At 43.3% G+C, this 454,492-nt stretch overlaps 7 protein-coding genes and 1 non-coding gene across 40 annotated transcripts; 5 read left to right on the forward strand and 3 right to left on the reverse strand.

Moving 5' to 3' along the window:
- Positions 1–837: 837 nt before the first annotated feature.
- On the reverse strand, positions 838–14,904 carry EAF2 (ELL associated factor 2). 4 transcript variants are annotated; one of them, XM_042784073.1, is made up of 6 exons: positions 14,815–14,904; positions 11,818–11,912; positions 10,991–11,127; positions 10,104–10,249; positions 6,202–6,468; positions 838–1,686 (listed from the first exon to the last, which is right to left on the reverse strand). In XM_042784073.1, exons 4-6 carry the CDS (start codon positions 10,195–10,197, stop codon positions 1,640–1,642), a joined length of 408 nt encoding a protein of 135 aa, XP_042640007.1. In that variant the 5' UTR covers positions 10,198–10,249; positions 10,991–11,127; positions 11,818–11,912; positions 14,815–14,904; the 3' UTR covers positions 838–1,639. The 4 variants fall into 4 exon arrangements, with proteins under 4 accessions (XP_042640007.1, XP_032859332.1, XP_032859333.1 ...); XM_033003441.2 differs by lacking the exon at positions 14,815–14,904 and adding an exon at positions 14,568–14,747; XM_033003442.2 differs by lacking the exon at positions 14,815–14,904 and adding an exon at positions 14,513–14,589.
- On the forward strand, positions 14,883–39,038 carry IQCB1 (IQ motif containing B1). Of its 5 annotated transcripts, none has more exons than XM_033003437.2 (14): positions 14,883–14,959; positions 15,467–15,747; positions 16,605–16,767; positions 18,454–18,583; positions 20,806–20,899; positions 21,957–22,056; positions 22,439–22,611; positions 25,219–25,331; positions 26,432–26,541; positions 31,349–31,491; positions 31,908–32,056; positions 32,521–32,649; positions 33,030–33,186; positions 34,274–34,868. In XM_033003437.2, the coding sequence occupies exons 2-14, from the start codon at positions 15,639–15,641 to the stop codon at positions 34,501–34,503; spliced, it is 1,800 nt and encodes a 599-aa protein (XP_032859328.1). In that variant the 5' UTR covers positions 14,883–14,959; positions 15,467–15,638; the 3' UTR covers positions 34,504–34,868. The 5 variants fall into 5 exon arrangements, with proteins under 5 accessions (XP_032859328.1, XP_042640004.1, XP_032859330.1 ...); XM_042784070.1 differs by lacking the exon at positions 14,883–14,959 and adding an exon at positions 15,106–15,143; XM_033003439.2 differs by lacking the exon at positions 14,883–14,959 and adding an exon at positions 37,431–39,038 and having other exon boundaries at positions 15,150–15,747; positions 34,274–34,503.
- A 559-nt stretch (positions 39,039–39,597) lies between these two features.
- Positions 39,598–87,288, forward strand: LOC104363473. Of its 2 annotated transcripts, XM_042783735.1 has the most exons (8): positions 39,598–39,949; positions 71,327–71,445; positions 73,079–74,818; positions 80,678–80,852; positions 81,626–81,830; positions 82,242–82,864; positions 84,559–84,704; positions 85,560–87,288. In XM_042783735.1, exons 3-8 carry the CDS (start codon positions 73,248–73,250, stop codon positions 86,353–86,355), a joined length of 3,516 nt encoding a protein of 1,171 aa, XP_042639669.1. In that variant the 5' UTR covers positions 39,598–39,949; positions 71,327–71,445; positions 73,079–73,247; the 3' UTR covers positions 86,356–87,288. The 2 variants fall into 2 exon arrangements, with proteins under 2 accessions (XP_042639669.1, XP_042639670.1); XM_042783736.1 differs by lacking the exon at positions 71,327–71,445.
- Positions 87,289–94,734: 7,446 nt separating this feature from the next.
- TSN (translin) lies at positions 94,735–103,545 on the reverse strand. The gene is made up of 6 exons (XM_042783737.1): positions 103,323–103,545; positions 103,161–103,254; positions 98,331–98,427; positions 97,439–97,554; positions 96,670–96,749; positions 94,735–96,318 (listed from the first exon to the last, which is right to left on the reverse strand). Exons 1-6 carry the CDS (start codon positions 103,386–103,388, stop codon positions 96,082–96,084), a joined length of 690 nt encoding a protein of 229 aa, XP_042639671.1. The 5' UTR covers positions 103,389–103,545; the 3' UTR covers positions 94,735–96,081.
- A 163-nt stretch (positions 103,546–103,708) lies between these two features.
- On the forward strand, positions 103,709–108,326 carry NIFK (nucleolar protein interacting with the FHA domain of MKI67). Of its 2 annotated transcripts, XM_042784395.1 has the most exons (6): positions 103,709–103,861; positions 103,954–104,079; positions 104,700–104,808; positions 105,493–105,704; positions 106,405–106,485; positions 107,745–108,326. In XM_042784395.1, the coding sequence occupies exons 1-6, from the start codon at positions 103,727–103,729 to the stop codon at positions 107,919–107,921; spliced, it is 840 nt and encodes a 279-aa protein (XP_042640329.1). In that variant the 5' UTR covers positions 103,709–103,726; the 3' UTR covers positions 107,922–108,326. The 2 variants fall into 2 exon arrangements, with proteins under 2 accessions (XP_042640329.1, XP_042640330.1); XM_042784396.1 differs by lacking the exon at positions 106,405–106,485.
- A 6,481-nt stretch (positions 108,327–114,807) lies between these two features.
- On the forward strand, positions 114,808–308,308 carry CLASP1 (cytoplasmic linker associated protein 1). 24 transcript variants are annotated; one of them, XM_033003511.2, is made up of 45 exons: positions 114,808–115,469; positions 116,262–116,447; positions 132,471–132,945; positions 173,190–173,268; positions 173,527–173,630; positions 174,075–174,166; positions 174,261–174,336; positions 177,121–177,218; positions 178,355–178,422; positions 211,691–211,843; positions 212,795–212,868; positions 213,629–213,721; positions 215,064–215,209; positions 215,969–216,104; positions 216,782–216,852; positions 217,817–217,876; positions 218,597–218,674; positions 221,235–221,402; positions 222,156–222,205; positions 223,384–223,554; positions 225,208–225,231; positions 233,215–233,322; positions 234,869–234,895; positions 236,616–236,783; positions 242,581–242,688; positions 246,540–246,602; positions 250,587–250,745; positions 253,236–253,259; positions 253,922–254,043; positions 254,198–254,442; positions 258,671–258,734; positions 260,071–260,073; positions 260,310–260,473; positions 261,421–261,499; positions 262,483–262,626; positions 274,830–274,973; positions 276,202–276,308; positions 281,284–281,400; positions 285,125–285,275; positions 286,292–286,538; positions 287,301–287,494; positions 289,170–289,298; positions 299,828–300,034; positions 302,833–302,949; positions 304,731–308,308. In XM_033003511.2, exons 3-45 carry the CDS (start codon positions 132,751–132,753, stop codon positions 304,815–304,817), a joined length of 4,914 nt encoding a protein of 1,637 aa, XP_032859402.2. In that variant the 5' UTR covers positions 114,808–115,469; positions 116,262–116,447; positions 132,471–132,750; the 3' UTR covers positions 304,818–308,308. The 24 variants fall into 24 exon arrangements, with proteins under 24 accessions (XP_032859402.2, XP_042640298.1, XP_042640300.1 ...); XM_042784363.1 differs by lacking the exons at positions 114,808–115,469; positions 116,262–116,447 and adding an exon at positions 119,778–119,864; XM_033003509.2 differs by lacking the exons at positions 114,808–115,469; positions 116,262–116,447 and adding an exon at positions 132,022–132,115.
- Positions 171,985–172,101, reverse strand: LOC122152455. Its single transcript, XR_006164584.1, has one exon. It is a non-coding gene; the product is annotated as a U4atac minor spliceosomal RNA (small nuclear RNA).
- Positions 308,309–332,891: 24,583 nt separating the features above from the next.
- Positions 332,892–370,802, forward strand: TFCP2L1 (transcription factor CP2 like 1). The gene is made up of 15 exons (XM_042784320.1): positions 332,892–333,076; positions 337,336–337,487; positions 351,907–351,983; positions 353,567–353,672; positions 353,946–354,052; positions 354,644–354,796; positions 355,695–355,805; positions 357,534–357,625; positions 359,021–359,069; positions 359,166–359,259; positions 360,119–360,209; positions 360,867–360,967; positions 361,986–362,128; positions 364,190–364,241; positions 364,689–370,802. Exons 1-15 carry the CDS (start codon positions 333,015–333,017, stop codon positions 364,724–364,726), a joined length of 1,428 nt encoding a protein of 475 aa, XP_042640254.1. The 5' UTR covers positions 332,892–333,014; the 3' UTR covers positions 364,727–370,802.
- Positions 370,803–454,492: the final 83,690 nt, after the last annotated feature.

Below are 454,492 nucleotides of genomic sequence, written 5' to 3' on the forward strand. Positions count from 1 at the left end.
GCTCATGGTTATTAACTTGAGCTTTTCCCTTTGACGATGAACAAGAAAACGTTTTGCTTCTTATGGTACCAGCTTTAGGGAGCTGGAAGACTAGCAAGCTGTTACCTGGTGCAGAGCACGAACAGTGCAATAGTTTCGGGACAGAGCCCAGTATTTCCTGTCTGCCTGGTAGTAGCAGTAAAGGTTCCTTTGTGACGGGTGGACATGGTTTTGGCCTCAATCTGTCTAGAGGGAAGCACAGGCTGATACTTGCAGCACAGTCAAGAGAATAAGCTAGTCTAGTAGCATCTATTGTATACATTTACCGAGTGTGCATTTTTTCATGTCTGCACATTCAGGCTTACGTATAGGATTCAACCCTCACAGTTTAAACACAGAGCTGTGATTCAATCACTGCGATCTAGCAAAGGAGACTTCTGTGCAAGACTGAGCAGATTCATCTCATCAGAATTCATCCTACAGACATTTACTACTGTTAGTTTAAAACTCTTCAGTAGTAAACTATAGGATTAAATTTGGACTCCTACCTGCAGTTCTTTAGATCTTAAACTATACTTTCAAATGAGGAAAAACTAAGACTAGGCAAACACCTTTTCTTGTCTAAATGATAAATGGTATCATTTAGCAAAGGCATTTGGATATAATCTGTAATAAACATTCATCAGTCCACTAGCAACACCACAAACTTTTGGCGAACTTGTTAGGACAAAGCAACAAATACTCAAGTCTTGCAGACAGGGCAGGGAGTCTGTATTAGCTACTATTTTCTATTTCCTTGTATGACCACTATAGTTAAGAATTCTAATTTCTAACCAGTAAAGACAGACACAAGAAAATGATAAATATTGCTTTATTAAATTACTTTTATATTCCTACAAAGAAATTTTTGGATTTCCATTACAGAATTAAATGAAGGAATTCATTGCTGTCTCTGCAGTTATCTAAATTTAGATACAAAAAGGTTGTAAAAAGACCAGCCTATTCAAGTTACATTAAAAAAAAAAAAAAAGGCAGAGAATAGACAAGTTCCCTTAGGAATCTTGAGGCTCAGAAATATAAAGTCCTATAATACAATGAAATTAAGAATTCAGCAATGTGTTGAACAATTGTAAACTGTAACTGCACTAGTGGACCACATTATTCAGCAGTTTCCTTAAAGGTATGAACTGTGAACTGAACAAACAGTGTAGCTGACACAGCAGATCTCATTTAGTTGTTCTCCCTTTCACTCCCTCCAAGTAAAAGCTGTGAGATCAGCATTCAGCATTTAAATGATAGGAAGGAAACTTGCCTCCATAAATATCAGAAATTTCTCCATTCCATAGCTATTTATATAAAGTAACTAGCTGTTACAAATCAGTTTCAAGTAAAACAGGTGGCTGAGGCAAAAATAATCAAAATCAGATCATACACAATTTTACTGTAAATACAGTAATTTGAAAGATAAACACATAACCATAGCACTGAGAGGATGTCAATGCTGCTGTATTATAGACATGATGTGTCAGTAGAAAATTAGGATGCTTGTTATCAAAATCGAGGACATTCATTCCAGTCTCTGGTAATCTAATCTTAGTGCAAAACAGATGCTAAGACATATTTAGCAAAAAAGGTGATACGTTTAAGGCCAAAAATTTGTTCAGTCATCACTATCACTTCCAGATTCACTCAGCTGCAAGTCATTTCCTAGAAGAGAGAGAGTCATCATATTAGTCATTTTCAAGGAAATACTTTTCTTCTTTCAAGCTATTCCCTTTCCCAATTAAAGGCTTACACAAACTAATACCAGACAGGTCGGGGGGTTGGACTAGGTGATCTTTAAAGGTCCCTTCTAATCCAAACTATTCTGTGATAAGAGAATAAATAGGTGTAGAACCAAACTCCCCAGTGACAGAACTTTAGCAAGATCACTTTTCTACAATTTTTAAATCTTGGCAAGGAAGCCATTAGCTTACTAGCCACAAGTGCGTTTATTTCATGTCATCAGATCACAAAAGACAACACCTAGCTATCTTTGCCACCCACATTTTCATGCTTCATAAGTGGGAAAACTGCTGGTGAATGCAGTTTTGTGAAAAACAAGTTGTTGGGTTTTTTTGAAACATCTGAATGCTGCTCAGCTGTGCTTGAAAACAAAGTGTTGTCTCAATCAAGAGCAGCAGCTCTTTGATGTACCATTTAAAGATGTATCAGTGACCTACTATTTCAAACAGGTTTTGGAACAAGTGAATAAACAAAACATCAAAAGAAATTTTACACAGCACTTTAATTTGGTAGCTATATATATTTCAAAATGGGGAAGTAAGAAGAAAGACTACACTGTGCTTACAATGGATGTCCATAAGCTTAGGGGGTGGGAGGGAGGGAATCTTTCCAGGATGATAGATAACTAACACAGAATACAGCAGCATGCTATATAGAATCTACATCGTATCTAGAAACTTCCCATGCATTTTTAAGAATTTATTCCAACTAGTATGCTTTTATTCACACCTCCCTTGCCAAACAGCCATTAAAAAAAAAAAGGAATGTATCTCAGGTTGTGCAGAAATGACCTAAAAAGCAAATTAAAAAGAAAAAAAAAAAAAAAAAAAAAAAAAAAAAAAATCACTGAATCAGAGTAGCACACTATTTTCGTATGTCTTTTCCTCAGCTGCAGCACCCTTCACAGATCACATTTGCAGATGGGTAAAAAAGTAACCTCAGAAGGGTAAACCCAACAAGACATTCAGATTGGATCTTTTGTTATCAGGCATATAATTTCTGCCAGAACACTGAAGTCTTTAACATGGCTGCATTTAGCCTTCCTTTGTTTTCCACTATGTTATCACTAGAGCTTAGAAAGTGGTACATGATTCTCTGCAACAAAACAGACTACATAAGACACAAATAGTGAAGATGGCTGTTTCCAGCCATCTTTAAAGTACTACTGTAGACAATTTCTTTTCCAATCCTCTATATAGAGACAACATTTGCAGCTGTATTATTTTAATATAAATTTTAAAAGCAATTTTGAAAGAACAAAATCAAGTGATTTGCCAATAATTATTCAGGACAATATACTATCCTAAGAAATAATATTTCAAGGAAGAGAATGGCATTAGTAAATTAAACTCATGCATTTATCACTCAAAGGAAAACTTACAGTGAATTCTTAGAAATCCCAGCCCTGTTATGCACTACCTACTTTAGGAGAGGACTGGGAGTATGAACAAAGAAAATAACCTTCCAAATAGTGATTTGGCAGCCTTCAAAAGTTATTTCAACATAGTTAATAGAAATTGCACAAACCCTGTAACATCAGCCAAAAATACCAATGCTTGTGAAAACCAGCAGTTGGGAGAATCAAGAACTCCAAGTTCCAGAGTCAGAAATAAGGTATTAGGGCTTACTTCAGTGAAAACTTTCTGTCCCATTTTTATAACCCTACCTCCAAAAAACACCTTCAGAGGATGGTAAAATAACACAGCTTAGAGCTGGTAGTTTTCAGGTGGGTTTGGTTCACAAATGAAAAGTTCATTTAACTAGGACCCTGAAGAAACATCTAAACTCTATTGTACTTATGAGGCATCAATAAAGTGGGGAGAACTGCTGAATTCAGTTTTCACAGTGCCAGTTGCTTATTAGCAATATTAATTGGGGAAATAGATTGCACTGCAAATTATGACATATCCTAAACTTTTAAATCAGTGACTATAATACACTCAATTGAATTCCTGTGAGTTATAGGGGACAGGGAAACTCATATGAATGACCTCTGTTTCACAGATCTTTGTGGTCATGCCAACACCAAACTAATACAAGAGAAAATTATTTCATGACTAGCTGCTTGTACCAGTACCAAAAAACATAAGAAGTGAAGTTGTGCCAAATACTACATACATAACACAAGGCCCCAGAACAGCTAATCTATGCTGGTTTTAATTCGGAAAATTACTTTATTTAACATTTATTTAACATAAATCTGGTTTAAACAAAAAGTAAATATAAAGCAATATATGATCAAATATTTATGAAGAACAGATTCATTAATGCCACCATTTACAAACTTTGTTATAAGGCAAGATGTGAGCCTATAATAATTAGCTTCTGAGGTAGAAAAGGGAAGCAGCAGTATTTTGGGGGTGAGGGGCAGCCTTCAGCCCCAGATTCCTGAAGAGGCAGATTATGTATATCTGACAAAAGCGTTTTGTTACCACGCTTTAGACACCACCTCCCGTGGTTTCCAAGTTCCACAGAACCTCAGCTGTATGATTTCTAAATGCAATATGAAACTCTGCTCTCTAAGCCTTCCCCCAGCCTTCTGCCTGCACACAGCAAGCCAAAGGAAAAACTTCACTAATTACCCAGTATGGCCCTGATCCTACAGTGGTGCACAAAACCGGTCACACACATCAGCGATTAAACATCAGAACAGGATTAGACAAGCAAACACCTTGCGCTGACATTTATTGATTCATTATTTTATTTTTGTAAAACATTATTTGAGATGGAAGAAATGACTGTACAGGACCCTGACTGAGAACTCCTGCCATTCAAGCTAGAACCATGTGCTATCCATTTTGTTTCTCCATATTTCACTCTCCTGACAAATTCCCTCAGCAAGGGAGCTAGAGAAACACGTTCTCCTTGAAAGCAACTGTTTTGATCTTTGTCTAGTTGAAGTGTGTATTTTAAGTGTTAACTGTACTGGAAGCTGGAGACAGAAGTGTTTTAAGCAGTAAAACAGATCTCCAACCATAACAAAATTAAATGGAATTAAGATACAGGCAAGCTGAGATAGTCAAACCCAGGGCTTGATGCTACAGACAGAGGTTCTACCTGTCAACATGGTTTTCAGGCACCATCAAGCCACCAACTTCCCCTGTAACAGTTTTGACATTGTCATGTTTTAAATCAGTGCTTTCTCACTATGACTATTGGAACTGGTGGACTTGACCACCTGTACTTGTAAGCATATTTCTCAATGGAAGTTTTGCCACCTGGGATTCTGTCACTGGGGATAAAGCTTAATCTCATTTTCGTAACAGTTTTATTTAAAGCATGAAGAACGGGAAATCCCATTTGTGAATAAGGGTTGAAATAAATGGCATACTCTATAGTTACACTAATTATAAACATGAAGATGTTCTTTACGGTGACAGTAAAATAAAAGCAGCGTTTAGTCCTTTGCACATGAAGTCACAGGACTTTTCAGTCTGATTTTATCTGCTAATGTAGTACACAAATAACCAGCACAGATATTTAATCAAGTATTTAAATACTAGCTACAAAAAACACCCCATTCATGTTATCCATTAAGTACTGAAATAAAAGTAGATCTGCCACAGTCCAAAATCTCAGTATAACAAGTTTACATATAAATGATAAACCTTAAAGATCTTAGGCTGAAAACCAGGGTTGATGGGTATCTCTTCAAACCAGGATCCTGCAGCTAAGCACCTAATTAAAAACGTAATCACTTTCAAAGAGTCGCCGTAGCTGAATATTCACTTCTATGTCTGAATACTCCTGCTATTTAAGTAGTGAACTTAAAACTCTACCTAGTGGGATTTGTTTTTTTCCTGTTCAATCTCTCCTTTTTTGAATACACTGAGCATTCAATTCCAAGCTGCACAGCAATCACTTCCTGAAGAACATCACAGCTACTCTTCACGTTCCATTTTTAGTTGTCTGAATGGGTGGAATAAGATAGCCTCACCTGAAAGCAAACTGCCTCCTTCCTCATGCAAAGGACAGTTTTGCCATGCTGTCCAGTGGAACAGTGCCATGAATAATAGTAACTAAAGTAGCTAAGAATACACCATCTCTTCTGTAATTCAGAGTACTGCAAGTATAGTATCTTTCCCATAGTTCTACCCAAGAAATTATAAGCATATGTTTTGGGAGTGCCCTGTAAATGCAAGTATTTTCAATACAGAATTGATGTTCTCCAGTCCCAATGTATATAACTGGGAGGAAGCCAGAAGAGCTTTTTATTAAGAAATATTTTCAACTGCATCAGCTTAAATTTAATATCTCTGGGGACAAAGAACCTTCTAGCCCAGTGTCTAATTCAGATGGCTGCTGAACAATCAAACCCTAGCATCGCTTCCCACAGTTTTAATTATAACAGAGACATACTTAAAAACAATATGGTTTCCTTTCAGAATCTCGATGTCTGGAACTGTGCACTAAGAAAAGAACAGCCTCTGTACTTACGTAGTGTATTCATCATATGACCACTGCTCTCTTGGGATCTGTTATGACTGGCATCTTTGTCAGGGACAGCCTGTTGTGGTATGGCAGACACAGTAGGCTGCGGTTGCAAATACGGCATTGACATAGGAAGAGAGGGCTTCATTTCCTCGTCTTCAGAATCACTAGAACTATTTTCACTACTTGATGAAGAGGATGAAGAACTTTTAGAGTCAGATGAACTGTCAGAGCTACTCAGCTGGTCCATGATGCTGGCTTCTGCTTTTAGCTCTGAAAACAATATGTTTTGTTTCTCGGTTAACATTCACCATAATTGAAATATAAGAAGGAGGGAAAAAAAAATAATAAAAAAAAAGAAAAAAATCAACAACATAAATCAGGTACCTGCATTATAGCAACTAAACAAAAAAAAATAAACAAAAACCAAACAAACAAAAAAACTAAAACCACTGAAACTCTCTGGAAGAAAGAAAAGGGCACAAGCAAGTATCCAACCTATCATGTGGTTTTCTTCTCTTGTAGCTTAGGCATTTTCTCCCTTTCAAGCCAAGTGTTAGAACAAGGGTGATTGTGAACCGAAATGCTAACCCCACATTCCACAGGGTAGTGCATCCCACATAGCCTTTAATTTCTGCAACTAGCAAGTCTTCTATATTTTCTTTAGCACCCCCAAAGATGCCTTTCACTGACTAAAAACTGCAGTTACAATCAGACAGATAAGTCTGCTGTAAGATGTCTGCAGTTGCACCCAAAATGCCTGCCAGCAGTTCAGCATTACAATCAATACACTTGTTTGGACTATGTGACACTTTATTAAGCATGAAGAACATCCAAAGGAACTATCTACAGTTTACTATTAGGAAGATTTTACCAAATCCTTGTTCTCTTTATAGATTTTTTTGGAGGGGACAGGGGGGAAGCTAGAACAACATGAGGTAGACAAGAAATACTGGAATTAACAGATCAGCATTCTTGATGAAATAACTCATCTGACTACAGTGATAATTAGGAGATTATGACTGGATAGATCATGCTACACAGCATGCATTTTTGATATATACTAGCTGAAGTCCAACATACAGAGGAAGTTAAGTTTTGCAGAAAGGGTGCGTATAATAATTGTGCAAAATAGGGATGCTGCTGAAGCAAGGAGTCTGAAACAGACCACTGAATCATGGTGGATGGAGATTTTATACAGCGACTTGAGGAGTTACCCAGAGTGCAGAAGTTCCTCGTTGTAAAAGATTATAACTACCCAGACATTTGCTAAGACGATCTTACAAGCACTTGGAATACTTCGGGAACAGCTTTGATATAACAGACTTAAAAAGCAAGTAGGAGAGTGGCTCATCTCACTTCAAATTTACTCAATACAGAAGAACAGGTTGAAGATGAAAGTCACCAAGAGGCAAGATGGCTCAGAGCTTAACCAAGAAAAGAAGGGAGAACAGAAGTATAAGCTTCTACACAAATTTCCATGAAGCCTTCCAATTCTGAGTTATCAAAGGCCACTCCGAAGGAAAGGTACTTAGGTGACTCAGCCTTATCAAAGGCCAGTCTAAAGCAAAATGCTGTTCAGGAAAAAAAGGCACCTGAAATAGCACGGCTATGGCTACAAGGACAAACTAACCCAATGCCAAGGAAGAACAGAAAGTACAATAAAAGACCATACTGGCTGACTCAAACATAAGGAAAGAGAAGGGAAGGGGTGATAAACAGAAAAAAAAAAAAGGAAGCATCCTCCTGTTACTAAGGACTTGTATAAGAGAACAGCTTAAGGACAGAAAAGAGAGAAAAGCTAAGGCAAAAATTAGGATGCAGCTAGCAGAATGATCAAGAAGTCACTTCCAACTTAATTCTAGAGAAGAAAGGCCAAAGAAACAACTGATCTACACACATCCGGAGCTGTAAGCTACTTGAAAGATACTACTCAAATCCTGTGCACTTAATTCCACTTCCTCCATGCTCTCACCAATGTCTAATAAGAAAAATTTTAAGAGAAAGGCTATCAGTTCATGTCAAAAACTGAGGAATAAGATCGCTGCCTTGAATTTTGACATAATTTAATCTGACAGAATTTAAACTGAGTATTTTCAAGCAGTGACGAAAGGGCTGTACATATACTAGAGGACAAAGGTAGAGTGATCTTTCCTTCCACCCAAGAAAACAAAGTTAGTAACAAGTTCAAGGTAGCATACTTAAGCAGGAATAGTCAGTTACACAACCGTGGCATGAAGAACAATTAAGTAGGCAACAGTTCTGAAGAGTCCAAGAGTTACAGGGGATCACTGCGCCCAGTTCTACCGCAGTGTGCTGCTGCAGAAATGACAATCAATTAAACTGAGACGTGATACTGTTTGGTCTTTGTGTATACAGATGAAGAGTACCTGTAAGATACATCTTACTGCGCAACTCAGCACTGCTAAAACCCTAACTGAAACAGGAAATGTATTTAGGCACTATATTTCAGGAAGTTTTTGGACTCATCATAAGATTAGATAAAGGAGAGTGACAATGTATCAGGGATCTAGAAAACTTAACTTCTAAGGAAAGATAGAACCAGCTGGCATTATTTTGCATTTGAGCAGTACATGAAGGACTGCTCAAAAGCAGCAGAGTAATCTGATCTATACTTGCATGATAAATATGAAAGTAGTAATGGGCTTACTGGCAGATTATTTATTAGGAAGAATCTGAACAGTAAGGAGAGCAAAGCCCTGGAATGGATTGCCAGAGAGAACACAGGATGTGTCACTGGAAGGCTTTAAGAACAGATTAAAAAATTATGTCAGAAATCTGATTTGGGGACAGAAGGATGGACTAGATTACTTTCAAAGGTTCCTAACATCCCTGTTTGTCAATTATTCCACATTCTTCGGTAGTACTCAAAGTTGGACTGGCATGACACCACTTTGATACATGTTGGCAGACACTTTGGTGACTTGCAATGTCTGACACCACCACTCCCCCCAAAACAATAAATCACCAAGAAGCAGCATTGTTTTATTCCATTGTCTCAACCTTCTTTGCAACCTTAGATGTATTCTAGTACTGTTCCGTAGTATAGATTTCTGGTCAGAGTTTAAGACCAAAATGGAAAAAACAAAACAAAACAAAAAAACCCACCAAAACCTTCATAATGACACAATTTAAAACAAAACAAAACAAAAAAATCTGTTTAAAGGAATCCAGAGTATCTTGGGCAGCAGATGTCAATTCCAGTCAATGAAACAGCCACCTGTCAGCATTTCTGTAGCAAGTAATTACCACCTGCCATCTTCCTTGTCCTCCAAAAGGAAATAAGGCCTCCCATTAAGTGAAATATGAGTGTCGCACCAAACCAGAGTCTCTCAAGAATACAGTACATAGCACTGTTAACAGGTTGATTTATGCAGGTTTTTATTTGACTTTTTCATTGGAAACTCATCTTTCACAAGGTCTTATCCAGTAATCTAAAATGTATTGTGAGTTGAAAAGCACTGTAGCCTGTATGTTTGCTGAGTGCAGAGAAAGAATAAGGAACAATGTCAAAATGGAAGTGACTCAGTTGGTTCCAGTGCCACAATACAACCAAATATGTACTTGATTAAAGTAGCAGCAAAAGAATCAAGGAAAGCGAGCAGTGGGACCCTTGGCATTATTAAACCTAATGGTTCATATGATTTTTTTTTTTTCTTTTTTTTACAGCTTAGCAAGTTTCAAATACTGCTTTGTTACCATTTGAGCCAGAGTGGTCATTTCCATATCAGACTAAAGTGCTTACATAATCAGTTTCTAGTGTGAATCTCAAATGAAAACAAAACAAAACAAAAACCCACACAGATAAAAAACCTTGGCTCTTAAAAACTAACTGCTAGTTTAGTTAAGAGCAAAGTTTCTGAAACTTATGAGCCAGTGGAGCTTACCTCGTTCAATATCATCCATAGGAGAAGATGGAAACATCTTTTCTTTTGATGGAGAATTTTTAATGTTGTTTGGAACCTTAGTTGCATTTCGCATTTGCTGCTGTTGCTGCTCTATGCGAGACTGGACTTTACTGCTTCCTTCAGCTCTGTGTGTAAAAACAAAAGATTTTTAGTTACCAGAAGACAAGATGCAAGGAAAAAGGCAAGAATACAAGGGATACAGAATTATTTGTCATGTCTTTCTAAATAGCGTCATTAGATTTCTAGTTATGTTATTACACTGGCATATAAACATATAGAGAGATGGATTAAAAATTGTTTTTTAATACAGTAGTAACAACTGTCTAACCCTTTGACAGTTGATTTGTTTTTTTTACCTGGCTACACAGGATCACTTAATCATTTCTGCTGGAAATTACTTATATGGACTCAGCAGCAGAAAAAAAAAAAAAAAAGTATTCAAAAACTTGGTACAAGAAAAATAAGTCATTAACATTACTGAAACATGTCACAGAATTTATCTTATTTCCTCATTTAGAAATCAGAAGACAACAGGCAAGCTACTTTCCAAACAGATTTCCCCCACCCCCAACCTCATCAGAAAGTAATTACCATCTCTTTCAACAATGTGACAGTTTTCAGTTAAAAAAAATAAACAAAACCAAAACCAAACATTCCCATTTCTTCTGCCAGTCAAGACTCAAAAGCTGTGAAGTCAGTGTGCTGAGAAATCAGGCTTTTCACTCTATTGTACAAGGCCAGGTACTTTCTAAAAATGCTGTTTTGCTAAAAATAGTAATGGGTAGTTACGTATCTCAATTTAGACTCATTAACAAATCGATTTTCACAATGAGTAATCACAGTTGTTTCTCCTGTACATCACTCACCTAGTTTTTTTCACAGTGATGTTGCTACTGAGTTTCTCTAGGCGACATTCTCCAGTGTCATGGTTGATAATTAAGATACATTCTTTTAGGTAAGGCTTTTTTGAGCCTTTGAACACAGTCACTGGTGGAGTTGAGCCCTATTAAATCAAAAGACCAGTAAGTGTTACTCCTGTAGTCTTTTTTTTTTTATTATTATTATTAGAAACAGCAATCCATCAACTCTGATGACAAGTTCACTACAAGTGATCATTTCTAGCCTTTAAAAATGTTACCAGTTAATTCAAATTAGGTTCACAGTAGCCATGACCAAAAGCAGCTGGCATTTGACTGGAACGGGATTTCACCCAGCTTAGCTTAGTCTGAAACTGATTAAATGCTTATTTCCCAAGGAGAGCATGCTCACTCTAGGAATCCTTTTACCAAAAGGGGTTTCAGTTACCATATCAGCAGAGCAGTAAAGCATGGCAGGTAGTAAATTTTCCCTTTCCAGTCTTTCCTGCTTTAGAACTGCACTAGAGCAATAAATACCAAGGGGAAACTTGCCCTGCCAACATCCACATGAAGCTTTTCTGTGTACGCAACACTTCTGGGTCATCCTACAGCATATTTCCAATGCGGTGAATCCACTTAAAGTTACAGCACAGCTGTTTAACCTTTGGATCTTTTGTAATTTTACATTCTTAGAGCGATTGTTTTCCTACTCTAAAAATCTCACCAGCACCTCTAAAACAGCACTTAGATTTCATAACCTTCTATATTCTGGATATATTTATGACAAAAAATAAATAATTCCCTTAGGCCCACCGCTTTTCAGCCACCCCACTCACCTCGATATTTGGTAGTGTTATTGTCACCTGTTCACCTTTGCCAACTTCAAGGTCTCCTTCACAGGACAGATCAATAGATGCAGGCTTAAAGTCATCTAAATATAAAAACAAACTGGATTATTTACAGGCTTTTCAGGAATCTTATAAATGTAGACACCTTTTAATTGCAGTTCAAGGCTATTAAGTTAAAGCCTTTTTTGCCAGTGTATCATCTACCATTCCACCGAGCAGATCATTCCATAAATCAGTATAATTCAAAGTCAGGATGGGTTTCTCAAGATTCAGCATGTGTTAAAATCTTTCAGTTAAAATTAGAAAAATGCTTTTAGGTTTTAATGGAGAAAGAGCCTGAACAAGCTGTGTTATATTTCAAAAGATAAATCCTCACATAATTACTTTCAGAAAAACAGATAAATATTTATTGAAAATGTTGATCTCAAACAAAGGAGATGTAGACAAGTGACTGAAAATGCAAAGAACATCATCAATCCTGAATATGTATTTCCGTAGTCCTATTTTGCTATAGCATGCATGTCAGAAGCTGACCAAAACTTGAGTTTCCATATATTTATTTTTGTCAAAAGTGAAATTACTTCCCAATTAAATATTCATTTCCTCTTTGTCTTTTTCAACACCTATAATATTGATTAAAATAAATTTTAAATGAAGATACCAACTTCTGGTCCTGTTAAAAAAAATCTGAAACCTTAAAAATGAGCACGTGTTCAGGCGTCAGCACCGCAGCTGAGTAACACTGCATTACCTATAAAATACTATTTTCACCACAGATGAATTGGGAAGGGCTACAGCTGGAAGGCCTGCCTGCACAGATCTAGGGAGATAGGATGGCACCAAGAGGCTCTGCAAGGCACGTGGTAACATTCGCGGGGGGGTTTGAGCCCATGGTTCCAGCGAAGGCAACCACCGGGCAGCTGCACACCCCGGGGACACCCGGGGCCCTGCCTCGCACCCCCTGTTGCAGCTGACAGAGGCACGGAGGGACCAGGCATGTGAAGGGGACCCATTTGAGAGCACCCCTCGCCTCGCAACCGGTCACATCACCCGCCGCCGGGCACGGGCGGCAGTGATCTGTTACGGCTCGGTAGCTTCCCAGTTCAATAACGCGGCCAGCAACCCACGGGCCGGGCGGCACAGACCACAGCTGGGAGCCGTGGCTCCGGCTGGCACACCAACCGGGCAAGAAAGCCAAGCTCCAAGAGCTGGTGGGCAGGACTATGCACGCAGCAGAAGACTTTGAGCTAAAACATGGGTAACAGCCCCTGCTAACCTTGTTTAAGGCAAAACCCCATGTGTCACCTTACAGGGATAAGCGTACAACAGTTCCAAAGCTTCTCGTCAAATTAGAGAACGTTTGCTTTAATATATGGCTACTGGATAGTTAATACTTTAGAAAATTAAGATACTGATGCCAGTGTCCATAAATAGACTTCTGATCTTAACTTTTAACCAGCAGATGTCTTCCCCTTTAGTCATTTGTTAACAAAAACTTCAGGTGTCAGAGGAGGATATTTTTGCATGCGTGTTTGACAGAACAGACGAACTTGCCAGTTTCTGTCTCATTTGTTGGAAAGGAAGAGAGATTTCAAAACAGATTTCAGAATAAATCATCAAATTACAGGAGTCAGCGAGAAATCATAAGGGTAGGAGGTACCAGACGTGGTTTTTACTCCTCTTTAAAATTAGGGTAAATTTCAAGTTACAGCGTTTGTTTAAATCCATTTATAGCTTTTGCCCTTTCCCTCCCCTCCCACAGTTGCAGACAATCCTACTAAGTGCTGTTCCATTTGCTCACAGAAAGCACATTACCCATCTCGCTGCACTGCGTGAAAGCATACGGGACATCCTCCAGAGAACGTACGTGAGACTGAATCTTGGGGATCAGTCTATAAATAATGAGACATCAAAACCAGAAGCAGCAGTCCTAAATTACCCGAACTGTAATCCTGAGAGCATTTGTTTCCTAGCTACACTCAGAATCTCTGAGCACACACCTCTCTAGATAGTAATTATGTACTCAGGGAGGGCATACTAGCTTTGTGATTAATACTGCCTTTAACCTTTGATTGCTGAATTGTACTTCTAAAAACTAAGCACGAGGAAAAAGGGCAAAGCCAGAACTTCAGCCCAATTTGGTTTTCAGAGGAACTGCATCGAGACGCTATTCTGGATGCGAAAGGTGTAAAAAATGAAGTTAGTGCCCAGAAAGTAGCGAGGGGCAGCGCGGGGATACCACGGCCATGCACTTCACCAGCCAAACACTTTCAGGAGCTACTGCCAGCAGACCTGCACCACGTCGCTCCCCAGACCCCGCGCCAGCACCCCAGCCGCAGGGCTCCCTGGCGTACCCCCAAAATCCCGGGGTGAAGACGGCCAACTTTCCTCACCTTTCCCGGGCCCTACCTGTGCGTCTAATTGAAATTTCGGCTCCCAGCAGGCTACCGGGACGACCTGCCTACCGAAGAGACAGGCTCCCCCACAGACAGCGCTTCGGTGTCTGCCCAAACCGGGGGAAGAAGGTTTGGGGGGGGGGGGGGGGGGGGGGGGAAGGACCTGAGCCCGGCGACAACGCAAACAAACCCCACGGTAGTTTTGCCACGCTTCATCCTCTCCAAGCGCCCGGCCGCGCCGCGTCCTCCCCTCACACCCGTGCCCGTTCGGGCCTGCTCCGACCCACCCGCAGACTTCAGCCCGCCCCTGGGGGGGGGGGCAACCCCCAGCCCCACGCTCACAGCGGACGGTGTGGAAGGCGCAGCGCGGCTGCTTCTCGAAGCTCTCGCCCAGCTTCAACACCCGCGCCTTCGGGTCGAAAACCGACGGGGCCGCGGCGCTCATCGCGGCGCCCCAGACCATGGCGAGCCCGAGCGGCCGCCGCCGCCGCCACCGAACATCCCCCTCGCACCGCCCGGGCACGCCCACGGGCTGTGGACGCGCCCCCCCCCCTTTCCTCCCCCCACCCCCGGGGTAGGCCCTGCCCACCCGTGCTTCCACCCCGCGGGCCGGCGGAGCCCCTCCCCTTCGAGCGGCGCGTCACGGGCCGCGTGGGCCGGGGGTGGGCGGCGAGGCGGCCCCCGCTGCGGATCGCCACGCGTGGAAGCCGTCGGGGGCGCCAGCCCGCGCGCGGGTATGCAAATGAAACCCGCCTCCTTCAGGGGAGAGCTCTGGTTGGTGGAGAGAGGGCCGCGACCACACGGCTGGCGGGGGAGGGGGGGTGTGTGTGTGGAGGCAGCGGTTGGGTTAGAGGCAGAGAGTTCGGTGTTGTAATTCCCTCTCCCCCCCCCGCTCCCCCTGAAGTGGGGGAGCCCGCGGTGAGAGCTGCGTGGGGGCGGGAAGGGGCTTCCCTCAGGGCGCCCCGTGGGCTCCGCCGCCGCCGGGGTGACTCGGGTGGGAGTGGAGCGCCTCTCCCTCGCCGCCCTGCCGGCGGGCAGCGCCCTCCCGCCGCCCCGCCCCGCCCGCGGCTGAGGGGGCGCGGTGGCGGCCCTCACGGCGGCCCCTCACGCTGCCCGCGCCGTGGGGCCTGTCCGCGGAGCCTCGCGCTGCCGGCAGAGCCGGTCCTGCCGCCCGCGGCCTCGGGAGGCGGCGTGAGGGAGCGTGGATGCGGCTTCCTCTCCATGTTTGTTTCCTTCCTCAGGGGGAGAGCCGCGGCCCCGGGCGCAGGGCGGAGCGGCTCTGTTTCCAGCTGATGGTGCGGGAGCCGGAGGTTTGGTGGGAATAGTGGCTGAAGGACCCCACGTCCGCACCGAAACAATTAAGAAGGAAAAGAGGCTTGAATCGGTGGTGTTGCAGGCCTCTCGCTGTTTCCTATGGCCAGCACGGGGCTGGCCGCTGCAGACCCCCGGGTACTGGCCTTAGCTGCTCAGGTCACTGAGAGCAGAGAACAGGACATCCCCCTGCTACTTCTGAAGTTAAAGGGTAATTAATCCCGTTTCTAAAATGAAAGGATGAGGTAGCGATGTATGGACAGCCCTTCTTCCTTCTGCCTCCTCAAACACAGGAGGTTTTTCTGAATATTTCTGGCAGGGCTGGAAACTGCAAGGTTGATAATACGGCTTTTTCTGAGAGTGGTATTGAGTGGCATTTGGCTTGGCAACACTAAGGAGGAGGAGCTGGGGAGGAAATGGAGAGGAAGTCTTTGCTCCCTCTCAGCTGTCACCGTGTTTGTAACACCTCTGCTGATGTGGGCAAGGATCTTGCGCTTGATCAAGTGATTTCTCCCATTGCTTTTGGGTGGAGAGCCACAGTGGTCGTCAGTATTTAATTTTTTAAGTCAACATAGAAATGCAATCACAGCGAGCTCTGGTGTAACACACACACACACCCCCCCCCCGCCCTCCCCGTCTTTCCTTTTGCCACATGGCCACTGTTCATAGAAACGGTAGAAACAAGTTAGGTCCTGTTCTAAATTGGGATGTAATTATAAGGAAGCTATATGTTTCACAGTGGTTGTGGTTTAATCTGGCCTAGGAAATTCATACAAATGGGCTATATCCCAGGTAATGTATATTTTACTACTAAATGTGTAACGAGAAAATGGAAATCTGAGTTTAGCTGTCCTTCCCAATTGTCATATAATCTCACAAATTGATTGTAGCTGTAGGAGTGAAAAATACGGATGAAATATTTTATGCTGTTGTTAGGACTTTTAGAATTACCTTAATCCTGCCTCTGTGTACACATACTCCTCTTATGTTTTGGAAAAGAAAAAAAAAAAATCTTGCACATCAGAATCTTATGCTTCTCTTTATCTCTCTCCTGCTTTCTTCCCACAGAAATTTTAAACAGTGTTTCCTTGGGATGTGAAGCATCCAAAAAAATTAAGCAAGACATATACGATTATGAACTTACTCAGTACTGCCTGCTGGTCCTTAGACAAGACCACTCTCGACTGCGTGGAGGCTGGGCTACAGCTACCCAGCTAGCAGAGCTACTAAGGTAAAAAAAAAAAAAAAAGCTAAGGAGTTTTCTTTCTGGCCTTTCATCTTGCTCTTTTTCTTTTCAAGCTGTAATACATTGGCTCCCATCCAGAACAAGGCTTGTTGTTCAGGAAAGGCCAGGGTTAAAGTGCAGGGAGCAGTCAAGAGCGGAGGGGTCAGGCATAGCCTAATTGGTCCTGTTTAATTCATTCACATTGTGTTTCATTGAGCTGGGTAAACTGGTCGGTGGGAACAGTTTTTGTGTTGGCTTTACCTTTTTTTGTGAACAGTGCTCATCAGTGTCACAGTTTTTACCTAGTCATTGCTAATTTTGAATTGCAGTTATTATAAAAAGTTTGTTTACCTAGATTTCATCTTGCAAAAATCTTCAGCCTGGTTGACTCACAGCCTGGCTTGACTCTACTTGAATATCTATTTAATATATCAATTTTAAATATCTATTTACATTTTAAACATAGCAGAGGACACAGTTCATGCAGACTAGATAGCTTGATGTAGTGATGTTGTGAGAATGGCATTATTAAGTTAAATTCATAGCTGGTAAGTAAGACAACTTTAAACTCAAATCCCCAGTGATCCAATCTCGGTTTTCAATGTCAGGAAAAATAATAAGTTTTAAATTTTCCTCAAGTTGTACTTCATTTTGGCTCAACTAGGGAGCAAAATTCTAAGGCATGAAGCAATTAGGCAACCGTCTCTTATTTATGCCATATCTGCAGTATGAATTTTTAATGCCAGGAATTTCGCTAAGAGATGCAAGATTTATCACCAGAGTTGTGTGATACTTAAATCATCCCCTATAAGCTATTTCAGTTTACAGAGAAAACTGAAATTTATTTTAGCTATAAAAATGTCCTTTTGTAACTAGATGAATCTCAGATTCATGCCTAGAATTTGCTTTCCAAGGGCTTTGGTAAGCAAAGCTTTACGTGTGTGCATTCACAAAAAGCTAACAAAGCCTAGATATGATGTCAGAAAGCAAAATTAATAAAAGTTAGGAAGACTCTTTTGTTGCACTAGTACCAATGTGGAATACAGAACTGAAAAACTTCCCAGCTGTAAAACATGCAGTTTCTTGTAAAAAGCCTTCCAGAAATGACCAACATGTTTGCGGTGAATAAAATGAGAAAACTGAGATCTGAAGAACTGATTTCTAGCCCACATGTATTCCTCAGTTAGAGGAAAGTTTTAGGCAGACTTGCCGAAGATTATGTGGTAAGTATTATTTTTTTAATACATGTTTTTGTTGCTTGATCTGCACCCCCTTCATCATTAGTCTTTCTTTTTCAGGTTTATGTCTAGCTTTCTATTTTGCCTTTTTTTTTTTTTTTTTTTTCCTTTATAACCATCAGAGCCCTTCCCTAGCCTTAACAGATCCTGTGAAGCTAAAGGAGAAAGTGCCATGAATATGTTTTAAACTGAGACATGCTACAATAAGTGGCCAATCTACTCGCAGTCTCTGGCCTGCCAGTGATTCCTCTTTTTTTTGAGGCAGCTACCTTGGAGCCAGTCACAGCACTTAACTGTTGTTCAGTGTTGAATTGTCCCATGCCAGTGAAGCATTTCTTCTCCAGTGACATGACATTCATTCAAAGCTGTTCAAACAGGCCCTTGACTGCTCAGGTTGATATTTTTTTGTTCTTTTTTTTTTTTTTTTTTTTTTTTTTTTTTTTTCCCATTTCAGTCATTGTTGTGTAGGGCTAGAGGTGAAAGAAGATCCTGAAGAATTTTACAAGAAATTTCTTCCTTCAGCTATAGACAACTTGCTGTTTTTGGGAAGACGCTTGCAAGCACGATTTGTCCGAGCAATCAAGGTATTTATATTTCATAGTTAAAAGAGCAGATAACCTCCATAAACTTTCCAAGGTTACATATTGTATAAGTAGGTTATTATTCTAGGGATACTGTATTATGAAAATTTATTTTCCAGAAATTACAATAGTTTTTCTTGTGAGTTGGAGCTTTGAAACTGAAATCTGTCATTGTAGAGGATTCAGTCCATTACATGTGCAAAGCTAGTTTGTTACCACAGGTCTGTTTAGCGAGTTTGGCTATTACTTATTGCAAGTTTTAAAGGTAGGGGAAGGGAAAGCAATAATAAGTAGGATAGAAGAATTAGAGCAGTATGATAGAAAAAAAGTGCCTTACAAAAGGCAGCATCCCAGTCACGGTTAGTGTCTTTTAAACTTTGCATATAATTAGTTCAGTCTTTGTAACAGTTTTGTTCCCATTGCTTTGTTCAGCTTTACAAAAAAGGTCTAAGAAGTCTTAAGATTTTAAATCAGATTTGTTGAAGTTTGTTTTGCCATACAATTTCTGCCACAAAATTGTCAAAAATTTCCAAAAATGCTCACTCTTCTGAACTTGTGCATTGGGAACCCCAAAGGCAGACTTTGTGCATTTGTAGATTTGAACACGGTCTCACGTTTCTCTCCCTCTTTACAGAGAAGGGGTTTGTCCAGCTAGGTTCCTTCATGCTTTTAAAGCATTCTGAGTTCCAGAATCAGAAGGGAAAAAAACGACAAACGAAACCCACAAATAATTTAAATAACCAACCTCATGGATTCTGATAGTTTCTTTTAATATCCCCATTTCCCCGTAGAATCTAATTTCTTGGCTCACTGGCTTCTTGTACTTAGACTTTTCCTATGGAATATTATCATGGACACCACAAACAATCAATTCTCAGAAAGTATCAGTAGAGTAACATACTTTGTGTTAGTTCGGTATTTTAGAAGTGCAGTTAGTGCTTAAGAAGGGAGCTTCCTGAATGACATCCCAGGAGACTCAAGTCTTATCCGCAATATGTAATTTCCCCCACACTTTCTTATTATGTCTCAGCCTACATGCTACTTGAGTCATGCTTGTGGGCAAAGATTTCTTTTGAATGCAAATGCAGTCTACATTATAATTAGTACTTTGGCTTTTAAACCTCGTGGTCTCAGGGGTGACTGGGCACCCAGACTTGGTGCTTGCTCAGTGGAACTTTGGAAATCCCACTCTACCAGTGGAGATTTGTAGTTTATTCTCCCCTCATTTGCTTTTTGTACCAGTCTTTGAAGTCAAGGGAAGTACTGAAATAGCTTTCAGAAACTGACGTATTGCCAAAGCACAGAACAGATAATATTACAGCTTAACCATTACTGTGATTTTGGATCTCTCATTGTCAGTAAAAAACAAATACAAAGTTAAACTGCGACTGACAGCTAGGACTTACAGCACAGATCTAGGAACAGGATTTCCAGAGTTTCATTTGTGGAGGCTCAGTTAATGCGGGAGATAGCAGCCCAAGTGCTTTATAACAACGTTTGTCAGCAATGTAGTACTATCAAAAGCCCATTTGCTGTCCCACACACCAAGATTTTAGATTTCCAGTGGCCTGTGGCTCCGACATGGAATACAGACTCTATACTGTGCAACTGTATGTGCATTCACATGTTAAAACCTAGGTTCTTCCTGGTCATTTTTTCCAGTCCAGTGTTATCACAGGCAAGCACATAACACAGTCTGTTTGGCAAACTGATCAAACTTCAGCTTAATCGTGCTTTGGTGATTGCTCCCAGACCTCCATGTAGGAGGTGCTTCTGAAGCCTCACCATGCCAGTTTTTAGGAACCTTTTTCATTTTAACTGTATCCTTGGCTATTTTGTACCCTTTTTTCCCTGTGCTTTAATCTTAATAATGTATTTACTGCTTTGTGCATTGAATCTATGATGCATTTGTACTGAGCCATTATTTGTCTTCTTAGACCTCCTATGCTATCAAATTTTTAAGGAGTAAACAAGTCTTATCTCTCCCTGTTACGATTTTTTCAGGAATGGATGATTTTTTTTTAGTATGTTTAGATTTTCTTGACTGATCTCTGGCCTTGAAGGACTGGCAAGTTATTTTTTTTGACTGGGTCCTACAGTTTCACCAACCTCATCCAGGAATTTAATGGAGTTTTGGTCTCCCAATTCCTGAAGCATACAAACCTTCCCACTGTACCAAGCTGAAGTCCTCAGTGAAGATACGTACACCTACTTTTCTTGTTTAGGATGAAGAAAAACAAGATTTTTTACGCTGGTTCCAAACAGTAACTGATGCCATCTGCTGGCTGTTCGGTGGACATATTCAACTGGCAGCGTGCGGTAAGGGAAAAGTAAACCCATAAAACACCTGAAAATGTATTTATGGCAACTACAGGTATCAAGAACCACTCTTAAACTAATCTCCACCTGGTTTTCTAAATTGGAGTAAGTGTTAAATCAATCTCTTAAAGTAGTCCACTCAACAGAAACAGCAATACCTAAAATGGAAAAGATCCACTAATGGGAAATCTTCGAGTTCCCCTTCTAGTCTTTCAGATACAAACATTTGAAGTTTTCCTGTAATTTCCCTTTCTAATTCTATACCTTTAAAAAATCAGCTTTTTCTTCTGATAAGATACAGTTGTTCTTCTTACCTGCGTGTGATTAACGTATGCAGAAATTTGACCAGAATATATTGCTGGCCCTGAAAAGTGGATAGACTTGAAAACAGGTTTCTGAAGTTTTTGTCGTGCCAGGAAATTCTACAAATATCTAAAAAACTTGACTATACACTTCTGACCCAAATAAGCTTTCAATTAAACCAGTGTTAATCACATAGATTTTAAAAAGCCAGATTTGCTTTTGTTTCTAATATAGAACAAAAACCTGAGGATCATAAGATGTGTAACTAAAAAGAGACACAGCCAGAGAAATTATTAAATGTTTAGACACTGTTACAGTGGAATAAAAAAGGTGGTGCTTTAATGATATCAGTAGACTTGTGTTAAATAAACTTGATGTAACAAACTGTCAAGGTTGAAGTCCTTATCTTTTCCGGATATTGTTGACCCAGTGATTATTCAGCTGTCATAATCAGACACTGGTACTAGTGTAACATAAAAGATTTTAAAGCTTTTATTCCATTGCAACATCAGTGCCTGAGGGATATCCAAAGGCAGAAAAATCAGGGCTCAACATGTTTTTTGGATGTTGAAGTAGTTTACTTATTCCAGTAATTTTCAGTGTAAAATTTATGAGAGAGGGAGTTTGTTCCAGAAACAGTATCTGGTTTTACTTGCTATGGCTTGTGTTCCATAATGAAGTTTATTTGTTTTACGGTATTTTCAAGTCTGGTTCTGATTGCATTTCTTTTTTGCTTGTTTTTGTTTTTTTGCAGTACTGCAAAATGATCACTTTCTGCAGTTGCTAATAACAGATGATGTTGAAACAGCAATTATAACGATGTCTGTTTTACACAATACTGTGAGGGTCAATAGGTTAGTTGGGTTTTTTTGCAATATCATTGATTTTTCTGCATGTTAAATTTAAAACTTGGTTCATTATTGCTTGGTAAAATAGAACTTCTTCATATACAAGAATTGTTGTGGGTTTCTTTTTCCTACCGTTTGTTGTAGAAATAAAAAAAAATCAGCTATTTTCTTTATCTTGTTAAATTGAGGGAATGGGAACCAGTTGATTGAAACAGTAGTGCTGCCTGGATCAGATTGCTGGTCCAGGTAGCTGGGTATGTTGGTGTGCTGAATGCATGACATATCTAAAAATAAGTCACTGTTAAAAAGCTCATAGTTTGCAATTAACACTTCAATTCTGTGTTGTATTCCCCTCCTGCCTTCCCCCCCACCCCTCTTCTTTTTAAAGTTCTGTCTTGCTTCAGGTTGATGAAGAGACCCTTCACGCTATTTTGGATGAACTTGTTTATAAGCTGTCATCTACCACCAATCCTGTCGTAGGAAATGCTGCTACAAAACTGCTACTGTTGGTGGCAAAAGTTTGCAGGCAGCTTGTGAAGTTACTCACAGCTCGCTACAGAGGTTTGTAAACATGCATGGGGCCAATCACTTGGCTTCCTCTTACATTCACTGTAAAAGTACAAAGATGGAGGTTTCCCATCTTGATTCAATAACTATCCAATACTGATGGAAACTGCAGTGCTGTGTTGTGGGTTTTTTTTCCTTCTCTACTGTTCATTTTCATTGTAGTTTGAGGTGACGTGCCTCTTTCTGTTTCCTAATTTTATTTTCTTCTGTGTATTGAGGACTCCGCATGTGGCAGCTTGTCTCTTAAAGCTGTTTTTTGTCACTTCCAACCTGATGGGATGTACTTCATCCCATCTATGTTACGTTCTGCATCTTTACTCCTGTGCAGGTTGCATATTGAGAGATCCTAGTAGCAGGGTGCCTGTACTGCCACGGTAAGAGCCGTGTGTCAGACATCTGCCAGCGTGCGAAGGCTCACTAGTCCAGAAGCATGAAAATTTTACTTAAAGCCAACTTCTGACCCCGTTACAGGTGTGCTTATCTGATAGGTGCTGTTCTGTTACTGAGGAGCCGACTGTCTTTTGATATCGGAGTGATTGGGATTAACTCTTTCCAAGAATTCATGCAATGAGTTTATCGCTCTGTCCTGATGCCTTTAGATGAGGAGGCTGAGTATGCGTATAATTTGTTTTACGTTATTCATTATTTAACAAGGTCTCCCATTTACTGTTTCTGTCTGTAGCCTAGCAGGTAGCTCCAAGAAACCCCTTTGTCCTCTGTCATGCCCATGGAGACTAAGAAAGCAGCTTTGATGTTTGCCAGGTCTTTTATATTCTGGATGTTATTGATGGTAAAAACTACTTGTGAGCAGCCCCAGTCCTTTGGGGACAAGGACAGTAAGAAGTGGGTGTGCTAGACAAAAGGGTCGATTCTCCTTTTTTACACTTGTGCTGACTACTTATTAGGCAGCACCAGCCAGATAGATTTCTGGACCAGGTGGGCAGTTTTGCCACCCTTTTGTCTACTTTTGGTGTGGAATTAAGTATAATGTGCCTAAAGCTGCTACCTCATTGTGGATACTTACAAAGCTGTTGTGATGGTCTGATTGTCTCAGCTGTAGAATGCTGTCTTGTTTGAAGAGGTACAAGTCTCTATCAAAAGATTATGCTTTATTTTGCTCTGGAATCGCAAAATGCCACAGTTATTTAGAGAGTCTTCATCTCTCTTCTGTACACGTTTCCTGTTTCCACTAAGAAAAAAAATATAATTTTTTCCTCTTTTTTTTTTTTTTTTTTTTGTAAGTTAGAGTCCTTATGTTAGTTTTCACTCAGGCTTTGGAATCCTTTAGATAGTTTGAGGAACAGCAGCAACAAGGAAAGCATTACAGCATTTCCACCATCTGGCCGTCTCATTGAAGTAACTTGGCTTCACAGTGTCTCAGAGCCGCTGCCAGTCTGAGGTACTTCAGCCTAAGCTTTCTGTCAGTAAAGGCAGCCTGCTGGAGGTGAGGACATCACCTGAACCTTACATCTCCAAGACTAGCACGGTCTTTACATCAGGTTTCCAGGAGGGCCTGGCCTTTTTGTCTACCTGGGTTGACACATCTAAGAGGCACACTTGAAGTACTCCCTGACAGTAGCTGAAAGGTGCCTATGGCTGTGTGGTCTGTATGGAAACTGGCAGGTGGTTGTGTCAGACCCACAGGACTTCTGTGAGGGAACTGCCTCGTGTATATGTGCTTTTGCAGAGCTCAGGCAGCTTTAGGGCACCCGCTGACACCATTGGGAGTGCTCAACTGTCATCGTCTTTCCAAAATAGTGTATGTGTGATAGAACAGAGGTGCCACTTCTGTTTGCATGAAAAACTTTGTACTTCATGTCCAGATCCCATAAGTATATGAGTGTTGGAGTTGCTCAGTGTATGGATATGTGTATGGACCATGATTTGAATATGGAATACTTACTTGAATCTGCAGTTCTTGAGGAGGTTATCCAAACACTTCCTGTCCTCCTTCCTTTTCCCTCCAACTCCCTGTGGAACTCTCAAGCTCTGGGATTTGTCTGATACGAAGCTAAAAAGCATGTGTTACTGTCTACTTGTGTCCTCTGCGCAGCACAGGGAGTGTCTGTGTTGTGGGGGGAGCACAAGTGCGCTTTTTAGCTACTGTGAACATAAAAAGCTGTTTTGTCTCAGAGGTTGGATGCACGTGTACTCACAGTTAGATTATGCTATACAGATAAGACATCAAAGAATTCCAGTTATAAATAAAAACACTTTCTTACGGAAAATATGAAAGCAGTGCTAATAAAACCTAGCACTTGCATAGTGCTTTACATCCTTTTAGTACCTTACAATGACTTCCTGATAAGACACTGAAAGTACATTGATAATTTAACTGCCAGTTATGCAGACACAATGGATAGTGACTTGGACTTACAAAATTACAGTCACTGAATAATACTTCTCTGTGATGGTTGGAGCACCAGATATTCATTGATAATATTCTGCACTGAAACCCAAATATGACTGATGGTGTTCTGCTCTAGTGTTCCTTTGCACATAGAATCAGATTTGGTTTTTTGACTTTAAAATTGTTAGTTTGAAATCCTGAAAAGAAAAATTCACCTTAGTGATGTCACATGCTTCTTTTGTCTCTCTTAGGGTTAAAAGGGCTTTTAAGTAAACAGTGGACTGGCAAAGGATTTGACAAGGATCTCAGTCAACTCTTGGACCTTCTGTACTTGGAACAATCCAATGGAAACGGAGAAATGCAGGTGCTGAAGTTTAATAAAGATTTTATATGCGAAATCCTAGTTACATGTGATTTATGTATGTTTAGAATTGATTTACTCTGTCATGGTGGTGATGCTTTTTGAAGTCCGTGTTATTTTTTCACTACATTAATAGATTTAAAATTTTTCTATTTATTATTTTTTCCCCTCTGTAATTTTTGAGGACATCAAGAAATTATCTAGTGATTAAGGTATGAGACTGTGACTTGAGAGATTGATTTTCTGTTGCAGATTCACCATGGATTTGTACACAACTGTAGGGGAAAAAAAATTGTTTTGCTAACTATAAACCAAAAACAACTGTATCTGCTTTTCTCACATCAGTGTTACAAATTTAGATCTCTGAATTCTAGGCAGCATTCACACAGTATTAAGTCATATAGAGAAAATGTTCAGTAAGAGCAACTTCTAGGCTGTGTTCCAAATAAAAGAGATGATGTGTGTTTTATAAACTGCTTAACAAAATTTTACATGCGTGTTTCCCAGAGACGATACTTTAAAGGAAATCAGAGTTATGTTTGTAGAGACCTGCTTTCACCTTCAACAGAGCAGGGTGTTTTGTGTGGGGGTTTGTTTTTGTTTTTTTTTTTTTAATCCATTTAAAAATAGAATTGATTTTTTTTTTTATGTTGCATTTCAGTGACTTCCAATCATACTGCAAATGTGACATTTCTTATGCTGCTAATTCTTCAAACTTGTCTTTCTGTCCTCTGTAGTGTAGGTATTTCGATTGAATCACCATTTGAAATATCAAGTGCTTTAGGTGTTTTAAATACGAATTTCTAGCATTGATTAACGCAGCTAATACATATTTTATGTTTGTTCTGTAGATTAATTTGTTTACCACAGAGAGCACCAATCCAGATGATCAGATTAGCTGCCTTTGGAGCAAATACAGGGTTCATGACAATAACTGTCTTGTAACAGCTTGGGGACTTTAAGGTCTTATAAATACTGAATTTTGATGCATTTGAAAACTGATGGGTTTTGGCCAAATGTTGAGATTGTTCCAAATGTGCAAGCAGTAATAAGTGTTTTTATATGCAGAGAAAATATTCTACCAACTGCTTTATTAATTTCAGAGGCAGCATCAAGCAGCTTGTATAATCCAGGCTGTGTGGAGGGGATTTCAAACAAGGAAAAGGCTGAAAAAACTACCTCAAGCAGTGACTATTTTACAGAGGAGCTTCAGGTAAACAGTATGGCTTTGTAAAAAGCACTAAAGAGAAGTCTCTAGTAAGGTAGGTTTGGTTTTTCTTGGGTCACAGAGTGACAGGAAAAATTTAAGTCATGTAATCCAATGTCCTGTTTGAGGTAGGGCCAGCCTCAAAATGGGATCTGGCTGCTCAGGGCTGTATCCAGTTCTGGAGGTCTCCAAGGATGGAGATCCCACCATCTCACTTGGTCCCTGTCCTGATGCCAAATGGCTTGCCTTGTGGAGAATTCTTTCATTACAGCCAGTGGGAATTCCCTTGTTGCAGCTCTTTACCACTCCCTTTTGTAATTTTTCTGTGAACCTCTAAGAGTTTATCTCTGTCTTCTCTATAACACTTCCTTTAGGTAGTGGAAGACAGAAATTAGATTTCCCTTCCTTTAGGCTAAACAAATCCATCTCATCGCCTGCCCTTGTATTGCAAACGTTCCATAGCCCTAACTGTCTCTGTTTGGACAGTCCCTGTCTCTCCAGAGATTGTCAATATCTGTCTTCTACTGGGAGGCCCAATAGAGTGTTGCCAGTATTCCAGATGTGCCCTCAAGAGTGCCAAGTAAAGTGAAACTATTATCTTCTCTGAACTGCTGCTTCTGCTTTTGCCAGAGAAGGCCACTATGCAACTAGCCCTTGTTACTGCAAGGACACCCTACTGGCATGTGTTCAACTTGTCACTCGGCAGGAACCTCAGGTCCTTTTCACTGGAGCTGCTGTCTGGGTGTAGTCAGTGCCCAACCTGTACTGGTTCATGAGGTTATTTTGTACCAGGTGTAGAACTTCCCATTTGAATTTCATGCAGTTTCTGTTGACCCATTTTCGGTGTTTGTGGAGGTTCTGCTGAATGCCAGTCCTGCCCTGCATGGGAGACTGTGTTGATGGCTTTGATAAAGCCAAAGAAAATGACATCCAGTGCTCTCACCTCATCCACAGAGCCAGTCATCTCATCACAGAAAGCAATCAGGCTGGTCAAACGTGATTTGCTTGTGATAAATCTAAGCTGACTATTCCCATTCACCTTGCTGTCCTTCCTGAAAATATCTTCCCTGAGGATTTGTTCCCATGTCCCAGGGTGTAAGTTTGAGCTGACCAAGAGTTCCTTCATCTTGAAGATGCCTTTTTCCAATCAGCTGTTATTTCTGAAACCTAAAGGTAAAGTAATGCCAATATGGGCTGTATTACTACAGATTCTTTTATCAGAAACATCCAAACAATGTGCTTTTCCAGCAGTACCAAATTGCTGCTTCTGGTGCCAAAAGCTCCAACTGTCCCTTTCCCAGCTGCCAAACTTCTCCATGAAAAAACTTACTTCTGTGTTGCTTTTATATGTTTTGTTTGTAAAAATTTATGGCATACGGAAAACTAAAAGTGTGACACACTGTAGCATGGGATTGCACTAAATAGCACCAGAAGATGGTGTGCTGGTGGTAGAACAGTTGATTCACAGATAACTTGACACAAAATTCCACCATAAATTGAATGTGGAGCTGTCCTGGAGTTTCCAGTCTGCTGTGGTGAAGTGCTGCAGAAACCAGGGCCCATAGTGCTTGCTCAGTATAGTGCTTACAAGACGTCATTCTTCATTAATATTTTAAATCTTTGACTCTCAGAAGTGGAGTCACTTCAGTGACCTAGAAATAGTATCCTCTGACTTGGAGCACCACTGAAGAATGAAGTTATGTAAATAATACTTGTCTTACTTGAAGTAGGATTTGAGCAGTAATGTTAGCACATGTTAGGCTAACTCTTATGAGAAATTTGAGGTGTATTTAACATAGTTTAAGGAATCTAAATCAAGTTCAGACTCCACAGCAGGTTTTTTCAACCTTTTTTTGCACATGTTGCGCATCACCATGTCAAAACTAGATCTTAGAAATCAATTAGTCAAATCACATTGCATTATGATCAAGGTGTTAGAAAACAGACAGTTATGATTTGTTGTCTAGACTGGCATTAAGAAGATATTGGACTAACTAGGGTATAATCTTTAAATTCTGGAAGATTTGCAAGGGCAAGCAATGTGTCTATAGAGAGCTACTAGCCACTCCAGATTTTGAGCTGAAATACCAAGAATGACATCCTTGTCACTCCTTTTTACTCCACCATACACTTTGAGCCAGTATTCCTGTCCTCATTGGGCACCTTGCAAGCCTGCAAGCCAAAATCATAGCCCAGAAAACTTGCATGGGCTAAGACATAACATGGTAAAGCAGAAGGGAAAGGGTGGTGAGTGTGTCAGCAGTCAGCAAGATACTTGACTTTCTTCTGTCTTATTTTCAGTATTGTAAGCATTAGTGTGTGCTTCTTAAGTAGTCCTTGAGTTATTTAAATGGACTTTTGAACGTGTTTGTTTAATATTGAGAGGAATGGAAATGTATTCATATCCGTTCAGTTGTGTGTTCATGGCTCAGTCTGTCCCAATGTACTACCTAAATATAGTAACTGTACAGCTCCAGTGTTGTTTTTTTCAGTCTAGATCAAAGCTGCAGTTAGTGTTATGCTGAAAAATAGTGTTTGGAATACTGTAAGCATGACTTGAGAAAAGCTTTCAAGAGGACTTTTTAATTTTTAACAGCCAGAGTCTGGTTATATTTACAGTTTTATTTTAGAACAAGTGTGGTTAAATACTGCTGAGGTTGAAACTCCAAACTTGGCTCACCTGCAGCTGCAGTAGAAGATCTTAAACTCTGCAAGTTATAAACTTCTGAAACTCTGTGGTTTCAGAAATATCTCCTCAGTGAATATTAAAGTGATCACTCCCTGAAGTTAGTTCAGTTACATACATAATTGTAGAACTGTTAAAATGGCAATGATTTGTATTAATCATGCTGATCTGTGCCATGGACTGCTGAAGGAAGCTTGGATCTTACTCTGTCTCTGTTTTGCTTCTGTTTAGAGGCATTTGCCTGTCACAGTGTGGTCTTGTGCAAAAAAATATGTCTTATTGTTAGGAGGAACAGAGAATGAAGCAAAGCATGTGTTTTGCAGACCACATGGGAAATAATCAGTATCAAAGAAACATTTATGTACCTGACAGACACTATTGGTAGTTTCACAAACGTACATCTGAGAAGTTCATGAAACATTCTTGTAGTTTTCCACCTACTGGGATTGATAAAAATCTATAGGGAAAACTGTTAATAGTTTTATGATGAAAATGTAATCAAAAATCCTGTTTGATCCGGTGACATTGTTCAACTTGGAAGTATATGTGCCAGCCTGGGTTAAAAATGCAAAGATTTACAGCTCAAGTTCACAGAAATGTGTGGGCTGAAAACCTGTAGTTTCCTTGAGACCATTTTGATGTAATCACATATATCTTGATCTGCCTCTGTAGGTAGAGGTGTGGGCACGCTTCAGGTCTGCATTACTGTCATGAAAGGGATATGGTCTCTCAGATCATGGTGGGGGCTGTTTTATCAGTTAAGGCCAGGTCTTTAAATCCATAGCATCTCTTTTACAGAATAGTTTCCATCCCATCTTTCCCTATCCAGTTACGGAAACTGAGGAGAAAGTATGGTTGTTGGAAAAATTACAACTCAATTTATACTAGCAATAGGAAACACAAAGAGTAGTACTGTGAGTCTGAAGGTATGTGACATGCAGCAAAACCAAAATTGCTGGACGTTAGTTCTAGTCTATAGCCTTTTTTTCTCCTTTCTGGCACCCCTTATGGCCGTGCTCTGTTTGTTGTTTCCTAGTGCTTAAGGTGCTCCTTTCACTGTCCCTGGAATAGTGCTAGAGGAGGGCAGAACTCGGGGCTGTGGGCCCAGTGCAGGTACTCCGGTCCTGAGCAGGCAAGTGATTTTACTGCAATAGGAGAACGAGTCACATGATTACCTTGTTATAGGCTGAACTCGTAAAGTCTCAAGCATTAAGCTGATGATGAGGTCAGGTCCATTGGGATGAGAAGGGGTAGTGAAGGGAAGGGAGCCCTAGCTGACAGCTCCTCATGTTTTGCTGAGGCTATGTCCAAGTGGTCTCGGTATTTATTTGTATCTATACATCAGTATATTTAGTATTAGTATATTAGTCTCTGTATGAGTAAGTTAATGTATATATAATTGATATACAGGCTACTAATAGCTTAAACACTCCAGGGCCAGTTACAGAGTTTTCATTTCTCTCATCTGCAAAATATCTGCTGGGGCTTTTCCAATGACAAGCACAGTGGGACATCATCGTAACATCAGATGACAACAATTAGTACAGATCAGGAAGAATTTGCAGGAAAATTCCTTCCTAGTGTTCTATTAACAAAGTGGATGGGGAAAATGTGTTAGTCTGTATTACCTGGAGAAAAAAAAAATCCCTCCAAATTTAAGAAGTGAGCCTTAAGAGCTAACACTCTGATCTACTCTTGCAGTCAGTACGAAAATAATAGTATGTATTATGGAATGCAGGTGCTATGCATGCTGATGGATGCACTGGAAAAGGTGCATACTGGAGCAGGGGGATAATGTTGCTTTACCTCTTCCCAGAAGATGGAACCAGAAGTGTTGTTCTAGTTCAGGGTCCTTAGAACTTTATCCTAAGTAAAAATATGTCCTTCGATTTGATACCAGATTGAGTGACTGTCTCAGAATTTTTCATGGCTATAGATAGTGTGGTAATTTGTTAGCTTGCAGGTGATTTCTTGTTGCTTGATGTGGTCCTGCAACCAACAGCTGGGATGGCAGATTATTTTGTGGATTTCCTCCCTTGATGGTGGACCATTTAACACAAAAGAAAGAGAGGTACTTTTAAGAAATGTACAACTTAAACTAATTGTTAATGTATTTGTGTATTGCAGAGCTAAACGGGAACAGGAGCTGCAGCATTTAAAAAAACAGAAGGAAGATGAGGCTCTAAAACTGCAAATGCAACTTCAGAGACAGAGGGCCATGAGACTCTTCCATGAACAACAGCTGGCCTTACTGGAAACAATCCATGCCAGTATGATTTATATTAAACTATGTCAGAAGATTAAACTGTCTGGGTCTCCTTAAGAACAGTTTCCCCAAGTATATTTCCTAATGTTGCATGTCTGTTTGCGCTGTAGTCTTAGTGTTTGTTCTCCTGACCCAATTATCTGACAGAGAATATGCTAATTCTACAGGGGCTCAGTAACTACTGATCAAGAGCTGCTTCAAAATGGTGCAGGAGAAAGGGAGTTTTCTTGTGTTACAAAGCACCATTGCAGCTATGGGTCTCTGAGACATGGCCCACAGCTAGTGAACCTGGGATGAAGAAGGGTTTTAAACTGATAGCACCCAAGCTTTTTTGGTACTATCTTGTTTGAGGATAAGAATGTTAATTGTTAAGAAATCCCAACCCACAGTCTTATAACTGGATTTTTGTTACATTTGTAGGTCAGGTAAATAAGTACATGGAGGATATGGAGGGGAAATCAGCATTAACTATCCAGAGATTCTGGCGAGGATATAGAGCAAGAAGAAGTTTTCATCAACAGAGACAATCTCTTAAGGAGTATAAAGCAGCTGTCATCCTTCAGAGAGCTGTAAGTGTATATACTTTGTTCTAACATTAGATAGAACTGAGTGGACTATTGCGATGCCTCAAAAAGCTCTGTTTATTCTCTTACTGTCAATGTGGCCATAATTTATTTAAAAATTATTCAGAGGATGATACTCTAGAGCCAGAAGTTGCTTAGACAGGTTAGACCTTGCGTAGGTTACAAAGCCTAATACAGTCTTTTAGTAAAATATAAAACCTGCCACTTTGAAACCTAGGGTTGGAATTTCACCATACTACAAATGAGTCAGTAATTTATTATGAGTGTTCTTACTTACTCTTTAGTATTCATGCTGACCATCGTGTGTTGTCTTTTCAGCATCATAGCTAAATTTATGCTTTAACAGATGCAGTACTGAAACATTTTTCTTTCACTGATTGATTATAAACAAAGCAAGAAGACAAACTTCCTGCCCGTGATTGTCATATTCTCATATGTTCTTTACAAAGGCTTGTAAATTCTTGGAAAAACGAAGAAGGAGGAGACCTCTCTCTCCTTGGAAAGATCCCAAGGGACTGACTGATGAGCAGAGACTAGCTTTGCAGCAGAAGGTGGATGACTACATCAAATTGCATCCGGTCTGTTTCTTAGTCATTTCATAATTTGCATTAATGATGCAACATAAAATACTGTAGGGATGAAATATATTCAGCTTCATAAATTCTGATCAAGATAATCCATGTGAGGTATGCGTATACTAACCCTGCTTGTTTGACAGCAAGGCAGTAGGATATTGGGGATTTTAACCATTAATCTAATAAAAAGGATCAAAGCAAACTGTAAATGGAAAATTTATATACTTGATGATGAATAGTGTTGGAGAGAGCTGCAGAGGAAGCAAAATTATTAAGTTAACAATTAAGAACAGTATTTGCATTCCTTGTTTAGACATTATTCTGCTCCCAAAAGATTTAAAATAACCAGTTCCAAATGATAATAAACTGTTATTTTCCTCCAGGCTTCCCAAATGTCAGAAGAAATGAGTAAAGAATTACATATGCAGGCCCAGGAAAAGCTGGCACAGTTCCTGTTGAGGAGCAGACTGGATCAGAGAGCAGCGCGGCGGAGAGAGACGTTACTGGCTCAGGTCAACACCGATGTGGAGCTGCTAATGAGTATGTGACTGCTCTGGTCATAGTTTTGATTACCATTTCGATTAAACTCACTTAGAGAGAAAATTAGAGGGAACAGTGCTAAAGCCTCCTTTCAAAACTGAAGTATCTTTCTTCCTTTGCTCTGTGCCTTATCTTGAGATTCAGGCTTTGTTAGAGTTTATCCAGGTAACTATAGGTTAAGTATATACGCTGGCTTTTCAAGGAGCGGCTGATTCTTCTGCTATAAGTCTCTGATATGTTCACAAGAAAAGCAATGGCCCTGTAAAAGGCATCAAAATTTCTAAGAAGGGGACCTCACAAAACCTATTCCTCTACATTTGTTTTACTTTGTTCTGTTTTCTTGTGCTGTAAGCAAGCTGCTGGTTGAAGTGTTGTCACCTCTTCCAGATAAAAAGGGAAATTTTTGAGCTATGAATTCTGAGTCATGTTTGCATTTTCTCTGGCCTGGCTTTATTTGAAATGGAATTCCCTATTGTGCTATCTGAATTCCAAACAAGTAGCCTGGAGTGAAAGAGGGAGAGTAGCAAACTGCAGCCACCAGAGAGCACCCAAGCCGGACAAAATTCAGCAAGTTACTGGATTCCATTATTTAGTCTGTCACGTGCTGTGTCACTTCAGCTCATCGCTCCCTGAGCAGGCAAATCATCAACACACTCTTACACCGTGCGGAGTGCCCCCCCCCGGCCGGGAATACGCAGTGCTGCTGCGCCAGCGCGGTGGGAACGCTCCACTGATGTCACCCTGCACCGGGTGCGCCGATCCAGCAGTAGCGACCGGGAGCTGCTCTTTCTCTTAGGTCATAGTTTCAGAAGTCATTTTGGTGGATGCCACCACTGCACCTGAATGAAGTAGTCCTGCTTTCACTGCTTCTTCTCCCTCCCCCATTATGTATTTATTTTTTCAGATTAGCCTTAATTTGGATCTCTAATCAGGCTTATCATGCAGCCATAAAATTGTAATGCCGGCATGGGGAAAGGAGTGACCTCGGACAGTGGAAAGTGGGAGGGTAGTGCTCTTTCTTTTTTTGTTTGAAATACTTGTAAAACCGCAAACAAAACACAGAAAACTCTTCTCCATGTTCTTACAGATGCTCCAGGGTTAGCAGAGACCACGGAAAAAGATCTTGATGTCTTTATGAGTCGATCAATCCCTGTCGCCACTAAGGCAAGACAATCCCACAACACTATGCTGAAATACACTCGCTGGCCATGGTGGAAGAAGCTTGGAGATGAGTTCATGGAGGATGATGTCATTCCCGATGATGCCCTAAATGCAGAACTGGGAACTCTATTTATTGGTGGAAGGAAATCTGTTTAGGTAATGGGCAGAAGAATTTCTTACTCAAGCAGACTCATACCTTGCACTATGCATTCACTTGCATGTGTTTTTAAGGAAGGAAAACACTTGAATTGTAAGACAAAGCACTGAAAAAGACCAAAGCTTTATTTTAGTGCATTTTACATATCTTATTAAGAATCTCTTCCTGTACATCAACAGTTAAATCCTATTGATTGAGCTGTTGGAAATAGGATTTAAAAATTGTAGTTGTTTGTAAATGAGGATATTTTGTCATTTGTATCACTTTAAAAGTAAGTTCATGACCTTTGGCTTTTCAGTTCTTATTCACACTCTGGTGTGTAAAGAATCACACCATAGTAAAAGCCTGGCTGTTTATAGCAAAACATTTTATCAGATGATGTGCTTTGAGATAAAGCTGGGTTCAGAACAAACAGACACCAGTAAGAAGTCAGGCAAGCACTGGGCAGGCTGGGTGCTTACAGCAGGGTAGAACATCTAACTCCAGTTAGCACAGGCAAAGCTTGGCCTGAGGAACCTCCACCAGGCTCTTGATAGCAACAAGGGAAAAAGCAAGGGGGGGGAAAAAATGCTGTGTTATTATATGTGTTTTCCTTTAAAAGCATGCAGTTCTTTCCACAGCCAATGCACACTGTACTGTAACATGGGTGCAATGCAAACTGTTCTGTGGGATTGGAGCCTCAGTGTGACCATCTGGACTGTCAGCCCTGTCTTCTTAAACCATGCAGATGCTGTTTAATCCAGAAGGGTCTCCAGCACAGGACCTCTGCAGTCACTGTGACCCAGTACACAGTCAAAACCTACAGTCAAGGGCTGAAGGCTGCTGCTTACTGATGCGCTCAGAAACAAGGATTGCTCAAGGCTGCAGCTAGTGCTGTAGGTGCCTGCGCTATTTTTTAGGTGAGAGGCCCCAAGTCGAAAGAATTAGATCTTACCTTACTGCAGAGGAGGAACAAGTGCAGTGATTTCTGCCCATTGTATGTGGGCAGCAACACTGGTTCAGCATGTTTGTTTTACATTTTCTCTAGGAGGTTTTGAGTTTTAATTTTAGCGGAGATGAATGGAAAACAAATAAATAGAAATAGTGGGCAGAAGCCCAAACCCATTCAGATGCAGCTGATACATTGAAATTAATAACTGGACAGCTGCCAAGAGAAAGAGCTGTGCTCTGTTAATTTTTTTAACAGAGCTGTGATTTGGAAGGCACTGAATTGGCTCTCAGTTCCTTTCCTGGAGAGTTAACTGGTGGAACAATCCATTAAGTATTTGCCAGGGCACTTGCATGTGTTTGCTGAGTTACATACCGATCTGCACAGCTCTGCTGTTAGTTTGAGGCCGTGCCCATAGCAAGACAGGTGCCCTACAACCACCAGAGCGGAGGGGCTGGGGGGCTGTCACTGAGCACCCAGGGGGTGGAAGCAAACCCCAGCAGCTGCCGAGCTCTGGCGCTGGAAGAAGCCCAGCGTCTCTGGATGGTCTGCAGCAAACCAGCTGTTCCCTCACAAATATGTGAGCTCTCTGAATGCATCATGGTCCCCTCTGCCACGCAGCCACTGACCCACACTATTTTGAGACAGCAGCCTCTGCTGTTATGTTTATTCTTAATCACCCGCATTAACACAGCTCTTTAACACAGGGGAATGTTCACAGAGGTGCTTTGCTTAATGTGTTCTCTGTATAGAGATGAGCCCCCCTGGCCAGTGTTAAAATACCAAGTGTGTTCTAGAGCCATCTTACCAAAAAGCCATTTATTGTAATGGCCTCTGCCACTCAATGCCGTTGGAGTGGATATTGAACACCCGCTTTGGAATCTGCAATCTGCTGGGTAATGGGGGTTTTTAAGTGAACAGAGAGTCTGGTGTAAGGTGTGGTCTTGCTGGAGGAATTCAAGTTGCTGGGTCATTTACTGTCAGCCCAGCAGTGCAAATTCCCCCATGCCACCACTGCCCTGATAAATAAAAATGCCTCTTCTTACTTTGTGCTTCTCACCAGGAGATCTTGCTCATCTCCATTTTACAGACCAGGGAAACTGAGGCAAGAGCCATGAGGGAACGTGCATGCGGCCATATATAACTGGATAACCTGTCACTTGTTCCTGTTGCTGTCTCAGGCAGAGCAGGCCAGAAAAGAGCCACAGCAGCATGCCAGGGCGGAGCTGGGAGATGCTCGATGTCAGTCGCTGTGGCCAGCTTGGAGCCTGGGCCCAGCAAAAGAGACCCCTGAGCTCCCCAGCTGCCCCCCTTTGCTCATGGGTGGGAGGGATTTGGTATGGCTTGGCTCATCCTCTTTTCAGGTCCTGTTGCTGGGCGTTTATTTCACTGCAGCTCCTTTGGGGATAAAATACTCCTGCCTGAATAGTGGGAACAGATTTAGACAGCTGAACAGAACTCACCTCCAGCCTGCTACCAGGTGAACAGCCTTGTCTGGGTTGTACAATCATCCCAAAAAAGGCTGTAGGAGAGGCCGTGAACTGAGATGGGTCCAGTCCTGCTCCTGCTTGTCTGCTTGCCACAGCCCACAGACATGCCCAGAAAGCTGGGAGCTGTTACTCGGGCATAAATGTGCCGCACAGGTGGTGCAGCCAGGTAGGACAAGGGGCAGAATTTGGTCATGCCCAGCAGGTCTGGGCTGGGCCACTGCAGATAGCAAGTGGGCTATCTGCAGCCTGGAGACAGACCCCCTTCACCCCAGAGGAAGCGTGGGGGTGCCCTCCCCTGCCGGTGGAGTGCCAAACCTGGGGGGGCGTGCTCTGATGTGAGGAGGGGCCGAGGTGAAGCCAGAGCAGCAAAGGCAGAGGCACTCGGGTCATTAAATATTGATGCCACCTAAGCTGGCCTGTGGGGGCGATTTAGCTGAATTGCAGGTTTCTGTTGCTGTGATAAATTGGACCGATTTGTCATGTGGTTTTGTTTCTTCCCTCCCTTAAGTAAAGCTATATGGGAGCGTTATTGCTACAGCTTCAGCAGCAGCAAACAATCTGGAAAATAAAATCCTCGGATGGATATGGATAAAGAAAGAAGGGATCATGACTGTTCTTCTGCCGAAGGTGCCACCAGAGTCATGGAGCAGGAAGAAGGCAGCAAAAGGAACAAAAAGAAAAAAAAAATATCACTCAGCCCTTTCAGAGCCAGAGACAAAGCAGTGTCCTCTGCTGGCTCCTGCAATTGAGGAAAATTCCTATTTATGCAGACAGATACTTCTTTTTTCCAGCTTTAGCTGTAACTGGACTCTGAAACAACAGGATGCTGATCTCCAGCAGACACAGGCGTGCGTGCGCTTGAGACTATGCTGCGAAGTCCAAGGGCATCTCCTGCCCTTTCAGACTGGCTGTAACAGGAGCTCTGAGCTGAGGACAGGAGATAACCCTGATGCTATTTCACCTCTTGCCTCTGAGTCTTCTACTGCTGATTTCCATGGGAGCAGAATCTGGTACAAACATCTGCCCTCCATTGCAGAGTATCACGTACATCAAGTACAAGGAGAAATGAAAGCTTTCTCCAAGCAGCGGAATGGGGGCTATTTATAAATTAGCATGCATCAGAAAAGGAGGCAGCTCTTTGCAGGGGTGTCCTGGCTGCCAATCAGGCCTAAACCACAACAAGGGGGAGCTGCAAAGATCATCGCAATAAGTCTCCAAGTTCTTATCATCCTCTATAGCACAGTAACACTGGGTCATCCTCCAGGCATCCTTGTATACGGTGAAAAACTCTGTAATAAAGAGATTGTTTACTGAATGAGCAATATACAGGCCCAGATTTACCAGGGGCAACTAAAGGACGGGTGTGTCACGTCCCCTCTCCCCTGCCCCCCCAAAAGCAAGGCTGGCTTTGCTCGGGCTGCTGCCTTCGGCCAGGGGGGCAAAGGCTGGTGGGTGAGGAGCAAGGTTGGGACACGGCTGCTCTGGCAATTTTTCCCAGCTGTGCCAGCGAACTCCTCTGTGACCTTGAACACATTTTGTCTCTGCGTCTGTCTTCTCTCTCAGATGAAGTTTACCGAGGAGGTTTCATATGTTGGATTGTAATTTAAGAGTCTTCAGTGAAGGATGCTGTGTGAGCCCAGTGCCGCTGAAATCCTAAGGTGAAATGGGAGTTTGACAGACCACAGAATGAAAAAACATGTATAATCAGGTGTTGAACACACATAAAGGGTTCAGGGTTGCCATGCCATTGATTTCTCTCTGAGTTCAGCTTTTCTCTTCAGAATTTAGTTCTTCTCTACTTAATTACATCATCAAACAGAAACAATGTCTTTACATCTGCTTGATCACTTAATGAAACCCATGAAAGTGAGCAATTCTGATCAGGGAAACTTCATTTAACAAGTCTTACCAATCCAGAACCTGCCTGTTTGGAATGAGATGAACATACACACATACAAGATGGATAATAAGATGCAGCTCAATCTAGCATTACATGATAGAGCCAGTGAACTGTGACACTTAATCCTAGAAACAATGAAAGCAACCATCAAGTTTGCCAAGTCCTTACTGTCTGAAAGGGAAGAGGCGTTCAAGCTGGCACTGCTACCCCTAAAATGAATGGCAAGTGAGAATAAAATAGTTGCAAATGCAGGATACAACTCCTTTCTGTGCTCGGGAATGGGGAAAACCAGAGGCATTACCATTGCCTTGGCTTCATTCTCTGAGCAGTTCCGCTGGCTCCAGCGAGGCTGCCCGTCGGGTGCAAAAGACTGTGAAGGCTGGGATAGGAAGATGGTCACGAAAGTCACCAGAGCCATGCCTGCTTTAGGACAAAAGAGGGTGCAGTCTGTGACCAGATATTGGGGACTTCCGCGGCGGTCAGTCTAAAGAAAAGCTACCAGATATGGAAAATGCGGGATCCCAAGCACCTCAAGGGGAAGCCGGGCGCCAATCCAAGCCCAGCTCGGGAGCTGCAGGACACGCCAAGCAGGGCGGCGGGCGGGGCGGGCGGGTGGCTGCCGAGCCGAGCCGAGCCCAGCCGAGCCGAGCCGAGCCGAGCCGAGCCGAGCCGAGCCCAGCCGAGCCGAGCCGAGCCGAGCCGAGCCCAGCCGAGCCGAGCCGAGCCGCCGCCTGCTCCCGGTCCCGGTCCCGGTCCCGCCACCCCTTCCCTCCCCTTCCCGCCGCTCAAGCCCTCACCAAAGCCAAGCGCCCGCGACAGCCGGGGCCGAGCGGCCGGCTCCTCCCGGCGCCCGCCCCACGCCCCGCGGGGGCACCCGGCTCCGTGTGTGTGTGTCTGTGCGTCCGTCCCCCTCACGGCCACCGCCCCGGGCTGCGCGGCGGGCGGAGCCCCTGCGGCCGTTACCTCGCACGCGCCGCCGCCGCGCGCCCGCCGTTGCCGTGGCGACGGGCTAAGCCGGGGCCTGGCCGCCGCTCGGCGGGCGCGGAGGGGGTGGCCGGGGCGGCTCGGCGCCGCCGGGGCACGCACAACAAAGGCGGGAGGCGACTCGTCCCGGGCGGGCTCCGCAGGTAGGTGGGTGCGGGCGGACCCATCCTGGCAGCTGCTGCCGCCGGGCGTCTCCCCTCCGCCGCGCTGCCGGGGCCGTTCACCTGAGGGGATCGCGCCCCGGGCCGCGGGCTCAGCCCCGGCGCCGCAACAAAGGCGAATGGCTGCGCGCCGGGGAAGGGCTGCGGGGCTGGCGGTGGCCTCCCCGCCCCTGCCCGGCTTCTGCCCCTCTCCCGGGGCGGCACACGGAGGGGAACCGGGGACAGCTTTTTAGGCATTTATTTGTTCGTTGGGTCTCGTTCCACAGGCGCTGGGTGCCTGCCCCGACGGGGCCCTTCGGGTACAACCGCTCTCTCCGCGCCCGGCCCGGGGAGCGCGGCGGGAGCGGGGAGGAGGGACACGCGCGCTTCCCGAACCCTTCCGTGCCTTTCCCGGCTGACACCTGCTTGTTGCTGGGGGACCCGCTTGCCCCCCACCTCCTGCCTTTGCTGGCTCCTCACTCGCAGCCCTCGGCGACCGCTCCTGGCGCAGGCGAGCGGGCCGAACCGCTCTGCTCTGGGCAAATCGTTGGCCCGCGCTGCGCAGGGCTTCGGGTGAGACCCCCGGCTGCTTCTCGCCGGGTCCTAAACCGGCAGCCGCAGAGGCAGCTCTGCAAATTAGCAGGTTAGAGCCTTTTAGATGCCGCGGGGCTTTTGTCCTGTGCAAGGTGGAATATTGTGTGCTGGCGTGGTATTAGCCAGAGTTCAATTGTTGTAAGGGTGGGCTGAGCAGCACCTAGCTCTTTAAATCTGCGGAGTACAAGTGAGTCATTTCTTAATTCGTTTCCATGTGATTCATAACGTTTTTAACTCTAGGATGCATTTTCCCGAATTCATAATAGGTTTTGATACCTGAGCTATTAGCAAAGGCATCTATTTGAATTCACAGAGGCAGAAGTTTTACTGCATTATTGAAAATAGTAGCTACAACATAATTCCCCGGAGGGAAATCTATAAAACCTGCTCCTACCATTTTTATTTACACTGCAGCAGAGCAGCCCTGGGTGCATCTACACTTTTGCCTTCCCTCATTTCCTAGTCATTGTGGCACTGCAAAGCATTATAAACAACTCTGCATTGTTTGTTGGTATTATAGTACGGCCTGAGGGATTGGTAATGGTTTCTTTCATTCATGGCTCTCAAAATGCTTCACAGACATCAATTAAGAACTGGGAGCCCTGCTGCAAGTCGGAGAGGTTTTATTGATCCCATTTTACAGATGGAGGAGCAGATCAGAGACCTAGAAAGATTTAAGTCAAATCCAGAACCCAAGCCATCATCTCACAGATCCTAAATTCTCTGTTTAGGGTGTTCTTTCCCACCTCCTCTAACAAAATTCTCTCTTAATTTCACTGTGTGTTGCAGCAGCTATTGTGGGCACTGACAGGTCATATATGCTTTGGGATTTTGAGATACTGCTCTTGCATATTGCCAAAAATTATGTGCCTCTCGTGCCATACTGTTGAGAAGAATGATTAAGACAAGTCTCTGATTGTTCTTTGGTTTGTACTGGGGTAGAACCCAAGAGCTCTATCATGGATGAGGGTGCATTAGGCAAGGCATTGTACAGCCAGACAGCAAAGCATGCACAGAACTGATGAGCCATATACAGAAAGCCTAGATAGATATCTGCTGTGTCTTGACAGCCTTCCTCACAAGTGAGAGAAGGCCTCTCCTCACTAAGACTCTCTTTGAAGGGCATATTTCCGAAAGCAAAGTAAATCGTTCCTATTGTGACTGTAACCCTGAAGACTCCTGATCCTAGCCTGTTTTTAAGTCTGTGCACTTGCTTTCATGGCCCAGACAGGAGATGGGCTGCGTTTGACATCTGGTTCCCATCCCTAGGCACTGCTTATGTTGATCTTTAAGGCCTTTAACCTGAAAACCCCAGCTGCAGTCTCGGATTTAAGTCTTACTGCCCTATCTGTAGAGCACTGCACAAGACAACAATGGTAGCCCCGAAGCATTTACAAAGTTTTAAGCTTCTTAAGCTTCACTGGTGTGAGAAGAGCCTACTGCGGACTAGGTGATGAAGTACAGCTCCCAGTAGTCACAGAGGGAAGGGAAGGAAGACTGAATGCTTTTATGGCTTTTCTGGGTTTAATATCCATTGGATGCTTGCCAAGTCTGATCTAGTCTTACAAGGTGTTCTGGAAATCCTGATTTCTTGATATTTAAGTTTGTAGGAGATCAAGTTCCACTTTAAATACACTCCCCCCCAAACAAGTATGTCTTCCCACCCCAAACAGCTTGGATGCTGCAGTTGCAAGAAGTGCATTGTTCATTGCTGGCAGGCAAGATATGGTATCACAATTTGTTGCCTTTCCAGTGTTTCAGAGGACAGTTCTTTCAGAGAAGAGAGAGCAAATGTAGCTCCAGGGCCTCCATGGCTGGGCATCGGCCAATTACTGTCATACCAGATTAGCTCTATGGCACATTAGCACTTGTTTATGTTAATACAAATGCAGCATGACTGCTTCATAGTATTGATGGAATTACTGTATTTACAGCCCTATAATATGACTAATTGAAAGGAAGGTCTGGATTACAAAACCATGGACTATCAAGGTGATTCCTTCTGTGGCATCTGTATGGGCCAGTTTTGAACCACAAAGAAGCAATAAACTACTAGAAGACATAATCCCATTTTTATTAACCATTGATGCAGCTACCCATTTGGCAAACTCTAGGGAAAAAATCCTGTATCACAAAAGAAACAGGAAGAACTTACAGGTTTTTTCCACCTTGCCATAGTCCTCACTCAATAGCCTGTGCTACCGTAGCTACTTCCTGGCCTCTGAGAAAAGCTTTTACCTGTCTGTGCTCTGTAGGAATCTAGCCCTTGAAACCAGCATTAAGATTTCCTCAGCTGCCACTGCAGCGTGTGAGCACGTTCTCCTTGTCCAGAGCTGCTTGGCAGCAGCAGTCGTGGGTGTTTGTGAGATGAGGAGGCATCACATGCAACACTCTGTAGCCAGGATTGTAAAGCTGTCCACAGCTCGGTGATTTTCCTGCTCACATGTCACCTGCTGACATTTAAAGGATGCACCCATTTGTCTCTGGGAATAAACTAGGCACCTCTGGCCAGAATCTCCACAAGGTTTGCAGTCCCTCCTTCATAATTAGCTCAGCCTCAGCTTCCAGCTGCTTTGCAATTCACAGCAGCCCTAACAGCTGGGTCCTGGCAGCAGTTGCCACCTTGTAGCACAGGAACAGCTTTAGCTCTGAGTCTTGGGAAGATGGACAGGGCTGGCAGGATCACTGATATTAGGAAAAATAATGAAGGAGCAGAAAACAGGTACATGGGCACAGGGAGGGAAGGTAGACTGAGAACATATGTGACAAGGAGGGAAAGATGAAGTGACAGGTAGGAAACATTTCAAATCCCTCAACTTCGTGGGAGTTGCAGATGAGGTAGGACATGGAAAGAGTCAGGGAGCTCTGTGTCTTGTTGGTAGAGGGTGAGGGAATCTCTGCTTCCGGAGATGGATTGCATTACTGCTGCCAGCCTGCTGCCCAGGCTTCAGAGCTGTTCAGCCAGCCCCTAGCCACTGCAGAGTGCCATGCAGCATTTGTTATTTTCAAAATACCCTGCTCCAAGTTACAGCGACAGAAGGTGAGTAGCTCCAGGAACTGCACAGGAGTACTGGGGTCAGTAGCTTTGTCCACAGTGTCATCCCTGCTCAGGGAGGGGGCTCAGAAAACCTGTGTCACGACAGCAGGTAACGGCATCAGTTACATGAGGAGCAGCGATTTACTGCTCAAGGACAGCAAGGACAGTGGAAAGTCTGTGATTTCAGGAATTAGTTATGGAAAGCTGGGACCCTCAGGCTGAGGTAATAAGAATAGCTGAAGAATTAGGCAATTCCCATATTCATGAGATGACAGACTGCAGTCCCTTTGCCAAGGCTGTATTAAATACACTGAGGGGCAGAGGAGTTTTCTGGCTTCGCTAACAGCTGCTTCAAGGTGAAACACAAGGGGAAAAAGGAAGGAAAAATAATTCTCCACTGTCTGTTGATATTAATTTTGCCATGTAACAACTCAGGGTCCTCTGCAGACGTTTTAGAACCTGGGTTTGAGACCGTCCCCTCGCCTTCTAGAAATAACCTGACTGGGAATTAAACAGTACCCATCCTAAAGGCTTCTTTCCAGGAAGGAACTAAAGCATTTGAAATCCTCTTCCATTCTCCTGTCTTAGACAGTTCGATCGAGGAGGAGCAGTAATTTTTTTCTTATAAAGAAAAAACGTGGCTTTGTGTTTTCAGCTAGAGAGAGTGTCTACGCCCTTGCCTTCTCTGCTGCTGAAATGCTTAAAGATACGTGTAAGCAAAAATCCATTTTTCCTTTGGGATACGAAGCTTCAGCAGATGCTAGTGGGAGTTTACAGGCTTGGTTCTTTGTCAGTGCTTGCAGAAGCAGCCAGACACTGCACTAGCTGTGGATGCAGTGCTAGAGCTGCTCCAGTCAGACACTCTGCAGCCCATCTTGTGGCTTCCCCAGCTCCTGGGAACAGTGCTGGCAGTGTCCTGTCAAAACTCATTTGTCTGCATCACAGGAATCAGACTGTTTCTGCAGGCATGTTTAGGAAGCCAGTTAGCGAGTGAAAGATGACAGTGGGTTTGACCACAAGCAAGTGATTCACAAGACTCAGAGTACACAGAGCTGAACTTTTCATGCAAGGTTCTTCCCCCAGGAAAAAGGGAATTAAAGACCCTCGGACACTGAGGAGAGAGAGCTCCATTCAGACCTAGCACAGAAGTGATACACAGTAGTTCCTAGTGTCACAGCCTGTCAGAGCTGCTGTGACAGGTTTATCTGCTGACTTCATGGCTTGTCTCAAGGACAAGTGACCTACCATTCCTCTAATCAAGTCCTTGCTCATTTTAAGGATCTTTGCATTTAGATGATAATCTAAATCTAAACCTTGCTCAATAAACCCACCCTGTGGAGAGGTCTAGAGGCAAAGCAGCGGTTCAGAGTTTGGCTGGAGCAGAATTAGCACCAGCCATGGCTGGTGCTGGATTGAAGCTGAGCCCTCTGGACTAACAGGATGTGGGTGCCTGGGGATATCAGTCAGCTCTGTGCTGAAGTACTCCTGTCACTCATGGTGGTTCTTCCAGCCTGCTTCTAGGAATAGACAGAAATAATCTCTTTCACAAGGAGGTCCCTCTTGAAAGACCCCTTTCAAGAGCCAGGGAGGTAACTGCTTCTCATGAAGGATCAATACAGTTTCACTGCAAATCCGTGCTATGGTAGTTTAACCTGGAAAAACCTCAGGCCTGAACTGAACTGAGACCTCAATTACAAGAAGATCTGAGAGCACTCCCTCAGGAATCCTGGTTTGCGGTACTTAACTGTTTTGCACTGATGTGCCCCATTTTTTACCACAGCTGTTGCAACAGCTCTGTTCTCTGTGGACAATCAGGGTTCAGGTTTCCGCAACACAAGATAACCTGTCTGTGAGCCCCAATGCGGCAGTCCTTTTCCTAGTTTAAGGGCTAGACATGGTTTTGGAAATTGGTGCTTTATGCTTGCAGAAGCCATACCTGCAGCGAGTAGACCCCATAAGTCATTTGTTCAGCTTCTCTGAAAGCTCAGTATCATTGAGAACAAACATCAGCCAAAGCCACAGGAGGAAGAAGAAAGAAAATCTGGTTTTGGAAGAGCAAGGAGTAGGCCATGGAAGCCTTCCTTACTGATAAGCAGCCCCTGAGCTGATCAGATTTTTAAGATTAAGGTGCATAGTTTGCTTGTTTGATCTGCCCCTTGAGTCTCAGGACACCTTCCATCAGGTATGGGAAGAGCTGACATCCCATTCCTTGCTCTGAGAACCAGGTCTGCTAATACAAAAGTGCCTCCAAAGCCAGTCATGTCTTTCAGGGAGGATATTCTGCCCTTTATTCCAGATTCTGTCATACCTGGTTGCCATATAGCCACATCCCCAAGGGACACAGTCGTTGCTCATTTACACAGTGCTGTATTATTTCTGGTCACATGCAAACAGAAGAGCAATAACTCTGCAACGCTTTTTATTCTGGCTCTCAGTACAGTCCTCAGGCTTTTCTTCATTAGAGCAGTAGTATGAAGTAAATCCATAAAATAGAGCTAGTCCAGCCCAGAAGCAAGTGCAGGCACTAGCATAGCCCACAGCCACGTCAGCCATTCCCACCATGCTTGTAACAATGCAGTATGCATTAGGGCATAGCTTGAACTCTTTGTACAGGATAGCTTTTGACCTCCATAGGAAGAAGTTCGCTGCTCCCTCTGGCCTGTCCAGAGGGATGAGAGTCAGCAACTTTATTTCCTTATTGCATTCGGAGCCATGCTTTTTACCTGTATCTCACCTTGTATAAAGACAGTCCTTTCAGAGTAAAGTCATATTCAGGACAAAACTCCAGTTATGCCTCAAGCTAACACTACCATAAAGAGTAATCCCTTTGAGGATGTCTAAATATTACACAAATCAACTCAAAGTTGTTGTAATAGGAAAAGCAGATGATGTATACATGCTAAGTAGTACATCATTAAAAAATAATGTTCCTAGCCCACCATAAAGAGAAAAATTTAGACATGCTTCCCCTTCTTAGGATGTGTGAAAGAAACACTTCCCCTCACCTGGTCATGCCTTCTGCTTTCCTCCCAGAACAAGAGCCAGCCTTTCCCTCCCGCCGTAGCCAAGGTGAATGCACCTGCTTGCATGACACAGCAGAAGCTCATGGTGCTCATTTTCAGTGAGCTAGCTAAAAAGGTGACCTGGGAGAGAAGCCCTGGTTCTGTGGACCAGGAGAGACGGTTTTCTATTTTCAGATGGAAATTAGAAAAATGAGGGAGTTTGGCCCCTAGATAGGCACTTAAGGGGCAGCTTTCCAGAGGGTCTTTGCAGTCCCTGCTGAATTGTTTTGAAAGAGGTGAGCACTTATTTTTGATGAAATTATGTAGCATGTTCTGTGAGAAGATGGCTGTGGATATAGGCAGTGAATACTTTCAAGAATTAGGCTTTTGTGATGTTCATTGGTGGGTCTGAACGTGGCTACAGAGGTGAGTATATGTTAGTAGAGTGACTGAATTTTTGAAAGCCATGCTGAAGCAAAGCTAGGTCAAGTGAGATGTCCACCTTTCCAGACAGTGAACAAGAGCGTGGTATTTCTGGAAATACAACTCTCAGTCCATGACTCCAGCTGCAGGATCACACTACATCAATCTGTAAAGTAGTATTAACAATCCATTTTGGATTATCTCTGTAGATTATCATAATTACTGTGCAGTAAATGTGTCCATGTGTAAAAGTCCTCAGCAGTAGCGTACTTGTACAGACTGGAGTTTGCCACACATGATATTTAGTAGCTGCCTAATGCTGCTGATGTCAGGATAGCTTCCATAGGTGGAAGCCATGCACAGGGTGTGGTAACAGGACATAAGGGATTCATAAACTTGAAGGTTGGACAAGAATGCTGAGATCTAATCTTTTGCTAGACACGGGTATGGGACTTCCCCAGACTGGTTTCTTCTGTCCAGTGCCTCCCTCCTTTAATGACTGTTTCCAACCCCCGGGTCCTGCAGACCAAACTTTGGCATTCACATCCCCAGTCCTGCTGACTGTCAGCAACTGGTGTCACTATCAGCTGCCTCTCTGGGTGCCTGTTTGGTAGCTGTACTCTCACCTCATGCTGCAGGGCTGATTAGTTGGACACGGTGCTGTGTGCAGTGATGAGGGATGTGCTTTCTGTGCATCACACATTCTCATTCTACTCAGTGGGAATCAGCTGCTGGACTGAGCTGAGTCAGAGCCACGTGTGGCAGTGGGGCCTCACAGAGGGGCAGGGTACCGAAGTGTGGGCAGCAGATGCTGCTTCAAGTTGAATTTCTGCTTCATAGCACAGCTTCAGCTCATAATTAATGCACGTCTGGACCAAAACTGTAGTAGGAGAGCAAGTGGCTATGGCTTTGGGGCAGGTGATCATCCTCCTTCAGCTGCTGCTTCTTCAGGGACATGGGAGGAGTTTATAGGAAAGCAGAGAAAGATGAGTTGAGAGCCTCATCAGGCAGCAGGATAGCAGAGGGTGCTTTGCGGTAGGGAAAGGAATTTCTGTAGTAAGGAAGAGAAGGTGTAGCAGGGGTGGCTGTGCTGAGGAGTGGGAAGAAGAGCTCAGAGGGAGCAGGGTAATGCCATGGAGCAGGGAAGAGGCAGGACAGGGCTGTTAAGACAGGGCTGATGTATGCCAGGTGTGTGTTGGCTTGGGAAGGTCTTGATAAATGAGCAGGATCCCCACATACAAATACCTGTAACTTTTGAGATTCAGCCCCATCAAGCACCAAAGCAGCAGATAGGCAGCATGAATCCAGGTGAGGAAGAGCAAGAAGCAGAATGCCTGGTTCCTAAATAGGTTCCCCTCTTACCTTGCCCTGTCTACTCTGACCATTTGGACATGTCTGCTACTGTTTGAAACATAGCATCTGGGAAAAGCAATCTTCTCGTACAGTGCCTCTGGCTTCAGGAGGGTTCTTCCAGTGTTGAATTTGGTCCATGGATTTTAATTACTCTCCACTGTGATAGCAATGAGAGCCAGTGGAATTGTACTGATTTTATTTCCTTTTAATTTGTTATGATGCTCTGGATGCAGATTAACTTTCCCAGCTCAATACATATTATTGATTCATCCTGCCTCGTGATGCAGTAAATGGCTCGAAGTGGTGGCCAATTTCACAGAAGCTTCTCTTGCTAGTGCTGTATCCCATGCAGTGTCCTCCTCACTCCAGCAGTAGCCAAAAGCAAGTACCTTTGCTTGCATCTGATCAGGTTATTTACATCTATGTAACTGAGGACAAACTTAAGCCTATGGTACTGCTTCTTTATATGCAATAGTCCAGGTCTCCTAGCTTGCTTTGTGTTGGATGTACTGTGAGGACAGGTTTAGGGTCATTTGATGGTGACGAACCTGCTTCTAGGCCCAGCAAACAGGGGTGGCCCTCACTGAGGGAATTAACCTGTAAGGAGGGAAGAGAGCTGCAGTCAGAGGTGTCTTCTAGCATCGCTCCTCCAAGCACACGCCTGTCCAGGAAGCCCCTTCACAAGGCAGCAGCCAGCCTCTTGCCCCTGTCTCCGTGTGCCAAGCTTGGCTGATGGGCACATGGTAGACTGCACCACTGTCCAGTTGTCCATGGGGTTGTGCAGCAGCAAGGAGACTCTCAGACTCAGGGTCTCCCTCCCAGTGAGGGAGCCTGACAGCAAAGCTTGTGGTATGAGACTACACCCTCCTGACTCACTCACTTTCTTTAGTGAAAGACCCTGCACCCCTTGATGCAGAGTAATTAATGTATTTTTTCCTCTGCTTTTATGTCACTAAGGCTGTAATGGGGGATGGTGGAAAGAGCCTGAGTTCTCTCAATACAAAGCCCTACCAGAGATAGGAGGCTGAGACAATGTTTTGCTGGTTGGAACAGGAGTGACTGCAAGATAACCTGCAGCCACATTTGCTCCAGGGGCTCAGAGAGACCCAGTGGAGTCAGGCTGGGTGTGTCAGTGTATCAGTGCAAGTTCATGGCCAGCCCTAGCCTGAAACCACATGCTGGCTCTGCACCACGCTGCCTGCTGCTCCTGGCTGCTGGTGGCTTGCTGGGCCTGGCAGCAGACGTGGTGCTCCACCTAACAAAATTAGCTCATGGGACAGTGCAGTGCTCAGAAGCAGTGGGGATGTTTTCTGTCCCCTCTGGTGTTCCTATCCTACGTCCTCTTGGATAGCAGAACCAAAGGAGAAAGGGAGGAGAAAGGAGGAGAAAGGCACAAGTTGGACTCAGCAGCCCTGCATCCCTCCACGTCAGCTCCTTGGCACAGGCTGCAGCAGGAAGTCCAGTGTGCCAGGACCCATCTTGGAAAGCTACCTTGTCCTCAGCTATGCTCATAACTTCCCAGCTCAAAACACAGATTTGTGGTAACTAAGCCTTTAGCTCTGGGTGTTGCTACACTGTGAGACCAGTGTGTCCCTCAGCAAGTCCAGAGGGACACTCACTGCATTGCATGAATGATGCAAATGTCACATCGTCAGAGGCCATCAGGTATCCAAGTGCATTCATTGCGCTGCTGATGAGTAGATGAGTAGCTCTGCAGCTCTGATTATTACCCGGTTGCTGATGATGGTTATGGGTGCCTTGGAGGCATTCCCTAGAGCAGAAGCTGAACTCAGGCCAGAGTAGCTTTGCCTCAACTTAGAGTCCCAACAGTCACTGCAGATGTAAAATGTTCCTTGTTCCTCTTGCAAAAAAATTCATCAGCTCTGTGGACAATTCTCATGCACGGGAACATGTGTACTGACAATGCAGCACTGGGCAAGATGAGATAAGAGGTGAATATCAATTTATCTTGACACACAGCTGACTTAGGACTTAGAAGCCTATGTCCAATTAAAGCAGCCAGGCAATTAACATCAAAACAGTTGAACCTGGTCCTCATCTAGTGCATGTTAACATGGCTGCTGTAGCTGCAAGGAAACTCAGATGTATCTGAGTAAGTTTGCCCTTTGCCTCCTTAACTCCATCTTGTGGAAGTTTTGTTTCCAAACCCTTCTCTGTGTGACTTGTCCGTATCATCATGGTGGCAGCAATCTTCTGTGCATCTTTGTCATCTTTCACCTCCAAAACTATCCTGTGCACCTACCTGCCAGCATCCTGCTCATGCTGGCCCCTGAACAGTGACGAACTGCTGTCATCAGCTTCCTGAGAGATACTGGGCAACAGATTCAGAAAATACTTTTTGGAACATAAGAAGATCACACTAGGCAGAAAAACTGAGGTAAATTGGGGCACAATGAAAAGTCATACTGGGGATTAGATCCCAGACATCATCATCCTAGGGATCTTGGGGCAGAATCCTGCAGACCTTCAGCCACAGACATGCATCATACATTAGCCCAGTGGTGTCACAGTGTCCTTGTACCTGACAGCATTTCCCCAGGATACCTGGCATTCATTTAGGAGGAGCAGAAGCTTTGGGGACCTAGTGATTCACCAGAGAAGGTGCTTAATGCTGCTTTAGGTGAAGCAGTACAAATACCTGCTTTTGGCTTAGTTCTACTATATCCTTAGAGAAAAAAAAACATTGAACATTTTTTTTTTCTTTTCCTGCTTAGACTGAGCCAAGTTTAACACTTAGCTGGGCTCACCCGTCAGCGGCACTGAGTGTGCCTTCAGCACAACACCACTGAGGACAGAACTGAGAGTACAGGGAGAAGTGCCCTTCTGTTCCCTCACTGTTGTACCCCAGGGAAACAAATGTGTCTCTTCAAGCAACTTATGGACTGTTTTGTGATCCCAGCCCAGCCACACCAGTGTCCCCAAAGTCCTAGCCAGCTCAATTACATCCATTTTATATCTTTTAGGTTAAAAAAAACCCAACAAACCAACTTAACAGAAGCATCTAAATTGTGCTACTCTTGATTTACACCAAGTTTGCTTTCCTTCCTGCCTAGAATAAGAGCTAGGCTGCTTTATGCCCCTCTATAACTTTTTTTTCACTGTTTAGACTGAGAAAGTCCAAACCAGGTGAATGTTTGATCAGGCTCAAGCCTCTGCCTTTCCCCAAAATGTTTTTTATTGAAATGGACTTTTAATATCTTCCTGAAAAAACAGGATTGTACTGGAACTGGTAAAACTCTTGCTTTCCTACTTCTCTTACAGTGCCTACCTCGCAGTATCACTTGAGTAGAAACAGCATCTCCTCCAGGATTTCTTTGGGTTATTTTGTGATGTGATGTTTTGTTTTGTTTTTTAATGATTAAATCCTTTACTCTCGCTTCCCAGTTGGAATTCCCTGAAGTACTCTCACGTGAGCATATCTCAGGGATGAAGCTTTGCTTAAAGAAAATGCTGTAAATACCAACTGGTTTCCTGAAGCAACAAAGCGAAGGAAGCCACATAGCAACTGCTGTTGTCTGGCAAGTCAAAGAAGCACCGTGCCTCCTAAACCAGCTCCCAGAGTGATTGTATATCATCACTAGTCAGGTGCCCTTTCCAGAAGATAGCAGATGACTTTGTTTAAAAAAAAAAAAAAAAACAAAAAAACAACAAGCAAGAGAAAGAGACAGAAAGAAGGAAAAGGAAATGAAAACAATGGTGAAAGGCCAAAAGCAGCTACAAAGATGTAACCATACACATAGTGGTGGTGTGTAAGGAGAGGCATGTACACTTCATGGACTGCTCCTTTGATACTACAGCCCTGTCCTTGCCCACATACCTGCATTTCCTTGCAGTTTGAGATGGGAAGGCACCCATGTCCTTTGAGACAGCTAGAGCCATGCCAGCTTGAGCATAGACAGTGGCTTGGAACTGTTACACTTGAGCACAGGTCCCAGAGTTCAGTTAGTTCCAAATAATTACACTTTACTTTTAGGAAACTTCACCTGACTTTCCTTGTTGCTCAAAGACTGAAAAAGGAGAGGAATGGTCTCCATCTCGCAGATGCTGGAAGGTAGTTTTATTACCTCCTTTTATAGATATCAGAGCTGAAACAGGAATTGGAGTGTCTTATTTGTGAGGACCCCAGGAGATCAGGGACCAGGTGTCAGTCTCGCATGTTACCAGGTTGCAACCTGTTAACAGCATCTCCCACTCTGAAGCTGTGAGTTACAGTATTTGCTTCGTTCACACACTTCAGGGTTAGAAGTCACAACATCAGTTTGTGGCTTCTCAAAATGATCTTAACATACGTCCATAAAAAGCTCAGGAGCATAAATCAATGTCCTGTGACCTCCTGCAGAGAGGCTATTAAAAGACAGCAAGAGGGGAAAGTGCTGCCTCCATTTCAAGGCAAGGGGATTTGGCTTTAATTTTTAAAACACTCTCATGAGTGATTGATGAAGCAGTGTTTCTGGAGAGGAGAGGAAACTGGCAGTCTCCTGAGTCTTGGTCAGATGTCTCATGATGCCAATTACCTACATCAGAGTACTTCTAGCAAAATGCTTCAGACACTGAGGCCTGGCCAAAATCATCTGCTCTGGCTGAATGAGAGATGGCATCTGAAAATAAGATCTGGCTTGAGGCAGTCAATAAGGATTCCTCCCTATTCATCAGGATCTTGAGTCAAAGGCTGTCTTGTCCCACTGTCTTAATATGATCCAGAGCTGCCGTCCCATCGGTGCATCACAGATTCCTAGGTGCCCAGTGGGAGACGAAGGCAATGCAAACCAGAAGTGGAGTTGAGAACAGTACCATCACTGGACACGTTGCTGGGCTGTGGGCCAGTTCCCATCATCATCAGTTAGAGAGAAAATGATGGACTTCAGGGAAGGTCTCTAGCTGTGGCTAGTGGAGAATTTTGTGATTGCATTAGGAGACCCTGTACCAGCAGCTGGGAGGTGGGAGGGTGTTCATTGCATTTATTTGGTTTTCCTCCTTCTATATTAACTACAATTCCTCTGACCTCTGCAGGAGGACATACAGGAAGAGGAGTATCAGCCATCTAATTACCGTGTCTAATTTTGCTGCTACTTCTACATGTTTATCAAAGGTTTTACCATTGACTTCAACGGAATTGAAAAAGAGCCCTTGTTTCATCAAGTGGCACCAGATTAAGTTAGTGGGATTCTGTTCCAGGACTTCTGATGTGCTTCCAAAATCCAGCCCTGACACTGTCCAGGCTGTGGGTAATTTGATTCTGCTGGTGCTGATGAAAGCCCTGAGCAGCAGCAGAGATTGCACCTTAAGATCTGCATACTCAGATGGTAGTGCCTACTTCTTTGCATGTCCGGCTGTTTTATTTTCATACATAATGATCAGAGAAGCAAGCCAACACCCTCAGACATCCCTAGCTTATGGTAAATATCAAAATCTAAACTTGATTTCAGTAAGAATTGTGGAAAACAGAGCCATTATATTCTGCAGAAGTTGATGGCTGAGGCAGAATGCTTCATGCCCTGGCAAAAATCAGTGATGTTAGCTGTCTGGCTTCCATTTGAGAGACCTCAGCGATTTTCGCAGATGGCAGCTGAATGACCTCAGCAACAGGAATCAAGGCCTCTCACTTCACGTGGAGAAGGCTCTTCAATCTTTAACTAGCCAATCTTTGACTTCATTTTATTTAAAGATTTTAGGCAGTGTGCAGTGCTAAAGAGGATCTTGCTGAGCTCCTATTACCTCAGCAGCAGCTGATATGTAATGAATTATTCACGACTAGCCAGGTCCTTCATTAATTTTAATAAATCAAGTTTTCCACCATGTTCTTGGCAGTGCTGCCAGCTGGGATATGATGAGGTAAGCCCATTACTTCCTGGGGCCTTTTTCACTGGGTCCAGGTTTACGTACCTGGGGGCCTTGATAGTTAACAAGAGATTAGTACCAGGCAGTGCTAACTTGGGATAGATCTATAGTGGGCAGAAGAGGCAACAAAACTCCTCCATCTTTCAGGAGGTCACAAAGCCCTGTCTTTACACAGGAAGGATAGCTTTGCATGTATAGAAATGGACTCAGCTGCTACATTCTGATCTCTAGGGCAAAGTGTAACCCTTCAGACAGATGGCCTGGGCGCCATAGCAGCTGAAAGAGGCACTTCCCATATTTCATAGAGACCCACTCCCAAGACATTGTTCCTAGGTCTCTAATATTTCTCCAGAGCAGCCACACTGTGGTGTTTATGAGCCAATCCCTTTTAGTAAGCATCTGTAGGGTTCAATCTTACGCACATGCACCCACTGCCATGCACAACTGTTAATACGTATTCAAGCAGCATCTCTTGGTACACTGCATATATCCTGTTCAGGCTGCTGATAAACTTCACAGGGCAATAGCTGCCACAGCAAATGCAAAGTTGATCTGGTGACTGTTGTAACCTATCTTCCCCTCAGCTTCTGCTCAAACTCAACAACAGAAAATACTTTCTGACACTGAAGCACTACTAGCACTTTCTGTACATACCTTGAATAGGCCAGAACACACTTGTCTCTGTTTCCTATTAGCCTCAAAATTGCTCAGTCTGTTCTTTGATTCTGCTCTCCTTGCCAAATAAGAACCAATCTCATAGTGGAGTCAAAGGCAAAAAGATGCTGTATGTCCTCTGTAGAATTTATTTTTACCATATTGTGCTGCGTTGCATAAAGAAGTCAGATTGACCTATTTCCTCCTTTTCCTCCTCCTCTCTAAACTGCAGGTTACTCAGGGAGGGGGATTTCTCCAGCCCAGGTCTTGTAGAGGGTTTAGCACTTACAGCCCTTAATCCTTCCTGTATGCAGGACATGCAGTTTTTACTGGAGAGAAGCAGAGCGTTCAGCCCAAACTCATTTCTGCTGTGGCTGCACCGAGCCCTGACTATTCCTATCTTCAGAGAGTTTAAATTGTCATGAGGACATGATCAGATATAGCATAGCTGCACTTTACAGTGTATGCAAGGAAAGCAGAAATCTGTCTAGCTTTTTTTTTTTTTCATCATGTATTTTAGGAGAGGGAAGATAAACTGCTGAGGAAAAGAGAGGCTGGACACCAGCAATGCTGAGCATGAATTGTTTACAGCTGTGGTGATAAATTCAGTGCATGGGTTAGCCCATGGATATCTAACCTGCCAGCATCTGTGTGGTGGATGCTCTCATGAACATGCATGGTAAGGCATCCAACTACAGCAGCTTATTCACAGATCTGGCACCAAGGATCAATTTGATTGATAGATGAAAGACAGACCTTGCTAAAAGAAGGTCACAGTTACGTGGGATTTAATGATTTGATCTTTGGGGATGGAACATGAAAGACTAGCACCTAATTGTAAGGAATTAGAGTGTGGCTCCTCACAGTGTATTAAATACCAGTATTCCTATATCTGTGTTTCAAGAATTGGGAGGGACATTGGCAGATCCCTGCAACCATGGCACCTGCTGGCTTTTCTAGTCTGCCTCACACAGACATAGGGCTGTTTCCCCTGCCTGAGCCATTCCTGCTAATCATCACAGCCTCCAGAAAATTGTTCTAGAGCTTAAATATCTTCACTATGAAATCATGCACCTTTTTGTAGTCTCCTTTAGTTTCTGTTCCCAACCAATGCTCTTATGAAGTGTCTTTTCCAAACTGACCTAAATCTAAGGCTACTCATATCTCATCTTTTGGTATTCAAACCAAAAAAAAAAAAATATGAATCATCTCGGATTAATGTTGCAGAACTCCCAAGGCGGTTATTGCTGAGCAGCTGACAGAGGTAGCTTTCTACTTACTCTACATTCATGGCACTGCTATCAACTGTAGTTCCACTTCATTTTTGGAATGACACTGTGCTGGCTTTAGGACCCAGTGTATTTCAGTTTCTTCATGCCATCATTAATCCTGAAGCTCTTTAATTCTTCCTGTGCCTTTTTCCCTTACCAGTTTTGTGCAATTCTTAGCTTGTCATTTTTATTTACTACTTTCTCTTTTCCCAGTGTTTATACACATAGCATACTTGCTTTCACTTCCCCAATAAACAAGAATCATTTTTTTTTCCAAACCAATGTGTTTACTTTCCTCAGCCACAAAATTGTAGCTGTTTGAACATTTAGAAAAAAAAAAAAAAAAAAAAAGGCTCCCAATTATCATCTGTATTTTTCTACTCAAATTTCCTTTATTACCTAGCTCATGGTTGTTTTCAGCTCACTGAAATTGACATTTTTAGAGTCATAATGATGGATAATTGGTTTGTACTGGGCTCTGTTTGCACACAGCAAATATAACTGTGTAGTGATCATTGGTAACTAAGCAACCAGTTATGTTTTTAATTCTGTGATCAATTCCTTGCTATCTGTCTATCTGTCAAGATTAAGTCTAACACAGCATGTACCCACGAGGGATACAACAATTTTTGGAGTTAAGAACCCATCTTCTATTAGATTGGGAGTAATAGCAGCATGGGGTCCCTGATTTACCACTCTGACTGCAGTCTCTTACAGGCATGTAGCTTTTTTCTCTTTCAGTGGATGTGAAAGTTTAATGAAAGCAGTCATTATCCAGAAGTAGTTAATTGGCTGCCACTTTTTTTTTTTTTTTCTGTGATTTAGGCGGTGACAGCAAACACATTTTTACCCTTTATCTGTTAAAGCAAATTGTTAACATTCAAAGGCTCTCATTTGGATGGTTTGCCATTCAAAAGTCAGAAGGCCATTCAGAAGTCAGAAGGCCACTTGTGGCAGGCTTGAGTTGCTTTGCTCCTACATCGTGGAAGGTCTCCTGGCAGGGTGTTGCTGCATGGGACATTTGAAAACTCTTGTTCCATGTGAACAAGATGTTCTACAAGATGTGAACAACACGTTCTACTCTCTTGTTCCATGTGAACATTTCTTTCTTCTGTTTAACCTGGGAAGTAATACTTGCCAAACTCAAGGGCTCAGAAAGCTCCGGGTGGATGTCTCTGGAAAGGAAGGTGAGGTGGAAGCCAGGCAGCAGGGCAGGTTGAGACAGCAACCTTGGACAAGGGGTATTGTCCCACTGTACCCAAATGGGAAGAGCAGAGTGGGCCCCATGACTATATCTTTGTTCAGCCAGCAGTCCGGCAAACCCCAGAGAAAGCCATAGTGCCACCACAGCTCTGATGTCACCCAAGAAGTCAAGTTGGCTAGTCCAGAATCGTTATACAAACAGTCTAGTTCGGGCAAGGACTTAAATGCAGCTCCCAGGCCAGTGGGTGGCAGGAGTAAAGGTGGAGGTCTCAGATGAGGCTGGCCAAGGTAATGACAGGCTGATGTACTAGGGGCTCTGACACTCTTCAGCCTAGGCCTGGAGCTGCTCTGCTACCCAACTTCTCTTCTAGAGAGATCACTAGTAGACACTTCATATAAAAGAAATCAATTCTAGCTTCATGCAAAAAATAAAACATGGCCCATCTGGAGCAGGTCGTAACAACTCCCCCATCATTGTCCATCTGTAATGAGTGTTATACAGTGCTTAGAAAGAAATCTTTACAAGCTACATCTCCAGACTCTCTTTGCAATTCACCCTTCTTGCTTGTTGCTGCTTGCTGAAAGGAGCCATATGGATTTTGTACTGAACGTTGCATAAATGCTGGTATGTAAGTATATTTAGAGGTGGCATATGGGCAATAGTAAATGGAAGTGAGTGCTTTTTTGGTTCAGATGACACAGGCAAGTTCAGTGAAGCCAGATGCTGCAGTGAGTTAGTGAGGAAGCTTCATTCACCTGGAGTCCCAGGTTCAGGTCTTGACTGGGGTTATTTCTGCACTTGGCTGTGCTGGCTGATTTGTCAACAGTACGGATGTTTGCCAGCAGATGTAGAAAATTTTGAAGACTTCAGCTGTTGTAAAAAAACCCCACAGCATGTAGTCTGATCTGGGTGATACTGTAGACCAGTCAGAGATAGAAATCTCTATCCTTTGGAGTACTATGGGCACCAAGGTACATATTGGAGTTATTTGTATCAATTTAGAAAAGTCGTGTTGTAGACTAGTAGCTGACAACAGTCTGCTATAGCTAGTAGATGAAGGAAATTATTTTAACTTTGAATCCTCGCTGAGCACCAGAAAGTTCTGGGATAGGTGGGAGTCTGTGGGCCTCAGAGCCCTCTCTGTTGAGGAAGGTAACATGATTCGTAGTGGTGCAGTGCGTCACAGCTCCTGTTGTGCCTGTCCTGCTCAGGGAGCGGGAGCGTTCTCTGTGCTCATGCAACAGGTATTTGAGCTGGATCTGAAAGATCTGGACTGACTCTCATCTGGCATCAGGCAAGCTGATGTCTGCACAGTAACTGGCCGTGTTAAATCTCCTATGAAATGGACTTCACTCTTTTCTAATTTTTAGCGTTTGGGGAATTTACTTGTAGAACCCCAAGGAAAAAAACAAAACAAACCCCAGATTGAGCAGAGATGAAAATTTTTCATGAAACTGTAGATAGAGCATCTCCTTTGATGATAATACCATAATTTTATCTGCTCTGATTAAAAGGTTAGTTAGATTTAGAACGTTTATACACAAAGGAAAAATGACAGCATTCTGACAGATTTTTACAGCTTGCTCATGGATTGGCTTACAGCAAATCCACTGTGGTCACTACATTTCCCACTTCTGTCACAGCCTGATGCCTCTTGTTTACAGCCTCGCCTGCAACATTAAATAGCAACCATAAAGCATTCTGCCGCTGGTCCTGCCAGCTGATGAGTCCATTTGAAAGCCTGCTCATTGCTTTGCGTGCATTTCTCTTTGCATAGGAAAGTAGTTAGTTTTGAATGTCACCCAGTCCTATGGAGGCAAGTGGGAAGATGGATTATGCTGGCAGCGATCCATCCATCTGTTCATCTGCCAACACTAATGTTTAGCTTTTCAGGCTCCCAGTTGTCTTAAATAATGTCGACCTACAGGATCTGGGGTGGGAAAGGTCACGTAGCTCATTTTGTCTTCCATTTCTTAAGTGGTAATTAAACTTTCTGAGGTGTTATCGCTACATGCAGGAATTGTTGATGGGCAGTATTTATGAAGTTGAGGTTAAATCCTTTTCTGAGATGCTGTGTTGCATGACACTCTTACCATCACATTGGCTGCACCATCCCTACTGTATCTTCTTAGAGTACTCCTTAAAAAAGGTGTTTATGAAGGATTCATATCTGTTTCCCATGAGTGACTGGGTGTCTGCATAGACAATATTACCTCTCTTTTGATTGATATTACCAAGTTGTATCTATAGAATGGTTTTGTCTCACCTTGCTGTAGAGCGATCAGCTTTGGGCAGGTGTGGGTACTTTGAAACAACCACAAAGGCTGCAGACTTTCAGTGCTGTACAGGAGCCAAGTCATTAGAAGAAAGCTGGTTGGTTGCCTGCAGCTCAGCCATGGTGCTCTTGGTTCAGCTCTTCAGCCTGGGTAATATAAATGTGCATGCAATGGCTCTCATCAGCTACTGTGATCTGTGTCTTATTTTTTCCCAGTTACAAAAAAAATAAAGGTTAACAAGAATGTAGCAACCTTCATGAGAGACTTGGAATGTTTTGCAAAGTTACTTGAAAGTAATGGTACCTAACTCTGACTGGGAGGGAAATACAGAGCCCAGAGCTGGTTGGGAGCAGCCAGCTTGTGGCATAGGAAGGGGCATGGGGTATGGTGTGACTCTGGATCCCGGGTAGGTGGTCTTCACACTTAATGTCATGGGGACTATGTGATGTAACTAATACCTGAGATCCACAGCACAGGGAAAAATGATCTGGTTTACTGTCCTCCCTCACTGGTTTAGAAGGAGCTGCAGAACTGCTGCATTTATTCTTACTTTTCTTCACAATCTTATATATGTAATGGCTAACCTGCACTGCAAGATGCAACTTACTTGCACAAAGTATCCAGTGCATTTGAGCAAACAAACCCATTTTCTTGCAGCTGGCTCTAAACAAAGGGGCATATCCTGCCTCCTCCTCCACCACCTTTCACTTTAGAGTAGAAGCTGGTGGAGCACGAAAAAGAAAAGAGTCCCTTAGCAATATTTCTAAGTTAAAATACATAGATGTGGTTAGAAGCATCCCAAGAGTATATGCGTTGTTATTAATGAGTCTTAGAATTTGTTTCTTAATGGTGACTTTAAAAACATTGCCAGTAAAGCATGCATGATGTGATGCGTGTGGAGACAGGCCAGGTTTGTGTGTGGTGAGAAATCCCATGGATCTGTATTGCCTCCAGCCTGATCTCTCCAAATTCCATTCCTGGGGGGGTCATCTGGAAGTTAATGCCCAGATGGAGTAAAAGGCAGCCCAGAGAGATTCTCCTATCTTGAATGCATCTGATATTTTAAGTTAAATATCTTGATATAAGGAATCTGCTCTGAGAAAGCTTTGGTGACCAGCTGTTTAGGGTGGAACATCCTTGGAAGGTTGCCTTCTGGAATATGTGCTCTTTGCAGTGTGCTGGGATTTATGTCTAAAGGCATTTACCCTGGTGCCTCCCAGTGGAGGAACCTGGAGCTCCAGCCCAGTCCAAACTGGCCACTTCTGCTCAGCCCTGAGCTGCTCTGGGCGGTTCACCACCTGCAGTGTCTCTGCAGCCACAGAGTCATTAACAGAAAAATAATAGCTGCATATGCACTAGAACAACAGCTCCCCACAGACAGACATCCTATTTCAAGAAGTTATTATGTTCCTATAGCCTTCTCTGTCTCCCAGTGCAATAAACCAGTTCCTGCCCCTGTCTGACCCCACCTGTTTGTGGTGATACCTCCTTTCTTCCACCCACAGCACTCACTGCCCCCACATTCCCTCGCTCCTAGCTGGCAGAAAGGCAGGATGCTGCAGCTGGTTCTGTGCTCTCCACCCTGGCCAGCAGCAGGTCAAGCAAATCAATTAGGCGTGCTGACTGCAAGCCACAACATTTCCTACAAGGAAGACACCAACTGGAGTCTTCAGCAGCCATCGGTGTTCTTAAAGCTTCTAATACAGACAGGCAGGCAAAAGAAGCTAGGAAAAAACCTCAAACAAACCTTAAATCATTTCCATAGCTAATTGAAATAGAGGGGAAGAGGTGCAAATGAACTTGAAAGAGCAGCCTTTGCCTCTCATAGTCAGCTGGGAAGAATAACCTACTGGAGCATTCAAGAATATAAACCACAAGCAAATAATGATGCTGACAGTCTGATCAAAGGGTTGCTATACAAGAGTGAGCCTCTGTCAGTGCTGGTCCAGCCTTCATGTTCTAGGAACCTTGCCCAATAAATTTGATGAACAGCTACATGTAATGTAGGAGAAACTAACTGAATTTTGCTCTTGGGATCTCTTCCTGATGTAAAGTGCTTTCAGATTCCATAGTCCATTAAAACTACATTTATCAAAAGATGCAAAAGAGATGGGCAGGGTATTTTTGTCTCCAGTTCCTGAGTTTACGTGGAGCCAAAGCATCTGAACATACAAGTAGGTGTAAAAGCTGACGCATCAGTTGGACCTGATCTACACTGGGGCATTTACTGGCAAAACTGTCTGTGTAATACCGCTACAGATACCACTCCCCTGTGGATATACCTCTTCCATAATAACAGATCCAAACCAATAACAACTTTCTGGATTAAATGTGTGCCCATCAGATGATGGAGCGGTACCACTGTTTGAAGTAAAAAGTTCTCTAGTGAGGTTGTACGTGTAGGGCAACTCCTAGACATAAACACAGCAGAAATGATGAAGAGTATTTGCTAGGACAAAAAGCGTACTGAGAAAGTTACTAATCATACTAAAATCCCCCCCCAAACAATGCATCGTGCAGTTTGTACACCCCTTGGTGGGCTTAGATAAATAGCATGTGCAGACGAAGAGGGAGTTCCACTGGGACTTTATCACTTCTTCATTAATATGTCACCAGCCTGAATTAGGAAAGTTTTTCCCAGAGAAACCAAGGCCAAAGAGATAACTGCTATTTTAAGAAAGCGGTTCCTGTGCCCCAAATACCTAGAACACTTGTGCAAGGTGAGAGGGCCCAGTTGTGACTGGAGCAGAGCCTGTCCTTGCCAGTGGTCATTACTTGGGTAGGATGAAGGGTAAAAGATTACTCTAAACTGCATATTGCAGAGTAGGAAGCTGTGAGAGAGCCCACGATACCACGTTCGGAGCATGCACAGCACTGAGCCTCAGGAAAACAGCAAAAAACTTTGTGCAACATCAGCTTTTCCATGCTTGAAACAGCTCAGGAGAGGCAAGGGGTTCCCAGTGGCTATCGTGGCAGCTGAATGAAACTGTCACTTGTGATAAGGCATCCATCAGCCGGGGGCAATCCTGGCTCTGTGCCCGCAGGCACCGGTCCAAGTGATTTCACTGGAGCCAAGATTTTAACTCTGTATGTGAAATGAATTGCCAGGGTGAAGCTGCAAAAATAACGCCTGGTAATGAAATCCACTAGCAGCTGTGTGCCTATGTGCCAGAGCCCTGATGTGAGCAGCACTGTTTGCAGTGGCTCTGAAGAACACCATGTTGTTCTTGTAAGAGGGAGAATGAGTGAGGAAGTGTGAAGTGCCACTGCATTCGTCTAGGATGTCACACAACTGCCCATTTGTCGGCAAACTCACATTTTCCTGGGGGATATTTTTGACCCACTTTTTTCTTTATTTTTTTTTTTACCAGCTCTCCCTGCATTTCCACCAACCCCAGGGACTATCCATCAATATCACCATAGCAACAAGAAGTCATTAATGGTATCCTGCTTATTGACAGTCAGAGTCTACAAGCCATTGCCACTGCCTTCAAGGAGAAAGGCGAGAGCTCAGGATCTCTCGTTCTCACTCCCCTGCATCTCTCTAGAGAGGTCCTGCATTGCGTAGTGGCAATGAGGGAAATATTTTTTCCCTTAGCAAGTCATGTGCAATGTGTGTTGTAGGGAACTGCTGTCAGAAAAAGATGAGGCTGGATTTGCTGCACAAGGAATGATAAATGTGCCTCTCTTGGGTTTGTTTGCACGGGGCTGTGGCATGGAGAGACACTTTACATTGCAAATAAGCAACTTATCCTGCAAACCTACAGGGAGTTCAGAGCAAAGCAGGAGGCTCCGGGGCCAGGAAAGGGGAACAGCAGGCTAAACTGTGAGGAGAGATAAAAGACATGTCATATAATTCTGCTAAGTAGTGAAGGAAGGGAAATTCTCGGTGGGTGTAAATTAGCATTGACAAGCTATACTGATTTACACTCAGCTCATGGCCTGGCCCACAGTCTCATCAGCTGAAAAACATCAGCATCTGAAAGGGAGGGGATTGTTTAGAGAGGCCTGTGGGAGGACTTGGAAATTGAGTTGTTGAAAATCTGCAAAAAATAAAAAAAAAAAAAATGAATTCTCCTAGGTAGGTAGGGAAAAGCTTGTGATGTTCACTGTGGCTGACGCAGAGGCAGAGCCTGTCCAACTGCATCAGTTCCCTGTCAGGACTCGCACTGCCTGGCAGCAGGCAGCGTGCAGCACTGGACCTTCTGAGACCAAATCCCTCAGCTGAGACAGCTGACGGGTACAGTCCTCCCAGGTTTTCTGTAGCAGCATTGTTAAGTACCTCCACACTCAGAGGAACGGGAAGTGTGACTGCCCGTGCCCATCCCCACCCCGGCTGGCGCTGCTGACGCTATGCCATCCACATTTCCCCACACCACACCTGCCTCCACCAGCAATATGCCAAAGTGCCTGACAGCTTTAGGATGTGACCAAACAAGGTGTAAGATGAGATCGTCCATCTCCCTCACCCTCCTGAACACCTCCTTCCTCCCCCAGGCCTCTCTCTGAACTTATGGATGAGGTGTGTGTTGCTGGCTTGGGAGGACTCTTCTCATCCACCTTCCATCAGCTTTGGGGGGTGCCAGGCTAGGTTCCAGTGAAAAGTTAATGAACTGAAATTAATAGTTAGGTTGGGGGATTTTTTCCCCACTAGTGAGATGAGAGTCAGGGTTCATATTGCCTTGTTGGAAAGACCAATGCAGTAAGCTACTAGTGCACTCGAAGTTTGAGGTTTATGGCTGGGCTGCAAAATACATCTTCCTGGTAGAAGGAAGGGAACAGAACACCTTATTGTTAGAATTAATGTGTGATTTCTTTCCTCTGCCCTATGCATTTTAAGGATTGGGCTGAGACTCTTGGAGCAATCTTAGTACAAGGAATTAGGAATCCCTTCAGCAAGCCCGATGGATCCAACTGTATAGGACTGGTTTTCTGTTGTCTTCCTGGGACTGGTGGAGACAGTGTAACAAGACATGGGAAAAGCTGTGGTTTTGTGTTCCCTGTTGGTCATGTGTTGCTACTCTAGCTGGGAGTATTTCCACCTTGAAAACATCCAGCATCATGACTCAGGCACTGCTTATCATGAGATTAAATCATGAGTTAAATAAGACTGATTTTTTCCCCCCCCATTTAGTGTGACTTGTTTTTTTACCTCTTTCTTGCCAGAGAGTGAGTGAAAATTGTAAGTTGAAAAGCCACTCTTCAGTGCACACAAGAAGAAAACATTCAGCAGAGTGCTTAGGTGAAGGTTCTGTTGATCCTTCTCACATGCTGCAAGGGAAAGGGAGTGTCCAGCTCTTTCCTCCTACGGCTTTAATGGCTTCTCTCTCTCAGTTCTGATGTTCACCTAACCCAACATGCCCTCTGCATTTTTCATACTGTCCCCTCTGCCTTTGTAAAACACATGCAGACGATCAAGGTAGTTTTAGATGATCTGAGATGTAGTTCCCCACCTCATTGGTGACCTGCTGCAGCCATGCTCTATCTATTTCTGCTCTTTCCAAAACTATATGCTGCTGATCACTGCTGGAGACAGGTCTCTAGGCTGGCAGTGCTGGGCTGGCTCACAAAGGCATGTCTAGCAATTGACTGAGTGTTGTTGGGGTTGTGCTGGGGGTGCACCCCTGTCAGCTGGAAGCCAGAGGAGAATGGTCTGGAGATGGCACTGGGAAGTTATAGTTGATGTTGGGACCTTCGCTGAGGCTGATCTTCCAGTCACAGTCTTGATCTTTTCTGCTTCACCCCCCGGAATAATAAATTCACTTGTAGCCCTATTGCAACCATCTTCTGCAGTTAGTGCTGATGCTGTATGCAGAGTAGGAATTTGAAGGAGGATTGAAGGTGCCAGGCTGTAAAGTGGGCTCACATATGGCTTTGTACTTCCCAGATCTCACAGGGGGCTGGATAGGTTTTCCTGGCTCAGGTTTGCCTCCCAGAACTGCATGTGTCTGAGCCAGGGAGCTTGGAGCCAGGTATGGAGCAGGGTTGGAGGCTGTGCTCAGCTCCTATCTGTTCTTCATGAGGATAATAGTGCTTGCTGTGTGTGTATGCCAAGACCAAGGTGGGTGGTGGGCAAGATCTGCTCTGTGACACAAAGGCATGGGAATGCTTGGTTCATGGTGTGTACACAGGGCAAGGGAAACAACCTGGATCCTGAACATTAGCTAATTCAAGCCTAGGCATTGGCTCTGCTTGGCTATAAACTCCATGGGATCTTTCTCCAGCTGTAAGAGGGGAGCAGAGTGGCTCGTGGTGTTACAAGTGCAGGATCAGATGCACCCTGCAGGTTCATAGGTACGGTGGGTGATCTGTCCCAGGAGAGGACTTTATTGCAAATAGGACTCTCTTCCTCCCGAGGAGTCATCCAAAGGAGCTTTGTGGCCAGCAAGGGTGTTGCCTCACTGAAAGCTTGGCAGATGATAGGTGATGCCATCTCCTGGCACATGTCACAGCCAGTGCTGCCAACCAGCTCCAGCTGGGACACATGATGGGGTTGTCACACTGATGCCTTCAGGAGCATTTGTTAACAGCAACCAACATACTCAGCCTTCCTTTGCTGCAAGGTGAATGCTAATCCCCTCAAGCTCCATTCCCTCTGCTGCATTGTCAGCAGGGTTGTTGGAGCATTATTGTCTAAGTGATTGAGTGGTGCATTGGTGAAACAAAAGAAGGTACCCTTTTGCAAAGCAAGGAATGAAGAGGGAATGGAGGTCACCTTGAATGTATGCTGCATGAAATCAGTGTGCTGGAATGCCTGCCCTTAGAGGTAGGCTGGAAGTATCCTGTCGTCACAGCCTTTCTGAAAGAGGAGCACAAGGAGAAAACCATGCTGTGACACAAGAAGGAGAAGCTGCACAGACGTACTGAGCAGCCAGAAAAATTCATCAAAGGTGCTGCTGCCAAGTGCACAGATGTGTGGAGCAGTAGGACTTCTCAGGTGAAACCTTTCATGTCAGTAAAGCAAAGTTCCCAAACAGCTTAAAAACCCACCAGAAAGGGAGCCAAGAATGCTTAAGACCTTAAGTGATTACATAAAATTTTGAGATTAGATTTTCCACTGCCTTGAGACTATTTAGGAGCAAATCTGACCAAATTAGAAGTTCACGTAAAGTTATGGTGATTCCTACACTCTCCCTGCTGGAACTGTGTGTACCACAGCAGGATGTTCCCATGATGGTCAACAGATAATGTGGACAGATTCATCTCTGGCATATCTGGCTGGCATGTGTATACCTTTGGGGTGCTCTAATTAGCCAGCCCTGACCATGATCAAGACCAGTTCTTTATTTGGAGGCAATAGTAATGGTGGTGATGCTTCAGAAGTGTTACCTGTTAAGCAACAGCCACAGATGGGCTGTGTAAACTTGTATTGAATGCAGTGGGGTGGAAGAAGAGTTGGGGAAGTAGGGAAAAAAAAAAAAAAAAAGAATGAGAAGAGATGTGAAAGGACAAAAATTATTGGACAATATCTTGTGACAAGGCAAGCAACTCATTGCACAGTAGAAATTTAATGACATTGCCTGTGCTCTCAGCAACCCCCTAGACCCTGGGCTGCACTGGATCTTCAGAGGTTCAAGAGAGACTTTGTTCCCCATGCCAAACTGTCTCTGAAATGACATGGTCCATGATTATGATTAAGCTGAGAACACAAGGACTGTAAATACAGTGAGCAGACTATAGAGGTTATGGTTTTCTCTATATTACCTAGTTTTGAAACCAAGACGGCCGTTGTTCCTTTTGTTAGTGATCCTGATTTGTGCCATGGAGCAGACAATAAAAACAGTGATAATACTGTAAAGTCAAGAAAAGTTATGCTCAGCTGTTTACCCTAGGAAGGAAAAGAAGTCCAGGAAATTGTACTGGTTTAGTTAACTACTGTGGCTGTACCTCTCCTGCTGCAATTAACAGACACTATATAAGCCCTGTTCCTATTTCGGCTGCTAGAACAGACAAACTCAAGAAATATAACTGCAGTCACCTAATCATCCTTCTGCATCAGCTAGTTCCTGCAGCACAGCTCTGGTTAAGTGAACAGCTAAGAAAGCAAGTACATCCAAGGCACCTTTATTTTTCTTGTTACCCTTTACCTTGAAAAAATAGATGTATCTGGCATTCTTTCCCTTGAGATTGCTGGTGTTCTGCTAAGCATCTGAAGTGATGTGCATGACACAGCAGCAGACAGATCATGCTGTGTCCATGAGGCTTTCTGTATCAGATAGCAAAAAACTCACAGCAGTATCGTAGCTTGCTAAAATCCTTTGTACAGCTCTTTGAAATGTGCCTTTTGCATCCCTCTAGCTGGTTAGATCTCTGAAATAAAAGGGAGACTGTACTCCAAAATAAACCAAGCTCTGTTCAGTGGTGCAATTTGCGAAACCCAATGCAGAGAAATTAGAATAAGACCCGAATGTTAGTTTAATCTCTTATTTCGAGTTGGTGTAAGGTGACTGGTTACTCCCCTCCCCTGGAAACAGGAGTTTAGTGTGATGGCCATGAATCAGAAGTTAATTTATTTGTTGTAAACATGGAGAGTAGAAATTGTATCAGCTTCACTTGATCATTCTGATCGAGGCACGAGAGGCCAGGCAATAGCATAGCAAGCTGCTCTCCACCATCTCATGGAACAAGTCTCCCTGTTTGCCAAGTCTATTGAGCAAATCTTGCTGCAGCGAACTCTGCGCAGCAGCACTGGCAAATCCACTCAGCGCTGACAGGTTGGGTGGCCTCTTTTCCTGAGGGCTGGTGAGGCTCTGTGGTCACCTGTCCTGATCTCCTTGGAGTCCTTGGACATGACTGGTCTTCTTCACAGTGCTTTTCACCAGCAACAAACAACATAACCTGTGCCTGCCTGCTACATCCTCCTGACACTTTGTCTGGTGCTTTGCTGGGAAGGTCAGTCAGGCAGAACAGTTCTTATGTGTATGAGAAGGAATAATTTATCCTTCAAGCTTTAATCCTTGAGAAATAAGTTCTTTGGGGGGATTTTGCAGGAGAGTGAAGGCTAGTGGCAAGTCTCCAAGCAGGCACTTATCAGAGTAGTAGAGGAGAAGTTGATTAAACTAAATCACATGGTAGAAAATAAGCTGAGCACATGATGCCTTTAGTTTTATGCTCACTTAAGGCATGAGGCTCATATCCACCGGGAGCTTTTCAGTCCCTGAGCCAGGGAACAGGCAAATGTTGCACAGACAACGTGATCAAAGAGCAATGATGTGCCATTCCCACAGCGGCAGCCAGCACTAAGCTCCTTTTTTGCTATTTGGCCTGAAATAAGTCAGCATTGGCCTGGGGGATTGCTGCTCTAGAATAAAGCCCTAGCTCTGGGGTGGTGTAGACAGGACTGCGTGGAAATACCCAGATGGGTCAATGAAGGAGTGCAGCATTAACACAGTACTCATGTACACTGGGGAGCAACAAAGAACTGTCAAGTCACTGCTTGGTTTAACTGGAATAGAACACAGGGTGCAATAGGACTGCTGTGTGCTTTTAGGAGAGAGTGAATTAGGAGCCATAGCTGGGTCACCATGTGAGAGATCAGCATTTACTTCTCTCCATTGCCTTGTACTTTTGTGGCATTTGCTAGTGTCCATAACTGGGATCACCTGATGTAGCTATAGACTGTAGTTATAGCTCTGAGGTGGTGGGAGGACAAACTCTTTCATGTTGCCGTAGTTCCCAGTGTTTCTTCAGTGGTGACCATCCAAGACTGCAGCTAAATATTCTATATGTACAGTCATCCTGCAAAGATGTGCTGAAAGATCATCTTTAGCATATCAAACATAAACATATTAACTCAGATGTGTTTTGTTTTTTTTTTTTTCTGTCTCCATCTTGTGCTTTCCTCCAGCAGAGTGCCTAGAACATGCTTGTGGTCATGTTACTTCAGAGTGGGTGTGTAGACAAATGATTTATATTATAGCAGTGACAAATGCAGGCATCTGAGCTGAAACTGTGATGATGTTGCTGTGTGCCATGAGGAATGAAGCACAAGAACAGGGGAAGGAGAGAGAAGGGCTCAGTGTTTCCTGGTTACAGGCCAGGTCAGAATTATCTGGTGTTTTAGAGAGACCTCTGCTTTCTTGCTGCTCCAGGCATCCCTAGGCAGCAGAGGAAGCAGGCTGTGCCTCAGCACAGCCGATCCCCCTTCACGGGTCATGACTTGGACAGCAGTTGGTTGGCCTGGGTGTTCAGTTAATTAAGCTTAACTACCCTGACATGCTGTGCACAGCCCTTAGGGTAGTGACTGTGGGGGGACTGGGCAAGATTAGAAGAGTTCAGTAGGAAAGGCTGGAGTGACAGGGAAGAAAGGTGCTCCTGTCCGAGCTGGCTTTAGGAGATCTCCGCTGCTGACTTGCAGGCACGAGGTGAAACAGAGCTCACCTATTTCTGAGGCTCCATTTCACTGCTGCCAGAGCACCGAACTTCCTTGCTCGCCTACCTGTGAGCTACATCCATGTGCACCTTTGCCCTGAGCTCTCCTGGAAGTATCAGAGGGACTTCCCATGTCTGAAGAGTTTTCTTAGAACAAAAAGTCACTTTTTAGAGAAAGAAAACTAAGCTCTGATGGGTGACAAAGATTAAAATAAATTATCTGGAAACAAAATTTCCCTCTCCCTCCACTTAATCCATTAATTTTTGGTGCCTGTCTACATGTCAGCAAACTCCTCTGGAAAGTCTCTGTCTCCTGCAGTCTCTCACAGCAGGCTCTGGCTGTTCTCTGTTTTCTCCAGGTCTTCCACTCTGCAAACCTGCCTCTGGCTTCCTCTCTCTGTCCCTCACTCTCTGCTTGCCCCACTCTGCCCGCAGGGAGTTTCTCCCAGCTGCTCCTTCCCTGAAAGCAACTTTTGCCACCCCACACGCATTTTCTGGAAAATCCTGCCCTGGCGAAGCAGCAGCAGGTCCCTGCTGCCTGCCAGTGTTGATGGGCACTGGCACCTTCTGCACCCACTGGGGAAATGAGCCTCTGCTCTCTTGTAGGGCAAAGGGGTACCCTCTCCTGCCAGTGGGTTTGAGGCATTCCCCTCTGTAATGGAGGGGCACAACCCCCTCCGTGTGGTCTGTGCCACGTACCTGGGCAGGCAGGGCCAGAGTGGCCTGTGGCCACCCACGCCTGGTGTCACTGTAGCTGTCCTGCAGCCCAAAGAGTGGGCAGTACTACGGGCCCCAGTAATGAACTTCCACCTGAGGAGAGCCCATGAGGACAGCAGTCAACTGTATTTTCAGTGCTGCCCTGCCTGTTGGTGAAGGGGGCAGCCACTGACAGATCCCACCCCGTTGTTTCTGTGCCTCTGCTTCCTTGCTCCGCTCCTGACTGCTTCTCCCCCTGCCTGTGCGCTTTCTTCTCCAGCTCCCTTGCTCTCACATGCATACATGCAGAGCTTGCCAAGCAAACATGTAGCTCAGGAACCTGCCTCACATGGGTCTTGGTTTCTCTTCAGGCATTACTGTGTGTAGTACTGTATGTAGCCTTGGGCAAGGACCTCTTTATTCTCAGCTCTCACTACAGCAAGGGTTGTTTTCTTTTTCTGCTTGGTCTGAAAACAGAGTGCAGAAGTTACATGGTGGCTTTTAGTCCTGTGGCTGTGTCCTGATCACAGACCAACCTGACAAGCCATGGCATCTCTCATTAACAGCATTTTCTCACAAGAGCCCTGTTCCCTCTTCAGTGACTGGCTCTCACATCATCTCATTCTTTCTTTCTTGACAGATCATGTTATAACCTATGATCACAGAAAGTCCTGATCCCCACGTTTCTCTGCTGTCACCTATGGGCTCCTCCAGAGCCATGAAGAAGGGGGAACTCCAGCCCCACCATGAGAAGACTGGGTGAGAAGTGCCTGTGACATCTTGGGGTACAGCCACACTTTGAGACCTAGTTTTAGTTTTTATTTTTAGCAATTATGAAGGATGGAAGTGTTCTCCATTCAGCAGTGATCCACAGGAGCAGCTCTGCCTCCTCTCTCTGGGATTAGATGAGAGATAGTTTCACTAATGCGGGAAAAGTATGGTAATTTGAACCACTCTAAGCAAGGGGTGAATCAGCCTACCAGCGAGTTACCAAAGTTGGCTTCCAGGCAACACACTGCCTCAGATTTCTCAGATGGAAGATGTCTGTTGGTGCCTCACATGGTTAAATGCCTGAGGTGTCTTAGCCTTCAGGGAGTAACAAGCCTCTTCATTTCCCTCCTGGTCAAGGTGGCTGTGCTGCCTGAATGGTTGGCAGTGTGTGGAGAACCCAGCTGCACTACAAAGCAAACAGTCTGGGCTGTAGCTTACATAGTCCTCTCTACCAAGACCTCTTCCTGGGTGTTCAACCTGACTGGTTCATTAATAAGGACTGATGCCCCACCACCCCAGCTCTCTGTTGCCCTTACAAATCTCAGGCTAACCCCATATCACCTGCCCAATCTTACTCTCCTTTACCTATGGCACTCACTCGTTCCCTTTGCCTCTGGTTGCCAAGGGAGGGAGTGGACAAGGCTGTAGCAGACACTGATGTCTTGTGTGACTACTGGCAAGTCCAAAAGGCTTAAATCCTTAAGAGAAATTTGGAGTCTGTCCATTCAATGTAAGGAGGCTCCTTCCACTTCCAAGGATGACTTAGACACTTAGCCTTCATCCTGCTGGCCCAAACTGAAGTTTTGGGATTTAATTCTCTGCATTGCTCTGAACATGTGATTTAGTCACATAGATTCCCTGGGCCTTACAGTGTTGAACACAGATCACAGGAACAGCCTTAGAAACCACACGTTCTCTTTCTGGGCTTCTGCTGAGCTGTCATGGGGGGTGATCATTTGGATCTGTTGCTAAGGGGTCAGGAGGGTGCATTTGTGAGTCTGTGAGGTACCTTTATCTCTGCACTGGAAGGGCCTTGGAAATGCTTGGCTACCAGTCACTAAACCATATACATCTTCCCTGTGAAGGGTAAATCAGAGCATTAAGAGGCTGCAGTGTGCCTCTCAGGGACAAAACCACCACCAGTCAGCCACCTTCTTCCTCCTTGCTACTTGAGGTACCAGGAGACCACACTGTCATGTCATCCTTTCCCACCCACAGCCTCCTCCTTAACCCACGCACTCTTGTCTGCACTCCATGTGAGGGAAAGAACCTCACTAGCTCTTCTAAACCCCCCATCTCTGTAGTGCTGCTGTGTGAGTAAGATGAGCCTGCAGCAAGCACTTCTGAGCATTCGTCCCTAGTGTTATTGTGAGAGAATTGCTGAGGATAGGTAGGATAAACTTCTCCAAATTCAGATGGGTAGTGTAAGGCCACTGCTGGCTTGGCTAGAGATTTAAAAGATTCCCTACCCCAAGCCCTATGGCTCATCTGGTTATGCTGCTCTGTTCCTACCCAAGCTGGTGGTGTTTGGCTTCTGCATTCCCTGGAAGCAGACCTGCTGTTGCATCCTGTGAGTCATCACCAGGCTGCTTCAGTAACTCATCTTTCCTTCCATTCACAGGTCTTCTACGCATGGCGACTCAACCCATGTGAGAGCTCTCTTATGTGAGTGCCCAGCAGCACACTTTGCTGTCTGTGGTCTGTGGACATTGACTGGCATCTAAGCAACATCTCAGCTCCCTCCTCTCCCCCTAGACGCCACTGTCTTAGAGCCTCCATGTGCATTTGCTATGACATACATCAGTGTTGATGAGAGACAGGAACACTGCCGGGTGATCTTGAGCTGCCAAAATAATCAGCTCTATGCACAACATGGCTTAAAGGATTTTTCGGTTAGCAACATGCATCCACTAAGGAACGTAGACACTCATGTTTTTACTGGGGACTTCCATACTCTAGACTACTGCCAAACAGGCAAGGCACCTTTGGCCAGTCCTGTGGAAAACCGGATGTATCGGAGCGTGGAGAACCTTCACTGGGCGACAGTCGCTGACTCTGGGCTGTATTCTCACTGCCGGAGCCTGGATAACGAGATCATCTTTCGCTATAGAGGCACCAGTCAGTGGACAGAAGGCTGTGTGGATGTGGCCCCAGTACAGAGCACATCAGACTCTCTGAGAAACCTTTCTCTCCGTGCTAAACAAACATCTCGATCAGCACAGAATGTGCTCCTCCCTCCCTTTGCCAAAGTGCCTCAGTGGCTCTTCCCTTCTGCAGAGGAAAGAGCCCTCCATGGGGATGCCAAAAAAGAGCTGAAGGAGAAGCTGAGGCTGCATAGCAGTAAGGTGGCAGAGCCCTGTAAGCCAGTGCGTCCACAGGTGGCCCTGACTGACCTGATGGCCCGGGAGATTTTTGAATGCCAGATGTGCCGGCAGTACAAGAATGGTTGCTCTGTCAACTGCTGCAAGGTTTTGGTGGAAGACACTGCTCTCAGGCACAGCCTCACAGGGCGGCAGAGACTCTGTTTTGCACACAGACTCATCAGTCCAGAAGACATCAAGCAAGAGGCTCAGAGGAGGCTTCAGCTTCGAAGGCAGAATAGCTCCCCCAGTTTACTCCTTCAGCATGCTGGGGAGAGCCATGAGATGGCCAAATCCAGAACAGCAGAAACCCTGGAACAATATAGTGGGGAAACAGATGTCAAAGCCACACTGGGACAGACCAAGAAAGGCCGCTGGAAAGGAAGGATCTACATACCCACCTTTGAGGAATTCAAGCAAATGAGAAGTAAGGAGGCAAATTCGTCTGCCAGCAGCAGTGGGCCAACAGAGCGCTTGAATAGGGGCCTGCCTGCAGACCAGACCTTGGAGGAGGAGAACAATAAGAATGTCTGTCCAGAAGCTCTGGGAACCAAAGCTGTGAATGAAACCGCTGTCGCAGCGGAGGATGATGACGATGTGTTCCATGAAAACCACACCTCTGCTGGCTTTTCCCAATATCCAGCCACATGGGATCATTTCAGGATGAGCAGCCCAGAGGTGAAGGACAGAACCTTCCAGATCTCCAGCCCAGATAGATCGCCGGTCCCCATTTGCTCTAGCCCTATCCCACGATCATCTTTACAGGCAGTAGCAATACACAGAGCTGGGCAGGAGATCTTCAGTGATGAGCAGCAGAAAGGAGAGACAAGACAATTAAATGATGTCCTCCACCTTGCAGGGCAGTCACTGGCTTCTGAAGCCCAGTCCTCTTGCTGTTCATCGCTGCTGTTAGAAGCCACAGACTTATCCAGCTATGGAGCTAAGCTACAAAAAATGAAGGATGAATTCATAGGTTCAGCCCTGGAACTTATTAAGAAAAGGTAACATGTTCTGTGGGGTCACCTGAAAGCAGTTCCCTTGTTAACGATCTGGTCTCTCTCCTGATATGTACATTTAAGTCCCGTAGTATAAATACGCTGTTGGCAGAGCCTTTAATTTTAGGGTTTCTGATAGCCACATGGACATGTCTGTCTCCATCTTTGCGTGGGATTAAATACCAAAAAGCATTTTCATCAAGACTTTGCCTTTTTGTACACCTTAATCCTGTCAAGACAGCAGCCATTAGTAGTCTTGATACCCAATTTCCCACCCATTTTATTTCTCTAATAAATGGTTGAAATGTCTTTTTTTAAAAAAACATCTGTTAAATGTAGAGGACAGCTGAGAGATACAAAGTACTACTATAATTTTATTTGAAAACTGTCTGTCCCACCACTACAGGTCATAAATTTAGGTAGTGTGACATGCAGCAACAAGTGCTTTCACTTGCTGCCGTGCATAGTGAACTGGCAAACAAATAAGAGCAAGATGGCTGCTACCAGTCTTTAACCACCCGCTGGAGACCAACACAGGCAGTGAGTGAAAGTACTTGCAAATGCTGTCCTGCCAACTCAGCGTAAACAGTGAGAGAAAGTACTTGTGTAAAGCCTTCCTCCCTTTTCTCCAGCCAGGGTTTTCCCCTTCTCTGAGTAAGATGTTCACAAGGATGGCTTTCTCTATCCTGGTTTTGTATCCAGGTTTCTATCCTGCAGTCCTGTTACCCTCCTCTGGTCAAAGAAGTGGAGATCCCTTTCTATGCAGACGGGTGGCCCAGCAGGAATCAGCAAAGCTCTGGAAGCTAGGAATTTGGGCTAGTATCACTGTCTTATCACTAGATAAGGCTGATGGGAAAAGGAGGAGTAGGTGTTGGTAGAGCGGTTTGTTTCCATATGCTTGGTTTTCAGCACTGGCTTTGCCAGGAATGACATTTGATTCGGTTCCTGGCTGCTTCTGACATCCACAGATGCGGTGTGAGAAATGCCAGGGCATCAACCTTGTACACTGGCTTGGTATTTCTGGTATTGCTCTGAAACTAGACTCAGGTTTTAGAGGGTATGATAGCGACTTCTGCACAGGAATGAGAGTTGTCTGAAAGAACTGCTGTGGAGCTGAAGCTCCCTGTGCAGACAGAGCCAGAGAGACAAGCAGAAATACTTTTGCAGCTTTATAATCCAAAGGGAAGTAGGTGGTGTCAGAGTCCTAAATGCTTCCTTCAGCTGTTCAGCCCAGCCTTTGTGCTTTTCTAGAGTATGAAAACCCAATGAAGAAACAGATGAGGACGTTATGGTATGCAACCATTCTCACTGAGTAGACTATTTTTATCATTGATGTGAAATGAAATACACAGGATGGCACAAGCCATGAGTAAGAGCATTCAGAACAGCTGTCTCCAGGCAGATCAAAGGTTTGACTAGTATCGGGAGCCCAAGGTGCATACATAGCAAAGTACAGAGGAAATGGGTAGTGCATATGATCTTTCTTCCCACTATTCTCCCAGCCTCCAAACACCTTCTGCCCAAGGCCTTTATGGTTTCAGTGTGGTTTCTGTGCTTATAATATCTGCAGTGCTTTTTGTTTTTGTGAATGCGTTCAGTCTCCCTAGTTGGATTTGTTAAAATATATGAGGTGATTTTATTAACACCAAAATGATAATTGGTCTAAAAGTGAGAATGACAGTGGTTCCAGTATGAGAGGGGTTGTTTCATGTGAAGGAACTACCCTGGCCTGTTTATTTTCCATAGTTTATTTTCCACGGCCTTTACCATTTTACAATTAATGGTACATTTCTTCAGGATAGCAGGAGGAAAACAAATCTGTTGGCAGTGCCTAAGTACTGGTTAGTGAGAAATTAATTTTCTTTATCTGGAAATTTCTCAGTTTTTCATCATTTTCACCCAAGACTGTGAAATACCTGAATATTCATTTATAACTCAAGCTGATTCTCACTGCAGAGGTGGGAGACATTTTGGCTGGATGTTTTGGGTCCTAAATTATGATTGCTGACATCCAGACTACACTTTTTCTAAGTCTCAAATGAAACGTGCTGAAAGCTGAGGATTTGGTCCCAATTCCACAGATACCGAACCCAGCAAGCCTTTGATAGAAATGTTGTGATGTGACATCACTGGAGAAGATAGCTGAAATTGTCTTCTCTTTCTAGTGTTTCTGTGTAAGTGTTACAGTTTTACAAAGCAGTTTTGTCTAGCAAGTTAATTGCCTCCCTAGTAATTCATAGTTAATTACTCAATACTTATTTAGATGGCTAAATATTTAATCAGTGAAGATTTGATTTTCCTCTTCGTGATTATGGTGGCTTTAGATCCCTCATGGGTCACTGGATACCTTTCTCATAGGTTGTAGTCCTGGTGGGGAAGAGGTGGTGAGATCTAGGTGGAAATCCTGTACACATTTCATTATATAGTCTACATTCTGAACTTGTTTAAGCTGCGAATTGTTTAGGATAAGGACATGTAAGGACCTGGGGTTCCTGTCTATGAAATGTGGGACAAGGTGACAAAAAAAGCCCGCAGAAGGAAGCAAAGGACATGACTAAGAACGAAGGCTTCCTGAAAAGAGTGATGAAGTGCATTTGGGATGACACTGGGATGATGGGTACAGTAACATCTTCCCATAGCAGAAGACTCCCATGTCTGGAAGGCAGGTGTGCCAGCATGGAAGGAGTGAACAGAAGTGTTTCCATTAGTCAGAAAGAGTCAGGAACGTAAGAGTCAGGAACTGAGAACTGCTGTCCTGGACAATGGTACAACCATGAAGAGGCCCATAGAGACTGTGAAGGAAGGCAGGTACGTTTCCAGTTGTACACCACACACCCAGTGCCTCTGCTTCCATAAGATTCAGAAATGGCCCAGAGGTTTAAAAGGACATTCAGAACTAACCTGTCCTCCCTGTGCTGGCCCAAGCACATCATCTGTCTTGGAGAGAACAGGGAAAACTGACACCAACCCCAGGCATAAAACTCCTATCTCAGTAAGTTATTTGATCCCTCAAAAGGAAACATGCCAGAGTACCTGCTTCTGCAGCTCTGCGTGAGAGCAGAGGGGACTGCTTGAGCAGGCATCAGTGTGGACCTGTTGGCAGCCCAGATCTCTTCCAGGGGAAGGGGAGTGGAGAAAGGGGCAATATCCCATTTTCTTGGCAATGTCCCTTCTTCCTTCTAAGCCAGGGGCTGAGGTTAAAGGAGCAGCACTAAGATGTGGTTCTACAAATCTGCCTGTATCCTCCCTGTTTTGCCTACCCTGTGATCACTCTGATCACACTGGTGGTGTGATGCACAGCAACTGCTCTGTGGAGCAGCAATTGCCCTAGCACTGCATGGCCAGTACCTCATGCAGGAGGGATCTAATCACAACTAGGAGTGGAGCAGTCAAACCAGGGATGAAGAAATTTCCTTTCATACCATCTGGGCTCTGCATCCTTGCCTTTCTTACCTCTAGTTGACCAACCATGGAGTGGGTTGAATTTCTCAGTCTCCAGTCACACTTCCTTAGCTCAGTCTCTGGGTAGTATTAGCTCTTATTCCCACTGCAGGTCACATCTGGAGATTTTTTAAAAATATCCCTATTAGGTTATGGAAGCCACAATAAACGGTGACATCTGGTCCACAGACCTTGTCAGCAGAAAGCTGCTGTCAGCTTTACTTAGAGGAGCAGTAATACTCTGGAGTACTCTCCATGTTTAAGTGGATGATCTTGAAGCGCTGTAAAAATGACAAATGAAAGCTCAGCTTCTCGCTGAGAGTATGGTCTGTATGGTCGGAGGTGGCGTAATCAAGAAGAGAAGATAATATTCCAGTTCAGAGCTCTGCTACTGACCTTGGACACATCCCATAGCCAATCTGTGCCCCCAGCATGGTCCCTTCTTTCTGCATGTTTCAACCAGAAGCTGTTTGAGCAGGAGCAGCTTTTGGAAATGGTGGGTTTCCGGCAGTGGCAGATCCTCTTTAAGAGCTTCCTTGCTTCTTAACCTCTGCCTTCCCTCCCACAGGTGTGCCCAGCTGAACTGTTCATACTTATCTCAATGAAACGTTGATAAATTGATCTGCCTGGGAATACATGAGGGAGTATACTTTTTAAAATCCAAATAATTTCAAGACTGATTTTAGTTCAAGGCCACATAGGTAGTTATACTGGACCAGCTGAAGTAGTGGCACCCCAAATGTGGCTGGGGATGGGAGGGAGGAAGGAGATGGGAACCTCTTAAGCCAACGAGGCCAGGACAGTACTATGGGGGACCACAGCCTTGCTGTGTGCCTGCGCTGCTCTTACTGCAAGCCTGTAAGGGGGCTAACGCAGTCTGTACTACAGACTGCTCCGTGACAGTGCTGGTGTTGGTATCCCCTTTCTAGAGGCTGGGGAGAAGAGGCCTGGAGGGGTGAAGTGGTGCTCCCAAATCCACATGGCAGGGAGTTCGCACAGCAAAAAGTAAAAGCCAGGAGCCTGCTGTTAGCCCTGTGCTGTTACTGCGCAGCCACGGCTGAATTATTTTTAAGTTGGTAAATCCTCTGGTAGTGTCAGCTGGGACCTAGAAGCATAAATGGAGGAAGAAGAAAAAGCATCAACTGGAAAGTTGCAAACCAACTTTTCTGGCCTGACAACAGAGCCAGTTTGTGTTCTGGGAGATTTGTTCCCTCTTCAGCAATTTTAGTATTGGCTGATGGTTTGTTATTGGAGCCAACTGTCATTCACTGTAAGGAAAATGCCCATCTGTCTCATGTGTTTGCTTGTAGCTGACAGTGTTGGAATTGCACATTAGCAGTATGACCTACCAGTGTAAGTTCACAAGTGAAGCCTTTAAGAAGAAGCAGATTTTTGTCATAGGAGACTTTTGTTAAGCATAAAATATATGCGTAACTTGAAATATGTTCCAGACACTGGCTTCCTGTGTGTACAAGCATCCATATCCAGTCGCCACAACCTTTCTTTTTAAAGGAATCCAAGCCCATAAAAATTAAGTAAACCCCAAATTAAAAAATTAATATTCTTCCCAGCAGGCTTCATTATTCATGGAAATAAGGTATCTTAGAGAGTCTGTTAAAAAAATGTATCACAAGTAGTATCACAAACTACAGCCTGTCAACTGCTCTGTCAAGTCAGTGGTTTTGCACCAGACTGTGTCTGTCTGGAGAGGTGGTGGTGTCTACAGAGAGGGGAGCGTGGGGCTGGAACAGGCTGCATGTATCAGCCAGGCCGGGCCCTTGTTAGCACCAGGCAGCAGTGAATAAGAGCATCCCAGAATTGCCAAGTGAGAACAGACTCTGCCAGTCTTTTCAGGACTCTGAAGTGCACCAAAAGGCCTGATCTTGAGTTCACTGAAAGCAGAGGGAATCTTTCCAGTGGTTTTAGCGGGCTTGGGATCATATGAGATGAAAAACAGAGGGAAAGCTCATTTAATCTTCTAATCTCATCAAAGTATTATGGGTTTTAGCAGATGATTTTCTTCCAGATGAGCAATATGGTTTCTGTGTTGACAACATCTCTTTAAATAGCAGCAAATATGGATATGGCCTACTTAGAAAGAGGTTTTTCTGGTCCCCATGGGAGAACCTCATGTTTTATGGACACAAAAATGCCCTGTGAACACCCGAAACTTGATATCCCAGACTGATGCTGGCATGAGTGCAATTACCCAATTTGCACCACTGTAAGTGACCTGCTGCATTTAGAGCCCCTGAAACACACGTACAGCCATCCATACTGACCAGTCTAGATCCCTGCCTGCACTTTTCCTGAAATGTTGTGGCTGGTTGTTCAAACCTGGGCTTGCTGCTCAGTCTCATCTGTGTCAGGAATGGCCGGTGAACTGCATACGTGATGTTCATCAGTTTGCTTCTTCTCCTGCAGCTGCAATGCTGAGACTGCTGCCAAACCCCACTCCAAGGGACAGTGTGATCTGAGGGAAGCTGATCTCCCACCTCCGGAGGACAGCCAGCAGCCCACAGCAATGTCCATGGCAACAGAGGCCTGGGAGGACAAGCCAAGCAATGAGACGTCCAGTGACACTCCACCTGCAGGGAATGTAAGGGAGAGGAATTCCCCTCTCATCTTGAGCATGTGTTAAGGATTTTTTGCTCCTTCTCTAAAGGATCCCTTTGTTGTAGGAACTGGTCAGACTGGGAGCCTCGGATCTGAAATCACACCGATTCCCATGAGCGATTAAGCTCTGTTAGAAGCATTTCTAGTGCCTTTATTATTACAGTTCATGAAACAGGAGTCAGTTTTGTGCCCCTGCCTATCTGCCACTGCATCTCTTGCAGGGAGTTCAGCAATAGCTTATTTGTGGCTTTCGCTGTGCCACCAGCCTCCGCGTTGCTGGACTGCCTGGGAGGCCAGACAGACTCTCTCCCAGTCCCCACTTGGTCAAACTGCTAATGTAGGTAAGACATAGAGGCTGGGCTTCCTGACCCTGCAGCGCTGAAATGTTCACGGAACAGGGGCATGCTAGCTCAGCTCCCCGGAGGACGTGCTTAGCCTCCCCTTTAGGCCCTTAGCCAGGACTGTGCTGTTGACTTCTTCACAGTTATTTGACAGTGGTGATCCAGCCACCGTGAAGCCACTGTACGCAGAGATGCACAACAGCAGAGGCAGGGGGGGTCCCTGCTGTTAGGACTAAGCAAGACAGAGGGACCTGGGGGGACAGATTTTCTAATGATCATGTAGCAGAGCTGCATTTACAATTTCACCGCTGATGAGTTGCCTTTTCCCTGCTTTGGCAACTGAAGTCCAGTGGCTGCAAACCGGGCGTTGCTTTGACCACTGCCTTGCTCCAAACCCACTTGCTTTTTTTTGCAGACGCCCAGTCCCGGCTGCCGCCGATCCAGCTCCGACATCGTCCATGAGAGCGCGGACGGTGCGAGGGCCCAGCGGGAGTGCCGGCTGCGGCCGCACTTCAGTGACCCTATGCCGACAGACTCGGTGAAGAGGAAGCAGCTGGAGCTGAAGATTGCAGCTGCAGCACGGCAGCACGCTCAGAAGCGCCGGCAGGAGCGAGACTACGGTACCCACATTCTGCACACTCTGAGGGGGTTGATGGGCCAGATGCTGAGCCCTGCTACGCTGGTGTAAATATGGAGTAGCTCTACTGACCTGGGAGAGGGAAGCGTTCTGGGTTTAACCCAGACATGCAAGAAATCAGGATCTACTTTGCTGTGTCTCTGTCCCTGCCTGACAGATGGCAGAGGAAGAGAGCACCCAAATGAGTTCACAGGTGTGGGCAGTGCAGGGATGACAGGCCCCAGGCTTCACCTGGGAGCCATTTACTTCTGACCCCTGCCCTTCCCAGCAGCAAAACTGGATGGGAGGAGGACTAACAGCCCTGCTTTCACCAGATCCACCCCCTACAGACTTCCTACTACTCATGACTTCTGTGCAGCTGGCAATGCCTGTAAAGATTTGTGTCTGTTCTCAGGTCCAGTGGTAGCAAAAGCCAACCTTGGCCATGGTGGCAGCTTCGATGAGACCCACCGTGCCCCACGTGGCTCCCTCCGCTCCAGACATCATTGGAGCAACGTCAGCAGCCTGAGCACGGACAGCGGGATCGTTGGTGTGAACGATGTCCGGGATGACCTGGATCCCAGCGAGGCCACGCGGACCAAGTCAGCAGATGTGGAGAGGGCAGATAGTGGCATTGGCCAGATGCCAGCCAGGAAGTGGAGGAACAGGGCATCCGAAACGCTGAGCTCCCTGCAGGCCTGGGAAGCCCACCGTCCCTGCACTGACTGTGGAGAAAGGGACCTCCCAGTGGAGACGGACGTGCAGAACTGCAACCAGAGGCGGGCTGACCTCTGTGAGAAGTGCCGCAAGCGCAGGACGGAGCGCAAGGAGTCTGTGCTGGAGTTTGTCAACACAGAGGCCAGCTATGGAGAGGACCTGCGCATCATCAAAGAGGAGTTCTACCTCCCCATGCAGGCGGCTGGGCTGCTGAGCCAGGAGCAGCTCCTGGGCATCTTCAGCAACATCCAGGAGCTCATTGACCTCAACGAGAACTTCCTGGAGATACTCCAGGAAGAGATCGATCAGGCCTTTGACCAGGTATGATGTTGTGTGCTCTAAAGGGGCCAGACTGGACAGACAGGAACAGATTTTGTATTAGTGAGGCAGCACAGGTGGAGCAGAGGACTCCTGGGTTCTGGTCATCTACCTAGTCCCTTGCTCCCTCAGCTATGGTGAACCAATTATTTCAGTAGGCCTGTGCCAGGTCACAGCTGCTGGCCTCACTCTCTGCTGCCCTAATGCCACTGATCTTAGCAGGCCATCAACAGTCTTAACTCCATCCCATTAACAGGACCTAACTGTCCCATTACCAGAGTTAGCTTTAAGCCAGTTACCTTGGAAACCGGTAAGAGAGTGACCATGGAGGCACAGAGCTCAGCTTGGTCTGGCTTGCAGGCCACACTTTTGCAACCCTGAGCTGGCTTGCTTCAGGCTAGCTTGGGTGTATTTGCCTTGGGTTGCAGCTTATTGCAGCTTGCCTCAAGGCTGCGTGCAGGGCCAGGCAGCACAGGCTGCTCCCTGCGCTGGTGACAGTTGGCCCTACAGCTCTGTGTACCAGCTGCTTCTGCTGATGCACCCTGCCTTGCGCAAGGAACTTTCCTGCCCCGCCAGCATGGTGGGCAGAGGGCAGAAAAATAGAAATAAGACTCTAGAGCAGCAGACAATCACTGCAAAGGAGATATCAACAGCTCCACACCCTTCTTTTTTTAAGAAACCAAAACCCACTTATTGTTGTATCATTTTTACCAGGTTGTTTTGTTCTCTAGGAAATACATCCGTCCTCTCCCTCTCCAAAACCATGTATGTCAAACCGAGTGATACATGTCTCAAAACCTGGCAACTTTGACAACCACTCTCATGTACCTGGCACAGTGAAGACAGATGTGTACTGTGGGTGTGGTGTCCCCTGTGAATAATTTATTGAGACAATGGCTTCTACAAACAGCCGTGGGTTTCCCTATCTCCTCCTACATGTTGCCTTTGCAGTCAGAGCTCAGTACTGCACCAAAAAGCCACCAGCAGCCAGAGAACTGCTCCCTCTCTTGCTGCTGAAATCAGTAGTGATTGCAGAGCATGTCAGCATACACCTCGACAAAGTTAAGTGCATTATGTGGCACCAGATTCTTGCTATTCTCTTCTTTTATTATGTATCCCAGGAACCAGAGAAAAAATTACCATGAAATTTATTTTTCATTTAGGCATCAAAGTAGCCAGTAAGAGCACAACTGAAGGAGACTGCTTCTGAGCCAGGCCAGTTACTGGGAGCAAGTGCAGAAGTTGTTAAGTGTCATGTCTGTTAGACCTGAGTTACATACCTCCCCTGCCCATTTGCTCCTAAATGCTTTCTGTTAATTTTTGCACTTCTGCATTGGCTTTACAGCAGACCTGCTGGCAAGAAGGACCCTAGTACACCCTCCTGACCAGCAGGCTCACTCTGGCCTCTGGCCTTTGAGCCCCTGCTCTGGTGAGCTGGCTGAGCCCACAGAAGCAGAGAAGGTGGCTCTTTATGTGTATGCAAGCAGTTAGACCAGCTTTCCTTCCCCTCCCCATGCGCTGCTTCCCCCCAGACCTGCAGGGACTGCCTTTCCACCAGGAAGGGTGAGCCCAGTTCCACCTTTGGCCTGGGGTTCACCAGATCCCGCAGTAGGTTCGCGCTGATAGGACTGAACACAGGCTCCATGCTTGTGCCTCTCCTGAGCTAACCCAGCAGGGGCTGTATTGCATGCTTGCAGGGTGATGATGACCTGATGACCGTGTGCATCGGCGAAATATTTCTAGAGTTCGTCAACATGCTGCCAGCCTTTCAGACATACTGTCTTCAGCAGTCCTCCTCCGTGAATATGCTCAACGCACTGGAGAAGGAGAAAGAGTTGCTCAGGTGAGAAGAGGGCTGTGCGTAGTCTTCCAGGCTTTGGGGACAGGAAGGTACCAGGCTGAGGGTGAAATCTTTGTCAGCTCAACTAGATCAAAGTTTTGATGCTAACGTTCTTCAGTGACGAGCTGCTCTCTCTCTTGGGGTAAGGGGAATAGTTTATTCTCCAAAAGATATCCAGTCCTTGGTATCTCCACTGAGGCAGGCAGTTGGTCCCCAGCTGTATACTGTATTCTGTGGTAGCAGTGTTTGCCTACTGACTGCTGCACTGAACTATCACCAGATAACTCTCAGCTGAGAACAGCTCTCAGTCCCTGTGGCAGAGCACGGTTTGGATTCCCACCGGGGAAGGCCACTGTGTGAAGCTTGCATGACTTGAATGTGTTTCCCATTCCTAGTCCTGGCCTGTTGGGCCACGTCAGGTGAATCGCTTCTCTTTCCACTGCAACAGCTTTAAATGATGACAGTACCAAATTCTTGTTTAGAGTGCTTTGTAATCTAATGATGAAAGGAGATACAAATTAATGTAATCTGATATAAGCTGATGTATCTGCCTCAGGCCTACGTCAGTGTGTACCAGAGAAAGATCACACCCTCATTGTTTTACAACGCCTTAATAGAAAACTACTAGGACGTTACGTGCTAGTGGCCCAGGCACCTCATTGCTGTTCTGCAGATGAGCACAGCTGCAGAAATTGTTGTTAGTTTTGGGGAAGACAGAATTCACACGGCTGTTAAAACTGGAGCGGGGGCTGCAGTGCCCAGCAGCTGTCAGCACCACGCTGTTCATTTGCATTTAGGATTGCCGCATCTGCTGGCAGAACAGCCACCATTTCATTCTCTTTTCTTAAATCCCTGCAGAATATTCCTCAATGTCTCCCAGAATGACAACACAGCATTGCGGCGGATGAACTTGAGGTCCTTCCTGATGGCCCCTTTGCAAAGAGTCACCAAGTACCCACTGCTGCTCAGCAGAATCATCAAGGCCACCACCGAGTACCACCCAGACCATGGCAGCCTGCGGGAGGCCAAGAGCCGCATCGAGTCACACCTGGAGCACATCAACATGAAAACCAAGCAGGAGGGGAACACGTGGACCCTTCGGTCCTTTCGCCAGGACAGCAAGAAGAAGAGGGAAGTCATCAGCATCGAGATGAGAGAAACTGCCCTCAAAACCGTAGGTTGGCTGCGGGAGGAAACACGATTTGTGATGGAGGGGTCTCTGCAGCTGGCCCAGCCCCCCGACGGCCAGTGGGTGAAGAAAGGCAGCAAGACCCTGAAGTTCCAGAACATGCAGGTCCTTCTCCTGGTGAACATGAAGCGTGTGTCCGAGTCCAGCCTGGAGTCAGCTGAGCCAGGGCCCGTGAAGGACGCCGTGCTGGTACTCATCAGGGACAAAAATAACGGGAAGTTCCATTTGCTCAGGGAGCCCTTGAGGCTGAGTAATTGCATTGTCTCCACCGATCCTGACTGCGATGACACTTTTGAACTCATTGAGATCAGGCGGGAGGCGTTTGTGTTCCGGGACAGCGACCGGGCACGGACTCACCACTGGTTCAGGCAGATCAGGCGGTACTCGAGGGAGCTGGGCTCCTGGAAGAAGCGGCGGAACGCGCTGCCCAACATCATGATCAGCACCCCTCACACCAGGCCCTGAGCCCTGCACAGCAGCATGCAGGGAGACTGGGCTTGGCCAGTGCCACGTGCAAGGACCTCCGAGAGCCTCGGTGGCTTGAGCTTGCTCTGCTCCATGGACAACACAAGGAGGAGCCTGGCCCCCGAAGACTCTTAGCAGCACTGGAAGCAAGCAGCACAGCCTAGTTCTGGTCTCCAGTCTCAGGACTCACAACCTATTTGTGGCTGATGGCCATACAGAGATGGGCTTCCCATGAGGAGCAGATGCTGAGGAAAATACTGAGTTTAACTTGTTAATATTGCACTGCAGGAGAATGATGTATGGTGCTTGCCATTGCATGGATCGTGTTGAAAGCCAGTCTTGAAAACATGAGAGAGGTTTCCACCACTGACTATATTTCATCAGCATTAGGTAAAGTCAGGGTCAAAAGTAGGTGCAGTATTATGCAACAGAGGATGAAAGCTGGAGAAAATTATGTTTTCCACTGCTACTCCTAAGGACTGTATTTCATTATTCACTTCTGTATATTCAGTCAAAATACTTGTTTAAAAAGAAAGGTCTTTCATCTCTAATCCAAATCAAGTAGGTATCAATTTGCTCAGATTCAGCTGCATGCACACAGCAAAAAAAAAAAAAAAAAAAAAAAAATGCAAACAAGAATGAATGGAGTTCTTGCTTTCTGACACATACACCCCAAATATGTGTAGAACCTGTGGAAGAACAGTATAGCCCCACCAAAAGTCTGTTATTTAACTGACTTGGGGACTGGAACATAACGCTGCATCTGAAATGTCTCTGAAGTGTATGTAAATATAGCTCTGCTACCACTAATAGTGAACTTAAAAGTTTGCGATTATTTAAATGATGTAATCTAGTGTATTTCAAAATTTAATTGAAAGGAACAATTTACAATTGTACTGTAGAGTAACATAAAAGGTTTTAATAATTATGTTTCAATGACCTTAGGTGGGTATTTTTTTAAATAATGGTATTCTGGAGTAGATATTTCATTTAGTGTGGGTGACGTTCAGGTGAACAATGTGTCTACGTCTGTTCTTTGGATCCCCTGAGCAGAATTCAGGGGCTACTCCTAATGAGACGGGGAGAACAGTACAAGCCAGATACCCTAAGTCTCACTAGACAGCAACAGACTGGCACAAACCCTTGTGCTCTGGCTGCAGTCCCGCCTGGGCAGGTCAGGCGCCAGCACACCTGATGTGAGAGCTGAAACTGAGGCCCCAGAGTGCTCCCCCATAAAGTCCAGCCTCTCTCTGTTCCTTAGCAGGGGAATGACTTGAAGCTGAACAATGGTAAAAAGGCAAACAGGGTTTAACCTTTTCAGCCTGACATTACCACTGACCGCTGCCTCGCGATTACAAGATCAGGAAAATGTCATGCTGTAACTTACACAGCAAAGGCCAGATTGCAGCCCTAGAGACTAAATTAAAGGAGCCTGAATTTTGGTCAGTGGATCTCAGAGGACAGCCTGTAAATGTTCTTTCAGCCCCCCCGGGTAAAGACATAGCCAGTCAGTATTTTTCACTACCAACAAAATATTTCTGTTACAGGCATTTATTTTACAGGAGGATTCACACAAGCGTATTTGTGTATTTCTCCAGAGATCAGCCAGCATCAGTGAATGCACAACCGAAGGTAGACTGAGGCTACCTTCATGTAGGTAGCCCTGGTCTTGTGAAGTCACCACTGACCCAGCGCCTGAGCGGGCCTCCAAACTGTACCCAGTGCTTTGCCCTCTTGCCACAGCTGCTGGGGCTTGTTACGCTGCTCCGGGCACTCAGGCTGACACCAGCAGTGCGACGTGCATGTACTGGCTGTATTTTCTCTTCATCTGCACCATCCAGCGTTTTAGTGCTTCATTTTGTCCTTGAGGAAATGGGAGGTTTTACACCATCTGGAGATTTTACAAACACATACTGGGGACGTGAGGATGGCAGCACGCAGCTGGGCACTGTAGTGAGCCATAGCTGGCAAAATGCTTGTCGGGGCAGCAGCCTGACTCCCTCAGGTGAGTTGGAATTCCCTCCAGCTATTTCTAGTCATTAGACAATAAATTAATTGTTCCCCTAAAATATGCACCAAACAGCCAGTGAAGAACATGAGGCATTGCTTTTAGTTTGTTGTTTGTTTTTCAAAGAGATGAATGCCCAAGCAGAGAAACTGCTGGTGGAAGATTCCTCTTACGCTGTCATGAGAGATCTGCATCCAGGAGCCTTCAAGCCCCACGCACCTAACATGAAAAAAGCGACAGCTTGTAGCACCTTTTTCTCTCCCAAGATCAAAATGGCACAGCTACCTTCTCTGCATTACCTCCAGTGTCAGTTTTGGTAAGGGAAGCCATAAGTACAGTAAGCCTAATAGCTTAATTTATCCAAACAGTGAGTAGCTTTCACAGTCGTGGAAAGCTGCTGCTTTCTGGAAAGTCTACAATTACTTTCCAGCACAGTGATCTTCCCCACACCAATTCATGCTCAAACCCAGACGTGGACTGTTTGTACAGTCATATCTTTAAATCGAGATACCTTCAGTCACCCTGGCTGTTCAAAAAGGTTAGAGAACAATAAGTACATGTAAAAGGTCTGATATTTAGCATCAATCTTGCATTTGGGTGATTGTTCAATTTGTCAGATTCAGGGTTTTGCTAGATATCACAGGAAACACCTGCCTGCCAGGCTCCTGGTAAAAATGGCCTATTTCCTCTGAACCAGGCAAGCTCCCACCAAAAGAAGGTCCATAAATAATTGCCGGGTGCTGAGTTACCAGCAAGAAATGTACTTGATGTGTAGCCCTGTCCTAAAAACCTGCGGCCAGGGAACAGCATGAGCTCTCTGATCCAGGACAGCCTGCTACAGGAAGCGACAGCTTGATTGTGGAACCTGTCAAACTAGACAGAGGTGGTGCTTCCAACGTTATTTATCTTTTGTGTATCTGGTGTGTACTCAGCTGCTCACCTGCCTTTAAATTACAGGTATTGAAAGGGAACATGAGCACAGAATGATCTCTGTGGCCCCACGAGAGCTTGTGCTGTGGGGTGAGCCTGCACAGGAAGAGCGAGGAGTGGCAGCGCATTGCCAAGGCAGTAGGTTTCCATAATTCTCGGGCACCTTTCTGACCTGGATGATCCCTCTCCTAGAAGTTTGAGGTCCTTCAGTATCACATATACACTTCTTACTTGGCAGCCCAGGAGGTTACTTGTGCTGTATTTTTCAATTTCTGATTAACAACCCTGACAAAATGCTATTACAACCCAGAGTACTTGGGAACAGGGCTGTCTGTGAGATAAGAAAGTAATTATTGGTTCCAAACTGGCCATCCTAGGGCTCCGTAGTATTTTTATGCCTCACACTGTCGTGACTGACAATACTAAGATTACTTTTCAAGATTCCTATGCACTGAGCTTACCCAGCTAGTACAAGCAGACTTCTCTGGAAGTACCATGTTGGGGGAAAAAAAGAGAAAGTTGATTACTCCCTTGATTTATCAGAACTCATAAATGATCTTTAACAAGAATTTAGGATGAGTCTTACTGGTCATTTACCAGGAAACAAAAACAAAAAGGCAGTCTTTATCATAGAGTCCATGTAGTTTTGAGGTCAGAAGGCAGACGAAGACAACAAAGCACTGGATTAAGAGCTCCCTGCGAGATCAGGTCCCAAGGAAAGAAGGAATAGCTACTTTAAGAATCATCAGGCTGGGTGGGAAAGCCTCAAAAAAAAACAGAGATGAGGAGCAAATACTTTAGAGGGCAGACACTTCTGCTTTAGTGAACAGAGATCTCTTTTATGTTTTTCTTGTACATTCCTGGTTGTCCTTCATAGAACTGAGAATAGGGAAAGGGTGTCAGTGTGGGTCTCTGCTATATGATCAAAAACACATCTTAAAGGGAGCACCAGCTTTGGTCTGGCAGCAAGAAGCTAGTGTAGCTGTCATTGGGGGCTGAGAGATTGACCTCAGCACATCCCAAATCCTGAAAAAAGCTGAGATCATCTCAGATCTCCTGCCCTGGGAACTGCAGTCATTGAGTGCGTGTCAATCTGTTACAAAGCTGAAGTCCTGGGAAGGGAGATCTCCAGCAGAAGATTCTGGTGAATCTTGCACTCTCTTGCTTGTCCCCAATATGCTCAAAGGGCAGATAATTCAAATCTTCTAGCACCATGTCAGAGATAACCCTTCAGGGCACATGGATGAGGCAGCTGTAGTAACTCTCGTGATGTCAGCCGTGTCTCCTCTTGAATGCGTGCTGGGGAAACAGGTGAGATTCAGCTGGAGTTAGGCTGACATTCTCCAACTTGAAATTGGAAAAACCTGGAACCAAAAGCTATGGAGGAAACTGTCCTCCTGCTGGAGATCAGATAAATATTCAAAGATCTCGCTGTCATCGCTGGGTGACCTTTCGTCACTGTAGTGGAGTATGGTGAAGCAAAAATTCTTACTGATCAGGCAAAGGAACTGCCTTATTTCTCACAGAGGCTGCTGCAGAGTATCAATATGACTGGAGACAGGTACAAGCAATTAAAAAAAAAAAAAAAAATCAGTTTTGACAATAACAGTGCAGATCCCAAAAACTTCAGGCAAGCCCTGAGGGCACTCATTAGAAAAGAAGACATCTCCCTCGGCAAGCTGAAGGTGATTCGCTAAGGGAAACCTTTCTACAACATGGGGGGAAAAGTTGAGCAATAGAAACACAGAGGATCCTCTTCAACAGGGAGTGGAGAGCCCTAACGAGGAATCAATGCAGGCAGAGCATCCTCCAGCACTGGTCTTTGCCCAGGCTGGACTGGGAGCAGTTACACAGCTGGAGAAAGTTGAAGAATTGGCATTAGGCTCTAGATTCATTGTCAGGGATAAATGTAATGATAATTTGCAACTCTCTGGCTGAAATCCTGCCTCTGTGCCATCTCCATCAGCACTGGCTTTGCATCCCTGAGAATCTCAGCTGCAGGTGAGAAGACTCAGACTACCAACAGCCCTCCCAGGGCAGGTGCCCTGTGTAGGAGCAGGCAAAAGGAACCCTTTGTTTCAGTGGCAGTGGAGCCCCAGACAGTTTTGACCCTTCCCTCCTAGTACAGGCACCTCCCTTGCAGTGACAGTCACATCCTTGGGAGGACCTGCATCAAATGTCTCTCTGGGTGTTGTGGGGAAGCCTGGAGGTCATGAGAATGTCCGGAGCAGATGCCACGACTGATGCCTGGGGTAACCGAAACATGCAAAGAGCACAAGGCATTTATAGCCCTGGACCTTTTCAGAGAGTCTGAAATCTCAGGATTTTTCTTCCCTTTAGGCTTTCTGCAGTCCCTGGTGAAGTGTCCAGCAGGCAGTGATGGGTGTCAGACCTGCCAGAAGCCTGTGAGCTGCACAAGGCCCCGGAGGCAGCCGGGCAGCTCTCCCAACCCGGCTGGGAGCCAGCAGGCTTCCTGGGGAGCAGGCTCTTACATTTTCCCCAGCAGAAGCAGGTTAGATGTTTGTACACCCATAGTGTGAACACGCAGATGAACAAGCATTCAAACAAGTCGTGTAGTCCCCCTTCTTTCAAGGAAGGGCTGGTTTTCAGAGAGCCATTGTCCCCTTGGGCACAGCCATCCTCCAGTGGTGGCTAACCAGTGCGGGCCAGAAGTGCCGCAGGTCGAGGTGACGATGAACAAGGCAGAGAAACCTGCAGGGAGGTACCCAGCTTCAAGTAATGCCTGTCTGACCCATGGCACACGTACAGCAGGTATGTACCATAAAGGACTATTCCTTTCAAAATCAAACACCTGTTTAATGACACTCCATGAATTCAGCAGGCAGGAGGCTTTCTGAACAGCCCCTACACACTCTAGTACAGTTGTGCCACAGCATCCAGCAACAGACAGGACTTTAATGAGGGAAGATGGGCTGCTGCTGAGTAACAGGTCAGTATCCATGCACATACCCAGGAGTAATCCATGTTGACTCTCTGTTCTCCTTAATTGCTTTGGTGTATAACGACCTGACCAGCTGAAAAACACAAGTGAGGCTCTGTAGCACAGCAGTCATCACTTCACAGTAAAATGAAAGCAAATTATTTACCCAAGGAAAAAATCTTCAGCAACCCTAACAAAACAGAAGCAGTTAAGTTACTGCAAGAAAAATCAGTTTACTATGTAGGGTTAGAGCATAGTGAACACTTAAAGCCGGCTCTGCAGGGAGAGGAAGAGGCCTCCCTCCACACACTGGCTCAGCATGTGCGGGACTGTGCGGTGAACCAGATTGGGAGAGAACACTGCTGAAAATAAAAGTTGTTTCAGCTAGATCAGTTCCTGGATCCAGTTCACTGCAGGAAGATGTGTGCTGGCATCAGAAAAGGGCAGTCTAGAGGTGATAGCATGTCCTTTAACAAGTGCCAGTTTAAAGAGGTGGCTGGACTCTGGCTGCAGTTAATCAATTCCAGCAGACAGAGCCCAGTTCAAGAGCCAACCCCAAGGTCTACTCTGCATCCTGTGCCACGGAGCTCCCTTCACCCCTTTTTCCCGGAATGGTTTCAGGTCAGCACTTTCATTGATCTGCGAGGGTTGAACAGGCAGTGCTATAAATAAAGAGCAGTTAATCAACTATTTAAGTGCCCTTTTTACTGAAATAAAGAAAACATAGAGAGATGACGTCAAGATGGAGAAAAAAAAAAAAAAAAACAAAACCCCAATGAGTGAATACAAAGATGAGCTGGGAGAGCTCTCCCTGGAACACACTTCAGGCTGAAGTGGCTCAGAGAACGGCCGTGCTGACTGTTGAGTCAGACTCTCCAGTGCTCCCGCACTGACTCACTCCCCTCCCAGCTGCCAGCGCACGCTGCGCCATCCATCCAGTACCAACAGGAGGTATTTGTTCAGAGTTCAAGTGCATCTGATTCATCACGAGCCACCAAGTTTCTGCAGTCCTCAGAGCTCCGTCTTGCGTTGCCATTCCCCGCTGGCTGACCTGCTCCCGCTACCCTTGGGAAAGGGAAGGCTCAGAGAAGAGACACCCCCCCTACTCAAGCCCTTCTGGGTCTTCCTTTCTTCCCTCTGCTCCGAGCTCTGGGACAGAAACACAGCTTACTGTTTAGGACCAGAGTAACGTGCAGATTCACAATCAAGGCCACAAGGTCCTGCAGGCTACCTCTGCACAGAGGAAGCCACAAAAAGCACGACCCCGGCTTTCCCTACTGCAGCCCAGGGAGAAAGTTTGTGGTTTTCTTTTCCCTTCCCCGGACCCAGCTTGGGAACTCGCTACGCAGCCTGGCTCTTGCAAATGATGCTTTTCCAGAGGAAGACGCGAGGCTCACCAAAACCTAGGAACGAGAAAGAACGAGGTGTTTGCTAAACACCCTCCAAAAACACAACACTGGAGCATCTCTTTCTCAGGCACTTGCTCTTCACAGAGCCTTAGGTAGAAGGATCTCACACCTTGCAGACTTTGTAAACCTGAAGTAAGAGACTTGCTCTTCCAGTTGTTCCTCCCACAGTGTCTGCACCGGTGGCACAGTGCTGTTGTACCTCCACCAGCTCTTGGACACCACGCAAGATGCAAGAGCTGGCAGACGAAGGATCTACAGCGCTGGGCACGTGGGATCCCACGTCAGGCAGCAGACCCGCTGCGTGACCAGATGCAACCGGAGCGCCTGGAACACAAGTCAGCACAAAGCCTTAACACCTGCCCTGCAACCGGAACCCCACCACGCCTCGTGGCCACGCGTCCCCCGTCCTGCGTGTCAGGAATCCTCCGACCCGAGAGACACCAGACTGACACTCGGGAAACCTTTCTCCAGTTCCCCGTGCGACCCTGGTGTGCACAGCTGTGCCACGGAGCCTTAGGGTGTCGTTTCAGCAGTCTTTGGTTTTGCCAGTACAACTGGCTTAAGCTCCTTCCTTCCTTCCTCCCACCTCCACTGGGTTGAAAGCAAGCAAGCAGCACACAGTGGCACAGGGCAAGAACAAAGAACTACTTGGAAAGCTGGTCTCTGCCATGGGGCTCAGGAAGTTACACCCTCATTTTCTTCAGCTGTGAAAGAGGGATATTACCATCGCCCTGTGTTACATGATGTAAGAAACAAAGGATGAGGACAAACATAAAGGATTATAAGATGCTCTGAAGATGAACCTTAACACATCTTGTATTTGGTAACGATAAACTCCTCCATACCTCTCCTGCTTTACTTGGTGAAATAGGTCAAAATTAAAAATAAAAAGCCTATGAAACCCATTTGCAGCCTGACTTTGGCTCCACTCGCCAGCAGGTAAGAGCATGCCACTGAACAGCCTACAGCCAAAGTAAGGAATTCTGTTATTGTCCAAGTACAGCTCAAGGCAGAACTTAAATTATGGTATTTCAGAGTAGGCTCTGAGGGAGGGAAGCAAGTAACAACAGATAATCAGACAACAGGCAGAGTTACCAAATGGCCAAAATCAAAGAACAGCTTTTATTGGCCAAAATTACCAAGAAACCATTTTCTTCCAGTAAACAAAGCAAAACCCTAACTGAAACAGTGGCAAATCTTTGCTAACAAAATGAAACACTAACAAACCCCACATAACCTGACTTGTTCCTGTTTGTCTTCTGGCAATATTCCTCATCCTAAAGAAGTTACTTTTTTCTCCTTAACCCTCCTGCACCACCAGAAGTAGGAGAAGAAATGGCAAAACTCAGTCATTTAGGACAAGAGAACAAACACAGTGGGAGGTATGAGTCTGTCCATTTACACAAATGAAAGAGGCTGTTGGTCTTTGCAAACATCTTATGTGCAAAGTATCTGAAACTAGTAATTTCCCCTTTTCTGAAGGTACAAACATTTTACTATGTGAACTACAGTTTTGGTGTGTATTTTTTTTTAATCCCAGGACACAGGTACAGTTGTGGCCTATATAGGTTGTTAAAACTCAGATGCTACCTGCAGTTTATCAGTTAACACTTCTCTATTTGGAAACCTTCAGAGTGAAAAAAAATTAAAAAAATTGGTTACACTGAGTTCTCAAGGCAGATAATCGTATTAAAACTCATGTCAGTAAACCAAATACCAGCCAGTGAAAGCAGGTGTTTGAGAAAACCTTGCTCTCCCTGGTGACAGAAGTCTTGGAGGAAAGGGAACAACGAAAGAAAGAGAGAAAGATGTGCCCGGGTGCAATACACCAGTTCCAATGGAGAAATTCTCCAGAATATTTTTACTGATTTCTCAGTTAAGCTGGATACATTAAATGAAGCAATTTAAGAAGATCTGGTTAATAAACAGTTATGCAAATCTGTTCAATTTACTGACATAGGTGAGAATTTGAGAAATAAAAAGGCAAAAAAAATCAGTGTCTTAAATGTAGAAATATTGACACACTGTGTTTTCTAAAACATCAGCTGCATCTGCGCTGAGCCGCGTGCTGTGCACACGTCTTCAAAGGTGTGTGAGCAGAGACAGCTGAAGCACAACCCTGCCAGGGCAGTGAAGCAACACTACGGAACAAACGAGAATTTCAGCTCATGGGAGTTACTGACTATTGCTGCGGCGCACGGAACGGCACCGCGTGTTCTGAGAGGAATTCCACTGGGAACGGAGACTCCTGCCCTCACCTAGACATGATTTTACAAAACACTTTGAGATCTAACACCCGTACTACACCTTTTGTAAGAAAATAGAGAGCAGCTTTGAGCTGCAGTTCTTCTAAACTACTGTAGGAAGGCTTCGCTAGCATGCTTCCTAAATTGGCAACCATCCGAGGTAATCAATGACGCTGTTAAAACGAGCATCCTTCATTTCTCTCCACCCTCAGCAGCTGTTGCCTCCTTATTGAGTCCTCTGATCGACAAGTCGTAAACCACCTCCTCAATTTTCTTGACATCATATTTCAGGCCATCGTAACGTTTCCTCAGGGAGTCATTCTTCAGGTTGAGGAGACGGAAGCCAGAATCCAGCTCATTGATAAAAGTCGAGATGCGGAGAGGGCGAGAATAGTCGCCGGCTGTGACACTGTTCACCGCCAGTCTGGCCTGCGAGAGGAAGACGCACGGGAGATCAGCAGAGGAACCCACCCAAATCACACCACTATTCCCATCAGTTACTTTACCAAATGGAGCAGGTTTGTTCCAGGCAGTCAGATTATTTATACTTAGATCTACCTTTTTGTTGACCATAATCCTGGATTTTCAGTCAGGTGACTAGTTTAAATCTTAAAATATCAGTGAGAACAACTCTGGCATACAGAGAGGCAGTTAGCTAGAAGCTCAGATCAAAGTGTGGATCTGATAACTTTCAGGAACAACTCAGGAAAGCTAGGAAACACATTACTTTTTTTTTTAGGTCAGTTTCAATCCAAACATATGCACGAATATCTTCCTTACCAGCTCACTGGCGAGAGTTAATACACCAGAAAGATAGTCTTCAATGTCCAAGTGAAAGCCCCGCTCTCGATCAGCTTCAACTAAGATGAAAACCAGAGTGGTGGTACTGAACATGAGCAAAACCAGCAAGTTGAAATTGCATTTTACTGGAGCTAATTTGAAATATCCAATTTATGAAATATTATTGCAAAATAAAAGTCAGGCTTTTCCTGTATGTGATGTAATTACTGCCTCTTCTTAACAGTCTGATTTAGCATCTCATACGTCCTCAACTGGATGTGCAACAGGTTGTAATTGATCCAACAGAATAACTGAATTTACATCGATATACAGGAGAGGGGTCTGTAGTCATTTTTCAGAAAAATACTTTCCCGATTTTTTTTTTTTTAAATCTTTTGCTCTGGTAGGACACAGTTCTCTTGCAGCATAAGAATTTAATATGCTTTCCACACTTAAACACCAAAAGCAAAAAGTGAGAAAAACAAGCTCTCATCTTTGTATTACTCTTTTGGTAGATTTATGCAATTTGAATGAAAATCCTAATTGATGAAGAACTTATTAATGGATGAATGCTTTCATTCACATTAGGTTTGCTGACTTCTACCTTCTAAAAGAAATTGTTGTTTATATAGTGAAATCAAATACCAGATATATTTTGGAAGCTATTTCTTAGAAAGAAATTAAGCTCTGCCATTTCCCCACACCTCTGAAAGCTACAACGTCTAAAACCATCACAAGCTTTTTCTCTGCAGTTACAACATTGACTTACTCCCAAGTATTTCTGCAACAACTTCTCGGGTCACTAACATTTCTGACTCCAAGTAGACTACAAACGCTGCCAGAAACACCAACCGCTGAAGCACAAACCTCCAGTGCTCATGAAATCTGTTGAAGAAAACACCACGTCAAGGTACAAGGAAGTAACATCTATTACTGGAGTTAGGCTACAAACATACGTTAGGTAGACGTTGTTGTCCACCTTTACACATAGCAGTTTGCAATATTTTTGGCTAATCAAAACGACACCAGTTTAAAGTCATCTCCTTGGTACTCCAGAACTTCACCCCCAGGATACTACGCTGGACACTCGCACCTCTCACACCTACTTGGTTCAGAGTTGTCCAGGTTGTGCCCACAAGACAATGAGGGCTTCCCCTCCCATCCTCCCTCGCAGAGCTGAGCTGACAAGACGGAGCTACACACCGTCCCCTTCTGGCAGCAACGAAACACAAAGGCGACAACCTCACTTCGTACCTGCAGTATCAAACAGCCATTTCCTGACAGACCTAGAGCTGTTTTCACAGATGCCCCAAACCTAACAACTTATCTGAAAGTAATGGAGCAGCAAATGCTCTGTTCCCAGAAACAAGGGCAGCTCCAATAGAACATTAATTTCTTAAAAACTTTCCTTTTTAAAAAAAAAAGTTTCTAGAGAAAGAATTAAGCACTGGATATTTTTACTGAAAAGTTAGAAACTGTCAGAGCAAAAGTGTTTTGTATCTATGCTGATAAAAACCTCACACTTCTCTATCATGATTTACTTTTCACACAGAAAGAAGCATTTGACCCATAAACCTTTAAATGATTTTTCCAAAGTAATGATCCCAAATATGCCCAAGCAATTCCCATATCCATGTCTGGCTATGTGAGATCCTGCACACCTGTAATACTGATCGGTGGGAAACTTGGTCTTCAGAGATTCCAGCTGTGTTCTTACTGTACCAAAGTGCTCACGAGCCTTCTGACATTTCTTTGGTACTGAAAAAGAAACAGCACAACATTCAGTACTTGTCAGAGAACGGGCTTTTGTAAACAGAGTTTTCTAGTGTAGACAGAGCTATTTATGCTCCTTTGTTGTCCAAGCCAGTCCACAAATACTCATTGTTGCACCGTGAGTCGCATGGGTAGAGGAGAAACACTCCTGAGTTTCAGGCTGATCTGCTCTAGTCCTTAGTTTTGAACTTGAGCCAAGATGCCCCAGTGTTATTTAAGAATCACTGCCAATCAGGACTAATTACTGTTGCTATAAAACTTACATCACGGATGAAGAACCCATTCTGTAATGGGCACCGACAGAGGAAAACACTGGAAAGGTCGGGGAGCCTACAGACTAAGAGGCAATGGGGGATGCAGAGGCAGGAACGGAGGAACACAGAGTCAGCGTGGTGTTTATCTAGAGAATGAACCAAGGAGCAAAGGAGCCTGGCGACGCGCTGAGCTGGGTGACAAACAGTGCTGAAGGACAGATGGCAAGCGGAGATGGGGAAAGACTGAAAAAGGCATAGCCTAAGGACAAAAAGCCCTCATCTGAGGGAGCAGAGGGGCAGCTCGTTCAAGGGTCTGTAAATGTGGAAGAGCTGAGACTACAGTACCAGATACCGGGGGGCGAGGGGCGAGGCAGAGCGCCCGCAGGAGCGGTGGCGCGGGTAAAGCCCCGTGCTCCGAGCCCACGCAGCGCTCTGCAGTGGCCGGGCCACGGTGGCTCCACAGCAGGCAGGATGCAGCAGAGATCAGGCGTGAGCTGACAGCAAGACATTTTTAGTTTTAGCTGTGCCGATGGAGTAAGCGAAGCGGGGCAGGAAGTTGGAGTGTACAGGTGTTAGAGAGAGAAACAAGATGATCTGGAGAGCGTGCTAATGCAGCGGTTTAGAAAAAACAGCAACAAGGAGATCACAAGCAACGGAGCAGCACTGCACACAGCTGGCCCCACAGAAAACAACACACCAAGCAGTGCTGCCAAATGACTTGTACAGTAAAAGGAAGAGCAACTTTTCTTTCTCCATTTAAAAATCTTATAATATTCTTTTCTTATTGATCAGAGTTAGGTTAGATGAGGTGCAACATCCTTTCAGGAAACTACATTTCCTGCTTTCAAGGGATGTATTTGAAGAAGCTGGGTTTCAGCCTGTCCGATGCATGTTATACCTCTGCAGAGAAATGGTCTCTTGTTTATGTACCACCCACTGCCACACTGCTCCAGCAGTACCAGGGCCTGACAGAACAAATCAAGGCCATACTTATTAGCTGCAGCTGCCTCAGAAATCCTGGTCATGTCCCAAGGAAGACAGATCAACCTCAACCTCACAGGCTCTCCTGCATCTTGAGCTACAGAAGCGAGGATTATTTAAACAAGATCCATAGAAGCGAAATCTGAAAGCTGTGATGAATTATTTTTATCAAACAAGTCCTACTAAGAGTCACTTAAGTGTGTTTGAAAAACTTCTCTCAATTAATACAACATCATTTCTGCTGTGTTTTTTTTTTTTTTTTAAAAAAAAGAGGGCACTTAAAAATACAAGCTTCAGGAAGCAGAAGGTGAGAGTGCTCTGTGTGGCAGCCAGAATGAAAGAAACACGTGAAGCCTGCTGACAGCTGCCCTGTGAACGCTGTCCTCAAGCTGTGATGCCTGCCTCGGTCGTGTAAGCTATCACGTGGCAGTTGAGGACAGAATAAGGAATAAATTTGCATTTTTGCTTCTACCAAAGGAACTTGTGACAAAAATAAGCAACCTTTACTGTAACATTTCAGACAAGTGCCCTATGATACACACAACCTCCCAACTTCAAACTATCCCTGTGCATCCTTGGATATCACCACTGACGTTCTACTAAACTTGACACAGCATGTTTCAAGAGCAAAGATGCACAAAGTTGGCTTTCATCCCCCGACCACCCTACCTGTCCCTCAGACTCATGCCAGCTAACGGCAGGCTGCAGCACATGCTGCCCTGAACGGCTCTCTGAGCAATTCTCAAACGCCATTGTGGACAGGGAGCAGAGGGAGCTGGAGGAGAGATCCTCCCGCCCTGTTCCGGAGGCTGCTGGCCTGAGGCTCTGCTGGTTTTCCTTCCCTTCCCCACAGCTGAATAGAGGCTACGACTGGAAGCGCTTATCCCACAGCTAAACAGCCTCGTGCTCGGTGCAGGACGAGACCGCAGAGAAGCTGGCAGCGTTAAACAGCCGTTGTCTGTGGGCAGGTGGCTGTCCTGCAGAAAAATAGGTTAGGTGAAAGACTCAATGAAAACAGGTTTAGCCAAGAGATATTTTAAGTCCCCGGAGAACAGAGGAAAGGCATTATGCAGGATAACACTGTAAGCAGCACTGACTAGTACAGGAACCTGCCCTCCATCGAACTTCCAACTATCCCACGGTTCTTCCACCAGAGCTCACACCACCCCTCACCCTTCTCTTTGGTAGGATGGATTGCTCAGCCTAGTGTAAATCCTTTCCCTGTCTTCATGGGCTTTCTGATGTCTCCTTGAGTTTTCATCACTCTACATCAATTGATGATGCAAGAATAATAACCAGCAGGCTGCGGGTGAAAGTCAGCTCCCACTTACGCTGGCGCAAGGGACGGGGCACAAGCAGGACCAGCTTAAACCATCCACGGCAATACCACTGCAGTCACCAAGCATCATTAGTTACTCTGTCACCTGAGAATTTGGAGTAATTAATAGTATTTTTGCCTTTTCATTACTTAGTTATTAGTTTATTTATCACCTAATATTTTTACAGTTCAATATAGTTTATTAACAATGTTAATAGTTTGTGTTACATCTTGGATTAAACAAACACAAGGCTAAAAAATCTTGATGCTACAAAGTCTAACCAGAACCTCATTACAATAAATAATGCCCTCTCTCTCAGTTACAAAAGCCATTGTTTATCCCTTTTTAATCTATGGAAGAATCATTCTAGTTTCTTAGTAAAAATGTGGTACTGACTCAACAAACAAGATGCTGTAGTAAGCCAAACAGCCATTTTAGTGCACAACACTGCAGAACCACAACCATTGCCAAATAAAACTGTAGTCTAAGTAAGTGAGAGCTGACAGATGCTATTTATCCCCCTAGTAATTCTTCTGTTGACACTATTTTATATATAATTAATTTTATATTATATAAATTATTATAATATTATTATAATGATTATTATACTATATAAACCATTATTAATCTAAACCTTTATTGACTTACTTTATTATGCCTGGAATTGATGACAAACTAACACGCCTACTATCATGTGTTAACCTATTAAGCATGCATTCATTATTTTTGATATTACAAGAATTTAGGAGATTATTTTTTTTTTTTTTTAAGCTTTAACTATTCCAAATCTCTTCTCAGGTTCTGCAAGTACCAGGACCAACTCTCTCCATGAATTAAAAATCAAGTGAAAATACATCAAGCCAGACACAAGTCTCTACTATTAAATGCTGGAAAGCAACCCCTAAAGTTGATACCCACACAAAACAACTGTCACAATATCCACAGGTTTGCTCAGCTTAGAAAAATGAGCGTATGCTTGTGTAAACTAACCAGTTAGCAGTTCTAATTTTTAGCACTGCCAGATTTCCCAAGTAGGCGGACACTGCACTTGCCAGCAGAGGTCAAGCCTCAGGTGTTGCAGGTTGCTGAGCACATCCCCTCTCAGAGGCCAGAGAAATCCCAGGCCTCCAGCTCCCACACGCTGGTGACCTCAGGTCAGTAACAACCCCTCAGCTCCACAGGTGAATAGAACAGCACCTGGTGAGGATTATTTTTCTATTCACCTTCAGAGGGTGACCTGACAGATTTCTTCCCTTCCCAAACTCCTCTCAGGAGTTTCCAGGGAAGTCAGAATGGTTGCTTCTTCCTAGGAGACACTAATTGACTTGAAAAAAATAGCTTTTAAGTCACATATTTAAAGGAATAAACCTGTTTATTCCAGTAGTTTCACCAGTAAGTCTAAAAATGGGGATGGGGAGCAGAAAGAGCACACTTGGCATCCAGGTCTGTAGTGTTGTTCTCACACCCTGGAGGAAACAAGTCAGCCCAGAAACACAATGCCTTAACATACCATCTTAAACAAATTTGGATTAAAAGCATGGAACCAGGCTAGCTACAACCCAAACCTCAAAAATAGCAGAACAATTCCAGTTGTCACTCAAACATACGTTAAAGGCAGCTCCAGTTCTATCAGCCTTTGTAAATTCCCTTTGTATTTTGGAACAGTAAACAGATTTTATATACACGTACACAATCTCATACAAACCAGACTAAAGCCCCCCCCCCCCCCCATCCTGAACGCTGCCCTGAGCATCACAGCTTCCGGGGTGAAGAGGTACGGACACAAAGGCCCCACAGGTCATGTCAGAATCAGCAAAATATAAAAATCTATGTGAGTGGCTCCTAGTGAGAAATGTATGAGGCAATTCAGCAGCAAGTGAGGAGCTGTAGAGAAAACCACGCTCTTGTGCAGCGGGACAGCGAAACGCCGAGCTAGCGGGGTGAGAAATGGAAAGAATGGAGTTTCCTGAAAGCGCAGAGCCGCTTTCTCTACTTACCTGCCTTCGAAACCTCCCAGCCGCGCCCCCGCCCAGCCTTGGCGGCCTCGGAGACGCCCACGCGGGACCGAAACCTAGAAAAGGGGCGCCCAGGGTGTACCTCCCGCTCACCCCCTCCCTGCAAGAGGCTTTTCCCCGCGGAGGGCGGCCGCGCGGGCAGCACTCACTGTCCTGGAAGCCGGATCCCTGGTGCACGCCCTGCAGCAGCGTCAGGATCTCCCGGGCCGTCTGCTCCAGCGCCTGCACCACCTTCCGGATCTCCTGCGGACACAGGCCGCCGTCAGGCCGTCCCCCGCGGCCCCCGGCCCCCCGCCCAGCCCCGCACCCACCTCCCGGATGTCCTGGTCGGCGGTGAGGACGCCCTGCAGCGCGATGAACATGTCGCTCACGGACATGGCGCCCGCCGCCGCCTCCCGCCCCGGGCCCTCCTGCGCCGCCGGCGCGGGGGCTGCCCCGCGCAGTGCCTGACCGCGCCGCGCCGGGCTGGGCTGCCCCGCGCCGTGCCTGAACGGCCGGAGAAGCCGGGAGGGGGCTGCGCGCGCGGGAGGGTGCCCGTGCCCGTGTCTCAGGGCCCCCCCCCCGGTGCGGCGGGGCCCCGCTGCCTGGTGACGGTGCCGCGTTGCTACGCGACGCCGCGCGGGTCCGCTGGGCAGCGCCTGCGCCTGCGCGGCGCCGCGTGCCGTGCGTGAGCGGGGAGGGGGGGGTGTGACGCGTTTCCGGCGGCGGGAGCAGCATGGCGGCGGTGGCGGAGGAAGGGCAGGCGGTGACCGTGAGCGCGGCCGCGCTGCCGCTCCTGGCCTTGGAGCCGCGGCTGCAGCGCGAGTTCCAGCAGAAGGTGCAGCGGGTCCGCAGCAAGCGGGCGGCCGAGGTGAGCGGGGCCCCGGCGCGGCGTGTGGCGTGGAGGCGCGTGGCGTGGCGTGGCGTGGCGTGGCGTGACGCGGCTGCCTTGTGCCCCCACAGGAGGAGCTGAGGCCGGGCGTGGTGTACGTGGGGCACCTCCCGCGGGGGCTGTGCGAGCCGCAGATCAGCGCGTATTTCCAGCAGTTCGGGACGGTGAGGCGGCTGCGGCTGTCGAGGAGCAGGAAGGTAAAGCCCGGCCGCCCGCCTGCGCCCGGCAGTATCACGAGTGGGAAGAGTGCGTGCGTGGGGGAGGGGTGGGGGACACCGTGCGTAACGGCTTGTCCGAAAAATAATATTCGCGCAGAGAATAGGGGATCGGGCTGGAGGAGCTGTGCAGCCGTGGGTGGGTTCCCGGGGGGAGGGAGGGGGAAGCACTTGTGGGCACCAGTAACGGGGCTGCTGCGGGAAGCGCTGCCGGGCCAGGTTACCCGGTGGAACGCGAAATGTCGTGGAAGAGGTTTAGCTTCGCCTATTTTCTTGCTTTGTGCTCGGTAAATTTAATTTCTGGTGTCTGGATTTACCATCACGCTATGACACTGCTGCACTCTCTTGGTAACGGCAGCAATACAGGGGAGCTTTTTTAACAAAACAGGTGCTTTGTGAGCAGTTTGTTTCACGTGCAAATATATAGTTACAAATAACATCTCACTAATTTAGACTGAATCTGGTGCTTTCCATGATTTCACAGAACTTTAGGAAATTCCTTACCTTTAGTTGAGAATGGGATATGACTGTGGAAGAATTAAATAATTTTATTTTAGCTATTTAAAGCGTAATTTCAGATTTCTTTCTGCTGTTGCCTGCAGACTGGAGGTAGCAAAGGCTATGCTTTTATTGAGTTTGAGTCTGATGACGTGGCGAAGATTGTTGCAGACACAATGAACAACTACCTGTTTTCTGAAAGACTGCTGAAATGTGAGTAGAAGCTGAAATGTAAGTCTTCTAACATGCAAAGGAAATTCACAGTTATTTCTATTATTTTTTTGGGACTCTTTGGAGAATCTTGGTGGGGGTTTTTTCATTAAGTTTTGTCTCACAAGGATTATTCTGTGAGGCTGAGCTTTTCCTGCTTTTTTTTGAAATGTAAAGAACATCCCCAGCACCCTTTTGTTCACTACTACTTTTTTTTTTCTCCTTTAGGCTGATAATGCTTCTTGTGAAATCATGTGACATGAAATCTCAGGGAGCAGTGGGTTTTGCTGGGGAGTTTCTTTGTCATTTATAGCTGTTGCAGGTGCTGTCTGTGCAGTTAGACATAAGGGGGTTTTTTGATAAAAAGATTAATGAAACTAACAAGTTTCTCAGACATGGTGATAGCAACACTTGCTTTGTACAGGGCTGTGAGCTATACATGCATCAACTTTTGAAAAACAAGTTTTTCTGGGTGAAACCGAAAAAGTCTTCATCCATCCATCATCAGTTCTCTTACTGAGGAGTATTTTGTTACTTTCCATTTTCTCTGTTCATAAAATGCTGTACTAATGCTCTGCTGAAGCAGTGGATAACGTTATAGTGAGAGCTGCATAGCGTTACGTGAGTCCATTCGGTGTGAAGAGTAGCTCTGCTGCAACTTAATGTCACGTGTTGTTTCTGATACAGGTCAGTTCATGTCTCCTGAACGGGTCCACGAAAACCTCTTCAAAAACAGTAATAGAATGTTTCTGAAGCCTTCTCAGCCAGCGGTCAGGCGGTACAATAAGATCCGTTCACTCGTTCAGAAGGCGAAGATGACCAAGCGGCTGCTGCGGAAGGAGAGACTTTTACGGAAGAGGCTGGCTGAGAAGGGGCTCGATTATGACTTCCCAGGATTTGTAAGTCTGGCACCGTTTCGATAAGCGTTTTATGCAAAACCTGTTTCTAAATCCAGGAAAATCATGCGTTTTGTGGGGAACTGGTAAAAGATCTGGAGCACCAGGGAGACTGTCTTACATTGAGGACTGTATAGGAGCTCCTGGAAATTAGTGTGGTGCTGTTGCTGGGCTGTTTTTATGTCCATGGAGGCTTATTTTCAGAGAATTAAATAAGTAACAGCAAAGGGAAAACGTTTTCTTCTGTTCGTATAAACAGGTGGATATTCTGTGGTTTTAGTATTTGTTTGCAGATCACAGAAGAGTGTCAGGGGCTTTTCCCAAGCCCTGTGGGGAAGCTTTGGCAGGGTGGGTATTTGAAGGCAAGCCCTAAGACTAGAGCTTCCATCCACAGGCCCTGCCTGTGCTAGCCAAGCCTATTGCTCATTTGCAGTGTTTGGGTGAAGTACTTGAATTTTAAGCAATGCTATTTAACATGGTATTTTTTTTAAAATGCATCGTATCAGCTTTTCTTACGTTGTTTCGGGTATTTTTGTTCAATCCAGATCACCTCTGTGGCACTGTAAGTCATTTTATTAATTTAAACCTAATTGCTGTAGCAAAGATTTTGTAACTACGAAGCAAAGAAATCTGTAGACTGTTAAGTGACTGTCGTCATGCAAGGACGTTTGTAGTGATCCACCTGATCTGTGTTGCTTCCCAGGCTGCACAGGAGCTTTCCATAAAGAGAAACAAAGTTAAAAAATCCAAGAAGTCAAAACTGAATGTTTCTTTGAGCAGCCAGGTAAGAGCAAACAGTCCTGGTAGTGCCCAACACCACACTCCACAATTCACCTTGAGTCAGACATTTCACGTCTGCAACTCTTTTTTTCATATTCATTTCAACACCTGAAAACCTTGACATTGTTCGCTTGAGAGATTTTTGTGCCAAAAGTAGCTTCTTTGAGATGGCCTGACACTTCTGAACTGGGGGAGGGTGGCTGGATCCTCTATTTTCTTTCTCCTGTGGGAGTATTTAGCAGCACAGGCTTCTGCTCAGCACTTTGTAGCCAGCAGTGCTTGTCCCGAGGTACATCCAGGCAGCGATGTGTCTGCTGTCAGCCTCTGCTGTTCGCTAACATGAGGCAGGAGAAATGCAGGGTGCTGGGGACAGTCACCCACACACCACCTACGTCTGTGCTTCAAACTGATATGAAATGATCTCCTTGCTGGCATCCTTCTCTTGGTCTGTGCTACAGTGTGATACCAGCCAGTTTTGACAAAAAGGAAGGTGAATCATTAATACAGTCTAGAGCTGCCTGTCCCCATTTACATACTATACTGTCCCTCTTCCCTTGGGCTCTCCAGGCATGATATTCCAATATTTTGGAAAGTAATGCTAGCTAAAACTAGCAGTAGGATGAAAGTAAGGCTCAGGTTGTCAGGACTGAGATTTGGGGCACCGACACACTGAAAAGTCTGTTGGGTATTAACATTTCTGTTTTGTTTCATTACTGGTGTGAGCTGGTGTTTTTTGTTTTGTTTTTTTTTTTTTTTTTTTAATATTACTGGGTTTACTTGTGGTAACAGGGACAGGGTTGGTTGTGAGGAAGACAGGATAACTCATACATTCAGTCAACTGAGTTCTGAAAACTTAAGAGATAATGAAGCTGGGATGTTTCAGCTCTGCTGTGGGCTTGAATATGGCATTTCTGTATGCCAGTCTCAAATACGTATTTTCTTTCCCTTGATTCTTTTCCTCTTGGCTTTCTTAGCACTTTGAGTCAGGAAATAAGTTTAGAAAGCAAATGTGCACAATGACATGTTAGAAAATGTGAATTAATTTACATTTGCTTTTCACATATACTTTTTTGAAGATGACACTTTTGTCTGAAGAAATACTGTCTACAAAAATAGCTAGATAGTAAAAAAATGCAATATTTCCTAACATGTAAAAGTTCTGAAGGAGATCTGGACTGAGGTGCCTTGTGGTACCACAGAGGCAGTGACAGCTTTTCTCTGGAAGATGCTTTGCAATGAATTGTGTTTTTCTGATCTCTTCAGGATCCTACTCCAGTCTGTACTCCCACAGTGCTCGAGCGCCGGAAAGCTGCCCAGGTGGATGATGACGCAGAGGACAAAGAAGTAACTCTAAGATTTCCCCCTGCCAGTGTTAAGAATGCTGTGCAGAGACCAAAGAAGCAGCCAAGAAAAAGACCAAATGTGAAGAAACAGAAATAGACTTAAAATTTTGATGGCTGTAGCCATGTTTTTCCTCAACTCAAAAACTGGTGAGGTGGAGCTTCTAGTGGTTCTGCTGCCCTGGCTCGGTTTGTCTTGGCTAGACTGTTGCAGTCTTTCCTAGGCAAGGAATCTATTCACAAATCCTCCCCCTTCTGTTTAGCCATTGGGGACCTATGGTCTTCCCTGGCTTTTGAGGATATTCTCAACTTGGTGCTTGTAAGTGCCTGTGCTGTGACATGCCTGCAGCCATGCCAGAAGCTTCAGTTAATTCTGTATCTTGTCTCTAGCACTCACTGTTTTGAAAGAAAATGTGAGGCTGTCCATTCAAAACTTACTGATGCGGGCTGTATCTTACATTTATAATTAATGACTGGCTATATAAAAAAAATAACCATTTTTCAACTCTGTTGGCTCTTGGTAGTGGTTCTTGGGTTTAACTGGATGTCTGTGTTTCATATGAGTTCTCGCAGAGTTACACAAACAGAGGGTGAGGGATTTATTCCCCAGGGAAGACATTCCTTGTATTTTACCTCCTGTTTCTAGTCAGTCCCATACTGTCCTGGGCGGAGGCAGAATACCACACTGCCTGAGCCGAGCCAGTGCCTGTCAACTCTGCTTTCAGCAGTGCTTGGGAAATCCAGCCTTTGACAGGATGTGGAGCGGATCCAGAGGACTTGGAAAGGACTGGGATTAGGAAGGTGGTGAGAAGAGAGAGAGGAAGATGGCTGAAGTCACTTGAGGTCAAGAATCCCATTCCTTTACCTGTGCAGGAAAAGGATCTGTGTTTGAGAGTGTACCCTACTGTGGAGGCTGTAGGGTGACTGTCCTGTTGGCTGGTGGCTTAGCCCGAGTCACAGCTACGCTTCATCCCTCACGCACTTCTGCAAAGGGCATTTCATGCTGCAGAAGTACCCGGTGTGCACGTACCGATGTACTGATTTACCTCTGGGCTGGCCAGGCAAAGGTAATGTGCTGATTCTCTGGGGTTTTGGGTGCCATAGCTGTGCTGCTGCCTGGTTCAGAAAATGTTCAAGGACATGCAAAGTGTGGCTGCCTTTAGGAGGACTTCCTGCTGAACTTTGGAGAGGAGCAAATGGTGACAACTAGCTCATGTACGGCTGTTCTCGGAGTAGGGAAGGCTCTTTGAGAAGATGCATCAGTAATCAGAGCAGTCAGGGTTGTATTAGGAGTTGTTGTCTCTCAGGCCCTGCAGCATCTTGTCATTGTGTTTTAGTTTCACTGCCTGCATGAAACAAGGATGTCTTCTGCTTCAGGGGATGATAAACACATCACAGTATTGTAATAAGCTTCTGGGTGGGCGAACCAGCAATGGGACGTCAGGGTTTTGTCACCAGTAGTACGAGTTCAGAGAACCAAGTGTAGCTTTTTATTGTGCCTCAGGATTTATTCTTGTTCCAATGTAACCAGTCATAGCTGACTGCAGATACCCTGTCCAGGTTGAAGATGCAGTTTGACTGTACAATAAGAATTTGGATTTTATTGCAAATCTGAGACCTGCAGAAATTCCAGTTTGGATTTTGTGGCATGTACTTAGCCTTGATCTTTTATTGTCAGATGAAACACTCTCTACTGCTGTTGGCTGTAGGTCAGGCTTGGCAGAAGATTTCAGAGGAAAGCCCAGGTGATAATAACTGGCTGCTCAGGTAGGTGGCTAGCTCTCATTCCTGGGCTATTTTAAGACTCAGACTCCTGGCAGAGGAGAAGAAATCTGAACCATTGGCCCGATTAATTCTGTCTTATCTGGCTTGATCACTTGAATAATCATGTGATTATAATGGCATTCTCTCAGTGACTCAAACGAGATGATTCTCTTGTCGCCCTAAACTGTTGGGGAAGGCACTTGGATGAGTGTGTCTTTATGTCAAATACTGGTCATCGTCGGCATGCTAGGGAAATCTGTTGACCAGCCCCGTGGTCAGTCCTTACCTGGTGGTAGCAGTGTAGCTGTGTACATCTTCGAGCTTCCTTCTTTGTGTGTTGTTTGATGTGAAACAAGCAGTGTTTACACCTCAAACCTGTGGAAGAGGTTTGAGATAAACATGATCAGAGTATTTGGCAGAAATTGCTTATCTGCTAGGAACTGACATGCGGCTCTGAAAAAACTTTTCTGCCTCAACTTCATACAGCAGAAGAGAAGCAAAATGCATCTGCCCAGAATGGACAGTTTTCTTTTAACATCCATATCCCTAACTGTGTGTTGTGCCAGTGAAGATGGCTGTTGGCTCAAGATGAACTGGAAGTGTGGCTGCGCTTCCTCCTGTCTGGAGCTGCGTCTCGGGTGCAGTCTGACACAGGGGGGCAGCACGCTTCAGTTGTGTGGACACATGCTGCCCTCTCTGACTGCAGCACCAGGTTTCCCAGGAAATGACCTCCCAGATTTATAAAGAAGCCTCTCTAGCCCAGGCAGTTTGGCGTGACTGGCTGCGTTGGTGTGACTAATGCATCTCTTAACACGATTTAAGAATACGGGAGAAACCTGGTATGGATCTTAATCAAATATGCCCGTTCTTTGGTGCTGCCACAAATACTCCTTCCAAGGCTGTTGAGTTACAGCTGCTCTTAAGAAAACTTAGTTTGTCTAGAGTAACCTATCCAGTGCAGTTCCACGTTCACTGAAGCCTAAGTAGCTCCCTACCTGTTATTCCCATTCCAACCCCTTGGCCTGTGTTTTGAAGTTCTGGAGTTGCTTTCTTCCTACTCTGCTTCTGCTACCGTGTTGCTCTCTGTGCCTGCTGTTCTGCCCCTTCCTGGAAGCCCGTGTCTGCTTGCTGCTTTCTTCCATGTTGGACTCTCTGACTTCTTTTCATGCTGCTTGCTGTGCCTGGGCTAACCTGTCGAGCTACGTGAGCTTCCAGGGATTTAGGCTGCTGCAGATCTCTTGAAGAGGTTTGTGCCTTTATGCTTGCACCCTGGTTGCTGCTCACTCTCCACATTCACATGTCAGTGTGAGCCCTGATGAGAAGACATTCAAGAAAGCTGTGCTTACAATAAGCTTTGCTTCCTGCTGTAATTTTCCTTTCCCTTCCTTTTGTTTATTAGTCTTCCTTCAATTGAGAGCAGCTCAGATGGCAAATCTGAAAAGCAAGAAAACAAAATTCTGTGCTGTTTGAATAAAGCACAACAATATCCAGGCTGCAGCAAGGCACTCTCAGCAGAAGAGTAGCTTTTCTTGGTGATAGTTTCTGTTTTTAGTCTGCTTGTGTTATTAATATACTGCTGTCCTGGGAGATGTACATAAGCAGAAATTCGGACACCTGATATTTGCCAAACATAGTTTCCGTAGCAAGTGGACAGACATGCTGTGTCATCAGTTATGCCTCAGTCCTTGCACTGATTTTTCTTTCTCGGCTCTCCAGTCATTTGTTCATTCATCATGGACAAACACAAACCCCCTGGCCACTGATTTTTAGGCCAGGATGTGAGGTTTTTTTTTTTTTTACTGGGATGCTAGGAGTGTTTGGGCTTTGGTTTCAAGGCATAACTTGCAAGCACTCTGCCTTTCTGTAATGAATGACTTTGTGGAGCAATTTACTGAACACCTATGTATGTAGTACTGTTTTCAAGCTCAGACAATGCTTAGTGCTGGCAAAGTCTCCTAATTTGCTCTCGTTTATTCAGATTTCTTTGTTTTGCAGGAAGGAGAGCTGGGCTTGGGTGCACACAGCATTTCCCAGTGTGTGAAGCACTGGAAGTAGAAGAGGAATGGGGGGCAGGGAGAGAAGCAGAATTGGATACAAAATAGAGGGGAGGAATGATGAAGCTAATGCTCATCTCTAGAGAAAAAGGTGTTGGTGAATTTGGCAATGTTAGACCGCCTGAAATTAAAGAAGCGGTTTGATGTTTTTCTTACTTGTTTTGTCTGTTAGATGTGCTGTGGGATGCCCAGGCTGCAGTGTGTTGGGGCTGTGCTGCAAACCAGGGTCGGGTCCAAGTGATAGTGCTTGCTTATGAGCCCGAGTGAAGTAGGAGAGCAGGCTGGGCAAGGGACACTTGCTCCTGGCAGTAACAAGCCTGTTTTCTTGCATACCTGGCTTTTGAAATGGCTGCAGCCCCAAGGAACAAGGCTAAAACCTATCTGCAGAGAGCTCGTGGTGCAAGGAAGGATTTGTGCATGGCTCTGAGGGGTGGCATCCTCTCTTCTCCAAGGAAAGCACCGGTGAGGCAGAGGGTAGCTCTAGCAAATTCCTCCTCTCCCAGCTTTCCCTTCAGAGTGCTGGGGTGTTTGGTTCTCACTTTGCCTGTGTGATGCAGCCGGCTCGGGTGGGGCTGTGTTGTGTGAGGTGCTGTGCACATCCCTGCCCTGGGCAGGGTGCTGCAGGTGAAAGTCGGGACAGCAGGTACCAGGAGTATGGTGGATGTGATCTCCATCAGGCATTTTCCAGCAATACCCGAGAGTCCTGTTCTTAGACCAGACTCCTTCATTGTCCAAGATGCTGTTCAAACACATTCTGTTTTCCGGAATTTACAATAACCCACAAAGCGTTGAAACATCCAACTCCAGGCAGCAATAACCAGCACCTTCTTGGCCAGGGATACACGGGAGATGGTGGGGAGGGCTGTTCTGTGCATCAGGCTGCTGCCTAGCACCGCTAATCCAGGCACATCCCTCCCTGCCCAAGGCCAGCAGCTGTTGGAGCAAGTTGAGGAAATGGTTAACTGCATGAGTGAGAACTGCTGAAGTGAAACATTTTCTCCTATGCAGGGTGCAGCAAGGCCACTCATCGCTTCTCCCACCCAGCATTAATTAAGCATACGGCAGGGACGGAGGTGCTGGGCGTCCTGGGTTGCTTGGACTAGTTATGCACCTGAGTGTCTGTGGCCAGTAACTATATGGACCTCCTGTGCTGGGGAAAGATAAGCTACAGAGAAGCTCCTACACAACTCTGGTCTCCCATCAGGGAAGAAAATGCTGGTTTATAATTTTCTTCAAATGTGTTGAAGAGAGCCAGCAGGATTGTGAGGATGAATGCTGCAGGACTTTGAGACAGCAAGATGGGTGTCTGCAGTGAGCTGCGGGCACTGGGGTCACCTCCTCTCTGTGGCTGCACATTCAACCTGGGACTTGACCCATCACATGATGGGTCTGGCCTCAAAATGTTTTAAAGAAAAGGGAGGAAAAAACCAAATAAAACTGTTTCTTAGGATAGTGGTTCTGGAAAGGCTTGGGTTTTTTCAGTGCACTTTTCCAGTGCTGACTGTGAGGAGGGATTGGTGAGCTGGTACAGACCTGGAAATCGGGCTGCTTGCTCGGCAGTGTGGCATTGCTGCCAGTTTCCCACAAGTGCTCGCACAAACCCCCAGCTTGCATGTGTTTTGGTTTCTTTAAAACGAGCAGGGAAGTAGAGTTACTTTTGCCACTGTGGCTTTCAGAGACTGAAAGTGTTGCGGCCGTTTGGAGAGTGAAGGCAGTACTTTGCCTGTCTGGCTTGCTGGGTGCACTCGGAGTTACTTTCTCACCACCGTACCCTGCAGAGCAGGGGTCTGTCTGTGCCTGTTGTGCAGCAGCAGTACAGCTGCTTTGTCACCTGCTGCATTTTTATTTCTGTTGATGTTGGAGCTGGAAGGGATCCGGTATGACTTTCAGGTGCTGGGCTGCGTTTGCATGTCTGCGTGTTAGAAGGGCTGGGTTCATCTACCCAGAAGCCATGGGCAGAGGAAATGTGAGGCAAATCTGTAAGGCTTTTCCCTCAGCTGTCCCACACAAAGACATGATGTTTGTGGCTTATTAGCTGGGTAGTGCTTAAAGTGCATTCTGTTGAATTGTATCCTGAAACACAAACTCCAGGTTTGGAGTGGCTGAAGCTTTGAGGCTGGGCTGGCAGGAGCTTTGCAAGTGCAAAGGAGTTGTTTTGGAGGCAGTATGGATTCTCCTAAGGCAAACCTGTCCGTTGGTGTAATGTCAAGGCAGCCACATCAGAAGAATCACAGCCCAAGTTTTTATCTTGAGAACTACTAGCTCAGCTTTTTTTCCCCATCAGCTCATCATTTTACAAGATGAAATCCTGCCATGTTAATATGTAGTATAGATTCAGTCAGTCGGTTTTTGAGAATCATTTGGAGTCGGTGATTTGGACAACAGTTTTGGGTGGGCTGCCAGTATATGTTTGCTGTGTTGCTGTTCAATGTCAGGCCTCCCGTTGCATTTTGTAAGAGCTTCCATTAATTTCAGTAGAAATCTGCATTTGGGGTGAAGGGTGACCTAATCTTTAAAAAGGATCTTAATCCACTTAGCCTGTCTTGCAAAGCTCAGCATTTTTTTCTTGTCAGGAGCAGACTGCATTCCTAACCTTGATGTGTCACTTTCCACTTGGCTTAATATTTGGGTGAGGATAAAAAGGAAACGTTTTTCAAAGATTAAAAGAATTCATGCTGCTAAGGTATGTGCATATATGATATGCAAGTATAATAAAAAAAAAAGTGAGCATAATTCTAAGTGTTTGGAAAAAGGATAAAACAATACAGATAATTATATAAAATAACAGCAGATGACTATAGAAAACAAGCACAGGAAGAGGTAAATCCATTTGAAAGAGTGTAAATGGGGAATTATGAGGGAAGAGGAAATGGGACTGAAATGTTTTTTAATGTAAATTTAAGCACAAGACAGAAATGGAACTCCTGATAGCTTGACCTGTAAATGTCTCTTCCCAGAGACCTGGGGGCAGCCAGGAAAGATATGGTCTCTGATGCAAATACAAGACCTAATGCCTGTGCCTTTTTAAGGTTAGAGATCTTCTGGGCTACTGCATTAAATCTAGCTTGGGTCAGAAAGGTTGGAGAGCTCTTGCCAGTAGCCCGTGTTCAGTTTCCGGGGGGGGGGGGGGGGGGGCGGGGTTTCAGTGCAGCCTTTTGTCACAAAACAAAGAATGCCACAATTAACACTAATTGGTACCTTCCTTGATGTTTTGACCAGGGAGAATGAACTGCCTCCCCGGAGGCAGGCACTCCAGGTCAGAGGAAGAGGCCTGTGGGGATGTTGCATGGCTCACAGGACCTTCATGCCAAGGGGAAATCTTGAATCAAACCAAATTCACACTGCATGAGGATTACTTGCTTGGTGGTGTTTCTCCCTGGGTGGCCAAATTTCTGCAAGGAGTGAACACACGCAGATTTGCCCATGTGCACATGATGAGCCTTGAAGCCATTTGCTCACTTCCCTTTAATTAAAACCTTCTGCTTTTGCATTTTCTTTTCTGTTTGGTGACCGAAGCGAAGCTTCATGTGCCTTCACGTGGGAGTTAAGTGGGTCAGCGGGCTGCTTTGTTTGTGACAGCTCTTACGTGGAAAAAGCCCGATGCAAAATGCTGAGGCTTGGCAGGAAAGTGCCAATTAAAGATAGCAGTGCAGGAGCATATTGTCTGAGCTGAAAGTGCTCGAATCTGGGGCTGTGACAACTGCCATGTGCAAAGGAAAGAATGAGGAATTATTAAATCTAATGTTGATCTGAAGTTAGTTAGTGCTTTCCCCTATTCAAGTGTTTGTTCTTGCGCACTATGGACAAGGAGTTCGTTCCCTGTTTCACAGGTAAGTGAGGGTAGAAGTGAGTAGTGAGTTCACGCTCTGGCACGGGCTCCCTGTGTGACTCGACAGCACTCAGAAGCTGGGTACTTGGGCTTCACCTCGTGTTGGCCCATGTTATTTATCTTTGTGCCGGCAGCAATCCAGCCTTCTCCTTAGCACTGTGCAAGTCTGCTCAGGTGACGTGTGCAGGAGATGTAAGTGCCAGGAGATGGCAAAGGGAGAGGTGCAGTGTTACACTGCGACAAGGGAAGTTGTTCTCCCCCTTAGCCATGCAAGTAGTCAAGTTGGGGCCCCGCATAGAGGAAATGCGGCTTTCTAATTCTGTATGGCAGTGTGCTTGACTCTAGGGAAGCAGCCCAGGGACAGCCAGGCTTTGATGCTGCTACCTCTGCTGTCATGAGCAACTAAATCATCATGCTGCCATTCATCAGTGAATACATTTCTCCTTGGAGCACTCGGCCATCAGAGTCCTGAGCAGACATTGTGCAAAAGGGAAGGACAGGGGAAGAGCAGGTACTAGGGTGCAGTCAGTGTTTCCACTGAAACAGAGCCTCTCTCCCTCCCAGTCCCTCCCTCTGCTTCCCACTAGTTCTGTTTTATTGATGTGTCTTTGTTTGAAAGAGCAGTGCTGGTAAATGAAAGCTAGACTATCCATGCATTCTGTTATTTCAAAAAAGCTTTCTGGCTTTATTTTGCCTTTCCTTACAGTTTTCTGTGCCCCCACTGCAGATGACCATAAGCTGATCTCCTGTTGCATCTTGCAGATGCACTCTGCTTTGTTTTGCACGTGTACAGGCGCACACCTCCTACTCGTGATGAACCAGACCTTTCCCAACAAGCAGGGAACGGTGTACTTTGCAAGTGGACTGATTAGAGGGAGACGTGCTGCTTCCCTGGGAACAGTATCCTCTCGGGAGACAGATGTTCCTGCCTTTCTGCTGCACTAGTCCTGCCTGTGCTAGAGATACACGTGTGAGATAGGTAAGTAAACGCAGATCTTTCTGAAATGAGAGCATAGTAAGAAGTACCTTTATTTAGGTATGTTATTTATAAGGGTAATGCCAAATGCCTGCTGCTAAACCACTGGTAGTGAAGTTCTTGTGAAGCACTCACTTGTGATGGTAGCAGCTCCTCCTGTTTCCTTCATTTTGAGAGTCCTTTCTGGACCCCTGGATGAATCCCAGAGGACTGGTTAGAAGTAGCACGGTTGGTACCTAACAGTAACACTAGAGAAGCTGAGGTATCCGTGCAGATTGGATTCCATCTGGAAACTTAGATCTGGTTGCCCTCAGGGTATCCTGATGTGCCTTAGTGGTGGGTTTCCATTGAGAACTGTCACAGGCAGTGGCCACACAGGTCTGTCATAGATGGTGCTAGAGGTAATGCAGATTGTTGTTCCTGTGAAAGCTGGTGGACTCTGTAGTAGAATCAAGAGCCTCCTCTGTGCAGAATTAAACAATACTGAGATGCTGTGAGACTCTAAAAGAAGTCTAAAAAGAAAAAAAAGACCACAAAAGAACCGTGTTCTATTAGAGAAAACAGGATGAAGTATGCAATATAGTGTGTGATATAGTGCAATACTGTAGGCAGTAGTGATTAATTTTAAGAAACCTAAAGGGCAAGAATCAGAACAGTGCCTTCACTGCCTACTTTTAAAAAGTTTGAAGAAAACCTGCAGGTCACAATGCATTTCAGTCGACTCTTCCTAATGAAAATGAGGCTTATGTGATCAGTCTGTCTGTCTCCTGCTATTTAGCTGTCCGGCTAGCCCCCTCCTTTTTCCTTTTCAGTATTTTAGGGAGGAGGAAAGAATCTCAAGTTTCATGAGAACTGGAGAAGAGAAATAGTAATTGCCAGCCTCAGGGAAAGGTGGGAGGGAGCTGGGGCATAGTGTGGTTCCTCAGGCAGCAGCCTGTCAGTCGATCTGCATGTGTACAGCCCTGGACTAACCGCACCTCGGACTGCCAGTGTCTCCAAGGGGACTGTCACAGGACACACAGAGGAAGGCAGGGCTGCCGAGGGAGCAGGGCGGATTAGAGGGGCAAAGAGCACAGATCTGTAGGAAACCAGGCATCATGAGTGCTGCTGCTCATGGAACAATTTAGTTATCTTAAAAATACAGGCATAAACTATTCTAAAAGTCTCTGCAGGGAGCCATGGAAATGGTCATGTAATAACAGAAAAAAATTAAAACATTAGAGCTGACTAAATGGCAGAGAAAATTATTTCTGTGCAGAGACTCTACCTGTCTTATAATAAAAATGTGAAGAAAACACATAGAGCAAGACTGTCCACACACTGTTAATTTTACAGTGAGGAAGCTTCTAAGTTTTGCACAGTTGTCACCTGAAGCTTTGCAACAAGGGAAAATAAAAATTATATTTTCTGTGCAAGTTTTATCTATGAGGGGAAGAAAAAGTACTCAAAAACTAAGCCAACTGCATCTCCCAGCATTTCTTTATAAAGCTTTAGGCTGCCCAGCAGTGATCCTAAAATTGCAAGAGGAAAGAATCTATGAAAAAAAGGCCAAACACCCAATTATACCAGAAGGCAGTATTGAGAAATTTCCAAGGTAAATACCTCTTTATTGTAACACTGAAGAGAATGAATTCACAGCAAATATGTGATACAAAATTATTGATTCTTGCTGAAGCTAAATGAAAAATTGCTTATCAGCTAACTTAAAACTTACTTCATCAATTTTTATCTAATTTTCTTACTCAAAATGGAATGTGATGGTATTTTAGGTAGCAGAGAGAGAACTATTTAGAGTCTCCAAGAAAACTTTGCCTGTAGTTCTAACAGTTTCAGCTGAAGCAGGAAGGTCAGTGCTTTATTAATGTACTGACAATCTTACTTTGTCATCAGCTGCTGTTAGGAGACTGCAGAGACAAACGGCTGGAGTCCTGGTTGCAGAACTGCCCATCTGGGGAGGGAGAGTACGGGGGCTGTCCCTCCTCTGAGTGCACATGGGTACTAATGTGGGGACTGGAGAGCCACAGCCATGAACTAGAGCTGTTGTGTCTCTGCCCTGGGTAGTGCTTAGCCAGTTAGGGCTCTTGGGAGATTAGCTACTGCCTGGGGGGTGAGAAGCATGGTAATTTCTAAAACTGGTTTATGATCACCTGCTTTCAGTTTACACCGGGCTGGCATCCTTTTAAGCATCCCAAAACCCCCAACTTTCTCTTGGCAGCTGTGCAGCCTGTTCCACTTTGTACACTCGACCTGTGCCGATTCCTTCACGCAAAGCAGCAGTTACGTATTGCTCTGAAACCTGGTGGTGGAAAAGAAATCATTTAGTATTATTTGGAGGGGGCTTGCCAAAAGCCATTCCTGTGCCAAAATCGTGAGCCATGAAGACCATTATTATTTCAAGAACTTATGACTTAAAAAAAAAATTTCTTCCACATAGTTCTTTGATATGAACTGTTCTAATGGCTCAGACTACGTACCTATCGGAAACCGCAACGTTACACCACCTTATGGAGGTCAACCACTTTCTGCAGAGCAGAGGATGAGAACAACTGGGGGTGTCTGAGGCGAAATGAAAGTTCCCTACAACCAACATGAGAGAAGCAGTCAGAAGCCTAGGGAATACTTTGGTCAAACGCTTGGTAAAGAATCTATGCACAGCGAGTTTTCACCTCGGTTGTATCGTAGCAGTGCTGCAACTCATGCCGTTTGGTGAACTAATTATTTGTTATTAAGTGCAGCTTTTTAACTAAGACTGCGCAAAGCACAGTTTCCCTCATTAGGGGATCACTAAAAGGCGGGGCTGTGCGCTGACACGCTGGTTCAGGCCTCGTTCCGCACCTTGGCCCCTCAGCTCTCCTTGCCCAGCGTCGGGAATCCTCTCAGAGCACTGAAGCTGCTCACACGGTGTGCCCCGCAGCGCTGCTGCGGAGGTAAATCAGCCGGGACGCGGCCGCAACCCGCCCGCCGGCCGCCTCACAGCCCAACGGTCGCCATGGCGACCGAGCCCGCCTCTAACGGCCGCGGCGGGACGGGGTCGCCTGTACGCATGCGCAGTGCTCACGCTGACCTCACCGCCGCCGCGCTTGGGGGCGGGGGGCGCTTCCCCCCCTCACCTACCATAGAGAGATGCGTTTTCTCTAGCCCGCGCCTCACGCTCTATGGTGCATGCTGGAGGGCCGGGTGGGTGTGTACGCGCCCGCCCACCCCCTCGCGCGCATGCGCGCTGCTGGCCCGGGAGCTTTCTAGAGGCGCGGGGCGGCGCCGCGCCGGCGCGGAGGGGCTGCGGGCGGCGCATGCGCGCTGTCTCCCATTCTTCCCGGGGCCGCGGGGCGGGCGCAGCCATGCAGCGCAGCGGGCGCCGCCGCCGGCACTGAGCGCCGCCCGGCCCGGCCCCCGCCGCCGCCTCCCGCCGCGCTCGGACGGGTAACGCCTGCGCCGGCACCGCGCCGGGCGGGGAGGGCGGCGGGGACAGGGAGAAAGCGCGGCCCGGGGAGGGGAGGGGCGGGGGGGCTTTGTGTGGTGACGGTGGGGAGCGCGGCCGTGAGGGGAGCGGGGCGGGGCGGGCAGCGGGGCTGTCCCGCCCGCAGCACCGGGCGGGAGCGCTGTCCCCCGGGTCGCCCAGCGGTGCGGTTTGGTGGAGGAGATGGGGTGTGGGGAGGAGGAGGAGGAGGGCGATCCAGCGGCGTAACGGCCGCCGCGGGAGCCGGGGGGTGCGGGGGCTGGTGGGGCCTAACGGCTGGCGCGGAGGCGCCCCTCGGCCTCCCCGCTCCGCGGGGCTCGGGAGCGGGGACCTAGCGCCGTCAGGGTAGGACGGGGGCCTCCTGCGAAGCTTTCCGTTAGTACCGACGCTTACTCGGTGCGGGGGGGGGGGGGCGGGGGGAGGCGGCGGCGGCGAAGTGCTGCCGTGTTGCGCTCACTCAGCAGTGAGGGCTTATGATAACGTCTCGAGGCTGCTGTGTTTTTAAAACCATCTCGTGGTTTGGGTGGGTTCAGCTCTTGGCCCTTTTGTGCACGTGTCGAGCTTTACTTCATTGATTTCTGTCAAAATTTGTAATGCGGGCTGGGGGAGGAGTGGAAGGTTGTGTCTGTATGCAGAGGTGAATTGACCATTAGGCAAATCCTGCTTAAATGCTTCTGAGAGATGCTGGATCTGAGTAAATAACATGTAGTTGTTTGTCAGTGTCTTTATACATGGCTATGTTTAAGGTATTTTCAGTGTATGTGTCTCCAGCTGTGAGGAAAGGAAAAGCTGCCCACTGCCTGAGAAAGAGGTGGGAAACTGAGGCAGGGTGACAAACTGAAGGTTGTATGGGAAGCCTGTGGTGGAGTAGAGCAGACTTCCCAGGTGTGAGGATTCTGAGCAGTAGATCTCTGACCCCTGCAGACTTGTTTCATAAGTTAGTGTTTAGAAAAGGAGGCAAGAGTTAAGCAAAGCAGCATGTGTCCAGCCGGTGTTGGTAGGGCAGAGATGTAGTCTCCATGCTGGTGCTTGTGTCTTTAGGGCGGATATGTTGGAGTCCATTTTGCTACTGAGTAGCACAGACTGTTTCTCTGCATCTTTTGAGCAGTTGCATCTCTGTCCCGTGCTCCTCTTTATGCCACCTGGGTGCTGTTAAAGACAAACCAAAGTATCGTCGCTTGATACCTGATGACACAAATCTGCCATTTAGATTTACTAATCTTGTTCTCAAACAAGATCTTGCAAAGGCATTAGAAGTGCGTGTGTTTGCTTCTGTGTGGGATTCTGAACTGGATTTAGAAGAGGTTTGCAACTGGAGAGGGGACTGCAGCTGGATATGTTTGAGAACTTCCAGTAGTGGTGAGCTTTCGCTAGAGTGAAGGGCTACACCAAGTGCAGGATGGAACTACAGTACTTCCATATTCGGGGTCTTCCTTATGGCAGCGTAGCTTGCTGTGTGGAACAAGCCTTTGTGCTGCAGTCCTGAGCTTGGCAAAGTCCAGCTTTTGCTTGTTTTCTCTGTTGAACCCTGTCAGTGGGACTGAAGCCTGGAAGTTACGAGAGGGACAGAATAACGACTATCTGTGTCTGCATGGGTGATCTTTTCTGTATTTCATGGTCACACTTGTTGAATTCTTTTAAAAAATTGCTGTCAACATACATGGATTTTTTTTTTTTCTAATCAAACTGATGCCTGCAACGTTCCTGTGAAGTCCTTGGAATTGGTCAGCTGGCTTCAAAAGTTTCTGTTTCAAGAAGAAAAATGCCACAAAGTTAAACACTTTGGCCTTGCTTCACTTGGCTGATAACGTACAGTCCTAAAAAAGTGAGGCAGCAGCATGCTTGTGAGATGGAAATGCTTCTCTAGTTCATGCGATGTTCCCTAAGAGGGACAATTGCAGAGAGCATCTGTGATCAAATGAGCTAGTCCTCCAGTCATCTTTGAAGTTATGTAGGAATCTTAAATCTGAGCTGCAATTTAAGTATTATGAAAACCAGGTATTTAAACAGCAAAACTCAAACTGAAATGATTTATCTGTTTCTCCCATGTCTTAGTAAATCCTTCCCTGTCTATCAGTCAATTTGGTCAGGGCTGTTGGTTGTTAGGGGATGAGAGCTGACAGCAATTCTGGTCACTTCTGTAATGATTTAAAACATGAGGAGATAGATTTTGCCCTCAACAAGCTTTGTGTTAGGGGCAGATAATGCTGTGATATAAGTAGTGTGAAAGAGGCTGGACTTGAAATGCTCAGGTGGGTAAAGTAATGACTTCTCTTGCATGTACCTTCCCATTTCAACATACATGCAGATTTTTTGTGAGAGTAAAGTGGCTTTGAAGCTTGTGGACTGCCATTACAGGTATACTTCTGGCCTCAGATGACTTTGGATCAGGCTCATGTGTCACCCTGAATCTCTCGTTAGCTCAGGCCTTGCCCAGGCTAGGACTGAAAATCTTGTTGGCATGCCTCTGGATTGTTCTTGCTGCTGTTAAAGCCTCCTCACCTGGCAGCTGTAATTGAAGCTTCCTCCTGGATTCTGACATGGCCAGCACACCTTTGAGCAGTCCTTGCCAGTGCATTAAAAAAAATACCACCAAATATATAAAGGTCTCTCAGCCGAGAAGTAAAACACACTGTTCTTGTCTATTAACTTCTTCAAACTGTGACTTCAGTAAATTGTAAGCAGCCTGACTGTGAGGAAAGGGGTTTGCTCATTTCCTTGATGAAGGGCTGATGTTTGTGGCAGTCTTGAGCCTTAGCTTTACCCCGCTGTTTAATGGTGTGCACTTCATGCTGCTCTTTGGTCAGTTTCTTTATTTTCACCAACCTATACAGTGTTTTGCATTATGTGTTTCTTTAGAGCTCATTCAGTGTTTTGGATATCCATTGGAACATCCTGTTATCAGTCCTCAAATATGTCTGAAAGATTGGTGTGAGCTAGTTAGGAGCTTTGCCCAGCAGGATACTGAAAAGCTAAACACACTCAAGCTCCTTGGCATTCTGCACTGCACTGGTGTCTGGCTCTGCCATAAACATGGGAGATCACTTTCTCCTCTCTTGGACACCACTAGCACTCTTTCACAAAAACCCCCAAACCAAAACCAGAACCCAGATGAACTGGATGGAGTTGTAACTGTTGAAGTTATAGGCAACAAATGGGTTTTGTGGTCTGAGAGGCTGCAGATACTCTTCAAGAAGTTTGATCTCAATTCATGGTTAGTCTGGCTTCCTGTTCTGTCACTTAGTCAAAATCTCTGCATGTTTGGCTCTGCAAGGAGAGAGATATCCATTCTGCATCTAGAAACAGTACACCAAATAGGAGCAACAAAATTATTTGTTAGAAAATTGTTATCATCGTTAGCTTATTGGAAGTGAGTGGGCAGATTAAAAAAATCTTTAATTTGTTTCCCCCGGCAGCAAAAAAATAATAGCCTAACCAGGCCAGTCCCAGGTGCAGTGTTTTCGTGCTTTATGTTTAAGCTGGGGCCCTTTCTTTACACTTTGCTTGCAAGTGCTTTAGATTGCAGGATATTTCGGAAAGCCAAATTGAACCCACGATGTTTTGCTGAGACAAAGATCTGATCAAAATGCAGTCAGATTCTGACCTGTGTTTCAAAGGGATGTTGAGGGGAAGGGAGGAATTGCAGGTATGCGTCTCTGCCTGTTACGTTGCAGGTGATTTCTTAGCCCAGCAGTCACTTAACTGCCACTTGGTATTGTCAAACAAAACCCTTTCTGCTCCTTGTTCTATGCTCCCTCCAGCCACTGTTTTATAAATCTTAAGGGTAGTGTTGGCTTTCTGCAGTCCCTTGCTGCCTATGCTGGGGGATTTCTTTGGCCATCCATTTCCATGCAGTTGCAAATGCTAGGCTGAATAGAACCTGTTTGTGTGTGAACCTAGAGGAGAACTCTTTCACCTCCCTGGAGCTGAACTGGTCCTAGGTGCTGGTTTTGCTAGCTCCTGACAGTAGTTGAAATCCAGCTGCTGCTGAGAGTTCTTCTGTCTTTGGCCAACAGTTTCCATGAGGGCTGGCAGCCCTGAAGAACAGGGGTAGTCAAAGAGCCTCATTTTGTCGTGCAGACAAATCTGTGTTCAGAATCTTGGGGATTCTGAATGGAGATGGACATTAGCTATGAAGCCTGAAGAGAGACCAAGAAAATAAATTTTCCCCCAAACTGTTGACTTGGTTTCCATATCAGCAGCATCTTGGCATGACTTCTTGTCACAAGTATGCATGTAAGTCATTGTCTTAGAATTGGAGGTGCTTTTGTCTGTGGCTGTGGTATCTGCTTACCAGCCTGAGGTTCTTCTGCAAGTGAACTTACTTGAGGTTAGACTGCATGGAGTGGTTTGTTTCTGTTTTTTTTTCCTTTCTTAGCAAAATGCCTGTGATGTGTGAGTAAAGATTGTCTAAAATACATGTGTATGTTTTGAGAAAATGATGTAGGGTGCAGAGGGAAGAAATATTACTGAAAGGCACTTACGAAACACTCAGTGTCCCTTGAGGGCTTGTACCCAAGGTATGATCTTGTGTATTATTTTTCCATTCTAATTTATTATTTTACTACTAGCACTTGTCTCTTAAGGACTTCCTTCCAGGATAGCTCTGGATTGGACTTGTATGCAAAAACTTACGTGTCACTACCCCGTTATACATCAGTAGGGGATAACAAGGTCCTGGAGGATTTGTTGAGTGTAGAATTTATATTAAACCCACCAGTCTCTTTAAGGTGGTATGTTTGTGGTGGTTGTGGTTTGTTTTTTTTTTTTTTTTTTTTTCTCCAAGGTATTATCTTGCCCTCATCTCCCACTGCCACTGGAGGTTTGTTTTGCAGTGGCACTGGGAAAGGCGCTGAATTTCCACCCTGTAAAACTGGAGGTTATTGGTATTCCCCTATATTTTTCTTCAACTGATGTACATAAGAGATGTTTTCCATCTTCAGAACTGGCTAAATTAACGATCTTAGCATAAGGGGCTTCATCTACTGCAATAAAGATAGGGATTACAAGATTCAAATGTATTCTGTGAGGCCACTAGTCCTGCTACCAGTCTGGCAAGTGATGGGCTACCCAGCTCTGAGACTCGGTAGTGTTCTACTTCCAAACCTCGCTAAGCATTTTACCCACATGAAGCTACAGGTCAAATTCTCTTCCTTTTCTTCCCACGTTTTTCCAGATGATCTCCAATATTGCTGCTGGATTGTGGAGGAGAGGGTTAGGATGGGACTCTGGAAAGTTTTATCCTGCACTCATAGTTGCAGTAAGAAGGGGGCTGGACGCCACCTCCATTCTGGGATGCATCACCACAGCCCCTCAGGGGACCTTGTGCACCCTTGGCTCTGACACTGCAGAGCAAAGCTGGAAGTCAGAGAGAGCCAGTGCTGTATGGATTATTGGCTGGGGTCCCACAGGTGTGAGAGCTGGAGTCTGCATGCCCTAAGGTAAGGCTAGATCTCCAGCATGAGGGAGAGAACAGCTATTTTTGTACACACAAACCCACAACTTTGGTACTATTCACAGAGTAAAGTGTCATGAGGATAGGGTGGTTTTCTCCCTTCCTGTGGTCCAGTAGGCCCCTAATAAATTGCTTGTAGTGTGATACCTTGGAACCATGAACTGAGATGCTTACAAGAGGGAGTCACACAGAGCAGCTCCTAACATTATAGGATTTTGATCTGCATCTCAGTGCTCAAACTGTTAACAAGGAAGGAGACCCTGAAAGCTCATTCTAGACTTGTCCTTGGTCTCAGACAAAGTTAAAACCAAACTAATTTCAGAGAGGAGTTGTATTAGGAAAACAAAGGATGTTAATACTCATCTAATTTTCTACCCTACTCTTGAAGGGTTACTCTCACTCTGCAAAGTGGTTCCATTAGTGTAGGGTATTGGGGTCACATTGAGGTGACCTGCAAGTCGTCTGGATTTGCTGCAACTTCATTACTGTGGAGATTTTTGCAAGATTGATGCCTTGCTGAAATCGGTAGCTCTTTATGAGGTGTTCAGTTACAGAGACAGCAATGCAAACCTTTAGTGGAGGCATAAGAATTCCTGTTATCTGAAGCTTATCTCTCATCTTACCCAGGATAGGGTAATGCAGCTTTCACAACTAGCATCTGTCCTAGAAGGATAGTGTTGGGGCTAGAGGGCCTTAGTTAGCTTAAGCCCTGGAAATCTTTCAGTCATCTTCATTGTAGAAATTTGCCTCAGTTTTCCTCTTGGCAGCAAAGTTGTGTCCTGGTGTAGATTGGTTACTGTCTGTACTTTAAACATGAACCCCTTAGTAGACTCCAAGTAAGTTTGAAGAACAGCTAATATTTAGCAGATTTCTAGCAAGCCTTCATCCAGAGGTAGTTCCTCTGAGGGTGAACTGCCTGCAGCAGTACCAGTTCTACAAATGCTTCTTTGAAGTGGCCGGTGCTGTGGGAGGGGGAAGAAACCCACCCCTGAAGACCTAAGGAAGCTGTATCCACAGGGGAAGTGCTTTGTTTATCAGCAAAGGCTGTATGGGAGAGTACTAGAGGTGCTCTGTGTGAGGACAGTTAAAGTTACTGTATAAGGGGTGTGGAAGGAGCCATTAATACATTGAGATAAGCACTGAGCCATCCAGTCAGCTAATTAGAAACGCATGAGTGGTCGGGCTGGAAATCCAAGGTACCATCTTCGGATTAGGGAGAGGCTCAACAACAAGGAAACGATAATTACTGATTTAAAACAATTACAGGGATTGTGCAGTATTTCTGGGCACTAAAGAAATATTATTGCCTACTTATGGAGACAGGTGAGTAAAAGGGAGAGCCCATCTGTCAGTTGCTGGATGGGTGTCTCCTGCAAACTGCCTTTGGCTTCAGAAAAAGATTGCTTGCTTCTTCAAGTAGGACACTTGATATTTTACTTGCCACCTTATTCTCTCAGAGGGTTTGAACAACTAAGAATACTTTGAGCTTAGAGACTGTCAGTACAGCTGCTTTGTCCGCTGCTACTTGCACATCCAGGGAAGAGTAGGCTTGATTGAGTGCTTAGTGAGTGTCATACTTTGTAAAGGCCTGATACCAAATCCCCTCTGGGCAGGGGATAGCTGTATGCCTTGAAGCAAAAATAGAGGAGAATGAGTGGACAGAGGGCTGAGAGTTTCCACCCTTCGTGCAGACCTGCACTTTACACTGCCTTGCTGATGAGATCTCTGTTTAGTCTTTGCAGTATGTGATTTCTAGGAGCTGTTCTGATTGCACTGAACTTCTTGCCCAAGGGCGCTTCGCTGGCAAACCCAGTAGTTATTTACACTGCCCACCTTCCAGGAGCAGTGAACTACTGCAGATTTGATGCCTGGTAGCTTTTATACTTGAAAAATTGCTGCATTTCACTACGGTGGAGATCTCCTGAAGGAGTTCTTTGTTGTGGAAAGTCAAGGTTCAAGGAAATGTCTCTCTAATGTACCTTGATCTAATTTTAAACTTAAGTTTGTATGCAGGTAGGTCCTGAGACCTGTGAAGGAGGAGGCTTGTTGTTACAAGTATGTTGCTGTGTTATTTCTACAACTGCTGGGCTAACATTAACCACATATCAAAAAAAAAAAAAAAAGACACCAAAGAAGTGTTGTCATGTTTACAAGTTAAGCTTACTGGCTGGAAGTAGGTACAGAGATACCTTCAGGAAGGGAACTAGGGAGGCCTGGTTAGTGAATGGCACTGGCTCTTGCCTACAGTGATCATGAGTGGCAGCAATATTTTGTCTTTGCAGGCTTGTGTCTCGAATTAGCTGTGTTAGAACAGTTGACAAGGGGAGGTTGCGAACTGCACTGGTTTATTGGCAAATGGAGATGATGGTGAAACCTGGCAAAGATGGTAACTCAGCCTGATGACTAGAGCAGAAGAGACGGGTATAACTTTTAAAGTCAAACTATATTGGAAGAGCTCCCAAGTCCAGACAAGCCCCCATGAGAGTAGTATTGCATTTTTTATAGGCTTCATGTTTCCTTCCTCATTGCAAGAGGAAGATGATTTATAATTGCCTGTAAAGTTATTCTAAGATAGTCTTACTTGGGAATTGCAAATAATGCAGTTTCACTTAGTCTGGGGTCAGTGGTGTTCTCCTAAGCACTGAAAAAAGTTCAGTGGTTTATGTACCCAGTTTAATGTTGCCACAGTATCTTAGGTAACAAGTATTTCCTTATGATTTGGATTGACTTATTTTACCTGCTGAGCCAGTTGTGTTGCTGTGAATTGTACCATCTTTTATGGTGTTAATGGTGGTAGTAACTTTGGGCTATTCGTCTTCGTCAGCTTTCTCCTTTAAATTCATCATTTTGAGCTTCAATCTGGCATTAAACTTAAATTTTTCTTGTGGCATTCTGCTGGATAGCACTTCATGGAAAATTTAGGTTTTATGGGCAGAGATTTTGACTAAGCACATAGTTTTGATGGTTTATTGGTGAAAGAGGGAACTTTATTTTTGCAGTGACAGAGTAGTGGTGGGCAGAATAGTTTTTTCTCTTGGATTATCTTGTCTACATGTTGACATTATTTCAGACATAACCTAGCCTGTCTCCCTGAGTACAAACCGCAAGCCTAGTTGGAGAACTGGAGAAAACCCTTGCTTTGGAGCCTATATTCACCCTTCTCAAAACTTGCAGGAGCTCCAAACACAAGAGCAGTGCCACTGAGTTGTTAGTTTTGACTTCTGCATGATTGTGCTTCTGTGGGAAGAGGTTGTATTCAGAATCCTATTCCTAAATTGTTTGTATCTTGTAACATTGCCTGCCTGAAAACTATGCATTTAAATTCTACAGAAACAGAAGTGGACCACTGGGGCTGAGACTGTGGCTTTGTTTTCCAAAGCTTGTTGTGTGGGGAGCATCTGCCCGGCTGACTTAAAACTTGATGGGATATAGCAGCCATATGTGTCATTGTCTGTGAGGTTCATTTTTTTGTCAGATTGGGTCTTGGTTTTCTCAGGTGGTATTTTTTCCACTTCCTCCTGTGAGGAAGAAGGGGAGTCAACAGATTTCCTAACATGTGTGGAAGAGCTTTTATTTTAAGTTAAAAAATGTGTAACTGAAACACCTGTTGGCTAGTAGATGCAAGCCAGCTTGAGTCTTCCCTCTTGGCTTACTACTGCTGTTTTCCTCAGGATTCAAAGATATTTCTGGCTCTTCTCCCCATGTGTGTTTGGTGGTGGTGCCATAATGTGTAGTGGGTCTTCTTTAGACTACGTTCCTCAAGACTGACTAATTTGTTCTTCTATAGTGCACTATAATTTTTATCCTATGCCTTCCTTCACATGTTTAAAAAATGAGGAACTTGGAGAGAAATTTGTTTATGTTAGTTTGCTTAAAAGATTGTTTCTGTGCTTGTAGGCAGAGACTTACAAACCCTTAAATGAAAACCACATAGAAGAAAGACTAGAAACTTTGAATGTTCCTTTCTCATGGCAGTAAGGGCAACTAATGGTTTCTTGCATGTGTTGGGACTTGTCTATGTGTGAAGTTAATAAAAAATAGCTATTCTGTGCTAATTAACAGTCATTCACACCCTCCTGTAATCTGAATTTTCAAGTTTAAGCAAGTTCCACATTTCCATTTTAAAAGCAATTTGGGGACTTTCTTCACCATGTTCTATCCAGTTTAACAGGAGAGTCCCCTTTGAACATGTGTGCAGCTTCTGGAGTTCAGAAGCAAACCACACAGCTAAATTTAAAGGTTTCAGCTAGAACATGGTAGCTGCTCAATATTAATTTGCTGCCCCTTCTCCAGCAGCTCTGCTAGCAAGGTATCCAGTGAAATGCTGCCTTACTGTGTGAAGACCCCTCTGTTAGATGCTTAGAGACTTCTGTGTGTGATACTGTCTGGCATAACTGGAGTGCTTGCAGCAAGGAGCAAGACCAGCCCATGCTAGAGGGCAGGGCAGGGTCCAATATTCAGAGATTCAGACAGGGAGACTCAGAGGAAAATTTATGCTGCACTTTTATCATGGCTTGTAGAGGCCCTGATTTTTTGCTGGTGCTGCCATGGGTATTTGGAGCCATGCCATGTACCATTGTGGTTGAGGATGGGAAAGCTCAGAACACTTCTTTCAGAGTGGGTGCTAAACTGAAACAAGTGAGATACTGTAGCTTCAGCAATAAGAAAAGGCATGGCTTTTCTCTAGCTTGGAAGCAATGTCCCTCTTTTAGAAAGAAAAAAGGTGTTGTTCTAAGAGTATCAGTTGGGGTGGTCCGACCTGGCCTTGAACACTGCCAGGCAGGGGGCATCTACAACTTTCGGGCAACCTGTGCCAGTGTTTCACCACCATCACGGTAAAGAATTTCTTCCTTATCTAATCTAAATCTACCCTCTTTCAGTTTAAAACTGTTACCCCTTGTCCTATCACTATGTGACCTTGTAAAAAGTCCCTCCCCATCTTTCCTGTAAGCCCCCTTTAAGTACTGGAAGGCTGCTGTAAGGTTTCCCCATAGTCTTCTCCAGGCTGAACATACCCAACTCTCCCAGCCTGTCCTCCAGCCCCTGATTATCTTTGTAGCCTCCTCTGGACCTGCTCAAGTGGATCCGTGCCCTTCTTATTTTGGGGGCCCCAGAGCTGGACACAGCACTGCAGGGTGGGTCTCATGAGAGCAGAGTAGAGGGGGAGAATCCCTTCGCTCGACTTGCTGGCCACCCTTCTCTTGATGCAGCCCAGGACACAGTTGGCTCTCTGGGCTGTAAGTGCACATTGCTGGCTCACAGTCAGTTTTCCATCCAGTAACACCCCCAAGTTCTCCTCCGCAGGGCTGTTTTCAATCCACTCATTGCCCAGCCTGTATTTGTGCATGGGATTGCCTTGACCCATGTGCAGGACTTTGCACTTGGCCTTACTGAACTTTTATGAGGTTTGCATGGGCCTACCTCTTAAGCCTGTCAAGGTCCCTCTGGATGGCATCCCTTGCTGCTCTGGGTGGTGAGGTTTTGCTGGTGAGGAGAGAGTTCAGTCCACAGGCCGAAACAATCCCCTCTGGCTGATGGTAGGGTTTGCCAGGCTTTTGACTGAGGTGAGTCCCTGGATGTACAGAACTAATTTTGTTCACTGTCAACCAGCAGGGATTTGAACTGTCTGCCTGGAATGGACAGACCTGCTTTCTGGTGACTCCTCCTGCCTGATGAATAAGCAGTGCAGCTAGTGTAGGGTTAGGGAAGTTCAAGACCACAAGCCTCTATGCTGCATCTAGATGCTGTGGTTGGTGTTGGTAAGATGTGGCAGATTGTAAGTCTGTCCAGGGAGGATGGAGGTGAGATAATGAACCAAAGTAGTCTGCTGTGCAAGGTGTGCTTTTGTTTCCAGTCTAGGGTTCTTGTGTGCATCTCATCTGCTGTCAAATCCACTTTGTTTTATTAAGACTTTTGTGAGGGCCTTATTTGCTCAAACAGAAGGTATTTAGATTTGCTGCCCTGCTGCTTCCAATTAGTGAACTTGTGCTTCCAGCTTCCTTCCAGTTGTTTATTGAACCAGGTGTCTGCTCCACAGCCTCTTCCCTTGCTCTGAGCTTGACCTGCTTTCCTCATGCTGGCGGAAAAAGTAGAGCAAATTTCTAACTTTGGGTATTATTAGACAGGAAACAAAAAGACACTCTGGATTTTTTTGTCGCTCCCTCCTAAAAGAGCTAACATGTGATGAGGGAGCGCTTCAGGAAGCAGTATGGTGATGCCAGGAGCCCTGGTCTGTGGGAGGATGGAGGACAGGCCTAGGGTCTGTTCCCTGGCTGCCTGGAGGGATTAATTTGGCTGCAGATGGAGGAACAAAAAATAAAAAAGCTGCAGCTGGGTCCTGAATGAAGTTCTTGGACAGGAGAGTTTGTAGGGTTGAGGAACATAACCAGGCTCCAGACATAGAGCCATTACACATAAGCCAAAAGCTTACTTCAGAGGTGATGCTGTGACTCTGAGTGGCAGCAAAGTTTGGCCTGGCCTTTCTCGTGTATGGCCTTGGTTCTCAGGACACCATGGGCACTGTTGGTTGAACTGCATTTAGTCTGTGCCAGTGCCGTTTCCTGGGCATGTGTAGTTGGGATGTAACAGAATTCAGCCTGGAAACAGCTTGAGCACTGAGTTTTTGAAAACTGCGCATTTTACATTCCTGGAGCCCGGTGTTAGTGCTCTATCTTGCTGGCCAGCTGATGGCATTGACTGCTGAAGGCCAACAGTCAAAACAGGATCCAGACCTCTTCCTGCTTTCACTTCTTAAAGCAGGTGTATTTTCCTGGTGACCTGCTGAAGGATTTTGTCTACACCTTTGTGGGTGGATGGTGACAGTGGTAGTTGCAATAATACTGATTACTATTCAGCTGTTACTTAAACCCCAGATTTACTGTCTGTCACTAAAACTTCTAAGGAACTGATGGGTAACTGCTGTTGTAAAGAATAACCAAAGGTTTTGTCCTGACCTACCTTGTCTGATTCCTTAAAATAGAACAATGCTGCTCTTATCCAGCTTATCGTAGCTTCTCAGATGCATATGAATAACCTATTTTGTGACATGCTTTCGATCTTTTTTTGCTTCAGTCTTAATTTAACCTATAATACTGTTCTTTTTCATTTCTTTCAGGATGGACTGCTGAATTGGGAATTATTGCAGACTCAACAGTACAGCACTGCTCGTTGCTTCGTCTCTTACTGGTTATTTAAACTGGACTTTTAATATCCTGCCAGCTGCTGTTCACACACACATGGTGCATTGTTGCCATTCTCAGAATTACATCTTTGAAACTCAGACCCTCAGTAACCTTCATAGAACAAAGAGGCGACCTCCTGCATACATTTATAGAGGGATTTTTTGGACCTACTGCCCTCTAGCTTTTTTGCTGGTGCTGTATTTCTAAGACACTATGGAGCCCAGTATGGAGTACTGCTTAGCGCAGGTGCTGCAGAAGGATGTTGGAAAGAGACTTCAAGTTGGCCAGGAATTGATAGATTACTTCTCAGATAAACAGAAGTCAGCTGATCTTGAACATGATCAGACTATGCTGGATAAAATGGTTGATGGACTGGCCACTTCTTGGGTAAATTCCAGCAATTATAAGGTAAGACCTATCAGATGGAATGTAACTACAGTCAGAAGTTTGTGTCAAGTGCTACTTGATCTAATTGGAAGTTGTATAGTAGACTTTTAATATGCTGTTCTGTAAACTGATAATTATGCTGAATCAACCATTCTTGTCCCATTTCTTGGTAGCTGATAGCCAATACGATATTGAGGACTCAAGTCAGTAAGAATTCAGTAAATGGGGTTTTAATAAATAGATTTACATTTGGTGTTCATACTTTCTGATAGCCTGTTTTTTTTGTGTAACTTGTTAGCTGGTGACATGCTTTGATCATCCCAGTATTTAGGAATGTTGATGATTTCCTGACATATTAAAAAAAGTTTGTAAAACTGCAGAAAGCATATCTAAACAGCAGTAATTTTCACTGTCATTAAATGTTGCTAGACTTTTTTTTTCTATTTCTGTGGGCTACTTAAGTACAATTGATCTACTGTGTTAGCTCAGGAAGGGTAGTGTGTATGTATGTATGTTCTGTTGAATTTGATGGTGTTGCAATGAGTTGGTAGGACATAAAACTTCCCTTCCTTGTTATCCCTGTCACATTGTTTCATCTCCCTACAGCTCTTAGTGAGGAGGTCCTACCACTCCCATGTACTGTGGGAGTAGGGTGCGGTTTTTAGCCGTGGCTTGGAAAACTCTGGTCCTGGTCCTTCCACGAGGCATTCTGACAAGTCTAATAGGGTACTTAAGCTGTTGTATGGAATGTAATAGGAGATTTTGGTCCTTTTTGGTAAGTCCAGAAAAATCTGAGAAGTTCAAGTTCCTACAGAGCCAGGCCTGAAGATAATTGAGAATGGTACTGGACTTCTTTCCTGTAGAAGTGGAGGTGAGACTAGCCACACAGGTTACAAGTGCTCTGGAGCTCAGCATACTCAGATTAATTTATACTGTTTTTAACAGAAATTTTGATTGAGATATGGTTGTGAGGTTGCAGTGTATTGGTCAATGTGTTCTGCACAGCTGCATGTTTTTGCTCTTCATTTTTTGTTAACAAGCAGCTGTGGTAGAAGCTGTTTGGCATGTAGGAACAAAAGAAAAAGCAAACAAACAAACAAGAAAATAAAAAACCCACCAAAGCCAATAGAGGATCCATTCTGGTGGAGTACATGAAATCTTAGTTTGTTGTCATGAAAAAGTGGTATACATATAAGTTTCTGAGAGAATTGCATGTTCTTATTCCCCCTTTTCTTGATAACTGGCTTTCTCCTACAGACTTTTGTGATTCTCCATGGAAAGGTATCCCAAGCACAGTAAACTTGAAATTGTTACGAAATGTGCCATTTGCATGGATTTTTACAAAGTGATGTGGATCATAGTTCTATACAGTACTTTGCACTTCCAGCATCACATGTTTGTTCTCTCTCTCCTCCACCCCTCCTTCCCAGTCTTTTGTCTGTTGAACTTAAAATGTTCTCTGTGGTATTCATTCTCTAGTAACAAACTGGTGTCACTTCTGTACTGCAGTGACTGTTCTAGAACTCATGCTGCTGAGCTGGCTGTTCATTAATGTGCCTGTTCTATAGATAGTGTTTGCTGTGTTCAATAAGTTCTAGTAAGCATAACAGAGACATGTCTCGGATGTCTGGAGGATGTTTTCTTAGTGAATGAGAATAATAGAGGATGTGAAATTTTTGAGTGGGACAAGCTTACTGTCTAGAGGTTAGCGATGTACTGACATCTGCTTCAGTATCCAGCCAAGGCTTAGTGCATCATGATATTCCAATCTTTCTTTTTTTTTTAGTGTCTGCATTATTGTTGCCTTTTTTTCTTGATTGCTTGTGGGGTGGGTGTTCAGAAGCTCAGTTCTGTGGTGTGAGGGAGAACAGGGTAGCTGGTGTCATCTGATCCAGTTCATGGATTAGGGTAACAACCTTGAGAGCAAAAGGCCGAGCACCACTCTCCTAGAATAGCCATCCAGAGACCTAAACTGCAGTTGTTTGGCCACGGTTGAAGAAGTCATTATATTTGCAGTCTGTTTCTCTGCTAACCTCACTCTTAATTTGAAAAAGTATTAGCTTAAGACAAAGATTGAGATCATCTGCATGATCTGAAATTTCCTAACACTTCAGTGATAAAGTGTGTGCTCTCAGAATTAGACTGGGTTTGGATAACAGACCTGTTATCTTGGGGGAGCATCCAGTTGATTTATGGCTCCTGTCTATCTAAGACTCTCCTAACTAAACACTTGTGTTTATATGTTATCACTGAGGAAACATCAGTGAACCAAAAAGAAGTGACATCTCTGAGGCAATCCAGGTCAGTTTGGATTAAAAGGAGTCTCAACTGATGATGAAATTACTATGCCTTTACAGGGAGTGCTCAAGCTTTCTCCCACATTGGCATACAAGTCTGAGCTATGTAAGTCATGACCATCATTGACATTTTTAGGCCTTGGTGGGTTTTTTTGTACATTGTTTCTATTTTAACCTGACACTATTCTGTGAAGTCCTTGACCTCAGCACAGGGACTGGAGACAATGCAATCTTCTCTTTCAAGTGATGCAGCAAAAAAGCAGTGAGGGAGGGGGAAGAGATGCTTCTCTTTCCTTGGTGCTGTCCAAGTCTGTAAAAACATCATGTGTGAAACAGACCTAACACACTTCTGTTAGCACTCAGCATGCTGAAACCCTTCTAACAAATGGCCTTGTGACCTTGTCAGTGATCCCTGCTTCGTAACAGGCAGCTGCCTTAGGTGCAGAAGGCACTTGGATAGCTCAGGGTGCTTTTCAGGTCAAGGAAACACGAGGGTTGTTATATGAAGCAAGGCACTGAGGTCCAGTGTAAGGTCATTTGCCTATCTGTGCTTGCCAGGAGTGCACTTGAACTGCACCCAACAGTCATTGCCTGGCCTGAATTTTCTCATCAGTAATTACAGGTAGGTAGAAGACAGAAAAATGGCGCGGAGTGAAAAGATGAATGCTCTTTGAGAGCTCTTACTCCTTTCTGGAGCTCAGCTACTTAGAGCAGACAGCCAGTGTTTCCATAGGCACTAGGAGCTGTGGGGTATACTAGTGAGGTTGGGCTGGGGAAGGTATTGCAGGATGCTGCAGACCAGAGAGGAATCCTGCCTATGTTCTGTTTCTTCATGTGCTTTGCTTGCTTGGTCTGTGCTGCGTCAGAATGGTGGTTCTGTTTGACTCTATTTCTTCCACTGCTAAGCAAAAAAGAGAAAGTTATTTTGCAGAGCTTTGAATCAGTGAACAATAACTAAGGCCTGAACTGAGCTCTCTGTCTCAAGACATGAAGCAAAACAATGTGCCAGTGTTGGACTTCAGCATGTCTTCTCAGCTTCACAATCTTATAGCAAGGGGAGAGAGCCGAAATAATCAATAATTCCTTGGTGAACAATCTCACTTTGAGCTGCTTGTGACAATATTTAGTAATACTGCTGTTAAGTACGCAGGATCTCCTGACTCATCTGTGGCTGATGTGCCTTTCTCAGTACCCAGACTATGATGTGCCATTGATGTTTCATCTTGAGGTATAACTTAAGGAAATATGTTCAGGATCTTAAAATAGTTTTCTACCAGCCTAATATTCCTAGAGGTGAAGTGAGAGTGTTTGACAGTCACCTCTTGCCTGCTTTTCCACAACAGGTGAGTATGGTATCATCGCCCCCATCTAGCAGTGGGGATGAGCATCCTTTTTCTTCCCTTAGATGTGTGGTCTGTTCTGTTGAAGTTGAGGTTTACAGTGGAAGTAGCCCTTGGTATTGCTGGTTTGTTTTTTACTAGCAACACCCAAGAGTAAACTCAGCTTAGAGATTTGGTGGTGACAGAGCCTTCAAGCAGGTCAGGGTCCATCAAATTGAAGAGAGGTTCTGCTCAATGTCTTCTCATTGCAGAGTGGTAGGAGAGGCCAGTTTGACGTGAAACTGGTTAGGGCTTTGCAGCATGGAACTGGATGAAACTTTCTGTGTTTTTTTCCCCGCACTGTGGCAAGTAGTGATTTTTTGGCGCTGTACTACTCTCACTGCACAGGCTATGCTTGCCAAGGAGAGTATCTCACTCTTGCATGGGATGATCCCTTTGCCCTCGTGCAGCTTGATCTGTATGAGGCACTGTGCCCAGCAGCTCACAGGACTGGGCTTTGCCTATGAAAGGGGAGTCTGGAACTGACATAGTTAACAGACCCCAGGGCTGAAGACACTTCCACTTGTGACGGCTGTGCTGGTAGACCCAGTCTGGCAGGGTGAGCACTATGCAGGGCTGTGTCCCAAGCTTCGTTTGTGTTCATGTGCGCAGGACTTCAGATTTTATTTGTTTAGCTTTTAGTTGATTTTGTTACTTACAGAGACATCACACTCTTTAAAATAAAATTTGTGGTGAGATGTTACAGAGAAGTTTTTTATATAGTGAAATATTGCAGGGAAATTTTATTTCCCTTGACAAAACTCAGTGTTAGCGAAAGCAGCCTTCCATTATCATTGTGTCTGAATATCAAGCATCACAAGAGCATGCTTCACTGAGCTGAAGAGAAATAGAACTTACATACATAAATTAGCTTTCTTAAACTGTGTATTGAATAAATTTTTTTGGCTTCACTAATTGAGGGGTAGAACAGATGGTGCAGGCTTAGTTTAAAGTGGCATCCATTAGAGTTACTTAAGCTGATGAATGGTTGTTCACTGTAAGCATACATTTGTTCCCTATACCATGTTTATTTTGGTTGAAATTCAGTTGAAGAAATCCCAGTTTAAGAAATAATTATCATGCATGGTTATGGGTTGATATGATAATTTGGTAAGTGTGTTTTTTGAGTATTTAATGCACAGGGGAAGAAAAGACTTCACCATCTGGGGAAGAAAAAAGTGACTTGTAAAGGGTTTCCAAGCAGCTGCTGTTAGCTGGTGAGTTTTGGGATGCTGGGGGGTACATGAGGATCAGTAATATACGCATTTGTCTAGCAGTTTAATTTCTGAAGAGCTCTTTACCATGAAGCTGTAATTGATAATAAAAATGAATTAAATTAGTTTTGATGCCCAAAATATATGAGAAATAGACGATGAAGGAAGAGTGATCCTGAGATCTGGACTTGTGTGAGTAGAGCCTATTCTTTGCATATGCCCATATTACAAAAGGTGTGTTGGCAAAAACTGCTTCTGACGACTCCTCTCGTGGGATGAAGAGCTATCTTGGGAAGTGCAAAGACTCATTGGGCATGAATTGCCTTTGCAGAGTGTACCCAGTTGTTGATTTTTAGACTCCTGTGGTGGCACATGCTCCTAATAGGTGTTTTTTCCTGCCTTAAACTTATGAAAGAGCAGAGTTTTGGCTCCAGGACATCTAGTTTCCTGTAGGCAGTGATGTTCATTCCCAGTCCAGCTGATCAGTCATTTTTTCTCTGGCTGTAGTAGCTGGGTCTGCCTTTCCAACACTTACTGCTCTGTGTGGTAATTTGATCGGATTATGGTGCAGCTTTTACCAGTTTGGTATCAGCAGTATGGGGAGTGACATAGAGATTGCAATGCAGAATAGGAGATTTGTAGCAGCTGGGCTAGATCAAATTTAAAACTAGCTTTGGTCCTTTGTATTCAGGCCAAGAAAAAAGTTATCTGCTGTAGCAAGTCAGCTTTTAGAGTTTTCCTTTGGCTTTTTCTTAATACTTAAAAGTATTAATGACTGGTTGTAGCAGGAAAGGTTGTCCTTTTCTGCTTGGGGTGGGAAGAACTGTAGTGGAGTAGTAATACTTTCTGGTTGTTTTATATAAAATGTGGATGTGCTGCTGGTTGCATAAAACAAACAGGAAGCTTGAGCCTGAGTGTACCAGACAACAGTATCTTCCAGTTTACCAAGGTAAACTGGGTGCCAGTCAGTCTCACCTCTGTGCCTGGCAATATCATAGAACAGCTCATCCTGGAAAGTATGCTAGGGCACATAGAAAACAAGGAGGTGATTGGTGACAGCCAACATGGCTTCACTAAGGGCACATCATGTCTGACAAATTTGGTGGCCTTCTACAACTGGCTTACAGCGCTGGTGGATAAGGGAAGAGCAACTGACATAATCTATCTGGACTTGTGCAAAGCATTTGACATTATTGTGCTGGGTTTGTGTGTGTGATGGGGTTTTTGGTAGCAGGGGAGGGCGCTACAGTGGCTGCCTGCTGTGAGAAGCTTCTTGAAAGCTCCCCCAGCTCCAAGTTGGACCAGCCTCTGGCCAAGGCTGAGTCAATTAGCAATGGTGGCAGTGCCTCTGCAATAATGCATTTAAGAAGGAGAACCTGGGAGGGGTTTGGGACTTGAGGAGGTGTTATGAGAAGGACACCTATGTGAACACTGAGGTCAGTGGAAGGAAGGAGGAGGAAGGGAGGGGAGGTGCACCAGAGCAGAGACCCCTGATCTGTGTCCCATGGTGAGATGGCAGGGCCACCCCCTCTGCCACCATGGAGGTCCACAGTAGAGCAGAGGCTGATCTGTGGCCTGTGGAGGAGCCCACACCAAGACAGGTGACTGCACTTAAAGGAGGCTGGGACTCTGAGGGAAAACGCCCTCACTGTTGTAGCTCAGTGCTGGGAGGACTGCAACGTGTGAGGGTGTCCCACACTGGATCAGCATGGGAATGGCAGCATGCTGTGGGAAGGAATCCTGCTGGAGAAGGTTCATGGAGGACTGTCTCCAGTGAGAAGGGAGCCATGTGGAGCAGGGGCAGAATGTGTGGTGTTCACCCCACCCCCTCTGTAGAAGGAAGGAGCTGTGAGCTGACTGTAACCCCCATCCCCTGCTCCACTGGGAGGGAGGAGGTAGAAAGATCTGGAGCATTGCTGAACCTGGGACGAAGGGAGAGGTCCAGGGGAGCTGTATTTTTGGATGTAGTGGTGCTTCTCACTGTCCCACCTTGTCTGTTAAGTATTGGTTTTGTTTGTGTTTGAATTAAAGGGGTGTTGTTTTTTTTTTTCTTCCTCTAACAAGTCTTGTCTTTTGCCAGTCACCTTAATGGGTGTCACCCTTCCCTGTCCTTATCTCAATTCCGTGGCTATATGCTTCATCTTCTCTTTCCCAGCACTGGGTGGGGAAGGGGTGAGTGAACAGCTGCCTGGTGCTCAGTTGCCCTCTGGGTTCAAACCATGACAGTTGCGCACTCCACCCTTAAATCTGTGTCTCTCCAATTTAGAATCAACGGACGCATAAGGAATTGGCTGGATGGTTGCATTCAAGGAGTTGTGGTTAGTGGCTCTGTCTGAGTCAAGAGCAGTGATGAGTGGCATTCTTCAGGGGTCGGTATTAGGACCAGTGCTGTTTATCATCCATGTTGGGGACATGGACAGTGGGATTGAGTGCACCCTCAGCAAGTTTGCTGACAACACCAGGCTGTGTGGTGCAGTTGACATGCTGGAGGGAAGGGATGCCATCCAGAGGGACATCAACAGGCTTGAGAGGGGCTTTTTACAGGGGCACATAGTGATAGGACAAGGGATAATGGGTTTAAGCTGAAATAAGGTAGATTTAGATTAGATATAAGGAAGAAATTCTTTACTGTGAGGGTTGTGAGACACTGGCAGAGCCTGGTTGGATGGGGCTTTGAGCAACCTGCTCTAGTGGAAGGTGTCCTGCCCGTAGCAGGGGGCTTGGAACTAAGTGATCTTTAAGGTCCCTTCCAACCCAAACCATTCTGTGATTCTATTAGGAAATCAAATATAAATAGTGAGAACCTACAGGATCCTGAGAGAGTGTGAAGAGTAAAGACCCAATGTTGAGATAAATTGGACAGAAGTTTGTTTCCATAGTGGCACACACAAGGTCTGTCTAACTTGGTATCCCATCTCTTGGTCTAAGTGGATGGTGAGACATGAGTAGAAAAATGGGATACAAAGTAAATGTCTCTCTTGCATATCCTTCTGACTTGTATAGAATTGAGCTGCTGATTTCACTTTCTCACCAAATTTATATTACATCCCCATAGGATTGTAGGATGGGATTAGTTCAAGGGCAAGAGTGGTGTTTATGTTGTTTTTTTTCAGACCCATTTTCTTTCTTGGGTGCTTGGTAGCGTGGCCGCCTCAGCATTGGCAAGGCAAAACAGGCTCTTGTCTGGGACCAAGAGTCTAGTCAACACACAACAGACTGAACCGTTATGGTTACTAAATTGAGAGGATAAAGCTATTCCTTTAATGCTGGTGTAGTGTTTCAGTTGCAGCACTTGAGTGTTTGTCACTAGGGTTTATTCAGAGGTCTACCAGTTTGCTAGCTCTCGGGAAGTCTTGAGTCTATTACTTGATTCTAGGCTGAAGGTCACAGCTGATGCATCAGTGGAAAAGGCAGACTGTTGGGAATTTATTTCTGTGGCGATACGGGTGTAGTAATGCCGCTGTAGAGCACCTCATTGGGCCCTTCTGTGGCATGTGTTGTACAGTTCTAGTTGCCCGTCTGCAAGGAAGGAATTCAAGCTGGAACAGGTGCACGGAAGGGCTAGTGTGGTGTTTAGGGGATTGGAGAGCCAGCCTAACCAGAGGAGACTAGACTTTTGGCTTGCCTAGTTTACAGTATGAAGCCTGAGAGGCAATACGACTGCTGTCTATAAATACATCAGAGGGGTGAACATCAGGGAGGGAAAAGAACTATTAGATCTAAAGGGCAAGGTTAGTACAAGAACGAGCGGGTATAAACTGGCTGTGAGTAAATTTAGTCTGGGTGCAAGATGAAAGTTGCCTGCAGCCAGAACATTGGAAGACTCTTGGAGAGGAGTAGATAAAGGCAAGACATCTATTTGGTTTTAGGATAGGTCTTGTGATGACTTTGAACAGTTCATGTATGATATAGAGTAACAGGATTATGCAAAGTGATGGGGAGAGTTAATTTCAGCCCTTTGTATGGTAGAATAGGTATGATACTGTGTCTGACACTGCTCTAACACTTTGATTAAAACCAAATATTTTAAAAAGTATACTGGTTTTTGTCCTCAAAAATCCCAAAGTGATTTACAGAGACTGTTCATGCTGTGCTTGAAGATCATGTGCGTGTTACCTCTGAATTAGGATTAGCAGTTGCTCATATGCATGTGTGATCCAGCTCCCCTCGTGTTCAGTAGGCAGCAGGGTGATTAGGGGAGAATCCTCATTTTCCGTGACAAGGTGACTTCTGCCTGAGGATTGCTGCCTGAACTGGAGGTTAGTTGCAGTGGTGGGTTTACATATATCTTGATTTTTTGCTAGTCTCTAAATGGTTCGGTGAAGTTCTGTTGTCCTCTTGATGCTGAAAGAAATATTAATCAGCCCCCAGGGTCTCCCCACCAACACCAATGTGTTTGCTTCTGAGCTAAAAGTATGCGTACTCTTCTATGTCGTCTTTGTGGGATATTCCTTGAAGTCATCCTGAAAGCCAGTTTTGTCTCACCCTTTGAACTTCAGCATGAAAAATCACCTCCTGACAGTCCCACTGGCAGTGGGCTCTAGTTGCCTCTGACTTTGTCTAGTTTTAATTAAGTCATTTTGTAAGCAGAGAAGTTTATTGAAGCCTCATTTCCTTTGGCTTTTTCTATGTAGATTTGATGGTGTCTAATGCTGTGGTTTTCTTCATGCTGAAGTCTGTCTTTTAATGGAACCTTTTTCACTTGGTTACTGTATTTGTAAGAGCATAATATCTTTGGGATCTCCATTCTCTCTACCAAGTTAGGTTGAGGTTTGCTAAAATTGGTTGAAGAATTCGGAAGTTATATGAAGAGGGAAGAGTATACGAATGATAGGTGAATGGTTTAATGATTTTTTCCTTAAGAATAAGACTGAATAATACCTGATACATAGTAATGAAAATATAGTGGCTTTTTTTAGCTTTTCAGTGTGTTCCTAGTATTAAGTGCACCTATGCTAGTTTTTGGAGGACCAGCCCACTTGACTAGGCGGTCTAGTGCAGGGATAATTTTTGTTTTAGATATGTGATTCTTGCTCTGGCAGCCCTCCTTTTTGTAGCAGTTGCATTTTGAGACTGAAAGGTGAGATTTCCTGTATGGTAGTAGAGTCAGCTCATAGGATCACAGGGTAATTTAGGCTTCAAGGGCCCTTGGGCTCATCTAGTTCCATCCACCAGATCATTGTTTATAGTCAAGGCCTTAAAACTTGTTTCTTACTTGTTTTTTAACAAAATTTATTAGCATGTAAGTGCTAAGTGTCCCAGAGTCAGAACTGCCTATGTGAATCAACTGCTGTACAGATGATTTTGGGATGCCAGTGATCACAGTGCAGCAGTTTGGGTTTGTCTTAAAAGATATGTGAGCTGACTCTAAGATAAGCCACAGAAGGTACCAGTGACAATATAGTTGAGTCTCAGCACAGCTGGCTTTGTCCTGCTGCCTGGTTTGCTCAGTGCTTCAGGTTTCTGATGGCCAGGCTGTGTCTGCTCTCTGTCCATATTATTAAATGAGGGAAGGAAGGTGTGGAACACAGTGGAGATGTAGTCTCTGATTTTCTCCAAGTGAATGTTACCCCCGACAAATTGTTCATTACTTTCTTTGTAGATCAGAGCTCCTTTTTTTAAACTAGATGAAACCTGCTGTGTTCCTCATTTGGTATTGCTTTTGTGCCAAATATCAAACTTTAAAACAAAGCAACATTTGAGTATTCAAGAATCAGAGCAAAGAGTCCCAGTTATCAGAGCATGGAAAGCAAGGTAATTTTTTATAGCATGGCTGGGAGTTTAGCCAGCGGAAAGAATGTGTAGGATTGGGCCCTGCATTAAATGTGAGAAAGTAATTTTTCATGCTTAGTAATGCTTTTTCATCTCCAAAAGTAGCTTTCTGGAGAGAAGTTTGTGGAAACAGTGAAAAATTAAGTAGTAGAGCCCCATCCTGCCATACTGTTCTCCTGTCTGGCTCTGCTCAGACAGACATGACATGCGCACAAGTGTGAAGGCTGGCAGGATCTCTTTCGGGATGTGGAAACATTGTGAGGTTAAACTGTGGTATTACCACCTTGCCAGAGTAAGAGAATATTCATGCCAGTCAGCTGGTGGTTGAGAACCTGATAATAGCAAATGGAAAACCTAAAATATACTGAGTAGAAACAACTTTGAAATTATACTGTTGGAGTAATGCCTGCATGTACTTTCAGTAGTGTGTTAGAAATCATTTCTTCCTGCTAATTGTCTGTTAGAACTACATTCCATTTAAAGACAGTATTTTTGCCTTGTATTGTCATGACTCTCCATTTGACTATTATCAAGTGACAGAGTCATGTTGGGTCTAATTGGAAATCTTACCGCAAATGGAGGCATCACTGCTTATGCAGTGATGTGGAACAAATGTCTGCTTTTAACAGTTTAGAAGGACTTTGTCTCGTTATTGGGAGCTTAAATAAAGGGGATGCCACTTGTTCAGTGTTGTTTAAAGCTGAATGTCACAGGCTTTTACTGATGTACTCCTTTTACCAAAGTTGTCTGATGCAGCCAGACTCGTTAAGAACCCAATTTCTGTAATAGCTTTATAAATGTAGACAACTCTAGCTTTCACATTGGAATAAACAGTGTGCCTGAGTGTTGGAGGTAACTCCGTTTGCTCATAGCTGATGGAGTTGGTCCTGTTGCACCAACTTACTTAAGCCAATGCTCCTCAATAGCCAGTGTATTTGTGCATGTTCTTATCTGTTTAATTAGAGTGCTGTGGACAGAATGATTCTTGGGCAGATGCTGGGGTACACTCCTAGCTTTTTAAATTAAGACCCTGGAGAAGATAGTTGTGTAACACTGAGACATTCAGAGGATCACTGCAGTGTTGTATACTGAGGAACGAAGGGTCACTGACGTGCTGCTGTGTGCATGGCTGAACTGCTGGACCTCCAAAAGGAATTTCTCTTTGCAATGATTGGATGTTATAGGAAAAGCTGAAACTGCACACAGGTTTTAGGAGGTACCTGCTCTTACAGATTGGGGTATTTCTTTTTCTTCTGTCTGGCTAAAGCTTTTCTTCCAGGCCTGCATAGGTGGCTTTCCTGGTAGTCTGCTGTCCGCCTCTTCTATCTTCTGTCCCTTTAGGTCTTTGAGAAGTTGTTACCTGTGTAATGTTGCTGGACTGTAAGTCATGTGAATAAGTCTGCTTCTGAAAGACTCCACCAACTCCAGTCCCTGTCAGGATCTGAGCTTGTTGCCTTTAAAGAGCCCTGCTTCTTTCTTCGTGTTGCTCAGGTCCCATTCTCCCCATGCAATTTAATCCGTTTCCTTCTGGAATTTCTTGTTGCAGTAAGCTAGTTTACAATTAAAGATAAGCTTTTCCCAAACAGGAGAGCATTTGTGGAGAAAAGTACAGTGGTTCTTGTTTGAAAACCTGCAACTAGAGGGGATCTGATGGGAACTGGCACTACAGGTGGGTGGGAAGGCAGGAGTTGGCATCTCAGACCAAATGACAGTGCTCTGAAGGCAGAGAGATGAAAACTTCATTGTGCAGAACTGCTAGAGTGGGATGGGGGTGTGAAAGATCATCCTAGCCAAGGTATCAGGGTAAGACAATTTGCTCTATAGCAGTAGTGATATAAATGGGGCAGAGCTGGAATACTTGGGAGAGCTGGAAGGGAAAGGATAATGTAATAGCAGAAAATTGAGCTACTCAGAACCATGTGAGAACTTCTAGATGTTGTAGGGCAAAGGGAAAAAACTGGATTTTAGGTCTGCATGAAATACTGCAAGGTTAGATACCTGAAAGGTATCCTTCAAGTTCCTAGGCAGGGAGTGGTCTCAGGAGTGTTGGGTACTAACAAGATCTTTTCTCTGCTGTTTACCCTCCATTGTGCTACTATTGAGGTATCTAGGTTGATGGTAATTGATGGCTATTTTACAGGCAATTTCCAAAGAGTTTTCTGGTGGCCATTTTCAGGAGGAGGAAGTGCATGGGTGTTGTAGCAGAAGTGTGCTGTAGCTGGACGAACTTCAGAGCAAGAGTTGGTTATTTTTCTGGGTAGTAGCTCTTATAAAACTAACTCATGTGAAAGGCAGTGTGAGGGTGGCTTGCTGATTTTTTTTCATCTATGGAAAGCAGGTTTCTCATGACGTGGTGGTGAAGTCATCTAGGTCATGGGGGTCTCATGGGTTTCCAGTCCTTTCAGGTGATATAAAGGAGGGAAATGAGATGAAGGGAAAGTTGGTTCAGAGAGGGGAGCCATGATGAATTGCTAGAATGTGTACTAGGTGCTATGTGTGGGTACTCCAGACTTCCATGTGTTACATGTTTTCTGTTTTTAACTAGAATTCAAATCTATCACAACTGTTTTATAGGAGTGGGTTTTATGATGATCCCAAGATCATTGGTCCAACATCAATATAATTCTGTTGGACTAGGCATGGAGGGGTGGCTGGGTGGTCCTGGTGTTTTCATGCTCCCAGCCAAAGGGGCTCATTTGGTGCAGCTGCCCTCAGACACTGCTGAGCAAAGGCTGTGCTTTGGGTGCATGGGACATTTACTGAGCAAGTGTGGGGAGCTAAGTGGTCCTGTCTCAAAGAACTAGTAGTTGTGCAGATGGGGTAATGCTGGCAGTTCAGAAGGCCTGGCTAGAGCCCTCTGGGTGTGCATGAGCCAGAAGCTCGGAGAAGGATGCTGCTGATCTGAGGAAAGAAGAGGGAAGGATGAGGGTGGGACAGACTCTGCTTTCCCTGTGGGGTGATATCCAGTGGCCACTATCATGTGTCAATCTGAGAGGAACAGGGCAGGAGGAGAGGTTCTGGTGTGCCTTTTTGAGTTGGGGTGAGGTAAGCATGGGCAAAGAGGCTGAGGGCAGAGCTTTGATGAGATGATGTTCATCAGGGTGGAAGGTGAGCCAGGAAAAACTTCTGGGAGGTCAACGAGAAGACTTAAGCCTGTTTATCTCCCTTCTGTTTACTTCATGGCTATCAGCAGTTAGAGATGACTGGCATCTTCAATCTGGGAGGATGGAAAGGAAATGTGTTATTGGGGATTGCTTTCTGCAGATCAGAAAGGCACTTGTGATAAGTGAGAGCAGCAGTTCTGATAAGTGAATGATAAGAAGATGGCTCTGCAGCCAAACTTGGCTGAGCAGCAGCTAAACCAAAAATGCTCTAAAAACTGCCTTTTTAAATCAGGAAAGGTGTGGTAGGGTTGGGACAAGGGGAAATCTGGGACCTAATTAACAGCCAGATTTGCTGCCATTTAAGTCAGACAAACTCAGATTGACCCCAGCTGCTGCAATGTGCTGCTTAAAGCATGTCCATGTGCAGGCTCTCTGGAGATGGGATGAACACCACAGCTAATGTGGAAAAGATCTTATTTTTTTTAGTTATAACTCTTGACATGCTTTTAATAGCATCTATGCCTGTGTTACTTGTGTACATGTTAATAAGGTTTAATTTATATTTTACTTTTGTTTCTTACGGAAATTTTATAAGGCAACATTTCTTTGAGGCTAACCTTTAATAACAGGTAATCAGGGGGTAACTAACCTTGTTTACTCTTTTGTTACAGAAGTCAGAGTATATGATTGAAATTGATTATTTTCCCACTCGCCCTGTTTGAAGCTTTTGAATCTGTAGTTTGTTGTGATAGTTTTGGTGGTTTTAAAGTAAAATCACATTGATATCTTTTATAGTTGGTTAAATGTGAATTTATATCAGAGATTTTGGCTTTATGCCAGTTATTGTGACATTGTGTGAAGGTAGCATCTTTGAAAGATGCTATTTTGTATAAAGATTTTACAAAATAGAAGATGGAAAAAAAAATATTGGGCTTATTACTGGTTTCTGTACTGCTATAGAAATTGATGCGAGAACAACCCAAGCCCTCTCTGGTGTTTTGCAGCAGTTTCCAAACTGTTGTCTCTGGGCTGCATGAAACTGGGGCTATTGCTTAGGGAGCTATAAAAGTTAACTTGAAGGAAGTGAGGCTGTTGCCGGTGGGCTTACCCTTGCTCTCTAGAGATCCACATGCTTACTAGAAAGTATGTAGATCCCTGTGCATCTCAGAAGCTTGAAAACTATTGCATGTGAATTTTCGGGTGGGAGGGTCTTCTTTTGTCAGATGAGAAGAATGCTTATGTCGTTCTGAATTTTACTGTGCTGGATGCAGTGTTTGTAACAAAGAATAAGTTGTTGGTCAGAATTCTTAGTTCTGATATTCTCCCTTTATTTGATTTGGAGATCTTAAATCAGATTAAGCCCTGTTGCTGTTCCAGAAGAAACTCTGTATTCATAGAAAATAATCAGTTTTGTTGCAGGAGGAACTGGTTGGGATTTCATTAACTGTATTACAAGGGATATCAGATTAACTGACCTAATGAGCACCTTCTGCCTCTAAAAATCTGTTATTGGTGCAAATACTGTAGGATAAAGAGATCATGGTCTTTGCTGGTTGTGTTCTTTAAAATAATGTAGCTTGATGATAGACAGATAACACTGATTTCAATATTTTTTTTTCTTCTGTTGTGTTTGCTGTTTCCTTTGCCCTTCCCAGATCAGTGGTGTGAGAAGGATGTTCCCTGTGCTTCCAGACTGTGCTTGTTTTGACATCCTATATTTTGCTCTTGGTTATTTTGGAGGAAATTTAGAATCTCATTTCACTTTAATAGAATTGTTATAGGCATAAACGTGTCTGCGGAGAACTGACTAACCAACATTACAAGATGGATTGTGATTTGGAATTAAGGCTTCAGTCACGAAGGGATGTCCTTGTGCAGAAAGTTCCTTGCTTGGGTTGATGCTGGGTGATCAGTCAGGGGGCCTGTGTCATTGTATTTGAAAGGATTACTGTTCTGTAGCAAATGGAAGAGCCCATCAGCAGATACTTAGTTATCCCAAGACCTGTAGTAGGGTTCAAATTCTTGCAAGAATTTGAGGTGTATCCCTGTTCATTTGAATTGAAGATTGAGGCTTGGCAGGGAGGGAGGTAGGGATTGAACCCAGGTAAGTCTGAGAGGGGTCCTTTGCCACAAGCTCATCTTCCTTCTCACTGACAGGTTTGATGTTTGTGGATGACACACTTAAGCTGTGTATTGGATATTGTTTTCATCTTTGTGCCTGTCTGTTTTGAATCTTTGCTGTTCAGTGCTCATTTTGGGAACAGTTGCATACCTGTGAGACGGATCCTACTTTTTCCTTTTATCTGGCATCAAAAGATTAAAAGGAAACTTGAAAAGAATCATATGTTCTTTATTTGACTTGCACAGCTACTTTTCTCTTTAATGCAGAGAGTTCCAACTTTCTGCTGAAAGCAAGTTTGTGCACATGCACCAGGAGTCTGTGAGGGGAGAGTCAGAGATAAATGTTCTGTTTCAGGGGAGCTGTAGATCTATTTTTTTTTTTTTAATGCTCTTTTGTTAGTAATGAGAAATAAATGATTTGCCTGCACTGTGGACATTTGAATGTCACATGTTAGTCTTTATGTAGTTTTCTAGGCCTGGTGGGTCTTGGACTGTGGTGGTGGCCCATGCCATGTGTCGTGTCTTCTTTCAGTAGGGGTCGTATTTGTCTAGAATATTTGGGTTGGAGCATTTAATGGATCTCTTTCAATTCAGAGAATGCTATTTGAGGCCTGATGTCTAAAGCCTTAGCTAAAACTAATCTGTGTATAAAACTTCCCGGAAGCCTTGCTTGTTAGGAGGAACCCCCTGCTTCTCTCCTGGTCTTGCAAGATCTTACTTAGAAATACTTACTGCATGTTTTTCTGTACATAAACTGTATATAATTGCTTTGGAGATTCACTGCTCTTCTGATTGGCATAGTTAATGATACATGTATCCTGAGAGTCTTTGTTGCTAGATCAAAAAAAAAAACAAAACAAAACAAAAAAACAAAAAACAAAACCCAAACTATTTTGGAAGGATGAGATTAGTAAAAATATATAAGTTCTGTAGTGCTTTTCATCCAAAAGGATATGGAATTGCTTTTCAGACCAGCAAAATGGCTAAACCCATCATTGAAACATGTTGCTTTTACCTGCTTGAATAATAAACTTGGCATAAATGTATTGCTTTCTGTCAAGGGAATTGGATTGCTTTAAGTACTGCTGCTATGTTCTTTAGTTACCAGGCAGTAAGGCAGAGGTTGTGTTTAGTCCCTAATTCACAGATAAAGTAGCAAGGCAATTCTACGGTGAAAATCTGGCAGTGGGCTAGTGAATTTTAGTACTCTTTGGCTTCTGAACTTATCACTGGGCTGCCAGTGAAGTGTGGAGTAGGTCTGGAGGCTCAGCTCAGAGCATGTTGAACAGAGCTTCCAAAAGAGGAGTGGGAGAATGCTTTCCTCCTGATAGCTCTTGCCTCGTGGCCGTGCTGAAGGTAGCCCCGGTGAGCTGTGTCCCTGTTTGTCATGCTGATCCTGATGGCCATGTGTTCCTGTGGCAAGTAGGTGCCACAAGCCCATGGGGGCAAGGTTCCTGCCTGATGTCCTTTCTCCCTTTACAAGCAGGAGCTTGTTCTAATTCTTGCTGGTATCCAGAACAGTTCTTTGCTCTCAGATACAACATTCTGCAAACTGTGTTAGCAGAAGGTATCTTCTTTAATTTAAAAACACAAAACAAAACCAAAGAAAAATTGCGAAGGCTGGACAGGAGGTAATACTATAGCTCTCTCTTGCTTCCTTTGACTGACTTGACTTTATAAGTTTTCTTTCCCCCTTGGTATTTCTGGAGCTGTAGAAATCGGACCTTGTGGGAGTTAAGTAAAAAGTGGTGTAGGATAGTTGCAGTGTACCCTGCCTCCCTTCTGCCCACTGAAGGGTAAAGAAACTGCCCTGATGATATAGGGTATTTGCCAAAACAGTAGTAGAGAAGTTCCTTCTCACTGTCTCCTTCATGTGGAGAAGCTCTTCCTCCTTTCTTCTTCCCCGCTTCCTTCACCAGCTGTTGCATTAGGTAGATTGGCTCTTGGGGCACATTGCTGTTGCTCTGCCTGCAGTCTCTGCCCGCCAGAGCTTTGGGAGCCCAGAGCTTTTGCTTACCAGGCTGGTTTGGAGCTTCCTTGGCCTGCTGTGATGTGACTGAGTACAAGAGTCTGGTGTGCAGTATTGTCACCTCAATTTGGAGAGAGAGGTACAGAATCAGGGTTAGGAAAACACTTCTACCAGACATGGTGGGAGGGAGCCCTCCTCTGTCTGTGTGACTGAAGTATGCTGGCAGACAAGGTGACTCTGTAGTGGAGAGGAAATCCCTGGTTATTTTTCACACTCCTCATAGAAACATAAGGCAAAAAGAAAGCTGTAAGTCACTCCCGAAAGGATGGAGGCTGCTCCACAAATTCCTGTTGAGAAGGATTCCCCACTGTGTGGAGGAGAGGCTGGATGGGTGGGTTGCTTGCTAGCCTTGCCTCCTTTAGATACAAGAACATGATTAAACTACTGCAGATAGGTTTTGTGTGTGTCTGAAGATTACAATTACAAGTCGGAGACCATCTGTCAGGGTTGCTGAACTGTGAGTGACTGAGTGGGAACTGGTTTTCTGCTGGTGTAAAGGTTTGCTGGGAAAACAGGTGCCTTTGCAGGGACTAGCTCCAGGGGAAAAGGTGTTTTCTCTCTTGCTTGCATATGCAGGTGCTCTAGCTAATGCCACATGCAGATGCTTCTCGTTCCAAGTTAATGATGCCTTGTTCCCCCAGGTCTCAAGGAGGATGTTTAAAGAAGGGTGAAATGTATTGGCAGGATTCAGTTGCTGGGTCTGGTCTGTTTGCCCAGTTCCTGAAGCCAGCACAGTGAGTTCACTCAGGAGCCATGGGAAGGGCTTAGTTGCTGCTGAGCTGGCAGCCTTAGCAGCAGTTAATTGCAGTTATGCCTCCAGTTTTTTGGGCTTTTGAGAAATAGCTAGAGGGCAGAGCCTTGCCATTTTCTCTTTGCAAACATATTGCGCAGTCTAGGCTTGGAAGAAGAAAACATCTGGTGCAGATCTCTGTTAGCTAGCTAGTACCACTCCCAGTCTGACCTGTGAAGGAGCCATGTGGATTTTATTTAATGTAAGAGGAGAGTGATAGCGAAGGGTGGTTAATACTGAAGAACCTGGCACTGAGTCTTACCTTGCAGCAAACCCTTTTTTCTCCTTTGGTTACTGATGCTGTAAAACAGGGATGGTAGTGACAAAATCCAGGTTTGCAAACCACAGGTCTGCACCACAACCTGGTTTTTCTGCGTAGGTAGTTGGCATAGGAGTCTAGCAGACTTTTTTCAATATTTCTGTCCTGCTTATGGTTTTGCAGGCAAAAAGGAGACACAGCCCTTGCTTGTAGGAGGTTGTGCTCTGTGTTAAAGGAGACACTGTTTCATCACCAGTGTAGAGTGGCCTGCTTAGAAATTTCTTGCCCATTTTGTTCATTTGTGTGCAGGGGAAAGCTCTGGAGAAAATATGTTGGAGCATTCAGAAGCTGCATACAACTTTTTAGGAAACCTTAACCATGAACTAGACTGTTTTTTTTTTTGTTGGTTTTTTTTTTTTTTTTTTCTTTCTCTGTGGTTTTAGTATGAATAGGCATTGCATTAATGTGGTATGAGTAGTAATATTAATGAGTATGAGTAGCCTGTGGTAACTAATGTGTTTTGGTGGTCTCTGTCTTTATGGTATTCAGGCTATCCATAAAAGAAAAAAAAAATCTCCGGAGATAAGGTTTTAAAATAAAGTTTCTCTTTCCAGGTAATTTGGGCTGTTTAATATCCTCACTTTTATCAGGGACAGTGAGGCTATTTCCAAGGCCTGGGAGCACGGGCTGTGAACCTCACAGCTTGAGTCAGCAGAGATACAAGGCTTGCACTTCACGCAGGAACTGAGCTGTTACAGATTCAGGTTCAGCAGGCAGCTCTGCCACTGGCTGACAGTACAGTGTCCGAGTGTATAATGCCTTTCCTTCCTCCTGAGTCTCTCCTCTGTTCTGTTGGGAAAATACTGTGTTTATTAAATTGAGGATGCTGGTTGTGTAGGCCCATTGTAGGGATTTGAAACTGGGGGCTGATGTCAAGAACTCTCTAGTTGGGGGAGGATATCTAACTTAAGACCAATTTGTTTGTTGCCCCCTCCAGAGCTAGTAACTAAGGATGATGTGTGAATGCTTCCTAGCATAGACTTCCCCTTGAAGTTTTATTCAATGGTGGATCTTAACTGCATAGAAGGAAGACCCTTTCCATATCTGTAAGGTTTGGGAACATCTTCATACAATTTAATTTAAATCTGCACATAATGAGCTAAAGCACTGCAAGCCTGAAGTGAATTTTTTTATTGATTTGAGTGGCCGGGGGATTTTTCTTACAAGGTTTAACTCACTGTTGCATAAATGGATTCAATTTAATCAGGAAAGGGCTGGTATGTGTGTTCTGGCTTTAGTAGCAAGTCTTGCTGTGGCAAAGCAGCACAACTGAGCCACACTGAGATGCAAACCAGGACCGAGCACGCTGAATATGCTAACACTGATTCCCTTTATGTGGTGTCCAGCATGTGTGGTCTGTGAAGTTAGATGTATGGGTGATAACAAAGCTGTTCTTGATCGCCAAAAGTTTATTAAGACCTATTGTTTTCTGTTAAACAATGAATGTCACAAGTATGAGCAATTTTATTGGGCGCTGGAGCAGCACAGTGTGATAGAATCCAAATGCCTCGTTGCATATTGCTTGCAGCAAGGAAGCTCCTTCACATTCTCTGTGAGCAAGTGCTTCCCTAGTTTGTTCTTCCAATAAATCTCATTACATGCATAGAATCAGAGTGGTTTGGGTTGGAAGGGACCTTAAAAATCACGTAGTTTCAAGCCCCCAGCCATAGGCAGGGGCACCTTCCACTAGACCAAGTTGCTCAAAGCCCTGTCCAACCTGGCCTTGAACACTGCCAGGGAGGGGGCAGCCCCGGCTTCTCTGGGCAGCCCGTGGCAGCGCTTCACCACCCTCACAGTGAAGAATTTCTTCCTCATATCTAATCTAAATCTACCCTCTTTCAGTTTAAAACCATTACCCTTTGTTTTATCACTATAATCCCTGATCAAGAGTGCCTCCCTATCTTTCTTGTAGGCCCCCTTTAAGTTCTGGAGCCTTCTCTTCTCCAGGCTGATCAACCCCAACTCTCTCAGCTTGTCCTCCCAAGGGAGGTGCTCCAGCCCCTGATTATCTTTGTAGCCTCCTCTGGACCTGCTCAAGTGGGTCCATGCCCTTCTTATTTTGGGGGCCCCAGAGCTGGAGACAGCAACTGCGGGAAAGATCTCGTGAGGGTGGAGTAGAGGGGGAGAATCCTCTCCCTGGATGTGCTGGCCACCCTTCTCTTGATGCAGCCCAGCACACGGGTGGCTCTCTGGGCTGTAAGCGCACATTGCTGGCTCACAGTCAATTTTCCATCCGCTAACACCCCCAAGTCCTCCTCCGCAGAGCTTCTCTCAATCCACTCATTGCCCAGCCTGTATTTGTGCATGGGATTGCCTTGACCCATGTGCAGGAACTTGCACTTGGCCTTACTGAGCTTTTATGAGGTTTGCATGGGCCCACCTCTCAAGCCTGTCAAGGTCCTTCTGGATGGCATCCCTTCCCTCCAGTGTGTTGACTGCACCACGCAGCTTGGTGTTGTTGGCAAACTTGCTGAGGGTGCTCTCAAGCCCACTGTCCATGTCCCCAACAAAGATGATAAACAGTGCCAGTCCCAATACTGACCCCTGAGGAACACCACTCATCACTGGTCTCCACTTGGACATCGAGCTGTTGACTGCAACTCTGAGTGCTTTTGATGTGCCTTTGCTTTCTGTGACTTGGACAGTGTGGCTGGAGCCCTTGCTGGTGAAGACTGAGGCAAAAAAGTTGTTGAGTACCTCAGCTTTCTCCATGTTCCAGGTAACCAGGTCTACCTTTTCCTTCCAGGGAGGGCCCTAGTCTTCCTTTTATCACCGACGTACCTGTAAAAACTTGTCTTGTTGCCCCTGTGTCCTGGTTTGGGCTGAAATAGAGTTAATACTCCTTTTTAGGAACTGGAATAGGGCTGTGTATAGGAAAGAAGGAGTGGATATGGTTTGGTTTTCAGATGTGGGAGAGGAAGTGTAAGAGTCACCTTGGCCTTTCTAGAGTTTGTGGTTGTACGTTAGTCTTTAGTTAAGCCAGTGTTGGGAAGTTTTGTTAACCAGGGTGTCAACCTTACCCTGGAGAGTAACATCTATTTACCAGTATAATTTATATGTACAATGGATTGTTAATAGGAGTCTATTGTCACTTTGCCTTCTATTGTTCATAAAGGATGTTTACCAAGTAGTAACATAACTTATTTTGCTGATACTGTATTTCTAATGGCAAGGAGGAAATTTTGAGCCTTTGTAGGTATTGTAATATAAGGGACTTCAGGAAATAGTCAAATCCAGCTTCTTTTTCACAGAAGACAACCAAATGTACCCAGGTGTCTTCTGTCAGATGTTTATCCAACCTATGCTTAAGGTACATTTCTTGAAGATTTCACAGGCTCTTGAATTAGTCTGTTCCAGTGCCCCTTTGCTCTTCATGCTTAATTTCCCTTCTAGCTAAGGTAAGAGGATCTCTATTTATCCTTCACCTGCAGGATATGGGAAAAGTTGATCGCTGCCCTTGTTCAAGTCTGTGCCAGTAAAATCTCTTCAGTGTAGTTTCCACTGCAGCTATTCACTTGTCTGCTGAATAAGGCTAGTAATTTGTGCTTTGTTCTGCACTGTATTGTCAGAGCTTTGTCTGCACTAAGGCTTCCTCTATTGGTTGGATCTTGCATGATTCTAGGATAAGGGCACACTGCTCCCTTCATCCCAGAAAGGTGATAAGTAATTGACGGGTACAGAACAATCACCTCACTGGCTTGTAGGTAGATCTGTTCAAATGTAGAGACCTTGTTTATGCTTCCCTTTGACTTGAGGGATCATGTACCCTTGGAGGTGTAACATCTTCGTTATTTAATGAAGATCTAAAGGAACCTTTTAGACATTTTATGCTAGCTGTTCTGGTTTCTAGCTCCAGTTCTGTAGCAGTGTCATTAATGTAGAGAAGGTGGGGGGAGATATAGGATGAAGCTTTAAAGGCATTGTCGTGGGCAGAGATACTTTTTGTAATCTCTGGAATGGCACAGCGTGTGGCAGGGAAAGGAGCACTGGCAGATGGGGTGAGTGCAGCTACAGCCATACCAAGGAAACAGTGTTTGTGAAGCTTTCATGCTGTGGCAGATAAGTGGGTCACAATGTTGATTTGTCACCCTGGATAGGAACTTCTGCTGCGATCAAGAATGTGATGATAAGAATTAAAGGCATTTCTGGGGAGGGGACCCATAGAAGATAGTAGGCTTGACCTGTGTGCACAGAGAATTTTGCCCTTGGAGACAGAGGGCTCAAGTCAGTCTCCTCTGGGTGAACTTCTTGCATTTACAGCCTGGAAAGTAACAGCAGAGAGGAGAGAAATGGTCTTGTAGCCAAAAGAAAAAGCCTTCAGCAGAAGCGTCCTGGACAAGTGAGTTGGACTGCAGTTTCCCTTGGTGGACACTGTGCTTATAAAAGTGTCTTACAGTCATCTGTGACATGTGGCAGAAGTGACTGGTGGTTTTAATGGTGCTTTGGTTTGTGACTTGCCTATTTAGTGGTCATAGTCTTTCCTATCCATTCCTTGGTGGAGCTACCTTTTTGGTATTCCTGGTTAGCTTTGCAGCCTGAGAGAGTACATCTTGCACGCGCACTGAGGCTGAACGGCAGCATGCTGCTATATTGAGAGGGGCCAAATGAATACAGTGAGAGCTTGAAAGGAGTGAGTGATTGTTCTTAGGCTTGACTCAGAAGAAGTTCCTGAACTGCGATTGTGGGAGCAGAAAACCGGTTTGACTTAAGCTCTTCTGCTTTATCTTGGTTGGGGAAGGAGAGCTGCAGCATGTCTGTCAGCTCCTTCCCAAGCGTGTGCTGAGCTTGCTCTTTGCTTAGTGTCGTTGTGGGGGCAGCTATGTCCAGGGAGCAGGGGCTGCGGAGGTTTGAAGTTCAAAATCCTCTAGCCTTGGTCTGTCAGTTAGTTACCACCAAGCTCTTCTGTGAGACCTTTATCACATAAACCTGGCTTTCCTTAGATTTAACCAAACCCCAAAAAACTGAAGATGAGAATTGCTGTTGTGATAGCACCCCAATGAGAGGTGCACGTATTGGATTCCCTTGAACAGACCTTCAGGCTTTTACTGGGTGGGCACAGTGGTAAAATCATTCACTCAAGGCTGTTTAGGCAGGACATAATTTGAAGCTAAAAATAGCTTATGTTATAACAGTTTATTTCTATCAATCAGTTTTATGTGGGCTAGGTCATAGGTTCCTCAGCCCAGAGGGCTGAATTAAGACCTCTTCTGATGTTGCGGTTTGACGCCTCCCAGGCTTAGTGCAGTTTACCCACTGATGTTGGCTCAAGTTGCTGGAGCTGCATGGGTAGAGATGGTTCAGACCCGCATCTCCTGTGTGGGGGATGAAGACCTAACCAAAGGCTTGGGAGGCAGACCTGGGAGCCTAATTCTGGCTCTGCTGCAAGTCTGTTTTGTGATGCCCAGAGTCAGCTGGGAGTGCGCCAGTTCGTCTCTATAAAGTCAGAAGCAAAATTTCTTCATGTCCTTGCAGAGACAGTGTGGGCTGGAAGGATGATGTTTGCCTGAATGCCACTTTACACAGGTGGAAGGAACAATAAAATTGGTGCTGGTGTTGATTAGTGTTATATCCCCACTCCAGCCCTCCTAAAAAGAGATTTCAGACTGAGCTTTGAGGAGCAGGGAGCGAGATTGTTTTCCATGAGTATTTTGCCTGGGGCCTTGTGTTTCTTGCTGGGGACAAGTGATAAAAGAGTTGCTGATGCTGCCATATCCTGAATTCTAGTTCTAATTATCTAATGAACAAGAAGAATTCTGTGGAAAAATAATGTGACTGAATTAATCTGTTTTGCAAAATAAAGTTTCCACTGTCTTGGATTATTTAAGGAGTCGCTTAAATCATCAAAGGTCAGCACGTAATTGGACAACTCTTTAAAGAGCATACAGTCTACCTAGTGAAGTGAAGCACCTTAGTAGTTTAAAAATCTGTTTCTGGAACTGTTTTTTCCCCCTCTAATACAATTTAGGTGATCCTTAGGGTCTAAATTAAGTTATCAAAAGGTAAGAAGTGTGCAGTGACTGCTGACTCCCCTGTTCTGTTTCTTGGGAGAATGTGAGTGCAGACAGCTGGCTTCAGATTCTGGATTTGTGCTAATCTGATGGGTCAGAATCTGTCCCATAGCAGCAAATCTGAATTCCTCACCTTTGGCTGATTAAAAAATCAGCATACATCAAAAAACAGTGCAGGTCCTGCACATCTCTTGCAGTTCTTTAAAGAAAGAGTTAATGAAGAATCTGTGCTTTGTTTCCATGTTGCTTTGTGTTTGTGGCATCACCTTTGATGTATGAATTTAAAGGCAAGAAACAGAACGTATGTGTGTGCTCAAAAAATTTCAAGTCCTTTGAAGGAGGGAGGAGAAGTCTCTTTAAATGGTGATGTGAGTGTATGAGTAGCTCTGCATGGAGTTGTTGTTTTTTTTTTTTTTTTTTTTCCCTGAATGTTTAGATCTTAGGCTGAACATCATTTGTAACTGGACTGCATGCTGGCACAGTCCCAACACTGCAGGCAGATGTATATGAAGTAGCCAAGTAATACTTCTTTCCAACATATAGGCAGTACTGCTAGACCTCAGTGTGACAAGTTTATGACAGTAATAATGCTCTGTAGTTCCCATGAGGATATGGAAAGTCTTGAAAAACACTGGTTTATATTTCCTGTCTTGCTAGGGTGCAGGAAGGTGTTATTAACCAATAAGAGGATAGAGATGAAGGGCAAGGAGAGACGTAACTGTATCTGGATCACATTCCTAATTAGTTGGTGGTGTTCGTTTTGTGGAAGATTTACCAACTGATTTGCTTGGCTTTTCTTACAATGTCTGTGCTAAAGAAAAAGCAGCTACTTGATCTCTAACCTGTACGGCAAGCAGTGTTGTCAGGAAAGCCTGTTATGTTTCTTGGTGTTATCCTTGGGCATTGCAGTAGCTTAACTCCTCTTCCTCTAAATGGTGTTTTTCAGTCTGACATAATTACTATCTGTGAAACTCAATCTCCAATTCTTCTGAAATAGTCTTTGTGCCATAGACTGCAAAAGACTCAGACAGCAGCAATCCCTCTTCCTTCCTGAACAAAGTTGCCGTTGACATAGACTGATAGAGAGAGGAATAGTAATTGGAGCCTATCACTGTGTGTGACTGAGCTTTTTACTTTTATCAGACGATGTCAACTTAAACAAAACCTCCTAGATAAATAACCCAAAACCACAATACCGTTTCTTTGCTGAAAAGAATGTATCAGTTCTTGCTATGGTTGGCAATATTTGAACTTGAGGTGTATGTGCTGATCTTACTGCCTGATCCATGTCGCAGATCCTTTATACCTGCATGAAATCCAAGACTGTAATGGATCAGATCATGTAGCTGGAGTCTTTGAGGGCTACAAATTGTTGTCTGGCTTATACTACTGTACCTAGAGAAGGATTAAAAAAATTAATTCAGTTTTACTGTTTCACGGCCTGCCAGCAAGGTCTTACTGCTGATGACACAGCAGCTCATTAAATCAAGTCATGAATTGACAGGGCTACTTCTAACTAGAACATATAGAACTGTTTCAAGTTTTAATGAACATCTGAAGGCCTATATGTTAATAATCAAGTAAAACAAAATGCTCTGTAGACATGTGACCAACCTGATCTAATTTTGAGAGGTGGGCTGGGGATGGTGTTGGACTACTTGGCCTTTGGAGAACCCTTCTAACCTTACTGTATTGGTGAGCCCTATTCTTAAACCTTTAGCATAAGAACTGTTGTGTCATTTAACTTCATATGGAATGTGCAGTAAGGCTGGATGGGATGGGAGGAAACAATCTGACATCCTTTTTGTGTCAGGCCAGGTTAACAGTGGCACACTGTCTTGTCCAGCATTGTGTCTGTCTTGTTTCAGAATTCACAGGACATCAGGTTTCGGTTCTGGGAGTTCTCAGAATGACCGTGCTTTCCCTTCTGCATAAAAGATGATGCTTTATATAAGACATTAATACTAATGGGGCACTTTAGTTTGGAGTAGGTGCCTCAAAGTCAAGAAACTGCTTTTGAAGTTACAGGAGCAGGAAGGCTTTTGTAACTTCCAACCTGTATGAATAAAAATAGTTGAGACAATGTAGAATGAAGAGGTTTCAAAGCTGTAAAGGGCACAGCTTTAGAGGTTTTGATGCCTCTGCATGCTGCATATGTCAGGTTAAGCTGGCACCTAATTTGTACTTTAGCAAATTCCACTAAGCCTCCCTTACAGTCTTTTGGAGACAAAAATAAATCAGTAAGTCCACATTTGAACCTGCACATGATGATGGGACAGCTGAGTGTCTTGAGTCTTTTTCCTGGCAAAATAAAAATCTCTGTTCCTTTAAGAAAGCCTGGTGATTTTAACTAGAAGGAACAATTTGGAAAAATTTGGAAAATTTTTCCCTTCCTCCTCTGAGATGAAATGTAACTCAAATTTGACAGGTTGCATTTATTCTTCTTCAAAATTACTTTTCAGTGTTGCTTCAAGTTTCTGCAATGTTAGGGCAAGAAAACCCCTCCCTCAGCCCAAAGCACGATGGAGGGGATCCTTTTTTACTAAGCTATATTCAGATTATTAAGTTTTGCATTTTTATAATATATGCATAAATATATAGTATATCCTGTTCAGCAGAGAGTTATGAGGCTGATCTTGTTAACAAGTCTCCAATGAGAACAAACCTCTTAGAAAATAACAGAATTACAAAATAAGGCATCCAATACTCTAAAATAACAATCAAAACGGTTATTTAAACACTCAATTCAGCTCACCCTTTGTGTTGAAAATAATGATGGGAGTTGTGAAGGACAGACAAATGTAAAAACATTGCAAAAGGTCAGCAGAGCCTGTCCAGGAGATACCTGCTTCATCTGACTGTGCTTTCCCAGGATGCCAGCTGTTTGTGTATCCTGTGCTGAACTGGGTGGCTTCCTGTATTACATTTCTAGCTTCTGTTCTTCTGAGGTATTTCAATTTCTTAGAATTCCATTTAAGATAATTAATCCAAGAGCTAATGATTTAGTTGGACATTTAATTATTTAATTGTAATAATCCTCAAGAATTTGTGGTAGCCTCTAACATGAGGGATGCTTGGTTGTGTAGCTGTGGTGCTAGAGCATTGATAGGAGCTAGTTGTCTGACTTGTTTAAATGTGTTTTTAGAGCTGGATATAGAAGCCAAAATGTATGTGGTTTGTCCCTGTAACCTTCTAATTGGTTTTCCACTTGTGTGATCATCTGCTCAGATGGCTCGTTCTTTTCCCTTAAGAAAATGCTGGCCCTTTCAAGCAATGCAGGATGAAGAATTCCTTCCTCTTCCCTTGAGGTGTTTGTGGTGGTGGTTGTAGGTGTGGTGTGTTTTGTTGTTTGTTTGGTTTGTTTTTTTGTTGTTTTTTTTTTTTTTTTTCCCTTCAGAAAAGTATCTCACCAGTTTAATAGCTTTGGAGAATGGAGTGCTTCAGCAACAGGAATAGACATGGCATGGGTACTGATTGAGCTGAGTATTACTGGTGTCAGCCCACCTTTGTGTCTCAAGATGAATCTTGAACCATCTATTGCCAGGCTGGCTGCCTAGGTCTTCCTGTGGCTGGGCTTCCACAGGTGCCAATTACATGAGTTGTTTATAGCAGTGGGTTTCCAACAGGACTACAATAGCCAGTATTACTCCTTCCAGGCAGATTTTGTTGAAAAGCAGTTGACAACCGTCACCTGTTTCAGACCTGGATTATCAGGCGAGTAGGACGGTGTGGAGTCTTAATATGTATGGAATTGGGTTTTCCAGACACCTTGTTGGAAAAGCCACAAGTACATAGCAGAACTGCAGCACAGTTGGTGCATATCGTCATCTGCTCTGGAGCAGGTCTGCAGACATCTGCAGCCCCTAAGTGCCAAGGCAAGAAATCTACCCTTGCCTGTGTGTGGGTGTCTCAGGCCCTAGATACTTGTGGATAGGTAGCTTGCCTGGGGTTGCAAAGCCTTTTTGGGTTTTTGACCACATGCCATGCACCAGTGTGGCCCAAGGATGTGCCCTAATTTAGATGCAGCGTGTTTCACTATTCTGTCATATCGTTGTGTATCAGTTGGAAACAACTAAAAAGGTGTCTGTTTTCAGTATGAAGGAGGAAAACAGTTTTGTTTTGTTTTGTTGTTTGTTTTTGTTTTTGGTTTTGTTTTTTTTTTTTTAATTCTCCTGTGAGAGCTCAGTAGAGCAATGCTTCAGCTGTTGCTCCAGATCTCAATGATGACAGCCAAAAAGGCGAAGGGACAGATGCATAGGTCAAAAGGAGTTGAGGAGAGGAACATCTTTAGGAAGGAGAAGAATGCTTTTTTCCTGTGTGTTAAGTGGCATCTGGGGTTTAGTTCTGGAGCATGTGGGAAGCATTGCCCTCAAAGTTAGTATTAACTTTTAAATGGGCAGGGACAGAATCTTTTTTCATTATGGTTGCTTTTCCTAGACCAGATAGATCAAATTCTTGGAATATATCTACTTGCCAGAAGTTAAGATATTAAAAATAATGCATGAATTGATCAAGAACTGTGCTAAGAGCTGGGTATGAGAGTGCCATAGTCATGAGAGGCTTCCATGGATTGCAAATCAGCTGGAGCCGCTGAGCCAGGAGCTGTGTAAAGAGGTCTGCAGGGTGCTAGGCCTGGGCCAGTTGCACCACTTCAGTCAAATGTCCCTGGCCCCTTGCAGGATGACACGGTGGCTCAAGCAGAGTGCACAGTGATGGCTGCCCAGCATTTGCAGATGGGCACTGGTGCATACCTGCTGACGTGGGCTCTGGTTCTACCTGCGTGGGCGTGCTCCGGGTGAGCAGCTCAGGACTGGCACTGTCCCTTTCTGTGTTCTTGTGACACTGGGTTTTCTGGGGTCCTGGTTTCAGCTGGAGTCACAAGTATAGCACCAATAGTAAACCTCTGGAAGATTTCCCTTTCAGTTTTTGACATGCATTGAAAAACACCATTTAGCTGGGCCTTGTAGGACTAAGAAAGAGAATGTTAAAAGAAGAAACTGGTACAGTGATCAGTTTAAACCAGTAGCTCTCAGTCTTTGCTGACCTGTCTTGACAGTACTGAATAGTAAGCTGTGGGAAGCATCACATTTGCTGTATGGGCTGTGCTAGGTTTTGTGGCTGTTGTAGATGCTGGGTTAGATCTAGCTCAGGTGCACCCCTCACTGGTGTAGGAGAGACTGAGAAGTATTTTAACCCATGCCTCTAAGGGTCATCCTCTGGGCTTTCCTGAATGGGCCCGAAATGTGTTTGAAATGCACTGTTACCTCTCCAAGGCTTATCTGTGAAGGAAGACCTTGTGACACACCGCTGAAGACTTCCCTTGGGGGGGTAGTGCTGGCCAGTACCACATGGGTCACTGCAGCTTCACCAGCCCTGAGGAGATGGGAGCAGAAGGTGTAGGCCCAGCAGAGAAGGGTAGCATGTCTTGAGAGATCCTCTATACTTGAAAATGATGCTGCTTAGTTCCAGAGGCTGGTTTCTTTGTGCTTCTCAGCACATTTGGCTCTCCCCTTCATGGATCGGGGTCCCGCTTGGTTCTGAAATCTTTTGAAACCCTGAATTTTAGTTTTGTCACACAAGGTTTTGAAGTCATCTCCTCTTGTGATACTGGACACTGGAAGAGCTGTCTTTGAATTATGAACAGCATTTGTTGGGTATGTCATATGTAAAACTTGCCTGAAGATCTGCAGGACATGCTGCAAGATCATGAGGGGTATTTTTGGTTTGGGTTTGGTGTGGTTTGGTTGGTGGGTGTTTTTTTTTTTTTTGTGTGTGTGTGTGTGTTGTGGTTTTTTTTTGTTTGTTTGTTTTGTTTTGTTTGTTTGTTTGTTTTTTTTATGGAAAGGTTTGCTTGGATTCTCTTGTTTCTGAGCTTCTTGTTTGCTGTTGGGATGGCCAGCTCTGTCCTAGCCTCACAGTATGGGTTTTGTCTGTCTGCACTGAAAGGTGATTTTCTTTGGCTGCAAATTTATCCTGTCTAATGGTTGCAGGTGAGAAAAACATAAGGAGCCTCTTTCTTTCACTTTCAGTGATTAAGTGAAGTCTGACTTTCATCTTCCAGACTGTGCTCTCAAGCATAGTACTGAACATCGGAGCTGTTCTTCCTAATTAGACAAACCTTTTGGGTTCTTTGGGGGCTATAAAATTAGTTGCTTATTTACTCGGCTCTTAGAGCACTACAGTATTAGCAGCATTTTTCAGCAGTTCTTATCAATGGAAAGTGAAGAAAGGACTCTTCAGGCAGAAACTGAGGGGGAATTCCAGGTAGAGATTTTGTAATTACTAAAGCTGGAATTTAGTCAGGATGTAGAAGCCATTGCCCTTGTGTTAAGAGGTTGTTAAGGGCTTTCCACGTGGCTAGTTGGTCAAAGCTTCAGCTCTTAGTTTCCTCTGGGTGAAAAGATTTCAGTGGGCTAAAGCAGCAGCTTTGCAGGAATAGGATTCCTGCTGAGATGATGCCTTCCTCCGTGGAGGAGCCATCCCTCCTGCCATCTGTGGCTCCTTTCTTGAGCTAGCATCCATCTCTTACTTGGGCTATTGTCTGTCTTCCTGCAGCTAACAAAAACTTCTTGAACCTTTCTTCTTCCTTTCTCAGTGGAGTTCTTAATTGTTGGACTATTAGGCTTTTGTGGATTATGTCTGGAAACTCTTCTCAGGGGTGTAGGAGGGTGTGGTAGATGCTGAGCAGACAGTCTAACTGTGCAGGACTGGAAGCTGCTGTGGAAGCCTCAGGTCTTTTCAGAGTTTTGCAAAGGCTGTGGCTACTGAAAATGGTATTGCACTCTTACTGCATGTGTTATTTTCTTCCCAAATAAGGCAAGAAAAAAGCTTTATGAGCTGTGATCTAGCAAGAGATGTCAGCATCTGGTAACTGCACTCTACCCTACTCAAGTCAGCTTCTGACAACTCCTCACCACAGTGGCTGCTTGGCCTCCCTGAGAGATCCTCAGCTTTTTTTCACATTACCAGCAGCTGGTGGGTCTTGGCTGTGTTTGCACCTATTTGGTCCCCGCCCCCATGAGGCTGTCCGTGTGGCCTGTCATCACTGCTTCCCATGATGACTGTTCCTCATAAAAGCATATATTGAATGGCACAATCTGGAAGTGCAGATGGTCAGAAGCATGGGAACTTGTGGTCAAGGAGGGTAGCTGGATATTTGAACATCCTCACAATTCTCATTACTCCTCTTGAGCCCTGAGGGAGCAGAGAAGACTGTTGGTGATTATCTGCTAGGTTGTGTGTTTGCCTTGTTTTCTAGATGCTCTCTAAACCCTCAGAAGCACTTCTGTTTCAATTTTTAAATGCGCTGAGTGCTTTCTATTCCTGTAGGTGTTAGAGATGGAGTTGGGGTCAGTGCTTCTGTGCTAGGAGCTTTGAGGTGTTCCAGCTAATGTGATTCTGCCTAAAGGTGGGTTACCACTGTGAGTTTTTGCTTTCTCTGGGCACTGGATCAGGCTTTTGCTTCTAATGGAGGGGAGAACACTTCTATTATGTAAAGCAACCTGGTCTTTTAATTGCTACACTAGCAATTTACTAGTTGCCATAATAAAAACTTTCAGTTTTCCCATGAAAAAGAAAGAAAGGCATTGCAATGGCTTTTGTCTGTTCCCTGGCATGTTTTTGTTGCTTTTCTGTAAGAGATCCTAGCACTCATTGTATGATGCTTTGTTTTGTCTTGAGCTTCTGAGATGCAACTTGTCACCAAAGCTAGAAGCTCATTCAAGGAAGTGGTGGGCCTGATCCCCTGCTGATGCACAGTCACGATCTCATAGGTGCTCACAGAGCTACATCCATTTTTCCTTACTGGCTGAGGACCTGGTTTGAAGTATAAGTGCTCAGCTGGGGGACAATGGAAAAGTATAGAATAGCAGCAGTGTTTGTGACTAAGATACTTAACTGTTTTGTGGTGAGGAACCAAAAGCAATAGCAGTTGGTAGTGCAGGTGTTTTGTTCTGATGTTGTTTTATGTGAAGACACTGAGCATTGAGTACTGCCATGGAGATATCCATACCTGTAAGGTGCTGCAAAAACAGGACTACCTTTCTTAAAACAATGTATGTTGCTGCTAGTTTTCAGCAGTGTTTGGGGTAACTGAGACAGGAAAATGTGATTTAAATTGATACTCTGCCTTCAACTACAAAGTCTCCTGATGTATTACCAGGACAGCTGCTTCCCTGGAGACTGAGCACAGACTGTAGTTTGTGTCAGTAGTGATTTACCTGCTGTGCTGTCTGGAGCTTTGACCTTGCTCAGGCTGAAAAGCCACCGGTGCTCCACAGCAGTGACTCTGCAACTTGTGATTCCCTCTGTGTCCTTTAGACAGAGCCCAGTGGTTACATGCTACTCCTTCTCATCATGGTTATGTGCAACCACTCAAGGACTGATGCAGAATCTTTGCAAAAGGGTGTGAATTTGTTATCCTTTGGAAATCACCCCTTTAGTTTCACTGAGCAGAAGCAGTGTGGCTGGGGGCTGACTCAGTCTAGCTCTTTCACCTAAGACATACTTGTCAGCTCTCCTGGAAGCAGATTTCCACATTTCAGAATAATCTTATTTTTTAAGCAGCACCCCCCCCCATTATTCTCTGTGGAATTTCTGAGTTATAACGTATTGCTCTGTGGTGCATTTCCTCGGATTGCTTTGAATTTCTCATGTGTTCTATTAAGTCTCTAGCTCTTACATCAGGAGACAAATGTTTTTTTGTTGGCTTTTTTTTTTTTTTTACTGGATCCAGAAAATAGTACTTGGGGTGTTTTGATTTTGCATAAGAGGGGTGCCCTTGTATCCTAACAACGATTATAAAAATACATCCCTCCAGTTATTTCTGACAGCATAATACCTCCTGACATTTAAATGACCTTAGTCCTTCTGGGATTTATTTCACTCTAGAGCTGTGCATTATTTACTGAGTTTCTCATCTGTTCCCAGGTCTGTAAATGAAGGAGAATTTTCAATAACCAGGTTTTTGTTCATTTTACAAATGCTGGTGGTTTCATTGGGTGTTTTGGTTCATCTGTTTCTCTCAGTCCAGCAGTGAGCCCTGGCAGGTGGTCACTTGCCACATGAGCTCTACTGTCCTTGATTACTGTCCTGCAGTGCTACACTGTTGTAGCTTGGGTGAGTTGGCATCAAATAATCTGGTCCCCTGAATTTTGGGGTGAGCAGTGATCTTTAACTCCTAGATGCTGCTTCGTGATAGTTTTTTACAAGGAGCAGTTTAAAAGTGTTGAGATGTGCTCTGAGCTCTGTGTTACGTTGGAGCAATGGGGGATTAAGGAGGTGGGCCAGTTGCAGTTCTCCCTGCTCACCAGTCCCAGAAGACCTGTGGGAATTTGTGTTGCTCCTTGTGTTGTACGATTGAGGCATTTGCCAGAGGCTCACATGGTTGGGACTGTAGTGCAGGGGCTCTGTGATAGTGCTGGCTGTCATCACAGTGGGGAAAGGAGGCTCGATTGACCTGCGAAGGTAAGGGATGGTCACAAGAGCGCAGGGTGGTGTTGGCATGGAGACGCAGGGAAGATAAACTTGAAGCATGATTTTGAACAGAGCCTAGGACTGAAGGGGAGACCACAAGTAGCGGAGATGTGGGAACCTGTCTGGGTGGAGATGTGCAGGGCAGTCGGTACCTCCTGGATTTTGAGGTAGTGACATGGCAGAGACAGCAGGAGCAGCATGGGCTTTGCTGCCTTTAGAGAGGGCTGTTGGCATGGGCCATCTTCATGGGCCAGTGTATGGCAGGGGGTGGATTCACAGTAGGGACGGAAGAGCAAGACATCTCTGCATGTACTGCCAGGAGAGTTCTTCAGGCATGAAGGTCTTCAAGCATGATGTAGGAGAGACTAGAAAAAGGGATACAGAGATGAAAGTGTAGCTTAAATCCTGTCAGGTCTGTTAAGTGTGCTGCTAGTCTGATTTACTGAACAGTTGCATGCTGTGCCGTAAGGAGTCCCCCAGTGCTGATATTCTTTAGTGCACACAGGATTTGGCCTCCCTGACAGGGAAGGACAGAGTGCCAGGGACGTTCCTGATCCACTGTGATTGTCTTCAGCCATAGGTACTGTCTGCATTTGATCCGGTATTGCTTAGCGTAATTCCGTGTTCTGAGCAGAGTAACTTTGATCAGCTGTATAATAGGGCAGAGGAAGCTGCAAGGTTTCTGTATTTCTCTTTCCCATCCTTCTAAGTCCAAATCAGATGTCTGGCTTCTCATCAGTATCGTAAAACAGAAGAAAAGTCATTGTAAGATGGTTCTTTTTGGAAATTTAAATCCCCACATTACTTAGTTAAATTTTCCAAATCTCACAGATTTAGAAATCTGCCTGTAGATGATAAATAAAAGGGTCACTTTTCCAACAAGAAGCTACTCCAAGAGATTGTGGTCCACATTCCAATGGAAAAACTTGTATATCCAAACCAAGCAGCCGTTGTCTTGAGGCATTGCTGTATTGCATGGCAAATCAATGGCCCAGCATCCAAAATTTTGTGGATTTTGAAGGTGGTACCTGTGACAGAATGGATGATATCTCATGAATTTAGAGAAAGAACCCAGGAATAACTATTTCAAGTCTTCCGCTGTTGACCTTTGACCACAGCTTATAGTCATGACAGTAAAACCAGTTGTGCTGCCTTTTTGTTTGCCAGTGTTGGTTTTGCAAATTGTGTAAGAGCTGTGTCTGTACTAGGATGGTTGGGCTGGGGTGATGCACTCATGTTGCCAGGGCAGATGTGATCCTGCCTTGAAACATGAGATGTTAACTGCTGGAACAGCAGGAGGAGATGGGCTCCTCTGCGATGAATGTGGTTATACTCGTGTGCGGGTGGAATATAGCAGGCAGCATTTCACAAGCTAACTTTGTGTTTCTCTGTCTGCCAGAAGTTTTATTATTGCTGTGCTGACCCAAAATACGTACCTCACATCAAATCTAAATTTGCAAATGTGAGCTAAATTTAGCTCTTGCTTGGTCTTGTGTGCCCAGTTCAGTTGTGGTGGATATTTCATGTCTTGAGGAATTAGAACTTCTCCCTGTCTGACTGATTAGTACCAGTCATCAGGCAGACAGTGATGTAGGGCATCGTGCTTGTCTCGAGCTTCTCAATGTGTAATCTGAAATGTTCTCCTTTTTCACAAATACAGTAATTTTACTTAAAGTATGCACGTGCTTGTCTGTGTCTTTGTTTGTGAATCCAAAAGATTATCTAAGCAAGTGTTTAAAAAAACAGGTTGAATTCTCTTACATTTTTCCTTTTTTTTTTTTTGCACATTGAGATTTAGAAGTCTTGTCTTCCACCTCCCTTCCTTCTTCCAAGAAAAACCTCACAAACAGACTCCAAAGTGAAATAGCCAAGCTGTGTCACCACCGTGTTGATGAAGAAACTGAGCATGAAGCAAGCTGGTGACATAGCTGGGGTAGAAACTGTACCTCCAGCGTTCCCATTTGGGTCCCCAGCTGCCCAGCGTGGAAGGTCCAGGAGGAAGCCCGCAGAGTGAAACCAGCCTGCAGGGAGATGCTGCTCAGCCCATTGCTGGTTCCCTGCAAGAGCCATGGGATAAAGGTTGATGAAGCAGTCACCACATCTCTGCTGCGTGTGGCATGGGGTGGAGAGTGGAGGGAAGGGCTCTTCTTTTCCTCACGACAGCCTGGAGCTGCCATGTTAGTGCAGGCGGCTGGGGCTGCCTGAGGCTGTGATTCACTCTGGTCACTTTGTGCTGGATCAGCTGGTGCTGGGGCCTGCAGCTTGCTTTCTTGCCCTTTTATGGGAGTGATTTAGGTGTGTCTTGGTTTAAGCTGTGCGGGATGCGTTTGTCTGCCATGCTTGGTGAGCATTTACTGTTAGAGCAGATGATGGTAGGCTGTCTGCTTTCTGATTTGTGGATCTGCCTGCAGGCCTTTCAACACCACCCAGGACAAATACTTTGAGTTCTTTGAAGTTTTTGATGACCTCCTAAAAAAAAAAAAAAATAGATATTTTCTGTATTGAGAAAGGCTGTGTTGCAACCTGGGAACTGAAAAGAGCCTTCTTTCCTGGTAATGATGGTGCCTTGAGACCTGGGAGTTGGAGGGAGTCAGGAGAAAGGCTTGCTGACAGGCCATAGCACCCTCAGAAAGTACTACATTATAAAGCAGCAGCAGATGTCAATTAAGCTGAATACTGGATGGCACAAATTGCTTTACTGACTGTCTTGGGGAACCTCAGGAGTCAAATAAGCAAAGCAGCAGAGCCACAGACTCAGGGCTGTGCTGCTGTGTATTTCTGCAGTGGGTTTGGGAGACCCGAGATATAAAGTAGGGGGCTAAAAGCAGCAGTTGCTGACCTGGTATTTTCTCAGTCGAGGGCTGGGGACCTCTGTGCTACTAGATACTGGTGAGTTTAGTCCTACCTTGCTTGGAGCATGAATCAAGACTTGTGCTGATGTAAGGGCCTGGAATAGCTCCATAGTTATCAGCACTGCAGCGTTGTCTGGAATTTCTGATGGAGAGCTGCCCTTGCTGTGCCTGGGTGTGGAGCAGTGCCTGCCGGCTGGCTTCCCCAGGGAGGGGTGTGCGGCAACGTCGCAGGAACGGGGTGGCTGCTGGCAGGACCCGCGCTGCTCCGGCCGTTCCTCCCGGTCAGCCAGGTGTGTTGGTGCCAGCAGAGCCTGAGTAACTGCTTCAGTGGAAAACTGGGGTGGGGGCTCCTCAGTGCAGTCAGCCCAATGCAGTAAGGGCTGGAATTCAATTAATTCTTCATTCATTTGCCAGTCATGCCCGGGTTTTCTGTTATCAGTGTCTCTAATGGATCTGTTGGGTCTCTCAATCCATACATGATTTCAGTTTTCTACTTCTGACCTTCAGCAGTTTGCAGCCAGTGGCACATCAGGGTTGATAAATGAAGCCAGGATGTCAGGGAATAACACCTGGTCACTCCAGTGGCTGTTTCCTCAGTAGTTGTCCAAGCCACTACTGTAATCATTGTGGTAATTAGCTCTGTTTCTATGAGGAGAACAGCAAAGTGTCTTGGGAGGCTTAACTCATCCTCCCTGTCTGATTGATCCGGGGGGCAAACTTCAGGGTAACCGGTGATGTTTGCACTGTGCATGTGTTTCCTTTAATGTCCGAGCGATGAGTTTCTCTTGCTCTTTCTGGCTTGCAGGCAGTTTGAAGAGATGGATCTCTTCCGGGATCAGATTTACCCCCGGGGCACACCTCGGTAATTGCAGGCAGCACGCTTACTCCTCGGTGCAGGATGCTGCTGTGATGGGGCTCTGCTCAGCTGGCTGTGAATGACCAGCAGCTGGAGTCCCACTGACTTTCCTTAAAAGCATCTCTGGGCTGATGAGGATGGAAAGCCCGTCCTCTTGCTGGGGCTCTGCTGCTGTACCCGAGTGAGCCGGCAGACACACGGGTAGGGCTTAGGGCAGCTGGCTCTGGAGCTGCTGGGCGTTTGTCTGTGGTAGATTAAGTCCAGCGTGCAAGATGAATGTGAAAATGAAACAGGACTTATAAAAGCATGAGGAAAATTACCCTTTGGCACACAGAGATTCTAGATCTTGTCGGCGTGCTGCAAATGATACTGAATTTAAAAAAAAAAAGATGACAGGGTTGAAGGATTTGTTACTGTGATGGGAGAAAACTGCAGGAGCTGTTTGGAGAAGGTGAAGTGGTGTATTGGGAGAAGTTAGGATCCAGGTGCTTGTGTTTAGGAAGTTTCTTTTTAGGAGACTTTGGAGACAGGGTGGGTGTTTCCTCCGTGTGCTTACAGCTCCCGTGGCGCGGCATTCAGAGTGAATCCCTGTGAGGAGCTGAGGGTGGAAAGCCTGGGTTACCGTGGGCGGGGTGGGCGCGCCGGTGGAGCGACGATGCTGCCAGTGTCACGCGTGTGCTGCTGTGACGAGCGCTTCTAGTTCGCTCGCAGTGCTGAAGATGAAAGAGTTAAGGGGGAATACAGCAGGCCCCCGGCCGATCCGCAGAACCCGCAGCCGCCCCGCGCGGGACGGCGGTGCGTGGCCGTGGGTGTGAACGCACCGGGGCAGGCGCCTCGGTGCGCGAGGTTCCAAAAATTGCGCCGCGCGCGAGGCGGGCGCCGCTGTGTTGCTCGAGGCGTTAGCAGTGCTGCCCTCACCACGCGTTCATCGAGCAGCCGCGCAACCCCCAGATAAGGACGGTTGGAGGCGAGCGCCGCGCGCCTCCGCCGGGGGAGAGCTAACTGCGCCCCAGGTCCCGGCGAGGGGCGCCGAGCCGCCGGGCCCGCGGCCCGCGGCGAGGGGGACGCGCCCCGCCGGGGAGCGGCACGGAGACCGGCGTTGGTCTCGGCTCCGGCTCCCGGTTTAAGCCGTTTTCTCGGCTGTGGCGGCGCTACCCAGAGTGCTCTGCGCCGGCCGGGCCGGTATTTGCATAAGGGGACGGCCGGCCGCGGCGATGGAGCGCGCCACCTGCCGGCCGACCGCGGCGCTGCCCAGCACGGCCGCCCCGCCGGCAGCCGCGGCCCGGTGTGGGGGCGTGGGGGCGTATGACTGTGCGGGGAGCGGGGGGCTGCGCCTCAGCAGCCTGGCTGTCCCTAACGCTTCCAGGGGTTACTAAACTCAGTGTTTCACCAAAAACTTAGGGAGAGCGGCCTCATAGCAGAACTATCACGATCTGTACTGTCTTGCCGAGTACGTAGCATACAAGCTGCACCGTATATTCAGTATGTGATGTATATTTTATAGTTATTAAACGGAGTTAATCACAGTGGGTTTTCTGATCTGCAACCTATCCTGAAGCTTCTCTCAAGCAAAGCGCCTTTCCCCAGGTTTCAGTTATGTCATAAAAGTGCTTGGTTTAATTTCTACAAGTGAATAATTAAACAGCTGTTAGTGCACAACATTTTCTAATAATAAGTGTAGTAATTACAATTAATTAGAAATGTTAGTTACAGCAAATACTGAAATTTATGCATGTGGTATGTATACATTACACATCCGTATGCATGGATTTAGCACTGAGTGGCAGTTACAGTCATTGGCTTTGTCAAGTTCTTGGTAGTGAATTTTGGCTTATAAATGCCTCAGGGAGCAATTATTTGAGGGCTCTTCTGTTTGTAAACCACTCGGCTTGCCTGTCGGAAGCCGTGCAAGGAAGAGTTGTGCGTACTCGCACGCCCCTGTCAGCTGAGGGGTGCTGACCCCGTGGGAGGGCCGGGGCCCTTCTCCTACCTGGGGGCTGGCTGGGGCAGGGGGCTGCACGCTGGAACGCCGTCTGTCCTGTGCTTGCAGGTGGTTCTCCTGGGGATTGACATCCTTTCTGCGCTGGTGTCCCGCTTGCAAGATCGCTTCAAGGCCCAGATTGGCACAGGTAAGGGAAGGGGTCTGCGTGTGAGGGGGGGGGACACGTGCACACGTCACCATTGCTCTGTTGGGGTCTGCACTGGCTGCTGTACACAAAGCTGCCTTTCTCCCCAGGAGAGCACTGGGGAGGCTCGTGGTGGTTTCAGGCTCTGCTGAAGGGTGGGAAAGGCTGTTCCCTCCATCGGGCGGGGGGTGAGCAGAGGGGCTGTGTCACTGTGACAGTTTTCTTCTGAGGGATTTGGATGTTCCTGTTTTCTTTGCTCAGTGCTGCCAAGTTTACTTGATAGGCTGGGAGACTCTAAGGACTCGGTGAGGGAGCAGGATCAGACCTTGCTGCTGAAAATCATGGAACAAGCTGCTAACCCTCAGGTATGCTCAGCAGCCCTCTGCAGCGTGACTGGCTGGCTGTTTAAACCAGAGAACTTTTTTTCTGTCAGAGTTTTTTCCCATAGCTCTGTCTGAAATGGCTTCATCTCCCTATGCCTTGTTATGAGATATTTGCTTCACTTGAGAATGCTGTTGCATGTCAGGACGCACATGGGACTCTGAGTGTCAGTGGATTTTCCAAGGATGAGATGGAATGGGTGGATGTCAATTGTTTTGGGTCTTCAGGAGGTACTTGCTTTCTGTAAAGGTATTGATTTAGCTAGTGAGGAGTTCTGTGAAGTCAGCACAGAACAAAGAAATAGATCTAAAAGTGTCTTATATTTAAGCTCCAGAGATGTTATGGTGTATGTTTGCTGGAAGAAAAAAAAAAATATCTCTGTCCTTGCCTTCTTTTTTCCTGTCTCACCTTCTTTTCTGTCTTCACAGTATGTGTGGGACAGGATGCTAGGAGGATTCAAACACAAGAATTTCCGAACAAGAGAAGGGATTTGCCTCTGCCTTATTGCAACACTCAATGCGTAAGTCTGAACCTCCTGCAAACCTATGCTATGTACACAAGCCTGCTTTGTTACTCACAGTGGTGCCTTTATTCGCTTTGTTCTTTATTCCCAGATCTGGAGCTCAGAGTTTAACACTGAGTAAGATAGTGCCACATATATGTAACTTACTTGGAGATCCAAACAGCCAGGTAAGCTTTCGCTGTGAGTCACTTGTAAAGGTTGTGCTGATTGCCGTAAGTGTGGGACTCTGAGATAGTTAATTGTGCTGCTGGTGGTGAATTGTGAACATACTGTTTGTGAAGATTTGAAGTATGCCTAAACCAGCATATCAATTACTCCAAGACTTCAACAGAATAACATGAATCTGCAAGTGAGATGAACAGAGCAGAAATCCTTTGTGGGAATGGAATTGCTGTGCCTTACAGCCTGAATGCAAGGGAGGCTGCAGGGATCCCTTGGGGCTTGGTGTAGCACCCTCCACCTTCAGAGAAGAACGAGTCTGGGCAGGGAGGGCAGATGGGAGCAGTTGGACATCCTGGCCATGTGCACTACCAGAAGTTGCACAGGGAGATTCTGAATAAGGGGTGGAGGGAAAGCAAGCTATATAGGAACCTTAAATCAGCGGTGCAAACCAAATGAAAATACATGCTGGGGGAAAAAAAAAAATCATCTGTCACCTATACATGTTTTTTATCCTGTCCTTGACAGGATCGAACCTGAAATTAGATGGATGTATGTGAGGTTAGTGAGAAGAGCAGGGGTAGGGAAGTAGGGTTCAAACTAATGTCATGTAACATGTACTGTCAGCTTTTGAATGTCCTGGTTACCCTCTCACCATGGGTGACACGTATGTGATCCAGGTCTGGAGTGGGTGTTTTGCTGGAAGGAGGCATGAGGTGGCCAATGGGGGGAATGGGTTTACACTGAATCTGGAGCTGGGCATATTCCCATGGCTGTCAGGGCCTCCCCTTGCTGAAGAGGAGGTCTGAGTGTGAAGCAGCCTTTCGTTGCCGGTTGTGCCAACGCAGGAGGATAAACCTGTTACCTCAGGAAATTTTGAGGGAAATTTCATGTTCAGCGTCCTTTGTAGTACTGAGCAAGCTGTTTCTCTTGGAGGGACACTGGGTTTAGGACTTTGACTCATTGCACCGACACCTTGGTCCTGCCACTGGTGAGCTGTTGGAAGAATCAGAGTTGGTGAGGGGACTGAGACATGCTTTCCCCCTGCCCTGCCTCTTCCCTGTGCCTGGCACAGCTTATTATCCCAGTCCTCAGCTGTGGTCGGAAATTAGGTTAATCTCTTGTCCCTCATGCTGCATCTGGTGTCTCGTCCCCAGAAAGCCCATGCCTGAACTCATCAGATACAAATCACTGTGAAAGTGGCTCCTGGTTGAACGGTGCCTGTCCTGGGGCAGGGGCTGGTCCTGGGCTCCCCTGGGGCTGCTCCTGCGTGGCCAGAGCTTTCTGAGCTCCGGGAGACCCGATGCTCGGTCAATGCTGCCCTCTCATGGCGAGAGATGATGGAGAAACAGAGATCCAGGTCAAGTGCAGTGGCTTCACCCTTTTGTTGTGGGCATGAAAGCTGTTTTGTTACTACCCTTCTGAGAATGGGTGGGTTTTAGCTTTTGTTGTTCTAAACTAATGTGGTTTAAGAGCTTGTGTGATGCCGTGAGCATCTGGTATGACAACTGTATTTAAACTATGACTAATTTCTCAAAAACAAAATCGAGCATTAAAGCTTTATTATTGCTGTGGTAGACTAAAGCAAGTGTGATAGTTGGGGCTCCCTGCCTTACCTAATATGAGGTTTACCCAGTCCTGCAACCGTACCTTTGATTCAGTTGACCCATGCAGACAGTCCTTCCAGATCACGGGGTGAGTTGCTCCCTGGCGGGCCGGGGGGCAGGGTGGCAGGGTGGGGGGGCAGGGCAGAGCTTGTTGGTGTGCCCTGGCTGCTGTGCCCCTGTGGCTGGTGTGTGGGCCTGGGCACCGGGGAGGGGGGCAGGCTTGCTGCAGGCGTGTGAGATGCAGGCAGCTTTCCTCCCTGGCTGGCGGAGGCAGAGAGTGAGGCTGGGTTAGGGTCGGTGTACCCAGAAGCTGGGGACAGCAGAGTCCCTCCTGAGCTGTGCCCTGGAGTCCTGCCAGGGGGCATACGGGGCTGATGGGCAGAGAGATGAGAGGTGAGACAGCTGAGTAAGGTCTGGCGTGGGTGAAGGCAGGGGTTTGGAAACTGGCAGCGACCCGCTGAATGCTGCAGAACAGGAGAACGGGGCAAGATGAGTGAGAGGCAAATGTTCAGGGTTTTTTTGGCTAGAAAATGGGGCCTGCCCTTTGACTCCCACCTACAGGCGTTTCTAGCTTGTACCTGCAAAATATCCTGTGCCTAGTCCTGATGTGTGCAGATGCTTGGGTAGCTGCCAGGCCATCTTCTGAGAAGCAGAAGTTCATGGCTCCCTAGGTGTTTCTGTAGGCAAAGCAGATCGTTTCCCTCAGACACAGCAGGCAGAGAAGGTAGGTAGGAGGTTCAGTACAGAAAGGTGACACTTCAGTCAGATTTGTGGCTCTTCTGTTGAGTGGAGGGAAGGATGTGCTCAGCAGTTTCTTGCAAATCAGTTTGAAAACCATGCAAGATTCATGGTGATTCAGGTGATTGATTATTCTTCCCTCCATATTTTCACAATTTACCTGTTGCACGCAATGGGTGGAGTTCGGCAAAGGCAGCTGAGCTCCCTGTGTGTGTCCCTATGTATGAAACCTTTCATCTTACATCTTGACTGCCTTTTCAATTAAACTAGATCTGCTGATACTGCTAATACCTGAAATGCAAGGATGGCAGCTCCTTTATGAACATTGTGGTAATGTGTATAGGGGCAACCGTTGTTGCCGAGAAATATGAAAATTTCTTTCTCCAACGTAAGGCAGGGATTTACTTAAATTATAAAGATGATTGATTTCTCTCATATCTCACTCAGGTTCGAGATGCAGCAATAAACAGCCTTGTGGAAATTTACAGACATGTTGGTGAACGTGTAAGGGCTGATCTCAGTAAAAAAGGATTACCCCAATCGCGGTAAGTTGAGGATGTCCTTATGTATTCACTATTTCGGGGCTGCTTTTTATTCTCTTCCCTCCTTTAGAAGGCTTTAGGAGCTGTATGATTGAACCTCTTCCTGGGATCAGGGTTTGGTTTATTTCATCATACAAACACTTGCTCAGGTTTCATGTAACATGGATTCTGTACCTTTGCCCAGGTACAGCAACTTTGGAAAACCAATAAAATTGACAGATGTGTAGTTAACTGATTTAAGATTTAATGTGGTATTTTCCCTGTATGTTCTTCATGCGTAGAGAGGACATTTCAGAGTAGCCTGGGTTTATGCAACTTAGAAGGTTGTCATGAAGAAAAAAACCCACCACGGTCAATATCATAATTTCCAAGGCTTTGTTTAAAAAACCCAACCAAACAAAGAACCAACAACTCACACCAAAACAAAATCCCTGTCCCTCTGTTTCTGCCACTTCAGGTGCTGTAAGAAAGCTGCTCTGCATCTGGCTGCAGCCTGCAGCACGCAGGGTGGAGCGCGGCTGGCCCTGCGGCTGGAGGAGATGGCAGCGTGTTGGTGCCCAGAGCGGGGAGGGAAGGAGTGGTTTCAGAGCTGGGGTGCATGTGGGGAGAGGCAGTACTGTTGCCTCTTGTTCTCCAGTGAAAACATCTGCTACTACAGTGTGGTTTAAAGTAATAAACTCTCACGGAATGAATAAGGAGATGTGGTAAGGATCTTCTGCTCCACCAGGCGTGTGACATGAGTGGGAAGGAAGTGTCAGGGCCGAAGAAAAATGTTGTGTGAAGTTGTTTTTTAGGGGTGTTTTCTGTGGCATTTATGCAAATAGTTAAGTTAGGCAAAGTGGCAGTGAACTGGAAATGTTTCTACAATTAGATATGTCACATGTTCAGTAATGTAGTATTTCCATTTATCTCTCTTACACCTCTGTAATATCAGTTGTTCCTCAGTTTTTCTTATCAGCTGCTGCATGTTGTAATTATTTTTTTTAACTTATTTTAAAATAACTTCCCTCTACACTGACACTTTTGACAGTGTTCCCGATGACCCGAGTGATGCAAAATTTGTTCTATAACATCTTAAATTAGAAGATGCCTAAAAATTAAATTCACCCGTTCCTTGTGTATTTCTTTCTTTCAAACAGGTTGAATGTAATTTTTACAAAATTTGATGAGGTCCAAAAATCTGGAAACATGATCCAGAGTTCAAGTGGTGAGTAGAAGTACTTGTATTCTCTTTTTGGTATTTTTAGCAATTTTCAATTGCTGTGTCATTCAAATGGACACAGAGCAAGCATTCTGTTAAGGAAAACACGTATGAGTGATCAGAAATATACACATAGCTTTTGGAGCAAATAAAATTGATGTTTAGTTACTACTAGGAAGACAGAGTAGATTATCAGAAGGAGGATGAAGCATAAGTTTCAAGAACAGGAGGTGTTGTTAGAGCTGTCCTTCTTTTCCTATTGAGTTTCATTAGGGAAATGCATCTTCTATTCTCAAGTCCATGTGCATCTTTGTTTAAATTGTTCATAAGGTAAATGAAATAGTAAGTTGAGAAGCCTTTTCAGCTTATTGCCCTAAAATAGCACAGAAAGTGTGCATGTTCATGTGGTAGTGTTCTATTGAAAACTCATACTGTTTAGGGATTGTATTTTGCAGTTCCAAAGTTTGTGTACTTTGTATGTTTATGACTGTTGGTCAAAGACCCTTATCAGAGCCTTAATTCTGTCTGTCTTGTCTGAAACTAGTATTTTTCTTACTTTAAAAACATGTGTTTATTACTGATTTTCTTATAGATAAGCCTATGAGCTAGAAAGTATTTTTACTAAGTATCACTCATTTTTTAGGCGTAGAATTTTGGGAGAATTCTGGGTGAGGGAATTCATCTTTCTGCCAACGGCCTAATAGATCAGAGACGAAGAACATGGGTTCAGTGTTGCAGCTTCTTTTCAAGCAAGGCCAAGAGCAGGAGAGGTGATGTTCCCAGTCTTTCCCACCATGCTTTTCAGAAGCCAAGAGAGCAGAAAGGTCTCTACTCTTTTAAATTGGAAAAAATATGTTTTTTACTTCTAGGCATCTTTCTTCTTGCCATACCCATTTTAAAATATGGTAATTGCTATCCCTGCAGGAAATAATAAAATTTACTTATTTGAAAATTCTGAAGTTATATTTTGGATTATTCAGAAATGTGACGTAATATTCGCTCGTATGTTTGGGAATGATGAAGACCTAGTACAGGTTCCTCTGTTATGGAATGGGTTAAAACTATGCTTTTGCATAATGTGGGAAAATATTGGTTGTAGAGGTCAATGAGGCTTACAGGGGCAAAAAAGTGCAGCTGAGAAACAAATGTCCCTGTACTTTTTTTTAAAAAGGTTGTGTGTAAATATTTAATCCCTCAGAGAATACCTGAATGTTTATAATCTCCATGTGTGTGTTCTGAAATCCCAACTGAAACTGAAACAAGTTTACTGATGACGCAACTTTTCTGTTTTCCACTTGGCTAGGCTAAGGTAGAATTTTTGTTTTGCTAGTAATGGAATAGAATGGGCTTTCAAAAAAGAAAAAGTTAATGTGATGCATCATTTTGTCATGTATCATTTTGTGATGTACACTGCTGTTGTCTGGAGTTTGAGGAGGCAGAGTTGTGCTCTGTGATGAGATGTATTGCTTCATGGTCTTTTGAAACAAATGCTGTGGTGGGATGATGACTGTGGGTGAGATTTCTGTTGGGTTTATTTTCTAGGGGGAGGGGGAAAGATTTTGGAGTTTGATGTGCCCTGAGCCAAACTTAAGCTAAATTTACAGAGGGTTTTTCTAATCCAAATGAAGGCGATCATAGTAGAGAATCAGGTATATCACAACTAGTTAGAAGAGTATTTAGTATGAAATAGGTGAGATAAATGTAAGAATAAACTTCAGTGAAGAGCAAGAAACTAGAGTTCATTTATTTGCAATGCGAGTTTTAGCTGTGCAATCATTTTAGCATCTACACATCCCAGAACAGTACCAGAGGCATCACTCGCTAATCCTTGGCTTTTGAGAGGTGGTTCTGGTTTCTAGACTGAACATCCTAGCACATGCTGTCATGTGCTTCAAGGCTGCTGGCACCATGGAAGACGTCAAAAGAAGGAAGATGGGACAATGGGGATGACCTCTTCTGGGCAGACAATTTGTAGTGGCATTTCCTTCCAAGAAAGCAAACCATGTATTGTAAAATTGCCAAGGAAGGATTCCATAGGAACACTTTTTTTTTTTTTTCCCCCACGTAAATGCAAGTAAAGCATCTATGTGTATTGGATCTCCTAGTTCTAGGCTTCATGGAGAATTATTTTTTCTTTTAATGCCCCTTCCTCTCACTAGTTTGATCAATTTGAAGATTTAACTTTCTTGAACATACAGTGCCTGAGATCTTTACACACCCTGTCTCATGTCCTTGACTCTACTGACAGGGTTTTTGTGCTTCCAGACACAGTACTCCTGTCTTCCTCACCCTGTTTAACCATGTCTGCTGACGGCTAGTGGTCCTTGCTCATGCTGCAGCTGGATGCAATCCCTGGAGAGTGTGTGTGAGCATTTCCCCCTGCCCCCTGCTGAATCTCCTGTGTGGCCATTGAGACCAAAAAGTAGCCGGGGGGGAAAGGGAACTGGGGAGAGTGGAAGAGTGTTAAGGGGTCAAAGAGCAAGGCGTGGAAAGGTTAGGAATTCCCATTGCTCTGCCAGAACCTTTTCATCTTCCCTAACAATAAAAAAAAAGTCTGTAGTTGCATGAGTTAATTTAAAAGTAGTTCTCATTTGTGAAGCTAATAATGAGAACATTAGTTATTAATATCTTTTTTGCGTGTGTTTGAGGAGAGGGTTCAGGTTCCCATAGGGCTATAGGCTGGTTCGTTGCTGCTTCCTCACACTGTGGGCACAGCACAAACACATCATGCGTGCTCACCATATCTAAAGTGTCAACAGCTCTGTGCAACTTAGTTTATCTTTTTGAGATTGTGTAAACTAGTGGAAGGGGCTTATCTTCACCCATGGTCACGAGTTTATTATGGCCTAAAGACAAGCTAAATTTATCGTGTTTCTTGTGTCCGTGATGCCTCTTGCAGCTTTTGAACAAAGGTGACACTTGTAGCAGTTGTCAGAGTCACCAGGGAAGATGGTGATAAATATCACACACCCAAAAGATTTGCCTTTCACAGGAAATAGGTCTCTTGGTCTTGTTAATCCTTTGAGTGTGTGTCCTGGTTTTGACTGGGATAGAGTTAATTTTCTTCACAGTGGCTAGTATGAGGCCATGTTTTGGATTTCTGCTGAAAACTGTTGATAATACAGGGATGATTTAGTTATTGCTGAGCAGTGCTTACACAGAGTCAAGGCCTTTTCTGCTCCTCACACTGCCCCACCAATGAGGAGGCTGGGCGTGCACAAGAAGTTGGGAGGGGACACAGCTGGGGCAGCTGATCCCAACTGACCTAAGGGATATTCCGTACCATACAATGTCATACTCAGCATATAAAGCTGGGGAAGAAGGAGGAGACGTTTGGAGTGATGACATTCATCTTCTGAAGTCACTGTTAGGCATGATGGAGCCCGGCTGTCCTGGGCATGGCTGAGCACCTGCCTGCCCATGGGAAGGAGTGAATGAATCCTTTGTTTTGCTTTGCTTGCATGCATAGCTTTTGCTTCACCTATTACACTGTCTTTATCTCAACCCATGAGTTTTCTCACTTTTACTCTTCTGATTCTCTCCCCCATCTCGTGGAGGGGGAGTGAGCGAACGGCTGTGTGGGGCTTAGACGGCAGCTGGGGTTAAACCATGACAGTCTGGCAGAGTATGGTATTAATTATAAGGATGTCTATCTGTTATCGTTAATACCACTCCTTTTAAAGTGTAACTCCACCAGGCAAACACAACACTAATGCTTTAACCTTCATGTTATATGGCCTGGATCAGATGACTTCAGGCAATATCGCAGAGTTGTACCTTGTCTTAAAAGCTCATGTTAGTCCCTCTCTGTTGCTATTGTACTATTTCTAGCTCTGTGCAGACTGCATGAGTGTCCCAGATGTTTTGGGAGGCAGACTGGCAAATGTTTGTGCAGACTGCAGTCTGTAAGTCCTTGTTGGTGTGAAAGGCACTGCAGAAGTAGTGTGTACTGGCTGCGGAATGGACCCAGATGAAAAGTAACGTGCTTCACCTGTTGGGGAAAGGCCTTCTGATGTTTAGGGTTAATTCATGCCTCTGAAATGGAAAGGTTAGCTGAAGCTACATGACTTCCCAGCTCACTGGCTAAAATCAAATATAACCTTTTTTTTATGTGGTCTTACGGGTGAATATGATGAACCTATACTTCTCTGGTGGGTAGCTCAGGTGGGTAACCCAAGAGCAAGCTGTTGGCTGAAGTGTCACTCATAACTGAGCCCTGGCCCCAGAGCACTGGAGTTGTGCTAATTACAACAAGACTTGAAAGTGGTTGTCAGTACTGGACAGGTGGGAAAGCAACTGTGGCTTCTGAAATGGTGAAATACAGCAAAAGAACTGGTCAAAGAATGATGGCTAAAACTGGTGTCTCAGCTCTGAGGCTACTGTTTGGGATAACAGTTTACCAGCTCACTGAAGATTCACGTAAAAGAAAGTAATTGCAACAGCATTGTTTGTATATCAGCAGTAATTTGGAGATTAGCGAGTATGCTGTAAATTGTTAAAGATTTCTTAACTAATGGTTCCCAAGATGCAAATGAACAGAAATATTTCTCAGTCTACTAGAAAAGGTGCTTAAAATAATAAGGCATCTTCTGATGCCATGGATAAATTTAATGAATCATCTCCAACCAGAATATGAATTTTAAGTCTATGAAAATAATTCATGTGTTTTATATTCACTTACCTTTCTATACCGTGGTTCATTAGTGCTTCTTTGAGTTTGTCTTGAATTTCTTGATTTTTATTTTTTCTTTTTTTTTTTTGGCTAGAGTTTGTTTTTATCATTTAGTAATGCAAGAATCGAATGCGTAGTGGGGTGGGGGAGGTTTGCATAGTAATCTGAGGTGTTTCATTAAGTCAGAGGGAGGTTTTAGCATGCTGAAGTATGCTGCTTGTTGCTAGGCTACCAGCAGTTCTTGTAGCTAGAATATGAAGTTACAGTCCACGTTGGATTTCTCGATGATTCTCCAGTGCATCTCTATTTTGTTATTTGGCATATAATTAGTCAGCCTCTTGAAGCAAAAATTATAGTTTTTCCCCTTTGAGCTTTCAGTGAGCTAATTATTTTTTGTGTAGCTGCTTTTGCTAATTATGCAGATGCTTTATTCCCCTGGGACAAATACATTTTCAGCATGAAAGAACCAATAATTGCCAGCTAGTCAGCTGCTGTTTTCATGTGGTATTGTGTGATGATCTTTAGTTGGATGTGATACAGAGAGAGGCTATTGGACATAAACAGAGATGCCAAGAAATTCATGCTGCACAGGTTTCCTTGGTATTATGTCTGAAAGGACCTGATCATAAAGCGTACAGTTTTTCCATGGATTTGAACTGATTTTGGATCAGATCTGGACTCCAGAAGACTTCATAATCACGTTTCATGACTAATTTAAGAAAGAAATAAGTGATCTGCTGAGATACAAGCTGATAGGAAACGATGACTCAAACCAAAGCTGTTAGTAATCAAGACATTTCAATGTGGTTTTTATGCACTTGATCATTGTGATATAACATTCTTTGATGTATGGCCTCATGTTGTTTTACATAAGTTGTACAATTTTGGGGAGATGCTTCTACATTGGTGCATGCACGGATACTGCAGTGGTGTGCAGTACGGTACTTGTGGGTAGGGAAGGGATTGAATTTTGTCTATGCTGAATTTTGTCTTTGCTTGGGAGGGCAAGATTTAGGGATACCAGAGGTGGCAGTGGTCTTGGGCTGAAAGGAAATCAAAGCAAGAGATCTTATAGCCAGAAGTCTGGAGCTGACATCTCTCCCCCTTAGTCACTTGCACAGTGTGAGTTAGCATGCTAAGAATAAGCAGGTTAATTAAAACAGTGCTAAAATAGCAGATGTGATAATTCCAGTTTCTGAAAGTCTACGAAGAAGGATCAATGTTACTCTTGAGTAGAACTACTTCTATATTTGAGATATTATTTAAGATAAATATACTATTTGCTGCATGAATTCTGTTTATGAAGTTGACAGCTTGGAAGCAATTAGATGGAAACTAGAACTATTCTAAATTCCTGTGTTTTGCTGGTAATAAAGCTGAGTCACTGAATGCTATTTTGGTATTTATTTATAAGGAGGAAAAAATCACCCACATTTGCCAAGCATTGCCATGCATCTGTGGGCAGGATATTGTCTGTTTGTCAACATGCATCCAAGCAGCAGAATTACAGACTGGAAGGATGGGTGACTGTCTGTGATGACACAGAGGGGTTTTGAACCAACAAATGCTACACTGTGCTTTTATGCATTCATACCTCGTTGTGCAATTTAATTTTTATTATGGCTTGTTCTGTACGAATACAGTTTTCAAGTTGAAATTAGAAAATGAAATAGAAAATTCATTTAATTGACTCAGCATTCCTGTGGCATAAATAAAGCAAGGAAATACCCCTTCACCTGCAGGGAGGCTGAGAGCAGTAATGTCTGAGTGATATTTGAATGAGTAATATTAATTGATAGTACATCCTTGTGGAAGGTGTAAATGGAGATGATGAGCTCTGCTTCCTTTCTATTACTCAACTTTGTAAATAAGCATGTTACTGCCTCCTGGATTTTAAACTCTCAAATAGAGAAAGAAGGGATGTGAGCAAGTGGGCACAGGAGGACACATGGTGCTCAGCTGAATGCTGAGCAGGCTTTTATTTTGGAGGAGAGGTGGCTCTCGTCTGCTAGGTCACACGGAGAAGTCGTTCAGGAGGGTGGAGAGTTTGCTGGTGGTTAAGTTGCTGAGAGACATGTACTGTCAGGCTGCTCCTGGAGCACAGCGCTCTTCCCCAGCATCTCACTGGCACTGCAGATAATGACTACAGGGAAAGGTAGGTGCTAATGAATGTGCCACAGGGATGGACGGGTTTATTTGTTAGCATCTGAATATTTGCCTGTTAAATTTCTTTTTAACGGTGTGAAGAGACTGAAGCAATCTTGCAGTGGAACTTTAAAAAATAGCCTGTAAGCATCTGTAGCCTGGTGGCATCAAGCTCAGTTTAAGCTTCTGTAGAATATAAATGATCTGTTTGATGGGGTGAAGGAAGAGGATGTGTTATATATAAGGGAACAGAACTGGTTGCAAGAGGTGAAGGACAAGTGTTTTCAGATACCCTTCCCGGTCTGTGATGTTTTTGAGCGATCACTGAGGCTTTTACTTCCTAACTGTTTCCTTTTGCAGCATCAGTTGGGAAGATTATTTAAATTGTTTATAAGTACTTTTGAATTAACATTGAATCACAGTTCCAAGAATGTGCCAAATGGAAGCATCACTGGCTTTCCGGCATTTCTGTTTTAACTGCATTTCTGTAACAGCAAGGATATACTTTGAAGGCAGAGAGGCTGGAGGGGACTAGGTGAAATGGGAAGGCAGAGGACCTCTGTATCTATTCACCTATGAAGAATTACTTTATGGGATGGGAGCATGTATTTCTTATATTCACGGTACATCAGAAGCCTGTGCCTTTCATCTTAGCTTTTGGAGAAAATGATTTCTGTTAGCTATCTTTGCAAAGGCTGCATTATTTTTCTTTATTCTTCCCCCTCTTCTTTCCATTCAGCATCCCTGTTGTCCTGTTGAAATCCTTATTATGTTGTGCATGTAGTAGGCTAAATTTAAGAAGTCTGAGATTGTCAGTATCTGGGTTGTGTACACCTTGGTTTTGTATTGATATTTACTGTTTTAAGGTGCGAGTTAATTGGCAGCTCTTTTTGCAGTGGATTAGCAGGTGGAAATCACCTGGGCAAATTGAACACTGTGGAATTGATACTGCGTATGACAGAATGTGACATTTTTATGGGCAGTTCTTCATTTTAGGAGCTTGGATCCTTTTGGCATATTATGGTTGCACAATGCTCTCCCAAGGCAATTACTACATGTATTTTCAGAGGAAGCAGGGGATGCATGTGTGTGGTGTTACTTGTGAACAGTCAGTAAATGTCTCGCATCTTCAGGAACAAAATACCAAAACCTGTCTAGGCTGATTCTTCTTGTGACTTACATCACCTGTCACTGGACAGTGTCACCACCTACAGCTGAGACACCTTCTCACTCTGGCTCCTCCTGTCCAGCTCTAAGGAGGAGTTGAGAATAATCTACTATTTTTCCAAAGTTGGAATTGTGTTGAATAATTAATGTACTTAACTGCTTATTAAAGAAAGCAAGCACATACTTGTTGTTGTTAATGAATCATAATGATTTCATCCTGCTGGGAACTTCTCAGCTTTGAAAGATCAGCTGGTGGAATGAAGAGCCTGAGGCCATAGTCCAGCTGGTCTTATCTTCTGGGAAATGTCTGACCTCCAGGTCATCATTGGTTGACTACTGTGGTAGTAGCACATATCAGAAGAAAAATAAGTTGTTAGTGCTATTGTGATTTCTGGATTGAATCCAAAGTACCCTGACCCTAGGATTTCCTTGCAAAGAATCAGTGAGAGTTACTCTGGTTGTGTGTGTATCATCACTTCCCTAACCTCTGATGGTTTTAGATGAACACAGAAAGGATGCTCTTTTGGCAAAGCTTTGGTGTAACCAAGCAGAGCCAATCTACCACTGCATTTCATGGTATTTCCAACAGACATGCATAAAATGTAGACTAAAGTATTGGGCAGCTAGATGATGAGATGATGCTGTTTAGTGTGAACCTCATGAGCAAAAGATTTAACATGCACAATTTCATTAACACCAATGGAGGTTAAATACATGAATATCTTGCACATTGGGAGATAGGCTTCTTTATGCAGGGCCTGTTCTCCTTTTCCCCTTTGGTAAAAGTACCACATGGATCTGAGGGACCTCAAGGGTTGTCTTTGAGAGCACATGCAACCTGGAACACATTGCAAGGATGAATCTACAGTCCAATGTCCATAACAGTAATTAGAATGAATTGGAAAAGATCCTACACCCTTCCTGTGGAAACTGTGGGAACATCTGGAAAAACTGCAGAGGTGATCACATTTCAGTAATTCTCAGTAGTGTTGCTGTTTTTTTTTCTGCTGTTGTCTTTTCCTGCAATTTGTTTCATGTACTTTGGTGTCAGGTTGGTTTCATTTGTAAAATAAAGCCTCAAATCTGTAGTGGGTATTGTCTTTAAAATCTCTGAACCAGTCTCCTCCTATCTTCTGTGCTGCTTTGCGCAGCTGACTCTCCTTTGTAGGTCTTTTTTCAGAAAGTTTAGGGGTCAATGCTAGAGCAATATTAACTTCAGTGACATTTTCACATGAAAGAGCTAACTCTATATTTCATGTTTTAGATCTTTTAGCTTGGTCATTTATTGTACACAGCATCTTCCAGGGGCAAATTTATCAATTGGATAGCTCATACACATGCATGCACACACACACATATCAATCATTGTGAACATAGCAGTGATTTTAAGTCAGCTTTTTAATTCTCAACAATTCTCTGTGAGCTGGGAGTACAAATTAATGAAATATCCTAAAGGTAGGCTGGCATGCTAAGGACAACCTGGTGTGAGTAAAAAGTATCCCATAGTTGTATATTCTGCAGATTTATGAAACTTATTTGGGTCATGTTTTTGTATTTCATATGTTCTGGCTTCAATACTTGTTGGGGAAGGGCAGTAAAGTACTTCAGTGAGGACAAGTTAAGGTATCACGTGCTTTCTGCTGCTATGGAAAGAATGACAAAAGTGTTCTTGGTGTAGGAAACTTTGCCTCAGGCTCACAAATCGTTCAGTCTCCACAAAAAGCAGTGGAAGGGCGAGGGTCTTCCTTCTTTTTGTGTGTTGTCTGGGTGCTGGGTTCTTGAGAATAGTCTCCTGATACTTTGATAAGTAAATGCTCTGGGCTGTTTTTATATAGCATCTCTGTCCCAGTTAAAATTAAATTGCTGTCCTTAATCAGCAGCCTCAGCAATGGCCAAAGACTGCTTGGGGGAGAGATGAAATTTCTTGTACCTCTTGTGGAGCACTTCAAATTCCTGTGCTGCTGCTCTCATTTATTTGATGAGATTTGTTTTCAGGTTGAGCATGTAACAAGTGAACTGAGTTTAGCTTCTGTAATTAGCAGCCTCTGAGGACAGCAGCCACCCAAAAGTAATCAGTGAACAGGATAGGCTTTTGAGGGCAATAAAAGTACATGAGAAGTGTGTGTTTCTCCTGTGGTGACAAAGAGCTTGTCTGCCCTTGCAGAACAGTGTATGTATAGCATAACTACAGTAGCTGCAGCTTCCATAACCATGAGATTTAATTCAAGTGTCTAGACTGAAGAGTACCTGGTTGATTTCTAAAGAACCTAAGAGCAAATGCTTGCTGGCTTGAAAGTCTTCCCATATATAGTCACTTTTCATATTCAAATCACCGACTTTAGGCTGGATGAGATTAGACTACCAAGTCCATTTCTGAGAAAGACATAATAATACAGATGGTGTATCCAGCTTTAACATCCTGTGGGAGAACAATAACTGCAGTTGCAGCCATGTGAGTCAGGGACATGAAGAGGACCTTTTTTCTAAATGCAGAAGTGGACAAGTGCTGATTTGTTGCTCCAGTGGGAAGCAGAGTTAATGCATTGTCCGTACTTGGCCCTGGTCTGGCATTACATTATGTTTGGCTGAAGTATTTTGTTTGTAGCTCAGATATAGTGATGTGAAACAGAATAAAACCAAGCTATAGTAAGTAAAAGCATTCTATTTTTGTAGTATTAAGACAGCAAATACTGTATAATGACTGGGTTTCTTCTGTCCACTGAAGGAATTAATTCTGCCCTGCTGCTCTGTCAAAGGAATCCTTTTGTTGCATTATGCAAAGCAGTTTGAGTCTCTTTCTTGTTTATTCCCCTAAAGCCCAAAACAGCAGACAGCCCTTGAATAATCCTGGCTTGGTTTACAACCTACATATAGCCTTCAGGGAGCTCACTGCAACCAAGTCTTCAAGAGGAAAAGTGCTAATGGCTGCTACTTTGGATTTGGTCTTCAGACTCAGGCCAGGTGAATTTTAGCACAAACAATGAGCTACAGAGGAAGAGATAAACACCTTCATTCACTGTACAGTGTCACCTGAACTGCTTTTCTCAAGAATGGCAAAACCTACAGCAACTGCATTTTCAGACTTGCTCCATTTCCTGTGGCAGACCTAGTCCACCTTCCTTCAGAGCTCATCAAGGTACCATGGAACTCCTTTAGATGCTTGACAGGGAAGTTAGTGGTATTAGATGCAGATGCTAATGTCCAGCGAATATCAAACGCACCTGGATTTAATTGGAGACCAGGATGGATAGTGGTTTGATAGAGAGTTTTAGATGCTTATATGCAGAGGTAGGAAGGATAAATTTACACTATTTTTTTGTCCAAACCTGCTGCCTTTGATGTTAATGGACTCTTTCTAATGATTTCAATGGCAAATGAATGGCGCCCTTTGTGAACTGCTGGTTGACTATGTTGAAATAGCCTTGTACAGGTGTTTTAGGCATGATTGCTCCTAGTCTTTCAGAGGGAAGGGGGAAATAGACATTTTAGGTATTGAAACAGTGCTGGCACTGCTTCTCCCAGTGTTTTCTTTATGCAGCTGGCATTGGCTCTTACAGCGTTGGTGCTGCCTCCACCCCTATGTAATGAGATTGTTACCTTTGGGTATAGTGTGAGTAGAGGAAAAATGTGTAAAAGGATGCATGTCTTCCACATATATCTCCTGAGTAATGGGCCTCCTATCTAGCGGAGCTATGGCTCATAATGGCACCTGATATTTCTAATTAGGTCTGCTTTATAAAGGATGGGTCTAACTTTGTTCTTGATCATTTATATTTCTGCTTCTGATCCCGCCAGCTCTTGCTTGTGAGCAGGAGGGAACAGGGGCAGTCCTGGAGGCAGGGCTGAGCGTGCTGCTTTCCTGCTGCAGCTTTGCCAGGGCACTTCAACTCCGATTTCCACTCCTGCTGTTTGAGCTCTGAGCTGGGCAGGAGATGAATCTGCAGAGACTTCTAATCACGCGGAGCTTCTACGATGTGGAGAGACAATCATGCTCCTTTTCACTGGAGACTTAAATAAGATCTGATCCCAAGCTTCCACAGGCAAAATGTTTATGCACCAGCTCACTGAAACTTATTTTCTGTCCCCTCCCCCTTAGGAAGCTCCATACTTGTCTCTAGTTCTTTCTTCCAATGTATTTTTTTTTTTTTTTTTTTTTACTGTTATATGCTGGATCTTGGCTCACTACAGTGGGCTTTCTCCAAGGATTTGAGTCTGGGCTGGGTCTTGTGTGTGCGCACTGTGCTCTTTGCTTGCTGTTCCCCTTCATGTTTCTCCCTGAAGCCTATTTATCATGGGCTCTAAAGCAGTCTTGTCCCTGTTTTTGTCCAAACTATTTCTTGTTTATAGCACTGTGGTATAAGCAGCTCTGTGCAGTCTTGCCTGAGAGTGTGGGAGATGCAGGAGGATACTGGGGCACTGGGGATTTTTGTGACAGGGGTGGGCTGTGCAAGGTACTGTAGAGAAGTTTGAGATAAACATAAAGCCTTTATCTAGCTAGTCAGCATTAAAAATAGGATTTAAACCTCAGTGTTTTGTTTGAAACTCTTGATGGGGAAAGGTGATTGCTTGACAATTGTGTGGAACAATGTCTTTTGTGTAAACCAGGCAGGATGCTCCATCAGCCTCAGCAGGATGTTCCTTTCTGGGCCTCCAGTGTGTGTGTCAGGTCCTTTCTACCAGCTTCCTCCCCAGAAGGCTGGGTCACAGAGCTGTCTAAACTAGCATGTTTTACATGTCCTAGAAAATGCTGTATGCTGCCAGTTTGAGGTGAGAATATACCTGAGCAATGTTTGATGGTGCTCTGTACCCTTGGCCAGTGATGACCTTACCAGCTGTTTTTGAAAGCAGGTGATCTCTGCTCCCTTATGTCATGGAAGTGATTTCTGTAAAACAGCACACAGTACCAATGCCAATAGAAGACTGTGATGAGCAGCTCGTATTTTAATTCTTGGGGTAGAATGTTCAATTTTCTGTACCTATAATGCATAGACCACTAATTCCAGAAAACCTCTGAATTGGAAGTAAGACCTATTCCAGCAAGAGATTTTTAGTTGGTTTCATGCAAGTTCCAGTAGTTCAGGGATTACAGGGACTGAGGGCGGAGCCCTGTGCTCAATTTTTCCATAAGCCTACAGTTTTTTTCACTTTGAAGATGATGAGTGAAACGCTGGAACAGTTTGACCAGAGGATCTCCATCCATGGAGACTTTTAAAACTTGGCTGGATGAGGCCCTGAGTGATACAGTTTTGTCAGCACTGCTTTTGGAAGGAGGTTGGATCACCTGAGGTTCCTTCCAACCTAAATTATTCAGTTACTTTATTTTATTTCAGTAGGCGGCAGTAGTTACCTAAGATCTCCAAATTCATTGAATGGGGTTCAGTACTCCTATAGCTGTGTGTGTTAGTAAGCTAAAGACAAAGATTGCCAGCATTATCTGAAATGGTGTGTTTGTTACTCAACATTTTATCAGGAGTGCTAACAGGGCTACAGGCAGAAGAAAATGTGACCTCAGCTAACAACACAACCTGATGTCAGCATGAAACATCTGCAAGCCACAACAGAGGCACCTCTATAAATGGCAGCGTGTACAATTTAATGTACATCCTCTGCTGATTTGGTGTTATACTAGAGTTGATGAGAATACTTTATTCTAGTTTTATTGGTCTGTCATCAGTGTGACTGTCAAGTTGCACATGGGCGTATTTAGTGAAGAGTTAAGATACAGATTACTCTTTAATATTAAAGAACTTAAAGCTTGATATTCAAATGTGGATATATTCTAATTTTTTATCCGAAGAGGAGCTTGCTACAAATTAGTAGGTGAGACTATATTTTGTTCCATTTAATCTTCATGCTGTTCTTCAAAATACTCTTTTTAGAAGCCTTCTGAACCTTTACTTGTAATGGTAAGCTTTGTTTTGCTGGCTGAGCTCTATGTTCCAGTTCCCCATGTAGAAAAAACAAATGTTTCTTTTAACTCGTGATGTTTGAATGCATTTTTTAAGTCTGTGATAAAGTATGGTTTTTGACCCAATTCCTTCATAATATTTGCAGAAGGAAGCTGAGTAAGCCTGATTTAAATGTAATTTAGGGGACTAAAAACCACTCCCCCCACTCCAGCAAACCCACTCATGTTCCAGGCAGTAATTATCAGTGGTTCTTCGTGTCAGTAGGAAGGGGTTTCCAGATGCGAGCAGGAATTAGTAGGATCCTAGTTCTAATATTTAAAAACTAAACACAAAACTACTGGAAAACAAAGAGGGAATGGAGGGTCTCTGGCCCATCTCCTCTCTTCTGCTTTTCAGTGAAGACTTCATCAATTCAGTCTCCAGGTTGTAAAGTGGAGGGAGTGCAATAGTAGGGCCCCACGAAGCTTTGCATGGGAAAATGGGCAAGGCAAACAGTTCAAAATGATCCTAGTTGGAGCACTGACTTCTTATGAATGCCAGTATGTAAAGGTGGCATTGAAATTCACATTTCCCAGTTAAAACACCTGATCCTTACTTGCTTTCAAACACTGGAGCAAAGGGAAAGGTGAATCTGTAGTTGTCTGTCATGTGCTGTGCTTCATGTGTGCCAGTTCCTCTGTTTTCTAAATGTTCTGTAAGTGAAGGCAATCACAGATGGTTGCTAAAGAGGACCAGATGATTTGTCAGCACGGTGGTGTGTTTGGAGGAGTGGGACTTGGACAGGCTTGAGGCTGCTTTGTTGTCATTGCTTTTAGTTCAAAATTTTCATTTAGAAAGTTGAATATCCTTGGTTTTATGCTTTTTTAGTTGTGGTGGAATTCATTTTTGTGTTTTTACATTCTAGGAAGGTGCTTGTTGATCTTTAAATCATTTATAAAGGAGCCATTCTCAATAGGTGTGGAGTTTAAATGAGGATGGGACATGCATGGAGAAGTTCAGATGTTGGACATGCCTTAATTCCATAAGAGACTTATGGATTCCTCTCTCCATAGTGCCAGGAGGCAAAGGTCTCCTTATCCCTTCACAGACCCTTTCTTTCAAACTAAATAATGCAAAGAGACCCTTACCAGAGGGGCAGCTTGAATATAGTTTAAATTTTTTTTTAGCTCCATTAAGTTGGCTTAGCTGGACTGAAAGTCCCCCAGGTGCTGGTTAGTATGCAGGCTAATGGTTCAAAGCTTGCTTCCCTGGCTGGCTTGTGGCTCCTAAACACAGATTTGGTATTTGGCAACTTCTAGGGAACTTGTGGGCTGTGCACAATATCCAGTGAACCAGGACGCTGCTGATCACTGATATTTTCTGGCTGCTGCAGCAGTACAAATAGGAAATAGCCATTGTATAACCAAGCCATTCAATTCCAGTCTGGACAAAGTAACAATTATTGCTACTTGGAAATAAGGGCTCTGTAATAGAGGTGAGTGATTTAGGTGGTTCAGGTGGTTGACTTGTGAGCTTCAGATGAATCAGGCTGATCCTGCTCTCATGTTCTAGGAGGCCCCAAAACTTTTTGCTTTGAACACACTGATAGTTGGTAAAGCAGTTGGCCACCTGTGAAGAATAATTATCCCTAGGCACAAATCTCTTCTGGGGTACCTGCAAATACACAGGACTTCAGTGCTTGTGCTTGCAAAAGGAACAAAGCAGTCTAGCAGACCCCTAGAACTATAACTAGTAATTGCCTCCTTCAGAAATCCTGAAAGTTTATCTATGCATTGAGCATAGAATTTGGGTTTAGGGATTTGATAAGATACTATTTTCCCACAAATTCTATTCTTATTTCTTAGGAGTTCAGGCAGGGTGCTGCTAGCTTGCTCCCCTGAGTTCGGTTTTCAGTAACAGCTGTTGACAGATGTCAGTGCCCTATGAGTGCTCCCTGTTATTTGTGGTTAAACAACAAGGTACCAGCAGCCTGTATTGCACATTAAAAATTACTGAATTGGGTGGAGAAAGATTTATGTGGCTTTTTCTTCTGCAACCTAGTCTGCTGACATTTTCTGTTATGCTACTACCGGTACACTTTTCTGTTTTCCTTCAGTTCACATTTTATAGACTATAGTCAATTGTTCATGCTCATTTTTTTAATGTTAGTTCTTCATAGTGATTCTTCAGATAGTCTAAGCAATGCCTGGAAACATCTGCTAATAATAAAAACTTGCTATTTCGGTACTCATATCTGCCTCCACTTTAACACCTCCTCTGTGCTATTACCACTTCCATACCTGATAGTGCTTGAGTCATGGATTTGTGAGCATTTTTTAATGTGCCAACAGATAGTAATCCTGCCTGTCAAAATGAGTATTAACACTTAGTTACATGTAGCATAACACTGACATGGTCACTCGTTCTGCTTCTGATTTATGAAAATGTAAAGCAAGTGCATAACAGTCTGGAATCTGACTGTTTCTCCTAAACAGTATTATAATTTTTAAAAAAATTGCTTTCTTGTCAAGTTCCTTTTACTCAGTGAATAAATGGAAACAGTGAGTCTCTGCTCTCAAAGAGTTTTTACAACTGGTTGAAGTTGAGTGTGCTTTGGGATAGATGTACTTTGTGGGTCACTGAAAACTCAGATGAGTAAACCCGGAAGTTGAAGGTTCAGAAATTAAACCCTCAGATTAAGTCTGTAACTAGTTGTCATATAGAAGATTGGCTTCAGTGTTTCCTTCAGCTAGTAGAAGGAGGGTCTTGGTGACACATGGATTCTTGATGTTGCTACACCAAGTAGTACAAGTAATAAACACAAACCACCAAATCCATATATATACTTGTATACAATACAAATGTATAGCTTTGCACAATTGAGAGGCTATTGTGAAATGAGTGATATACAAGGACCCTTACTTTCCTCATTAGATTTGACTCTGTAAAACATACTTTGTTTTGAACAACTCTTGTTTATTTTAATTCTCCCGAACTCATGTACTCCTTTTTGATATGTGGAGAATAGAGCTGGTTATATTTCAAAAGGTCTTTCATTGTGAGCTTTTAAATATTAATGCTAGAAAACAGACCCAAGCAGTCTTAGTCGTGGTGCATGTTTGTAATGTTTGTACCTCTGACTCAATGCATGCTCCTGTATCTGAAATGAAATGTGCTTAAAATAAAATATTTTAATTCATTGACATGTGTCGTTCTCTTTTGTTCCTCCTCTGGAATGTAAATCTTAGGTGTATCTGGAGGCCTTACAGCACGAGACACAAAGTGCCTTTAATGACCCAGAACTTAGGCACTTTTTTGCCATACTGTACACAGGTGTATTACAGAGCATGTATAGAGTGTGTTTGAGTGAGGACCTGCAGGGGGTTCACTGGGTAAGCTCACCCTTTTGAAAAAGATAATCCATTTTGCCTCTTGTGAAACAGAGATGATGCTCTTCTGCACCTCCTCTGCTCTGAGTCATGTTTTTTCTCCTGTATAAGAATGTGAAGTGAGGGGGAAAATTACAACAAAATAATCTAAAAATAAAGATTCAATAAATACGGGGCTACAGGAAATGATGCAAACCTGAGGAAGCAGTGTCCTCTGATTTCAAAGGTGCTTTGAAAGAGTTTTCCTTCTCTCAGCTCTTGCCTGTCCTCTGTGGCTTGATGGTTGCAGATGCTTGCCTTGGGGTAATTATCTTCATAGCAAACTTGGAAAACAGGTCTTCTCTTCGCAGTCATCGCATATGGTAAACCTGGATTCTGAGAAAGGTTTCATCAGTTGGGCTTCATCAGTGCTGCTGCACTGACAAAGGCCCAATAAGTAGATGAAGACTATTATCTCAACCTGGGAACCTGTTAGAGGATTTCCAAGGTAGAAGTGTCTCAGACTTCAGCCTTATTTATTTTAATTTGCTGAACAACTTGAAAGAAGCCTGTTTAGGATTAAAGTAATCTATTACTTTCTGTTGTCATTCCTAATTAGGATTTAGGCTCAAATGTTGTGCTACTTGGTTTTGCAGTTGGTTGCTTGTTTGCTCCCTTCCTAACTGGTAGGACATTACAATATCATGAATCCACTTTATTTTGATTTCTCTGTCTGTTCTCCCATGCCCCCTGAATACAAAAGTGTCTCAGACTTTTAAGTCACAGAGAGCAGATGGGCCTAAAGTTTTGGAGGGCTGTCCAGAAGGTCTTCATGCTTTAAAGCACATGCCATAACGTGTCTGGACAGGAAGAAGGTTTAAATTGTTCATCCTTGATTCATCCTAGATAGTTACCCTAGGATTTGAACCTGTGTCTATCAACTTACAAAATACCAACTGAGAAGGTATTCTTAGTAGGATTATTAGACATTTGAATTCTCTTGGGTATGATATTATTTTAGTAATTTTTTACTTTTGACATCAAACTATATTAAGTGATTTTTATAATAACGGAGGATAAGGAATCATGACTTCAGGCACTAGGAAGTATTTAATTGAATTGCTGGACTGAAAGGGATGCCTGACTTTTGCTTTTTGAGCATGGTATGAGGTGATCTGACAAATAAGGAGACATATATGCACCAGTTCCCAGGATGGCTCACAAAGCTCATGAAGTCCCATTATGTGTTTTGCAGTGATTTCTGTTTTTCCTTTTCTACTTCCATTCCCAGCTTCCCAATGTGTTGTAGAAACTTAATCTCTTTGCTTCTCCTTTGTACTTTCCAGAGCCTATTTCCATCTCCCAAAACTTCAACTCAGGCAATGTACATCAGTTATCATATTAAGCTCTGTGCTGGTTACCTAGTTATGTGCATTGCTTGACCACAGCTGTGCTGGCAGTTAAAATTACTTAGTTGAGAGTCCTGCATTTATCTGATGACTGTATTCCCCCTTCCTCAAAAAAAAAATATCCTACCCTACTCCAAATTAGCAAGCATATCTAGAATATGGGCGGATGGTGCCTGGTGGCAGCCAAATGGCGAGAATAACCTCATAAGCTTAATTTCCTGGTAGACTTGTCACAGTTGGCAGGAAAAGTTGCCAGCGTGTGGGGTCTGTGTAGGTGATGCTGGAACAAGTTGGCACTTGAAAGATTTCACTGTGAGTAATTTCTGTGCTTCAGGCAAGTAGTAAGAATATATGTAAGTTTTAAGGTTTACGAGTTTAAGCTTTAGGGCGAATTGTACATCCTAGACCTGAAATAAAAGTAGGATCTGTTCATCTTGACATGTATATTTATGATTTTTTTTTTTTACTATTTGACACAGTATTTAACAAAGCAGAAACACAGTGGTGTAATAGTCTGTGGTTCTTCTGGTGCGTTCTGCTTACAGCACGAGTAGCCTGCTGGAAAGGAGGACAGCTTGTTTCTAGGAGCTGAGTCTTTGTATGGACTACACTTTACAGTTTGTGATTTAGGAATAAAGTGTAAATGTCTTGTATGAAGGGAAGTAGCTCTCTACAGGGTAGACAAATCAGTGCAAGGGGGAAGAAGCTGCTATCTAATTAGTCTGTTTGAATTATCAATGCAGTGATCTTTCAGGGTCACAGATGTATAAAATGGCTGTGTCAGCCAGACTTGCCTTAGGGGGGAGGAGAGATCTCAAGCTGCTCAGAAAATGATTCCTTATATTAATTAAATGTTGTTTTCTTTTTGTTTTTGACTTGTTGACTCCTTTCAAGTCTTGCATGGAGGCAAGTAATTCTGTGTGAAACCAGAAATTTATACAGATGGAAATCAGTTGTGTTTAGTTAACCTGTGAGACTTTATTTGCATCTGCATAGATTAGAGATTCTTTATTGGCTGTTCAGATCTGGGTTATTTAGTTTCGTAAATGCCAGCATTTGTTGTTGATGTTGCCTCAATTAATGATTTCAGTATCTTTTCTGAATGAGGAAGGATGGTAGGACTTCAACCAGCAATGCTCACAGAGGTATCACTGCTAAGGAAAGCTCAGTGATTTTTTTTTTTTTTTTCCTCCCTTCTCTTTCTCCCACCTCCCCCCGCCCCCCCCCCCCCCCAGCAGTTTTGAAAATGGCGAAGGGGGGCTTTCTCTGCAATCAGTGTTCCCACTTTTGCATGGGAACATCTTTGAATTTCAGTGTCTCCAATTTCATTTAGGTCAGTATTTGTTTTGTGAAGTCCGTAATGGCTAAATCCAGAGTAAAATTTTTAACTGGGTTGTGATTAATATTTGTGTTTTTTGTGGTAAATGTGAATGATTCTGCTTAGCTTAACTTCCTTTCTTTAGGGCTAAGTTAAATTATATTACCCTGCATTTGCTGTAGCTTAAAAGCAGCACAAGGGCTGTTACTGTGGCTCAGCTGGTGTCTTGTAACTTGTTAAGCAGCAATAATTTGATCATGAGTCTGAGTCCTGAGGCAAATTCATTCCTCATTTTTACATGACAGACTTAGCCTTTGAACCAGAGGAGATCTTCTGCCTGCTTGTAAATATATTTATTCATAGCTTCCACCACCTCTTATGAAGTTCTGAACTTTGATTTAAAGCAAGTGACAAAATTAGCCTGCCCTTTGTCCATTTGTTTAGCTCTTTTTGTGGGTAAGGTGGTCTTGGGGTTAGAGTCAAGTGGTATAGGAGATACATTAGAGGAAGTGGTAGAATTCATGTCAGATGAATCAAGATTTTACTGGTCTGTCACCACATTTTTCCAATTCTGATTTTCTAATTGATCCTGACTGATCTTTTTTATTTGATGCAGTAAGTAGCTTTATATGGGGAAACTTGATTTCCTTCATCATTCTTTCATGGATGTAACAGCTGTGGAAGTCTTCTACTGTGGACACAAGATATGGGAGGAAAACAGGATTGTTACTAAAGAACTCAAATGACCAGCTGTGGCATCAAAGTAAATTATTGAGTTCCATCTGGGACCAACTTTCAGGCATGGCAGAAAACATTGGGTGGCTGGGTGACAGGCTTAAGTTTTACTTAGGTGCAGAGTCATGAGGATGGTTGAGAAGGGATGCTGAGCCATGGGAAGAGAGTGAGTAGCAGCATTGATGGAGGCCAAATAAGAATGGGTTAGGCAGGATTATGTTAAACAGACTGATTGGGACACAAGTACTTACATTTATTTCTTTAACTGCCCTTTTTCTTTTAAATGAAAGGGAGAAGGATCCTTGTGCAGGTTTTTCCTATATGTAAAGTCTGAATAACAGTAATTATTTTTAACTATGCCCTGACTGCATTATTTATACTGTAAGCTCTTTGGGAAAGATGCTTTTTTCTTTGTAGCATATTAGAGTCCCCCTGCTTGCTCAGGATTTCTCATTGCGTCTGAAATATGAATGTCATATTTAGTACCCTAAAGTCATTAATGACAAAAGGAATAAAAGTTTTGGCAATGTTTTGACTCCAACTTTAAGTTTCCTCACCTGTGTGCCGCTGTGTCGTTCCCCCCCCCCCCCCCCATTGTTTCATTTGCTGTACCTAATGATGATGTTTGTTTTTGGGGTAAGAATGTGGGTGAAGGAACTTAAATCTGTCTTTTGTTTTAAAGGAGTTGAGGGAGTGGGGGGAAACAAGCCTCAGGAAAACAGAAGCCATGCTGACTGTTAATATTTTATAAGCTGTGACACATTTTTGGCTTTGGAGCCTTTTTCCCATGACTCTTTCCCTGAGGCAATGGTTTGCTTAAAATGCAGCTTTGAAGGGTGGGTAAAGAAGGCCTGAGAAACTGATGTGTCTCAGGAATTGGAGTTTTCCACTTGTAGATCAGGAATTTGGACTGTGCTTGTATTTGAAGCTATATTAAATATGAATTTGATTCTTTTCGATTCTGTTATCCAGCCATATGGAAACTATCTACTGTACTGAAGTGTCTGTAGAATAGACCACTACTAAGTGTACTAAAACCTCTCCATGCTTATTTGAAACCGCGTAGAAGGAAATCTGAGATCTTAGCATCTAAAAAATGAGGTCAAGTTCTGCATGCTCTTGCACTCACCTTCATCCCCAACTTACAGAGGTGGAAGCCGATTTTAGCCTAGTGTGATGGTGATTAAATAAAGGAAATCCTATACTTTGAGACATCTTCTGGCATTTGCTCTGTTTCTGACTACTGCATGGCCTGGAGTCAGACTCTGCATATGTATTTTGCCTCTGTTTCGACTGTGTCAAAAAAATGGAACTAATCCTATCTAGATCATATGCAGAGAAAACTGTGCAAAGTATTATTAGAAGTAATCATGATTGAAAATCCACTCTAAGTTACTGAACAAGTATTTTTTTTAACTAAAAGTAAAACGTGTCTTACTACTCTGAGGTTGGGTGCTTTTTTCCAACCAGTCATTAGAGAAAAAATGTTTTCATAATCTGTTATCTACTAGTTTCTGCTTTTGCTTTGAAAAAAGTAATGTTTTAAAAGTTACCATTCAAGTCACTGATCTTGAGTGTGGTTTCACTGCTTTTTCTACAATGATCCTGGGAATTGTAAAATGCTAGTTATTCAGTTACTGGGGTTTTATCCCCAGTGTCTCAAAAGGGAATAAACTACGTGGGCTTGATTGTCAGCAAACCATTACTTCTCTGCCAGTATCTACCAAGATGAGTGTGATGTGGGTAGGGAATAGATATTTCTCACCAGCTGTAATGGGTTGCTGATTTAAGCTCTGGTTGTAGTTCAGTATGCTTATGTAGACATTACAAAAGCTGGTATGGGCTGCAAACTTTGGCACTGGTGTGATGGTGCTGAAGTATGGTTTGCAAGATCCTGTGTGTACCCAGCTCATCAAAGCTAGGCTCTGCTTGAGCACATTGTGTTGAACTGAGATGGCAGTGGGGCAAGAATCCTCCTCCTCTGAATGCTAGTCTTATTAGTTAGGAGTAGGAAGGAACTTTTGTTTTTTTGGTGCACTAGGAGAGTGCGATGCAGCCAGTCAGTTATTGCTAAATACTCCAGAGCAAGAGTCAGCATCCAGTCAGGTTTCCCATCCCTTTCCCTTGCTAACAGTTGCAGTGGGTGCTCTGGGGAACATACAGCCAACTCTTTAACCTAGTAGCAATTGTCCCAGGAGCTCCTGAAGCTGTTGCCAGGCATGTTTTCTGTCAGAAGTGTCTCAAACCACTGGTAACCATTTGTAGATACAGAGCATAGCCTTGGTCATAAAATTCTGCTTTGAATTATTTTTAAGTAAACAAAACTTGGCTGTACACTTTGCTCGCATGTTTGCCTTCACAGTCAGTAGTAATATGCATATTTATAAAGATGAAGCATTTATTTGTGGTAGAAATTCCTGGTCATCATGCTGGTCATACCTGTTGTAGCAGTTGATAATCTTTCTCAAGATGCACGTAGGCTGTGAAGTGGCTGCCCGTTGCTCCCTAGTTTTCATTTCATGATTGTTCTTTTGTCTGAACCACCTGCAGTTTTAGACATTCTTATCTCATGGTTATTGCCTCACTGAGCATTTTACAATATTTTAAATGGTTATCTAATTAAGGGATATTTATTATGCACCAGGCCAGCATAACACCATACAGTTTTGGTAGATGTAGTACCTGTGTTCTTTCATTAGTGTTTAACCAGGCAAATGAGCACCTCATGACAGAAGCCCTGGCTCCTGTTTTCTGTGGCTGTATAGGAGACATAGGCTGGCAGCCTTGTTTTTTCCTTTGTTGTTCAGGAATAACTGCACATATGTTTCTTGGCTCAGAGGGGACTGCTTGGGAAGTTTAGCATGTCCCACCATCTCACAGGAGGGTCATCCCCTGGCAAAACCGATTGTAAATACGCCTAAAGGAAGGTCTCAGGGCTGATGCTACAGCTTCCCCGGGTCTCTCCAACACATCTTACTGGCTTAACTTCCCCAACCCAGCTGTCCTCTGAGACCTATCCTGAAAGGAAACAATGCTGCAGTTCGGTATTTTTATCTACTTACAGGTATTTCTAGGAAGCTGCTTGTGTGCAGTAGCACGCTTTGCACTGGGGGTTAGGGGGGATGTTCTGTGATGGCTGGAAATGCCACCTAATTTCTGCTTGCCTAAATGCGCTCTGGGTAACTTGAGGGAGTAAGATCCTTTTGGCCTTTTTGTAACAGTGCTTTGTCCTAAAAATGTCAGGATGCTCTTTCCTTCCTCATACAGCTCTGTGTGCTAGTTGTCAGTGCTTTACACCTCAGTGTGCTGCATGTATAGAAAATGAGCAGCCCTTTAGGAAGCAATAAGTGATAGCAATGTAAAATGCAATTTCCTTTTGTTGACAATGATGGCTATTAGGGCAGTCAGCATCTAGGTGAGCTACATTTGTGGTAATTACCTGAGTGGGCAGCGGGATTTGTGCAGTGGGGAGCGCCAGCTGGAGAAGGAGCTTCTTTCTGTGGTGTCACGGGAACAGATGGTGCCGATACTGGAAACCTGAACCTGGTCCGTGGGGCTGGCGGCACCTGATCCCGCTGCGTGCGGTGCCCCTGTCCTTCGAAGGGGGAAAGCATCGGTCCATTTAAAGGCTTCAGATGCCTGGTGTGCCTCTGAATCCACTTACCCACTTTATATAGGGTGTAGGCAGTCCAGGTAAAACAAAACTTCACCTATTGATTCCCCAGATACCTGTTTTTTTCATACAGGTTTTAGCAAATAAAAGCCAAGCTGTTGCCAGCAGCTGACTCCCTGGGAGCTCGGTTTAGCACCATCTTTGGTATCCATTTTCCTGTAGCATTGCTGGGTACCAACCCTGTGAAATACAGAGAACTCAATTTCAAGTGTGGCTAAGCTTCATGCAACCTGTCAAGAACAACTAAATTAAAAGATTTTTTTCTAATACCTTGTGATGTGATTTCTAGTTTTTCTGAGCCATCTGCAAATGTCCTTTTTTTGAATATGCGTACACCAGTTTTTAAGATAATACTGGGAAAATAAGAAAATGTTTGGAAAACTACTCACACCTTTAATAGGAGGGAGAAAAAGTGATTTAGGAAAAAAAGTATGTTTAGGAATGGATCTCAATCCTGGCAACGCCAGGCAATGACAATGCCCTGAAGTCTTTACTCACTTGAGAACGTCCCTCAGCAACACTGTTTCAGTTTACGTACTTGTTAAAATAATAGTAAATACTTTTTGCTGCTGTTGAATGGCTGTGCCGTTTAATCACATTTATGTCATTTTGAGAACAAGTACTCTGCAAGATTGACTACAGGCCCAGACAAAGGAAGGTGTTGCATGGGGTGGTGGGTTGTGGTGTGAATAACCAGTAGCTGGATGATGCTGCTGCCCATTTTGCCTGCTGCCTGAATTTGACAGAGCAGAGGCTCACTGCAAGCACAGGGAGTCCAGGCTGTTGCCCTAAGTTTTTTGGCAAGTGCAGAAAGCTGTCTAAAACCTGGAGGTGAAGGTGAGGAGGGGAAAGGTTCAGCTTGCTCTTCAACCTGCCACATCCCTGCCACGTGTGCATATGGAGATGATGCCTGAGGGAGCTCTTGTGCTTCTACAGAATTGAATTTTGTTGTCTTGTGAATGAAGGCAGAAGAATTTGCTTTCTTTTATATAATTATCTGCCAAAATAATTAAACTTTAAGGCTGAGGAGAAATGTTAACGTTGACACGGTGCAGCGCACAGGGTTAATATTAAAATAGAAAACAATGTGCTTTATCTGCTGTTCAGGAATGAAGGAATGCTTTCCTGCAGCTGTAACAGTCCTACAATAAGGCCACTAATTCCTGTAGTTCTGGAAAAAGGTATTTTCTAACTCTAAAAGATCCCCCTGGCCCATCCTGTATAAATAGCCTTTCTCATTGTTTGGTATCTCTAGGGCTCAGGGTATACGACCCACTTCATGGGTTTATCTGCAAAAATTATGCTAATGAAAGCGCCACGAGGAGGGAATAATGTCTGTGCTCTGGGTGCTGCTGGCTTGTTTCTACTCAGTGCAATTTAAAGGGTATTTTCAAGGGTCCAGAGCAAAAAAGAGACAGCACCCCCAAGTGCAGTCAGCAGGGAAAGCTACAGCAGTGAAACACAGAAATAACACCTTGTTTTGGAGTGTTTAGTAGACTCTGAAATTGGTGGTGTGTTTGTGGAAGGCTGCTTTTGGAGATAATAGTATCTCTATAGGAACAGCCTGGCTGTGAACGACGGGTGGGGGCCTTGCAAGGCCTAGTAACCAACCTGAGGGTGACAGGAGGGGTGAGTGCAGGGCAGGGAAAATCTGGTTTTGCTCTTTAAATTGAAACTTTATGTAAACATGTGGGCTTCTGGGGTGAGTGTGTTTTTCCAAGGTATGGATTGTGGCTTTCCTGATGCTCTTGGGGTCTTGGGGAAAGCTGTGTGGCTAGCTGGAAAGAGCACAGTGGGAATATTGTATTTCCAAGGATGACTCTGAGGAAAACAGATCCTTATCTTTTTCTCTTCTCACTTTTTCCCCCCCCCCCCCCCCCCCCGTCTTGTGTGCATGTCTGTCTGTCTCTTGATTTTAAAATATTTTTATTTATTTATTTTTTAGTCATCAGCATGGGGCAAAGGCTGTGTCTGTTTAACTCATAGCAAGAATGAGTCTTGTTTTATGTGTCTGTATGAACTGTATTAAAGTAATTAGCAAAACTAATATATCCTGGATTTTTATGGATTTATCTCAGCTTTTGGTGCTTTTGTGAATTCTTTTGTCTGAGCTGATGTTCCTTCTCTCAGTATCATAGCTATTTTGTTGTCTCTTATTGCTACTTAATTTTACAAGCTTAATTTTACAAAGCTTGTGGGAATGCAAAACCTTTGTACCACCTTTAAGTACATTAATGGAAAACTTCATATTGCTGAAAACTGTCTGAATGACAGTTTCACTAACTCTTAAAATTTCCCATTATCCAGTTCTGTTAGTTTCATGAACAGAAGCTTCTGAAAAGCTCGTTGTCTGCCGTGTTCTTAGTTGTGTTAATGCTCATATGCTATTAGAGAGTGCATGTTGTGGCTTGTTAACGTGATGACGTTAATATTGTCAAACTTACGGTTTCAAAAATCATGTTTTGAAGCAAACAGACTCATAAATATTGAATCCTTTTTATTTGTCTCTTGTTTTCAAGTCTTTAAGGCTCTTGTTCTCAAGCTTCCCCAAAGCCATCATGGGTACAACTTAAATTGGAGCCATCTGATTCCAGGATTGAAAACTATAATATTCCTCAGAAAAGTTACTTGAATCAGTCATGAGTTGAGTGAGTTCAGATTAGTCTTCTGCAGGAAGATTTTGTCTGACTTACCAGGCCAATCCTTGAGAGCAGATTTCAAATGTTGCCAGGGCTATTGCTTATTCTCTCAGGTAGAAGTTGGAATTTACTTTCCATATGCAGATCGTGTCAGCCTACTCTGGTGTTGGATATGATCAGGTCAGGGTGTACATCAGTTTCTTCAGTTAACTTTATCATACTGGAATTAGTTTAATAAATGTAGGATTCCTCACTAACAGAAATGTGCTTTGTTTATTGTTGCTACTACTCCCCGATTGTTTTTCTGCTTACAGAGGGATGGCACATAGGTACTCTGAAATGCCATAGCCATGTGCTTGGGACTGAGTAGGATGTGTATCAGAATAACTGCCCGTGTAAATATAAAGTATTTGGAGCAGAAAACAATTCCAAGTTTTAATTATTTCAGGAATTTTCTTTCCCTTTGTGATAGCAGTTGAAGACCTGTTAGGTTATGAGCAGCTTTATTAGCTCAAAATTAGACAGAATGAGGCAGCAGCCAAGATGATGAGTATCACCTTTCCTAGCTAAGGAAGGAAAAATTGAACATTTTGGATCAAAGAAAAGCACATGGGTGCTGGAAGGATTATTAAAATAAAAAGCATTTGTTCACTTACGTGGCATGACAGTGTTGGCTTGGGTCTCTAAGTACCGCCTTACCTGTGGCTGATGGCAGCCGTATTGCTTATTGCATTTATTGTGGCCATAAATATATTGTCTAGATTTGCATTGTTGAAACCTTATTCAGAAGGCAAACTCCCACTCACAATTACACATACTGTAATTTAAATGTGGCAATGTATGTGAGATAAGAGAAAGAAGCCAAGATAATGGTGATATGCATATCCTTGCAGACAGGATCGTTGCTGTAGCTGGCTAAGTCCTGGTGAGCCCCTGGAGGGATCCTCGCTGAGATCGGGTTTTTGGGAATCCACTTCAAGATGAGGTGGTTCAGTGAATGGTGCCAGAAGGCAGTAGCAGAGGCGGGCTGGGACTGGAACTGTTGACTGGGTCAACCTGGGAGAACGGGACCTCTGGGAAGAGGGACAGGGGGTGGCACTGGGGAGGCTGACCTGGGTCTCTGAGCCCAAGCGGGAGGTGGTTTAAAGGCTCAAAACACTGTGCCTGGTGTGGAGGGTGGGGAAGGAGGGGCTGTGGCTGGGGCTAGGAGAGAGCAGCTGGGAAACTGTGGGAGATGGCCAAGCAAGAAATCCTAATGATGTGTTGTGCCTGTGTACTTCTGCTTGTGGCTGTGACTCCTATGTTTCCAAACATTTAATCCTGCAGAGGAGCATGTACATGTCCCTTTACCTTTAGTGGGTTCATAAACTCATTTTCCTGGGGAAACCTATACAAATACCTGTGTTGGAGTTGGACTGCCTTGCAGCTAAACCATGCATGGCTTTGGTGTGTGCTAATAGGAAGAAGCATTTAACCTTGGCTGACGCTGTCTCGCTTGGAGGCTGGTGGGACACTCCCAGAGAGGAGTGAACTGTGCCTCGTGTCCTACGGGAGTTACGGCTGGAAATGGGGGTGCCAGACACTGGCCTTGCGGAAGGACATGAGCTGAGGTGTCCAAGGGTTGTCTGTCTCAGAAATATTGATCGATGCATGTGGGATCGTGTCTGGCAAAAAGGAGTAAGGAGGAACATACCCTGTTTTCTTTGGCGTCAGTGGGTTTGCCTGTGCATGTTCTCAGCTTTTACAGGGGGCTCTCAGATCTTCAGTGAGTTGGGCTTGCCTACCTAGTAGGGGTTGAGTATGGGGTTTTGATGTTCTGAAATGTATGCTAGCTTTAGCAGTTGGTGTGTCTGCTCCTGGTGCAGGACACCACATTGTGGGTGGGAAAGCAGTTTTCTCTAGTGCCATCCACCTTCATCTGCACCTGAGAGGGAAATTCTCATGAGAGATGCAGGTGATACTTGCAAGTTGTATCCATCTTGCATACTTCAGCTGCACTGATGCTTGGAGATGGGACACGTGATAAATGGGCACAGGAGGACCAAAGCAGGTTTACTACCTTGCACAGTCGGACCTGAAGACCATAGCAGGGCATCTTTGTTAGGAATAGTCATGATTGTAAGCTTTTTTTCCAATCTGTAGTCACTACAGAGTAGCTATCTCTCTTCTAAAGCTTACAGATAAATAATGAAAAAATTTGAATCTGACATCTTAAAGTTTTTAAAAGCCAGAAGGCATCTCCTTTCATTGGAAAGAAAATTTGAGACTCAATTACTTAGCTTTTAAAGGTCCCACGCTGGCAATTCAGGCAGGGGAAATACTGGCTCTTGTTTATGGTGGTTCCTGAACAACTAGCAAAGTCTTCTCCCCATTTTTACACCTTGCCCAGACCTGAAGGGGTTACGTTTTAAAATGAATAATGACTAAATTTATTCGTCATGGACAAATGATGACAGCTGTTGAGATGCTCCTGTTAGCGCTTCCCAGGGGATAAAGTCAGGCTGGTTCCTAGTGCAAGCCAGCCCAGCCAGGCAGACTCTGCTCGTCTTCATCCCGGATTATTTGTCCCGGGTTCCCCTCGCTATCAGGGAATTTCCTTCCTAGAAGTGAACTGAAGTTTTCTGGGCTATAATGGGTGTTGATGGAGTCCTGTGGAAATGCAGTTGTAGAGAGAGGACTGAAGCTGTAGCTGTTTAAATCCACATGTGAGGACAGCATGCTTAATGAATACGAGGGGCAATGATTGATTATGTTCTGGACTGAAAGCCGCGGCGCTCTGTGAAGCACTGTTACATCTGGGCATGCTATGGAAAATATGAAGGAATGTTGAGGAAGCTTATTTGCAGAAGGATATGTACTTGTAAGCAATATTTTTTTTCTTCTTAAATAATGTAAAGGAATTGAAAAATGTAAAGCAAATTGTGTTCTCTGTTTCTCTGAGACAGCAGAGTGGTGAGCAGACAAAGGCCTCTTTTATAAGGGCATGTCTCTGACGGATAATACTATATGGCTTTTATAAATGAGCATTGGGGGGGTCTTGGGATGGGAGATCATCAATGGTTATTTAATGTTAGAAGGTGGCACTGATTCCGCTTCAGTGCACCTCTGCTGGAGTCATCAGAGTTACACCCATGCTGAATTTACCACCTCGTGATTTGCAGATAGGCTGCAAAAAATATGATCCTAGTTCAGATGATTAGTGTGAGCAGGAGTTAACAAATGGGGGAGGGAAAGAAAGGCTTTTTAAATATCATGTATAGTAGCTTGTTTTTCTCTTCTGCACTCCCATTTTCATGTTTCTTTCTGTTCTTTGTTTCTCTTTCTGTCCTGCACACGTGCTGCTGGAAGACTTGATGTGCAGTTCTGAATGTGGCGCTGTCATTCTGCATTGCTCAGATGAGAAAATGCTTTTGGGTTATTGAAGCAATATTCTGATTTGATAAATTATGTAATGCTTAGTTTGTAGACTTAATGAACAGGAAGATGTGACTGTAAAACTGTGGGCTGTTGTTTTTTGTTTGTTGTTTTTTTTTTTTTTTTTATTGTTTTTCAGCTATGCTCAGAAAAGCCTGTTTAAAATGCAAATGATAGTTTATTTAATTGCTAAAATGCTGCGGGACTGTGATCCTTTTAATACCTGAATTTTATTATGTGAACTAGAAACCACACCCTCTTCTCCTTTCAGAGGGGTGAGGCTTTAATAATGCAGATACAAGAGGAAGTGAGTTAACTAAGGCTGCATCTAGGTAGCCTGAAATACAGCTGATGGAGAATTTTATTACCAGATGAAAGTGGTTTGGAAGTAGTAACATATCTTTTGTTTTGAATATGACTGATTTTCTCTTGGCTGGTAATATATGTATGACAAATAATAATTTTCTTAATATCTATATTGAAATAAATGCAGTTGGGGCAAATTTTGCTCTTAAGTTTTTGTATTCGAGGTCTGTGCAAGTCTTTCTGAATCACTTAAACCCTTTCCTAGAGTCTTCGGAGATTACACGTTTTAAAGTCTATTTTGATCTGCCGTGACCTTTCATGCAACTCTCACCAAATAATGTGTTTGAAATAATTCCTGTTTGATCTAGACTGTATCTTTCAGGGGGAAAAAAATATTAAATCTTGCTTTTTAAGAACTGCGTGTGGTAGAATTTGCCGGGTGACACACCTCCTAACCTCACAGAGTCAGTCCTGTGATTATTGCAAAAAAATGGAAGGGGGGGAGAGGAGAGGGAAGGAGAGAAGGGAGGGGAAAAAAGGCAATTCAGAATTTAATTTGTTTTTAACTTGATTTTCTATTAAGTGAGAAACAGTATTAATAAATCACACTGGAAAACTATGTTAATAAATCTTGAGTTGCTGTGTTAACACAGAATATATCAAGCAACTTGTTAAGAATCTGGCCAGTCTGAAGAGTCTCGTGCAGTGAATTTTCATTTAATTGAATTGAAAACATAATTTCCAATCCTTTCATCATTCTCATGGTTCTTCCCTGAGCTTTTTCCAAATTATTTTTGAATTATGTATGTCAGAACTTGACTAGTGACAGTATGGAGGTAGCATGGTCTCCACGGCTGCCTTAGGGCACTGTGTTGAAGAGAGAACTCACATCCTAAATGGGACTTAGGTTCATCTTCTTAGCTGTGTGACCTTAAGTTTCTTGATGTTAAAGTTCATATGTTCACTTTTGTCTGAACAGCAGTCCAAGTATCTGTTATTATATTACGCCTTTCCTTTAGATGTTACTTTTTTTTCCTAGCGCTTTCCCATATTCCAAGACTTCTTGACCATCAGAATTAAGGGGAGACATGTCCTTGGCCATCTTTCTTAACATGCTGGATGCTGCTTTCTACCTGCCACTTCAGTATTGTGCTGTGATTGGAGTATGGAATCTATGTGCATGGGTGCATATTGGAAATGTGGGGTTTGGGTTTTTAGATGATCTGTGATGGTTCTCCTGTGTCCAGCTGCTAATAAGCCAGTACTACTTTGGTCAGGGAAAACTCCTTAAGGCTGTTGGGCTGAAGACAATAGAGGCTTTTCTTTCCGTTCTTTGTCTCCCCTAGAATATATCTATGCTGTTAACTATTTTCTTATTTTCAGAAAGCTCAACCTGTATTGAATTTCACTCATTAGTGTCTAACTAGGAGCCCCTATTTGTTACTACATTTTCCCAGGTGCTTTCCTGAGTAGGAATGGATTAAAGCACCTGTTTGAGTTTTTGCTAAGTGAAATTTTGCAAAGGAAATGGTCCTGAGCTGGTGGAGCATGGGTGTGTACTTTGGACTGTTGGAGAGGGAAGGACAAGAAGCAGGTCTCAAATCTCGAATGAAGTGTTAGTGTGGAGAAGCTAAGTGATGGAGACGGAGGTGGCTTTCTGCCCTCAATAAATAATGTGCGCCATCTATATTAGATGTCCAAACACTTTGTCACCTTTCAACCTAAGGTTGTTTTTTAAAGTGGATTAGCTAATCTGTGTAAAACTGCAATATAAGCACTCCTTTGGAATTAAGGTGACCTTCACTGAGAATCTAAGTGACTGTAATTCATTTTAAGCTAATTTATGTTTGCATTTGGAAGTAGAGGCTGCAGTTCCCTTTGGGTGTACAGAGAAGATTCAGTTTGTTTTAGTACACATTGTATTTATGGTTTTTATCCATTTATGGTAACTTTCTATTCCCTTGTAAAGGATCTCTGGTGATCATTTAAAAAGTTAAAAGTGGATTTGTAGTTCTGGATGGCCCTGTGATTAGTGGTCTGTGGTTTATCAACAGCATGGGTGTTGCCATGCGATCTTTCCTGGGTTACCCTGTTTATTCTCAGCTTGATGCAGGCAGTTAGCAGCCTGTGCTGCCTGATACCCTCCACTCTTGGATCTTGGATTTGCTCATGGTCTTAGTTTCATTACAGCCCATGGCAGAATAGCTCTTGAAGGCATAAACATAAGAGGTACAGACTGTAGACATCTCTAGTATTATCTGTGGCTTGCATCCTTCTTCTGTAGATTTGAAATTTATTCTTCTTATATGAATGCATTCACTGAAAGAGTTTATAACATAGTGGCTGCAATAGCAAGGGATTGGGTTCAGTAGCCTGGTGTTCATTTGTGAATAACCAGATTTCTAGCGTGAAGACACTTCTGAGATAACAGCTGGCAGAACAGACCTGAACATGCTGCGCGTTTGCCATCACGTGGTCATGTTCCTTCGGACATCCCTTTGCTTCAGCAGACTTACATCTGAGTGTGCTTTTTTTGGCAGATAAAATTTTTGATGATGAAGACTCCGTGGATGGGAACAGACCTTCCTCAGCTAGCTCCTCTACGTCTTCAAAGGCCCCTGCAAACTCGCGTAGAGTTGGGATGGGGACTACCCGCAGACTTGGGTCTGCAGCTCTGGGCTCCAAGTCTTCAAGTAAGCTGACAGCATATATGAATTGACCTTCATGGGAAATATTTATAGTGTTCATGCTTGAGTTTATTGCAAGGACTTCCAGACTGGCCCCCCGAGATCCAGTAACAAATTTTTCCCGATGAAATCACTATGTGTACGCTGTCTGCATTCCACCACTGAACTCTGGAAGGATGAATCTCCACACAGTCCCCACATCCCTATAACGTGTTTTGCACTTGTGAAAGGTTGGACCTGTGCGGTTGTGCACTGCGGGCTATGAGTAAATCATGTCAATATTGCATTGTGTAGATTTTTGCCTTTATAGCTGCAACTTTAGCTGAACTGAGTGAGGCAGACTGCTTTACAGCTACATGCTGAACTTCAGCCCGTGTAATCTAAAACTGATGCACTGGCTAAGACTTTTGAGCATTGCTGGTAATGAAAGTGCAGAAAGAAAACTGAGCAGTAATTCTAATTGTGAGCAATAATTCTACATGCGATTCTAATTCTACATGTGACCTAGAGAAATGGAAAAAGTTCCTTCTATCAGACAGTCTCTAATCTGATTAGTATTCTGGAGACTATTTATCTTCCTTATCAATTGTCTGTTTGTGCACCTGTCAGATCTGCACCTTCATCTATTATAGATAGAATTAAATATTTTAAAATAAAATCTCCCATATAATTAAATATTCCCTTTCGTCTTTCAGACTGTGTCCCCTAACTGTTGAGTGACTACTGTAATGACTTTCCTAATGTGCCCTCTGTGCCTAGGGGTTGAAGGATGTTGTGAATGTCTAGTTTGTGCCTGGCATTGAATTTCCCTGTCTCTGCTTTCATTACATCTGCAGTACTCTGAGGCTGCACAGATAGTGAACTTTCCCCTGATTATGTGCCTTGATAGCCGGTGGTTTCTTAATTGATTCTTTTGTTGATAAGAAGATTGAAAGGTCTTTTTCATTTGTATGTCAGCAGCCAAAGAGGGAGCAGGTGCTGTGGATGAAGAAGACTTCATTAAGGCATTTGAGGATGTCCCAACAGTTCAGGTAAGTAGGATTTCATGTTAAAAACACACAGTACTAAAAAGCAGAAGATGGATGTAGGATCTAGCCCTAATCACTGGCAAATTGTACTTCATTGTGATGTTGATAAATCTGTAAGGGGAAGGCAAGTTTTAAATGGTGGTATTTGCCAGTAGTTTGTATGAAACCCTCAGAAGTGGGGGGAATGGGGGTGGGAGATTGTGATAGAGATACTGGGGGAGTGGGTGTGGAGCTGGAACTGGATGTGTGTGCTGCACAGGGCAGTCTGGTCAAGCAAAAACTTCAGTCAGCAGAAGCCTCTCTGTTTCATCTGTACCATCTTGGAACTGAAAGGTAACTTGTGTCTCGGATTGCTGCTGTTGTGAGTGCAACAACTGGACAGTGTATGTTTGCTAATAGATTTAGCTGGGTAGCTGAGGTGTCACGCATCCCCTCTCTTTCACCAGACCTTTATTTTTGGGACAGCTGAACAGCACACATATCCACTCATTATCTTATGTAGGTCTTGACTAATATAGACACTAGTAGCTGTGGGAATGATGCTTAAAATTGTGAAAATATGGTGTAATAATAAAAGATAATAATGTAATCATCTTGTTGTCATTTAATAATTTTTGATTGCAGGAAATGGGTGTAAATTCTTTGTTGCTGTGTCCAAGGCTAACACATGAGGAGCAAAGGATGTGAGAATGTAGTTAGAAAGTGATCTGACTTTCTGGACTAAATCTTGCATTGTGGTGCTACTCTGTATTTAAATTTGCAGATTTATTCCAGCCGGGATCTTGAGGAGTCCATAAACAAAATAAGAGAGATACTATCAGATGATAAGCACGACTGGGAACAGAGAGTTTCCGCAGTAAGTAGTGAACTTATATATGAACTTGATTAATATAAGGTTTTTCTTCATTGAGCTTAATCCCATGAAGGGGGTTCTGGGAGAACCTCAGAGTAAGACTAGAATGTAGTTTAAGTGGTGAGCATCTGTTATGTTCCCCCAAGCTCCTTATGAGCCTGAATTTAAAGCACATTTGTGAAGGAAAATGCTATTTGATATACAAGAATCTGTTGAGACAGCATTAGGTTGAACTGGAAGTCATGCAGCAAATCCAGATGTAAAGCTAGAAATTTGCTAGCAGGTGCTGAAATCAAAATGTCAAAAGTGGTATTCAGAATATTGTAAAACTTCATGACGAGGCAGAAAGTCACTTTGCTTATAGAGAACTTATTTATAATTTTGCAAAAGGGGGTGTAAAATAATTCAAGAAGAATTTACACACTTAAGTTTTGAATAAATAAATATAACTGTGGAAAATACGGAAGTGGAAAATTTAGTTATCTTATATGCATGCCAAGACTGAGTTTTATTTACTGAGGTGAGCTGTGTTTTATGATACAAATAAATGCATGATCTTGTCTACACTGTGGATTTCATCACTGGTGTAGCAACTTTGACATGTCTGTCAAATCCTATATTACAGATCTGAGTGGCAAACTGTGCTGATTCAGCTTGCTTCAGATTTTTTTATTTGCTCTACTGAGTAACAGTGAGTTTAAATCAGTGCTCTGTATAATCACTGTACAGATGCATCATTATACATGAGGGCCTGTGAAGGTATCCGAAAGAATGTCTGTAGGATGAAATGGTTGTCCCTGTAATGCTAATAGAATATTTGCCATTTTGATGGGGTCAGGGTTCCACTTCTATTAGAGCCAGATAATTATTTTAATTATGTCAATTGACATATTCTAGGTATAAGTCGGTATTACTCAAATCTGAGTATGAGCCATGCCCTTTACATCCAGTTATCCTTTTAATACAGTAGTCAGCTGTGAGAGGACCTAAGCTTTAGAAGCTATTGAAAATACGTAGTTTCTAAGGGAAATAGAGGAGAACCTTTAAGATATTTTTTGGCTTAAAAAGTAATAGTCAGGTTATTAACAATACAGTTTGAGTAGCTGTGTGCAACATGTCTGGATTCCTGTAACTGTGTGTACATTATCATACTTAGTATGTCAATTTGAGTTGAATATAAGAACTGAAATAGTGAAATTGCTTGGACTTTAAGAACAGAGTTCTTCAGTGCGTGTTGAGGAACAATTGTACAAGGACCCTGGAAACGAAGTATCAGCCCTGAACATAACTGTCCTTGTATTTATTGCTTATTAACAGTCACTGCTTTCTTTTATGGTGCTAATAGTTGAAAAAGATCCGCTCCTTACTTCTGGCTGGAGCTGCAGAATATGATAACTTCTTCCAACACTTAAGACTTTTGGATGGAGCGTTTAAATTATCTGCTAAAGACCTGCGGTCTCAAGTCGTACGAGAGGCTTGTATCACGTTGGGGTAAGTTTACTTCCTAAATATTCTTGGAATGTGATGTACAAAAAAGGAACAGGCGCTGGTTAAAACACATTTAGGATGTAACTCATGCTACTAGTACTACATAGTTATAGGTAGAACATGATTTTGCTACATCTGTTTAAAACAACGTCCGTGTAGGCCACTAATTGTAGTTCTGCCAAACTGTGTTCCAGTGTTTTAAACGACGCTGATTTGAGATATGCTGGATGAATGAGCAAGCCATGCATTCATGCACCAAGTAGCAAAGGATTGAACAATAAAGCTGAAAATGTGTATGTTTTGTTCTGGTTCAGATTGAGCTAGTTTTTAGTTTTGATGGTTTATTCTTTGTGAAATGCTTCAACAAAAAGGGTGCTGCAGGATTTCTAACAGCTTTTTTGAAACTTGTGCATATTAAGGCAAAATAGGCAGTTTCAGAGAAACTAATATAAACTAATAAGTTGAGAAAAATACATTCTTTCAGCATGATCCCATTTGATAATAAGTATTTAGCTGTGCTAGTTACTTTATTTTATGGTGAACTTACTGTTTCTATAGAGTTCAGATGAATATAGAACACAAGTTTGAAATGAAAGTACAGGAACTATATTTTGAAACATGGTGTTCTCTGTCCCTTGGAGTTGAAGAGGAGGTGACGGTTGTGAAGACTGAGATGTCAAATGTGCTTATGTCAGACTGAAGTCTGACTTGCTTAATCCATCCTCAGCACACTTACAAGCATGACTTCATTCTGTTTTTCAGACATTTGTCATCTGTTCTGGGAAACAAGTTTGACCATGGGGCAGAAGCCATCATGCCAACAATTTTTAATCTAATTCCAAATAGTGCCAAAGTTATGGCCACTTCTGGTGTTGTAGCCGTTAGATTAATCATTCGAGTAAGTATGCATCAAAAGAGAACAATGTTGTAATTTCCAAATACAGTGGTGTTTCTGAGGAAATATGAACGTTGCTGCAATGAAAATTAAGGGCCTAATCTACTTTTCTGATGGTGCTGGGCTTGACTGTCTCAAATGTCATGCAGCCGTGTGCAGATGATGATAGTTAAACCCTGACAAAATAGTAGGAAAAATATTTCTTTGCAGAGTAAGGTATCTCCATCCCTCTAAGAGCTGAGCAAACTTTTTCTTCTTTGAATGGCTTTTAAACCTGTCTTGCAGGGCAGACTTGTTGTCTTAATCATGTTCTAAAACTCCTCACAGACAGTGTGTGTTTCCTAAAACCATTAGGTTACAGAGGTGACTTCTGTCTAGTGATTCATTAAGGAAGCTGTAGATAGCCTGATATCTCTCAGGTTGTCATCACTGACAGTTTAGATCCTCTTGCAGTGACTTCAGCTCTTTGGCTCTCTGGAGCCTGTCATTATAGAAGGAAATAAAATATCTGTTAAAGTTAATTTAACAGATAAAATATAAAATACTGTCCATATCTGTTAGTGTTGCTTTATTTAGTAGTTTTATTTTTAGGAATTGAACAAAAATAAATATCTGCATAGTGGGCTCAGGTGGCTGGAACTGTGTGTAAATATTTCTTGCTGTTTTTGTTTGCCTTCTAGCATACACACATCCCTCGATTAATACCCATCATAACAAGTAATTGTACCTCCAAGTCTGTTGCAGTTAGAAGGTGAGCATTTAGTTTGAATTTACTTTCTTTTTTATCAGTAAAGAGGTTCACATGTGCTTTCGGATAACATTCATGTATTTGTTTTTAATCATGAAAAGGGTTGATATACACACTTGCTAAAGACTGCATCTCATTTTCCCCCATGAATTGGGATCAGATTTCAAGTCGGCTATCTTGTGTAAGCCACAGCACTGCAGAGAAGAAAAGACACTTTTCCACAAAGATAAATGTTTTTTAAACTAATCTTTGTGCTTACATGTTGTTCTAACATCATATTATTTTGCCTTCTTTATAGACACATTCCTATTTTCCACTACTAACTGTTACAGTGACACATTCTCTTTGGGCCAGTCAGCAGAAGTAGTGTTCTGTGATAGCATCATGTGGAAGTTGGACTGGATGTGCTAATGGTCCTCTCTGCACTTAAAATCAAAGTGTACTTCAGTCCACCACCTCACTGGGAGACTCTTGCCTCGTCCATGTAGACTAGCTAGTTAGACAAAAAAGAGGAGCTTTGCGGTTGCTGAATTTGTTGACAAACCTTTAACAAATAACAGCACACTTGTGCCTTAGTTTCTTGAAATGAGGAAAGGAGATTAAAGTTGAAAGGATCTGTCTCCACATGAAGCTAAATGTGAAGTTTCCTTCTGAAGTCTGAACTAACAGGTATAACGTATCATTAACATGGATCTTCTGGACCTGTGCCCTTTTCAATGAAAAAGGGGGCTTTCTGGATTGTTTTGTATCAGGCCCTCTCTTTGGACTTCTCTGCCTCCAGTTACTACTTCAGATTGTTTATTGATGCCATTTGTAGGGAACTTGATGTTTAGGGGTTGTTAATGAATTCTGATGTCTCAGTAAGCTTCATAATACAAGATGGCTGTTGTTCAGAGGCGTGTATGGCAAAGTTGGTGTGCCTTTGTTTACTTGGAGAACTCAGCATTTCTTCTCTTTCTTCTCTCAGGCGCTGTTTTGAATTTTTAGACTTGCTGTTGCAGGAGTGGCAAACACACTCCCTAGAAAGGTAAGATCTGAAAACAAGTGGGTTAATTCTCTCTCAGTTATGTCTGGGGAGGCTAATTCTGGAGAAAGGATAATCTAGGAGGTGAGACTATATCAGATGGATCTAGTAAAGATATTTTTGCCACCAAAAAAGCATGTACGTACATGCATACACACCATTTGCTCCCGTAGTTCTGGCAGTCAGTTTGGTCAGTCTGTCTCCTATGCCAGTCTTGGAACACCTGTCTGAGTGAATCCCTAAACTCCATGGATTTATTTTTTTTTTTTTTTCCCTTTTCCACCCTAAAGTACGAAGATGAGGTAGAAGCAGCTACATGTCTATTAGGAGCTTCAGAGATTTCTACAGTTCTACAACTTCAGTCTAACAAACGGTGAAAGTAACTGTAGGAGAAGAGACTGGGACACAATTTCCTCAGACCTAGATTGTACAAGAGTATTTAACAGTTAAGAGAGTGGTTTTGCACCCAGGCAGTTTCAATAGCTAACTGAAGACTGACCTATGAAGAATGATGCTTGTCTTTTCTTAGTCAGCAGTGTGGGTAAAATAAAACTGACTTGTAAGAGTAAATAAATAAAGGCTCCAAAGGATCTTACATAGAAATGTGAGGATGTGATGAATTATTTGTTCTTGGAGACCAAGGAAAAAATTAAATTAGCCATTTGTTTATAAGTGTGGCACATCTTTCTGGACTGCTAGATAATGTTTTCCTTCTTATTTCAGACACATATCAGTGTTAGCTGAAACAATAAAGAAGGGAATTCATGATGCAGACTCTGAAGCCAGGATAGAGGCAAGAAAGTAAGTGGAAGATCTTGTTGGTGTCTTTTCTTGCTCCCCTGCTTTGGCCCGGTTGTGTGTGAGTCAGTAGTATGGCATGTTGGGGAGATGAGTCCAGACAAGTTATGTTCTCCTGGCAGTTAATGCCAACTTTCCTTTGACTTCAGTGGGAGTGTGGACTTCAGCAGATGTCATATGAAGTGATCGCACGGGGCTGAGGTATATATGTATCACATCTCCTAATGGTTCTTGTTTCACTTTGTTCTTGTAATATTTTATTGTCTTTTTATCTGTCTGAGCAGGTAAAATGCTTACATGAGTTGTTCTAGAGTTGAGAACTAGTAACCTCACCTTTCTTTTTGATGTTTGAGTTGCTTGCATTTAACTGAGATTTCTTCTGCTTAGTACAAAAATACTATTTCTAATATTTTTTCTTTCCTTTTTGGCCTGTATGCAAGACGTCGGATGGAGTAATGCCAGGCACAAGTATAAATAGAGAGAGGAGTGGCTGGAGAGCAGCCCTGCAGAAATGGATTTGGGGGTGCTGGTCAACAGCAGACTCAATATGAGTCAGCAGTGTGCCCTGGCAGTCGAGAGGACAAACCGCATCCTGGGGTGCATCAAACACAACATAACCAGCCAGTCAAGAGAGGCGATTAGTCCACTGTATTCAGCATTGGCGTGGCCTCATCTTGAGTGCTGGGTGCAGTTCTGGGCCCCAGAGTTTAAGAAGGATGTGGAGGTCCTTGAATGCATCCAGAGGAGGGCAACAAAGCTGGTGAAAGGGCTGGAAGAAATGTCCTCTGAGGAGCAGCTAAGGACTTTGGGCTTGTCTAGTTTGGAAAAAAGAAGGCTGAGGGGTGACCTCATTGCTCCCTACAGCTTCCTGAGGAGGGGAAGTGGAGAGGGAGGTGCTGGTCAATTCTGCCTGGGATCCAGTGATAGGTTGCATGGGAATGGTTCAAAGCTGCAACAGGGGAGGTTTAGGCTGGACATTAGGAAGCATTTCTTTACCAAGAGAATGGTCAGACAGTGGAACAGGCTTCCTACAGAGGCGGTTGATGTCCCAAGCCTGTCAGTGTTTGAGGCATTTGGACAGCGTCCTTAACAACATGCTTCAAATCTTGGTCAGCCCTGAAGTGATCAGGCAGTTGGACTAGATGATGGTTGCAGCTCCCTTCCAACTGAAATAGTCTATTCTATCGTTATTTGCTACTCTTGAAATAAGAAGTCCTTGTGCTAGTATGCTGCTAAATGGTATCCTAAATGAAGGAAATAGTTTATGACACTGAAACAATATCTTTGTGTGTATCTACAGGAAACTTTAATATTTGCAATTAATTTTCTTCTTTTGAAGATCTCTTGCATTTCCATTAATGTGAGTGTATTTATGGTAGTATGCTGATACATTAGGATCATGCTCTTCTGAACAGAACACTACAGAAGCATTTTTTTTCAGGAAGGATGCTGTAAAACATTAAATCAATGAACAATAAATTTTATTAATCTAAATGCTATGTTATAGGCAGAGGTGTTTCACAGTAGGACTGTTTAAATTCTTTTTAAAGGGAATGTGCCTGTCACTGAAAAATACAGTAGGCACTGAGACTTCACAGCAGGTGGCTAGTTAAACTGAACAGTTAGCAAGGAGAATGGCGTGAGACTTCAGAGAGCATGCTTAATTCTCTCTTTCTATTAGAGTTTCTTAATTAACAGTGTGTCTGATTGTAAGACAGAAATTTGTTTCCTTCTGGTGATGTGAGAATGCATGTAACTTCTCTGAGGCTCTGAGGACTGGCTGTTAGACACAATTCTTGATTCATTTGAGCTAATGATCTTACTCTTAATCTGCCCATTAGTTGCCCCCTGAAAAGTGCTGAGAGTCTTCATCTCCTTTGTGACAAGAGTGAATGGTGTTTAGCCATCAGCTGGGAGATTTGGACCAGAGAGGAGTTCTTCCCTCATCTTCATATGCTCTTTTATTTTCAACATGGCACTGACTGGAATTCTATAGGAGCATCTCTTTCCTCTTCCTTGTTATTTCTTCCCGAAAAGACAGTCAACAGCCTCAACTCAGTACAGAAGATTTGTCTGCAGCATTGCAGGAGAGCTGTTTGTTAAACTTAAGGAGGAAACCAACACCAGCTGGTGCTTTCCTGAATCAGGCCCATGCATGTGTGTTCTGCTTTTGGCATGTTTTTGAAGTAGCTATTGAGCACCCAGTCCCAAATTAGTATCAGTCTAGTGGGTCTACTATCTCCTGTGTATGGTAGACAGGCGGAAGGATGAAGGTTTCTTGTGTAATGAAGCTTTGTTGGCTACTTATGTTTTCACAATGCACCAAATGCTGCGTACCTTTTCTTATTTTCATTAGGTTTGTCTTCTGTGTGGCTGTTTGAGCAATGCAACGGGTTGAAGGAAGTGATACGCCTTAAGTGTGTCAGGGGCAGCAAATGGTTGAAATGACTGAGCTAATGAGCCCACTAATGGCAGTAGTGAAAAGGGTTCTGACTGTACCTGTGCTCCACTGCCCCCTAATACACGACGAGGAAATGTTCTCAGTATTGTGCCTTGTTTCCAGGTGTTACTGGGGTTTCCACAGTCACTTCAGCCGAGAGGCAGAGCATTTGTACCACACCTTGGAGTCTTCCTATCAGAAGGCCCTGCAGTCACATTTGAAGAACTCTGACAGCATCGTGTCCTTGCCACAGTCAGATCGCTCCTCCTCCAGTTCCCAGGAGAGTCTCAAGTAAGACCTTTGATGTCACTACCTTTCAATTTAAACAACTGCAGATAGCTCCATTGAATTGGAGGGAGCCATCACATTGTTTTGTCTCATCTGGTCATCAGTTGACCTCAGCACTTGGCTACTCCAAATTTCTTTTTTTTTTAGCTAACGTATTAAAATAAAAAGCCAGTAAAACCCATTACTGACTTAAAAAAAAAAAAATCATTATCTTGATTACATGAATAATTTTCTAGGAAGTTTTTTGTGCTCAGCAGATACTGAGCTTCCTTCCACGTGTGCTTAAAACAGTTCTGTTAATCCTAGAGGTGTAAGTCTGCCTCTTTCCATAGAAGACAGAAAAAAAATGACTAAACTAAATTTGAATTGTAACTGCAAAATCAATATGTAACTCTCCTGTTGAATGTATTTTAGTTTCTCTTAGAGATACAGTCAACTTTGGCTCCAGATGTCTGTAATATAAATGTAAGACCTATATGAAAAATACCCATAATTTATTGGTGTAACTTTAAATCTGCAAAAAGTGTTCTTAATCTCACTCCAATAATGTGCATACTATTTTTTTTCTTACTGCTTTTGTAAAGAATTTCATGGTGGTGCTGTATTTATTCTTAAACAATAAACTTTGCTAGTCTATTCCTGTATATAAATAACTTCATATTAGCTCATTTGTATGTTGAGGGAACAGAGTAGCACTGTTACTGATGACTATGAAATACTATTTTTATTTTAATAAATATTTGTATTAACTTCTAGCCGTCCATTGTCTGCCAAAAGAAGTCCCACTGGAAGTACTACATCTAGAGGTGAGAACAGGAGCTGAAAAATATGCTCAGGTGTTGCTGGGGCAGTGTGATGAATTAGAATGAGAATTTCAGACACTATGATATGCAAATAATAATTCTGATCACTGTTTACTGGCAACTTAGTATGCAAAACTTCTAATGAGTGTTGGGTTGTACACCACACTTCTGTGCATCAGCTGCTGATAAAATGATGCTTTTTAAAGTTAGTAAATCCGTTGTTACTTGCACCTAAAAAGAAGGCTAAAAAGCTTTGAAAATTTTAGCCAAGGTATGTTTACCTGTGCAATAGCTGGAATAAACTACTGCTAATGCTAAGACATACAGCTACATAGTTTAATGGTGTGTTCAGCTTTACAACTTTCTGTCACTTGCTCTCTGTGCTTTCAGCAGTTACTGGAGGCATTGTCTGCACACAAGTCCTACAGTGTTAAATTCCATCTTGTTGCTAATCTGTTTTTACTGTCAGATGGAATATTTAGGTGCAGCTTTCCTGTCCTGAGTAAATGCATTCAACAATCCAAATAATACATTTTATTACAGAATATAATAGACAAAATTTTGTTGGTAGAAGATAAGCTGCCTTATACACCTGACTAAAATCGGGTTCTGGCTGGTTTATGTATACACACTACTGAGACCTTTGATTCAAGAAGATACTGTTGTGTAACTCACTTGATTGTGCACACAAGTGCATGTTTGCTTGCAGCTGAATAGTGAAGCTTCACACTTAAGAGGGTAAGCATCAACAAGTGATGGGAACAGCAGACCTCAGGAGAAGATGAGGTGTTGGGAAGGAATTTAGTAGAACCTGGACTGAAGGACCTGCAGGTCTGTTTTGGCCAGCAACTCACAAGCTGGTGATGGGTATTGTGGTTGAACTTTCCCATCTAGGTTCTGTTAGAAATTTCTTTACTACTGACCTGACAACCTTTTTGATCTCAGCATTTAGGTCAGTGTCTGATAAAGTTCTTAAAGGTAGTGTGAGGTCAGGATTGAAATATCTTTGCAGGCAGTGTGGGGAAGCCCACATTGCCCTGATAAAGCATTCTTAGTTGAGGTATTTCAGTGCCAGCAGGGAGCATTAAAAATAGTACATTAAACTGCTTGTCAGGTTCTTTGAAGCACACAGCTCAAAAAATTAATCATCTTTATTCTGGATCTCCCACTCCCATATGCAGCATCTACAGTAAGTACAAAATCTGTGTCAACACCAGGATCTCTGCAGCGATCCCGCAGCGACGTCGATGTGAATGCAGCAGCTAGTGCCAAGTCAAAAGTGACGTCTTCTGGAGCATCCACCCCCTTCAGTTCTGCTGCAGCCTTGCCCCCAGGCTCATACGCATCACTAGGTAAATCTACATGTTCTTCTACTCTTGCAGCTAGCTTTCTTTACTAGCAGAAAGTGCTTCATAGTTTTATTTGAATATTTAACTAGAAGAACATACCTCTGAGTTACCAGCTCTCCAGGATCAGTGTGTGATCTCTTGCCCTTTGGGATTAAGGAAAAGATTTGCAACAGAACTGACTTGAAGCAACCTCTTAGTTTTTGAATTGTATAAGTCTGCGTCTTACTCTTCTTTCTGGAGAAAAGCAGATCTTACTATGATTCTGAGATGTTGTTGAGGAAAATACTTACTGCTCAGTTCCTTTTGACGTGTCCCCCTGTATCTTTTCCTTCACTTCGTTTCCTCCTTTCCTGAAACTTTTTCCATTAATTATTTTATGCTTTGAATAGTACATCTTAGTTGAGTTTGATCGCTTTTAGTTTTACAATAGAAGGATGTAGAAGCAAAGAGTTGACTTTCCCATTTTACCACACAGGATATAAGTATCTGTTCCTTATGCTGACTCTTTTTGGATTATAGCCATGTCACATGATTCTCTTACGGCATCTTATATCAATTTCAGGTGCCTCAGGGTTTCTTACAACAAAGTTTGCATTTGATCTTTCTCTCCTGGAGATGCCATTGAAGGAGGCATGGAAGAGGAAATGCAAGGTGGTGATTGACACCGTATTTGCAGAGCTTCAACTCGGTTATTAGTAATACTGATCATCTGAACTAGTTTCTCATTCTGCTGGTTTCATTCAAATCTATTTCCAGACTTTTCATCAATTTACCTTTACAAGAGGGAGAAAAATCAGAAATCTGTGATCTTGATTTAAGCTGTATAGGTTATCTTGAGTCAGTTGAGAAGTTGCTTCTTTAGTGTAGAGCATTTGGTCTTTAGTCTGATAAAATATGCTTGGTGAACAATATAGGGATGGTTTCTACAGATTCCTTTTGTAGACCGGTTTCGTTCATATCTGAAATGTTTTCCATTGGCTAAATGTGTTGGCTGTATTTGGTACAGAAGTTGAATTCTTATTCTGATTTGAATTGTTCATATTTGGTTCAAAATTTAGATACATTGCTATGAAAGCATAAGACAGAATATGAAGTTGATCACATAATAGCATGCTTTTGAGCTTACAGGTGCAACCATTTTTCAGTCATGCTGCATACTGGCTTCTGTGGCAAAACTGCTTTCAAACAATCTTATTTCACGAGGAAGAACGGAAGGGGGGAAGTATCTACTGAAGTGGGCTTTGTACTTGAAGCGAGAGACTGAATACAGTGTTAATCTTGCTCTTAAAACAGACTGTAGGAGAAAAGCAGCAAATGCACTCAAAGTGATGCACCCATGGCTGCTCCTGAAGGAGCCTGCTTCCTTTTGAGCTAGTAGGGACATTTGTCACCTGTGCATTCCCATAAGAGAAATGGTGAGACCAACACCAGAAATGGAGTTTGGCATAGGTTGGTTATTGGAGAAGGGAAGAGCTGCAAGCGTGTTCTTCAGATACATCAAGCTTTGATTTGCTGCTGGGTCAAACTTTTTTCATTTCTTTAATTGTGTTAATTTTTTTTTGCTTATTACCGTAGCTAATATATAGTGCCCACTTCTGTTGATGTTACTAATTTTCCCTATTAACCCTTTCCTTATTTTTTTTAATTTGCCTAAAGATGGTACTACCACTAAAACCGAGGGTAAGCAGTCTCTCTCTGTGTAACTGAGGTGTGTCCACAGTCGTACCACCCTACCTGGTCTCTGTTCTCAAAGTGTTATCTGGTTCTCATCCATGTTCACTGGTGACCTGCATGAAGTGTTGCATGGTTGTCCTGCTCATTTTGATGCCATGGGATATTCTTCACTTTCTCTTCAAGCTCCTCCCTGCTAATAGGCACTAGTCTGCTTTTATGACTTGACTTCTGATCACAGAGTTGTATGTGGATTTCAAGTTTCAAATACTGCTTTTGGTTGAAGGTGACCTGCTCACAGACAGAAAAAAACCCCAACCAAACCAAACCAAAACAAAACAAAAACAACAACACAGGACTTGTGTTTTCTTGCTCCATAATGTGTAAAGGTTTGCTGTGTTTTTCCATCCAAAGCTCAGGTCGCAACTGCCAAATGCTTTCGGGAAGAGACTGGGCAGCAAGAGAATTGAATGAGATGATCACATGGCAGAAAAATGAGGACAGTAAACAATGATCTCTAGGGAAGGAATATTTAGTCAACCTCTTTAAACCTGAGCTCTCTTTTTGTTGTTAACTGTCTGAGTGAAATGGCTTACATCTAAGACAGTTGGAGGAAAGGCTTTTTTTCAAGAACACTGAGCCTGCTAGTTTGGGAGGGCTCCCAGTCTGTTTCTCTGGCTCGTTGTCAAAACTTGTTCTTTATTTCTTATTTTTCCAGTAAGAAAGATCACTGAAAAATCACTTTTTATGAAGTAGACAGGAGTTGTAAACAAGAATGTCTTCTACACAGAATGAAGACACCACACACCCCCAGCAAACCCATTTTTTCCTGATGCAAGTCTCTTTTCAAGGGATCTATTACTGTCTTGTGGGACTGTGCCCATATCCTTGATGGCTGCTTGTATTTGGATGTGGTGGACTGAAAAGTGCCACTGTGTAGTGACGTGTGGTTTTTTTCCCTACTATGATTGTTGCATTGATTTATTAGACAGAGGGAAAGGTCTCTACTGTTTCTGCAACTGGTATTTAATCTTGGTGTTGATAGATGAAGTGGCTCAGTATCATGGGCAAGTGTTTATGCTTTGTGATGTGTCAGTGATAAGGAGTATGAAGTTGGCCTAAACACCTATATTTGTAAATCAACTGTGGATCAGGTGAAAGTTCCAAATGGTTGTAATACTGAGATTTTTTTCTCATTGTTGGCCCTTCTTTTTTTTCTTCTTTCTTTCTTCCCAGTTCTCAAACCTTTCTATTTTTGGCCTAACTTTGAAATGTGGAATGTTTAATGTTAATTTATAAAATACCCTATACAGTTCTCAATCCTTTCCTAGGTGTGATAATATTTGTGGAGGCCTGTTACAACAGCTGTGCTCTGGAATACCTTTATTTTTAGTTTATTAAATACTTTATTGTCATAACTCAAGGATGGGTTTTTTATTTTATTAGGTTTTTTTTTTTTTTCAATTCAGCTACATTGGAAGCAGACTGGATTTGGTGAAAATCTGTAACAGAAACCAGCAAGTTGCTTTGAGGGGAAAGACTGAGAGATGAACTTTCAGAAATGGAGCTTGCCATCCCCTTAGTGTTAAATACCAGATCTCATCTTTTTTTTTTTTTGCTGGAGGATTCTCTTTTTTTGGGTGAGTGAGGATCAGGGAGAATTATAACAACATGGCACACTATAGTCAGAGCACTTGAAGGATGAGTTTAATTACTGTTTGAAACTCTTCATCTTTGTTTTCCTTTGAGACAGTTGAGGGAAAACCAGCCTTTGTTCAGGATTCAGCGTGTCCTACAGATGAGGGCTGAGAAAATTCTTCTGCCAACTCTCTGATCTTGCAGAGTTTGTCAGGAACTACAGGGAAGGAAAAACTTTATATTCGTGACATAAATGTAAAAAATTAAAGGGGTGGAGGCAGGGGAGGAGAAAAACATCCCCTTGCTCTGGAAATACCTATGTCTACGAGAGAGACTCTTGGGACATAAAGCAGAAATTCCATCCACATTCATGCCCCTTTTTTGTATTTTTTTTGCAGGTCACCAGTAAGCAATTTAAGAGCAAATCCCTGTATTTTTTTTTGTGTGATTCAGCTTGACATTAAATCTGCAGTCTGGTTCCCATCATGGCTTTCTGCAGCTACAGTGTAAAAGTTCTGCACCTTCCCCTCATCTGGGAGCCAGCATTGTGTGAACTTGGCAGTTTCCATCTGTTTTGCCCTCAGTTCTCCTCAGTGTTTTGTTACTGAGCCAGACATCTCAAGACAGGAGCAAGATAGTGGGTTATGCCAGTGGCAAGAATTCAAGTTAAGAGCCAAGTATCAGTTTTTGGTTTTAAATAGTGTCATCCCAATTGACAAATACTGTTGAAATGCACTTCCTTATGGAAATGTAGCATGAGTCTATATACCACTTAAATCTGTGCTGTGAGGCTGTGTCTTCATGCAGTGCACAGTTACGTCTTGACTGCCAAGGCCCTTCATGTATGGTTATCTCTTGAACTTCATTAAAAGCTTTGAAGGCAGAAAGCTTGTAAGATCTAAACATTTATAGTCTTGATCAGGACTTCACAGGTAGTGCTATGCAGGTAGCAGTTGTGCCATGTATGTTATACCTGATTAAAAGGAAACCTTATAAAAATTTCTGCTTGTTTTATCATGAAACGGCTTTTCAATGAATATTATTAAAAAGGTGCATAATACTGACTTTCAGTACAGAATAATGGTTCAGAGTGTTTCTGTCGTCTGCCTCCCTTTTTAAAATGGGAAAATAAAGACAAACCCTTCAGACAAGCCTTTCCTAAAAGGGGGAAGTATAAATGCTGGTCTGTCCTGAAACTTGCAAGTTTAAAACAAAATCTGCAATTTCTAGAGTTAGTGACACAATTTTTAATAGTTTTTATTATTCACCAGAAAGAAATTAAAATCTGGTTTGTTACAGTTCTTAGATAACGTAGGCTCAAAAAGAGTGGTCTGCTCAGTTGGACATTATTAGCACCTTGACAAAGGCTTTGGGAGTGATACAGGTTTCAAGAAATCACCATTCCTGTTTTCTTCTCTGCCTTAAAGCTCTCCCTTGTCCTCAAGGGCAAGGCTTGATTCAAAGGTGTGACTGAATGTGGTATCTTAAATGGAAATGTTTAGGTAGTAGGTTCTTTGTTCTCTTGGTCCATCCCTTTACAAGTGCTGACTTGATTTGCCTGTGCTTGTTGGTGTAGGACAAAGCAGTGACACTACTGTACCCTCAACACTCTGCTTTGGAGGGAGTTCTTGTGCAAAATGCAGATGCAGCATATGCTGATGGTTTTCATTAAAGGTTGAGAGCTTCTTGGGGGCAATTATGGTGCAGTCAAGTCTTATAGTACTATAATGTTGGACATGTACTAAATATGCATGGAAACCATTCCAATGGTTTTTGTATAAAGTTTTTTACAGATTTATATGTAAAGCATGTTTTAAATTCATGTGTGCATGTCTCAGATGTCCACCTGTCACTTAGTGACACGGTTAGAAGGGTCCTTGAGGCTCTTTCAGGATTGTTTTTTTCCATGCAGGGGTAAGACCCAGTGCTGAGTAACCTAAGTGCATTAACCTGATCCATGGAGAGACCATTACCATCCCAGTGCTTCCATGTATAACTTGTGTGGTTGTAGGTGTCATTATTCACAGCATGGAACAGATTAATCTGAGTTGTGGGGCTGCTATATACCATTTCTAGACTATTTGAAAACCATTTTCATTAATGTAATATACAGGCTGAGTCTCACAAAGACTATGTCTGTTCTGAGCACTGAGGATGGAGATGCTGCTGTATCTACCTGGAGAAGCTTAGAACAGTGCTGCCAGATGAAGCCTCCTGTAATACAAATGTTATCACTGAGTTTTCTTTCACTTGTTCCTTTTTAAAAAACAAAACCAAACAACCTTAATAAGTTAGACATATGTTAGACATTTCAGGGTTGATTCTGATCCATTGATTGTTGTAAAAATGACAGTAACTTTAAAAAACAAACCCAAAACCTCCTAAAAACCCACAAATGGTTTCTTAACACAAAGCATTTATACAGAATCTTTCGAAATACTTTCTGTACCAACAGCAAAGTGTCACATGTCAAATTTAGATCAAGGGGTTTTTATGGAAATACTTTTATGGTTTTTGGAAACTAGTTGGGGCAGTCTTTATCTGCTCCTTTGCTGTGCTGCTGTTGTCAGGATGCAATAATTCTTTTAAAAGCAGCAGAAAAATAATGGTTATGAAATATGAATTGCTACATTTGCAGTTTGAACTAGATATGGAAACAAACCCACTTGAAAGCAAAGAAGTTTCGGGAGGGGGAGATGTCTACTTGAGTTTAGCAAGGAAAAAAAAAGCCTGAATAACTTGATATGTTATTTCCCATCCTGCTTTAAATTAGTTTTTCTGTGTGGGGTAGAATGGTAGAGATAAAGCCACACAAATAGTCCTATGTACAAATAACTCTCGTATGAGAATGCAGACTTTTGTTTGCAGATGAAATTCTTAAGGGAATATAGTAGAGACACTTGTATAGATGAACTTCCACATATACATGCTGCACTTGGTATAATATATATTGAAAATACTGATATTTTCAAGCCAGACAAATACTGATTCATCTTACACTACTATAAAGCAAGTAGGTTTTGGATATCATAAGGCTAATTCAAAAGTTGTGCATGTATGTGAACGTAAGTTGAGATGTGAAATATCCTCTGTCTCTCTCGTATCTCATACAGATTCACCTAAAGCAATTTTGAGTTCCAGTTGTTCATTTGTTTTACAGCTAAAAACTGTACTTGGACAGGAGAAACTTAGAATCTTAGTTTTTTTCTTAAGAGTAGCTTTGAGTCACTTATTTTGAACCATTTGTATGCTGCAAGTAAGATTAATTATCTGTATAAAAAAAAGGACATAGTTTTTAAAGTTCAGAAAATAAAACTTTGGAAAGTACATTTAACAATTCATGCTTCAAGGAGTATGTATAGCTGATATCAGATGGCACTTTTTCCTTGTAACTGTGTGAAGAATTTGACCTTGAATTTAAGAGGCATTTTTCCCTCTCATATTTTATTTTATCCCATGGACATGATAGAATCAAGTACTCCTAGGATGAGCTGTTACTGTGCTATTGCAGTATTTGTATCAAGTCATTTTTGTGTCATGAATTCCTAGTTTCCACTATTTCTGTTATCATTTGCACAATGCAAGTCCAGTTCAATGTTAGTTCAAACATTTGTCAGCCTTTTGAGAAGGATGAGAAAACCAGTATCAGTGTTGGGTCTCCGTTCCTCCTGTGCAAGAGCAACTCTTCATCTCGCATTGTTCTCTGACACTTATTAGGCCAAAATCAGTGTGCAAATCTACCAGTCCAAAAGGAAGCAGAATTTTGTTCTTGGGCATTTGTTCATTCAGAAACTGCTGAAGCTGGTAGGATTCTGTCCACTAACTCTCAGAGGTTTCAAAATAGGACTCAGCTCTTCCTAATCCTGCTGATAATCACACGTTAATTAAGTTTGACCATTCATTTCAGTTTTCTTAAAGCTCCCAGAATTGGTACCAGAAGATAATCTTGGTTTCTCTTTATGTGTAATCTTAGGCTTTGTATTTTCTAAGGTGGGAGAGTCACTTATTACATATTGTTCCAGTTTCTTCCTCATTCTTAGTCACCTGCTGATAAAGGGAAAAAAAAAAAAAAAAAAAAAAAAAAAAAAGAGAAGACTTTGTCACTGCAGAAAGAACAGAAAATTTTGAGGATCTTGAGTGGCCTGTGCATAAGAGGAGGAGACATCAGTCTCTTCTCACCCATTTTTGGCCCTTACACATCACTAAATGCATTTTCCAATACCGTCTGTTGCTGTGTAATGTTGAATCTCAGCTTGAGTCACCCCCCAGAACTTTCTGCAATGCCAAGGCCTTCTGTTGACATTCTGGAAGGATCTAAGTTAATTCTGTTGCTGGTTCCTAAGACCAGTCAGGTTTAACTTCTTGTCTTACTAGTTTATATTTCTCCTGCCACCAATGATGCCCTCCCGATGTGAGACATGAAAGGAAGCCTCGCGGCTTCTGACAAGAGCATGAGATCCTTCTGCCTCCTTCCCCATGCACGCTTACTTTGAAGCCTGCGGTGGCGTTTGGGGTACATACCTTGTGGCAAGTCCCACAGTGGCTCCGCTCATCTGTATGTAGCTTGTGTATGTGCCAAACTTGCAAGGGATGGGAGTGGGTCAGCAAAGAGCTCTAGAGCTGCCTCTGCTGGTGTGTCAGGCTGACCGTTTGTAAGGGGCAGGTGATGTACTAGAGCAGAGGAGATCTACAGCCTTGCTGGTGGTAAGAAGACCTTAGCAGACAGTTTCATGATTGTTGGACCCACATGGATGTGTTCAGAGCTTGTTTAGGTGAGCCAGTGGTTAAAAAGTGGTTTATATATATTTGCTAGTTTTATGCTAGTTATTTCTTCTATGTCTCTGCTACAAACAACTGTCTGTACGTGGATGCCTATATTGTGCCCATTGAGCTATTTTAAAAACAGATGTCAGTGGAGAGGGTTGAAGTACAGCTGTCTTCTATGCTTTTCCCCTTGCAAACAAGTCTTAAGCTTTCTTCTTAAACATCATCTTGTCACCTTGTGTCTATCAGAAATTTGCAGACCATGTTATGAATATTTTGAGAGCTCAGAGAAGAGAGTTCTCAAGCTGTCCAGGGTGGGCTGCTTGCCATTGTCTTGTCCTGCATGTGTACTTTATGTGAAGTGATTTTTTTTCTGGAGTGGGAAGTGTGTATTTCCCTGTTCATATTTCTACGTATGCTTATGGTGCAGACAAAGGGAAGAAGATTAATATCTATAATCAGTGGGTGCAGTTGTCTAGACTCTTACCTGTTGTGGTTTGTTGGTTTGGTTGTTGTTGTTTTGTTGTTTTTTTTTTTTTATTTTTATTCGTTTTGTTTTCTTTTTTTTTTTTCTTTCCTTTTTTATTGTGCCTGAAACCTGAAGTCATCCTCTGAATGCAGGATAGCACTGGCATGAGTCCTGAGAAACAGCTTCAGATTTGGCTGAGAACTGAGTTGTTGAAAAGTACTGATGGAGTCTTTCTTTGTGTTGCTCTTAATTATCATTTCTTTCCCATTAAATAGAGACAGATAATTGAACCTTAGCACTGGAAAGAACATTCTGTAGGAAACAGCCCTGCCCCAGGAAGGGGATGAACTGATGACCCTGTAAGCTTTTCTAGCTCAAATTTCTGTGGCTTTTTCATGAGGAAAGGACAGAAAAAGGACCAAGAACACTTTGAGACTTTATATCCATTCTTTGCTTAAATAAAGAGCAGACACACAGAATCATTTTTCCACAACGCTGATTGCGTTAAATGGGACTCTCCATTACAAGTAAAGTTACACTGATCTTGGGGATAAATATGAGGGATCTGTAAACAGCAGGGAAAATTCAATGAGCCTGAAATAAAAGCGTAGTCAGGCTGCGTTGACAGACTCTCGCAGGAGTGCATGCCAGCCTGTGCATGTAGAGCAGGATATAAAGCACCAAACTGCTAATTGGAAATCCCAGCAATGGAATTTGTGGGGGCATCTGTCACGCCTGTCTCTAAAAGGGTGATCGTCTTGTCAGAAAGTAATAATTTGATATGGGAAGCAGCATTTAGGAGACTGGAATTTTTGTTGTTGATTGTAAAGAAGCTACTATAGAACAGAAGCAAAGGCTATAGAGAGGTAATATTTTTATTTAAACTGGCTGATAGCATTACAGAAACCAAGTTTTCGGATTCATGGACTGTGACTGTTTTCACTCCCTCCCCTGTGTCTCAGCCAGTCTAATAAAATATGTTGCCTCTCCCTGTAAAATTCTTCTGTACCCTGGTTAATTGTGCGTATAGCAACCCTGCAAGCATAGAACAGCATGTTAGACACTGCTGCTGCCTTTGGAAGAAACTTATTAACAGTCTGATTGTCTTTGCATTCCTCCAGGTCGGATTCGTACAAGGAGACAGAGCTCTGGCAGTGCCACAAGTGTCACCTCAACGCCTGCTGATACCCGAGGCCGCAGCCGGGCTAAAGTAGTTTCCCAATCCCAGCGTAAGGAGTGTTTTATTTCTGGGGGAGCGGAACAGATAGTTATTAATATGTTTCTCTTGAACTGTAGTAGCATCAGCTGAGATTTGGGCTCACTTATTCTAATAACATTTGGATGGGTAACAAAATGAACACCCACTCAGCCAGTGTGTGCTCTTGCTGACGAATAGGTCCCCATATACAACTGCTTAGTTGCTGCCTTTTTCTATCAGTTGTGCAGCAGAATTTCATGTCGCTGTGATGTGTAGGACTAAGTTAACTTGCACCGAGTCCCATGTGAGACACCCTCTGTGTCTGTAGCTGACTGCTGTCCTGGGTTCTTACCCTGCTGAGCTTCTGCTTATGTGACTGTATTTCTGTATGTGTAACACATGAGCTGTCTAAAGTTAATGGGATTTGGCATCAATTTAAAATAGGACATTACCTATTTTGTGTAGATACAGGGGGAGGTGGTTCTGTTCTCTGATTCACATGACCCATCTGCACTCTGGCTTCCTGGCAAGGCATGGTTTTCCCCTAGGAGCCGTACATACAGTGCTGCTGCATATGTGTCATGTGTGTCTAAGGAGAAGTTTGTCACTCAAACTTTTTAAGGAATTGGGGGGAGGGAGAAAGCCACTCGTGTTTTGAGGACCTTCAAGCTTGTGGGTAAGAGCAGATGGGGTTTGTGGAAAGACCTCTTTGTTCTGAGGACTTGTGCTGTTTTGTACCCCTGTTTAAAAGCCCTTCTTTGTTCATTCTCTCATTGCTTTGCTCTGTCATACTGGAGGGATGGAAAAGTAGTTTATAGCATTGTGTTAGGCTGGGAGAGCTGAAGAGAGAAGTATTATATTGAGAATGGGGCAAAATATAAATCTTTACATTGAAGTCATGAAGGAATTTAGGCTTTGGTATGCTGATCTAGATTTGATTTCTTCAGTTTTGAACCTAAAACTGATCCAAAGACAGAAATGACCTTTTTTCCTAAACTTAGTTTGGTGAAAAATCATCAGATCAAATGAGCAAGTCTCAGAACTATTTAATGAATAGTTGAGTAACCAAATGTTTCAAAGATCATGGGCTTAATTTTTTTATATAATGTCTTATGAAGCTTTAGGATGGTCATATCTGAACCTGCTGCCTGGGTCTAGTTTGCGGAATTCTGTTTCCAGCCTAACCCAACCAGATGTGATCTTTATCCTTAAGCCAAACTTTCAGTGGGATAACTTATGATTTCAGATATAGTATGGTCCCAGGGCCGAATTCTCAATGCCCATAGAGTAGATAACCCTATTGCAGTTTTGCAGACTGGGGCGGGGTGTAATTTAGAGCAGAACTTGGGTCTCGGTGTGTTGGTTGACATTTAGCTAAGAAGCTGATCAGCCTTGGGAATTTATTAGTTGCATCTGCTTGTTAACTCACTGTATTCTGCAGAGGCTTTAGGAGTGACATGTTTGTAAATAATTCTGTCTGCACTGTGTATAGCATAAACCGCATGCTGAACGCTGTATTGTCTTGCTGTCTTTTAATCCACTTTTTGCCTGTCCTTTGGTCTGCCCTCATAATCAAGGATCCAGATCAGCTAATCCTGCTGGTGGTAAGAAACGTTTTCCCTTTCTTGCTCTCTGATGTTATTTCCTTCACATTTTTTAACTGTTAAGCTTTTAGCTTCCTTCACTCTCTCCTAACTGAGACTTAAAAAGCATTTTCTTAGTCATAAATCTAAATGTATATGGCAAGTGATGTTGCTTTCTCATAGTAATTAAGAATAAGTGTACATTCTGCATATTGAAGCTGGCTCATTGCTGGAACTTAAACCCCAGGTGCTAAATTCTTCTTCCAGTTACCTCAGTATAACCCTGGTGAAATCAGTGAGATGGCAGCAGCATAGCTGAGCGGAGTTGTGACTTTTAGGGTGTGGATGCTGTGTGTGACTGGCATCTGTCACAAGTATTCTCACTTTGGAGAGGGGGGACAAGGAGCCAGTACCACACAGAGTATTAGAGTATATAATTTTGATTGATTCAGAATGGCTTTGGCTGAAAAATTGGAGGGGGCAATTAAGTTAAAATAATACGTGTGTTATGGTGTTATCCATGAGATTAACAGAATTGCATATCTTCTTAAGACAGAAGAACAATCTTTAACTCTTGCTTGTTGTATTAGTATCTGGGTCTGAAATTTTTGTGAAATGTGTAAATGGTTTTCAGAAAGAAGTCAGCATGAATATTGGTTCAGAATGTGAGGTTACCCAAGTATGTTCTTACAACATTTTGAAATATAATTTTTCCTGCCTGTTTTAGTAAACAAATTGAATGTCAGGAATGGTAATACCAGCAACAAATTTTCAGTGACTTTTATACCTGAAAAAGCAAAAAAGAGGTTTGAATCTATTACTCTCACAGTTCTTTATGGTTACCTGTAAGCTAGCATTACTTAATTTTCAAACAATTTACCAAATGAAGATCTACAGAGAAAAAAAAAAAAAGTATTATTCAGCTTATTGAATTAGATGGCAAGACTGTTTCAGATAGAAATACCTACTGCAGATGGAATGTAAATATGTAAATAAATCCTGGTTAGTAGACTGTCTTGCAGACAACATGGCTTAGCAGAAATGTAAACTTGCCATGGAATAATCAAACAGTCAGTTCCTCAACTTGATAAAAATGTTCTATATCTGCAAAATAACTCAGTAGCTTAGGTTTAACCAATCAGACCTAAGTAAACCAGCATCTCTAAAAAAGTGCCAAGCTCATTTGGTTTACCCTTTATTGTGCTGATCTGCTGCTATTGAGATGGTATTTTTTTTTCATTTTCCTTCACTGAGTTATTGCAGAGAAGTAATGCCACCACTGCAGTGTGGCATGAAGATGGCTAAACTACTTTGCATCAGGTTACCTGTTCCAGAAGCCAGCATGCTGCAGCACAGCTCTTCACACAGGCTCATTTGTGTTGCTTTGCAAGGAGGTGAAGCAGCCTGTGAATTCCATGCTGCTGCAGCAAGGCTGCTCCTGGTACCCCCGCAAGCTCACATAAAACCAGCTGGGGTGTTCATACTCTGCAGTGTCTGCTTTGGTCTTGATCCCAGGTGGGCAGTGTGGTTCATACAAGCAGGGTTGCTTATGTTGGTGTTTATTGTCCATGGGCTTTTCTCAATCTTTGTCAAAAGCCCATGGGGAACACTCCCATTAGTTTTCTGAGTGATTTAGATCAAATGTTTAGGTAGAGCTGATTGTGTTCCAGTTTTGCTGTCAGAGCATTTAAAATCTTGGGGATTATTAATTTTTTTGTCCTTATTTCTGATTTTCTTCTAGCTGGTAGCAGGTCTAGTTCTCCGGGTAAGCTGTTAGGAAGCGCCTATGGTGGCCTGAGCGGTGGAACATCCAGAGTCCAGCCAGTGCCATCATCTTCAGAGAAGCGCAGCAAGATCCCTCGGAGCCAAGGATGCAGTCGGGAGACGAGTCCCAGCAGAATAGGACTAGGTAAGAATAGTCACTGCAGTGACATGCTGACCTGTGTGCTCGAAGGAGGGACTTTCCTGTTGACTAGGAAGCTGTTCATGTGTTACTGAGTTTTTCAACGGGTGAGTTAATGTGGTTGTGGTTTGTAGGAGAGCAATTTTAATTTTCCAGGTTGTGCTATAGTTTCAAAGTAGGCTTAAAGATGTCATGAGATGTCTTCTCTTTGAAATTCAACATGAGTGATATTATTAGATCAGGCAGCAGTTGTCATGAATAACCATCACAGCAAAAATACCTTATTTGCCATCAGTGGCCTAATACTAAAAAGAGTTGAGCAGTCTTTATAGTCAGTTGGAATCAAGGGCAAAAAGCACCTTCTTAGATTATTTTAGAAATTTTTCAGCTTAAATGGTTTGCTTCTCTTACCCTTAATATCTTGGAACCACTTTCTTAGGTGGCATTTTAGACTTACGCTTTAATTGTTCTGATTCCAGTATTTTTGTCTCAGTGACTGTTATGTAAATACTCTGTAATAGTTTTTATTTTCAAATTTGTCAGCAGACTCATTGCATATCTGAATTGAGGTGAAAAAATATTCAGTGTGCTGTCTGAACAAGTAAATATTGTTTTCATTTTTTAAATGGAAATATTTTCCTAAGTTTGAAGCTTATGTAGAGGAAGAACACTTTAAAAAAAAGTCTGTTACAAAATTATTTTATAACTCCAAAGAATTTGCTAGTAAGTTGAAAATGATTGAAATTATAGCCTGACTGTTGTCAATTACATTTTTAACTATTGCCTTAGCAATTGTATTTTACATTTGCGCTACCTTTCTTTTTGGAGTATGTTATTACTAGAGAGGTATCTTATTCATTCTTCAAGTATATTGAAATGAATTTAAAGCACCTGAGCACATATGCTGTTACGATTCATAAAAAAATATTGCATGTTCATTGTGATTTTTTTTCCTAATTCAATGTTCTCATGTCTGATCTGTTTTATGACCTCTGTATGAATACATTGTGCTTTTCTGTTGTTGCTTTTAAAATGTAAAGTGCCTCCCAAATATTGGAGATAGTTGTTCTGCTATCGCTCTACAGAAGAACATTGTTTTTTAGGAAGAAACAAAGAATGATGGATAGTAACATCACACATGCTTAAGCTGATCATCACATTATGTGGTCTGATTTGAAAGTCTCAAGCATCTGAAGGGAAATTGCCTTGTGTAAAATCCTCACTCTTGGGTTGCCTGCTTTCAGGTATATTACGGGAGCCTTGAATTCTTCTGAAAGTAATTTGTATCTCATTGCTCTCATGTGGTCCCTGTGAGCACAGTCAGTGCTTGTTCTTTGGGAGTGGGAGAGAGTTCTGACAGATCTGTCAGGTGGGTGGCTTCCACCCAGCCCCACAGGTCGACGGCCACAGCCTGTTCTTTTGGGCTGTTATGGGAACAGGAGAGTCGGACACTTGTATTGCCTATACTACCCAGTTGCAGAAATTCTGTCTCTGTATTGGATCTTGAAAATGGTAATATTGGCTTGGATGGAGATAGCTTTTGAGCTGTCAACTTCATACCATTATTCCATTGTACTTATTACTTTATAACATAGTAGCTAACAGTATTTTGTGCCGTCTTATTGTGTTGCTTAAGTTCCTATCTTTCCTTCACATGTTTTTCATTTGTTCATTTCATTAGACTCCCACTCACCTTGGTCCTAAATATGTTGGTTGACTCTTTCAGAGTCTGATTCAAGAAGGTGCATGAGCACATATGACATCAAATGTACAGGCAATACTTCAGGCTTTGTGGATTATTTATGTATGATACACACGTGCTTATCCCACGGGCTGAAATGTCTCTTGAGTATGTGATCGCATTGCTGTGCAGCAGGTGTTGAACCATCGTGCAGATCAGACTGTTAGAAGTGGGTAATTCCTGGATCCTGTTCATAACTCACCCAATGACTTGTGTAGTTTTTGCAGGGGTGACTGGGAGTTGCAGCCAGACCAAAGCTGGGTGCACAAGACGAAGTACACAGCATGGGCCCTGCATGCAGTTGGGCTTTATAGAGGAACCATCCCCTGGATTTTCTCACGCCCTTCTGGGGCAGTAGCAAGATAATAGATCCTCTGCACATGGGTGTCTGTTAGCATCAGTACCTTGCTGCTAGCTTAGATTTCCATGATGACCGCAGGTATCCATGAAGTATGTTTCTTCTGTATGCTGGAAGCCTTGAAGTACGTTGTTTTCCAAGAGGCGGCACAAGGAGGCACATCTGGCATGCTGAGGTCCTGCATGCTCACCTATATGGCCCCGCTCTGGTGCTTTTCAGTTTTAAGGTTGTCTTTGCTATGTGCTCAGTAGAGATTTACTAGCAGTGATACCCTGTTGGGGAAGGAAGAGGATAGTTCACTTAATTTTGAACTTTTTTTGGGCCCCTTGAAGGACATCTCAAGAAGGATGATGTCCATTTCCCATGGATTGAAAGTTTATCTGCTTGAAGTTAATTCTGTAGGATGCTCAGCAGATCGTGTGGCACAGTTGGATCTGAAAGGAGGGAGAGATTCGAGATTGTCATTGTTCAACAAGTGGAGCAGGCGCAGCTGGCTGTCAGTTTCATACAGCAGCATTCTTTCTGTTGGGGTTGTGCTGTGTGTATTTATTGTAAAGCTGAAGGCAGTTCTTGACTTGCCTCTACTGGGTGTACCCCGCTGCAGAGCTTTACTTTGGCTGTTTTGGCAGCATTTACAGGCTCTTTAAAAGGCTTGTATTGATGTAAAGGAAGCGTCTGCTGATTTTTAGTCTCCACTCACACCCTAATGAAATACAGGTTTCTTCCAAGTGGTATAGATTGGTAAACAGGGGCACTATTAAGTTCTGCTGTTGGTATTTGCATTTGTTGGATTCCACTGGTGTAAGACAGCCTAATAGTGTGTTTTAGGAATGGTGTGAGCTGTATCAACTGCTCTGACTTTCCAGATTAAATTGGTAAAACTTAGATGTACAGGACACATCTAGAAAGTTGGAATTTTATTAAAAACAACCCAGCGTTGTCCTGTCCCAGACTCTCAGTCCAGAGCTGGCTGTGGGTACACTGTCTTTCATCCTGCCTACTCCTTTTAATCAATTTTGCTACTCATTTATTTAATTTCTGTCCAACTTCTGGGGGTTGGGAATTCTGAAATTGAGACTTAATGTCTGTCTTCTCTGCCTTTGCTGCCTGCACTGCAAAGACAGGCTGTGACAGTATGAGAGACTCGTGTAAATGACAGTGCTGCTGGCTCTTACTGCTGGCAGTGCCAGAAGGAAATACTCTGAGCAGCTGAGAACCAATCTTCCTGACACAGCACAGCAGTGAAAATGTGAGGCAGGTGCCTGGGAGTCCCACAGACTCATCATTCAGTTCTTTTCAATCCATTCTTTTTTTTTCCTTGTTTTTGTACTTGTATCCAATAACATGCAAATCTTTTGTTTGACCATTATTCATGAAGTACCCAGTGTTTATTTTTGGGTGCTCTGTTTATGCAGTCAGTATTGTGCTTTATCTCTGGTGTTGTCCTACTAGTGTGTTCTCATGCAGTTAAAGTGCATTTTCTTCATACTTCATGCTCTTGCTGTTAGCTGTTATGGAAGGAGAATGTACTGTGTGCATCTGTTAATTTTTTTAATCATTCACATCTCTCCCTCTTTAAAGAGCTTTTGCTGGTTTCAGTAGAGTTGTATTATAGAAAAGATTGACAAATCTTCTCAAATTAGAGAAATGACTGCTTGTGCAAACTGATGTGATTGATGTGAAGGCTGCCATTATTTACATATAAGCATGAGACCCAAGAATGAGAAGTTTGCTTCTAGAGAGTCCTCAATTTCAAGCAAGTATTTCTATGGAAGACTTGAGTGTTACTTTCACCTATAGTTCACCTGTTCGCTTTTTCCCTTGTACATCTGAGGTGGTATTTTTGTACTCATGGACCCTAATTTCATCTAGTTCATATAATTTAGTCTGTTTTATTTATTATAAGACCATCTAACTCACTCAAGTTTTAGGCATTATGGTGATCTAATCAACTTGGTCAGTAGCTCATCTTGTATTGTCTGACATCAAAGGTCAACCATCAGAACCATTAATTCATCTGAGAGATATGAGCTGGGTTTTGCAAAACTAGGAAGGATTTGCCAAACCAAAAATCTGGCAGTAGTCTGTATTTGAATTTTAGAGCCAAAATATGAAGGTTTCTATTTTGTTCTGTACTGTTTTGCTTGAAAGGATGCTAATATATCCAGTGTATATGAGCCCACAGAAGCACTGTAGGGGAACTTCGTGACCTTGAGCCTAGGTATTTAAATTCTGTATAGAAACTGATAGAGATTTATAAGAATATATATATTCTGAAGCATGCAAATAGCACTGTTTTTAAAATACAAATATACTGATAAAGTATTAGTATAAAGCAGGTTCATGTTATGCATATGTACCTCTGCTACACTGGCATCAAAGCTGGTAGATTAGATTTTACTCTGTGTGTGAGAAAATTCCTTAAAGGCTTTTCTGAACACTTAAACTATGCTATTGCCCTTTCAAAACAGCAAAGGAAATCCCTCTAGTAATTAAATTCTTCAAGGTAAACTCATGACAATTAACTGTTATTCTTTTTCCTAAGAAAACACTGTATTCTTTACCAGGCATAAAATTATAAAATAACTATCTGCAAACATTTTTCATATCAAAATGACACAGAATTTGCAAAGGAATAATCCAGTTTTAGATATCCAAATGCTCATTTTATAAAATCATGAAATTAAAATCCTTTATGTTAAGCAGCCTGCTAAGGGCCTAGCTCTGTTTTTCTTACTTGGATAAAACTGCAGCTAAAGTCAGTGGGATTGCTTTTTACTGTGAAAGCAGCTTAATCTTCTCTCTTCTAATTTGCATTTGGCCAAATGAAGAATGTGCATATGATGAGTTCCCGTGACACATCTGATAGGCAGGAGCCTTATTAGGCTGTGGGAAATTGAACACTTGATAGCTGCCAGACCAGAGATAAGAGTCTTGCTGATGTAAGATTTTGTCTGAGGAATACAGTTTAAAGCTCCCCTTAAGTATGCATAAGTCTCAACCTGTGTGCACATAAAACCATAAACATAAAGTTTTAGAAATGTTTGAGAAGCAGAAGTTAGATGGCTTCTGTTAAAGAACTGAAGCTTACTGCTGTCTTGAAATTCAAACCACTTTTTAACCTGTCTTTCAGGTATTCAGGTTCTAAATACTTTTTCCCAGTATCTTTAATTGGAGAAAAATATCTGTGCAAGTCTGTACAATACACCTTTTTTCCTTAGCATATTTGTTCATGTGAAAACTATCCTTGTGAAAGGCAAATCTATGTAAAAATAGTATATTGGTATTGTGACTACTTTTAAAAATTTTGACCTGCTGTTTTGTTCCAGAAGGTTGTTTAACTTGTAATTAAGGAAAAAGTATTCCAGAAGGGTTCCTTTCAGCCTCATCTGTTTTGCATGTTTTGTAACAGTAGAGCTCCCCTAAATGATTGAAGATTCCTGCTCTACTTGAATAACAAAATTTGGATTGCTTAAGAAAAAAGCAGACTATCAACCAGACCTTTAATGCTGCTGAAATTTCACATCACAAACACAGCTCCGCATGTAAGGTAGTTGGTTTGTAAAGAGCCTGAGCAGGCTGCTGCAAATTATAATTACTAATGTAATAATTACCGTAACTAACAGAAATGTGACTTGACTTTGAGCTTTCTGTCCTCATTAAACTTGTTCACCTTCTCTGAAACTCTCCATGCTGCATGCTAGCACGGAGCAGTCGTATCCCCCGACCCAGCATGAGTCAGGGGTGCAGCCGTGATACCAGCCGTGAGAGCAGTCGAGATACAAGCCCTGCTCGGGGCTTTCCTCCACTTGGTGAGTACATGTAGGCATTGGAGCTTTAAGGGTCAATTTTTTATTTTTTTTTTTCCTTTCTCCCTTGTTCTGATTGCCCTTCCAAGACACTGCCAGGTGGAATGAGCTGTTTCCTGTCCTGTGTTGGATTCCTGACACACTCCCTGCTTCCAACCCTGTTTCCCTTCTGTTTTCTTCTGCATGCTTCAATCCTGGTTCTCAGCATTTCACTGTTAGCAGGAAAATAGTTTAGTTTGAACTTTTGTAATTTTTAGTTCCATAAAATCAGCTTGTATGGGCTGCTGTGCTTCACTTTACAGCACTGATGGAAATCTATGGGAGAGCCAGCCTCCATTTTCTAGGTCACAGTGAAGTAGTTGGTAGCATCATAGCCAGTTGTTGAGTGACTCTATTCATGATCCGATTTTCTTACAACTAGATACAGTAACAGTATATAATTTCTATACTAAATCCTCCAATAGAGATAGAAGCTCTTTTTTGTAGCAGTTTTACAGAAAGTTGTCAATCATCAATTAACAAGTAGCACATGCCTTTTTGTAGGAAAATTTTTCAAGCAGCCTGAAGTCATGGAAAGGCTGAGGTTTTAAAGGAGCATCGTTAACGGGCAGCTTAAGTGTACAGTACAAATAGAAAATCTCATTATACTTAACGCATGCAGAAGTTTTTCTGCACAGTGCTGCAAACAGCAGGACAGTTAATGTTTCTGATCAAATGCCACATCATATATTCAACCAAATACATTATTTGTTGTATGAAAGATTTGTTTGTCACCTCAGACATGAAATATAATTGATCTCTAGGCCCTTTTCATTTATGTAGTAATTTCATAGCTGTGTGTGTAGTAGTAAAAGTGAGAAAGCTCTTACAAATTGCATCAAGGCTGAAGAATGGTATTAAAGGATCTGTTTTGCACAAAGTAACAAAATACGGGTATCTGGCAGTGTGTGTAAGTGGAGCATAGCATTTTGGGCTTAATTCTGCAACTTTAATCAAATAGTGAGAAAAGGTTATGAAAAATATAGATAGATGGGCAAAATTTTTCTGTTTGCTTCTCATACTTGATCAATACACTGTGCTTTAAATAATCTTTTAAACATACATAGATATTGTCATTATTGATTTGGCCATCAGTGTAGAAGCTGGTTGTCTTCATCAATATGAAATCATTGGCAAAAATCCCATTGATTTCAGTGGTGTAGACTGGAATCTTCAAGTTAATATTAGACGTGCTTTTGGGTTCAAAACTTCATTATTTTGAGCTATAATGAGCTATAAAAGTCTATTTGCATTATCTGTAATATCTCAGTTTTTAGTGAAAAATGGGAGTAGTTCCACTTAGCATTCAGAACTTGGGCCATAGCTCTTTAAAATAAATAGATGAATTGATTAAATGAAGCAACTGTAGCTCATTTTTATAGTTACCTGCCTAGCTTCAATTTTGGATGAAACTTTTTTTTCTCCAGCCAATGTGTATAAGCAGTCTGGATTTCAGGGTTAACTTGTCATTGTGCTGTGTTTTGTTTATTTTATTGGAAATACATTATTTGAAATACTGTCTTGAGCCCTCATTTTGAAAAATAAATACAGTGTACCAGAATCACAGTTGATGTGAGTTTTGTACACCACCACTGCTACTGATCTGGCTTGTACACTGCCTATAAGATTTTAGTTATAGATGTCTATTACACTGTAACAAACTTTATTGTGGGGAGAGGGTCATTTCATTTTAGCTCATGTTAATTAATTACCCAAAGATTAATGAATTTCTAGAAATGCATTGTTATTAGTCATTAAGGTAACATGGGGAGGAAGTATCAATGTAATAGTAATCCAATATAATTGTTATCCTATTTTTAATTGCGTTTTTGTTGAAATGCTTTAAGCTCAAAAATGTTACTGAACTTGTTAATTATGTAGTGTGTAATTAATCTGAAAGAAATTTATGTATGTCAATTTAAGCCAAAACAATACGATTCTATTACAGTATTTCTAGAACCCAGATAATCTATTAATGCTACAATAATATAGTCCTACTGTGCATGGTCTGTTTTTGCTCATAAAGATTAACTTGTATTTTAATGAATTCTAGTTAAACTAGCTATATGTAAACAACAGGTTTCTTGCATTTAAATGGTATTATGGTCATGTCAACACTGACATCTAGACCTTGCAAATTGCTCTGCTTTGTTTGGGGGGCTGCTGTCCAGTTATACATGTCTGTGCAACAAATGTCTTGCTTCCTATTAGGAGACACCAGTGAAGAGTCACTCTACACTCAGCCTCCTTGCAGAGATGCAGTTTTGTTGTTGTTTTGGGGTATTTGGTTATTTCTGTTTATTCATGGACCTTGATCTTGCAGTGACGTCCATGGGGGCACAGTGGACAGCTTGGGGGAAAGCAGTTGTGAGCTGAGAATCTTAATTGTGAGGTTCAGTCTGTAATCCTGCATTGATCACACAAATCTTTCGTGAGTTACAGTGTCAGTAGGATTGTTTTCTTGAATAAATGCATGTGTTCTCCGTGGTTAAAGACCACATTGCATATTCTGTATAGCTTTTAGCCAAGCTTTCGCAGCTGGGGAAAAAACCTAAATTTTATTTTTCTCACTTTGCTGATTTCTATTTTGTAATATTTGTATTTTTGTTTATGAATTCTTTGCCTAAACAGAAGACTTATAATTTTTCTACTGCACACGTATATGCATAATTTACAAAGCCTATTTGTATTGGAAGGTGATTTTGCTTTATTTTTTCAGTTTCTTGACAGTACTAGTAATGATGTTAAAGCAACAAGGCCTTCAGTGAGTCTGTGGTGAGGAATTGCTCAAATAAGCAATCAGTTTCTTGGGTCAGTTGCTTTGAGCTAGGTGAGCCTATCATTGCTAGAGACAGGGAAAGCCTCTATAGAAAAACTAAATTTCTGTAATTTGGAAGTGGCTGGACCAGCTTTCCATTTGCTTTCGTAAAGAACTCGCCTTTATGCTGAATCCAAGAACTGAAACCTCTCCAAAGGCATTTTGTGATTGATGTGCTGCTGACAACTGGGAATTGAAGCGGTAGCTATATTTGGCTCAAGCTTTTCTGCTACTGTGTGTGCTCTGTTGCTGCTAACGATTCGTATACATGTGGTGTAATTCCAGATAGGTGTATGATGTGCATATTGAGATTATCTGTGCACACAAATACTTAGATTCAAGAAATATGTATGCAGAATTTGTTAAGAGCAACAGACTTTTGGCAGTAGCAACAGCTGCGATACGTGTGTACGTGTGCTTACTTGGAAAAGAAACCCAACCCAAAGACCTATATACAGTGAGTGGTTGGCTGACTTCCCTGTATGACTCTTTCTTCTTATGTTACTCATTCTCTTTGTTAATGTTGTTTTTTTATGCATAGGCTAGAATGTTGTGGAAAAATACCTGCAAGCACAATTCCTAACCATTCGTCATGGCTTCACTTTGGGGTTTAGATCAGACACATCTAAATCCCGCTCTGTAGTTATGTGCTCCACGTTCTCATGATGGCCGTCTTCCAGATCTGTGGGTCTGGAACGTGACTGATGTGCTCTGGGGTTTTTTGCTGAACTGCACTGGGTTTGGGACTTGTTACAAATGAGTTTTGTCATGCATCGTGTTTACGGTCATGGGGGAGAGGGCGGGAGCTACAGACGGAGGCGTCGCTGTGGGGCTTGCACTGTATCTGTTACGCATTCATATACAGTGTCATTTCCCTGTCACTATGAAACACCTTTACCGGTAGCGGTCACACGCATCCCCCTTGGATTGTGGCATTTTCTGTCTCGGGTTAAATGTGTGTTAATCCTGTGGGTGTTGCCATTCCTTCTACTTGCAGCTTCTCGACGTCATTCCAGGTCCACTAGTGCTCTCTCCACTGCTGATTCTGTTGGGCAGTCAGGTGAACAAGCGCTAACTGCATGAATCCGCTTCTTATACATAGTCTTGTTTTACACCATCTTAACATGTGCCGTCATGTGCATCAGCCAGCACTTGGCATGTGCTTCTCACCGCTGTGGGGCTTTCTGTTCTGTTTTTTGTTCAACATGGCTTTTTGTTTTGAATTTCATTTATTGGATGTTTTTAATTTTATGTATTTTAGGAACATTGTGAACAGTGTTTAAACAAAGGGTGATCCAGGGCTTTCTCAATTCTCCTGTAAATTGGATCAGTTGTGCAGCATGGGCTAAATTCTGACTGATGCAGCAACTTCTGTTTATATTTCCTCTTTAGCAGTGTAGCAGTTCCCAGTGCCTAGGACTGGATCCCAGTGGGTTTCATCCCATTTATTACTAAGTATTCTGGACTCCTGTCTCTGTTAATGAAAGTTCTTTGTGGGATCCTCTCCAAAATACAGAAGAGCAGCAAGAATTAAGCACCTGATGACCTTTCAAAATGAAATTTGGAGCATAACACATACTGATCCATCCTTCATATAATTCTGAAGGCCTTGTCCAAAGTACATGGAAGTTGTTGATAAAACGCTTCCCTTAATTTCTCAGGGATTTGCATCAGGAGACTAATGTTTACATATAATGAGAAAAAGCTGCAGATTTGAGTTGCTTCTTCCCCACCCCTGTGCTGGATTCACAGTTGTGGAGAACCTGTAACTCCCTTTGAAATCAGGATATTTCACTGAGAGTCTTAAAAAGAAATGAATGAGGTCTGCTAGCTTTGGGACAATGGAGCCTTAATTGTGGGGACAAAGATGATCTAGAAGATGAGGGCCTCAGTGTTTTATTGGAGGCTAAAAGTGTAAAAGGAATTTGTTATACTGAAGGTTATTTAATTAACCCCCTTCAGGTAGGGAGTGAAAAATACTCTGTTTCTCATAAGCATAGTTAAATGGCTGTCACTTAATTAAAACTCTCAAAACATTTCCCTTATCAGGTTACAGAATCAGGTTACATTTCAGCAGAAATGATGCAAGCTGATTTGACTGGCATTTTTCAAAGTAACAATTTGAGTTTTTGTTTAACAAAAATAATGGAAAATATTTAAAATAGCTCAGTTGTAATACAGATGCAAGCTTTGTTTGCATTCAGCTTCCTGTGATATTCACTTCATGCTTGGCTCCTCAGGTTTAGTACAAAGCAAAATCAAATTCTGTATGGTTACCTGTGTCCTAAAGCAGGTCAAACATCTTCCTAAAAATGGCAAAGTCAGGCCAAAAATGGTGCTTGGGAATTTTCACCAAGTTTGTAACAAGTATAGTGAATCTAGCCAGGGAGACAAGAGAATGTGGCCAGAGCCTCTTCTACTTATTTCTTGCCCAGTAACATTTGGCTTACCTGTACTGATTATTCCTAGAGCCAGATGTGTTCCCAGCCCCATATTAGAGATATGCCAAGGTCTCTCCTAAGGCCTAACTTCTGCACTCAGGTATGGCAACAGTGTTTTGGGGAGAAGCCCATAGTGACTTGGGTGTTATGTATTTAAGGATCACTGAAAGAAGCATTTCAGAAAACTCCTGATAGCTAGCCGTGGAGACAGATAAAAGCCAGCATGGCACACTGTATTTAATTTGTTAAAAAAACCTCAATTTTATTTCTTTATGCTGGGTATTTAAACTGATCTACAACTGAATTACTTTGTCATTCTGTTCTTCATTTAAAAAAAAAACACCACTATCTTCCCTTTTCTAATGTAATACTAAATTTATGTGAAAACAAATGACAGTGGTATTTTTTGATGCTATGATATTTCAAAAGTTAAAGCCAAATTCTGATCTCAGTAATACTTAAGTAATATCATTGAGTTGGGTTTAATTATAAAACTGAGTCCAGAACTTGTCTCAACATTTACAGCCCCTGTACTGTACCAGATATCATTTACACTTAGGAAAACACTTGTCTTCTTTATATCTTTGTAGTGTATATCTCTGTAGTAGTGACTTTAGTTTCAATCAGACCTAATGCATTATCATCTTCTCTGTGCTTCTGTTAAGAGTGTACAGATCTTTCCATTTTAGGGATGAAGTACTGTTTCACCTAAATACTTGAAATCATTCTTCAACCCAAGTGCATTAAAAAAGGGGATAGTAATAACACATACAACTTTTATTTCTTTGTGAAATGTCATGATTTGATTACTTTTTGGCAGTAGTTCTAAGAAGTTTGTTTATTTTTTTTTTCCCTTGTAATGTGTTTTGTAGAAAATGTGCTTTTGTTGTAAATCAGAAATGTCTTGTCTGGGTATGTAACTGAGAAATAGTAAATTTTGATAGATAACACTTCTATTTGAAATAAATACTAGTCCTTAGGTGGTGTTTTTGTTTTTTTTTTTTTTTTTTCTCAAAATACTTCAGATTTAAAAAAATCTTCCCTATTTCCCCTCAGTGGATTAAGCTCTGTCACACTCAGGTAAAGTTCTGGAATTAGGACAGTAGACTGCAAACTTCAGTCTCTGATTTAAATTATGTATCTCAGTGTGAGCTAATTCCTTAAAAGATATTTCAGTAGAGTAGGATTTTAAAGGAGAAAGCAATGTAGTTTTGGGATAAGTGCAGTGTTTTTCCCTCAAAATACAGTAAGCTGCTGAATATCATCTTTGGCCTCAGATTTGTGGAAATCCACAATATAGTTACACATTTTGATAAGCAGTATTTTTAGTCTGTTAAATTATAGATGAGCTAACAAAAAGACCTTTGTGACTTGATTCCTATCTTGCTGCTTGATGACTGCCACCAATGTGGATGGGCCTATTAAATGGGTTCATGCAGCTTGATTCACACACCACTGAATTTGTTGGCAAAACTCTTATTGGCACATGTGGATGCAGGGGACAGAGGTATAAGGTAGGTCCCAGGAGGGATATTTCCAGTCCTTCTTGAGCAAAGACAAGCCCACATGGGAACAAAAACTTAAAATGTCAAACCCAATCTCTTTCTGCTTATATTCTGGAGCCAGGATCCCAGTAATACAGTATCTGATCTACTCCCATATAGGACTGTGCTTCCAGAGCCTAGCCAGTGATAAGCAAGTCACCGATTCTGTCATATTCCTGCTGACATGCTTTTCTGAATTTGGCCTTTGCCCAAAGAAACGAATTTCAGTAACTTTTTCGGTAGACTGGGCAAGTGATAAAGTAAGCTAATTAGTATTAGGAGTGTAAATGGCATTTTAGACTCAGTCCTATTGCTTTGGATGTGACTGAGGGCTTTGCCGTCAAATTCAAAGGGAGAAAGATGATACTGTTTCATCAAAAATATCAATTTTGATCAGTCATAGAACTTTTAAATGACATTTAAACTGCTTCTCAGGACTAGTAATAAAACAATAATTGGAGTCACTTCACAAGCAAATAATAAACCTTATTTTTATACTGTGGGGCATAGAGGAATATTCTACTGGTTAATCAAGCCTTGAGACATAAAATGGGCTAATCTGGTGCTGCTAGTCTTGCATCCTTGTCTGAGAAAAAGCTGCAGGATGGATGAGTGCTCAGGTATTAACATGTTCTGACACTGGGCATGATTCTGTCTCTGAAGTTAATGAGAAGCTTTCTCTTGATCTCTGAGTGTGATAGATTGGGACCAGCATGTCTGCCCCTGACATTAAAATAAAACTTATAACTACTTCTGTGTAAAAAGAAACACAAAATAGATACCCTGCTGCCCAGCTTAAAAAAAAATAAATAATAATAATAATAAAAAAAAAAGTAGTTGTTGCCCTGAGGATCCAAAATTGTCTCTGGGGCCCAACAAACAATAGTTTATTTCTTACTCTAATGGCAAACTCTCTAGGGTTGTGGATAAAAGAGCGTTTAATGGAAAAGCACTGTGAGTTCCCAGAGCCTGAGGGGAGAGCTGTTCGGGCACCTGATTAGGATTCCAAGTGAATGTGAATTCATTTAACAATCCCTTTCAATGTTGTCTTTTGTGCAGACCGGTTTGGACTCGGACAGCCAGGCAGGATGCCTGCTTCTGTGAATGCCATGCGAGTCCTGAGCACAAGCACAGACCTGGAGGCTGCTGTGGCCGATGCACTGGTAAGAGGAAAAATGCAAAATGCTTCCGACACCAGAAAGTGGCTTGAAGTTACCTGTACGTACATTCTCCTCTTTCTAAAAAGCTTTGTTCTGATTGTGCCAGTGCCTGATGCTGTAGAGTTAGTTACCTTTGCTGTTTTGTCTTTGGGTATATTGGCAGAAGCATTTGTTTCCCTATTCTGTGTTAGTTCTCCACAATTGTTATCAAACAGACCGCTGTGGCTCGGTGCTCGAGCTGCAAGATGGGCTGAATCATCTGTTTGTTTTTCACTTGGCTGTCAGAGGATGTACATGGCACTGTGGGGGTGCTCGGCACCCATGGGGTGAGGCATTTCCATCAATCCCATTACCTGCATGAGGACTTTCTCAGAAAAACAGAGTGTTCTCTGTTAGTGTCGATTCCTGATCAGGTTTCAACAAGAACCGAGAATTTCACAAGTTCCTGCCCTGTATTATTTGCACCTGGCTGGAGACTCGGATCAGCTCATAACTTGGCTTGCCTGTAATCGGTATCATCTCATGCAGTTAAATTGAAGCGTATTTGTCTAGTCTGCTGCTAGTACTTTCAAACATTCAGTGCATTTCCAAGTAAATTTATTCTCATTTTTAAAAATTTTATTGTCCTGTATAATCTTACTGTACTATAATATCTCTTGGCTAAAACCCAGAAAGTGTTTTCTGCTCTTGAGAAGACAAATTTTACGATAAACCTTTGGATTTACCTTGAGTATTTGGGGGAGAGAGGACGTAGAGAGGCAGGAGCAATTATTATACTATGTTAGCTGAGTGCCAGTGTACCTTGGGACTTCTCCAGCTCTAGACCTGAGCTGAGGCAAGGATTTCCTGATGCATTTTGAGACAGATATCTCAGATCCCTCTTTATGGAGGATGAACCATGTCCCCAGAGTTTGTGATACATGTCCTTTTTCCATTTCCTAGTTAACTTTCCCTAAGGACGGCTAACATTTTCCTTTTTATATTTGATTATCACTCAGCTCATGTCATCTCCATTTCTAGATGATTGTTAAAGTACTCCTAAAGAAATGTCACTTACAAAATCTACCTTTCCATTAAAAAAAAAGTATTTGTGAATAATATAAATTAAGACAGTATATAATAGATGGCACTGTTGCACGTAGTAGGCTGAATCATTAGTGGGCATTTTCATTACCAAATACAGTAGATTGTGAGCCAATTTCTGCTTTCAGCACCTCAAATTTGCCACCAGAGGAGTTCAGGGCATAATTATAGGGGATGATTCCCCTGTGTAGATGAAATCAGGCTGTATCCCTGAATGTGAGCATTTGCTGAATACAGGTTTCTTGAGGGAGGGAAGGGTCACAGTGTTTCAGTTCACTGCTGATCACTAAGATCTCTTTGGGTATGAGTTTTTATCTTCAGCTAGATTTACAGAGTTCTCTTTTAAATATTCCAGTCTTTTAAACTAAATAATATTATACTGGACTGTTAAAATCTTAAAGGGTTGAGCACTTAAAAGGGAAATCCTTAAGTCTTAAAGGGGAAATCCTTAAGTCTAGCTGGAAACTAAGCGGTGCTGCTGACTTGGTTGATCAATCTGAATTTGTATGGCTTTAGGGGATGCAACGTGATCTCGTCGTCCCCTTCTTTCCCACCACCACAATTTGCTCTTTTTCTTGTTTGTCTTTTCATAACAGGCAATTTATAAGCTCTGTTCAGGTTCCTTTTGAGAGAGTAATGTGATGCCAGCTTTTACCCAGCAGCCTTGTTTTTCAGAGGAGTATTCTTTTCCCTGTAGTAGGAAATGAAAAGAACTTCTCCAAAGATGGGTTCAGCCAAGTACTCAGTTTAAATAAAACACAGTGGGTCATTTTGTGACCTATACTCCCTCTGTACAATTCCCGTTGGATCTGCTGCTGCTGTTTGAGAGCTGGACTTGACCTAACCCCACAGTGTCTATACAGGGAATCAGTGCTCGGATCTGTTAGAAGAACTCAGAGGATGATGGAAACCTTGGTGTTAAATAAAACCTTTAAGCCATAGGTGTCAGCCAGGGGGTCTTAAAAGAAGCTAAACTTCAAAAAAAGCATGGTGTAAGAACTGCGGGTTGAAAGAGAACTCGGTTAAGTGAAGTTGATTAAATGTGCTGTACTGTAGATAGTGGTTTCCTGGCATCAGAATTTCTTTCTTACACTCTAAAGTCAAATGCTACTAATAATATATGGGAAAATAAATCATTACCAAAAAATCTGGATATCTTCCAGAGCAGTGTTTCTGAAAAGTAAGCGAAGAGGTGCTGTATATAGAGCTGTCATTAAAAAACATATTAACAGATAATCTCACTTCCAAGCTCCCTAATGGAAATTGTAGGCTATACAAGTAGTGCAACAGTTAGGAGATAAAGTCAGGCGTTATTATACCCACTTTTATTTTGCTTAAACTGTATTTTTTTTAATTTGCTAAGACACATTTGCTATACATTTTTGTTGCAAAAACAAACCCTACATAAGCTTCTGACATAATTCTCTATGCTTTTTCCCACCCTTCAATATTTTCCTGCCTACAGCTCTTAGGAGACTCCAGGAGCAAGGTACTAGTGCTTTCTTGACTTTTTATTTCATTTTCCAACTTTCCCTACCCTGTTGCTAACGCCCATGATACTGCACTTGAGTTAATTTCTACGCTTCAATCCTGCAGTCCTAGTGGAAGCAAAAATCTGCTGGCTTCACAAGTCCAAGAACTGCAGGACTGGACACTGGAAGGAATTCTGTAGCAATCACTTTAGAATATAGATGATCTTTTTCTCGTACATTGTCTAATCAATCCTGTTCTCTTAAGGTTCATTTAAGAGTTTGTTTTGTAGTATAGCATACAATTTGTTTTGCTACCATAATTTTTTTAATATCCCTTCTGTAAGGATTGAGCTTGTGAAATATGTATGTAAGGGGATCAGGTCCTCTAATGCCATGCTATGGAGATGAGTGGAATTTGAGTACTCGAGTGCCTTAGCAGCCTCTGGAAAAATCCTAGCTCAAACTATCAGATAAATTGTCATCTCCTATATCCTAGTGCATTTCTAGAGTCACTTCATTATAAATATCAAAGTGACTGTGCATGCCAGCACAGATTCCTTCACCTCTTTCTTCTTTATCTTTACTTTTTTCCTTGAAGTAGAGATTGTATCATCGTAGAATCTATAACAATGGAACTGACCATTTTTGTCTATAAAACAACATATGCTTTCATTACCAGTAGCTAATTCCACTGGGCAAAAGCATCTTGCTTTCATGCTGGGGAAGGCAGGCCCTGCTCACTTTGGTCACTCGAATAGTCTCATTGAAATCAATGGCATCTGTCTTGCTCTACTGCGAGAGGTAAGCAGGCAGTGCTTGGTGACGCCTTTAAAACACTTATGTCACTATAACAATAGCGTTAGTCTTTCTTTTAGTGATTATGGATAGATTGTTTTTCTTTTGGCATTAACGTAACTATATATAATTTACTAAGTCTGAGTTTCCCCTATTCCAGAAAAAGCCAGTGAGAAGAAGGTATGAACCCTATGGGATGTACTCCGATGACGATGCTAACAGCGATGCATCAAGTGCTTGCTCGGAGCGCTCCTATGGTTCCAGGAATGGGGGCATTCCGCACTACCTGCGGCAGACTGAAGATGTGGCCGAGGTCCTGAACCACTGTGCCAGCTCCAACTGGTCTGAAAGGAAAGAAGGGCTCATAGGTCTTCAGAACTTACTGAAAAGCCAGCGGACACTGAGGTGACCTTGATAGTTTTATAGTGTCAGTCTTTCATGAGAGATAGTTATAGTCAGAAATCTGTAATATGTACCTGCATTATGGAGTCAGATAGTATATTTCACAGCTGTGAAGGCTCTGTCTCCACAATGTGGGACTTCTGGAAAAATTTCTGCTGTGTCATCAGTGTAATTTGTTTTAAATTTGTAGTAGTAATGTAGAAAGGACTCAGGTAAGCATTCTATCTTCTCTTAGCCTTCCTCTGTCATGTGAAGATTTCCAATAATAGGTGCTTGTTGCATCACAGTGAGGTTTCCCACAATGATGGTATTGTAAATGCATTCAAAGGGTGGTACTGTTTTTACAGTAGTCTGTTTTAACCTTACTTTTTTTTTTTTTTCCCTAGCAACGTAGTGGGTGAAGCAAACACTCACTGAGCTTACTCCAAAATGACTCAGGGTGTGTGTGTTTAAAAGATGAGATCAGATGATGTTCTCAGTTTGTTGGGTATACTTTGACTCTTTATGAAGACTGTGTTAGGAGTAATTATAGGTATTACTTGTAACTCTTGAAAAATCTTATATCAGAAACTGAAGTCTCCTTTAAATGGTGTGGTTTATAATGTAGAGGGAAGTTTCTTAGGGCAATAGAGTAGGTGTACCAACTCTGAAACTTTGCTTATGGTAGGAGAGGCAGACCTTTTTCCCTTGTTGAAAGCCACATAAACCCTTCAAACACCTTTGGCATGTCACACATTAAAACAGATCTTAAAATTACACAACAGTCATGTGAAAACTTCATATGGCCAAAGGTCACATTAAAGTCAAGTGGCTCTCAGGCCATAGGCTTTTCACCCTTAGTTTATGGTAAAAGCGTTTGAAAAAAAGCTGTTTATCCCTTGGCTCCTTTGAAGATAACATTTACAAATAGCTGCAATGTTTTTATTTTTCTGTTATGAATATTATGTACTTAAATTATGACCAAGTTTATGAGTGGTTGTTCTATGGTTTATAGCCTACCTACTTGGATTTGCGCAATTGTTTCCATTTTAAAAGGCCATAACGCTGGCTGAGAGTATTTGATGGTTCATGTTAACAGGCTGAATGAAAATATACTGAGAGCAGGCCTGGAAAGGTTGTTCTCTTGCCATCATAAAGATATTCTAGCACTTCACATGATGCGGTACAGTCCTTAAGTGGCAAGTGCTACAGGTCTTTGATAATGAATAGTTAGAGTCTCTAGATCAGAGGAGCTTTTTGATGTGGTCTATTTACATATCTTCTAAAAGATACTTCCCTCATGTATGCTGTCTTTTTTTTTTTTTTTTTTTTTAACAATCTGGAAAAACTGTGGCACCTCATATACTTGTATGAAAAAATTGGGTGATACTTTGATTTTGCTGCAAAGGTGTGTGAGGATTATAACCAAGGTTTTGAGTGCTGTTGGGGAGGAAATGCTGAGAAGGTTGGCTGATGGGCTATTTATCCAGATCAGTAGCTCTTAGCAGAAATGCCAGTAGAATTAAACTATTGTTTTCAACCCTGCTGGTTGCAGTGTTTGGACTGTACTGCTGTCACTAGTTCCTCAAGCTAGCAAGTTTTCTTAGCTTTGATCTTGAATAATTTATAAACCTGCCTCAGAAACTACAAGCCTGCAGAGTAATTTTTTTAATTTGATACTGGTTTTAGTTCTCTAGATTATATTTCATTTTGGTTTGCTTTAGTCTGCTTCCTCCTTGGTTTAGAGTTGATCTGGTGCCTGTTCTAATGATTAGATTTTATCATCCTGTTTGTTCCCACGGCATCTTGCAGAACATCATCAAGGTCATTAGTCTAAGGGACAAGTCTGTCTGTCTTCTAATTAAACCTGATATCTTGTGTTGTGGTATAACAAGTTTAATAAAAGGCAGTGATGTGGCTAGGTTTTCTTTAGAAATGAAAGAGGTGGCTGATCCTATATTAGCTGGGATTTGCATAGCCGTAAAGATGTGCATGCAAAGTGGTGTGATGCTTACCTATCCTCTTTGTTTCATACATCTTCATGTGGCCTAGTTCTCTAAGGGCTCCCCATAAGGTCTTCTAAATAAAACAAGGCCAACAAATCCCTTAAGGAAATGTTCTTCCACTGCCTGATCCAGTTTAGTACTTGCATTGTTAACCTTGGGTCCATGAGGTTTTGGAGACAGACACGCTTATACTTGCTGTCTTCATGTAACCTTTGTCCAGAAAGAAAATTCATTAGAGTAATAAACAAGGGTTCATTCAGGGAGCTGCAATCTGCATGAAATCAGGAGAGTGTTGCAGAGTAGTCATTTTGAGACTGTACAGTCTCATCCTGAATGAAGCTGACAGCTTCCTGTGGCATCGTTGCAAAGTCTTTTTCCTCTACATCAGGCTCTTAAGACCATTGTTTTTGTGCTTTTAAAATGTGATCGGCCTTTCATGCATAGGTTTATTTGAAAAAATGTCCTGTGTGTTGTGGTTTAACCCCAGCTGCCGTCTAAGCCCCACACAGCCGTTCGCTCACTCCCCCTCCATGAGACGGGGAAGAGAATCAGAAGAGTAAAAGTGAGAGAACTCATGGGTTGAGATAAAGACAGTGTAGTAGGTAATGCAAAAGCCACACACGCAAGCAAGGCAAAATAAAATTCGTTCACCACTTCCCATGGGCAGGCAGGTGCTCAGCCATGCCCAGGACAGCTGGGCTCCATCATGCCTAACAGTGACTTTGGGAAGAAAAATGCCATTGCTCCAAAAGTCTTCCCCTTCCTTTTTCTTTCCCAGCTTTATATGCTGAGCATGACATCATATGGTACGGAATATCTCTTAGGTCAGTTGGGGTCAGCAGTCCTGGCTGTGTCCCCTCCCAGCTTCTAGTGCATCCCCAGCCTCCTCCTGGTTGGGGTGGTGTGAGAGGCAGAAAAGGCCTTGACTCTGTGTAAGCACTGCTCAGCAGTAATGAAAACATCCCTGTATTATCAACACTGTTTTCAGCACAAATCTGAAACATAGCCCCATACTAGCCACTGTGAAGAAAATTAACTCTATCCCAGCCCAAACCAGCACACTGTGTTACTTATAAACAAGCTGACATTTTTTTTGTTTAAGCAAGGTATAGACTGCTAGCATATTCTGTCCTGTTCTTTTAAGCTTATTTTGAGAGAGAGAGGGAGGGATGTGTTGCTAGACTGTAGAACTAATGTCTTTCTGGAAAGAGAGTACCTGTAGTCCAGTTTCTAAATGGCTGTTTTCTGAGCAATCCATGTGTGTTTCACTGGTTCCTCTGGTTTCATAGTAGTTGTCAAAAATACCTAATTGCATCCATAGCATGTGGGAAATATTACCTAACTGTCTTGCTCTGTTTTTGTTTGCACAGTAAACAAGCAAAACTTCTGCATTCTTTGGCAGTTTGCCTTGCAGGAAAACTAAGACTTGTATTTTCAGTACATTGCAAATAGGAGCTGTGGCACCACCCAGTTCTGCATTTGACTCAGTATCGTATGAAAGGGACCCATGCATTGTTCTTTCCCTGGCCCCCCACCCCCCCCAGCATAAAAAGGTCATTACTGAGCACCTAATAATCCCTTCCTAGTAGAACTTAGATTGTACTTTGATTCAATTATCTTCTATCTTACTAGGTTGCCCACTTGTTAATCTTTCTTCCATTTCTATGTATTTGTCTCCTCAATGTGCCTGCTCTCAGACTTTGGAGTCAATTCTGGTATCTCTTAATAGTGTGTGATTCTAGGCTGGTTTTACTGAAGCAACTGAGAATTGGACCAAAACACTCATGATCAGTGTGTATTCAAACAGCATGAAAGTTCTGAGTTTAGTTGAAAATTTGAATTCCCTCACACAAAGACTTGAGAAACATATTCCTAGGCTGCAAAAGACCTATGTTTAAGTCAGTCAGCAATCTTGATGCAGGCAGAAAGTACATGCCTCCCAAATGTGCATGTTTCAAGTTGTCTTCTGCAGTCCAGAATACAGAAGAAAACAGAAGCAGCAGAAAATACAAGTGTCTGTCTTACGATTTTAAAAAAAAGTGTTCATTAGCTTTCTTGATGTAAGACTGGTGATCCCAGCAGTTAAACTGGAATGCCAGTTAAGGCTTTGCCTAGACACAGAGTTTTCAGAAGTGTGACTTAAGTAACATTTAAATAAAGAAGGTTAGATCTTTCAGCTGTTAATTAGCTTTTTTGCTGCAACTAAAGCTTTAGCACTAATACCATGTTTTATTTATGTATTTTAGCCGAGTCGAGTTAAAAAGGCTATGTGAAATATTTACTCGCATGTTTGCTGACCCTCACAGCAAGGTAAGATCACAAAGACTTGGCTCTCTCTCTTATGTTACCATGTGTGCACATTTGACACTGTTCCAAGATGAATGTTTTGTATTTCTACCCCTGCCATCTGCTGGGGGAAACTGGCATTTATAAATCTTTATTTTTATGAATTTTACAGTGAAGGGATGTGTCTCAGTCTCTCTTACGTTGCTAGGAGCTGGTTACTCTGTGCTTCCCAAGGAGCAGCCTAATGCCTTTCAGATGTCAGCTCCTGGCATAGGAAGTTCAGTTCTATCTGTACTTCTCCTGGGAGTGCCTTGGTTATTCACAGTAGAGTAAGGTCCGTGAAGGGAAACGAGCTATAGTTCATCATCATGGTCACTGCGGTTTGTGTATTGTATACACCTGGGAGCAGTATGGGGTCTCACTGTTCTGGATCTATAATTAGAGTTTTTAATATAGCTACTTCGCCTTTTTTTATAACAATGACCTTTGTATTTAAAGGCTGTGGCATGAATTTATAGCCATCTCTTAAAAAGAAGCAGGCTAGGGATTGGGAAGGTTGAGCCCACAGGCATGTTCAGACCCAGTGGTCTTTTGTCAACAGGTAAGCGGTAGCAGGGAGAGGGGTAGAAGGGAGTTTTAAGCCCTTTCCTGAGGAGGTTTGCTGGTTGAGGGCAACCAGTAATGGCTGGGTAAAAACATCTGCTGTTGGGTTAAATACAGTTTGAGAAAGAATAAGTTGTATAAATATTTGTACTTCAGACCACTTGGTAAACCAGTTTTAGTAAATGGTTGTCAGGTGGAAATCCCCTGAGCAGGCATAGTTCCCTGTCCCAGGTCTTGCTCAAAGTGTGCATTTTTGGCTGGAGTTATAGGTTGGACCAGCTTTTTCCCACAGACCTAACTGAGTGTGGCAGTTCCTACCTGTAAGGTCTTCATGTTTTGGTTCTCAGAGGTTCAGTATGTGTTGCGGAAAGGGTGAAGGTGAATTTCTGAGTAAAGTGAGGGTTTATTGCACACTGGACTCAAGTACGTCCTCTATGGCAGCAGTGATCTGTCATCTGTACTGCTTTTTAGGATTACTGCTATGAACGCCTTAGTTGTGGTGTTAAACATATGTAAACTTCGTTACATATAAATGTGTTGCTTTCATGACTGAGGAGACTGGATCTGATCCAAGATATATAATGTTTTAAGTAACTCCACTGAGAAGAGATGGTGTATTAAGAAAATGTAAACTTTCAATGAATGCATCTTTTATCTGTTGACAATCTGCATCTGAACAACCAGTCTTGATCACTATGTGTGCTAACGAGTGGTTTGTTTTGTTGCATGGCCTGCTTTGCTGTGGAATTCACAACAGAGAGTAAGTGTATTCTACCCCCTTCTTTCATTTGTTTCATGTGGTATTTTAATATGACACATTTTAGATGTGTCTTGTGTGATTATTTTTTTTCAGAGCAATGTAGTCACTAAAATCATTCATTCATGAAACTGTCTATAACAAAATCATCTTGAAACTGAGATTGTAACCCCCTTCCCATTGATTATTTTTATTCAAAGCACCATATTCCTTTTTGTGACACTTATTTTTGTTTATAGGTCTTCAGCATGTTTCTGGAAACCCTGGTTGATTTCATCATCATTCATAAAGATGACCTGCAGGACTGGCTTTTTGTTCTTCTGACCCAGTTGCTAAAGAAAATGGGAGCAGATTTGCTGGGGTCTGTGCAGGCAAAAGTTCAAAAAGCTCTAGATGTCACCAGGTAGAGTACTCTGATGGCAAATGTTATGGAGGCTTTTGCAGGATTCCAGGAAGGCGTCTGATGAACATTTTATTAACCAAACAGTGCTGTATATTTTGAGGGCTCAATCTTGATGAATATCAGAATAAAGGAGAACAAAGTTATGTCACAATATTTCAATCACTGGATTAAAAAGGCCTGTCTATTTTCTAAATATATAACTTTAAAGCATAGCATTTAAAATGTGTAACTGACTAATTTTGTTAATTTGATTTTTTTGGTGTGCATGTGCTTGGATATCAATTTTCTTTTTGATTGATGGAAAAAAAAATATTTGCAGTATTCAGAGTATGAATGGTGCTTTACCACAAAATGCAAATAATCTTTCCGGTTATTCAAACAGCAATTAATGGTAATGTCAGGATAAGATCTTGAATGCTACTGCAGTGTGTGCACCAATTCTGTAGTCCATGTCCTTTTCTAATAATGGCCGGCACAGGATATTGTTACAATAAAGTTCAGCTCATCCTGGAAATAGAATAATTTAAAAAAACCCACAGTAGTAGTAATCCGGGAGAAAATAGGATAGAGTAGAAAAAAAGAGGAGAGAAATCAAAACCAGGCATGAACACTAAGGACAAGATAAACCAAGGTGCTACTAGAGATAAGGGAACAAAGCACAGCCTCAAATGAAGGAGGAATGGAGTGGTGTGCCAAATGCTGTGTAAGTGTACAGAGAGCAGATAGTGTAACAGTGTATAAATGTATCGGTGTAGCCATCTTCTCTGGTATTAAATCAATAATCAGGTAATCATTACGCTAGGAGTTTCTCTGATTAATGGTGAAGTTAAGAAGAGGAAGAGCATGAAAGGTGTTGAAATCTGTTGTGTAAGCTTTAATGTATCAAGTTAATTTAGTCCTGAAAATTTATGTTGCATTACATTTTTGCCTTTGTTTTTTTTGCACAGGGATTCTTTTCCATTTGATCAACAGTTTAACATTTTGATGAGGTTTATTGTAGATCAGACCCAAACACCAAATCTGAAGGTCAGTATCAGAAGCCTTTTTACTAAAGCGTCATCGTGGTTGTTTCAGTTTGCCATGTCAGCCGTACTGTAAGGCATAGAATTCATGATAAGATAAGTAATTGTAAGTACCTGCTTGATATAGAAATTATATCGGCAACTTTAACTCTCTTGTTCTCTATTTTAAAAAATCTAAATATGTTTAAAATAGGGCCCTGCAACTCATCACAAGTCAATATGAGCTGGGCTTTAAGCACGCTGGAACCTATTAAAGTTTAGAGGTGGAAAATTCCTCTTCACTCTGGTCTTAGTGGGATGACAGCTTGGCTGTGCAGGACAGAAGGGACCACACCCTGTCTCAGGGGCTGGGAAGTTGGGACCCTAGGCACACCTTAACAAGCACTTGTTGCATAGATCAGACATAACACATGTAGGGTTTGGAGAAAAAAACATCAGAGCTTTCTGTTACTGAATCCTCCCAAAGGGATACTGTTGTGCAGACTCTTTTTCAATAGGTTGCTGTTTCAAGGCTATAGGAACACTGTAAACTCTGGAAGTCATACACATTTGTCTTCCAGAGACGGGAATACACAGGATGCCAAATGACTCAAGTGTTCTTTCTTCAGTCTCTCAAATTTTGGAACTTTTGAGACTCCAGCATCATCAGACATTTGGTTTGAGGCCAAAAGCTATGGTTTGGCATATAGAACAATAACCACTGGTGGAAACAGTGTGGTGGAGTACTGATTTGCTTATGCAAAAGCAGACATATGTATTTCAAGAGCCAGTTCTGATACACCATTCCAGACTCCTACTGCACAAAATTTATCCTGGGTAGAAAGTTGCTCTTGATTTTTGAAACCTGACATAGAGACATGTCACTGATACTTTTTTTCTCCCCCCATGTGACATAAGTCTTGTCAATCTGCAGTGGTATCTGTTTATTATGGAATAAATCCATCTTTACCAGTTCATAAGCTTAACAAATCCTTTTTCACTTCTCAGGTGAAAGTTGCTATCCTGAAGTATATTGAGTCCTTGGCAAGACAGATGGATCCAACAGACTTTGTGAACTCCAGTGAGACAAGACTTGCTGTGTCTAGAATTATAACTTGGACAACAGAACCAAAGAGCTCAGATGTGAGAAAGGTAAGCCGTGATGATGAAGTATTTGCAGTAATTATTCTTCTTAAACAAAACCAACAACAACGAAAAAACCAAACCCCACAAAACCAAAACAAACCAAAAAGTCATAAAGGTAATGGAAAAATTCAGTGATTAGATTCTAATTTTAAAAATTGATTTTGCATACCTTACTGTCCAATCCAAATTGCCAAGTCAGTAAAGACACATTTCTGAAGCATGTCTTCATGTGTTTTTTTTCTTGTAGGTACTTAGCCATGTCACTTTAACTGCTATTACCATGCATAAAGAAATCATAGTTTGAAAATGTGCTTTTTCTTAGGCAGTCTGGAAATATCTCTAGGTTTTTCTTTGTTTAGGTGAAGGCTCTGTGCTTTGTAGACTTAAATGAAATCTAGCACAACTCTGTGTTAGAATATTGTTAAAAGAAAGTAAACAAATCAGTAAGCTGCCAGGGGCTCTCAACTCTTTTATTTTAAGAGCTGTGTGTTTATCTCAACCTGGAAAAAAATGACACATTTAGGTCAGGCCTGGGTAATAGTTACCTTGTTCTTTATTTTGCTCTAGATGCAAGTGTCAGGCAAGCTAAAATGGGGCAGATAGTGATACTCATCTTTCCCAAGAGAAAAGTGAGACTTAGTTTTACCTACCTGACATCTGTAACACAATTTAAAATTACCTTCTCTTCCCAGCCCAGATGTAAAAATAGAATCCAGTTAAAGGCTCTGAAATGTCCTTGGATTTAAAAACAAAACAGAACTTCAAGCATTTCAGAATGTAAAAATTGTATGAGACTTTTACATTCTACATGCTATTAAAACGTTGAATTACTGCTAGAATAACATTGTTTTATAACTTTGGAAATAAGAGAACTATTTTTGTTATTAGTGGTTATTTGATTCTGATGGAAAGATCTCTAGGTATCAAAGGTGCTGCAACTGCAGCATTATCTGATAGCTGACACAAGGCTTCAAAGAAGCTTTTTGGGTTCATGCTGTTTGCTTGCTGGCATATAGATGATTTGATCTAGAGAAAAATGTCTCATCCTCTTTTCTGAAGATTTTCTGCAGGGTTCAATCCTGCCAGTGTGATTGAAATTTGCTTCTGCAAGATAGTCTGCCTCAGAGGGAAAGGGTGACTTTAAATCCTGGACTTAGATCTGGAATATGTGTTTCCATTTTGATGTGTCCATATGCAAAGTCAGAAGGAACTAAACAAGCAATGAAGCTGCTTCTCTACTGCAGTTCAAGTAAACCTCAGGCAGTTTAGTCTGCTGGTGGTCTGCAAGATACAGAAATATACATAAAAAAGAAAAATCTTTGCATATTGCTCAGCAGAAGAAATATTCCACCATTAGGGGTCATCATTGCTGCATGCAAAATTGAGTGGAGTATCTGCAGCAGCTGAAAAATTTGGCTGTGGGCTGTGAAGCTCTGGGATATGGGGAGCGGGTGTTCAGTGTGGTGTCCATCCTTCTGTCTGTTTCAAAGACGTGCAAAGCTCTGGCAAAACTTCCAGCAAACTCCACCTGAGCAAGTGCCTTGGAGCTGATGAGATTACTGACTCTAAATTCTTTTTATTTAAACCTGCATGTGACTTGGTTTTCCTCTGATACCTGTAGCTTTCAAATAAATTATTACACAGTTAAGCTAATTTAGCCTACTAAAAATGAATGCCTGGTGATCTTTTTCATCGTACAGTTGCTGTACTATGATTTTATTGAGAACCTAGTACAAACCTCAGGCTTTAGAAAAAACACTGCACCAAAGGATTTACAAGCAGTCATTGGCCATTATCTCTGTCAAGGCAGTAGTTAACAGACCTATAAATTCATTACGCAGTGACGAACTGGATTATCAAGGGCCAACTCAGACAGGTGAAATGTTCTGAAGAACACAGTTTAAAAATTGCCTTCCTTTTTTGGAGACTATAACTTGGGAAAAAAGTACCTTTATCAAGATGATTCATTTAAGCAGCAGAAGATTCTGCCCGTGTGGGAGGTATTACAGTGGTCTTCAGGATCTGAGGTTTTCTAAGTGAAAACCAGACCATGCATTGCAAACATTTTCACAACCTAAAAATGGAGATGGCACTTGAGATGATGGGGGGGAGGGAGAAGAGCCAGTTCAGTTTTCAAATGATCAAAGTGCTACATGAGGCCTGTAAAAAGTGTAAAATTAGGTAATTTTTCAATAGAATCTGGATTTGAGAACACCAGTGCAGTTAATTCAGCTCCTGCAAGCTGACAAGAGCACACTTCATTTTTGGTAGTGAGGAATCTTGTCTGGAGTAGTCCAGTCCACGTGTGCTCCTGAAGCTGTTTTGGTGGAACAGCAATGCAAGTGCTCAACTACTCGTGGAGGCAAGGACCTTCCGCAAGAAATGTAGTTCTGCAGCCAGTGTGGTTCTACTGAATGCTAACTTAATGCAAGTAGCATCTCTGTGTATGTGTGGCCATGTTATTCTGTCTGGATTTTACCTTTGAGCAGGTGCAGGTAAAACAAACTTGCTCATGATGGTGGTGAAGTATAGAAGTGACATCTGTCAGTGGGTAACGCATGTGGCTACTGTGTGCACATGGCAATTAATCATGCAGATCTGATCCTGTGGTAGCAATCAAGGGGTCTGTTCAATAAATGGATTATATTTTCAGTCCATAAGTGAGATAATCCTTTTATTAGTGATCATCTGTCTGTTACTACTCGTCCCTATGTGTAAAGGTCATGGAGGTCCCAGCCTTATAGTGTTAAGACACTGGAGAAAATAGCACAAAAAGTGGCATTTAGTCCAAAAAACTTTCAAACTCAATGATACATCTTTATTAATAAACTTTGCATATCCTTATGATGACTACGTGAGCACACTTAGCCTGTCTGACACCTGATTTGAACTGCAGATCATGTTTTATAGCTAGTGAAGTCAGAAGGAAACTTGGTCAAAGGAGACACTGTTGTGCATAAAACATAAGCTCTGTTATCACAAGAAAAACATGATGCACTTTGAGGAACATATAGTTGATATTACAGGGTGCCATTGACAAAATATCGTGACTCCCTCTCAGGGCAGAAACCACTTAAGTTACTGATAGTAGCCATGAGCTATGTACGGTCAAAATTATTGTCAAGCTTTGTTTACAATAAGGTGATCTGCAGTGTGTTACAGGTAAATATTTGTCTTGTTTTAAAGATTGTTAATACTTAGGGGTGTTTACCCTGCATTCAAGTTAAGATTTACTTCCTGCAAGCAGTGCTAGAAGAAAGGTGAAAGACATTTGTCCTCCGTGCTGAACAAAAGCCATTGGGTAGGAACAGGTCACGCAGCACTGGGTGGAGACCTGGCTGGGATGTGGTTCCAGTGCAAGGAGAGCACCTGTTGGTAATTTCTGCACATACAGCCATCAAGCTGCTTTTTCCCCAAGCAGTACATATCAATGGACAGGGCACAGATCAGGTTTTCAGATAACTGAGCTCTAATTTTGACTGCAGTAGCATATAACCTTGTGTGATGTACTTTACTTTCCTCTGCCTTGGTTTATTCCTCTGTAACAGGGTGTTAATTCTTATTTTTCTCTGGAAAATGTTTAAGCTCTGATGAAATCATTTTACAATTGCCACACATAAAAGTAACACAATGGGAATGCAAATACTGTGATGACTGGTCTGAGGACATTAAGTCAGTAACTTCGCCATGTTATCACTAATATTGCCAGCAAAGTTATTGTGCAATCCTTACGTAGGTAAAGTGCATATTGAATTTGGATGACAGACTCGGGCTCTGTGTGGAAAAATACTTTGATCTTGGAAAAGAGCCATCAGTTTGAGAATGGAAATAAGAATGAGGCTTCTGATTTGACTCTGGCCAAAGCCTAAAGAAGTCTTCTGTCCAAGGCTCAGGTGGATGGAAACTTTTATTAAATGTGAGTGCTCAGAATTTGAGGGGATGGTGTTGTCTGAGGGCACACAGCATTTTAGCTTGTGCAGGCTGAAGGGGAGCAAGGCCTTGTGAGGTGAAAGGCCAGTGACATTGCCTACTGTGTCATTAATCGGCTGAGCTCTGGTTGTAATGATAAATAACAAGACCTGTATTGCCTGATCATCATTTGAACTACTAGTCTCAGGGAAGAAATTTTTTTCTTTGTGTCAGATATCCTGACTGGCTTCTCTGTTGATGACACGTTTCTACAGTAGTTGTATTTTACAAGCCTGAATGCATTTTGACATGCTATGTGCAGCCTCGTATCACATATACATCATGTTTTGCCTTCAACTTACATAACTGGGAAAGCTTTTTCTTTCACCTGTCCCACTCAGTAGTGAGTTTGGCCAAGCTCTGTCCTGGAATACAGACAGTGGATGGGACTTGGTAAGATACCAGAACCATTTCAATGAATAAAAAAATCCCAGGAGAATACTTGTGTTACTGTGATTTGAATGAAGTCCCCCTCAGACTATCTAGGGGTAGGGCCCTTTTTGGATTGGCACCAGTGGTTTGCAGGTGAAATCTAGCGGTGTCCAAAGAAAACAAGTTTGGGATCAGATTTCTTTTCCTAAAACTGAGTAATTGGGAAACTGAGTTTCTGAGTTATACTGGAAGATGAAGAAGATTTCAGAGAGAAAGCTGCAGGTCAACAAATTCTTCATATTATCAAACAGCTAATGTGTTTACTTCTTTATTGAGAAATATTGATGTTATCACTTTGATAAGGAAATCATATCTATCAATAAAGCTCAGAGCATGTTTGGATAAAATATTGCTGGGATGTCTTTAGGAAGACCAGTGATAGACAGAAAAGCAAACACTGCTAAAGAAGTGAAATCAGGCTCCTTGGCAACATGATGCCAAGAGACTTCTATAAAATCTTCCCCGAAGCTTTAATTTTCCATCTAGCATCAAGTTGATTTCAGCAACTCTCGCACAGAAGCTTCACTGTTAAAGCAGTCCCAAAGACTCTTAGTGAGCTGAAATGGCATTGTTCATCTTCACCAGTGTTAGGCAATAAACACTGTTGATCGTGGCTTGTTACAGTATCAGTGGCAAAGAGGATGTTTGCAGAAATGTTTTTGAATGGCAATTTGTTTTAATATTCCCCAGTCACAGGCCCTTGCTTTTCTGGGTCAGAGGTTTCTCTAGCACTCTTGCAGTATTCCTACACCAGCTTTAAGTGTCTCATGGGTTCCATGAAGAGCCAAGTTACCAGAGAACCAGGCTTTAAGATTTCTTTTCAGACTTATGGAGTCTTAACGAGGACTGTTTCCATACTGTTGAGGTCAGCCTTTTAGACACAGGTTATTCCTAAAGAAGTCAAACAGCCTAAATGCACAGAGGCACTCTTTTCAGGCATTTAAACATAGTCAGTGTTAGGAAGAATAGTTTAATACATCAAAAAGGGCAGCTGGTGGACTTCAGTGTTTACTTGTTAGAACAAAAAGGATCTCCATGTCCTAGCTGTGTTTCCAAAACAGTAGCTGTCATTTTCTGTTTGTTTTGAATTTGGTGCTAGAGAGCTATGGGAGCCCAAATGTTTTTAGTGTACGCAGGGTAAGGAAAATGGCTTTTCCCAGTGTTAGTGGCCAGTAAATCATCGCATGCTGGTTGGAAACATGGTGCTCGAGTAGATTTCCTTAAACTTAATCTCTTCACTTTATAGATCCTTCCAATATCCTTTGAATTGAAGGCAGTTTGTAATATAAGCACATTCAGTTTGCTTGAAACAGGAAGAGCTAGTGCATCATAATACGAGATAAGAAATTGCTTCAGAGAATGTGTATACTCATGCTTATATTATGTATCTGCATAATATGTTTGTGTGTATGTGCCGTTTATATAAACACACACCTCTACATAGGTATAGGTGATGTATCTATTTTGAAGATCGAGATTAGAGATGGAATTTACCTGATGCATTGTACAGCCATCCAATAAATAGACCATAGAATGTTTTCTCTACACTGTGATGGATAAATCTGTCATACTTATTCCAACATTTCAAAACTCTATGCAGATTAAAGTACATGTTTCCATTACAAACCATTTTACTTCAGTAGCTTTTCTTCTTTCTTAGCTTATATGTGGGAACCTCCCCTTCAGAATTCAGACTTGCATCATCACAGGTTTATGATAGAAGTTTCTCAGTTGTTAATGAAATGTAAACTTTGTTTCTAGTCCTGCAACCTGTTTTTGCAACAAATGCCATTTTGTAAGGAGCAAAGTTACTCAGAGTAGCCTTCATCAGCTTTACTTCTGGGGTAACATCTGGCTCTCCAGAAATAATGAACATCTTTGCCATGGTCTTTGCTGTGCCCAGGTCACAAAACAACAGGATGCACAGGGAGTCATAATCTCTTGTTAGAACAGTAATTTGAATATGTGATGATTCAGTGCTGCATAGTTTTTGCTGACACTTCTTTGAGATGCTTCTGACACATGTAATGCAACCATCTTCATGACATGTAAAAGCCTTTCGTACTGTATAAAACACAATGGCAATGTGGATTTAATCTGTACATGATTTCTGTATTTAAATCTGTTAAATTCTTCCTTTTCGGGATGTGGATGTAAACAGCATATTCTAATAGTAGTCTTTTGGGAAAACTGTGTGTTTAAAAACTTATGCTTAAGTTAACATGATTGGATTATGTATGAACTGATGAAGCCATTGTGCTTCATATTACCATATCAGTAATGTGGATGTTCACGTTCATCTGATTCTAGACCTGAAAAAGGAACAAGCAGGAGGTTTGGTAGATAGTTTGTTAGCTTACTGCCAGCTAACACTTAACTGTCTGCTGGAAAGTACACTTAAGTAACACTTGTTTAGAGCCTGCAAATACTCTCGGTAGATGTGAATTAACTCACTTAACATCATCTGTGTTCATTGGAGAATCAAAGCATTGCCCTATGCCAATGTGTGCTAATACAAGCTGCCTAATGTATCACTGCTGCCTCTCAGTCTCGGTGGATCTATATTTCATCTGCAGTTTAGTATAATTCAAAGTGACATGAGAGAGAACTTCTCTGTTCCAGTGTGTCTTAAGTTATTAAAGCCACATTTGCCTTAGACTGGATGGTGAAATGAATGATGCATACAGAGTATGATTATGTTTGTCAAAAGTGAGTAGAAGTTAGTGTAGTGTGGATCTTCCTCCACACCGATCACATGATAAAAAGCATCTGTAGACTATCAGACTGATGTCTGGACTGAAGTCAGGAGTTCGCAAGTTCTTAGCTGCTTCTTTCTCTGAACTTCGAGACGTCTGCAAGGATAGGTATGGGCAGATACAAGCACTTATTATTCCCCTGCTCCTGGCTGGCCATATGTAAGTGCCATCTCAACGCAGCACTGCCTAGGCTCTGCATCTCAGCAGAGGTTTTCATGTGGTTATGGAGGCCATCAGGAGATTGCTAAAGGAAAGCCTTGGAGGAGAACTAAAGGATGATCTATAAGCCTGAGAGTGGTGGCTGAATTTAATTTTGATCCAGTGCTGCCCTCTGCTGAATGGGAGGCTCTTCTGGTTAAACCAAATATTAATGTTTTTTGTTACTTGAAATCAAGCAGGGAATTGATTAAAACTCTTCTGCAAAAAAAGACAGCATGTGTACTGTTTAGATGATTTAGTTGAAATCTCCATGCTTTCTCTAAATAATATCAACTTTCCTGTTTGTCAAACCTAGACCATGCATAGTTGGGTGGGTGAGGATTTGCCATCTAGGACAACTACAACTTCCTCAGGTCCTGGTGAAGGAAACTTGGAAGAGAAATGTAAACAGGTAGACTAAAAACCGTGTGCACTAATCACACTAATCATGTTTGCAGTCTCAACTCAACTGTCTAGCTGTGTAAAGAGACCTTGACTGGGAGCCTGAAAAAAGTGTGTCTGTGAAGTAATTTTTGGCTTTGGTGTGCTTTTCTGTTAACTGTCTTATTGTAGTCCCTCATAAGCAATCAGGGTATGAGGTTCTCTCCTTTTATGGGGCTGCCAGTGTCATGAGCCCATTGCCAAGAAAAGTTTGAGTAACTTGAAAACTGCTTTCATATAGCTCAGGCAACTAGCTGCTTATTCTGCTTGGTCTATTGGACCAGTGACAGCAGCAATCATAAGGCACTTGTATTAAGCTTAGGTCACTGACCACATTTCCTTCCTAAAATCAATGGATTTTTCCAGTTAGCCTTGGTCTTTTTGCTTAATGAGCCCAAACCATTTCAAAGAGACTTTATAATAATTTAACCAAGTCACAGAGGTTACAGATTTTGATAACTCTGGCCAACACCCACTGTCTAGGTGAAAACAAAAAACAGAAGTTGCTAAAGCATTTGTGTCCCTTTAGCAGCTGACACTGTTGGACAGCATGAATTGAATTGGCATAAGTGTGAAACTTTGGGAGCTGCTACCGGCTTGTGGAACCTGATCCCTCGATGCATTGTTATAAGGAAAATAATGAAGTTACATAAGTGACCCTTTGCATGTGATTCCAGAAGCTGACATGGAGCCAGACCCCCTCACTAGCATAGTTAGGCTCTGAAGTCACTGGAGTTCCTCCAGTTCAAGCCAGCGGAGAACTGCTTTGTTAAGATTAGATAATCTGTAGGGTCTACGTTATATGTCACTGAAAGGAGATGGATTAGTGTTCCACACTAATGGTACAGGGACACAAAGGCAAGGGAAAATTTCAGATATTACTCTTTCTTCAAACTATATATCATCAAGCACGAGTGTTGCATGGAGTATGTTTGTACGTTGTATACAGAAATAAGATTTTTATTGCTTGTTTTATCTACTCCTTGAGTAATCTAATGAAACAAGGGCCAAAATTTTCAGAAACGACCAGTGATTCTGAGATTATGAAAATGTCCTCTGGTTTGTCACCAGCTGAAAATTCACAGATTTAAAACTCTTAGAAACATTATCTGTAAAAGATGTCCTTTGACTAGATAAATATATGCTAGATAAATGAAATTTAGAAGATTATCAAGTGTCCAGATCTAACTATTCAGACAGGTGTAGAAATATGCTGTTCCTAATGATTTTCATTACTGAAATACAATTAATTGTATTAGAACTGGGAAGTATTGCAAGAGTGAAACTTGGAGCATGTTATAAATGTGATTTCAAGCTAGCAGTGTTTGAGGACAGTGGTAACAGTGTTCTTGATTTTTACGGTAGCAGGGATGAAGACCTTTTGTGTGTTAAATCTAAAGTAGAAAATCACGGCTGAACTTTCAAATAATGGCTTTTGCCTGAAATAAACCCAGAGGTGCAGTTGGATGGCTGAGGACTACTTAAAAAGAACACAGCCAAGGTTAGCCCATGTAACTTCAGTGTTGATTTTGAGAGCTTTACTGGAGCACCTCTCCCAGGCTGTAGTAGTACTTGGCTTTATTTCAGAAAGCATACGCTTACAGGTCTGCTTTCTTTCAGACCACATTAGATTGTAAGCATTGTGGGTGACTGTTCAGCACTTTATTCAAAGACCAATGACCTATTTGCAGGCAGCAGCAAAGCTACTGAAGAGCACTGGTTACACAGAATACTGGCAGACGCTCATAAAGAGAAGCAGTATTTTGTGCAAGGAAGGAGTGTGAGCACAGTCCTGTTTTCATTAAGGCGAAAACAAAAAAGTGGAACAAAATTGAAGTGACTTCTGGGAGCTGAAACTTTCCCTTGGATACTCCTGTAGCACAATGTCTGTGCTTGGTGCTTGTGTTAGGGTTAAACTGTACCAATTAGATAACCCTGTGCTTCAAAGTGAAGCCATAGGATCATAAAGTCACTGGTGGAGCTTTGGTGAAGGTTTTGCTCATATCTGTGAGATACATCTTAGACCTCTCTGGCACGCAAGAGAGATACCTCCAGAACATCACATAGTAGGGTACATGTGCTCTTGCACCCGTTTTGCTCTGTTTACTTAGGAGGTCTCCAAGAATGACCTTATTTCTAACCTGTCAGTGGGAGATATGTGAGAAAAGTATCTGAAATTCTTTCCCACCTCAATGTACCTTGGGCAACTCCTGTCTCACCAGTTGATATCTCCAGATACTCCATTCTCTGAGCTATCTCTCAAGCTGGAAACCTTGTTGATCAATTTTCCTGGTTTTCTTTATGTCTGTGAATATGGGATCTGCTTGTTCTGACACACAAGATCTGCATGTCCACTTCCTAACCATCCCAGATATGCATGCCATTCACAAACGGGAATGTACTTTGGTATGACTTACCACTTTGCATTCAGTTCAACATGCTGACTACTGTTCTGAGATCTCTTGTTTACAGTAATATTTTTATTACAGAAAATACTATGCTGGTGAAAACTTAAAAGTTCTTGGACAAAAATGGACAGAAATGCATGTCCTTGTTGGATTCCAGTCAGGCTTCATGGCAAAGTTGCCCAAAACTTCAGTCAGAGGAGGATAGAGTATGGAGTTAATGCCACGGGGAGAATTATCTCCCCACTTCTTCATCCTTAGATCTTTGGTGTGAAGTGAATAATGACATACTGTGTTTCCGTTAAAGTCAGTGAGTTTTGGCAGGAGGCAGCACGATCCGTCTGGAATGAAGAGTCTGAAGACCTGTTGTTTGCTGCAGTCCTTGGAAGCCCATTGAATGTTGTGTGCCTCCGTTTTTTATTGGCCATATGAAAAGGATGTTACTTACCAAACTTTCATGGATGAAAAAATGTTTTTATATACAAAGCTGTGTTACTGCAAATTGGGGCTGATAGCAGAAGGAACAGTATAGCTTGAATTGCAATCTGTACACTGAAACAATGAGGTACTTTGATTCCCCTCCACTATGAAAGGCGTTTTGTGTACCCGAGTTCATCATCTGCTAAAGGATTCCACTTCACAGGGAACTGCAGATCCACTTAATTATTGCAACTTTACAAACACATTACTAAAAACTCCTTCCGTGAACTGATGGAAACAATGAATGTACAGTTATCGCCACAGCAGTGAATTATATTTTTACTATCTGTAAAGTTATTTTTCATTTTTATGAGGTTTTAGAAAGTTCCTCAAAGGGTCAGACACAAGTGGCTGCTCTTCCTAAGCCTGTATGTATACTTTTCCAAAATAAGAGAATGTGTAGCTTTGCTTCTTTGTGAGATGAAGCCACTGCTTTGTATACAGATGTGTATTCTGGAGGCTGCTCTGTCAATGACTGCACCCCTGTTGGAGAAAGTGGTGCTGCAGACCATCAGAGGTCCTTCATCATTGCTTCATTTTTATTCTTTTAATCAATTTTTATATTTTTGTATATTTTCAAGGCAAAGGCAGGGGGGAAACACGAGAATTGGTGCGATCAACATAGGTTGTATGCTGCTGGGGGAAGTCTAGATAGGAACATGTGATGTTGATTACTCTTGCAGATCTGCAATCTGTTTATTCTGCTTCCATTCCCATTTGATTCCATTGTCTTAGTTCAAGACATGCAGAGCTGTATGTTTGCTAATGCAGTTAGTGGAGATCCTATTCTAGCAGCTATTCTTCCAGGCAGATAGGGCAAACCCTGTCTAGTGAAATTAATGGTAAAATTCTTAATTGTTTCAGTGGTACCCTGGTTTCACTTATTAAATTTAGGCAATCTGGTGGGGTTTAGCCTGTCCATGGTTGAGAGAAAGGTGGTTCTCACCATCCCAGTAGATTTTCCACTTGAGATGGAGTCTTCTGTTGCTGAAATGGCCACTTTCAAGGAGAGGTGAGAAAACAGAAGCAGGGATTGTCTGTCTGATGAAACAAACTTACCGGATCCTTAGGATGAGGAGAGGTTGGGTGGGAAGAGAACTAGTCCCATTTGCACTTAAAATAGAAAGCATGGGAATGACAAATTGCCATCCTAGATTCTTCATATTCATCTGAGCTTCTGGTTTTATTGGTTTCCTGTAAGTTTTTGCAGTAACTTGTTCAACTGAAATACGTGCTGGACAGGATGATGGTAGGATTTTCTCCCTAGCTGTGAATAGCTTTACACTTCACATCTAAGACATTAATGATACAAATGCAAAAGTATACTGTAAACTAAGAACTAAAAACTTTTAGCTATAGCAGTTAGCTGTTTCTTATGATGCATCACAAGGAACATGTCAAAAATTTGTCTAGTATGGGAGTTGTCTTTTTAAATGAAACACACATCGTTTACCATAAGGATCGTTACCAACAGAATGCATGCTTTTATCAAAGTAAAAACTGATGGTCTTTTCTTTGTTCTTTTCAGGCAGCACAAATAGTCCTGATTTCTCTCTTTGAATTGAACACTCCTGAGTTTACCATGTTACTTGGTGCCTTGCCAAAAACATTCCAGGATGGTGCTACCAAGCTCCTGCACAACCACCTCAAGAACTCCAGTAACACCAGTGTGGTGAGAGGCCCTTGTCCTTGCAAACAGCAGAGCCCCTAAGAGAGTAGCTCACTCATAAGCTGTTGCAGATGTTCAGTAGTATGAATTATCTGTAACTGTTGTCTTGAAGCAATATGGCAACTGAGGCTTCTGTTTGATGTTATTTCTAAATTTAATATAGTCATAACCAGTACAGATTAAAAAAAAAAATATTGCTGAGAAGCACATAAAAGTTGGTGGGGTTTGTCCTTTCAGGCTGATGCTTTTGAAAATCCTGCCAGTAACGACCTTTTGGCTAAAACAGAGATCCTGATACCACAAATTTTCTGGGATTACTACTACTATTTAAATCTGTTTAATAACTGATATATTGTCTGCTAAGAAGCTTGCAGGATCTTTGTGACCTACAAGGTCTCCTCAGTCTACACCTATTGCCTTAAGTTTTGGTTTTACATAAAGCTCTTAAATATTGTTAAATCTCTGATGGAATATGTTAGTAGAGGACTTAAGTGTTCTTCTAAACTACTTTTCCCCCCAGAGCAGCAAGGATTAGGGTATTTTTTGCCTTTTTTTATGTGGAAATCTTGTGAAACTTGCTGGAATTTGAACCCTCCTATCATCAATAGGGACAAGTAGACCTTTGTGTCAGCTAGAACTGCAGCATTAGGCTTCCAGGCAAATGGACTAGATTCTCTAGTACCTCTGTGTGAAGAGAGTTGGAATTGGGAGTAATTTCTACTCACTTTGCTGTGGTATAAGTGATTGTGCAGGCCAGTGGAAAAATGATAACTTAGATTGCTTACTTATGCTCGTAACAAGCACAATCAGAATGCTTTAGACAATGTGGAAAATAGCTACATAATTAAATTGCTAAATAGCCAGGGTAATGGTCTGCATACTTTGGAGTCTGACAAATTTTGTCTGAGAAGCTGGGTAGCCTGGTGGATTGATAAGCCATTTCTGTGGCAATATTTGCAGGCCGTACGTGTTGCATTGTTAAAACTGCAGGTACTGTGAATTGTAGAAAAGTGCCCATGTGCTTTCTCTATCCTCGGAGAAGTAGCTTTTAAGAATGTATTAATGACTATGTGAATCGTGGCTGCAGTTTTTTTGGTCAAGAGCCAGAACCAAAACTGCACTAAGCTTGTCTAGCGCAAACAAAGGCAATATTTGGACCTGTTGTTATTATGTGTTCCTGCCTGTACGTTGCAACATGTTGCTAATCCCTGTCTTCCTGCTTCTGTGCCAGGGTTCCCCCAGCAATACCCTTGGTCGGACTCCTTCCCGGCACTCCAGCAGCAGAACCAGCCCCTTAACTTCACCTACCAACTGTTCCCATGGTGGACTGTCTCCAAGGTAATGCAGCAGGCTAATTAAACCACTTGCAAAATATTAAGAGATTTCAACACTGAGCGTGCGTTTGCAGAATATGACTCACTTTGAAAGCAAAAACAAGACCAAAAGTTTACAGTAGATTGCTCCAAAGAAACAGGGTTTGAACATGATAATACATGGTTGGTGATTGACTTCAGTGTTCTAGTCCTCATGTTATCTGTGTAATCTTAGTGTCTTGTTTTGTAATATTAATTTTCTTTCATAACTAAGCCTTCTCCAGAATCACATTTGTGGGTTCAATAAAGGTAATATTAAATGGCAGCATTAGAAATTAGGTCTTGTTGAGGTTGCAAATGTCATAAAGTATGTGATGACTTTTGGGTGAAGGGTTTCAGATTGTGTCTGTTTTTTAGGTGTGACCTTGTGATCAGTAATTCATCTGACTAGTACAGTGCTTATGCTGCTGAGAAGTACTGAATCTCCTGTTCCCCTCTTATGCTTTGTGAGGGTGCAGAGCAAGCAGAGGCGGTGACTGTGTTTCAATGCTGAATACCTCTTAAATCACTCTTCTGGCTGTTCACCAGCAGAATAATGGCCTGATTCTTTGGGTAACAGGTCTGTTGCAACCAGCTGTTTTGCTGAAGAATACCCAAGAATATATTGGTCCACTCCAAAACCTTTTATTGAGCAAACATGGACTCTTGGATATTGGGAATGTACATGTTTTGCTCCATAAAAATTTAGAGCAGAGGAGATATGAATTTAAACGCTCTTGAACCATATAAATATTGGAGGAAAGTATTAGATTGTTACCTGGACAAGCTTTGTTTCATGCTGGGAAAGCTTAAGAGCTGCTGCTCTTGTCTGCCTGCCCTCCCCATGGGAGGTTGCTTTTGTTTGTCATGGAAGAGACAGAAGGAAACATGTTGGGTGAGGACTGCAGTTTGTAGTCCAGTGTAGTAATTTACACTGAAATCTTTTGGTCAGCCCTGTTGTGACTTGCTAAACCCTGTCTGGAGGAATGCTTAGACATGTGAGTTCCCATGTGTCAGGAAAAACATAGGCTTTTAGCCTTTAATGAGTAGTTATATTAATTCCAGCAGCATATAAGGAACACATGGGGTTTCCTGAGAAGATTTTGGATATATGAATACATTTTGTGACTCTTAAATCTGCTGTAATTCAAAACTAGTCCAAGAAATTGCAAGTCAAGGTTGAGTTGCCTATTACAATTTTTCTTTCAACAAAGATTTCATTAAGAAAGTAAGTGGTAGAGTTTCAGGGGGATGGTTCCGACTATGTTGCTTCCTTTTTGACTAGTTTGAGCATTGTTGCCCTGTCGATTTCTGTCATGGGAAATTATAAACTGAGATATGTCTTCCTGTGGTTACATTGTGGCTTTGCTGGCCACTTTTGCATGTAGCACTTATTTTATAAATCCATGACCTTTTACTATGCTTTTTGAGTTCTACCATTAGGACACAACTGTGTTTTGCCACTTCACTCACTGCTTTTCAGTTTGTCTTTGCATTCTTCTTACTTCTTGATGTCAGGGTGCACGTATCAAAACATTGATTAAAGCATTCACCATACACTTAATACTTTGTCGCTGCTGTTGCTTTCTAGCATTTTGGGTTTAGGAACTGGAGTGTTTTTTTTCCCATGTGATATGTTCTCAAGAACTAGTTGGAGAGGGCCTGTAATTCCAGAGCATTGTGCCATTAAGTTGTCAAGACAAAACTGTCACTGACACAGTGGGCCAGGAATTTCATTTAGAAAACAATCTTTCCTTCAATTTTCTGTGGCGTTCTTGGAGATGTTGATCCAAAGATTTACGTGTCTTTTCAAGAAGTGTGTCCTGCTTCCTTGCTGGATTTAGTTATTCGAGTGATGTGTAAAAGTTACTCTTCAGTGGTAAGAGGTGAAGGTGGAAGCTGCTGTAAAAGCCCTTTAAAAATATTCAAGGGAGAAGTTCTACTCTTTTTGGTGAGTGACCTCTGAGCATTAACAGTAGCTGCAGATTTTTAGCATTTGTAGAAAAGTTGGTGGCAAGTACTGCAAATCGGTGGCAGTAGCTTCTGATGCTCTGCTGGACTGCATCTTTCTTGAAAATGTCTTCTGTAGCACAGTTTGAGCATGGTCCTGACTTACAGAAAAAGGGAGAATTTAGCTCTGTTTCTGAAGAGTATACGTGGTTGTCCTTTCAGAAAAAAGGCTTTAGAAGATGTACTAACAGATTACAGGAAGTAGGGTACACTGCAATATTGTAGTTGTTGGTATAGATGCTTCTGTGTCATATTTCCATTACAAATGCTTGTTGTTGGTGATTCATCAGTGGTGTAAAATGTCACTTTTCTCTCTACAAACTTGGAAAATGAACACTCCTGAGTCATTCTGATAGTGTAAAAGGATAAATATTCCCACAGTTTCTCTGTGTAGCCCTTCTCTGAAAGTAGGCTTGGCTTTATATTTTTATGGGACCCATTGCCAAAAGGTTGTACCGAGGTTCTGTATGCCCATTGCTTCCTGGGCTGTTCCGTATGTGGGCCCTGCTTATCTTGTCCACGTCTATGTCTTGCACAAGCAGCCTGAGTGCACTGAGTTGAAGGATTATCTCCAGTTCTTAATGTCAGCTTTGGTTTTGAAGATGATATTTTCCTTTGAATTTTTTCTTGATGCACAGACTGGAAGAGTCATATCCAGGGACATATATATCTTTGGGGCTGGGTTATGTGTAGGAAGAATAGCTTGGGTCCTGTAGGAGTATAAAAATGCTGCTAAGCATAGCTGCTCTCCGATATTACTTGCAGTTTGTGGACAATATCCTTAGTATTAATCAGCAAGACTTCGCTGATACGGACTTTCTATAGTATGCATGTATGCCATTGCTCTTGGCCACATTACTTCTCCCATATTATTGCCATCACAACTGAATTCCAGGTGACTGAATTTTTTTATTTGGGCACATGTGTATTTGTGTGTACATGTATTTAAACTCTCTGGATAGATTTTAGATGGTTTGGTTGAACTGGACTTTGCTGAATCAAACAGCTAATTTGCGTATCCAGGTGATAACTTCTTAAGTATCCCCTGATGTTGGTGTCTTCAGAAGGGTAATAAGCTTTCAGAGCCTTGGTAAGAGTCCTTCCTTCTCCTGCTTTCATTTTCTCCATCCAGTTCTGCTTCATGATCACTAGAACATATCCATTGCAGCTGTGAGTTACTTCTGCATTTGTATCCTGCTTTTTTTGTCTTGACAGTTTTAGTTTTGGGGGATAGGAGTTATGGAGGAAAGAGTTGTTTTCTGAAGAAGAAGAACAGGGGAGGACACTTGGGAAGACTGAAAATAATAGGAAAACAAAAACGTATTTCTGACTGAGAGGAAAGAATGTTTCCTGGGCAATGCTTAGATGAATGGCTTGAGTTTGTGCTGACAGAGAAAATCTTCTGAGATTTAGTAAACGGTGTAGCATGACAAAAAGGTAAATACTAAGTTGTGAAGTACTCCAGTGTAAGAATACTGTTCTGAATGGCAAGTGAACTTCTGTAAGCTCAAATTTACATTCAGGTTGTGAATTTTCACCTAGAATTCTGTAGGAATATTTGAAAGAATATCAAATTAATAGGTTTGCCCTATTGTTTTTGCCTTTATTAGTAGCCCAGAAACCTGTGTGTAGTTATGTAACTTTACATGCTTGTGTTTTCACTGACAGTAGAAAATACTATTAAAAATAAAATGTGACAGTTTTAGTATTCAGTTGAGAAAGACAAGACATGGAAAAAAAATAAAATAAGCCACCACCTTTTACAATAAGGGTAGGCCTGTGTTGTTTGGTGGCCTGTATGCAGGTAGGTGAGACATGAGCTGTGAGACTTCTGATCAGCAGTCTGGGTGTCTGGTGTATTTCTGTAATAGTTGCATGTAATAGCTATGGTTCTTGCTGGTTAATGAACGAATTTCTTGACACCACTCTTCAGAGGAGCTTTCACCTGGCTTTGCTGATACTTATACTGGAGCAATTCTTGACTTGTTTGCCACTTCTGATCCTACAATATCTTTCACTTGCGTGTATACAAATGTGACTTTCTGAGACAGTATGCTAATAGAAACAAAGCCATGTCCTGAATACCCCACCAGCTCAAGCATCTATATTCTCATTTAGAAGATGATTTTGAAAATCTGTGTACCATAAATGGGGAACAGGGCAAAAACAACAGTTAGACAAATTGGCGCAGGGATGGATGCCTTGACCCAAAGGCACAGGATCAAACAGTAACCAGAAGGGGCTTGTGAAAGTTTGAGGAGAGGTCTGAATCAATGTAGAGGCTGGTTTCATCCAGTCTTTCCAGGTTTGTCTGCTGAGACCTGGGCCAAGCCCCCAATTTACAGGATATGTTTACACTCTATATGGACTTTCACTTGCTGCATATTTGGAGTCAGTTTGAATCTGATGAAATAGGATCAGATCTTAATCCCTGAAAAGTTTTCCTGATTGTGTAGCGCCTGATTGCAAGCTCTTTTAGAGGCACCAGGAGCCGAACTTCACAAGCTACCTTTGGGTGTCTGATTAAAAAAATCAACTTTCCTTTCTTCCAGGGAAATCCTGTTGCTTGCAAATACCAGATTAGAGTTTGAATACGGATGCATGGTCAGGGGTTGTTCACTTCTAGCATTTTAAGAGTTGTTTATAGAGGCTATATCCATTTGTAAAATTTACTGGTTAGTATAAGCAAGGACTATTTTTCTGTGAACCATATCACTATGTCAGGAATAAAAGTGGAAATGAAAAATAAAGGCCAAAACAATGACCTGTGAGGCTCAAGGGAGTATTCTTGTTTAATTTTGTTTCTATTAATTTTTCTCTCTCTCTCCAAGGCAGCATAACAGCACTAAGCCACTCAGATTATAGTTTCTTTTTTTTCTCCCTCTCCTTTCTCTGTTGTTTTTTTTTTTTTTTTTTTCTTCTCTCTTTTGTTTCTCCTCTGATCACGGCAGTCGGTTCTGGGGTTGGAGTGCAGATGGGCTGTCGAAGCACCCCCCTCCCCTTTCTCAGCCTAACTCCATCCCCACTGCTCCTTCCCACAAGACTTTCAGACGCTCTTACTCTCCCAGGTAACAAGCTACCTGTTAAACCAACTTGTCTGAGGTGTCACAGTATTATTTACCTTTCACACTGTGGGGTTTGTTCAAATGTGGGAAATGATTTGCAGAGGCTTTGGTTGGAAAATGAAGAGAGATTATGATAGCTTTCAGAGAGTGGAGGTGACAGGCAGCTGCTTGCTCACTGCTTGGGGAAGATGTGGCATGCAAGTGGAGGGGGGAAAAAAAAAAGAAAAAAAAAAAAAGGATTTTTTCCAGTTTCTTCCTCCCTGCCAGGTTCCTGAATGGTTGTATGCTTCACAGTTGGTTTCCAATGCAGAACACAGTTGCTGAGCACTTTCGGCAGGCACTGGTTGCATTATGATAGCATGGGCAAGGTCTTTCAACTTCTCTGACCTGTGCAAGTGGTGCATGAATACTTTCAAACAGACAAATACAGCTCAGTACTGATTTCACATCTGTGGTAGTGAATAACCATAGGACAATGAGGATGAAGCTTGCATATATGATTTTTACCAGCTGCTTGTGTAGTATTGATTGTGGAACATCTTGAAGTTTGTCGTATTGAAATTAAAATTGTCCTTACCTCAAGATTTAGAGGTTATCAGTTGCTAATTTTGACATCTCTTCCTCCTCCTCTGCCATCACATTTTGTTCCAATCTGCATGCAGATCTTTAATCAGTATACTGGACTACAGCTGTATACTGGTTTTAATTAAAAAAACCTTCTGAATACAAATGTAATTTGTCAAACCTCTGTGTTTAAAATCTTTGGATTTTTTAAGTTTATACCCTGACAACAGGCTTTCTGTAGTTGTGGTTTTTCCTGACTTAAATATACCTATTACCTGAGGAAGGACTTTATATAGTCTTTCTTTGAAGCAGGAAATTCCTAATGAAAAACTATTGAAAGAAAAGCAAACAGATTGTTCTTTGAGGGCTCAAAATCTGGGAATCTGTGACATCTGAAAGAGAAAATAGAATCCCATAGTCCGTACCTCTGTGAATACCTGCATAACTAAAACTTGAAATCCATGTTCTGATTCTTCTAGGACACTGAGTTATCTGTGGAAGAGATCCATGTTGATTTTTTGGAGTTAAACTAGTTATATTCCAGCCCAGAGCCTGAAAGTGCAAGGAAGTGGGTTACTGTGTACTGCTTGAGGATGCTAAACTGTTGATTACTTATACATAGTTTGGATTAGAAACTGAATAATAGTTTATGGAGCTAAAATATATTTCATGTCAGATTGGAAAACTGCCAAATTGTATCTTGATCAACTTGCAGAGAGCTGCATTGTTTTAGTGCAGCAGAAGATGGAAAATAATGTTGTGACATCCCTAAACACTGCTCATCTCTACTCACTTATTAATCCTGTGACTTTCCTCTAGTTTTCTGCATGGGTCATAAGTCTTTTTTTTTCCTTTTGTGCCTTTTTTTTTTTTTTCCTGAAAGGTGGGTGTAATTTCATTTTTATTTTTTATTCCCCACATTGTGCTGTCTGTGAAGTATTCCAGCACACATACTGTCAATAGACATGTGTGTGTTCACATGTAGAGCTTTCATTCATGTAGAACATAGCCATAATGTGATCTCCTACACAGGCTTACTCTTCACATATCAAATCACTGGATTCTTTAGATTGTTATTAAAATGTGGTTTTGTGCTTTGAAAAACTCATCAGATTGGTGGCTCTTCATTGAGAAATTGCCTTAGTCCTTTATCATTGCAGCGTGTTCTTTGATCTATTCTTTGGTAGCAGTGTAAACCAATATTCATCCCTGAGGAAAGAAGCAATTTTAGGAGAAGATTTAGTGTCAGTATATCTGTGAATATTTCTCATTTTTTTGCCATTGATTTCATTGTGTGACCTTTGGTAAGTCATGTAATTTCTTGGTGTGGTTACACAGGTACAGTCACATGTATATACCTTCTTGAATGGCAGTTTCATTGCTCACTTAAATATTGTATCAAGAACCCCATCAGATCAATGAATTAAACGTGCTTGAGCTAAAAATCAATATTTTTTGAGATCATATGAAACAAAGGTTTTCCTATCCCTGCCTTATAAAGAATTTAAAGACTGCCTTCACTTCTGCCTGGAAAGCCATCACATTCGTGTCATTCATCTGTCTGAAAAGCCCTAAATACTTTGACTTCTGTAGGTTTATAAACAGCTTTTGTTTCCTGATCTTGATCTGTTCTTTAAGTGGTTTCTCTTTCTTCCTGGTCTTACTGTTTAAAGTTGGAGAGTTTTTCTTAGATTTCTCTGCCAGAATACATGGTGCTGATGCTTGTGTGAGTATAGTGCGAGCGTGTTGCTTGGGAGCCAGGGATTATGTCTATTTTCAGTGTGTTAATCCCGAAGGAATTGGGCAGCACCAATCCTAACCTCTGTCTGAAGTTCCTGAGTTTCCTCAGAAAAAAACCCCAGTGGTTCTAGATATTTAACATCCTACTTCTAGTTCTATTGAAAATAATACTGTGTACCCAGGATTCAGAAGGGATTTTCTGGTTTGTTTGATTTTGTGGGGTTTTTTTGGTTGGTTGGTTGGTTTTGTTTTTTGTTTGGGTTTGTTTTTTTTTTTTTTTTTTTGCCACCCACCTCACGGGGAATCTTTCTTTTGTGGAAAAGGAATACAACTCTTTATTCAGCCATCCTCCTCCAAGCCCATTCTGTCATCCTTCCCAAACTGTTAAGAAATAGTAATTCACCTCTGTAGGGAGCCACTTCTTGCTGTTTATTGACAAACAACTTGATGTAAATGTCTCAAATTCTTTTGGTTTATTTGCTTCTGGCTCTGCTAAGATCTGAGACTCTCCCAGAGAAATTGTTCTCAGTTACTGGGTCTCTTCATTAAATCTCTGTTGGAAAACTGCTTGTCATGCAAACTCAACTTCTAGATAGAGCAAAGCCCTGCCAATAATGCCTTTTCATTTTCTCAAAGGTTGTAGGAGCTTCTCTTCTTAGCCACATCTTTTCATATCATCTGCCCTTGCATGCCAGGCACTTTTTCGTGGAACTTAATTTTGGATAAGTCCTCAAGGAATCCCAAAACTTGTGTGGCTTTATGCTGCTGAGGAATTTCTGAGGAACAGACAGACTGCAAGAAAGCATCAAACTTGAGTGAAAGAATTCCCAAATTTAGGCTCAATACTGAAATGCATCTTTTATCAAGGCATCATGCAAGTGGTTTTGGTTTTACTACTCTATAAATGAAAGTTGGACATAGTAGACTAAGGTTTACACCAAGATACATTTTCTTTTTCACTTAAATCTGTCACATTTGAATCCATTGATAGAATATATTTGATATATTATGAAACTTAATTTTCATTGATTTCATTTCCACCAGCTGTCACGACCCTTTAAGTTCTCAAAGTGATTGATTTTCTTTATTTTCCGTTTCAAATAACACCATTACCATGATGGGGATAGATTGGTTTGGTTTACAGGAGCTAGCACACTCACTGCTGTGGAATGTAACAAACAGTGGATCCAATTTCCCCTCACAGCAATGTAACACCACTGATTTCAGTGGTGCTTCTCCTAGATTTAATTCTGTTTGAGGGGAGGCTCAAACCAAAGGTCTGGTTTGATTTCATCCATGTTTTGTTACAAGTCACTGTTAGAAAGGGTACAACAAATCATCTATCTTGACTTGGCATTATTTTTTTAATAGTCAAAAGCGGATTGCAATTTCATAAGTGACATTTCATATGTTTGGTCTTTAGTATGCTGGATTATGACACGGAGAACCTAAATTCTGATGAAATCTACAGCTCTCTTCGTGGAGTCACAGAAGCAATTGAAAAATTTAGTTTCCGTAGTCAAGAGGACTTGAATGAGCCAATCAAACGTGATGGAAAGAAAGACTGTGACATTGTAAGTATTTGATTGATTAATGTCTGCTGATAGGCAAAATTTTAAAACATTGTGTTCAAACCTGGCTTTGGATTGTTAGTGTACAAAATTCAGTTATTCCTGCTGTATTCTTGCAAGTGTCTTTGGCTTATTGGTTGCTAACTTCTTATACCTAAATTATGGGGTCCATCTAAAGTATTCCCTTGCTCCCTTTGAATTCTAGCCTGGTGTGAAATGTGCTCACTGGGATTCTGTGGGAGTTGTTCAGCATGGCTCAGTGATGCCTTTTCATGGAGCATGTGTAGTCAGGTCTGTAATGGGAAATGTTAGTTCTTAAAACGTATGGGTGGTTTCCCACACAGACTTACTACTTCATATATAGGAAGGACCCATAACCACTCTGAGCACACAACTGATATGGTACCTTATGCTGCATGAATGGTTACAGAATTATCTACCATGTGAGATGCCGTTTGTTTTAATTAAATACATGGACTTCACCATTTATGGAAATCTTAAGCTATGACCCTTATGGGTCCCTTCCAACTAGAGATGTTCTGTGACAGTTTTGCTTTCTATCTGGACAAACAAGTTTACGTTAGTAGATTAAGTGAGCCTTCAAAGCTAAAAATTCTTGGTCCAAGATTTTTCTTTGGGACCCTTCTGTTGTTCATTTCACATGAGCTTGCTTAAGCATCATCCAATCTCCTCAATCAGTGGGTTGTGACGTTTCATGAGGAGGATGTTGGTTTTGCTTCCTTTCTCTTTCTTAGCAAATTTGGTCCTGTTCCAAAGCTGATGATCTTTGCCAAATTGTGCAGTTTTAGCAATATTAACTTAGATTTAGGAATATTAGCATAGCTTTTTGCACTACAATCATGAGAGATTTGGAACAGTTGTGGTTATATAAGTTTTACTCCAGTATTATGTACATGTAAACAATTCTATGCCTCTTCATGTTGGTGGGTGAACTCCAAAAAAGCTACAGCTTCCACAGAATTTGAGTAGTCTCATGTTTTTTCTCTCTGATCCCCCAGGTGTCTCGGGATGGTGGCCTTGCTGTGCCTACCAGTGATGTCCGTGGAGGCAGTGACATTGTGGAAGGTGGAAGGATGGCTCTAGATAACAAAACCTCCTTACTTAACACCCAGCCTCCCCGCGCCTTTTCAGGGCCACGTGCTCGAGAATATAACCCCTATCCTTATGCCGACACAATTAACACTTACGACAAGACTGCCCTGAAGGAAGCAGTGTTCGATGATGACATGGATCAGCTTCGGGATGGTTTGTATCAGTGTATCTCATAAAACTGCAGACACCTTGCTCTGTTTCTGGTATATTTGTGTATGGGTAGTGCTCTCGGATACAGGCCTGCCCATGCATATGCTGTGTATTACCTTGCATCTGAGTCGAGGCTTGGTATGAAATACTCGGTGTTCTCATGTATCAGCAGAACCTGATCTGTGTCTATTGAGAAAATCTTATACTGCAGTTTTAATTTTTACTTGCCTAGAGGTTCCCTCAAACTAGTCCCTTAAGCATCTAAATGCATCTGTAGGGACACTATTTTGGGGACCCTCCACTCTTTATGACTGAAACATCTCAATAGCTCATTGTTACTGAGCATTTCACTTCATTTAAGTTATGCTACACCTTAACTTTATTCTTTTGCAGTACACTGATGAGTCACTGTACTTTGATCTAAAGGTCATACATGTGATCACTGGTTTTGGGTGTGTGTGTGTCTGGAAAAAACTGTGGCAGTTCTCATCTTGTAGAAATAATTATTGGAACTGGATGAAATTCAGTCATCATCTCTTCCTGGTTCATTAGAAGCCATCTGCAGATTTATGAGCTGTGTTAAAAACTCAGGTGAAATTTTGGGCTAGTTGGATTCTCTTGTTGCTTGCCTGAGGCCACCTGGAATGTGATGCATTTTTGAGGGCATCTTGTTATGTGCATTTTTTTCTGTAGAGGGTTAGTAATCTTGGCATCTTTGATCTTTTTCCCCATTTCCCCAAATGGTTTCACTGCCATTTGTCCTAGAAGTACCCATTGACCATTCAGATTTGGTGGCTGATCTTCTGAAAGAGCTCTCCAACCACAACGAGCGGGTAGAGGAGCGGAAAGGAGCTCTCCTGGAACTGCTAAAGATCACAAGGGAAGATAATCTTGGAGTTTGGGAGGAACATTTCAAAACAATTCTGCTCTTGCTGCTGGAAACCCTTGGAGACAAAGATGTGAGATACAGATTTTTGTCTTATCTCTCCTGTACATTGTTTCATCTACGGTGGTAGTTCCATAGTTCCTCCACACTAGTTGAAATGAAACCTGCTGCATTTGTACAGCATCTCATCAGTGATGCTGCACTGCTTATTGTTTCTTTTCAAAGTTGACAACTCCACTTTCATTTTCAGTGTGTTCAGTGATGAGTTTTAAGCTTTGAAGTGTCCCAGTTTTAGCCCCTCCCTCCGGAGTGTTAGTAATAAATAACTAGGAAATTGCACTAGAATTAGGAAAGAAGTTATCTTCCAATGTAGCACAAAAACTATTAAGATTTCACAAGTTGTTCCCTTCTGAGTTAGGGTGAAGTTACAGGCTCTTAACTATATCATACCCATTCCCAAAAAATGGAGAATAAAGGCACACTAGAACAGATTAGTTTGTTGGTTTGTATTTTTTTTTTTTTTTCCTCTGTGTGGTTTAAAGATCCAGGATATTAGATTTCATGGGATAGGTCTATGTCTCTCGCAAAAATGTCATCAAGAACAAACTGCTTTTATATGGGATCTTGTTTTGAAGTATTTAAATAAAGCTGCATTATTAACACAGCTTTATATTTGATAGTTGATCAAAGTGGTAATTTACAGGCTAGACTTTACTTTTTCCACTTGGGGCTATTTGTTCTGCTTGCAGCACGATGATAATTGGTAAAGGCTCAGCACCCTGCTGCGCCTTCACATCAGAGCCATGCTCACTCTGAACGTTACAATATTTAGGCTTCAAAGCGCTCGCAGTTCTTTTTTTGTTTTATCTGATTCAAAATCCATTCTGTTTCTCATACTCCTTGTAACGTTTATGCTGCGATCTCAAAAAATTTAATTCTGAAGCAGTGTAGGTGGCTGATATTTTCTCAGTCGTTCGTAGAATAAGCATGATCTGCTCCGGTCCTACATGTTTAATGATAGCATCATCATGCATTATCGGAGAATATGGTGGCTTTCTAAGTACATGTGAATTGTACTACTGCATGAATTTTCCAGATGACTAGTGAAGGACATGCTTTAAAGGCCAAATAGAGAATAAAGTAAGTATTCCTCTGCTGAAATGATAGAATCTATTTGGAGTGGCTACAGGCCAAAAACTTGATATAACAGTTACGAAATTGAAGCAGGTGTTATAAATCCCTTCTGCTAATGATCTTTTGATATAAAGGATTAACACTCAGGTCAGCCTTGACTACAATGACTTAACTGTTCTTGAAAGTAATTTCCATAGGAGTTACAGGAAGAGAGTGGATTTTATTGCGTTAGTACATGAGAAACAGCTTTATTGCATGGATGGAGCCTGGTTTGATGTTCATGTAATGCAGACATGCTGCTTTGGGTATGAATTTGTGCTTCATTGCCAAAAGAGTATGGATTTTAACGAAGTAGACTAATTCTGGTTCTTTCTTGTATCTGTGACAATGTTCTTTTTATGTGAATTTTTGTGCAAAAGCAAGCAAGGAGACCAATTCTGAATTTTAGTTTGTAATGAATTAAATTTAGTTTAGTAATACTGATTACACTGCTCACTCCACTGGAGCTGATAGAGTAATATAAGGTTTCTGGTGGTGTAGAGAGCCATGAGAATTTACTTCAAACTACAATTTTGAGAAGTGACTTTTTCTAATGTGGATTTCTCTTGACACAGCATTCAATAAGAGCCTTGGCACTGCGAGTCCTGAGAGAGATCTTACGGAACCAGCCGGCAAGGTTTAAGAACTATGCGGAGTTGACTATCATGAAAACACTGGAAGCACATAAAGATTCCCACAAAGAGGTGAGTGAGCCTTTCAGTTTTGCTACTGGGAAGGCAATATGGAACTGCTGGAGAAATGTAGGGTCTGTGAGACTTAACAGGCAAAGACATTGACCCATCTTGACAGTAAAACAAATTGATATTGTCTCCCAAGTATGAAGAGACAGGATTTTTACATGCCGAAGCAGGGAGGAAAAAAGTTGAGACTGACAGAGCTGTTTAAGTGGACTTGGAGTTATCTGGAATTGTAGGCCACTGTATATCAACTTCCCAGGATTTCCTTGCTCATTCTGGGAGAGGCTGAGACCACGTAGTTTAAAAGTGCATGTTTAGTAATTTTGCAAAGCACACCGGGGCACTGTGCTCCCTTGGTCTGTATGGGTAAGGATAGGAAATGTACTGGAGAACACAAAGCCCATGTTCAAGCAGAATTGTCTGTGAAATTTGAATAGTGAAATTGAGTCATGCTGGAGAACTTTAACAAAGAGGCTGCGTTGCTGAAAAGAAGCTGGGGCAGAGGAAGAAGCAAAGGGAAGGATGAATTTTATTTTCCTTTTGTGAAAGAACTTGTATGTAAAACTGAAAGTATTTTTCTGGAGTAAAGCAAAAATAATGGGACAGTGATGATAATGTTTGAAGTAGATCAATTCAAATGACATTTAAAGCCAATCTTTGTAGATTGACTTCCAAGCTGGATCTTTTAATCTACCTTGTGCGTATTGCAAGTTTGAACTAAACCTTGGAATGTGCCACATGAATTTCTCTATATGTCTGTGATGTCTTTGTTACCAAAGTCCTTGCTTTAACATCTAAGGTATTTATTCTTCTCTGCAACAGGCTTGTCCTAAACTAACAATTTGGGGCATCTCCACCTAGAGAGCTTTGGCCTCGGAGAAGATCATTGTATAGATCAGACTGGTCCAGAGCATGCATAACTGGCACAATGTTATGTCAGCTGAGCGAGGTAGAAACTACAGCTTAAAAATCAAAACAACAAAACAAGAAACACCCTCAGGGAAATAAGCTAACAAGCTGGATTTCTCTAAAATGCACAAGTAGAAAATGTTTAATCCTCTAGTGAATGAGGACTGCTGTACTCTGCTTACCTTCCTCTCTGTGATTTAGAGCCTTTGCACTCCTGTCATTTTCAGTTCAGAGTAATAAGAAGCAGTTGTAAATTAATTTCCTGATAAAGCAGTCAGACAAAACATTATGTTCTGAAGGAGTGCCTTTTATTGGCAAGTTTTCCTGGTTGCATACTTCTCAGCTCACCTTGACTCGGTGCCCTTTGTATTTTTTTCTGAGAGTCCTCCAAAACTGCCATTTCTAGCAAGACCTTTCCAGTTTGTCTCTGGCATTGTTTTTAACGTCCCTCAGAATTCACTGTCCTCATGGGACTGGTGGGTTTTATAGAAATCAGGAACAATGTTGAAAACATGACACTTTATGCCTCTGTACTCTCCACACTTTGTTCTTCATGCTTGTGGTATGGAAAGATTCTTCAGGATTTGCATGAGGTGCCTCCTGAGGAAAAGCAGAGAAGAATTAAGTCTGCGACAGAGAAAGCAAAGCTTAAGCCAGGAGTGAAGAGATGTGAGTTCTGGCATTTCTTTATAGAAGAATAATTGAGCTGTATTGCTATTAGCAAGTAGCTGCTGTGCTGTACATAGCATGCCTTTGGTTTACAATATTTTTGCATAGCACCTTGGTAATTTAAAAAAAAAAATCATATTTGAAAGTGCTGCAATGAGACCTTTGGGTGACAGCTGCTATAGCATTGTGCTGCAGGTATATTCCTGTTCTGCTATCTCTTGCTGAAGAGTTGTGTGTGCACAGCTGTATTAAGTGGTGGTACTGGTGCTGGCTTTTTCACTCTATGTATGTGTGTTTTCCGATCCCTGTGTAAATGGGGCTCTCAGAACCATGATGCAGCCCACGGAAGGCATCAACTGTCTGTCAGTAGTTTGAGAACATCAGCATTTGTGCAAGTAAGAAAGGTTTCCCAACCTGCATTTGAGTATCTACATGAGCTAGGCTAAAGATACGCCTGGAGATATGCTTTAGGTATTTTTACCTGTAGCTGGGGCTTGCTGATTCAGTTCAGTCTGTGAAAAATTAACTGAGAGTCCATTTGGGTATGGCTCAGTTGGTCAAACTCATAGCCCTGGGCCAAAAGGTCACAAATTGCCATCCCACAGTGGCCCTCCAGCTCGGTCTCACTGCTGACTTTGCAGCGCTGCTCTCTCCAGGAGGGGTGCAGGAGCTGCCCTTTGACTTGATCCCACTGAATGGGAGATTAAGTGAAGATTTACCAGTTTGTGATTGAAGGGCACTTTCAAAGAATAACTGAAGAAGGAAAGGGAAGATCTGAGCAGTTTGTTCTACAGTTTTCTTTTTCACTAAATCAGAGCAATCTTAAAGGCAGTGGTGTACCATCTTTAGACTACATAAAATAAAATCTTCCTCTAGACTGTAAAAATTATTTCAAGGAAACTGCTGTATGATTTGATTAGGAAGTGTTAATCCTTGTGCCAGTGATGCCCTGGTAGGATGTCACTCCAGTGTTTGTTATGTTTCTGGGCTCCTTCTGCAGAATAAGACAGTAGTGATCCTGGTTTATGGTTTGAGATCCTTTGGTGTGCAACAGGCTGCATATGTTTTCAGAAAATTACTGTTTTGAGCAAGCTCTATCTGTTTCTCTCTGTTTTACCTCAGTTTCCTCTTCAGTACAGAGACTGCTAATTGCCCCAGGTTATTGCTCACATTTTCCGTTATGTATGACCCTTGGAGAATCAAGCTAAAGTGATGAAGCAAAGAGAATTTGAAGAGGAGCACAGTACAGAACTTTTAATCTTGGGTACTGTCTCCAAGAAGTCATTGTATTAAGAGTCCGTTCTTTGGAAATCAAGAAGGTTAATTTGTCTACCCAAACATCAATATTGCTGCTGTTCAGCATGGCCAGGGGGGATCACATAACAAATTGTAGCCAACACAGTCATCAACCAGCAAATGCCACCCCCTCCTCCAGTGGAGTGCCAATATCTAGTTAAAGGCTGTTTGAAACAAAAAGGGTCTGTGGCTTTATTCCAGATTATATAATTAAAAGTATCAAAACAGTGTTAGCATAGTTAGGTATTTTGGGATGCCTGGATAGTTGGCTGCTTTTCCAAGTCTAAGCAGAAGTCTTTAGAAGGTTGGATCTTTGCCATTGCTAGAACTCTTCTGCCTTCTGTTGCTGAAGGCAAGTTACAGGATCAGCGGAGCAGCACAGCTAAGAGGACCACTTCTCTTCCCAGGGACACAGGAGAGGAAAACAAGGTGTGCTGAGTCACACCTTGTCGTGAGTGCAAATGCAGGAGATAGGCAAAGCACAGACCTCAATGGGGGTTCAAAATTAATGTAACCCTAGGCTACTGACTAGAAGACTCTGGATTGGGATCCATGTTTAGTTTGCATTTTTAAACTTCAGCCTGGTTTTACACTGTTTGTAGTATAACAGTCTATTCAATGCTGTTGATTTAATGGGGTGATGTGGAGAGTCAAGCCTGCTTCAGTCATAACTGTAAATATTTATGGGGGTTGACATGTAAATGCCTTTCACTTACTTTTGGAGCATTAGAACATAATTGAAGTTGTGGATGGTATTAAATCTTGTTGATTTTTATCACTCTTTGTTTGGAGTTATTTGGAAGAGAACCATCTTTCTGTTGCCAATTAGTTAATATTAACTCATTTGTTCCAGTGTAGTTACTCACCCATAACTAAGGAGAGATGGTGCCTGCTGACCCGATACCATTGATATGACATTGCTTCAGATTCATACCAGCAAAATGAGTATAAGTTCTTATTGAGTATATTAAAACAGAAATAGTTCATTAGCTTGGGAAACGGTCACAAAGTGAAAATCATAGGACAGCCAATTCAAATTCCCTGCTTCTGTCTCTGACACTCTCTTTTTCTCTGCAACTAAGTCTGTAGACTGAGCTGATGCGTACTGTGGGTAAGGAAAGGAAATTGCACCATGTCTTAGATATGTAATTTTGGTCTTTTATTATCCTGAAGATCAATAAGCATAATTGGGAGGTAGCACTGAAAAAAGAAAGAAATCGTAACTATCCACTAACTGCAGATAATTGTTACTATCTTCTTGAGGTGCTTTTAGGCTGACCTCTGACATTTATAAGATGATTTGCAACTGTCCTCTGATGATGGTAGGATCTGTGTAGGTTTCTGCAAAATGTAGCTTAATAAAGAAGCACTAAATGATGACAGTCTTTAAGGTTAATTGATATATAGTCCATGCTGGAAGCTGCCAAGCACTGAAGCTTGGCTGTTGTTGATGTTTCATAGTATGTATTTATGTGCTTTTTCAAATTCCCAACACATTTTAAATATTTGGTGCACAGGAGAAGCAGTCTAATTTACTTCATCTCCTCTGAATCCCTTATAAAAATCGCATTGTTTTTTCATCTGCTTTAGCACTCCCCGTTGCTGAGTCCACTTCCTGCTTTGAAACAGAATTCTTGATTGTTCCTGTCTGGATCAGACTGTAAAGCCTTCAGGGATGGGAGTTTACCTTGCTAAATATTGGTAAACCTTCATCCCCTCCAGCTTAGATTATGCAGGTTTTAAGTAACCACCTCTAGATGGCAAAAATTGGCTCAAAAACATAGCCGCATGCCTTGTAAGCCTGAAAGCAAAACCCTGTTCTTCTGCTTAATAAACTTCTCTGGCACGCTGCATGTTTCACAGTAGCATACAAAGCCTCTTAAGTTTTCAGTGGGGTTTTACCTACACTGCCTCATCCTGTATGACTTTCTGCAGAGACGCTGCAACTAGCAAGCGTCACAAAGTACTTTAGTTTATGATCCTACATACAGCTCTCACCTAGGTACAGGTGCTGCCCTGCTGAGATCCCAGCATGTTACATTGGTGCTCTGTGTAGCCTATGAACCTGACATGTTCTGTCTTGGGTAAGTCAGGACGTACATTTTTCTTATGTTATTTGCCAGTAGTTTGTGTCGCTTCAAAGCAGAAATGAAACCATAAAAACCTTTTAGAAAGCTGCAGCGTATTGACCAAGAGCAGATTGCCACAGACAAGCTGCTGGTTGCAGACATCAGGCAGCAAGCAACGTCTCTAATGCACTGACAGTAAAAGCTGAGCAGAAGAAATTATGTAGAAGAGATGGTGTCTTGGGTCTGGCTGTCCTAAGTGAACAGGATCCCATTGCTGCAGTGCATTGTGAACCAGGTAAACCAGTGGGAATTGTCATCCAAAGTTTGACCAGCAAATGTTGTAGAACGTTGATGATAACAGTGTGCTTTTCTATTAAAAGAAAGGGATCTGTGACAGGTGCCTGTCTTGATCACACTGTTTCTAATACTGTACATCAGTGTATCCCCTCCCACTGAAATCAGAAAGCATTTCACATGCATATTCCTGGGACCACCTAACCTGTTACTTTGAAGATTACTCCTTTATAACATTAAGGAAGACATTGCTAGGGGTGATCAGCCTATCTGTGTGCTACACCTCTTTGGCTTTGTGCATGTGAATATGATTCCTTCCCTAAAGCAAACTGGGTGGAAGTATAACGATTTATCTCTTTTGGGAGACTCACTGAGGAGGTCTTAATGCACCACAGGAACACACCAGCAAACACAGTTTATGTTATGCCAGGAAAGGTCAGGCTGAATCTGGTCTCTGGTGTGTAGAGTGTAAGCTAAGCATTGGAAAGGAGAAAAACCTGCTTCTTCAAGGCAAAGCGCTATCTTTTAGATCTGCATTCCTGGGCTACCTGCCCTGTGTTGAATGATATCGAACTATCCAGTTCAAGCCATGGTTTGCTCTAAGCTTTTACGGGAAGTAAAATCATGTTTGTGACATCTCTTACATACAGCTTAGTGTCTGTGTTTTGAAAGCACTGCAGGCTTTCTCTAGTCTTTCACATCTTACTTCATAGCCGCCTCTTTGAACACGCTGCTTCCAACTCCCATCATCATTTGATGGCTTTGCTAGGATTTTTTCATATTATTGAGATCGCTGAGAATAATTATATTAGGTCAGGCAAAAAGTTTCCTTCACTTAATACACTACTTGACTGACTAGCAGGAAGAAAGCATACAGTGATGTTTCCCTGTGGATAGTCCCCCTCCTTCCAGCTCTCTGAAGCTTACAGCCTGCACATGCTAATGGTTCTGCGTGCCTCTCTGTGTGCTTTGGCCTTTTGTTTTTTCTTCAGTAAACTTGTCTAATTTTTAATCCTCTTGTGACAGTGAGTTCCCCAGTCTGAACATGTAGCAAATAGCGCCTTTCTTTTTCTCTAATTTAAAGAATGCGTTTCATAGCCACTACTTCTTGTGCTGTCTGCTATTAGTATGAGCCATTCCCGTCACTTCCCGGTGTGTATCTGTTGATCTTGCCTCCAAAGGTGGGAGGAAGTCCTGTTGCTTGATTCTGTTTGCTCATTTCTCCCACTCCTTTTAAGGTTGTTTCACTCTGCTGGTCAGGTTAAAGCCCTGATTAAAAAAGATATTTGATTTTTCGATACTGTATGGTATGTATAATTTGCAAGACACAAGTGTTGTGCCTCACGGCAAAGTATCTTTGCTAAACTCTGCTATAATTGCGTGTTCTTGCTGCCAAATGACCTGGCAGTTTGTATCTTTTTATAATGCACTTCCCTTCGTGTGGGAACGCTGCTGATTCCTCTGGCATTACCAGGTGAGCGGGACTCTGAGCGCACTGTGTAAGTATTCAGAGACATATGCTTTCCCTCATGGGATGCGGAGTCGGTCTGGGTGGCTGAATGTTTTGTTCTGCCAAAACCAGAAGGAAAAACCTTTTGGACAGGGCAGATACTGGCATTGCAGAATGGTGACATTTGGATTTCTGTGCCGGCATGGATCAGCTTGTCTTTTTGGCTCACTCTCAGCTAGTATTGCCCTTCCCCTTCCTACACCCTGTCCCGGGCTGGTCCTTTCCAAGGGAGATGGGAGCTAGTTACCTGCAGAGGCTCTGATTCAAGTAAGCATGTGAGCACATGCTTGAATCCCATTGATGTCAATGAGACTTCAGCATGTTATTAAACATGCGCTTAAGGGGTTTGCTGAAGTGTGGCTTAGATGCAGACACTGTCTGCCAGATGTGCTCTCGGAAGACTTGGAAGTCTCCATGGTGTTGTCACATTTACAAGCTAATATCAGCAGGAATGTTACTGGACACGTGTCATGCATCCTTCTGTATTCAGAGGGCAGGCACTTCAGGGAGAAGTGATGTGAAATACCCCACTGCTGTGTAAATGCGGCCAGATCCTTGCTAGAAATGGGCAGCTTTGCTGAAAGGAGTATTTGCAGGGGCATAAATAAATCCTGCACCTTCACAACTTTTTTTTTGCTGACCTTACAGTGTTCAAAATGTGTATGACCTTTGTTGCTATTTGAATACTCGCTTCTTTTGTGAAAAATTACAGCTGTATTTTAACCCTTTGTTCTTGGAATTGGTTAATAGGCTTTTAAAAAAAGGCTGTGTCTCATGCACTTGCCTCATACCTGCAACTTAATGTGCATGGTAAACTGTATGCAAACAGGATGTGAAGCTGAAGCGCAGGTAGAATGACTCATTGAATTTTTTACCAACTCCTGTACTGTTTGGAGTCTGCAGTAGTGTATTTGAGATCAGAGTCTGTCCATAGGTGCATACTGAAGTATTGATTCTTTCTTATCAAGTAGGATACCAAGAGGAATTAAGGTTTCTTTAAAAAAAAAAAAAAAAAAAAGTTTTTTTTACTTTTTTTTTTTTTTAGTGCGTTGTGATATATGTGCAAGCTTTTCTTTTTGAGAGTGTCTGAAAACATTTACTAACAATGTTTGCAGTTGTTGCAAAGCAAAATCCTAAGTGACCTGTGTCCAAATAATTATAGTTGGAGTTTTTTGGCTAGTGACTTGCTTGTGAATGTTGTTAAATTAATTACAAGGTATCTGGGCTCTCTGTAAGTCCACTGCATTGTTTGTGGAAACCTTGATGGTAGCAGTGTTTCAGCACTGGGAAAGCAGACGTCAAAAGCTGTGGTGCCAAGAAGTGAATTCCTTTAAAAGAGACCTCCTGGGAGCTCCTGACTTCATCCATTCCAGGAATTCAACACCATGGTACCAAAGCATGGCATTAGGTTTCCCTTAAGTGCTTGGGTGTTTCTCTCCCTTCCCAACAAAATCGCATAGTGCTTGCTTCTAAGCTAGTACTAGCTTACATGGAAAAATATTAACTTTCATGCTTTTCATGTGTGAAATTTAAGACGAATTAGCAAAGGAATAGCTGGAAGAAGGAAAACATGCTGGAAGTGGGAAAACAAGCGTTCTGTTTCTCTTGGTTGCTCATTCACAGATCTTTCAGCATTAAATTTTTTGAATATTGACCACTCTGTGGATTGCCATTATTTTTGGAGTATGTTTTAATATTATAATTAAATGCTGAGAAAGGTCTGAAGTAGATGGAGCAATTTGACAGCTTTTCTTCTGTAAATAGAGCACTGATAGAGAAGCAGTCACAGTCTCAGGTCTGCTTCACCATCCTGCCTGCATGCAATATTTGTGGTATGTGAAGTATCTGAGATCACGTTCGCTGTTGTGTTTGCCTTAGAGTATGCCAAGAGTCAGGCGGATGAGTTTTGTTATTTCCTGGGTGTACAAGTGGGACCATTCCTGTTTCAGGGTGATAGCTGTCAGCATGAGTGGAAGATAAATGATAGCAGTGTGGCCCTGATTCTAAGATTGAGAGTGATGCGGGCTTTGTAGATGGAGATTATCTCTTCTGGTCACTATTCATTGCTGCTATTTTAAAAAATCAGTTAAACCTTTCTGGAAAGTGTTTTGTAATCCAGGCAGGGAGACATTCTTGCCTTAGTAAGGATGGAGATAAACTTCCAGATACTCCTGGTTCATGCATTATCCACAGTAGTTACTTAAAAATAACAAAAGCTCACCTTCTGTTTGAGGCTTTGTTAGAGCTACATCTGTCCATGGGTTGCCTTAGTCAAATAGAAATCCCTGAGTTTCATACCATGACAGCATGTGGAAGAGGGGCATGAGGAGAATCCAGCAGCTATGCCTTCAGTGTAAATGATGGGAGACGTGTGGTTTGGTTTATTTGCTTTTTTGCAGATCGCCTGGGACAGATTTCCTAGTGCTGGTTTCAAAGTATTGACTTCAGACAAGCCCAGGTAGTTCAGCTTCAAATGAGCTGGAGAACCAGGGCTAGGCGTCTGAGCTTCCCGCACAATCAGGAAAGAGGGAGTGCTTTGAAAGGCTCTAATAATGCTTCCTGGGCTCAGTTAGGGACTGCCTGGGGCTGGCAGGAAGGTCCTATGCATGAGGATTTGTCAAAGCTTCTTTCTTCTTAAATTTGAGGTGTTGGATTTAAGTCTGCCCACTGGGGCATCTCTGTCCATTTACCCTCCCTTAAAATTAAGTCCTGAGAAGAGGAGAGCGAGATAAGATGAGCAAAAGCTTCCTCCATCTTTTGTACCGAAACAAGAATATAAGGAGCAAAGAGTGTGTGATTTGTGGCCAGGAAGAGTGAAACCAAGAGGAAGCTTCATTCTGTTGCCTGGCAATTAGCACAGACACTTGAAAAAAGAAAACCTGCCTTCCCATCCTGTTTTTTTATCCAATTACTGCCGAATGTAAAATGAATAAACTCTCATGGGAGGAGAGACCAGAATTGGGTCTTTCTTCTTTCAGCTATCTGTCCTACCTGCTGGGAAAGAGTGTGGAAGTTGTGAATTTGCCTTCCGTCAGGGTAAGGTGGAATTGAATTTAGGATCTCCCTTGTTTACTGGAGGCAGGATACTGGGCAGGATGTCCCTTGTGTGACTGATTTACAGCGTGGGCTAGTTGCAAAAGGTGCATGCTACCACTGTTTCCACTTGTTCTTCCTCTCACATTTTATAGTGACCCCAGTGCTGCCTTTATGGGTTAGATGTACTGAGAGCACAGCTGCCTGGTCAGGGACACCCTAAAGCCTGTTTGTGCCTGTGGCCTGGGTTGGATTATAGCATAAAAATTTAGCTGGGAAATGGCAGGACACATCTGTGTAGGTGTGGGTGTCTCAGCTTGGGCACTCAGCAGGTGAGATGCATACTAAAAGGTGCAACAGTGTTGTTATAATGTTTAAGGAGATAAATTTTGTATGAAGTCTAAGCTGATGGGTTTAGGTGCTTTGATAGTAGCTAGAGAGATGTCATCCTCTCCGCTTCTCCTAGGATAGGAGTGCCTATCCATCTTGGGTGACAGATGACTTTCAAACTAACCACAACTTTGGCACAGTTACATTAGGCAGGATGGACTCCTTACCACTGGCTGGAGCAAAGATGTCACTGGAGGCAAAGGATGTGAATTATCTGAGTCAATAACCTCTTGACAGAGCCTCCTGCAGATCTGCTAACAAGCATCCCCAAGCATTTCCTGGCAGTCATTCCTCGTACACACCGGTGGTGTTGGCTGCAAAGTGTGACCTTGTTAACATAAGGTTTTGCTCTGCTTTCATTCCAGGTCGTCAGAGCTGCTGAAGAAGCTGCTTCCACCCTGGCAAGTTCCATCCACCCCGAGCAATGCATCAAGGTGCTTTGCCCCATCATTCAGACTGCAGATTATCCAATTAATTTAGCTGCCATCAAAATGCAGACAAAAGTCATCGAGAGGATTTCCAAGGAATCGTTGCATCAGCTCCTTCCTGATATCATTCCTGGGTTGTTACAGGTACAGAATCCCATGTCACAAATGCTCCTGAGTACAAACCACTAGTGAGTAATTTGTGAGGCCTGTGACCTAAGAGAGAATGATGGACCCTCTGGGGCCAGATTTTGGTAAATTAGTTTTAATCCCTTTAGGTTTTTTATATTTGAGCTTTTGATATTTTTAATGGTAAGGAAAAGAAAATGAAGATTGTTATGTGTATGTTCCACGATTAGATGCCTTGGTCTGGCTCCTAAACAAGCCGGTAGCAGCCAGGTAATAAATTTGAGAGTAGGAGTTAGCAACTTCTTATGCTGTCTCAGTAAATCCCAAGCAATACATCTTGTAGTTTCTTTCAATTCTGCTGAGCTATTCTGCGCTTTGATTGTACTTTGCACTTGAATTTGAATCCCGGCAGGCAAGCTGGTCCTTTCCTCTTTTCTGTCTGAAATCAGGACCAAACTATTCACTGACTTCATTCAGCCTCTTTTATAACCCTCTCAGGCTGGGTGGGGAGCTGTGTCTTTGCCAGCACTAAGGTTCAGTCTTACATTGTGAATTTAGCTTCTGGCGCTGGCTGTATCAGTGTTGTCTTCTGTTCCCTGCACGTGCAGCTGGCAGTGTCAGCGACTGGGATGAGGCTGCAAGCAAGAATGAAGTGAGGGGAAGTAGCAGCAAGGGAGGAGAGAATGTATGTGTGTTTATTGGGGAGGGATTGCAACAGGAACAGTCAGTGTGAAAGGGGAGACATGTTTGGGTTGGTAAGACTTCAGTAGAGAAATGGGATAAAGAAGCCTCCTCATTGTGAGCATAAAAAGTTGGAAGGATCACAGCAAAGTCAGAAATTCTGCTTGTGCATCATAGCATTTGTGCCAACTTTGTAGTGTCAGCTCTTGCAATTCTTTTCTTAAATCTCAACTTCTGAGAATCAGGCAATTCTTTATTGATCTAAACTTTTGCTGTAAAAAGCTATTAGCCATAATTGTTGGAGACAAAAATCTGAACAGTGGAGCTTCAGTGCTCTGGAAAAGTTTGGCAACAGCATGCCTTTAAAAATGCAGTTACATTTGTTTTATTAAATTGCTTCCATGTCTTAAAACGGATCTTGTTTTGGATCCTAGTTTGCCATTTTGCATCTTGGAGCTGCCACTGGTATTTCTTCACGTCAGAAACTCATAGTGATCAAAGGAATCTACTCCTCACGTTTGGGAAGTACTTTGGGGTCCTTCTGGCTGAAGGACTGTGCACAGAGGGAACCACCTGTGTGCTTGTGTACCGTGCCGAGGGTGTCGGCAGGGTGGTGAAGAGCTGAGGAGCGTTGGACACCAGCAGTGTGAGCACAAGGGTGTAGTTCAGCAGCCGAGTGTCCGTGCAAGAACAGGGCTTGGCTGGGGAAAGTTGTGGTGCTTGCCTCAGTCCTGGTGCAGAGCCCTGGCTCCCTCGGAGCTGTGAGGATAGAGCTGGGCTGCGAGGCACTTTCCCGTGCGCTGCATTTTGATACCCTCAGGCTGAAGAGAGCTTTGAGCCCGTGTCATCTCCTGAGCGAGTGCTCCAGCTGTTGGGCTGTGTTATTAAATGCTGGGAGAAGTAGCAGCTGCTGCCTTGCAAGCAAGTTGGCAGATGGAGGGGTGGGGTGACAGTCCCACTGGCGCGTATGGGGCAGGCTCTACCAGCCCAGTGCCCACTGGGACGCAGCCCTCTCGGGCCTCAATACCACACGGATCTGCCTGCCCCCGTGGGAGCAATTTGGGATGCACACATAAGCAAAATGCCAGGCCCATAGGGAGACTTGTGGTCAAGCAGAGGCATCTGAAAAGTTCAGGAGCCTTTGGATTGGGACCCACAGAGAAAGCCCTGCGTCCCAGCTGCCCGCCTAGCAGCGGGCTGTGTCTCCGTGGGCATTCCTCTGCTGTGGGCCAGGGCTCAGACTTTTTTCCACCTCGGTCCTCAATAGCTTGGTGTTTCTCTGAGCTCACTTAGGTCTTCTGCTTTTCTAGTCCGGTGCTCTTTGGGACTGCAGACTGTCGTTTCAGACTGTATTTTGACCCTGCAGCTAGAACATCAGCCCTGCTAGCGGGCAGCCCCAGCCATGCCTCATCCCTCCTCCTGGCTTTCCCGGCAGAGGTCACCCTGCATCCGGAGGAGCCAGCGTCCCGCAGGCTGAAGTGATGTCTGCGTTTCTCCTGGGATGGCTGCTTAGTGATGGATCCCTGCCTGAGTACAGGACTGAGGTCACCCGCTGCTGCGTGACCTGGTGGCTAGCTTGAGCTCTCCTGAAGCTGCCAGAGATCCGGCACACCTACAGGGTGTGTTCACACCTACATGTTCTGTTCTGTGGTATTTCCTACTGGATAAGTAATCAAAAAGCTCCAGGTTACAGACGTAGTTCAGTGTGTAGCACAGTGTTTAAGACTTTTCTGAAGGCAACCTGGGAGCACGAGTGCTCTCCTCCAAGAAGTCCTGACCATCCAGGATAGCGTATGGTCATCTGAACTGGATAGAGAAGTGTGTATATTTGATAAAGTCCTAAGCTCATGTTGGAAAACAGTGTATTGTTGCTTAATGCCATAAATAGTAAGATATTAATAACTTATTAACACGATAGTAATAACTAATAATATAAGGAACAAATAGGATGTACTGGGTGATTGTATTTTCACACTCTTTGAATATTCAGGTTGCAAACTGTTATGTTAAGCAAGACCCTTCTATTGGTCTGTTAGGTCAGCCACACTTGCAAAATGTTCATCAGCTCTGTAGTATATTGCTCTGGAAGGATGTTAATGTTGTTTGACTTCTGACCTTTCTTCCTTGTTTCCTAGGGTTATGATAATACGGAGAGCAGTGTCCGTAAAGCTAGCGTATTTTGCCTAGTGGCAATTTATTCAGTAATTGGAGAAGAACTGAAACCTCATCTCGCACAACTCACGGGAAGCAAGGTATGAGAGTAATGCATCTGGTGGTTTGATGCTAGCCAGCTGAATGGCTTGCACTACTATCAGCAAGACCAGTAGCTTCATGGCAGCCCTGGGACAAGTTCCCTGTACTCTGTTAAATCCTATCTTGCCATGCCAACACCACTAGAACAGCACAGCCCTTGCTCAGCAGTGTGAGCATTTGAAATCCCACTAAGCAAGTTTCGATGGTGCTCAGGGATCGGTTTCATGACACATTTGATCCTGTGTAACTGCGGGCTGCCACCAAGTGGGTCCTTCCCACTACAGCTATGTTTACCTCGCCCCTTCGGCGTTGCATCCAGGGGTGACTGTGCAGCGAGTTGGGTCAGCTAGCTGCTCTGGCTGAAAACCAGATCTGCAATACAAATTAATTAGCTTTCAGTCTGCTCTGCAGCTGCACAGGTAATGTAGTGGAAAGAGTAGTGGGAACACATAGCTGGGATGGGTGGGAGAGCACGTCCTCAGCAGCAGGTTGTGATTAGGGCTGGTAGAAATGCAGGTAAAGCTTCACTCCTAATAGCATGGCAGATGTGTCCCTTTCCTCCTGGGACATCAGCAAGCTCAAGTTGACTCTTAAAAAAGGACTGTGTGACCTGGAGTCAGGTTAGCAGCAAAATTCAAATTCTGACCTGATATGCTGCAAGTGAAACCAAGTCCTAATTCAGCTCTGTCCTTCAGACAAGAGCTGACATTTTGTGTTGAGGCGGGTGGTGGTTGATTGCTTTTCAGAGCTGCTCAGGAAGCTGTCACAAGGTTTCTTCTCCTGTTTGAAGTTGTCATACCCAAGATTTCTCTGCAATTTTAAGATAAATTCTGCAGTTTTTTTTCTGAACAAGATCTCTGTATGTGAATAGCTGCTTAGTTCAGAGAGGGCTTTGTTCTGTTTTTTTAAGCAATAATTTCTTTCATGGGTAGGAAGTGTGGTGTAGACCACAACAACCTGAGACTGAAGACATTTGGATTTTACTTGTGAATTGAGTTGTCTTGTCCTTAAACAAATTACTTATGCCTCCAAGTTGCTCTGGAAAGAGACAGTTGTGGGTGCTGAGGTTTTACCTCATTACATTTGGGCAGTTAGGAAATCCCCCTATAAAATACTGTAGAGACTTCATTATCCCAGTATCCTAGGTGCCACGGACTTAGAACCACCACATAACTATAAACATGTGAGTAATTCTTGTGGGTTTATGCAGACTGCCTGCATGTTTAAAGTTAAGCGTGTGCGTGAGTCATTGGAGGATCTGGAGCTAAGGTGAAAAGGCAGAGAAAACAAACCCATGCAAAGGAAGTATATAGTCATAACAGCTGCAGTTTCACTAGATGTACCAAGTTAGTGAAGATATTTAAATGCCATTGAAAATTAACATTTTATAAAGCATGGAGAGTTCCGGGTGTTTCCTAGGAGGGACTGTGGCTCTCTGATCCCTGGTGTGCCTGCAGCCCCACTGACCGCTGTAGGAATCCTGTTTGCTCAGAGCAGGCTGCAGGATTGAGATCTGTGAACTGATGGCTGCTGAAGAGAAATGCAAGAGGTCTTTCTAAATCCCATGAAAACTGTCTGTAACCTCAGTGGGACTAGGTGTACCCTCCTGCGGCTGTCTGTTCTGAAATATGTTCAGCTTTGCTTCTGCTTTTCCGCCAGAGCGCCCAGTGTCAGCTCAGAACTGAGTTCACTGCAGAAAGCAAGTTTTAAGATTTGCAGTTGACCCTAGTCTGCCTGTTTTTCCTGGCATCTTCTCCTGACGTTTGTTTGTTTCTTTCAGATGAAGCTACTAAACTTGTACATAAAGAGGGCCCAGACCACCAACAGCAACAGCAGTTCCTCTTCAGATGTTTCAACGCACAGTTAATGGAGATATGTGGACATATGTGTAGACTTAGAAGCAATCAACGGTGCCTCTCAGAGACCTTTCTGCTACTCTTCACTGGCGTGCTCCATCAGCTCAAGGAGGCCGTGCAGATATTTATTGCAATCAGTATTTTAGTCCCTTAAAAGCTTTTATGTAGAATCTTACTGGTATTGAATGTAAAGAAAGCAAGGTCTGTGTTGCAGTCTTCATTAAAAGTGAACAACAGAAAGCCATACTTAAACATATTTGTATAGCCTGCTGAAATCTCAGAAATATGTTTAGGTTAGCGTTCCAAAACTGAGTCCAAGAACCTGGACACACATAAAGGTCAAACGAATCTTGTTGGTTTAATTCATACCCAGTTTTGGTTTCTGTGTGCTAGTTACCTGCTCTCTCCCTGCAGCCGTTCTGGCTTAGGTTCTCCTCTTCTTACAAGTCTCGTGGTCCTGTTTTGTACCCCCTGTTGCAGCTTGCCTAACGTGCAGGGCTAGGGCTCTCCATGGGGAGATCTTTGCAGATGTGGCTGTGATTTCAGCCTCAGATGCTTTAATACTGAGAGATCTCCAGCAAGTAATGAAAAAGTAGGTTCTTTTTAAACATCTGAGTTTTTGTACATAGTTCTTCCGACAGACCTCTGATGGGCTGGTTTCTCTGTAACCGTTCTCCAGCCAGCTGTGCTGTGCAAACCAGCTGGGCTCTTGCTCCTTTCATTGACTGTGTAAATATTTCTCCCCTCCAAACCCGTTCGGCTCTTTCATATGCTCATAAGACTCTCTGGATTACTTGTTAGGCCCCAGAGGGAACCCGAGACCCAATTCTGGGACCGATGCCTGCAAATGGGACACTGGAGCTAGGTGGGTGGGTGTTGGATTAGGCTCTCAAGTGTGTCCCTGGGTGGGCAGTGGGAGCTGGCAGGGCTGTATCTCAGTGCTGCCTTGTGAGGCTATAGCTGCATTTTTCTTCAAGTCTGAAGGGCTGATCTGCTGCTCGGAGCTGACCCACTGGTGTTGGGTAGTGATTGGCCTTGTCCCCACAACTCCTTTGTGTTTCGAGCAAAATGTTCATCCCAGAGGACAGAAAGGGTGTCTGAAACGGAACGGAAAGACGCCGTGGAAGCACCTTCTGAGCCAGCTGGGACAGTGCTGGTTGCCTGCCACAGCTCCCTGCCTGTGCCTGAAGAGCCTGCAGTGCTGTTAGCTGCCTTTAGAAACCTCCTGCTTCCCGGCCAGCCCCACGCACGGCCCTGCTGGGTGCTCGGCGTTTTGGAGGGGTGTGGAGGAGCAGTGCTGTCAGCAGGCTGCTCTGGGTGAGGGTGCAGCGGGGCAAATCCTTTTGCAGCCTTGATGACACGGACCAAGTCAGAGCCAAACCAACAGCAAACACCCCACAGCACCAGCCCTTCCCAAAGGGAGACGCTTCTGTTTGCAAAGGGTGAGCTCCTCCTGCCTCTGCCTGTAACCGGGGGAAGCAGGAGGACGCTAATGCTGTGTTTGGCCCTGAGCTGGATCCTGGATGACAGGCATGCCCACCCCAAACCTGCGATGGATCAGAACTGGGGTTTTGCCCCCCAGTGCCAGGGTCACAGGAGGATGGTGGGTCTGCAGCTCTGGGTGCAGCTGTGGTGATGAAGGTGTGCTCCCTGGCTGCTCTCAGTGCCTCGGTGTCTCTCCAGCCCTCTCCATCTCCCTGTTGGGGAGCTGAAGGGACACCTCGGTAGCGTGCTGAGAGTGTGAGAGTTCCCAGTATGGCAGCAGGGCAGCGCAGTGGGGAGGGTGAAGCCCCGTTGTCCTCCCTTTCCATCAGCTTACCCCTGTGTGTGTCAGCCCCGGCCCTGAGGAGCTGTGCCGGGAGGTGACGCTTGGTGCCAGCTCCCCTCCCAGTCCCCAGCTCAGGAGGGATTGGGGCTGGTGGGGACTGTGTGGGATTGGGCTGCGAAGCTTGTCGGTCCCTTTCCCTGCTGATGTGAGAGCAGGGGAGGTGACCTGCTCCTGAGCTTGTCAGGATGTGTCCAGGCTTTTGCTGGCTGCAGGGCTACTTCCCTCATCTTTCCCAATGAATAACGCTGTGGCAGGAGAAACCATGAGATCCTGGTGGGTGGGATTCACCCAGGGTCTTTCTGCAGGCTCAGAAAAGCCATCTTCACTAGAGGGAGGTTTGGCTGCTCCATGGTTGGTGTCTCCCTTTCCGTGGACCATTTCTTTTCAACATCTTTGAGTATGCTTGGTAGAATATTCTTTTTTAATTTTTTGAATGATTCAAATTATTTTAGTTTAACACAAATTTTTATTTTCCCTTTTGAGGAAACAGCCAACTTGTTGGCAGCAGTTAGCTGTCTTGTTTGAATTTTTAGTAGTGGGTTTGGGGTTTTGTTCGGAATTTTTTTGGTTTTATTTTGTTTTTTTTTTAAATTTGAACTCTGAACTGCTTGGTATTTATGCCTCTCTCTCTCTCTCTCTCTCTCTCTCCCCATCTCAGTTCAGCATCTTCTGTTCCAGTTCTGGGGTGCAGAAGGTCAGCATAGCTGACCAGATGGTGATTAGTCCCTCCCAACTGTGATGGAGCTTGGTCCATCACCCTTTGCTGTTTGCTTGGTTTTGGTTTTCCTTTTGAATGGCACACTGTAGCAAATCTCCAGGAATTGAATTCCTTCTCAAGTGATTTTATATATTTTATAAAATCCTGTTAGTATGCACTGAGAGTGAACGCACTGTAACGTCCCTGAACTGCCCCTGGTGCGCGCTGACGCTGCAGTAGGAGTTGACGGCTCGTCCTCGGGAAGACGCGCGCGACCTGCCGCGCCTCCAGCGACGAGCCGGCGTCCGCCGATACTGTCGGCACGCGTGGGGCTGCAGATGGTGGAACCAGGCCTTACTTTCTGAATCAGATTCGGTTCTGTTTGTCAACAGAGGCTCATTAATGTGCTAATTAATTTTGTTATGTGAGTCAGTCGAGGACTGTCCATCCCTTGAGTACTCTAGAAGTATGTTATACCTGTATACAGTAGAGAACGTTCTGCTTAGGTATTTATAAATCATTGCGTATAATGTACATAGTAAGGTTGTTTAGTATGTTGAACATGACCCGATTAATTTTTTTTTTTTTTTTGTGTTTCCTTTGAAGTACTCAAAGGGCTAGCTCTGAATGTCACCTCTCTGATCTCCAGCGTTCTGACTTCAGCAAGCTGTACAATCATTTTGTTTTCTCTTCAGCAAGCATAAAGGTCTCTCTGGCTACAAATCACAGTGTCCACGCACGCTTGCAGAGAAAGATCTGCATGCTGGCAGTGCCTCACCGCACCGGTGAAGCTTGTGTTCACGTTCTCCCAGCAGTAGCCACCTACTGCAGCTGCCTTTCTTTTTTTTTTTTTTTTTTTTTCCCCTTGCTGCCCATTATGCAGGGCTTCAATTTTTCATACCTTTAAAAAAAAAAAAAAAAAAGTAAAAAAAAAAAAAAATGTATTTTCTTTGCCCACCATGCTTTAAAAGTCTGAATGAGAGAAAACTCTCAGCAGACAGCGGCTCCTGGCTGCAAGGTTGCCGAAATCTCAGATGTGGATGTTTTTTCTGCCATTGGCTGCACCAGTGCTCCGTGGGCATGGGCAAATACCGGATCCATCCGCCCCACAGGTCTACGTACTGTAGTTCTCATGTAGTGCAGAAATATCGAGGCATGTGGCTTTCTTAAGGTACACTATGTGTGCTTGCCTGGATTACAATACAATATGAGACTGTCTTTTTTATTGCTTATTACTAGCTTACCAATAACCTGTATAAGTAATGTAACTCGCATCTTTGTCATCAAAACCTTTTCTCCCCACCCCTTTATTTATCAAGCATAATATTACATATTAAGGGACAGAAAAATAGACCTTTGTAGTATACAGCAGGATGTTGCTAACAATGTTTTAAATGGGAAGTAAAAACTGCTCTGAAAAAAGCCAGCCATGAGAAATTACTTTGTTGGCACCGTGTTCATGCGCATGTATTTTTTTCTATTTTTTCCGCTTTTGTCATGTTACATCCATATCTGTATTTATATCTTATTTGTTTCACTTTTGAGTGTATCATGGCAATTGTACAGATGTTTTTTGTTAACATTTACGTGATAGAATTTGCTAAAAAAAAAAAATAAAATAAAACCTTTTGAGTTTGCCCTAGAATAGGTGGAAGTTTGGTTTCTTTTTGGGGGAGAAATATTAAAGTAGATTTATTATCCAACACAGCTCCTCGCTCTGGCAGCCTTTGCTTGTAAAGGATTTGCTCTTATTCCTGCCCTGGCTGCTGTGTTTTCATGTATTAATTAGAGGGTGTATCGGGGGCTGGCTGTTTCCCACAGGCACCAGACTGCGAGTGGCAGTGGGGCCAGCGGGCAGCTGATCTTTTGGGGTGCTGGTCTTTTGCTGTCAGCTTTTAAAAGCTTTTGGGAAGTCACGGTTTTAGAGGATTCTTGCGATGCTACAAACTGGAGAGCCATACTCTGTTTGAAAGCTGATGGTCTTGTACTAAGTCAGATAACTCAAGGAGTAAGGGCTTCGAAAGATGCCTGTGTTATGAGGCTCGTTAAGAGAATTGCAGAGGTTTTAAAGCATGTGGCAGTACAAATTTGGGTGATGAAGTGTTTGGGGAGGTGAAGGGGTGCTGGGAACTGCACAGGTCTGTGTGCCTGGTACCAAAAGACAAAGAGCTTGAATTTGAAGTGGCTGGGGAGCCTGAACGCTTGTGTGTTACCCTGGGGGAAAAACAGCTCATCACATTTTAAAAACCTGTAGTGAAGCAGTGCTCTACACTGTGGTAACAGTTCCCCTAAGTATGATTTTTACCTTTATAGCTTTTAAAACGTCCTTAAATACCTTGTGGTGGGTGCAAGGGAGTCGGGAGAGCACGGGAGGTTCAGCTTCTGGTGAATATTCCCAGACAGGGGAGCACATGGAGAGTGTTACGGTGTGTGAGCGTTCAGAACACTCTGGTTCTGGCCATACTGCATAAGGCACTGCTAGTTAATCTATCCCCTCTCTCTCCTCCTGCAAAACGATTATTTTATCTGCCCTTTTTACTCTTCAGCTAGTTACTGAGCTAGACCAAGTTGGACAATTTTTTGGGGAAATTTCAGACAAGCGATAGTTTTGTTTGGCTGCAGACCCTTCACAGCATCAGCAGCCCTCACTGAAGTCTCCTCTGCCCTGGCACTCCCGGCTGCCACCAAGCAGTGCTGGTGCCAGCCCCAGGACACTCCTGCATCGAGATTCAGGGGCCCAACACACCGCAGGGAGTGAGGAGCAGTGGTTGCTCTCCCTGCAGCAGATGGACCATCTCACCTCCGCGGCGGCAGGGTCTTTTTTGACTCTGCATCAGAGCAGTACGAGGGAAGGTTCACCCTTGCCCAGTGACCCTGGCTTCTTTCCAGAGCACTTCCCACGTCTGTTTTCTCGAGCAGTGCCAGGTACGTATTGGGTATAAGAAAGGGAAGAGAACGAATAGAGCGCTACCTCGTCTGTGCCTTGTAAAACTCCAGATGCTGGTCTAAATTAGCCTTACAGCCTTGAGGGATTTGGAAAACCTCTGAAGTCCAAGGCATTGCAAATGTGGTATTAGACATCCCGAGCTGGGGAGCTGGATTTCACTAACACGTGCTTAAAATGGTCAGTCCTTGCAAAACCCTCTGAGGGGGCCAAGGAGAGGGACATCCCACAGACGCAGAAATAGGTCATTCTGGCAGTTTGTGCAAGACTCATGCAGAGGGCTGTCTGCATGGCTGGAGGTCTCCTTTCCCTCCAGAGCACCAGGCTGCAGAGGAGGCTACTCCATCTCCAGAAAGCACCTCTCCATACCCTGCGACTGGGTTTTACCAAACCCTTGCACTGGTGCTCAGGTTATAAGGAAGAAGGCCAAGGTGGAGCTGCAGCTGCTGGCTCATGACCAACCATTGCCCGATGCACAGAGCTCCTCTGGGAGAAGTTGTCTTCTCCCAGCAATGGCTTGTGCCTCCAGGCACTGCCTAGGTCTGGCTTTCTGCTGATCTCCTTGGAAAATACACAAATACGGGCCCTGGTGCCAAGACTTGCACCTTTGGAGGTGCCAGCACAGGCCGCCCCGCTCTGCCGCAGGACCAGCACGATGGAAGGCAACAGTTTTGTGGGATGCAACCGCAGCAAGTGAAAAGCTGGACAGGAGCATCCCAGAGCTGTTACTCCAAATGAAATACAGGAGCAGAAGAAAATAATCCTCTCGCTCAGCCTCCTGGCTCCTTCTGTGCTGGATTTTGGCGTGTCCTTTAGGGCTGAGACTGCAGCGCGTTGACAAGGGGAGGTTTGTTTATTGAACCACCTCAAAGTATCTGTCCCTTGTAGCTCCTTTGTGACAAAGTCCCCTGTTGTCTTAAGCTACATGATTGCTTCACAGATGGAGAATGAGGAATGGCTGTAATTGCTGGCTTAGATGGTTTTGCTGGGCTCTCCCCTACAGTGGAGGACCAGAGTTGCTGCCAGCAATTAAAGGTAGTTAGCAGATTCCTGGCAAGTGTGAAGGCTTGCTCTAAGCACTTGCAGCCCATTCTGAATTCATTTCTCTGTCCTGGAGGGTCTGAACTGCTGCTGATTTCTTCGCAGTCCAACACTTTGCAATCCCCCTCAAATTATTTTGTGACCCTTTCCTTCCCACTGAGGGATGTGCCAAGGAGCAGTTGTGTGTCAGCGGAGTTGCACTCCTGGACCAGGTGCCTTACCTTAATTTGTTTCAGCTTAAGAATAAGATGTTTTGGCCTAAAACCCCTGAGAAAGTGCAGCTCAGATGATCAGTGGTAACTTGTTAAGTTAAATAATTCCACTGCTTCTGATTGTGCAAACCAATTGCTTGCTTGTGCAACCCTCGTTTACCCTCCTCAAGCAAATATTGCTCTTCCCTTTACCAACCCAACACATTTTTCCTGCTTTGCTTTTTCATACCCCCATGAAGTACAGAAAAGGCCCTCCCTAGCGAGTGCACCCCAGCCCTGAGGGGACCCTGCTGGGACGAGGCTCAGTACAGAAATGTATGTAATATTGACCTCGGGGAGGACAGGACACACCAGAAATCTCCATCCCCTGCTGCAGTGGGAAAAAAAGTCCTGCAAGGCCTTTGGGAAGCTGCTGGGGCAACATGGGCATGGAAGTCAACCTGAGCATCAGGCTGGGATGGAGGGGGTCTCTTGCCAGCAGGCATTGGGTGTGTTTTCTTAGGCCCAGAGAAAGACCATCACTCATTGTGATCCCCAGTCGCAGATCCATTTGTGGGTAACATGGGGTTATAGCTAATATGTGCGTGTAAAACGGGCTGGAGAAGGTTGCAGCAGGGTCAGTACCTGAGTGCCCGCACCGGCGGGGCAGCACTCACGGTGGGTGGGAGGATGGTTACACCACTGCAGCCTCTGTGCTGCCCTGGACCGCTGCAGCCCAGGAGATGCTTACGTGTTTCAGGTTCTCCCTGGGGATCTGACTGCAGCCAAAGGCTCAGGAAATATCGGCCTGTCAAACCCAAGACCCTTACGCAACATTACTCTGCTGCTTTGTCATAACTTGGCAGGTACCTAAACAGGCCGAGCAAAGCCGTTGCTTTCCAAAAAAGGGCTATTTATAGCCAAATTTTAGTGCCAGCTCATTAACCAGGAGCCAGCAACTCTCCTTGCTGCCCGGCACAGGGGCTGGCAGGAATGGGTGCTTGTCCCTTGGGGCAGGAACAGTGCACAGGGAGGATGCTCGTGGAGCTCTGACCCACCAAGGGACCTGGGGCTGAGGCTGGAGGGCTCAGCAGGGAACGGCTGCTGGGGCACGATGAAAAGGCAAGAGCTCGCCTGGGAACAGAGACGGGGAGCAGCCGAGCGGGCAGCGGAGGGGAAAGCGAAGGCAGTGTAAACCAGCCCGAGCTAACGCAGGGCTGGGGGGATTACAGGGTGCTGGGGAAGCTGCTCACAAACACATCAGGGACAAAGCAGCCCTCCAGAGCTGAGGGGTAATGAGTAATTAATGAGCAGAGAGATGACATTCATAATGACTCAAAAATGGCCGAGATAATGAACTCCTTCTCTTTAAATCCACCTTTAACAAGAAAGCTAAGGGAAAGGATTTAGATCAATTAAGAAGTAAAGAAAAGCAATCTTGTAAAAATAGCTATTGACACAAGCAAGTGGGAGAACAGCTGGAAAGTCTCTCTGTGGCAGAGGCAGCAAACGGCTGAGGCCTACAGCTGAGGAGGTTTGGGTGGGGGAAGGTTTGGTTCTTAAATGATGGAGAATTGCAATGAAACCTGCCTGGACCCAGCCTCACGTTTGTGCAGCTGTCCCCATGCAGGGAGCGGGGGCGATCCCGGAGCAGCCGGCCTCGGGGAGCCGCTTGGCCTCCGGAGCTGCAGGAGGCAAAACGAGGTGAAAAATACTCCCCCGCTGTCTGCGTACTGGTGCCGGTGCCGTGGGACAGCCTGTGTGTGTCCAGCACACAGCAGCTTCTTGTTCTGCGATCTCCAGTACGGGCAGTGGTTGCTGGCCAGGTACCCAGCCCCAACTCTCAGCTAAGCAGCTATGACACCTTTTTTTTTTTTACAGAATCACAGAACGATTGGGTCGGAAGGGGCAGTTACAGATCATCTAATCCATCCCCCCTGCTGTGGGCAGGGACATCTTTCATCAGGTCAGGTTGCTCAAAGCCCCATCCAACTTGACCTTGAACTCTTCCAATGATGGGATATCCACAACTCTTCTGGGTAAGCTGTTCCAGTGCCTCCCCACTCTCATCATAAAAAATTTCTTTCTTATGTCCGGTGTAAATCTAACCTCTTTCAGTGTTGCATCCCCTTCTCTTCTCCTGCAGATAAAATGGGTTACACTGAAGTCTAACACAGTGTGGCAGAGTTAAGCACTTCTTTTAATCTGTTTAGGGTGCCCCAAGGGTTAACTTTGGGGTTGGGGTTTTTTTCATAATGAAGCTCATCCTCCCCAGATGTGTCTCCGCTCGCCAACACTTTTGGTGAAATCCAGACCTGGGAAAGCAGGAGGCTGAGCAAAGTGACAATACCCAATTTCTGTGTCCAACAACTGTGCATGTCATAAAGGCACCCGTAAGTGACAGCAGGTAGACTAGTAGTCGAAGGGGAGCTCCAGGGAGATGGCACCAGTGTGCTCATGGACCTGGGACTGTGCTGACCTCCTCTTGCCAGGACTCACCCCACACTCTGCATGGCTCCTGGTCCCTGCTGTTAGACGTACGGGGCACTTGTAATGTGAACTCTATGGGGTTTGGGTTTTGCATGACCTCTCCTTAGAAACACTAGTAGATTTAATGAATCACTGCGAATTCAGCAGGGAGCTGGTGATGACATCTGGCTGTCCTCTTGATGATGAGCTATGGGGTGACCATGCAGGGCCACAGTCTACTCCCATGGGATGGAGCAGTCCTCTGTGAGCATCAGCAACAACCCATGGGCAGTGGGTATGCAGTGGCCCTCAGAGCAACAGCCCCCATTACCTTCAAGCCTGCCAAAGCTCAGGGGTCATAAAAGAGGCTGGAAACATTGGAGTTGCCCCTAAAACCTGTTCATCACCTCCCTGTTAGAAGAAATATTTTTGGCTCTCTGGCTGCCATGCAGCAGGACACTGGGAAATTCTATTCTTTGTCCTGGCAACCCAACTTCTTTACACCTGTAACCCTAACCTCCCTCCATCATCCTTGCTAAAGAATAGCCTCTGTGAGGTCCATCGTGCCTGGACCTGCCTCCCGCCCCCTCCATGGGTGCCCCAGCATGGGGTCTCTCTTACTTCCCCTGTGCCAAAATGCTCCCTCACGCACAGGTTGGGGCTGGCTCAGCATCTCTGGGCGGGTTGGCGCTCGGGGCCGAAAGGGTTAAATGGATGGCCCTGTCACAGGGGCAGTTTCTCGACTGCCGGTCTATAAATAGGAGCTGAGTTTCTAATCTGCTTGCCACTTGTTTCCACTCCCTGCCAGTTTTTTCCTGCTTTTTCTTGCAAGGAGGTACCTGCAGCCGCGATAGTCTGCAGCCCCGCAGACGCTGCTGGGAGAGGGAGGTGAGCGGCAGAGTCCTGCCCGGGAAGACTCACCGTCTGTCCGTTCTCCTGTAACCCACCCTGATTAAAAGCACACACACAAAAAAAAAAAGAAAAAAAAAAAAAAAGAAAAAAAAAAAAAAGAGGGGCGAGAAACAAAGCCCTCCCTGGCAGGGGCTCCCCAACCCTGGTCTGTGCTGTGAGTCCCAAGCTCAGTTTTACTCCCTGCCTTACCCCTCCAGAGCCACGTCAGAGCCATCCTCAGCTTTGGGACAGGCGAAACCCCGGTCCAAGAGCTGTGAGCTGATGTTGAAGACCAGGCTCTGCTCCCTGTGTACAAACTCCCCACCCGGCGGCTGGAGAGGGAGCAGGGAGTGGGGGCTGGCAGCATTTTGGGGCTCCCAGCATGTCTCCCATCTGCTGGCTCCCCCACGCCTGCATCCCCTGCCCTATCTCCTCCATCTCTCCAACAGCACTAACAGCTCCAGCCCTGCCGGGCGACAGTCAGGCCATAAATCCTTGTGAAGGGCGTGAGGACCTGCTGGAAGAAGGCGCTGGGAGTTTGCAGAGAAGGGCTGCGGAGAAAGGCCAGCTTCATGCTGGGACAGAGAAGACGTGGGCAGGTTGGAGGGTGTCCAGAGATCAGTGAGGACATGATGAGTCCCAGCAAGCTTGACCTGGGTTGGGTAATGGGCGACAGAAGGGGCCCAGGGAGACGTGGGAGCAGCCCTCAAATATGTGAGAGGCAAACGCAGAGAGGGGAAATAATCTCTTCTCTGCAGATGAGGGAGGAAATTTTGGGCTTAGCAAGAAAAATTTAGATGAGGAAAACTTGTTAATAGCCAAAGTAATAAAGTTGGCTTGTTTCCAGGCCTAATTTTGACAAACTGATTATTTGATCAAGCAAGTGAAGGGGAAAGTAACTCTTAAAGAGTGAATGAACCAGTGGGTGAATCCTTCTGTTTTCTCGACCCGATGCATGTCAGTCAGCTTAACCTGAAAACTCAGCTTGGACGAGCAGTTCTGTTGATGGACAAGGAATAGACTGGAGGGCAACTGCCCCAAAAGTGGGGCGGTTCATTGCGTCGCTCCTTCTGAGCACCGTGTCCATGCAGCCGGGTCAGGTGTGTGTCCCAGGGGCCTTTCCCTGTGTGTCTGCCTCCAGCTTCACTGCTTTCGACAGATGACTTTCAAGGCTGCTGACTCACCAAAATGGAAATGTTCTGCCAAACAACGTTGCGTTTGATAAAATTGCTAATGGGATCCTGCTGGCTTTCCTGACAGCTTGGCTCCTCGCCCTGCATTTGGAGTAGCTGCTGGGAGGGAGGTTGGTCTTCGCAGCTGAAGAAGCGTGATGCTCCCAGGGCGATGGCTCTGCTGAGCCTCTTGGATGGGCTGTGCCAAGCCAGGACACCCTGGTGACATCCACACCCCCATGACCCCCAGCACCCTGCCTTGCAGCTGCCCCAGTGCTTATTATGTTATGAGGTGTCTTCCAGGGAACATGTTTTGCTTCAGACACTGAACTAACCGTTTTTCCTCTAAATCTTGACTTTTTTTTTTTTTTTTTTTTAGGAGTGAAAATTCAGCCTCCTGGCTAGATTCAGCTCTGCCTTGCAGGACTGGCCTGAGCTAAGAATGGTGTGCTGGAGACAGTTAAATAGGATGCTTCTGTCTGCACTCCAGGTCCTCTTGCCCTGGGAGGACAGGGAGCACCTACCCAGAATGACAGCAGCAGCAATTTAGTCCCTGTCTTGAAACAAGCCAAAAAGAAATAAATGGAGGTAGATATTTGCCTTGTAGAGCTAACCCAAGTAAGCAGAAAGCCCCGGCTGGTTTTGAATCCCATTGATCCTGGAGAAACAGAACCAGCCCAGCGCAGCTTGGCTCTCAGCAGGCTCAGCCTGTGCTGTGCTCATCTGAGCCCTGACAGGTACCCCAGAGCTGGGGCTGAAGGTTTCACCACTCTCTTCCTCACTCAGCTGTGCCCTCTCAGCACTGCCATGGGTGCTCCTGGGACCTTAAAGGGCTCCTGGTTCTTCTCCATATGTCCCTGGTGAACCTTTGCTCAGTCACAGTGGAAAAAACTTAATTAGGCATCTAATTCCCCAGTGTTGCCTCCAACATCTCTGTGAAAACCTCAAACCAGGCTCAGTGCCTGGTGCTCTCTAACCAGCTGGGCCAGGCATCTTGTCACAGCACAGAGAACCCACAAACTCTGTTTCTGCATCTACACTGGCCTGAGCTGTTGTACCCTCAGCTCCCTGGCACTGAGCAGCTCCTCCACAAGGCAACAGCAATTTGGCCCCTGAGAGCCCCAGTCCCTCAAGCACTCGCCCTTGGCACCCCAAACCCCTTCTGAAAGCAACAATTCGTCCTTTCTCTGGAGTCATTTTATGTGTGTTAACAAGTGAAAAAATATTCTCATTTATTAATGAATATGAACAATACGGAGCAACCTCTCCCCAGAATGCTGCATGTGAGTGACAGGCTTGGAGGACATGGACTTCCCATTGTATAACTGCAAGGATACCTGTTTCACTTCTTCATGCATCGTTTAGCCTTGCAGTTGCCTACTTCCATTGAAATATAAACTGCAAAAGTCATGTCTGTGCTTCCTTTGCATGTCCAGCTGATTTCCTGCGGCCAGTGAGCGTCCATCTGCTCCTGCAGGCTTGGAGGGAAGCATCACTCCACGGCTGGGACCACATGAGCTGCAGTGAAGGGTTGTCTGAAGTTTCAGGCTGCCTTTGCTTGGGACGCTGTGCCACAGAGCAGGCAGTTTGACTATGGCTGGACCCAGGGCAATGCCCGTCTCCGCCACTGCTGAGATTTCAGTATTTTCCAAAACCCCTTCCAACATCTTCAGCATCTGCTGCATTGGGATTCCCTTCATTCTGGGAGCACCTCTCCACTCAGGTGACTATCGATGCTGCTGCTGCAACAAGTTGAATCTGCCAGCCTCTGCTCCCAGCTTTAGTTGCAGAGAAGACTGTCTCCTGCCAGGATTTTGGTAGATGTTCCTTCCAACCTGTGCTGACATGGGTCCTTGGCCATCAACATGCAGCCTGGGTGAGTATTGGTTGTTCACCAGTTCCCAACAGATCTTGTTGCAGCTCCCATTTTTTTACCTGGCTGCAGATAGTCCTCACCAAAGGACCATGGTGGGATCTGTCTCTGGAAGTTTAATGCAGCTTGAGGAGTCCCTGGAGGTTTTTCTCTCCACCAAGCTTCTTCACTGTGCTGGTGAGCCAGAGATGCTCCTATCAGTTGGGGGCTGAGAACCAGGAGGTGGTATCCTTCTCTTCCTGCTGCTCAAGGAGCCTGGGTCCTAGGTCCTTCTGGCCAATCCTGGGTGTTCAGCAATAGGTGACAACGGGTCCAGGGTTTCCTCTGGGACAAACCCACACTCGTGGGAGATGAGGACAGGACAGCCCTTTTCCTTACGAGTCAGCAGCTGATATCCAGGCCCATGCCAGGGCTGAGCTGATGTTTAGAGCAAGTGGAAGTGCTGGAAAGGGATCTCTGGAAGGGATCTCAGCTCAATCCCTGATAGCTCTGCAACCAGGGGAGAGTGTTTTGGCTCTCTAGGCAGTCCTCCGAGGGCGGTCAGGGTCACTGTGGTGAAGAGATGGAAACTTCATAGCGATAGGTTTAGAAAAACAAAATCCCCGTGAGTTGCTTGGCTCTCACCACGCAGCCTGCGAGCCAGACTCCCCTCCCGCTTGCTGTGGGACGTTGCTGCAGATCGGAGCGCTCCCTTGAGAGGGGCGCTGCTGGATGCGGGGTTGTCCCCTCAGTAGCATTTTGCCCTGCAATCATTACTAGCATGTGGCTTCTCACTCCATTTCTTTTGGCATTTGGCAACCTCTGTGTTTTTGGCAAGAGCTAAACATTAACTTAGATTTGTACTTAATAACTCAGTGTTGTGTTTGGACCACAGTGCACAGGAAGGCAACACGTGCAAACCCCTTCCCCTGGTCCTGTTAAAGGTTTAAGGATGCCAAAGCAAGAGAGTTTCACTGAGTGCACACCAGTGTTCATTGTGTTTAGCTGAAGGCATATCCAGGTACCCACCAAGTGTTGTTTTCATCCATCAAAAACCTTTGATTTTCTTGATTAACATAGCTAGAAAGACCTTGATGATTTGAAAGCAGAGCAAAAAACCTTCTCAGCAGAAGTCAAAGCCCTGGAGGAAACCGGTATGTACAGGAATGGCATTAACAACTAATCCCCTCTAATCCAAGATGACATCCTTATCACATGAGGGCATAAAATGTAATTAGACTTATATAGTGCTATCTCCAGAGCACTAAGCAAATATTAACCAATCCATCTTCCTAGTGCTCCTGTGGGGACAGCCCAGGTACCCTGGCTCTGCACATGGGAAAACTGAGGTATGGGATAGTGCGCTAGCAGGGTCCCTTTCTGGAGAATGCCATGCAAACCTTGCATCCAAAAACCCAAATTATCAAAGCATTTATGACCACTGGGAGGTCTTCTGGGGACACAGAGAATGTCTTCCTTCAAGGCCTGTTAGCAAAGGGATGGCAAGTCACGGCTGTTTCCCTGCACTTCCAGGATCCCTCCACAGCTATTACATATCTACAGAGAGATAAAGCACGTGTTCAGACATGGGCTTCCTCTATTGTTAAAACATGTTTAACTGATATCCAACCATCCCTTTAGCTGTGTTTGTATTAGGGTTTGTTTCCTAACCTCATGTATGCCCCAGATTCACCCCGTCTCACAGATGCTGCAGAAGGTGCCTTTGCTGGGGGGGGAGCTTTGCCGTCCTCCCTTGGCTCTCTGACGTTAACTGGCCCCGAGATGGGTAGTGCAACTGGTGGTCCCTGCCTGCATGGAGTGATGCCACTGCCCTCGGGACTAAAGCCAGCATGCAGACCTTACAGCCCGAACCGAGGTCTCCGCTGTCCCTTGGCGCTGTGGGTACCACCTGGAGCTGGGCAGGGAGTCCTGCCTCAAACACTGCCTGCACAGTGCCTTTCACCAGGCCCTGATGTTTATTTATTTATTTATTTTTATTTACAGGCCCCGATCCACTTTGAGCAGTAGGACTATTTGCAGCAGTGGGGGACACGGTCCCCCTATCAACAACAGTGTCGAGTGCCCTTGACCAAGAGCTGCTTTTGACGGAGGAGGACACTTACACAAATCTCACCAAATTTTTCAAGGCCGTCAGTTAAGATTATATTTCTTGGGCTGGCAATGCCCTCTTCTTTAAGAATAATTGGATGTATTTCAATGTGAAGTATAAATACTTGGGCTCTATCGGTCTTTAAAATCAAAGACAACCACCAAAAGGCTACTGGCATTTCAGGGACAGATAGTTTAATGGGATCCTCTTTGGTGTGGCGAGGCAGTGTCTCTTCCTTGACTGGAGAACATTACCCTTGAAGATTTGTCACTGCATATATTTATCAGAAGGCCTGGGAAGAGCTGCGTGATGCAAGGTGAGGAGCGACAGTCACGGTGTCCCCTGGGTTCTCCCTGGCTCTGGGCCACCTCTCCCCACTGTGAGCTGTTCCCACACCCTGCAGGAACTGGTCAGTGAACATTTTGTTTTATTTTCCCCTGGGACATTGGGAGTGAATGAAATGAAGCAGTGAAGGTTAGGACACATGGGTTTGTTTGCCTTAGTAATAAAGCTTCAGATTTTCTGGAATAGAAAAGAAAATGCTGTCTGCAGAAAACTTCAGCAAACTTTTCCAGGCACAGGCGGGAAAGGAACCCCATCAAAGCAGATAGATGTTGAAGTTGTTCATGGTAAGCTGCTTTGCCATTGGTCTCTTTGGAGTTGAGACTATGTTATACCCTCAGTGGGAGTCGCACCTTACTGGGCTGAGGGCAGGATCTGTCCCCAGCCCTCCCTTTGCTTCTTCTGTTCCTGCTCCCCACACTGCGCTGGCACCACCAGTTGCATGGCCACACTGGGACTCAGATCCAAGGACTGATGTGCCTGAGAAGCAAACTGAAGACCCCAAAAAAAGCCATTTTTTTTCTCATGGAGAAAGAACACTTCCCAGAGAGAGCCGCTCGCCTCCCAGCGCTGCTGGTGCAGGCAAGGGGAGAGGTGTGGCGTGTCCTGCGGTGGGTGGATGGAGGTGCAGGAGGAGTTAGTGCTACTACCTGGGCAGGACTGTATCACCCCAGAACCCGCTGTGGGACAACTCAGTTGCTGAGAAGTCAGTGCCACAGCAGGTTTCTTCCTGCTGAGGAGCTGCTGCTAACTCTGTGCCTAGGATGGCCATTAAAACTCCATGCTTAAGAGTTTGCTTTACAATTGTGAGGCAGTTAAAACCCACAAGTGCCCAAATAATAACATGCTGCAGAGTAAGGAGCATTTTTTTCCCTTCTAGGCAGCTCACCTGACAATGCTTTTCTAGCTTTACAATGCTGCCAGTGAACTGCTGCAATATGTGTGATTGGCCAATGCGTCCTCTAAAAGCTATTGAAAATGTTCCCTTTCCTTGCCTGAGGGGCCCTGGCTCCAGAGTCACTGAGTTTCCTCTCTCTGCTTCTGGAGCTCAGGCTGCCCAGATTAAATCATGTATTGAAAAATTCCATAACAGCTTCCGACCTCAATGAATAGCATAGTCAAGGCCACTGGAAGGCTCTTGCATTATCTAGTTCAATGGTTTTATCTTTTTTTTTTTTTTTTTTTTTTTTTTTATGGGAGGGGGTGTGTGTGTGCGGATTTCCGGTAGAGATAGAAATCCCCAGAAAATTCGACCTATAACCAGCTGGCCACCTTGGTACAATCACTTTCCACAGACCCCTTAGGAGTAACCTAAATCCTTTCAGGGTCTCTGGGTCACTGACTGAAGTCTGCTGTAGTTTAGCCTCCCACCTAGGAGAAGCCATAGGACTGCATTTGTAATTACTGGCATCTAAATCACTGTAGGTGATGATGCAGAAGAACACCTCTGGTCACATTTATCCATTCAAAGCTAGGTTGAGCTGGAGCTGGCAACAATACACCTTCAGGCTGGACCAGTCGGAAAAAAGGATGGACTATAGCAAAGGACAACCTACACCCAGGCTGAAACAAAGCCTCAGACCATCAAAGGGGTGATAGCAGGAGTATAAAGGTTGGGAATGGAGCCTTGAGTCACTCAGGGATGAGAGAAAGGAAAGGACAGTGAGTCAGCCCTGACGACACACAGAGGTAGGGTGAGATGGAGAGACAAAAGAAGGCAGTTGCTGCCAGCTCCAGGGTTCACAAGCACATTGTGAGGCAGAGAGTGGTCACCAGCCATGGATGGAGCCAGGATGAGGGCTGCAGAGCCGTGTCCCTTGCTCTCTGTGTCACTGTGAGGGATCCCCAGCAGACGCTGGACACGTGTCTCAGTGCCTGGATGATGGACAGACTTTTTTTTTTCTGGTTGTTAAGTATGCAGGTACAAGGGTGTGAGTGAAAGTAGATTTGTTTTTAAAATAAAATCCCCTTCCCCTCCTCCAAAGTCTCATCTTGAGACTTGCTCTGTCATCATTAACCAACAGGTGAGTATTTCCTGTGATCTCCTTGGCATATTGCCCCCTCTAAGTAAAGCTGATGCTCGTTGTCCCTACTCATGTCCTGTGCTCCTACTTGGTTGTACTAAAACACAATTTTTTCTTTTTTTTGGGGGGGGCTCTGAGCTAGCAGATTTGTCATCTCTCATGTGTCTTCCTCAGTTTGTGTCACTTGAGCATTCTTTGTAGCTTCTGTATAGTTAATCAGATTTTAGATTTTTCCAAATGATATTAGAGAGAGCTGTGGTGGTGAAATTATTAATATTTAAGATTGAGAGGTCTGGATAAGAAGTTATATTTACTAAAAGCACATTTCATTTGACTGAAAGGTGATGGTCTGTGGTTGTTCCCAACTCCCCACTGCTGAGCTGGGATAACACCATTCGATGGCCTTCACTGAGAGCCATCTCTCCATATCGTCATGTTATTTACTGTTTGATTTCTTATATTTGGACAGCTAGCAAGCTACTTAAGGAGTCCATCCCTCCCCTTCTGTAAATATTATCACAATATGGGTTTTCTTCTGGAATTACCCATGGAATCCCGGTCATGCTGAACACTGGCACCAGTGGTACAGGCCATTCTTCAATGCAGTTTATGCTTGGATTTGCTGGAATAAAACCATGTAATTTTACTCACTGCTAAGGTTAGAAAAGTCCAAACAAGAAGCCTACAGGCAGAAGAAATCGAGAATAACTTCTTTTATGTATCTGAAGAAAAAAGAGCACAGGTGGTGTGTATAATGACAAAATCAAAATGCTAGGCACTCCAAATAAATGGAGACTATTGAAAAGCAGGTATGAAGACTAGATATGAATCTGACTGCTTGACACTACCAAGAAGATTATGTCACTTTGGTTTATTCTATTTATTCATAATAAAAATAATGGTGTTATCTCATGTAATAATCTTGATGATTGCTACTGCTTGCACCAGCTGTTATGAGCTGGACACTGCTGGACGGGGTCAGCTTCCCGCTCAGTGTTACTGCCTCCCTTCTATTTGTGTTACGAAAAGTCCCTTCCCAAGAGATGTTTATAAACTACGATCAAGTTTCTTAACCTTGTTTTGATAAATGAAAGCAGATGTTTGGCAGGATTCATCTGATTCATCTCCAGTGTTTATAGAAAGTGGGATCTCACTGGCACGGTCCAGGGAGTCTAGGACACTGTGCATCCCATCCTAAACAAATGTTTATATTAGGTCAATAAGAAAGACAAACCTATACTTTGTAAGTACCTAAAACTACAACAACCTTATCCTCCTATTTCACACTAGTATGTATATTTTTCACATCTTTAATTCGTCTAGAATAACTTGTCTTCAAGTCTGCAAATTTCTTTTACAATGGGCATCTTGAACCTATAGCACATAACTTGATTTAACTATTCTGTGATAATACAGTTATTTAGCTGATGTCTTATAAACAGACAAGTCAGGATCAGCTTATTCTGTTCCCTGGTCAGGGGCAGCCTGGAACAAGTCCATGTTGTATTTTAGCATCAGAGGAATCCTTGTCCTGGAATGAACCAGCAAAATTGTTTTATGGACAATGTTCCACTTATATGAACATATGCAGAGGTTAGGTAGTAATTTTGTGTCATCCTGACTCTAGAGATGGGAGTAAAGAGGGTTGTAAAGAAGATGATTTGTGAGTTAGACTTTTTAATCTCAGTTAATTGATTGCCAATTTATCTGAGGTGGTTAATAGGTTTGGAGAAGCTGATGGGATGTCTGTCTCAGGACATAATTATTTCTGTCTTTCTTTCCTTGAGCTGAAACTAAATGTTGGTTAATTGGCACTGATTGATTGAAGTAGAACAAAGGAAAATGTCCTCTGAAAGTCTGAGGCTTGTCTTTACTGTGAAATATGGCAGCGCTTTTAGCCTGAAATAAAATCCTACTGAAGACAATGGTTCCTGCTCAATAAGTACCGTGAGCTTTGACTGTATCCTCAGTGTCTGTTGTCTCTCTAGTCCAATAGATGTTCTGCAATCAAACCTAAAGGGACAAGAAATAGGTAGGTTTTGCCATGATATAACTAGTGGTACTGAATACTGTATTTCTGAACTGCCGCTGACCTTGCCTAACTACATCATGGGAAAAGTTAAAGCTATGGTCCCCAGGAGGGTTTTGCAGTGAGGTTAGTTATTTCACTACAAAAACAAACTGACAAGCTTTGGTTTGGGAGTGAAGACGCAGCAGCTCTGCATTTTGGTCACTTGGATTGCCTTATCTGAGGATATTCATTATGGTTCATGCTCTCAGACTGCCACCCCAGCCCGCTCCGGGAAGTCTTTATGAACACCACAGTGGTACCTTAGTGGTCTGGTGGTTTGTGCATTAAAGAGAGTTGAAAATGGTGCTGATTTGTCTTAAAAATTTTGGAATCAACAGTGTCTTAAACCCCTGCAAGTACAACTGCTCTGGGTGGGAATAAGCTGAAAGTGTTATTGCAAAGACAAGCCTGTGTACCCCACTGCTGATGCGGAAAGATAAAGGGTCTGATCCTTCTTTCGCCTACATGGATTTTACATTTGTGTAACTCCCCTAATTTTTGTCAAACAATTTTTCAGTTTATCCCTGTAAGCATAAAATGAAAACAAAGTTGCAGACTTCAATATCACATATCCAAGCTTGAAAGAGATGGCCTCTCCCTGGTCTAACCATTTGGCCACTAAGGAGAACCAGACTATATCGACTGGGTCTCATGACCCTGGGATTTATTCACAAATCTGTCACTGCCTCGGTGATGGGAAGTCAGTTTGTCCTTTAATTTCCTCACCTATAAGGTAAGACTACTTGCTTGTTACCTAACAGTGATAGGATATTGGCATGTGTAGGTTGCATCCACGCTGTGTGCCATCATACAAAGTTAAGACAAATGTATTAACTTGCCCCACAGGACTTACAGAGATGAGATGTGACTCATTGTACAAGCAGGAAATCTGGGATATTGGGGTGGGGAGAAAGGAATAGTGAGGAAATAAATGCATTTGTAACCAGTCAGTGGAAATGAGTCTCTACTCACTCCACCTTACCTTGCAGGGGAATTGGGAGACTTCACTATTAGAATTGCTGTGCAAATACAATAAAAAGAAGTCTTAAGTTTGGTTTATATAAATTAAGAGAATAACATGTTATTATAATAATTGTACAAATTCAAATTACTGTCATTGCAAAATTGCTCTTATGTATGGATATTCCAGTCAGGAATAATTACAGTCAGACTATATGTAGCAAATACAAGAAAACCACACTCCCTTTTCCAGTTTATTGTCTTCTTGGTTATGAATTTGCTGTATGAATCATCTAATTAGAGCACTTCTATAAGAAAAAACTCATTTGATGGAAGACTATTTTGAAGCAAAGCCCAAATATCATCATAACGCTCGTTATTTTCTCATATTTTGAGTTTTTACAAGCCATAGTATTTGTGAATGACTAGTGGTCTTGTGAGCTATAAATTGTGATTTTGTTAAGGTACAGAGTGTTCTCTGGGGGACTATTGAAAGGAATTTTGATTACATGGAAGGTCTTAAAATGTTTTCCTTTCAAGGAATTTAAACTGTCTCTAAAGTGTTTAAGGGGAGATGAAAGGCTCTGTAACAAACTTCTTCATGCTTTATGCTGTCCTACAACAGATAAATGCCCTGGGGTGGAGCATTTCAAATATTTCTAAATGCTCACTGTATCTAATTATTATCCTGGAATCATTTCACGTTTGAGGAGTTTACAGTGGAGAGGATGCGTCTACTTGTCACTGTTGCTTTGCCAGGTCCAGATTATAATAATGCTTTTCCTCCAGAGTTAAAAATAACCACTTTTCAGACGTTTTTTGCTTAGAAGTCTCAACAGGGCAGGAGAGCACATGCAGTAGAGCAGCATGTAGACCTTTCACCATGAATCTCTTCAGAAGCTGGGAAGCTATTGACATTCCACATGTGCTTGGGCTTTACCTGTGCAGTGAGACCTGGACATTGCCTTGCACAGGAATGGGACTGTGAGACACAGTAGAACCTGTGTCAGGACCATAGTGTCTCTTGCAACTGGATTTCATATACCTGCTGAAATGTTGGTGGAAAGTGACCTTTGGATGTCTCTGATCTAATCTCCACCCCAAGACAGGGCTGGAGCCTACACTGGATTGAGTCAACCATGGCTCTGTCTGCTTGATTCTTGAATATCTCCAAGGATAGAGATGCCACAGCCTGTCTGGTAACTTGTTCCAGTGTTCCAGTCCTCTGGTGAAGCAGTTTCTCCTAGTGTTCAATCTAACCCCCACGTCACAGCTCATGGCCATTGCCTTGATCACTGCTGCTACTGAGAAGGGTTTGACTCCATCATCTTTCTAACTGCCTTTGCATAACGGGTGGGCTGCTGTTATGGCCAGTCTTAACTTCAGCAGCAGCAGCAGCAAGCCAGATGCCCTCAAGCTCTCCTCACGGGAGAAGTGTTCTAGGCCCTGACAGCAGTTCACCTGCAGGATCCTGTCCACCTTCTCCACCTCCCTCTTGAACAGGAGGCTCAAGTAGGTGCAGTCTCACCAGCACCAGGCAGAAGGGACAATAACTTCCCTTGATCTCCTGCATTATGAGGAGTGGTTTGCCGCATTTGTGGTGGGAGGCAACTGTTGCCTCCTATTTAAGCTGACTTTCAAGATAACCCATGGGTCCTTCTCAGTAGGGCTGCTGTTCAACCAGTTGGTTCCCAGACTGAACTGGTGCTTAGGGTTATTCCAGCTCAGTGCAGTACTTCACAAGTCTCCGCTAAACTTCATGAGGTTGTTGGCCTCAAGTTGACCAAGGTCCTGCTGGATTGAGGCACAAGTGCTCGGCATGCCAACTGGCCCACCTAATTTGGTGTTGTCTGCAAATCTTCAGAAGGTGCCTTTTGCCTCTTGTTCAGACTTTTCAGACTTCCTTTCCATGAGGAGAGAGGATGCAACCTTGGTCTGCAGGATCTATGGACTAGACATCTTCTGGCACCTCTTCCTGATCTTTCACACACCCGCCCCTCTGGCAAAGCTGGTTTAAGCAGTCCCTGCTGCAGACTGGCCCCGGGGCTGCTCCATCCCTCCTTTTCCACTCCCTTGGTTGCGCTGACACCAGTGGTTGGGACAGGGTGGCAAACCAGACTGGTAGGCGGCTGTGGGATACATGCAGCCATCGCAGATATTTTTGTCCTGGCTGCAATTTTTTTGCTGTGAAGCAGAGCTTCCTCAGGCAGAGGAGCCATGAGCAGAGCTGGTCTGTTTCCGGCCCTGGGTGACGATGCTTCGCCTCCAGCCTCTGCTGCCCACAAAGCACCGGGCAGTGTTGGTCCCCCTTGTTCTGCCGGGCTGGCGTGTGCGAGGACGCGGTGTATTAACACCGCTGCAGCCAGGCCAGCGAGCAGGCAGCACGGTGACCTCAGGCAGAGGGACCGTAACTAACCCCCAAGAGGGACCATAACTGACCCCCGAGACGCGTACGGGGCACAGCCGTTTGCAGAGTCAGTGTCTGCTGCTGGCCAAAAAGGACATGACTTTTTTTGTTGTTGTTGTTGTTCTGTTCATTTTTTTTTTTTTTTTTTTTTTTTTTTCCCCAAAGTCATGTGCTGCTTTCCTACTAGCGCTGTTGGCTCCGGAGGCCTCTCTTGCAGCAATGTAAACACAGCTACTGTGTGTGCTCCATCAGAGAGAGTGTCGGTCCCCGTAATTGCAGCCTGTAGTTCACAATGAGGCAGCCAGTGCCAATAGATGTATAATGAGCATTTAAAAAGTGCTTATTTTGTCATCCAATCATCGATCATCCTCATTGTGTAAATATTTTTTTGTTTCCACAACAAAATTACTTTAAAATAAATGTTCACCAGGAAGAAAGAAAAATTTGATTCTGCTGATAAAATCAGGACAGTCAAAATGATTCATATGACATTGGGGAAAGCTTGCAAATCAGGCTTAATTTCTGTGACAAAAAGACCTCGTGGATTCATCAGTGCTTGGTTGTGCCTGGAAATTCAGTGGCAGCTGGAAATTTGATGGTGACCTCTGATAAATGAGAAAATGGTGATGGTTTTAATGAATGACTTGAATAAGAAAATCAGTAATCCACTCTGTGCGGTATTCTTTCTGATATTTGTTTTGCTATTAAGTTCAGTTAATGCAGTTCTCATTGTGTCATGATGATGGTGTTGACAGCACATCACGACATACGAGCATTGCTGGCAGTTTGGCTGGCAGGGAAGGGGATACATGGCCTTCGACACAGAAGGTAGAACAGCATTTGGGAAAAAAAAAGCATTTGGAAGGCTTTGGCAAGGCAACATCAGAGCTCATAAAGATAGAAAGGGTCCTGGTGAGCAATAAAGATAGAAAGGGTCCCAGTGAGCATCTTTGTTCTCCTCTGCCAAACTGGCCACAAGACCTACATGAATTCCTTTCTGTTCAACTTCTTTCTTTTTTGGAGGAGAAAAATTTAGTCTTGTTTTACATCTAGAAAATGGGGATGGGGAAAGGGGGCTTTAACCACAGACTTTGGAAAAGTTGTGCTCATGGTTGATTACTTTCCTTGCTAAATTGTGAAGTTTGTTCTTAGCCTCAGTTTATTAACTTGCAGTGTTTATTCCCTGGATCTTGTATCCTTGCTGTAAGGTTTAGGAGCATTTGTTATGAAACGTTGATTTCCCATGTGAGTATTTATAGACTATGTTTGAGTTACCTGTTAATCTTTCTCTGGGTAAAACCAAACTAAGCTACTTGTTTCTCTGACTATAAGGCACATTTTGAAGACCTTGTTCATTCTCAGCTTTTCCAGTTCAGTGTCCTCCTTCTCTGTTCTAACACCAAGACTACATTCATACTCCTGGTGGTAGCCACTGTGTGTGTGTGTGTGTGTCAGTGAGCCTGTACTTGCCTCTGGAAGCTGTCCCAAACCCTGTCAAAGGCAAAGCCATGATTGCCCAGCTTTTAGAACAATAGGGGCTGTATAAAAGCTGTTCTTCATTCAGAGCATTGCAGTTGATTAAAACCTCGAGTTTTCAGTCTTTTCTAGTTTCTGGTGCCTTCAGTGTTTTCCAGGGAAGGTAGAGCAAATTAAATAGTACAGCCACTTTTCTTGGTTATCTTGCAGAGCCTACTTAGATATAATTACCCCAAGGATCCCCAAGTCAGAGGCTGGAAACCTGTGAGCTAAAACACACACAGAGGCAATGCAAAAGGCACCATGCTGATTTTTTTTCTTAAAGCATATTCAGTGCTTGGGTGACCATCCCCGTAAGTCTTCCCAAGTCCCTGCAGTTCATCCAGACAGGCTGTAACTAGAAGGCCCATGAATCAAGAGAGAGTTGGAGTAATCCCTGAACAACCTTGACTAATGCCATAATGCACTAATGGCAACTTTTGGAGGCTCTTTCATACAGTATAACGTTCAACCTTGGTCCTTTAACTAAATTTATTTTGGGTGTCATGAATGCAAAATTGCTTATCTGGCGTAGAAGCTCCTGTTAGACTTTTCAGAAGCAATTCAGATGTTTGTGGTGGAATTCGTAAAGGGATAGAGATGCTTTGTTTCATTTGAATTTGGTGGGAGTTAAGTGCTTAATTACTTTTACCGACCTGAGCTTTTGCTTAGCCATCTTTGCAGTGTTATAGTGCTCCCATGCTCATATCCCTTTAGCCCCTTGGCTAATGGAAACACCTTTTTTTTTCCCAGAGGAGAGAGAGAACAGAATATGTGACTGTATCTCAGTCACTTTAGTGCAAAGTCTACTCGGTTGGCTTTAAGTGCCGAGAGGCTGATCTAAACCTCTTGACTCTCCAGCAAAGCAGATGAAGGGCAGACATGTTTTCCATGCAGTGGTTAGCTACAGGGATTGTAATGACTGGTGAAGCAGCAAAACAAACTTTTGGGGCCATCTTAAACTGAAAGTTTAGATATTAATGCTTGAAGGTTTTTTGTTTGCTGGTTAGATTTGTTGTGGGGTTTTTTTTGTTTGTTTATTTTTTGTTTTGTTGTTGTTGTTGTTGGGGTTTGTGTGTGTGTGTGTGTGTGTGTGGTCTGTTTTTTAATTTTTTAATTTTTTTTTGTTTAAATTAAAAGGACTTAGATGCTTAAACATTTTGTTCCTCTTTATGCCAGCTTGATCTCACTGGTTCAGTACTTTTGTGCCCAGGGACAAATATGCACAGGAAAAGATACTTATTTTTAAAATACTTCTTCACACAAAAAGTATCCTGAGGTCCCTTCATATCATTACCTCAAGTAGAAAAATCCATCAAACAAAACATTCACTCAATCCCTTTTAATCATATGAGCAAAGCATTTTACCGTGGCCAATTGAACAAGCATATAAAAAGAGAGATGAAGAGAAATCAGCACAGTAGAGGGAAAGAAATTACTTTCATCTGGGAGGGAGTAGGAGAGCAAAGGGAGGTTTGGGTGAGAAAGCTGCGGTGGAGAAGATTTATTCACTGAGGGGCTGTGGTAGGGAAAGAGGAAGAGCAGATGCTGTGCGATCAAGGGAGACCCGGAGGGGAGCAGGGGAGGACTTGGTCTGTATGATGTGGTGGATTTTGAAGATCAGGAGAGGATATTTGATACGGTGCTGCAAACTTCCGTGCTGGGGGGAAGAGCAGGAGTTAGACCAGAAGAGAGCTGAGATTTCTTTCAGGAGAGGTAGACAAAGAACAAAGACGTCTTTTTTTTTTCATCAGCTTTGGCTAAGAAAGGGATGGGGGGGACAGGAAGATTTAGAAGACAGAACTGCTGGCAGACTCTCTGTAAAATTAATTAGCAGATCTCACCTTATTTTCTATGTTCAACAACAAGCCAGAGAGGAAACGAATGGGTTTATTTTAAAGTAATTTTCCCACCAACATATTTGCTTTCTAGAAAGATAGTAAAGAAAACATTGGCATGCCAGGCTTGATGGGATCCTTTGTTTCCTACAGTGTGGTCATTTACCCTTACATTGGACTTCATATTTCTCCAGTCAGTGCAGCAAACTACTCAAACTGTGGAAGGATGTTTACTGTTTAGAGAAGTCCTCAGCAAACTTTGCCTTGTTTCTCTGTTCAAGAGCCAACAGACTTTGCTCAATCAAGGTCTGGTCAGCTGCTGCTGCTCAAATGTTGTGTGAGCAGAGCTAAACATTTTTAAGAATATAAAAAAGTGACAAGATAACTCCAGCCATTTTGGTTGGGACGAACCAGGTGTTTGTCTAGCTGCATAGTAACAGAGGAAAGAGAAACTACCTTAAAGACACATTTATTTGTGCTATTTCTTAGTCTGAAACTAAGACAAGCAGATATAAATGATTTGCCTTAAAAACTTTAAGACTTATAGCACCTCTGTGAAGCTACTTCGTTACCCTTCAAGTTATACCTTGTTCTTCACCTCAGGACACATCAGGATATGAACTGCTAATGTCTATAGTTATACTATATATACAGTCATTCTCTCTCAGGCTTGACCTAATGATGATCTATAGGTGCTATGACAGTATTGATATTCTATAATCATAGCAGGATAAGAAAAATTTCATCTGACAGTGAAATGCCACTATCTGGGCTGTAAAATATGGCGGTATATAATAATATATGCTGACAGCTACCCTGAGTAAACTGCCTTTTTCTCAGATGAAATTTGACCAGGAAGCTTGTGGGTAGGAAGACTTCTTCTGCAAAATGATTGGAAGATTTTTAACGATTCAAGGTAATTAAGGGTCTGTTTCCATTTCTGCTGGTGTAGGACATGATGAAATGGGGAAGCCCCTCTACCCTTTTGTTCCCCCTCCCCAAGTTGTCAAACATGAGAAGGGGCAGGAAGATGTCTTGAGAGTGGCGAGTTAGGAAAATGATGGGTATCGACAGCCTTGGAGGTGAGGATCAGGATCTGCAATTTAAAATGGTAGAGAAGCATATTTCTCCTTACCAAGTAGGGGAGTTGGCATAGGAAAGGCGGAGGGGTTTTGGATGGGTTAGGGGTTTAGTCCCTGACTCTTGTCCTGCACGTCCTCTGTCAAATTACTTTGTACCTCACTGTCCCACCTGGAAAATGTAACACACCCCCCCCCCCCAACCTAAAGTTCCCATTAAAATGAAGCACAGGCTGGTGTAAGAGAGAGACGGCACAGAGTTAAAACAACCAAGTGTCCTTCAGTTAAAAAAAAAAAACCGGGGACTTCAGAGGAACCTGAGCTGTGATCTCACGCTCGGCCTCCGTGATGTCAGCCGGCGCTGCCGGGATCCCCGCTCTGGGCTCGCTGTTAAAAACCACGGGCACCCGGGGGGGGGGGGGCGCATTTCCCCGCCCTCCCCACGGCCCCCTCGGGCCCCCCTCCCGCCCCCCGTCCTGCCCTCGGGGGGCCCGGCCCCCCGCTCCGGGGCTGCCCCGGGGGCGGGCCGGGCCGGGCCGGGGCGGGCCGGGGGAGGGCTCGCCCGGCTCCGGCGCCCCGGCCCGGCCAACCCGCGCCCGCCGGGGCTGAGCCATAAAAGCGCCGGGAGCCGGCGGGGCCGCGGCTTCAGCTGGCGGCAGCCGTGCCCGCCGCGCCTCGGGGTGGGCAGCCCGGCTGGCCCCCTCCTGCCGCCCGGCCTCCCCGGGGACCCTCCCTCCCTCTTTCCCTCCCTCCCTCCCTCCCTCGCCGCCCCCCAAGATGCTGTTTTGGCACACGCAGCCGGAGCACTACAACCAGCACTCGACCGGCAGCTACCTGCGGTGAGTTCCCGCCCGCCCGGGGGGGCCCGGCGGCCCCGGCACGGGGGGGGCGGGGGGAGCGCTCGTCCCCCGTCCCCGCAGCCGCCCGCCGGGGTTGGCTGCTGCTGGCCCCTTCGGCGCAGAGATGGGGGCTCTTTTAATTTTTTTTTTTTTTTTTTTTTTTTTTTTTTAAGCGCCGAGTTAGACAACAATCTGCAGTTTTGCTTTATTGCTTTTGCCGGCTTCCCTTCTCTCAAGGGCTTGGGTAGCGCAGTTCAAAGGGAGAAGGTGCGGCAGTTGCAAAGTGCTGTCAAAAGGCTGTGGGAAACCTGTGTTGGCAAATGAAGTGGGCATCCAGTTTTAGTTTTCTCAGGATGGGGTTTCTTTCTCTCCTTTTTAGGACGATGGGTAAAAAAGCTCAGAATTTCACTTTCTGAACTTGTCTAAACCAGCTTTTTCCTGCCTCCACACAGTTGCGTTTAATTAAATGTGCCTAATTTAAGCACAAGGGCTGCTAAACAATAGTCTGTAGCATGTGTAGCACAAACCCGTATTTCCTCCCTCCAAAAGACAACAAAGTGGACAACTTTGGGAGTTTCCTTTCTGCTGGGTGCTTATGATTTTTTTTTTTTTTTCTGAATATGTAAAGCTGATCTCTCAGCTGGTGTCGATTGCTGCTGCTCCACTGAAGTGCGATTTTGCTGAATTGCAGTGGTGGAGAAGCTGGCTGTGGCCCAAGAGCCTGGCTTTCAAAATGTACCCCCAAATAACCACTGTTGAGAAAACATTGAGTTTGTCCCGCGAAGTGCTTTGAACACAGACAATACTTCCCTTTCACAGAGACATGCAATCTTAACTATTCCTGCTCCCTATCAGTGTTTTTGTAAAGGATTTTTTTTTTTTTTTTACTAATTAATAACCTCCTGTTATCAAATGATACAATATTGTGAGATTCATGCTTCCTGGCAGCTTCTCTGCTTCTTCATCCAAGGTTATTCACCTCCTCCCTTCATCCTAGTAAGTCTGTTTTGACAACAAAAGTTTTGTTTTCTCTTGCTTTGTGCTTGCAAACCTGGTTAGTTTAGGGCAGTGAGAACGTAGTAGCAGAGGAGCATCAGCGTTGGCACTTGTGCATACTGCCTCTGCATTAGGGAGCATTTATGGCGCTCAGGCTGTTTTGTTACTTCCGTGGATTTGTAGTTCACCAAGCCTGGGTCAGGCTTGAGCCTACTATTCAAATTCATCTACTTGGCCAGAAAACACATTAGATTATTTTTGCTGGCTTGATGCTAGCTGGGAGGATAAAGGACACCTGGTCTGACAGGAAGGCTGATAGTATGAAGGTAATCTGTTAGTGTTTTAGGAACAAACTCTGGCTTTAATGAGTATCTGTCACAGTGACTGTGGTGTTTTTGATCTGGGACTAAAAGCCTTAAAACCAGTTTTATGGTAGCAATGGCCTCGGGTGTTTCAGAGAAGTTGAGTTGAATAAAATCCTGGTTTTTTTTAGGGACCTCTAATTCAGGCCAATTCACTCTCCATGGGAATGTGTTGACATGCATTTCAAGAGGGTCATTTTTCTGTTGAGCTGTGCCTTCTTGAAAGTTCCCCATACCTCTTTGTAGCGACTCTACAGAGGAAACTGAAATAGCACAGTCCTTGAAATAGCCGTAAGGAAAAGTTTGTATCAACTGTATTTTGAAGAGGAAAAAGGCTTTATGGGTATCTGAGACATCTGTGTAAATTCTGCTGTACTTCAGTGGTATTTGTAGTTATAGCAAGACAATACTACAGAAAGCTCCTCATAAATCTTCATTAATTTTTATGGAAACCCAGTAGGTATTTTACTGTTCTGTCAGCTGACTGAACTCTCAGATACTTGTGAAGGGAGAAAGTTAGGCAGACTAACTGTTGGTTAAGATCAGAACTGTAAAACTTTAGTGTAAAGCTGAAACTTGGCAGAGTTTTAAGGGTGTTGGCCCCCCCCGCCCCTTTTCTTTCCCCATAAGGATGGGAACTGTTGTAAAAGCCTGCTTTTTACAAAACTTGATTTGCAAATCTTGAGTGAAGAGAGCTGAAAAAAATATTGTGATGTCTTATATAGGGTATATACCTATAGCTTAGAAATTATTTTACGCCTTGATCTGTTGCTCACATCTTTCTAAGTTCCAAACACTTTTAATAAGGTAAAATGTTTGAGAAGGGCTTGATCCAAAGAAAAGGATATCACCGACTGTTAGTTCAAATGCTATAGGAATAAATATGAGATTCACTTGTGTGGCTTCATCACTGCTTTAATATGGCAAAGCTTTCCAGAAACCAAATCACGGATTCCTCCATGCTTACAGTCTTCAACAGATAGCTGTTCTAGCAAGTAGTAGCGCTGTTAAGAACTTGAGGTGAAATACAATATTTGATTTTTGACTTCCCCTTGTCTATATTTCTCAACGGTTTCAGCTGAATAGGTGTAAAAATTCCACACTCTTAACTGTTAAACCTGGGCCAGATTTTGTGCGCTGTTTTCTGCACAACCACAGAAGCTTTCAGGCTTCGGAGTTTTTCAACCTGTTCTCATCTGTAAATCAACGCTCATTCCAATAGCATTGTGCAGACGGGTGTGCTAAGAGCAAATGTTGGCATCCAGGGTGAGTGGAGCAGTATCAGATCCTCTGTGTGTTTGTGGAGCAATATTATCTATTTCAGAAATCTACTGCAGGCATTTCTGTCACTTCATTACTGTAGTAAATCATCATCACTAAGGGGGAAAAAAAACCCCAACCATCTCTGTCTGCAGTTAAGCAAGAACTGTGATTATGTCAGTAATGCCAGTAAGCAAATGGGGCTGGATGCCTTAGAGCTGGTAATATGGACGGGGTGGGGTTAGAAGAGAGGATGGAAACAGAGATGGGTATTTATTTTTCTGCTGTCTGTATCTGAAATGGTGCAGTTTGCTCTCTGGCTTTATTTTGCCATAAGTAGGAGTACCTGTGTTTGAACCAGGCACTTCATTAGTTTGCTATAAACTGCTGCACCATTTCACTCAATCTGGTTAGCCTTCAAGGCTGCAGGTGCTATGTGTGAACGCAGGGTGGATCATTAACTGAACAGGCAAGGAAAAAATTCTTAATGCTCTTTCCATAGGGAGCATGCCTGTACATGCTGGCATGTTCCTGAAGAGTTTTTCTTAAAGCATTTTGTATATGAGATTGCTGAAAGAAGCAGAGCTGCAGCCTCTGTAACGGGAATCTTGAGTCCTCACACATCTGGAGGAAACAGAGAAGAAAAAAGATCACTTCTTATTATGAACTGTCTGTGTTCAACATAATCCTCCAAATCTGGAAGGATATTAATGCCTTAAGTAGGTAGACACAATGATCAGAAATATTAGCGACATGGGGAAGGCTAATATGGTTCTTCAGTATCAGACATGCTGAGATAAGGATGCTTATTCCTGACATCTTATTTTGTACTAATCATTCTGTTGTGCTCTCACCACTGCTAATACCCGTTCTGCTTGGGGATTAGTGTGGCTTGGGATCAGTCTGACACTAAATCAGCAGACAGGTTAGCATGAACATTTTGTAAAGGAGCGAGGACTGGGACTGTGTGCAGGTCCTAATGAAGCTGCTCCTGAGCACCTGTGTGTGTGCTTATGAAGGCAGCACAGTGCTGATTTAAGAACTATACAATTCCCTGGGACGAGGTTTATTAGAGTGCAAGGAGATGTTACGGGTCAATGAATCCAGAAGTTCATGCCATCATTTACCTGAATATCTCTTTTTTTTAATACCAGAGCTGTGTCTGCTCCTCACCCTTGGCTGCTGCTTGAAGACATTTTACTAATCTGACATTCAGCTGTCAAGATAAAGTGCCCTTTCTTGCTTTTTTTTCTGAAAGGCTTTCATCTGAGAACCTAGGGACTCTTAAACAAATGTGCTTCCACAAGAATGAAGAACCTATTTTTGATATTTCTTTTCTTCATCAGGAAGACTGCTTAACTGAAAAGTAAATCTGATTTATGTTTAAAAACATAAATTAATTATCAGAAATATTCTGTTTTGCTAATGATGTGTTCTTTCTTTTATGTCCAGTAGTGACATCTTAGATGCAGAAGTTGCCTTGTTACATTATACGGACCAAATATTTCTTTTTTAGCCATCATAACTCGGTGTTTTACTAGAGACCATCTCTATCTCAGAGCATGAGAATCGAGTGCAGAGTGAGGCTAGGATATTCCGTAAAGTCTTTGTAATTAAATATGTGTGAATTGTATGTTGCAGAGATGTCCTTGCACTGCCGATCTTCAAGCAGGAAGAGCCGCAGCTGTCTCCTGAGAACGATGCCAAACTGCCACCCTTTCAGTACGTCCTCTGCACAGCCACGTCGCCTGCTGTGAAACTGCATGAAGAAACCCTGACCTACCTCAACCAAGGTAGGGTTTGTACTGTACTGGAGGAGTGCGTATATCCTGGGAATAATTCATGAGAGAGAGAGAGATTTAACGTCATACTTGTTCCTTACTGGGAGGGCAGCGGGATGGGAAAAAGAGGGATAGAGATGGGGAGGGGGATGGAGGACAGGAGGAATACTTAATTTTTCACATTTTTATACCAGATTGTCAACTGTTATAAAATAATGAGGTACCACTGATTTAACTGTTGACTTAAAGCAGTGTTGTAGCATGCACAGATCCCTGTGGCCAGGTATTGGCTTGATCTCAGACAACTTAAACTGCAGCCTCCTACCTTCATCTTAAAAGACCAGATTAATTAAATAGATTGGCGAACTTGGGGTTGGGGAGGGCTCTTAACATTGCAAGTCCCCACAGGCTGCTGGAGGGCAGTGCCAGAGGATGAGCTAGCAGGTGTTCAAGGGCTTCGGGCTCCGGGCAGTGTGTGACATTGCTCCCACTGGCTGGGTGATGTGGCTCAGCTCAGCCCCTAACCTGACAAGTTGCTGGGTTTCAATGCAGCAAGGTCCTCTATAACCGACCTCATAGACTAATTTTTACTCCTGGATAAACAAGCACTGTCTTTTTCTTTAGGTTTTCCATACCACCCCCAAACCCCTAATCTACCCCCCTCTTTAGCAGAATTCGTGCAGACACATCTGTGGCTGGAGTTTGGCTGTCACTTTACGGCACCCCCTGCTCATGGGTCCCGGGGAGGGGATCAGGCCCCTCCAGGCACAAATTATGCTGAAAATTTCAAACGCTTGTTTTCTGCCAGGTTGTAAATAAGGGCATTAGCCTAGCAACAAGCTGAGGGCTGTCTGCTCTGTTACTGAGATCCTTTCCTGCTTCAGGACACTGTCCCAGCTCTTTAAGCTTTGGGCACTGAGCACGAAAGCTCGCTCAGATGCCTCTCTGGCTAGATTTCTCTCAGTGCTTGTACAAAGCAGAGCCCTGACCTCCCTTGGACTCTGACCTTGGGTGCAACTGGCTGCTGGATCTGCGATGCTAGCTGGTAGAGATCCATGGAGCCCCCATAGAAAGATCAGCTAAGTGCTGCAGGCTAACATCACAGATGTTTCTGGCACTGTGTTGTCTCCCAACATCAAAAGATGCTTGATATTTGTGACTGCATTTTCCCAGCAGACTCCAGGAGGTGCTACAGGGCGTATCAAGAGTGAGATGGAGATGAATCTTCCTGTGAAACATTTTCATGTTTCAGAGTAAAATATTTTCTGTTGTGAAAAGCAGTTGATGGCTAAATATTTTAGCACACATGAGGCAGTGCCTGCTTTTTTACACTTGTAGGACAAAACTTAGCTCTTTACATAATACCATGAGTTTTAAAAAACTGTGTGACTAGAGCGGTCTGTGTTTTCCTATGCAAATTAAGACTCACTGCTTGTGCAGATAGATCGTGTTTTGTTAGCCTTTCTCTTCCGTACTATTGCAAGGAGTTGTCTTCTGCTCCATCTTGACACATTACTGACCACTGACAGACCACCAGTTCTTGGATATCTTCTGCATCTGTCTTTTATCCCTCAAGGGGGAAGGTAGGATGTGTCCTTGCAGAATATACCCTGGAGAGCATGAGACTGGACAGGCCTGGAGGAACAAAGCAGGGATGAGTCTGGCAGAAGCTGTGCAGTGAGGCGGAGTTGGGAAGAGGCTGGGGGAATAAGCAGGCACTCCTTAGTGCTTCTGGCTTGTCACAGTGGATGGAAACAGCACCTTTTCCTAGAGGTTCTTCAGGGTGATTAGTGGTAAAAAGTGGTGTGTCTCCTGAAAGTTGAATGGTTCACTGCTTTCTGTTCCTCTTGGCAGGAGCTCCGCATCTGCCTGCCACCTGCTCCAGAGCATCCTTGCCTCATTTATTTAAGCTTGAAAGCAATTTGTCTTCTGCTTTGCACTGAGATGCTCTGGGTTTCATGAAAAACCTCTTGAAATTCAAGGATCTCTGTAGGCGGAATTTTTTTTTCTTGAGATCTTGCAATGTACCTACTTTAAAAGCCATTCTGCTCCACTCCAGCAGGTTGCTTTAGAGTCCACATCATTTGCTGCATCCTTGCTCCCAGCACTGACCCTTTCTGGTACCAAGGGCAGGCCTTGAGAGTAAATTGGTCTGAAATGTAGTCTATTTTGATACTAAGTCCCTTAGACCAAAATCCCTTGCCTGTGCTAGTTAGGAAGGAAGGACTGGAGTCTGCTCCCATGTGAACATGAGCTGCTGTGAGAAGCTTGTGGGTTCATTGACGATAACTACAGCTATGGGGAAAAGAGGATGCTGGACACATGTTTCAACCAGCTATGGTCAGAGCTGGGAAGTCTAATTTCTATTGGTGGGCTATCAGTGAGGACACTACTTGGGGTTAAAGAGAGATGACGATTTGTCTTGCAATTCCAGGACAAAGAATCAATTAGAATTGGCAGGTAACCTCCCATTTCACTTAGATGTTTCTGTTTAGGAACTTCTACATAGAAGGGTATTTGGTCTTTTTCATGATATCTGTGTCAAAAGCATGTTCGATCCGCATTGACCTTCTGGAATAAAAAATAGGAGGTGTGTCTATTTGGAAACAAAAAATTAAGTCAAATTTTATTCTCCTTTCAGCATTGCTTCTTTGTGGAAAACACTTTTGATTCTTGAGCTATATATTTTCCTAGCAGGTACCTGCTGTGTAGGTGTTTTCCCATCTCTTCTCCAAAACCAGAGGAGAGTGCTGCAACTCTTTGCTTTGACCTGATCAACACAAGCCAGCAAATCTCACCCAGGTGCTGCCACACTGATCTCGACTGTCCTGCTTGAGCTGGAGCTAAGTGCAAGTTGAAGGTTCTGACAGAAAATTGATCCTATTAATAGAATTATGTTGTATGAGCCTGAGAAGGCATGTCAAGGGGACCTTGAGGCATCCCAGGTTTCTGGAGCCAGTACTCATGGCATGTCAAAAAGCTGACTGACTTCAGAGCACTGTAACCCAGCTGCAGTGCCATAGCCATCTCTTGAAGCAAATTAGATCATTCTCTACACCTTATTGCCTTATGCTGACTGTAAGCAAAGGGACACCTCTTGTACCTTACCCTCTTTTTGTGCTTATCATGGTCTGGCCAAACACTGTTACATAAAACTTCCCTTCTTCCTTGTATGCTTGAGATTTGTGATGGATTACTTTAGCAAATGGGTAACTCCATTAATGGATGTCCCTCTAACCTGTCTGCACTGGTGAGAGCATCAGTCATAGCTGGCTCCTAGTAGGGCATACACAAAGACACAGTGGCTGTCCCAGCTCCAGTAAAGCAATTCACATCCAGCGTGATTGCTTACCCAAATTGCGAGGACTGGGTTTGGAGTTTTCTGCTTGCTGGGTGACTCTTGCCACTTGCTGTCAAAATGTTCCTTCCTGACTTGAGCTCTTCACCATTCAGTAACTGACCTTTTTTCACAGTGAGGCAGCTCTGCTTCTACTCCGAGACACTTATTCCACACGTGACTGGTCCAGTGATGGTCTGTGTGCAGAATTGGATAAAAGATATGTCAGGTCTGATAGAGCTATGGAGTGGGGAAAGCTGGAGGAACTGGGTAGTAAACTGAAGGCCAAGTTTCATAGCAGAGGTTGAGGAACTAGTGGAGAGATTCAGGTGAGATCTGAAAGGGTTTCAGATGGTCTAGGAATAATGGTTGTCCAGTGGCTGTGTTTGTGTACAGACAGGAGAGGGATGGGAGAGGGCTTAAGGATTGTGGAGCATAATAAGTTTTCATAAGCCTTGCTTCTTGCTGGATAGACCCAGAGAGCTGGTCAGTGACATTGAGGAAGAGATCTTTGGCCTGGGCTCTTCACAAGGGTGACGGAGGAAGCTGAAAGGACCAGTGTTTTCAGCAAGGGCAGGGGAAGAATTTGTGAGGGAACATAAGGGAGTGAGCTTTACTGTTGTGTTAAGTTGACTTGGGGACATTCAGCAGTGGCAGGCTCCCAGGCTTATCTGCCCCAGTTTGAAACCATGAGTGCTCTCTGGCTGCAGCTCTAGAACCATCCTGTAAATGAAGTAACTAGAGTCAAATCCTTAGCTTGGTTTCCAAAGACTGACTCATTACACTTGTCTTTCCTGATCTCTTCCCTCCCTGCCTTCCCACATTCCTTTGTAAACTGGATCCAGAGCCCTGCTAGCCCAAATTGAACATGATCTTAGTTTGCTAATCCTTAAGGCAGTTCCTACATTGAGACCTTTACTGGACCTCAGGAGGATTACTCATCCAATGGGACAAAATATAGGCTTATTAGTATGGTGTCTTAACACCACTCCACCTTCAGTCCATGAAACTGGTAAAGGTGATGTCCTCACATTAGGAGCTGCTTCTGGCATCACTCCTTTGCTCAGGGATCATGTCTGTCAACAGATTTAGTGTCCAGAAGTCTACAGCACAAACATCGCCTAACGTTTTTGGAACAACCCGCCTTTTAGCACTATTTCAGTGTCTCTTGTGGATAGGGATTTTCAAACAAACAATCAACCAGCAACCATATTACAAACCACTGCTTTAGCAAGAGGGCTTGATGCAGTTGCATATTCCATGGTCTGCAGTCATATGGGGTGTGGTTTGACCATGGCTGGTTGAAACTAGTTTTGAACATGGACAGAAATGGGAGCAATGAAGGTGGTTCCAGAAATCGCACCAGGAGGAATGTGGAGGAAACAAGCACTGTACAGTAGATCTGAATGTTAACAAATGTGAGGAAATAAAATCATTCCTTTAAAAAACAAAAAGCTGAAAAACACAAAAACCTGAAAGTCATTGCCCTAGGGAATCAGCTTGTAGTGCCAGAACCACATGTAGACTGTGAGTTATTCAAGTCATGATTTTGTTTCATGACCAGCCTTGGGTTGGCTCAGAGCCTCAGATCTAAATTACTCTAAAGAGGGTGGTTAAGGTTGATGGCAGAGGGTCACTGAGAGCAGGCTGTGTGACAAATCCAGCCCTGTCCCCCAGTGGTGCTTTGCAGTAACTGGCTGTCACCTGCCTGTAAAGTTTTCCTGGGCTCAGTTCAGCTCTCCAGAGCTGCAGTATGTGACTTGTGGTTCTTGGCCACTTGTATACTTCTAGTATACAGCTGCTTAGGGTTAGGAAGGCTGGCCATCTCTGCTTTACAGTGTCTTCCAGGAGTCATCTTTATTGCCAGTCCTAGACAGTTCAGAAAAAAAAAAACAAACCAAAAACCCAAACCATGAGAGAAAACCACTAACATCTGAGAAGACCTATGATGATATTGGGAGTGTTGCTGTAGAGGTGCATAAGCAACAGATGCCTCATGAAACTAAAGATGGACTTAGTTTGAGTCTGGGCCACACCTAAATGAAAGCCCCAAATTTCAGCCCTCGGGTGCAAAGGCACGTATCCAGGTTCAGGACACGTGTGAATAAACTGGTACACTTTAAGCTGTGCTGTGTTTAAAATCTGCTGGCTGTTGTCCTGCCTCAACTCACTGCAGACATTCTGCATTCTCTTCCAAAGAAAGGTGCAGAAAGCACTGGGCAATGAGCAGCTGAAGAGGACACCTTGAAGCCAACTGTTAATTGCTTGGGTGGGAGATGAAATCAAATACAAGAGAAGGCAAAAAAGGACCTTTGCCTCCCTTAAAAAGTCTAAAGTTCAAATTCAGTTGTCTAATCTTCTACAGCCGGAGAACCCAGTTTTAGACACTGAGATGTACAGTAAATGAAAAAAGCTGTTTTGTATTGACGTTAACTCCTACGTAATTGAGTTTTTATGGGGTCACAACTGTCTGAATGTTTGTAGTTTTCCTGGAACAATTCTTTATTTGCCTAAATGAAGTGTAGAGAAGGCTGTGACCGTCTCTGCTTGGATGGGCTTCTGGTTTAATTATAGCTCTGTTTGTGGGGATATTTTTGCTTTGTCCCATGATAAGAACTGCCTCTTCTCCTAACAATCACTGCTGTTAGTGACGAGGCCCTGGGTACTTCAAGGAGCTTTGCTGCTGGTAGCCTCTCCTGTATGAACATGTCCTCCACTCTTGCCTGAGATCACAGGCACAACAATGAATTTGTGTCAGTGAGACTGTGAATATCAGGTGCTCCCTAGTGCCTGCCCACCTATGCGTCCTTCATCCCTGATCGTTGTGGGGTTCCATACTGCTCCTTTCCGCTCTGTTTCTGAGTCTGGATGGCTTAAAAAATGGCCGACAAAGCTGGTTTGTCTTTCCCATTTCTGAGACTGACTACTTGGTGTTTTTGGTTCTTGTGGTGCACCTCTTCGTCTTTGGAGAAGGAATTTGTCTCCTGCTTGACTTTGAAGGCAGCTCTGAGTAGGTTCTGGTGTCTTAGCTGAAGCCATTAATTGTGCTAGCAGCAATTTCCCCATATGTCTGGCAGCTCTGTCTTCACTTGGCAGCCCAGGATAAACAACCCTGTCTCCAAACCACACCATCCCTAAGCTCACTATGAATCTTGCTTCAGATGACAGGGCACCTCTGCATAAGTAGAGCATCTGACTTCTGTTGTCCCTAGGAAGCTAGAATCTCAGTTGTCTTTTAACTAGGCTGTTTTCTATTCTTTTTGTAATGCTTTCTTCTGTTGCTAACATCTGGATGAAATTCAAATGGGATTGTGAATTTTCTGGATTCTAGCCTGAGCACAACTCCTACTGGAAGCCCCTAGATTACATTTTGTTCTCCCACTTCCATAAATCTTCAATATCTGTGAAGGAAGGAAGAGCTCATATGTTCCTCTGAGTGTAGTGAGAAGAGAATATCTAAGATTTTTTTTCCTCACATTCCATGTCACTTTTTTACTTTCGCCCATCATCCATATCTACTTCAAGATTCCTGTAATAATGACAGTGAATTTTTTGCCTGTGATTTTACAGCATTTGATGTTTGTATAAATGTACCTATCAATCTGAGAAGATGTGGAAATTTTCCGGTTAACTTTCTCTAATTTGCAGTGTCCTAAAAGATCACATTTTAGGTAGCAATAAGAAGCTTGAGGTATACTGTAGTTTTGACATAATCAACTTTTTTTATTGGAGCAATACATGATATTTTTTCTAAAGAGGCTGGAAAAAAACACCTTTTTTTTCCTCTCTTTGCTTCCTACCAAGCTTTTATTATATGTTCCTGAAACTAGACAGCAAGTACTTGAGCGATGAGATTCCTCTTGTCCTAGATCAGTGCCACATTTGTGACCAGTGTCAAAGGTACATTCTGCTTTGATAGGGTGGTTGCCAATCACAATTTCTCCCCTGCTCTGTGGTAGGCATTGACTAGCCACGTGTGGGGATGGGACTCGCTTTCTCCCAGTTTTACTGCAGAAACGTGGTGAAGGAAGTGACTTACCTGAGGGCATCTGAGGGAGCTGGCGGGTAGGGTCAGGAATCACACTGAGCTCTTCTGCATCCCACTTCAGCACCCTCACCCGGACCATTCTTCTTATCTGAAACTCGAGTAAATATTACACACAAAGCTACTCTTAAAGACCCATAAAACCTGCTGTCCAAATTGACTTAGAACAGGTTGAAACCAGAAAAAGCCTGTATATTTCACTTGCACAGAGGGGGCTGAGGTTTTCTGAGCCAGACAGATGTGACTAAGATAGTCCTGGGTGTTTCAAGTACATGCTAGAGAAGTGGAAATACAGGAAGAAATTATTTTCACAGGGCAGATACTTATTCATCTCTCCATCAGAAGTCTATCATTTCTTCATTGACTAATTTGTATTAAAAATCAAAATTTAACTCATGACTTAGATTAGGTAAGGTTCAACAAAGCGGATGAGGTCTATGCAAGAGAAGCCCAAGTGCACACAGTGAAGTTAGCAATGGGAATGTTTCTCTGTCTACTGACTGGTTTTGTGTCCTTGATTCAAAGTTAGATTGTAGTCTTGGAGGAATTAAATGTACATCCCTCTCTTTTGCATGGAAACCACTGTAAATGAGGAGTGTTTCTGTTAGTGCCTGTTAGCTATGAAGTGTCACCACTGTAAAATAGACCATCTTCAGAAGTCTGGGAAGTGTACGGAAGAGCCAGATGTTCATATAGTAAATGAGCACTGAAATTTTCTTCCAGCAAACTTGGCTTTGAGGCATGTGCTTGGTTTTCCCACAAGAAAGAGGTAGGGAAAGAGAAAGAAGGGGACAAAGAAACCCCCTTGAGTTGAGGGCAGATTGTAAAAGAAGGAAAAACATGGGAAGAGACATGATGACAGTGAAGATCTATGGTGTGGTGGTAGAGTTAGTAGTTGAATTGGTCTGCTTTGTTCCTGTAGTCTTGCTACTCTGGTGGTAGTGGCAAGTAGGGCAGGTATCCTCAGTGCTGGACTCAGATGGGTACGGAAACACAGTGGAGCTGAGGTAGCTTTGCTGCAAAGGGAAACAGTCGGGAGGCAAGTAAAGGGTAAGACTGTGAATACTAAAGCAAGGCGTGTGCAAATTGTGGTTCTTATTGCCACAGTACAAGCAAGTTTGGAGGGAGACCACACAAAAGAGGAGTTTGAGAATTGGTCGTGACTGGGCAGCTTGATATGGATACAATCTGGACACTGAATACCAGAAACTTGGAAGATATGGCCAGGAAAGGGCTGGCTGTATTCACCCTGCTCCATCTCTGGGTGCTTATAAATGGGTGCTGTGTTGAAGATGAGATGTGGGGCAAGACGAGCCTGCAGTGTCAGGATGACTCTTGTGTTCCTCTTGCATTTCCTGGCCCCCAGTTGGTCCTTCGTTGCAGGATTGCCATGTTCCTAGCATAGTGGGAACTTTCAGGGTGGCCTATTGTGTAGCTGGTGAATTCATAATATCCACTGGATAAACATCTCCTACAGCATCTTGTCAAATGAGGCTGCAGTAAGCAACTGCAGAATATCCACTGCCATTTGTGGCCTGGGGAGGAGGATTCTGCCCTTGCTCCCTGTCCTGCAGAGTGTCTGAACATGAGACACTTCAGCAAGTCTTATGCTAAGTTTTATTTTTGCTTTTGTCTAGCTAAAAAGGTGTGGGCAATCAAGCATGCAAGTTCAGATGCTCTGTCACTCTTGCCTGTTTACCCTTGGGGGTTCATTAATCTTTCTTGTCAGAGAAATCTTCGTGTGTGCCTGATGTCCTGAATAGTTGCATTTGGCTGTTTCAAAGGTGATCCTTCTGCCTGCTAGATGTGCTTCAATTTGGGAGGGAAAATGCTTGCTTTTTTTTTTTTTTTTTTTTCCTTCTTCCTCCCCCTCCTGCATGCTGCATTTGACTGTCAACATTCCTTTGCCTTTATCTGTGCGCTATTTAGGATGTCCATATAAAGTTGCTAGATGGAATTTTTATTGACCAGCCTGGCTTAATAATCAAACAGTTTCCAGGCTGGTTCTATCTAGTGCTGTGTGGATCCATTCTGAGAAATAGGTCTCAGTTGTGTTTTTTCTTTTCACAGACTTTTGTTGGGAATATTGCTTAGTCTAAGGTTAGGGTTTAATTAATTGCTGGGAAGGCAAGCAGACTATTTAGCTACACTAAGTAAGGCCTGAGTCATATTGGTCTGGAATATCAGCATCCCAGTTGGAAATTAGTGTATCGTATTGGTGTATCGTGCAGAAAACCACAAAATGCATAGTGCAAGTGGCCCTTGAAACCTAACACCAAAGCAACAAAAAAAAGCAAGCAGGATTTTGTGGTTGTGTAGCAAATAATCTTTGAACAAAATGTAACTTCAAGCTTGAAATAATCTTTTATAATCAGAAAATGCATAGAATTCATGATAGCTGATTAAATTCCAGCAACGGAAATCAGTTAAGCTTGTACCTTTTAAGCAGGTGAAAGCGTTCCCATGTTGAACTAAATTATTTTTTCATCTGTAGCAAATTGTTGCCTTTCAGTTCTTCTGTCCCCAGACTAAGTGGTCATGTATGCATTTAATGTGCATTAATTACCAGAGACAATAAAAGTTAAAAAAGTAAACAGTCTATAAATCCTCTTTAAGATAGATACAATTGCTTTATGAATCACCAAGCAGGAACCCTCTGGACCTGGATGGTTACTACTTTGCTGGATACTACTCTTGTTTGTAAAGTAGAGTTGCTCAAATTCTAGCCTAGGAGGAGATTGCATAAATTTGCTGTTGCTCAGGGAATGTCTGTTCAAAATACAAATTACAGCATATCATCACCCACCCAGGTTTTTATTGGTGCCCCTGAAGCTTTCAGTGAAGCTGCGAGACAAATTGCATCTCAGGAATTTACTGTGGTTTTCTAAATTTTTATTACCGTTCTGTTCTCTGCCTGAGGTTGGGAAGAAGGTTGTGTCAAGCCCTGTGTGAATAGAGCACCGGGTTGCACAGGCAAGAGGCTGCTTTTGCTGTAGCTATGCCAGGGATTTGCTTGCAAAATGTCCTCTTCATTTCAGGTAGTGACAGAGATGCTTTAGGTGCTGTTGTACACACGTGTCTGATAGTACAATGTGGCCAGAGACCAGGCTGGTTACCAACTTTGAAGCTATCTTGAACCTGTGTTGGTGCAGCGATGGGCAGTGTTGAGAGCATGGAAGGAAAAGGGTTTCAGCATGTTGCTGGCCTTTAGCACTGGGTTTAAGATTTACATTCAGCAATGTTGAATATCATCCTGGTAGAAGGGGACTGCTCTTAAACTGCCACTGCTGCTCTCCACTGCCACAGATGGTTTCTTCAGGCTTTTCCTTCCATCTGAGCCACATGGATGTTAAACCCTTGTCAGCTGAGGACCAGATACTGTCCTGGTCAAAGTCAGACCATTCAATCAAATCATTGCAGAGGCACAGCATCGGTACTCTCTGCTCCTGTGCCATGGTTTAAACCAAAAAAAAAAAAAAAAAAAAATAGCTCTATCACAGCTGAAAGCAGGACACCCTGTCTCCAGCTTTACCACCAAGCATTCGCTTGGAAAGATTGTAGTCTAACCTGTATAATCTGTATTCCTGAGACAGATGGAAAAATTCAGTACAGGGGAACTCTCTATATTTCAGCTGTATGTTTTGGGCTTAGCTAGTTGCAGACTGTCCTGGGAAGTAGGAGTACAGTTTGTTTTAGTCGCACTTGCAGCCACATTTCTTTACAGTTTTAGATGCCTGAATAAGAATGATCTATTGCTGATTTAGTTTTAGCAGAAAATTGTCAGTCTGTGCCTGCTAGTGCTGGTGTCAGTGATGCAGGATTCATAGATGATCTGTGTACCACAGTCCTGAGTGACTTCTTTGCCCTCTTTGACACCAGGTGGAGTTCAGCTTTCTTCAGGTTAGGACACTTATTTTATTTATTTTACTAAGGGATCTTGTTTTCCAACATCCAAGTACTGATTCTTAAGGGCTTCTTTTCCTCACAGTTGTTACAATTGCAGGACTGAGATTGTAATTCACCATTTCAGGCTTTTTGCTGGTTGTGATGGTGGAAAACACACATTTTTCAAGAAAAAAAAAAACATAATCCAAGCAGTTTGGTGCTATAAAAATACAAGTATCTGAATGCTATCCATGCCACACCAATGAATTATGAGTATTATTAGCCACAAAGCAATGAATTTGCTGGGATAAGTTGTAGGGAGAATTAATTTTTCAAAATCAATACCAAAATATTTATATATAAAGGAATTGTGAGGAATTAGGACCAAATTCTCAGTGACAGAATTCCACGGAGAGGGAAATAAACCGCCTGTTTTCTGAAGCTTGGCTGGGAACAGTCTTGTTTTGATAACAATTCTGTGTAGTAACTGCAGTGAAACATTCAGAGGTCAAGGGGAAAGCAGTTAGCATAAAATACCATCTTGATTGAGGTTTTTCATGGCGTAAACCAAGTTCCAGGGCTTACATCAGATGACCCATATATCTTTCATCAAAGCATTTTATTTCCTCTTTGGCTTTCTATTTAATATTAACTCTATCTCCACTAAAGTTTCTTTTTTTACCAGTGGGCAGAATCTGTTTCTGACAGATTCCTGACAGAATCACTCCTGTCAGGAGATGTGCAGTGTCTGCTGTCTGCCAGGCTGCAGTATTGTTCTTATCACATGCAAGTGGTTGAAGATGCATACTGCAGAGTTTTTGAAAGCTTGATGCTAGTTTGAAAGGAACATGGCTGACGTTTTCATGCCTATTATTTGCTTTTGTCTCATTGGAACTACAAATAAGCAAATCAGGCTGACCAAAGAATAGGAGTGTATCAGTGCACAAAGGTGTCCCAAAAACCTGCTCATTCCTGAGATGCTCACTGAAAGCTGTCAGTGCTTCTGGTTCTACCATTGCCTTCCTCTACAGCACAGCTTGTGCCATGTAATTTCTCTGTCCCTGTTACCCCATCTGAGTACAGTTATAGGAGTATTTTACTGTCTCTTGGGTGCTCATGGTCTCAAATACTAAATTAATTTTCTGTCATGTTTAATTAGCCTCATATTTACGTATTTTATGGGAATGAACTGTAAGTACAAGAGATGCTTGGCTGTGTAAATTTGTCTCAGGCAATGAGCTGTATCACGTTGTAGCTGGTGAAATCTGCCTCTGAACAGAGCCATTAAGCAGCCAAGTGCTTCATACAACATATACACATGTATAACATGTGTTGTACTATGTACCTATGTATGTGGTGCTTAGGGACATGGTTTAGCGGTGGACTTGGTAGTGCTAGGTTAATGCTTAGACTTGATGCTCTTAAGGGTCTCTTCCAACCTAAATAATTTTATGACTATGAAAGAAAACCAGTTTTGGGAACCTAATCCAGATCTTTTTATGCTAATGAAACAGTATCGATTATGTGGAGACATATGTACCTCTTTCTAAAAATTTCCAAGTGAACAATATTAATGTGTATCAGTGGGAACATGAGAAAATCTCTTGAGTTAAAGTGTGGAAGACCTCAATTTCAGAGCTGTGGTTTACATAATCCACTTTTGTTGTCCAGCAGTCTTCAAAGGAAGGTCACTGTTGTCATTTTGGTTTACTTAAGTGCAAAGAGATAGGTTAAGTTCTACGCGTGTTTCCAGTGCTTAATTTGGTACTTTATATGGTTTATTCCCCGCTCTCCCTATGCCCTAAGCCACTTGCGGGATTCAAGGGTCATTTCCTGTTTGCAGAACTCTTATTGACATCAATAGGTGTGTTGTGCAAACATTTGGGGCTTCAGTATGTCCTCTCATGTCTTTTTTTTTTTTTCCTTCTCTTTTTTTTTCTGCCAACCAGCTGAATAAGCACAATGATCTAGTGATATGGCCTGTACTCATGTGGCCAATTGGAAGAGCTGGGATTCCCAAAAGGGAATGTACCTGAAATACAGTGCCCTTCTGACACATCTGCTGTCCTAAGTATTCTATTTCTAGATTCAGATATGTAGCATTTTTTGTCTCTGCTGATAGCAACAGCTTAGAGGGAGATATATCTATTTTGCAGTTCTCTGCAGGGCCAGTTTTGTGGAGGTACTGGTTGAGCCAGAAAACCCAAACTGATCTCCTTGGTGCCTACCTTGTCTTATCCTGTACATTTTTCAGTAAAAGGGAGGAATAGCAAGATGAACAAGAAAAACTAGCTATAAAGTATACGTATGTTCCATTAATCCTAATGATCCTGTCCTGCCTCTGTACTGGCTGTAGGTTTATTTTAAAGAGTTGGTCCTATACAATGAGCTTTTGTGCTGTCTTAGCCATTTATGCATAAGGTATTGAGACACCAGTCTCCTTTGTCTGCTGTCAGCCTTGGAGGGAGATGTTATTTCATAAACCAGTTCGCTAAATTCTACCGAACTGGCTAAACTCCTTATGCTGAGGGTGGTGGTGGGGAGGTGCTGGAGTATGAATTCCCTTCCTGGAATTGGTCCTTGCACATGCTGTAATACCTGTTGCTGTTTCCACATGCATGTCTGAAGGAGCATTTATGCCCTGGGCAGCCACATTCAAGGCCTTGTGGAACAAATCTTGTATTTCTGGTTCACCAAAACACCTTACAGGCCTGACTGCTCTCTGAAGAAGGCGAGATTTTGCCCAAGTTACTATCCTCTGCAGAATAGTGCCTAGACCTGTTGTGCCAGCAGCTCTTCACGCAACTGTTGCTTCAGCAGAAGGGACAGGCAAAGGTGGTACTGTTACAGCCATGTGACACGGCAGGACAACTGCCTCGAACACCTTGGTGACTTTCTGAAGGGTGACCAGAAAACTGTAGCAGCCCCATGAGACAAACTATTGATGTCTTAACTGAGAGCTCTTAGCTGCCAAAAGACAAGCCTTCCCCTCGGATTTCTGCTGTGCTTTAGTGCCTACTCGATTACTGGGGCAAATGCATTATGTTACCAAAAATGAGCTTTCCCTGATCAAACGTATGCTTTATTAGCCACATAAATGCCAGCATGACTCTCTCATTGCTACAACATATTAAACACCTTGGAAATGTTTCCTTAAACTCTAGGTCAGTCTTATGAAATCCGTCTACTTGAGAATAGGAAATTGGGAGAGTTTCAAGATTTAAACACAAAATATGTAAAGGTAAGGAGAAATATAGATTTCTTTTCTTCCTGCTACTACATACAGCCTCTAATGAAGGGCCTGACCTTTCTCACATGGAGACAATGGAAAATACTTTGCCATTGTTTTTAATGGGAGAAGGGCTGATGGTGTTGAGTGCTAGTTTCATGGGACTATGCAGCTTGGCTTTACAGGGCTTCAGGGGAACCTTTATTCTGTTTGATCATGACCCCAGACTTTCACTGTGAATATTGGGTTCAGGGGAATCCCAAAGTTCAGAGGTGAACATGATCAAACCTGCTGAGAGGCAGACTTGTCTCCCTTCTTAACCCCAGCAACACGCCTGGGTTGTTACATGTCAAATGGAGGACCCTGGTGTTTACATCGTTCTGCCATGCAGATTCTGCATAGTTCCAGTTTACTTTGGTAATGGGCATAATTATGAACATACAGAACTTGATTGTTTGGTTTGGGGGATTTTTTTGTTGTTGTTTCTACCCTCCCAAAACAGTTCAAATCCTAAAACTTTGGTCCAGACCTTGGTTCTGGATCCAGCCTTCAAGACTTCCTCTCCCCAATTCTTGGCTGTTCTGCCTCATGATTTCTTTTGTGACGTGGGGACTAGTTGCAAAATTTAGATTCCAATCTGGATTTCAAATGTTGTCCAAGTTTAGGCAGTTCTCTATTTGTCTTTTGGCCCATTTCAGGAAGCATGTGGATTGGGATTCCAATTTTGCAGGCGTTCCCAGTGTGGCTTGCTTGCTTCTTGGAGCTAGGGTTTGATTTGGGTGTTTCTCAGGTTCACTGGCAAAAATTGCTCACTCATTTGATATGGAAGTTCCTAGCAGGAGCATGGACTTGAGAAACTGGGATCTAAGGGGTCATCAACTCATGCAAGTGTAGCACTCTGAATATACAAAAGGATATATTAGTTAGGAGTATTTTGGACATGTCTGCCCAGGAGATTGCCCTTATTCCAGCCTTTTTTCTCCAGTTATTTACACGGCTGCACCATTGCAGGCCAGAGATGAAAATTCTTCTTTCCTATTCTACACTTGTTTAACTACATAGGGGCAAATCCAATGACTGGCTCTTAGTGGCTGGAATCAAGTTTAATTCCTACTGACAAGGTGTCTAGGCACGTCAGCTCCACTGGTGCAGGGAATGATGAGCTGGCTTTCATGTTTGATAGTCAGTGAGATATACTGGGGTTGGGGCATGGTACAGACATGTTAAATATTACCCCTATGTGAGGCATTTTGGGTGTGGAGGCAGTATAGTGATGTTTACATGGTATGACACCTAAGATTAGGTGGACATTGCTATAGTCCTTCCAGACCAAATCCCAGAAAGCTGCACAGGGCTGCGGTATGCAGTGTAGACATGCCCTATGAAGGGGAAAGTGTATTGTGCTGTCATTCAGGGGCCCCTTAGGAATTTGATAAGCATGGTGATGGGTCTCTTAGGTGGACCCTCTACTCTCCTCATGAATGGGGGTGAGAAACATAACAGATCAGCTTTTGCTTCTATGCTGGAAAACCAAAGTCATCTCAAGAGAAGGGCATCTGGATCACATTGTTCATCTTGCTATCTTTTCTTAACAGAGCATCATTCGTGTAGTTTTCCATGATCGACGCCTGCAGTACACAGAGCATCAACAGCTTGAGGGCTGGAGGTGGAGTCGGCCTGGGGACCGCATCCTTGATATAGGTGAGACTATTTCATTATGGTTCCTGTGCAGTGTTTGGAAGTGAGATGCTGAATGATGTATGGAGTGTTTCCATGTGTTTTCAGGTCTTTTTTTATGTTCTACTCTCTTAGGAATCCTGTATGTCTTTGGGTGGGAAGGAGATCTAGTGCTATAGGTCCCAGGTAGATATATTATTGGTGGCTTGGCTTTTCACATGCGTCTTGTAATTGTATGGAAATGCTTTATCTTCTTCAATTTAATATTTTTAAAATTTTAGGGGTTTTCTTCTACAGATATTCCACTGTCAGTTGGTATCTTGGATCCCAGAGCCAGCCCAACCCAGTTGAACACTGTTGAATTTCTGTGGGATCCATCAAAGAGAGCCTCAGCATTCATTCAGGTAAGAAAGAAGTGATATTCCTGTGATACATGGTAAGATATCTTACAAAGACCTGGAGAGTTAAGGTAGCCAGGACATGAAGAAGTGAGAAAGGTGCTAATGATAGTATACAATTGAGTGACAATCATGTATAATTCATTTGTAGGATACTAGCTAAACCAACTTGCTAGTTACTTGCTAGCTTTTAGAGTATTGCCTTCTACAGCTAGGTTTTTTGTTTGTTTGTTTGTTTTTTTAAATTGATGTTGCTTAAGCATGGGTCTTGTCTGGGGGAAACTGTTCACAACCTGTTAGTTTTGCTTGCTTTCTTTCATGGGCGTTTCTCATCCAAAACGCCAACTATCTGTTTTTAATCTGTATGTGGGATTTATTTAAGTCAAAGGATGCTTCTTCTGATGTCCTGTTTCTTTCTGGGATGCTTATTCTTCTAATTGTTTTGTCCTGAGGAACAGAAATGAAAACATATGAACTATTCTGCCTCTCTTAGTTTCTCGGGATGAGCCAAAGCCTCATGTTCAGGCAAAATCTGAAACTCAGATTTGCACAGCTTCCATCTGTCTCCAGAGATGAGCACAGCTTTTGTTTTGCCAGGTACATTGCATCAGCACAGAATTTACTCCACGAAAACATGGAGGAGAGAAAGGGGTACCCTTCCGTGTACAAATCGACACCTTTAAGCAGAATGAAAATGGTGAATATACAGAACACTTGCATTCTGCAAGCTGCCAGATCAAAGTGTTCAAGGTATGAGGTAGTTTTGTCTTTGTCATCAACTAGATTAAGACACAGAAACATGCATAGTTTTTAAATTGTGTAGTAGTGATGCAAATAGTGGAGTAAAAACCCACACTTTTAACTGGATATGCTTAAGATCTTAAACAGGACTCTTGCACAGAAGGTGACATAAACACTGAACTACACAGCAATTCTAGTTAAATTCAGATGACCCAAATGCTGCACCAAGACTTATGCCAGTCCATTGTGCCTTGAACACTATACAAATACTGGGATATTTAAGGTATCCACTGTGTTCTGGTGCTTCTATGCAATCCAAGATACTATGGCATCTCCAGTTTCTTTAATTCAATCCTCTGTGAACAATGAGAGTGTATCTTGGAGATCTTAAATACCCTTTGTTTGTTGCAGCAGATTTCCTCTCCGTGCTACCTGGAGAAGAAAAGGATGCATCTCTGAAGCTTCTAATCTGGGCATGGCAGACCTGTAGCCACTTAACAACAAACTTTTTATAGGCCTGTTTTCTCAAAGGATCTGCTGCTCCAGTTTTGTTCCTGTGAGCAGTGTCTTCCCTGTTCCTGGAGAGATGGTACAAATACCAGCTGAGGTGTATAAGTCATGGGGCTCATGGTCTAAAATAGTTGATATCAAATCTCAGGACTGTGGTCAGCCTATTTTGGAATTACAGTAGGCATTATTGGGGGATGTTATAGGAACAGTAGATATGCTTAACTATTTTTTTTCTCTAGAAAATGCAGATCTGATCTTGTTCCATATGTAGAGTTCCCATAAATCTTAAGGAGACTTTTGTGAACATATTAGGGAAAAAAAAAAAAAAAATCTGTTGGCCTCTGTCTCCAAACTTGTAATATTTGGCAGAAGGGAAAGCTTGTGCTTGTGATTATAGCCTAAAGGAGCAGACAGAAAACAGAAGACTGACAGGGAAAAAATGGAGAAGAAGACCACCCAAGAGAAGGAGAAGTATCAGCCTTCCTATGAGACAACAATTCTCACAGAGGTAAAGTGTTTTAGACATGTCATACTACTTCAGCATGTTGGAAGATAGATTTGAGAGAAAATGCGGTTTAACTGAGCCCTGGAGATTGCCTTGTGGAGACATGTATGTCCAGATCTGATTGAAATTGATAGTGGAGTGAAATTATAAAATGTGTCTCACTGTTGAAGTTAAAAGATGCCAAAATGTCTTATGTTTCAGGGTATAAACCAATCCTTAACAGCCTAGCTTTAAAGAAACATTTTCTCTATCTTCTGCTGTGCTCCCGGGCACTTGTCATGGCACCTAGATGCCAGTTGTATGGGATATTTTCTTCAGAACTGTCTGGCAAGAGCTCATGTTGGAGATGGGGCACCTGAACAGATCAATAGCCTGATTAACTTACCTGTTTTTCTGTGAATGCGCCTATGAAGCTACTGTTACATACAAGATCTCAGAAGATTCTGGCTTGTAGTCTAGGAACATCTTAAATGTCTTCTATTCTGATGCTTCTGGTGTAGAGATGTATGTGTTTCTATCCTCCCTGCCATTACTAAGATGTATATATAAGCTTACCCCAGGCTACAGAATTACTAAGCAACAGGACTCAAGGCAGTGGGTTAAAAGTGCTATTCTGTCTTCCTATGGGAATGTCTTGTCATTTGATTTAGTTCTTGTGTTTTTGAAGTGGCTTGCTGGACTTCTAAAAAATGAGGGGGTTTTCTTAATTTTAATAAACTTCCTGTTTGTGAGATCCAGTCCCTCCCACTCAATTTTCCTCATGTTGCCAGGAGCGACCAGCATGTTTTCTAATTCATTGTGGTGGTTGTTAATGAGACTCTTGTGTACACAGACCTAATTCTACTGAGTTGGCAGATCCTAAACTCTTCCTATGAGCTCTGATGCACTTTGACATATTGCATGTGGAAATATGGGTTGCCAAAGAGTTAAATATTTGCTAGTGCTTGTGGAGATGATAAAATATTTGCTAGTATTTGTGGAGATGATAAAACTCCAAATCTACATGTGTCTTCTTTTTTATCATTGCAAACAAGGATATTACAGAGCGTTTTCTGGAGCTCTTGATGGCAGGGGGTTCCACAGGGCTAGATTTCTCCTACTGATTACAGTGGCTTAAATTCAGAATAAAGTCACTGATTCTAGCTGGGTTACTCTGGTTTTACACTACTGTAATGGAATATGGAGTTTGACCTATATTTGTGAAGGCTTTTAGTATCTTTGTGTCTGTCTATCTTAAATTTTCTCCATGTAAAATCCATTTATAACTCAAGCTCTTCAACTAATAGGTTTTAGAAGCCTGGTTCAAATTCTGCTCCTTCACTGGTATAAACCTGAAGCAATGCCACTGGAGCATATTTGTCACTCTTGCCTGGATTTAATTAAGGATTTATAATTGTGACCAGGGGTATTTCTGTATCATTGCTGCCTTCAGTCTGAGTTGACTTACTGGCGTTGCTCTGACTTACAGCTGTGCACACTTTGGCCCAGTGTTATTTGGGGACAGGCTTTGTGAAATGGGAGAAATGTGGAATGCACAACTGGAATCAATCTGGCCCCCTGACAGCCCGCTTGGAGAGCAGCATAGAAAATCCATGGCCCGTCTCCTCCTCCCAGCAGGAGTGATGAGCTGAAGTTAGTGGCGTGGCAACAGCATGAATGTGGTATGAGAGGAGAATCAAATCCTTTATTTCCATCCTTATGAAAGTATCCCTGCTGCCTTTCTTCCAACAGTGCTCTCCCTGGCCAGATGTGCCTTATCAAATGAACAATGCTCCATCTCCAAGCTACAACAGTTCTCCCAACAGCTTCAACCTTGGAGATGGGTATGTAACAAATAAATGCTTTCTCTTTCCTGTTGATATGGTAGCCTTTGCGTGCGTGTGTTTTGTGTGCCCATGCATTTCATACCCTGGAAGAGGAGGCTAAGGACCACTCTTCCTAGAAAGAGAAAAATATTTCCCACAAAGGCTTTTAAGATCTTCCATCCAGGAATTCCCTGTAGCAAAGAGTGCTGTTTGTATGTCCACAGCTTATGCGGTGACTGGGAGGTGAGCATCAGAGGACCACCAGGGAAATTTCTGCCCTTCCTCTCTCACTCTTCTGTGGGGGTCAGAGAACACACCATGCCCTGTACCAGCAATTCCCAGTATCTTCTGTCAAGAGTGTTAGAGGCTTTCAGACTTCAGCATCTCTTCAGAATTGGTGTCTTCCTTTCTGTCTTGAGATAGTTTGGGGTGCTGAATTCCCAGTTGAATGGGATGTAGAGAAACCCTGTCTGGTGCCAAACATCCTGGCTTTTGAGGCGCTGTTCCAGAACAAAGGACTAACAGGAGGCACGTTTAGTTCATTAATATACCCATCATAAAGAAACTGTTTTAGTTGTCTTGAAACACCCAAGATAATAGCTGATGACAGAAACATACAGCAGGGTCCCTCGATACTTCTGAGTCTTCCCTGCAACATACTTTCCCCTAGGAATTTGGCATAGGCCTTTCCTTTCCTTCTCTAGGACTCTGCAGCTTTGTTGCCTTCCCATACAGCTCATTAATCAGTGTTTTGTCACAAATTTACAATGAGCAACCTCAACCTAGGAATAAGGACAAACACTGAAATGACAAAAAATTGGTCTTAGTAGAGAGATCTGTTGAGCATTTTCTTCCAGTGGTAGATTAACATTTGGGGAAAATCCTTGATGTGTTGAAGCCCTGTCTATGTTTTAGAAGGGTTTAGTAGAAATGAGCTTTTATTTAATATAGTTAAATTGCAATTTACTATGTTTAAGATAACACCAGGGTTGAATTATATTTTTTGTGAAGAATCCTTATTGGGCAGTGGATTTAGTTAGGGGATTTTTGGATTGTAAAAATTTTGGGTTCAGCCACCCCGTAGGTCTCAACTTCCTTGCTTAAATGTTGTCACATTAGTGAGTCACCCACATGGAAAAGCTTGAATCAGTTCAGTAAACGGAGTATTTCTTTCAGTGTTGAGTAGGACCTCAAATGACCAACAAAAGGCTCAAATAGAGATGGTTTTTTTTTTTTTTCCTTGGTCCAACTTTTGGACACCTTTTTAAAATTCTGATAGAATAAGAAAGCCAAGTTGGCATGTAACTTGTGACCGTTGAGTCAAATAGAGGAGGGGGAAGAGGATGGACACTGCAATGTAAAATTTAAAATAATTTTGTTTTTTCTCTTCCAACTTTATATAATTTTTTTTAGCAACAGTTCTCCAACCCACCAAGTGGAGCTCCTGCCTCCCAGCAATGATGTAAGTACTTGAGATCATGTTAATGTGGTGCTTTTCTTTTTTAGGACACTGGTGAACAGTTCATTTCAAGACCTTCTTATTCTTTTTGCAATGTAGCATCTCCTTCCTTCTGCTTCTATTCAAGATGCCCAGCAGTGGCTTCATCGTAATAGGTTCTCTCCATTCTGTAGACTCTTCTCAAGTTTTTCGGGTGAGTTTGAAAAGTCCAATTATTTTATTTTTATTCTCTTTTGTAAGTGCAACTCATGCTTCGTATCAATAGCATCTGCTGCTGGCAACTGTTGGAATCACTGGTCTCATCCAATATAGTGTTTTTTTTTGTTCTTGGATTAGTTAAAATTTGCCAAAACAGTTTGTAGAAATATAAAATAAGTAAAGGTGAAAGAGTAAGTTAAGATGAAAGGGATATCCTGAGTTTATTAGGTGCAGCCCCCTGCTTGAAGCAAGTTGTGCAGTTGCGTTTGACTATCTCCAAGGCTGGAATTTCCACAATATCTCTAAGTAACCTCTTCAAATACTTGACTACTCTCACAGTGAAAATGTTTTTCCTTATACCTAATCAGTGTTTCCCATCTTCTGTCTGTTGCCTCTCATCCTGTCCCTGTGCACCTCTGAGAAGGGTCTGACTCCATCTGCAGCTCCATCTTCACTGTACTCTCCCATTAGGTAGTTGTACATAGCAGTAAGATGGTGGAAGGTGGGAATTGTTAAAGATGTTGAAATCTTGAGGAGCCGATTAAATAATCTGATAAACATGACAGTTAGAAAAAAATGGGCCATTTAATGGCTGATGTTAAATATATAGCTTGTCTGTGAGTTGGCTAGATTGTCTTCCAGTGCAGCACTGCTCTTTTGGCAGCCTCTAGCTCTCTGTTTCACAATGATTGATTTGCAATATACACCTCTCTGAATTTGCAACTTCTCTAGGCAAATCTGTCTGATTTAGCTTAGTGGATTCTCTCCCCATGCCCTTTCCTGCTGCCTATACACACAATTTGGAAGGTAAAATTTGCTTAACTTCTGAAAAAAAATCAATTTGAAATATATAGGTGCTGACTTACTGAAGATGTCCAAAGAAGATTTTGTTCAAATCTGTGGGCCTGCTGATGGAATTCGGCTCTTTAATGCAATCAAAGGAAGGTTTGTACTTCTTCCTTCCTATTTTTATTCTTGTGGCAGCATCCCTTGGTAAAGTCAGTGTTAACTATAAGTTAATCCTAGAGCTGTAGCATTTAGACTTCCTTTTAATGCTGCAGACAGGTCATCTCAGAGGCTGGAAATCACAATGGTATTCAAATCCAAGCACAGCTCAAAAATATTGCTGAAGTGAAGCGGCATAATGTGGATCTCCACTGGTTTATTTGCTACTAGCTGATAGCTTCCATCCACTTCATATGAGACACAGCCTACAATACACTGTGTTGCATCTCCATCACAGGTAGCAAACAACAAACAATCCAACTAACCCTGGAGCCTCAGATGACTCTTAAACTTACTTTTATTGCAATAACATCATAAACTCTACAGCTGAGCAGGATTTACATCAGTAAAGGCAGGTGTGATAAGCTGCTTGGCAAGTGCTGTAAACTGGTTGAGATCAAGGTGCTCTGCACTGTACCACCACCTCCCAGGAGGATCTTACTAGACCACCTAAAACATCTAGTCACCAGAATCAGGACTGTTCCTTAGTTGGTTATTTACATACAGTTTTGAATGATTCCATCTCTCATTATTTGATAGCTGACTGGAACAATTTTAGATTTACTAAATAACTCACTATTTTTTAATAATCCATAGAAATGTAAGGCCAAAGATGACAATTTATGTCTGTCAAGAACCAGAACAAAACAGGTCCCATCTCCACCAAAAACGAGAAAATGGAGATGGCAGTCTTTGTGGTAAGTTTTTATGTATGGATTTTGTTAAATGCTTAACTGGTGAGAATGCTGCTTTCTGCCTGAGCTCCTGTGAGGGACAGCTTGCTGTCCTGATGGTTTAAAGAGGTCCTGTTTATCCCAGTTCTACCACTGTGGTTCATTTTAGGGCTACAGATTCCAACTGGTACTGTCTGCCTGGGGAGACAGTACCAGTTACAGTCTGTGCAGAATGTCACAGCAAAATCTCTAGTCAGTTCTTCATAGGGACCATAGCATTAAAAACTACCTTCCCATACACAACTTGCTTTAGATTATGACGTATTTGAAAATATTCTGAAATATTCTGGGGAATATAAGGTCGGAATGTCTTAAAGTGAGGTTCTAATTCTTGGAAGTTCAAAGCTTTTGGGGACTCACTGCTCTAAGCTATCTCTCATGACATGATATACAATCAAATGAGACTAGATACTGCCCTTAGTTCTTGCACGTAATATTAAACAGGCACAGATTTTCTACCTGTTTTTCTTTTTTTTCCCTACCATTTGGATTGGATTTAAAAAATAATAGTAATCTACAGTTATTTGATACATTGTAGTCTTTAGTTTGTACTGATGGGATCAGTGGGATAACATCTAATAAAATACTACTTTCGTCTAACATAATATCGTGTGTTTTACTATTTAATTGAATCTACTTTAAAATGTCAAAATCAGAAGTAGATTTTCCAAAAATAATCTTTGAGAGGGTTTTTTAAGTGCCCCGTGATACATGTTGTCATTAGTCCCTGTGTTTTCCTCTGGTCAAAAGTGACATGTGCTTTATTTGCCCACTGCATCCAAATACTGACTATTTTTCTACAAATCATCAAGCTGGATAGTCAGGGACTGCTTTAAAGGTACTAAGCTTGTTTATCTACTGTCAAGATTTGAACCTTGATCTTAAGCCCATTTGGTTGTTGATATTGAGCATCTTGGTGTTTTCTGTAGTTGCTGTTCTATAATTACGCTATCATTTCATAATTACTTTCAACTTGTTGCAGTATATCATGCAATCTTCTTGGAAGAATTGACCACACTGGAATTAATTGAAAAGATTGCAAACTTGTACAGCATTTCTCCACAGCAGATAAATCGAATCTATCGGCAGGGACCCACAGGGATCCATGTATTAGTGAGCAATGAGGTAAGGAGTTAATGCAAACTCAGAGCTGTAACAGTTGTCTGACTTTTGAAGTTACAATGACCTTTTAAATTATGGAATGAATCTTCAAGGAAGCTTTGCAAGGTTACTAATCCAAACAAGTTAAAGCAAATACTTAATGCAAATCATTCATGCATACCATTGATTTTGGTGTGGTTTTAAGATTTTTGCTTTGTAAAAGAGTGGAGTTTTTTTCAAAACAAAACACAACAAAATCAGTGATTTCTTTTTCATGTTGGCTACTTAAACAAGTTTTGAAGTGATGATCTAAAGTGAGAACCTTTAAAATTTAACAGGAAAATTTCCCAAAGAAAGCAAGTTTGAAACTCTGTAGAGCAATTAGTTTTACATCTTGGCCAGTGATTACAGCTACTGGGTCAGAGTCAGTGCTGCGTAAGTGCACACTATAATTTAATGGACCTCTGCTAGCTGTTTGTGTCCAATTATATGATGGCTTAATTTAGTCCATTCCATTAACTTGCAGGTTAACAGTGAGTTGCCCTCCTTTCTCTTTTCCCCCCACTAAATTACTTACTCATTCATGCACCAGAATCACTTAAGGAGCTTCATTTATAAGAAACATTGTTAAAACAAATGAAGCAGAGCATAGGTCTCAACTGGAGCCTAAATTGGAGTCTGTAATGCTTATTCATAAAGTCTCCTTGCTATTTCAGCCTGATTAAATCTGAAATCTTGATGCTTTATGGATGTAAAGTGCTTGGAGGCAACTCTTGATAGGGGAATTGCCTGAACCAGCTTGGGTATAAGGCTTTAAGTATTTATTTAAGTCAATTATTAACAATGTCTATTACTTTTTTAATAATTTTTTTCTTGTTCTAGTACTATAGTGGCAAGAATGAGGCACTCTATGAATGTACTTCATGCATCATTAGGCACAGACATACAGACTGGCCAGTGAACTTTGATTTGCGGGAGCAGGGAGTGGATGCTAAACCCAAAAGAGAATAGGGAGATTTATCTAAGTTAAAAAGTATATTTGGTGTGAGAACTTACAGCTGGAAAGTGCTCTACTTGAATGATATTCAATGACTAGGAAAAGGCTTTTGCTTAAAGCTGGATTTTCTGAGCTGACCAGAGAGGTTCTGGTCTCTTCCTCTCTGAATTTAGGAGTCCAGCATCTGCTTCAACTGTATTAGACAACTCCTGAAGGTAATTCACCTCCTGTGTCCCACACAGCTACTCTAAGATGGGAGGAAGTATTGACTAAGGATAAAGCTTAAATGAGCATTTCAGGTTGGATCTGAAGTCAGCTGAATATCTTAACTCACCTCTTTAAGGGCCTCACTAGAACCTGCACGTGTTTTGAAAATCTAGTTGTTTCTCATGAATAACTCCAGTAGCTTTAGGTACTAATCTTGCAAGGTCTGCCTTGCCTGTCATAGCAGTTCCATTAAGATTCCTGTGCCTCAACAGAATACGAAAAGGTAAATGATTACTGCAAGCACAGTATCTGTACTAATGTCTGGTCAAAATAATCAGGTGGACTGTGCTGAGATGGCTTTTCAGTAGAAATATTCCTTTATTCAGCAAGGAGTCTGTTTCTCAGAGCAGACCACCTCTAGATATTATTTTGGATGCTAATGTAAGATCAGCTGAGCTTTGTTGTTCAGATGAATGTGTATTACCATTGTTAGATTTTAGGAGAGGGACTGTCTTTATCCAGTCTAAACTAGTATAGCTTGACTGAAGACAATTAAGAGCATGGTCTTTAATAGACTAACTGGAGCAGTATAAGAATTTGCAGGATTAAGAGCTGCAAAGAGGATGGCAAAATGCTTAACAAGATAAGTTACAGGCAGGCACTTTAGTATGAGTTTCTCGTAGCATATTAGCAGCTGCGAGGACCTTAATTAATCAGTCATGTACTTTAATAATCTTACAGGCAGGGTTACTCAGGACTTTGTAGGACTAGACACCAAATGTTGTTTGATATCTCTCCTCTAAAGTCTATAATGGCACTGAAAGAAACTTGAATTTAATTGCTAAAAATATTTTGTTGGCTTTTTTCCTTCTGCCCTTTAGATGGTGCAGAACTTCCAAGATGAATCTTGTTTTGTTATCAGCACATTAAAAGGTATGTATTGCTGCTGCTGTTACATGTGGCTTTAAAGATAATTTCTCCTCTCAATTGCACTAAACATTATCACAAACTTGGTGCTGTTATCCCGAAAAGATAAGTAATGTAATTTAGCATAAGTCAAGGTGTTGCATCAACTTATACTATGATAGACTGATTGATTTATGCTTTCCTCTCAGTTACACTGTTATCAATGGATTTATGAATGTTTTATACCACTGACATAAATGAGCAGAAAACCTTCTAGTAAAATGATAGAAGATGGCAATTAGTATGTTATATTTATGTAAATGCTTTGACCTAGATGTTCAACATTGGTTTTCATGAGTGGGCTCTGGAACAAGAGTACAAACTATTGCAAACTACCTAAGAAGAAAATCTAGAGTTCTGTATCTGCTGTTTTCTAAAAGCAATGAAAAAATGCTTTGCGTTTCTTTATTACAGCTGAAAGCAATGATGGCTACCACATCATTTTAAAATGACTGTGCTGCATAGAAAGACTTTAACAGCCTAAAATTTAGTGCCTCACTGAGATTGCTACAACCTAGACTGGAAACATGAAGAACCTTCTGGATAAAATGCTCCTATGAACTAAGAATTACCAAGCAGCTTAAGAAAAAACTTGCTTTTACAGATATACATTTTTGGTGTTGTGTGGTTTTGGTTTTGTTTGTTTTTTTTTTTTTTTTTGTTTGTTTGTTTGTGGGTTTTTGTTTTGTTTTGTTTTGGTTTTTTTTGAAGCTGGAGCTGAGAACATCCTCAAAGCTTGTACTTGTTTCTTCCTCCCTCCCTTCCTCTTCAGTCTTAAAAATTGTCGAGGTTTCTGCTTATTACTTAGAAACATCTGCCTTGTACTAAAGGGAAATGAAAGATAAACAAAATCCAATTCTCTAGATGCCTCATGGTTGGGTGAATTGATTTATTTACTGTTCTGAGTGCTCTCTTGCTTTCAACACACACCCTGTTGTTGATGGACATAGGTTCCCTGGGGGTCCTCTTTTACTCTTTGAGGTGGAAGGCCTGGGGCTACATCCAAAACCAGACTGGGCAATGCAGAGGATGGATTTGGTGCTCAGTCCTCACCCAGAGTGTCAACCCTGGAAGCCTGCTCTTAACGGTTCTTCACATGTAGACGTGCTCAAAGTCCATAGACCTTGGTCCCTCCTGACAGAGCTTCTGTAATACCCATCCAACAGAACAATTTTGCAGGGTTCAAGGGAGGACAGACAACCTGAGGCAAACAGTTCAGGACCATACTGTATCTTTAGCTTTAGAGTAGTCTCCTTGAATGGAGTATATGAAGGGTTTCTGAAGAAATGTTTTGAACGTTGAAAGTTATAGAGCTCATGACAAATTCATATTTTGGATTTTTTATACTCTATATAGTGTTGATTAACTTCTATCTTTGCTGTAACTGGAAATTAGGTTTTATAATCTTAATGGGTTTTCCTTCTGTTACTCACTAAAGTAAGACTTTTGATTGAGTCCAAGTAACAGATCATCTTAGTTGCCACTTATATTCTTGCTATTTCACTCTTAACTTCTGTTTCCAATATCTGCAACTATGGTCAACTCTACCCTCCCTTGGTCTTTTGGGATGCCACCCAGGCTCCACTAAGCTGAAAAAGTGGCTTCCAGTGATGTCAAAGGCAAACTGGATCACACCCTTCTTGCATGGATAGAGTAATTTCACTTTTGGCAGCTAATTAATAAGACTGTTTCCCAAACTGAATGTCCATATAGCATTGAATTCTGGTACTTGAACATTAAATTTCTTCCCAAATTGAGATGGAAAGCTGAAATACCAAAATTTTTCCTGGAATGGAAATTTTTCAAAAAATGAGAAATTGTCAGCTGGAAAATGCTGAATAAAATGTTCTAGCCCTTTGAAATGGAAACATTTAATTAAATCCATTTGGCCCTTAAGGCAGCATCAGTTTGAGCTACTGTTGCAGACCTCAGAAATTACCATTCAAGTGCCTTGTGTGCCGTTTCTCCCTTGGGGCTAAGCTCTTTGGCTGGCTTACAGATCCCATGATACTCTTACCATGGGTTAGTCAAAGGGGGAATGCGTCATGAAGGCTGGAGGGGTGCCCAGGAACCCAGCCTTCTGGGAAAGAGGGGGACATGGATCCCATGAATTACAGCTCCCAGCTGACACTGGAGGAATTCAGGCAGACACGGACTGATAGTTTTCTGACAAAAATGATGTGTTTCAAGCTTTCCCAACAGAAATAAACAGCAAAATATTGAGAAAAGCAACCTTTTTTTCATTAAAAGCATCGAGTTTTGCGCAAAAAAAACCCACCCATCCCACTGATTTTTTTTTTTTTTTACACCAAAAATAATACTAGAATAGAAAAATTGTGTTACAATGGGGAAAACCTTCAGCTAATTGAGTAACAGTGCCTACTTAGGCATGATCTTGCTCAACTGGGTGTCCTGGATGCTCCATGAATTGTAGTGTTTCTCCAAAAAGAATGCCTAGGCTTTGGGACATGATGATTCCTCCCCCTGAAGTGAAGGAGCTTGAGGCTTCTTGGTTGAGTTGTGTAGGTGAGGAGGCTGTCAGTGGTCTCCTGGCAGAGAGGGGAGGTCAGACAGAGGCCAAAGGGAGCTTTGGGGGAAGAAATGCCTTTGTGGAGAATGGGAAATTCCATCTTTTTGAGAGGAAGGAGACACCTTGTCAAGCTTCATGCTGCTGTGGTGCCTGTGTCACCTGCCTGGCTTTGCAGCCTGCTCCGCACTGCCGTGCAGGTTGCGGCCAGTTACAGCTGCTTTGCAAAACAGGGAATAAATTCCAACTGTGTTTTGTGAGTAAGTGGGACCAATGTGCTCCTGCGTACCAGGAGCTCTTTGGTTTATTTTGTGGAAAGTGCTTTGGAAGATGGATGTTGGCTGTGCTTTTTCATCCTGTTTTGTAATACTGGCACAATATATACCATAGCTGTTGCTGGCATGCAACTTGGAGAGATGAATATGACCTGATGAAAATGACTTTAAAAAGACCATGGAGTGGCCAGGAGTGTAGCCTGTACTGTATCCACTTACATGTGATAGCTCTGTAATTCAGGTGACACAGCAATACTGAAACACAGCCATGTGAAGAAAGGATAGAGGTAGCTTTGCTTCCAGAGTTAGGGATTGAGAACTGTTCGCTTACTGAAAAAAATATAACTTGTTCTTGATTATTTAAAATACAAATCTTGCCCATAAGGAATTATATGCAAAAGTCCTCATAGTGTTTCAGTTACACTTGCTCAATTAATTTTGAACAAAAGTAATTCTTCATTAGGGCCTTGTTAAATTTAGATTTTTAAAAATAAAATAACTTTATACAGATATGAGGATGAATTTGACAATATATCTTGTTCTCCTTTCCATGCTGTAAGAAGGTATACCAGAGTAAATAATCTCATAAATTATAAATACTGTCCTACTGGGTGGGCTCCACTGATTTATCTGTGTTAGACTGTTTGTAAAGCTGTGTAACTTCAGTGTGTGTGTAAGGTCTACACTCACTTGACAGAGTAGTTCTAGTCCTTGTTGAAGCTCTGTAGTCCTATCAGAAATTTGGAGGGTTGTGGTTACGTAACATACACACCCATGAAGACATAGCACAGCTAGGTTGGTGTCCAGAAGAATGTCAAGTTACTTCAGCTTAGAATCATAAAATATCTTGAGGTGGGAGGGACCCACAAGGATCATTGAGTCCAACTCCCTGTTCCTCACAGCACTACCTAAAACTAAACCATATGACTGAGAGTTGTCCAGGTGCTCCTTGAACTCTGACAGGCTTGGTGCTGTGACCACTTCCTTGGGGTGCCTGTTCCAGTGACCAACCACCCTCTTGGTGAGGAACTTATTCCTAATGTCCAGCCTGAACTTTCCCCAATGCAGCTTTCTTCCATTCCCTCGTGTCCTATTGATGGTCACCAGTGGGAGGAATCATCATCTCCCCCTCCGCTGCCTGCCTCGAGGAAGGTGTAGACTGTGGTGCAGTGCTGGGTGTCAGGAAAACGTGTTGCGTGCTTTTCCCTTGTTGCATGATGCTGCATAAGCAACCAGTGGTTCTGTATGAGCAAACTGGCCATGAGCCATCATGGCTGAGCAGCTAGTGCTAGTGGTCAAAGCAACGCTGGTGTGAGATTGGACTGCTGACAAACCTTCCCCTCTGCCTCCCAAAAACATAAGAGCAAACCCTTGCCCTGTTGAAGTTGGTGAGATTGTCCATGCAGGATCCAAGAAAAGCCTTCAGGATTTATGGTAGTGGCTTATTTCAGGAGTGAGAGAAAGAGACTTGTCTCACCTGTGTAAGAGGCAGGTAATCTTGGACTCTCCCTGTGGTTATAGAGGGTCTGCCATCACCAGAGAGACTTATTTTCCCTGTTTGAGGATGTGACAGCTTCCAAAAGGAAGCTTTTGTTTCCTCAAGACTGGAGGAAGCACAAATGATTAGTCTGGGCTAGATGTCTAAATTCTAGGTAGGGTAAAGGTCAGGAAGAGGAGTAGCTCCCCCTCATCTAAATATCCAGAAGGGTTTTGCATTTGCTTTGCTCTTAAGTGCCTGTTACATTTATTCTTGCTTTTTCTTTTTTTTTTTTTTTTTTTTGTTTGATCCTATTTCTTTTTTTAAAAAGTAACAAATGGAACACCTGCTCAAAGTGATTTAGATGAGACTTTTTTTCAGCTCTATACATGAAATTTGTACAGCAGATCTTTATAAGGTCTGCGTTTTAGGATTACAATTAATTGTAGAGTATCCCAAACTGTCTAGCTCTTAGGTTGCATGTATGGCGACAGCCACTATGATAAGAAGTGGAGTTGCTGGGGATGAAAAGGCAGAACCATTACATGATTAAAACCAGTATGACTCCAGCCAGTACTGCAAAGTATAAACCTGGGTTCTCCTCAGATCTGAACTGGCTGTTTGAAATTATTTCATAAATTGGCATTTTCTCTTGACAGCTGAGTAAATTGAGACAGACCAGTTAGTACGACTTTGTTGATGTTCTGAGAACTCATGAAATGCTCGTGATACACAACTGCAGGGCAAGGAAGGGGCAAATAATCTGGTGATAGAAATTTGGGCCATCTGCCTGAGGTGGCAGGATTGGTGTTATTAAAATTAAAGATCCTGTTCTTTTATCTGGCCCTGCTTGGTTAATTGGCTAAAATGAATAATTCATTCTGGAAAATATTGGAGTTCTCATTGCCTTGGTGTGAAATTTAGCGGGCTGAAGTTTCAAGACTTGCAGGTGGAAAAAGGATTCTTGCAGTTGAGAAGTCCTGAATAGCACTCTCCTTATAATGTAACATATACATATTTATGCGTATATATACACATACATACTGTACTGTATCAACACATATATGTGCTGAGTACTTGTGTTCTTTGGCTTTAACTGGTACTCTGCTTTGTTTAATTGCAGTTCAATATAAAAGACTCTGGCTGATTAAGCTTCGAAACCCAGCCATTCCTTGGGTAGAAATGTAAAAGTCCATAAGCGATTCTAGGTGATTTGGATATGATACACTTGGAGCGATGTAAATTTGATGAATTTCTGCAATATAAGTCCCAGGCCTTGGTGAAGATGAGCATATTCTTGCACTAACACTGCAGTTCTATATTGCAGCTTCTGAAAATTACTTAGAGTAAAAGAGAAATAGATTGCCCCACGCTTTGTAAAGTAGTAAGAGCTACTCCCTAAGCAGAACAACCATACAATGACTTTCCTAGCTCGATGTTGTATTGCTTAAGCATTGGCTGTAATTCTAACAATCATCTGGTGGTTGACTGGGACAGGTTTTTTTGTCTGTTTCTGTTTTTGTTTTTGACTATTATCAAAGAAATGCTTGTATTCAGACTGTAGCTTCTCTTTCTCCTCCAGTTATGAAATGGTTTAACTTTATGTTACTAATAGAAATATTTTCTTAAGATTATAATCTGTTTGACAGCACAGGGTACTCAAAGTGGGGAGTGTTTGTCCTTGGTCATCACTACTGTGGGTGAATATGAGAAGGCAGACTGGAGGTGTATCTTAACATCCTTACCTCTCTTTAACAAGTGGGTTAAGCTGGTGCCTAATTTTTTGTGCATTTCTGATTCGTACCTTTTTTTTTTTTGTCATTCCCTCAACATTTTTCTGCTCCCTGTGGGGGGGACACATTGGTGAGCAACTAGTGTGTCCAACTTTAAGTAGCCTGCTGTTGTCCCAGTTTGCTTGGGATGAGTGTTTATCTTTCAAAGGGCTAGGGGAGTTACCTCTATTTGCTGACAATGCAGCCACTTGAGACAGGCAATGCTGACCACAAAGTTGGCGTGAGGGGTGAGGGCAAGTGGAGGTGGGTCAATTGAAGGCTGAGGCATACCAGTTGTGAGTAAATACTGCCACACTCTTTGTCTTTTTGTTTGTTGGTTTTGGGGTTTTTTTTGTACATGAATAATAATAAAAAAAAAAAGCATATTTTGCACTGGCTCTTGTACTGTTGTGCAGAAGAAATCTGTATCTAGAATCTGTGCTCCAGTCAAAATGCAAATAAACCTGTTTGTAAGAAGCATGGCTTTCGTCTCTGCTTTGCTTGACATGGATGGGCACAGGAGAGCCTCAACATCAGCTCCTTCTCAGCATGCAGCTGTAAGGTGCTGGACACCCTCTCAAAATCAGTGGGAATGGAGTTTGCAAAGTGCCGGTGAGAGAATTTCAGCTGTAGCCAAATAGCCTGCAGTGCTTTCTTTGTGTTGAGAGTGACTTCTTTTTGCCACAGTGCAGTGACCATTTCATATTTAATCCAGGTCAAGGCACAAGAAGAAATGCCTAATTCTTGCAGAAGCTGTGACAGTGGGCATATGCTTTAGTGAGAGCACAAGCTGTGTTAGATGACAGCTGGCTTTGGTCTTGCAGTGCTCAGAGGACACAGGCATTTCATAGCCTGGCCCTCAGCTACATCAGAGATGAGCAAAAAGTCCTTCCTGGTAGCAGTGCTCTGTCCCATTTAACAGCTATTAGACACACGCTGGATAAGGGGCAGTGAGGTTTGGACATGAAGCATTCACAGTGATTTCGCTGGAAGAAGTTCATTATCCTCTAAGGGCTAAGCCATAGATCTAGTAACATACACGATTAGGAGATTGACAGATGTTCGGTGTCTGTTTCTATTTGGAGAAGATGGAGACCAGTTTGCAAATGGTATCTTTCAGCAACCAAACTTCATGTTAAGGAGAGGGAATGGATGTACTATCATGTAAGGGTGCTGCTGAATCTGAATTGACCTCATAGAACGATTCCAACTCCTTTCTTTTGTTGAAGTATTTCAATCAAAAACCTAGAAAATGCAGCTTGTGCCTCTGTACATATCTGTTCATATGCAAAGTATAAGGGCACAAACAATATTCCTAGAGGAAGGTAGATGAGAATTGATTAGTTTTTGCTACTGGTGACCAAGCATACCCAAGAAGAGAGAAGGGACTAAATAAACTAATTTCTGTTAGCTTAAAATTTCTCAGGACGTAGCAGTCCAGCTATCTGAAGCCTGATACTGTTGAAGTGTTGAATTGCTCTGTGCATGGATAGGCAGCATCATGTCTCACAGGGCTGATGGGATTCAATACAGCTTCTTCAGCTTCAGCATAGGTTCAAATCCACTTGCAGGCAGCAGCAGGGAAGCTGGGTGGATTGTACTGTGATGGCTGGATGCTGGTAGGCAGTCAAGGTTTCAATGCTGTCATTTTGGGCCCTCCAGGGCTGGCTAGAGGGTACGGAGTGCATGAGGCCACCAGTAGCAAGTGCTTGGTGGCTGTATGAGCCCTGCCAGCTGCAGGGACCATCCTTGGGCTTTCAGGAGGACAGAGGTGAACCCCTCCCTGAGCCTCCCCAAGGTGTGGAGTGACATGTGAACGTTGCATGCACAGGTGGTTCCCACCAAGATCCATGCAAAATTATCCCTCTTTTCCAGTAAGCCTGACCCATGTGCTGTCAGGGGTTGGTAAATGCTAAAAGAAATACCAGGAAGTCTTTTACCTAAAATCGCCTAATACAAAGGGCTCAAAGACAGGGAAAGGTGTAATGCTGCACAATTTAATTTCTATGGGAAACACACCAATAGAGAAGCTTATAAGGAAAAGACCTCTGAGGGAACATACCAAGAAGTCAGTGGCAGCTGTAATTAAGACTGGACAGAAGCTGAAAAGAGCTTTTCATGAGTGAGGAGAGCCAAGACCTAAGCCTGGAACTGCTTAGCCAAAGCATTGGCCTAATCTCATCTAAAGCCTCAAGAGCAAGCAAACATTTAAAAACTCATTTTCCAATTTACAAAACAATACAGTCTTTCAGTTAAAAGGATTAGTCACAACTATGGAGTAGACAGGGAAGTAACATCCCTCATATTCTTTCTGTAAAGAAGCTAAATGCTTCCAGGCTTACCTGGGTAGGAAAGATTTGACACTGCAATAATTTAAATTTTTTTTTTAGTATATTACAGTAGAGGCTGGTTGTCCTGATCAAACTGGAGTTTCAGACAAATGCAGACTTCTCTGCTACCCAGAGATGCGTAGCCTGGGGAAGCAGGGCAGGTGCTGGGATTTGGGGTGCACCAGCTGTAAGGAACTGAAGGAACTGATGACTCAAACATTCATCAACACAGAAAGCCTCAAGGACGAGCTTGTAGCCTTTGTGATTAGTCTAAGGAATGCTGCCCAAGGAAGCATGGAAGGTATTGAAGGGTGCATGTCTTAAGTTCCTTGTGGTTATATTGACAAATTTCTTAGATAAGCCCCAAAAGGGGGGGAGACATAGACTGAGTGAAAGCAGATGTTTGGTTAATGCCTATACTTTAATTTATGACTATACCCTTGAAGAAGGACTAAAATGACTGATAAGCTAAAGGCTAGACAGTTACCCAAGAAGCAAAACCAAGAAGAATTAAAGGTGGTAGGGGGGAGCATGACCACTGTCTCAGCTGGGAAATGGGGTTGGTGCACCTCATTCCCCTTCAATGCATGTGCAGAACCCATGCTCCACCCTTGCCTCGTCTCTCATGGAAATGAGTTTGTGGAATACCTGTCTCTCTCTGTCTACTATGCTAATCAGCAGATAAAGATGAACAAAAAAAGCAGCAGAAACTTTGCTATGTGTGCACCCACCACCCAAGATAACCGGACCTGAGACAACGCTGGAACCTGTGTGGTCAACCGGACTCTCTTCTCTCTCTTTCTCTCTTTTTCTTCCCTCTCACTCTCCCTCTTCCTTTCCCTTTCCTTTCCTCAATAAGAGACCACATTACTTACTATCCTTTTACAAGTTTAAGTTGTTTCGACCACAAGTAAAATATTTTAACTGATCATTTGGTGTTGTTTCACTTTAATTTAACCCAAGGGGATCACAAAACCTTTATGACTCCCTGGGATGCCAGTCCGGGTTGTAACAGCAGCCTCTTGCATTTCAGGAGGGAACTAAGGTGCCAAGTACTATAACTCTGCCTACGAGAGCACAACAGACTGTAGGGTCTGTCTTGGCTCATCACAGACAAAACATCTTTCTTCCCATTTCTTGGAGAACGGTGATGCAAATCAGGCTCTACACTCAATATTATGCTTATTATGCTATACTGCTAAGGTAGAGCAATAAATAAAATCCCCTTTGGAGCCTGTTGAGTGAGGACAACAAACAGAAAGCTGAAAGAAAATAATGTTTTAAACAAAATTAAACAGTAAAAGATGGTACATCATGGCTCTGGATAAAGTCCCCCCCTAAGGTGATGAGTGATCTTTAAGTACCAGATCACCTATGTCCTTATGCTGGAACTTACTAACCAGCGTTTTCCTGTTCCCTGCTGTGGATGTGGAGGCACGTGATGCTGATTTGTCCTTTTTCATCTCAGGGTGCCTGATAGATATGTTAAAAGTGCTGGTCATTATGAAAATTTAGACACTTTTTTCTTCTGCTATGTATTTTTTTAATCCTAAAATCTTTGGGATTTGACTGTTGAAAACAGTGCTATTACCCATCTTGCATCCTAGAAAATCCTCAGTTCTGATTTCTCTGATATTAAGTCATAAGCAAGAATGATATAGCTGGAAAAAAGACTGATTAGCAGGAATCCAAAATCAGCTGAGCATATTAGTGCACTGAGAAATAATTTTCCAAGGGTGAAAATTTAAATGCTGAAGTTAAGATGATGCTTTAGAGAGGAGACATGCTAGAAATATTATGTTGGATAGACTCAAGCAAATGCAATGCTAGGAGGAATTTCTTCATGAAAAAATTTTCGAAGCTTAGCATCTCCCAGAAGAAAGAGTTTCTGGATGATTGACACCACTTTGGGAATTAAGATCTCCATGACATCACCTAACAGTTTAACCTGTGGTAGCAAAATCAGGGAAAAGTCAAGTGAAAAAATGGGCACATGATTTTATGCAGGAAGAAAAATGTGACTGAGGTTGTGTGGCTGGAGCAGCCCAGGAAAGGAAAGCTCAGTGCAAAAACATGGAGGCCACATACATTAAGCCAAGTACGTGCTTCAGCACAGCTGTCCTGAGGACAAAGAACATCGTACTAGGCAAAATTATTCCAGAACTGCCCACAGTTTCCCTTTTCCAATAGATTTACCTCATTTTACGGAGGTGCCTATGAGGCCACAAATTTTGTTTCCTGATCTGCCATAGTTATTTACTGTCACATGCATGGCCTGAAAGAAATAAAGTTCAAGTGAGAATATGGGGATAAATTTGGTGATTGTTGAAGTAATGGGTGGAAAAAAAAAAAGGAAGACATTCTGCTTTGCATTTTCAAAAGCTTTGGATCCAATCTGGCCAATGGCTGCGACATCCCCAACCATGTCTGCAGAAGAGGAGTGCCTATTCCCAAACGAATAGGCATGCAGCCAAGTTGCTGGTTCGAACACATGTCCACCTCCTAAACAAATTGCTCAGAAACACAACCTACTGACAGCCTGCTCAGGAGGAAGCCTCTCTTCATAGTTGTTTAAACAAAGTGAGTTCACAAATTTTGTAATGTAGGTGGGGAGGAGGGTTTTGCACTACCAGCTTTCACCACTCGGCTTGGGTGCCTGGATAAAGGGAGCACAAGCTCCCAGTTAGGCTGTTACTGGTCTCTCGAGGACACTGTGTCTCTCCATGGATGATACTGACTGTTTTGTGATACCAGCCTTAAATGATGGCTGAAACTGGGTGGTGGGATTGTCCCCTGGAGTGTCATCTTTGGGCACCTTTCTAAGGAACAGTGGCACTTTGTATTTAAAAGTTATTTATGATTGAGTTTCTGGTTTGTCATCAGAAAATTTAGTTCACTTCTGTGTAGTTAAGATTATAATCAGAAATTATGTTAATTGTTTGGATGCTGCTTTTTCACTCCATTTTTCCCCCAAGTAACTAATAACCGCACACACTATTCCAGGATTGTTTGGTGAGGGGATTAAGCCAACTGCTCGTGTAAGGAAGTCCTTGCTCATGTGAAGTCATGACAGAGTAGCTATTCTGCTTCATTATGGTAGCCATTGTATCCCAAAGCAATCAGGGGGTTGTCTATCAACACCGCCCATGTCATTCTTGGTGGATAACTGTGTGACTTGACCTTAAAGACTGTCTATGATGGGGAGTGGGGACAAGCAGGGTGAAGCCCACCCATGCTACTGCAGCAGTACAAGCAGGGCTAAGGTGTTTTATTCCCCTTTTGTTTATCCCTGCTTGGAATGGAGCTGAATCCCAGCTAAAGAAATGGTCTCCAGCCCACCCGCCAAGGTGAATCCAAGCAAACCCACCACCACTAGTTGGTGGTGACTAAGGCAAGGAAGCAACTTAGCTTTCACTTCAAATCCAGCATTTATCACTTTTAACACTATGAAGACAAAGTGACAACACACTGTTGAGTCTCTTTGAAACTCAGTTGGCTGGTGGCAAATGGCTCACTAAGCAACCTGTGAGAAAAAGAGCGTTCACCCTCCCATGTTATTTCTGAGGTAGTGCCATGCCCTTTGTGCAGCTCAGGAACCACGGAGAGCTGTTTGGCACGAGTGCCAAGAGCTGGACGTGATGCCCAGTGGCCTCAGCCGAGCATCAGCGGCTCACTATGGGGGGGAGGAGGGACCACCATGATCCTGCCTTATAGGCACACCTGAGTGTGTCTACATGGCGAAGAGGGTCCTGCTGTTTTCTGTGAGTGATGCAATTTTGTACTCAGTTTTGGGTTGGTTTTATTTTTTACTTTTCAATGCTCTGTTGAACAGCTGAATTTTCCATCTAATTATGGTGATGATTACGGTCACCTGCTGGCTAGCAACACAAGCAAAGCAATTGAGAAAATAAGCCTTTTGATTCTTGGAGACTCCCACTTTTAAACAATGAAACATTTTTTCCTCTCTCCTGAATGTCACTGAGTGGTGTTAATCTATCAGCTTTCAGGCTCTTACACCCACAGTGATGTCCCTCTTGGTCTCTCTCAATGAGGAAGTCCTTAAAAACTATAGTTAAGTCCAAAACCTCTGAGCCCCATTGGTGTAAAGAGCAGGACCAGGAGCCCAAACTGAGAAGCTGTGTGAAATACATGTACAGGTTCATCAGGGCTTGGTGGTTGTGTATAAGAACTAGCCCAATCACCTAGGTTCATGAGGTCATGTAGGAGGGGAAGGGTCCATCAGCTGGAGGGAAAGGCCAACAGGGACCTCTTTAAACTTGATTTAAAAATTAAATCCTCATGACATTATGACACTGCAGAACTCAAAACACCCCAAACCATTGGACTCTTGTTAAAGTCCTGACCAGTTACCTCCAATCCTGATTGAATAAATATGGGAATATGTGTGGAGGTGATTTCAGGTAGGATAAGGTAATAAATATAAAATTCATACATTAAAAAAAGAAATGAAATTTTACCCAGCATCCACTAAGCACTGGAAGAACAGTAAGAACTTAAACATCATGTACATCACTCAGTTAATAATTGACCTAAATATAGAGATCTGTTGTGACAGTATGTGTGTTGTCAGTAGTGTCTGTTTATGGTATATCACTAATCATAAGACAATTTTTAACTTGATTCTTTCTGTAGAGATTTATAGCTGAAGCCAGGATAAGCCACTAAGTAAAAAATTAACACGCCTAGAGTACATGATATTAAACCCCATCCTGGCAGAGCATTGAACCCTTGAGGCTCCGAGTTGCACCCCTGGGGTCCTTTCTCAACTGTTTTGCCTGTCACCTTCAGCAGGGTGCCAGGTGGGTTGAGGACAAGGAATTTACTTGTTAGTAAGTGCTGGGGAATAAAGTAGTGGCTTTTAATTAAGAATGACACTTTTTTACCTACACATTTAATTTTTTGGGGAGGTCTTGAAAGGACCAGGGCTGGAAATCCCCTTTCCACCAAAGCTGGGAAAATATTCCTGGGAGATGCCAACAAGCCTGCAGCTGATCCTGGGAGTTTTAATTTCCCAGGCCAGTCCATGATGGGGTCAGCCTTATTACTACAGAGACAAGGAGCCCTCCCTGCGCCTGGTCAGGAGACCTGGCTTTATAAACCCAGTCACTTCCCTTCTTATGTGGCTGCAGGAGAAGCAGTGCTGGGGTAGGAGGAGGGAACCCACCCCAGGTGAGTGGCTGAATGTGTGTGTTGTTAGCTTGCTAGAGTGTAATTGCACTTCTTGCTGGGCTTTAATATGCTCTTTAAAGGTGTATACCATGTCTCACAGTGTGAAAATTCCTATTGCTTTCCTCTTTCCCCACTCTGAACAGTATTCTCCTCACCCCTCTGTCCTCCTCTCTTATTTCCTTGGGGACTGGCAGTGCCTGGTCCATGTCAGGTGTGCTAAAAGGCTTTGTCATTATAGCAATGGGTACTACTTCTAATAACATAGTTTGGGGAAGTTCTGTGATGGGAATCACTAGTGATCCTGATAGAGTATCACTCACTAGAAAAAAGACTATCTCTTCTTTCTGCCTTGTTCCTTTAGGATCTGTGTGACTTGAAGTTTTGCCTATCCAGTTGTGTAAATGAGACAACTCTTGAGCAATTAAGAGAAAAATTCACCTCATCTAAACTGTCCAGGAAATAATAACAGGTATGTAGTTTTCAGATCCCAAACCATAAAGCCAAAGCCTTGGGGTAGCCAACAGTATTGCGTGCTGCTGTAAACTGTGTGCTGATCCCTCCTGATGTGGCTCACCTGTGGGTGTTTATTCTATTGCCATCCCAGTGCTGGTTGTGTAGTGCTTGGCGTTGGTGAGGGCTGCAGAAGGATGCAATTAAATTAATTACAGGCTGGTGATTTTGCACTCAATAAGATAATTATTCTTGAAAACTGGCAGTATGGATGAAGCTTGCTCTCATCCTTAATAACAGGTTTCGCTGTCTTGCCACAATGTATGATTGACGTCAAACTGTGATTGTGTCAAAGGCTATAAACTCATGGGCTCATAAAATAATTCAGGGTGGAAGGAGTTTTCAAAAGTCATCTGGCTCAGACCTTACTCAAAGCAGGACCAGTCCAAAGGATGCTTGGTGTTGTGTGGGGTCAACAAGTCGAAGCCCATAGCCAATGCTAGCCAGGAAATCTGACCAGAGATTGTAATTCCACATTCTTGCCTCAGATAATCTATGAATACATTCACTAAGGAAAGCTTTTGTCTTCCCAGTGTTGGGTGGGAGAAAAGTAAAATAGCACAGGCGTGCCAAACCATAATTATCTTTCAGTTCATCCTTTAAGAATGACTATTTAAAAATTAAATTGGGATGTATTTGTTTACTTAATAATTTTTCTCAGCCAATAGAAAGAATATAACTTGGCAACCACTTTCTACTACGACTGGCAGTACTTGTGGAGATATGGTTGCCAGCTAACCTTATAACTTTTCACAGTGGAGCTGAACACATATTAATTGCAACTAAAAATTTAAGGTTTTACTTGCTAACAGTATTTCTTCACCATGACCGGTGGGATTGGAAGTGCGAGGGGTCTAGTGGGCTTTAAATTGGGGTGAAACTGTATTGGATGAGCCGGTCCATACTGTGTGGATGCCCTTTCGCTCTACATGTGCTGTGGTGCAAGACATTGTATGCTGCCCTTTGAACAGCTTAGGGTACCTGTGCTGCTAATGCATTAAATGTTCAAACTAAGATTTTGTGCAATTGGTTGTGTGTGCTGCAAGTTCCTAGCTCTGCTTACTTGCTCTGATGTCCTATGTAGCCTAGATGTGAGAGGGTGCATTAACTCAGCTTTTTGGTTTTTTTTTGCATATGGTGAAAGAATACACAATCAAGAGGAGAAATGACTGTGGAGTTGGCGCATAAGAGATGTTTATCCTTAAGTTACAGGCTTGAAGTAGATGGAGATGCAAGTCATCTTCCTTTCAGTGCATTTTAATTTGAATGGAAGCGCTACAATTGGCAGGACTTTTTACCATGAAACCAAGTCTTATAGGCTGAGTCTGCTGTATAGGCTATAAGCATGAGAAGCATGATATGGTGCCTTCATGCCTTTCCTTTGAAGGAAAGCATGATTGTCTTGCTTCCCTTCAAAAAGGGGGAAATTCTAGTAAGTGCTTTGGCAATTTCCTTAATCATCCGAGTTGTGACCATGGGCTCCACACTGAAGATCTCAGTCCTGAGTACAACACTTATGATGGGCATGGGACACACCCTAGGAAGGCTTTGACCTTTGAAAGACCTAAAATGTGGGGAACAGCATAATCTGATGACAATAATAAAACCAGTTATATATTTCAGGGTTTTTCCCATTTCAAATCTTACCTGATACATTGGTGTTGCAAGTAGTCCCCACCAACATTGCTGAGGATCTGTGGATACCATGGTCTGTTAATAGTAAATGCTTTTGTGGAGTTTAAAATTAAATTTCCCTCAAAGAGTCCACTCATGTCTGATATGGATTTTGAGAAAGAGAAGACTTCTTTCTGTCTTGTAACTGGAAATATTTTTGAGTAATCTATGGTTAGGGTAAAAATACCACTTCAAAACTGTGTTTCAACAAATGGTAAATTTAGCCATTCAAAAACTCCTGCCTCATTTCCAATATGGGATATTCTGACACAATTCAGCAGACTTTTTTCTTCTTAGCAGAGCATAATTTAATTCATTGTTCACCCCAGTAAATGAAGGGCAGCAGAGCAGGGTAGAACACCAATTGCCTAAGGTACATTTTTGTTTATTAAGTTATTTAGCCTGTACACTTTGTACTCACTGCTTTGAGTATGCAAACTGTCTTCTGAAAATGTACCTGACCTAGTGGCTTGGCCAAAGCACCTCCTGGGATGTTGCAGTTGTGCATGCTGAAAGTCCTGGCCCAGGAATGATGTGTTTTTTGGACAGCATGAATATGACATTCCTTGTGACTTCAGCTAAGGAAGAGTACAAAAAACCCAAAAAGCATCACTCATTTTACTACTTGAACTTTGGGCAAACTGGCTTGTCTAGCTCTTCTTGTCCCTTGAATCCCCACATGTGCCTCACAGCTAAATAGCTTATTAGCTACCTTACTGACAGACTGCTGTGTGATCTCTCCCTATCTTCTAGGTTCTTGTCAAGAAGAGAAGTTTCTTCTTAAGAACCTCAAGAGGCCAGAATGTGTTCTTCCATTTGTTCAGTGAGGGGAAACTAAACCAAAGAGGCTTGGACTTAGCCTCTAAATTACCTGGGCACCTGACACCTCCACACCATTTGGTGCCTGGATGTTATTGTGGACTGGGGGAGAAAGGGCTTACCCGTGGGCTGAAGACTCTGGCCACAGGAGTGGTTTGGTCCATAGTCCCTTGAGTCCCAGCAACTGTCCACACTTCAGGAAGGTCTGTCTACCAGGGTCAGCAATTCCTGATTTCCATGCCAATAATCACAAGCCTTGATAACTCCTGATTTAAATACACAACAGAAGCCAGTGAGTGGCATAAGATAAGGGTATTATAGATATGGTGTAAGTAGAGAGGAATTTTAAAAACCCAGTCTTGGATCAAACTTTTAAGCATTTACCTTTCAGGAAGAATAAGACAAGTGTACAGACCTGCCCTTGTTTAAACCGGACTTTGCTGTAGCTGTGCCTGGCATTGGTCAGGGGTGCCCACAAGACCCATGGAAGAAGGCATTATGCTGGATAAATCTGAATGCCTCCTGGTTATGGTTGCTGCATCCCGGGAAACAGCTCACTTGAGATCTGTAGGAACTTACTTAGCATTAGATTTAAGCCCATCCTTTACTAACTAGTCTGTGATGTTCTTTATTTCTTTATATTTTTTAATGAAATGCCTTTGAGAGAGTTCAGGAGGACATGGTGTCTGGTGTGTGTGTGTGTGAATTTAACGTTGTCAAGGGTAAGTTTTCTCAGTGTGTGAGGCAGCCATACTTGGTGAAGATGCACTAGTTCTTGCAAAGGTTGCTGGAGAAAGGGCAGAAATTATTTTTACACTTTTTTGTAATATTTGGATGGACTTTTAAGGGAGTGAAGGTTTTTGGTTTTGATTGTCCCCTGTGCTGTTGTCCCCATTTCCCCCTCTCCTCCCCCCTGAAGCTTTCTGAAAAAGGAAATTCTGTGCTGTTGAAATAGCTTAGCTCTGCCAGAATCCTGTGACAGTATCTGCACTAGTGAAGCATAGATCAGCTCTCTTTATCACAGGGAGATGTACCGTGTTTGGAGTTTGAGGTTCTCGCATACTGTAACCAAGAGCATCATGTCAATAGTGGCCAATGAAATAACACTATCTATTACAGAACTTGTCAGAGAGTGCATCCCACCACAGAGAACAACATACTCACTATATATTCTATTCTTGAGCAACGACTTTTCTGTACATCATGTAGCACTTGATACCCAGTAACATTTCTCTTTGAAGGGCTGCCTGAGAGCTCTGATGATCTTAAGCAGATTAAAGAGTTCATGGGTTAATAAAATATTTTCCTTAAGTAACTATGACTCAGGTATTGGATTGGTTTTACTTAAAAGCTGCAAAATTGGGTGAGGTATATGTTGTCCTGCAGTCAGAAGACTTGAATGTTTCTATCAACTTCCTTGAGGGTCACTGGAACAACACTTAGAGATGCTACTGAAGAGAAACTTGCTGCAGCAAATAGTGAGTGTAATTATTCAGGAGTATTCACACTCATAGAAATTCTGCCTTTAAATCTATTAATCTTTGTGTGCGCTCCTTTTCCACCTAATTTGGCACAGTTCTGTTGCCACTTGATTGCTGATATTACAATGCAGGGGTTGATAAGCACTTGCCAGCATTCAGAGACTTTCCATTCCCACACTTTCCAAGCCCTGGCTGTTTTTCAAACCTGTCATTTGAAGCTGTTTGAATCATGGAAGAACAATGACAAGCAAGGGAGAAAGTGTTACTACTGATATTTATCAGAGAGCCTCCTTTGGTGCAATTACCAACTGGGGAGATAAAGTGTAGGAGAAAGAGTGTATTTGGATGATGGTCATGCATGGAGACTAGTGCCCTCTAAGAAGCCATGCAAGTTCTGGATTAGCACCAAGCAGTTATATCATACCATGCTGCCTGGGCCCTCCACATGGGAGAATGTAGCCAGGGACGTCCCTGGGACAAAGGGCAGGGAGCCATGGCTGCACCAGTTCCCACTGTCACTGGAGATTTAGGGCTTGGAGGTGGGACTCCCTGCCCTGTGCAGGCAGGAACAATATTTCATCTTGCTGCATGGGTAAGGTAGGAGTCATAGAACCTTCTGGTGACATTTCCAGCCTGTGCCTCCCATGTCTTCAGAGACTTTGTGAGCCTGTGAACTACCAAGAGGTAAAATCCTCATGTAGACCTTACAATGACACTGCTTTTCACTGCTTAACACATCATGTAGACCCTTCTTCCTCCCTGGTCTTGTACACTGCCTCAGGGTGTGCTCTGGCCAGACAGTGTCAGGGTCTGATGTGCATATTAATGACCAAGCTTTTGTATCCAACATCTGCCACTGATGTCACACCTCACTACACACTTGTAGGTAAGACCAGAGAAAGCTTGTCACATGGCTTTCTCTTCCATGGTATCTTTTCCCCTCATTTTCGTCTCCTTTCAGCTTTCCTACATGTGCTTTGTCCTATTCCTACTGTCGATTCTGTACTGCTTGTCTCAGGAGGAGATGGCTGTGGGTTGCCTGGTGATGGACTCTCGCAACAGGAGGTGTTTGGCTGTTGTACAGATCCAAAGTATATTCCTGTCCTGCATCTCACTTCTACCTGGGTTGTGGTGTGCTCCATGTGCCAGTGCACACAGTGACTGCTCTAGGTTAGAAATAAATGACTGGTGTTGACTTGGGAGAATTTCCTGGTCTGATTCATCCTATAGCTACAACAATGGTTATATTGTCCCAAGAGAGCGTTTGAGGTAGCTGGGGAAAGAAATGTATATTAAGTATAATGGTAGAAATGTTGAATGAAAAGTGTGCATCTTGTCTTCCTGCAGACAGTTTTGGAAAGGTCAGCAACAAAGTTGTGCTACACCCTGGGGAGCCGCTTCCTTTTTCCAGTGGAGTTTGAAAGAGGGGCCAGATCTCCATATATTGGCATCTCCCTCAGCCTCCAGCAGTAATGCCTGTGATGGTTTAACTTCACCCCCTTCCTACCACGTTGCAACAACAAGGCTGTGACTGCCCTCTTAGTCTGCCCCTACCCCAATGGTGGTGGCGAAGCTACATTGTGATAAGGGATGGGTGAACCGAACTCTTAAAGAAAAGTGTCTGTTTTAAGCAGGGTCAGTTGTCTGATCTGATTCTTAATACCTCCATCCTAAGCTGCTGAAACCCCAGGAAGGGCTGGGACGTACAGCTTGGCTGTGGCTCTGGAAAGGCCAAGGCTGCTCATGGCAGAAGCTGCCATCAGCAGGGCAGGGTGGTGCTGGGAATGGAGATAGTCTTTGTCAAGGGTGGCTGCGTCAAAGGGGTCATGGGTCTGGGGGTGCTTGATCTCCCAAACAGAGCTACAAGGGTGAAGGTAGCCCTTTTGGTACTCTTCTGTGTTGTTGCAGGCACTCATGGCTGAGGGGCAGGAGGCTATGACTGCCCTTGCTGTTGTCTGCTCCCTTCTTAACCCTGACTCTTTGTTTTTCTATAGGGGATTTGAGCATGGGCTCTGGAAGGTGCTTGTGGATCTGACTGAGGTCCTCAGCTAGGGATGAAGTAATTAAATAGTAAGGGTAGCTTAAAAAAACACAAGCCCATAGAGAAACAGAACAAAATTTTATTGAGGGAGCAGGCAACAGCATAGGTCAAGAGTTGCCTGTGTCTTCCTGCTGCAAGTACAGTGCAACATGCAGTGTGAGGAGGTGCAGCTCCAGCTCCTTACCTCTTGTACTTACTTTGAAAGCTATGTGAGCAGATTTGTTACTTGTTATAAACTATTATTTAATTGTCCAGTGGAGCTCTCCCTGTTTTCATGCTTCCAATAAGTACAGCTCCTTAAAAGACAAACAAATCCACGTTCACTTTTTCTTTTGTTTTCCCTTGAGAGAAAGCTGGAAAACAGTCAAAACCCTCAGTGTCTCTCTCTCTTTGAGAGCCCTCAAAACGTCATACTATGTAAAGTTTTAGGATTGCTTAAACCAGGAAACCTCACACAGAGAGTTGTCATTTTTATCTGCAACAACAGACATTGTGTCATTGATTTTAAGAATAAAGTTGCAAAACAGCTTGATGTGGGTTTTTCTTTTAACCAAAACCAATCTGTTAAAGAATTCAAGATGTATTATTTTAGTGAAGTTCATAGAGTGCGTAGAAGTCTTAAGATCTTCTACCTGCAATGACACATAAATGCCAGCACCATTAATTTTGGTTAAATTCTTATGTGTGATTTCTTCCATAAGGTTTGAATCAGAACTGCTCTGTCAAGATGAGTTATGACTGCAAGAAGTTCTAGCAAGACAGCATGACCGCAGAGGAGACTCAGTGCATGTGCTTGTTAATCATTACAGGTAGCCCTGCTGTGGCAAAACTACTTTCACATGGGATTTGGCAGCACACAAATACAGTCTGGGAGATGTGGTGACTTGGCAAAAGTGAAAAAATTGGTGCGTAGACTAAATCTTTGCACTGCAGTATTTTTTGTAGGTATTAAATGGAAAAAACCCAAACCCAGAGCGCCTGTCATTCTGCAAGGCAGCATGGATCATATTTTTATTTAATCCTCTCTTCTGCATTCCCACTTGCTGTTTTGAGCAGCAAAATGGGAAGCCACCAGCCTGCTACTTCCTTTGGGAGAAGTGGCTGATATATGTGGGAAGATAGACTCACTTCGTTGTTTTGATCACAGTGCGGTGCCAGTTTTCCTTAGTGTGCTGACCATTTCTGAATGAATGAACTAGCTTGCTTTAGCCAGCTCATAGGTCTTTTTAAACCCAAACACTGACTGCAGGGTCAGGAAGCTCATAATTGGAAATTCTAAACAAAGTAAGGACAGCAATTGAGACCCTGAAGACTTTCAGAAGCGAAGGAAAAAAACCTGCTAATCACACCAGATTTGGGAAATTGTCTTTCAGAGTTGAAAAATTTACCCTGATCTTGTTTTTAGCATGAATACTGCTTGCCGAATATAATGAATGCTTTCCTGGAGGAGAAATGAATGAGAATTGATTAGGAACCACTTTTTGCTAGTAGAGTATGCTGTATCATCCAGCTTTCTGGTAAAGAAAGAGTGGATTGAGTTATGTTATGACTGCAAACTTGAACTTGTAAATGAGACAAGTCAATTCAATGATTTCTGGCTATGAAAGGGATGCAGACACATGCTATAATTTGTAATGTTCTTCACCATCACATATCTAGAGGTGTTTATATGTGCTGTGACTATTGTTAGACCAGGCATCTTAATTCACAATAGATCATCACTTATTTCACTCCTATCCCACTTAACCTAAAGCAACTGGATTCCCTGAAGGGATGGGAAAGTCTGTAGGTAGAGGTAATCAGGGTAAGGTTTGTAGGCAGAGGATAGGATAGTCTGGGCAAAGTTTGTATGTAGAAACCACACCTTTTGATAAACTTGTTATAGTTGGAAGAAGTAGGTAGGCTTTCAGATGTGAAAGGACACTTCGAGAAATATTTTCTCCTTTATAGAAACTGCCTTGCCTGTGCCCTTACACCAACACAACAATTATTGTTTTATCAAAACACTCATTTTTTTAATTATTTTCCAGGTTTACCCAAAACACCTCTTGTTTCCCTTAATTGCAACTCAAAATATAAGCAATATCAACTTTGGCTTGTGTTCAGCAAAAATCCTGATAAGATTTCTCAGGAACCTAAACTGAACAAGTTAAAAGCCATTTCGTTGACGCAGTTCAGTGGTATACCAAAATACATCAAGATGTCATTTATGACATATTTGTTTTCTTTCTTTGACTCAATCCAAAGACATAAATAATTGTAATGGATTATTCATCATGTTTTAAGACAAAAATGTTCTAATCGTATGTTTTAGGTTTCTTTCAGCATTCCGCTTTTTGCTGCAAGGTCTGGAAATAATTAAAACTACTAGACTCCAAGATAAATTCATATGGAAAGGAAAAATCTGGAGGTAGAACTTCAAGTATCTGTTATTAAAGAGAATGAGGGGTGAATAAATAACATATCGAGATGAACTAACCTGGGGATCATTGGCTTTGGGCCCTGGTTTTCTGTAGTTGATGGTTATTTTCAGGCCTCTGATGAGCACTGGGTGACTCTGGATATGGCTACTGATGTGAATAGTTCCTGGGAGCAATATCTGTTTAGAGGAGCACCATCTAAACCCTTCTTGACTGGTCAATGGATCTTTGTTTGAGACCATGCCAATTTGTTCCTCTTTCCAGGTCTCTGCCCTATCCACTGAGGAGGGCTGGTTTCCTTACAGCTGCAGGCATTGTTTTCACCACATGGTTTACTTGTGGTAAATGCCCCTTGCTCAACAGCATGGAAAAATTATGCTCAGGCTTGAAAGAAACCTGTAGGTATAAGGAGGGCCTGCACAAAAGGCCGCTCTAATTTGAACATAATCTCTGTAGGTCTTATTAGAAGAGATAGACCCAAGGTTTACATAGTGAATGACCCCAAAGGTGGTTCATTAGAAATCTAATTTGAAGCCATCTATAATTAAGATATTGAGAAACAAAAGAGATGTTTTTAAAATAACCATATGGTTAGTAATGTAGAGGATAAGCATGTCCTTGAAATGCCATGAGTTGAGAATGTGGGTAATGCTGGTTGAGAATGTAATAGCATATGAATTAGTCTACTGATGGTGGGGAAAAAACCCTATATATATACACACTATTACTAGCTCTTGAACGGCTTCCAAATCATATTAGAAGATAATTGTCTGTATAGCTGGGTCTTCTCTATCTGTTTGTCAAAGCTCTCTGCAACTATGTGGACAAGACTTTTTTTTTTTTTTTTTTTAACCTGAGCATCTCCAGGATTTTCCAGCACCTCCAGAGGTTGGGTGAAAAACTCTAGTTATCACATTGCTCCAGAAACTCTGGACTGGAAACATTTGTATATCTCCCAGGCAGGAATTCTATTATTCTATTCCTGCAATGAACCAGGCTTTTAAGAAACTGGTGAGGTGTTTACTTGGTATCTTAAGGCCTTCTAAGAAAGCTCAAGAGAAGGTGTTCTTCACTCTTTTTTTCATTCCTGGATGTACACTTAGTGATATGCCTGTAAGATTTGAGAGCTATTGAAATGGATTCTCAGAGTGAGGATTGTATTTCAGTGGTGGATGAAATGATAATATCGCTGTCATGAGAATGTTAGGGATTTGGGGATAAATTTACATAGTAAACAAGGTAGTGGCTTACATGCTCTGAGCAGTGACTGTTTTTTTTTAGTGATTCTCAGTCTATTTTAATATATTTTCCATATACAGATTCTATCTGTTACAAGTCTTCACCTGATAAAAGTTAATATAAATTGATCTTTTTATTTCACAACATCAAGCTCCTAAGAAGAGGAGAACATAGTGGTGACATGTAGAATGTACCATTTCTTCTTGGCAGGGGTGGGCTTTTCACTTCCCCAAAATCAAATCAAGATTTATAACAAAACAAACATATTTTATTGAAATGAATGGGAGGCGTGGGCTGGCCAAGATGAGTAATATGCTTGTAACAACCCTCCAGCTTCTTCTCTGGCTGACTAGATCCATCCAGAGAAAGCTTCATCTCCATCATCAACCCACAAAAAAGCTTTTGTAACTGCAGAAGTACCTCTCGTGCCAAGCGTGAAAAAGGCAAAAGGATGAGAGTAGAAGACGGTATTGGTGAAAACAAGGCAACCTGGAATTTTATCTGGTCTCAAATAGTGGAGAAGCTGACTTTATGGTTTTTTGGGTTGTGGGTTTTTGTCTGTTTGCTTGGTGTTTTTTTTTTGTTTGTTTGTTTGTTTTTGGAAAAAGGATTTGCAGAAGATGCCATGCTAATGTGTTATTTACAGTTCCTCTGATGGAGAGCACTGGGAAAGACCCCTTTTTGTCTCTGAACTTAAATCTCCTCTAGCAGAACTGTCCCCTTTCCTTTGTGCTACTCCAGTGAAAACAGTGACAGCAAAGCTGAGCAGGAGGAAAAGGATGGAGCAAGAGCTGGAGGCTGATAGTTGCTCCAGGACCTTGTTGCAGGCTTTGGTTACTACATTTCTTCTTTCTTATTCAGTTTTCTTTTTTTTTTTTTTTTTTTTTTAACATTCTCCCCTCCCTGCCCCCACCCCCCCTCATCAAACTTTCTTAGACTGCAAATGTCAAGGGCTAGTTTGAGACAGATGCTCCCATTAAATTTTCAACTTCTAAGAATTACTGCCCAGCAGCAATCCACTTGAAGAACAAGTCTGAACCTTGACCTTGATCTATCCTGGCCCTTTATGGAAAGGATTTTCTGTACTGCAGTGCTGGGGAGGCAGGCAGCTGCATGCAGGGAACCAGCCTAGCAGTGGGATGTGAGCAGGACTGGTGGCTGGGACTGTGTGTGAGACAGGTGGATGGGTGGGAGGTGTGGGCAGGCTGTCCACATGCGAGCTAGGGAAGAAGCTGTCTGGGTTGGGATGTGACCAGGGAGGGTTCTAGGATGCGACAATACAGGATATTCCCTAAACCTGAATTGAAAAATAATTTATCCCACCCTTGAAGGCCTGAGAGGGCTGCTTGGTGACTCTTGCTGCTTAGATGCAGCAGCGTGGCTTATTGCCAGTGTTATCAAGAGCCATGCAAGTTGTTAGGACCGCTTGTCATCTTGGTTATGCTGTTCTACCACAACCCAATCCTTGCAGAAATATGCAAGGAAGCAGAATTGAGCCCTGCCTTTCTTTGATCATGCTGAGCTATAGCTTTTGCTCCTGTACCTTTGATGACTGACTGTGATGCCTGTCAATCACCATATTTGAGTGCAACTACTTTATGTGAAGGGGCTTCTCCACTCTGCAGAAACCTATAGGGTATTTGTGGTCTGAGCTGCTTGAAAAGTAAGAGGTGCAAAAGGAACCAATCAATAAACCCACCCATTGCAGGGAAGTGGAGCACTGATACCCTTGTCCACTTCCCTCTTTTTGGTGCTCAGTGGCTGCAGTTCAGTTTCCACCAGTGAGGTCTTGCAAGACTGACCCTTTGCATCTGATGGTGGTCTGACGTCCTTGATGCTCGTGTGGTTGGCTGATGGGATGTCTGGGGAACAGCATCTTCCTCCTTGCTCTTCTGCAGAAATGATACATTTCTGAAATGAAGTATGTTCTTTGCATGTCAAATGGCATGGGACATTTTCACAGCTCTTCTGGCAGCCCGCAGGCTTGGCATATTGCATGCTGAAGAGCCGCCAAGGGCAAGCATTTAGAAAAAAATAATAAAAAAAAAAAATCCCTCGTAGGCAACTGCCAGAGTTTGGTGCCAGATTAATCAGAATTCCCCATTGTCTCTCAGAGACAAATGTTCTGATTAAATCTATTGTTGTTGGGCTTGATGGGACAAAGTGTTACTGAGTTACATCATAGTTATAATGTGGAAACTGGAACACAGTACAATTTATGATGGAATGTTCCCTGGTATTGTTCAGAAATATCACCACAGAAGAAGTTTGTGGGAATGATTATTTGAAATCTGCTGGTCTAACTGTGGCTTGAGCCCAGCTCTAGGATGCCTAAATAGGCTCTGCTCCATAGCTTAAGTAAACTCCTTAACCTCCCTGCCTCTCCTTCACCCTTTATTAGCAGTGGTGTTAAAGTGCTTGTCTGTTTCCCTACAAGCATTTGCTCATGTTTCCAACTGGCTCTGGTTTATGCACCAGCCCTGGTGTTGCAGACTTTTGCCACGTGCATCTGACTGGTGTTTTTTCTCTTCCTTCTGTCTAACCTGGTCATCATGTTCTCATCACTGCAGCATCTCAGAGATGACTTGGAGTGACACCGGGTGCTGCCTGCTCCCTTTGTGGGGGAGATTTCTTCTCGTGGCTGTCATGCTACAGAGCCTCTGCTGCTTTGCCCAGGCTTGGAGCTATGAGGTGGCCTGGGAGTGGATGGGGCTGCTCCATTGCCCTGGCCCTGCCATGCTGCTGGGGCTAATGTGGCAGGCAGAGCCCGGAACCCACTGCTTCCATAGTCTCCTCCTGTAGGTCTGCAGTCCAGAGCCATGCGAAGAGCAATATTTAAGGACTGCCTGGTCCTATGCATGGAAAAGAACAAGTAAAGTGGGGGTTGTGCAAGAGGCAACAGTGACAAGTCCTCAAAGGAAGGTATTGCAGGACATTAAAAAGGTGGGAATCAGATTGTCTCATCTAGCCACCTTATGTGACACTTAAAAGACATATATATCCATGAGAGACATTTACTGCATGGGATAGCATCCAGGTTTTGTGCCTCCAGTCCATCTCCACCCAAACCGAATCCTGCCTAGTTCCTGGGAGTCTTAGCTAACAGGGCTTACAGATTTGACTAAGCACACCAGATAATGATGACTGTAAGGTTACTCAAGTTACTAAGCTGAACGTTGAAGTTCAGAGAAAAGGTCAGCTAGCTCTTTCTCACTGACAATTACAGTATCATGTAGCAAAACAACAAGGTTTGTATCAAGTGCCTTCTGACATTTGGTAACTGTACACAAAGAATCAACATACCTCATCCACTTCAGTTTCAAAGGGGAGAACTTCTATTCATTCTGCAAATCCGTTCCTGTAATTTTATGGCAATTTGAATTTTAAATTTTTATTGTCACGAACAGCTACTTACACATGAGGTTCTACAGAGCAAACTAAAAAATTTGCTTGAGAGGTAGTGACCTGCTGCTCCATGGGTTATGTGTATGGCTGCTGCTGCTTAAATCTAATTCTGCAGTCTGAAAGCTCAACTCTTATCTCTGTAAAGTGTCATTGTGTTAGGGGACAGGAGACTTAGGAAGGCAATCAACAAAGCATACAGGGGTCTTAAATGTAGTTTGGGGGGGATTTAGCTGGTCAGGTTTATCATGATAATGAATCATAATGTCTAACCTTATTTCTGTGATTGTTTGAGATGCTCTAGGCTCCCAAACTCTGAGGAAAGTCTTTTACATAAATTTCTCAGACTTTGAAGGATCTCCCTGACCTGGCTGAGTCACTTGCTCAAATGCCTTTCTATCTCCTCGTGCTGATTGGGGTGGAGAAAAGGGGTATGCATCCCGAAGGTTCACTGGTTGCTGTATACACTCAAACCATGTCTAATTCTTTTGAACACTGAATTTGATTAAAAGCAGTCATGGTGGTGCTCAACTCTTATGTATGGAGTTCTGTTTTGGGAAGCAAGCATGTGCAAAGTACTTAGGTGTATTATAACTTGTTATCTTGAAGGTCTCTGAATAATTTCCTCATTTACATGATCTTATTATACCCATGAAGAGAGTTATGGTCAGCTATGCCTTCTTCTGGGCTGGGGTTAAACCACAACAGGCTCCAATTCAGAGATGCACAAATTAATCACAGAAAAGTAAACATTTTGTAGTTAAATTAAAAAAGCTCTAATGTTCCTGAGGGAAGCTTTTTTTTTTTTTTTTTTTTTTTTTTTTTTTTAGGCTTTTCTACTATAAATAGCCAATGTAACTTTACAGAACTCCAGAGCTTGGAAAAGGAGAAGGAACTTTTCTTTATGTTGCTGTGTCTTTTCTCATATTCCCCTATGTTTGGGTCAGATGAGTACAGGGAGCTGGGTGCTACCTGGGCTTTAGCAACATGTATGAGCTATCTTCAGCATGGTTCTTGCTGCACATCTGATGCAGGCTCATCAAGTCTGACTGTTGGAAAGGAGATCGTTGACCTTCAATCTCATTATATTTCTAGACAAATAAGAAGAATGGGCAGGACCAGCAGCTTTACCTGTGTTAGGTTGTATCAGAACAGCTTTCTTTCCTTTGTCTCTTGCCTTTGCTTTTACTTTTGTTTTTTTCTGTTTTTTTTTGTCTTGTTTTGTCTGGGTTTGGGGAGAGGGGTGAATGTGGCATCGGCAGGCAGCTTTCACGTTGTAATATCCTGGATTGTGTTGTCATAACTTTGTTGGTATTTTGGCCATAAACACCACTCTTACTTAAGACACAAAGACCATGCTGTATGTTAATTTTGCCTGCCAGTACGTCCTTAGGAAAGGAAAGGTTTCACTTTGTCACATTTGTTTAAAGGAGAAGCTAATTAGAAAGGAATGTTAACATATGGTATTAGCTACCAATTGCAACATAACAGCAAAGCTAAATTTGGTAATAGTGAAAGCGTGTAAGCCAAGTACCTAGACCAGCAGACAAAAACCATTAGTGTTACCAAAAATGGTTTTTCAGTGATATTGAAACAAGTGAGAGCGGTTCAGCTGACAGCTTGAAGATTGACATTAGGACCAGAAGTGTAGACAGAAATTAAAAAAAAAAAAGTGACAGAACTACTTCAAAAAGAGAGATGACTGCATGGATTAGTTGCCTCATCAATTGATGAAGTTAGCTTGAACGCCAGCTGGTGAAACTATACTACTGTCTTCCATGAGCCATGACAATTTATGTCCTCTGACAGCTCCCTTTTGAGGGTCTTAGAGAAGGTCTTTGTTTAGATCTGGGAATGTGCCGTGGCATTCAGATCTGGTATGTCATCTGAGCTGCAAACCCAGTGCACCAGGCATGGCAGAAGATGTAAATCTTCTGCCTCAGAATGTTAAATCCATTAGGGTAATAAATTGTCTCTGTGCATGGTAAACAAGAGTTACCGTGCCACTTCTGGGCTAGTGGATTAACTGCAACCACTGACAAAGGCAAGGAAAATGTTCAGTGTTGTGGGATATATCCTTGGACAATACAAATGGGATACAGTGAAGGAAACTGTTGAAAATGTGTGTAGTGCTGTGAAGACTGAATTGAAGACAATGTGAACTGGGAGTGTATGTTCTCATCCCAAGAAGAGAAGAATAAAATAGTCTAAAACTGTTTTTCGAATAGCAACTCAACATAGTCACAAGAAATAGCAAAATATTAGTTGGAGAGGTTCCAAAGATGGAAAATTATTGACCCAAACCCCCTACTTCCAGAGAGCAATGAAATTAGAGGAGGTCATAAAGACATAAGGAATGGGGGAAGGAAAGTCTACCAGCACTGAAGCTGATCATAGGATTTAAGCACTGAAGGTAAATATTGTAGCAATGTACAACCAGGTAAAACAATGATCTGGCTTGTTAGTGTGAGTGATGTGATTTTTGTCATCAATGAATATCAAGGAGGCAAAATAGCTCAACAGACAGAAGGAGTGAAGCCTTCCCGAGGGGAAAATATTGGGGAATGGTTTGATGTGCACAAAGGGAATAAAATGCATTCTAATGTTAAGGAAGACATTAGTGGTTAATGGAAAGAATGAGACACTAGACACGTGCCGTCAGAAGGCAGTACATGTCAATCATTTGACTCAAGAATACAGATATGGCTTTTGGTGGATAACAGTATCTGCTGGGATGTGACAGTGTAATGTTGTTACAAAGCATGCTGATGTAACTGTATTTTTCTCAAGATCCAGGCATGTTACATGTTCTTAACTCCTATTTGTTATGAAATTACTTACCATATTCTGCCTTTTCTAGAAGACATTTATCACACAGAGACTGTCAGTGGTCAGATCAAATCTTTCCTTGAGGGTGATCTTAAGGATCTAGTCAGATGATAACTAGCTAAGTTGAATGGGGCTCAAGAGCCGCTCTGGGCAGATGTGATTGAAAGAAACCCTCTGTAGCCAATAACACAGCTCTGCATGCCTTTCTGGGTTCCTGCAAAATGCTGTCTCCATTGCCTGACAAATTGAAATGCTTAAAATAGGCAGTGACTCTGGAACAGCATGGGAACAGAAGTAGTTTTACTGTGACTGCCAGACCCAGTGCCTGATCCTGTTGTGTCCCAATGCCTGGAAGAGGCTGGGTCTTGACATGCATGCGCTGGGTTTCCCCATGAAGATGACCTGGATGCATTGGCCTGTAGGGAGCTATGGCATTATTCAGTAAAGGAAAATTAGACCTGGTAGATTAAACAGCACCAAAGTGTTGTCTCGGGTTCTGGCTCACTGCTGTCCATGAAGTTTAATCTTGAGCACACTTCTGGGCATGGCCTCAGGTCACGCCTGGTGTCACAGTGCCAGGCAAGGGCCAGGGGCAGTTTGCATGCTCTCCTCCACTGAGGACTGCTCCCAGGAGACAGCTTGATCCCGGTCCCACCATGGCAGGAGAGAGAGCTTAGCTGCAAGGGCACAAGGTCAGCAGAGCCATGTGGCCTGTTTTATTTGACAGCCTTGGGGCGAGGGCCCCAAACTAGTCTCATGGCTCTTGTTTCTATGAAGGTTTTGCTCACAGGATCAAGGAAATTTGGCATGCTTGGAATCAGAAGTGTTTGATTGCAATGCTCTGCTTTCTCTGTGGCAGCTTGGATTTGAATGTCTCCTTCAATTCTGCCAACATTTGGAGGAAATAAACTCAGTAGATCAGGCAGTGCTAGGTCCTACAGCAGCTCTATGCTGCCTGCTACTGAGACCTTTCCAGGTAAAATGGCAAACCATGCTTACGAGTCATCTTTAGCCATTCAGAAGTCAAGTATCTTGTCTATCATATTCCACCATGGTCAGCTAGCATGGAGCAACTCCTCCAGCCTGCTTCAGGTCTCCACATCAATTTGAGGTGAGTCCTCTTCGCCCATTGATATGCAAAAGAGCCTAGGTGACCATCTTACACTTGTGACTAACTTTTAAATGCTGGAGATTGAATGACTTGAGGGCAATCCTCCCTAAGTGTATCCCTCTCTTCTGGAAGGTGAAGAATTGCCCCTGGTCGTCTTCTCTCAAGGTCCCCCCTATGCAAAAGCTGTGAGTGTCTCTACCCGGTTGTGTTCTTTGCACGGATGGGTTGGTGTGATGTTAGTGAAGCAGGAGCACTCCAGTGGCCTCGTTTCAGAAAGGCACCTTGTTTAGCTTGATGTTACCTGTTTCTTAATATGTTTAGAAATCCTGACTTCTTCTGATCTCGATTTCTGCCATTCCAGGCATTTTTATTTTCATTTTTCTGTTACACAAAATGTCTGAAGGTTTTAATGAAACTGATGTGTACCTCAACAGGGCTGCATCAGTCAGACTTCAAAATCCTTTTAGGAGTTACTTTATTAAGAATGTTTTCAAGTGGCTTGTTGGATTGCTAGCAGTGAGGCCAAGCAGTTATTTGCCTAAACAACACCTTAAGGCCTTTAAAACCCAACAGAACTATAAACTATGTGACTGCCTTGCCTGTGTCACATGGACCAGGTCCAGCAAAAGTGCATCTAACATGCAAAATCATCACTTTGGCTGTGTTATCTTCAGCTCAATTAAGTGAAATAAAAATATAGATTAGTTTCTCATTCAATTTAAAGAACTGCACATGCATCGCCCTAGGAAGGACACCTTTTTTTATTCTACCAGTACAAGGCCTTTGGCCAGGCTGCAAACTTGACCAACGTCCTCCATGTCACTGCTCATTTAAGGCCAACAAAAAATGGTTTGGGACTTTCTCTTTATTTTCTAATTCTCAAATAAACTTTTTGGATTCTTTCACCAATATTCTTCTGTAATGAGTTATTGAGCACCTTGTTGGTCCTTTTCAAAAAAACCCTGCTGTTACTGTAACCTTTACCTTGAAATAATGGAAAATGCTATCCTGACCTGACTGCACTTTAACTACTGTCTAATTCTCAGCATTAACTCTGGTAATCATGGGCACCATTTGTTCTGAGATCAGACAGGATTTTTCTTGATAGAACTGTCATATGCATAGTCTCTATGGTCTCTGCACCTCTTTGCTTTTGTTAAACTCTTTCTTCAGTCCCTCACTCTATCCCACATTTGTCTTCAATTTTCAGAGCACATAATCTCTATAGTTCTGAACTGGGGGCAATATTTAGCAATATACATCAATAGGGGATTGTATGGTACATGAGGATGCAATAGTTTTTACCCCTAAGCCAAAGCTGCTTTCCCTGTTTCAGCACGTTGACACTGCTGTTATTAGTGTGAATACACAAGACACTTGTCTTCGCTTTTGCTGCTGCTCTGAGGGGACTAAACCAGTGTCTCATTTTTCTGTGTCTGGAAACATCTTAGTTTTATGTTCCTGTGTATTACTTCAGGGCTGGTGCTTTGTGAACTGTCTCCAAATCTTTCTCAAGATTTGCCTACTCAGGCTGCTGGACATTTTTGCAAAAAGAGATTTCAGTTTCCTTTCTGAGCACACCATTTCCCTGCCTCACTTGTCACCTTCAGGACTCCTCATATTCCTTTTTACCTTTTGCAGTGGGCATGTTATACAGATGATATTATGCAGATTATTCTGACTGCAATCAAACTGTGCCCCATTCCACACTAATTTCCCTCTCCCTGGGGTTTGCCTTGAAATCACTGTGCTGTTCTAATTTATTTCTGCAAGCTTTGCTTTGGCCATGGGTATTATTTGCAAATCTTCCCATATCCTCCAAACTCTGAATTTTCTTTAAATCAAGTTACAATCAAAAGAAACTCCCTATAAATGTTATTTAGTGGCTTCTGGTGAAGCACATCAAATGCTGAGCATGAGCCAAGCAACTGCCTGTAGCAGGTGGGGGCACATCTCAGCGAGCCATGTCCATACTTGTCCTCATCTGGGAAGCAGATGTTCAGAAACATGTGAGGTGGCTGCACAGTTGTCAGGGCAGATCCTGGAGCAGTGCCCTCACTTAACAGAAGGTGTCTTTGTAGTGCGTGCCTCCCCCATGCTCCGGCACTGGGGAAGAGAAAACTTACAGATTCCTGATACCTGGAAGTGTCAGTGGCTCTTTTGTTTTTTGGGGCTCTTTTTCTCCCCCAGCTCATGTGCATATGGATGGTTTGAAACCAAAATAAAAAATATTTTTAGTAGCCAACTGTAGGCACAATGACCCAGGGTGCTTTCTGTTTGCTCAGGAATAACATTTTCCCTTCGTCTCTTCTGCCTGCAGTTATCAAATCTACTTGGGCCAGAAGACGGTTATTGCCTCATATACAGAAACCTCTGGCTAGACATGATGGTTTCTGGCAAGTATTAACATGCAGGTACAGCGTGTGCCCCCTCTTGTGCAGCAAGAGCCATCCCTGGGTGACAGCTGTGTCACCAGTGAGAACCACGGGAGCCTCTGTGGTATGTGCTGCAGCCCAGAGTGTGGGCAGCTTCAGTTCCCGGGGTGTTCGAGCACCAAGAGCGGTCTGCCTGCAAGGGCAGGGGCTGGCGGGGCTGTGGGCAGCACCTCAGCCACTACAAACTGCCCTCTGGTCCTCCAGCCCTGTGCAGACTGGTGTCTGTGTACATCCCCACTAGCAGACGAGGATACACCCTGGCACAGGACCTGCTGGTTGTCCTCTCTATCCCGATCAGAAACAACCCCATCCTCCTCTGAACGCTGCCCAGCTGGCTGTGCTCAGAGACTAGTCTCAAGACACAGGTACTTGTCCAGGTTGTGGGCTAACACGTGGCTTCTGTGCTGCTGGGAAATTAAAAACCATATTAATGAGGCATTATATCCAAATATACTATCTGTGAAGACTACCCTACAGAATCTAAAATCTAATACCAGTTTAGTACAAGAGACAGCTGGCTGTGAGCTACATCTGTCTTATGACCAGTCCTTCACATTTTGTTACAGCGCTGTAGGACCTTTTGCTGCTGAAAATGGCTGGTGGCATCATCATCAGCGGCTGTGTAGGGGTGTGAGCACCAGCCTCTGGATGAATGCAGCAGCTATTTGCAGAAGGCAGATCTTCATGATAGTGGGGCAGGACCCGGGGAACACACCATCTCTGAGGAAAGTGTATTCCTGTGCTTTATAACTAGGGTAGAGTTAGGTTTCTCTTCCTTTTTCTGGGACATGAATGCTGAATATCCACACCTCCTGGCTGTTGTTATGCTCAGCTAGCATGGAGCAATTCTTCTGTAGTGCTGGTTTACATCTCTGGTGACTTCCAATCTTAGAAAATGAAGAGAGACAGGGAAGCACACCCAGGATAATCAGAATAACAAAAGGGCTGTATTGCACAAGGAAGGTGAAGGAATAGGGCTTGTTTCTACATTGTTGATGTATTAAACAAAGTAAATTGTCAAAGGATGGGAGTGGACATGAGTGTCTGTCCCCTTAGTTTAACTTCTGAGAGAGACTTTCCTGCATTTGCCAGAAATAGTCAGGGGCTGAACTGAATGACCTAGTGGGTGCCTAGTTTCTAACTTCAGTTAGTGGTGCTCTTGTAAACATGTATGCTTATAAGATTCTCTTTCCGAAAAAAAGTCCTGGTAGCACTAGTATGATTTCTGCCAGGCTCTGGACTAGTCTGTGGAGATTAAAGTTTGCTGGAAATGTCTGGTGTGACATTTCAGCACGTCGCTGCAGCTTGCTGTACTCCCTGCCTGCTGCATGGTGCAACCGTCCCTGCCAGGTGGCTATGAGAGTGCGCTGCTGTGGCCATCTAAACCAGCGTGTTGTCTCTCCTGTGTCTCCCTTATCTTCCCTGGTGTGTGGCTACTTGTCTGAAACTGTCTAAATTGACAAACGACTGAGGATTTTGTGTGCCCAGCTTGAGATATGCCACTGGTCACCCTCATTCTTCTCCTGCTGGTATTTTAAAGTAGCAACATATAAATCCATGTCACCTGTAGAAAAGGCCTTGTGATTTAGCAGTAGGAGGGACCACATGCACATAAGCATGACAGGAGGGGAAGCTCCATTGTCGCACTGCCTGAACCCCACCTACCTGTCCCACCTCGACTGGCACTTGCCTCCACCTCCAGCTTTGTGGGAGGTACTTGACGCAGAGATGAACTGAGGACATATTTACAAGCACTCATACTTTTATATATGCGTTATCTGAGATGCAGTTTATTTGTGTGAAAGGATAGCAACCCCAGACTGATGGCAGTCAATGTTATTGACAAATAGTGTGTCTACTCATTGTCACTGTTAGGAGTAGTGTACAATTAGAAGGATTTCCATAGCCACCCAGAGTGGTGTTTCAAGGATCATTTCCCTTTAGCTTTCCTTGCAAGAGACTGATTGCTGATAGAAAGGACATAAATTTCAACCTGTTTGAACTGGTTGTAGCCAGTTTGCCATAAAACACATTACTGTTTTGAAACCAAGGAATGCTCTTTAGAAAGGATGGTGAGGAGGGAATGGCATACATTTAAACCAACGCTGCTGAAGAAATTCTGGATGTTTTTGCATAATGAACATAATACATGCGTATGTGTGTGTGCATACATATAGATAGTACTTTCATTTACATAACTCTGTAAATAATCTTGACTTGCTTTTCAAGAGTCAAACAAATACCTACAGAAATATTATATTTTAATGCTGTTTTGATAATTTGTTCAGTTTTATATCAATTTTTGCTCTTTCAGTGACAAGATGGAAATTATTCACACAGAGATATGGTAACTGGAAGTTTATTGCTGTAACTCTTTTGTTTTATTTTTAGAGTCAGGATATGCTGTGTGCAGAAGCTGACACTGACTGGAAAATACTGTCTTTTTTCCTTTATTGCAGTGGCTGTTGTACAATGGACTGCCACTCATTTTTGAAAAATTTCAGAGTGTAAGTATTTGAAAAACAATATATTTAGCAATATAAAATCCTTATCAGAGAATTTACTTCCTCTATGACACACAGATTTTCTTTGTCCTACTTTTAAGTTTTTAAGCACCCATGAACAGAATATTGTGTGTGCTGTATTTAAAGAGACTCTAAGTTGTTCTTCTGAAAAAACATGGATAATAATTGGCTATAGAGCTGACCAGTCAGTTGTTTTCAGACAGCTCCACGATTTGCACACATTTGCCCACACTCATACAGGCTCCTCCTTACCCAGGCTGTAATAGACATCAGTTCCCTTAGAAAAAGCGGTCTGTAGTTTGAGTTTGCAACTTTTCCCCATCACTTATGCGTGCTGACAGCAATTTTTACACTTAGGGACAATTACAAATCTAGCCAAAGGCTGGTGTTTCTGCAGAGTTTCTGAAATAATGATGAACTCCCTCATTCCTGCTGGATCTTTCAGAAAAACCTTCCCTGTAATATAATCAGATCATCTTGTTTGGATTAGTGTGTTGTCAGTCTGGTTGTTGCTCCTGCTCATCTTTAATTTCTAATCTAGCTACAAAATGGGAGTTATTTAATTTGGTTCTTATGGAGGACTCATGGAAAAACTGCAATGCATTTAGGATCATATACTGTGAGAGTGAAAAGGCATGACCAGTCTGGAAGTATGCTTTTTATGAACTCCTCAGTCATGATATGAAGTGCAAACTTGAAATCCCTGCCAGAGCAGTCTGAGAAATACAGATTTTATGAGATACTTAAGGAATTTGCAAAGATTTTTGAGAGTAAAACCAACAGTCATTTAAACTATATTTATCTGTGACCTAGAAAAGATTGTTCTTGGGGTTTGTTATCTAATGTGGCTTGTGTTATAGACATCCACAATGATTTCAATAACTGATTCATTACCAGTAGTCCAATTATACTCAACAAAGACATCTTTAACAGGCATAGCAGCTCTCAGAGCGCATTTCGATTACATTACACATATAAGATACTACCATGTATGAAACAGCTGCACAACTTGTAGTTTTACTTCAGTTAAAATATAACCAAAACATAATGTCTTGTACATGGCTGTATGGGAGACTGAATCACGTGCAGCAGCACAGACATAGAGTCACTACCATAAAGTTAAGTGGTTGTTAAAGGATTTAACAAAGATTGAAAAAGGCACTTCTAAATGTGGGGATATTAAGCTCTGCAATTCTAGTAATTATCTTGTATTATGCTATGTTATATTATATTATAATTTACTATGCTCTTTGTAGTGCTCTTTTCTTTGTGGCCAAAGCAACTGGTGTGTATTTGAAGAGTAGTTTTAAAGTGCCAATACTGTTTTTGAAAGTTGGCTGCAATTCAGTGGTGGTGAAGTGTCAAGTATGTGACTAAAATTTCAGTAGATTTGTAGCTTTTAAATCTCTCATTCATTTGTCTGTTCAGATGGATTATGTTGCTTTCATTGGGTATTGGTGAGATTGATACTGGCATAGTACCTTCACCTTCAGAGCTTTGTAAAGAAATAAAAAAAATGCATAGTGCACAGAAAAGTGCCCCAGAAAGGGCACCGGGACTGTAGAAGCCTCTTTGTATAGTGAGAGATGTAAGATACTCCCTCTGCCTTTTTAATTTATAGCAGAGCAGGCTGACTCTCTCACTCTAAATACTAGCAGAAGAGCAGCATGCTATTTCTTCTGGAAAGAGCAATAACATAAAACATTTTCAGCCAGCTGAAGGGAGATGCTGCAACTTAAAAGTAAAGCATAATTTTTAATGGGAAAGTGATTAACCAGATTACTATGTGATGTGGTTGTTTGTCTGCCTCTTGGTAACTACTGAACGGGGTCCTTGCTGAAAGGTATGTTTTAGTCATACCAAGGTACTATTTTAATTTCAATAAATAGAAGAACTGACAAGCAAGATAGTTCCTTTTGACTTTAATTTCGCTGAATTATCAGGATATTAGCGTTTGTTCTCAGACATGTCATCTATGAGGTTCAGTGTACCTTCTTTAGCGTTCAGCCCTGGGAAAAGCCCCAAGCACATATGGGGCCAGATGCTTGAAGTCTGATGCTTGATGTTTATGTTTTTCTGCAGATTTTATGCCATTATATTCCTCATAATATCTGAACATTTCTCCTCATGATGGTCCCTTTAATCCTTTCTGGGGAGGAAGGTAAGTATGTGTGTTTTGCTTTGTTTTCCCCTCTTTTGGAGAGGGATGTGCCCTGCAGTGAGGATGGGGGTACATGATGGAGAAACCTACCCTGAGATTTCAGAGACATCAGCCCAGTGCAAATAACTGGGTTGAATATTTGTCAAAAGCTGAGTCTTTGGGTAATAGTGTTACAGATGTACAGAATTTTGTACTCCACCTCTTGGCAAACACACTCATTAGTCCTCCATTTGGTAAAAAATCCACATATGTGCTGGTAGGAAAAAATGACAAGAGAAAACCTTTTGCTTAATACTCAGAACATGGGAAAGAAACAAAAATATGTGAAAAACACTTTGGATGAGTGGTGTATGGGTGTACATTAATTAATTTGTGATAGTGTACAAGTGTACATTATTACAAAGTACTCCAAACCCTGAACTCACAAGAATGGAAAAAAACAATCCAAGTTTTGATCATTCTCAGATATTCCTGAGATGAAGAGGTAACTTTCTTATATGTACAAATGGTGTATGCTGCTCACCTTCCCAGATGTGCCAAACAAGATTGTCTGAAACTGAACTTGTGGTGAAGAAAGTAAAAAAAAAGCTCAGTCCTGTGGTGGAATATAGGGAACATGTGCTGCTGGTGCTCTTGGTGGACATTAGCACAGACTTCATCCCAGTGGATACACATGGAAATGAATGAGGTGTGTAGTAATGCAGGCTGTCTCTGACCTCTGTGAGTAGCAAATAGCTGGGGCTCCCAGCATGGACAGCCGTGCAGCTATTAAAAGTGGTGCTCTCCCAGGTTTTAAAGGCAGGCAGCAAATGTAAAACTGATGCATCTACAAAGATGGCTTTTTCCAAGATCCTGCTTCTCCGCTCTGATTTCTGAAACCCTTTACTGGACACATGGGTAGGAGAAAGAGTTTCGTTGTAAGAAGGAATTGATGTGAAGGCTTGAAAGTCTGTCAATGGATGAGGCTCAGAAAATCGGAACACTAAGTACTTTATCAACAGTATCTTGAGCAGCATTTTCAGGAAAGGTACAAATAATTAATTTATATTGGTAGGTATAACCCATGGAAAGAGGACAGGCATGCCCAGTGCATTGGGCGTGCTCAAACAGCTGCCAGTGCTACACATACAGGCCCCAGGCATAGATGAATACAGCTATGCTGCTAGAAAGGCAGTGAGAGCACAGGGCTGGGAAATACAGGGTGGAACGTGCACACTCCTAATATCATCTGTGCCTGAAAAATGTCGTGCCTGGCCCCCTCCCTCCCTCCTGGCAACTGCCGTGTATGTACAGAACTATCTCTGTGACAAGCTGTAGGGAACCCCAGCTCTTCTGTGGTCTCCAATAAATGCATCTCTTAAAAGCCCCTAACATTGTCTCACAAAACTCTGGGCATCCCAGCCCATGAACTTTTAGAGCAGGGCTTCCTTTTTAAAAATGACATCATCTTGCTTTATGGCACTTTGGGATTTACATATGATGCCTCCATGGCTACAAGGATCTTGTGTTCTCAGCTGACAGCAGCACAAATTGTTGAGGAGCACTAATGTGAAAAAAATGTGTCAATGCTCTCCAGCATTGTCCCTTTGCACCATGTCTGGCCTCCTCTCTTGATGCGCTGCTCTCTGTGCCCAGGTTCCCAAACATTTCTGGTTCTTATCATGGGGTGGGAAATCCTTCCCTTGGCAAAAAGGTCCTCCCTTTACCATTTTCCTTCATCTCAATTGTTTGTTCCTAGATGAGTTATTGATCTGGTACTGGTAGCCTTGAGCATTGTTTCCAAACAGCAGAGGCAGAAGCCACTTGGAAAAGCAATGATGAAACCAGAATGATAATTGCTGTTAGTTATGAAGCATTTCTGCAGTCTCAACCAGGCAGGGGCCAGTGGGTGGCCAAGGCATGGCTGAGGGGCAGAACTGGTCTCAAGACTGAGATGTTTGCTCATTTAAAGGTGAGTCAGGCATCTGTGTGGTGAAGATGGATTATGTGGTGCAATGAATGTCAGTACGTAGACCTTTCTCTTCATCATGAGAGAAATGGGGTGATTTCTGAGCTCACAGGTTGGAGCCTGCCCAAAAATAGTCCTTCTTGACCCTTCTCAGTGGGACCACCTCCCTCCCCCCGCTCTGCCTCAGCTGTGAGATTGCTTTTCAGCAGCCTCTAGAGAGATCTCCCTCCTGAAATTTATTAAAGAAATAAATTGTTAATACTGGAAATGACCTGGTTCACCTCTAGATGCCTGCATGCAGGCTCTGGTCAGGGAACTTAATGTTTGGGTTTTTTTTTTCAAATAATTAAGTTGGCAATGGAGGGTTTTCTTTGTAGGACATATCGTTAAATAGTCCATGTGCTGTGGTGGCCATTACATGTGTGCCATTGTGCTCTCTGTTGGACTCAGTAAAAGGTGTGTCATGAAGCATGTTATTTCCACAGATGAATCAATTCACTAACCCGTTTTTGAGTGGGAGCATTATGTTTCTTTGTTCCTTGTGACCCTGAAGCTCCATGTGGATGCTATCTGTGGCTGGGTGATGTCTCTGAAGATGACCCAATGATCAGCCAAACAGATTTTTGTCTCCAACAACTGTGTGCATGGACTGCTTGGAAGGTGTTGCATTGGAGTTTCTTCCTAATGAGCTGTGGGATCTGGGAGTTGTGCATTAGGCTAATCTTTCCAGGAATGTGACTTGAAAGCTTACCGCATTTCCAAGTACAGGACATGCCTATGCAAACGAACAGTTGGGTGTCTGAACTTCTATTTGACTGTATTCATTCTAGATATTTAACGGCCCTTGTTCCTGCAGGGCTTCTCAAAGTCCAGTATAATGTCAGACGTGCCGAATGCCATAAAAAATAGACTCATCAATCTTGATGAATTTTTGTCTGGCACTTATAAGTTAGCCCTGGAGAGTCAGCCCTTTTATGAGCATACTGTGTGCTTTTAAATACATATATAAGGACATAGAGGCATGAGGTTTGCATTTGCTTCGGACTGACTCATGCCTGCAAGTGAACCAGTTGTATAAAGCACACAGGGATGCTATATTTTCCTGCTCACCATGATGGTAGGATTCCCCCACCCTGCTGAGGCTGGCTGTCACCAGCTCTGCGCCCCAAACCTCTGAAACTTGGGTCTGGACACGCTAACGAGGGGACCAGCCTCCTGCCACAGATGGACAGCCCATCTCCTGCCAAGTCCTGCTACGGTTGCTGCAACACCCGGGCCCCATCCTCTCCTCCCTGTCGGACTGTTTTTGCCATTCCTTCTCGTCAGTGTACCGCAGCCATCAACATAGACATTCCAGGGGAAGTTGTGCAACTATCCCTGCTTAATGATTAACTGGGACATTCTGGCTGTTAAATTTTTTATTTTTTTTCTGTATTTTGTGAGGGGAGACACTTGTTTTACAGGGCGGGCTGAAGTGCATGCAGAGATCTGGCACTCATGTGTGCACTGCAGGCTAATCCTTGCCTTCTGCTCACAATGCAAGCTGCCCCATGTACATGAAGCTGAGTGGTGCAGAGCTAACTAGAGTTGAAAGAAGGGGTTTCAGTGACCAAGGAAGCTAAACCAGCTGTTACACATGAGGGGCTCCGGCTTTGTTGTCTGAAGGTCCTGGCTGGGAGCTGCTCCATGCTTGGTATTGCCCTTGGCAGTGTGCTGGGTTGGCACGAAAAACCTTGCAATGGGCAAACCAAAGACAATGGGGGTGACCCACAGCCAGAACCAGGACGTGGGCACCTGCATGTGGAGAGTGGGGTTGTCACAGCAAGAACCAAACCCCCATCACAGCATGAGGATCCCTGGAGAAACACCAGGGCTGGGGCAGTGTGGGGAGGCATACAGTCACAGGCTAGAGATGCGGGTGGGGTTTTCTCCCTTCATCACACAGGTCTGTGGCTCTTGCACTGTGGCTCAGAGCTCTCTTTTAGGCATTTGTTGATCTCGTCCTAGCTCACTCCTGACTGGAGGTAGCTGGTGGGGACACGACCCCTGCTTCTGCCTTCATCCCCCACCTAGGGCTGCATCTTGTTATCCAGCCAGGGCATGTCTTGGTTTGGGTTGGTATTTCAGCCACACAGATTAATTTTGTAGACTTTCAGATTTGCAGCACTGAAACAATCTGGCTTGATCAGCAGAGTGGCAGTCTGAGTCCTTGCTCCCTTTGCATGGGGTCTAACATGTGCCCCCTAAGCGCCCCTCTGTGACTCACCATCACCCTTTGCAGTGGCTGTTTTGGAAGGTGTAAATGATAGCAACTACAACAGACAGCTTTTCAGCCTGCACTTTCATCTCTAGCTTGCAGGGTCCTGCAAAGCAGTGTGTGAATTACTCCTTCCCCCTAATGAGAATGTAGGAGCAGAAGTGAGAACTGTCCCGGGGGCAGAGCCAGGAGGGGGAATCTGTGTTACCCCTGGGACCAGGAATGATGCAGCAAGGTTAAAGCAACTTCTGTTGCACCCAAAATATACTGAGCAAAGAAAAAATCAGTCTAGTGAACAATCTCATGCTCCACACAGAAATATTTAGGCTGTTTCTGCTGTTGGTTACAGCCATGCCACACCACGGGTTCCCAGTGAAGTCACTGAGCCCAGCTGGGTGTAACTGAGGGTGGTGCTCATATTGTCTGGGCTAAATGTCAGCAAGGAACAGCAGCAATTGAACGAGAAGGATTTCTAAGCATTTCCCTTCTCCTGGTCACACACAGCCCTCATTCTTGGACAGTTGAGGCAAAAGGACAAGAGCAAATTTATTTTAGACGGAAAGTACCTAAATGTTTTGTTCTTTATGCATAGAAACGAACAGAAAGGAGCTCTGGGTCTTGTAAATATCAACACACAGTTTTCTGTGTATATAACCCAGCTGCTAGGAAAGCTTGATGAGCTTTAACTCCTCTTTGAGTTTAAGGGATAAACAGGATCCATTGCTTAGCCCACATGGTTTCTGTCCATGCTCTTGAAGATGTCCAGGAAGGTTCTGTGCATCACCTGTGCCTGGCTGACCCACAGCTATGCTGGGGGTGGACTTCATTGCCCCATCAGATCCTGGACCTTGTGGGCTCGTCTTGGCCACATCGGTGCAAAGTTGGCTCTCTCAGGGAAAGATATCTGCCTTCTCTGGTCATCACCAGCCTACCACCATCTGCTGAGTTACTGTTTTCTTCCATGCTGGCAGTGGTGGATATGATTCTGCCCTCCTTCACATTTGGCCAAATCAGCCAGATTAATTTGGAGCCATCACTGAAACTGTTTAATCCCAAGTGAGTGGTGACAGTGCTCTTTGACAGTAATGTGAACCTGGAAATGTCAACTGCTCCTCTCTGAAGGCATTATCTGTCTGTTTAATGTGGTGGAAATGGTGTGCCCTGAGATGGCTGACCTTGCACTGGAATTTATGGAGTCCTCAGGTGTTTCGGGTAAGCTCTGGCAGCACTAACATTGAGCTAGGGAGTGAAGACAGGCAGATGGACAGTAACTGTCCATGGCCAGTCCTTAGAGACCCAGCAGGGACAGTTGCTCTTGGACTTGAGAGGAGACCTGCATACAAGTTAGCTACTTCTGCTTAACTCCTTAATAAGCTTGCAGTTAATGAGCAAGTGTCATTCAAACCCAGGTCTTGAATCTAATAATTCACTGTAGCTCCTAAATCTGAACCCTTACTCGTGGAGAAGAGGGCCTTAATGCACTCTGCATGTCTGTTGTGTCAGGCTTCCTGCAGGAGCAGGCAGACTCTGTGCAACTAAACTACTTGTGTTGGGTGTCCAAAGTTTCTCAGCTACTACATCCACTAGTAACTAGCATAGATAATATGAAAATTTTGAGAAAAGTCCATAGTCTTAAGCCTTCCCAAAGACCATGACCCTGAATTTGACCCAAAGGTGAAATACCAGACCTTTCTTTCCTTGTATACAAGTTTGTCAAGGTCACATGTAAGGCACTGACTCTACAGTGGTGGTGTAGAGGGCCCTGACCCGTGCTCTGAGGGGAGCTGCTGTCAGATGAAAGTAGGTAAGAGCAGGTGTCCAAGCCGTTGGATTGACATATTTGCACTGAATGTTTTGCTAATGTTGGTCTTCCAAGAAACCAGTTGTAAAACTTGCTGAAGGGCTGCTTCTGCAACTTAGTGCCAGACAGCAACTGAAGCTTTGTGTCCAGGACAGGGGTTTGTGAACTGCTGTCTAGGAAACTCTTCTGCACCAGGCAAAAGCTTGCTTTTTTTCTACTTATTGTTCTGTTTTATTGTGAAACCTGTTCTAAATATTGTTCCTAACTAGACAAGACTTAAACTAGATTCCTTCTTGCTATTCTTTTCATGGTGCTAAGTTAAGACTTGATTTCTCAGTTCTTGACTGAAGATTTGATATGGGTACCAATATATCCAACTCAGTAGTGAAGGGGAGATTTCTATTTTGGTTTTAACCTGTCCTACCAGTAAACCCAGATACAGTTACATTTTTAGAAAAGTATGTGAAACTGGTCTTAGTTTATATTCCTTTTACATAGGATTGAACTCTTCTGGTGTACATGTGTACATAATCTGGAAGTATATTAGCAGTGGGAAGGGAAAGGGACAACTTTTACTGTCTTCATGGACTGGCATGGTTATAGGCATGCAACTTGTGCATGTAGAGAAAACTGCAAAGCTATAATTTTCCAGGCTACAAGATGATGTTGGTGAGATTTCTTAATCTTGTAGTAGTTATATCAGTTGGGAGCCTGGCTGCCACACACCTACAGCAAAGCCAGGCTCTGTGCAGGACAACACTGTCTGCTGTGCATTCATTTCTTGGAGCTCTTCTGCAGGTCTCTCCTGCTCCCTTCTGGTGAAGTCTTGAAATCCAAACCAGAGAAGATTTTCTCCACATGTCAGTTTGATATCAGGATTGCTCTCACAAGCAATCAATATGGTCAACACAGTCCTTGATGCATGGTGGTGTAAAAAATGAAGGATGAGGGTGAGTGTGCCCCATCAGCAAGTAAGTGGAACCATTCATGAGTTCCATTTCTCTTTCCTTTTCAGGGGGGAACATATAAAGCTTCATGGTAGCCAGTATCTTCTAGACTTTTGAGGTCCTCAGAGGATATGTGCTGAAGAGTCAGAGTTATTGAAGTGCTGCAACAACTTACTGATTTCTTCTCCCCTGCTTGGGGCTTGCTTGTCATGCCACTTCCTTTGCCTAGTTACCCTATTCCTAATGTTTAAACTCATGGACTTCCCCACTAACCCAACAGACCAGACCTTGCAGTAAGGGCACAGAACTGTCTTATATTTCAACAGTGTAGCTGAATTTGGTATAGAGACAGCTCATGTTTCACAAGAGCCAGGAACTTTTGAAGCAACAAATTACTGCCCATTGCACCTCAGTACCTGGGTGCTTGTCTGCAATTCAGTGTGCTTATTCTGGACCAAAATTAAATAAACTGTTGAATTAAATGAAAGAGTATTTATAACCATGACTGAATTGTGTTTGTAGGTGAAGCTCTTACCTTAACCCATTTTACATAGTATACAGCTGCTCTGAATATTTGAAAGAGACCAGTGGGGATCTGTGTAGGTTTATTGTCCCCTTTGATGGACAGGGAACTTAGACACAGACACAACACTAAGTTCATACAGGGTCCTATGAGGAGCCAAGGCCACACAGGGAGCTCCAGGTCATCTCTAGAGTTAAGACCCTCTGACCCAGGCACAGGAATCCTCTAATTGTTTGAGAAAGAGGGCTGTACCATATTCAGATTCAGGGTCTCTCCCTTGTGTGCCAATGTCCCCACTAGTGGCTGGACCTGGAGGGATGACTGGCCAAGCAAGCTGTAGGTGCTGCCATGGGCGGACACTGCAGTGCTGCTCTGCTCTGGGGTTACACTGAGCTAATCCTGCACACCTGGTTCCAGCTGCAGTTCCCCGGGTGAAAAAAACAGCTTTATTTGTAATCAAAGTTCTAACCTGAACAACTGACAACCCTAAACAAAAGGCAGTTAAAAAGAAGCCCAATGTTTATTACCTAACACTGTTTTAAAACGTCATTGTGTTTAACCTAAACATACAGATTTTAGGGGATGTGACTCAGGTCTTTAATCATTGAGATTTGACAACAGCAGGTTGCAATCCAGGAAACCTTCTCTAGAATGTCACTTCACTGATCCTGTTGCGGTGTTGGGACCTTGGATAGATGTATTTTGTAAGAACCTGCTTATGTTAGGGATCACCAATAGATATGTTCACATCCAGTGGAGTTGTGCTGTCAAATGTCTCTGTGTAAAAAGGAAGATGGTAAAAAGCCTTTTGTTTGAATGAGTTATAGCACTCAGGCTAAACTGTCACATCAAGACAACATTTTTGTAAGCTGTCTGCACTTGTTTCTTCATGCTCATATAGTTGAATCAGAGAAATTTTTAGAATAGACTAGTCTTATCTTCCTACAGACACTGGCTCCGGACATCCATGGCATGGAAAATAAATGGATTATTCATCATTATTGACCATATACAGTTAAACTTTGCTGTGAATTAAAATACCAACCTACTGGTTTTCAATTTTCTTCCTGTCTACTAAATGGCTACCGCTAAGCTTATGTGACTCTTTTGCCACATACATATAACCTATATCACTATTTCATTACATTTATTATGTTCAAAGTGCTATCCCTCCTCCTTTTCTCATCTTTCTCAGCCTCCTACAATCTTTCCTTTTCTCATCTAACCTCTCACAGACTAGTACTGTTAAAGGTATGGAAGCTGGATCATCCCTAGGAAGATCTGCTGATTTATGATGTTGGTGTTACAACCACTTGCACTTCTTTTCCATTACTGCTTCTCTTTGTCTGCCTATACCAAGTGTGAGGGTCTCAGGCTTGCCTTTCAAACCTTGTTGGTCCTTTTTTTTTTTGTTTTTCTTCCCTTTCATTACCTAGTCCTCTAACTCCTACTCACCTGTGTCCTATCAAACACTTACAAGCATTCTCAATGTCCTCCAGCTGTGCTCATGCCCTTATAAGGAGCCTGTGTCTAGCAGAGATCAGTGCCAGGCCTTTAAAGGAGACTATAAGAAACAGAGTCCAAAACTAGTTGTCTTTCTTCAAGATCTACATTTGTAGTAAATACTGATATAAAGAACCAGTAGGCTAGCAATAGCCAAGGGGAGATACTGAAGGAGTTCATTCACAGGTATTAGTTAATATATCTGTAGATTTTCACAGTGAAAACTGATGTTGAACTATATATCTTTGCTTATATCCTTGCTTCGTTCCTCCTTTATTTGTTATTCATCCTTATAGATTGTAAACTCTGAGGCAGAGAATTCACACTTTTATATAACATGTAGAAATCTTGAAGTACCTATGATACAGGTATTTAATAATAATGTTATTATTAAATAAAAATGACTGTGCTACTTATGACTACAGGGCCTCTCTCATCCGTAGCTCCATGGCAATCTCATGATGAAATCCTCCTTGAAAGCTGAAGAGACTGGAGCATCTTAGACTTGGCATGTGACACGAAGAATCTGGAAAACCTTGGAGGCTCTATTGAGAGTAAGTTAAGAAATAAACTAAATTTTTAAATTTCTAGTCTTCAGGCTGTGTAGCTGGGTTCTTGTGAGACCTGGCTCTTATTTCATATAAGATGCCTTAAGCCTTATGAATTCTGCTTAAAGTAACGCTGTAGTGTGGGTTGTCTTTCAGTGTAGGTCCATGGACTCTCACAGTCAGGACTGGAGGTTGTCAGCTTTAAGGTTTGTCTTTCTCTCTTATTGGAACTGCTAAGATTTGAGCAACTCTAATTGTGAATACTGTTTACCACTGACTTTGTTAATTTTCTTCCTGGACTCCATATTTTCGCACTTTATTTAAGAGGCGGAGATATGAGAGGCTTGGTCTGACCCAGAGGGTTGAACAGCTGAGCTGCTGGGGGCACACAGCTCTTAGTGATCTCTTGGTTAATAAGCTCAGATCCTTGGGGGGTCCCAAGTCTTGAGGGAGGTCTGGGCAGAGGTGTCCTACCGCAGGGACTCATCGTGTCCAGGCAGGGCTTGCAACAGATTGTCTTCTTTATGTATTGGAATATGCTGTCTTCTAGTCTTGAGGAAGAACAAGAGGGTTAACATATGAGGCTTTTTCCATGTTGTTTAGATTCTGATGTGTCCTATCCAAAATTTTAATAGAAAGCTTTCTTCTCTATTCCTATGGGCCAGATACTCAGCTGGTGTAAACGCAAATGCCACTGCTGCTGTGTTCTTTGACGCAAGGTTAGGGCTTAGCTCATGGTGGTGTTGTGTCTGGGAATATTTTTATCCTTCAGAGATATTTACTCCCTCTCCCCCTCTGTCTCCTCAAGGATTCTTTCTTCTCGGCAAACATACTTCTCTGACTGGAACATATGGGAAAAGTATTTTCTTCCGTTCCTTCACCACTCAAAAATGGTCAAATCAATTTGGCTAAAATTAAAACCTTTTGGGTTGAATCTTAGCCTAGAAAACTTCATCTCCCAAAGGAATCCTTAAAGAAAATTTTGAGCAATTTCTGAAAAAGATGGAGCTGGCTTGGAAAACAAAGCTGGGGCAGACAGCAATTAGAAAAGCCCTTTGACTTTGGTAGCAGTCACACCCATGTCTTCTAGCGTGCAAATCTCACTTTGATTGTCACAAGAGAAATAATGGTGACTGTTGATTTCTGTGGTCAGTGTGGTAATCAATTCCAGTGACCAATGCATGCCCTTCTCCACCTTGTTTTTCATCTGTGTAGGCCTTTGTGCTTCTACTTTTGGCTGGAAATGTAAATGACTAAGTATTTGGTATCAGATCTTGCAGACTTAAGAAGGTCAGATAGCTTGGATAAGCTTTCCAAGTTTTAGTCTGTTTAACCCAACCCTTTGAGATTCACTCAAAGTTGTATAAAAAGCTGGCATCTTTGTGGATGAAATAGTGAAGGGCATACTGATGAAGAAGCAAGAGGACTCATTTTTTGCACTAAAAATTAGCTGGTTTTGTCCTAATTGAGTCAATACTTTCCTGATAACTGTTCTTTCAACTCAGGAATAATTTTCTTCTTTAATTTTCTTGGATATTGAATCGATTCTGAATAACCTCTACATTTGGACTTGTACCAGCTACAGTAGTGGGTGAATCACTGGTAATTTGATGAATTCAGTGTGGGAAAGAGCTAGCATGTGGCTGCAGCCAGGTGAAGAACATTATCTGATTTGGGGTGGATAATTAGGACTTTTTGTCCAGAGTGATTCATCCAAAGAAAGAACCCATCCAAGGAATGAGAGTTGTTCACACCAGATGAACTTTCAAGCCCTGTAGCACATTTGACATCTGTGTTATACACGCATTTCTAGCACTTTATATTGAGGAAATAGGGCTGGCAATTTGCATGAAATGTCTGTTTTACAATACCATTAGTTTCTTAGTAACATTGGTGTCTTTGTCTCATGCACTAGCACAGGTAGGCTTAAGTCTGGTAAAGTCTGATTTCTCATGTGCCTTCAAAGCCACCACAGGAAACCCACAGTCACTATGATTAGAGCAATTCCTTGTAGCATATCCAGCAGAGACTTGTGTGAAAAGCATTGCTTGGAGCTGAAGCAAGTACTTTATTTGACTGTCTTCACCACGAGTAGAATTCCTATCAGAATATCTAAATGATAACTTCTGATGTTTAGACATCAGACTTTACCTTTTGCAGATGTCTTTGCTTCTTTTAGCACTTGGAGCGTGTTGTCTTATACTATGGCCCAGTTTTTGCCACCGTGTACTGCATCAAGTACCACAGTGTTAGGTATGAAATCCTTAGAAAACAAGGAGAAAACAATAAAAAAAAAGCTTTCTGATAAATCCTAGTTGTTCCTCTAAATCCTATTGTTCTACAATACACACATCTTGAGGGTTGGTTTTACAGAGAATGAGAGACCCTCTGCAGGGTATATTTATCCTTAGCAGCCATCCCCTTCTTTGCTCTCTATATGTCACTCGTATTGATGAAAATGTCACTATCATAGGCACTGGATACTCTGATTCACCTCTTTGTTGATAAAGAACTATTATCCTTAGACTGAATATTAGCATCGTGAAAGCAAAATCTCTCTAGATAAGCTGGGGGGATATTTTAATTGCCTGTGGGCTGAAAGACAGAAGGATAGAGACAGAACAGGACCATGAGTCTGAAGTCCATTTATCAGCTCTAGGGAACTGGCCTGTTGGATGTCTTTGAGCTATCTGCTCAGCAATGGGTGCCTCAAGGCCATCCTCAACTGCTGTGCAACCAGACAATGACCCATGCCTGGGGCATCATCCAGGGCACGGCATGTTCTCATCCACCCAGGCCCACACAGCAGTTTATTGTGCCCCGAGGGCAAAGCCAGCTGGGGTTTCTACAGATAACACAGGCAAGAGAGAGCCTGAGCTATTCAAACCTGCTCTTTCAAACCAGAATAGGTATGACCTCGCTTTCTCAGATTTTCCCATCTGTCAATCAGGAACTGTGATACTGACTTTCCTTATTCGATATTTTTGACGTATACCGAGGGGCATTTTTTCTTCTGTCAGGAATCCTAGCCATGCAGAAAGATCTCTTTGGTTCTTTTGTTGGGTTGTCAGCAAAGAAAATACTGTCAGGGAGCAAAAGGATGATCTCTGTCCATCCAAACACTTTCAATGTTGCTAGGAGATAGATATTATGACCAGATAGTTTTGGGGTGAACATGGGGTAGGTGTTGGAGACAAGGTGGTACACCTCAAAAGTGTGTGTCATCTAGTGTCACCCAAAAACATTGCTCAGTGATGTATATGAAGACTTACCTATTCATGCAAATGTAAAGATTTACAATTAAAATTGACAAAGAGGTTCTTCATGTCATTGCTTCCTTACAGTAGCTTTAGGCTTAGCTCTTCTTGCATCTTTGTTTTCATTCACATTAGTTTTCATAATGCCTACTAATACTGAATTTCTGTTACAAACATTAAAAAAAGCAGTGCTGCAAGAAGATTATTATCAGGCACAGCAGACTGATAAGGACAAAAGCCCCTAACTTCAGAGTAAACAGGTTACAGAGCAACACAGAGGTGTCCCTGAAGACAGAGACCTGAATAGAAGCTGGATGCCAACAGGATCAATGAAAGGCTGGTGCTTGTGTTTTAGCTGTCTCATGTCCATGCTGGTATTAAATAATCCTTGGTTGTGCTTATTAATATTGAATTAATCTAGGTGTGTTGAGTTTAAAACAATTTCCAAAATTCTGTCAAAACATTCTAGCAGCTTTTTGTAATGAACTAGTTGTTGAATTTTGTACTGGTTTCCTTAGTTCAGCTTTTCATTGGCTGACGCTTCTAATTCTGGGGAAGGAAGGGCAGAACCTGGGTTAGCTTTTTATTTACAAGAAAATTGTCATGGTTCTTGTCATTTACAAATAAGGTGGGGGAAAAAGGACATTTCCAGTAATCTGAAGATAAAGGTGAGGAAGCTGCATCACCAAGGAGAGTTGTAGGTCACACAACATCAATATGAGTTAAACTGGAAGAGATGACCATGGTCCAGAATGGGACTTGTTTAGAGCCAGGGTGTGAACTGCTGCTGGATCTGCTAGTGCTCAAGAAGAGGGAGCAGAATTATTCTGTCATCTCCCTGGTGTCAGAGTTGTCTCTCACATGAGAGTTAAGGAATGGTTCCTGCTAAGGGTCATGAAAAGTGAATGTTGTCCTGAAAAGTTCACCAAGTTGAATCTCAGTTGCTCTCAGATCAAACCCTGCCTGGATTCAGTCCATGAACTTGAGTACCTCATGGCAATGGGAGGAGGCATCTGTGTGTGCAAGGCACTTGCTGTGTTTGCAGTACATGCACAAAAGTAAGGCAAAAGCAAACTACTGCCATCATCCCCACCTTTGCTTAATGCAAAATGCCAGGTACAAATGATGGATTTGTTGTATGCTTAAGCTGGCAGATGGGCACATGATGTGCAGCAGGCTTGTTGCTCAGCTCAGTTTGCATGGCACCTGCATAGCATTATGCTTTCAGGGAAAATCCAAACTGAGCTTTCTGCAAGTGAAGACTTTGTGCAGAAATCCTAGATGTGGGAATATGAGACCTGCTGCCTGGATTTCCCTGCATGCTTCACTGATGCTAGATGGATCTAGCACAGTTGAGGGATGAGCCATCTATATTTAGGCTCAAAGGAATATTTAGTTCCACATTTGGCTCAGCAGGTCTGAAAATAAGTAGTTAATTTGGATTAAATTTCACAATGGTATTTAGGTTCCTAAATAGGAATTTGGGTGCATTGATAAGAATGAGGACTTTGAACAGTCTCAAGTTACAAAGAGGCACCTCTGCAGTTTTTAAAAAATATTCTGGACAATGCTCTTAGTCATATGATTTAGTTTTAGGTAGCCCTTCAAGGAGCAGGGAGTTGGACTCAATGATCCTTATAGGTCACTTCCCACTTGAGATATTCTATGATTCTTAGATCATACTGAATCTGTGATGCAACTGTGCCTTGAAAATAGGAGGCTTCTTCACCTCATCAGGCAATTTGATAGGACCAACTGTATTAAGAATTCAAATACACTGAGGGAAGGAGATAACACAGTAGAAGATATGTCATGGCTCAAGCAAAAGCATCCAGACAAGCTCTCTCTCCTTCCCACCCTCTCTTTACTTACCCAGATGGCCACGTAGTAAGTGCAGTGTAAAAGACTAAGCCACAGCCTCCTTTTGCTGACCTCAGCAAGGTCTGGCTTGCTCTGTTTGCTATGGATTTCCTCAGGCACAGCCAGCATGCACAGCTTTGCTTCTGACCACTGCTGTGATCTGAAGTCATATGGGATGTTTCATTTGCTGAGCCACCTCCAAATCCCAAACTTCAAAAAATGCTCTGGCTGGAAATCTCATCCTTTGAACGTGGGTTTTGCTAGTTGAGAGCACATATAGAACAAAGAGACTATTGCCAAGCACGATGTAGTCCCAAGGGATATACTGAATTTGGTTAGATAAATGGATGATGTAACTGGATCTTGCCAGTTAATACCAGTTGAGGACTTGGGTCTTGGTACTTTAAAGAGAATGCAGTCAACTCAGAATTAAGAGCCTTCCCTTGGCAGTTTAGTGTTTTCCTGGTTTTTTAGAGGTTTCCCTCCAACACTGGATACTTTTTGTAATACCCTCTGGGGTAAACAGCTCTACACTGAAACATAGTTTTCCTGTCCCCAATCTTCACCCGAGGAAGTGATTCCCCTCAGTCCCTCTGGCATAGCAAAGTAACCTGTATTGTTTGCAGAGGTGCAAAACCATGAGGGGAGAGGGAATTGGGGAGGGAGTTTCTCAGCATCCATCCCTGGTCTGTGAACTAGGGACTTTGCCCCCTCAGCAGAACCATCCTAATACCTGCATCCCCATCCTTCACAGGATACACATTCTGCCATCAAATGGGTGTGGAAGGACATGGGAGAAAGCAGAAGGGATGTGTTAGAAGCAGTATTTTAGGGGAAGAAGGGACACCAAAAACAGTTCTGTCACCAGTACACTTCAAGCCATGTCTGTGCTGGAACACATAGTTAAGTGAAAGTCAGCAGTGAATAATTTGCAAGTTGGGAAGAGAGTGGTACCTGGCAATGGACAGGGGGCTCTCCTCTTCTGTTTGTTTATTTAGGTTGTGGGGATTGCTTAGGTTGACAGAGGTTGTCTCCTGCTCTTCATTTGTGACATTCCTGCTGTGGAGCTTAATATGAGGTGGTTATTTTGGAGATACCCTTCAGTGGACAGGAATTAGGGATCAGGACTCCTGAGTGGGAGTCCACAAACACAGGCATAAAACAGAAAGTAAACTTGCAAGATTGACTTCAATAAACAGGTCAGGGTAGTACCAACTGGTCCTCACAGATAATGTTATGGGTTGTTCCTTATGGGGATCACAGAGGGAAAAAAAGGCACTTTTCTACCCTACACAAACACAAAATTTATGTTGAGTCTGAAGCCATACTCTTCTTGTCCCTCTGCTTGGCTTTTAAATATATTGGCTGATGTATCCATGTGAACTTAGAAAACCTAAGGACTTTTGTACTGCATGTGGCTGTTTGAGTCAATGGAATGTCTCTCTTCTTCTAAGGTGTGTGGGAATGAGATCAGTCTGTGCTGTGCAGGGTTTTTGGAGGTACCCAAGCTAACCTGGAGCAGATGGGTACATCCATATATCTTAGAACAGCTTCTTGCAGACATACCAGCTCAGGTGCATGAGAAGTGCAGTTAATTATGTAGAGTTTAATTAAGGATGTCCTATCTGTGTGACATATCAGTTAGGGATGTGTGGTGTCCCAGACCAGGCTTATTGCTCTAATGACAACAGTTCCTGCATAAAAATAGATTTGGCATATACTGAAAGCTATATGCGTTTATGACTGCTGAGAGAGATCTCCTCTGTGTTTGGGCTGTAGAGCTGGAATTTGCTAAGGCCTGGAGTTGTGTAGCTGAAATGAAGGGGAAGAAGGGAAATTTGCACCTTTTGGCCCTAATTATTTCAACCTTTGAAATTTATTATGAAGTTTGAAATGAAATCTCTTATATGCAGAATGAGCAAATCGTCCATACTCAGATGACTTGATGCTTCACTGCTTTTGGATGAGGCCTTTGAGTCAAGGAAGGCTCCTGCTGTCTTTGCGGGCTTTGTTTAAAACTCAGATCCTATGAAAGCAGAAAGCTTATGCTGAACCTTTGACTGCTGAACGTGGTATTTACATCTGCTCACATCCACAGAAAGCTGCAAATGCCTGCACTTACTCAGCCAGAGAAAGACCTGAAAATCCCCATTCCATTCGAAGGACAGAGATTTGCCTTCCATTCCTCTGCCAGGAATTCTTAGTCAAATCCTATGGAAAATAGTCCTATCTGAGCAGTAAATCTCAGATGCTTCTGCATGTTTATTCTCTATTTCCATCTCATTGGCCCAAGTATATTTTTAACCTTTGATTAGGGCAGCTATGTCGTGGAGGCAGGCTGGGTGGGTTATGTGTTTTGTGTTTTTTTTTTTTTCTTTTCTTCCTAGCTATGCTTTTTTTTAAAATCCATCTAGCAAAAGAGCAGGGCAGATAGTGATAGAAAGATTGGTTTTGCTTAGCAGTGCAAATAAGTGGTCCCTCCTTCTTCCCCTCCCCGAAAGGTTAGACTGGAACCAACTGACTTAGTTCTGCCTGAGCCAGCTCTGGAGGGATGATAACAGCCAAGGGTAAAAACAAATGAAATACCTGCATGGTTGTAGTTTGCAACAAAGCCCTACAACTGTTTGTGTCAAATCAAGACCAGTCCATTCCTCATCTGACCGAAGGAATTTATTGTATTTTATGCAGCACTTACTCTTTGATCTCTGATCCTTCAGGGTATAGGTTGAATTTTTGGATCTCATTTACCTTTAGGTGGGCTCCTGAAATGGGACCTGAACTGAATCCTGTGAAATAACTAGATATGGGTAGCTGCCACGGAGTGATGTCTTTAAAATTCCTGCAGTTTGCATTTTGGGCCATGTGATGGTGGCCCCAGTCTGCTTTTAAAGTAACTCCTTGCTTCCTCCAGGTATGAAAAACTCAAATTATACCCTACTAGAACACAGTGATCTTGGCTGAACGTGGGATCACACGATGTACAAAGGGGCAGTGCCACTTATCTGCACTGAAGTCAGGCTGCCCTGCCTGCTGCCTGTCTTAGCAGCTGATGTCTATAGGCTCCTCATAAACAACAATAATCTTTCTGTAAGACCTACAGGGACAAGGTACTTTCCCATTCTGTGACTGCAGCTGTATGGAGAAATAGCTTTGCACTGTAGGTCAATCATTTTAATGTTGGGCACTTTCAAATGAAAGTCTGCACAGGGGAAGACTGCTCCCCATCCAAATGCTGCTCTCAGTTCTGATTCAGAGATGGCATTTCAGGGGCAGGATCCTGTTTCTAATCCCAAATTTGCATGTTGTTATTTCAGTCATATTTATGTTTCCAAGACCCTAAAAGTCATTGATAAATAACTTGAACCCCAAACTACATTTAGGCAGAAGACAAATGTCCTACAATTAACCTGGAGCTCACTCTAGTGACTTGATCTTCTCTGGGGGCAAATTTATGGCTTCCCATGTAGGTTCTGGTCCCTTCCCATCTTGCCCCGGGAAAGAAGTAGCTGGGAGCAATCTGCTGCCACCAGACCAGTTTATGTTCCTGGAAGACTCATTGGGAACAAGGGAGGGCAGGGAGCAGGGCTTAAGCATGGTGAACCACACTGGATGCAATTGATATTAAACCTGACTGTTAGCTTAGGTCTTGGCTCTGCACTACCTCCAGTAAGAGCTGTTGGAGGGGCTGGTTGGGAGACAGGGTGTCAGGCAGACACTTCCAGTTGCAAGTTTTGACCTGTCAGGTGATAACTCTGTGCACTCATCTACCACAGGTGATCTCTTTCCTGGCAATGTATTTGCTATAAACAGTACCTGCTACCTGCTTATAAGCTCTTGGGGTCTTCACCATTTCCCTCATATCAGTAGGGATGTGATATGTAACCAGATCCTGCCTTCACCGTGCCAACTGTCCTTGCCTGGAGCAACCACCCACCCCTGGAGATGTCACTCAGACACTACTACGTGACAGGGCAGTGGCACATTGAGTGAAAAGCTGCAAAACCACAGTAGCAGGCCCAGCTTGTCTTTCAGCTGTTATCACACAGAGTTTGGGAACAATGTGGCATTAAACTTCACACCAATTAAAGGTCAACAAAGCAATAGTGTATTACAGTTTGTTGGATGACTTTGAGACATGGACTTGCTATTGACAAATATTTGGTGCATGCAAGAGATACTTCACCAATGCCATCTGTGCATCCAACTGCACATCAGATGATAGGGCAGAATTTATAGGAAGCTTTAGAGCATGCCAGCATCCCAAGCCTGGCAGCTGTGATTAGCACTGCTCTGGTGGCCTCCAAAGGCAGACAATAGGACAAGCCCAGCAACACTTCTTTGGTGACATAATAGTTGTAAAATTGACAACACAAAGTGAGAACTGATAACAAGCAGTTCATGCTGGTGTTGGACCATTCAAGTTGGAGTGTCTCAGCTTGCAGTGATGCTGAACTGGTAAAAAAGGCAGCATGAAAATAGGGAAATTCTGCCAGTCAGTAGACACTATGGAAGAAATGGCATTTACAAACAGAGCTTTATCTGCAAGGCTTGACACCGCCACCAGCAACTTCAGTGCAGCCACGACTATTAGGGTAGTAAAGTGTCCCTGTAGGGTGGACCATTCTTTATCTCAGCTGATGAGCTAAAAATAAAGCTTAGGAGTTATTACCCCACTAATTGTTTATAACCGTGTTTCTATGTATCTTCCTTAAAGTCTTGCAGGGGTATGTATGTATTGATTAATATGAACTTTCAGCCTGTCCCTCTGAACACAAATTGAAGTCAGGATCTTTGATGTGATGAAGGTGAGTGTGCCAACGTAATCCTTTTCTTGCACCTACATTTCCCATTGGGCTCCCTTTATCTCCCCTTATGATAATGTGGTGTCTGGAAGAGGGTCGGCCAGACATGTTCATTCTTTACATAACTCGCTGGTCTTGGGCTCTCATTTGCTTGGATGTGTCAATATGACTTCCAGATGTTGCGACAGACCAAGTAAACTGCGTTTCTTAGCCAGCTCATTCTTTAGGCAGACAAGACAAGATGGGAGAGGGTTTTTGCAATAGGATTTTTCTAGTGATGACAGAGGAATCCTGTGGGCTTTAAAAATGTGTAGAAATCTCATTCCTAGTAATTTTACTGAACCAGCTGGAGGTTGGTTGGTAAAGGAAATATGCACAGGTCCTTCTTTAACTTCACTCAATTCTGCTGCTTGGAGTACAGGTATAGTTTCCTTGGCAGATGATATAAACTTTGCATGTGGCACTTTTGAAAAGGAGCCTCTTTTGCTAGCCAGGCATGTACAGGAAACACATAGCTTTCTGGGCTTTATTAAAAACACTGTTTTAAATAACTTTTCTAGTGTGACTGATGGGAAGGAAAAACTCTATAGTCATACAGAAGAGGATTCCAAACTGTCTGCATTCGGGGAAATAGAAGATTTATGTAGTAGTTAACATGGAGCTGTTTCAGCAACCATTGTGAAAAACAGTGATGAAGTGCAGTCAATATTCAGAAACCATCAAGCAAGTCTGCCCTAGTACTCAAGGGATGGCCATCAAATAATGTAAAAAGCAGTGAAAGTCAGGAGAAAAATCTTCTGATGCAGAAGTTCACAGCAGGGGAAAAAAGATTCCTCAGACTCCTGCACGGGTATGGGACAGCAGTGCTGCAGAAGACCATTAGAGATTGGACCTTATCTTTTGAGGAACTAGGGTATTACAGTGATGGTGACACAGAGCTTTTAAATTCAATTTCATGTGGCCTAAGACTAAAGAAAAATCTGTGGGGTAGTCTAGGAGAGATGAATACATTTCCATATATAGATAAGTGGCCAGTTTGTCCTCTGTGAAAGAGCATAGATCCATTATCTTGATGGCAATGGATATATTCCAATGCAGTGAACTGGCACATGACATTTAGAAGTGTACAAAGTCTGTTTTTCAACCCTAAAGTGGCATCCATATAACTCAACTGGCCTTATTTGGCTCTGCTGGCATTAAACCCAGTAAGTACTCTGCAGTTCATCTGTAAACAGTTTTTGGTTCTCCCTCCATCAATTCCTTTCCCATACATGGATTTTTTTCATGTACACTTCACATCATTAAAACAATGATGCAAACAACAAATAGGAGAAATGCAGAAAGGAGAGACCAAGTAAAGCCTAAATGCTGCAACCGTTTTACTTATACCCATCTCTTTAGGGGAGACTATTCAGTACCAAAAAAAGTAATATGGTCCAAAGAACGTAATATAAATATTTGAGCTCACATAAAAAGAGAATGTGTGTTTTTAATATTGGAAGAGCTATAAGACATATGTGCCAGATTCTCAGCTGGAGTAACTGAACACAGCTACACTGATTTACACCAGCTGAAGATCTGCCCAGATGTTTAGAGAAGGGTGGATGGAGAAATCTTCTGGCTACATGTAATTTAGATTGACAGTTACTTCCCAAGCTCAATAGTTCTTCAGAGATGCAGAAGTATCTTGTAAGCCATCCAGATATAAATGTCAAATACCTGTTTTTTTCCATGGATCCCAGGAAGTAGAAAGGATTGTTGGCTCATTCAGCAATGACTTGGGTGAAGGCCATGGGAAGGCTGTAAGCCTAGTGAGATACCTACAACTCCAAAAACAAGGTCTCAGGAGGATTCATGGGCAGCTGTGGGTCAGGCACAGAGGTTTTCTAGTGACATGCTTTTTTTTGTCCCGTGGTAAATGCTGGAAGGTAGTATGCAGAGGGGAAAGGAGGCAGAGCAAGGTCAAACAAGACTGTCTGACTTGTCTAACTGGGCTGAGGGAAGGAAAGGGCAGGGCAGAACCATCACCACAGGGAAAAGGAGAGAGAGAGAAAAACATGCTGTGCTTGGTCATATCCTCCAAGGAACCTCCCATCAGTTCTGCAGCAAAGCCTCTTCAGCCTTGATGAATGGGTAATTGCCTGCAACCCTGGGAAATACAAAGGGCAAATGGAAAGAGTTAGCACATACCATTGCTGCTCTGTAGAAATGTTTACTTAGAAAAGCTTGAGATTGTGCTAAGATACGAAGTTGACTGAAGAGTGAGATCAGATAAAAGATGAAGCCTCAATGCTCACAACTTCAGGAATTTCGATGTCCCATCATTAGCTATAGCTGAAGGAAGACAGCCCATGTCCCTTTTTAGAATGCATCCTGCAGAAGTACCACCATGTCTGCTTGCCGCACTTTTACCCAGGTCACTTGCATAGTAGTTGGGTACATTGCTTGTCTCTGGACAGTCGTCTGCTTTGGGAAATGTCACCATGGTGCCTTTCCCCTTAATGAGACAAGATTCACAACAGCAGATGCCTCACTGCTTAGGCTCTCACTTGTCTCATGTCTTCTGTGTGCTTTAGAATGAATAACGCATTCTGGGACCCTTGTGAAGCAACAGGGCTTTCCCTTCTTGTAGAGAGCAAGGAGAGGGATGTCACGGTCTGTAATGTTGTATCTCGGATGCCTAAGTTTTTTAGAGTCCTAGAAGACCTGGTAGAGTGAAAACATGCGGTGTCATTGGGCTGAAGGCATACAGATTCTTGCAAGCTTTGACTTGCCAGTTCAGATTCTTTTGGGGCAAATTTGGGCTACCCAGTGCCACATCTTGGTGGCAGAAAGCACCTAATGAATATAATAGCAGTCTTCACATTCTTAACCAATTTAGCTGGCATTTTCAGGGACAATAGTTGTCCTCAACAGTTTCCAAAGGCTTCTGCACATGATGAATCATAAGGTTATGCTTAGAGATGGCGTAGCTGATTTTATGTGGTGCACCCAATAACCACATGCCTGCTGAAGGACTTTTCCTTGGCTTGTAGGCTTCACCTCTTGACCTCGTTTTCAAGCAGGAGTTAAACTGTAACTAAATTGTTTTGCAGGTTGGTACAAACGGAGCCTGAGGCTCTCTCCACATTTTCCTCAATTAAAACAGAGAGTAGAAGCACTTTGGACAGTGGACCAAATACCAGAGAGACATGGCATAGCCAGGAAAGCAGCTCTGCTGGCTGGACCTATGTGCTCTGGTAATGGATCTCATGGATCAGAGATAAGGAATATAGGCTATTTCTGACTGTGGTCCATAGGAACTGGGGTGGGCCTCCTGAATTTTTCATGTTGAATAGCTTTCACCTCAAAAGTCGCCAGGAACTAGTTTGTGCTTCCTTAGTACCAATCCTAGTGAGGACACTGCCTGTGATGGAGGACTCATAGGTTCTAGCACAATATATGGACTGAAAACAGGAATGTTTGCATTAAGATGCTGTGTAGAGGGACTGACAGAGCAGCTGAGGAAGAGAAGGAAAGAAAAACACAGAGAGAGAGAGTGTGACTTTCAGGTGCACTGTGTAGCTCTGGATTCCCTATGTTACTCTTCCACAAATCTGGCCAATCTCCAGTTTTTCTTGTCTGTTTGCAAGAGATTTAATTATGAAAGAGAAACCAATGAAAAGTTTTTTTCCACACTGACTTGTTATGGTTTTTCTTTTTTTCTTTTTTTTTTTTTTTTCCCCTCAGGTGGAAAGAATCTGTGGTAATGTGACAATATAGGTTTACACCACTAAAAGTACATTTCTTCCTCTTGTAATATTTTTTCCATGGGTACTATGAGATAAACTTTGGTTTTCAGTCTACACCTCTTCATGGAATGAGCTAAGCCCATTAGTAGCTTCCCTCCCTCCTCTGCACACCTCTTGAAACAAACTTGTTCAAATTATGTGGCAAAACACTGTACATTACTCTGAATGTTGAAGATGTGGTTGAGAGGGGTAACTTTGGGTCTACTGATATTGCGTGGCTGGAGGGAAGTTTTTTCAGGTCTTGGTTCATTTTAGCAAACACGTTGATCTTGGCAAGCCTTTGTCTTTGTGATGGAGAGAGGCAGAGTGTGTGAAAACTATGTTAGCATTTGCAGAATAATAGCTTTGCTGTTTGTGAGCACCTGTGGCTATAAAGCACATGCAACATGTTCCCCTTCCTGGGCTTCCCAGTTGGATCCTGACTCCAGCATCTCCAGTGCTCTGGGTGGTAGAAGGCCTGCTGTGGGCTATGGACCTCCCACTACATGTGGAGACCAAGTGACTGCAGTCAGACAGGGAGCCTGGGTGTGAGAGACACCAAAACCTGCAATTCTTTTTTTTTCTGAAACCCCAAGTCTGAGAATATTGTGTCACCGGCAAAAATCTCATGGACAAATAACTTCATTTGTTATGGGAGAGGTGGTAGAAATTCAAGCAGCATATGAAAAATTGGTGTGGAGGGATTCTGGTCTGTTCAGAAATAGCATCTGCATTTGTGTTCCTTATTGAAATAACATTTCTTGCTGGAATGCTGGCAGCTCAGCTCAGGCCCAGCTCTTCCTTTTCTTCTGTGTTACTGTCTGCTGTGATGTTACCATGTAAAAGCCTGCCCAGCTGTTGGTAACAGTGAAAATGTCCTGCAGGATTTTGGAAAACATCTGTTCTTTTCTTCACTCAAGCTTTTTAAATGGTTGTGCAGCACTGACACTGAGTGTTACACAGATGCCATTCTGCAGCCAGGCTGGATCAGTGGTTAATGTATAGACAGAGATTGTTTTGGGAGATGTATGCATTTAGTGTGCTGTATGCAGACATTTATCCTACGGGTGTGCAGTCACCTCTAGGGGTCTGGGATTGCAGCTATTAAATGCTGCACAGCAATGTTAGGTAACGTGTAGAAGAGGAGAAGTAAACAGAGTTCTGCTGATATCTGTATGAGCATGTAGTAAATAACTGTTGTCACCTAGATCCTGCTCTACCATTCTTGCTGAATCTCACTTTGAATTTATTGGTGGGTACTTCCTCTTGGAAGCAGTCCCTAATCCCTCTTTCAGCTGGAGCAGGGTTGTTTGTCTGACTGTTTGTTCTCCTTTAGACTCTTGGAAGAAAAGGCACTTTATTACTCAGCCCCTCAGGCCACCCCTTTTCTTCCTCTGGGTATTTTCAGGGCTTGGGTTTTCCTGCATTCACAGCTCCATCCCATCACCTCACATTTCCAGTAGATTGGTTTTAGCTTGTGTGGGCTCCCTCCCTTCCTGACATCTGCATGTGGGCAAAGAACCAATTCAATTCGATGTGCCAGATGCAGCTGATGGGAGACCCAAAATCTCAGTGGCGCGTGCAATAGCACCGGAGAGGGAGCAGGCGCTGAGCCTTGTTGGCATATGGCTCTGTGTCTTTTACCTTTACAGTCACACCAAGCTACAAGCTGAACATGCATTTGGGAGCAGACACAGCTCTGGGCCAAACTTCTCCAGCATAAAATGCCCTGACTATTTAGGGCAGGTGAAAGAACAACACTATCAGTAGCTTGGTCTTAGGCAAGAGGTACTGTATATCTTGTTGCGCTTGTTTGGAAGTGGAAATTATGGTCAGCTTTGGGGGTGCTCAGGAAAGTTTGCAATAGTTAATGTGATTTTAGTGAACTGGAAATCTGATGATTATCATCTGGGTTAAGGATGGGGGCAGAGGAACCGATTCAGGAGTTAGAGGCACCTACTCATTTGGGTTCATTCTGTCACTTGATACTGATTATATACATTTGTATGACAGTTTTTTTTCCCGCATGGATTTTTCCCTGAGAAATACTGGAATTGGTGAATATATCCAACTTGGTATAGCAGAAGTGAAGTGACAATTCTTGATTTCTCCATCTCTGAGTTTTTCCATCTGTAGAGTGGTTGCACAGGTACTTGAAAAATACTTTGATAATACACTTTGAAAATACTCTGATAACATAAATCATATGTAATGCCTATGTGTTATGCTTTACAATGCATATTGACCCATAAAGAGCTGTCAACCTACCACCTGATGGACAGGGGCAGGCTGGGCAGGTCATCTCAGTGTCCCCTGGGAGGTGTTTCACTGCACAGCTCCTGGTGTCCATGGAGGTAGGGGACAGCAGAAAGGCAGCAGCAGCTCCCTCTGCCTTCCTGAGGACAAGGCATCACAGGTACAGCTTCTCTCTGGTAGTGTTGGTCAATTCTCTTCTTGCACTGTAAATTCAGAGGCTTCTAGATCCCTTTTAGAGGTTTTGTAGTGATTTTCAGAATAATTTCTGTCCTCTTCCCTGCCCAATAAATGATTGACATTATACTGTTAACATTTGTAGCTGCAGTTCATTCCACCTTCGCTTGTTGAATGTTCTATTCAGATCAAAAGGGCTGTTTCATTGATTTGTGTATAATGAACTTTTGTTAACGTGTCTCAAAAAGCAAAGGTGCATCTCTTTTTTGTTCTGAATTTCCTGACATGATGCTCTTTCTGTGGAAAAGGTCACTAACTAACAATCAAGAATGGTTTGGGGTTAACAATACCCAAGGTTTTTGCCTTTCTTTTCAATCACAACTCATCAATTTTGACAGGTCCAACAATTTATTTGGGTTTTACAATTATCTTTGCTAGGGAAGTAGCTGAGGTCCCCAGCTGCAGACATAACAGTGATCCAAATTTTGGCTGATGTAGAAAGCAAATAAAGCAGTGAAATCCTGCATTCAATAGCTTTGGCTGTATTCTCATAGAAAAAATATCTGTTATTTTGAGATCAATACAAAGTTTTATTTTATAACTAGGGAAAACCCAGTCTAAACTCTGCTGAAGATCAGTGCAGCTCTAGGGAACAGTTGGGAGCTCTCAAACAACAGAGACTTGAGGGATCTGATTTGCTGTCTTTGAGTTTGGTTTGTAAAGATAGATTTTTTTTTTCCCCCAAAAGGTAGATGATTTTTTTTTTTTTACCCTCAACACCTCAGTGGGAGCTGAAACTGTTCTGCGCCTCTGAAAATGAGGGAAAATTGCTACCTCGCCTTCAGCACTCAGTATTGTGTGGCTGGAATGTAGGTATATGCCCAATCTCAAAATTAACTCTACCACAACTGTATGGATGTGACTTTTTACCCTGTGTAATGTGTTGCTTAATGCCTTTTTGTTGGAGATTGTTGATTGTAAGTCTCAGGGTACGATAATACAGGGATTGAGAAGAGCTAACTTCTCAGGTTTTGAGCTTCCAATTTTCCATCTGAAAATGGAGAAGGCAAGACATGCCTGAAAGATCTCTCTAACAGTGTTTTTTGAGGAGCTGTGCACAGCTGATGGGCCAGGGGGAATATGGGTACTTCTTTCTGTCTGGGAGCATCCTCTCCAAGTGGATGCATTAAAGTAAACATGGATGGCTACAGGAGAGTGTTATTCTGGCATGCAGAGTGATACTGCAGTCATGGCTCATTGCTGGGCACTCTTGGCCTCATTCTAATGTTTCTTAAGATGAAAGTTTCATACCTGGATGGTATCTGTGGCAGATCATCTCCAGCCTTTACCTCTTCCCGCAGGAAGGAGTTGGGACGTGTGTTGTAGGCTCAGTTTTCAGCCCTAAAATCTTGAGGCACCTCCTGGGAGGTGATATAGAGAAATTTTTGTCTTTACTTATAGCAAGCTTTCTTATCTTTATATTTCCATATATATTTCCTGTCTTATAATTCCCTATACTGGTCTTACTTTCCTTCTTGTGTTAGGCTCTCTCTCTATATATTGTATTATTCAACCGTCCATATCAGGCCCTGCTTCTGCCTAAAGCATTCCCGGTTTGTAAACCAACACAACAGCACTAGGCTAGCCATTATTTAAGTTATACATTAATTCAAAGCTATAGTAGGAATCCATTACTTGCCTATAACAGATTACTTATAAATAGTAAAATATTTAGTGGTTTTGATTTTGTTACTCCAAAAAGATCCAATGTCTTAAAGCCAGACTGTACTAACAATCCATGACTGGGAACCAAAAGGAGTTAAAACATAATTACAAGAAACTGATTTCACCTAGTCACTGAACATTTGGACCCATCTTAGATACTATTTATTTTATATTCAGTGAAGAGCTTGAGTGACAAATTCTGCTTTCTTCAGAGTTGTTTGTGCTGATTTCAGGTCAACTAAGCTAACACCCAGGCCAAACACCAAATAGGAAACCCTACTGACTTATCTGAGGGTCAGCCTCATAGTTTTGTGAGGAAAAGAAAAAAAAAAAAAGAGCCTTTTTACAGTTTTCCACAAAAAAAAAAAAAAGCACAGTGCCACCACTGGGAGTTTGTCACACCTTTATCCACCTTGTGAAATTGCCATTTACCTTAGCAAGTCACGGCTCCCGAGTAGTAAAACTGTCATATTCTTCCTGTTTCCCAGTTCCTTATTTATAATGTAAACATACATCCTTTTGGGAACCTGACCTTTTTCAGTGTTTGTGTTTGATTATAATTGAACTATTTGCATAGGAGACCAATTTTCATTCTCTGCTCTTGTGGCGAGTACACTACGTTTTCTATTAAACGAGTCTGTTTTCTGATTACTAAGGAAACTATGAAGGTTTACAGACAATAATGTCATAAAACATGCAAAGTTATTAAATGTACGGCCTATTCTTTCACCTTATGGGTAAACCAGGATGTTAGAGGAGTCTTTCTCCAGTCTCCCAATCCCTACCTGGTTATTTACTGAAGCAATCTATGTTCCCAGGCTCAAAGTTCTGCTTTGACTCTCAAGGCTGCCATGTGAAGAGTTTTGAGGTCTATTCTCTCAGGCTCCAGCCTTGCAAACTTAACAGAGGTTCAGGAGATAAGCCCTGGGCTTTCTGCATCAGCTTGGTCAATTGTAGCAAAACACTGGTGGGAAATGTGGGTTTGTGCTGCTGGCATGGCACAAATGGGACAAGAAATCCTGGGAAGGCTGGGCTTGAGTCGGCTGTGATGCATGGGCTCTTCTAGGTCCTGTGCCAGTGATGATCTGTACCAGCTGGGTTGGCAGAAGGGATAAGCTAAATACAAGGGAGAATCTAGCTGCAGAGCCTCTGTGTCAGGGGCTTGGAGCACTGGGTGGTTTAGCCTCTATGAGAGGTGCATAGGAAGAGATAGTGCTGGCTCAGGATGACCTCCCATGGTGCACAGAAATATCATCATGGAATAAATCAGGCTGGAAGGACCTCAGGGCGTCTCTGGACTGAATCCCTGCTCTAATCAGGGCTCACTTTCTTCTTACGTCAGATTGCTCAGGGCCTCACGGGGGTTTTTAAAGCTTGTAGGTGGGCACAGAGCAGCTGGGCAGGCAGGTGGGTTTGCCGGGGGTAGCTTGAAGCATGCAGCTCCTCTGCTGATCCTGCGCAACATGCTCCCTGCCTCGCAAGGCTGAGAGGCTCCTTGTTCACTGTGCACTGATACCATGTGCTGGAAGTATGGGTGTTGGATGCCTACAACTAGCGTAGGCTGTGTAGGCGGGCAGGGCACTGTGGGACATCCACTCTGCCAGCCCACAAGCTCCTAGGTTGTTTTTCCTTCAAGGAAATTTTGAAATCTCTCTTTCTTGGCAAGTGGGAGCCAACCTGGGGTGTGAAGGGACTGTATCTCCCAGGCTAGGTGGTACTGGCATGCAACAGGGGGAGAAGTCTCGAAGGATGGATTTTGTAGGACATCATGCTGGCCTTACCCAGGATGGAGCTGTTTCATCCACCATGCCACATGGAGGGCTGGAGTGCCACTACCTACCTCATCCTGCTGCTCAACCCCATGGTGGGGCAGCCAGCACTGAGCCGCTCATGCATCTTGCCTTGTTAAAGCCTGTTTTGCAGGCTGCAATGTCACATGTCACCGAGTGATCTGGGGACAGTGTCATCCAGGCCAGATCTCAGAGGGTATTGTGCTTTGATCTTTTATTTTCCTCTCCCCAAATGCAAGAAACCACAAAGACTTCAACTCCCTCAGAAATTGCTGTGAGATGAAAACCCTGCTGAAGAACAATAGCTGCAACATGGTTAGAACATGCTTTTATTTTTGTTTCTACATGTTTCGTGCAATGTTAGGCTGTGGTTATGCTTGTGGAGCAAATAGCTCATTCCCTACTGTTACCATGTGGCAAAAGTGCTCCAGAGATGTGAAAGCGAGGAGGAGCTGTTGCAGTCATATGTTGGCTCCCATGTGCCCTGAGCCAAAAACTCCTCCGGTCCTGGGCCCATAATTGGGATAGTCTGGACCTGATCTGCAGAACAATTTCATCCAAACTTTTCAGGGTCTGTAGGGATGCTGATAGGCCTGGATCCCACCCTGAACTGTGCTGAGCACTGGTGCAGTCTCAGGATGGTGTAATAGCTCAGCATAGTGTACATGTAACTGCATTGCAGTTATTGCAGAAGCAATAAGTTAAATACAACGGCATACATACAGCTTATCTTTAAATGTGTTTATTTTAAAACTCTTCTGAGTATGTCCAAGTCAGATTCTGGTGTGTCAGCCAGGCCTGCCCCAGAAAGTGAGTTTGTCACCCCTGAAAAAACCCAACAGGAGAACATGGATCTGATCTGTTGACAATGACAAATCCACTCACTCCCCACAGAAGTTGTTCTGCTGGTTGATTGTCACCCTCACAGTTAAAAATTAAGTGAAGGAGGGCTGTGCGTGAGCTTATTACATTGAAATTATTGCTTTATTTCTTCTATAAAATCTCTCACAGCCTGGGGCACTGGTGTGTTGAGTATGTGGCAGGGGGATGGATGAGTCCCCCATCTCTTGCAAGGTCAGCCTGGCCTTGCTGGCCCAGGTACTGACTTGCATCAGTTTCTCTCCTCACTCCTTCTTGCAATCCAAACACCATCAAAGAGCACTCCACATCCATAAAACTTAATTGTAATCACTTACTTTGTAGGGGAGTTTTAAAACCCACCAAAGCAATATGTGCAAAGAACCACCTCTGGGATTGCTGGAGCATCCTCTGGGGCCAGGAACAGAGCCCTGCATTCAGGGGCCTCAGAGTTGGTAAACCCCAGCTGTGCGCTGGGGGGTAGCCCCAAGAATCCCCAAATACACTGAGTATGCTGTGGCTCTACCTTTTGGCTATGAGCAGAAGGACAATGCTAGCTACCTTTGAAAGTTTTTGCAGGAGGTGTTAGGATGGAGGGTATCTTGGGGGGGCTGCCAGGGGAAGGGGGTGACAGGGACTGAGGGATGCTCCAGAGTCCATTTGCTTGGCAGTTGCCTAAGTTCTCTGGAAAATGGTGAAAGGCCATTTCAGGTGTCTCCCTGAGTGATGTGAAGACTGCACATGAAACCTGTGGTGGCAGTGGGCTAGGAGCTGAACACCACGTCCCAACCTCAGAGCATCCGTCTTCTCTGCAAAAAACTGGCAGGCTCTGCCCCCTCCCAGCCTTTCCTCCTGGATTTGAAACAAACATTTCCTTTTCTTAATTTGTGGCACGGAGGGGGAGCTTTAAAAGGCCACATGGAGCTGAGACTTTCCAGCTCCCCTTTGAAACCAAATGTTTCTCCCCACTCCCAACACTGCCGGGCCTCACTCCTGATCTTGCAGCTCCATCTGCTGTTGCTGTGCACACCCCAAAAGCAGGGCTGCAGGGCACTGAACAGGGTGTTTTCCTTCCTGGAATAAAGATTAAGCTTAGATTTGTTTGCTTACCATAAGGGGTTTAAGGAATTGTGAAGGAAGATTCATATTTATGTTCTGCACCAGGAAAATATGTTTCAGCTTTGATTCAGCTGGAAGGAAAAGCCCAACTCTTGCTCCTACCTGACGAAATTTCCTTGCGGCCCTGGCAGCGGTTGGGTGGCTCTGAGGAAAGCTGGATGTTAGGGAGGGCCAGGGCACCCTCAGAGTCCCTCAGATGTCTGGACGCTGCCCTGGGAATTTGCCTGGGACCCAGGGGTGCAGTGACTGGTTCGCCCTGGGAACGAAGCCCACCCGAACGTCTTTTTGACATGTGTGGTCTCAAAAGTGGGCAGCTGCTGGCAGGGCTTGAGTAGAGGCTAGAATCAGACCTCCTTCTTTCCCCAAAGTGCAGTCTTGCAGTTTTTAGTCAAATAAAAAAATCCCATGATTTTCAGGGTGCTGGGAGTCATAATTTGGGGTTATTATTTTCCTCTGAGAAAAGGCCAAAAGTATTTGTTGCTATGAAGTGGAAAATGTTAATGGATTTTTTTTTTTTTTTAAATTTCATTTTCTCACAAGTCCTTTTCCCCTCAACTTTTCAGATTACTCTCCTATTAGATAGTGGGAGAATTTCAATAATCTGTTCAATTCCCAATCTTTATTATTCAGAACTTGGAAAGATAATAATGAAAAGGTTGCAAATATACCTTTAAAAATTAACCTTCTCCATGCTCTTATCCAGATTGTGAAGTTATTTTAACTTCTTAAAATGCAGACGTGTGCTCCATGCACCTTTTCCACTGATGCTGAATAACTTCCTCTCTGTCAGTGCTAAAACACCTTTAAAGCTAGCCCTCTCTGTCTCTGTTTCCTATCACTAAAATGGGGCTAATAGCCCCTAATGTTAAAAGAGTTTTGTCAGGATAAAAAAAAAAAAAGATGTGGAGCTGCGTGGGTACCACAGTAAGGGCACCCAGAGAATTTCCTTTGCAAACAGTAAAAAAAAATGTGTTAAACAGGTATCAAAAATTCTTTTGGACAACTAATGGAGAATACTATACCTTTTAGTTGAGAGCAACGTAGGCAGAGGATATTCATACCAGTCTGCAGCCTGCCAATCCCCCAGATAATGTCTGCTGATTTTCCCTGTACCTCAAAAGCTTGCCTGCCTCTCCAGCTGTGTTCTGTCTCAGCTGCTCCAGATGTGGGTGACATCTGCACGCTGCTCCTCTCCTCTGTCTGCAGGCTGCCACCAGAGAGCACTCCTAGCAACTCTCCTCTGGCTGGAAGGTGGCAGCAATATAAAGGTCCCAGCCTTGGTTGAGAGGCCAAGGAAAGAGAGACCTAAAATCCTTCGAGCTCCTGCAGCATCTGTCATTTCTGCCAGAGGTTAAACCAAGTCCTAATCATGCAGAGGCTTTGAAGGTTTTTTTTTTGTTTGTTTTGTTTTGTTTTTTTTTTTTTTTTTTTTTGAGGAATGTGGGAGTTGTCTTTTAGGCAATCAGGCATTAGGGAGCAGCACTGCACAGGAACCTGCCGAGTGTTTGGACTTGGACTTCATCTACCCAAATGCTGAACTAATGCCAAAACTGTTTGGCCAGAGAGGTGGGGATAGGAAAGGTTCTTACAGCCCTCCCCTGCACACAAATTTAATGACCAGGCCTTCCTCCATCCCATCCCTCAGATGCAACAGGATAATTAGCTGGTTGGTTACTCATGTGACCAAACAGTAGGGCTTGTCTCCTGAGTAACTCCAAGTTAGCCCCCACTGCTATGGAGTGTGGGCTAGTCTCTCCATATAGTCTCTCTATAGTTCGTTCACCTTCTAAGGACCTTGAGATGTGATATTGCTCTTGTTTCTTGGTATAAAAATAATTGTCTTGTGGATAGTAACACCAGCTGATACTGGTACCAGTGAGCGAGCTGTTTCTAGAGCTCTTTCTACCCATGAGATGTTCCTCATCTCTCTTGATGGGAAGCTGAGCAAAATGTCTACTCAGCAACCCACCTGCTGAGACTGAGGAGCAGCAAAGCTCTTAGCCCCTGAAAGCCTCTTCTTTGTTTATTCATGTACCTCCAGTCAGAAAATGAAACTCCGGTCTGACTCCAGAGCGGTTTGTGGTTGGTGCAAAAGCCTGAAATGTAAGGGAGATCCTGGTTGTGCCCCAGTCTTTGTGAGCCACAGGAATCAAGTCATCTGGAGTGAGTTTAGGTGGTCTCATCCCAGCTGGGACTTGGGAGGAGCTGGGGGTGCCTGAGGTGGGTGTGTTGGCACATTCCTAGGCTTCCAGCAAGTCCTGCCCAGACCTGTGCTTTTCTGGGGTGACCTTGTCTGCAGAGATGGGAGCAAGCCCACCAGTCAGGGCTGTGTTCATCCTGCAGCCCCACTGGCATGACAGCGATAGTGGGGAAAATGGGGCTGGGAGGAGTTATTGTTGTCGTTGCTTCAAACTCACCTGTTATTTTTTTTTTTTAAGCTCTGCAGATCAAGCTGAAAGCTCAACAGTTTCCTCAAAGCTGAATGGCTGTGGGAATGCCTCTGGGCAGCCCCTCAGAGTTGCTTGGCATGGCCTTGCTCTGGCCTCCCACCTCCAGCAAGTCCTCAGTGTTTTGTGTCAAAAAATGATTTGATTAATGAAGTCAGACCTAGGCACAAATCTGTTCAAAGGCAGTCTTTTTGCTGGCAAATATCTCCAAAGGCCACAGAAAGGAGCTGGGAAAACAGGAACATATGCCCTGACATCTGTGGCAAGGATCGTGCTGGGATCAGGCACTCCTCGTAGCCGCAGCCACCATACAGTGGTGTAGCAAGAGCCCCTGTGGCCTTGCTGCTGGTTTATCTGGCATGGTGGGCAAGGAGGGAGCTGAGCTCCATGTTTCGGTGAGAAGGGGCTGTTTTAATGGCTGCAGAAGTCTCCAGCTTAGTACAACACGTATGGAGGGGACCTGCCTTGTTGTGGATTGGAATGGGGATCAGGCACTGGATGGGCATCCTGAGAGGAAGGAGGCTGCTATACCCGTGGAAGTTTCTAGCTCTGCCCATCACTGGTGGGCAGAAAATGAAGCTCAAACACCAACAAGGAAGTTAAAAACTTTCTACTGGGAGTGCCAGTATGGAGGGACAAGGTGTCCATCTCCAGTTCTGGCGGCTCATCATGACAGGTCAGACCATCAGGCAGACATGCACAAGCACATTTGGTCCTACATGAGGGATGGAGCAAGCCAGGGACCCCTGGAGCCATGTCTCTGCAGCTCAGTGACTCAGATCTAAGGCAGCATTTTATTTTATTTTTTTTCGCAGTCAAACAACTTGCCTTCTCAGCTCATCAGTTGAAGCATTTTCTGGGTCATCACGGACCCTCCACATGGCCTGCTCCACCAGGCTCTGGGTCATGGCAGTGCAGGTGCGCTGGTCACAGGGACAGGAGGATGTGGTGGGAGGTGCAGGGTGACATCTCTGGGACCTGCTCACTGAAACTAGGTCACCTCCTATGACAGCAGAAGTGACTCCCGGCACAGATGGCAGGTGGGACCTGGGAGTGACCTTGCCTTTTGGTCGATTTGTCAGGCCCAGGTTTAGCTAGTGCACTGCACCTCAGGCAGTTTTTCAGTGGTGTGTGCAGGCAGGTCTGAGCTCGCTGTGGCCAGGCGATCCCTACAGCCTGGGACAGCTGGGACAGCCACTTGTGCAGGGCTGGGCAGAGGAAAAGGAACTAGCAGGGATGGTCTGTGGCCTTCTTTACTCTCTGGGGCTTTTGGGATGTGTTCAGGCATTGCCACCTCCCATGGTGAAAGTTCCAGCCTTGTGTCACAGTGTCCCCCTTCCAGAGCAAAGAGGTGTCCTGCCACAGCAAACCCCAGGAATAAAGTGGGTCCTCTTCCCCTTGCCTGCTCTTCTCTCTCTCGCTATCATGTGCCTTCTTGGGAGGGGCATCTCTTAGGAAAGGATGGGTTGACACAGTTGTCTACACCTCTCAGTCATCAAATTCACATCAACACTTTGAAGAAAAACAAAACCATCACTGGTTGCACAGAGGCAGTTGGAAATGCCGCATTGGCCATTTAAAACTCAACGATTTTACTCATGTCTAGTTATTGCTGGGAAAAGCACTGATAATACAAATAATAAACGTGCTTATGTAAAATCTGGCCTCAGCAGGCAGTTTTAAATGCCTTAAGTGAGCTTAAAAGTGGTGCTGTTTTCTCTCGTTTGAAAGTGCACTTAATAGAAGTTACACACATTTGAGGACTTTGTTGATTGATTACAGGTGAAAAAAAATCACCGGCTTGTATTACATTGTTACGCCATATAAGCACCTTGCATAATTACCTTAGCCCCAACATAATTTTAATTATGTTAGAATTAGTGCAAAGAATTTTATCTGAGACTCATGTAAATATTTTGTGCTCTCAATACTTTGATGTGCCTAGAAAGAGATTAAGGTTTGCTTTGATAATTAGTCTGTTGCATGTGGCCAAAAATTCATTACAAACATAGTTAATTAAGTTGTCAACAAAGCTTTGGTCTCTGGCGGGTGAGAATAACTCAATAATTTTGTTTGGCTTGACAGGGGATTTTTGTTTTATTGCTATCAACCCCAGCTGTCCATAGGGGCCCATGGCAGAGCAGCGTTTTCTGGGAGGCCACACAGAGCTGTATAGGACACCATGCATGTGGTGCTGCCCCAGGGCTGTAGTACAAGAAAATGGAAACATCGGATTTGAGCTGAAGTGGGGTGTCAATCCAGATGATGGCATCATGACTCTGTGCCACAGAGGACAGAGGTGAACAGGGTCTCCTGTCTTGGGGTAGGGGAAGCCAGACACGCTGGTGCTTATCCCTGTAAAGTTATCTGGTCCTGCTGGGGGATGAGGAGCCCCAAGGTCAGTTCTGCTACTTGTAGCTGGTAAAAATGGTGTGACGAGCTCACCTTGTGTCTAGGGAGGTGGGCTGGGGCACTTCTACTGACTGTTCATATTGTGAGTGCAGACAGAGATGAAATGTTTTCACATGCTCTGGGAATACAGCTCGTGTCATCAAGGTCTTTTCCCCAAATATCCTTCCCCTGTTGCAGGATCTCTTCAGGTGGACTTTAGCCCAGCACAAGCCCTCTGTACCCCTACAGCACCCTGCTCTGGTGACACCACCATGGTTTGGTGGGAGCACAGACCTCTCTGGTGTCAGAGACCTCTTAGCACCGTGACTACACTTGGAGCTGGGGTGTCGTACCCCATCCTTTGTGTCTGAAAGCCTCAGCCACCATTGGACTTGTTCCCAGGTAGGTGACAGGGAGCCCCAGGAGGACTGTGGGTTTGGGGCGTCACTCAAGGACCAAACATTGAGTACCTCCAGGTGACTCATTTTCATTTCAAAGAGCCTGTTTGTTTTATCTGACAATTAGCTTGCACCCTCTGTAGAAAATTACTCCATAAATACCACCAAGCTCCCAGGCAATCTCCCCTTTTAAATATTTTTTAAGTGCATGATTAATACACTTTCCCAGCCCCTGTCTGGGACTGCGCAGGGAGGTCAGGGAGCAGGTAAATGAAAGAAAATGGCTTCACTCGGCATTGACTGGGCTATTAATCACTGCCCATTTTCTATAAATCATGGCAGATGGCAGAAACAGGCAGGTACTCATGGGAAATGACACACTGTGCATGACGGGAATCACGGATCACAGCAGACACCAGGAAAGGAAGAGATCGTTCCTCACCCTGCTGTCCCCAGTGGAGGAAGGCCACTTGCACTGCACCTGTAATTTACCTCCATATAACAGCTCTCTCCTGTAAAAATGGCCGTAAAAGTTTTCAAGAGCCCTTGAAAATTCATTGTGTCACAGCTAGGCTGGATGGGCCCTTCTAGGGATGCCTCTGCTTCTCATCAGAGGCAGTGGTAGGGAGGGTTGGAGAGGATGAGCCCTGAGTGTTAACTTCTTCTAGCCACTGTGGTGAGGGATACTTTAAAATGGAACAACAATTAAGAATTTTGCTCCCAACACCAAATGCTCATTGTTATTTTGCATGAGAGCAGATGCAGATGGGAAATGTGCGGGAGGAACTTGCACTGATGAAGTGGATCCTAAAACGAGCATGCATTTGGCAGCAGTGTTCATCCAGGCATTTTCTATGCTGTACTCCTAGTGGGAATGCCTGGCAAATGTGGGCTTTCCCCCTCTGGAGTGGGTGAGCCTCTTCTAATACTGCCCTGCAATGCTGTGGGAGTTGTGCTTCCAAACCTCGTGTCTGTAATGAATCTATAGCAGCAGCTTTGGGTGATGGAAAGCAGCTACTTTTTTTAGGAGGACACACAATGCCATATGTATAAATGAATTAAAAGAGTAGTTTATATGGAGGCTGTATGAAAGATAAGGCAAATATAATTTATGGGCTTTCCTCTCCTGCACATTGCCAGTTCCAGTGAAACCAGTTGGAATAATCCATGTTGCATTTGGTATTTCTTCCCTAGGGAATGGGATTTTTTGTCACCTATTTTTATTACCAGAGAGACATGGGGATGCATTTTTCCCTCCTTAGATGCAAAGAGAATTTATGTTGAGCTAATCAGTTTTGCTTTCCCATACTCTTGCACTCCCCTGCTCACCCCAGCCAGATCTGCAGCTGGACGTCCTTGGTGCTGCTTGGCAAGGAGAGCAGCATCACTGCCCACAGTGACTCCTGCACAGCTCTCACCTCCAGCCCTTGTACACAACAGCAACAGCTCCCTTTTTGCTGGCAAAATAATTGGAAGAGCAAAATAGGCCTGTGCCAGGCAGCTCGAGCTGCGGCTCCTAGCTAAGACACCACAAGCAGGGAGAAAATGGTCCAGAGTGGCGAAAAGCAGGGTCATCTGCTCCAGGTCAGAGTCTGTCCTCTCAGCAGGAAAAAGGATGGACAAAGTTTGGGGGTAGACTTTGTAAGTGGGTTTAAGACGGATGAAGGACAGCTCACGTCCATCCCTATGAAGGTTAATATGGAGAACAGCTCCCTAAGAGACACGGTGGATGGCTGAGTGTGCTATGGTGAGTGTGTGCTGGTGGGCTGTCAGAATGGGCATGGAGGCAAGGGACTGTGGGTGTCACAGGGATTTGCAGGGTGACAGACCCACAAAGTGAGCTGGGAAGAAGGTAGTCCTGCGAGTGTGTGACCTACAAAGGAAGAAACAGCCTCAAAGAAGCCAAAAGGACCCATAAAGAGAGTGAGTGGGAGATGTGAAGCAGAAGACGTGAGATCCAGAGAGGAGAGATGAATATGCTGTAGCCAAGAAAGCTTCACATTTTAAAGAGCAGGCGGGGTGATGGAGAGGATGGCATGAGGACATCAAACACCAGCTGGGTGGCCCTGGCGCACGCTGAAGTCATCTTCCCCAGCCCAGGAGCTGCTTGGGGATGTCGCGTGGCTCCTGTGGCTCCTCCCAGCACAGCTGGATAGGGCGAGGAGGAGGGCTGGTTGCCTCCACAGGCAGCTGGGTGCAGATGTTTTCCAGTGAGGGAAGAGCAGCGAGGGCGTACTTTGAAAGGAAAGGGAAAAATTGTAGTGGAACCTGGAGAAAAACTGCTGCTGAAGGAGACCCTTCTCTTGGGGGCTGTCTGCAGCAATGAAGGGTGAAAGCCTTTTTTTTTTTTGGCATCAGGGTCCTTCCTTCCACTTAATATGTTATTTAAACTGGATGTTTTTCACCCCAAACTGGCCCTGTTCAACTGCACTGGGCTCCCCAGCCACGCTGCATCCCTACTGCCCTGGCCGTGGCCAAGCTGGAAAAGTCTGTGAGGAGCTTTGGGGGGAGGGCTGGGTCCACCACCCCTTCCTGATCCCCCCTCAGCTCCCCCGCAGGCCTCACGGGGGCCTAATATTTGTGCATGTGTGTTTTAACACGGCATATGGTCTTCATTATACGCAGACTTCTCACTTCCATAATTATACCATGATGGGAGTTCCTGTCAAAGCCATAAAGAAAATTCTCTTCCCCCGCCCCATCCCTCCGCCCCCACCAGCCCTCCCCATAAAACTCGAAGGGGTCTCCAGTTTGCAAGGAGAACCCTCCCTCAGCAGTTGCACTGTTAACCCTTTGCATCCTCCGCTTTGGCAGCAGTTGGAGGAAAGATCAGCTTTCCCCATTGGCTCTTGCTTACAAGGCAAGGGGAGAGTGTGTGTGTGTCCAGATTTTGAGTGTGTGAGAAAGAGCGTGGAGAGTTGGCAATGCCTAAACTCTGCTGGGGAAGCGGGGAGGCAAGTGGCAGCCTAACCCAGTGCCTTGCCTGCTTTCTCACTGTACATGAAGTGTGCCGAACCCACCCACTGCTGAAATACAAGCCCCTCTGGGTAGCGCATGGCAGCTGTTTAACAACACACTGCAACACTACCCTACAGTTTAGGACAGGAAATTAAGGCGGCTGTATCTGCGGGGGGAATTTAAGTACTCAGACTGCAATTACCTGCGCAGGAGTTTGGCCAGAACCCTGCTCCTCCCAGAGCTGCCATGGAGCTGGACGCTGATGGCCAGTGCTCAGGTGCTGAGGGGCCATCGCAGGTCCTGAGGCTATGGGCAGCTCCAAATCTTGGCTGGGGTGGTTGGAGGCAGGATAAGGTAGAGAATTTAGGCACAAGTGGGAAATTCACCATTTTTTTTTTTTTGAAGGGGGGACACACACTGCTGCATTGAGAGGCATTGAGGTGCTGCAAATTTTGGTGCCCTTTTGCTTGGTGTTTGACCAGAAAATAGGCTTGGATAGTCCCCATTTGCACTAGAAATAGTGAGTACTGGAGGGGACAAATTCTCCCAATCATGTCTAGCTGGCTCCTAAGCAAGGGTGCTGCTAAGTGGCAGGAAGGGACCCATCGCCCCAGTGCTTCTCTGGCCTTTGGGGGCCGTTGACATGTCCTCAGTGGGCACGGACAGATGGACTGCAAAGGGCTTGTCCAGGCATCATGGAAGCGATCCCACTCAGCACCGCGCTCGCCATGGTGGGAAAAATCTGGTTTCCCACTAGGTGGTAGAGAAGAGCTTGGCTGAAAATCCTCTTGCTTCTCACAGCTGAGAACAAGGTAAGGGGGTCATATAAAACTAAAGTCCTCTGTTTTAGCCGAGATTCCAGCAGTCCCAAATAAACCAGGGGTGCTGCTGCAGAGGGCTGGGGGAGAGGCAAGACGTGGAAGCAGGGAGCAGGCAGGGTGCTGAGCGGAGCACTGGTGTCAGCAGCCCAACAAGTACGGGGTCCCAGTCATCGTCAGTCACCGTCCCTGCTGCACCAGACACAGGTGGCACATTTGTTTTGACATCTGAGGGTGTTTTATGATGATTTGCTGATTGAACTTAGGAAACATGGTTTGAAACGGGCTGTATCTATTCAAAAGAAAGAGAGGTGGGGGGGAAAGAATGCAGGGGGGCCTAACATCACTGCAGCCCATCAAGGAGTTGGTGAGCTTTGCCTAATGCCTGCGCTGCCTGCCTACCATGCATCAGCACTTTTAGTATTTTCCACTGAAGTTAAGTTCCTGTATCTCCCCTTTTTTTCCCCTCCCACAAGCCAAACACATCTGCATGTATAGCAGTTTTAACCAGGTGCATGTGAGTTATTCCAAAATAGGTTTCATACCCAGCCTGGATGGAGAGACGAGCAGGTTGTCAGGAGGAGCCCTGTCACCTCAAGGTGACACTTCCCATTGAGATCTCTCATGCTCCCAGTGCCAGCCCAGGGCTGGGATTCACAGCAGCTCCAGGTGACTGGTGTGCCTGGGCTACTTCAACATGCTCTGGAAGATCAGAGGAGTAGCATAGCCCTGAACAGGTCACACTTGAAGGCAGAATCAAATACACCCGGCTCCTGCCTGACACGTATTTATTCAGCAGACTGTTTCTTAAAGGTCTCTAATGGGGGAAATTCTGCAGCTCTTCCACAGTCTGCATTACCCTTATTTTTAGAGAGATTTTTTTCTTGCTGTCTAACCTGAATCTTTTTTTGCTACACTTGATGACCCTGACTTCTTGTGCAATACACCCTGGGCAGGAAAACTGTGGTTTTCCTTTTCACTGCAGTTTATTGCATATCTGAAGCCCACTACCACACCTGCACTCAGAAATCAGTATTTCCTGATCTATCCTGTGTCCCTCACACTCATCCTTCATGTGCTTTTCCTTCTCATGCAAATCTTCCTTGAGGTTCATGCTCAACAAGACTGGGCAAAATGGAAGATGGAATCATGCGTCAGCACCTAGGACCTTTGACTCCTGATAGAGCAAAGACTGGCTTGAATTTTCAGCCCTTGATCGTTTTAGTCTGTGCTTGACAGGCTCCTTTGTGGGGATTCAGATCTGGACCCCCAGTGAGAGGCTCAGTCAGGGAGTGAGGCACCAGCCTCAGCATCTCATGCCCTCCCTTGACTCTGGTGTATCACATTTCGCCTTAGGAATTTTTTGCACTATCTAAAATAATAGTTCAAAGGAAGAAGGGTGACAGGTGATGCAGACTGGGGGTATGTCAGAAGCCCATCACTCAAACATCATGCTTGGATTTATATTTGCAGACCTCTGTAATTCAGAGGAGGGTAGAAGCACTGCCTCTGTTTCTTTGAATCATCTGAAGTCTAAATGGAGGAGCTACATGGGATAACATGAAAGCAGGGACTCGTTCAAGCTCCTCTGGGCAAACTGGATGAATGGGAGCTGTGCAGCTGAGCAGCCAGGGCTGGTCTTGTCCTGGAGTGCTCATGATCCCAGCACTGCACTGGGTTGCATCGTGCTGGCTTGGATGCCTACGTTTCCCATGCAGTGAATTTCCTAAGCAGGACAGCCTTGGTTGGAATGAGGTATGACCACGGTCTAACCCAGCTGAGAGGAAGCTCCAGTGATATGTTTGAATCTGAAGGTACCTGCAATTACTTTGGAAGGTCCCTGCAGCCCTGAGGTGGTTGTTTTCATTGCATGAGGATTCAGAGGCAATGTATTCTGCACTTATCCGTCCGGGATGAACACTTAAATAGAAATAGCTCAGTTTTCTTCAGATAGGTTCGTGATAACAATAGGCATTTCCAAATAGAGCCCAAGAGGTGGTGGATCTGAATTTTAGGGTTTTTTTGTCAGTTGAAGAAAGCCTGAATACATAGTATTAACTTCCCCAGAGAGAAAGGTCTCCTCTCAGCAGTATGTGTCTCATGGGTCCGGAAGGAAAATAAACATGCAGTGTGATGCTGTGGACTGAACTGGAGGGCGTTCAGCTCCCAGCTGGCTCCATGCTTCTTAAACAGCGGCTGCCTCGTGTGAAAAGGAAAGGTCCTGGATGTCCCATTGTCCTGTGCTAAAATACGATACCACAGTCCCCATGTGACATGACCCCGGCCAACGCATACTGTGCCAAAACACACTGTTAGAGTGAGATTTCCTCCAGGAGAGGCAGAGCTACAAGCCTTCAGGTTTGAGCAATGATGAAGTAGAAGGAAGGAGGGTTGTGTGCTTCAGGAGCAGGATTATATTGCAAAGGGGTCTCTAACCCTAGCCCTGCAGGAGGTTTGTGCCAAGGTTTTTCAGAGGTGCCTGGCAGGTTTTGGGCACTCAACGTGAGCTACAAGCGTGAAGCCACAATAGAGCCAGGCAGAGGAGGGACAGCTTTGGAGCCTGGAGGCTGAGTCCCTTCAGACTATGTGGCTCCAGGCTTTGCATTTGGGTCAAAGAGCAGGGAAGTCTGCATCCACCAGCCTCTGCCCACGAGGAGATCACGGAGTGGTTAGCAGTAAAGGCTCCTTGGGGGATTCAGTAGGTTTCACTTCTTCTTAACCACAGTTTTCACAATAGTTTCCAAACCTCCTCTTCCTGAAAGCATTCCGATGTGCCCACACACTGAGTAGTCTCCTCTGGAACACAGAAAGATTCATTTATTCTGCTTTAATTTTTTTAACTTTCAAATATCCCTTGGACAGGAACAATATGGAATAAACAAACCTTGTGTCAAAACACACTTCTCAGTGCTATATTGACCTTATAACTTGCTTTTCCTTTGGAGAATCTTGATGCATATTGTTCTTTAATGCATTAATCTTTGCAACATCCCAGGGATGCCAGGAAATGCTGTTACTTCTCTCTCCCTTTTGTTTTTATGGATAGGGAACTGAGGCATGGATCAGTTAAGTGGATTACCCAGGGTCAGGCAGCAGAACTCATGGCAAGGCTGGACTGAGATCCCAGGTGTCCCACAACCAGCTAAATGCCTTCCAAGTGCTTGTTTTGTACCTTTTCAGAGAACCCAGAGATCAAACACAGAGGGGTGTGAGCCAGGGTGGAGAGGGCTCTGCAGCTTCCTTTTTCTCAGGTTGTTTCATGCTGTGTGCTATGGAGAAGGATTACACTCAGAACTGACCAGAGTGAAAGGCTTGGGCTGGCCTGAGGGTTTTTTTCCTGCAAGAGAAGGTCTGAGGACCTGCTGGATATTGCTCACCTCCCAGCATAGAGGAAAGCCAATGTCTCCTGGAAATGGAAATCAGCTACTGGGTGATTTTGGGCTGTCCCTTTCCTCTTGGCATATTACCAACTAGAGCAGGAGTTTTGAGATGGCTGCTTTATGACCCTGAAACAGTCAGGCAGACCTCCAAGCCCTACCTGCTCTGACACAGCGAGATTTCTCTTTTCCCTTTTAAATTTTTTGAAGTAAGGAGCATTTTAGACATCAAGTGGCCGTGTTCATGGGAATGGGGTGAGAAGGGACTCTATATCATTGCGAGTGTTACTGGACACCCCAAAAGGCTGAGAGTTTGGAAAGCTCTGCAATCGGTTACTTCCCTGAACTATCTGTACTTCATGAGCCTCCAGCTCATGAATCTTGGAAGGAAAGACCATCTCATGAGATTTGTGGTGCGTCCAGTCCCAGCTAGAAATACCACAAGAAAAGCCTCTCTTGGGGAGATCCCAGCTCTAACCAGGAAATGCAGCGTGATGTGAGAGAGAGAAAAAATCCAGATGTGGCCACTATCTGCTTTATTTTTCTCTGGGAAATCAAGTTCTTCTTCGTGGAGTATAGTTTTGTCAAGCATCATTTTCAAGCATATCTAACCTTTATGTTTGCCAGCTATAATTAAGTCAGACCCACATATTAAAGCTCTGTGTGTGTGTCTGTGTGTCTGCATGCCTGTGTGTATGGAGATGGTTTCCAACAGATCACTTTCTGTTATTTTTCTTCTAACAGACTGAACAGAGCTGCTCATCCCACATACAGAGAGAGCTCTGGCTCAGACAGCTGCCTTGAGAGAAGCATTGACTTTTCTCCTGTTGGGCTAGTGTTGCATTTTTGAATTACTTTAACAAGAAATGCTTAAATATTTGCGTTTTTCAAAGTGAAGCAATTTCTCCAAGACAAAGCCTTTGTTCTCTTGCACAGTTCAAGAGTTTTGTTTGCAGTGTTACATTGCTTGCAGTCTCAGGCCAGTTTGGGAAACATACAGAGGAGTTTAGCACTGAGGAAAGTACCTCTTTCCTTTTAAAAGAGACTTGTTGGTACGAGTGACAGCTACCCAGGGGCTCGGACAGGTTTGCTGGATTTTGGAGGGGTTGATGGTGGACTTAGACTCTGGATGGATTTTTGCAGGGAAGGAAAACATCCTGAACTTGCCAGATAATTTTAAGCCTGAAGATGAGTTTGGGAGGCATGTTGTGACCTCAAGTGATGTTGGTGCTTGCAGTGCTCCTGTGTGAGCTCTGCTCTTTTTGGCCGTTGGTCTGTGAGATGACTGTGATGTCCAGGCTCTTTTGTTGCCAGGGAGAAGGAGGGCATTATATGCATACCCACAAGCATCCAAATCTTTATTAAACCTCAACAACAACAACAACAAATCATTAATCTCACCCAAATACCAAATATTTCCTATTTGCTATGTTTAGATAAGGGGTAGATACCCTCAGGTTTTTGGCAGCTCACACTTACAATTAAAAACAATAATAGGAACAACAAAGCGGAACTGCTGGCTATAACTCCCCCACCCTTCACACGCTTTTTTTGAGTGCGTTTAGTTGGCCCCAAAGCAAAAGTACTATTCCCCAGCAGAAACTTTCCAACATTTATTCATCACATACAGAGTCAACAAGTGCCTCCAATTCTCTAGTTACCAATGCACTAATGAACATCTGTTAGTGTTTCTTGCAGGTTCAAGGACTTGGGCAGAGAGTAGACTAGGGACTGAATTTCTCTCTGTGTCTGAATAAGGTAGAAAATGGATTTCACAAAATGGCAGAGCCTTATTCTGGGGTTTCTTGTGCTTCTCAGGTAATGGCTTCCAAAGTCCATACCTGCTGGTCTACAGCTTCTGATAAGTGGGGCTTTAAGTGAGAAGTGAATGTATCTTGAACTATCAGAACAAGAGATGAGGATCATTTTTAATTTGTAAGTAAATTAAACTATTCCAAGTAGGTAATATTTGCTGTTGCTAGTCCCGGAGAGCTTGAAGGCTTCTGACTACCATGCAAGATCTTGCTTTGTTACCTCTTGGTAATAGAAATGTAAAAGTTGCCCAGCAGTGAATATACAGTCAAACCAGCCATTAAGTTCTGCAATGAAGATCTGTGAAAGACAGCTATTTTTCTTCTCTGAAATCTGGGAATATTTGCTCTATGCTCTGCAGAAGCATGAAATAAATACATCTCTCCTGTACAGCAATAATTGCTATAGAGCTTCTGCAATGTCACTTTAGTCCTACCATTGTTGTATTGCTGGATGTTACATACAGGGGGAAAATTAATTTTTGACTTAACCCCTTGGATTAACAGCAGGTACAAATTGGGGTGGCATTTAACTCAGTCTTCTAAAAAAGTCATTTGTGTGTTTAATGATTTACATTTGTTTTCCTTTACACCAGCCTTTTAGCTCCCTCCTTATGTGCCTTGTCACCCATTACCATCAAACTTATTGTTTCCCAGTGAGAAGCTGGGATGTGGAAATGGCTGGAAATAGGGAATCTAGCTTAAAGGACCATGTGCTACCTGGTAGGTATTGCTCAGCCATGCAAGGAAACCTAACAACTCTGAAAAATAAGAAAGATACATGTGAATGTTGGTGCATTTAACCACTGGGGCATCTCCTTTAGGAGGTCACCATCAGCATTTTTCTTTGAGGCTGGAGCTGTCTGTAGGTGGTTGGCTACAGGTGCCTGTGCACTGCAGGGCGGTGGTGTCTGTATGAACCGCTGTGCAGCACACAAATCATTTCTGATGAAAATTAAATACCCGAAAAAGAAATTCCACTACCAATGGTGTGAGCAAATCATGCACAAATGACTAATAAATAGCACCGCAATCTCTCCTTAAGCTGTGATTTATCTGTCTGGAGACTTATTAAAGAAATGTTCCTGCTGTTTGCACAATTTTTATCATGGTGCTGCCTTCTGACACTCTCAAGTGTCAGAAACCTGTTTCCCCGCTCTGACAGTCCCAACAAAAGCCCCACGCGTGACCCCTCCACTGTGCAGTGCCTGTGAGCAAGTGTACCCATACCCTGACTCTTTGGCCCTGTTCTCCCCCAACCTCACACTGCTCCTCTTTGCTGCAGTGAGATGCCCTGGTCATGGTCTGTGCCAGTGAATGAGGTCTCTGTGTTCCGCCTCCTCTTGCTTTTCCCTTTTCCAGGGTTGTTACATCGCTGCTGGGTGAGCAGCTTATGTGAGTGTCCCCTCCTTCCCCCCAGGCAAAACCCACCCAAGTCTGTTCAGACCAGTAACATATGGGGTGTGAGTCGGTCAGGCTGTTTTGTGCAGAGCTTCGAGAACAGCAGGTTCTACTGGAGGGGCCAAGTGGGAGTTGGGGACCACAACCCATTTCAACAACACCTGGTGTTCCCTCTGTGTTTGGAGATCTAGACCTGTAGGTTAAGGGGATCAGACCAACCTCTTCCCACATGTCCTTCTGCTCCCCATCATCTTTTCAGCAGCTCCAGATAGTGCTCACACTGGAAGCTCAATATCCTGCCTAGGGTTTGTTTGGGTTTGCCACCTCTTCAGAGACATGTACTTTGGAGGTTGGTGCCCCCAGGATGGTGGTGGCAATTGCTGCTGCACACCAAGGCTGGGCATTCTTGGGTGCTGCATGCCACAGCCTCCAGCTTCTTCCTGCTGCCATCCCAGGCATCACCCCCCACTATCCATGGGCTTTACTTGGATTTTTTGCTCTGTTCTTCTCTCCGCACACATCTGGATAAGAGGGATGTCTTTGCTTTCACCAAACAAGGAGTTTTTATTTTTCCCTATGATGGGTTGGTTGGTATAAACAAAATAAGCAAAAGTAAAAAGGTTACTGGTATGACAGTAAACAAGTTGTTTTAGACATTAAAAGTATTCAGGCTTCTCTGCTCTCCTCCTGGGAAGTGCCAGGGAGGTTTGTAACACTGGCCCCATCCCTCACCTTGCTTGGAGCAGCACAGGGATGCAGGCTGGCTGCTTTGGTACCCAAAGAAAACAAGCCAGGCTTTTTCTCTGGAAATACCACAAGTTTTCTTGCCACTTCACATTTGTTTTGCATCCTGGCAGCCTTTAAGCAGGGCAGGGAAATGTGGCCATGCTGGTGACAGCCTACCCAGGGCTGCACCTGCCCCAGAGGAATGGGAGAGATGGAAAAGCCAGGGGCAAGAGAGGGCCCCCAAACTGTCATTGCCCTGAGGCAGTTCCAGACCCTGGGGATTGTGAGGAGAAGGGCCATTCTCTAGCCCCGGCCTCCATCTGGGTTGCTGTATTTTTTTTTTTTTTTTTGCAAAGCTCTACCAATGCCTGGCTGCTGCTGCCCCCTTGTCCATCAAGGGCTTTCTCTGCACTCTTTGGTGCACTCAGAAATGCTGAGATGAGCTAAAGCCAGATGGAGGAACATTTCAAATACGTTACTTTAAAAATACATCTGTTTTTTTCTTTGCTTTCTCTTCCTTTTAGCTGAACAAATACACCTTCATGGCTGGCTCACCAGTTCCAGCATGTTTGGGGTCAGCAATACTTAGAGAATGTTGGTGTCTTTCTGACATTAACGGATGATGGGACGATGGGACCCTGCTTGTCTTTTTGATGTGTGGGACATGACAGAAGCAGCTATAGCTGTTCTGACTCAGCCCTCAAGCACTTCTGCCATCAAAGTGTAGACAAGGCTGGATGATCAGGAGTTTGTGCTGGATCTTTTCTCACTGCTGTCTGGGGAAAAAAATCTTTAGCTGCCAGTGAGGTTGATTTTCACTGACAGCAGTTCACCCTGGAGAATTTATGGCATTATGTGATGTGTAAAATTGGGGTATGATGTAATTTAGAGGTTTCTGCCCTTTTTATGAGATGTACATCCTATATAAATATCCCCCTTTTAATAAACAGTGGAATATTTAGAAAATGTCAGTGCTCAGAGTAGGAAATGGGAGGGAGAGAAAGGGGCTTGGGGGGGTAGCAGCTTTCATTGTCCTTTGCAGTAGTAGGACAGGGGATATTTGCACTCGTGTATCTGTCTTCCCTGATCTGTTGGTCAGAAGTGCCTCCAACCTTGAGCCCCTGCACAGACCCACCTGAATGAGTTGGTCCAGCTGCCCCTATTCCTCCTCTTTCCCCATGGCTGAAGTTCCAGGAACCTGCCACGTCCGATGCTTCACACCAGCCGGTCCCAGTTCTGTACACAGAAGCCACACTGCAGGGTGGGCTGTTGTATTTCTGACTGCAGGCTGGTCTGCAGAGGCTGAAACCTTGAACAGCAATGTTGGGAACAGGCAGATCCAGCAGAAATAAGGTTTATTTATGAACAAATTGAAGCAGGGGATGCTCTTTGGTAAAGCAAGCCAGCTCTTTAGATCAACCATATTTACTTGCTTTATATCGCTTCAAAATAATAATTCTCTCTGCTAGGACCTTCAGAAGTACCATCACTCTTCCAGCATCAGCTGGACAGGAGCTGCGGCTGTTGGGAACCATCATCTAGGCTGTGATCAGAACTCCTGCTACCCTGCTGTGGTCATCAGGTCCCAGTGCCTGTGGGGTCCTGCCCTGTGGCACCGCACATGTACTCATATGCAGACAAATACACACGACTGAGAAAGGTTGAAAATTTCCTGCTGAATGTCTGCTGTCAGAAAACACTACTCTGCTAAAATTGAACTATCCCATGGGAATGTGTCAATTCGGACAAACTTAAGTTTAGGGCAAAAAATCAGAATAATTCATTTCAATAAGCTCATAGCAGTCAGCTGTCAGAATGGGACATTTCAAGTTTTCAGTCTGAAATGACTTCCCTTTGGCACCACTGTGCTTTAAAGTATAACATAGTACAAATTCTTACGTGAAATAGTGCAAAATGAATTATGAAACAGAATAATGCTATACAAAGCTGGACTGGAATAGAAACATGGAATACTCAAAATATGAAATATACACTAACTATAAACATAATGGAATGGAGAACCTATAAAAGAAATAATCCAAAAATGCAAACAAATGTTTCAATTGACCTGAAACGAAGTGTTTCCAGAATATTGTTTTGCAAGGGATTGTTGATGATCCCCATTTTCATCTTTCCTATTCAGTTTTTAGTCTTATGTCAGAAGTCCTAGTTGGACGGAAACACATGGCAATAGGTGCATGAACATTTGTATAAACATACACAGATATAACTGCACACTCTTTTGTTCTGTTTGTCTGTCTGTGCTTCCTCTTCCCACAAAATCCGTCCCATTCTGAAAACAGAAAATGTTTTTACTTTCTATAACAAGAGTTACTTACAAAGCAATCAGTTGACCCAGTTATAAGAGCTTTTGGTCATATCAGGGATGCTAAGGTGAGCTGTAGAGCAGGGCAGGCAGGCAGCACAGCGTCTCCTAGTCTAACCCATTTTTTTGGTGGGCTGTAGCTGAGTTCTGAATTTGGAGTAAATCACTCTGCAGCCTGGAAAAGCTGAAGAAGCCCCAGTCTTAGCTGAGTTTGTTTGACATGTGTGTCTCCACGTCACCTGTGAGCACCCCCACACACTGGGATGTCCAGCAACGGCTTCAAGTGCCCTTTTTATCCTTTCACGTTACAACAAGGACAACCACAGAAAATCTAGTGGTAGCACCCACTTGGCAAAATGCACAGATAAAGCTAAGCTATATTATGGACTCTCTGGAGCCCACATTTTATCAAAATGTCCTTCTTTACCAAACTAAAGAGCAAGGCAAAGAGAGCTCTGTCCTCCAAGGCTACCTCTTAGACATTTGCCTGTGCTGGCAATGTGGAGGGTGTCTCCTGCCCATGTCTGGGCCAGAGGCTGGTCTGGATGCACAGGGGATGTGGGCCTTTGATCCAGTGGTCTGATACATGTCTCCTCTTTTCCTCCACGACCGTGAGCTGCATCATGTCCCGTCCAGCGCAGCACACTGCTGTTTGCCAGCTATGTGGGGAAGGTTAACCTCTTTCCATTTTTTTGCTTCAGGGTGGCTTTGGTGATCCATAGTCCTTGTGTTGGTCCTTGTGGATGTTGGTGAATCTGACCTCTGATGCGGGCAAGAGCAGCAAATTCAGTACTGATCTCCCCAAGTATGGGAGCTAGGTCATCGTGTGTGTGTGTGGAGGAGGCACGTGCAGCTGCTGAGCTTTTTCAACTTTTCTGCAAGGCTCAGGAGACATGGGGTGCTCCTTTGTTGGCCTGAGAAGAGGAAATGGTACTTTACTGTAAACAAACAAAAGTAAGAGTGGCCAAAACCTGCCTCCAGCAGTGACTCCCCTGCATTCCCACAGGTCAAGGTCAGGGTGTCTATTTGAAGGTGGATGTTTCCTAATGCACAGTCATTGGTAACCTAAAGCAGGTTTATGACAGAGCCAAGATCAGGCATTAATGCAATAGACTGGTAATTCAATCACTTTATAGAAGTTGATCTGTCCTTTTTATTACAATTATTGTCAGCCCGGGTGTTTCGTTCCATCACTGAAAATAAACATCATTTATCATACTTGTAAAGATTAGCCCCTGACAGCTCCAGCTCTGCTTTGCATAAATGTGTATTAATGTCGGCTCTGTCTGAAGTGGAGAGAGAAGTCTATATTTCACAAGAATGATTAGACAGTGTCACCACTGCTTTAAGTAATGTCTTATCATGATGGATAATCAAACTGTGAAAAAAAACAACAAAAAAAGGCAATTTATTGCATATGCATTTTTTGCTTTATTGGGCTGAGAAATAGCAATAGTTTTGCTGCTGCAATACTAAGGTTTGTAATGGCTGGGCTCTGGGCTGGTGATGCTTCTCTGGGTTTAAGGAGGTGTGGTGTCACACCTCGTTGGCAGAGCTGGGACTTTCATCCTTCTGCGAGACTGACTGAGTCTTCCCATTTGAAGACCCAGCAGTCTATAACTTGCCAGACTTTTTAAACAGTCTATGCCCTGGGCTGAATTTGACTTGGAAAGTTTCAGCTAAAATGATGACATCATTTCTGAGGGTGAGCTTAAGGGAAAATATGATGCCCAGGCTAAAATATTCTTACCGATATTTTCCAGAGAAGCTCCTGGACTCCTGGATCTCAGAGCAAGACCTCAACAGCTGGCACGTGCCTATCTTCAGGTCAGGGCTGTGTTTTTGTAGCTCCCATCAAAATGCACCCACATTAATTTCAGGGAAAAAAAAATAAAATCTGTTTTTCAGTGTATATTTCAGAGACGTTAGAGCTCAGCAGCCAAACTTTGCATCTCCGTGAATTCAGTGAGTGATCCAACCCCCACCCAAATACATAAGCACCACCTCCCCAGCCAGACAAAGCACTGCATCCCTGGTCTGGGGTGGGAGGGATGGGGAGGGTAAATAGTACTTTTCTTGCAATTCTGCTGGTGACGGTGTGTTTGGGCTCTCAGATGACAGCAGGGCCTCTGTTCCTGTGTGTCACCATGGAGGACATCTGTCCAAAATCAAGAAAGATGAAGCATAACTAAAGACATGAGAGGAAGTC

Source organism: Tyto alba, unplaced genomic scaffold (genome assembly GCF_018691265.1).
Source record: "Tyto alba isolate M040663 unplaced genomic scaffold, T.alba_DEE_v4.0 Super-Scaffold_7, whole genome shotgun sequence".
NCBI lineage: Eukaryota > Metazoa > Chordata > Aves > Strigiformes > Tytonidae > Tyto > Tyto alba.

Bases quoted from the DNA above. Each gene is read 5' to 3' on its own strand.
- LOC104363473 (XM_042783735.1), top strand. From the start codon at position 73,248: ATGACATACATCAGTGTTGATGAGAGACAGGAACACTGCCGGGTGATC. The intron at 80,853-81,625 runs GTAAGGGAGAGG...TTTTTTTTGCAG, and splicing joins ACACTCCACCTGCAGGGAAT to ACGCCCAGTCCCGGCTGCCG. The intron at 82,865-84,558 runs GTATGATGTTGT...GCATGCTTGCAG, and splicing joins TCGATCAGGCCTTTGACCAG to GGTGATGATGACCTGATGAC.
- TFCP2L1 (XM_042784320.1), top strand. From the start codon at position 333,015: ATGCTGTTTTGGCACACGCAGCCGGAGCACTACAACCAGCACTCGACC. The intron at 355,806-357,533 runs GTAAAGTGTTTT...TTCTTCCAACAG, and splicing joins AGACAACAATTCTCACAGAG to TGCTCTCCCTGGCCAGATGT. The intron at 359,260-360,118 runs GTGAGTTTGAAA...TGAAATATATAG, and splicing joins ACTCTTCTCAAGTTTTTCGG to GTGCTGACTTACTGAAGATG.
- EAF2 (XM_033003441.2), bottom strand. From the start codon at position 14,688: ATGGTCTGGGGCGCCGCGATGAGCGCCGCGGCCCCGTCGGTTTTCGAC. The intron at 11,913-14,567 runs GTGAGCGTGGGG...TTTTATATTTAG, and splicing joins CGCCTTCCACACCGTCCGCT to ATGACTTTAAGCCTGCATCT. The intron at 6,469-10,103 runs GTAAGCTCCACT...TATTGTTTTCAG, and splicing joins TATGGATGATATTGAACGAG to AGCTAAAAGCAGAAGCCAGC.
- IQCB1 (XM_033003437.2), top strand. From the start codon at position 15,639: ATGGCCAGCACGGGGCTGGCCGCTGCAGACCCCCGGGTACTGGCCTTA. The intron at 22,057-22,438 runs GTTAGTTGGGTT...TTCTTTTTAAAG, and splicing joins AATACTGTGAGGGTCAATAG to TTCTGTCTTGCTTCAGGTTG. The intron at 32,650-33,029 runs GTCTGTTTCTTA...ATTTTCCTCCAG, and splicing joins ACTACATCAAATTGCATCCG to GCTTCCCAAATGTCAGAAGA.
- CLASP1 (XM_033003511.2), top strand. From the start codon at position 132,751: ATGGAGCCCAGTATGGAGTACTGCTTAGCGCAGGTGCTGCAGAAGGAT. The intron at 225,232-233,214 runs GTAAGCAGTCTC...GCATTCCTCCAG, and splicing joins TACTACCACTAAAACCGAGG to GTCGGATTCGTACAAGGAGA. The intron at 274,974-276,201 runs GTGAGAGGCCCT...CTTCTGTGCCAG, and splicing joins ACTCCAGTAACACCAGTGTG to GGTTCCCCCAGCAATACCCT.
- NIFK (XM_042784395.1), top strand. From the start codon at position 103,727: ATGGCGGCGGTGGCGGAGGAAGGGCAGGCGGTGACCGTGAGCGCGGCC. The intron at 104,080-104,699 runs GTAAAGCCCGGC...TGTTGCCTGCAG, and splicing joins GGCTGTCGAGGAGCAGGAAG to ACTGGAGGTAGCAAAGGCTA. The intron at 104,809-105,492 runs GTGAGTAGAAGC...TTTCTGATACAG, and splicing joins TTCTGAAAGACTGCTGAAAT to GTCAGTTCATGTCTCCTGAA.
- TSN (XM_042783737.1), bottom strand. From the start codon at position 103,388: ATGTCCGTGAGCGACATGTTCATCGCGCTGCAGGGCGTCCTCACCGCC. The intron at 98,428-103,160 runs GTGAGTGCTGCC...TTTCTTTTTCAG, and splicing joins GGGATCCGGCTTCCAGGACA to TACCAAAGAAATGTCAGAAG. The intron at 97,555-98,330 runs GTGTGCAGGATC...TTTCTTCAACAG, and splicing joins CCCACCGATCAGTATTACAG to ATTTCATGAGCACTGGAGGT.